General features: G+C 42.9%; 2 protein-coding genes across 9 annotated transcripts; one reads left to right on the top strand and one right to left on the bottom strand.

Annotated features, from left to right (window-relative positions):
* Positions 1-120,829: 120,829 nt before the first annotated feature.
* Positions 120,830-454,624, top strand: FMNL2 (formin like 2). Of its 6 annotated transcripts, none has more exons than XM_082261110.1 (27): positions 120,830-120,989; positions 301,693-301,776; positions 323,868-323,948; positions 331,964-332,040; positions 343,517-343,600; positions 349,070-349,222; positions 371,453-371,561; positions 378,190-378,266; positions 385,229-385,322; positions 398,584-398,658; positions 402,548-402,658; positions 406,757-406,906; positions 407,900-408,001; positions 410,520-410,871; positions 411,807-412,010; positions 416,656-416,780; positions 417,641-417,843; positions 420,308-420,542; positions 420,741-420,809; positions 420,909-420,989; positions 424,165-424,294; positions 426,692-426,855; positions 428,392-428,493; positions 431,410-431,508; positions 433,126-433,249; positions 445,630-445,676; positions 453,863-454,624. In XM_082261110.1, exons 1-27 carry the CDS (start codon positions 120,873-120,875, stop codon positions 453,899-453,901), a joined length of 3,288 nt encoding a protein of 1,095 aa, XP_082117236.1. In that variant the 5' UTR covers positions 120,830-120,872; the 3' UTR covers positions 453,902-454,624. The 6 variants fall into 6 exon arrangements, with proteins under 6 accessions (XP_082117236.1, XP_082117233.1, XP_082117234.1 ...); XM_082261107.1 differs by having other exon boundaries at positions 445,630-445,723; XM_082261108.1 differs by lacking the exon at positions 445,630-445,676 and adding an exon at positions 441,593-441,722.
* A 36,076-nt stretch (positions 454,625-490,700) lies between these two features.
* PRPF40A (pre-mRNA processing factor 40 homolog A) lies at positions 490,701-568,509 on the bottom strand. Of its 3 annotated transcripts, none has more exons than XM_082261113.1 (27): positions 568,394-568,509; positions 549,237-549,314; positions 545,427-545,549; positions 543,432-543,518; positions 541,324-541,354; positions 537,509-537,528; positions 537,318-537,392; positions 537,119-537,229; positions 535,842-535,962; positions 535,641-535,668; positions 533,197-533,541; positions 532,976-533,081; positions 531,892-531,956; positions 530,482-530,646; positions 530,261-530,369; positions 525,602-525,752; positions 523,950-524,083; positions 523,290-523,404; positions 521,641-521,732; positions 518,561-518,677; positions 505,464-505,601; positions 503,550-503,645; positions 502,957-503,043; positions 502,559-502,661; positions 501,732-501,793; positions 493,124-493,255; positions 490,701-490,901 (listed from the first exon to the last, which is right to left on the bottom strand). In XM_082261113.1, the coding sequence occupies exons 1-27, from the start codon at positions 568,433-568,435 to the stop codon at positions 490,809-490,811; spliced, it is 2,826 nt and encodes a 941-aa protein (XP_082117239.1). In that variant the 5' UTR covers positions 568,436-568,509; the 3' UTR covers positions 490,701-490,808. The 3 variants fall into 3 exon arrangements, with proteins under 3 accessions (XP_082117239.1, XP_082117240.1, XP_082117241.1); XM_082261114.1 differs by having other exon boundaries at positions 543,435-543,518; XM_082261115.1 differs by lacking the exon at positions 568,394-568,509 and adding an exon at positions 567,902-568,008.
* Positions 568,510-576,716: the final 8,207 nt, after the last annotated feature.

The raw sequence follows: 576,716 nt of genomic DNA, 5'->3' as shown, positions 1-576,716 counted from the left end.
ACGAATACCCAGAACACAAGCAGTCTACATTCTGAGCATTTGTCCCTGGGTGCACACTGCCCTGAACTGAAAGGGTAACTCCACTTTTGTGGGAAAAAATAGCAAATTAAAAATATACAGTATACCATATCCGATTGCTACACAAGCCAAATTGTAATTGTTATTAAAAATTACCTTCCCTATTCAATCTGCGTAAGTGTATTTTCTGTACAATTTAATGCAATATGGCAGCCTGGAGGCCTTTTGTACACAGTTGGTGTACAGAACTTACCTAGAAATGTCATTTTCTACTTATGAAGTTGGCTCACTGTTTATTTTCCCTAGAAATATGCACTAAGATACAAGTCAAATTTTAGGCATCTTCTGCAACAAAAATATAATGTTTGATGAGATACTTCCAAAGGGTTAATGACTTCTAAGGAGATTCTGCCACTGCAGCTTTTATCATCAGAACCCTGGAAGTGCATCAGCTGATTAATAATGAAAATGCCACTCCCATTCAGAATCCGTATCCAAAGCACAAACAGCTTTTTCTTCAGAGCAGAAACAGGTAGAAATCTGCAACAATGTTTGCTAATCTTCCTGCAATGTGTATTGATCACCCAAAAGGGATTGTTTTTTGTTTTTTTCTCAACAATAGTGGAGTTGTTCTTTTTGTACCACTAGATGCACCATCATGTCATGTCAGCTGTCAGCTTATCACAGAGTCTGATAGGCTGTCGGCTGCAGAGCTGGAAAGTGCACCTCTGCCCTCTTCCCATAGGTCATGGGTATCCAACCTTTTGGCTTCTCTGGGCCACATTGAGTGTAGAGAGATATTTCTCTGGCATATTTATATATATATAAAATATATATATATATATAAATATATATAGATATTTATATATATATATAAAATATATACTATAGTTAAGGTATATAAATAATAAAATGCCGCCGCGCCCTTCCCGCGCCATCGCACCCCCCGCACTAATTTAACACAACTAGAGGATGATCAAATGAAATGGAATCAGTATACAGAGGTTTACTTCTTCTGAGAGATATTAAAGGAGCACTCTACCCCTGTACCCCTGAAGAAGCGGATCACACCGCGAAACATGTAGGGTAGTGGGCAGTTGTATACCCGAGGAAGCACTTTGGAAATCACCAGATTACTCTGGCCCTTTGGTACTTCCCTGTGGTTCAAAATACAACTTTAATATATGAGGTTTACAACTCTGCTTGATCTGTTTTTTATATTGGATGTCTAATTGTCCTCATTGTTTTTTGCATATATAATTTGTCCTCCTGTCTCTTTTTCTTTTGTTAATGACATTTAATAAAATAAATGTTTTTATATTAAATATATCATACCAGTGTCATACTATCACTATTGGTCATTGACGGTACCATGAAAATCCCCACTTTTGCCCCATACCTCCTCAGTTTGTTTCCTTCAAATAATATTGGGATGTGGTACCTTTATCTCAATATTGTTTTCTTAACCACTTTACCACCGGAGGATTTTGCTGTCTTACGTCTGGGCCACTTTTTGCGATTCGGCGCTGTGCGAATTTAACTGACAATTGCGCGGTAGTGCGACGCCATACCCAAACAAAATTTACGTCCTTTTTTTCCCACAAACAGAGCTTTCTTTTGGTGGTATTTAATCACCTGTGCGATTTTTACTTTTTGCGCTATAAACAAAAAAAGAGAGTTTATTTTGAAAAAATAACAATATTTTTAACATTTTTTTATATGAAATTCCCCCCCAAAAAAATGTAAAAATCTAATTTTTTTTTAAATTTTTGGCCAATTTGTTTTCTGCTACCTATGTTTGGTAAAAAAAATCATGATAAGCGTATTTTGATTGGTTTGCGCAAAAGTTATTGCGTTTACTAACTAAGGGAAAGATTTCTGTCATTTTTGGTGGTTTTTTTTAACGCGTAATGGCGGCGATCTGCGATTTTTTTGCGGGACTGCGACATTGCGGCGGACAGATCGGACCCTTGACTGACATTTTTGACACTTTTGGGGGTACCAGTGACATTACTGCAGTAATCAGTGCTATATATATGCACTGTTACTGTAAAAATGACACTGGTAGGGAAGGGGTTAATTTTATTGGAGAGGGAGGGGTTAATGTATGCCTGGTGCTTACTAACGTGTGGGGGGGGGAGGTGACTGAGTGACACAAGGACAGATCGGATGCTGAACACTGCGATCTGTCCCTGCCTGTCACTTAGGAGATCCGCCCGCTCTGTTTACACAAGCGGGCGGATCTCCTCACTCGATTCCCCGACGATCGCTGCCGCTCCTCCCCTGGCCCGACTCCCGCTGTGACTGAAAACAGCGGGAGCGCGCCTCCGGCGGCGCGCGAGCGCCGCCTACAGGGGGACGATAACGAGCCACATTGATGCAGTAGCAGCAATGTGAGCGGTGGGAAAGTGGTTAAAGTGAGCCAATTTAGCACTTCAGTGATTTGAAGAAGTGGTCATGGTGGTAGGAGTCAGAAACACTGCTTTGATGATCACCTGGAGAACTGCAGAAGCTGGAGATCCATGTTCAAGTCAGTTGTCCAGGAAATTAACATCACAGTTATGCAAGAACTTAATTTGTTAAACAGATGGTTAGGTCCTCAGTCTTTGGACTATGTTAAGAAACTTCGAACTGTTCACATACACAAACCAGACAAAGAACTTTATTTTGCAGAGGAGAGATTAGAGCAGAATTTCCAAGAACTAAGTGACCGTTATTTTACCTTTAAAGGTTTTAGCTACCTAGACAGTGCCCATGGTCTGAACCAAGTCATGACAAAATTGGCTTATAATTTCCAATAACACGGGCAACAGTGGCATCAAGTCTCCTTACCAACTTTCCTATTATTTTCAAAGTTCATCAAAGACTAAGCCAGAACTAAAAATGACAAACCACAACTTCTCAGAAAGTGTGCATTTAAGGGAAAGCCCGCTGAACAATGCAGGGCATTTCCAAGGAAACATGACATTTGCTTGAGATGTTGCACATCCACAGAATACTTTGGCAAAGAGTGCAAGGCTATAAGTAAGTGCTCAGAAAGTGAAAGTGACACATCAGCCTTACATTAAAGCCCCTTTAAACGAGACTCTACATCCACCAAAGATCTTACATCCATGCCAGATCATGGCGGGGAGAGCCATGAACATTCACCTTCAATGGTCTTATCTAAATACATTATAGTGAGCTACAATATCTCACAAAAGTGAGTACACCCCCCACATTTTTGTAAATATTTTATTATATCTTTTCATGTGACAACACTGAAGAAATTACACTTTGATACAATGTAAAGTAGTGAGTGTACAGCTTGTATAACAGTGTAAATTTGCTGTCCCCTCAAAATAACTCAACACATAGCCATTGATGTCTAAACCGCAGGCAACAAAAGTGAGTACCCCCCTAAGTTAAAATGTCCAAATTAGGCACAAAATGTCAATATTTTGTGTGGCCACCATTATTTTCCAGCACTGCCTTAACCCTCTTGGGCATTGAGTCCACTAGAGCTTCACAGGTTGCCACTGGAGTTCTCTTCCACTCCTCCATCACCACATCATGGAGCTGGTGGATGTTAGTGACCTTGCACTCCTCCACTTTCTGTTTGAGGATGCCCCTGATGTTCAATAGGGTTTAGGTCTGGAGACATGCTTGGGCAGTCCATCACCTTTACCGTCAGCTTCTTTAGTAAGGCAATGGTCGTATTGGAGGTGTGTTTGGGGTCTTTATCATGTTGGAATACTGCCCTGTGGCCCAGTCTCCGAAGGGAGGGGATCATGCTCTGCTTCAGTATGTCACAGTACATGTTGGCATTCATGGTTCCCTCAATGAACTGTAGCTCTCCAGTGCCGGCAGCACTTATGCAGCCCCAAACCATGACACTCCCACCACCATGCTTGACTTTAGGCAAGACACACTTGTCTTTGTACGCCTCACCTGGTTGCCGCCGCACATACTTGACACCATCTGAACCAAGTAAGTGTATTTTGGTATCATCAGACCACAGGACATGGTTCCAGTAATCCATGTCCTTAGTCTGCTTGTCTTCAGCAAACGGTTTTCTTGTGCATCATCTTTAGAAGAGGCTTCCCTCTGGGACGACAGCCATGCAGACAAATTTGATGCAGTGTGCGGCGTATGGTCTGAGCACACTGATAGGCTGACCCCCCCATCTCTTTAACCTCTGCTGCAATGCTGGCAGCACTCATACGTCTATTTCTCAAAGACAACCTCTGGATATGACGCTGAGCACGTGCACTCAACTTATTTGGTCAACCGTGGTGAGGCCTGTTCTGAGTAGAACCTGTCCTGTTAGACCGCTGTATGGTCTTGGCCACTGTACTGCAGCTCAATTTCAGGGTCTTGGCAATCTACCTATAGCCTAGGCCATCTTTATGTAGAGCAACAATTCTTTTTTTCAGATCCTCAAAGAGTTCTTTGCCATGAGGTGCCATGTTGAACCTCCAGTGACCGGTATGAGAGAGAGAGAGTGATAACAACAAATTTAACACACCTGCTCCCCATTCACACCTGAGACCTTGTGACACTAACGAGTCACATGACACCGGGGAGGGAAAATGGCTAATTGAGCCCAATTTGGACATTTTCACTTAGGGGTGTACACTTTGCCCTGAAATGACACCTTGCTACAATGTAAAGTAGTGAGTGTACAGCTTGTATAACAGTGTAAATTTGCTGTCCCCTCAAAATAACTCAACACATAGCCATTAATGTCTAAACTGGCAACAAACTTGAGTACACCCCTAAGTAATAATGTCCAAATTGGGCCCAACGTGTCAAAGTGTCAATATTTTGTGTGGCCACCATTATTTTCAAGCACTGCCTTAACCCTCTTGCACATGAAGCTCACCAGAGCTTCACAGCTTGCCACTGGGGTCCTCTTCCACTCCTCCATGACGACATCACGGTGCTGGTGGATGTTATAGACATTGCGTTTCTTCACCTTCCTTTTGAGGTTGCCCATTTTGGAATACTGCCCTACGGCCCAGTCTCTGAAGGGAGGGGATCATACCCTACCCCCCACCCCTTCAACCTTTATCAATGCTGGCAGCACTCATACGTCTATTTCCCAAAGACAACCTCTGGATATGACGCTGAGAACGTGCACTGAACTTCTTTGGTCGACCATGGCGAGGCCTGTTCTGAGTGGAACCCGTCCTGTAAAACCGCTGTATGGTCTTGGCCACTGTGCTGCAGGTCAGTTTCAGGGTCTTGGCAATCTACTTATAGCCTAGGTCATCTTGATGTAGAGCAACAATTTTATTTTTCAGATCCTCAGAGAGTTCTTTGCCATGACGTGCCATATTGAACTTCCAGTGACCAGTATGAGAGAATGAGAGTGGTAACACCAAATTTAACAAACCTGCTCCCCATTCACACCTGAGACCTTGTAACACTAATGGGTTACATGACAGTGGGGAGCGTAAATGGTTAATTGGGCCCAATTTGAACATTTTCACTTAGGGGTGTACTCACTTTGTTGCCAGCGGTTTAGACATTAATGGCTGTGTGTTGAGTTATTTTGAGGGGACAGCAAATTTACACTGTTATACAAGCTGTACACTCACTACTTTACATTGTAGCAATGTGTACTTTTTGCAGTGTTTTCATATGAAAAGATATAATAAAATATTTGCAAAAATGCGAGGGGCGTACTCACTTTTGTGAGATACTGTATATATATATATATATATATATATATATATATATATTTATATTTATATTTATATTTATTTATTTATTTATTTATTTATTGGGGTTCTGAATAACAGCATCTATAGCTTTATTCTGTAGTTCTTGCTGGGATTCCGTCTGCATCCCTGGGGAGGAAGAATAAGCATTCCTTCTGTTTTGGAACTTTGCCTTAAAACTGATAGATTAGTGTTCTTAAAATGTTCTATCTTGAAATGTAGGCCGCAACACCTCTGCTGTAATCCTTATCAAACTGACAAAGTCATGCTGGTATCTACAGTAAATGGAAGAAGTATTAACTTCAAAAAGAGCTGTAGCCCATTGCTTCTTCATCCTTTGTAATCTTTGGAAATGCATACCGCATATAATAGAAATTTTAATGGGATTCTCTACTTTGTCTTGGTTTGTAAAGATTACCGGGTTCATGTCTTCCCTTGGTTTATATATAACTGCATACCTGCAAATATATACTATATAGAGATATATATATATATATATATATATATATATATATATATATATATATATATATATATATATATTACAGTTTATATACACACCACTGACAGGTTAGGTGAATAGCATTCATTATCTCGTTACAATGGCATCTGAAAATGAGTGGGATATATTAGGCAGCAAGTAATTATGTTGCCCCTGAAGTTGATGTGTTGAAAGCAGAAAAAATGGGCATTGCAGTTTGTTGCATTTGAGGCTGCATAGCTTCAGACTGGTCAGGGTGTCTATCCTACCTGTGTCCACAGCCAAAAGTGTCTACAGTGGGCATACAAGCATCAGAACTGGACCACAGAGCAATGGAAGAAGGGGGCCTGGTCTGATGTATTACATTTTACATGTGGATGGCCGGGTGAGTGTGCCTCACTTACCTGGAAATGAGATAGCACCAGGATGCAGTATGGTAGGAAGAAGGCAAAACCAGCAGAGGTAGTGTGATGCTTTGGGCAATGTTCTGCTGGGAAACCTTGGGTCCTGCCATTCATGTGGATGTTACTTGATACAGACCACTTTCCTAAACAATGTTGCTGAATAAGTACACCCTTTCCTGGAAGCAGTATTCCCTGATGACAGGGGCCTTTTTGGGAGGATGGTGCACCCTGCAACACTACAAAAATGGTTTAAACTGGAACTTCATTCTCTCACTCAACATGGACAATTTCTAATCCTTATGCTGCTAGCCTTAGTAAATAGATAGGAAAGTATATCATATTTACTTGCGTTAATTTTTTTTTTTACCTTTCTTCAGTTACATTCTGGTTTCCATGCCTAGGCAAATTATGTCATACATCCCAGGGGTCTTCAGGAGAGGAGGGAGGGTTATCAGCTCATCCTATGCCTGAGCTAAGGGCATATGGATTCCAGGAAGTAACTGATACATTAATCATCAGCCTTTACTCAAGATGGCTGGGCTCACAGCAGCTCTCTTCTCTGTGCTCAGGCTGCTCAGATAATTGTCAGCACTCGTTGTTTCCTCAGTGGCTCACCTGGTTATCATTATCTGCTTGTCAGTCCCACCTACAGCCAGCCCTTTCTGACTATTTAAGCTGCCTTGTACATTCCTTTCCAGCCTTTGCCTAGTCAAGATATCCTGAGTGTCTCTGCTGTGTTCCTGTTAAGGACTTTGCCTGGCTGACGTACCTTCTGGTTCCTGATCCCGACCTTCTGCTTCCGATTATGCTGATTTCTGACTCCCTGATCACTGGCTTGTCTGAGTTCCCATTTTGGATTCCGAACCCTGGCTTATGTTTAGTCTACGTTCCTAAACTGTACTATTTTTACTATTACATTAAGGGTGTGATTTTCCCTGCATTTTCTGTGTCAGTCTGATTCATGGTTCCTGACGTTAGGCAAAGGCCATAAATTCAGAAGATGTAGGCAATCCACCTAGTGGTAATATTTTTTCTAGATTGAATGAGCGAGATCACTGCATGGATCAGTTTTCCATAGCGTTACAGACGCTCCTGATTCGTATTGCTCACCTGTATCCTCCCACTCTGGCTGTCGCGGTACAACCAGTGTTGCAGGCCGTCCCTGCTGCTGCTCCAGTCTCTGTGCAGGCATCCACCTCGAATGTTACTTCGTAAGATTGTAAGAGGTATGTCTGGTTCCGCTCCGCTTCCCCAGTGTTTTGGGGGCTATCCAGTTCAATGCAGATGGTTTCTCAACCAGGTTGGGATATACTTTGAGATGCTTCACCAGGCGTTCCCCACAGACAGAAGCAAAGTAGGCTTCATTATTTATTTGCTTTCTGATAGAGCCTTGGCCTGGGCAAACCCTCTATGGGAGATGCAAAAACCCATTGCCCTGAGTTTGTGGCTTGCTTTAAAAGGGTATTTGACGTTCCTGCTCGCTCTACTCCCAAGAGCCTCATGTCCAACAAACAGAGAATGAGAACTGTTGCCGATTATGCCATTGAATTCCGTACCCTGGCAGCAGGGGTTGCTTGGAACAATGAGGCCCTTATGGTGCTTTTTCTCATGGTCTCTCGGATAACAATAAAGATGGGATAACAGCACGAAACATACCTACTGATCTGGAGAAGGTAATCAGGTTTGCCATTCTGATTGACTCCAGACTCCGAGAGAGACCTACTTTTAAAGAGCGCTTGTGGAAGCCTCCTGTACGTTTGGCTCCGAGCTTTGCATTCCCACCCATGCCTCCCTTACCTCCCATGCCTCCTGGTACTGAGTCCCCCAGTTAATTAAAGCCCATGCAGTTGGGTTTCACATGTCTCTCTGCTAAAGAGAGGGCCTTTAGGAGGAGGGAGAGATTGTGCGTTTACTGTGGCCAGGCAGGTCACTTGTTGAAGTCTTGTCCTACCCGGCCAGGGCGACACCAGCACCTGAGGTCCTGCAGGGGACAGACCTTAGGTGGCGTTTTTGTGTCCCCAGCTATCCTGAAGGATAAGCCTCTAGTTCCGGTTACCCTTTCTTGGTCTGAGTCGTCCATCGATACACAGGCTCTAATCGATTCTGGGGCCACAGGCCTGTTCATAGATGGTGCCTTTGTGTCTAAGCACTCGATTTCGCCGCAGCTTCTTGCCATTCCGTTTGCTATTGAGGCTATTGATTGGAGACCTTTACAGCCTGTCCATGTGACTCATGAAACCGCTCCATTGACCATGGTCGTAGGGGCTCTGCACCATGAGATAATCCAATTTCAAGTCATTTCCTCACCTCATTACCCAGTGGTCATTGGTTATCCTTGGTTACAGAGGCACAACCCCTCCTTTGATTGGCATCGTGCTGAGGTTCTTTCCTGGTCACCACAATGCAGTAAGACATGTTTTCAGAAAGTGGTTAAGGTCTTGTGTACCTCTTCACTCTCCTCCTTGTCAGAGGAGTACTGCGAATTTACCAATGTCTTTGACATTGGTCAAGCCGGTAGTTTGCCTCCCAACCGGTCGTATAATTGCGCAATTGACCTTCAATCTAATGCCATGCCCCCTCGTGGCCGGGTCTACCCTTTGTCTATTTTAGAGGATAAAGCCATGGAAGACTGTTGCCGATTTACTTTCTCGAGTGTTCATCCACAAGTCCTCGTCTCTTGCCGGTGCTGACTTCTTTTGTGAAAAGAAAAATGGTGAACTGAGACCTCGATTATAGGGGTCTTAATCACATCCCGATTAAGAACGCTTATCAGAATCCATTGATTACAATATAATAATTTTTTTTTCTTAATCATACTTACCTAGGTGGATGCTGCATCTGTCCCCTGCCAGCTCTAACACTGAGAGCCAAGCAATCAAACACCGCTGATCTTACGGTTCTAACAGTGCCCCGAGCAGAGAGCTTACTGCTCTACCCCCCCTCCCCCCCCCCCACTCACTGGAGCGCTGGGCAGTGGAGGGGGCCAGAGTAGGTGAGCTGGGTGCCGGTCCAGGCATGTGGGTGGATCCTGACTTCATTGTCGCGATCTTGCCCGAGTCTGGACAGGCTCTGTGACATCAGCCCGCTGTCGGCTGAAAACAGATCACAGGAGTGCAGAACAAACTGAACACCTGTGATCCACAGGAGAAGTACAACCAAACAAGCTTTTCCTTTAAAGGACATGTGCCCCAAAAACTGCACCAAAAACGCTTAGCAGGGGCGTTTTGAGGCGTTTTTGATGCAGTTCCTATTAATTTCAATGGGGAGGAGCGCTTTTGGTGCAGTTTTTTTTAGCTCCCCCAAACATGCACCAAAGATGCTGCAAGCAGACATTTTTCACCGCAACAGAAGCAAACCGCCTCAGAGTGATCACATTAGTTGATTTTAAAGGGAAGAATTTTTCTTGAGCTTTTCAGGTGCTTTTTCTTTTTAACGCAAAAGCGCTTAAAAATTTCAGTGTGAAAAGGCCCTTAAAGCAGAGCTCCAGGCTCCTTTAGAAAATAAATAAAATTCAGCAGCTACAAATACAATAGCCGCTGACTTTTAATATTAGGACACTTACCTGTCCAGGGATCCAGCGATGACTTCACCCGAGATGATTTTTGAATCCGGGGTGCTGCCCCGCCATCTCGGCTAAGGAGGCTGTGCTTTGTGAACGGCCCAGCGGCAGGGGAAGGAGAAGGGGGGGGGGGGGGACAACTTCAGGTTCAGAGTTCGCCACGGTGAAGTCAGCCGCCAGAAGTGGGGGCGGGTACCTATCAAAACCAGGTACCCGCTCTGCTCTGAAAGGTACCAAATGTTGCAGCGGAGGAGGGGGGGGCAAACAAGCGAAGCTTCCTCTTTTGGGTGGAGCTCCGCTTTAAGGATTGGTAAGCCGCAATACATTAGACTTTTGTTTTTTGAGTTTAATACCACTTTAAATATGGATGTTGAGGTCTTTGAAGTTTTAACTCTTTAGGATCTACACCTGTCATGGCACAGTGGACTCTGTAGTTCCTCAACCACTGGCATACTGCAGCTTTCTTGTGCCTGATCTACATTCAAATGAACTTTTCTGTTCAGTCAAGAATTTGAATAGAAGTCCATTCATCACACGCCTTTCACTGCAGAAAGTATGCAAATAGAGACACGGGCCCCAGAAAACGTGGCTTCCAGATGGCTATTTGATAAATTGGTTGCTCCATGACTGATTTAGTTTGGAAACTCAGCAACTTTTATCCTTGTACAGTACAGAAACATTTAGAAATGGAAAAAAAAATACATTTTTATTTTATTATAGTTTTAAGTCCTCCTCCGTTTTTGATTCTGCAACTTCTAACAGATGACTAATTTTAATAGGATTAAGAGTACTATAGACTTTAACAACTGTAGCATAACACCAGCTGCTGCAGAATCGCTAATTAGATGACTTTCTTTAAAGAGCAACTCAAGGCAATAAGTCAGTCAGAGTGCCATTCTTTTAAAAATACTCCTCTATATTAATATCTCTCCTGTGTCAGTCAGTCAGTGCTATGCAGTAAATTCTGTCTTGATGCTACGGTCAGAATTTCCTTTAAGTTAAAGTGGACCTTGACCCACCCCACCGACTTTCCGTCATTTCACACAGAACCCCCCTGCTCTTAAATGGACATTATTTTTTTTTTTATAATTTCTTTTGGTACCATATTCCCACACTTCCTGGATTCTTGCCTAGGCAAGAAACATATTCAGTTGCCTGCAGTCTCCAGGGCTACTCACATCACGCATGCAAAGAGGCCTCAGGGTACTCTACAGCACATGGGAGGGGGGGGGGGAGCTGCAAGAACCAGGCATAGGCAGCTAGCCCCCTGATGTTGGGGCACATGCATGCCATCAATGGGTGGCTGCAAGAACCCATAAAAGACAGCCTGTGCCTGAAGATATCAGAGAAGATGCCGGCGTGGGACCGGGTAAGCAACAGTAATTAGATTTGCTGGGTGTGTAGGTTTTTTTGGGGGTAACTCAGGGGAAAAGTAAGGGGGGGGGGAAACATAGGAGATGTGAAGTTGCTCTCTAAAGAGAGTTATTAATTGCTCTTTTGAAAGTCTACCCCAACCCACTTAATCACACCTTTATCATGCTCCTGATACAAAATAACTAGTGCTTCAGAGTATGGCGGTGCTTTTCTCATGATGCAATGCTCCATCTTGAACAATCAATTGCTCATGTGAGGTAATAGGGGTAGGGGGCATTCTCTGCCCTATGTAAGCTCTGACCTGGAGCTTACACGGTGGTTAATATTTAGGTGTAAAATGTCTTACTGGCCAAAAGAAATTGTAAATTTTTTAGAGAATTTTGTAATCCAGACAGGAGTGCCAGGATCTGTCCTCACTTTTCTCTATTACAGTTAGAACGATGTAATTGGTTTTGACAGGTACCAACTCCCACTTCCAAGTAAGATCGCTGCGGTGATCCCTGAGTTTTTGGGGCCCCTCCTCCTTCCCCCCACTGCATTCTGGGAAACACACAAATGTCCCAGAAGACGGCCAGACCATTCAAAAAGCACAGTTCGACTTGAGAATGGGCAGTAGGAAACTGGCTGTGAAACCTGAAGGGCTTCACAGCGGGTTTCCCTTGGTGAAGATACCGGCGCCTGCACCCGAAGCTGATTGACAAATCAGCTCGGGTAGCCGATATTGCCGAATCCCTGGACAGGTAAGTGTCCTTATATATTAAAAGTCAGCAGCTACAGTATTTGTAGCTGCTGACTTTTCATTTTTTGCCCAGACCGGAGCTCCTTTTTAAAAGCACTGATACCAGCGTTTACCTTTTTTTTCACCTGTAAAAGCACCTTTATGTTAAACTATATGATCAGAATCAGAAAATGTATTGTCATTTTACAAAAACAATCATAAAATGAAAGAGAGTTGTAGCACACATCGGTGTTTAGAGGCATATTTAAAGAGGAGCGCTTACAGGCAGAAAGAAAAACCCAACAAAGGCACATTCAGAGAGGACCTTTTTTAGCAGAAAAAATGCTCATAAACGCATCTAAACACACAATAACGAAAGCACATGTGTGTAAATGTATTAACAATGGTTAAGTAGAATGCATTTACACTCAAATGCCATATATGCATAAACGTGTGTGCATACACGCATACACGCGCATACAGTGGCATCTTAAGAGCATTAAAGGGCCCCGGGCAATGCAGTGCACTGGGGCCCTGCCTACACAATCACCCATGAGAATAAAAATGAAAATTATCGATAAGGCGATCTTTATTGGTACAGCAGTGCCAGGCTAATGACAGCTTCAATGTTTGGTGGCTGGGTCCGGTGAACACACACACATGGACGGGAGTCAGACTCGACTGTCCTGTGTGTGCCTGTTCCTGTAGAGGCAGACAGGCATTCCTGCAGTTGTGGGCTCCCCCTCCATGGCTCAAGTGGCCTGACAGCAGCACAGGGCCAACAGGCGCTTGTCACCTGCTAAGTTCGGCAAAGGGATGCACACGGGAATCGGGACTAATGCTTGGCTGGGGCTGGTCGCTGGGTAGGTGGGGCCCCCCGTGCAAGTGAGGCCCCTGGGCAATGGCCCAGCATGCCCATTCGTTAAGATGGCCCTGCGCGCATACATATTGTAACAATAGAGGCGTCTTTTTCTGCCATAGTCTGGCAGAAGAAATGCTGCATATTTTCATACGCCCATGTGCATGAGGCCGATTAGACAGTAAATGACTGGCCGTAACATTCACATACATCTTAGACTAAATTCTGTTTAGCCATCGCTTCCTGCCCAGTCTAATGCACTCCTTGTACTAGTAAACATATTACAAATAGTATCATAGCAACAGAAGTAGCAAAGGGAGCATCTGCTACCAGGCCCTTGGGACGAAGTCCTAAGCCTGAGTCAGCAATGCTTGTCTTTTTCCCCATCGTTGCTCCAACAGAAGCCAAGCCATGTTGCACAGATTAGCTTAAAAGACACTTCATACTAGTAAGTCTTCTGTATATATGAGTCCATAGTTCATGATTTTGATCAAAGACCAGAAATTTTTAGCTATTACCCCTGAGTGCAGTAATAACATGGTATTCGGTCTGTGGAGGTTCTCATTAATCCAGGTCATGGTATATCAAAGAGTAGATAGTCACATTCCTCTGACCTGATCTGTAATGTTGAAGACATGTTATTCTGACAACCGTGTAATCTGCCACATACAGAAGATACCATAAAGCAATGCGTACATGATAGACTGAGATGAAAGCTTTGGAAGCAATGCATTTAGACCTCAGATAAAACAATTTTTGGGTTGTAGGTCCAAATTCCATTTTTCAGATTTGACAAATAGATTTTATATTACGGAATTTCCTCTTTGTTATAAGTAATAAGGTTGTGGCTTAGTGGCCAGCACTGTGGTCTTGCAGAATATAGGTCATAGGTTTAGTTCCCACCTGGAGACCCCCAGCCATGCAGCTATGGGCAGAAGGGGAGGGAGTGCTGCCCGTGACTGATGAGTGTGTGGTCCGGTGCAGCTTAATTTGTGTAAATATGGCATGCACTCCCTTCTCTTCCACCCAGTTGGGGTAAAGTATTTGTGAGATTTTATTAATGAGGTTACATATATTTTAATAGGGTTCTGATCCCTTAGGCTTTTTCTTATTAGTGGTACCGCTTACCGCCCTTAGCGGTGGATCAGTTTTAAGAGGGCGGTAAAGCAGCGGCTGACAGGCATTCAAGAGGCACTACTGCCCCCTTCTGAACAACTGTTTTTTTCCATTTTTTCATTGCAGGGCCATGCCACAACTGCGAGCCAAGCATCGGCTGGTGGTTGCGATGTAACTTCATTAAACTCCATTAGTGAGTTTGAGGGGCAGCACTACAAGTTAAGAATGCTGTGACCATGAAGCCACGGGATGTGTACAGCCCTGTCTAACTATATTGTTACAATTCTGGTGAGCAGTTGGGGGAGCTGTAAAACTGCAGCTCAGCATCCCCCCACCCTCTGAAAGGGCCCTTAGTCCACTACTACTAGTGAAGGATCAAATTTACTGTTTGTACTTCTCCACCAGCATCAGGCGGGAATTGTGGTGGATACTAATACATGAGCAATTTTGCAGAAATGGGGAGATATCTCCCCATCTCTGTGTTTTAGGGGAATATATCTGTTGACTAATGTTTGGATACAGAGCAGCTCTGTTCTAAAAGTGCATTGGCTTATTTCTGATGTTCCTTATTCACACAGAAGCCGAGTAATTCAAACCAAAAACTTGACAGCCATGGAGCCTGAAAACCTTTTTCAGCCACCAAACAGACACTTAAAGCTGAGTTCTGGCCACAGAATCCTTTTTTTTTTATAAATACTTCCCAAACAGTGATCCACCGCCCTTCATACATCCGCTAATCCCGTTTTAGACAGTTTAATAATTGATTGGCAATCATAAAATCTTACTTTATAAAAAGTTTGCTGAGCGCCGCCATCTTTGTCCTGGTCACCCGAAGCCGCAGTATGCAAATGTATGCCCTGCTTCCTGGTTCTAGCTCATTGTGCAAGCTGTGGGAGGAGCCCGGCCGCCTACATCACTGCCCATTGCCTCCTGGGAGTGATGAGTAAGAGCTCCCAGGATGCATTGCAGGACAGGAAGTGATTGCCCGGGCCGCGGCCACAGAGGGAGGAAGTGGAAGTGGAAGGAAAAATTCTGGAATATCCAATTCTTTTTCAGGCGACAATAAGGAAGCGGATGGCACAAAATCGAATGTAACGATTTTGCGGCCGGAACTCCGCTTTAAGGGCAAATTTAAAAAATAGTGAACATGATTTTTACCCTCCATTTACTGGTCATGAATAAATCACGGTCAAGACATGAACCTCAAAGAATCTCCTCCTGTAAAAAATTTGGCGGAAGTCAGATTCACTACTTTATAAATATGTATAGCTGTTATCGTAGACTGTTTATTCACTCTTTGTACCTTTCCCTTATCAGTTTATGTCTTTCCTGTGATGAGTCAGGTGCTTTTTGAAGACTTAATAAATAAATGCTCAGGTGACAGTCCTAGTGATTTATAGCATTATGAGAAATGGACAGTTTAGTAGGGATCACAGCTCTCTGTGATCTCCAGAAAAAATCTGGAGTCTATGAGTTGCCAGCTACTTCACACTAATTTTTCACACAAACCCCCCAACAATCCAGTCCAGAGACCAGGCCTCTTACCCAGAAACCTTTTATGTGGTAAAAAAAAAAAAATCTTTTTTTTTAATAAATAAAATGGTAATTTAGTTTAGCATGATGGAATGTGTTTCTGTAGGACCAAAAGTAGATTCATCCAATCCCACACATGTTTTGACAAATTATTTACCTAATTTTTTTGGCTGTCATCATGCCTTGTCACATTCACCACTTCAAATCAATTGCTAGCATCTAGATTTGCCCCCTTATCATCAAGCTCGGCCTGATCCGGCTCCCCCATTGGACTTCCCTGAGGTTTTGTCAACTCCCGGCTGCTGGCTCGGCCGCAGGGTGGAAGCACCAAGCCACTAAAGGGACTCAGGAGCCTTAAGGATAAGCCATTGCCTTAATGTAAGTCTGTTATGTATGCTATGCAATAAACCTCTTCTGATTCACTGAGTGGCGCCTGTGCTTTCTTCTTCTATGTGCCAGCGGGATTTCGGCTTCTGCCTGTCTACAGCGCTGGCCTCCGTGACAGCATCGGAAGTTTGCACCACCTGGAAGTCCCCTCTTTTCCATTCTTGTTTAAGTGTGGACCCTACCCTGATTGGCACAAGCGCCCAACACACCCTTCTCCGTTATCATGGTAAGCTATATCTGTGGCCAAAATATTATATATAACACAGCATTTTATAGTCATCACTAGATCAGAAGTTGAGGAGAAATCTTCCAATGGGAGCACCTGTTCTGGAAACAACCAAAGCAGATTTCCCCTACAATTTGGGAGATTCGGGAAGTTTTGTGTCTCAGGGCCCTTTCCTATGGGGGCCTTCTGTTCCAGCAGATAACAGGTTCATGTCTGCTCAGTTTACGCAGAGCGGACATGGACAGAGCCTGCTGTCCTCTATGGGCAGCTGGAAGTAAATGGACTCCACTGTCCCTTTACACCTGGCTGCCTCTGATCCACTCCACCAAACTAAAAAAAGATGCAGTCCTCATCCGTTTTTCTTTTTAGCTGGCTTGATTGGACCAGGAAGTAGACATGTGTAATGGGACACAAGTCCATTTACACCAGCCGCTTCATAGAAATGCATAGACCTTCCAATCAGGATCACCTGAAAAACTGAAAGGAGGACCTGTTATTGGATAACCCATGTGAAAGGGCCCTCAGGGTTGAAAAGTAAAGGAAAATATTGCTAGTCAGACACAGCAAGAACAAAAAAAAAACTGAAAGAGTCTCACCTTTCCCTACTCTATGCAAAAAAAAAAATAACTTTTATCTATAGATATTTTTTTAAATATTTGTTTCATTAAAAGTTGATGGGCTTTTAAAGTTGTATATCTTACAGTCGTTGACAAGATAGGCTCAGGCACCATGGCTGGTGCTCTGGAATATTTCCCGTCTGTTTCTTTAGTGCTAGATTCATCTATGTTTTCTGGTTTATTCCCTTGGTCTTCCCACTTTTTGTCTGCCTACTGGGACCTCGTGAACTCCAGATTTCTCTAATTTCTTAAAGCATAAAACAATCTTTTAGGTCCCTGAATGTGTTTTCCGCCAAAAACCATATGGATTAAAATGTTCTCACACTCCTGGGTTGTCCATCATAGAGTTTGTTAGCTCATTGGTGTGTCAGGCCGTTTCTTGGATTGACTGTTGGCGGTGACCCTGATCAGCCTTAACTTGCCTGAACTCTGCTTTGCTGAATACATGTTTTCTACCTGCTCTGTTTTTTTTTTTTTAACCCTTAGTTTTTTTATCCCTGGCAAAGACCCATAGCTATACTGCACTCTTGTTATCCTTTGGCAACAAGTCTAGCTGATTTTGCTGTATGCTAGGTTACCAACTAATCCTTGGAATCCCGCTGACTCTGTATCTTTGTCTTGATCATTTTTCCCATTCAATAGAAATAAGTTTCACTTTTGGGTCTATGGCTATGTTGCCCAAGCCTTATAATCCACTAAATCAATTCCTAGGGTCACCTGAGTACTAGAACAGTTCTATAAGGCCCCTTTCACACATGCTGTCCGTTTTTCACCCATCCGTTGACGGATGAAAAACGGACATCAATGTATCTCTATGTAAAAACGGATGACAACGGATGATCATCAGTTAACATTCGTTTTTATCCGCTTCCGTCAATGTCCGTTTTTTTGAATGGATGAATGCCCTATTTTTCATCCGTCAAAAAACGGATCGGACGAAAAACAGATGACAACGGATGAACAACGGATGAAAAACGGATGACAACGGATGAAAAACGGATGACAACGGATGAAAAACAGATAACAACTGACGAAAAACTGATGAAAAACGGATGAAAAACGGATGGAAAACTGATACATTTTGACGTGACTGAACTGATGAACTGAACGGACCGTATGTGTGAAAGAGGCCTAAGAGTCTTCCGAAGGTTAAGAGGCACACAAAAGTAGTAACAGAGCCTGAGCTACTGCCTTAGGGCTCTTTCACACGGAGCGGACCGCATTGCGATCCACTCCGGCACTTTTTTTTTTACACGGAGCGGATAACACTTGTGTCATCCGCTCCGTATGTCCGCATATCATCCCATCCGTTTGCGGATGATATACGGACATAATGTAAGTCTATGGGCATTGAGGATGTCAGCGGATGACACCGCTGACATCTGATTTTGCTTCCTTTCCGTTTTTTGAACGGAGGAAAAATAGGGTTCTGTTCCGTTCCAAAAAACGGAACAGAACTGAAAGGAAGAAAATCGAATGTCAGCGGATGGTATTCCGCTGACATCCGCAATGCCATTGACTCACATTTTGTCCGTAAATCATCCGCAAAAAAATAGGATGATTTGCGGACATACGGAGCGCCCGTGTGAAAGGGCCCTAAGCCTTATGCCTATGCTCCAGCATATAATATTCCGTGTACAGTAGTTTTGCCACTTGCTCAGGAGGCTTTGCATACCTATTGTGGAGACCATTGTGCTTTTTATGGCAGCTGTCATAATTTGCTTTTAGGAAAGGAAACTCTGTTTAACTGTCATATTACACAATAATAGTGAGGCTCAGGGAGCTGGACTGTGTAGGGCAATGCTTGAGCTTGCCATGAAAAGCTAGGATTTGTCTCCAGTTTCCCATACTTTTGGATAATGTTATGACATGCAATTCCCACTAAAAGCAACGATGGTTAATGCATTTTTCATCAGCTGCTAGGTTTAAATTGTCCAGGTTTGTGATAGTTGTTCTTTAATATCCTGAGTATGGTTTCACTGGGGTGTCTGCTAAATATATATCTGCTCGATAACCTTTAATAAAATAGGGTTACAAAAACAGCCTTCTTTATTTCCGAACTGTCTCCATCAACTGTTTTCTAAATTATCAGCTCACTTGAGGTCTGTTCTGCAAATTCTCAGACATTTATATCAGATATCTTGTAGGTTTTCCCTGGCACACTGACCCCTTTTTTTTCCTGCTTGTAATGAAACGTATCTGAAATACAGCTTGTGTCTGGAGAGAACCAGAGGAGAACATTTCACAGCATGACACAAAGCAATCATGGTAGAGTGTGAAATATGCTCAGCGCACTCTTGAGATGTAGCATGTATTGAAGGCTGGGGTTTACTGTTAAAATTGACCTTTCTAAAATATGGTAGATATGAAATGTAACTCATTTTCTGCAACCTCAAACCTTTAGTTCACACAGAAGTTCTGGAAAGAAGAGGACCTGTCTTAAAGAAGAGAGTGCTTGGACCTGCAGGTGTTTAACCATTAGCCAAAGCAACAGTGTTTTAAATGGCTCTATAATATAATGTTATACAGCAGAAGTTCTGGAGGTACAGTTAGCAAATAGAGTGACAAATAAATAATTTGCATGGCTCTGTCCATTATCCTTAAGAGTAATCTCCTTATTTTTTTGGGATATGAGATGGAATGAAAAATGTAAATACCTTTTGTTCTAAGAAGGCTCCACTGTGTGACGCTCAGGTCTAGTAGAGCAGGCCCCCCTCCAGTCCTCCTTGTAGTCATGGCCCCCCATCACAGTCCTCCTTGCAGTCATGCCTCCCCTTATCCCAGTCCTCCTTGCAGTCATGCCTCCCCTATCACAGTCCTTCCTGCAGTAATGGCCCCCATCACAGTCCTCCTTGCAGTCATGTTATTTATTGTTATTTATGTATTTTTTCCTTTGGAGGTGCCTGTATGCGCTCTGTGCTCATATCCTCAGTCCCTTTACTACAGCTCCCAGTGCAGATTACATGGGCATCCCCTTTTTTGTGACGGGTTACTGTCCCATATACAGTGGCTGTGTAAGCACTACACAGGGAAGGTTCACCTGTTCCCTCCCTGGTTACCCCGTTACCCCCCCTTTCCCCTAAGTGTGGACCTATCAGTTATTCTTACATGTTTTATTTTAGATCCATGATGCATTCGCCCCTGAAGAAGTGATGATGATAACGAAATGCGTAGGGCCTTATGATGCATCTGAATTTTATTATACTATACTAGTTGTTATCACGATGGCACACTGCTATGCTCTACGATATGCATGTATAAACAGCATTAGATGTCAACTCTGGAATATGTTATGTCTCTGTTATTACCAAATGGGCTCTCATTATGTATCCCTATGATTATACAATGTACTATTTTACCTTGTTTGGCTACTGTACTGCTGGGTGGTATACATGTGGTATTGCATATGGATCCAGCCATCGATATACATTTTCTATTTGTTATTATTTAATAAACATATGGTTTTCAACCATGATTAATTTTCCAACACCATCTTGCCTCAGTTAAAGTCCCAAATTTTTCCCCTTGTTTTTATATCTCCTTGCAGTCATGCCTCCCCTTATCCCAGTCCTCCTTGCAGTCATGCCTCCCCTATCACAGTCCTTCCTGCAGTAATGGCCCCCCATCACAGTCCTTTCTGCAGTCATGCCCCCCCCCCCCATAACAGCCCTTCCTGCAATCATAGTCCCCCGTCACAGTCTTTCCTGCAATCATAGCCCCCCATCAAAGTGCTTCCTGCAGTCATGGCCCCCATCACAGTCCTCCCTAAAGTCATGGCCCCCCTTTCCTCTTTAAAAGCACAGTACAACTTTCAATCTCTGCCTTCCCTGCAGTGTCTTACCTTCAGCAGGGCAGAGGCAGTTAGCAGCTGTGTCTATCTCCCCAGGTTTACCACCCCGACCACCAATCTCATCCTATTAGCAAGGCAGGGGATGAGAGCAGTTGCAGATCAGGACAGAGAGCGGTAGCGGCCAAATGTATCATAATAAAAAGGGGGTGATTTTACCCGCTTGTTATTATGAAAAGTCTCCTGCTCTCTGTCCCAATCTGCAGCTTCTCCCGTCCCCTGCCTTGTTAAATGGGGGAAAGGAAGGGGGGCCTTGACTGTAGAGGAGACCTGGGAGAATAGACACAGGCTGCTAAATGGGGATCCCTGTAGTAGAAGACTTGTTTTCTTTAAAATCTCCTCACCATTAACATCTGAGTTCTATGTCCTTCTTATAAAAATGGTGGTTGCTTGCCTATCAAGTTGTTCCAGTGGATTAAATGCAAATCCCAAGAATAAAAATGTAATAAATTGCAGCTTACCAGTCCTTAGATGTAGGGTCTGCATTCATTTTCCTTTTAAAGCTAACTACGTTTTCTGGATATACAGAAAACCTGTTGATTCTGAGTCCTTATAATGTTCTGTGGTCTTAACTGTAACCTTAAGAAATTATATCGGCTTTCTCAGCGACCTTCTGACAATTACAAAGCACCACCCCCCTATGTATTGTAGATGAGGAGAGGGGGGAAAACAGCAGCACAGAGTGACATCTCTGCTCCTACATACAGTAAATACAGTGCAGTAAGTGAGCATTGTAACCCTATGGCATGAAGTTTGTTACAGGTTATAACAGCCTTCACTACTCTATGAAGGCTTTACATAAGATTGTGAGGTGTTTCTGTGGAAATTTGTGCCTTTTTGACCAAAAAGCATTTATGAGGTCATCTAATGACGTTGGAGGGCTGGCTTACAATTGAAGCATCAGTTTATTTCAAACTTCTTCAGTAGGGTTGAAGCCAGGGCTCTGTTCATGGGCACAGTCATTTTGTAACAGAAAAGTGCCTTCTACAAATTCTTTCCACAAGATTGGAAATGCTGGATTATCCAAAATGCATTTGTATGGTGTAGCATTAACACTGCTATTCACTGGAAGAATCTGGACTAGACCATTTTGCATATATATTGGCTATAGAAGTGTAGCACTACCCCCATAGGAGTTACAATAGTCCGGGTTCCCCACTGCTGCACAGCCAGGTACATAGCATTCTTAAACTTGCATCCAGACACAGAAAACAGTCCTTGAGCTTTGTTTTTGTTGTTTTATTGAGGGAATAATAACTTGGATGGAGATAGGAATTATGGGATGGCCAACTTGCCAGTCTCTTGTTTGCTTAGCAAAAGCCCCTTACCAGCTAGGAACACCCAGACCCTTTAGGAAAGTAGCACATGTGTTGTGAACTGCATCCTGGAGTACTTCCAACTCCGTTGTAGACACTGATCCCAGCACTGCAACTCCATCTTCCACCTGACTCCCCTCCCAATATGACTCATGCCTATTTAAGGGTTATTTAGTCTTCTGCCAGGCTCAACTCCTGGGAATTGGCTAAGAGCCCCTAAATAAGCAGAACAGCCCCTCCTAACCTCTGCTCTCTAGTTTCTAGAATGTTCTCCAACTTTCTAGATCCAGGGGGAGGCACCAGAGAGCTGTCTGTATGAGTCATGCTGGCCTAAACTCTAAAAACCATGACCCAATTACAGACCCATAGGTTAATTATGAGTCAGAGTATAGTTTGGCTACTCTCACACTAGTAGCACACACTAGGTTACATAGGTAAGTTGATAGTCAAATGTTTACCTTTGGCCATATATATATATAATATAATAACAGATTTAGGGTACTGATAAGCCTTTTTGACTAAATATAACCACATAAATAAGTATTTTTACACAAAGTAAATTATTTGTTGACCTATGAACTGTTTTTTTGCCTTTCTATGAAGCTTATGAGGGCTTTCTGTTATGCAGATCAACAGAGCTTTAAACTAGAATCTCAGGATCATGTCTATGTCTTATGTGTCTATTCCTTCCCAGCATCAAAACATTAAGATTACTGGTAGCCATTGTGGTTATGCTGCCATTGGCATTGCTTCATGCGATCATTATAGAACCTCATTCAATGCTTAAGCTTTTACCTTGTTAAGAAACCATAAATGCAAGGGATGACCCATCAGAAATGATGACCTGCATTCCTAAAGGACTTCTCTGAGATTGCACCCCTCTCACATTTCCGGATACACCAATTGTTTCCTCCAGTGCTCCAAGATCATCTCAGATTTACTGCTCCACATATTTTCTATAGCTACAAAGTCTAACCAATAAGGCTCAGTAGTCTCAGTGCAGTGCATGAATAGTAGAAAGTGGCAGCAGAGGATTGTGGAAGAACGATCAGAAAGTGGTATGACGGAATATAAATGGCACTGTTAGTAGAAAAAAAAGTTATATCCCATTCATAATTTTTTTCACTATGGCCTTCTGTTTTTTGTCCACAATTATTTATACGGGTCAAATTCCTTATCAGAGGGGGCTGAATGATAGTTATTTACACAAATCTCCTTCCATCCATTCTGACCATCCAGTCCCTTATTTCCTTTTGGGCCCCAGTGTACCCCTGGGTGTATACACATCATTAGGGCAAACTTTCAGCTATACATGACAGTGTCAGTATGCAGATAGACTACTAATTAAGAAAAGACCTTTGGCCATGTAAATTGCATCTTCTAGAAATAGATTCATATTCTACAGAGGCTTCTTTGCATGTTGTATAGCTTGAAATTCAACCCTTACTGTTGTTATTAAAAATAATGTGAAAGCAGATGATCTGTAGGAGAGAAAGTGTGAATGTCTGCTACATATTTTTAGTTTGATATCTTCAGTCCCTGGAAGAAAATAATGAATTGTACCAAATTTATGGCAGCCCATGCCTGTTTTTCTGCTTTAGGAGTGGGATGGAAGCTGCAGTGCTTGCAGGCCAGTCTATGTCTCTTGTAATGTTACAGCTCCCCATATATCTCTGCTATTTTTATTATCTATTCCCTTAATAGCCTCCTATTTCTCTAACACTGCATTAAATGTGTAATGGGAAATTAAACATGAGCAGCAGTTAATTGCTTAAAGCAGAATTCTAGCTTGGACATGTTGTTTTCAGACAATGCGAATATTTGATATTTTGATAAATGCCCAGAGTTGGGCTATAATTTAGAGATCCAATTTTGGATTAAGCCCTACCCAAATACTTCTCTCACTACTCTGAATCTTTTTCTGAACAAAGCCGTACCCAAAAAAAAAATGAATATTTACCTCTGTTGATGCCTGTGCTGTTGAATACCACTTCACTGTAAATGTACTGCAAATCTTCCTCCACCAGGGTCCTGTGAGATGACTGTCAAGCGATCTAGGTCTAGGAGGTATATACATCCAAATGCGGCAGCTCCAGTAGACGTCCATTGACGAAACGCGTAGGGCAGAGTTTGTACGTCAATGTCACTTCTGGTTTTTGCAGTTGGTAGCCGTGGAACACAGAAGTATCCCCATCGCCCGGCGTCTGCATCTCTTACTGAAATTGATCAGCCTGAAACGTGAGTTTTGCTACACTTGCTTTTCATTTAATGGTATATACTACACCATGGGGCTTTCTTTGTCTTGAGCACTCAGATTGGACCTGCATCCGGAGGATCCCCCTAAGGTTTGCACACCAAAAGATTGCACCCTGAGCCTTTACCTGCTGTGTACGTGGAGATTATTACAGCCTGTACTCAATACTTTGTGCTCAGGAGAAAAAAGGGTGAGTGCGACACCTAGTGCTTTTTTTCCTATGCATAGCACTTCTTGGCAATAGCCTTAGTGATTCCACCACCTTTTTCTTTTTTTCACTAGCACTGCTTTTTGCACAGTATCGATTAAAGTCCTAATTTTATGTTTATGGACAACACTTCATATTATTTTATTTTTTAATAGCCGCACTATTATTGCACTTTTGGAAAAATAAATCAGCACTTTATACTTGATGTTTCACATTTATTTCTAGCACCTAAGCACTTTCTGGGCACATATACATTATCAGCCCATAAACAGATCCTGTCATTTGGCACTTGCACTTTATGATCACTTGGAATTTACTCTCACTTGGTTTTTTATTGTATTTATCACCAATATACACACACAGGATCTAGTGCAATACATTTTAAAAAACCAGGTTAGCGCCATTACCAATCCTTCCATACCCTATATCTAGTTGACCCCTATTTTAGGGGTTGGTTGGTGGCAGCTTCATACCTGTACACAATTGTTTTTACACACTCCATAGCGCTGGTCAAATCCATTTTTTCCATATATATTTTTTACTTTCTGATATAAAACACATCCAATAAAAAAATTTTAAAAAATCTAGTTTTTTCATTAATTTTGCCCATTACGTATTCTGCTATATATTTTGGGTAAAAAAAAATCCCAATAAGCGTATATTGATTGGTTTGTGAAAAAGTTATAGCGTCTACAAACTATGGGATAGATTTATGGAATTTTTTTTTTTTTTTACTAGTAATGGTGGCAATCAGCAACTTATAGCGGGACTGCGATATTGCGGTGGACAAATTGGACACCTAACTGACACTTTTTTTGGGAACCAGTGACACTAATACAGTGATCAGTGCTAAAATATGCAATATCACTGTACTAATGACACTGGCTAGGAATGGGTAAAACATCTAGGGTGATCAAAGGGTTAACTGTGTGCTTAGCTTGTGTTTTTGTACAGTGTGGGAGGTGCTTTTACTAGGGGAAGGCATGGATCCTTTGCCTTCCCTACTGACAGAACGACAATCTGCCTTGTTTACATAGGCAGACTGCCGTTGTGCCTCTGTACCGAATAATTGGTGGGTGCTGGCGGACATCGAGTCCCCAGGACCCGCAGATCAGCTCCACAGTGGGAGTGGGCTGCCGATGGCACACATTCACGCCCTCTACCCGGAAGTGTCGAATCACGTACTAGGGGAGCAGCAGTGCCACCTTGCCACTGTATAAGTAAAATAAACGGTCGGCAAGTGGTTAAATTGCAGTGGATTTCTCTTTCATAAATTTGGCTTTGATAGCATTCAAAGATACCTTGATTGGGGGGAAATTAATCCTCCTTAGCAAAGAAGATACCATATAAATGCTTCTTCTAAGCAGTCATCCACTTGCGCAACTGCCTCTGGATAACACCCTCTAGCAGCATGTGCCCAAGGCTGAGATAAGGCCCAAGCAGAGATCATGTTAAACACACATCCTCTCCAGGCAGAAGCCCAGGAGGTAGAGAACACTTTAGAAAGCTAACCAAAACATGTATCATCTCCCAAACCATACTTCTGAAAAAGGACATCAGAGATTGATTAAGTCAGATACATATTCATAACTCAGTGATTGCTTTTCATACTCTGCTTACTGAAACCTCCATCCCAGTAACAGGCAGAAGAAATCATTCAACTGGGCTTAGAGAAGACTTTCAGATTTTAGAAAAAGGTATGCAACAGCTAAAGCAACAACACACACTAAATTTAGTTAGGGACATAACAGCAAAATGCAGGGTCCAAGGGCCAAAAGCACTCCAAATCTGTTGGCTGGCAGGTAGGTTTTAGTGTGTACTTCCTCCATTCCTCCATATGGCAAGTTCAGCTCAACATACTCTATTTGGACAAAAAGAGATGCTTTCCTTTTGTCACAGGAGGTGTCTTTAGTAGTTCAATGTGCAACCTTTGTCCGGCGTAACAGACTTAAATGTTCAGGAAATTTTCCAAACTCAGTTGCACCTAGGGCAGAGCCCAGGAAAGAAAAGAACACTCTAGAAGGTTGCTTCAATATTTATCACCTTCCATCAGTTCACATGAGAAAACCCCTCAGTGATTGGCAGGTGCGAATAAATATTCATAACTAATTTACTGATCCTTCCCACTTTGACTATTAGAACCTCATCAACAGTAGCAGGCAGAATGGCCTGATATTAAAGTAGAACTATAAGCAAAACCTTTTTTTCTCTTTCGTTTAGAGCTCCTGCTCTTCTTAACCATTGGGTTATACTGCCCCCTAGGAGACTAGGGGAATAGAAGTAGGACTCTAGGTAGAAAAAAAATCTGGTTACGCCTATGGGCAGTCCCAGGGGGTATACTCCCTCTCTCTGCTATAGGTACTCATTTTCTTTCTGCCTAGTCAGGAGTAAGGACCTAGTTCCTTGCTGGGATCTCTGGTCCTGGCAATTTATTTTTTTTTAGATAGATTTTTTTCTCCTATTTTTTTCCTGTGACATCTACAATCAACTGGGTAACAGGCTGGATAATCTAAATCCAGTGGTCAGCAAACGCGTGCAGACCTCAGCTCCGCGCTAGGTCGGCCGTGACATGAAGGAAGGTGGAGGCTGGTTCGGCACTGAGGCCGATATTCACCATTGCCCTGGTGTCTCAGACTCTGACCGAATGGGCTAGGCTGGAGGGGAGTAGCCCACCCCCCGCCTTTGCTGAGCTGATTGACCAGCTGGTCCAGGAGCTGCAGTTTATCCTTGATGCCTCTTTGGATGTGGGTCCCCTAGTGGCTCGGCTCTCTGCTTCTGCAGTGATCCTTCGCCGTGTCTTTTAGCTCAAATGCTGGTCTGCGGACCAAACTTCTAAAAAGGCCTTAACTGATCTTCCCTTTCAAGGAGATTGCCTGTTTGGTGCTACCCTGTATGACATCATTAAAGGTTTCACAGGGGGAAAGAGTACCTTTCTTCCCCAGGCTATTAAGGGGAAGGACGCTCATCGTAGACGTGGGCCCTCCTTCCCGGCTCATAAGAAGTTTTTTCATCCTTCAGGGTCTACTGACAAGTGATCGGAGCCCTTAAAGGATCCAAGTGAACTTGATCTGGCAAGTCAAGAGCGGGCTTCTCCAAACCGGAGGACAAGGCCCCTTCAGAATGAAGATGCGCCCTCACTTGTATCTGGGATGGGGGGGATGTCTTCGCTGGTTCCCAGACCCATGGACTCCCCTGGTACAAGACAAGTGGGTCCACGAGGTCATTCCGTCCAGCTAAAATATCGAGTTTTGTTCTTCCTTCCAATGTGCACTTGTCCTGGTCTGTTTACAGGCTCTTTTTGGGGCGGTGCAAGACCTTTTACCTTAAAGGGTGATGGTCCGGGTTGCGACTTCGGAACGTTTTCCAGGGTTTAACTCAAACCTGTTTACAGTCCCAGGAAGGAAGGCAAGGTGCATCCAATTCTGAACCTCAAGGTGCTGAACTGCTTTGTGAGGGTGCAGAAGTTCAGAATGGAGTCCATTCACACGGCTATGGCTTCCCTGCATCAGGATTTTCTTGCCTCCATCGACATCAAGGGTGCCCACCTTCACATTCCAATAAGCATCGGTCTCCAGCGCTTCCTCCGCTTTGTTGTGGGAGAGAAGCATTATCAGTTTGTGGTGTTACCCCTTGGTCTCACCTCTGCTCCTTTGGTGTTCACGAAAGTGTTGGCCCCGGTGTTAGCATTGTTACGCCAATGGGGGATCGCAGTACTGGGCTACTTGGACGACCTCCTTCTGCAAGTCTTCTACTGCTCTTGTGGAAAACCTGGAAATCACTATACAAGCTTGAAGGAGTTTGGCTGGATTCAGAATTTTCTGAAGTCTGCTCTTGTTCAGTTCACAAAGGTGAACTATCTGGGTCTGACTCTGGACTCGGCCTTAGCGGAGTGCTCCTTCATCCGAACAAACTCCAGAAACTGCAGGCTGCAATTTGTTTCCTGCTGTCCAGCAGATGGTCATCCCTCTGGACTTGCATGCAGGTACTGGGCCTGATGGTGTCTACCTTCGAGCGGGTCCGTTTTCACAGTTCGAAAGGAGGTCCCTGTAAGAGAGATTCTGGCCAAATGGGACAAGAATACCCAGTATCTGGACAATCAGATCCCGCTGAGCCAGGGAACGAAAGTGTCCTCAATATGGTGGCTTCGTTCCTCGGCGCTTCGGCTTTGCAAATCCTTCCTCCCCTTGTATTGGACAGTGGTCACCACGAATGCCAGCCTGTCCAGCTGGGGAGGCGTCTTCGGCAAAAATTCTGCTCAGGGGATCTGGAAACTGGTAGAGTCCAGACTACTGATCAATGTCTTGGAACTCCGAGCGATCAGACTGTGCCTGGAACATTGGATGGATCGTCTTTAGGGATGTCCAGTGCACATTCATTTGGAAAATGCCACGGCTGTGGCTTATGTCAATCACCAGGGAGGCACAAGATGTGTCCTGGCGGCTCTGGAGGTAGCCGACATTCTGTCGCCGTACACTTTCCGGGGGTGGAAAACTGGCAGGTGGATTAAAACTGGCAGTCAGCAGGCATTAGGCCAAAGGGAGTGGTCCTTTCCTCCAGGGGTGTTTCATCAGTTGTGTCTCTGGTGGTACATCCCTGAGGTGGATCTCTTGGCATCCCAGCTCAACAGAAAGGGGCAGAGGTTTGTGGCTCGGTCACGGGATTCTCTGGTGGACGCCACATATGCGATGATGGCCCTGTGTGGTCAGTATTGTCTGATTTACACCTTCTAAGGTAGGAAAACTACTTCTAGGAAGATCTACCATCGTGCGTGGAAGATGTACATTGCTTGGTGTTAGTCTCTTGGGGTTTATCCCCGCTCTTTTTCGGTGGCTCAGACCTTCCTTCAGCAGGGGGTTGAGCAGAAACTGGCCTTGAGTACTATCAAGGGTCAGGTGTTGGCCTTAGCGGTCTTCTTTCAATGGCCTTGGCCACATACACCATGGTGCATACTTTTCTTCAGGGAGTTAGGCACTGGACACCTCCAGTGCGGTACCTGTTGCCGCCTTGGGACCTTAATTTGGTGCTCTCAATCCTCCAGAAGCTTCCTTTTCACAATCTTCGGGAGATTCCCCTGCTTACGCTGTCCCAGAAGGTGGCCTTTTTGGTAGCTTTAACCTCTGCGCACAGGGTGTCGGAATTGGCAGCCTTATCCTGTCGTTCACCTTACTTGGTGGTTCATAGTAATAAGGTGGTTCTTTGCCCCTGTCCTTCGTTCCTTCCTTAGGTTGTCTGATTTTCATTTGAATTAAGACATTGTGTTGCCTTCCCTGTGTCCCAGACCAAAACATCTGAAGGAAATTGCTTTGCATACCTTGGACATGGTCCAGGCAATTAGGGTGTGCTTGGCAGCTACAGAGTCTTTTAGGAAGTCAGACTTACTATTTGTGCCCACGGATGGGCCTCAGGAAGGGTTGACCTCTTTCTCTGTGACTATTTCCAGATGGATCAGACAGACTGTGGTTCAGGTCTATTCCATCAGGGGTCAGGTTCCTCCTTCCCCTGTACTCGGGCGCTCAGTGCCTCCTTGGCCTTCTGTCATCAGGCGTCAGTGACACAGGTTTGCAAGGCGGCCACTTGGTTGTCGGTGCACACTTTCACAAAGTTCTATAAAGTAGTGTTAGCATCTGCGGATGCTTCCTTTGGCCACAAAGTTTTGCAGGCTGCTGTTTAGAGGTTCTGATCCTCTTTGAAGGTGTATTGTTTTTTCAGGTGGGCTCCAGTTGTTTTGGTTGAGCTCCTGTTTATCTGGTTGGCTACTGTTTAGCCTTGGATATTTTTTTGCTGATCCCACCCCTTATGTTTAACACTGCTTTGGGACGTCCCAATGGTTAAAAAGATCAGGAGCTGTGTCCATCAATGAACGAAAGATAAAATAGTATTTTCTGACCTTCTGCAAATACCTTTTTTCTGATGTTCATTGACGGACACAGCACCCACCCCTCTGTGGAGTTGTTATTCTTCTGACACTGCTTGTAACAAAACTTAGTACCTATAGCAGAGAGAGGGAGTATACCACCTGGGACTCCCCATAGCCAGACTTTTTTTCTCCCTAGTGTCCTACACCTGTAGGGGTCAGTATAACCCAATGATTAAGAAAATCAGGAGCTGTGTCCATCAATGCAAATCAAAGAAATGGATTTCAAGAATCCAATTTTTTCATTTTGGATGGTTTTAACCCCTGTCAGATTTTTTTCGCCATCTATGTCCCATTGCAGGGATTTCCCTTCAATTCCTGTCACATAGGCAAATAGGAAGTGAGAGGAAATCCCTGAAAATTAAGGAAATTCCATAGGGGACCCCAAGGTCACCAGAATTAGTGTCCCCATTGAAAGATTTCACATCTATAAATTTTCTGGGAACAACTCATAATTTGGAAATTTTCTTTTACTTTCACTTTCAATGATAATGGTAAACAGGACTAATTGAGAGGTCAATCTCCTTAACGGGGCCACAGACAGCAATAAAAACTTACAGGCATATTCTAACTGCATCTAACAGAAACAAAAAAAACTATGGACACTACTGCTTAAGGCAGGATTCCTACATAAAGAAATACTCCACTAAAGTGTCTATCAAAACCTACATTTCTAGGAGTGTCAATCTGCTGTGGCCCCCACTGTGCTCTTCCAGCTGTCTACTGTGGTTCTTCCAGCTGTCCTCCACGCCACTACTGTGTGCAGCAGTGAAGCTGGGGGTGGTAGGAGGAACTATTGAGCACAGTCGTAATGCATTCACTGGTACCAGCAGCAGGATTATTCACTTAAGGTAAGTGACATTGGAGGCTAAGCAAAGCCGGTTTGGTAGCAGGTGCATGTGACAGCACTGACTGAGGATAGTGGAATGGCTAGTGAAGCAGGCAGCTGGAAGGTAAATCTGAGGACACACAGGGCAGGCTCTTCAGTCTCTTGGAGGTCCTTGTTTGCAGGTCATGTGGATAAACTGATTGGGGGGGGGGGGGTTTAGGACTGCTTTTTCTGGAACAGGTCCCATTCCTTGGTGGGAAGTGAGAAGGGGGGAGCACAGTGGGGGAGGGGGTCACAAAGACATTCACAAGATGTAGCCCTCCCCGGTTCGGTTTCAGGGTCCAGGGGTTTCAGGTAATTCTGAACCCTTTCCCTTGTCAGGTGTTTTATTTACCTCAGGGACACCTGTTTATGTGACAAAACAGGATTTGTCATCCACTTTAGCGGGAATTAAGTCAGATCTTTCCATGATACCCGTCACTGTGAGCTGAGATGGTCAAATGCAGAGGCGTTCTCCTCCTTCCGTAGCATATATCAATCATAAAGGGGGCACCACAAGCTAGGCAGCTCTGAAAGAAGTGGATCCCACCTTGTCAAGGCTTGAGCTTTATGCCCCTGCTGTGTCTGCAGTTCACATTCCAGGAGTGAAAAATAGGCAGGGAAGCTTTGGTAGGCGATCCTTTGACTCTTCTGGTCTGTCATGACTTTCTTAAGGTCCAATCTTCCTTCCTTATGGTCACTGCCTTTAACAGCATGAGTATTGAAGCCAGAATCCTGAAGGACAGGGGAATATCGGATGTGGTTATTCCCACACTTATGAGATTCAGGAAGACTACTTCTAGGAAGATTTACCACAAGACCTGGAAATCCAATGTGGCTTGGTATGAAGATAGGAAATTTCATCCTCGCAAGTATGTTGTGGAACGTATTTTGGCTTTTTTCCAAAATTGAGAACAATTAAGTACAATCAAGGGACAGATTATGGACTTGGGAGTCTTGTATTAAAGGTCAACTGCGTCTCATTCTTTAGTGCCTGTCTTTGTTTGGGTGCCACGCATATTGTTCCTCTGATCAGGTCACCTCTGACCCCATGGGATCAAAACTATAAGTTTTGCAGAAGCCGCCTTTTAAACAGATTCGGGACCTATCTTTATTTCTTTTGACCTGGAAGGTTGTGTTCTTGGTTGCTATTTCTTTCGCGAGAAGAGTGTCAGGAACATTAGCTCTCTAGTAGGGAGCTATTTATGGTGCTTCACCATGACAAGGTGTTTTTTTTTTACCCCAGTTATTTTTTTTAGCAAAGGTTGTTTCAGCTTTTAAAATCAACCAGTACATTGAGTTACCATTTTTTTCCCCCCAGACCTCAGTCACCGGGGGACAAGGCTCTGCACATTTTGGATTTGGTGCAGCCCGTTAGGATGTATCTGAAATAGACTGCTGCAGTGAGATAGAAACAGTCTCCATTTGTCCTTCCAGAAGAGCCAAAGAAGGGTCATGCAGCTTTCAAGTCCACTATATATACAGTATGTGTATATATATATATATATATATATATATATATATATATATATACACACAGGGCTTTTTTTCTCAGAGAATAGGTGCCGGAACTCCCCCTTTTCAAGTCACCCCTTGTCTCCACCCCTACCCACCTCCGAGCACCGTTTCTTGGTTCCACCCATTACCCACCTCCGAAGACCACCTCTTTTAGATAATACAGTAACATTTGTGGTACTAACTAATTTGTATTGAGCTTGTTAATGATAACAAGAAAAGCAGTAGAATAGATCCCCTGCAGCCAGCAACAATGGACCACTAACAACAAAACACCCCCCTCCCTAGCGGCAACAACAGATCTCCTCGCAGCCAGCATCAGCAGACCCTCTGGAAGAATAGATCCCCCCAGCAACAATGGACCACCTACAAGTAAATTCCACCCTCTTCTTCAGCAACAATAGACCCCCGGAAGCAACAATAGACCTCTTCCTCAACAGTAGATCCCTCCCAGAAATGACTGACCCCCAGCAACATAAGACCCACGCTTATCAACAATAGATCCCCTGCCAGCAACAACAGATCTCCCCAGCAACAGACCCCCCTGCAATAATAGATTACCTCCAGTGACAATAGATCCCCAGCAACCAGCATCAACAGACCCTGCAGCACACCTCCCTTGCCATTACATACATTCAGTCCTGGAGGTGCCGGAACTGCATTCCCCCGCGTTCCCGCTGAAAAAATGCCCTGTATATATATATATATATATATATATATATATATATTTATCTTATGTATCACAACGTCTAAATCTGTGTCTGTAGTGCAATCTCAAACTTTAATACCATAAATAATAACATGTTATTAGATTTCATTTTACTCCAGGTGTATATAATAAGTTTGGAAATTCTAGAGAAATGCTTAAATAATACATTACAATTAAATTAAACCCATTCAATTTTAGTCAACTAAAATGATTTTAGACAACTAAATTGTACTGAAGATTTTAGTAGACTCAGGTCCCTTTTACACGGGGCAGACTCCATCAAGTGAATCCGCCTGCTTAGCGGGGGATCTGTCCACTGATCCGCTCTGAGCAGGCTGATGACAGGTCTACATAGCGGAGCAGACATGGTCAAAACTCACTGTTCTCTATGGGGCATTCAGGTGGAAACGGACCGCCTGTCCATTTCCATTTAATTGTCTTCTGATCCACTAGGCAGATGGGGAACAGATTCCCATCCGTCTATTTTTGGCGAAAAACAGATGCAGGCGGGTGTAAAGGGATACATGTCTATTTACATACGCCTCCCCATAGAGAACAAAGTGTGGTCCCGATCGGTCTGCTTGTTTGAAAGGGGCCTTAAATAGAACTAAAACTAAGGCTGGGTTCACACTGGTGTGAATTGGATGCGGGTTTCCCCGCATTCAGTTTGCTTTTCAGGAGACTGTGACCGACTCTCAATGGAGCGGGTTCACACAGCTCCGGAACGGCTGCGGAGCGGATTGCAGAAGAGTCATGTGCATCTTCTGGTCCGTTTCAGGTCCGAATCCAGCCAAATATTTGGGCCTGATTCGTCCCTGAAATGGAGAACAGGGACACACGGACCCCTGCTGTGAGCCCCTCTGCACTGCAGTGTGAACCCAGCCTTAAACAATTTAAATGACTAAAATACAACTAAAGCTAAAATGACATTTTAGTCAAACGACTATGACTAAAACTAAATATATATATATTTCTTGGCTCACTATATAAAAACCTCTGCAATTTTCATTAAGCTTGTTTTATTTCTTGTGTGTTCTGCAACACATTTCAAATGCTCTACAGTATCTCATTTAGCCAGCAGGGGTCCCCATTAAAATAATACTTTTCAATCTTCCTGCAGAACATTTTTCTACAATGCAGGCGTAGTTTATTCAGACAATTGTAATGTATAATGATACTTCACCATCAGTCAACTACTTTGGAGAACTTACCAGCATGTGGCTGGCAAAACATGATTACTGCCTTTCTTTATATATTCACACCAAATCACTACCTGTGTCCCAATTTAAATTACATGAATGCCTTTTTGATTGACTATCCAACTGGCTTCTGCTTGAGAGCAGGTGGCCTAGTCTTTGAGCAATTTGGCCACACATGTTTCTGTTCATATCTTACAGACCCAGATATTTGAACTGTTGAATTGTGTAAGAATCAAGTGTTTGCATTTATCCGCCTGTACAAATAAATGGCATGCATACAGGAACGGATATGCCCCCCCTAGACACAAACTGCTTGCATCCATCCCTGTATGCATGCAAGTGCTCCGATGTGTGGTTACCAGTGTACAGCCCTAGCCTGGCATAGATTTGTACTAGGGATAGACCAATATGTTTTTTTTCAGGGCCGATACCGATATTTTGGTCACAACGTATCGGTATCGGCTGATATGGGCTGATATTTTGTACATTTAAAGTTTTGAGAAATAAAGACAATTTTTGACACAAATCTGGTACTGAACATGTTCATTTTTATTTAATGTTTAATGGCTGGCTTGCTGGCACCCTGTGGTGGGTGGCTGGCTGGCACCCTGTGGTGGATGGCTGGCTGGCACCCTGTGGTGGGTGGGTGGCTTGTACAGGGCCCGTGGGTGGGTGGCTGGCTCGCTGGTACAGTGCCTGTGGCTGGCTGGTACAGGGCCCATGGGTGGCTGGCTGGCTCGCTGGTACAGTGCCTGTGGCTGGCTGGCTGGCTGGTACAGGGCCTGTGGATGTGGGTAGCTGGCTGCCACCGGGCTGCAGTGGGTGGGTGTATGGCTGTGATACACTCCCGCGAGACTAGTCCCGACTCCAGACGATGCTGTCCAAGGCGAGGGAGGCGGCCTAAGAAGGCAGAATGACATCACAAAAATATCGGCCAGTTCCGGTGCCGATACCTATATATCGGGCAAAGTGCATATCAGCCCCCGATATATATCGCCCTTGCCTATAATCGGTCTATCATTAATCTGTACAGCCTGCTGTACGCAAACACCTGTATTCTGGGCACAAGAATATAAACTTCTATTCATGGAGTAGAACTCTCTTCAGCCATCTGAAAGGTATTTAAGACTCTGGACATTGGAGCCTCAGCTTGTATAAGATCAGTGTGTACAGCTAGCTTTTACAAAGCATTTCCAAAAATATAAGCAAGATTCAGATTAGCTTGTTAAAGCTTTAAGGCTTCATTTACACTTGCAGGTAGCAGGGGTAGTTGAGCCCAACCCTTAAGAAAGAGGATGTACACATGCATGGCAAAAATGATACCCTCTGTTGGGCTCGGCAGGCAGTACCACCCATCGAGCGCAACCCATTCATCTGAATAGGGCTGTGCAGCAACCACCCTGAAACCATATACAATGCATACAGCTGTTCTGGAGCGGTGTGGGTTTTTAGGGATTAAAACAGAGATTGAGGATGCGACATAATGCCTCCCCACTGCCTTTTAATTGTCCTCTTAAGAGTGATCCACCAAAGATGACTCTTCAGAGGGGAACTGCAAGTGTAAATGAGCCCTTAAAGTGTATTTTCACTTTTGCTGTCAGTGCCGGGTCACACTTGTGTGATGTGGGAAGGCTGCGAATTTGCAGCCTGTTCCCGCATCGCATCCGCACATCTGGCAGTTCACACTGCCATATGCGATATGCAGGGGGTGTCAATTAAATGTTAACGACACCCCCAGTTTGATCGCATATCGCAGTGCGATCTGACAGTTCGCACAGGATCGGATCACACAAGTGTGAACCACTGTGCGATCCGATCCTGATGCGGCTGAAAAAAAGGGTCATGTGCGAGTTTTGTGCGGGTGCAGTGCGAATTTAGCCATACAAAGTGTATGGCTGAATTCGCACTGCACATCGGATCGCATGTAATGAAGGAGCAGTGCGCTCCGATATTACATGCGATCGCCGCACACGCTATAGTGTGAACTGGCACTCAAAGTGGAGAAACACCCCCTAAATGTTTGCTATATGTTCCTATTCACACACCATATTTACAAGTAATTAAAAAAACAAAACAAAACAAACATGTCTATACTAAGTCCCCGTTCACACTGGGGCGACCTGTGAGGCGACCTGGTCGCCTCACAGGTCGCCGTAGGTCGCCTTCCATAGGGAAGCTGCGGACCCGTTCTAATAGGAGCGACACAAGTCGCTCCGACTTAGAAAAAGGGTCCGGAGCTTCTTTGGGGCGACCCGGAGTGACCGTCATAGACTTCAATGTTATGAAGTCTGTGCCGGCCGCTCCGAGGTCGCCTGGGGAAGTCGGATCGCCCCAGTGTGAACGGGGCCTTACTGGAGAGAGTCCAGAGAAGGGCAACAAAATTAACAAGGGGACTGCAGGACCTCAGTAATGAAGAAGAACTACAAGTACTAAACATAGTCTCTCTGGAGAAGAGAGTCCAGATGATAGAAGTATACAAATATCTCAATGGTGATCCCAGCGTAGGAAGAAAACTGTTCAGTCTCTGGGAGTGTAAGAGGACACGGGCCACACAATAAGACTTTTTATTTTTTCTTTAAATAATAAACATGTTATACTTACCTCCTCTGTGCAGTTGGTTTTGCACAGAGCAGCCCGGATCCTCCTCTTCTTGGATCCCTCGTTGCTGCTCCTGGCCCCTCCCTCCTATCAAGTGCCCCCACAGCAAGCAGCTTGTTATGGGGGCACCCGAGCAGAGCTGCAGCTCTTTGTGTCCATTCAGACACAGAGCTGCCATTCGGCCCTGCCCCCTCTCTGTCCTGATTGGCTGACTTTGACAGCCATGGGAGCCAATGGCGCTGGGGCTGAGTTTCAGACAATCAGGGAGGAGAGTCCTGGACGGCCGAGGGACTTGTGGACATCGCTGGACAGAGATGGGGCTCAGGTAAGTATCAGGGGTGCTGGGGAGGCTGCTGAACACAGAAGGCTTTTTATCTTAATACATAGAATGCATTAAGATGAAAAAAAAAACCTCTGACTTTACAACTCCTTTAAGCTGCATAAGGGGTTTTTCACTGTCAGGGCGATAAGGATGTGGAACTCTCTTCCACAATTGGTGGTGTCAGTGGGAAATATTGACAGTTTTAAAATATTATTGGATGTGCATCTTAGGGAACACAACATACAGGGATATGGGAAATGATTATCGACCCTGACTCACATACTTACAAAGGTTGAACTGGATGGACTATTTTCTTTATTCAACCTTACCTACTATGTAACTATGTATGCATTGCAACTCTTTATTTAGCTGTTTGACTGGAGTTTCAAAACAGCTGTCCATTCTAATATAATTATTCAGTATTCCCTTCTTTTTCTAAAATGTGTTGCTGTTCAGTCTGTGCGGCCAGACATTGCTGAACTGGGTGCAGACTGGAACAATGTTTTTGGAAGGATCCTTCAATAACAAATGAGAGAAATATGTCAAGGTCAAGGCATTGTTTTCTAGGATGGGGTCTGGTAATGGTGCTGAACTGCCATAGAGTGCATGTTGTTTGAATTATAAATGGATTCTTTGGAGAGGTCACTAAGTCAGGATAGACACACAATTTTCACTGCATGTTTACACACTTTTATTTCTCAATTCAGAGGAAACAGGAAGGGGCCGGCCAGCGCCATCTTATAAGCATTATAGGCCCCTGGGCAATGCCGTGCACTGGGGCCCTGCCTACACAATGACCCACGAGAATAAAATTGCAAGTTATCTAAAATCTAAAAAAAAATGCAAGTTATCGATAAGGCGATATTTATTGGTACCTCCAACAAAATCAGTGTTTACATTAACCACTTAACGCATATCCACGTATCCCTACGTTGGCTGCATTTAAGTGGTTGTACTGGGGTGATGCCTCTAGCTAGAGGCATCATCCCGGTACCGTTTTTTTAGAGCCAGAGGTTGGCTTTCCGGCAGTAACGACCGATGCAGCTCGGGAGCCGCTCGATCGTTACCCCAGCGAGCGGGAGGGGACGACCCCCCCTCCCGCTGCCTTACCACGGCTCTGCCCAGGTCTCCCGTCCCACCGGGAGACATGAGCACTCAGCCGGCACGTCCGCTGGCTGGATGGAGTCCCAATCAAAGCTGAATGCGGAGGCAGCGTCCATGACGTCAGCTGCTAAAGGTGCCGAATTTAAAAAGTGAGTGTATTCAAAAATGCAGTTTTTGGCGTTTTGAATACATTGAAGTGTAGTGGAAGGGTCTAGAGTCTTTTAGACCCCTGATCCTTCCATAAAGAGTACCTATCACTGCAAAATAGTGTCACAAGGGATGTTTACATTGCTTGTGACAGCAATAAAAGTGATCAGATTTTTTTTTTTTTTTTTAAAAGCTGTGGAAAAATGAAAAAAATTAATAAAATTAATAGGAAAAATAATAAATACATTTTTAGCAGCCCTGTCGCCGTGAGCTTGCGCAAGAAAAAACCTATATGGAAGTCGCGAAGTCGCAAATGAAATGGCTGTTCAAGCCACACATGTGAGGTATCGCTGCAATCGCCAGAGCAAGAGCAATAATTTTAAAAAAGAGCTACACTCTAACTCTAAACTGGTAATAACCGTTAAAATTTTTCAAAACGTCGCCTTTGGAGATTTTTATTGATCGTAGTTTGTCGCCATTCCGCAGGTGTGTGCAATTTTAAACCGTAACATGTTAGGTATCTATTTACTCAAGGTGACATCATCTTTCGCAATATACAAAAAAAAAAAATAGGCTAACTTTACTGTTTCCTTTTTTTAAGTGCAGTGAAATGTAATTTTTCGTAATTTTTCCAAAAAAATGGCGTTTGAAAGACCGCTGCGCAAATACCGCGTGACAAAAAAATATTGCAATGACCGCCATTTTATTCTCCGGAGTCTTTGCTAAAATATATATATATATATATATATATATAATGTTTGGGGGTTCTAAGTAGTTTTCTAGTAAAAAATAATGATTTTAACTTGTGAACAAAATGTGTCAAAAATGGGCTCGGTTCTTAAGTAAATTATTTTAAAAAAGGCTATAAAAAAAATTATAAATTAATAAATAATAATAATAATAAAAAAAGGCTAAAAAAATGAAAAAAATAATTTTTAATAAAGCAAAAAAAATAAAATGCACTGATATCCTTATTTCTTTGGGCATCAATTGTATACAAAATGAAAGTGAGATGCAGATGTTTTGGCTTTCTAAACATACAAAGACAATATTCATTTCTGCACATAAAAAAAAAAAAGTTAGTACTTACCCCTTCTGTCTTTCTTTTCTTTCTGCCATGCTGGCTTCCACTTTAGGCTTCTACAGCAGTGCCCCAGCCCTTGCAGCTTGCGCTGTGGCTGTCCTGGTGTGTGCCTGTCTCCCGGCGGACCTTGGAAGCAGGCAGGCACTGCTGCTGCTGTGGGCACCTCTCCATGACCCGATTAGCCTGACAGCAGTGTGAGGCTAATGACAGCTTCCAAGTTCGGCGGCTGGCTCGGATGAACACACACACGGACGGGAGTCAGACTCAACTCAGAGTACCTGTCATCAGAGTACCTGTCATCGGAGTACCTGTCAACGGAGTATCCGAGTACCTATCATTGGAGTACATGTCATCAGAGTTCCCTTTCATTGGAGTACCTGTCATCAGAGTACCTGTCATCGGAGTACCTGTCATCGGAGTACCCGGGTACCTGTCATCAGAGCACCTGTCATCAGAATACGTTGGGGTGTTTTCTTTCCAAAATGGGGTCATTTTGTGGGTAATTCCATTGTCTTGGTGCTCCAGGGCTTTCAAAAGTGTGATAGGTCGTTAGAAAATGATATGTGTGATTTAAGCTCCTAGAACACCTGACGGTGCTCCTTGCATGTTGGGCCTCTGTATGTATACAGGCTGTGTAAAAGTCTCACACATGTGGTATCGGAGGAGGAGCAGAATGTATTTTGGGGTGTAATTGTAAGTATGCATATACTGTGTGTGAGAAATAACTTGTTATTATGACAATTTTGTGTAAAAAAAAAAAATCTTAATTTTCCCAAGAATTGTGGGAAAAATTACAACTTAAAAAAACTCATCATACCTCTTACTAAATACCTTGGACTGTGTACTTTCCAAAAAGGGGTTATTTGTGGGGTATATGTACTGTCCTGACATTTCAGGGCCTCAAGAAATGAGACAGGCCGTCGGTACATCAGGTGTGATCAATTTTCAATGATTGGCACCATAGATTTTAGACTCTATAACTTTCACACAGACTAAATAATAACCACTAATTTGGGTTATTTTTACCAAAGATATGTAGTAGTATAAATTTTGGCTCAAATTTATGGAAAAAAATACCTATTTGCAAAATTTTATAATAGAAACTAAAATGTTTTTTTTTTTTTCAAAATTTCTGCTCTTTTTTCACTTATATTGTAAAAAATAAAAAACCCAGTGATGATTAAATACCACCAAAAGAAAGCTCTTTTTGCGTGAAAAAAATGATAAAAAATGTGATTGGGTACAGCGTTGCATGACTGAGTAATTATCATTCAAAGTGTGAGAGCGCTGAAAGCTGAAAAGTGGTCTGGGCAGGAAGGGGGTGAAAGTGTCCGTTATTGAAGAGGTTAAAAAAAAAGTACATTTGTTAAAGTTGTTCATTAGAACACCTTTGGGATGAATTAGAGCGCAGACTGCGAGCCAGGCCTTCTCATCCAACATCAGTGCCTAACCTCACAAATGCGCTTCTGGAAGAATGGTTAAACATTCCCATAGACACACTCCTAAACCTTGTGGACAGCCTTCCCAGAAGAGTTGGAGCTGTTATAGCTGCAAAGGGTGGGCCAACTCAATATTGAACCCTACGGACTAAGATTGAGATGCCATTAAAGTTCATGTGCGTGTAAAGGCAATACTTCTGACAATGTAATGTGTCTTACATTTCTGAAACACCTTGAGTTCCTGTCTTCTCTTAAGGGATCATTCTGCTTGGAAAAACAATGTCCCTCAGCATACGCAAACCAGTAAACCAATCCCATCCTATTTTATGACGACTGAAAAGATGTCACTTTGAAGTCACTTTCTAGGGATCATGAACATTGTGTGCTTCCCTGTCCACAGGAGAATTTCATAGGTTCAATACCCACCGAGATTGCCATATGTACATACAACATCAAAAACTATTTTTAGACATTTTCTATGTAAAAATAAATGACCTGTAACGATGAGTGTGCCATGTGTGGACGGTTCTGTGTTGGGTAAAAGTATTTCATTCAGAAGATCATTTCCAGTCGGTCCACAAGAAAGACGTGAAAATGGGGATTTTTATGTACCAATGACAATCGCATACATAACATAAAATACAAAGTTTATTTTAACATTAAAGCGGAGTTCCACCCTAAAAACTATTTTTGCATGTCCGCTAGCTTAGATGAACCTGAAAAAGAATTGGATAATTAAAAACTTTTTTTTGTTTCACTTACCTTGTTTTTTATGAAAATATACTCACCTTCCTTCCTCTTCCTCCCTCTGCGACCTTGGGCCACGACGTCACTTCCTCCTTGCATTGACTCCTGGGAGATGAGCCTCATCGATCCCAGGAGTCAATGCGCCGGCGCCGGTGTCACGCGTCACTTCCGGTGCAGGCGCATCATTCCCTGCTGAACAGCTTCTGGGCATGCGCAGAGGCTGTTCAGGGATGACGCTCCTGCCGCCGAAGTGACGAGCAGGGCATTCTGGGACTCCGACGTCACCGAGAGGACATGAAGAGGACGCTCCAGCTTCAGCTGCCCACACCTGAGATGGCAGTGCTGGACAAGACATTTTCAAGGTAAGTATTTCTTCTTACAGGTAAGTGAAACCGGGAACAGTTCAGAGGCTATCGTTGCTTAAATGCACTAGCCCTGACTGTCCCGGGGGTATTTTTAGCTTAAAATTTTTTTTTAGCCCAGAACTCTGCTTTAAAATCAAAAAAGGTTAAAAAACCATATCCAACACGAAAAATAATCAATTGTGTACAAGTTATGCTGCAGAGACGGAGACGCAGTGGATCAACGCGTTTTGCCTGTAAGCTGCTTTCTCAGGATCCACTTGCTTGTAGTGTCTTAAGATATGGTAACTAACAAGTAACATAATAAATAAGATATCATAATAACATTCAACATCATATAGTGACCACACCAACCACAAAGAAAAACATGACTTATGTATACAAAATAACAACATTGCTATTGTATCCACAGGTAGTGGATGGGGGGTGGGGGGGGGGGTTAAGGGGGTAGAAACACTGTAGAGGAAGGAGAAATTTTTAATTAATTAATCTCTGAAAATATTGTATATGTGTTTCTTCATTTTACCTGCACAGAAAAAACGGAGCTTCCTTTCAGGGCAAATAGATAATAATTATTTCCATTTATCATGTACTGTAAGTGCAGAACTTCCAGCACTGAGACTTACAGTACCGACTCTCATACAGTGAAAGATTAGGGGTCACTCGCACCCCATCTTATTCTCCACTCACTATTCAAAAAAGTCCTTTATTCTTTACACAAAATGCAAGGCATTCTGTGAATGGACGAGGGATGGTAATCCGTCTCTCCTCTCCCCTTGTCTATGAGCAGTGCAACAAAACTGTCTACTTTTGCTGCTTATTCCTCACCCAGTCTAAGCTCTTAAATAACATTCAGAAAATATGTTACCTGTAAAATCCCCCCTCTGGGTGGACATCCAAAAGCCCTGAGACTACTGCTGATCACCACCATCTTGTATGTGATGTTAGCAACCCCAGCAGACTTACAAATGTCACTAAAGTGACACTTAGTATTGCCCTTCACTCCTCAACTGCCTGATACATAGAAGGTTATGTAGGGAAGCAAAGGGTTGGGTGGGGGAGCTGGGCCAGCAAAGACAAGAATTCAAGATTTTCAGAAGAGTAGTGGGCTTTGAGGTCAATAAAAAAAAAAAATGTATGGAAAGAAAAAAAAAACTGCAAGTAAGCATTTAAAATACTTTTTTTGTGCTTTTACCTGCAACTTTGGTGGGTCCATTTAAGGAAAATAGACATAAGCACAGCAAACCTTGGAGTCCCCAGAGTAGCATAGTGACAGAACACTGGTACCTGTTGTTTGCACATAAAATTGTCGCTTCATGTTGTGTATTCCCTGACCAGCTCGAGGCACTGCGGTAGCTGAAATAAATCTACAACTCCCAGATATTAATCTATAACTAATCAGTCAGGATTGGTGTTTATTTAACAACAGGAAAGCCCCTTTGATGGAAATTCCCAGAAATGTCTTGATCGCCTCCGGACAAATGTTACTTTCACTTTTTGTTACCTTGTTTTTGTTACATTTTTGTTCTCAATGACTTACTTTGTTCTCTATGTTATGCTGGTTGTGGGAGGGTGATGGTTTTTCCGTTCTTCCAGACTGATTGAACACGTGATAGAATAAACTGAATATCATTCTCAGATAGTGCTCTGCTAGCTATTTGCAGTGGCAGATTGATACTGGTGTAGTGCTCAACCTCAAAAGGGCCTCTGATTTGGCCTAGGTTCTTTTCCCATATTAGTGTAATAGCAGCCAGGCACACAGTAACATTCACTCTTTTGGCTCAGCAAATAGTCTAGGGAAAGGGTGTCAAACTCAATTTCATTGGGGGCTGCATTAGCATTATGATTGCCCTCAAAGAGCCAATGTAAGACAGTGTAACACCCTCTAGTGTAGAGTGCTAGGTGTACATAGTTTGTTAGTGTAGGTAAATTAGCCGGGGTGGGTTGAATCTGGGTCAGGGTGAGTGACTCAGGGAGGCTGGATGACTCATCAGGCAGCACCTCTGGTACCTTCCCCCCTACTTGCTGGAGCCTTGGAGAAGCTTCCAGAAGAATGGGTGGGAGGTTAGGAGGAACTGCCTGGAGTATTAAGGAAGGCCCCAGTCGATCCCCAGCAAGTGGGCTTGCAGGGGGTAGGCCCCTCTTAAATACTCTGGGTCAGGCCAGCAGGGACAGTGGAGTCGGGTGGCATCTGGAGATGGAGTGCAGAGGAGGCTGTTGGTGGCCCTTGAGGGAGCCCCCTTGTCTGGGGGGGGTGACCTCGGGCCTGGGGCTCGGGTGCTGGAGGCATACTGTTACAACACATGAGTGCAGGGTTTTGGGATGTGATATGCACATTGTGCAGGGTTCAACTCTCTTTCACAGGCTATCCCCATCTCCCTTCCACCCCTCCTCAGCTCTGACCTATGCACCACTCTCCTCCACCTCTACACACATTTCTCCCCCAAACACTTCTTCGCATCTCACCTACCTGGCCCAGCTCTAGTACCTCCTGGCAGTGTAGGTGGCTCCGCCTCTCTCACTTGCAGGGAGATGAGCTGGAGGTCTCTCTCTGCCATGTTTCGGCTGCAGATTGTAGATCTGTTTTGAAGATTTTTTGCTGATCATACATAGATGGGGTGGAGGGATACACCAGTAGCACAGTATAAGGATAAGAGGGCACTCTTCACTATATCAAAGCTTCTGCCTTGGTAGAAGCCAGAGGATTGAACAGAACTAAGACTCTATAGAAAATGTTCTTATACAAACTGCCACTGACACCAGTGCTCAAAGATAGCAGCAGTAAACAGTCACTAGAATCCCACATTTAAATCTGTACCAACAATGTCCTTAGAGCTGTCTGCCACCCAGCATCCACAAGAAGACCCTCAGTGAGAGAGAGAAAAAAGATCATTAGTGAAGTCCCTTGAGCAGGCTTAAAGATTCTCAAGAAATAGTCCCCCCCCCACCTCTGCCACAGCCAGGACATCAATGAACAAATGCATAACTTCAGCTGGGCTGACTGGAAGGGCAGCAGCCCTTCAGGCTGGGAACTTTTCCTTCTGGACAAGAACAGCTCCAGGCTTCAGACTATTTATGCTCACTCCCAACCACCATCTGGGCACCCTCTCCCAGGGATTGACTGAGATAACATTATTATGATGATTTACTTCATCCAGCCCACTACTTTCCAGAACCATCCAAAAGGCAGGTGGAAGCAGTCAAACCCACAGCCAGTGAAACTCGGAGCAGACCAGAGCAATCATACACTGCTCCACTGATTACAGAGGAGACAAAATAAGTAAATTTTCCTAACCAACCTAGCAACCTGGTTTGGATGGTGCTACACTGGCATGTTTTGGTACAGAATTATTTTACTGGTTAGGTGTCAAGGCATAGCTAAAAAGACAATGGCATTTTAAGCATTCTGGGCAAAATGACAGCGTATGAAAAAATCCCCCACCCATAGCACAGATACTCACCTCTCAAGTGTTCCCCACCACTTAGCTGGTTCCAATTAGTGTTTATGTAGGGGAGTAACCCTTTGCGCAACTTCCTCAGTGGTGGGCCCAGGGCTCCCCAAGCCATTCCCACAATTCCCTGGGCTCCTGTCATCCCCCGGTTTCTTGGACATGCTCAGGGGATATAGATTCCAAATTTTCATTAAGGCTCCGTTCACATGTAGGCGTTTTGGAGCGTTTTTGGGGAGTTTTTCTGCTCTAGGATCAGCTCTCAAAATGCCCAACAAGACAAATCCTATTCATTTCAATGGCCCCTGTTCACATCTGAGCGTTTTGACGCTGTGAGCAAAACGCCCAACGCTCAAAAAAGTACATGAGCTTCTTTTTGGGCAGATTACAGGCGGTTTCCATTGGTCTCTATTCAATCTAAAAATGCCTGCACAAAAACGCCTGTAAATCGCGGTAAAAATCACGGTAAAATCGCGGTAAAAACGCGCGAAAACGATACGCTCAGGTGTGAATGTAGCCTTAAGCTTCTATGAGATTTTAGTAAATAGGTTTACATATATTTTATGCCAAAAATTTCTAAAGTGATTTTGTTGGTATCCTCCTGATTGAGCGGAGGTGGGGAAAGCATCCAATATACAGAATGCAGTTGATGCGGATATCAAGTTAAAAAATGACCACAAGACGGTCTAATCTTTCTTGATGGAACAATTGGTAGGCCATTGTGTCTAGAAACCTTTGCAGAGAGATATTGACTCAGAGGAGATAGGTGTTGATAACACAAGGAAAACAAGAAAAAAAAAATGACATCTTTTTAAATGTAAACTATAAGCACTGCCAGAAGACTAATCATTAACAATGACATTTACGAAGTTAAACTATTCCAAGCTTGTTGTCTGTCGGGATGTAAGGCGAGTGGGAGCTGGACAAGATGTCTGCAATAGCTGGAATCTAAAATTGACTCTATCATATCAATGTGATATTCTTGTGACAGATGCTTCCTGCACATAAAACGGCACGTGGGATGTATGCAATGTTCCTTTTTGCGGTTTACAGCAATAAAATAAGGAATTCACTTAAAGCCCATCTCCGGGGAAAGGAAAAATGCTCCCTTGCACTGGGGATGCTCCCACACTGGCAAGGCTTAATGGAGTTGTAAAGGCAGAAGGTTTTTTTTTATCTTAATGCATGCTTTCCATTAAGATAAAAAGCCTTCTGTGTGCTCCCCTCAGCCCCCCTAATGCTTACCTGAGCCCCATCTCTGTCCAGCAATGTCCATGAGTCCGTCGGTCATCCGGGATTCTCCCTCCTGATTGGCTAAGACTCAGCCCCAACGCCATTAGCTCCCGTGGCTGTCAAAGTCAGTTAGCCTATCAGGACAGAGAGGGGGCGGGGCTGAACACACGGAGCTGCAGCTCAGCTCAGCTCAGGTGCCCCCATAGAAAGCTGCTTGCTGTGGGGGCATTCGATAGGAGGGAGGGGCCAGGAGCTCCAGTCAGGGACCCGAGAAGAGGAGGATCTGGGCTGCCCTGTGCAAAACCAACTGCACAGTGGATGTAAATATAACTTGTTTGTTATAAAAAAAAAAATGAGGCTTTACAATCACTGTAAAGTGGTTGTAAACTTTGTTACACCATTTGTACCTGTAGTTCACAGTTTAGGAGATACAGTATTCAGAGTGCATGCAGCCAATGACGTTATCAGTGCATGTGCTCTGAAAGGTCCAGGTTACCGTGCCGGACCTTCAGAGCCTGTGCCACAAACAGGCGGCTCCCACGCGCACATATGAATGACATCATCGTGGCTCTGTCCACTCACAGCACCGGAACCCGCGAACCCGAAAGAAACGCTTGGGGAAGATGTCAGCCGTCCCAGCAATGAGCGGACGCCACTGGAAGGGCTTCATTCTAAGGTAAGTATTTCATAATGAGCTAGTATATGATGCATAGTAGCTAATTTTTTTATTTTTTTTGCCAGGAGGTTTACAACCTTTTTAACAAGGTGTTACTAAACCCACAACAGTAAAATTCATTTGTATATGCAGTAAAGCATGCTTGTTATACTTACTGTAGAACCTAAGGAGTAATCCTCTGCATTGTGTAAAAAGGCCGCTTGATCCTGTATGCACAGATCCTCCTCTTCTTCCACTGACTCCAAAACATGTCCGGATAAGAGAGCCTTTGGAGTCAGGCTGCACATGCTCAGTTTGGTGTTTATTGCTAGAGGGTTTTTTTTTTTTTTCTTGGGAAAATGCATGTGATTGGAATAGGGTCAATCAGCACTGCCCAGACATATCCAGACAGAGGGTCTGTAGCCCTGCAGCCTCATAGGACAGCTCAGTGCAGGGGCGGGCTGGGCCAGGGGGCAAAGTGGCAATTTCCCCCCAGGCCGCTCTGATTCCCTGTAAAATGGGCCGCTGTACAGGCAGCTCAGGACTGTGCATGTGTCGGAGCTGACCGGGTGCTGCTGCTCGGGCGGCTCTGGCAGGGGTTACAGCGTGGAGGAGCAGTGAAAAGAATGTCTCTATCTTCCACTGCAGCTGCGAGCCGGCGATATGTCCTGTGACAGGGATGTTAGCTGCCTGTACCTGTCACACAGGACTGAGATTGTTTGTGTTCCATTCTTACGGAGCAAAGCCCCCCTCCTCTGTAGAAATGAGAGAACAGATCTGCTCTGCCTCCTCCCGCCCCAATCTTCCTGTGCCCGCCCACACATTCTCTTCACATCACACGGGCAGTCTCCAGTGTGGGCGGGTAAGTTTAAAGTTGTCTAGTCGGGAGTGCACAGTGCTTTCCTAATCCTGCATATGCATGCTTTTGGATGAGTTTGTGTTAGGCAGTCTGCAACTGAGAGTTGTTTTCCTGGCTTTGAGTGGTGTTTCTAAGTCTTAGTACCCAGCTCACAAAGAACTGTTCTTGTTGGCCATAGAAACCAGTCAGACTTTCCTGCTCCTCTTAGGCCCCATGTCAAATGAGTGTTTCTGCTACTAATGATAAATCCCAAGACAAACCACTGATAGAAGTGCTCCTTTGCTGGGTCTAAATGCTGTAGAAGTTCACTCACTTACTTGGAAGCAAAGAGCGACATTTCACTGATCCAGTGAGGGAGCCACTCCATAGGAAAAGGTAAGTGGTTTGTTACTGGTGAGTTTTAGAGGATTGCTGGTCTGACATGGCCTTCACTCTCCTGGACTTATAGAATGGACACTCTGATTACTATGGGACATGTGCTGTTTTTTCCTTTTCACTTTTATGTATGGAGCCCAGTATTTAGATCTCCACTGGATGTACGGTCCTCGCTGTATGTCCTTTAAAACCACTTCTGGACCGGAAGGATTCCCCCCCTTAATGACCAGGCCATTTTTTGCGATTCGGCACTGCGTTATTTTAACTGACAATTGTGCGGTCGGGCGACGCTGTACCCAAATACAATTGATGTCCTTTTTCCCCACAAACAGAGCTTTCTGTTGGTGGTATTTGATCACCTCTGCGATTTTTATTTTTTTGCACTATAAACAAACAAAAGAGCGACAATTCTGAAAAAAAAAAAAAAAAAAAAAAAATTTCACTTTTTGCTATATAACATTCACAATAATAATTAAAAAAAAATTAAAAATCAAACTTTTTCATAATTTTAGGCCAATTTGTATTCTGCTACATATTTTTGGTAAAAAATAAATCCCAATAAGCGTATTTTGATTGGTTTGCGCAAAAGTTATCGTGTCTACAATGTCAGTTAGGTGTCCGATCTGTCCGCCGCAATGTTGCAGTCCTGCAAAAAATCGCTTATCGCTGCCAAATTGCCAATACTAGTAAAGAATAAACATGACATAAATCTTTCCCCTAGTTTGTAGAAACGATAACCTTTGCGCAAACCAATCAATATACACTTATTGGGATTTATTTTTTACCAAAAATATGTAGCAGAATACAAATTGGCCTAAAATTATAAAAAAGTTTGATTTTTAATTTTTTTTATTATTATTGTGAATGTTATATAGCAGAATGTGAAAAATATTGTTTTTTTCAGAATTGTCACATTTTTTTTGTTTATAGCACAAAAAATAAAAATCGCACAGGTGATCAAATACCACCAAAAGAAAGCTCTGTTTGTGAGGAAAAAAAAGGATATCAATTTTATTTGGTTACAGCATCGCACGACCACGCAATTGTCCATTAAAATAACGCAGTGCCGAATCGCAAAAAATGGCCTGGTCATTAAGGGGGAAAATCGTCCGCTCCAGAAGTGGTTAAAACATTTTTCTAGGTGGCACTGATGTGGAGACACTAATATGGGGCACTAATAGGTGGCACTGATGCAATGATGGGCTGCACTGATGAGCAGGCACTGAAAGGTAGCACTGATTGGCGTCACTTGCTGGGCATTGCTGAGGCTGCACTGTAATGCTGTGCTCTGATTATCTGTACAGGTCTCCCCTGCGAGGAGATGCCACTGATCTGGCTCTCCACATTTTACACATGATCCACTGTGATTGGACACAGCCAATCACATGTGCAATGAGCCGCGGCATCGGCTCTTTAACGAGATCGGGGTCATATTGGTCTTGTTTCATAACAACATCAATACCCGCTATAAAAACCAGATGGGCATGGATGGTGAGCTGATTCGGTGGTTCAACGGGCCACTTGACTAGATTTGCCCCCCAGGCCTAAGGCTGCCAGCCCTCCCCTGGCTCAGTGGAGTGTAGCACCCTCCTAGGTAATTGCTAGAAAGAGAGTATCGTTTTTGAATCCTGTCTGCTTATCAGAGGGATTGCACGTAAATCTGTATTGTTCTCTGCCTACCAGAGAGCAGGATCTGTTAGTGAGGTCTTCTCAATGTGCTCAGGTGCAACTCAATCTGTCTGCAGAGTGCTTCACACTGGTCCAATAGGGAGGCATATTGGACAGTAGGAGGAAACCTGACTGTCATGGTCTTACCTTCTTGCTGTTCTCCTTCGTTTGACATGTGCTGGCGGCCATCTTGGTTTCTGGGTTTCTTGTAGCCTCCCACCCTGCGGCTCCTCCTTCCCACTGGGAGGAGCTGGATGCCTAGCTCATATATATAGGAGGTATGTGGCTTCAGTTCCCTGCTTGGTCCTCCTGTGTTCACATGCTTCTAGACTGCTGCTGCTTCTGGTTCCTGTTCCTGGCTTCGTCTGACTACCCTGCTGGTTCCTGATCCTGGCTTCGTCTGACTACCCTGCTGGTTCCTGATCCTGGCTTCGTCTGACTACCCTGCTGGTTCCTGACCCCTGGCTTCGCAAAAGACTCTGCATCAGTTTCGCCATCCGTTTGGACTTTTGCTTTACAGCTTGTTTTTCAATAAAGCTTTCTTATTTTCACTTATCTGTTGTTGTACGTCTGGTTCATGGTTCCGTGACATTAGGACCAAGCCATGAATTCTGACGGTACAGGGCCATCCTCGCTACCCACGCTGGTTGCCAGACTTGATCAGCAGGATCACCTGTTGGCTCGGTTTGCCGTGGCGTTGCAAACCCTGCTTGAACGCACGGTACCACAGGCCATGAATTCTGACGGTACAGGGCCATCCTCACTACCCTCGCTGGTTGCCAGACTTGATCAGCAGGATCACCTGTTGGGTCAGTTCACCGTGGCGTTGCAAACCCTGCTTGAACGCACGGCTCATTTCGCTCCCGTTGCCGATGGGTCGGTTGCCGCTCCGGTTGTTGCGCCAGAGTCTACCCCGACACCTGTTGTTGCGCCTGCGGTGTTTCGGGGTATGTCCGGTTCTGCCCCCCTTCCACAGCGCTTTGGGGGAGAGCCAACTCAGTGCCGAGGTTTCCTTAACCAGGTGGGCATTTATTTCGAGTTGCTGCCACATGCCTTTCCTACTGAGAGATCAAAGGTGGGCTTCTTAATCTCGCTGCTCTCGGACAAGGCCTTGGCCTGGGCCAGCCCTTTATGGGAGAACAACAATCCGGTGGTTGCCGAGTTTTCCGGTTTTGTTGCTTCTCTTCGGAGGGTATTCGATGTGCCGGCTCGTGCTGCCTCTGCTGCGAAGCTCCTTATGTCCATCAGACAGGGTTCACGATCCGTAGCTGAATACGCCATTGAGTTTCGTACCCTGGCAGCAGAGGTGGGCTGGAATAATGAGGCTCTGGTCGCTGCTTTCTCTCATGGTCTCTCGGATGCCTTGAAGGATGAGGTTGCAGCTAAGGACCTACCAGTGGAGCTCGAGTCTCTTATTTCTTTCCTGATTTTGATTGACACCAGACTCAGGAAGAGACCTTCCTTTAAGGAGAGTCTGCGGAGGCCTCCTAACAGATTGGCGCCTACCTTTGTTGTCCCACCCGTGCCTCCCTCTCCTCCCACGCCTCCTGGGGATGACTTGTCTGGGGGTGAACCCATGCAGCTGGGGTTTGCTCGCCTGTCCGAGGGGGAGAGGGTACTCCGGAGACGCGAGGGCCGATGCATGTACTGTGGTCTTAGTGGGCATTTTCGGTTGGCATGTCCGAACCGTCCGGGAAACGCTCGCACCTGAGATCCTGTCGGGGGCAGATCTTGGGTGGAGTCTCCTCGTCCCCGGTTTCCCGTGTTGACAAACCACTGATCACTGTTGTCCTCTCCTGGGTCGGGGGCTCGGTGACGACCCAGGCGTTGGTGGACTCTGGTGCTGGTGGTTTGTTCATTGATAGTGTGTTCGCTGCCGCCAATTCCATTCCTCTGCAGGCTTGAGGTTCTCCTCTGGCTCTTGAGGCGATAGACGGCAGACCCCTTCTGCCGCCACACGTGACTCATGAGACCCTTCCAGTGGGGTTAGCCATTGGTGCCGTCCACAGAGAGTCGGTCTGCTTCCAGGTTATTTCGTCTCCACACTACTCGGTGGTCTTGGGGTACCCCTGGCTCCAGGAGCATAATCCGATTTTCGATTGGAGATCGGCCGAGATCCTCTCGTGGTCACCGCAGTGTGGGGCTAGTTGCATCCATGGGCCTGTCAAGTTGCTGTGTACTTCCTCGGACTCTCTGTTGCCCCCTGAATACGAGGAGTACCGGGATGTATTCGATAAGGTGCGCGCGGTTGCCCTACCTCCGCACCACCCATACGATTGTGCCATCGAGTTACAATCTGGTGCCGTTCCTCCTCGTGGCAAAGTCTATCCACTGTCGGTAGCGGAGAATGAGGCCATGGAGGAGTACGTGAGGGAGGCGCTTTCACGCGGGCACATTCGCAAATCCTCGTCCCCGGCAGGGGCTGGATTTTTCTTTGTGAAAAAGAAGGGCGGTGAGTTGAGGCCTTGCATCGATTACAGGGGTCTCAATCGCATCACGATCAAGAACGCTTACCCGATACCCTTGATTTCCGAGCTGTTCGATCGCCTTAAAGGGGCCACGGTCTTTACCAAACTCGACCTGAGGGCGGCATATAACCTCGTAAGGATCAAGGCGGGCGATGAGTGGAAGACCGCGTTTAACACCAGGACCGGTCATTATGAATCCTTGGTTATGCCCTTTGGGCTGTGCAATGCGCCCGCAGTCTTTCAGGAATTCATCAACGATGTTTTCCGTGACCTGTTGCAGCAGTGTGTGGTGGTCTATTTGGATGACATCTTGGTATATTCTGAGTCCATGGAGACCCACATTCTGGATGTCAAACGAGTGTTGCAACGGTTACGAGAGAACAAGCTGTTCGGTAAGCTTGAGAAATGCGAATTTCACCGATCCCAGGTAACCTTCTTAGGTTACATCATTTCCGCTGAGGGGTTCTCCATGGATCCTGAGAAGGTTTCGGCTGTCTTACAGTGGCCCCAGCCCAGTGGTCTTCGCTCCCTGCAGCGCTTTTTGGGCTTCGCCAATTATTATCGGAAGTTCATCAGGGACTTTTCCATGCTAGCCAAGCCTCTCACGGATCTGACCAGGAAGGGCAGTAATTCCCAGGTCTGGCCGCCCGAGGCCATCCGAGCTTTTGAGGCTCTAAAGTCCGCCTTTGTGTCAGCTCCGATTCTGTCGCATCCCAACCCTGGGTTGCCCTTTGTCCTCGAGGTGGACGCGTCTGAGACGGGAGTAGGCGCCCTTCTGTCTCAGCGTAGAACACCAGAGGGTCCTCTGCTTCCTTGTGGGTTTTACTCCCGGAAACTGTCTTCCGCGGAGTGCAATTACCAGATTGGTGACAGGGAGTTATTGGCCATCGTGCAGGCTCTTAAAGAATGGAGGCACTTGCTCGAGGGTTCGGTGGTTCCGGTCCTCATCCTGACGGACCACAAGAATCTGACCTACCTCTCTGAGGCCAAGAGATTGACACCACGTCAGGCCAGATGGGCTCTGTTCTTGTCACGTTTTAATTACGTGGTCTCCTACCTACCCGGTTCCAAGAACATCAGGGTGGATGCCTTATCACGGCAGTACTCCGACCTGTCCAGGGAGGAGTCGATTCCGACTTCGGTCATACCTCCGAATCAGATCCTGGCCGCCATTCGCACCAGCCTGACCTCTCCCCTGGGTGAGCAGATTTTGGCGGCTCAATCTGGTGCTCCCTCTGGGAGACCCAACGGCAGATGTTTTGTGCCTGAGGAGTTGCGCACTCGGTTGTTGCGAACCTACCATAACTCCAAGACCGCGGGGCATCCTGGAAAGAATCAGCTGTCCTGGGCTGTTTCACGTCTGTTCTGGTGGCCTTCCCTACGTTCCGACATCGCCGCATATGTAGCGGCATGCTCCGTTTGTGCCCAGAGTAAGTCTCCTCGGCACCTTCCGTTGGGCCTTCTGCAACCCTTAGCCACCGGGGAGCGCCCATGGTCACACCTGGGGATGGATTTCATTGTGGACCTCCCTGCATCCCGAGGCCATACGGTCATTCTCATGATTGTGGATCGGTTTTCCAAAATGTGCCACTGTGTTCCTCTCAAGAAGTTACCCTCTGCACAGGAGTTGGCCACGATTTTTGCCATGGAGGTCTTCCGGTTGCACGGTTTGCCCAAGGAGATTGTGTCGGATCGGGGGAGTCAGTTTGTGTCCAGGTTCTGGCGCGCCTTTTGCTCCCAGTTGGGGATTCATCTCTCCTTCTCCTCGGCCTACCACCCTCAGTCCAATGGGGCCGCAGAACGATCCAATCAGGCCTTGGAGCAATTCCTTCGTTGCTATGTCTCCGATCACCAAGACAATTGGGTTGACCTCCTGCCTTGGGCTGAGTTTGCCAGGAACACGGCGGTGAACTCTTCCTCTGGGAAGTCTCCCTTCATGGCCAACTATGGGTTCCAACCTGCCGTATTACCGGAGGTATTCTCTCCCCAGGATATTCCGGCTGTGGAGGATCACCTTTCCGTCCTACGTGCTTCTTGGGTACAGATCAGATCCAGAGGTCCCTTGAGGCCTCTGCGCAGCGCCAGAGACTCCAGGCTGATCGCAGACGAGCGCCTGCTCCTTCCTACCAGGCCGGAGACCGTGTATGGTTGTCCACCCGCAACCTCAACCTTCGAGTGCCCACTCCCAAGCTGGCGCCTCGCTTTGTTGGTCCCTTCCGAGTGCTTCGCTGGGTAAACCCGGTAGCCTATGCCCTTGCGCTTCCTCCTGGCATGCGGATCTCCAACGTGTTTCATGTCTCCCTGTTGAAGCCACTGATGTGTAATCGTTTCACTTCCTCGGTTCCTCGGCCTCGTCCGGTCCGAGTGGGCAATCGTGAGGAGTATGAGGTGAGCAATATCCTGGACTCACGCCTGGTCCACGGTCGGGTGCAGTTTTTGGTTCATTGGCGTGGTTATGGTCCAGAGGAGCGTTCCTGGGTTCCCTCCGCAGATGTCCATGCTCCTGCCTTGCTCCGAGCCTTCCACGCACGCTTCCCTCGGAAACCGTTCTTTACTCCGCGGAGGAGGGGCCCTTGAGGGGGAGGTACTGTCATGGTCTTACCTTCTTGCTGTTCTCCTTCGTTTGACATGTGCTGGCGGCCATCTTGGTTTCTGGGTTTCTTGTAGCCTCCCACCCTGCGGCTCCTCCTTCCCACTGGGAGGAGCTGGATGCCTAGCTCATATATATAGGAGGTCTGTGGCTTCAGTTCCCTGCTTGGTCCTCCTGTGTTCACATGCTTCTAGACTGCTGCTGCTTCTGGTTCCTGTTCCTGGCTTCGTCTGACTACCCTGCTGGTTCCTGATCCTGGTTTCGTCTGACTACCCTGCTGGTTCCTGATCCTGGCTTCGTCTGACTACCCTGCTGGTTCCTGACCCCTGGCTTCGCAAAAGACTCTGCATCAGTTTCGCCATCCGTTTGGACTTTTGCTTTACAGCTTGTTTTTCAATAAAGCTTTCTTATTTTCACTTATCTGTTGTTGTACGTCTGGTTCATGGTTCCGTGACACTGACAAATAAGTGCACAGGCGTTTTATACAGCCCTGGTGATTTGGCAGAGGAAAAGTGCCTCTGTGCATGCTGGGAAACTGTATAAAAGCCAGGAGCACATGTGCTTGCTGTCTTTCGTCTGTTCAGCGGAATCCCGGAGGGAGGGGGGCGGCTGCCACGTCCTCTGTAGAGGTGCCATGCGGTCTCAGATAGTCGACCTGAGGGCCTAAAGAGTTAGAGAAGAACTGAACCCAGAGGTCCTGTAAAGCTGACTGGAAGGGAGACACTGAAGGATCTGATTCTGCAGTGCGATGTGCACAGATCTGTGTCAAGGGGCCTGACCTGAGAGCAGCCACCCCTGCAGCTAGAAGAGTCAGTGGATGGGTGTCAGTAAAGAGAATGCTAGAGAGTGTCCTGATGAGAATGTAGATCACTAAGTCTATTGCTGGAGAGGGAGCAAGGAGACCTAACCCTTTTCATACATGTGGCTTAAGCAGTGTGACTGCTTCCACAAGCAACCTGGTGAGGCCAAGTGAGAGTTGTCCTTATCCAATGTACATCGTTCCAGTTGGAGTATCCCACTAATCCCTTCTCCCATCCAAGTTCCACAATAAATACTAAAAAAACAATACCCCTGCACTGTTTATTGAGCAAAGAGTCATTGGGAGTAAAGCCCCGTACACACGTACCGATCGTCGGCCGAACGATCGGCCGTCTTTTGTCCAGGGCTGTCGTGTCTGTTGAAAACTGCAAAAGACTGCACACGAATTTTGTCGGCCAACAACAGCCGACTGCAGAAGTGATGTCATGTGATGGTTAACTTTCCGTGTGTTTTTTCTTTTTTGACCATGCCCAGTCTTGCAAATCTGCTGTCTGTCGGCCAAAATCTGTACTGACTGGCGAACAATCGGCCGTTCTGGTGTTGGCCTACAAAAATTGTAATGCCTGCACTACAGATTCTGTTCGGCCGAAAATGCGCTGTCGGAAGCTTCATACTAACAAGCCTACAATCGGCCGATCGGTCGGCGGCTGAATATTTGCGGCCGACAATTGGTACGTGTGTACGGGGCTTAAGGATGAATGTGTGAACTGTACCCTAAGTGACTGTGTGCTGGTAATCAGAGGAGGCCCAACAAGTCATCCTACAGCAAGCCCTACGGGGACAGTGCTACAGGAGTATGACAACTCCACCTACAAACTTCACCAGACACTGATAGAAGTCACAGGACTGCTATATACTGCTGATGAGAAAAGGTATTTAGCAGTTTATGCTAAAAATAACTGCATTTCCATGTTCTGTATACTGTGGGAGACCAGATATAGTGAATGCAGGCTCCTGAGTTTTCATGACACTTTAATGCTATTTAGGTCTGCAAAAAGCAGTTTTACTCGCCATGCCTGACCCTCTGCTCCCTGGCAGCCAATGCTCTCTTCTTCTCCTCTACACTCTGGGGGGACTATTGTGACAAAGTCCCTAAACAGTAGGGTTGGCTGCTGGCAGTACTCCAAGTCTGCAGTATCAGGCTTGTTCTGGAACTTGAACACATTGCTCCTGGCAGCTCCACAAATACCAATGGTGACTCTAGAGGTGTTCAGGGAATTACCACTCCAGCTGCACTGGCTTTATGGCAGTTCTGCTCTACATTACACAATGTAAATCTTTAATGGGAGAAATATGGTGGCCACCATAGCTGACTCAGGCCTGAAAATAATAGTCACAATTCTGTTATGCTGACCTTCTGGTTTCAATACTTTTCGAGTCACTGACCTGGGACAAGTATGCAGGCCAAGAAAGTCGGACCAATGGCAAAAGTCCTTATCTGTATACTTAGAAAGTTTTAACGCAAAACAGTATGAGTGCCAGTTGGATAGAATTCTCAAAAGAAGATTTCAGTAATGATAACCCCCATATGTCTTTACAGGGCTTTACAAAAAGTCAGTTATTGTTTGAACCTGGTTATCTGAGTCGGCCCCCGGCTTCTTAAAATCCATCTCCATGCCATTTTTTTTGTATGGTCTCCCAGGTGTTGTAAAAAATAAAAATAAAAAAGCAGCCCATACTCCAATATTAACCTTCAATAGGGAAATTTTCCCTGCAGTAACCACACAAGATGCCCTTAGTCTTCAATGTAAAAAAAAGATACTCAGCATCACTAAACTTGGAAGACTGAGGTCAATACAGTGAGTGCAGGGTGTCAAAAGCCCACCCCTTCGGGAACCCCACCACAACACCCTTCATTTACAGTACAACCCTAATTCCCAAAAAATTGGGACGCTGTGTAAAATCTTTAAAAAAACAGAATGCAATGATTTGCTCTTAGATTGTAAGCTCTAAATCCTGTATAATAATAATAATAATTTGCAAATCTCATCAACACATATTTTATTCACAATAAAAAGAATTAATAGAAAACATACCAAATGTTTAAACTGAGAAAATGTTTATCAGTAAGAAAAAAATAAGGTAATTTTGAAATTGATGGCAGCAACAGGTCTCAAAAAATTTGGGACAGGGCAACAAAAAGCTGACAATGTGAGTGGTACTAACAAGGAAGAGCTTGAAGAGCATTTTGCAACAAATTAGGTTTATTGGCAACAGGTCAGTAACATGACTGGGCATAAAAAGAGCATCTTGGAGAGTCAGCCCAGGTTCTCACTATGCGGTGCAGGGAACCCTTATGTGATTTGAATAGGAATTGCACTGCTTTACTGTGCAAATCACATGTGAATCTTTAGCAGTGCGATTTAAACCATTATTCCGTACTACTCAAATTGCACAGAATTTGCACCAAAAACATGCAGGACCCTTTTTTTTGCTGCACTTTTTTCGTGTTCACACACATGCGATCCTATTCTGCACATCGCACTGCGTTTTGCAAACCGATTTTGGGGTGTCATTAACTTAACATACACACCCACACTAATTTGTATGAACGGGGCGCGATTTGCATGTGTTATGGAGTCCGCATAGAATTTGCTGCAAATTCGCAGTGCACAAGAATGAACCATGGCGCAGAGTGTCTCAGAACGTCATCTGCTTAAGTCCATATATGTAAATTCACAATGCTCGTAGACACATCGGCTGATGCATTTTGAGGTTACCCTCTTCTTCAGAGCCTAAAGTACATGCCCATTCCATATCCTATTATACATGGTGATGGATCACCTTTAAAAACAACTTGATTTAGGTCAGCCCAACTATACAGGGTGGCCTAGTTTGGTCCATGGTAAATATTTCCAAAGTCAAATGTATAAAAGATGTACTATATATAAACAAGATCTAGACGCACATGCGAAAAACATGTATCTAAGTAGAATATACATGTATATATAAAAATCGAGACTATATCATAGTAGTGATTGGTTACATCCTGTCTAAAAGTGAATATCCATAGTCATTTTTTCAAAAACAATCATAGTGAAAGGTGCAAATAGGTGAAAACATATGTAAATGCCTATATATATATATACACATATGCTCACGCATTAATGCACACGTGAATGCAGGGGTGTAAGTAGAGGCATACAATCATGATCATAGTAATAGAAAATGGCATGAGATATGGATATACACATTCATACACACACACACACACACACACACACACACACATACATACATACATACATACATACATACATACACACACACACATACATACATACGTACACACACACATACATACATACGTACACACACACATACATACACACATATACACATACACGTACACGTGTATACGCATACACACCCACACGTAAAAGGAATAGATACATATAAAAAAAAATAAAATAATACACTCAGTATAAATCATAGGTACATTGGAAAAAAGAGACTTGTCGCACAGTGCAGGAGAGTGAACATAGTGACATTTTCAGAGGCACTGCATTAAAAACAGCCATGATTCCATGATGGACATCACTGCATGGGACCAGGAATACTTCCAAAAATCACTGTCTTTGAACACAGTTTGCCGTACCATCCAAAAATGCAGAAGCCATATCAGAACATGTACCAGAATTGACATCTTTGGGCCAAAGCTAATTTAAAATGGTCTGTTGCAAAGTGGAAAACGGTTCTGTGTTCAGACAAGTTTTTAATTTTACATTCTTTTTGGCAACCAGGAGTGCCACGTCCTCTGGTCTAAAGAGGAGAGGGACCTTCCGGCTTGTAATCAACAGTTTGATAGCCTGCATGGTATGGGGGTGCATTCGTGTGTATGGAATGGGCAGTTTGAACAGCTGGAAGGGCACCATCAGTTTTGAAAGGTATATCCAGGTTTTAGAGCAGCATATGCTCAGACACAATTCCTCTCCCAAAACTCCAGCAACTGGTCTCCTCAGTTCCTGGACATTTACAGAGTGTTGTTACAAGAAGAAGGGATACTACACCTTGGTAAACATGGCCCTGTCCCCATTTTTTTGGAGCTGGGGTTGTACTTTGCCAGCTTTTTGTTGTTGCCCTGTCTCAACTTTTTTTAGATGTGTTGCTGCCATCAATTTCAAAATAACTTTCTTTTTTTCTTAAAATGGTACATTTTCTGAGTTTAAACATTTGATATGTATTATATTTTCTATTGTGAATAAAATAGGTGTTTATGAGATTTGCAAATCATTGCATTCTGATTTTAGGTAGATTTTACACAGTGTCCCAGCTTTTTGTGGAATTGGGGTTGTATATTAAAACAGAGAGCTGCATCTTGTCAGCATTTTTCTCTGCATCTGGAGGACCACCAACTCATCACGTCAGGTCAAATTATTAATATTATTATAATACAGGATTTATATAACAGTTTGCGCAGTGCTTTACAACATAAGGACAGACAGTACAGTTACAATACAATTCAATACAGGAGGAATCAGAGGTGACTTCAGAGAAAGGTAAGTACAAAAAACGTATAATATACAGCATGGGGGACTGGTGGGGGGGGGGGGGGAATGATTGATTATCTGGAAGAGGCTGAACCCCAGAATTAAGCTTTAAAGTGGAAGAAAAGCCTGAGTTGAATTATTGTTACTACCTCCGGACCGCCCACCCCATATATACTGCAGCAGGGCGGCCCAGCTGTGCAAAGTTACGTACTGGTACGTGATTTTATGCACGGGTTCTCAGGGCGTGCACTGTCGTAGCGCCGCTCCCGTTGTGATTAGACATAGCAGGAGCCAATCACTGGGTCCGGCGGCTACGATGGCCGCCGGCCACCCCCGATCATGCAGGAGCACGACAGAACGGAGGTCTGCCTTTGTAAACAACAGATCTCTCTTTTCCTCTTGTCTAGTACATCCATCCCCCACACAGTTAGAAAGCACTGCCCAGGAGCACACTTGACCCCTTGATCACCCCTAGTGTTAACCCCTTCCTACCAGTGTCATTTATACAGTGACAGTGCATTTTTTTTAGCACTGATCACTGTATTGGTGCCACTGGTCCCTAAAAAGTGTCACATAGGGGTTGATTTACTAAAACTGGGGAATGCAAAATCTGGTGCAGCTGTGCATGGTAGCCAATCAGCTTTTAACTTCAGCTTGTTCAGTTAAGAATTGGCAAAAATACCTAGAAGCTGCTTGATTTCTATGCAGAGTTGCACCAGAATTTGCATATTCCAGTTTTAGTAAATCAACCCCTTAAGGCCCGTACACACACACCGATTGTTGGCCGTAAATTTTCGGCCAACGTCCGATCGGCCGATTATCGACTTGTTAGTATGAAGCTTCCGACAACCGACTGCGACTTTTCGGCCGAACAAAATCTGGTGTGCAGGCTATAAAATTTTTGTTGGCCAACAACAGAACGGCCGATTGTTCGTCAGTCAGTACAGATTTCGGCCGACAAAAATGTGATGATCAAGACTGGGCATGCTCAGAGAAGAAAAAACACACGAAAAGTAAACCAGAACATGACATCACTTCTGCAGTTGGTTGTTGTTGGCCGACAAAATTCGTGTGCAGTCTAGAGCACATTTCAACCAACACAACAACACTGGATAAAAGACGACCGATCGGTCGGCCAACAATCGGTGCGTGTGTACGGGGCTTTAGTGTCAGATTTGTCCGCCGCTATGTCGCAGTCCTGTTAAAAAATCGCTGATAGCCGCCATTACTAATAAAAACAGTAAAAACAATAAGAAAGTCAATAAATGTATCCTATAGTTTGTAGACGCTATAACTTTTTCGCAAACCAATCAAAATACATTTATTAGGATTTTTTTTACCACAAATATGTAGCAGAATACATATTGGCCTAAATTGATGAAAAAATTTGATTTTTAAAAAAACATTTTTGGGAATGTTTTATAGCAGAAAGTATAAAATATTGTTTTGTTTTTTTCAAAATTGTCGGTCTTTTTTTGTTTATAGCACAAAAAATAAAAACCAGAGGTTTTCAAATACAGTAAAACCTTGGTTTGAGAGTAACTTGGTTTAAGAGCGCTTTGCAAGACAAGCAAAATTTTCAAATAAATTTTGACTTGATATACAAGCGATGTCTTGATATACAAGTAGCCTCAACTCACAGATGAGTATAAAAGAGAAGAGAGGCGCCTCTAAGTGTAGCAATATGGTTAAATTTAATGAAGGTTCAACATTTAGCAACTCACATGGTTGATGATTGGAACAGGCACATCTAAGGATGCAGGCATCCAGGCTAAAGCTGTCCACATAGACCATCCTCCGCACCACCATCTACATCATCCCTTCCATGCTGCCCCTTGCTTTCAGATCGCTTTACTGCAGGGTGGTCTTCCCGGTCAGGATTACAGACTGGCAGCCGGCGGTGCAGAAGATAGTCTATGTGGACAGCTTTACCCCGGATGCCTGCATACTTAGATGTGCCTGTTTTATTCATCAACCATGTGAGTTGCTAAATGTTGTACCTTCATTAAATGGAACCATATTGCTACACTTAGAGGCGCCTCTCTTCTCTTTGATACTCTGTAGCTTCTGCTGGATTTTGCTTCTAATCTCCTTGTGGAAGCGGCTATTTGTGGATGGACATTTTATGGTTATATAACCTATCGCAATGCTATAATCTTTTTATATGGACTATAAACTGAAGGATTTATGAATAAATGGTTGTGGAACGAATCATCTGAGTTTCCATTATTTCTTATGGGGAAATTTGCTTTGATATAAGAGTGCTTTGGATTACAAGCATGCTCCCGGAACGAATTATGCTCGCAATCCAAGGTTTTACTGTACCACCAAAAGAAAGCTCTATTTGTGGGGAAAAAAAGGCATCACTTTTATTTGGGTACAGCGTCGCAAAACCGTGCAATTATCAGTTAAAGCAACGCAGTGCCGTATCGCAAAAATTGGCCTGGTCATTAAAGGGGTAAAATCTTCTGGAGCTGAAGTGGTTAAAAATGTTCCCTTCCCCGCATCCTACCTATCCTGCCTAACTTGTACAAAAAAGATCTGTGTATCTACATATTTTAATCCACTCCAGTTCGGTCATGTGATCCTGTAGCTTCGGCTCATGGAGCGCTCGGCAACAGCTGGGAATTCCAGGCACTATGACATCACCCATAGCGTCCTATGGCCCGGCCATTGCCAGCACTCTCTCTTCTCCTTTGCAGCAGCCGCTCATTGACACAGGGAAGCTGGAGCTGCGAGATCACCTGACCAGACTGGAGAGGAATAAAAATAGGTAGCTACACAGATCTTTTTCATGCATGGTAGGCAGGATAGGTAGGAAGAGGGGGGAGGGAACATTCCTAAGAATAGATAGTGATTGAAAAGTCTCGTGGTTTTTTTTTTAAATAACAAACATGTTATACTTACCTACTCTGTGCAGTTGGTTTTGCAGAGAGCAGCCCGGATCCTCCTCTTTTCGGGTTCCTCTTTGCTGCTCCTGGCCCCTCCCTGCCTATGGCGGCCACCGAGCCAAGCTGCAGCTCTGTGTGTCCATTCAGACACGGGGCTGCCATTCAGCCCCACCCTTCTCTCTTGTGATTGGCTAACTGACTTTGATTGACAGCAGCGGGAGCCAATGGCGCCATTCAGGAGGGAGAGTCCCGGACGGCCGAGGGACTTCCCTGAATAGAGATGGGGATCAGGTAAGTATTAGGGGGTGCTGGAGCGGCTGCTACACACAGAAGGATTTTTATCTTAATGATTAGAATGCATTAGGATAAAAAAAACCTTCACGACTTTACAACTCGTTTAAGAATTTCTTCCATTTTAAATATCCAGGATACTACAACAAGTGAGATATTTCTGCCATAATTCCTGACCATCTGGGATTTGATTGCTCCCATCTACCTTTGTGTGTTTCAGCTCCTCCTGTTAAATGAAATATAATTTTAAATTAATAAAACTGTGAAAAGAAGAGCAGGAACGGCCTTGGGCCTCTTTCGCACAGGCGGTAGTTTCTACAGCCCTCTGAAAAGCAATCTGTGGTAGACCGTGGAAGTTTTAATTGCTCCCATCTGCCTTTGCGTCTTTCAGCTCCTTCTGTTAAAGGATATATCATTTAAAATTAATTAAAATAATTGAAAAGAAGAGCAGGAACCTCCTTGGGCCTCTTTCACACAGGTGGCAGTTTCTACAGCCCTCTAAAAAGCAATCTCGTGTGGACCATCTGGGGTCCCCGAATGGGGATTTTGTATAAAAACATCACACTGCAACCTTGGGTCAAGCTCTTGACTCGTGGTTGGAGTGCAACCCCATTGATTTTAGAGGACAAGTTTGACAGGTCGTACTGTCTATCAAACTCTACATGCCTAGGCGGTGAAGCATCATGGCCATACTATGTGTACAGTTCCCACCGACTGCATGTTATGTTTTCGGTGGGTGGGGTGAAATTGCGCATCAACCACCTGCATTTGTCCATGTGAAAGAGGCCTTATAAATTGATACAACAGGCACGCAGATGCAGAAACTCAAGCACAGACATCCATCTATTCGACTTTACTATGAGAAATTGTTCGGGGGTTTAAAGTACAATCACAAAAATATCTACCTTTTAACATGATAACCACTTAAGCCCCAGAAGATTTTACCCCCTTCCTGACCAGGGCCTATTTTGCGATTCGGCACTGCGTGACTTTCACGGACAATTGCGCGGTCATGCGACGCTGTACCCAAATGAAAATGACGTTCTTTTTTTCCCACAAACAGAGATTTCTTTTGGTGGTATTTGATCACCGGTGCAATTTTTTGATCATGTGCTATAAACAAAAAAAGAGTGAAAATTTTGCAAAAATAACAATATTTTTCACATTTTTTTTATATGAAATTCCCCCCCAAAAAATGTAAAAATCAAAATTTTTTAACATTTTAGGACAATTTGTTTTCTGCTACATATGTTTGGTAAAAAAAAAAAATCGCAAAAAGCATATTTTGATTGGTTTGCGCAAAAGTTATTGTGTTTACTAACTAAGGGAAAGATTTTTGTCATTTTTATTGTTTTTTTTTTTTTAACGAGTAATGGCTGCGATCTGCGATTTTTTTTTTTTTGCGGGACTGCGACATTGTGGCAGACAGATTGGACCCTTGACTGACATTTTTGACACTTTTGGGGTTGCCAGTGACATTATTACAGTAATCAGTGCTATACATATGCACTGTTACTGTAAAAATGACACTGGCAGTGAAGGGGTTAAATTTTTTGAGAGGGAGGGGTTAAGTGTGTCCCTAGGGGCATGCTTCTAACTGTGATTGGATGTGGCTTGAGGTGTAAGAACAGTGATCAACCGTCCTACATAGTAGAACCGTGTGATCTCCATTCTTACACAGGGGAGAATGACAGGCGGCTTTGTTTACATTAGCCGCCTGCCTTTCTCCCGCTGTAACGGACGATCGCGAGTGACCGGCGGACAACGGGTCCGCCGGGCACACGCGCGGGGGGGGGTCCGTGAGCGAGCGGTAGCGCGCCTCCGGCGGCGCGCGCTCGCTCCCTAGAGCCTCACAGGCTAGCGACGTAGTGCTACGTCACTTTGCCTGTGAGGGGCTGACTGCCGACGTAGATAGTCGTTAGGCAGTCGGCAAGTGGTTAACTTGAATTTGTTTGCAAGTCGGAACAGGTACATTTTTTAAGTGTAGCTCCAGCCAAGAAAAAAATGTTTACGTTTTTTGGATAGCATAGGGAAGGGTTAACACCCCTGTAATATTTGTTTTGCTGTCTGTGCCCCTGTTCAAAAGATGTCACCTTGACGAACTACTGGAAGAAGGTTTTTCAACTAATTTCCTCAGTCACGGGAATATTGACACCACCCACTATGGGTCTAGCAATACTCAACTTGGGCATAGATCGTTTTCCGCTACACATGAGACAAATAGTGTGTCATATACTGTTGGCAGCACGCAACACTATACTTAAATACTGCTCATGGGACTCTCTGAATATTTCAAATGTTAAGATTGCTGTAAATTGTAACTATACATTTAAACGCTTATTAGCAATTAACCAAGGTTCCTGCAAAACTTTCGATGATCGATGGACTCTGTGGACACACTCGACTGGTAAGTCTACATAAACTAACACATTGTTTTCATGCCCTGACTCAACCCTGCGGGGACCCGCCGCACAGTTTGTACCCAGTTGGGGTGTGGGGGGAGAGGAGTGTTGGGAACCCGGCCTGGGACCCACCATTTTCAGTGTTCCTATCCCCCTACTGGCACATGTTTTTATTGGTACTGTATACTTGCACTCCAAGAGCACTTGTTCCACTTCTCCTGTTTAATTGTTGTTAACCAGTGTACGTTGCACTATTGTTTACCCTTGTTTGTACTTTAAAAATCCAATAAAAATGATTGAACTAAAAAAAAAAAAAAAAAAGATGTCACCTCATTTTCTGTCCCTGTAACAAATGGATTTTGAAAATTTTGGGTTGTTGTGGAAACAAGGATTGGTGATAGCTTTTTCTTTTTCCCCATGAAAACTTTTGCAGAAGTGAATTTTTCTCTTCCTAGGGGGAGATTTCTCCTCACTTCCTGTTGTAAGTCAGATATTTGTAACCCGGGGACCGCCAGTATTGAGCAAAGGTGTAAATACTTATGTACATGTGATTTTTTTTTTTTAAAAACTTTATTTTTAATAAATTAGCAAAGATTTCAAACAAACTTTTTTCACTTTGTCATTTTGGGGAATTGCTTGTAGAATTTTGAGGAAAATAATGAATTGAATCCATTTTGGAATAAGGCTGTAACATAACAAAATTGAAAAAGTGAAGCGCTGTGAATACTTTCTGGAGGCAATCTGCATTGCTTTCTCTTTATACAATTCTTTTCATATAAATTTAGCAGTCTTCTTGTATCTTTCACTGTTTATCTATGATCTACTATCTTCATATTTTCAGTTTTTTAAGTACATATCGTAAAAATGAAATTTCTACACATGCAGGTGCTTCACCAGATGTGAATAAAGATAATGTAATAAGTTCCAGATGTATAGAGGAAATACCTTCAGATATTACTGTATTCCAGACTGTTATCTCCTGAGAGTTTAAATATTGGCAAACCCAACACAGATGTAAAAAGGAGGCACTGCTCCCGATTGACGGAAAATAAGCAAAATACATGATTCTGTTATGAATAAGAAAACAATTTGAAAACCATTTATCATTTTCCTTCCACTGCACACTTATGTGCCACTTTGTGTTGGTCTATCACATAAAATCCCAATAAAATACATTTACGTTTTTGGTTGTAACATGACAAAATGTGGACAATTTCAAGGGGTGTGAATACTTTTTCAAGGCACTGTAACAAGAGGAGGGGAGGAGCTGCTCAGAGAATGCATTAAGATAAAAAAACATTAAGATAAAAAAAACCTTCAGCCTTTACAACCACTTTAATGCTTACATAAAAGGCACAAATAATGTAGTTCTGTTTTCATTATTACAACAATAAATGTATTTTAAAAATTCAGGTTCCTTAATTTGACTTGGTACCCGCCTGTACAGCAAAGCTCAGAGAGAGTGAAAGAGAAGCAACACAAAGAGAGTGTAGTGCAGTGTAAAGAACATGATGATAAGAGGAGGGTGTAGAATGGGGAAAAAATAAGTAGTGTGTTGCTTCTCCTGTTCTTTCCTGTCCAGTCAAAGGATGTGGGTGGGAAGGAGACCTGCAAGTAAAAGTGAAACTGCAGCAGAGAAGGATTAGGTCCTTTATCTTGAATTACAGGACTTTGTCATATGTCAGATCTGTTTAAATCTTAGGACTAGATGGACAGAAATTAGTGATCGACCTATATCCTTTTTTTATTGCCGATACCGATATTTTGGTCATCGCATATCGATATTTTTATTTTTTTACAGGTACTCTTGTGGAGGGATCTGGGAGTCTAAAAGACCCCCAAACCCCCTCCTCTGCACTTAGAAGCTTTCAAAATGCCAAGTTCTGAATGCTGTAATTTTTTTGAATTTGGCGCCAGTACCCGGACATGACATCACTTCCGGGTTTTTACATGGAGGCATTTGGCTCTGATTGGGTCTTCGACGGCCGTTCAGATAGGATGCCCGGGTCTCCGGTGGGGCGGGAGACCCAGGCGAGCCACAGAAGGCGACGGGAGGGGGGACGTCCCCTCCCACTCCTTGTAATGACAGCCGAGCCGCTTCTCAGCCGCATTGGTTGTCATTACAAGACAGCCGACCGTCGGCTATGGACGCCGGTGCCGATAATCGGTTGATCCCTAACAGAAATACAATCCCCCCCCCCCCACTGAGACCAGAGAAGGGGCACTATTCCTCCCAATATCACCAACCTATGGGCCCAATGACACTAATGATGAGGCACAATTTCTCCCATTGACACCAACAATGGGGCAAAACTCCTCCCACCGATACCAACGAAGGGGCACAATTCCTCCCAATGACACCGACAGGGCATAATTCCTCCCACTGACAGCAACGATGGTGCATTATTTTTATCCACTGACATCGGGACCTTTTCTACTCCCAATGGCCACAGTCCAGCCCCCTAAAGTCTGGGGGGTGAGAGGGCATCATGCTATTTGTTTTTCACCTGTAGCACACCCCACCTAGGAGCTGCAGATGAACATGGATCCCCCACTCCGGAACAACCAGGCACACAGAGTCAGAGAACAGTCCTTAGCTTTGTTTTTGTTGTTTATTAGGGGGATAATAACTTGGATAGGGATGGGAGGTTATGCAATGCCCACTTGACTTTAGCAATGTTTAGGGACATCTTCCTATATACATCTATATACAGTCTCCTTCACTTTCCTCCTGCACACTCTTGCCAGTTTCTGCTGAATCACTGTTGGTGTATCTGACAGACTTCATATCAGATCAGCAATAGCCCATTACAAGCAGGAACTTGCATTCCCTTAAGTGTAGCTCAGATGTAGTGAAACAGCATATAACCTCTCCTCTGTGGCCAATGATCCTAGCTCTACATCTTCAGGCTCTGCCAACCCTCCTGGCTGCATCTGCCTCTTTCACAAGCCCTCCTGGCTGCCTCTCTACACCAGCCTACCTGGCTGACTCTTCACCAGCCCACCCGGCTGACTCTTCACCAGCCCACCTGGCTTACTCTCAGGAGATTTCTCAGGAAAGAATGAAGACTTAAGCAACCCGCTTTCTTTAAGGGAGACTGGCTACATGTGGCAGTCTCCCCTCTTTGTTAGTCCCCAACAGTGTTGCACTACTCACTCTGTCGTCTCTTGCTCCTGTGCCTCCAGGAAGACCACCTCCAATTGTGTTTTAGCAGGATTCCTCCAGCACCTGAGCCTGGCCCAAGGCAGGACACCCCCCCCCCCCCCACAGACTCAAGCTCCAAGGGCCACCAACGGCCTTCTTAACACTGCATCTCCATCTTCCACCCAACTGCCCTGCTGGAGTGACTCATCTATATTTAAAGGCTCCCCGGCAAGCTCACTTCCAGTGATTGGCCAGACTTCAAAATAAGCAGCCCTTCCTAGTCTCCACCCACTATCTTCCAGAAGTTTTCCAACACTCTGGAAATGGGGAGACATCAGAGAGCTGCTAAGATGGGTCATTCAGCTCTGACCTCTAATATACCCTGATTCATTAGCTTACCATGTGATTCAGAATTATGTTTGCCTACACTAACTTCTAGCACACACTAGAGGGTGCTACACACAAAATTACATTTTACTCAACTCTGTGCAACCACAGCATGTTGGGATGCGGCATACAGCATTACAACATGTTATGCTGCATAAAAATGCAGCCTGTCTTACTTATTTCTAGCACACTTCAACCAGCTGCATTGGTGTGAAACATAAGAACTTAAGCCAAATCGCCTTGTATGTGCATTAGGCAACACTGCCCAATGAAGCCCAATGTGTATTGTGTGAATGGGCCCATAGAACAGGTCTTTTAGGGGGAGCTATAAACAATTTTTGCCTTCAATATAGAAAAAAGATCAGCCATGAATGTGGAACACAAGCGCAATACATACAGACTCAGGTGTGCAAACAGCTTTCTGTAGACGGAGGTGGTTTCCAGAGTCTATTTATAGAGCAGAGTACATCAAAGTGACTCCTGTGAATTCCATCTCCAAACAAACATGTCCAATCTGCCGGCATTCCTGAACTATGAACGCAGGAAAATCCTATAACAAAAAATATATAGTTGGTACAGACAATTTGTTTTCAAGTATCATAGTGTTGTTTGTTTTTGGAATAGGACTGCAGGGTGGTATTTAAGCATGGTGGTGCAGGTGTTGCTTTAGTATGGGTTCAAATCTATGTGATGCGGCAATGTATATGTATGCATTATACACATTATACGCATGTTTTTTATGCGTTGCATTGGGCATCCTATTTATTTGAATGAACTACCCAAACACAGAAACTGCATTAAGAAGAAGTGCATGTACCTTTTTTTTTTTTTTTTTTTTTTTAAAGGGTAAGTTCACCTTAAAAAAAAACAATAATAAATGCATAATTTTTGTGCAGTTAAAAAAATGTGCATTTACGATTTTTTATTTTTTAGGAGCCTGTAATAGCATTGCACTAGCGATCAGCAGATCATGGGTGCAATGCTGGACTCCTGCAGACTGTCTGTGTGAGCTGTCTGCTCGTACATCATACATTGTATGGGCAGCCAATTTCACACTGAAAGGAAGAATCAATGAACTACTAGAGCGCTCAACATCACTATGGTAGTTCATTGAGAACTACAAGCCAGCAGCCGCAAGGGATGTCAGTACTTGTGGTTCATTCATTCACAGAAATCTGTGAATAAATGACTCGGCCGTGTGGGTGGAGCCCCGCATGGCCGCGCTCTTTTTTAAAAAGTGACAGCTGGTACGAGCAACTTCTGCCTGTACTGCTGTCACACAGAGGCGGCGGATCCCCGAGCGGCTGCAGGAGCAGGAACATGTTACATGTTACACCTAAAAGTGGGTGGAACATGTAACATGTTCCCAAAGATGAACTTATCCTTAAGCCCTTCATGCCGACAGTATGCGAATATGCAAAGAAAAACAAAAAGAAAAGCGCTCTAAGTGCAGACACATTTATTATAGAAATTAGAACAATAGCTGTAGCAACTCAGGTGCTCTGATGAAAGAGTGCACATGTCCGATCGGGACACTGCGCATGCTCAGAAACGCGTCGTGCATGCCGTACATACCAAGCATTCCAGGTCCCTGGTGACGTGGCCGCATTCTTCTCTCCTTCATCTCCACATCGTAGTTGCCTCCCCGGACACCGCTAAGAGACAGCCGGCACTCTTCCTCTATATGACAGACGGTTCCCAGTGCATACTACCTGAGTGTGGATAGATGGCACCACCTAGAGGAGTTTTTACTTTATGACCTGATGATTTTAAGCCTGAATACCGTGGCATCTTGTGAGTTGCTACAGCTATTGTTCTAATTTCTATAATAAATGTGTCTGCACTTAGAGCGCTTTTCTTTTCTGCTCCAGAGTCTTCCTCACTTCTGAGAAGAGCCGCTGAGTGCCATTGGACATCCAGATTTGGGACTTTTTATTCATTATCTACTGATATTTATTTTATATTAAAGTCCCTTCCTTTGGGTATTTCCCTCCCCCCCCCGTCTGTTAGTGTTGCATTCACCCTTCATATGCCAGTGGTTTTTTAGCAGTTGTGTTTTTTTTGTATGCAAATATGCGGTTCCACTGGACTGGGCTTTTTTCCTTGGGGCTGCATAAATTCGTACCTCCCTTTGAGATGGGAGTGCAATGCACAGCACGCTCCCGGCACAGAAAACGGGGATCGGAACCCACAACGTTCGATTCTAGTTAAAGCGGAGTTCCGGGCTCAAAATGGATACTCCCGATTTTTTTTTTCTTTACTTACCTTGTTTTTGAAGAAAGTATACTTACCTTCCTTCTACTTTCTCCCTCTTCGGCCCGCGCCGTCACTTCCTGCTTGCGATGACTCCTCAGTTCCGGTGTAGGTGCGTCATTCCCTGCTAAACAGCTTCTGGGCATGCCCAGAAGCTGTGTAGTGATGACGCGCCTGCCCCGGAAGTGACGAGCAGGCCAGTGCAGGGCATTCTGGGACAAAGAGGACACGGAAGAGGACGCAGAAGAGGACGCGCTGGCTTCAGCTGCCCACACAGCGCTGGAGAATAAATTTTCAAGGTAAGTATCTCTTCTAAAAGGTAAGTGCGACCCGGGACAGATCAGAGGCTATCCATTATGGAATGCACTAGCCCTGACTGGCCCGGGGGTATTTTAATTGAAAAAACATTTCCGAGGCCGGAACTCCGCTTTAACCTGATTACTGTGATAGATAGCCTCTGATTGGCAATCACAGTGATCAGTAACTGTGACGCTCACCCCCATGTTTTCTGTCTTTGTGAATGGACAAGACAGATACAGTGTATCTTTCTCTGTCCTTGCAGATATAGAAAAAAAAAAAAAAAAGTGTGTTAAAAAAAAAAAAAAAAATGAACCTAGATCAAGGTTTGATCTACTGTAGGTTAGCCCCAGGGTTAGAGCTTAGGTCTAGGTCAAGGTCAGAGTAAGCATTTTTTTGGACAGGGTTTTTTTTGTTTTTTTTTAATTAGTATCAGTGGATAGGGTAAAAAAAAGCAAAAACACTGTTGTTTCTGAGCTGTGCTACAGGTACAAACAATAACTAACATACACATAGGTTGGTATCGCTGCGATCATCAGGAGCAGAAGAATTTATTATAAGTTGATTTTTGGTGATAGGTTATGGTAGTAGCAAGAGGTATACAGTTGAATTAAAAAAAAAATGTTTTTACTATTTTGGGTCAGTTTTGCCAAGATAATATATAAAAAAAAAAAAAGAAAACCAGGAGATATCCATTATCATTTACCACCAAATCACAGCCCAATTTGTCCTGAAATCCACCTGGATGCACAAAGTAGTTGTGATGATATTTACGGTTTTACTAACACATGTCAAAGTTGCAGAATTGGGCTTAGGCATTAAGGCCAATCTCACCAAATGTATAGTCCAGGGTGCAGTAAAATACACTTGCCTTAGCAAGATGCACTGAGGTTCCATTAAGAATAAAACTCGCCTACAATAGAAACAGGCATTTTTGTCCAAGGCATGAAAGCACGATTTCACACACTTTCCCGTGGTGTACAGGAATGAGGACTTAGGAAGTCCTCATAAAAGCTTAGGGCACATGTAACATGGGTCTTTGGCGAAGCAGAGCCCCAGGAGGAGGGTGATGGCTGTCTCTCCTCCTGCTGTCTGAGAAAGGTGGTCACTGGTAGTCGGCCTGGTGAGCCAGGTGTGGAGCTGAGCCTGAAGGATCCTGGAAAGTTGACGGTGGAGCTGCTGGTAGACTCATCTGGGAAAAACAGTGTCCGTGAGTACCAGGGCTTGCCAAGGGGTCTGCCCAGGAAGGGGGACCACTCCAGAGAAGTCAGAGGATAGAAGGTCCGCTCACACAGTTAGCAAGAGTAAAGGGGGTGCCAAGTATAACCCTGAAGAGTAAAGGGGGTGCCAAGTATAACCCTGAAGAGTAAAGGGGGTACCAAGCGGGGCCCTGAAGAGTAATTCACTATACAGTTCGCTTAATAGGCACTTCACTTCAGTGGCAAGGTGAAGCAGCGGCCTTGCCACACTCAACATAGCTAGAAGTCCTCAAGTTGTGCATAGTTCATTTAGTTGGAGTATCCCACTCATCCCTTCTCCTATCCCAAGTTCTAAAATAAAACAACAAAAACCAAATCTCCTGGACTGTTTTCTGACTGAGCCCAATGCCTAAAGTACTCTGAATTGCTATATCCTTGTCATGGGCAACCCAGGGGAACCCGCTTCAAGCAGTTCCCCAGGGAGTAGTGCTACATGTGTATCCAACTTTACTGTCTGTGTTTTCTTCCTGGAGTCGAACTGCATAGGTCTCAGCACCATTGTGCTCTGATTCCAGTGCGGACGAAAAAATGGGTCCTGCACCATTTTGGTCTGATTGCGATGCGATTTCAGCCATAAAATCTATATGGCTGAATTTGCACTTCACAGACATCGCATGTTATGTGTGCCGGCATGCGGTGCGAATCACATGTGATGTCTGGCATCACACCAGTGTGAACCCTGACTTAAAGAGATTCACCTTCTCTATTTGTCCTGTTTACCATTATCAATGAAAGTGAATGTAAAAGAAAATCCCAAATTTGGGGTTGTCCCCAGAAAAGTAATAGAGGGGAAATCTTCCAATGGGGACACTGGTTCAGGTGACCTGGGGGTCCCCAAGGAATTCCCCTAATTTGCAGTGATTTCCTCTTTTTGTTTGGCTATGGGACATTTGCGCAAACCAATCAATAAACACTTATTGGGATTTTTTTTACCAAAAATATGTAGCAGAAAACAAATTGGCCTAAACTAAAAGGAAAAATTCGATTTTTTTTATTTTTTTTTTATTGGATATGTTTTATAGCAGAAAGTAAAACATTTTTTTTTTTTCCAAAATCGTTGGTCTTTTTTTTGTTTATAGCACCAAATATAGAAACCGCAGAGGTGATCAAATACCATCAAAAGAAAGCTCTATTTGTGGGAAAAAAGGGCAAAAATTTGGATACAGTGTCACACGATTGCGAAATTGTCAGTTGAAGTAATACAGTGCCGTATCGCAAAAAAATGGCCTGGTCATGAAGGAGGGTAAATCATCCGAAGGTTAAATGGTTAAGGGAATTCCTTGGGGACCCCCAGCTCACCAGAACTAGTGTCCTCATTGGAAGATTTCCACTCTATTACTTATCTGCGGACAACCCAAAAATGTGATTTTCTTTCACTTTCAATGATAATGGTAAACAGGACAAATAGAGAAAGTGAATCTCCCTAATGGAGAGGCACAGACAGCAATAAGAGCTGATAGGGATTCTAATCCCTACTCCACTCTATCCAAAACTAAGAAAAAAAACTTTTATCTTTAGTTATACTTTAAGAATACACACTTGAATAGAGTTTAGTGTCACTTTAAGGCTACGTTCACATGTTGGCGTAGCAGGTCGTGGGCAGAATCACCACGATTCTGCCCGTGATCCGGAATCATTGCAAATCGTGGGACGCCTGTGAGATGCCCGTGATTTGCAATGGCACCCCAAACGCTGTGCGATGTTGCTGCGATTTCCGTCTGCCGAATCGCGGTAACATCACGCAAAAAACGCATGACGCCCAAAAAGGTACAGGAGCTTCTTTTGTGCGTCATGCGTCCCTCGATTCTGTTTGCGCGATGTTACCGCGATTCGGCAGGCAGAAATTGCGGCAACATCGCACAGGGTTTGGGGTGCCATTGCAAATCACGGGCATCGCACAGGCGTCCCGTGATTTGCAATGATTCCAGAACGCGGGCAGAATCATGGTGATTCTGCCCGTGATCCGCTACGCCCACATGTGAACGTAGCCTAAGTAGGAAAAAAAAAACAGTTAGGCCTCTTTCACACGGGCGTTCAGTATGTTCGTATATCACCCCATCCGTTTGCGGGTGATATACGGACATAATGCATGTCAATGGGATTGCGGATGTCCGATTTGCGTCCTTTCAGTTCTGTTCCGTTTTTTGGAACAGAACAGAACCCTATTTTTTCTTCCGTTTAAAAAACGGAAAGGACGCAAAATCGGATGTCAGCGGTGTCATCTGCTGACATCCGCAATCCCATAGACATACATTATGTCCGTATATCATCCGCAAACGGATGGGATGACATGCGGACATACGGACCGGATGACACGTGTCAATAAAAAAAAAAGTGCCGGAGCGGATCGCAATGCGGTCCGCTCCGTGCGAAAGAGGCCTTACAGTGTTTTGAGCAGAATCACTGATCTAGGCATCCTATTACCTAACCAATTACAAATTATTGATTAAAACATCCCATCTGCCAAAAGCGAGCTTCAAGTCACATTTGTCCTGCTGAATTCCCTGTAAAGTGAAAAAATAAATATCCAAGAGGAAGAGTGTAAAACCCATGTAATGGCTAATATAGGAAGCTTGTTGGGTAAATGAACTGCCAACAACTGGAAATCCCTTCTGGGTGGACAGACCCTTTTAAAATAGTAATTTTTGCTATTATAGCAGTATATTCTCCTAATAGAGGCTGCCAGCTTTTCTCCATTCTGTGACCCTCCCTGCATGTGGAACGTGTTATTATGTGTTTGTACGGGGTGGTTCTTCTGGTTCTTCTGGAATATGTAATACTCAGGGGAATGACAGAATGTATGACCTTTCAGGAGAGGTCCAGTTTGGGGTCTGTGTGATCAGACTCTGCGTACATCATTAAACTAATGAGAATCATTGAATATTAAAGTGGACTTAGGTTCTAAGGACACCCTGGACTATTGAAAAACGCTCATTTATACTAATACATTGTAAATCAGGCTGTGAAAACAGCAGATGTGCTGGATTAAAGAGAACTCTGGGCTCAACAGGCGGCTGGTCACATGGTGTCTGCGAAAGGTGCATAGAGCAGGGGCGTAACTACAGGGGTTGCAGTTGCAACCGGGCCCCATGCTCCAGGGGGCCTGTTTGGCTCCCCTGTGCACCTGGATAGAAGGGGCGGCGGGGGCAGCATGTAGAGAAATCACTGTTCTCCTTTTTCCTCCTGTAGTTGCAGGAGGAAAATGGAGGAGATTGGTTCCTCCGTATGCTGCCCCCGCCACTCCTCCTATCCAGTTCACTTGTATTCTGCTGTCTCTGGGTCCCCGTGTGCTCCCCTGACCCCCCCCTACTGTGCTGCCCCCCCCCCCCAGTGTGCCCTCTCCTGCCGGCTGCTGCAGGGGATGTGTCACAATAGAGAACCAGGAAGGGGTCGGTAAATATGTCATTTACCAGCTCCTTTACCGCCACTTAATGGTTTAAATAAAGTATACCATTTATTTCATTTTTATTTAAAAAAATATCCTTTACAATCACTCTAAGCAAGCTCAACCCCAATCCAATATGACATTTGTGTTTGGCAAGTGGGTTCTCAGACACAAATAATGTGTGCTGAATAATCTGGCATACCTGGTATATCTTGGGGCCCTGGCAGAGGATTGGAGTAGTAGGTAAGTATGAGCAGCTATCTTGTAGGCGGAGCCTAACCAGTGTACCTAAGAAATGGAGGTATCAACACATGTGGTCATTTCAATGTTGTATATATTTTAGAAATTGGATTATCACAGAAATAAGGCAGTTTACAGCAACAAAGCTATATTAAATGTCAATACACTTCTTCAGCCAAAATAGGGTAATGAGTATCGACAGTAGTCATAACATGCACCAACGTACCACAGAATGCTGGAGGAGCACTATTACTTAACACTGCGATCCCCAAATGACCCTTCAGAAATCCAGCTGGCAGTGGGAGGCTATTCAGAGACGCTGAAGAGGAGACACCCTGTAATGGGAAACCTATTCTTTCTCTCCTCAACAGCTACTTTCCCCTATCCAGAGGGGCTCCGTCCCTATGTTACTCCCTCACTGCCAGGTCATCGAATGCTGCAGAATCTCCTAATTAAGGACTTCTATGTCAAGATGGCCACCCAAACATAGCAGGATTTCAAAAATGCCATCTTCCCCAAGATGGCTGCCTGGAGACCATATAGCTCATAGCAAAGGACAAATAGTCCTCAATGGTTTCCAGCACAGTGCCACCTTCAGATCAGTGGAGATACTGCAGCCTAAGACCTGCCCCAAACCTTTTTGCACCTACTTTCAAACCTACTTTGCATTAGTGTTTCATTGATACAAAGCACCTTAAAAATAAGACTTTTTTTTTTTTAATAGGTAAAAAAAGGGGGCCAAGGACACATGAGGACTTTGTGCAAATGTAAGGGATGTCAGGTACCCCGTAAAAAAACAACACATTTCTGTTTTATGGCATTTCTATGAAATCACCAGTAGATGGCAGCACAAAGCACGACTGCAAGCAAGGCATGGGAGGAACTAAAAAGTTAGACCTTTGTTCCTGGGGACAGAATAGCAGTTCCTGTCCCTCAGAATAAAAAGTCAAAACTCATGTCCTTATCATTGCAGGTAAGAGGGAGTATATTTAGGGCTATAAACAGGGAAAATTTGATTTAATTTACATCCCTGTGATCAGTAAAGGCTCCTGTCACTACTGTGTGATTGAATAACAGACTGCACAAATGTTAGTGGGTCACACTGTAGCATCACATGACTACAGTGTACCAGGAATGGGATTATTATAGTGTTATGTTGTTATATCTTATATTAGATTATTTTATGAGACCACTGTGGTACAGGAGGAGTAACAACATATCATGTATAGTAACTAAGTAGAACTACTTCACTACTGTACTTAAGTACCGAAAAGGCGGTATCTGTACTTTCCTAGAGTAGAATTTTTTTCTCCCACTTTTACTTCACTACATTTTTTCAATGATTTCAATACTTCTACTCCGATATTTTTTTTTTGTGCTGCATAGTTACTCGTTACCATTATAAAAATTACCACTGCCAGAACAGTAGATGGCAGATTTCATGAAGCTCAAAACATGTGTATTATCAGCGCATAAGAAAATAAATGCTACTGTATGTATAAATAAAAGCTGCATTTGAAATAATAAAAAACAATATGATGTTCAAACTTTTGACTTCTTTCTTTAATAACTACATAACACAGTACTTGTACTTTTACTTTCAGTACTTGAGTAGCAATTGTTTTTTCAAAACTACTGGTACTTTTACTTTCAGTACTTGAGTAGCAAAATGAAAAAAAAAAACTACTTGCAATACTTAAGTACAAAAAATGTTGAATACTTTAGTACTTTTACTCAAGTCACTTTTTGATCGAGCACTTCCACTTCTACTCAAGTCACTTTTTGATCGAGCACTTGTACTTTTACTCAAGTATGGGTTTCGAGTACTTTATACAACTCTGGTGATTGGACAATAAAGAAGCAGCGGAAGACTGATAAGCTCATCCCTCTACTCTGTCCTGCTGTTAGGATGTTCTGTGTCAGCAAATGTGGATATGGCACACCATATTGGGTCCTAGTTCTGGCCCTACCTCTTTTGGTCTCTGTTCTACTGTACAAGGGATTACAAGAGGCTGATATCAACAGATTCTGGTTATTACACTAGCTGCATTTAATATATTTTTAATGATTTTTTAAGCAATTCTTAACTGCATTCGCCAGCATTTTTTTTATATATATCAGCTTATTAATAAAGACAGAATGTCAGCATTGTCCAGGTTTCAGGATTTAGGCAATGATGTAGCAACAGGGGTTGCTGCCTTGATGGCTTCAGAAGAAAAGTCCTACTTCCAAGTGCTCAGACTTTGATGTTATGTAAGTTTACTGGCAAGTTTCCTCCTGACTTGCACTTTCCTTTAGCAGCATTGCAACATCCCTAAAATAACCAATTAAAAAAAGGGTGTTCATAGGACTGTTGAAACAATTCTTCCAACGGGTCTTTTCATGTATATTTATAAAACGTTTTCTGAAGAATCAGTGTACCTCCCACTGGACCACATCACAGTATGGAACTCACTCACATAACCACAGAAATAAATTGAGTTTAATTTAAAGGTATTACAGTTGACAATATTAAAAAGAATAACCTTTTTCATGTATAAATAGATACTGTCTAGAAAACATTACGTCTGCAAAGAAGCCTCTGAAATTCTAATGTGACCACTCAAATATTGTGATGGTTTAGTTATTAGAGCTAAGAAACTGTGGCAAAAGATTTACTGCAAATAAAACAAAAATCTGTATTTATCTTTATTTCCAGTAACCCCCTCCCTCCCCCCTTTATTTCCAGTAATCCCCCTCCAAAACCCCAGTAGAACTGGTCACCCCAAAAGATTCAGGGTCAGGTTGGGTTAATGTTAGGTGCAGTTCCTAGGGTGTGATCCCAGGGCCAGGCAGAGGCAACTACCTGGAGCGTTGTGGTTGGAGGGCCTCTCCGGCTCTACTTTATCCAAGCCATCGCATGTGTTCTGCATGACTGGGTACTCTCAATGTAATTAATGGAGCCCCTCTGTTTATGTGACAGCTGGTTACATTCTGTCATAAAGCAGAGCTCCACCCAAAATGGGAAGCTCCACTTGCTTGCTTCCCCCACCCCCCCCTTCGCTGCCTAATTTGGCACCTTTCAGGGGGGAGCAGTTACCTGTTTTTGACAGGTATCCATCCCCACTTCTGGGAGACCTCAATGCAGCAAGGTCCCTGGGAAGTTCGGCCTCCCTCCTCCTTCCCCCACCGCCGGGCCATTCACAAAGCACAGCGCGCTTTGTGCATGCGCAGTAGGGAACTTGCTGTGAAAATGGAAGGCTTCACTGCTGGTTTCCCTTATAATGAATGGCAGCGGCAGCACCCTAGAGCCCCAGTACCCAATAATTGGTGCTCCGATATATATTTAAGTAAATTGGTCCATTTATTTAGTAATATAGGTCTTTGATAACGCCCAAAGGGGAGGGCGAAACGCATCAACGCAATTTCCGGTTTACGGTCATCGGCACGTCACTTCCGGTACGGTGGAACGCACGCCGGGACCAGGAACCATCCCGAGCGCACTCCACGGCCAGGAAGGTTTCCAGACTCGCCTTACAAATTGTATCTGCCTGAATTTTAACTACTAAATGTGAGTGTAATCCTTTATCTATACCTATTAAAAGTTATATCGGAGTTGCACTATTGTGAGCTTTTTTCTCCCCCTATGTACATCGGAGTACTGAGAGATACTGAGAGCCACAGACACCTTATCCCTAAGGATATCTATATCAAGTTCCTTACTGGGACACAAGCTTTATCGACCCTTTTGGCTATATAGCTTAGGGGTCATCTCAGTCCGATAAGTTGAACATCCACTTTTTGGGACTCCTTTGGACTTTTCTTGGTCTTTAGTTTTTTTATTGGACTACCACTGCTTATCTTTGCTTATATATTGGACTGGCACTAATTTATTTATTTCCACTGATCCCAATATTTATAACCCCGTAGTGGGGATACCACAGGATATTATTTGCACATGAATTGCACATTGCACTTTAATATTATTCATTTATGAGTGGTATTTATTATTTATTTATTATATATTATTTATTATTGTATACCTCTTTGCGCTGGTATTTGGCACTGAATTTTTAGAAATTTGGTCACCACCACATTTTGAACGGCTGCATGTAGGTATAGCACATTATATTTATCCATAGCGCGGTACACCTTTTATCTTATTTTAATATAGGTCTATATATCACACGTCCTATTTGTTTCTTTTTTTTTTTTTTTGCGGGGTACCGTTGTATTACATACAGCGAGTTCCTCTATGCCAAAGTGATTCCCATAAGTATTGTTGAGTAGGAGACTTAAGTATTGCTGGAGGTAGAGGGGAAAGCCAGTTTAGCCTGAGACTCCACGGGAGCAGCAGAAGTCCTTGCAGCAATCTCTGGCATCTGATCCTCAAAGCACAAGTACACCTGGAGCTTAAGGCACAATGTCCAGAGACAGCTCTCCAACCAGGCCCACAGCCAAGCACATGCTGAGGCCCAACAGCAACAGCTATTCAGTAACACAAGCTGCCTCCCAGGGGCAGAAACCCCAGGAAAAAAGAGCTCTGACCAGACCCTCCGAAACATTTTTCCTCTTCCCAGACATACCTTCTGGGCCAGCATCCAGAGAATTGGCTGAAGTCAGAAATATTCATAACCCAGTGGCTTACTCTCCTACTCTACAGTCATTCTGGAAGCTTCTTCCACAGGCAGGGAGAAGCAATCAACAACCAGGGATAGGGATAGTCCTAACCAGACCTGACAAATAAATTGCTGGTCTGTTGGGTACAGAAGAGCCAAAAACTAACTTTGAGAATAAAGGACAACTTTTTAGTTAAAGACTAACTCCACCCAAATTTATTTTTTACATTTTGGATATAGAGTATGGAAGGGTTAGAACTTCTGCATACCTCCCAACTTTTTGAGATGGGAACTAGGGACACCAATTAACAAAAGTATGTAGGCATAGGACACACCCCCTGCCATGCCCCCCTTAAAGGAGAATTATACAAAAAAAAAAAAAAAGATTAGTTAAACCCACAAGTGCTTTTTTTCCTATTTTTTCTATTCCTTTATATTGGCTTTTGAAATGTAAAAATGCAGCAATTTAGAAAATGGATGAAAGGTTTAGCACTGGGAAACACTTTAAAAAAAATAAAAAGTGGATTTTATATACAGCTATATAGATCAGACCAAAATGAGGAGGAAAAAGGGACAGTGGGACATTGTTCCAATTCAGGGACAATCCCTCAAAATCAGGGACAGTTGGGAGCTATGCTTCTGTTAGATTTCAAATGCTGTTGGTGGACCTGTTGTTTTTTTTTCTCTCAGCATTTAAAAGCTGTTGGATTTCCCTTCTCTTCCTGTTTTCTCAAACACCTTTGACTTGCACAGGAAGCGAGAAGAGATCTCTCCCATGGGGACACAAACAACAATACAATTCTGAGAGAGGACCAAAACCTTCCTCTTCTTCTAGAACAGGGGTAGGCAACGCTTAAGAGGTGGATATCTACCTGAACAAAATGGAGGAGATCAAAAATCACTGGGTGCAGCCAACCTAACAGCAACCTATCAAGGTCCCATTAAAAAGTAAGGTAGGTCAGGGGTCAGTTGTAAGTAATGCAGAGTTCAGAGGGCAGCAGCAAGTAGTGCAGAGTTCAGGTGTCAGTAGTAAGTAACACAGAGCTTTGAGGTCAGCAGTAAGTAGTGCAGAGTTCAGTGGTCAGTAGTATGTAACACAGAGTTCAGAGGTCAGTAGTAAGTAAGGCAAAGTGCAGGGGTCAGGGGGAAAAAAACACAGAGTTCAGATGTCAGTGGTAAGTAATGCAGAGTCAGAGATCAGTAGTAAGTAAGGCAGAGTGCGGGAGTCAGGAATAAGTAACAAAGAGTTCACAGGTCAGTAGTATGTAATGCACAATGTAGAGGTCAGTCGTAATCTAACACAGACTGCAGAAGTTGGTAGTATGTAATGCAGAGTGCAGAGGTCAGTAGTACGTAATGTACAGTGCCATAGGCATGCGCAGGGAGTGTGCCAGATGTGCCTAGGCACACCCTAATCACTTAGTGTGCAGTGCTGATCTTGCCTATTGCATGGGCTTCCACCTATATTGCGCAGTTCCTCCTCTCCTCTCCCCCCAGCTGCTGCAGGGGATGTTTCAGAATGAAGAGTGCAAGAAGGGTATAGTAAATATGTAATTTACCAGCTTCTTAGCTCCTTCCTTTTCTAGATGAACACAGTGAACACACTTACTGTGCTCATTCATAATGGAAGCATAGTAAATTCTGTTTGATATGCTTCAGTGTGTGAATGAATAGGAAGGCGCATTTCCCAGTCATTCACTGTCCCATGCAGCTTTGTGGTGCACATCCTAATGCAATAGACTGTGCACACCTATGCACAGTACAGAGGTCAGGTGTAACTAGTACACATTCCTTCCACAAACAGAAAACATACATTTACCACCAAAGCCAAAATTGCCCACAGCACTATAACTCCCCTCCCCAGAAAATTCACTCGCCAGACTTCAGGTGCAGCGTTGTCCATCAGAGGGAAGGAAATCTTCCCAGGTCTCCCTTTGACATGAAATGTAAAAGCTGGAAAAGGAGCCTAGGACTTCGCTAAGCTCTGCAATGCCTATTGCCTTTCTGATCTGAGGTCTGAAAGGTGGTGAATGGTGTCAGGAACTTGCAGCTGACACAGTGGGGTTCACAATTTACCTGTCACAATAGGAAAATTGCGATTGACTGGCAACCAAACACGGTTCTAGAAAATGAGAAAATGTGTTTTCTACTGCTGCCTGTATCCCTGTTGGGGAAATAATAGACAGCAGGTAGGGAAAACTCTTAAATGGGAAAACGCACAAAAGGTTGAATGGGATTCTAACCGTTCGACACACAGTTCAACCTGTGTAGGTGTACGTGTGTCATGTCGGTAATTATTTCCCATATCCCTGTATATTGTGTTCTTTAAAATGCACGTCCAATAATCTTTTAACCTCCCTGGCGGTATGATTATGTCAGGAATTACATACCAAAAGCGGTACAATTCTTTTAATGGAAATTTGGCGTTATGTATTATAGGCCTACAATTCTTAGTAATTACTGACTTAAACCTGACCAAAAAAAGACTCTAGTAGACATCCCAGATGTGATAAATTTGAAACACAAACGCATGAATTATAATCGAATCAATAATATTATTTTATTATTTAATATATAATATATATAATAAAATTATATTGATTAGATTATAATTCATGCATTATATATTATATATAGATATATGTGTGCATATATATATATATATATATATATATATATATATATATATATATATATATATATATATGCATATATACATATATATGCATATATATATATATGTATATATATATATGCATATATATGCATATATATATATATATATATATATATATATATATATACATATATATATATATATATATATATATATGCATATATATATATATGCATATATATATATATGCATGCATATATATATATATATATATATATATATATATATATATATATATATATATATATATATATATATATATATATATATACATATACAATATAAAATGTGTTTTGTGTTTTCTGCAACGGTTTTTTTTTTTTGAATTTCCCTCCCTAGTTCCGCTCCCATGCAGCATTGGGATCAGATCAGACCGACGGAGGGACGGAGGAGCGGCGGGACTCTCGGCTGGCGATCTCAGCAATGAGAGATCATCGCTGGATCGCCAGGATAAGGTAAGAGAACACCGCTGCGCTCTCTGCAATCCACCCCGAGCGTGACTCAGGGTTACCGATCCTGATATGAAAAATCAACCCCGAGTCACGCTCGGGATTACCGCTAAGGAGGTTAAAAGTATCAATACTCCCCGCTGCCACAACCAATTGTGGAAGAGAGTTCCACATCCTTGTCGCCCTGACAGTGAAAAACCCGCTGCAAATTTTAAGGGTAAACCGCTTCTCCTCCAGTCTCATCGTGTGGCCCCGTGTCTTTTTACACTCTCTGAGACTTACTGTAATCGTTTTTTTCCTATGTTGGAATCACCATTTAGATATTTGTAAATCGCTATCTCAAGCGTCTCTTCTCCAGCGAGAACAAATTTAGTGCCTATAGTTGTTCCTCGTAATTGAGGTGCTCCAATCCCCTTATTAATTTTGTTGCTCTTCTCTGGACCCTCTCCACCTCCAGCACATCACTTCTTAGGACGGTGACCAGAACTGCACGGAATACTCCAGATGTGGCCAAACCAGATTTTTATAAAGTGACAAGATTATAGTTTTATCTCTTGAGTAGATCCCCTTTTTTATGCATGCTAAAATTCTGCTGGCTTTGGTAGCTGCAGCTTGACATTGCATTCTTTTGCTCAGTCTGTTATCTTCTAGGACCCCCAGATCTTTCTCCATGCTTGTTTTCCCCAGATGCTCCCCTCCTAGTGAGTAGTTTGCATTTATGTTTTTAGCCCCCAAGTGCATAGCCTTACATTTATCTAGTTCATACTAAACTGAAAAAAATGAAAAAAAGTTTGAACTAAAGTTGGACTTTAAGAATATTTCCTTTTTTTATGATTGGAGCTTCACTTTAAACGAAGAAGGGTGAAAAAAACAAGTCACAGCTAAAGTTTGCCTCCATATTCACATGGCAAGGTGATGTTTGCTCAACTAATTTGTCCTCTCTTGTTAAATGAACCTTCCATAATAAACGCCTTGTTTATTTATGGATGGTGTGAAAATCTTCCAATTCTTTTTCTGTTTACTTCTGGGCAACAAGCTCAGATCAGGAAAGTTTTTTCAGATATTGATGAAGTTACGTGAATGAGATCAGATCACGCTGTTCATACTCTACCACTGAATTCATTAGCACCTCGAGAGCAGAGATTCCACAGTATTAATTGGAATTATAAATATCGCTACGTGGGAACTTCAGCAGATGAACAATGCATCATTCACACTCATGTAATTGTTGTGATATAAACCCATCTAAAATATAGTTGTGTGATGGTGAGTTTATAAGGGCACTGTGCACAAGAGATAAAATATTTTATATTGTGAACCTCACATTGATGCCATTTGTACATAGATCATTGACAGGCCAGAATCTCTGTGATGTCACTGTTTTATAGTGAAGTGTTGAGCTAGCTTACAATGATGTCACTGATACAAAGTCAGCTGACAAGCAAACTGTCAATGATGTCACTATAGAGAAGTGACAGGCTAGATGTTTAGTGATGCCACTGGTTCTTATTACAGTAAGGAGGCCTAAACTGTCACTGATCTTAGCGGAATACATAAAGATGTGATTGGCTGACTTGTCAGTGATGTCACTGGTAAGTAAAATAGGGATAGACCTGTTGTTGATGTCACAGGTACATGGAGAAATAATAGGCTCTATGCACCAGTGATGTCACTGGTACATAGAGAAGTGATAGGCTAAAATGTCAGTGATGTCACTGGTAAATAGAAAAGTGATAGGCCTAAGTCTCGTTGATGTCACAGGTACATGGAGAAATAATAGGCTGAACTGTCAGTGATGTCACTGGTAAATAGAAAAGTGATAGGCTTAAAGTGACTGTAGCCCCTCACCTTGTAAAACAACTCATTCAGTTTAAAAAAGAAAGGCAAAACATTTGTGTATAGATATAAAAAACCTTATATATACCCCCCCCCTCTTTTTTTTTTTTTGTTATACGCGATTACATACCCTCTGTTCTCAGCTGCATAAGGGCTGAGGGAGGAGAAACAGCAGCACACTGGTTTTTCCAGTGACAGGCTGTGCAAGGGGAGGAACAAAAGGAGACTCCCTAAGGGTAACGGGATTTTAAAGGCCAAAAGAACACCCCAAAACGTATAAAAGGAATTAATAATAATAATTTATGTTAAAATCACAATTATACATGTGTCCATACATAAAGAAACAATATATATAAGTACAGAAAAGGTATAAAGTCATATCCTTGTTTGGGATGTTGGCCAGTTGACACCCTACTCTGTTTTGATGAGTGCTCTTTTGATTGTGCAGGGGGAAGGGGACTGTCAGTACAAGTCTAATCTTGGATGGAGGAGAGCAGGCTGAGTTCCCAGCATTGCTATAGAACTGACCATGCTGTGTTCTCATGCCTAGTGTAGTCAGTTTTTAATAGGAAAGCAGAGGGACTGGCAGGAACATCAGGGATTTCACACAAAAGGAAGCAATACAAAGAAAACAGGATACTTCTTATTAGAAATTCTGTATATAAACCTACAGAACAGACAGTGCACAGTCCACACTGGCTTTGCTGCTTAACTGCACACAGGAAACAGGAAATGTATTATAGGGAAAATGCATAAGGGTTGATTTACTAAAACTGGAGAGTGCAAAATCTGGTGCAGCTCTGCATAGAAACCAATCAGCTTCCAGGATTTTTTGTCAAAGCTTAATTGAATAAGCTGAAGTTAGAAGCTGATTGGATACCATGCACAGCTGCACCAGGTTTTGCACTCTCCAGCTTTCAGAAAATGAACCCACAGAGATTAACCATAGATGCAGCTAAAAACGTAGAAACACCGACATCTACTGGTTGAAGAATATATCTCTACTGAATACTGATATTGATGTAATTGTTTCATAAAAAGCAGTTCTGTAGTCCAACACCCTTACTTAACAACTACTCCTTATATTAGTACCATTTCAAATCTCAGTTCTAGAAATCTGTCTCTTGTATGTGGTTTTGTCAAATGCTGTGATCCACTTTTGTTTATCATGAGTTGGAAGTCTTTGCATCTCATTCCATGAATCTGGCTCTGGTTTTAATGCTATGCAGGCAACATAGAACAGATGCTTGGCTGGGATGCTTTTATTGCTTCTAGTGGATTTCCTGATTGAAGCCTCCTTTGGCCTGGTTTCTTCTTTTACAGCATTTGGATTGCCTGATTTAATTTCTATTTCTGTGTCATTTTGTTGGTTATCTTCATGTGACACTGATGTGGAGTTCCCCCTCAGTTTGAAGTGTTTCTGTTGATTCGTGAAATTTTGAACACACTGAAGCTTCATCGACAATTACACTTCTAATGATGATTACCTTGTTTGTGTCTTGGTGTAGAATTCTGTATCCTTTTTGAGTCAGTCTATCCCACAAGCACCCCTTCCATTGTGCAAGCATCCTATTTTGTATGTTTTTCTGTTTGGATGTGCAAATTTGTTTTGTTTGCAACATTTTTTGGATTTTCAACTTTGGGGGTTTTCCATTCCACAGATCATATGGAGTTTTCCCAGTTGATTTTCCTGGTAGTTGGTTTTGGAGATAGCATGTGGTCATAATTGCCTCCCCCTGTGGTTGGCATATCTGCATCAAACAGCATGTTTCTTCCACTCTCACATATAGTACGGTTCATTCTTTCTGCAACCGTTTTGACCTGCTGGGTTGTATGATGCAGTCATTTAAAATATTATGCTAAGCTTTCTGAGAGTCGCCTGTGTGCTATCATCTGTACATTCAGTTCCATTGTCTGTGCGCAACACACTCAGCATTTTACCAAATTTGTTGCTAGAAATAAGACAATAAAATAGAAAAGAAGATAAAGGAATAGAATAGAAAAGAATATAATAGAATAGAAAATAATATAGTAGACTATAATAGAGTAAAACAGAACAAAATATAATAGAAAATAAAAGAACAGAATAAAATAGAATAGAATAAAAAAGTATAGAATAAAATAAAAAGATTATAACCATCTTCTGAAATTCAAATAGAAAAGAATACAATACAAAAGAATAGACTTGAAAAAACTATAGAATAGAAAAAAAAGAATATAATAATTTCCCAAAATTTAAATAGAATCACTTCGAATTTGAAAAGAAAAGGAAAGAATACATTAGAATAGAATAAAAATAATAACAGAATAGTATTGAAAAAACAACAGAATAGACTATAACCATCTTCATATTCTAATCTATTCTCTATTTTTAATTCTTTTCTATTCTATTAAAATATGAATTTATTATATTTGAATTTTGGAAAATGGTTATATTCTTTCTATTTTATTCTATGTTATTCAGTTGTATTTTGAAATCTATTATTTTTCTATTTGTTTATTCTATGCTATTCTATTCTATTCTTTTCTATTCTATTCTTTTCTATCAATTCTATTCTTTTCTATTAAAATTCAAATGTATTCTATTTAAAATACGAATTTCGAAATATGGTTATATTCGGTCTATTCTATTCAGTTCTAGTCTGTTGTTTATTCTGTTATTTTTTATTCTATTCTGATCAATAAATTTCTATTCTATTTAGATTCAAATTGATTCTATTTGAATTTTGGGAAATGGTTATATTCTTTCTATTCTATTCTATTCAATTCAATTCTATTGTTTTTTTAATTCTATTCTTGTATATTCTATTATTGTCTGTTCTATTTTTTTTTTCTATTCTATTCTTTTCTTATGTATTCAAATTCAAATTTAATCTATTTGAAATTAGATTTTCAGAAGATTGTTATATTCTTTCTATTTCATTCTATTCTTTTTTTGATTCTATTCTATTTTTTTCTCTTCTATTCTTTTACTTTCCATTCTATTTTATTCTCTTTGGAAATTGGAAAACAAATCTAAAACTTTTCTAATTCGAAAACTTTTCTAATTCGAAATCTATTCAAATTTGAAAACTATTTGAAATCTGTCCCCATTTTTTTCCCTTTTTTTTCAGGTTAGTTTAAATTTGGTACTGTTGTAATTTGAAAATTCGAATACATCATAATTTCCAAAAAATTGTAAATCCGTCCGAATTTCAATTTGGAACAAAACGACTTGCACATGTCTAATCCCCTTTTGTGATAGCACAACTGTCATCTTGGAAGGTCACTACATTGCTTAGTTTTGTTCTTCACTGACAAAAGATACGTTTCAAGAGCAGGGACATAGAAGACATTTTTCAAAGGTATCTTTCTGGTGACACTCTGGGAAATAGGACAACAAAGAAAACCGTCTTATATTCCTTCTGATTCTATTATTTGCCTATTATTTGTGCTGAATTTTTCTGTTTTACTCTTGTCAAGGTGAATAAAGAAATTTCTGTCATTTGTCATGTGACTCATAGCTCCTGAATCCTCACACCATGCCTGCAAACATAAGGTGCGATTTTTGGATTGAAAAACATATTTATTAGCTGATGCAAAATCGTTATCTTCCGTCACACTTTTGGCCTTCTGTAGTTTAGATTGTTTTTGCGTTCTAGCTTTCCAGATTCTGCATTCTGCTTTTAAATGACCTTGTTTCCTGATGCATGTTACTGTTTTTATTTCTATTTTTTGTCTTTAAAGCAGACTCTGCGACAGAAGCACCGTCACTATTAACGCTTTCTGTTTTACGCTTATATTCATCCACAAGCTTGCCCTTTACATATTCCAATGTCAGTTCATCATTTGGATGTGCATCCTATGCTGTGACAAGGATTTCATAACTTGTAGGTCACTGAGTAATAGTGCTGCAACATGAAAATATTTTATTTCTTCTCCTATACCTCTCAGGCGTTCAACCATTTCCAAGGTGTGCCTTATGTAATCCTGCATATCCAGGCCTTTCATCAGCTTTCCCATTAAAATGCAGTTTATTGCTGAGATTAGCTCTTTTATGAATCTTTTGTAATCCTCCCCACATTTCTTTAGCAGTTTCACACTTTCATATATGTATGATTTGATCATCTTCTATGCTAAGAAAGATTTTCTATCCATTCGTGGTTGTTCTGTCCTGACTTAATTTAAACATTTCCACATACCTTCTCTTATTAGCAGCTTTTTCCTCTTGAATTTCCAAGACTGGTAGTGTTTTGGATCGGACCAGAACCGTCCGAGATTATATCTGCCCCTGGCTTAATTTTGATATGATGTGTGTGCACACAGAGAAAAACCGTACACTTTACATCCATTACAGTAGTTCTGATTTGTCAGATTTGCAAATGAAAGCTTTGTTGCAGCTGTGTTATTGGCCACCTTCTTTTATTCTGTTGCAGTCTTGTTTCTGTTGCTGTATCTTGCATTTATCTTTGGTAGCTGGCTATGACTAGGTTCCCAGCTTTTCTCTGGGTGGGTGTCTGCTTTCCTGTATTCCTGGGCCCATAACTTGTGAGAAATTCTGTATATAGCCTTACAGAACAGCCAGACAGAGCACAGTCCACATGGACTGTGCTGCTTAACTGCAGACAGGAAATAGGAACTTCATTATAGAGAAAAGACATAGAGTTTAACCATTGATGCAGCTAAAAATGTATCAAACACTGCTATCTACTGGTTGAACAATAAATCTCTACTCAATACTAATATGGATGTAGTTGTTGCAAAAAATACAATTCTGTATTCCAACACTTTTGCATACAAGTACTGTTATCATCTATTTCTTCTATTTTATCTTTTCTAAATAATATTCTACCTAATTTCAGCATCCTCAGAGACTGCTCATGGGGAGTGCCATACACAACACGTTATGCTACAATCAGGTTGGTACAACACTCAGCTTTATTTCCTCTTTTCGGCTCTTAAAAGGTTTTCAATACAGGATATACGATTCAGGATATCACTTGATATGGGGGTTGTCACCTATCCACAATATATTCCTAAATATGGACACATTCAACTAATTGGGATGTGCCTATTTATCTCTCCAAAATACACCTACATATGTGAACACATTACCTGAAACCCCACCTACAAATCTACTTTCTAACTGATTACTTTCTTTTCCTAATGATATTTACAAAAGACTTGAGGTTAAACTTAAACATGAAATGTGGACAGAGCCCTAACATATTAAAGCGGAGTTCCGGGCACAAAATCGATATTTTTTTTTTTGTGCCCGTCCGCTTCTACACCTTCATCTGAAAAGGAATTGGATAGTTAGGTTTTTTTTTTTTTATTTACTCACCTTGTAATTGAAGATCGAAGATACTCACCTAGTCTTCACTTCCTCCCTCTGTGCCGCGGCTCCGTCGTCACTTCCGGGCTTGCACTGATTCCTGGGAGCTGAACGTCATCGCTCCCAGGAATCAATGCGACGGCACCGGCCCCGCTCGTCACTTCCGGGCGACGCGGCATTCCCCGGCTAAACAGCTTCTGGGCATGCCCAGAAGCTGTGGAGGAATGCGGCGCCGCACCGGAAGTGACGAGAGGGGCCGGTGCAGGCGCATTCTGGGAGAAGAAGACGCGGAAGAAGACGCAGAAGAGGACCGCACCGGCTTCAGCTGCCCACAAGAGAGATGGAAACGCTGTGGAAGAAATTTTATAAGTGAGTATTTCTTCTAAAAGGTAAGTGCGAACCGGGACAGATCAGAGGCTAGCCATTGTGGAATATACTAGCCCTGACTGTCCCGGGGGTATGTTTGTTGAAAAATGATTTCTGTGCCCGGAACTCCGCTTTAAGGTTAGAAGTACCTACATCCCATATATGTATCGAGAAAAAGGACAGGAAGATATACTGGCAGCCAGCCAGCTCTTCCAAAATTGGAGGGGGGACTTTTCAGGGTACAATAGACCATAAGATATTGAACAACATACAAAGCAAATAGACATATATAATGAAAAAATATATTTTATTACTATCAGAAAATTATTTTATAAAAAAACAGGGCAATTGAACAAATTGTGCAGATGGACAATTTGTTCTGTTTTTTTATAGAAGACATTTCTGATAGTAATAAAATATATTTTTTATTATATATGTCTATTTGCTTTGTATGTTGTTCAATATCTTATGGTCTATTGTACCCTGAAAAGTCCCCCCTCCAGTTTTGGAAGAGCCAGTATCTTCCTGTCCCTTTTCTTGTGGTTAAACTTAAGGCAGAAACTTTTTCATTTTCTATGCAAGTTTTTTTCCTGAATATAAACTTTAACCCTTAAGGTAGTCCTCCGGACTCAATTTCATCAGCATTGCAAAAAAGCTGTAAATGATTAATATCTACAGAAACTCAATATTCAAAAAGATCAATATCCCATCAAGTACATGGTACAGAAGGCAAATATCAGGAATATGAAATGATGGGTTTACATATTCTTTAAGTGTTGGTGATATCATTGATAAATAGAAAAGTGATAGGATTAAGTGTTGGTGATGTCACAGGTACATGGAGAAATGATGGGCTGAACTGTCAGTGATGTCCCAGGTACAGTTTATTATCTTGACTGCTCATTAGGCCATTGATTTTAAGTGGTCTGACAAAATGTGCTGTCAGTGACCCCACTGGTTTATAGTGAAATGATAAGATGGACACTTGATTACATCCCCATTTATTTATGTTGATTTTATGTGCAGCCGATCACATTACTATAAAACCATGACAACAGAGTGAACTTAGATGGTTAATTTGCTCTGCATTAATCACATTTCTCAAATCCATTTTATTAATTTACTCTTAATCACCCACATCTCTGAGTGTCCAGCCTAACAGTGAAAGTCCTTCATATTAAATCTCTATAAACTAGTGGCATCATATGAAAAAAGATTATTATTTACTATGAAATGTGAAATCACTGAGAGTATATTGTATAATTTCAATTTTAAAGTATTACTAAACCCAGGAGCCTGCATTCACTATACCTGGTCTCTTTATTTTGGCCAGGCAACGCACTGACACCTTTGCTGCCATGGTGCTATAGGCTGGGTGTTGAATGTGCCCCTGTGCCTTTAAGAAGGGGTGGGCTCCCTTTAGGTATATCTGCCCTACACCTGTCCATTAAATGCATGTGCTTCCATTGTTGGAGACTCACTGAATTTAGAGTTAGGACCACAGAAAATGGGGTGTCTTGTCGGGGCTCTGTGGCTTACGCATGTATTTGCAAATGTGTGCCACTAAACCCCTGTTTATAACGCATACTGTTGGACAGGTCAATTCGGTTGGTCACAGACTGGTCGGTAAGGGGAGCTTGGAATCTTTTTGTGTCTTGCGTCTGCATTCACTATATTATTTCAGTACACAGAACATGGAATTGCAATTATTTTAGTAAATACAAACTGTTAAATACCTTTTCTCATCAGCAGTATATAGTATAATCTTGGAGAACTGGTTAATCTTGTAGGAGGTTTTCATTCTGCTCTGACTGCCCTATGAGGCTGCATGACTGATCCTCTTTCTGGACAGTGCTGATTGGCCCTGTACTGATCACATGCACCCTCCGGAAAAAAAAAACTCTCTAGCAATACAAACCAAACTGAGCATGTACAAAGTGCCTCCTATGGCTCTGTTCTATCAGGAGATGGATTGGGGACTGTACAAGAAGGGGAGGATCAGAGAAGGCAGGATCAAACAGCCTTTTTACACAATGCGGATGATTACCCCTTAGGTTCCACAGTGAGTATAACAAGCATGCTTTACTGCATACACAGACTGATTTTACTGTTGTAGGTTCAGTAACATTTTAAGTGTAATACCATTGAGGAGATTTTATTTAATCTCTTCACTTTAAAATTTGATCGCTATAATTAGAAAATGTCATATCAATTCACTATGAATTCACTGTGACATCACTAAGAGTTCATTTTATTATTTAACTTTACAATATCATACAAAAATAAAGAGTACATTTTATCAATTCACTTTAAAGTGTTATATCACTAATTAGAGATCATTGTATCAATTCACTATGAAGCATGACATCACTGAGAGTCTATTGTATCAATTTACTATGAAGCATGACATCACTGAGAGTCTATTGTATCAATTTACTATGAAGCATGACATCACTGAGAGTCTATTGTATCAATTTACTATGAAGCATGACATCACTGAGAATCCATTGCATCAATTTACTATGAAGTATGACATCACTAGAGTCCATTGTATCAATTCACTATGAAGTAGTGACATCACTGAGAATCCATTGTGTCAATTCACTATGAAGGATGACATCACTGAGAATCCATTGCATCAATTCACTATGAAGGATGACATCACTGAGAATCCATTGTGTCAATTCACTATGAAGGATGACATCACTGAGAATCCATTGTATCAATTCACTATGAAGCATGACATCACTGAGAGTCCATTGCATCAATTCACTATGAAGTAGTGACATCACTGAGAATCCATTGTATCAATTCACTATGAAGGATGACATCACTGAGAATCCATTGCATCAATTCACTATGAAGCATGACATCACTGAGAGTCCATTGCATCAATTCACTATGAAGTAGTGACATCACTGAGAATCCATTGTATCAATTCACTATGAAGCATGACATCACTGAGAATCCATTGCATCAATTCACTATGAAGGATGACATCACTGAGAATCCATTGTGTCAAATCACTATGAAGGATGACATCACTGAGAATCCATTGCATCAATTCACTATGAAGCATGACATCACTGAGAGTCCATTGCATCAATTCACTATGAAGTAGTGACATCACTGAGAATCCATTGTATCAATTCACTATGAACATGACATCACTGAGAATCCATTGTGTCAATTCACTATGAAGGATGACATCACTGAGAATCCATTGCATCAATTTACTATGAAGTATGACATCACTGAGAGTCTATTGTATCAATTTACTATGAAGCATGACATCACTGAGAATCCATTGCTTCAATTTACTATGAAGTATGACATCACTGAGAGTCCATTGTATCAATTTACTATGAATTCACAGTGACATCACTAAGAGTTCATTTTATTATTTCACTTTACAATATCATACAAAAATAAAGAGTCCATTTTATCAATTCACTTTAAAGTGTGATATCACTAATTAGAGTCCATTGTATCAATTCACTATGAAGCATGACATCACTGAGAGTCCATTGTATCAATCTACTATGAAGCATGACATCACTGAGAGCCGATTGTATCAATTCACTATGAAGTAGTGACATCACTGAGAATCCATTGCAATTCACTATGAAGCATGACATCACTGAGAGTCCATTGTATCAATTCACTATGAATTAGTGACATCACTGAGAATCCATTGTATCAATTTACTATGAAGTAGTGACATCACTGAGAATCCATTGCATCAATTCACTATGAACATGACATCACTGAGAGTCAATTGTGTCAATTTACTATGAAGCATGACATCACTGAGAATCCATTGCATCAATTTACTATGAACTATGACATCACTGAGAGTCAATTGTGTCAATTTACTATGAAGTATGACATCACTGAGAGTCCATTGTATCAATTTACTATGAAGCATGACATCACTGAGAGCCGATTGTATCAATTCACTATGAAGTATGACATCACTGAGAGTCTATTGTATCAATTCACCATGAACTATGACATCACTGAGAGTCCATTGTATCAATTCACTATCAAGCATGACATCACTGAAAGTTCATTGTATCAATTTACTATGAAGTAGTGACATTATTGAGAATCCATTGTATCAATCCAATATGAAGGATGACATCACTGAGAGTCCATTGTAGTATTTCACTTTAAAGTGTGATATCACCGAGGAAAGTCCATTGTATTATTTCACTATGAAGGATGACATCACTGAGAATCCATTGTATCATTTCACTATAAAGGCCAGGGATATCACCAAAGTAAAGGTGATCCAGTTATATTAAAAATTGCCCACCAGAAACAAAAATAATTGTAGTTATATGTAGTTATATAAAGTGGCATTATAGGGATAGAGATTTATAACTTATCAAACTGATCTGACTGCACAGAGAGCTATGATAACGCACACATTAACAGGAGAACGATGAATTCTGTCTGATAAGGGTTAATGTTCTTTGGGTTTTCCTGTTCATTAAATTATCTTGTCTATGTTATTTTTTATTATTGCTATGTTGATAAAGTCCAGAGACTAGAATTATTATTGAATAAGAGAAGCAGCAAAGCACAGATGCCCATAAGCAGCCAATCAGCTGTGAATCCTCTGGTCGTTCTTAAAGTGACACTGGGAAGAGCTGCAGGTAAAGACAGTATGGGTGGATCGGTGGATGTTCTTTACAGAGACACTGTTACTTTTCCCCTTTAGGGGCACCAAGCTGATGAAAGACAACATCTGATTGGCTGTTATGGCTTACAGCACATAGATGTATACATAGGGCCAAGGAATTCTGGAGAAAAGTGTAGATGTCATACATGGCCACAAATCACAGTAAATCCTTTCAGGAACACAGTGGCTAAGTGGCTAGCACTTCCATTGGAATCCCAACTATGGCAACCATGCACAAAGTTTCCATGTTCTCCCTGCGCCTTTATGGGTTTCCTCCGGGTACTCCGGTTTTCTCCCACACTCCAAAGACATGCTGGTAGGTTAAATGGCTTCTGTATAACCACCTTCCGCCCGCGCTATAGCCGAAAGACGGCTACAGCGCGGGCTCTAATTTCCGGGAGGCCGTCTTTAAACGGCCTCCCAGTAACAGGCTCCCCGCACGCTCCCGCGAGCGCGCATCGGGGAAAATCTGTGTCGGCCGTGTCACAGCCAATCACAGATCGTGGTGAATGGCCAATCACAGCAGCCATTTACCACGTGATCGGACCATGCAATGAGAGATGATCTCATATGTTTACATATGAGATCATCTCTCATCGCCAGCTCTCTTCCTCAGACGGAGACTGCAGTGTGAGGAAGAGGAGAGCCGATCAGCGGTAAGGGGACACAGAGGAATGTAATCAGGGCACTGATCACCAGTGCCCTGATTACACAAGAGGGGAAAAAAATGCCATAACTGCCCACAGTGCCCGCCATCAGTGCCCCCCATCAGTAACCATAGTGCTGCCAGTCAGTGGCGTACCTAGAGCATTTGGCACCCGGGGCGGATCCTATATCTGGCACCCCCCCACTTTAAAATGTAAAAACACCCGCAAAAATTTGTTATGTCTCCAAGAATATTTATTGCACAAATTTCCCAGCCCCCCTATCACAGTGCCCTTTGCAGTCTGCCCCCCCCCCCCGTCTCTCTAATCACAGTTCCCCCTTTTGCACTCTCTGCCTCCCGTGCACAGTCCTACCTTTGGCATAGACAGATAGCTAATACTATTATCAATGTGTTTAAGTTTGAGTAAGAGATTGGAGACATGCTAAAGGAGATAGTCAGAGACTGAGGACATGATGCAAGAGATGGTAAGAGACTACGGACCTAAAACAAAAGAAATCAGATACTGAGGACATGATACAAGAGATGGTCAGAGACTGAGGACATGATCCAAGAGATGGTCAGAGACTGAGGACATGATCCAAGAGATGGTCAGAGACTGAGGACATGATCCAAGAGATGTTCAGAGACTGAGGACATGATACAAGAGATGGTCAGAGACTGAGGTAATGATACAAGAGATGGTCAGAGACTACGGACCCAATACAAGAGAAATCCGAGACTGAGGATATGATACAAGAGATGGTCAGAGACTTCGGACGGGATACTAGAGATGGTCAGAGACTGCAGACAACACACAGGAGATGGTCAGAGACTGAGGACATGATACAGGAGATGGTTGGTCAGAGACTGAGGACATGATACAAGAGATGGTCAGAGACTGAGGACATGATACAAGAGATGGTCAGAGACTGAGGACATGATACAGGAGATGGTCAGAGTCTGTGGACATGATCCAAGAGATGGTTGGTCAGAGACTGAGGACATGATTCAAGAGATGGTTGGTCAGAGACTGAGGACATGATCCAAGAGATGGTCAGAGACTAAGGACATGATACAAGAGATGGTCAGAGACTGAGGACATGATCCAAGAGATGGTCATAGACTGAGGACATGATACAAGAGATGGTCAGAGACTGAGGACATGATACAAGAGATGGTCAGAGACTGCAGACATGATACAAAAGAAGGTCAGAGACTGCAGACATGATAGAAGATAGAAGAGCATTAGGGGGGCCGGAGAGCACAGGGCAAGCAGAGAGCACTGGAGGAGCTGAAGGCCGCGGAGGGGGACTGGAGAGAATTAAGAGGGGTTTGAAAAGCATTGTAGGGGGGTTGGAAGGCGCAGGGGTGGAGAGCACTGGGGGGGGACAGGGAAAACCAGGGGGATGGAGAGCATGGGGGGAACTGGAACTCACTGAGGGGGAGGCAGGGAGCACAAGGGGGTGGAGAGCACTGGGGGAGCCAGAGAGCATAGGGGGAGATGAAAAGCACTGCGGGGAGCTGAAGAGCACTGGGGGGCTAAGGAGCGCTGGGGGGGGGGCAAGAGCACTGTGGGGTTAAGAGCAGGGGGAGTGTTAAGAGCAGGGGGGTGTTTAGAGCACTGGGGGGTGTTTAGAGCAGGGGGGTGTTTAGAGCAGGGGGGGGTGTTTAGTGCAGGGGGGTGTTTAGAGCGGGGGGGTGTTTAAAGCAGGGGGGGTGTTTAGAGCAAGGGGGTGTTTAGAGCAGGGGGGTGTTTAGAGCAGGGGGGGTGTTTAGAGCGGGGGGGTGTTTAGAGCAGGGGGGTGTTTAGAGCAGGGGGGGGGGTTTAGAGCAGGGGGGGTGTTTAGAGCAGGGGGGGTGTTAAGAGCAAGGGGAGGGGGGGGGCTGGAGAGCACTAGGGGGCCAGCAAGTTGTATAGGAGAGAGGATGGGACAGCTGCATATAGATGATTTGATCTTTACATATTCCTCCTGCTGCCGCTAACTGACTGCAGGAGGGAGAGGAGAATCGGCCATTCAGAACGGCAGCAGGAGAAATACGGAAAGATGAATCCCTCTATATCCAGCTGTCCCATCTCCTCTCCAGTCCGGACAGTCACACAGAAGGAGGCTGCTCAGTGCTCACCTTCTTCCCGCCGGCCGCCGCCCCGCGAGCAGCGCGGATTAAAGGAGCTGCAGCTCCTTCACACTGACTGATATTCCGAGCAGCCTGACACCCCCCCAGTGCGTGGCACCCGGGGCGGGCTGCCCCCCCGCCCCCCCCGTTAGTACGCCACTGCTGCCAGTCAGTGCCCATCAGCGCCTGCTCATCTAGGCACTGATGGGCACTGACTAGCAGCAAAAAGAACAAAAAAGGGCGCACCGACCTATCGCATTATCCTCAATAAAAGGCTTTTATTTAAATGACATAAAAAATGGCTACTCACAGACGTAAATAAAGGTGGAAGCATATCAAGCTGGATTGCTCAAAAGTCCGTGTTTAGTCCATATAATCGTCCATGATGAGATGACTGACGCGTTTCGAGGCCTAGCCTCTTCCTCAGAAAGCATCGCGGGAGTTGTAGTACGTGGGTTTACGTGATTGAAGTTTCCTCAGAGTGTTTGAAAGGAGAAGGCAGCTTACATTGCCACACCCCCTGACGACGTCACGTGTTGACGAAACCGGTCGGAGGAGGAACCTGCGGTACGTCGTGCTGAGGCCAGCAAGGAGACACGGCGGCCATTTTATCGGTTGGAAACAAAAGTTCTGAGAGTATAGCTCCGAGACATGCTGTGATTTCTTCATGTAAACGTGAGTTGCCACTCTGCTTTTACTTAATAAAACCTGTGAACGTACTTCACTATTGGAGTTGTCCCTCTCTTTCTCATGTGCACTTGTTCCGGTTGGAGCTGCTGAGGGAATACTAAGAATCGGTACATGTCGATCTGGGCACCGGTTTGTTCACACAGGCTGACTTTGATCCTTGTAATGGGGGTCATTGCATATCGGTAAGGGGCCATTTATTATCTTGGTGGCGGTTCCTGCACTCGGGGCTTTTTCCAAGTTTGAAGTGGTGGACAGTTTCCCTTCTTTTTGGAGCACTCTCTGATGAACTTTGTTTTACTGCATTTTATATTTGATCCATCTGAACATATGTATGGACTGAGGATTCCATTTAATTTTGTTAGCGCTGCACCATTTCCATTCTATACTGCAATTTAGATCTGGTATTTCTGATTCTAGATCAGGTGCTGGCTGCTTTCATTTGGTCTGTTGACTTTTTATTGTATTTGATTTATGTATGTTTTTATCTTTACATTTTAGCGCAGCAATATCCCCATTTTTTATATAGTATTATGTGTATCAAGATTGCACAGTATATATGTTTGAATAAGACTGGGGGGTATTAAAGCTTCAATTACCGTTAGGGGTTTCCACCGTCATTCACAATTCATTAATTCTGTGACCTTGATATCCCTTTGCGAGTAAGTGTGCCATAGAGAAATGACAATTACCATATATATATTATTATTGTAGCATATTTGTATTTTACCTAAAAGTATGTTCTAATTCGAATAGATTGTCTAAAGCTCCTGAAGAAGTGACCAGGTTGTCAAACATGTAGAGTGGAACATATGAGATTGATCAAAAACAAGTGAAACCCCCATTCTGGAGGCTATATGAATACCTCGGTGTATTATTCACCATATGCATGGTTTCATGCATGCGATACGTTGCTCTATAGGGGATAGATAGCTTGTCCGTGACTCCTATTATTTTATATAGAAAAAGGGTTTTATATTTGTTATACTGCTTACCAGTGTTTTAATGCAGAACAAAACAATTTGTTAATTTTTTATATATATATGTGCCTAAAAAGTCCATTATTCTCCTAGTCCTCTTTCAACCTCTTTCAAAAATAATCCATTTTATTTTTTTGAGGTGTGGGAACACATATCAATGCTAGCAGTAGTTTATTTACTATTTATTTAATAAGTTCTTCATTTTTTTTTTTTTAGATCAGAGCCCCCTTATATCAGCAACCCTCATTAGAGAACAACTGTTGGTGTTGATATAAGGGGACACTGATCTTATAGGCGAGTCTCTAAGAGGGGTGCTAAAGGGACTCAAATCTAATGGAGGTCTGTAAGGGAGGGGTGTTGATATAAGGTGACTCTGATATATTGGGAGGTCTCTAAGGGGGATGCTGAAAAAAGGGGACTCTGATGTAATAGAGGGCTCTAAAGGGGGGTTGATATAAGGAGACTCTGATCTAATGGGGGTCTCTAAGGGGAGGGTGCTGACTGCTGATCTAAAGATTGGTCACAAACCATTAAATCAGCAGTTAGCCTCCCCCATTAGCTAAGAGTACCCTCATATCGCGCCTCCCCTTAGATCCCTCCATTATATCTGAAAGACCCCCCTTATATCAGCACCCCCTGGCCCCCAAAGACCCCTATTATATTGCCTTTCCAAAGACCTTACTGAGCGGGACTGGGAGCTGCTGCAAGCCAGGAAGTCAAGTGTGGGAGTCAGAGTTTGGGAGTGGAGCTGGAAGATAGATTAGCTAGATTAGATTAGATTAGCTAGTTTAGCTATATTCCTCCCAATGTGTGTGTGTGTGTGTGAGGGGGGGGTGGGAGTAGCATGGAGAAGGGAGGCGCACAGAGCACAGGTGGGTGCTGCGGCGGCACAGGAATCCTCACTGTTTAAGAGCACTGTCTGAGAGCAGAGTGCCCACTGCCCACCGGAACTTTCATGGTTCCGTCCCAGAACATAATTATATTTAATTTAATTTGTTCCAGGAGCCAGGATGGCTGCACTGAATGAACATGTTCTGCAGCGGGCTGTCTTATGCCCGATCACAAGTGCAACCTTTGCGACCCTGGTAGTTCCACCACTCATGCACTTGAAAACTGAAATAAAGGATCCAATTAGTTTCTAATAGTGTCAGCAACTGCTCTACTTCATTTCTAGTTTTCTGACACCAACTATAATGGCTACTTGCATGGCCTTGTTATGTGAGCCTGTAGGAATTGTAACATATTTGTATAACAAGTCAGGTTGAACAAATAGGGAGAAAAGCAATGAGGTGTCTAGATGCCGGAGATGCAGTGTAGTGTTGAGTTAGAGGTGCTATGAGCATGACTGTGTAAACAGGGAGCTTTCACAATCCAAGTATTATACTCAGACTGGTTTGTGTTTGTTTTCTCCTCTATATGTCCGACTTGATATGTACTATGTTATCAGAGCAGGGGTGGTCAGACTCCCCCAGTGATGATATTCTAAGGAAAGGTGATATGGAATGCTATGCTATGTATCCTATGAAAGTATGCGGCACTTCTGAGCACTTAAAGGAGAAGTACATCCAAGCGAGCTTTCACAGCTCGTTCTGCACTCCTGTGACCCGTTTACAACAGACAGCAGGCTGAATCCCACTGTCGGCTGACGTCACAGAGCCGGGCCAGCCTGACGCAAGATCGCAACAATAAAGTCAGAATCCGCCCACAACCCTGGACCAGCACCTGGCTTAGCCTCTCAACGAGCCGTTCCCACCCCCTCCACAGCCCAGCGCTCCAGTGAGCAGAGAGGGGGCAGAACAGAGAGCCAGTGGCTGAAAGACAACAGCTCTCTGCTCACGGAGCTCTGAGAACCGAGCGATCAGCGGTCTTTTATCGCTCAGTTCTCAGTCTTAGAGCCAGCGGGGGAACGATGCTGCATCCACCTAGGTAAATATGATTTTGAAAAAAAAAAAAACGTCTCTTTTAATAATGAATGCTTATAGACATCATCTGCCAAACCTTCGAGTTCTTTTCCCCTTCTGTGGTGTCCCTTTCTATGATGTATTAGGTGGTGATTGACTAGAAGGTGATTGACTAGAAGAATTTTCTTAAACAATCAAATTTCTAACTGTATATGGGGTTTTCATTCTGGAAATTCCATTCAATCCAAAATGTTAAAAGCAAACATTTTTTGCAGTACTTTCAAAAAGTTCCATCAAGTCATCGAATGTACTGATAAGAATTTTCATACAAATGGTCATACAAACCTTCATCTGAAAATCGAATAGTGTACAGCCAGCTTTACAAAACGTCATTCCATATTCTTTTGCATTATACACTGTACCCATACCCAATGAGAAGCAGACGGGGAGATGAGAATCAATATGGAGAAGGCATGGTGAGAAAGGGAACTACACTCTGGAGTGTGAGGGGGTAGATGTTGAGAAGAATTTTCCACTTTAGCTCCGGAAGGTTTTACCCCTGCATGATCAGGCCATTGTTTGCTATTCAGCACTGCGCTACTTTAACTGGCAATTGCACACTATACGCAAATGAAAGTTATATATTTTTTTCCATACAAATAGAGCTTTCTTTGTTGGTATTTGATCACCAGTCGTTTTCTTATTTTTTGTTATATAAACAAAAAAAGGAACATTTTGAGAAAAAAAAAATATATATATATATATATATATATATATATATATATATGAAAAAAATGAGTATTCCACATCAGTGATCCCAGACTACACTGATGGTAGGAAAGGGGGCTGGGACTATAACGGACTAATTGTCAGAAGTTTGTAGGTAAGCCAAGGGAAGAATAAAGAAGAAATATTAAAATTTAACAATATTTATTGGAGGAATAATAAAAAGTCGACATAAAGGAAATGGGAAAAAATAATACAATACAACATGTTTTCACATATGTCATGGTAGTAGTCGATCAAACGGGTGAATGCCTTTGTTCAATGCATTTCGCCTTTAGCTTCGTCAGGAACTCTGGCGTGATATAATCACCCTTTTGTTGAATTAGGACTACATTAAGACCTTCAAAGTGTATACGTGAAAAGAAGAAGAAAAAACATATATCAATACAGATTCATATCTTAATAGTGGACAAAGTCTACAAAATTCATTTTAACCCTAGTATAAAAAAATATACAGAGTCATAAAGGGAAAAACATATAGCTTACCACACTTAAAAATGTTGTGTGCCTAGTACATAGAAAGGTTGGACCAAAGATTGCGTCTCCCAATGGCTTGTCTCATGGCTCCAAACCAAACAATCCCAGGTAGGGCCCATTGGGGGTCCTCCATGGAGGTGGTTTAGAGGTATGAATTGGGCCAGGCTTGAATGGGTGCCACCACAACGGACAATAGGTGGAGCCCGGAATTCTGTGGACAAAAATAATATGTGTTGTATAACATGTCTGATGTCATACGAAGTGGTTTAAAAAATAGGTAGGCATCAAAATATAGTATGGTAGATGGTTGAAGCTCCGGAGGGGTTAAAAATAAGAATAATGACAAAAAATATATATATTACAGAACTGCCAAGGCTAAAGTCAGCTCTGGGACTGGGCATGAACAGTAGAAATGCTACACCAAATGTCCAATCCATATTGAAACTAATGAATCAATTATGGCAGCAACTACACACATTGACTCTAACAGGTTGCCCAATAGGAGTATAAATGCAGGAATAGAATATAGTCTGGTCGACAAAAGGAACCCAGACATTAACTATCCCCAAAAAAAAAAAACACAGGGCTGAAGTATGGAGAGTGATCGGACAAAATAAATCAAAAAGAAGCCTAGGAGGTGTGGGCTTAGGTGTCTTACCTTACAACCGGTGAAGCCGCGGGTCGGGAGAGCCGCCATGACTCATCCTCCCGTGCCCGCGGCTTAAGACTGGTCCCGCCGGAAGTGACGTATGTCCGCAATCGTCACTTCCGGCGCGGGCGCCATACTGTCGGATGTCCGCCACTAGAGGTCAATTGATCTCTGTGGCAGAACACCCGCGCCGGCTATGTTAGCCGGAGAGGACAGACACAAGAGCTGTCCCCTGCTTTGCGCCCGAATTCATACCTAGAGGCGAGCCATGGGACAAGCAGAGAGCGAATCCGGATCCATTACATAAATAGATACAAAGGATACAAAGTATAGATACAAATATATATATATATATGTATATATAAATTTCTGCTATTAAACATATCCAGTAACAAAAAAATAAAAAAAATAAAAAAAATTCTTGATAAATTTAGGCCAAAATGTATTCTGCTATATGTCTTTAGTCAAATAAAATCCTAATAAATGTATAATTATTGGTTTGTGTGAAAGTTAATGCATCTACAAACAATATTATATAATCTATACTGGAATTTTTTGTTATACTAGTAATGGCAGTGATCAGTGACTTAGAGTGGGACTATGATAGTGTGGTAAGCAATCTGATACTAACTGCCACTGCCATCACTACTTACACTCATAGAGTGGTCAGTGATAATCAGGGCTTTTTTTTCTCGGGAACCAGGTGCAGGAACTCCCCCTTTCTCATTCACCCCTTGTCACCACCCCTACCCACCTCTGAGCACTGTTCCATGGTTCCACTCCTTACCCACCTCCCAGTACCATTCCTTTTAGAGAATACAGAACCATGTAACATTTGTAGGACTAAGTAGTGTGTATGGAACACATCAATAACAAGAAAGCAGTAAATTAGATACCCTGCAGCCAGCAACAGTAGATACCCCAAGCAACAAAGGGCCACCTGCAACAAACTACCCCACCCCCCAGCAACAATATTCTCCTTGCCTCAACAACCAATCTCCCCACAGCCAACATCAATGGACATGCAACAACTGACCCCCCAGCAACATAGGACCCCCATCAACAATAGCCCTGCCACCAACAACAAAAGACTCCCCCCCCCCGCAAAAACAGATCCCCTCCAGCAACAATAGATCCCACAGCAGCCAGTATCAACAGACCCTGCAGCATACCCCAGCACCCCTTGCCATTACATACATTCAGTGCTGGAGGTGCCGGAACTGCGTTCCCCCAAGTTCCCTCTGAAAAAAAGCCCTGGTGATAATACTATACACTGTTACTGTACTAATGACACTGGCTGAGAAGGGGTTAACATCTTAGGTGATCTAGGGGTTAAAAGTGTGCCTAACAAGTGTTAATTTGTGTAATGTGTGCTGTTTTTTTTTAACTAATTATCTCTTTATTTCTTCTGTAAAAACAGAGAGATTGTTCCTTCTGTACAGAGCCCTGATTGGGCATAGCCGAACAGCAGGTCCCAGCCATGAATCATTGGGCAAGACCTGCTGACTTAGGCTTGGTTCACATTGGTGCAATGCGGGAAACCCTGCGAATCCACTGCGGTTTCCATGCATCGCACCTGACTGGCAGGCAGTTCACACTGCCATATGCGAATTGCTGGGAGTGTCAATACAAAGTTAATGACACCCCCAGATCGGTTCGCATATCACAGTGTGAACTGTCAATCGGAACAGAAATCGGATCGCATGGGTGTTCAACCATGCGATCCGATTCTGGTGCAGATCAAGAAAAGGGTCCTGCACAAATTTGGTCCGAATGCGATGCAAATTCAGCCTTACAATCACACAAGCATCGCATGTGATTTGCACAGCAGTGCAGTGAAAATCAAATGCAATGTCTTCCATCGCATCAATGTGAACTGAGCCTAAGGCCCGTTGTGTTCAATCACACAATTGAACCCGGAAGAAAGCAATAATTGAACCCGGAAGAAAGCAATAATGTACATGTATGTTATGGTGCCTATAGAAGCCGTTGTGTCATTTTATATGTGGTGCCGCAGGTTGGCAATTGGGTATAGAGGGGAAGTGCAAGAGACTAGAATCGCTATAAAAAGGGCAGAAGGAGATCATGAATGGTTCTACGGAGAGGGGAAAATTAGGTGATTAGTGATATGAGGTTTCTTCAAAAAGTTTCCACACTTTTTTTAAACTATATTAAATATAAAAAAGTGTGGAAACTATTTGAAGACCCCTCGTAGTATGGAGAGGGTAGAAAGAGAGAAATAGGTGGTGCTATGGAGAGTGGGGAAGGGAGGAGATATGTGACTTTATAGAAAGGATAGGTGAAAGAGATAAGTGGTATTATGGAGAGTGGAGGTGTAGAAGGTAAATGGCACTATGGGGAAGAAATGTGATAAGTGATGCTTTTGAGAGGAGAGGGGGAAGAATATAAATGATTCTATGAAGAGCTGAAGAGGAAGAAATGAGTGACGCTATAGAAAGGGGGTTTGGAGAAAATGAGAGGCGCTATGGAGAGGTGAATGGTATTGGGTGAACAGTGATGGAAGATACAGTTGGCACTACTTTTCTCACTAGGTAGGTAGAGGCTTTGAACCTCCATGTAGAGGGAAGAGATGAACTCCACTACAGAAATAGCATGGAAGAGATGAGCACCACAATAGAGAGGGAAGAGGAAGAGGAGGAGAAACACTATAGAGAGGGGAGAGACCCAATGGAGAGGGGATGTAGAGGATATGAGCTCCACTACATAGAGCTTCACTATATAGAGGAAAGAGAAGGAGAGACACTATGGAGAAGGGAAGAGACAACAGAGAGGAGAGGTAATGGCGTTAGGGTCAACTACGGAGGATAAAGGAGAAAGGGACAAGAGACAGTTTGGAAAGGATATTGTGGGAAAAGGAAGGCTGGGGAGATGAGTGGTAATATGGGCAAGAGGAGATGGAGGAGATGAGTGATATTATGTAGAAGGGGAGATGGAGGAGATGGGTGGTAATATGGAAACGGGGAGATGGAGGAGATGAGTAGTAATATGGAGAAGGGGAGATGGAGGAGATGGGTGGTAATATGGAAACGGGGAGATGGAGGAGATGAGTAGTAATATGGAGAAGGGGAGATGGAGGAGATGGGTGGTAATATGGAAACTGGGAGATGGAGGAGATGAGTAGTAATATGGAAACGGAGAGATGGAGGAGATGAGTGGTAATATGGAAACTGGGAGATGGAGGAGATGAGTAGTAATATGGAAACGGGGAGATGGAGGAGATGAGTGGTAATATGGAAACGAGGAGATGAATGGTAATATGGGCAAGAGGAGATGGAGGAGATGAGTGATATTATGTAGAAGGTGGAGATGGATGAGATGAAGGATAATATAGAGAAGGGGAGATGGAGGAGATGAGTGGTAATATGGAGATGGGGAGATGGAGGAAATGAGTGGTAATTTGGAGAAGGGGAGGTGGAGGAGATGAGTGACACTATGTAGAAGGGGTGATGGAGAGATGAGTGGTAATATAGAGAAGGGGAGATGGAGGAGATGAGTGATACTATGTAGGAGGGGAGATATGTAGGAGGGGAGATATGTAGAAGGGGAGATGGAGAAGATTGATACTATGTAAAAGGGGAGATGAAGGAGATGAGTGATAATATGGAGACGGGGAGGTGGAGGAGATGGGTGATACTATGTAGAAGGAGTGATGGAGGAGATGAGTAATACTTTGTAGAAGGGAAGATGGAGGAGATGAGTGGTACAATGGAGAAGGGGTGATGGAGGAGATGAGTAATACTTTGTAAAAGGGGAGATGGAGGAGATGAAATATACTATGTAGAAGGAGAGATGGAGGAGATGAGTGATACTATGTAAAAGGGGAGATGAGATATACTATGTAGAAGGAGAGATGGAGGAGATGAGTGATACTATGTAAAAGGGGAGATGGAGGAGATGAGTGATACTATGTAAAAGAGGAGATGGAGGAGATGAGTGGTAATATGGAGATGGGATGATGGAGGAGATGAATGGTACAATGGAGGAGAGAAGATGGAGGAGATGAGTGATAATATGTGGAAGGGGAGATGGAGGACATGAGTGATACTATGTAGAAGGGGAGATGGAAGACATGAGAGGTAATATGGAGATGGAGGAGATTGAGGAAATGGGTGATACTATGTAGAAGGGGAAATTGAGGAGATGAGTAATACTATGTAGAAGGGATGATGGGGGAGATGAGTGGTACAATGGAGAAGAGGAGATGGAGGAGATGAGCGATACTATGTAGAAGGGGAGATAGAGGAGATGAGTGGTAATATGGAGATGGGGAGATGGAGGAAATGGGTGATGCTATGTAGAAGGGGAGATGGAAGAGATGAGTAATACTACTATGTAGAAGGGATGATGGAGGAGATGAGTGGTAATATGAAGATGGGAGATGGAGGAGATGAGTGGTACAATGTAGAAGGGATGATGGAGGAGGTGAGTGGTACAATGTAGAAGGGAAGGTGAAGGAGATGAGTGGTACAATGTAGAAGGGGAGATGGAGGAAATGAGTGATAATTTGGAGAAGGATAAATGGTGGAGAGGAGGGTTTGAAGAGATGAGTGGAGTAGGAAAAGAGAGAAGAGACACTATGGAGAAGGGGAGATGGAAGTGATCAGCAAAACTATAGAGAAAGGAATGGAAGTGGATGAGTGGTTATCGGCAGAGACATTGCCAATACTTTTCAAAGGAGGGAACAAAAAAGATGGGTTTTCTAACCTGCCTAGAAAATAATTTATTTTTGACAAACTAGATAAATTATAATGGGCATATGAGGTTGAAAGGACTAGTTTATTTTAATGTAAAATAAATAAATAAATAAACAAAAAGAAGCTTTCAAATGCGATTGATCAGAAAGAATCCCTGTTGGAATATTTTTTTTTTTTATACATAAAATGGCTATTACCCTTTACAACTTTTTACACACACACATGCTATCTTTGTATATGCACACAATCATACATACAGCTCAGAAAAACACACTCACTTTGTAATAAATACATATACACAGGCCTGAGCTTTACACATCCATACAATCTGCATTATACTCACAAACATACACATGTGTAGTTACCGTCCTCCTGCAAAGATAGGAAATTGGGCCAAGCCTGGTGCTGTTGCTGAATGCCGTTCTTTTACTAGAGCAGAAGCTCCAAATGGTCACTCAGAGCTACACCTGAAATGGTAGAACTTAAATCTGAACTCCAGGAATTTAGCCACTTTGTAATTGTTAGGAACAATGAGGTGATTGCCACCTGAACGGACAGTTTTACTGAGTACCGGGAGTGCAGCTATCACTACAGTATACTTCCGACACCCTAACCGGAGAGACAACTCACACAAATAGCAGCTCTGCAACTTATGCAACTCTGCAGCTGCTGGAGCTGAGACCAGAAGGTCCAATGTTGTAACGCCTGAAATATAGATATAGCTACAGTATGTTCCTGGTGCTCAGTAAAAATGTAATCTGTATATTAACGAGATGAGTTCAAGAGGTGGCATGCACCTTGTTGGACTTAACCCATAGTAAGCCAGCACATTTTAGAAAGTGGCTGAATTCCTGCAGTCAGCTTAAGTGCTTAACACATATGCTATGCGGGAACCCTGCAAATCCACTGCGGGTTCCCGCATTGCATTCAAATCGCAGGCAGTTCACACTGCCATATGTGAATCGCTGGGGGTGTCAATACAAAGTTAACGACATTCCCAGATCAGTTCGCATATCGCAGTGCGAACTGTCAGTTCGGACAGGAATCAGAACGCAATCTGATTCTGATGCGGACAAAAAAAAGGGCCCTGTGCGATCTGTATGGCTGAATTCACAACGCATGTGATTTTCAGAGCAGTGCGCATATGTGTGAACCGGGTCTTAACCACTTCAGCTTCGGTAGGTTTTACCCCCTTAATGACCAGGTTATTTTTTGCTATTCGACACTGCGCTACTTTAACTGAAAATTGTGCGTTCATGCAAAGCTGTACCCAAACTAAATTTATATAATATTTTTCACACAAATAGAGCTTTTTTTTGGTGGTATTTGATCACCCCTTAATTTTTTTTTATACTATATTGAAAAAAATGAAACAAGAAAAAAAAAAAAAATATATATATATATACAGTGGGTACGGAAAGTATTCAGACCCCCTTAAATTTTTCACTCTTTGTTATATTGCAGCCATTTGCTAAAATCATTTAGGTTCATTCTTCTTCCTCATGAATGTACACATAGCACCCCATACTGACAGAAAAACACAGAATTGTTGACATTGTTGCAGATTTATTAAAAAAGAAAAACTGAAATATCACATGGTCCTAAGTATTCAGACCCTTTGCTGTGACACTCATATATTTAACTCAGGTGCTTTCCATTTCTTCTGATCATCCTTGAGATGGTTCTACACCTTCATTTGAGTCCAGCTGTGTTTGATTATACTGATTGGACTTGATTAGGAAAGCCACACACCTGTCTATATAAGACCTTCCAGATCACAATGCATGTCAGAGCAAATGAGAATCATGAGGTCAAAGGAACTGCCTGAAGAGCTCAGAGACAGAATTGTGGCAAGGCACAGATCTGGCCAAGGTTACAAAAAGATTTCTGCTGCACTTAAGGTTCCTAAGAGCACAGTGGCCTCCATAATCCTCAAATGGAAGACGTTTGGGACGGCCAGAACCCTTCCTAGAGCTGGCCGTCCGGCCAAACTGAGCTATCGAGGGAGAAGAGCCTTGGTGAGAGAGGTAAAGAAGAACCCAAAGATCACTGTGGCTGAGCTCCAGAGATACAGTCAGGAGATGGGAGAAAGTTGTAGAAAGTTAACCATCACTGCAGCCCTCCACCAGTCGGGGCTTTATGGCAGAGTGGCCCGACGGAAGCCTCTCCTCAGTGTAAGACACATGAAAGCCCGCATGGAGTTTGCTAAAAAACACCTGAAGGACTCCAAGATGGTGAGAAATGGGATTCTCTGGTCTGATGAGACCAAAATAGAACTTTTTGGCCTTAATTCTAAGCGGTATGTGTGGAGAAAACCAGGCACTGCTCATCACCTGTCCAATACAGTCCCAACAGTGAAGCATGGTGGTGGCAGCATCATGCTGTGGGGGTGTTTTTCAGCTGCAGGGACAGGACGACTGGTTGCAATCGAGGGAAAGATGAATGCGGCCAAGTACAGGGATATCCTGGACAAAAACCTTCTCCAGAGTGCTCTGGACCTCAGACTGGGCCGAAGGTTTACCTTCCAACAAGACAATGACCCTAAGCACACAGCTAAAATAACGAAGGAGTGGCTTCATAACAACTCCGTGACTGTTCTTGAATGGCCCAGCTAGAGCCCTGACTTAAACCCAATTGTGCATCTCTGGAGAGACCTAAAAATGGCTGTCCACCAACGTTTACCATCCAACCTGACAGAACTGGAGAGGATCTGCAAGGAGGAATGGCAGAAGATCCCCAAATCCAGGTGTGAAAGACTTGTTGCATCTTTCCCAAAAAGACTCCTGGCTGTATTAGATCAAAAGGGGGCTTCTACTAAATACTGAGCAAAGGGTCTGAATACTTAGGACCATGTGATATTTCAGTTTTTCTTTTTTAATAAATCTGCAACAATGTCAACAATTCTGTGTTTTTCTGTCAGTGTGGGGTGCTATGTGTACATTCATGAGGAAGAAGAATGAACCTAAATGATTTTAGCAAATGGCTGCATTATAACAAAGAGTGAAAAATTTAAGGGGGTCTGAATACTTTCCGTACCCACTGTATATATATTTTTTTTTTTTTTTTTTTTTTTTTCACATTCATGTCTTTGGTAAAATAAAAATCCCAATAAGTGTATATTGATCGATTTGCATGAAAGTTTTAGTATCTACAAACAAAGGAATATATACTGGACTTTTTTTTTTTTTTATACTAGTAATAGCGTTGGGAACTGACTAACTGCCCCTGACATCACCAGTGACACTGTCACTGTACTAATGACACTGGCTAGGAAGGGGTTATTATCTTGGGTAATCAAGGGGTTAAATGTGTGCCTACCAATGTGTTATTTGTGTAATGTGTGCTGTTTTCTACTATATATCTCTTTATTTCTTCTCTCTGCTTTGCAGAGGGGAGAAGAAACTGAGAGATCATTCCCTTTGTACAGAGCCCTGTGTTGATTGTCAACACAGAGCTCTGGGCTGTGATTGGGGACACAGTCGATCAGCAGGTCCTGGCCATAGGTGTGCACAGCCTTTTGCATTAGGGTGTTCACCCCAAAGCTCAAACACACATGCATTTCTCTGCAGCCTCAGCTGCACTGGACAGTAAATGAATGGGAAGTGCTCTGTGCTGAGCGGCTTCCTGTTCATTCACAAACTGAAGCATAGTAAACACAGTTTACTATGCTTCAGTTGTGAATGAACACAGTAAGCGAGTGTGTTCACTGTGTTCATTTATAAAAGGAAGGGGCTGGTAAATTACATATTTTACTAGTCCCTTCCCCAGCTCTCCATCCTAAAACATCTCCTGCAGCAGCTGGGGTTGAAGAGAGGAGGGAAGACAGCAGCACTGCGGGGTGAGGGGGCCAACAAGGAGGGTAAGCCAAACATAGTAAATAGGGTGTGCCCAGGCACACCTGGCACACCCCCTATGCACTCCTATGGTCATGGCCATGAATCATTAACCGGGACCTGCTGACAAACTCCTGCTGTGATTGTACACATACGTACGCCCTGTACCCGGAAGGCTCCAGAAACATACAGGTACAGCGCTGTGTCTAGACTCTGTACAGGCTGCCCGTCCGCAGAATGTTACAATTGGCTGGTCCGCAAATGGTTAAAGTATAGTGGAGGCTGAGGGTAGGGGGAATCTCATGGGGTTAAATGGAACACAAAGGGCATATTTATGAAGCAGTTATTCTGACATTCACCATTCATTCACTGAAGGTGAATCTTCTTCTTACACGTGTTTTAAATGTCTGTGATTGATTCACCACTAGCGAATATCTGGTGAAAGGCACCTTTAATGCTTTATAAATACACATCACAGTATATTTTTAGTGTGCGCTTGATTTGAGTTAGTATTCCTTACCCTAAAATATTTTTCCCTATGTTTGTCTTATTGTATAATAGAGATTTGTAGATCAGCCACTAGGGAGCGCTCTCAGTGCTTTGGCACATTAAAGTCATTTTTAAAAAATTCTATACAGTATTTTTTAATTTGCAGCTTTAATAGTACTTGGTGATCCTACCACAAAGGTCCTGTTTAACCAGTTCTGGACCAGAAGGATTTTCCCCCTTAATGACCAGGCCATTTTTTGGGATTCAGCACTGCGTTATTTTAATGGACAATGGTGCGGTCGTGAGGCGCTGTACCAAAATAAAATTGATGTACTTTTTTTCCCATAAATAGAGCTTTCTTTTAGTGGTATTTGCGCTATAAACAAAAAAAAGAGCAACAACTCTGGGAAAAAAAAAAAAACAATATTTTTCACATTCTGCTATATAACATTCCCCCCCAAAAAATTTAAAAAATCAAGATTTTTCATCCTTTTAGGCCAATTTGTATTCTGCTACATATTTTTGGTAAAAAAACTTAATAAGCCTATTTTGATTGGTTTGCATAAAAATGATCACATCTACAAACTAGGGGAAAGATTTATGTCATTTTTATTTATTTATTTTTATTACTAGTAACGGCGGCGATCTGCGATTTTTAGCGGGACTGCGACATTGCGGCGGGCAGATCAGACCCCTTTAAGATTTTACCCCATTCCTAACCAGGCCATATTTTGCGATTCGGCACTGCGTTACTTTAACGGACAATTGCACGGTCATGCGACACTGTACCCAAATTTAATTTATGTCCTTTTTTTTCCCCCACAAATAGAGCTTTCTTTCGGTGGTATTTGATCACCTGTGCGATTTTTAATTTTTGAAAAAAAGAGTGACAATTTTTTTTAAAAAAGCAATATTTTTCACATTCTGATATATAACATTCCCCAAAAAAAATTTACAAATCAATATTTTTTAATATTTTAGGCCAATTTGTTTTCTGCTACATATTTTTGGTAAAAAAAATCTTAATAAGCGTATTTTGATTGGTTTGCGTAAAAATAATCGCATCTACAAACTAGGGGAAAGATTTCTGTCTTTTTTATTTATTTATTTTTTTTACTAGTAACGGCGGCGATCTGCGATTTTTAGCGGGACTGCGACATTGCGGCGGACAGATCGGACCCCTAACTGACATTTTTTACACTTTTGGGGGGACCAGTGACATTAATACAGTTATTCAGTGCTAAAAATATGCACTGTTACTGTAATAATGACACTGGCAGGGGCGATCAAAGGGTTAAATGTGTCCCTAGGGGGTGCTTTCTAACTATGTGAGGGATGAGCTTATGGAATGAACACAGGGACCTGTGTTCCTAAAGAGAAGGACACAGGATCCATGTGTTCATTGCTGACACAACAGCGGTCTGCCATGCTTACAATGGCAGACCGCCGTTTTGTCTCCACGGAGAGTGATCACGGGTGCCTGGCAGCAATCGAGGCCGCTGGACCCGCAGATCAGCTTTCCCTGTGGCGAATGGGCGTGCGGGCCCCTGCTCGCGGTGCGGCAAAGCGACATACAGGTACATCGTTTCGCGGGAAAGCCGACCTGCCACAGTATATGTACAGCGACTGGTCAGCAGTTGTTAAAAGAGATGGAGGAACTTTTTTTTCATGCAGAAAGATGCATTTTTGGGTCCATAGACATCAATAGAAAACCATCAAAAATGCATAAAAAAAAGCATATTTGGTAGGGTTATGTGTTTAACAACCAGCCCCTCCTACAAAAAAAGAAAAAAACAGGAAGCATGAAACCGCATTAAAAATGCACAGCAAAAATGCACCAAAACATAAAATAAAACAAGTAGAACATAAATAAAACACAACCCTGCCTGGACTCTTAGAGCCCATTAACATTGAGGCGACACGACTTTGGGGGGCGACCTGTGAAGTCGCGTGCACCGATGTGCACCGCGACTTCGGCGCGACTTGCAGAGACTTCACATAATGGAAGTCTATGCAAGTTGCCCCAAAGTAGTACAGGACCCTTTTTCTAAGTCGGAACGACTTGTGTCGCTCCTATTAGAACGGGTCCTGTACTACTCAATGGACCGCAACATACCGCGACTTGTCAGGCTGACAAGTCGCCTGACAAGTCGCGCTAATGTGAATGGGCTCTTAATGGAATGCAGTCTGACACAGAAAAACACAAGGGAATAAGGGACAAACTCATTGGCCAGAGATAACACACTAATGGCGCTTTTCCCCTGCATGGTACCGCATGGTACGTGTTAGAACGGTTCGGTACGGTTTGGTACAACTGCGCTTTTCCACTACATGATATGGCTCGGTACGGCTCGCTTAACCACTTTAAGACCGGAGGATTTTCCTGCTTAACGTCCAGGCCACTTTTTTCAAACTTGGCACTGCGCGACTTTAACTGACAATTGCGCGGTCATGCAACTCTGTACCCAAACTAAATTTACATCCTTTTTCCCCACAAACAGAGCTTCCTTTTGGTGGTATTTGATCACCTCTGCGCTTTTCATTTTTTGCGATATTAATAAAAAAAAGCAGAAAGTTTGCGAAAAAATTGACATTTTCTACTTTGACAGTTAAAAAATATCCAATATATTCAATTTTTGTCATATATTTAGGCCAAAATGTATTTAGCTACATGTCTTTGACAAAAAAATTCTCAATGAGCGTATTTTTAACCGCTTTAAGACCAGAAGATTTTACCCCATTCCTGACCAGGCCATATTTTGCGATTCGGCACTGCGTTACATTAACAGATAGTTGCGCGGTCGTGAGATGCTGTACCCAAATTACATTTTTGTCCTTTTTTTCCCCAAAAATAAAGCTTTCTTTTGGTGGTATTTGATCACCTGTGCGATTTTTAATTTTTGAAAGAAAAAGAGTAACAATTTTGAAAAAAAAAAAACAATATTTTTCACATTCTGCTATATTCCCCAAAAAAAATTACAAATCAAAATTTTTTAACATTTTAGGCCAATTTGTTTTCTGCTACACATTTTTGGTAAAAAAAATAATCACAGTAAGCGTATTTTGATTGGTTTGCGCAAAAGTTATCGCGTTTACTAGCTACGGGAAAGATTTGTAATTTTTATTGTTTATTTATTTTTTACTAGTAATGGCGGCAATCTGCGATTTTTTGCGGGACTGCGACATTGCGGCGGATAGATCGGACCCATAACTAACTTTTTTTCTACACTTTTGGGGGGACCAGTGACATTACTACAGTAATCAGTGCTAAAAATATGCACTGTTACTGTAATAATGACACTGGCAGGGAAGGGGTTAACACTATGGGTGATCAACGTGGTTAAACTATGCTAAATCCTGTGATCTGTCACTTCCTGTCACAGAGGAGATCGGCAGTTCGCGGGCGCGCTCCTGGCGGGAGAGCGCACAACGCTGGAGGTATGCACCTTCCCCCCACTAGGCAGTGGGGATGCCGATCCACGGGACTGACAGCTGTGAATGCCGCTGGGGGCACCCGCAATTGCTACCCGCTGGGGAGAACAAATATATAGGAACACAGATCTCTGTATTGATTTCACAAGTCCCTCCCCCATACAGTTAGAAAACACTCCCCTAGGCTCACATTTAACCCTTTGATCACCCCTGGGTTAACCCCTTCCCTGACAGTTTCAGTATTACAGTAAGGTGCTTATTTTTTTTTTAGCTCTGATTACTGTAGTAATGTCACTGGTCCACCCAAAAGTGTAAAAAATGTCAGTTAGGGCTTTGATTTGTCCGCTGCAATGTCGCAGTCCCGCTAAAAATCGCAGATCGCCGCCATTACTAGTAAAAAAAAAAAAAAAACCAATAAAAATGACATAAATCTTTCCCGTATTAAGTAGACGCGATAACTTTTGCGCAAACCAATCAAAATACGCTTATTGGGATTTTTTTTTCTTTTGAGAATGTTATATAGCAGAAAATGAAAAAACATTGTTTTTTTTCCAGAATTGTCGCTCTTTTTTTGTTTATAGCGCAAAAAATAAAAATTGCACAGGTAATCAAATACCACCATAAGAAAGCTCTATTTGTGGGGAAAAAAAGGACATCAATTTTATTTGGGTACAGCGTCACACGACCGCGTAATTGTCCGTTAAATTAACGCAGTGCCGAATCGCAAAATATGGCCTGGTCATTAAGGGGGCAAATCCTTCCTGTCCAGAAGTGGTTAAGGGGGGCAAATCCGGAGCTGAAGTGGTTAAAGTAAAGCAGTGCCATATCCTGAAAAATGGCCTGGTCATGAAGGGGGGGGGGGGTAAACCTCCTGGGGCTTAAGTGGTTAAGGGGACAATCCAGAGCTGATGTAGTTAAGGGGGGCAAATCTGGAGCTGAAGTGGTTAAGGGGGGAAAATCCAGAGCTGAAGTGGTTTAAGGGGCAAATCCTTCCGGTCCAGAAGTGGTTAAAGTAAAGCAGTACCATATCCTGAAAAATGGCCTGGTCATGAAGGGGGGGGGGGTTAACCTCCTGGGTCTTAAGTGGTTAAGGGGGCAATCCGGAGCTGATGTAGTTAAGGGGGACAAATCCGGAGCTGAAGTGGTTAAGGGGGGCAAATCCAGAGCTGAAGTGGTTTAAGGGGCAAATCCTTCCGGTCCAGAAGTGGTTAAAGTAAAGCAGTGCCATATCCTGAAAAATGGCCTGGTCATGAAGGGGGGGGTGTAAACCTCCTGGGGCTTAAGTGGTTAAGGGGGCAATCCGTAGCTGATGTAGCTAAGGGGGGCAATCTGGAGCTGATGTAGTTAAGGGGGGCAATCTGGAGCTGATGTAGTTAAGGGGGGGGGGGGGAATCTGGAGCTGAAGTGGTTTAAGGGGCAAATCCTTCCGGTCCAGAAGGGGTTAAAATAAAGCAGTGCCATATCCTGAAAAATGGCCTGGTCATGAAGGGGTGGGGGGTTGTAAACCTCCTTGGGCTTAAGTGGTTAAGGGGGCAATCCGTAGCTGATGTAGTTAAGGGGGGCAATCCGGAGCTGATGTAGTTAAGGGGGGCAAATCCGTAGCTGATGTAGTTAACGGGGGCAATCCGGAGCTGATGTAGTTAAGGGGGGAAAATCTGGAGCTGAAGTGGTTTAAGGGGCAAATCCTTCCGGTCCAGAAGGGGTTAAAGTAAAGCAGTGCCATATCCTGAAAAATGGCCTGGTCATGAAGGGGGGGGGGGGGTAATCCTTCTGGGGCTTAAGTGGTTAAGGGGGCAAATCTGGAGCTAAAGTGGTTAAAGTAAAGCAGTGCCATATCCAGAAAATAGCCTGGTGATGAAGGGGGGGGGGGGTAATGTATTATTATTATTTTTTTTTTTTTGCTGAGCCACTGATTGCATGCTGTGCCTTTCCTCTATGGGCAGGAGCTGTCACTCATCCTGTCCTTATCTCCCCCTCCCTCCCAGCAGCATCAGCAGCAGCAGCACAGCTACCTTCACCTGAGCGGAGCCAGCTCTGCCTGGATCACTAGAGGGAGCTTTTCCCTTCCCTTGGACAATGAAGGGAGTTTCCATGTTGTGCTGAGTGAGGCTGAGTGAGGCTGAGTGAGGCTGAGCGCTGCCCGGAGCCTCCTGTGCTCCTCTCTCTCTCACTGATCGGTGGCGGCGGAGCTGAGCGGCGGTACGGATTGGTGTGCAAAGCGTGCAACATGCAGATGCCATCCGTGCCCCGGAGCCTTTCTCTAGGATCCCAGCCGGGCTTTTTCTGGAGGGCACCCAGGGCCAGGAAGGTGGCAGAGCTGCCAGTGTGCTAGAAGGGGGCATCTATTGTATCGTCCGATCTGCCGCCAGGACCGGTGGGGAGGGAGATCGCTGGTGGTGGGGGGGAGTGATTTCCCTGGAAAGGTGGATTATTGCAGAGACTGCACATCATGGGGAATGCAGGCAGCATGGATTCCAACCAAACCGATTTCAAGGCGCACAATATGCCGCTGAAGCTGCCCATGCCCGAACCAGGTGAACTGGAGGAGCGATTTGCAGTGGTCCTGGTGAGTAGCGCTGCCTTTGGCTGTAGCCCTGTATGCCTATTGATGCTGACTCTCAGCACCCCCTCCTGCCCTGCTGTCTCTCCTAGCTGCTCTTGCTGTTCCCTTCAATGCAATTTGCACTGAAAGAAAAAAAAAAAAAAAGGCTGCCTTGCAAAAAAAAAAAAAAAAGCCCCATTGTCTGATGGTTTTCAGGGGGGTGGTTCAGCCAGGCACGTTTCTCCTAGCAGATCTTTTCAGCCTGTTCAGCTAGGAGAGCTGCTTTGTAGTGGAAGGATTGGCATGGTGTCCCATGTGGAGATATTATACTGTAAAGTCACTGCTTGGACAAGCTGTCTATAGAAGAGAGGATAGGAGGGGGTTACCATTGGGAAGAGATAACATCTGCAGGGTGTCACTCTTTGAAATAGAAAGCCATTTATTTAATTTCTTTGCAAAGAGAATAAAAAACTTGGGTGCTTAGAGGAAACCTTTTATGAGAGACACATGGAGGCCGCCATTGGCCTCTTCCAGTTGTCTGATTAGTACAATGACCAACTGGTTTCAGGAAAGGTTCAAATTACTGGCACAAGTGTGAATATTGGTAAAGCAGCCTTCTCAACTGGGGTTTTAGTGGAGCCCTAGGGTTCCTACAGAGGTTGCTAAATGTTCAAGGAGCAATTTTGACTCTAATATAAGTTCCCACTGACACCAATGATCATTTTAGTTAGCTATGGGAAGGGTATCCTTGCCACTGAATGCCAATGTAAGGAGCATTCTTCCCACTGGCCAACAATGTAAGAGCACTCTTTCCGTTGACCATGAATGTAGGGAGCATTCTTCCCACTGACCGCGAATGTAAGAACACTCTTCCCAATTATAACGAATGTGGGGAGCATTCTTCCCAATGACCAGGAATGTAGGGAGCATTCTTCCCACTGACCACTAGTGTAAGAAGTCTTCCTACTGGCCACAAATGTAAGGGGTATTTTTTCCACTGATCACCAGTGTAAGGAGCATTATTCCCACTGATGACCATAGAAGGAAGCATTCTGCCCAGTGAACACCAATGTAAGGAATATTCTTCTGAATGGAGACACATGTAAGAGTTATTCTTTCCACTGACCACCAGTGTAAGAAAAAGTCTTCCTACTGGCCGCAAATGTAAGCTTTATTCTTCCTACTGACCACCTATGTAAGGACCATGCTTCCCACTGACCATCAATGTAAGGACCATGCTTCCCAATGACCATCAATGTAAGGACCATGCTTCCCACTGACCATCAATGTAGGGACATTATTCCCACAGATAACCAATGCAAGGGGCATTCTTCCCACTGACCATCAATGTAAGGAACATTCTTGCCACTGATCACCAATGTAGGGAACATTCTTGCCACTGACCACCAATGTAAGGAACATTCTTCCTACTGACCACCAATGTAAGAACTATTCTTCCCACTGACCACCAATGTAAGAAGCATTATTCCCACTGACCTCCAATATAAGGAGCATTCTTTCCACTGACCACCAATGTAAGAAACATTCTTCCCACTGACCACCAATGTAAGGAACATTCTTCCCACTGACCACCAATGTAAGGAACATTCTTCCCACTGACCACCAATGTAAGAAGCATTATTCCCACTGACCTCCAATATAAGGAGCATTCTTTCCACTGACCACCAATGTAAGAAACATTCTTACTGCTAACCTTCACACTAATGTTCAGTGAACTGTAGATACAGTAATTATTAGTAGAGATTAAAAATGGAAAGTTTTTTTTTAGGGTTCCTCTATTTTAACAAGGTTGAGAAAGACTGCTGGAAAGTCAGAGGAAAGTCAGACATCCTGATTTGCATATGTCCCTATTAAGGGGATTTTATGTATCCAGGTCTTGGTATAGCTAATAGTAGTCATATTTTGTCACATTGTTCTGTAATGTTGAGGATGTTTCCCTGCTCATCCAGGTTGCTTCCTCAGCTCAAATCTGATGATCACTTGGTTGAGTGGAGAAACATCTTCAGAACAAGTCAAGTTAAATGTGACTTACTACTACTAGATATTTCCATACTTCTTCCATGAAAGAGACACAAAGTATCAAAGCATAATTTTAAATGTGACACTAGCATTTGCAGAATGAGAAGTAGCAATGGCAGCCTCCATGTCTCTATTAGGAAAGGTTTCCTTTTAAGTGATGTTCGTTTTGGGGGGCAGTTGGTTGGTAATCCAGGTAAAAATAAGGACTTGGTAGGAATTCGGGAGGAGAGGTGACATCCGTGTTCAGTCTATTGTGGTTTATGAAATATTAACTTTGAGCCTGTTTAATGAGTATGGCCGCACTTGATGTTTGCTCTCTGATCCAGATGATTGCTGTGAAGTGTTTGTAATTCTGAGTACAAGCCTAAGATCCTGGATAGAGTAGCAGTTGTACAGTGAATGAAGTATGCCATTGACAGGAAAGATAGTGCCTTGTATCAGATTGATTGTGTACTGTGTCTGATTGTCAAGAGGGATTGTATACTGTGTCTGATTGTCAAGAGGGATTGTGTACTGTGTCTGACTGTCAAGAGGGGTTGTGTACTGTGTCTGATTGTCAAGAGGGGTTGTGTACTGTGTCTGATTGTCAAGAGGGGTTGTGTACTGTGTCTGATTGTCAAGAGGGATTGTATACTGTGTCTGACTGTCAAGAGGGGTTGTGTACTGTGTCTGATTGTCAAGAGGGGTTGTGTACTGTGTCTGATTGTCAAGAGGGGTTGTGTACTGTGTCTGATTGTCAAGAGGGAATGTATACTGTGTCTGACTGTCAAGAGGGATTGTATACTGTATCTGATTGTCAAGAGGGATTGTATACTGTGTCTGACTGTCAAGAGGGATTGTATACTGTGTCTGATTGTCAAGAGGGATTGTATACTGTGTCTGATTGTCAAGAGGGATTGTATACTGTGTCTGACTGTCAAGAGGGATTGTATACTGTGTCTGACTGTCAAGAGGGGTTGTGTACTGTGTCTGATTGTCAAGAGGGGTTGTGTACTGTGTCTGATTGTCAAGAGGGGTTGTATACTGTGTCTAACTCTCAGGAGGTATTGTATACCGTGCCTGTTTGTCAGAATAGGTTTTGTACTGTATCTGATTGCCAGGAGGGATCTTGTACTGGGTCCGATTGTCAGGAGGTATTGTATACTGGGTCCGATTGTCAGGAGGGATTGTGTACTGTATTGAATTTCAGAAGGGATTGTGTATTGTCTGATTGTCACATAGGATTGTGTACTGTATTTAATTGACAATAAGGATTCTGTACTGTATCTGTTTGACAGGAAGGATTGTGTACTGTATTTGATTGACAGAGGGGATTGTGTACTGAACCGAATTGTAAGTAAGCATTGTGTACTGTATCTGATTGACACAAGGGATCTTGTACTGTAGTAAATGTCAGGAAAGATTGTGTGTACTGTATCTGATTGACACAAGGGATCTTGTACTGTGATAAATGTTAGGAAAGATTGTGTACTGTATCTGATTGACAGAAGGAGTCATGCACTATATCTGAGTGACAGCAGGGCTTGTGTACTGTACTAATTGTCAGGATGTATAGTGTACTGTATCAAATTGACAGTAGGGATTGTGTAATAATGTACTAATTGTCAGGAAGGATTGTGTACTGCATTAAATTGTATGGAAGGATTGTGTACTGTATCAGATTTTATGGAAGAATTGTGTACTGTATTAAACTGTATGGAAGGATTGTGTACTGTATCGAATTGTATGGAAGGATTGTGTACTGTATCAAATTGTATGGAAGGATTGTGTATCTGATTGTTAAGGCTTGTGTACTATATCAAATTGTAAAGTAGGATTGTGTACTGTATCAAGTTGTAACGAAGGATGCTGTATCTGATCATAAAGATAGATTGTGTCCTGTATCTGATTATAAGGAAGGACTGTGTACAGTATCAAATAGTAAAGAAGGATTGTTGTGCTTTATCGAATTGTAAGGAGGGATTGCGCTCTGTATCCGATTGACATTGGGGTTGATTTACTAAAACCGGAGAGTGCAAAATCTGGTGCAGCTGTGCATGGTAGCCAATCAGCTTCTAACTTCAGCTTCTTCAATAAAGCTTTGACAAAAATTCCTGCAAGCTAATTGGTTTCTATGCAGAGTGCACCAGATTTTGCACTCTCCAGTTTTAGTAAATCAACCCCATTGTGAAATTCCTAGGGGTTTAATGAGTGACTCCAATTTTTGTTACATTTGTTTCTAAACATCAGTAGAGCGAAATGCTAACGTTTGTAAATAGTATTCATCGCCTGTCTTGTTTTGATACACCCATGCATATCTTTGAATCACTGTTTAGATTTTGTTTTATTATTATAATTAAATGTTTTATCACTCAGGCTGGTCTACAGCTACTGGCCGTAGTCAGTGGAATGCTTAGCTGGACCGCACATTTCAATCATCTACTGAAAATGAAAATAATTGTCAGTTTGCAATGTTAAGGGCAACATGACAGAATCTTTGCAAAGCCCATCTCCTGACCCACTTTATTTATTGACCCATTTTCATTCAAGAAGCCATCCATGGCAGTCCACACACTTCTCTCCTGACTGGTGTGCTTTAAAGAGATCCATTTTCCAGAAGAACAGTATTAGAATTGAAATTAACCCTGTAATAAAGCAAGGCACCTATGTGAGAAGTGGGAGATGGAAGATTCCAGCTTCCAGGACATATATCAGGACTTCTATGAGTTCTGTAGCAGTGAAGTGGAACCTTTGTGTTTTCATTGCATGTGCTGTCACTACCCTAGAAGTGATATGCAGTTCAGGACTCACAGAATGGCAGCTTTCATTCCATGCTTCTCACCCAGGTACCTTGCATTGGTAAACCATGGCACCTAGGTCACCTGTGTCTACTTTCTTATTCTATTACATAAGTTACTGGAAGACTTGATTCTCACTTTCAGGTAGATCCTGTATTTTATAACTATAAAGATAACATATTTGATTAAACATATGACACTAGTGCCTGTTTGACTAAAATATATGTAATTTCTTGTGATCCTTAAAGTGACTCTGTTGGAAAAAATAAAACTCCTCAAAGCAGATGTCCCTGCAAGAGGCAATTGATCCTTTCCAGCTGGCAGGAGTCGGCCCTTTAAAAGTTTGTAACACCGGGCGTTACATAGCCTTCTCAGTCATATGACTGGCTGCCACCATGATTATGTGATCAGGAGCCTGTCCCAATAGTGAGGAAGAGCTGTTGGTGACAGCGCAGTCACTGTGTGTATGTGGGGGTGGGGTGGCAGGGTACAAAGTGGGTGTGATCCATGCTTAAACAAGGGACCCGGGCTGTTCGCATGTATGTGGCAGCTTGATGCTAAAACCTTTTGCCATGCTGCCCACATGTGTACGGCTAGCATTATTGGTTAAGTACTTACCTCTCCTGCTGCCTGCGCCACTGAACACCACAATGTAGAGGAATTATCTCTTGAAGTCTCTGCAGAAACCAGCACTTGCAGGATTGGTAGTCATCTGTGTCCCCTGCTCAGGGTAGAGAAGAGCGGTGATGAATTCAGTCTGCAAAACAGAGCTCCTACAGCAGGGATTTCAAACTCAATTTCATCGTGGGCCACATCAGTATTATGGTTGCCTTCAAAGGGTGGGTTGTAACTGTAAGACTAGATGTCCAGAGCACCCCCCCCCCCCTTTACATCATATATCAAGAGCCCCCCACCCTCCTTTAAATTATAGTTCACCCCTCTTACCTTGTGCTTCTGCTGGTGAGAAGCTGGGGGAAGGGCTGGGAATCAGAAAGTGTGGAGTCTGGAGCAGGACCAGAGGAGGGCTGGAGTCAACTGCCAGAGTCTGCTGAATGTCAAGACCAGGGTGTGCGGAGACAAGGGGGTGCTGCAGAGGAATAGGATCTGTAGAAAGATCTGCCCTCCTTTCTGCTGCCGACTTCTGAGATGGGGAGGACAGTGGCAGAAACAAGTGCCTCTGCAACTGCACAGAGAAGTGCAGGATCTGGTGGAGGAGTTCTGTCATCCTCTCTGCTACTAACTTCTGAGACAAGATGGGGTGAGACTAGGGTGGTGCCGTAGCGCCAGGAGAGGTGTAAGGGCCACATGAAATGGCCTGGTGGGCCGCATTCCGCCTTGTGTTTGACACCTGTGTCCTAGAGTAAAAGGTATAAGCAGCATAAGGAGCCAATCTTGTGTTCTGCAGTGGAAGGAGCATGCTGATAGGAGCAGAGAGCAGAAATATAAGCTAATCAGTGTGCTGCTTCTCCTTTCATGAAAGGTGAAAGTGAAACTGCAGCTGAGAAATGTCAGGTCCCTTCCTCTGCTTGGCAGGGCTGTGCTGTGTGACAGAGCTGTGTATATCCCATGACTGGATGGGCAGAAATACAAATTCTTTGACAGGTTAAACAACTGTTATATACATTATGTATTGTATATCATCTGTGTATTTAGCCATTTACCTGTAATGTGGCTTTTAAAAACTGATGGAGAACATATTTACCGATACTGCAACAAAACTTTAGCAACCAATCAGAAATCAGCATTCATCTCTATAAGAACAACTTAAATGAAGTGCCTCGGGTTACTATATGTCAGTGCTCTCTGCTCTCTTATTAGACCGGGAATGTTAATGTTGAAGACCGTTGAACTTGGTTGTGCCACAAACCACGGCACTGTCACTAGAGTCAGAGTAATATGTTACACCCATCCAGGCCTGTCATTAAATTCTGCTTCTCATGTCTCAGGATTTAATAAGTGAAATTATAATGGTATACCCTGTATTCATGCTTCAACTCTACTCTTTGTGATTTTGCTGGTAACAGGTGAGCTTTGAGCTTGTTCAATGCTGAGCACTGGGATAAGCAAATATTACAATAAATAAATAAAAAAAACAAATGACCTCAGGCTACGAGGGGGGGTTCTTTACTGTTAGGGCTACAAGATTGTGGAATTCTCTACCACAAGAGGTGGTTTCTGCGGGAAGTATGGTGGCTTTCAAAAGACTCTTAGACGTACATCTCAAGGATCAGAACATTCAGGGCTATGTGAGATGATTACGGCCACACACACCTACACAGGTTGAACTGGATGGACTATTGTCTTTATTCAACCTCAGCTACTATGTAACTATGTAACTATGTAACTATGACCTATCTATGGCCAACTATACTCTTAGCTTGTGTTTTCCTGGTTGGAAAAATGCAGCTCCACTTTATAAGATAACAATCACAAAAAATACTGTAGCCTGATAAGTGTAGCATTAATAAATGTAACGGTAGCATCCAGTAAATACATTTCTTTTTTTAGATTTCCTCCTTTTATTATTATGCTGTATCTATTGATTTCTTTCACTTTTATGTGCAGATCAAGCTGTCCCGCAAAATTATCGGTGACAGATTGGGACAAACTATAGCATTGCCAGGGGTTCTTGAACAATTGCAGCTATGGTTTATTTTTTTTAAAGTTTAAACAATGGAAATAACAGGTGTTTGTTCTGAACACTCCTGGCAGTGCTAATCACATCAATAAAAGATGGCTTCTTTGTTAGTAAATGTGGTAATTACACTTCCAGAAACAAAGGCAAAGAACTGCTGAACTGTAAATCCAAGCAGGTACCTTTATCCAGTGGCAAGTGTGGTTTGAACACTTTGGTCTCTATAGGGCTGGTGCAGTGTTTACATCCTCTGGTATACAGTAGGGGGCTGGTGCAGTGTTTACATCCTCTGATATACAGAAGGGGGCTGGTGCAGTGTTTACATCCTCTGATATACAGAAGGGGGCTGGTTCTGTAGGGAGTGGTGGATTGTGTACATCCTCCAGTGTACAGTAGGGAGTGGTGCATTGTTTACATCCTCCGGTGTACAGTAGGGGGCTGATGCATTGTTTACATCCTCCGGTGTACAGTAGGGGTAGGTGCAGTGTTTACATCCTGCAGTTTACTGTAAGGGATGGTGCAGTTTTTACAAACTCTAGTGTACAGTAGGGGGTAGTGCAGTGTTTACATCTGCCAATGTACAGTAGGGGGTGGTGCATTGTTTGTATCCTCTGGTGTACAGTACGGGGTGCAGTGTTTACATCCTCTGATGTACAGTAGGGGTTGCTGCAGTATTTACATCATCCGGTATACAGTAGGGGGTGGCGCAGTGTTTACATCTTCCGGTGTACAGTAGGGGAATGGTGAATTGTTTGTATCCTCTGATGTTCAGTAGGGGGTGGCGCATTGTTTACATCCTCTGGTGTACAGTAGGGGGTGGCGCAGGGTTTACATCCTCTGGTGTACAGTAGGGGGTGGCGCAGTGTTTACATCCTCTGGTGTACAGTAGGGGGTGCAGTGTTTACATCATCTGATGTACAGTAGGGGGTGCAGTATTTACATCCTCTGGTGTACAGTAGGGGGTGCAGTGTTTACATCCTCTGATGTACAGTAGGGGGTGCAGTGTTTACATCCTCTGATGTACAGTAGGGGGTGCAGTGTTTACATCCTCTGATGTACAGTAGGGGGGTGCAGTCTTTACATCCTCTGATGTACAGTAGGGGGGTGCAGTCTTTACATCCTCTGATGTACAGTAGGGGGGTGCAGTGTTTACATCCTCTGATGTACAGTAGGGGGGTAGCACATTGCTTGCATCCTCTGATGTAAAGAAGGGGCTGGTGCCGTATTTACATCCAATTTTTTTTTTTTTAATTGCCGAATGGCATTTTTACATTGCTGTACCACACTGCAACTGTAAGCCAATCGTTTAGCTTGTGATTGGGGTGCCGCCCCATTGATCTCAATAAGTGAGTTGGACAGGCTGTGCCGCCTGTTATACTCTGAGTTAAAATCGCTGCATGTGTACAACCCTGTCAGGCTCTAATGTTAGGATTCAGGTGGGCAGTCAGGGAGAAGTTAAACCGTTACTCAGCTGCCTGTTTTTACCACCCCCTGATGTGTGAAAGTGCACCTAATGATTGTGGCATAGTGCATCATATATGTCATTTTTTGGTTCTTGTACTGAAGTTCCACTTTAATAAAACTGAGTGCCTTATTCCCTACAGTGGGAACCAAGAGCAATTTTCCTTTCTCCAGTCTTGAGGACACAAACGAGTTGTTCTGATGTTCCGGTAATAGAATGGCGGTGCCGTCATAGAAGCGCTCACATGGTTGGCGGTGTTTGCAGCTACTATTCTGTGTACATTTCACATGTAAATCCATTCACTCCTAAGTTATTCAGAGAGGCAAACACTCTGCAAATGGCTGAGAATTCCTCAATGTCAAGTCAGCTCTCACCGCCCTGGTGACTTATTAACTTACCATGAAATAAAGGAGTCACAGTTCACTAGACTTGGACTGGAATTATGGACGTGTGGGATCTGATTTTTTTCTCTTGTCCTGAATGAATATTGTTTAAAAGGAAGTCTATCATTTTCCAAAAAGACATACAGGGATACAATCTTATGTAACTAATCTCCTACCAAATCTATTGGTTAGCACTTCTGCCTTGCAGCACTGGGGTCCCGGTTTGAATCCTGTCAGGACACTACCTGCATGGAGTTTGCATGTTCTCTCTGTGCTTGCCTGGATTTCTTTCCACTCTCCAAAGAAATATTGGTAGCATTATTGCCTCCTGTCCAAATTGGTCCTAGAATCTGTATGTATGCAGAGGATATAAGGACCTACGTGCTCTTTCAGACTTGCAGTGCCCTCTGAGAAGAGGGGGAGAGCTTTCTAAAACTACCCATAAGGTAGCAATAGAACCAAAGGGGATTTAATGTGCCATTCACACAAAAATCTTACAGATTGTAAACTTTTTTTTTATAAAATTTAAAAAACTAAATTTATTCGACATATGTTAAAAGTAGACATTCATACATAGTATTACAAATACATATACTGTATACAGGTCCCTCTCAAAAAATTAGCATATTGTGATAAAGTTCATTATTTTCTGTAATGTACTGATAAACATTAGACTTTCATATATTTTAGATTCATTACACACAACTGAAGTAGTGCAAGCCTTTTATTGTTTTAATATTGATGATTTTGGCATACAGCTCATGAAAAACCAAAATTCCTATCTCAAAAAATTAGCATATTTCATCCAACCAATAAAAGAAAAGTGTTTTTAATACAAAAAAGTCAACCTTCAAAAATGATGTTCAGTTATGCACTCAATACTTGGTCGGGAATCCTTTTGCAGAAATGACTGCTTCAATGCGGCGTGGCATGGAGGCAATCAGCCTGTGGCACTGCTGAGGTGTTATGGAGGCCCAGGATGCTTTGATAGCGGCCTTGAGCTCATCCAGAGTGTTGGGTCTTGCGTCTCTCAACTTTCTCTTCACAACATCCCGCAGATTCTCTATGGGGTTCAGGTCAGGAGAGTTGGCAGGCCAATTGAGCACAGTAATACCATGGTCAGTAAACCATTTACCAGTGGTTTTGGCACTGTGAGCAGGTGCCAGGTTGTGCTGAAAAATGAAATCTTCATCTCCATAAAGCTTTTCAGCAGATGGAAGCATGAAGTGCTCCAAAATCTCCTGATAGCTAGCTGCATTGACCCTGCCCTTGATAAAACACAGTGGACCAACACCAGCAGCTGACATGGCACCCCAGACCATCACTGACTGTGGGTACTTGACACTGGACTTCAGGCATTTTGGCATTTCCCTCTCCCCAGTCTTCCTCAGGGTCCGGTCACCTCTTCTCGTTGTGCAGCGTTTTCTGCCACACTTTTTCCTTCCCACAGACTTCCCACTGAGGTGCCTTGATACAGCACTCTGGGAACAGCCTATTCGTTCAGAAATTTCTTTCTGTGTCTTACCCTCGTGCTTGAAGGTGTCAATGATGGCCTTCTGGACAGCAGTCAGGTCGGCAGTCTTACCCATGATTGCGGTTTTGAGTAATGAACCAGGCTGGGAGTTTTTAAAAGCCTCAGGAATCTTTTGCAGGTGTTTAGAGTGAATTAGTTGATTCAGATGATTAGGTTAATAGTTCGTTTAGAGAACCTTTTCATGATATGCTATTTTTTTGAGATAGGAATTTTGGGTTTTCATGAGCTGTATGCCAAAATCATCAATATTAAAACAATAAAAGGCTTGCACTACTTCAGTTGTGTGTAATGAATCTAAAACATATGAAAGTCTAATGTTTATCAGTACATTACAGAAAATAAGGAACTTTATCACAATATGCTAATTTTTTGAGAGGGACCTGTATATTGTACATAGGATCAACAAATGTATATATTTAAGTAAGCCCAGAAAGCGGGACTACATGAAAAATGCGAGATTGCTGGAACTACGCGTTTCGCGATGAGTGCTTCATCAGGCTCCAGCTGTTTCAAGATATTTTCAATACATATAGAAAGTCTACAGAATCAACAATATAAGAGTTAGGACAAAACAGATATATTTATTAGGTACAACACATATTTTTTATTTATTATTTTTTTCCATTAGATATACTCATGTTTAGCTGATATAAGAAAGCACAAAAAAGAAATAAATAAATGAAACAATCAAAAAGTAAAAATGAATTTTACCTCTGTTGAAACAATATCCCTATGTTTATCCCAACATTAGATTTGTCATCCCGGATAGATAGAGGAAGGGGGGAAAAGACAAAACTTGATCTACATTCCATAACATATAGGAATGGTATATGCCCTCTGAGAAGATCTCACAAAGAAAAAGTCTCACAAAAGCCACGGGGGAAATACTGTCGTGGCAGCTAGGAACTTGGCACTCTGTCCTGGCCTTCTTTCCTTTTCTTCACATCATAAAAGGTCTATCACTATCATAGGTGGACTCACTGACCAGTAGTGAGGTGCAGGAGACTGAAGGGGGCTGGAGGAAGCTAAAGGGAACGGGGGGAGGTGGGCTGTGGCAGACAAATACTGATATTTGCGTAAGAGAGTTTGAAAAGGGTTGCTTTGCCCCCCCATTTTATCCATTATTTGTTTCAGTCTTTTGAAAAGGGCAAATTTACAGTTTTAATGCATTAGTTTGCTCTAAAACCTTGCAGTCACACTTAGTGGTCTTGTTCCTCCCCCAGCCTGTGGCTGGCAGTGAAATGAGAATTAGAACACTGATGAGCATTGAGCACATCTCTATCCTTTGGCAATCTCCTCCTATGAGCAAGTTCCTTGAGCATGAGCACTGCAGCCAGTGGTGTATTTAGGTTTTGGGCTGCCCTAGGCCTGACTAAACTTGTGCACCCCCTAATTTAAATATGACGCACCCCTTCCTGTAAAGGTCACACCTCTTCCTGCTTATGACCCGCCCTGTCACCTGTAAACCACAGACCACAACCAAAGTCTATCAGTGCCCATCAGTGTAGCTTCATCAGTTCCCATAAGTTCAGCCTCATCAGTGCCCATCATCATACCATCATATTATACCATATGATACCAGGAGGTAGCAGTGTGACTGCTTTATGGGGGTGCCAGACTGATTTGCCTCCTGGACCCTGCCCTCCAGCCCAATTTGCGGTGCCTCTCCAGACTGAGGTGTAGCACCCTACTGGCACTCAGGATAGTAGGGATGTCAGAATAAGAAAAACTCATCCAGTGACCAATGAACATTTTAGCTTGAAGGCATGCACCTTTTTTTGCCGCACTGGAATCAGATTGCATGGGTGTTCACAACCATGCGATCTGTTTCTGCCAATCGCACTGCCTTTTGCGAATCGTTTTTGGGGTGTCGTTAACTTAACATTGACACCCGCTGGGGTTTGCATAATCAGAGTGCGATTGTGATGTGGTGCGGGAAACGCACTGCATCAGTGTGAACCTAGGCTTAAAGTAGAACTATAGGCTAAACTTTTTTTGACATTTTGGATAGAGTAATGGGCCATATACACACTATAAGATTTTCTGAAGACTTTTTCCTTTAGATTTACCAAAACCATATAATATAAGGTCAAACCTAAACACTTTCAATTTGTATGCAATCTGGCAGGCCCTTGCACTACATAGAAAAGGTAAATCTGAAGGAAAAAGTCTTCAGAAAATCTTATAGTGTGTATGGCCCTTAAGGGAAAGGTATAACCCCATATATTTTTTTTTTTCGCCATCTGTGTCCCATTGCAGACATTTTCCTTTACTTCCTGTCCCATAACCAAACAGGAAGTGAGAGTAAATCCCTGCAAATTAAGGGAATTTCTTGGGGTCCCCCAGGCCACCAGAACTAGTGTCTCCATTGGAAGATTTCCCCCTATTACTTTTCTGGGGGCAACCCGAAACATGGCATCTTCTTTTACTTCTACCTTCAAAAATAATGGTAAACAGGACAAAAAGAGAGGGTGAATCTCTGAAATGGGGGCACAGACAGCAATGAAAACTGACAGGTGTTCCAATCCCTCTCCACTCTATCCAAAACTAAAACAAAAGTTTTCCCAGTAGTTATATTTTAACCTTTTTATTGGTGGTGATGGTCACTTGTCCAGACTGTTGTTATCAGTCAGTGTCCTAATCATCACTTCTGTGCCATTAACATGGTAGCTCAAGTTTTCCCAGCTTACCCAGTGACGTGTTTGTTCAGATGTGGCTGGGGTCCCATTAGTAAAACAAATATCGTCTCGTTCTCTTAGCATACACACAGCTTGGCAAATTCACACTCTGGATAGTCACGTGGTACGTGGTTCTGATTAACCAAGTGGGCTCCAGATTTCTGCAATCCTTAGACCTTTTCAGTTTTTCAGTGGCTGTATCTTTGGGGAAAGGGATGTTTTTGACCACCCAGAAGCAGAACTAAGTCACGATGAGGAAATAAGGAAACTGCATCTCTTGGGAAATTAACTTTCTATTTCATAAAAGGGTTCATTTTTTTCAGTGGTAAACACATTTTTTGTTTTCTTTGAAAATTAGAGGTCAACCACCTTATCCAAAATGGTTATATCAGTTTCGTATGATTGCTGGCAAGTTAAAACACATGCTGGTTTCCTATACCTTTCCAGGAATTTAGCGGTGAGGTATCCTCACCAGAATTACTACGGTTACTCCTGTCTCGGCTGTTAAAATCCTGACTGAGGGTGTTGAATTTACTTGACACAAGCATTATAATGTAGAAATAATAAATAAATTGGAAATCCAGTTATGAAGGAGTGACACCATTTTAAGGTCCTTTTTACACGGGCAGCCAGATCAGGTCCACCTGTCATGTAGGTCTAAGGGCAGGTAGATCCACTTACCTCCAGTTCCGTTCAAGTCTGGAAAAAAAATGGAAAAGGTCTGCATACTTTTCCCTTTTTACAGAATTAAATGTGGCAGATTGGAGGTAGTATGGTGAAATGGAGGCAAGTTAATTAACAATGAGCCGCCTGTAGATCCAACATGGACCTAGAAAGCTCCAGTTTTTAAATGGTGATTAACACTGAATGGATATAGAGGGATGAACAAAAGTGACATCTAACCTGTTCTGCTCTGATTCAGCGGGGGTCTGTTAAGGGATCCCCTACTGAATAGACTGGGTGGCACCCGTGTGAAATGGGATGAAGAAGAGATACACACTAAGGTGGTAGTGTGGGAAAACGTTGCCATTGGTGTATCTAATGGCACTTTTCCACTGCAAGTACCGGCTTGGCTCTACTCGGCCCTGCTTGGCCCGGTTTGCTTTTCCACTGCTGGTACCGCATGGTACGGTGTAGGAACGGTTTGGTACGGTTTGGTATGGTTTGCTTTTCCACTAAAGTAGTACTAAAGTTAAGTGGGTGGGATAACAACGATTCTCTGACCAATCAGTGGCTAGTAGTGACTGCATGCAAAGGATTGTGGGATATGGTACCGGGTATGGTACCTCTTGGAACCACAATCGAGGTGGTACTGTTTTAGAGAGCCGTACCGTTCCGTTCCATGCAGTGGAAAAGCGCCGCCGTACCGTACTGAACCGTTGCTACACCGTACCATGCGGTACCAGCAGTGGAAAAGCACAAAAGCGAGCCGAACCGTTCGGTTCCATGCAGTGGAAAAGCGCCTAGATGTCCAAACCCTAAAGCCCCGTACTCACAAGCCAAATGCCGGGAGACAATGGCCGGTTCAATAAATGGTCCGACAGAAGCTGGCCGTTTCTGTCAGACATGCATGCTGGAAAACCAGCAGCCGACCTGCTCCCAATCAGCCCTCTTAGCCAATGACTGTCCCCCTGTCAGAGCACAACAGCTCAGCGGGGGAGATCGCTGTACTAATGTCAGATTGTTAGTACAGTGGCACAGACCAGAGCAGACAGTTTTTTTTTTTTTTTTCATTCAACCAAACTCATAGTGTGTGCCAGGATTTAGGGTGATTCAGCTGGTGTGTCTGTCATAAGCAGCCCATAGATTATTTGATTTTCTTTTCTTCCACCACAGGTGGGAGGAAAGCAAATCGGTTGATTCCCCCATCAACACAGTCAGTTTTGATGGGGAAATCGCTCCCGCAGTGCTATTGTGTTCTATTATGTTGGGTGTCAAGATGTGCCTTAATCATCTACTTCAAAAGTCAGTCCACCCAAAACAGATATTTTAGTTTGAATAACGAAAAACTTGCACTAGGAGTAAAATTGTGAAATGTGGACCTCTACCTCTGTTGCTGCTGCTCAAAGTGCTAAACACTTATTAAATCATTTTCATAATACAACACAGCGCATTACAGTGTATACCAAAGCAAATAAGAATAAAGCCTCGTACACACACACACACCGATTGTTGGCCGTAAATTTTCGGCCAACGTCTGATCGGCCAATTGTCGGCTTCTTAGTATGATGCTTCCGACAACCGACTGTGACTTTTCGGCCGAACAAAATCTGGTGTGCATGCTATAACATTTTTGTTGGCCGTCAACAGAACGGCCGATTGTTTGTCAGTCAGTACAGATTTCGGCAGACAAAAATCAGATGAGCAGAACTGGGCATGCTCAGAGAAGAAAAAACACACGGAAAGTAAACCATCACATGACATCACTTCTGAAGTTGGTTGTTGTTGGCCGAAAAAATTTGTGTGCAGTCTAGAGCACATTTCAACCAACACAACAACACTGGACAAAAGTCGGCCAATCGGTCGGCCAACAATCGGTGCGTGTGTACGAGGCATTACTCTATAAATTATATGGCCCTGATAGGCTACACATATAAAGTCCTTTTAGTGTCCAAAAATGTTCATTCCCTGATAGACCATCTTCATTAAAAAGTGCTTTGTGCTCATAAACACCACAAAGGGAAGTGTGGCCCACACCCCTCTCGTAACCTTACTCACCAGGTAAAATGGATCCCCAGCTGCTAGGCTTGAGAGTCTAACACGGTTGTTCTGGTGAGGGGGGTAATTGTTTCCTCCTGGATATCCCGTGGACCACTGTAGTGGGATATGCAGGTAGCCAATAGTGATGTCACTTGTAACCAACCAGTATTTTTGTATGAGGCCATGCGCACCATTTCTTGTAATTCCTGTAAGTGAACACCTTCGCCCATTTTCCCTGTTCAAATCTGTGAGAGAGAAAAGAGGTAGGAAAGAAATGATAGAAAGTGAGTGGGGAGGGTGAAGGTCTGCTTTAAAAAAAAGTTTTGGTTGGATTGGACTTTTAAGGTCCATGTGAATGAGGCAGAAAAGGTCTCAGAATACTTCTTTAGTCGACCTTACTTCAGTAAAAGATAAATGCACTTTGAACATCCTTGTGAGTATTGCATTGCTTTAAATAAGTCCCAAGAATGCCTCAAAATTAAACTCTTTGCATTTATGAAAATAATTGGCAGTTCTAATTGCTGACTGGCTTTTAAAAAGTGAAGGCTGCAGGATGGCCTTCTTGTTTTGCTGCCTATGACGTTTCAGGCCTGAAACAAGGATGCAGCCAGTGAACATTGAAGGGTGCTTGTTAAAGATCAGCGGCTCACTAGGTATGAAGCCTGGATCAGGATGACAGCCTGGTGATTGTACCTTTTAAAAAAAAAGTAAACAGTGGCAACATTTCTTCAATCACTTGTTAAGGAAACCTTATCTTAAGGGCATGTCCGTGTTCCACAGGGAACAGAAACAGGGAACCCTTCTCTTGTTGTAGTGAATGCTCAAACTATCACCAGACTATTTTGTGGAGTTGACTTAATGCCAATCTGATGCTGCTGGTTGCTCATAGCTACTCAGTGATTTCTAAAAAAACGTTGGCTAATGTTTTTTTTCAGGTCTAGCATTGACCGATTGTACACATCAGGGGCGTAACTACAGGGGTTGCAGGGGTTGCGATTGCTACCGGGCCTCATGGTCAAGGGGGCCTGTGTGGCTCCCCTGTACACCTGGATAGGAGGGGCGGCGGGGGCAGCATGTAGAGAAATCACTGTCCTCCTTTTTCCTCCTGTAGCTGCAGGAGAAAATGGAGGAGATTGGTTCCTCTGTATGCTGCCCCTGCCACTCCTCCTATCCAGTTCACTTGTGTTCTGCTGTCTCTGGGCCCCTGTGTGCTCCCCTGGTCCCCCCCCCCACTGTGCTGCCCCCCCCTCCCACTGTGCTCCCCCCAGGCTTGAAGGGAAGGGCCCCGGCCAGGGGTCCGGGGGGCCCTTCATGGTTTCTTGCACCGGGGCCCTGAAGGTTCTAGTTACGCCTCTGGTACACATGGAATATTGGAGGCTTTGGACGTCACAGATTTTGGAGAATTCCTATGCGTTGGCTGTTATTGTGCGGTAGATTCGAGTTGTAATCTGCACACTCTGCAGACAAGTCACTTGTAAGCTAATTTTGATGATTGCTTCAGCACTGCTAACCAGCTATTCTTCTATGTGTTAATCCCCTCTTTCAGGATGGAATGTCAACTGGAAGGGGAGGGGGGACTTCATGTGCAACAGGAGGTGTGTGCTTCATTGAGTTGTCTTTCTACTGGTTGAGTGAAGAGAAAAGAAAATACCACTGGTAGTTAATACACCCTTGCCATCATCTGATAATTACCATGGAACATCAGGACACTGAAAGAGGACTAGAAAGGTTCTCACTAACGTGTGAAGTACGCTGTATTTAGTTTAGCATGTGCTATGTACGCTGAGGATGTCCTGTCTGTCTTTGTCACCCTCTGTCTGTGAAGTTGGTCATAAAGGTGTGCCCTGTGTATGTAAATGAAGATGACCTTGGTAGGGTTACCTTGATGCTGCTTCCATGGTGGTGACATCACTGGAGGTAGGGAAGGATTTATTAATCTCCTCTGCCCTGGAAGCATCATGAGGCTGACTTTCATAAAATATCGGTACATAAATAAATGGGGCTCATAGCAGAATTTTTTTATTCCAGGCACAGGAGAGGAATGAGAAGGGCCTGGGCCTTGCTGGCGCATCCAGCCAACAAGGAACTGTGTACTCTTAGGCAGGGCTGTCTTTAACACAGGGCAAAAGGGGAAGCTGCCCCGGGCCCAGCCAGCTTCCAAAGCAGCTTCCCCTTGCACCCCCACTGCCCACAAATAATTGATAAGTGCATTTGGTAGGGCCGAAGAAAATATTTTCCCAGGGTCCAGTCAATACTAAAGACGGCCTTGCTCTTAGGCCTGTGTCACACTAGTGCAGCTATGTCCAAACTATGGCCCTCCAGCTGTTCAGGAACTACAATTCCCATCACCCAATGCCTCATGGGAATTGTAGTTCCTGAACAGCTGGAGGGCCATAGTTTGGACACCCCTTCACTAGTGGTTCTGTCACTTGCAGCAACACACCAGCAGCAGATTTGCTCAAACCAGCAGAGAAAATACTCTTCTGCACCTATAGTGCCTCTCGCTTGTTGAACCAGTGTGGTGTCTCTCCCGTGATGCCCCCGCATTGTTGAGTGAGATTATGCAGCATTTCAGCCGGTGAAGTAGTGACATCAAAGAAGCAGGTGAGAACTTTCTTTAGGGATCCTTTTGCTAGAAAGGAGCCACCACCAACAGGATCTCTAGTGTGACATGGCTTTTAGGGTTGCCACATTCTCTGGGAAAAATACCAAACCTTATGATTCTATTTTTCCTCATAATACCATTGGCATCAAATATAATTTTTACTGGTAGAATACTGGCCAGGTGGCAACCTTTTGTGTTCTACTAGTTAGGTTACCTGATAAATTAATTATCTGAGTACCTCTAAATGAGGGCAAATTTGGAAGTCAAAGAATCAAAAATAGGGCAATTCATCATTCATGAATTTCATTTTTTTCATTTGTGACAGTAGTTCAGGGCTTCTCAACCAGGGTTCGATGGAAATTTAGGGTTCCTCCAGAGGTTGCTAGGGTCTTCCCAATGACCAACAATGTAAGGAGCATTCTTCTCATTGACCATCACGCTAATGCTTCATGAGTTTTTAACAGGGGTTCCCTGAGACCAGAAAGTTAATTTTTAGGGGTTCCTCTGAGTTGAAAAGGATGAGAAAGGCTGCCATAGTCAAATAATCCCTAATGGATTGGCATGGTTTACCACATTTTGGTAGGGCAATATAAGCTCTTTGCAATACCTTATTGCTTTAGCTTGAGTTCACAGAGCAGTGCCTTTATCATGCCATAACATGGATGTAAAATTTAGCGCATAGTTGTGCACCACATTTGATGGATCATTGGATCTCTAAATTGTTTGAAGAAAGAACGGTTCTTGGTGCCCAAGGCAACCAGTCAGCTTCCTCCTTCCGAATTTTTAGTGCAGCAAAGAACAGTGGAATGAAAGCTCTGATTGGATGCCGAGAGTAAGGCTGGTTATAGATGGTCGTGGGCTAGTGGGCTGATCAAAAAAAAAATAACGTGTTCCCTCGTCCGTACAAACAAGGCGGGGATGGAGGAATCCTCTCTGTTAGGTGATTGTATTCTGACAGCAGGGACTCCTCTGCTGTCAGAATATACTAATTAGCGCTGCAGCTGACTAGCTGCAGCTGCTGATCGAATTTAAATTTTCCAACATTCCTGTTCAACAGAACACGATTGCTAGATGACAATAGGAGGGCTAATGGATATGGCTAGGTAGGCCCAATAGGTCTCCCAGGAGCAGGGGCCCGATTGCAAATACACCTGTGCTGCTGGAATTTCTATACAGTTGGTAAACTAGCATTTTCAGAAGGAGAAATCAGCAACAGCCGCCTCTATAATTCTATCAATATTGGTTCCTTTATCTGTGTTTAAGTGAACACATAAATGTCCACAAAGGTGTAGCCATTCATGTGGAATGCTTATCTGTCTCCTGGGCCCCTTTAAAGTGTATCTCTAGCAAGATAAATGGATTGAATGTGGAAGGGTTGGAATCTCTGTCATGTTTTATTCCCCCGCACTTGCTATTTCTGCCGCACTGGGGCAATTTACCCCCCTTTTTAGGCCCCTTTTACACCTGTGTATTTTATGTGCTTTTTTGGTGTGTTGTGTTAAAAAAGTCCTGCTTTCCAAAGGGCTTTGAATATGTTTGTAAGAGTGGCCATTTCCATTTGTTAATATCATTCCTTTGGGAAGGAGGCTGTAGCCCTTGTTAAGGCTTGTCTCTCTGGACCAGGTATACTGTTACTTTGTCTATTATTGGTACCCCAGTAGCCTACTCTGATTTCTATTTTATGTTTGTATAACTTGCAAAAAGCAAAAAAAAAAATACATTATATATATATATATATATATATATATATATAAGTCCTGCTTGCTGCATCTTTGAGGCACTTGAAGATGTATGTTATAAAGGATGCAATGGTAACATGGCTAAAACGCATGTGAAACGTGCCAATACACACTGCACAGATGTGAATTGACCTGTAGTCCTTCTGCACATTGCAACTGGGAGAGAAAGTGATGGGAAATTCAAAATGTTACCCTTGTCACCAATAGAAGGTTACAGGAAATCTTACAATGAGAAAATTGGTTCTGGTGACCAGTTTTCACGCGCTTTGGAAAGATTTTCTCATGCCTTATGTTGTGTTTCCTGTAGATCACCCCAATTGGCTTTAGCCAATACCTTTTTTAAACAAAATGTGATTTTTAGACGCACTTTTAAGAAAAAGCAAGAAGAAAATTGTTACTGATAGACAGGAACATGGGGGAATGCAGTTCCGGCACCTCCAGCACTAAATGTATGTAATGGCAAGGGGTGCTGGGGTGTGCTGGGTGGTTCATTGTGCTGGCTGCTGGGGGATCTATTGCTTCTGGAGGAGATCTATTTTTGCAGGGCAATCTATTGTTGCTGGGGTGGTCTATTATTGTTGCTGGGGGGGTCAATTGTTGCTGCGAGAGATCTATTGTTGAGGAAGGGGTGTATTGTTGCTGGGTGCTGGGGGATCTATTGCTGGAGGGTATCTATTTTTGAGTGGCAGTCTATTGTCGCTGTGGAGGTCTATTGTTGCTGGTGAAGGGTTTATTGTTGCTAGTGGGTCAATTATTGCTGGAAGAGATCTACTATTGAGGGAGGGGTGTATTGTTGCTGGCTGCTGGGGGATCTGTTGCTGGAGGGAATCTATTTTTGCGTGGCTGCCTATTGTTGCTGGATGGGCTTATGTTGCATGAGGGTCAATTATTGCTGGAAGAGATCTACTGTTGAGAGAGGGGTGTATTGTTGCTGGGTACTGGGGGATCTGTTGCTGGAGGGGATTTTTTTTGTTTTGCGTGGCAGTCTATTGTTGCTGTGATGGTCTAGTGTTGCTGGTGGGGATCTATTGTTGCTGGTTGGGCTTATGTTGCTGGCGGGTCAATTGTTGCTATAGAGATCTATTGTTGAGGGAGGGGTATATTGTTACTGGCTGTTGGGGGATCTATTGCTGGAGGGGATCTATTTTTGCATGCCAGTCAATTGTTACTGTGGAGGTCTGTCGTTGCTGGCGTAGGATCTAGTGTTGCTGTTTGGGCTTATGTTGCTGGAGGGTCAATTGTTGCTGGAAGGGATCTATTGTTGAGGGAGGGGACTATTGTCGCTGGCTGCTGGAGAGTCTATTGCTGGGCTGGCTGCTGGGAAATCTATTGTTGCTGGTAAGGGTCATTTGCTGCTGGCTGCGGGGGATCTACTTTACTGCTTTTCTTGTTATTAACAAATTCCACACAAAATACTCATCGCCCCAAAATGAAGCTTGGTTCTGTATTCTCTAAAAGGGGCGGTACCAGAGGCGTAACTAGAACCTTCAGGGCCCCGGTGCAAGAAACCATGCAGGGCCCACCCAGACCCCTGGCCGGGGCCCTTCCCTTCAAGTCTGGGACTCTTCCCACTGATCCTGGGGCCCTTTAATCACGTTGCAGGGCAGGAGAGGGGAGGGAGCACAGTGTGGGGGGGGGACCGGGGGAGCACACAGGGGCCCAGAGACAGCAGAACACAAGTGAACTGGATAGGAGGAGTGGCGGGGGCAGCATACAGAGGAACCAATCTCCTCCATTTTCCTCCTGAAGCTACAGGAAGAAAAAGGAGGACAGTAATTTCTCTACATGCTGCCCCTGCCGCCTCTCCTATCCAGGTGTACAGGGGAGCCACACAGGCCCCCTGGAGCATGGGGCCCAGTTGCAACTGCAGCCCCTGTAGTTACGCCCCTGGGCAGTACTGGGAGGTGGGTAGGGGGTGGAACCAAGGTGGGCAGAGGGAAGAGACGAGAAGTGACTCAGAAGAGGGGAGTTCCTGCGTCTATTCTCTAAGGCTCCATTCATATATAGGCATCTCAGGCAGATCGCAGGCAGGATTCTGCTTGCGATCCCGAACCATTGCAAGTTGCGGAATGCCCACCAACAGAATCGTGGGACGCCTGTCTCCCAAAAGAAGTTCTTGTACTTTTTTTGGGCGACAGGTGTCCCGCAATTCTGTTTGCACGATTTTACCACGAATCGTCGGGTATCAATCGCAGCAAAATCACATCCCTTTTGGGGTGCCATTGCAAGTCACGGGAATCGCATGGGCGACCCGCGACTTGCAATGGTTTGGGATTGCGGGCAGAATCGTGGCAATTCTACCCGCAATCCGAGACGCCTATATGTGAATGAAGCCTAAGAAAAAAATCCCTGTTGATAAATAATATTGCTTTGACATTGATTCATGACTGTGGATGCCAACTGCGCATCTTCTGAAAACAGGAACAAAAACCCTAATAATACCTATTTTGTAATATTTAACTAGTTCTAACTGCATGTGCTACTCCCCCAATTTGCTGCAGAGTCCAGTACAAAGTCACACGCTTAATCCTAAATACTCCAGTGAAAGGGATTATTGTTCTTGTATTAAGCACCCACTTTGTTGAAAATGCTGTTTGTGTTGTTGTGAATTCTTAGAGCTACTAGTCATCGCAGTGCCACGTTTGCGTGACTCGTTGGCCGGATTCTATGGTTTACCTGTTATAGAAGTGTAATTATTTATAGCGTTGATGAAAAGTGTCTGAAAGGCAATTAGAATTGCTGTTAAATACAATGGTGGAATGATTGCATAGAAGAAAACTAGACATGGTTGCGTTGAGATAGTGAGAGTGCAAATCAGATCGGCATTGTTGTGTTGGAGGGGAAGGAGGGACTATAGTGGGTGTTGTGACGGCCAGTAGCAAAGCAAATTTTACTATTTACTCATTTGTTTCTTGATAGGAACAAAGGTACCCATAGAAGTGAGATGATGGTGGGTAGATCGGACTACTACTAAAGAAAGATCACTATGTAAACAAGCACTAGTTTCGAAATTATTTAATTTAGGTCATAAAATGAAAAGTGGTTTACTGCTGCTTGAGATATTTTCATCCTCACTCCTTTTTGCAGCAAGCCTTATTTTATTCTACCCAGCCTCCTCAGAATAGCCGTTTTTGAGGACAAGCAATGCCCCTTGCCCAACTGAGTAATTTACAAAATTATAAATGCAACATTTTGTTTTTGCCCCCATTTTTAATCAGACAGCATGATTATTGCACAGGTGTGCCTTAGGCTGGCCACAATAAAAGGCCTCTCTAATGGCGCTTTTCCACTGCATGGAACCGTAACGGTTCGGCACGCTTTTGTGCTTTTCCACTGCTGGTACCGCATGGTATAGTGTCGGAACGGTTCGGTACGGTACGGTATAGGTTTGCTTTTCCACTGCATGGAACCGAACGGTACGGTACGGCTCTGAAAAAACAGTACCTACTCGATTGTGGTTCCAACAGGTACCAAACTGGTACCATATCCCACAATCCTTTGCATGCAGTCACTACTAGCCACTGATTGGTCAGAGAATCCCACCCACCCCGTTGTTATCCCACCCATTTAACTTTAGTACTACTTTAGTGGAAAAGCAAACCTATACCGTACCGAACCGTTCCAACACCGTACCATGCGGTACCAGCAGTGGAAAAGCAAACTGGGCCAAGCAGGGCCGAGTAGAGCCGAGCCGGTACGAGCTGGTACTTGCAGTGGAAAAGTGCCATAAAATGTGCAGTTTTACTGTTTTGGGGGTCCGGGGGGTTTGAAAACCAGTCAGTATCTGGTGTGACCATTATTTGCCTCACGCAGTGCAACACATCTCCTTCGCATAGGGTTGATCAGGTTGTTGATTGTGGAATGTTGGTCCATTCCTCTTCAATGGCTGTGCGAAGCTGCTGGATATTGGCAGGACCTGGAAGTAATCGCAGTTCACTTTAGGACCGTGTCTAACTAGCCTTGATGTGACTGGTGACAACTCATTAAGAGAGTATTCATCTGCTTCTACAGTGTCACTCGCTTGATGGCTAAAACTCTGCTAAGCCTTACTTTCCAGCAAGAAAGCATTGATCAGCACCTCCATGGTTTGGCCAGCATGGAAGCAACTTCATAGGAGCAGCTTAAAGCTCTTTTGGTAATTGTGTTGTTGGGGGAATTGCTGCCAGTGAGAAATACCAATGTGACGCGGCTCTTACTTTTCAGGCTAAGGTGTACCACTTGCACCCAGTTACATTGATATCAATGGTGTCAGTCTAGTCTCAGATGATGCAAACCAGGATACAAAAACTAATAAGTAAGTACATAAGTTATGAGTAATAAGTTACATACTACAGGCATACCCCGCTTTTAAGTACACAATGGGACCAGAGCATGTATGTAAAACGAAAATGTGAAGCAATACCTTTTTTCATTTCCTAGGCAAGCTGGCTGGCCACAAATAGGATATGTTGTAGTCCTGTGTCCCCTCACATTGCTCCCTAAGTTTGGTATCCCTGTCACTTATGGTTTGGGAGTAGTGCCATGTCAAGCTGACCAAGATTTCCCATAGACGCCAATGTTAAAAACTGGGAGTAATGCCATGCCAAGCTGACCAGGCTGTGTCCGTACTCGCGAATGTACGTAAAGTGAGTGAACTTAAAACGGCGTATGCCTGTATGTAACTATAAGGTTGATTAATTAGTTGTTAAGTACCACATAGACATTGGGATATACGTGACAATGGGGGTTTCATAACATGGTCTTTACAACATTTTCACCAAGGCAACTACAGTCCTTATATAACTAAACAGTGGTGTACAAATTACTGGAGGCCTTTCTAACCAATTACAATTCATATTTCATTACCTTAACTACAGTAGACTGATGAGTGTTGCTTGTTTACCAGGCAGGAACAGAAGGACAATGAAGTCTTTGAACCACAGTGTTGTCACAGAGGGTTTTGCTAGGTGGCATGAAGGATGACCATCCCTTCCTCTAATGATCACCTAGGCTAGTGACGGCGAACCTTGGCACCCCAGATGTTTTGGAACTACATTTGCAGAGTGCATGAGCATCATCGGAAATGTAGTTCCAAAACATCTGGGGTGCCAAGGTTTGCCATCACTGACCTAGGCCCTTTTGAATTAGGAACCATACTGTTTGGTATTAAATTGGGGTCTTTGGTGCTGATGCGTCGCGTTGAAAAGTGATGTGTAGGGTTCTGATGATGGTGAGCATTTAATACGGTCTAACAGAGGTCCTAAACCTGACCTCGTATCCAAAAAAAAAAAAGTGGCTGGATATACAGTACATATATATATATATATATATATATATATATATATCCCATCCCTTCCTCTAATGATCACCTAGGCCAGTGATGGCGAACCTTGGCACCTCAGATGTTTTGGAACTACATTTCCTATGATGCTCAACTACAGGGCCAGATTAACGTAGGGGCTATTGGAGCTGCAGCTCCAGGCCCCTACCTTTATATAGGCCCCGGGTTGGCCATATTCACTGTTACCGCTCTTCTGTCACTTGTAAACACAGAAGTCTGGCTTCTATGCTCGCTTCCCCAGGCAGCTCCCTCAGAACCTCCCCACACAGCACGAAGGCCGGACAAGGAGGGACAGTTGCCGATACATGGATGTGTTTATGGGCTTCAGAGACAGCATCCCATGTTGAATTAGGCATGCATGGCTGCACCCTTCCTCCTCTGGGTGCATGCCAAGGCACGGCCCTTAAGGCCCTTCAAAATCCTCAGCACCAAGCCCATGATGCTCTTAATCCGGCCCTGCTCAACTACACTGCAGAATGCATGAACATCATCTGAAATGTAGTTCCAAAACTTCTGGGGTACCAAGATTTGCCATCACTGACCTAGGCCCTTTTGAATTAGGAACTATACTGTTTTGGTATGAAATTGGGGACTTTGGTGCTGATTTCACAATAAAAAGTGATGTGTGGGGTTCTGATGATGGCGAGCATTTAATACGGTCTAACAGAGGTCCTAAACCTGACCTTGTATCCAAAAAAAAAGAAATTGACTGGATATACAGTACAAAAAAAAAAAAAAAAAAATATATATATATATATATATATATATATATATATATCTTAGATTGTAAGCTCCTTGAGGGCAGGGATTGATGTGAATGTACAATGTATATGTAAAGCACTGCGTAAATTTACAGCGCTATATAAGTACCTGAAATAATAATATATATATATACTGTATATATATATATATATATAGAGAGAGAGAGAGAGCGTGTTCTATAATTTTTCCCCTGTATGTTGCATTTATTACACATATGTTGGATCGTACAGCTAGAAATGAAAATTGAATAGTCTGGCAGCTCTGCAGGTTCCTTGCTGCCAAGTGTATCTGGGCTTCACGTACAGGGCTCTTGGCAGTGATGAGTTGCCCTGCATTTTCCTTTGTCTCTGAGCATGATGTGTAGGAGACTGGGGCTGCACACAACACACTCAGCATTTCTGTGTCTCCGGAGGGCTGATGGGACAATCGTCTCACAATGACCGTTCACACAGCCCTTTCTGCTCACTTTCAGGCCTCATCTGCGTGGGCAAGGCTTGTGAAAGGCTTTACACAGGGGTATACATGTCAATGAGCTTAAGCACAGCGAGAGACTGAGCTGCAGACATCCTAAAGAGAAAATTATACTTACTCCAACGGCTGATTCTGACTACTTTTTTCTCTGTAGATTTTTTATTTTAAAGAGGACCTGTCCTGAACTGCTATTGTAAGGGATCAACTAAACTCTGATCATAGCTTAAGTAGCCTTTAACCACTTCAGCTCCGGAAGGTTTTATCCCCTGACCAGGCCATTTTTTGCGATACGGCACTGCGTTGATTTAACTGACAATTGCGCAGCCATGCAAAACTGTACCTAAATAAAATGTATGTTTTTGTTTTCCCCACAAATAAAGCTTTCTTTTGGTGGTATTTGATCATCTCTGCGGTTTTTATTTTTTGCGCAACAAGAGAGTGACAATTTTAAAAAAATATATATTTTTTTACTTTCTGCTATAAAACACATCCAATAAAAAATTGTAAAAAATCTAATTTCTTCATTAATTTAGGCCAATATGTATTCTGCTACATGTTTTCGGTAAAACAAATCTCAATAAGCGTATATTGATTGGTTTGCGCAAAAGTTATAGCGTCTGCAAACTATGGGAAAGTTTATGGACTTTTTAAAAAATATTATATTGTTTTTACTAGTAATGGCTGCGATCAGCAATTTTTAGCAGGACTGCGACATTGCGGTGAACAAATCTGACATTAACTAACACTTTTTTGGGGACCAGTGACACCAATACAGTGATCAGTGCTAAAAAAAAATGCACTGTCACTGTATAAATGACACTGGCAGGGAAGAAGTTCATCAGGGGCGGTCAAAGGGTTAAGTGTGCTCCTAGGGAGTGCTTTCTAACTGTGGGGGGTCCCAATGGAGTCCCCCTTGTGACAAAGTCGGAAGTGACAAAACACGTCGGGCGGGGGTTCCACGGCAAACCGGACTATCATTCGGAGGAGCGGAGGACAGTTCCCTATACCAGCATGGAGGGGGTGAGGACTGGGGGACACTCCATATCCCCATTTGAATATTAATGTGCATTTTCTCTGCATCTTTGTAAGTGCAATGGAAGAGAGATTTATGTTTTAATAAATAGTTTTTTAAAACGGTATCACACTAGTGGAGGCTTTCTTTTTCCTTATATGACTACATGGGAGTCTTTTGGAGGAGGAAACTAAAGATCGCTATTCAACCCAGAGGGGACTGGCGTGATATAATCCCTACAAGCGCATTAGCCCACACCATGAGAATGGGGGGGCAATACTTTTTGGTGAGTGACCAACCAATGGGAGTGGTTGTCACATTGGTGGTGGATGTCAAGGTGATCTGATTGATCTAATTCACGGGAGTCACATTACTGATTTGATTATTTCACGGAAGGAACTCAGGGCATTGAAAGGATTGCATCAAGGAGCACTTTTTCACAGCATTATTATTTTCCAGCACTATGCGGGACTTTTTTATGAACTTTTATTGCTTGTAATTGATCTTTTATAATAATTCACGTCTCTTTGGATACATCAAGGATATTCATTGATTATTTATTAATTTATATAGGATTATTGCGCAGCTTGGTGTTTTACGTTTGAAGGGTATATACACCATTTAGTTTGTTTATTTTAGATAAGTTGCAGCAGATTATTTAATAATTTATGGCGAAATGGTTGTATAAGCACATTGGCCTTAAGACCCCATTCAGACTAGCGCGACTTGTCAGCCTGACAAGTCGCGATCGGTCGCTCGCCATTGATTAGCACAGGACCCGTTCTAATAGGAGCGACACAAGTCGCTCCGACTTAGAAAAAGGGTCCTGTACTACTTTGGGGCGACCTGGGAGCGACTTGCATAGACTTCCATTATGTGAAGTCCCTGCAAGTCGCGCCGAAGTCGCGGTGCATGCTGTGCACCGCGACTTCACAGGTCGCCCCTCGAAGTCAGATAACGCCAGTCTGAATGGGCTGTAACAGTCAGTGTGTTTGGTGTTACATCACAACTTCAAGGTTTTAATTTTATTTTTTTAATAGCGCGAGGGATCACACATTTATTTAAGCCTGATTGTAAGCTCACCTGTAGTTATGACCTAAAAAATAGAGTTTAGTATCACTTTAATAGCTTGTACTATACTAAACAATACTAAACAATATAAACGAATCATATTTTGTCTAGTGTGATACGATCTTTGAAAATGAAGGTAGGAAATACGCACTTGAGCACTGTATTTTTTTTGGTTTGGGAAAATCTTTTGATTTGACCAGAGTTTATGTTTCGGCAGACTCATCTGTCACTAATGCTGCTACCAAGTATAAAGTGGCAACACCTATAGGAGACACAACATGGCTCATGCAGACTTTTTTTTAGCATGGCGGCGTCAGGAAACCAATTGGCTCTTCTGGAAGGAAATCAGCTGGTTTGCATATTAGCAGTTGTCCTTGAACACATTGTGCAAATATTCAATCTTGGGTAAAAACAGCACTTGTGAAATTTTAGCTGCTGTTACATGTTCCCTTTATGAATTTGGTATGGTTGAGTAGGGTTTAGAACTTTGTATTTTCTTGCTAATTTTTGTTCAGGAGAAAAAATGAGTGGGGACCATATCAAAATCTAAATGTTTTTGGCTGGAGTTCCTTTGCCACTAAAACACGTATCAAACACATGGCCCGTGGGCCGAATCCAGCCCGCCAGGCCATTTCATGTGGCCCTTGCACCTTTCCTGCTCCATTGTCTCCACCTCCCCTGGTATAAGCATTCAGCAGACTCCAGCCCTTCTCTGGTCCTTCAGACTTTCTGCTTCCCAGCTTCGCCCCCAGCTTATTTACAGCAACAGCACAAGATAAGGGGGGTGCACTCAGTGCCATCTTAAGAGCATTAAAGGGCCCCGGGCAATGCAGTGCACTGGGGCCCTACCTACACAATCACCCACGAGAATAAAAATGCAAATTATCAATAAGGCGATATTTATTGGTACAGCAGTGCCAGGCTAATGACAGCTTCCAAGTTCGGAGGCTGGGTCCGATGAACACACACACGGACGGGAGTCAAACTCGACTGTCCAGTGTGTGCCTGTTCCCGTGGAGGCGGACAGGCATTTCTGCAGTTGTGGGCTCCCCCTACACGACCCAAGCGGCCTGAAAGCAGTGCATGGCCGACAGGCGTTTGCCACCTGCTAAGTTCGGCAGTTGGACGCACAAGGGAATCAGGACTAATGCTTGGTTGGGGCTGAGGCTGGGTCGCTGGGCAGGTGGGGCCCCCCCAGGCAAGAGGGGCCCCTGGGCAACTGCCCAGCGTGCCCATTCGGTAAGATGGCCCTGGGTGCACTGTGATATAAAGAACGGTGTGGGACATCTAGTCTTACAAATTCAACTGGTCCTTTGAGGGCAATCATAATGCTGATGTGGCCTGCAATGAAATTAAGTTTGACACCCCTGCTCTAGAAGCTAAGGAAAAGCTTGTGTTCAGGACAGAGTTCTACTTAAAATACAAAATAAAAGAGGTCTGTGAGTTAAGCCACAGTAGATTCTTCAGAAGACTGTTAATATCCCAAACCACTATAAACTGTGCAGAGAACACACCGCAGGTTTTATTAAAAAGGAATCAGATTCGTTGGTTAAAACCTTTATTTTTTTCTTTTCTTTGAAGTATTTCAGTAACAGAATTACAGGCCGTAGGCCTATCTATCCTCAGCTTTCAGGGCAACAAAACCTCTTGTGTTCTGTACGCTATAAGGCAGTAATTATTAAAAGTAAAACCATATGCGCTTCCTCAATGGATTGTATTGGAGTGGCGGTTTCTTTGTGAGATGATTAGGTGATGAATTACCCCGATATTGGCAACTATACAGGGAATTGCATGTGCAAGTCATACATAGTCATTCAGAACTGGTGAAGAGTGAGCCAAATCCATGTAGAGATGGATCTCTTGGCTGCAGTAGCAGCTGCTAAACTGGCAAACAAATTAGCCGGTGAACCTTAATGCCCTGTGATTACTTTTGGGCTGATATAAAAAGATAATTAAGTGAAAAATAGGTACTACTGCTTATTACCAATGATATGTAACTGTGATACCCCCCCAAAACTACCATTTTACTTTCCTATAGATTTCTGTATTTTGTCTGATCCCTACATCCCAACACATCTCCGATCTCTGTGGGACCTTTTTTTGAATAGTTTGGAAAAAGGTTAAGTGCCGGTTCACACTACCGCGGCACGACTTCGGGGGCGACCTGTGAAGTTGCGTGCACCGCGACTTCGGCGCGACTTGCACGGACTTCATATAATGAATGTCTATGCAAGTCGCTCCGATGTCGCCCCAAAGTAGTACAGGAACTATTTTCTAAGTCGGAGCGACTTGAATGGCACTGCATGGACCACGACTTGTCAGGCTAACCAGTCGCCTGACAAGTTGCGGTAGTGTGAATGGGCATTAAACTCCTGTTTGGCTGTATTTACTGTCTGTGTGTCTGTTGAAGAGACTCTCCCCTCAAGATTTCCCATCACTTCCTTTTCCATTGACCATATCTGGGACCTTTTTGAAGTGCCTGTGCCAGACATGGTTGGTGGATATATTTTCCTGTCCCTCTCTGTTGTAGCTGCTCTGAAACAATGCTGTCACTCAAATGATTGACAGTGGCCGATAGTCCTAAGGAGGCCTTCATAACACCCCTGCCCCAATCACAACCTACACCAAAAACTTCTGACCACCACAATATTTGTAGGTAAAATATTAAATGCAACAAGCCTGAGATGAGGCCATAAAAAACAGGTAAAACTGGCAGAGATCAGGCAAGTTCCCGGGTACATTGATGACCTCAGTCATCATTGTAGGAATTGGGGATAGACACACAGCAATTACTGTAAATGCTGAAAAAGATTTTAAATAAATCCCATGTTGCCAATGGTTTGGCACTGAAGAAGAGGATACTCGAAATGTGTAAGCCAGCTAGGATCCTGGTGGTGTCCTCCTAAGTTTTGGAGTACTCTTGAGTGGATTGAGCAACCTTGAAGTTGACGCTTTCTTTGATATGCTATGTTCATGATATGGTTTGTGAATATATATATTTGTGGATTACTAATGAGGCATGGGATAATGCACAAGGCTGGTGCTCCCTCTCTTGTTTGGTTTTTTTGACATGTAAGATGCCATGTTCACATATTGCATATAGCACTATAGGAGCTCTGAAACCCAGGGTACTCAGGCAAAATTCAACCAGATCATGTGGTCAAGAACCCAGGTCCTCCCCCTTCCCATGTTTCATGATTGGTTGGTGATACCTTCCATTAAAGTTATGGAACAGTAGTGGAATTTTCTTAGGAATAAAGGGGGCTCACAGCAGACCAATAGGGGTATTCTTTTCACTGAGGTTATCAAAAGCAGTAAAGATGTATCCAAGGATCAAAACCTACATCACTCCACCCAACCTAATATGCTTTGGATATCATTCCCCTTTAAACCTGTAAGCATAGCTAGAGCCATGGTAGTTGCAGCATATTTAAGGTTCAATAATTACATATATGATTTATTGAGAGCTGGAACTTGCAGAGTCTTTATTTGCAGTCCAGGATTTTAGAGAAGCATGGACTGTGTTTTTATCCATCGCTAAGCTCCCCACATTCAGCCGCTCCAGGCACTGATTAAATACCATGGATTTTTCCCTGCTCCAAATTCAATAATTGTTCATTTTTGATACGTGCCTTAAAGGGAAGTATTCATTTCATTGGTATTTTCACTTCCAGAATACATTATAACTGAGGTCATTCCTGGTATAGGATGATCCAGTAAACCTGTTTTCGGGGGTTTGCTGTAAAAAAGTGGTCAAATGTTCTGGGGTTTAGGCATAAGGCCAACATGGACTGCAGTTGTGTTTCAACTGAGGACTGTTGTGGCTTGGTGGCTTGAAAATTGAAAAGTCTATGTTTGGTGTAGTAACAGGGAGTCATCACCAATTGTTCAGCTTCCACTCACCCCACCTAAATGAGATTTAAAGAGACCCAGTCACCAGACTATTCATCTTAACTCAAATCTTCCCATAAGTTTATGCATTTTGTGCATCTTATTGTCTGACATGGGCAAAAGAATTTATATTCAGTCACTCAAAGCTAACGTATTCTATGTTTTCAGATGAACTTTCAATTGATGAAAGGGCCAGTTTTCTTGAAGATGATATTTTGCTCACGGGCAGATTACTGTTTCTTTATCCCCTTACTGCTAGCCCACGTCAGCCCTTTAAAGGTCCCCTAATGCTAGAGACATTTTGTGGGCTTTCTGATTATGTGATCAATGTGATAGGCTGTCACAGTGATCATGTGATCTAGAGCCTGTTGTACTGTTCACAGTGCGCTGGCGCCAGCTGTAGGCATATATCTAGCCTGAAGCCTGCTGCCTTGCTGCCACATATATGTGTTAGCGATCGACCGATATGTTTTTTTATTGCCGATACTGATAGCGATATTTTGGTAATCGCATATCGGTATCGGCCGATCCAATATTTTCGTCCCCTCCCGCTCCTTGTAATGACAGCCGAGTGGCTTCTAAGCCGCATCGTTTGTCATTACAAGACAGCCGACCGTCGGCTATGGACGCCGGTACCGGGGTGATGCTTCTAGCTGCAGGCATCACTCCAGTAGAAGCACTTTTCTGGAATATCGGCAATATTGGTAACCTCCGGGGGGCCGATTCCAATATATATATTGGAATATATGGGAAAGTGCAGCTCTGCCCTCGATATATCGGCTTTGCCAATACTCGTCGATCTCTAATGTGTATGGCTGATGGCAACCCATTGTTTCCAATTCTTTCTTCTGTGGTTCCAGAGCACTTCGACGAAGTCCCGTTGCTACATTCCTTTTGGAGTAAAATGAATGAAATGCCCAACAAGGAGGCCCCATGCAGGGATTGCCTCTTAACTACTAGCTCTGTCCATCTGGGAGGCCCCCAATAGATATAGAAAATGAGGGAATGGTCCAGCTCTTCAGCATGTATGTGAAAGTAAATTATTGGTTTTAGGTGGTAAGACCCTTTAATACAGAGTTGCATGTGACAACAATCTTCTTTTAAGAGGTTGTAAACCCTTACATATACTCAGTGAAGCGACTAGCCTTTGGTTTTGGTACACAAAGATAAAACAAATCCTCCTGTATAAGTTGCTCCTGTTTATCTGCAGTCCTCTCTCCTCTACATTCTTCCAAAACACAAATTTTACACAGCATCTCTCAGCTGCAGAAAGCAGGGGCCAGAGATCTGATGTCACACACTGCACAGTGTAGAGCACAGAGCTGAGTGTAATTGGAGACTTGAGTGGAGGGAATGAATGAACACACCCCCTTTTGCACAGTCTCAAAGGGAAACTTGTAGATGTGAGGCTGTCAATCAACTGCTGCCTACTGGAGCTTCTCTCCTCCATCACCTGTAATTGCCGGGAATCTACATAATCTGTGAAAAGTGATTCATGCAGATAGCAGAGGAAGGAGACAGCAGACAGAAATAATACTAAATGAGGCAAATATACACTATAGAAGAATATGCTTGGTAATGTTTCATTTCGGAGGTTTACAACCACTTTAATATAGAGTTGTATGTGACAGCAATCTTCTCTAACGTCATACATTGTTTTTTTATTTCTCCCTGTCCTTGCTTCCAAGGTCTCTGGCAGGTTTTGCCAGTTCATTTTTTTAATTTTGCCACTGGAAATCTTTGTGTAGTTCTCAGAATTGAGTCCAGATAAACATGGATTAGCAGGATTACTGGAAACAGGATCCTTTAATTGTTTGATTACACTTGGCATCCAAAAGAAAGTAAGAGGTGGCAGTTATAAACTGAACAAACATCATATCACGTATGTCCCAGCTTTTGCTTTTAGACAGTGGGATCCCTAATTAAGATGTATTGCTTTGTGCCAGGATACCGAAAGGTTCCAGCAAATAGTTTTGATAATGGAACTTGTTATTCCAAAATAGTTGAAAAAGTATTATAATTACAAATAAAACTATAATAAAAAAAATAATTAGATTGTATAGGTTTGTAATCAGTTTTTGTATAAGGTCTAAAACTACCTTACACATTATAGCTCTCTCCTCTTCTGGATGTGTTTAATTTCTCTATGTGCTGGCCCAGCTCCTCCACCCCTCCCTTCACTTCTCTACATAACCCTAAATATAGCAATTAGGGGAGGAGCGAAGAATAATACTATAGGGCAGGGATCCTCAAACTAAGGCCCTCCAGCTGTTGCGGAACTACACATCCCATGAGTCATTGTAAAACTCCGACATTCACAGACATGGGAATAAACAGAGAGAAGAGGCGCCTCTAAGTGTAGACTTTAGTACATTTATTAAGATGTAATAAAACACTCACATCGGGTAAGGATTACAATTGGTTGGTAGGCACCCTCCTGGATGTTTCCAGGGTGGGGGTGTCTGTCATCCTGTGGACGCCGCCATCGGAAACCGTATCCCCTCTTCACGGTTGTGCTGGCAATAGCGACGGATGGAGCAGGAGTGGGAATGAGGCTTGGAAGGCAAACCAGATGAAACCGAGGCTTGGAGAGCGGTAAACTCCAGCGTTGTGAATAGATGTCACAACACTACAACGCGTTTCTGAGCGTGCTTCCTGCCGATGGATAGACGGCCGCGCTCCTTCTTCATGGCAATAGCAGAAGTAAAACAAGAACCAATTCACAGACATGACTAGGCACGATGGGAATAATAGTTCCTGAACAACTGGAGGGCCGTAGTTTGAAGACCCCTGCTATAGGGTGTCGCTTGAGTGACAGCTCTAAATTTGCTGGGGCTGCTGATATCCCATCCAAGATGGCGCCACCCAGCAGCAGTCTCAGGGGTTTTTGATGTCTAAACAAGGGAGGCTTTTACATGTGGATAACATGCATAAAATATGTTAAATGCACATATAATGTTATGGGAAGATTGCTGTTGCAATTCTGTAAATTACCCGGTGGCAGAGTTTCTTTAAGACACATGATAGGTACATGAAGGCTGCCTTTGCTGACCTCTCCTTCTCATTATAAATTCATGTATTTTGCTCAGTTAAAGAATAATGGTGATGCTTTACTAATCCCTAATATCAGTAAAAGTCAATGGGTTCGGCTGTTTAGAAAACGTTACTCTATATGCATGTACACATATCAGTCATAAGATTATGATAACCCACCATAACATTTATGGCATGGACTCGACTACGTTGTCACCAAGCTGTCAGTAGCAGATCCTTTCAATTCTGTAATTTGTGAGGTGGGGTGTCCATGGATTAGACTTTTTTTCCAGCATATCCCACACATGCTTGATTGGATTGAGATCTATAGAATATGGAGGCCAAGTCAACACCTTGAAAAACTTCCATTGCTCTATAGTTCAGTTCTGAAGCTCACTTGCCCATTGTAGGCATGTTTGGCTGTGGACATGGATCAGCATGAGCATCCTGACCAGTCTGCGTCTCAGCATTCCCATATGCAACTGTAGTGCACTGTGTGTTCTGTCGCCTTTCTATGGGAACAATTTGCGCTACAGTAGCTCTACTATTGGATTGGACTACAAGTGCCTGCCTTCACTCCCCATGTGCATCCATGAGCCTTTGCTGCCCATGACCCTGTCACCAGTTTTCCTTTCTTAGACCACATTTGATTGGTTCTGACTGCTGCAGGTAGACAACAGATTCCGTTTTGGAGTTGCTGTTACCCCAGTGGTGTATTTAGGTTTTCTGCTGCCCTAGGCCTGACTAAACTTGGGCAACCCCTAATTTAAATATGACCCACCCCTTCCTGTTTTATGACCCCCGGTTTGTCATCTGTAAACCACAACCACAGACTATCAGTGGCCATCAGTGCAGCCTCATCAGTTCCCATAAGTTCAGCCTCATCAGTGCCCATGCGGTCTGTCCGAATGTCCTCACCGGTATTATCATACCCACAGGTAGCAGTGTGACCGCTTTATGGGGATGCCAGACTGATTTGCCTCCTGGACTCTGCCCTCCAGCCCAATTCACCCCTTAAGACTGGCACTATACTTAAAGTGGACCTTTTTCGTGCAGGAGCCTGGAGAAGGCTGTTTTTATTTTAATTTTCTTTCGGGGTGCTGCTTTTTTGCTGCCCCCTGCAAAGTGCCGCCCTAGGCCTGGGCCTTGTTGGCCTAGGCCAAGATACAGCACTGTGTGACCCAGCTATCCATTGTGACTCGGCCCTTGTCAGAGTTGCTCAAATCCTTATGTTAACCCATTTTCAACGCATCAGCTTCAGGAACAACATGTTCACTTGCTGCACAATATATCCCATCCACTTTCAGGGGCCATTGTCACAAGATGATTAAAGTTTTTCATTTTACCTGTTAGTGGTCATAAGGTTATGGTTAATCGGTCTATTTGCAACTGATTTTATTTTAGCAACTGTTCAGAGTGGAACCCGACCTCTACAGTTCTATATATGAAATACATGGACTACAGAATATCAACAGTTAAGTCATATCCATCCCCTGCTGAACGACCTGGAGATGGTTAAATCTATGATGGATTGTTATAGTAAAAGAATAGTGGAATCCAACTAGATACAAAAAAACAGGGAAGGAAAATAAGCTTCTGGAGCTCTAGCTTGGATGGTAAATATATATATATATATATATATATATATATATATATATATATATATGTATGATAGTAAGAAAGGATTCCATTTAGCCAATGTTGATGCCTGACACCTAAATCCAGATAATATCTTCTACAAGAAAAGAGTATTCAGCTTTTTGCCCATCCCCCACCGTTTTGTAGTCAATGATTGACAATGAATTAGTGCCCCATCTTGGTGATATTTTTGTCAGTGGAAACATTTCGGCCCCCTTTTTCCCCCATGTTCATTCATTCTTTATCTTTTTAACATTTCTCTGGCCTTCCTTTTTTTTTTCCTCCTTGTCAGCGTAGGAACTTGGTGTAGAACCCAGGGAAAGGGGTAGGGGGGGTATTCACATGAAATGTAGCCTTTGAGACACAAGCATGTCTGTATGAGCAGGCCCCGTTGCCATGGTGCTGCAGTAAGACTTCCAAGGAAACCACAGGCAGGAATTGTAGGCCTCGGAGACGCAAGGCTTGGATTTTTAGACGCTAAGCACAACCTGTACGCATTCCTGGCTCAAAATTCTTCACAGGGTTGGAATTTTTTTGCATTACCAGATTTGGACACATGATATGAAGGATATAGGTTGATGTTAAAAGAAGATATCTATCTATGTAACATAAATGACGGGGTTAAAATGAAAACTATTTAGATAAAGCTTTAATAGGAAAAAAAACCTCTTGCATGTTAGACTCCCTAGGGTTCCTTTTCTTTATCCTCCTCAGGGGGATTATATCGGTTTGCCACTGTGAATATTCTTAATTGCTGCAGTAATAAATGTGTTGCTTCAGAAAATTTTCTTGCCACTGTGTAGTCCCCTTAAAGTGTTCCTTTCATATAAAAAAAAAAAAAAAAACTGAACGGATTTCCCCATCCACACAATCAAGGTGAATGGAGGAATCCTCCTCTCTGCGCTATTGTTTTCTGACAGTGGGGACTCCTCCGCTGTCAGAATACACTGATCAGTGCTGCAGCCAATTTCCTGCAACACTGATATAATGAAGATTTTGGCCTCTTTCACATGGGCCGGATCCGGTTTTGCTCAGATCCGATCCAATGACAGGTCCGTACCTGCTCCATTTATGCAGAGCGGACACAAACACAGCCCGCTCTGCTCTATGGGCAGCCAGATGTAAATGGACCAGCTGTCCGTTTACATCCAACTGCCCTCCGATCCAGGCCAGATAGAAGAGAACGGATCCACTTCCGTTTTATTTTGCAGAATCAGATCAGACCTGGAGGTAGCCGGGTGTAAACGGACACAAGTCTGTTTACATCCAACTGCTCATATAGGAGAATGTATGATCTGATCGGGGTGAAAAATGAAAAGCCGGTGTTCTGTCAGAAAAGCAAACCCATCAGATCAGAATGGAAGTGACGTTCTGTCAGCTGACTGACCGAAAATTCTTACTGCGCATGTGGTCCACTGGTTGCAGGTTTGTTAATCTGACAGAAAGACCTGCAGTCAGAAGGCAGCATATATATATATATGTGCTTATATACAGTATTGTGAAACTCGTGAGACTGTTTCAATGTTTAACCACTTTACCACCGGAGGATTTTGCAGTCTTACGTCCAGGCCACTTTTTGCGATTCGGCGTTGTGCGACTTTAACTGACAATTGCGCGGTCGTGCCATGCCGTACCCAAACAAAATTTACATCCTTTTTTTACCACAAATAGAGCTTTCTTTTGGTGGTATTTGATCACCTGTGCGATTTTAACTTTTTCTCTATAAACAAAAAAAGAGCGTTTATTTTGAAAAAATAACAATATTTTTAACATTTTTTTATATGAAATTCCTCCCAAAAAATATGTAAAAATCAATTTTTTTTAACATTTTTGGCCAATTTGTTTTCTGCTACCTATGTTTGGTAAAAAAAATCACAATAGGCGTATTTTGATTGGTTTGCGCAAAAGTTATTGCGTTTACTAACTAAGGGAAAGATTTCTGTCATTTTTGGTGTTTTTTTTTTTTAACGAGTAATGGCGGCGATCTGCAATTTTTTTTGCGGGACTGCGACATTGCGGCGGACAGATTGGACCCTTGACTGACATTTTTGACACTTTTGGGGGTACCAGTGACATTACTACAGTAATCAGTGCTATATATATGCACTGTTACTGTAAAAATGACACTGGCAGGGAAGGGGTTAATTTTATTGGAGAGGGAGGGGTTATTGTATGCCTGGTGCTTACTAATGTGTGGGGGGGGAGGTGATTGAGTGAGCCAGGGACAGATCGGATGTTCAGCTATGCTGAACACTCCGATCTGTCACTCCCTGTCTCTTAGGAGATCCGCCCGCTCTGTTTACACAGGCGGGCGGATCTCCAAACTAGATTCCCCAACGATCGGGGAAGAGCGGCGACGATCGCTCCTCCCCTGGCCCGACTCCCGATGTGAATGAAAACAGCGGGAGCGCGCCTACAGGGGGAGGAGTCCAGCGACGTAGGTCTACGTCGCTGGACGATAACGAGCCACTGTGCCGCAGTAGCAGCACAGTGGCCGGAGGTAAAGTGGTTAATTTTGAAAGCCTGCAGTCAGAAGTAACTTTGGTGCTGAGCAGTGGGGGTGTACCAAGATGGCCGACGCCACCTTCTGACTGCAGGCTTTCAACGTTAAACATCAAAACAGTCTTACAGGTTTCAAAATACTGTATATACGCATATATATGCTGACATTATTGCTATGAGTCTGAAATTCAAGACTTGGCTGGGTGTAACAAGATGTCTGCTGCCTCCTGACTGCAAGGGTTCTGTGAGATTAACAAACCTACAAGCAGCGGAACGCATGCACAGTAAGTATTTTTGGTCAGTCAGCTGACGGAATGCCACTTCCATTTGCCGATCTGATGGGTTCGCTAATCTGGCAGAACACCGGACCAGTCAGACCTCTCACGTGAAAGGGGCCTTACTGACAGTCCCATTCAAGCGGAGTTGATCATTTGATTGACTCCTCTCAAACTGGAACAGCCATAGATGGATCAAAATTTGGCTGGTTCCTGCTGAAACAACCAAATTTCAATCCAACTATAGCCAGTTTAACATTTGTGTTATGAACTTCTTCCCTCGTACAAAAATACCAACAGATTTTATCATTTTATTAAACAGAAAAATACCACTTTCTACCTCATTCCCCACCTAGGCGAGGGTGAAACATAAAAGGTCCTCCTGCTGCCTCCTGAGTCACCTGTGTCACATATCCCAAGAGGAATCAAAGCTTGCCATATTACGAGTAGATTTTGAATCAATATTCATAGAAACATTCATATGAAAACTTGTAAGATTTCTCAGTACATTCGACAGGTTGATGAACATCGTTGGAAAGTACTTTAAAAGTGTGTTTGCTTTTAACATTTGATTTTGGAATCAATGGACTCTACTGAACGAAAAACAAAAAGCTCAAAATTTGTTCATTAATTTGCAAAACATTTTCTAACTTGCTTCCTTGAGGTTTCTTGTCACTGTGGCTAAAAACAAATGGTGATTTGACCCCACTAATGATGAGGAAATGGAAGTCTACTAGTGTTTGGCCAATCTAACGCCTAAAATCATGCCATATTTTACTCCTGCAGCCAAAATAACATGGGGCTGAATCTCCTTCTGTGCATGCACAAGATCGGGCACCTTGTTATCAGGGCAGTGGTTGCAGGAATGGAGAAGAAACAACTCTTGGTGGCATAAACAAAATCATGGAGGAGCAGGACAGACCATGGACAGCAGCAGGTGAAAGAAGGACATCTGTGGTTTTACTGGACTGGTATGTTTATCCTGTGGACAATCACAGCAAAGGTAACATGCCACTGGTTATTTAACCACTTGCCGACCGCCGCACGACCCTAAAGCTGGATACACACTATACTATACAACTTCTTTTGTTTGGTTTCCTTTAAATTTACCTTCAACTATGTAGTGCAATGGCCTGCCTGACTGCATACACGTTGAAAGTGTTTAGGTTTGACCTCATATTATATGGTTTTGGTAAATCTAAAGGTGATTGTAGAGTGCGTATCCAGCTTTAGAAGCTGATTGGCTACCATGCACAGCTGCACCAGGTTCTGTGGTCTCCAGTTTTACATATAGCACTTTTCCACTGCGAGTACCGGGTCGGCTCTGCTTGGCCCAGCTCGGCTCACTTTGCTTTTCCACTGCATTGTATGAGTCGGCACGTTTCAGCACTGTATCGGCTCTACTCGGCTCGGTTTGCTTTACCACTAAAGTAGTAAGTGGGTGGGATTACAACGATTCTCTGACCAATCAGTGGCTAGTAGTGACAAACAATCAAGGCTGCATGCAAAGGATTGTGGGATTTGGTATAGGTTCTGCCCACTTGGAAGCCCAACCGAGGTGGTACTGTTTAAGCGAGCCGGACTGAGCCATACCATGTAGTGGAAAAACGCTGCTGTACCAAACCGTACCGAACCGTTCAAACAGGTACCATGCGGTACCATGCAGTGGAAAAGCGCCAAAGCGAGCCATACCGAGCCGTACCATGCAGTGGAAAAGCGCCATAAATCAACCCCATTGTAAGGTCCTTTCTAGGTAGGGACTTGTGTGAAGTGTTTCGTGTTCTCTATAAAGCTCCATGGAATATGCCAGCTCTGTACAAATAAATAAGATTACATAGACACTCATGTATAATACATTAGAGGACTGTTGGTTTGTGGAAGACATAAATTAGTTCAGAGGAAATAGTATTTCATTCTGTGTAAGTTGAGTTTTTTGTTTTTCAGGTTTTTTTTTTTTTTCACACATTTTCAGCAGGGTGACCTGGACACATGACCCCAAAGTGTTATTTCCTTTTACTCCCAGCATGACAATGTATGGTTCAGGACAGCAGCTCCTGTCTCGTATATCTCATCAAAGGCTTTTAGTTTTAATAGCAGCTCCAGGCAACAAGTAAGACCAGCCGGTGAAATACGAATGCTAACTGGAAAGCGTTGCAACGGTGCTTAAACTAATTGTAAACCCTCACCTTGTAAAACAACCCATTCCATTTAAAATAGAAATGAAAGGCATACATTTGTGTATAAAAATGACAAAAGAAATTATAAATAAATCGTTTGACTTTTTTTTCTAAGCGATCACATTCCCCCTGTTCTCAGCCGTATAAGAGCTGAGGGAGGAGAAACAGCAGTACAATGAGCTTTCCAGTAAAAGGCTGTGCAGGGTGTGTGTTTGTTAGTTTTCTTTGCAAGCAAAAAAAAAATCTTGTTGATCCTGCCAGAAGGTCCTGATTGTGGATTTGAGAGAGGCTGTGCAGGAGCTTATTGTGGACCTGAGAGAGGCAGTGCAGGAGCTGATTGTGGACCCGCGGGAGGCAGTGCAGGACCTGATTGTGGACCCAAGGGAGACAGTGCAGAAGCTGATTGTGGACCCGAGGGTGGCAGTGCAGAAGCTGATTGTGGACCCGAGGGAGGCAGTGCAGGAGCTGATTGTGGACCCGAGGGAGGCAGTGCAGGAGCTGATTTTGGACCCGAGGGAGGCAGTGCAGGAGCTGATTGTGTACCTGAGGGAGGCAGTGCAGGAGCTGATTGTGGACCTGGGAGAGGCAGTGCAGGAGCTGATTGTGTACCTGAGGAAGGCAGTGCAGGATCTGATTGTGGACCTGAGGAAGGCAGTGCAGGAGCTGATTGTGGACAATGAGCTTTCCAGTAAAAGGCTGTGCAGGGTGTGTGTTTGTTAGTTTTCTTTGCAAGCAAAAAAAAAAATCTTGTTGATCCTGCCAGAAGGTCCTGATTGTGGATTTGAGAGAGGCTGTGCAGGAGCTTTTTGTGGACCTGAGAGAGGCAGTGCAGGAGCTGATTGTGGACCCGAGGGAGGCAGTGCAGGACCTGATTGTGGACCCAAGGGAGGCAGTGCAGAAGCTGATTGTGAACCTGAGGGAGGCAGTGCAGGAGCTGATTGTGAACCTGAGGGAGGCAGTGCAGGAGCTGATTGCGAACCTGAGGGAGGCAGTGCAGGAGCTGATTGCGAACCTGAGGGAGGCAGTGCAGGAGCTGATTGTGAACCTGAGGGAGGCAGTGCAGGAGCTGATTGTGAACCTGAGGGAGGCAGTACAGGAGCTGATTGTGAACCTGAGGGAGGCAGTGCAGGAGCTGTTTGTGAACCTGAGGGAGGCAGTGCAGGAGCTGATTGTGGACGTGAGGAAGGCAGTGCAGGAGCTGATTGTGGACCTGAGGGAGGCAGTGAAGGAGCTGATTGTGGACCTGAGAGAGGCAGTGCAGGAGCTGATTGTGTACCTGAGGGAGGCAGTGCAGGAGCTGATTGTGGACCTGAGGAAGGCAGTGCAGGGGCTGATTGTGGACCTAAGGGAGGCAGTGCAGGAGCTGATTGTGGACCTGGGGGAGGAAGTGCAGGAGCTGATTGTGGACCTGAGGAAGGCAGTGCAGGAGCTGATTGGGGACCAGAGGGAGGAAGTGCAGGAGCTGATTGTGGACCTGAGGAAGGCAATGCAGGAGCTGATTGTGTACCTGAGGGAGGCAGTGCAGGAGCTGATTGTAGACCTGAGGAAGGCAGTGCAGGAGCTGATTGTGGACCTGAGGAAGGCAGTGCAGGAGCTGATTGTGTACCTGAGGGAGGCAGTGCAGGAGCTGATTGTGGACCTGAGGAAGGCAGTGCAGGAGCTGATTGTGTACCTGAGGGAGGCAGTGCAGGAGCTGATTGTAGACCTGAGGAAGGCAGTGCAGGAGCTGATTGTGTACCTGAGGGAGGCAGTGCTGGAGCTGATTGTGGACCTAAGGGAGGCAGTGCAGGAGCTGATTGTGTACCTGAGGGAGGCAGTGCAGGAGCTGATTGTGTACCTGAGGGAGGCAGTGCAGGAGCTGATTGTGTACCTGAGGGAGGCAGTGCAGGAGCTGATTGTGTACCTGAGGAAGGCAGTGCAGGAGCTGATTGTAGACCTGAGGAAGGCAGTGCAGGAGCTGATTGTGTACCTGAGGGAGGCAGTGCAGGAGCTGATTGTGGACCTAAGGGAGGCAGTGCAGGAGCTGATTGTGTACCTGAGGGAGGCAGTGCAGGAGCTGATTGTGTACCTGAGGGAGGCAGTGCAGGAGCTGATTGTGTACCTGAGGGAGGCAGTGCAGGAGCTGATTGTGTACCTGAGGGAGGCAGTGCAGGAGCTGATTGTGGACCTGAGGGAGGCAGTGCAGGAGCTGATTGTGTACCTGAGTAAGGCAGTGCAGGAGCTGATTGTGGACCTGAGGGAGCCAGTGCAGGAGCTTATGGTAGTATCCTTGTAGATATTGAAGGATGAGCAGATATTCCCAGATCTAAAAAAAAAGTCTGGTGGCTCAAAGCTCACATGAAGTAACTAGTTTCTGTGATCTAAGCACAGTAGACCTTGCTTGCATTATTACAGCATATACTAAGAGTGAAAGGTCTACTTGTCCTGACTATTTATATGACCTGGTCACAGGCAGGCTTCCTGATAGAACAGGAAGAACACTGTTGTTTCCTTTTAAGACAGAATATTTTCCACATGAACTTGTCCACACTGCACACTCCGGCAATGTACAGGGTTCAACAAGAGTGAAAGCGCTAATATATTCTTTCCAAGTTTTCACTATGGCAGGTGCAGGAAATTACAGTCAAAGTTTACAACTTTCTTCAAGCCAAAATAAAAAGAAATATCCAACCCCCAAAACTTAGCCAACATTTTGCAGTTCAGTATATTTAGAATAAATTGGAGGTTAAAGTAATTGTAAAGTCTCATTTTTAAAATTTTTATATACTCACCCCCTCTGTGCAGTTGGTTTTGCAGAGGGCATCCCGGGTCCTCCTCTTCTCGGGTCCCTCTTTGCTGCTCCTTGCCCCTCCCTCCTGTTGAGTGCCCCCACAGCAAGCAGCTTGCTATGGGGGCACCAGAGCTGAGTCACAGCTCCTTGTGTCTATTCAGACACTGAGCCGTGACCCGGCCTGGCCCCCCTCTCTCATCTGATTGGCTGACTGACTTTGATTGACAGCAGCAGGAGCCATTCGCGCCGAGCTGCTGCCTTAGCCGATGAGGAGGGGAGTCCCGGGCAGCTGAGAATCTCCTGCAACATTGCTGGATAAAGATGAGCTCAGGTAAGGGGGCTGAGGGGGGCTGCTACACACAGAAGTTTTTTTTTATCTTAATGCAGATGTAGCACCTTACACGGTAGGTGCTAGGTAAAGTGTAGTAGGCCTTGTCTGCTTATCAGCAGGGCCATGGCTTTCAGCTAGGTTGTCATGGTTCCCAGGTGTGGCTGTTGAGACTGGGGAGTCTCCCCACTCTGCTCAATGAGGGCTCTCATTGGGCAGTGGAGGAAACCCGGCCAATGGCACACCCAGGCTTGTATCTACCCCGGAAAGGCAGATTCCGCCGCACAGCATTCTGGGAGTGGGTATAAGTTTGAGGGGAGGACATGACGCAGTGTCTTTGGCGGGAAGCAGAGTCCCAGGAGGGAGAGCACGGCTGTCTCTCCTCCTGTCAAGAGGAATCGGGTGTCCCAGGCGGCTTGCCTGATGGGACAGAGGGCTGAGCTGAGCTGCAGAGAGGATCCAGTGTTTGGCGGACCAGCGGAGCTGAGAGGGGACAAGTTTCAGGAAAGTGTTCCCAGTCATGAGTACTGCAAACTGCCCCTGGGGGTCTGCCTAGAGAAGGTCAGAGGGATCCGGGAGCTAGCCAGCCGGTGCAGGAGCAAAAGGAAAGGGGGTGCCAGTGTTGACCCTGAAGAGTAAAAGGGGGTGCCAGTGTTGACCCTGAAGAGTAGAGAGGGTGCCAGTGGTTGGGCCCTGAAGTGTTAAGTGTGCAGCGTGCAGTGTGTAGAGTTGCAGCAGAAGCAGTTTACAAAGGCTACCTCAGTCAGGAAGGAATGGAGGGAGCAGTGCTAGACTTTTGAGCTAACCAGAGTGTCAGAAGTTACACTCAAGTTCACAGACAGCAAGTCAAATTCACAAGCGCCAATGGGCGTTGACCGGCATTCAGCCAACGTCAAGGCAGCGTCAGTAGGCATTTTTCTTCCAGAGTCCCAATTTGTGCCTAGTTGAGCCAGAGGAGTATCCCACTCATTCCCTTCTCCCATCCCCATATAAACAAAACAAAGATGCCTGACTGTTCATTGTCTCAGATCTCAGCTTAAATGGGCGGCTGGCGATTCTGGTAACCATGGCAGACCCACAGCAGGTCCAATGCCTGGAAATTCTGCTACACATAGAATGCATTAAGATAAAAAAACGTTCTGCCTTTACAATCCCTTTACCACTTGCCGACTTCAATACGTACATTGCGGATTGCAGGTGGTTTACCGGGATTATGGCTGAAGATATCACCCATAAAGCTGGTATCGTTTTTTGCAGCCGGCAGCTTTTCTCGTGAAAGCAGTCCGAGTAGCTCAGGAGCCGCTGGAATGCTTTCAGACATCCCCTCCCGCCGCTCGCTGGTGTCTCTCGGGCTTACCCTTTCCGCCGGTTCGCCTGAGAAACGATCTGACTGTGTGGCCGGCTGCTTCCAAAGGCGATCAAAGAGTAGATACATTTTGATCGCCCCCGTGCCCTTGGAGCACCAGAGTGTCATCACAATGTCACTTCCAGTCCAGGCTGGAATTAAATAACTTTTTTTTTTAAAGCAAAGAATAAAAAAAAAATGTTGTTTTTGATCTTTTGCTTTTAAAGGTTAAGAAGAGATTTGGGGACTTTTTGACCACAGATATCACCATAAAGAGGACCTGTCATCTCTATTTCTATTACAAGTGATGTTTACATTCCTTGTAATAGGAATAAAAGTGATTAAAAAAAAATGAAAGGGACAATGTAAAAATAAAAAGTAAAATAAATAAGAAAAAAAAAAGTAAAGCGCCCTCATCATTCGCATACGTAAGTCATGCACAAAAAACGCTGCGCAAATACCTTATGACATACAAAATTGCAACGGTCACCATTTTATTCCCTAAGGTCTCTGCTAAAAAAAAAAATAATATATAATGTTTGGGGGTTCTAAGTAATTTTCTAGCAAAAAAACACTGTTTTTAACTTGTAAAAAAGTGCCAGAAATTCGAAAAACTCTTCTTACTTCCTAATAGCAGATTTGTTGGGATTCATTCACACCTGAGCGTATCGTTTTCAGGCCTTTTTTTTGGGGGAGTTTTGCAGGCGTTTTTTTTTAAGCGTTTTACAGGTGTTTTTTCAGGTTTTTGGAGGCAGGCATTCACATCTAACAAAAACGCCTGTAAGCTGCCAAAAAAGAGGCTCATCTACTTTTTTGAGCTTCAGGCGTTTTGCTTCAGGTGACAAAATGCTCATATGTGAACAGGGGCCAAAAAAATGAATGGAATTTTGCTTGTTGGGCATTTTGAGACTTCAGAGGTGAGCGTTTTACGAACTGAGAAACGCTCAGGTGTGAACAGGGCCTAAAAGGTGATGGAGTCGCATCAGAGATTGATAACAATGTTTACATGAAGCTGATCATATTCACATATGTATAGAAAAACTGTAAGGCCCCTTTCACACAGGCGAACTGTTCAGATCCGCCTGTCTGTTTTGCAGGCGGATCTGAACAGATGCCCTATGCATCTCTATGGGGCATCGGATGTCAGGGCTGACATCCGATCCGATCCAATCCGTCAAATCCGGATGGATGGAAACCCTATTTTCCATCCGTCTGGCGGATCGGATTGGGTGAGAATGGACAGATGGTCCGTTCTCATCCAATTCCCCCATAGAGAAGAATGGGGACCTGACAGCTCTGTCTCCGCACACAGCGTGGAGACAGAGCTGCCATCCCCCTGCTCAGTGGGGGATCGGCGGATCGATCCCCCGCTGAGAAAAACGGAGTCCGCCGACGGACTAACGTGTGTGAAAGGGGCCTAAAAAAGACTTCTCCATATAAAAATACCATTCATTTTATGTCATAACATGAGCAGAGTGACGTGCGGCGCTACGTGACTCCAGCTTATATAGAGGCTGGGTCACATGCTGCACTGGCCAATCACATCCATGCCATTAGTAGGCATGGCTGTGATGGCTTCTAAGGGCACACTAGTTAAACGCTTGTTGATTGGCTGCCCTGCAGCTGTTGAAACTGTGCCATTAAAACCGCGCCAAAACTACCGAACAACGGACTGTATCCCGAATATACAGTAAAATGTTCTGGTCCGTGTACGGGTACCGAAAACCCAGAAGTCCGGTACGATCCCGAACAATACAGTCCATGTTCGCTCAACCCTAAACATGATACATTGTTAACTCTGGTGGCTACAAGATTTATTTTATTTGTTTGTTTCTGCCTAGCAATACATTATGAAATTGTCAGAAAATAGAAGTGGGATCTGATTGCTGATCGGATGCTAGAAGAGGTGTGAACATCTGCACCCCATTGTCTCACCTCGGATGATCTGACTGTAGTAATACATAGTATATAGATTATCAGTATGTGCAAACTATGACACCATGCCTTCCGAGCTGAACATGTCTCTTGTGTAATAGAGACGGAACATGAGAAAAGGCTTTCTCTGCTGGTACACACATTCTAGTCTGTGTGGTCTCCTGGAGGAATCTTGGAAGTTCTCAGTTGTGTAATTATATCCAAATGTGATTCCCACATAATGTAGGTCAGTGGAGTAAGTGAACATCTGTCGGTTTAATCTAATTCATCTCACCTGTGAGTGAATCTGTCGGCTAAGCACATGAACTGCCATGGATGGCTTAAAGGGCACGCACAACCACTCATGACACTGGCGGCACATATGGCATACATCCTTGCAGTAATCAGTTTAATAACTTTAGTTAAATAGTGGAAAGAAAGATAAGGCCAAGTGGCATGACCCCTCTGTATGATGTTACAGCAGTTGAACCCCATTATAACTTATGCAATATACCAGCAAGATTTTAATGCCTCGTACACACAATCAGATAATTGGACGACTTATCGTTCGCATTTTATTGCATGATACTAATATCGAATTCAACAACAATACTAAACGTATGATTTTTTTCCGCACGATTCTGATCTAGATGGGAAAATGTTTCCCGTAATGCACCGCAAACTGATGACACAAAAAACTGCTGGAAGAAAAATCTTGGTAATCAGTTTGCTGCCCCACTCCAAGTGCTGCCTGGGTCCAATGGACCCAGCGGGACCCATAGTAGGGCCAGCCCTGACTCCAGCCATTTGATGGTTTGACTTGCGAGCACCAGCAGATGTGACAGTTAGCATTGCATGCCGGAAATATAACTGTCTTTTTTAAAACTGTTAATCTGATGGGTTTAGTTATGCTTTAGGTGCCGGTTCACACTGGTGTAATGCGGGAACCCTGCAAATCCACCGCGGGTTCCCGTATCGCACCCGACACGCAGGCAGTAAACTGTAAACACTGCCATATGCGAACTGCTGGGAGTGTCAATACAAAGTTAAGGACACCCCCAGAATAGTTTGCATATCACAGTGCGAACCGTCAGTTCGGACAGGAATGGGATCGCATAGTTGTGAACACCCATGCAATCCAATTCTGGTGCAGACCAAAAAAAGGGTCCTGTGCGACTTTGGTCCGAATGCGATGCGAATTCAGCCATGCAATTTGCATGGCTGAATTTACATCGCACAGACATTGCATGTGATTTGCACAGCAGTGCGGTGTGAATCACATGCGATGTCTGACATCCCATATGTGTGAACCGGCACTTATTGTCAACAAGATGATCTACACCAAAGACTTGTAGCACAATTTATAAGCATAACTCCAGCAAACAAAACAAGATAAAAATGAATACTCCTTTAAAAAAGAAAATAGATACAATCCGCCTTTGCTGCAATGGTTACCTTTAAAATTATGTTTGGGGTTACTTACACTACTTCCATTTAAAAAGTACAATAAAAATATATATTAATAATCACAGCTCTGCTTTTATTTGTGTCTTTTATATATGCCGAGTATTTAGCTTTAATACCTTTTTTGAGTCATCTTCAAATTACAGCAGTAAAAAAAGATGAATGCTTTCAACAACATGGCAAAGTTCCAAGTCTATCGGCTCTTTCTCAAGCCCAGAGGTAAATGTGGCGAAATGGATTTTCTCGTTATGTACATTCTGTGCTGCCTGCTTAGTAATTAAGAACAGTGACTGTGCTTAACTGATCTTCTTTACCTTTTTACACCAGCCTTTCTCAACCTTTTTACCCCCGGGGGAACCCCAAACATAATTTAATGTCTCTTGGAACCCCTGCAAAAAATCTATTGTTTGGGGGACAATGGGGAAATGGCCCTTAGCTTGGTGGTTACGAGAAAGAATGCCTCTGGCCTTGGTGGTCAGTAAGAAGAATGCCCCTTACATTGATGATCAGTGGGAAGAATGCTCCTTACATTGGCGGTCAATGGGAGGAATGCCCCTTACATTGGTGGTCAGTGGGAAGAATGCCACTTACATTGGTGGTCAGTGGGAAGAATGCCACTTACATTGGTGGTCAGTGGGAAGAATACTCCTTACATCGGTGGTCAGTAAGAAGAATGCTTCTTACATTGGCGGTCAATGGGAGGAATGCCCCTTACATTGGTGGTCAGTGGGAAGAATGCCCCTTACATTGGTGGTCAGTGGGAAGAATGCCCCTTACGTTGGTGGTCAGTGGGAAGAATGCTCCTTACATCAGTGGTCAGTGGGAAGAATGCCCCTTACATTGGTGGTCAGTGGGAAGAATGCCCCTCACATTGGTGGTCAGTAAGAAGAATGACCCTTACATTGGTGGTCAGTGGGAAGAATGCTCCTTACATTGGTGGTCAATGGGAAGAATGACCCTTACATTGGTGGTCAGTGGGAAGAATGCCCCTTACATTGGTGGTCAGTGGGAAGAATGCCACTTACATTGGTGGTCAGTGGGAAGAATGCCCCTTACATTAGTTATCAGTGGGAAGAATGCCCCTTACATTGATGATCAGTGCGAAGAATGCACCTTACGTTGGTGGTCAATGGGAAGAATGCTCTTTACATTGGTGGTCAGTGAGAATAATACCACCCTTACCGACAAATAAAAAGAAAACTGGCATCATGCTTCTCTCTTTTAGCAAATAGCATTGTCCCTGGGACTATGCATCTTCATATAGCTACAGCTCAAGGAACCTCTACAAACCTCTGGAGGAACTCTAGGGTTTCTCAGAAGACTGGCTAAGAATGGCTGTTTTAGACTTATTTATTTTTATTGTAATGGTGATATAGACTTTGGTGTTGCGTATGACATGATGGCAGGCAAGTCAATAAAGATGGCAAGCAAGATAATAAAATCAGCTATAATGGCAAGGTGCCCAGAAAGTTGGCCTATGGAATCTCCAAGAGTATCCCATACCTGGTGCTGGAGGCCAATGGAGAGAAAGCTTCCCTTGCGGCTGAGTTCCAGACTTCCCTGAAGGTAGAAAAGGAGGGATAAAGCCCAACGTAGGCTACGTAGCACGGGTCACCTGCTGGAGTGCTTGCAGAGATGTTCTGACTAGATTTCTTGTCAGGGGAACACCATGCCCTAAAGTGGTGTCTGCAGGGTGATGCCCCTGAGAAGCAGCATGTCTTCAGTAGCAAAGAGACAGGAGAGAAGTTGGTTCAAAGCCAAGGTCAGGTGCTAGGTGGGGATCAGAGCAAGTGAAGTCAGGTGGATAGCTGGGGTCAAACACAGGAGAGCAGAGAGAGAAGATCCATTAACCACTTAAGCCCCGGAAGATTTTACCCCCTTCCTGACCAGGGCCTATTTTGCGATTCGGCACTGCGTGATTTTAACGGACAATTGCGCGGTCGTGCGACGCTGTACCTAAACGAATTTAACGTCCTTTTTTCCCCACGAACAGAGCTTTCTTTTGGTGGTATTTGATCACATGTGCGATTTTTTGATCATGCGCTATAAACAAAAAAAGAGCGTCAATTTTGCAAAAATAACAATATTTTTCACATTTTATTGTATGAAATTCCCCCCCAAAAAAATGTAAAAATCAAAATTTTTTAACATTTTCGGCCAATTTGTTTTATGCTACATATGTTTGGTAAAAAAAAAAAGCAAAAAGCGTATTTTGATTGGTTTGCGCAAAAGTTATCGCGTTTACTAACAAAGGGAAAGATTTTTGTCATTTTTGTTGTTTTTTTTTAACGCGTAATGGCGGCGATCTGCGATTTTTTTGCGGTACTGCGACATTGCGGCGGACAGATCTGACCCTTGACTGATATTTTTGACACTTTTGGGGTTACCAGTGACATTACTACAGTAATCAGTGCTATATATATATGCACTGTTACTGTAAAATGACACTGGCAGGGAAGGGGTTAACTTTTTTGAGAGGGAGGGGTTATGTGTGTCCCTAGGGGCGTGATTCTAACTGTGATTGGCTGTGGCTTGAGGTGTAGGAACAGTGATCAATGGTCCTACATAGTAGAACCGTATGATCACTATTCCTACACAGGGGAGAATGACAGGCGGCTTGTTTACATTAGCCGCCTGCCTTTCTCCCTCTCCACCCGACGATCGCGAGTGACCGGCGGACATCGCGGGGGGGTCCGTGACCGCGCGGGAGCGTGCCTCCGGCGGCACGCGCTCGCTCCCTAGACCCTCACAGGCTAGCGACGTAGCCCTACGTCGCTCTGCCTGTGAGGGGCTGACCGCCGACGTAAATAGTCGTGCGGCGGTCGGCAAGTGGTTAAACAAGCTGGGGTCAGGTCAGGCAGAACACAGGTCCAGGGCAAGCCAAGTCGGTAACAGGAACTCACAGAAACAAAGGGATCACAGGAACAAACATACTGGAGGAGCCGAAGATCAACCAGCAATTGCAGAGAGTGTTTGGCTTCCATTTGTTTGGCGCCAAACTGTGCTGAGAGTGTGCGTAAATATGCGCAAGTGTGCATTTATGTTCTGGGGTACATCTGTGTGTGTGTGTGCACATGTGTTTACCAATGCGAATTTGTGTGCGCCAGTGGGCATGAAAAGTACTGTCAGGAATGCCAGGTCTTCGGATACCTCTGCCGCAGACAGTGCCCTGACAAAGAGTTAGAGACTGAATGGATATACTGTATACAGGCGGTCCCCGGGTTACTAACATCCGACTTACAACGACTCCTACTTACAAACAAAGGGAAACAACAAGAAGTGAGGGGAAATCTCCCCCTAGGAAGGAAAATTCACTCCTGTAAAGCCTCGTACACATGATCAGATTATCGGACGATCTTTCGTTCGTTTTTTGTTGAATGCTATTCTCATGTGGAAAGTGAAGAGGTTACTTTCATACGAAAATTCCCGTACGACAGAATTCTACTTCAGAAGTTATGTCATGTGTTGAATTGTTTTGTATGTGTTCTTTCATTTCTGAGCATGCCTAGTCTTGCTCTTACAATTTTTTTCGGACGAAAACTGCACTAATTAAACGAAAATCGGACGTTGTGTTGACGTACGATAAAATAAAAATTTATAGCCTGCACATCCAGTTTTTGTCGTCAGAAAATTCGTAATCGGCTGTCGAAAGCACTATACTAACAATCCGAAAATCGGCAGATCGTTCTTCGGACAAAATTTTACTTCTGATTTTCGTATCGTGTGTATGGGCCTTAAGAGTTCTCTCCACTGAAGCTTTATCACCAATCCTTCTTTCCAACAACCCAACATTTTAAAAATACAGTTGTCATAGGGACAGAAAGAGGTGAAATCTTCAGAACAGGGGTACAGGCAGCAAAACAAATGGCACAGGGGTGTTAACCCTTCACTATGCTATCCAAAAAACTTAAAAATGATTGTTTTGGCTGGAGCTACATGTAAAAAATTTACCTGTTCCGACTTACAAACAAATTCGACTTAAAGCGGAGTTCCGGCCTCAAATACCTTTTTTAACTAAAAATACCCCTATAATACTAATCCATCGCCCTTTACAGAGCCGCTATTCTCATACTTACAAGGTGTACAGTATTGGATTTTAGTCAAAATCTTACTTTTAAAAACGCTGTCTGAGCGTGGCCATCTTGGATGTGGGCATCTGAAGCCGCAGTGTAATCTGCTGTGTCCTTCTTCCTGATTCCAGGGAGTGTTCTGGGAGTTCTTCCTGATTCCAGCCTCCTGGGAGTGATGACAAACAGCTCCCAGGATGCAATGCAAAGGTGGAAGTGATGTCGGTGGCCGTGGTCACAGAGGGGGGAGAAGGAGGAAGTACAATCAAAAATGCCCTGAAAATAAGGTAAGGGACACCCGAAAAAAATTGAAAATGCCCAATTGTTGATCAGCATAGCGAGCACTCCAGGAATCACTTAAGTTTCAAAATTGGCCGGAACTCCACTTTAAGAACAAACCTACAGTCCCTATCTTGTTTGTAACCCTGGGACCGCCTGTAGTTAGTACGGTAAGTTATATGGGAACCACCACTCCAAGCTTCCATCCTGCAAACTGGTCTGGAGCTTGTTTGTGAATATGTATATATAAACTAGGGATGAGCTCAGGCGTGTTCACATAATATGGCGCTTTTCCACTGCATGGAACCGTACCGGTTCGGCACCCTTTTGTGCTTTTCCACTGCTGGTACCGCATGGTATAGGGTCGGAACGGTTCGGTACGGTACGGTATAGGTTTGCTTTTCCACTGCATGGAACCGAACGGTACGGTACGGCTCTGAAAAAACAGTACCTACTCGATTGTGGTTCCAACAGGTACCAAACTGGTACCATATCCCACAATCCTTTGCATGCAGTCACTACTAGCCACTGATTGGTCAGAGAATCCCACCCACCCCGTTGTTATCCCACCCACTTAACTTTAGTACTGCTTTAGTGGAAAAGCAAACCTATACCGTACCGTACCGAACCGTTCCAACACCGTACCATGCGGTACCAGCAGTGGAAAAGCAAACCGGGCCAAGCAGGGCCGAGTAGAGCCGAGCCGGTACTAGCCGGTACTTGCAGTAGAAAAGTGCCAATAATACTAATCCAAACCTGCCTGATCTATCCCGCCAGAAAGCTGTCACTGCAGGTTGCAATCATAAATGGCTGAAGTACAGTATTCAACATCCCACAGCCACACATATATAGAAGGGGCATGTATAGATGTGGGGAATGCCGTGGCCACTTTTGAGTGGCGGTCCGCAGTGACAGCTTCCAGGTGGGATAGTTCAGGTCGGTTCAGTTACTGCCTGAACATGTCATATTTTTTAGCAGTGGTTAAATAGTGCTAGATATTTATATTTATTATCTATTTATCTTCAAGCAGATAGTCCTCCATGGTATTTTGCGGTTGGTTATACTGTGTGGCTTCTCTGTAATGGAAGCCGGTGGGGGAGGATGCTGACTAGGCCTGAACACAGGTAGAGTTAAAAGCAAACCCGCATTCATATTTAGTGGGGCAGAAAATAATTGCAGAAAATAGTGTCAGGATGCTGTCTGATGGATTTTACTTCTGCTCTGCTGGTTGTATTTTAGTAGGAGGTATTTTTTTTTCCTTTTTTAACCCCTTCTTTCGCTCAGTGTAGTTTTCGGTGCTGAAAGTCACCCTTTGATCTGACAATTGTAGTTTTGCGTAGGGGCGATTTTTCACCAGTCAGTTATGGCATTGGCATTGTTTAAATATCATTTATAACACGGCAACATATAGAAAACATCTGATTTCTTTTTACAAACTGCTTGTCACAGCATTGATGCATGATGACTATCATGGACAGAGAAGAAGGTTCTATAAAGATAGTGCACTTTATTGAGGGAATCAAGTCAAACAAAGGGCAGGCGTGAGCTAATCTCGGATCAGATTACTGTACATACTGACTGTTTATTCTGAGTTTAATCCTCTCTTCTGGGTACCTCTACAAAATGCAGTATAATGCTGTGTAGATAAGCAAGTAAATACCAATAAACTCTTATTTACTTTCTCCTCAGTCCAATTATTATTCTGACAGTCACTTCCAGATAAAATCACAAATGACTGTTTAGTCTATCCAAGCACCTTTAATTGGGGGATTTTTAGTGTTGGAGTGAGGAAGGGTAAAGCCCTGTACACACGTGTCGAAAATCGGCAGGGAATTTTCGTCAGACAACCGATCCGCTGATTTTCGGCTTGTTAGTATGATGCTTCCGACAACCAACTCCGATTTTTCGGCCGAAAAAAATCTGGTGTGCAGGCTATAAAATTTTTGTCCGCCGACAAAACACGGCCGATTTTCGTGCAGTCAGTACAGATTTCGACAGGGAAAAATCTAATGAGCAAGTCTGGGCATGCTCAGTGAAGAAAGAACACAAAGAAAGCAATCCAACACATGACATCACTTCTGAAGTAGAATTTTGTCGGGCGAGAAAATTCGTGTGCAGTCTAACCAACAAAACACCACTCTGGAAAAAAGACGGACGACCGGTCGGCCGATAATCTTTGCGTGTGTACTAGGCTTTAGACCCTGGTTGGATTTTCCCAGTTATCTATGGCTCCAATAAACTGGTCAAACACTGTAATGCAGGCCAACATGGGTCTAACTCGGAATTAATTTTCTTTTGATAATCAGAAATTTCGTACGTTGTGATCCGATGGTGCCATCATTGATTTTGAAATTCGGCCAACCAAGCCTTCAATTTCAGCTCATGTTGCTACAGAAAAGAATTTTCATGGTGAGGAATCTTCTTCTCTTTCCAGGGAATCTTTTTTTTTTCTTTCCATGAATTTTCTTTTCTTGTGCTCATGCACATTTCTTATTATATTTCTCACACGATTCTCCCATCATTGATTAGGAAATCGTTGGTTTTTCATAAAATTTCCAACATGCCCGATCCCTCAAATTTCATTGCCGCCCCACAAAAATCGACCGTTGCTGCTGCCCACTAATGGTGCGAGATTTGAACAACATTTTTTTCGTGATTCGACCAGTGTATGGCCGGCCTAAGGTTTTTATTTATATACCAATCTATGCTAAACAGCATGGATGGAGGAATCTCCCGTGTTGGCTATGGTATTCCTACAACTGGCACCTGCAGCTTTCAGAATACCTGAACAGTGACTGCATCTCATTGTATGCAGGCTGCTGTATGGATAACAATTTTCTGCCAGACTCATTCAATTTTCTGCCAAGTAGACAATGGTTTTACCAGATAGAAAGTGAGGGTAAGGCTCCATTCGCACTTGAGCGACTTGTCATGCAACCTTGGACATCAAAGTCGCATGGCAAGTCATTCTCCATGTTTTCCAATAATAACCAGTCATATATATGCGACTTAAAGTTGCAGCAACTTCGAAGTAGTTCATGCACTACTTTGGTCTGACTTTCATGCAACTTGAGGGCCATAGACTTCAATGTTGACCCTCAAAGGTTGCATGAAAGTCGTACCTGAATATTATACAATGCAACAGTGGTGTAACAGTTGTCTATTATCACTGGTAAAGGTCAAGGCCAAAAGTTGCAACAAAATTGCATCAATATTGCATCAAAGTTGCACTCCAAAGTCGGCAAAACTTTGCAGACGTACAAGTGTGAATGGAGCCTAAATCTGCAACAAGGACTCAAACAGCAATAAAATGTGATGGGAATTCTAGTCTGCACCCACTGTACTTAACTTTTTTTTTAATTCTGTATTGCTGATACTGTTGTCACAAGGACAGGAAATAAAGGGAAATCTCTATATGATGGTAACAACTCAACTGGGGTTCTAATCTTTCCCCACTCTTTATTAAATTTAGTTTTGCCTGGGTATACACTATAAATAAACATTTATTCTTGATCAGTGATCTAAGAAGCTTTAGCCCTGGTTCACAATTCTGCAACTTCTGTTGCAACTTGCTGTGACCTGCAACATAGAATGTCGCAAGACAAGTAAAAACACATTAAATTAGTACCATCTTAGGTGCCGCGACTCAAGTCACCGCGACAAAAAAAATCATTCCTGCACTAATTTACTGAGTTTTTGGTGCGAAATGAGTGCCATAGACTGCAATGTTAAAATCACAAAAGTCGCAGGGTAGTCATATCTTTGTATTAACTCTGGCTACAACTTTAGAGGTTTTTTTTAGCCAAAGTCTCAAAACATCAAAGTCGCATTACCGTTGCATTGATGTCTCTTTAAAGCCCCATCAAGTTCTAGGCTAAGCAAGTTGCAATGCAAAGTCGCAGTGGGAGTTGCTTGACTTTGGGGTTTCAGCAGTGTGAACCGAGACTTAGGGAGACTTTATCACCTTGTGTATGCTGAGAAAAGTCACAGTGTCTTTCCTTCTACTCACCTTGCCACCATTCCTCTGCCCTACAGGCATCATGTGCTTGCAATGCACTTCTGGAGGAATGGTCAAATATTCCCATAGACACACTCCTAAACCTTGTGGACAGTCTTCCCAGAAGAGTTGAAGCTGTTATAGCTGCAAAGGGTGGGCCAAATTCAATATTGAACCCTATGGACTAAGACTGGGATGCTGTTAAAGTTCATGCGCGTGTAAAGGCAGGCGTCCCAATACTTTTGGTAATACAGTGTATATGTGACAAATATCTGAAGAGAAACCTCCACAGAGGTGGACTTTAACCACTTGCCGACCAGTCACGTTGACTGTACTGCGGCAAAGTGGCTCGTTCCCGTCCAGCGACGTAGACCTACGTCGCTGGACTCCTCCCCTTGTCGACGGCCCGCCGGGGGCTCGCTCCCACTGTATTCATTCACAGCGGGAGTCGGGCCAGGGGAAGAGAGGCGGCGATCACCGCCGCTCTTCCCCGATCGTCGGGGAATCGAGTCTGGAGATCCGCCTGCTTGTGTAAACAAATCGGGCGGATCTCCTAAGTGATAGGCAGGGTCAGATTGCAGGGTTCAGCATAGCTGAACCTGCGATCTGTCCCTGTGTCACTCAGTCAACTCCCCCCACACATGTTAGTAAGCACCAGGCATACATTAACCCCTCCCTCTCCAATAAAATTAACCCCTTCCCTGCCCGTGTAATTTTTACAGTAACAGTGCATATATATAGCACTGATTACTGCAGTAATGTCACTGGTACCCCCAAAAGTGTCAAAAATGTCAGTCAAGGGTTCGATCTGTCCGCCGCAATGTCGCAGTCCCGCAAAAAAAAACGCAGATCGCCGCCATTACTCGTTAAAAAAAAACACCAAAAATTACAGAAATCTTTCTCTTAGTTAGTACACGCAATAACTTTTGCGCAAACCAATCAAAATACGCTTATTCTGATTTTTTTTTACCAAACATAGGTAGCAGAAAACAAATTGGCCAAAAATGTAAAAGAATTTTGATTTTTAAATTTTTTTTGGGAGAATTTCATATAAAAAAAATGTGAAAAATATTATTTTTTCAAAATTTACGCTATTTTTTTGTTTATAGTGCAAAAAGTAAAAATCGCACAGGTGATCAAATACCACCAAAAGAAAGCTCTGTTTGTGGAAAAAAAAGGACGTAAATTTCGTTTGGGTAGGGCGTGGTATGACCGCGCAATTGTCAGGTAAATTCGCACAGTGCCGAATTGCAAAAAGTGGCCCAGACGTAAGACAGCAAAATCCTCCGGTGGTAAAGTGGTTAAGGTGCAGTGTGCATATAACACCAACAAAGTGATAAAAATCCCAAATTAGACAGTGTAAACAGCCCAATGTTAGGTGACACATTGTCAAGGTCTTACCTTCCCTCCTGTTGGCAGCCATCTTGGACAAGTGCAGATTGCTGCCTCTTATAAACTCTGATTGCATCATCACTTGCCTGCTGCCTGGGTGTCGCACAGCGATGATGCTGCACACCTGACTATATCAATCACCTGATGGGTTGCAGTCCTTGCCCTTGTGTTTGTGCTCCAAGGTGCATCTCTGCTAGCAGTCTTCTGTTCTACGTATATGACCTGGCTTGGCTGACGACTCTCCTGGCTCTCAATCCTGCATTGGCAGACTACCCGGCATCTGCGAACTAACCGCTCCCGGACTCGGCCCCGGCTTGGATGACTACCCGCTTCTGGACTTGACCCCGGCTTGTCACTTCCTCACTGTTGCTGTGCATTTATTGTTGTTTGCTCCAATAAACTACTTTATTTTACCTGCATCTCCATGTGGTCTGGTTTCCTGGCACCCTGACACACATATGTAGATATATAAATGCTCAGAGTGTAGATAATCCCGTGATAGTAGACAGTCCCACATAAGACTTTAAATCAATCCCCAGGGGAGTGATATCCACCACCAAAATATAAGAATACGCTTACCAAGAAGTGTGGTCTCATAGACCTTATGGTGCTGAGTCAGACAAGCCAGCTAGGACATAAATCTCCACAGGAGTATTCCTTTAGGTGGTTCCAAGGGTCTCGCACTGCCATTCTATAACTGAGCTTCCACTCCCATGGTAATGTCATATGGACCAGTCAACCAAAAAAACAGAATGTCTCCACATAGTGTAAAACTGTAAAGTAACAGAATTTGTTAAAAAGTACAGAACACTTACATTCCATCAGAAATTGAGCACTCAATGAATTTCATATATCTATCCGACATGTAGTTCGCAATGGCCTGAATGGGACTCGACCCGACGCGTTTCGTCTGAGACATCATCTGGAGTACATATACCCTTATGGGAAGGCAGCTAGCATATGGTGGCCAGCAATGGCTGCCTTTGTAAATCCCTCAGGACAGGTTTCCTTTTAACTCATCTAATTTTGATAAGCTGAAATCTAATTGGTTACGGGTTTTTCTACTTTTCCCATTGGCACTGCTCTACGCACAGCCTTATGGAATAAGCCTAAAAAGCGTATTCCTGAATTTCATGTTATATGCAGACCTTTTTCTAGTTCTTTGTGTGGCCCACCTGGTTCGTGCTTACTGTAGCTTTTCTTTAGCGGTCCCTGGTGCATTCACTCTATTTAGTTCTGGCTGGCTGGTAGCAGAATCAGATGACCTCAGAAAGATAACACTTGGTGTTCATCCCTGAGGAATGAATCGCCTCCTGTAGGTGAGCTCGCCCTCATGGCTGAATTCACAATATTAAAAATGGTTCTTGACAGCTGAGTGCTCTCTTCTTAGTGCATTTAGTCTACATGCTGCCGTAATGGAAACGGGCAAATATGTATTGTAAAAAAATAATGTGGTTTGATTACAGTCGCACCTGTCTAACAAGGCAAAGTGCGGTCAATTATACCTTGAACTTAAATACCAGTCATTGCAAACTGCTGCTGATTTCTAGGTATGTGTGTGTTAGGCAGCATTATTTTCTTTTGCAGGACCTAAAAAAGGTAAAGATAAAGGTAAACAATTAAAGTGTTACTAAAGCCACAACAGTAAAATCAGTCTGTATATGCAGTAAATAATGCCTGTTATACTCGCTGTGGAATCTAAGGGGATAATCCTCCACTATGTGTAAAAAAGACTGATTCTGTCTTCTCCGATCCTTCCCTTCTTTTACTGTCCCCAATCCATCTCCAGATAGTACAGGGCCATGGGGGCACTCTGCATATGCTCAGTTTGGTGTGTACTGCATGTGATCAGAACAGGGCCAATCAGCACTGTCCAGGCAGAAAATCAGGGATCATGCAGCCTCATAGGACAGTCAAAGGAGAATGATAAGTCCTCCAAGCTTTAACTAGTGCTTGGCCAGACACTGATAGAAGTCACAGGACTGCTATATACTGCTGATGAGAAAGAGTATTAAGCAGTTTATATTTACTAATATAATTGCATTTCCATGTTCTGTGTACTGTAGGAGACCAAATATAGTAAATGCAGGGTCCTGGGTTTAGTAACACTTAGCGCCGGTTCACATTGCAGCGACGCTACTTCGCCCCGCGACCTCGGAGCGGCCGCCACAGACTTCATAACATTGAAGTCTATGGCGGTCGCCTCCGGGTCGCCCCAAAGAAGCTCCGAATCCTTTTTCTAGGTCGGAGCGACTTGTGTCGCTCCTATTAGAACGGGTCCGCAGCTTCCCTATGGGAGGCGACCTGCGGCGACCTGTGAGGCGACCAGGTCGCCTCACAGGTCGCCCTAGTGTGAACCGGCACTTAAAATTTGAAAAGTAACTCCACTTTTGTTGAGAAAAAAAACATTTCCCTCTGGGTGATCTCTGTACATTGCAAGGATTTTAGCAAACCTTGTTGCAGATTACTACTTTTCGTTATTCCGAAATAATAGCTGATTGTTTCTCTGTGTCCATGTGGAAAGTGAATCTATAGGGAATGATTTTATATATATCAATCAGCTGCTGCACCTGCAGGGCACTAAGGAATTAAGTGGTAGGGTCTGCATCCCTTTAGATGTGATTGCTCTTTCGAAGTATCTCACCAAAAGTGACATTTTTGTTGCAGGGGATGCCTAATATCTGACTTGTATTTTAGTGCAGACTTCTGGGAAAATTAGTAAGCTAATCATACAAGCAGGAAATTACATATCTGGGGGGGGGGGGGGGGCATTCTGTACACCATCTGTGTACAGAACGCCTCCAGATAGCCATATTGTATTGCATTTTACAGAAAATGACAGCTCTGCAGATTTAAAAGGAAAGATCATTTTTAATAGCATTCAATTACAATATGACTTGTGTGACAATTGTGTATGCTAGATTTTTTTTTGTTGTTGTTTTTATTTGCTATTTTTTTTTCCACCACAAACGTGGAGTTACCCTTTAAAAAAACCCAACCAACCCACTCCAACCCCCGTCTAACCTAACCCTATTCACCCAAGAGTTCCCATTCTGCCACTTGACACCTTCTCCATCACTGGCCACAGTAATGCCCCAAACCCTTAAAATATATACACAGGCAAGCTGCTAAATCTATAACCCTTTTTTAGGTCAAAAAGAGATACATTTAGTTTACAACTGATAATGAGATCTGCCAACACAGTACAGACAGGGTTTAAAGGAGAAGTACAGCCAAAGTTCATTCTGAACGCCCACATGCCTGGACTGGCACCCGGTTGCTCCCGCCCCCTCCACAGCCCAGAGCTCTGGTGAGCGTGGGGGCAGAGCAGAGAGCGGTGACTGACAGTCACCGCTCTCTGCTCACGGAGTTCTGAAAACCAAGCGTTTGATCGCTCGGTTCTCAGTGTTAGAGCCAGCGGGGGACAGATGCAGCATCGAACCGATTTGTGGGATTTGTGATGGGTGGTTTTATGCTGGGGTCATATGGGGAATGAGAGGATTTGAGCTGGGGGGAAGTTGGGGGGGGGCAAAGATTTGTGATGGGAGGGGGATTTTTATGGGGAGGAAGGGGAATTTATGCTTAGGGGGTAAGCATGCAGATTAGAGGTTGATTTTTTTTTGGGGGGGGGGGGATTTTTGCAGACACATAGTGCTCATACATCTTGGGGGGGGGGGGGTTTGCTGACACATAGTGGTCATTCATCTTGGGGGGGATTTTTGCTGACACATAGTGCTCATACATCTTGGGGGGGGGGTTGCTGACACATAGTGGTCATTCATCTTGGGGGGGATTTTTGCTGACACATAGTGCTCATACAACTTGGGGGGGATTTTTGCTGACACATAGTGCTCATACATCTTGGGGGGAATTTTTTTTGATACATAGTGCTCATACATCTTGGGGGGGATTTTTGCTGACACATCGTGCTCATACATCTTGGGGGGGGATTTTTGCTGACACATAGTGCTCATACATCTTGGGGGGGATATTTTTGCTGACACATAGTGCTCATGCATCTTGGGGGGGATATTTTTGCTGACACATAGTGCTCATACATCTTGGGGGGGATATTTTTGCTGACACATAGTGCTCATACATCTTGGGGGGGGGGAATTTTTGCTGACACATAGTGCTCATACATCTTGGGGGGGGATTTTTGCTGACACATAGTGCTCATACATCTTGGGGGCAGATTTTTGCTCACACACAGTAATCATACATCTTGGGGGGGGGGGGGTTAGCTGACACATAGTGGTCATTCATCTTGGGGGGGATTTTTGCGGACACATAGTGCTCATACATCTTGGGGGGGAGGGGGGTTTGCTGACACATAGTGCTCATACATCTTGGGGGGGATTTTTGCTGACACATTGTGCTCATACATCTTGGGGGGGGGGGGGGGTTGCTGACACATAGTGCTCATACATCTTGGGGGGGGGGGATTTTTGCTGACACATAGTGCTCATACATCTTGGGGGGGGGATATTTTTGCTGACACATAGTGCTCATACATCTTGGGGGGGATATTTTTGCTGACACATAGTGCTCATACATCTTGGGGGGGGGGAATTTTTGCTGACACATAGTGCTCATACATCTTGGGGGGTTGGGATTTTTGCTGACACATAGTGCTCATACATCTTGGGGGTGGGGATTTTTGCTGACACATAGTGCTCATTCATCTTGGGGGGGATTTTTGCTGACACATAGTGGTCATTCATCTTGGGGGGATTTTTTCTGACACATAGTGCTCATACATCTGGGGGGGGGGGATTTTTGCTGACACATAGTGCTCATTTATCTTGGGGGGGATTTTTGCTGACACATAGTGCTCATTCATCTTGGGGGGGGGGGGAATTTTTGATGACACATAGTGGTCATTCATCTTGGGGGGATTTTTGCTGACGCATAGTGCTCATACATCTTGGGGGGGGGTTTTTGCTGACACATAGTGCTCATACATCTTGGGGGGGGGGATTTTTGCTGACACATAGTGCTCATACATCTTGGGGGTGGGGATTTTTGCTGACACATAGTGCTCATTCATCTTGGGGGGGATTTTTGCTGACACATAGTGGTCATTCATCTTGGGGGGATTTTTTCTGACACATAGTGCTCATACATCTGGGGGGGGGGGATTTTTGCTGACACATAGTGCTCATTTATCTTGGGGGGGGGGATTTTTGCTGACACATAGTGCTCATTCATCTTGGGGGGGGGGGAAATTTTTGATGACACATAGTGGTCATTCATCTTGGGGGGATTTTTGCTGACGCATAGTGCTAATACATCTTGGGGGGGGGGATTTTTGCTGACACATAGTGCTCATACATCTTGGGGGGGGGGATTTTTGCTGACACATAGTGCTCATACATCTTGGGGGGGGGGGGTTTGCTGACACATAGTGCTCATTCATCTTGGGGGGGGGGTTTGCTGACACATAGTGCTCATACATCTTGGGGGGGGGATTTTTGCTGACACATAGTGCTCATACATCTTGGGGGGGGATTTTTGCTGACACATAGTGCTCATACATCTTGGGGGGGGGGGGGGTTTGCTGACACATAGTGCTCATTCATCTTGGGGGGGGGGGTTTGCTGACACATAGTGCTCATACATCTTGGGGGGGGGGGGGGTTTGCTGACACATAGTGCTCATACATCTTGGGGGGGGGGGTTTGCTGACACATAGTGCTCATACATCTTGGGGGGGGGGATTTTTGCTGACACATAGTGCTCATACATCTTGGGGGGGGGGTTTTGCTGACACATAGTGCTCATACATCTTGGGGGGGGGGCGCAATTTGGCATGTTTGCCCTTGGCTCTAGATTACCTTGTCCCGGCACTGCTATCAGCACATCACTACAGAGCAGGCCAGAGCTAAATGAAAAAGTCAGATCTGGGTTCTTTCACTTCCAATCTCAGGAATATATTTTTATTTATGATGTTATATAATTGGAGCACAAGTTTTTAGAAAGCGTTCCAGCTGTGAGGGACAAGCGGTTCATGAACAGGATGCGAGGTTTGTGCTGAGCTTGCTATTACTCGCGTTTAATCTCCACTTGTTTTCTTTTCCTCATGTGTCGAGGATTTCTGTTTTTCTTATAGAGCAGAAGGCAGTCCTCGGCTCCTCGCACATTTAGCACTGAGTGATGCGGATACGTGAATGCTATTATTTTTGTAAAATCTCTTCAGTTGGCCCGGCAGCTGCAGTCTAAATTTGGTCAGTATTTAATACCTTGTGTTACACCAAGACGTTGCCTGTTCTGTATAGGAGAGCGCTCTCATTTATTCTGCAGACACAGACAATACGGTCAAGTGTTGGACTTTTGATTTATGGAAACAATGAAATAAGATATTAAAGCTGTGCTTTTGCCAAAAACTATTTTTATTGTAGTTTTGATGACTAAAATAGAAATAAGCTGGCTTGTTCAATAAGGCAGTGCATGAAAACGTTTGTGTGTGAGATTTAGAATCCTATAACAGCCAATCGGATTCCAGGTTACTGATTGTTTGGTTGGATATTGAGTTTCTGCATTACATGTTACAATTTCTTTCGCTTTTACAAGCTGGACCAATGTAACTACGGATAGCATACCAGATGCCTAGAATTACTTTTTTAACTACTTCAGCCCCGGAAGTTTTACCCCTCCTAATGACCAGGCCATTTGTGTTATTTCAACTGACAATTGCACGGTCATGCGACACTATAACCAAATAAAATTTATGCCCCCCCCCCCCCACAAATAGAGCTTTCTTTTGGTGGTATTTAATCACCCCTGCATTGTTTTTGTTTGCGCTATAAACAACAAAAGATCGACAAATTCTAAAAAAAAACCAATATTTTTTACTTTATTCTATAAATCATACCCAATAAAAAAATGAAAAAAAAAAACAACAAATGTATTCATCAATTTAGGCCAATACGTATACGCCATATTTTTTGTAAAAAAAATATCCGAATAAGCGTATATTGATTGGTTTGCGCAAAAGTTATAGCATCTACAACCTATGGGAAATATTTACAGAATTTTTATTTATGTAAATGCAGTAATGCTGGCAAACAGCAAATTTTAGCATGACTGTGACATTGCGGCGGACAAATCGGACACCTGACACCTTTGAAACTTTTTGGGGACCAGTGACATTATTACAGTGATCAGTGCTTAAAAAAATGCACTGTCACTGTACTAATGACATTGGCAGGGAAGGGGTTAAAATCAGGGGCAATCAATGGGTTAAATGTGCTCCTAGGGAGTGCTTTCTAACTGTGTAGGGGATGCATTGACTGGAGGAAGACAGAGATCCATGTTTCTACTTAGCAGCAAGATCTCTGTCTTCCCCTCTCACAGTACAGCGGCCTGCCTTGTTTACATAGGCAGATTGCCGTTCTGCCTTTCCTGAGAACGTTCGGTGGGTCCCGGCAAACATTGTGTCCGCCGGACCTGCTGATTGGCTCCCGCTGTGTCCAATCACAGCGGGAGCAGGTTTGCCGGTGGCGCGCGCCCCAGACCCACTGCACAAAGCCACGTACAGGTATGTGATTTCGCGCAGGAGGGCCGCCCTGTCGCAGTATATCTGCGTGGGGCGGTCCATAACCGGTTAAAGTGGAAGTCCACCCTGACACTAACATCTCTAACTCTATAGGCATCCACGATCTAAGACTAAGCTATCTAGCCCTGTAAAGAAGAAATCGCTATACAGGCATACCCCACTTTACGTACCCTCACTTTGTGTACAGTACACACCTTTATTGAAGATGCTCCAGCGGTGGAAGCTCTGCAGAGGAGACAGCCGACATTGGCTGGGAAATTAATGAGAAGTGACATCACCCTCAGACTTACTATGGGGCCTCCATTGTAGGCTGCCTCCTCTACAGCCCCAGACAGCTCAGTGTGGGACCAGACCAGAGCGGCTTCAAAAAAGGTATGTATAGCGATTTTTTCTTTATAGGGCTATATAGGTTAGTTTTAGATCGTGGATGCCTGTAGATTTACAGATTTTAGTGTTATGGTGCACTTCCACTTTAAAGCTGAACTCCAGAAATTCAGCAACTTTGTTAAAAGTACAGGAACACTATGAGTTAAGTCTAATGAGCTGCATGCTGTCTCATGGACTTATCACTTTAATTTACATCTTACTAGTTTATTGTGCTCCATCAACATTTTTTTGGAGAGTCATAGATATGGACTATAAAGCCACATACACATTAAGCAAATTTAAAATAAATTCATATTTATATAAATATTAATAAAATATGAATGTATTTAAAAATGTGATTGATATCCATATCTCTGACTCCCATGGTACCACCCAATACCCAGTACCACTACATTTATATAGATATTGATGATCCATCAAAATAGCTTCTGCAGGTCCGATGCTGGACACTCTGATCTCAGCATCTCCAAGTGTAGAGTCAGTGCAACTACTTTGCCCACCCCTCCCCTTCTCCTGCCCAATCACAGAACCCTTTATAGTATGTGAACTCATTCACAAAGTACAAAGGCTTCTGTGAATGGGCAGTGGAGTGGAGGTACAGGTATAGCTGCTGTCATGTGCATCTCTACTCTCTCACAGCCCTGAATGTCTGGAGTATATCCTCTGGCAGAGCCATAAACCGATCAGGTAAGTCCATGAGGTGGCAAGCACCTGGTTGGATAGTTCATAGTGTGTCTGCATGTTTCACAAAGTGGCTGAAATCCTGGAATTCAGCTTTAAAGCTGCCTTGTGTTCATGAATGCATCCTTAAAGCAACATTGAAGCTACAGTTTTTTTATTAAAATAATAAACATTTTATACATTCTGGGGTCCCCCCACCAGCCTGCTGGCTCCTCCTTCTCAGGGAGTGCCCCCAAAGAAGGCCAATTTCAATGGGAGAACTCATGCAGAACGCCTTGTCGCTCCCTCGTCACAGCATTTAATTGACAACAGCGAGAACCACTGCCCAGTGTGGAGGGAGGTGGCAGCAAGAGCCGCTGGTCTTGTGCACATCGCTGGATCGAGATTGGGCTCAGGTAAGTATGGGGGGGGGGGGCTGGTAGGATCCTGAAGCACAGCAGGTTTTTTACCTTAATACACAGAATGCATTAAGGTAGAAAAAAACCTTAAGATGTTAGAACCTCTTTACATGTACTTTTAAATGCAAGCAGTATGATTACCTGAATGTAATTTGGTATCAGCCACTTGCAGTCCCTGTACAGCAGAGCTTGAAGAGAGGGGCGGGAGAAGCAGCGCCAGGGAGCCAATCAGTGCAAGGAAATTGCTCAATGCTGTGTGACAGAGCTGTGCAACTCTATAAATGTAATATATATATATATATATATATATATATATATATATACACATATATATATACACACACACACACACACACATATATATATATTATTATTATTATTATTAAAAATTAGAATTTTTTAATTTGTATTTACAAAAATTTCTGGTTTTGCATGGTTAACATAAGCAGATCTCTTATAGCAGTTGTGTGAGAGTTCCTTTTTTTTCCTGTAAGGGGCTGTGAGCCATCACTGGAGATACAGTATATATTAGCATAATGCATTGAAGAAAATGTTGAACTTGATGCTTTGTTGGCTGAAGTGGCCCAATTTGATAGAACATAGCGGACGTTCTTGTACAAGCCGCTCGGGTTTACTTTGTTGATGACTGGGGTCCTGGAAGCCGGGTGGCTCTATAGAATAGATGCTCTCCATGAAACGTTCCATTGATGGCCGAGCAATCTGCAGCACACTGAACAGTGACTTTGTTCTTCCCCTGCTGATGCGGCCTGGCACTTAGGTCACATTGCTCCATTTCCAAAAACAGCCCTGAAGGTATCTCCTCATCCAGCTCTATTTATCACAAGATAAAACCACTGGAGGTATTTTACATCATTATAGTTTTCTACTGAATTCACAAATGTAGATATTGAGGTTTGCAATTTGTGTCTGTGAAGCTTCTCATTTATCCAGGTCAGGATATATCTACTAGTAATAAGGTTGGCCATACATGATTCTTTTTTTTTTTGTTCAGTCAGAAGGTTGAATGAAAAAAAGAACCCATTTTTCCATCTACACATTTGATCAGTAGCAGCTGGTCATATGGGGCCCCCCTATCCATGTGTCCAGCCCCCTAATCTATATGCAGGGCGCTGGACGCATGGAGTTCAATTTGGGTTTTTTTTTTTTTCAACCATGTGATTAGAGCCAGAGGCTCTCAAAGGCTAAAAAAAATGGTGGGCTTGGGGCGCAGAGCAGTGCGCCCCGACCCCACCCAGTTGTGTGACAATAGCGAATGAAAATTCGCTATTGTGACATGGATCCTCTTCCTGGCCAATCAGGAAGCGGGTTTTGAGACCCTTTTCCTGATTGGACAAAAGGAGAAGCCATGCCATTGGGCATGGAGGAGGAGGGAGGAGACGCAGAAGACAGGGGGGAAGAAGCCGAAGCCGCCGCCGCCTGCTGCTGCATCCAGGCAGGGTGAGTGAGCCAGGAGGGGTTCCTGCCCTCTCCTCTCCTATGGAGGGGGGGGCGGTGTGCTGCCTGGTGTGGTCCAGGGGGGGGGTGTATGGTGAGGTCGGTCTGCTGCCCCCCCCCCCCCGGCCCATGGAGCACTAGCCGCCCCTGCATTTGATGCGGATGGGGGAATCACTCCCACTGAACGATTGTATTTTGCCGGCAGGGATCACAGTCTGCCGGCAGATACAATGATTAGTGTTGCCGGCTATAGCCAGCTGCACTGATTGTTCAGGAAAAACCTGAACTGCAGTCAACTTCTGAACAACCAGGATGCCCATACATGGGTCAAAATTAGGCTGGTCCCCGCTGAACCAGCCAAATTGAATCCATGTATGGTTGGCTTTAGTCCATCTATGGTTAACCATTCGTATACTTGTGCAGTAGCTGGTTGCCTGCATTTATTATATTGCAGCCCACCAGCAGCATTACCAAACTTTCAGACATGAGAAGCACAGCTTTCACCCAGACAAAATGTAGCTGAGCAGACTTTCTCTTTCCTGATATTTCCAAAGTTTCCTGGACTCAGGGCCATCTTACTGAATGGGCACCCACCTGCCCAGGAGGCCCACCCTGCCCAGCTACCCAGTCCCAGCCAAGCATTATTCTGGTGTGCATCCTGCTGCCGAACTTAGCAGGTGGCAAGCGCCTGTCAGCCCTGAGCTGCTGTCAGGCCACTTGGACCGTGGCGGGGGTGCCCACAATTGCAGGAATGCCTGTCTGCCTCCATGGGAGCAGCCACACACTGGACAGTCGAGTCTGACTCCCGTCCGTGTGTTGTCACCGGACCAAGCCACTGAACTTGGAAGCTGTCATTAGCCTGGCACTACTGTACCAACAAATATCGCCTTATCGATAATTTACATTTTTATTCTCGTGGGTAATTGTGTAGGCGGGGCCCCAGTGCACTGCATTGCCCAGGGTCCTTTAATGCTCTTAAGATGGCACTGCCTGGACTGCTGTAGCAGATGTCAGTTCGACTTGTCGCCCGGAGTCGCTCTTCAGAATGAAGAAATGGCAGTTTATTTTAGGCATACATTTCATTGCCACCTTGCAGATGTTTCATTGTGTTTTGTGTTACTGACCTTCTCACCAGATTAGCACTTCTATGTTATCACTAGCCAAGCAGCTGGTATTATGGCTGCTGTGACATTCCTAAGTCTATCAGCAAACTTCATGTGAAAGAACATTGACAAAAGCCTACTAGATGGAGGAATGACCAAATAAATGGTGATGTCTAATTGATAGGGATGTTAAAGGAACATAGCTTTTAAACATTTTGGGTGTTTTCATTTAAAATTACTTAAAGCGTTTGTTACCCAAACAGTTCATATACCTGATATGTGCCTGCCGTACCATGTTCTTGAATGAAAAAGTCTCCTCTTCCCTTTGTATTGCTTCCTTTGTGTGAAATCCCTGGTGTTCCTGCCAGTCACTCTGCTTTCCAATTAAAAACTGACCACACTAAGCAGGAGAGCACATTGTGATCAGTTCTCTAGCTATGCTGGGAGCTCACCCTGCTCTCCTCCAATGATCAGACTTGTCCTGACACTTCCCCCTGCACAGCCATTCACTGGGAAACTCACTGTGCTGCTGCTTCTCCTCCCCCAGCTCTTATGCTGAGAACAGTGAGAATGTGATCACTTCTAAAAAAAAGGGATAAAAAGGTATTTATAATGTTTTTTATATCTTTACACAAATGTTTTGCCTTTCATTTCTATTTCAAACTGAATACGTTGTTTTACAAGGTGATCGATTACAATCACTTTAAAGCTTCCATACACGGCTCAGCACTACCTGGCTGAACACCTGGTTGGTTTTACACTGATCAGATATCCCCAGTTTGTCAATTAAGCTGGCCATACATTATACAATTTTCTCGTTCAATTTTCTTTATATTTACCTTCAACTATATAGTGTAAGGGCCTGCCTGATTGCATACACATTGAAAGTGTTTAGGTCTGACCTCATATTATATGGTTTTGGTAAATATAAAGGAAAATTGCACAAGAACATTGTATAATGTATGGCCAGCCTAACTCCACCAGTCCTCTCCTTCCCAACTTCCTTTAATTTAAAAATTGTGGAAAATTGTTGGCCCGAACAGCGGCTGCATCTGATTGGATACACTGGCACCTGCTGACAATTTCTTTGGGAGATGCGTCTATCTGTGCTGTATAGGCATCTTGCAGGCTGAACAAAAAGTGTACGGCCTCCTTTTTCCAGATCGAGATATAGAACAGTATGAGGATGTGAATTCTTTGGATTGAGTTGTGATTCAATTACAAGGTAAAGGAGGCCTCAGCTGTGGTCCCTGACATCGCTAAGGGGGTTACACATTATATTCAGGACATTATTCATGAAATGGTCAGTGTGTGTGCTAAAGGTGTGGTTGGACACAAGAGATATGCTGCAGGAGACAGAAACAGGGGACATGTTACTTGAGACTGTTAGAAGATAATGATATTAAAGCCCTTTACAGACCCCTGCCACTACTGACTGTGGTCCAGGGGCTGCACAACAAGTACCAAAGGGCTGCAGGTTAAATTGTCTTTTTTTATAAATTGGGATACTCAACCCACACTATAGTGTTCATGCCTCCAATAGCAACCAGTCAGAATGCAGCTCCCTTTTCTAGCCCAGGCTATAAAGCAAAAGCCTTTTCACTGCTAGAGATAACCACTTTATTCGCCCTTCATCCTATAAACATAGAAACATAGAAACATAGAATGTTTTGGCAGATAAGAACCATTTGGCCCATCTAGTCTGCCCAATATATCTGAATCCTATGAATAGTCCCTGGCCCTATCTTGTATGAAGGATAGCCTTATGCCTATCCCAAGCATGCTTAAACTCCTTCACTGTGTTTGCAGCTACCACTTCTGCAGGAAGGTTATTCCATGCATCCACTACTCTCTCAGTAAAGTAATACTTCCTCATATTACTTTTAAACCTTTGCCCCTCTAATTTAAAACTGTGTCCTCTTGTGGTAGTTTTTTTTCTTTTAAATATGCTCTCCTCCTTTACCGAGTTGATTCCCTTTATGTATTTAAAAGTTTCTATCATATCCCCTCTGTCTCTTCTTTCTTCCAAGCTATACATGTTAAGGTCCTTTAACCTTTCCTGGTAAGTTTTTTCCTGCAATCCATGTACTAGTTTAGCAGCTCTTCTCTGAACTCTCTCTAGAGTATCTATATCCTTCTGGAGATATGGCCTCCAGTACTGCGCACAATACTCCAAGTGAGGTCTCACCAGTGTTCTGTACAGCGGCATAAGCACTTCTCTCTTTCTACTGCTTATACCTCTCCCTATACATCCAAGCATTCTGCTGGCATTTCGTGCTGCTCTATTACATTGTCTTCCCACCTTTAAGTCTTCTGAAATAATTACTCCTAAATCCCTTTCCTCAGATACTGAGGTCAGGACTGTGTCAAATATTCTATATTCTGCCCTTGGGTTTTTACGCCCCAGGTGCATTATCTTGCACTTATCCACATTAAATTTCAGTTGCCAGAGTTCTGACCATTCTTCTAGTTTTCCTAAATCCTTTTCCATTTGGCGTTTCCCTCCAGGAACATCAACCCTGTTACATATCTTTGTGTCATCAGCAAAAAGACAAACCTTACCATCGAGGCCTTTTGCAATATCACTTATGAAGATATTAAACAAAATTGGTCCCAGTACAGATCCCTGAGGTACCCCACTGGTAACATGACCTTGTTCTGAATGTTCTCCATTGACTACAACCCTCTGTTGTCTGTCACTCAGCCACTGCCTAATCCACTCAACAATATGGGAGTCCATGCTCAATGACTGCAGTTTATTGATAAGTCTTCTATGTGGGGCAGTGTCAAAAGCCTTACTAAAATCTAGATATGCGATGTCTACTGCAGTGGTTCTCAACTCCGGTCCTCGGGACCCACTAACAGGCCAGATTTTAAGTATTACCTTGGGGGATGCAGACTAGGATACTGCAATCACTGAGAAGCAAATGAGATCACCTGTGATGTAATTTAGTTATCTTGCAAACCTGGCCTGTTGGTGGGTCCCGAGGACCGGATTTGAGAACCACTGGTCTACTGCACCTCCACCGTCTATTATTTTAGTCACCCAGTCAAAAAAGTCTATAAGATTTGTTTGACATGATCTCCCTGAAGTAAACCCATGTTGTTTTTCATCTTGCAATCCATGGGATTTAAGATGTTCCACAATCCTATCCTTTAATAGGGTTTCCATTAATTTGCCTACTATTGAGTCTGTAGACCTTTGTATTATTTGAACACATATATGTAGAATCTGGAGACCTATGCATGATCTGTATACATCTATATAGAGTCTACTGTATAGACCTTTGCTTCATCTGTACACTGATATGTACAGTCTTTAGACCTTTGCATCATTTGTACACCTATATGTAGAGTCTGTGGACCTTTGCATCATTTTTGCACCTATATGTAGAGTCTGTGGACCTTTGTATCATTTTCACACCTATATGTAGAGTCTGTGGACCTTTGCCTCATTTTTACACCTATATGTAGAGTCTGTGGACCTTTGCCTCATTTGTACACCTATATGTAGAGTCTGTGGACCTTTGCATCATTTGTACACCTATGTGTAGAGCCTGTGGACCTTTGCATCATCTGTACACCTATGTGTAGAGCCTGTGGACCTTTGCATCATCTGTACACCTATATGTATGTAGAGTTTGTGGACCTTTGCATCATTTGTACACCTATATGTAGAGTCTGTGGACCTTTGCCTCATTTGTACACCTATATGTAGAGTCTGTGGACCTTTGCCTCATTTGTACACCTATATGTAGAGTCTGTGGACCTTTGCCTCATTTGTACACCTATATGTAGAGTCTGTAGACCTTTGCATCATCTGTACACCTATATGTATGTAGAGTCTGTGGACCTTTGCATCATTTGTACACCTACATGTAGAGTCTGTAGACCTTTGTATCATCTGTATACTTATATGTAGAGCAGGGTTTCTCAACCAGGGTTCCTCCTGAGGTTGCTAGGGGTTGCTTGAGCAATAGGCAATTTCTACCTCTCAGATAAGTTCCCAATGACACCATTGTTCCTTTTAGCTATCTGTAAGGGGGTAATTCTTCCCAATGATGACAAGAGGAAGGAGCATTCTTCCCACTGACTGTCACACTACTGTTTCATGAGTTGTAGATTTTTAATTTTTAACAGGGGTTCCCCGAGACCAAAAATTTATTTCAAGGCTCAGTGTTGAAAAGGTTGAGAAAGGCTGATGTAGACTCGATAGATCTTTGTATCATTTGTACATATATGTATAGTCTGTAGACCTTTACATCACACGTACACCACTATGTAGAGTCTGTAGACCTTTGCATTATCTGCATACTTATATGTAGAGTCTATAGGTATTTGCAGCATCTGTATACTTTTATGTAGAGTCTGTAGACCTTTGCATCATTGGTACACCAATATGTAGACTCTCTAGACCTTTGCATTATCTGTATACTGTACTTTTATGTAATGTTTGTATACCTTTGCATCATTTGTACACCAATATGTAGAGTCTGCAGACCTTAGCATTATCTATATACTTATATGTAGAGTCTGTAGACCTTTGCATCATCTGTATACTGATTTGTAGAGTCTGTAGACCGTTGTTTCTTTGTATACTTATATGCAGATTCTGTAAACCTTTGCATCATCTGTGTACTTGTATGTAGAGTCTGTAGATGTTTGCATCATTTGTACACTGCTTTTATCCAGGCATGCTGTACAGCTGACACCATGCTGTTGAAAGCCGTAGTGAAGCCAATGTGGGGAAATGTGAGCTCACTATAAAGAGGTTGCAAAGCTGATCTCTCGCTGCCAAGTGTAAATGGTTATCGGTGCCAACAAGATCATCAGCATTTTCCCTTCCAGACTGAAACACTGAGTTAAAGATTTTTTTTTTCCTCTTGTGGATTTTTTCCAGGCTTGTTGACTTGTGTTTTGTGCTTATATTTCAGAGCATTGTATTGTTCTGAAATCACGCTGAACTTTCATTCCCACCAAAATCTCTTTACAGTTGTACATATGTTGTTGGCCTGAATTGCCTGCTGGCGTCTGTTATCTTTCAGGAATTCCTGCAAGGCAATCGCTCCACCACCTCGAGTTTTTGATTTGGACCTATACAGTAGAGAGTGCAAGGAGGATGTAAAAAATGTAGTAATCAGAACCAACTGTCTAATTAAAGACACTGTTTCCCATTCCCATTCAGGGAAAAGTAACCGGCCGCCAAGCCCATCCATCTCCCAATTACTGATCCACACCTTCACAACTCTCATCCTCTCTCAACTCTCCTTCGCTATGTTCTTCAGTATGAGATAGAAGTCCAGACCCTGTTGTCAGACCATTCATTTCAACAGTAGTCTTCTTATAGCAGTGGTGTCCAAACTTTTTTCAAAGGGGGCCAGATTTGATGAAGTGAACATGCGTGAGGGCCGACCGTTTTGTCTGACATTTGAACCATTAAAATTAAATACACACACACATACTGTATATATATATATATATATATATATATATATATATATATATATATATAAGAAATAATAAGCATCAGTACTTTATGAATAAAATCACACTTACTGAAACAGTCAGTAGGATTGTAGAAGTGACACCTCCTCGGTCAGCTCCATACATACATACATACATACATACACACACACACACACACACACACACACACATACATACATACATACATACATACATACATACACACACACACACACACACACACACACACACACATACATACACATATATCACACTTACAGAAACAGGCAGTAGGGTTGTAGAAGTGACATCTCCTCAGTCAACTCCACAGGATCCTTGGTCGGCTCCTACAGATGGCTGTGTGCGGTAAAGGAGAGAAGGCATTCTGCACTCCCGCGCAGTCGTGGGCGGCGCCGGGCAGATAGAGCGGGGGGCGGAGCGGGACTCGGGAGCAGCCGAGCTGCAGAGGGAGGCCAGAGGCCCCGCCCCCGAGCCATTGCATCGGCATCGGGGCGGGGATGTGAGGAGGCATTGACAAAAGTCAGCAGTGTCTCAGGGAGCCGTACAAAACTAAAGGACGGGCCGACTTTGGACATGACTGTCTTATAGGCTACTATATGCATGCTATTTACCTTGAAAAGCCTTTCTTGTGTAGACATCCAAAAGCCGTGAGACTGCTGCTGTGTGTAGCCATCTTAGAAGTGATTTCAGCAGCTCCAGCAGACTCACATCTGTGAAGCTGGGCCAGCACAGACAGTTAATAGACACTCCCAGAAAAGGAGAAGGCTATGACATACAAGGTAGAGGCCTTGTTCTGCAATCAATACATTGCATTTTGGGTTATGCTTGGGCAGGTGTAGCTTTGGGACTGCAAAGTCGAATGACAAGTCGTACTCCATGATTTCCAATGAGTACCGTTCATATCAGTACCACTTCAAGTTTCAATAACTTCAAAGTAGTCCCTGCACTACTTTGGGCCGATTAGAATGCGTTTTTAGGTCCATAGACAAAGGCATTGCTTCAAGTCCAGTCATAATCGCGGCAAAATCACGGTAAAATCGCGCAACTTTTAGGTCGCATAAGTGTGAAAGGGGCCTTAACCATTCAGAAAATCAAAATCTGCATGCAGCAGGGTTCTGGGGTGCTCAGCAGCAACAGATGTAGGGCCTATTCACATGCTGTACTCCATATAACGCATGCACGCTGGTGTACGTTGTGTAGGAGAAGTACAATAAGTTGTTACAATGCATCGGACTGTCCTTTTTTTTTTTTTTCCATTAAGACATGGATGGGTGAGTTTGGGGTGGAGGAACTTGACTGGCCTGCAGAGAGTCCTGACCTCAACCCGATAGAACACCTTTGGGATAAACACAGACCGCAAGCTAGGCCTTCTCATCCAACTTCATTGCCAGACCTTACAAATGCGCTTCTGGAAGAATGGTCAAACATTCCCATGGACACACTCCTAAACCTTGTGGACAGCCTTCCTAGAAGAGTTGAAGCTGTTATAGCTGCAAAGGGTGGGCCAACTCAATATTGAACCCTACGGACAAAGACTGGGATGCCATTAAAGTTTACGTGCGTGTAAAGGCGTCCCAATACTTTTGGTAATATAGTGTACTTTATACATGGCAGAAGCATGGAGATGTCATTGCCACCGCTTGCAGAGATGGGCATTTATTACAGTGCCTCTATCCCATACCCTGTCCAAATGAATGCACCAACTATAGAATATAATCAGTTGTCACTGGAGCCAAAAAATAAAAAAATAAATAAAAAATGACTAGTAATTGCAGATTATTGCTCTAGAAGTCCAGGAATGTGCCCAGACCCTCAATATATGTTCTAAAGTGAAATATATATTTTTACAGAAAAGAAAGTGCTATCACTAGAAAGCACAGAGTGTTGACACACAAGAATCTAAAACATGAAATATGTTGGGATAACGTTTCTGCATCCCCATGGGCCCTTGCTTCAAGAGGTTTTCAGTTTTTTTTTCATCAAACCACTTGAACTGTCTTTCAGCTCAACTGCCAATAAATGTGGTTTGCATGTGTCTACATGAATTACTCATCAATGGTAAGCATACAGTACATCTCTTTAAGGAATGAGCGTGATCTCTGCTGGGCTAAAACTAAAATACAAGATTTCAAGGGCAGCTATAATCTAAGCTGACATTTCAGATATGGGTGGAAATTGGTGACAGAACCATTATTGTGTTATTTAAAGTGGACCTAATATCAGCTGTACACTATATTGTCAAAAGTATTGGGACACCTGCCTTTACACACACATGAACTTTAATGGCATCCCAGTCTTATGCCCCATACACACGCAACGATTATCGGCCGACCGATGGTCCGACTTTTGTCCAGAGTGGTGTTTTGTTGGTTGGAATGTGCCTAGACTGCACACTAATTTTCTTGGCCAACAAAAATCTACTTCAGAAGTGATGTCATGTGCTGGTTTACTTTCCGTGTGTTTTTTCTTCTCTGAGCATGCCCAGTCTTGCTCATCAGATTTTTGTCTGCCGAAATCTGTACTGACTGACCGAAAATCGGCCGTTGTGTTGACGGCCAACAAAAATTTTATAGCCTGCACACCAGATTTTATTCGGCTGAAAAGTCGGAGTCGGTTGTCGAAAGCATCATACTAACAAGCCGAAAATCGGCCGATCAGACGTTGGCCGAAAATTCCCGGCCAATAATCGATGCGTGTGTACGAGGCATTAGTCAGTAGGGTTCAATATTGAGTTGGCCCACCCTTTGCAGCTATAACATGGCAGAAATACCAGGGTTGCAAATGTCACACTTGCGACTAGGCCCTGGCGTTCTGCCTCTGTGGGGTGAGGCCAACATGGCAGGAAGGGGGCCACAGCAGAACATACGAAAGGGTCCCATTGCAGGATCGTAATAAAGGGCCCACAACAAGAATAAAGGGCCCTGGAATCAGTAGGAGGAGCCCTGGACCCCCGTGGGAAGTGCCCCAGCCAGGGGTCAGAAGGGCCCTTTATGGCTTTTTTGCTCCAGGGCCCTGAAGGTTCCAGCTACGTATCTGCTGTCAGGGTGTTCATGAATCTACTTATTGGTACCTAGCTAATGCCCAACAATTGTTTTGTCCAGAATTCAGCTTATGTGCCACATTTCAGAGTTAAATGCCAAGGGCAGCCCATTAATTTCAGTGCTCAGCCTATGGTTAAAGTTTGCAGACTGACAGTATTGCTTAAGGGTCCTTTCACACAGGCATTCCGTATGTCCGTTTTTCCTCCCATCCGTTGTCCCATGTTTGTCTATGGGATTGCGGACGTTAGCGGATGACCATTCGCTGACATCCCTTTTGCGTCCATTCCGTTCAGTTCCGTTTTTTGAGACGGAAGAGAACTCTATTTTTCTTCCGTTTAAAAAACGGAACGGACGCAAAAACGGATGTCAGCTGATTTCATCCGCTTATGTCCGCAATCCCATAGACATACATTATGTCCGTTTTTCATCCGCAAACGGATGGATGAAAAAAGGACATACGGAACGGACCCTACAAAAGTGCATCCTTGTCCGTTTAACAAAAAAAAAAAAGCGACTGAACGGATAAAAAAACTGAACTGACCGTGTGACAAGGACCCAAAGAGTATTTTTTTTTTTTTTTTTGTATGCTGATTGCCATGAAGGAGCTCAGGGTGCCTCCCATCCACATCAGTTATACACAACTGCTTTATGTAATACATTTTTTTTTTTCTATTTTGGTTGGCATTTTCTTTTCAGTTGTATAAAGTTGGATGCTTTCCTTAGACCTTCTAATTACAATCAGTAAGAAGAAATGTTCCTACTGTTTCAGTGACCTTTGCTGCTGAAATGACTGAATCTGCATTTGATTTTTCCTTGTGCAATATCCTTCCACAAGTACTTTTGAACTACAATTTCATAACTGATTTACTTGGAATTTGACTGTTATCTCAGGAACACAACTTTGTTAGCCTATCCCATGAGGTTTTTCTTCTGTTGAATATCCTTGACATATAACTTGTTTCAGATCATTCCCAGGTTTTAAGTCAGTTTTGTCTTTAACAAAGTTAAAGAAACCATTAATTTAGACTGGAGGTGCACTGCCAATTTTGGAGCTAATTTGTTTTTGCTTTGTAAAGTTCATGAGCAATCATGTCAGTTAAGGGAAAACTGTTGGGTTGATGTACAAAAAGAAGCATTACCCCACAAAACCTATTGAGGTTGGCACACACCTTCTAATTGGATCCACCCAAAATCCAGAGCCACTGTAAAATGCTAATTGATTGCCTATCTTTGGCTTTGATACAGCTAGTGAGAGTTGGACAAAGGTCAGGGTCAGCAAGCATTAAACGCACTGGATTCACACCCAGGCAACTAACATCTTCAAAAGGACAGCAATGGCAGCTTACATGTTCTTAATGACAAGCTTCCCTTACAGAAATCATTTGATTTTTCAGCCCTTTGTTCCTAACCCCCCCCCCCCCCATTGCATAAACTGAGCGGACATGGACCTGTCATCCACCCGCTCTGCTCGGATCTGCAAGGGATCAGCGCACAGAACCCCTGTCGATCTAATCAAATTGTGCCCCATGTGAAAGGGGCCTTGGGGAGGAGGGTTGAGAAATTGGTCGCACAGATGGAGGGAGCCTGCTGGAGCAAGAAATAAAGTAAATATGACTCCTTATACCTCTACCCCTACCTCAATGAGCATTCAAACCTTTGAAGTGTGGGGGAGGGTGGGGGGCAATGCAAAGGTAGCATTTTTCATATATTCCAAGTTGGGCGTTAAAACTCTTTATACTTACCTATCCAAAGGATAGTAAGTCTGAATTTTTCAGATACATGCTCCAGTAGAACCTTCAGTCCCAATGGGGTTGATTTACTAAAAACTGCAGAGTGCAAAATCTGGTGCAGCTGTGCATGGTTGCCAATCAGATTCTAACTTCAGCTTAAGATTTTCTAATAATTTCGGATGTCTTCACAGACACTTTTTTAGAATTGATGAGCCACAAAAATTCTAATGCAGTTCAGGTTCTGGTTTTTCCCTTTTAAAAAATAGAAAAAAAAGTTTAGGACTTCTAGTCAGGCATATATGGGCAAGACCAGATAACCATCATTGAAGCCTTGGCACCTAACCCAACATCCTTTCTACTAGCTACAGACAAAATGAAATTGGGTGACTGACAAAGGTACACCTATTGCCAACCTAAACCACCACATCCCCAATATGAACATATAACAACAAAATCCGGTGTTCGATGGACTGGAGAACCAGCCATGGAACCACCAAGGTGATGGGACTTTAAAGGTGTATGGTTATGGCACAGACAGAGCAAACAAAGAATTAGGTTAAAAATATTTTATTGGTTAACATAGTGAATTAAAAGGATACGATAGCTGTATCCAAAAGTTCATTGACAAAAGTTATTCCATAAAACAAAAGTTACAGTTGATACACATGTGAATATTACGTTCGTGTGAACCGAGGAGATGCAGGGGGTCACCGGGGTTTGGACCCTTTCTACTAGCCTTACAACTTTTTTGTTATACTGGCTCCAGCCATTTTTAGAATATTGTAAAAAATTGTAAATGAAAGCACAAGTCCATCATGGGCAAAATAATAAATTAATCACTTCCCAGCATTAGTTAGAAATAAAAAGCATTGGCTGCTATAGTTATCTCTTCTGCAGGGTCTCCATAGACTCCAGTGAGCCAACGGCTTTCCTCTTCCAGCCTAGATGATGCTGAGCATCATTCAACCCATTTTTTGTGAGCCCAGGGTGTTAAAGGCCTGTCCTAGACTCTCAGGGGAATGCATGTCATTATGTGGCTCCTCTATGTGCAACATTCTGGATAAGCCCACTGCTGGAGGAGAAAGAGGGCAAAGAGGACCTGTGACATTACTGAACTAGAGAGGAGGGCATCTCAATCCTGAAATCCCGGAGTTGGGTTTGAACTAATTTAAGATTATTATCCTACTGATTATGATGATGATGGAAAACAATGAGTGATCAATGAATGTAAAAAGCCGCCTGTTTGCTTTTGAAATCTGACTAATGAAATAACACTATTTTGTGCCTGGTCTTTCCTTCTTCCACATGACATGGATGACCAGGTTTAAGACAAGAAAACTGGGAAATTTCCCTAATTTACATCCTACTAAGGTACTGCTGTGACCTGAGCTTCCTATTTCCATTCTCTGTTGTAAATTTACCATATAATCATTTGGCCAATACTGTGGCTGCTGTGAAGTTTGTACCATTTATTTTACTATTGGTGCTAAAAACAATATGATATTTGTATGATTGTATGAGGTAGAGATCTGAAGAGACAGCTGCACAGAGATACACACAATTATAATCCATGTGCATTAAAAATTTAAAACCCCTTTCCACTACTTTGTTCAGACAATGTGTTGACAATCTTTTACCTTGCTGGATTATACATGCATATAAATAGTGCAAACATCTGAAAAGAACTGGATTTCAAGGAGCCAGGGATGCAGATTTTTGTGAAAGATGGTTTCCTGAGATACTATTTGGTAGGATGGACAAATCAGATGAAGAATGGATGATAGCATCAATCACCCAAGAGTGCACTGCTTAGGCATTTTGTGGTCAGAAAATATTAGGGATCCTTTTACAGTATTTATCTTCATGGGATAAGACTTTGTTTTTGTACAGATTTTCATATTTTTGACACCCTCATGGTATCATACATGTTTTAAGGTTAGGTCTGCATCTGTCCTATGTGTTTTTTTTTATGGGTTACATTACTGGTCTCCAAACTGCAGCCAGCAGGGTGGTTGCAGTCCTTTGCATGCTTTTTTCTGGTCCTAAGGAATTCCTCCCACATATATGAAATGCTATTTCTCCCACGAATACCAATGATGGGGCACTATTCCTTCCAATGACACCAATGATGGGGCACTATTCCTTCCACTGACACCAATGATGGGGCACTATTCCTTCTACTGACACCAACGATGGCACATTATTTCTTCTACTGACACCAACGATGGGGGCACTATTCCTTCCACTGACTCCAACGATGGGGCACTATTCCTTCCACTGACTCCAACGATGGGGCAGTATTCCTTCCACTGACTCCAACGATGGGGCACTATTCCTTCCACTGACACCAACGATGGGGCACTATTCCTTCCACTGACACCAACAATGGGGGCACTATTCCTTCTACTGACACCAACGATGGGGGCACTATTCCTTCCACTGACACCAACTATGGGGCACTATTCCTTCTACTGACACCAACGATGGGGGCACTATTCCTTCCACTGACACCAACGATGGGGGCACTATTCCTTCCACTGATATCAACGATGGGGGCACTATTCTTTCCACTGACACCAACGATGGGGGCACTATTCCTTCTACTGACACCAACGATGGGGCACTATTCCTTCTACTGACACCAACGATGGGGCATTATTTTTCCCACTGACACCAACAATTATTCATATCACTAATACCCATCATAGGCACAATTCCTCCTCCTGCTGACCACAGTCCAGCTCTCCCAAAGTCTTAAAAACAGTTTAAACTGGACCTTTGTTTAGAAAGTTTGGGGACCCCTGGGTTACATGAAAATTATTTTGGATGTTCCTTCCTTCATGTTTTAATTTGCTCATAGTGTCATAGTATTTAATGGGGATATATGTGGCTTTTCTTTCTAAAGGCTGTACTGTATGTCACAGAGCATGTTTGTTGTATGATCATTTGTAGATTAGGCCACCAAGCAATAGTATGGTTTTTAGTATATAATCAAGAGTCTGTACTGACCTACTGACATGCCCTTGAGTGACTTTTAGGCCCCAATCAAACTTGAGCTTGAGCATAGCCAGGCAAGGGAGGTGGACTGTTCCAGGACTGCAAGGAAAAAAGAATGGGATACTTGTGTCCAGTGGTGTATTTAGGTTTTCTGCTGCCCTAGGCCTGACTAAACTTGGGCAACCCCTAATTTAAATGACCCACCCCTTCCTGTAAAGGCCACACCCCTTCCTGTTTTATGACCACCGGTTTGTCAACTGTAAACCACAACCACAGACTATCAGTGCCCATCAGTGCAGCCTCATCAGTTCCCATAAGTTCAGCCTCATCAGTGCCCATGCGGTCTGTCCGAATGTCCTCACCGATATTATCATACCCACTGATTTGCCTCCTGGACCCTGCCCTCCAGCCCAATTCACCCCTTAAGACTGGCACTATACTTAAAGTGTAGCGCAAGCCGGTGGGGACCTTTTTCGTGCAGGAGCCTGGAGAAGGTTGTTTTTTTTTTAATTTTCTTTCGAGGTGCTGCTTTTTTGATGCCCCCCTGCAAAGTGACGCCCTAGGCCTGGGCCTTGTTGGCCTAGGCCAAGATACAGCACTGCCCATAAGACTGGCACTATACTTAAAGTGTAGCGCAAGCTGGTGGGGACCTTTTTCGTGCAGGAGCCTGGAGAAGGCTGTTTTTTTTTTTTAATTTTCTTTCGGGGTGCTGCTTTTTTGATGCCCCCCTGCAAAGTGACGTGCTAGGCCTGGACCTTGTTGGCCTAGGCCAAGATACAGCACTGCTTGTGTCTATTTAATTTACTGTCTATATCAGTTGTTCTCAACCTTTTTATGATGGAGGAACCCTTAAAATAATTTTTCTGTCTCAGTGAACCCCTTCTAAAAAGTATTATATCTATATTTTAAATGAAAGAATATGGCATACTTAGAATATTTGATGCACACTCCCATACCCTATACTTCAATACCTCTATACCTCAATAGCAATAATGAAATTAAATTAATAATAATGGCCACTAGTCTTCAGTGGGAAATTGCCCCCTTACATTGGTAGTCATTGTAAATGGTAGATCGATTTGCCACTGTTAAAGGAACCTCTGGCAACCTCCGAAGGAGCCATATGGATCTATAGAACCCTGGTTGAGAAAGCCTGGTCTATACAGTTTCATACATTGGAAAATGGAAGTGTTGGTGCTTTTTTACTGCTTGGAAACAAGCTGTGAGTAAAAATTCTGTTTTCATACAAGAGGAATCTTCAGTTATAAAGTACAGTTACATATGCCATGTGTTTTCAATCTGTATGTACTTGGCTACTCCGGAATTGTATATCACAACTGTTCTTCTATAAGGAGGGTGCCTGGAGACAAGATGAATTAACTCTTGACTGGTTCTGTTAAAAAAACTGGCTTCCTTAAATCTATATCCATTGGCTCTGTGACCCAGAATCCTTAGTAAGGTAGTCTGCATCACTTCTCTAATGCAGTGTGGCAGGTATAGGGTAAGGGTGCCTTTTGTCTGCTGCTTCCAAACACTTTTCATCTGCTTAATTGACCTCATGTTGAAATATTTAGCTGTAGTCTGTGTCTGCATGGCCAAGATGGAAGTTCATATGCCGTTCAGTTTTAAAGATCAGCTGTAACCTCAGAATTCTGCAGAAAGAAGCAACGCAGGCATCCATCCATCCCCGTGTCCAGCTCCCAACTACATCTGCTGGCTGTAGGGGGACACTTGGGTTTAACGTGATACCTTAGAGCAGAGAGGCCCAAGTTATTTCACAGAGAGTACAGTTATTATTTCACTGTAGGTGTATATCTCAGCAGATGTGAAGTGCACGTGTTTTTCATTTGGAAGGAAAGCACAAACCAAAGTACTCCAAATTTTTTTTTTCTTATTAAACAGAAATCTTCCTATGCTTTGATTCATGTCCAGTTCAAAAAAGAACCCCAGGCAAGCAGACAGAAAAAAACCTAATAGCTCACTTGTATTTCTTCAAAAGTCACTCATTGATTTTTCAGTTAGCTACTGAAATTTTCCAAAATCTAGCTGAATACCATATGAGAGTTGATGCTGAAAATCAGACTTGCAGTGGGAGTGTCTTTGCTGGAAGCTCATGGGCAGGACGGAGAGGCAGAAGGATGGGCTTATTGGAGGGTGGGACCAATGGGGTTATTATGTGTAGTTGTTCACAGGGCAGGCAGGAGGGATTATGGCATGTAGTCTGTAGAATTGTAGGTACTGTAAAATCTTGTAACTCTCTTTATGCTTTATAGGTAGATAGCAGGTTGGGTAGGTGGAATATACAAATTGGATAATTTTTCAATCCTTTACCACAGGCATGTCCAAAGTCCGGCCCGCGGGCCAAATGTGGCCCCCAGGCTGCTTTAATACAGCCCCACAGGTAATTTGGAAAAATATATTGGCATCATTCATGACTATTATTGCTGCCATCATTAATCATCATCGGTGGGGTTCATATAGCGCTTATATGTGGTTAACCCTTGTGTGACTTATTAGGGAGCACGCATGCTCCGGATTGAGATGAATACATTGTAAAATCTCAGTTAACGTCAGTTGGACTAAATCAGTTATCAATATATTTGAACACAACATGTATACTTGGTGTTTAGTTCCTGTTCATATTTTTTTTTTTTACTTAAAAGTTGACAGACAACCTTTATTACCAATAATATGTAATGTACTTTACAATGTTCCTGACATATATTTCAGTTTCTTGGATTTTTTTTTCATCTGGCCTTCAGATATGAAAGGCAGAGCGATATAACATCCGTTTAGATTTGTCATCCATGTGATGAAAGGAAAAGTATGCCATTTTCAATAAACTTTGCGTAAAATAGTTATTTTGTATTTAATTTGAATGGTCCAAAGAATGTCAGGTAAAATGGTCGGCCCTCATGGATATTCACTTCATCACATCTGGCCCTCTTTGAAAAAAGTTTGGACACCCCTGCTTTACCATGTATAACAGACTAATTATGTATTTAGCTGTTATTTTTTATGTCTCATTTATTTTTAATACCAGTTTCCCCTCATTTAATAATTTAATTTCATCAAACACACACCTTTTTATTAGCATGGAATAAATGATTGAAACTATAGAACACCTAAAGTTTTTGATAATTTGAGTGAATGAAAGCCACTTTCCTAAACACATTATTTAGCACAGATGGGAGAATCAAATGAATTTCTCTCTGCAAAAAATGTAAATGTGGATGGCTACCCTTTCTTTGCAGGGTAGAGAGCATGGCTCAGTTCCAGATACTTGCCCAGTGCTGTGACATTCCACTTGAGATTGACAGTCAGACAACAACCAGGAGCCGCTGTCAATCATTCTCTGCGGGGCTGGGCAGAGGCAGATCATAGGCTGACAATGGGAATACAAGCACGCCATACATCAGCACATTGTCCTGTAGATCCCAATAAGAGATGATGCAAACTGACTATGCTACCATGGATATGCATTAGGGGTTAGCATGGTCTGTAAAGAACAGGACGCCCTGCAATCACCACACGAGGGGACTGACAGGATCAGCACATGAAGGGGACTGGCAGGATCACCACACGAAGGGGACTGGCAGGATCACCACACAAAGGGAACTGACAAGATCACCAAATAAAGGGGACTGGCAGGATCACCAAATAAAGGGGACTGGCAGGATCACCAGATAAAGAGATCAGGTAGGATTACCACATGGTGGAGAACAATCAGAATCACCACATAAAGGAGACTAACAGGTTCAGCACATGAAGGGGACTGACAGGATCACCATCTGAAGGGAACTGGCAGGATCACCACATGAAGAGAACAGGTAGGATCACCACATGGAGAGAACAGGTAGGATCACCACATGGAGAACTAGCAGGACCGCCTCATGAAGAGGACTGGCAGATCACCACATGGAGGAGAACCGGCAGGGTTACTACATGAAAAGGACTGTCAGGATCACTACATGAATAAAAACTATCAGGATCACCACATGAAGAGGACTGGAAGAGAACTAGCAGGATCACCACATGGAGGAGAACTGGCAGGATCACCAGATGAAGAGAACTAGCAGGATCATAACATGGAGGAGAACTAGCAGGATCACCACATGAAGAGAACTAGCAGGGTCAGCACGTAGAGGAGAACAAGCAGGATCACCACATGAAGAATTAGCAGGGTCAGCACGTAGAGGAGAACTAGCAGGATCACCACGAGGAGAATTGGCAGGATCACCACATGGAGAACTAACAGGGTCAGCACATGGAGGAGAACCAGCAGGATCACCACATGGAGGAGAATTGGCAGGATCACCACATGGAGAACTAGCAGGATCAGCACATGGAGGAGAACCAGCAGGATCACCACATGGAGGAGAATTCTCAGGATCAGCACATGGAGGAGAACCAGCAGAATCACCACATGGAGGAGAATTGGCAGGATCACCACATGGAGAACTAGCAGGGTCAGCACGTGGAGGAGAATTGGCAGGATCACCACATGGAGGAGAACCAGCAGGATCACCACATGGAGGAGAACCAGCAGGATCACCACATGGAGGAGAACCAGCAGGATCAACAAATGAAGAGAGCTTGCAGGATTATTTGATACCTGGAACTCTGATTTAATATGTCAGAAGATTTTATATTGTAGTATAATTGAAAGGGATTCTTCTTACTAGTGTTGGAAGTCCCTGCGTGCCCCAGACATTTGCCTGTAATACCTTTACCCTAAATTGCATCCCTGTTGACTGAGAGAGTTCACATTGCAGCTCAAGGGAAGTAAAAGCCATTGAAGTCCTCCCTGTGAACTTATGACCTGATCTGCAAAGGTCTTGTGACACTAAGGGTGTGAATTAAAGCCTCTTTCTATTATTACTTGAAAACAGCTTTTTTCCTACGCCACAATTACTAATTTGATGTCTTTGTAGAAGTGAAAGCGCCAAATGGAGCTTTCTATAGTGAGAGGCCGCATCAAGAAAAAGGCCAGTAAAGTGCGGTGATAAAATAAGACAGCCCAGAACACAAGGAACAATTGCCACTTAAGCCAGCCATGTTTAACTGAAGCCAATAAAAGAAGTCATGAATCTATGCTTAATTGCAGCAGTTTTTGGATCTTTACATAGATCACCATCAGAGTAAAATGTCCTGTGGGGTAGATTTCCCCTAACTTTCCTGCCCAAGTGACAATTTGCAATTGTAAGAATGAGCAACTACTGTACAGGAATAAAAATACTGTCTATGTGCAATTGGCCTATTGCATGGGTTGCCCTGTGGTTGACTATTCACGTCAGATTTAAAAACCTAAAATTGTTGATTTGATGTCTGTATGCAGATTCCCCATAGAGGAAACCTTACTGGACCTGAAACAGACACTTCTTCACAGTGTGTCAGAACTCCAACAGTCTGGCTTTTTTTGGGCAGGAGGATTTTGCAGTAAGGTCAGTCCTTTGTTCTAGAACCTATTATAATACACCTGTTTATCGCACCTGATTATCGGGATAGGGCATGTTAGATTTTGCTTTGTGAAAATACAACAGGAAATCTATCAGGGAGATTTCCCCTTACTTCCTGTTGCAGTGACCACAAGAGATGAACTTCCTGTTTGTCCTTTCTTTAGTGCAGGGATCCTCAAACTGTGGCCCTCCAGCTGTTGCGGAACTACACATCCCATGATGCATTTTAGAACTCTGACATTCACAGCCATGACTGGGCATGCTGGGAATTGTAGTTTCTGAACAACTGGAGGGCCATAGTTTGAAGACCCCTGCTTTAGTGCATTCACTATTCCAGAGGCACTGTCATCATCGCTTTGTGGATTCTCCAAAGGAATATTTAAAGGCCCCATGCACTAATGTTTAGTTCGGGTCAGCCTGTCCGTTTTTTGGCGGACCTGATCGGAACCTCCATTCTCCACTATGGGTGTTTAATCTGCTTTCATCCAATCCCCTAAAAACAGACAGATGGGAATCCGCTCCTTTTCCATCCAGTGGCTCAGATCGGATGGCAGTCAGGTGTTAACGGACAGGTGCTCTGCTTGCATCCAACCACCCATAAAGGAGAACGGCTGTGCCCTGCATAACGGGAGCAGACGTAGACCTGTCATCCATCTGTTTAGCAAGGAATCAGTGGACTGATCCCCTGCTAAGCAAGTGGATCCCAAGCGTAGTCCACCCCGTGTGGAAGAACCCTAAAGAATGTACATTACAAAATGGAAATAAGAGAGAGAACCCCCATTCACACTAGTGTAGCATGAAATCAGGTGTTGTACAAATGTGTGTGTTTTGTGCACTGTTGCACTTTTCATATAGGGAAGCCTATTCATTTTGAGTGAGCTGCCCTTGCAAAACAAAAAAGAAGCCTATGCGCCTTTTTGAGCTTTTGGTGTTTGCTTGGTTTTCATTTGCGCATTTTCCTACACATTTTCAGGCATGCGAAAACGCTCTTCTTGCTTGGTGTGTTTGGGGTGCCTTTAACAATAAATGACAATGCAAGCATGCATTGCCGTGCTAAACCTTCCCCAATGTAACCAAAATAAAGAAAAGGTTTACCTGGAGCTCTACTTTACCTGCTCAGAGATTGAATAATGAGCAGGAAAAATCTTTGGGTGAAATAGAAACAAGCCTTTATGGAAAACAAAAAAAAAAATTTTTAGCATTAATACCTTTTAATTGGCAGTCATTAGAGATTCTGTTTAGCACTGCGGTTTCTCCATTGTGATACAGAATAATGCGTAGGTTATAAAGCCTTTGATCATTTGTGTTATCAGGAATTCGATTTTTTTCCTCTATGCCCCCCGAGGATTGTAATTATTTTTAGTGCTTGAGTTGTGAAGCAATGTGGTGAAATGCTAAACTGAGATATTCTCCAAAGTCTTCCCCATAGACTTCCTTTTCAAAGGCTTTCTACCAGTACTCTCACTTCCGCTTCTTAATTTCATTTCCCCAAAATGATACATTTTGAGGAATAAATTCTACACAAACCTGAATTAATAATGCTTTTTTGTTTCCTTTTTTTTTTTTTATTTGTTATTTAAAGAAAGTTTACACAGACAGGGTTTTTATTTTTATTTTATTTTCAGTAGCTATGACAGATATCAAAGGGCAACACAGCAGTTAACAAGGCAACCTTGCAGCACTGGGGTCCTCAGTATGAGTCTCGGCCAGGTCACTATCTGCCATGAATTTGTATGTTCTCCCTGTGCTTGCATGAGTTTCCTCTGCGTACCCAAGTTCCCTCCCAAACTTCATAGACTTTTTGATAGGTTAATTGGCTCCTGTCTAAAGTAGGGCTGCAACTAACGATTCATTTGTATGTCGACTAATCTATCGATTATTTTTACGATTAGTCGACTAATCTAACGATTATTTTTATTTTATTTTTTTGCTTAATTGAGTGTTTTTTTTATTAGCTAATTAATCCTGTAATTAATACAGACCCCTTAGTAAGCCCCCTCCCAGTACAGACCCCAGACTGGGATGGGGTCACTCTGCGATGGTGGTGTCATTCAGGGATGGGGTCACTCTGGGATGGTGGTGTCATTCAGGGATGGGGTCACTCTGGGATGGTGGTGTCATTCAGGGATGGGGGTCACTCTGGGATGGTGGTGTCATTCAGGGATGGGGTCACTCTGCGATGGTGGTGTCATTCCGGGATGGGGTCACTCTGGGACGGTGGTGTCATTCAGGGATGGGGTCACTCTGGGATGGTGGTGTCATTCAGGGATGGTGGTCACTCAGGGATGGTGGTGCCACTCGGGGATGATGAGGGTCACTCGGGGATGATGAGGGTCACTCGGGGATGATGAGGGTCACTCGGGGATGGTGGTGCCACTCGGGGATGATGAGGGTCACTCGGGGATGATGAGGGTCACTCAGGGATGATGGGGGTCACTCAGGGATGGTGGTGCCACTCAGGGATGGTGGTGCCACTCAGGGATGGTGGTGCCACTCAGGGATGATGAGGGTCACTCGGGGATGGTGGTGTCACTCGGGGATGGTGGTGTCACTCGGGGATGGTGGTGCCACTCGGGGATGATGAGGGTCACTCGGGGATGATGAGGGTCACTCGGGGATGATGAGGGTCACTCGGGGATGATGAGGGTCACTCGGGGATGATGGGGGTCACTCGGGGATGATGGGGGTCACTCAGGGATGGTGGTGTCACTCAGGGATGGTGGTGTCACTCAGGGATGATGGTGTCACTCAAACTTCAATAAGGAAAGGTTTTATATAAAAAGGTCATTACAATGTTCATAATGGGGGGAGGGGCACCAGGGAAAAGCAAATGACAAGGAGATGACACTTCAGCTATAACACTAATTGCAATGAAATCATAACTGCGCTTCTTAGAATGAATATCTGCTGACATGCAGGGTTATCCTGGTATCCCCGGTATAAGCAGCTCGCTGTAATACTTGCCTGTCCCAAGCTCACAAAGTGCGGCGCCTCTTCCCTGACCACGTGTGCGTCTCACCGCCGATTTGCGTTCCACTCATAGCAGCTCTCCTATTGGCTCAGAACGCCCCATTCCATCTAAAAGCCAGCCAATCCTCGCCAGCAGTTCTCCAGGCGCCAGAAGCTGTGGCGGAGTACGGGGGAGCAGGAGACGGTCAGTGCTCACCTCGGTGTGGACGGAGCCGGCGGGGGGGGGGGATTTCACCCGGCCGGCAATACTTCAAGCAGCGCTGCAGCCGGCCAGGGGGCGTGTGATGTCACGCATTGACGCGTCGACGCCTTTTACGCACGTCAACAATTTTTTGTAGTCGACTACGTCGACGCGTCGTGGCAGCCCTAGTCTAAAGCCTCGTACACACGCGTCGAAAATTGGCAGGGAATTTTCGTCCGACGACCGATCTGCTGATTTTCGGCTTGTTAGTATGGTGCTTCCGACAACCGACTCCGACTTTTCTGCCGAAAAAAATCTGGTGTGCAGGCTATAAAATTTTTGTCCTCCGTCAAAACACGGCCGATTTTCGTGCAGTCAGTACAGATTTCGACAGGGAAAAATCTAATGAGCAAGACTGGGCATGGTCAGAGAAGAAAGAACACAAAGAAAGCAACCCAACACATGACATCACTTCTGAAGTAGAGTTTTGTCGGGCGAGAAAATTCATGTGCCGTCTAGAGCACATTCCAACCAACAAAACACCACTCTGGACAAAAGACGGACGATCGGTCGGCCGATAATCGTTGCGTGTGTACTAGGCTTTACAGTTGGCCTTAGTATAATATTCTACAGAGCTCACCCAAAAAGACAGCCTGACCTTCTGGCCTGTAACAGAAATGGTAATTAAAGTGCTATTACTGCTAAGAGGTCCAGCTACAACTTTATCCCAATAAAAGTCAAAGGGACAAACAAAAGCTCATTCAACGCATTTTGAGGGTCCAAAAACACCCCCTATAATTGACTGTTAAATTAACTGCTGACAAGGTCTGTGCTTGTAATCACACTGAAAGAAAAACCATTAAAGGCCCAGCTCACTTCCTTATGGATTGTCCTCCTGACTTTTATTGGAATAAAGTTGTATCTGAACCCCTAAGCAGTGGTGTGGCACTTACATTTTAATTTTTGTTCTATTACCCTAGAAGCCAAGGAGACCGTGGAGATCCCCTGGGGTGTAGAAGCCACCTGCGTGGGGCTTGGGAAACCAGATTATTTTCATCATTGTCCTAGCCAGGGCTTTTTTTCAGCAGGAACGTGGGGGAACGCAGTTCCGGCACCTTCAGTATTGAATGGTACTATATTTAATGGCAAGGGGTGCTGGGGCGTGCTGGAGGGTTTATTGATACTGGCTGCTGGGGGATCTATTGTTACTGGAGGGGATATATTTATGCATGGTTGTTTATTGTTTCTTGAGAGGTCAATTGTTGCTGGTTTGCTGGAGGGGGCTTATGATGCTGGGGAGTCAATTGTTGCTGGATATTACCTGCTGTTGAGGAAGAGGTCTATTGATGCTGGTTGCTTTAAGATCTGTGGTTGCTGGGGAGGGTCTATTGCTGGTGGCTGCAAGGGATCTATTTTAATGCTTTTCTTGCTATCATTACCAAATTCCATACAAATTACTTAGCACCACAAAATGATACCTGGCTCTGTATTCTCTAAAGGGGGCAGCACTGAGAGGTAGGGGACAGGGGGTGGTTGAATCAAGAAACAGTGTTCGGAGGTGGGTAGGGGCAGAGACAAGAATCGACCCAGAAAGGAGGAGTTCCTGCACCTATTCTCTGAGAAAAAAAGCCCTGGTCCTAGCCATACCAGTGAGATAACCTTACAGGTCCAGTGCTATTTTCCCACTTTCCTCAACTCGCCATCTCCCCTAAAAGCAGATAAAGTGTTTAAGGTCCCAAGGGAGAAATGTGCTATAGAAATATAAATTCATGAATTAATAAAAGTCCCCATTTTGCCCCCTTCTGTTAGCAGTTAAAAGTCAAAGTGGACAGTAGAGGTCTGGCATTCCCAGCCATGCATAAATTATTTTAATTGTGTCTTTTTTTACATTTTGATCATGTTAAAAAAAAAAAAAAACACATTACCTGTATAGAAAGCTTTCATCACAGTTAAAGCCCCAAACCAGCACAGCAAGCTGATATGTCCTGACACTTGGAGTCACCTCACCCTGCTCTGTGATTCTCCACAGATTTTCCCTGCCTACAGCACTGGGCAGGGGGTTTACAGTAGTTTTCCCAAAAAAATAATTATATATACAGTGCCTTGCGAAAGTATTCGGCCCCCTTGAACTTTTCGACCTTTTGCCACATTTCAGGCTTCAAACATAAAGATATAAAACTGTAATTTTTTGTGAAGAATCAACAACAAGTGGGACACAATCATGAATTGGAACGAAATTTATTGGATATTTCAAACTTTTTTAACAAATAAAAAACTGAAAAATTGGGCGTGCAAAATTATTCAGCCTCTTTACTTTCAGTGCAGCAAACTCTCTCCAGAAGTTCAGTGAGGATCTCTGAATGATCCAATGTTGACCTAAATGACTATGATAATAAATAGAATCCACCTGTGGAGACATACCCCAAGCTACTTACAGCTGTAATCGCAGCAAAAGGTGGCACTACAAAGTATTAACTTAAGGGGGCTGAATAATTTTGCACGCCCAATTTTTCAGTTTTTTATTTGTTAAAAAAGTTTGAAGTATCCAATAAATTTTGTTCCACTTCATGATTGTGTCCCACTTGTTGATTCTTCACAAAAAAATTACAGTTTTATATCTTTGTTTGAAGCCTGAAATGTGGCAAAAGGTCGAAAGGATCAAAAGGATATTCTTCTATCGGTAGATCAACTTTTGTACAACCATAGTTCCCATACACAGAGCAAAATTCAGTTGTTCCCCACTGAACCGGCCAAATTTTGATCCATTTATGGCCAGCTTAATCGTCTACTGCCAACTTAACTGACCTCACTGTATCAAAGGAGAAGCATCAATGGAGGAACCTTTTTATATTTGTTCCCTTTTAGTTTATTAAATATACCATTGAAAGCTTTTGTTATAGGATGAACTAAAAGGGATCTACCTCACTAAAAGGGAACGAATATGAAAAGTTATTGATAAGATAAAAATACACTTGAACTTGATCAAGCAAACTTGGGTTTAGTCCTCTTTTTTTTTTTTTTTTTTAACTGATGTGACCACTCCCAAAGTCATGTCAATGATTACCTGATCTCACCTGAAGAGGGTCTAATATATTTAGTGAATTACAGATATCTTTAAAACAGATCAGGCCAGAAGCATACAACTGTGTTAACGAAACCCGGGCCAAACCAAACCCACAGTGAAAATGCTGTATAACTATGGTGGACAATTCAACAGCCATTCAACAGTGAATACTGCTCATTCGCTGCTTATAGGAAATGTATCGTGGGTCTGTACATATTTTTTATATATATATCTATATATATATATATATAGATATATATATATAGATATATATAATTTTTTTGCTGGTTTTTTAGTTTTTAATTAGGTAAAATGTAAATATCTTCATATTTGCATTTGTCTTCCAGGCTCTCCCTTTGCTTCTTAGTTGTAAAAACATGTTAGTAACAGAACACAGTGGTTCAATCTGAAAAATGCAGAGGTGGATGACTGATAGCAGTAACCTGTTCCTTATTGGAAGGTTCAGTTCTAGATTTTGTATGGTTTTTAAAAAACCCACAATGCTTTGGGAGGCCATTGTCATGTATAAAATACTTATCCATGCTTCATCTGTCCCCCGCTGGCTCCAACACTGAAAACTAAGCAATCAAACACTGCCGATTGCTCGGTTCTCACAGCTCCATGAGCAGAGAGCTGCTGACGGTCAGTCACCGGCTCTCTGCTTTGCTTTGCTCTGCTTTGCCCCCCCTCCAAAGCTAACTGGAGCGCTGGGCTGTGGAGGGGGCGGGAACAGCAAGCTCAGGCTCTCAGCTGCTCGCTGAGAGGCTGAGCCGGGTGCCGGACCAGGCATGTGGGCGGATCCCTACCTTATGGTTGCAATCTTTCCCGAGCCTGGACCGGCTCTGTGACATCAGTGTCAGAGTCATGTCAGAGGTCCCAGAAGATTGCCAGGCCAATCAAGACGCGCAGCGCAACTTGCGCATGCACAGTGCGTACCTGGCTGTGAAGCCGCAGGCTTTCACAGCCAGGTGCCCACACCAATGATGCCAGCGCCGCCGAGACGAGAGGGAGAGGATCAAGGCTTCAGGTGGCCGCATCGCTGGAGCGTGGGACAGGTGAGTGTGTGTTTATTAAGGCTCCATTCACATGTCAGCGTATGATCGCGGGCAGAACCGGGCAGAAGCTCTTGTACTTTTTTGGAGCGTATTGCGTCCCGCGATTTTGTTTGCGCGATGTTGCCGCGATTCGGCGGGCGTAAATCGCGGCAACATCGCTCGGCGTTTGGGGGGCTATTGCAAATCAACGGGCAACGCTAGGCGTCCCGCGATTTGCAATAAATCTCCAGGTCGGGGGCGGAACCGCGACGGTTCTGCCCGCGATCATACGCTGACATGTGAACGGAGCCTTAAAGTCAGCAGCTACACATAGCTGCTGACTTTTAATAAACACAGAAAAGGCTGGAACTCCGCTTTAACACTTAAGCCCCAGAGGATTTGGCTGCTCAAAGACCAGGGCCTATTTTGCGATTCGGCACTGCGTGACTTTAACGGACAATTGCGCAGTCGTGCGACGCTGTACCCAAATTAAATTGACGTCCTTTTTTTCCCACAAACAGAGCTCTCTTTTGGTGGTATTTGACCATCTGGGCGATTTATACTTTTTGTGCTATAAACATAAAAAGAGTGACAATTTTGAAACAATAACAATATTTTTCACATTTTTTATATGAAATTCTCCAAAAAAATTTAAAAATCTAAATTCTTTAACATTTTAGGCAAATTTGTTTTTTGCTACATATTTTTGGCAAAAAAAAATCACAATAAGCGTGTTTGGATTGGATTGCGCAAAAGTTATTTCGTTTACTAACTACGAGAAAGATGTAATTTTTATTGTTTTTTTTTTTAACTAGTAATGGCGGCGATCTGCGATTTTTTTTTTGCAGGACTGCGACATTGCGGCGAACAGATCGGACCCTTGACTGACATTTTTGACACTTTTGGGGGTACCAGTGACATTACTACAGTAATCAGTGCTATACATATGCACTGTTACTGTAAAAATGACACTGGCAGGGAAGGGGTTAACTTTATTGGTGATCAGTGGGTTAAATGTATCCCTAGGGGCGTGATTCTAACTGTGGGGGGGGTGTGTGGCTTGCGATGTAACCTTTAGAGACATACGATCATACATAGCAGGATCGTATGATCTCTGCAGTTACTTCAGGGAGAATGACAGGCGGCTATGTTTACATCAGCGGTCTGCCTTTCTCCCTCTCCAGCGGGAGATCGCGAGTGGCCGGCGGACATCGGAGCCCACGGTCACTCGCGCGGGGATGTCAGGGAATGAATGGGGGCGGAAGCGCGCCTCTGGTGGTACGTCACTTTGCCCAGGAGGGGCTGATTGCTTCTGTATATATGTATATATTGCTTCTGCTTCTAATAGGAGCGACATAAGTCGCTCCGACTTAGAAAAAGGGTCCTGTACTACTTCGGGGCGACCTGGAGGTCTTAAAGTCTATATACAGATTATTTTACTGTTCTTTGAATAATTTTAATGAAAATAATGTGAATTGCTCATTCAGAATTGCTTTGTTAATGCTTTAAACGTCAGCCTTCTCTGAGAATGACTAAGCTCGAAATCCTCAATATTTGCGTTTGCCTTGACATCCCGGACGAGGCCCACCCTAATTTATTGCACAAGCCTCCCTGACTCTTCCTCAGTGTCCCACTCGGCAGTCATGTCTCCAGCCGAGCATGTTAAAGCCTGACATCATGATCCAATCACTCGGTGCGTTTTGCAATAATGCGAATCACAGGCCTAGTGTCAGCAGGGCCGGCAGCCAGCAAGGAGTGAAAAGTGTCACGCCTTACACAGCTTACTTCATTGTTCTTGGGGGCTCTGGAGAGAAAAACAGATATATTTCACAATAAAATCTAACTGAGTATTGGGCTGTCTTCGGGGTTTCCTGTGTCAGCCTTGGCTTTCTGGAAATATCAGCAGATGGGAGAGTCTCAGTGAAATCTTTTACCTTGTAAATATTTTGTAGGAAAGAATAAATCATTTTATATAGCGTGCTCTTCCGTTCATCTGTAGAACCTCCGACGCTCTGTTATGTGGATCATGCAGGACCATTCTGCGACTACCAGAAATATAAAGGCAGCTGCAGGCAACTAGTATATTTCTAAATGGTGTATGCTGTCCAGAAATTGTAGCAGCTGTCCTTAAAGTACAACTGGGGCAAAAATAGTTTTCTTTCCTATTGGATAAAGTAACGGAGGGTTATGACCCCTGTCAGGATTTTTTTTGCCATCTGTGTCCCATTGGGAGAAATTTCCCTTTGCTTCCAGTCCCATAGCTAAAACAGGAAGTGAGAGGAAATCCTGACAAAGTGAGAGAATCCCAGGTTGTTACAAGGGTCACCACAATTAGCGTCTGGGGTGTGGGGAAGGGGGACGTTTTTCTTGGGCATAGTACAAGGCAACCACGCCTAGTGGGAGTTATGCTCAGGGCCGGTGCTTCCACTAGGCAGCCGCCTAGGGCGCATTGCCACTTAGGGGCGCAGCCACGAGTCGGCACTCTCTCTCCATCATGAATGATTATTGTGAGCTGAAGGGAGGGGTGGTGGTGGGGGAGGAAGAAGGGACAGAGGAAGATGCCAGGTGTCTTGGGCAGTGACGGAACTACCAGGTCCTGGCTTTCCTTCACTGTTGGAGGGGCCCCAAGAGGCAGGAAGGGAGCCCACTAGAGTGCTGCATGCATGATGATCCTCTTTGGCTGGAGCTGAGCGGCCTTAACCCCAGGCAGGAAGTGACTCTCTGCACTGAGTTGGTGTGCAGCCGTTCATTTCCCTGGGTCAGTATGAAGCAGGGAGCAGAGGAAAGCTGAACCTGAGCCAGAGCTCGGCACTGTAGAGCGGAACCTTTACTGGGGCAGAAGCGACGAGGCACCGGAATGGTCTGTGGATGAAGAACATGTGGAGCTCTCTGACTGCTGCTTTTCCCTCCACCAGGAGCCGTTTGGAGCTTTGGTGAGCACTTTGGTCCAGGAGAGGAGCTTCCTGGGAGAAGGAATCAGCAGGATCACAGTGAGGGAGGGCAGAGTGCGGGCCACTCTCTTCATACCGTCCAGTGAGTGTCCCCAGAACAGGGGATCGGGGCCCCTGGGTGTTACATGGAGCATCCCTGGTATGAAAGGGAATCGGGGTCACCAGGTGTGCCATGGGGAATCTGAGTCACCAGGTGTGACATGGGGGATAGGGGTCACCGGGTGTAACAGGGGTTCGGGGTCACCAGGTGTGCCATGAGGAATTGGGGTCCCTGGGTGTGCCATGGGGGATTGGGGTCCCCAAGTGTGACACGGAGTAACATCAGGGTCCCCAGGTGTGACATGGAGGAACATCAGGGTCCCCAAGTGTGACATGGAAAAACATCAGGGTCTGACATAGAGAAACATTGGGGTTACTGGGTATGACAGCATGACATTGAGGAACACGGGAGTCCCTGAGTGTGACATGGAGGAACATCAGGGTCAGTGGGTATGACAGTATGACATGGAGGAATATTGGGGTCCCAGGGTGTGACATGGAAAAACATCAAAGTCCCTGGGTGTGACATGGAGGGACATTAGGGTCCCCGGCTGTGACATGGAGGAATATGGGGGGTCACTGGGTATGACAGCATAACATGGAGGAACCATCAGATCAGGGTTACTGGGTATGACATAGAGGAGTTTTTAACCCTTTCACTTTTTTTGGGGGGGGGGGGGGGCGCAAGTAGCTGGTCTTGCCTAGGGCGTAAAATAGTCTAGCACCGGCCCTGGTTATGCTCCTAATGTTTTGACCTTCCACTACCCACGGTTTGTTAAGCCAGTCTACCACTCTTCTCATTTCTGCGGAAAAGAGAAGAACAAGGGCGCCAAGTCACAAATGTAAATGATAATTTACTATAGCAACTTGCATGTTAAAACAGATGATCCAAAGGACAGCCGATGTGGTGTAGAGCGGCAGTTCCCGCAATGAAGCCAATAGGGAATAAACAAGTCAAAAGCCTGGATGGCAGTCCTATGCTGGATGGCAATAAACAATACCGGGCACTGAATGGTGCTGCAGATAGCGTAGGCTCCCTGGATGGGCAGCCTCGCTAAAGTCCGCTGTAGTACGGGACCAGAAGAGGTAGTGAACCGGAACCGGAAGTGACGTGGGTGACCTGCCGGTTCCTCCACGGAATCCGTCAGGGATCAGAAGACTGGACAAAGCGTGGAGGGTGGGCCGCAACGTCGTTTCGGAGGTCCTCCTCCTTCATCATGCAGTTTTTGTTTAGGCTACGTTCACATCTTGGCATTGCTATTACAGGCGTTTTTATGGGTGTTTTTTCAGGCGTTTTATGGGCGTTTTTGCAGGCGTTTTACAAGTTTTTTTGTGCAGGCGTTTTTAGATTGAATAGAGACCAATGGAAAACGCCTGTAATCTGCCCAAAAAGAAGCTCATGTACTTTTTTGAGCGTTGGGCGTTTTGCTCACAGCGTCAAAACGCTCAGATGTGAACAGGGGCCATTGAAATGAATAGCATTTGTCTTGTTGGGCATTTTGAGAGCTGATCCTAGAGCAGAAAAACTCCCCAAAAACGCCCCAAAACTCCTACATGTGAACGGCTGCATTCACATGTCAGCTTATAATCGCGGGCAGAACCGCCGCGGTTCCGCCCGCGATTCGGAGATTTATTGCAAATCGCGGGACGCCTAGCGTTGCCCGTTGATTTGCAATAGCCCCCCAAACGCCGAGCGATGTTGCCGCGATTTACGCCCGCCGAATCGCGGCAACATCGCGCAAACAAAATCGCGGGACGCAATACGCTCCAAAAAAGTACAAGAGCTTCTTTGGAGCGTATTGCGTCCCGCGATTTTGTTTGCACGATGTTGCCGCGATTCGGCGGGCGTAAATCGCGGCAACATCGCTCGGCGTTTGGGGGGCTATTGCAAATCAACGGGCAACGCTAGGCGTCCCGCGATTTGCAATAAATCTCCGAATCGCGGGCGGAACCGCGGCGGTTCTGCCCGCGATTATAAGCTGACATGTGAATGCAGCCTTACTCTTCTCATTTCTGGGTAGGAGTGCAGCCTCTTATCATGGGACTCTTGGGTATGGACGATGTACGACTTCCCATTCATACCACAATATGTGTGTTAGAGGCTGCTATGATCTCAGAGAAGAAAATTTTCCATGTATACAGGTCCTCTTTCATTTTCTCTTACATTGTCCTATAGTAGATCGGGCCTTATGTGTGCATGATTGGCAACAGTCATGTAGCAGCGTGATGCCTGTATTCCCTTTTACACCGAATTCACACTTGTGCATGTCATGCGACTTTGGACATCAAGTCGTACCCCATGTTTTCCACTGATAACCTTTTTATATATGTGAAACTTAAAGTCGCAGCTTCTTCAAAGTAGTTCATGCACTACTTTGGTCTGACTTCCTTGCAACTTGAGGGCCATAGACTTTAACAAGTTAATCCTCAAGGTTGCATGAAAACCGTACCTGAATGCTTTACATGCAGCAGTGGGTCCAACTTTGCCGAGGGACAAGTCACATCCAAGTTGCACCCATCCAAAGTTTTGTCAAAGTTGCACTCCAAAGTCGCACGTCTTTGGAGTCATACAAGTGCCAATTTAGCCTTAGGCTTCTTTCACACGGTCCGCCTCCGCAGGCGGATCCGTGTTGCTCAGCGGGGATCGATCCGCGATCCCCGCTGAGCCGGGCGGATGACAGCTCCGTCTCCGCTTGCAGAGCGGAGAGGGAGGTGTCTCAGCACCCGCTGCCCTCTATGGAGGATCGGAGGAGAGCGGACCGCTTGTCCGCTCTCATCAGATCCGCTCCGCTCCGATTACTGAACGGATGGAAAAATAGGGTTTCCATCTGTCCAGATTTCAGCACAGGATCGGATGCGGATGGCAGCGGGTGTCAGCGGAGGTGACCTCCGCTGACACCCGCTGCCCCATAGAGCTGCATGGAGGATCCGATCAGATCCGCCTAAAAAACTAACAGGCGGATCTGATCGGACCGCCCGTGTGAAAGAGCCCTTAAGGTAAATTAACAAGGTCTCTTTAAAAAACAACAAATAACACAGCGCAAAACAGGGAAACAAAACTCTCTCTAAATGTGTATAAATCCTAGATGAATGTAAGTGAACTAAATTAAATATTGCAGAAATATTCCCAGAAAAATACTGAAATACAAAACAAAAAAAAAAAAATGTTATCAAGCATGTGTACAGTGAAATACTTTTGTGCAAAACATGTGCCAAAAGGAATTTTTGGCAAAGAAAATTGTTAAAATAATCCTATTGATTGAAAGTCCAAATCAGCAAGTGTCCAGTGAAAGAATATTAATCATGCTCAGTGCTCTCTTCGTAAACATAAATTGGGCCAATCCGTCCTTCCTCTTGCAATCCGTGATGGTTTACACCCACTTGTGAATGAACTTATCAGACTGTATGGACCCCTTAGCAGTACTGCATGTGGGTCATTCAAGCTTAGGCCTGGTAAGGATAAAGCACTTTTTTTTCCTTGGTCCCACAGGGACGACAAGATATTAGAAATGATATTGATCCCCTATGGACGTCACTCAGGGCTCCAACCATTCCAGATCAGGGACTGGATCCAGGACAATCCTCCTCAGAGAATAACCAGTGTGTGGAGATATCCGATGATGAAGGCACAAAGTTGGAAGAACTAGTGAAGAACGTCCAGCATCCTCCGCACAATAGATCGTTTTTTGTTATAAGGTCTCTTTAAAGTTCGCCCCCAACCACCTTTTACACATTTCCATGGTCCGTTGCTCCTTTCTCCATTGTCCAGTGTCAGCAGGGCCGTTTGAAGGAATTTGAGGGCCCCAAGCAAAATGGACATGGAGGCCCCCCGCACACACGCAGATTTGGGGCAGTGAGGGAGGGAAAGCAGTAATTGAGGCGGGCACTGATATAGTAATGGAGGGTTATGAAGGAGGGCAGTAGAAGGCAAGGCAGACTGGTATCCACTAAGATCTCTGATCATCTTATACAGCTTTATATATTTCATTAAACTTAAGTGACCCCTATACAACAAGTTGCCAGATATTATCGCACCTCCCGTTCCCCCACCATGTGCCCTAGATCAGTGGTCCTCAACCCTGGCCTACAGGGCCCACTAACAGGCCAGGTTTGCAAGATAACTGAAATACATCCCAGGTGATATCATTTGCTGCTCAGTGATTGCAGTACTCTAGTCTGCATCTCCCCAAGGTAATACTTAAAATCTGGCCTGTTAGTGGGCCCTGAGGACCGGAGTTGAGGACCACTGCCCTAGATGATACCAGGGGGACTTTTTTCTTATGCTATGGGACTATCCAGCTGTCTGTTAACAGGTAGGTATTGTTCCCAATTGGACAATTGGTCCAATTTTTGCACGAAAAAATGGAGTGACAGACTGTCAGTATGATCATACCTGTCGCTGGCCTGGTCCGGTCCACGTGTGTGAGGAGGATGTGATGACTCGTGGTGTGTCTCTCTCTGGCGAAGTTTGCGGGCCTGGTGGGGTGGCGCCACTCCCGCGCGTGCTTTAGGCAGCCTAGGCTGGGGCGGGGCTGGTGCGCACTGCGCAGATGCGCACCGCCGCCGCACACTCTCCCCCTAGCGAGCCGGTGCCGCGTGACGTCATGCCACTCCTCCGCTGTGCGCCCACCCGCCGGCCTTTCACAGGCCGCCTGTGTGTTGTGAGGCCGGCCTGTGTGTGTGAGGCGCGGCGTGCGGCCGCAGCGTTTGTGTTTTTGGGATAATGTCAGTCTGTGTCTTGGGGCCCCAGGCCAGCTCGGGGCCCCAAGCAATTGCTTGTTTTGCCTGCCTTGACGCGACGGGCCTGAGTGTCAGTGCTTATATAGGGTGGTGATTTCACCTTTTCCATCATGCGGTGATGGTAACGTTGAGTGTTTGTCCACCATGAGTCCGTTTTTGGGGTTAGTTATTGGTCATTAGGCCAGAGCACTGCATGATGGGATGAGGTCAACCCAATTCAGATGTATAACAGGAAATCTGCCCTGGGCTAATCATATATAGCTGATGCAAACAAGTAATGTGACTGATACAAGAAGGTCATCTGCCATGTGCTTGTGTGGTAATGGATCATTCCAATCCTTGAGGACACAAAGCTGTTTCTACACATGTACAATGTCCATATGTCAGCAGGATATGAAGGAAAGTTGGGTGTGCGAGTCATTACATAGTTACATAGTAGATGAGGTTGAATAAAGACAATAGTCCATCCAGTTTAACCTGAGTAGGTGTGTGTGGCTGTAATCATCTCACATACCCCTGAATGTTCTGATCCTTGAGATGTACGTCTAAGAGTCTTTTGAAAGCCACCACCACCAAAAGCCACCATACTTCCCGCAGAAACCACCTCTTGTGGTAGAGAATTCCACAATCTTGTAGCCCTAACAGTAAAGAACCCCCCACGTTGCCTGAGGTTAAAACGCTTCTCCTCTAATTGCATTGTATGCCCTCGAGTCCTCGTGCAATCCCTTCGACTGAATAGCTTTTTATCTAAGCTAAGATCCCCATTGAGATATTTATAAATTGCTATCATGTCCCCCCTAAGGCGTCTCTTCTCCAGGGAGAATAAATCAAGCGATTGCACGATTGCACATTGAAGATAGAAATATACTAGATGTACAGTACATTAATGGCTGCCCTTACTGTTGTCAGAAAGTACATTTTTAGCAACTAGGAAAATTCCAGCTTTCAGCCTAATTGTGTTGTGGTCTGCTTTACTCTGCCACAATATGGCTGCTGGAGAATGAAACTTGTCACCATCATCCATAACCTTTTTCATCATATTGAATTCATTTTAAGGCTTTTAGTAGTGGAAAAAGTGATCAAATGCATCTCAGTACAATAAATCCTCTGTTCGTAGTAAATGGTGGTACAAGATGGAATTTGTAGCCCACAGCCCAAGGCTTGCTCGTGTATGGAGGCCATCCGTCATGCTGGAACTATTATGACGAAACAATTACTGCTTTAAAATTCAAAAACATCCAGAGTGTGGTTTTCAGGGTGAATCACAAGCAATGTTAGATGTGCTAATAGATCACTAGCGCATAACAATTTGTTTACCCCTAGCATCCAATTGCATATTTTCAAATTCGTTTACCTCTAGCAATTTGCAATTCATTTAACTCCAGCAAACGAATCGCAATTTCACTTATCAGATGCTAGTAATTTGAAACGTATTAGCTATGCGTTATTACTCTTGCATGTGAACGCAGCTCCTTATGCCATTAAACTGGCGACGCTGGTTTGTGTTCATTTGTTATAGTCATTTTTGAAGGAAAGTTTGTTTTATTGCCCTTTTTTGTGAAAAGCACCAGATTGATTATTGGCTGCAAGTCTTTTAAGTCTGTGCTGACATTTGCAGTTGCGATAACGATTAGAACTGTAAAAATGCAAGATGACCTATTCTGACATACTGCATAGTATTTTTTTATTTTATATTATACTGTGTACCTGGATCACATCTATCAGATTACATATTCCTGTAGCTATCTCAGATCTTTCATTGGAACAAATAGCTTTAACATCTGGATTTGAAGAATGCACATCTTGTGTTTGGAAAGTCAGACACTCGCCAGCTATTCAGTAAAAGAGTTTTAGTTAGCATTGTCCACTTTTTTTTTTCTTGGCAAGCTTTATGGTTGTAGTTCAGAACTGTAAAATCCCGCTGAATACTGTTTTTCTTTGCTTAATGGTACTGTACAGCAGGCCTTATGGTCTAAGGCTGAGGTTCCCAAACTTATTTGGCCTACTGCCCCCCTTTCAAAAAAAAAAAAATGACACAACGCCCCCTGGAAATCTACCTTCTTTCAGCTAACAAACAGATGCAGTGACAAATATGCCTTCATATATATATATATATATATATATATATATATATATATATATATATATATATATATATATATACTTCTACCTGCATCCTATGGGAAAGATGAAAGAAGATTGAGCCTGGTACACACAGATACAGCGGGCTGAACGAAAAAAAAAAGTTGCTCTACACCCTATGCCAGTGCTGGCCAACCTTGGCACCCCAGATGTTTTGGAACTACATTTCCCATGATGCTCATGCACTCTGCAGTGTAGTTGAGCATCATGGGAAATGTAGTTCCAAAACATCTGGGGTGTCATGGTTCGCCATCACTGCCCTATGCGATGTTAGTACAGCGAATTCTGCTGAGCTATTGTGTTCCGACAGGGGGAATGCCCCCCCCCACCAGAACGCACCAGTCAGCACTGGAAGTAAGCGCTGATAGGATGCTAATCAGCTGCTTTTTGTCCAGCATGCCCGTTAGACAGAAGCTGGGTGTTCAGCTGGCTTCTGTAGGACAGCCTGTTGTACACACAGGCTGAACGTCAGCCAGTTTCGGTTGAACCGGCCGATATTTGGCCCATGACCCATGTGTACCAGGCTATTCATATCCAATCCTACACTTTTCTCTCTGCACAAGACTGATACCTGTAGTTACTGTACCCTCACGCTCTAGCAGTTTTGTGTCCTGATGGCATCAAGCCCAGATCAGCATCCAGAGCAGGAACAATCCACCGCTAGATGATGGGGGAGCACCATTTGCTGGGGGAACAGAGGTTCGGGTATAAGGGGTTTCTCCCCTCCCCTGGACAAAACAAGTGCTTAACTCTTGCAGTTGGGCTGCAGATAATCTTTTATCTGCCCAGAGTGTGGCTTTAAGACCTGTCGGTGGACTTGACCACTGATTGGTTATAACTTGCATTTTGTGCGTTTATTTGCAAAATAAAGTAATCACTACAACTTTAAGTTACACAACAGATGAAACATGCATTAATGTTTTTTCCAACAATGTTTCTCTTCTTTCTTTATGCTTCCACTGCCCCCTTATTTTTATTCAACACCCCCAATTGCACCCAAGGCTGCTACTGCCCCCCTGGATTGTTCCAGCACCCCCAGGCGATGGGGACACTTAGGGACACTTGACATATCAGAGTCACCTCTTACATCAGGGGTCCCCTTCAGAGTGCCCCCTCACATCAACTGTCTCCATCAGAGTGCCCCCTTACATCAATTGTCCCCATCGGAGTGCCTCCTTACATCAACTGTCCCCATCAGAGTGCCCCCTCACATCAATTGTCACCACCAGAGTTCCCCCTTACATCAATTGTCCCCATCAGAATGCCCCCCCAGATCAACTGTCCCCATCAGACTACCCCATTACATTAAAGCGGTAGTATCCCGCTTTTTGGCACTTTAACCTACAGGTAAGCCTATAATAAGGCTTACCTGCAGGTACAAATAATATCTCCTAAACCGGCACGGTTTAGGAGATATTTACAGTGCATGCAGCCGCTCGCGCGAGCGGCGCATGCGCTCTGAAGGTCCGGGGGGACCTTCAATTAACTTGCCGGGAGCTTGCCGGAAAAATCACTCCCGCGCGCATGCGCGGGAGTGACGTCATCGCGGCTCCGGCCAATCATCGCGCCGGAGCCGTCTCTTCTGGCCAATCACCGCGCCGGAGCCGCAGAACCCGGAAGAGACGGCGAGGGATCATGGCAGCGCCCGCAGCGATGTCCGGGGGTCTGTGTCGGGGCTTCGTTCTAAGGTAAGTTACACATAATGGGCTAGTATGCGATGCATACTAGCTCATTATGCCTTTGTCTTGCAGGTTTTTTATTTATTTTTTGTATGTTTTAGGGTTTACAACCGCTTTAATTACATTAATTGTCCCCATCAGAGTGCCCCATTACATCAACTGTCTTCATCAGAGTGCCCCCTTACATTAATTGTCCCCATCAGAGTGCCCCCTCACATCAATTGTCGCCACCAGAGTTCCCCCTTACATCAATTGTCACTCGGAGTGCCCCCTCACATCAACTGTCTCCATCAAAGTGCCCCCTTATATCAATTGTTCCCATCGGAGTGCCCCCTCACATCAACCGTCCCCATCATAGTGCCCCTTTACATCAATTGTCCCCATCAGAGTGCCCCCTTACATCAATTATCCCCTTCAGAGTGCCCCCTCACATTGATGGCAAATTCTGGATGGACCCTCTGCACATTGCTATTCACCCTCTCCAGCAAACTATGCAATAAAAAACAGGGATATTTAGTTCACACATATTGCAATACATGCTTAAGCTGGCCAACTGTGTCGAAAGTAATCCCTCTTATGGCCAGTCCTACACTGCTCTGCCACTGCACATGCTATGGTGGACACCATACCAACCTGGGGCATAAAATCCCCCCCCCCCCCCTCCTCTCCTTTACAATAATTGTACAGAGTGCCTCATGGATCAGTAAGTGGACTGTTAAAGCCCTAGGGGGCACAACTAAAATCAGAGGGGGGCACAGCCCTCCCCAGTACCCCCCTAGATCTAGTCCTGCAACTGACCCCTGATAAATGTATTTTCAGCAGGAATCCCCAAGACCTGAAAACTGTTTTAATGCTTACTTTGGCATAAAGAGGTTGATAAACTCTGCATTAAGCAAATACAGGGCATAGACCCCATTTACCCTGTAAACTGTACAGGGAAACAATGTTTTTAATATTCTCACACACCAATTGTATAATTACATTATTCTGATCTCTTTTTTACATGATCTAAGTTGCATTAAAAAGGTGACAATTCCCCTTTAACTCCACCTTGCAGTGGCTCATGTGTTTGATCATCAGGTGTCACTTCCTGAAGGATTCATGGAAAACTTGCAAAATTTGAAAGGATCAGACTTCAGTAATCATGCTGTAGGCTGTTACTCAGTTTTGAACTAAATTAATGATTACACAACTATGAGCAATCATATTCAGTAAATGCCAACAGACATTTAATCTGTTAAACCTGCCAACCGCAAGACTAGTAAACCCAGCTTGCAGCAAGTTGTTGGCATGTGCATATGTTAAAGGGTTTTGTGCCGATTCACACATATGCGATGTCAGACATCACATGTGATTCGCACCGCACTGCTGTGCAAATCACATGCGATGTCTGTGCGATGCAAATTCTGACCAAAGAGGCACAGGACCCTTTTTTTGATCCTCACCAGAATTGGATCTCATGGGTGTTCACCCCTTCGTGATCTGGTTCCTGTCCGAACTGGCAGTTCGCACTGCGATATGCGAACTGATCTGGGGGTGTCGTTAACTTTGTATTGACACTCCCAGCAGTTCGCATATGGCAGTGTAAACTGCCTGCAAGTCGGGAGCAATGCGGGAACCCGCAGTAGATTCGCAGGGTTCCCTCATCGCACCAATGTGAACCGCTACTAAATGCTGTACACGTTCTTATTAAAGCTGTACTCCAGGCAGATGTCTAGATAGAATGAAATATTTTGAGTTCTCAGAAGGAAGTTTACTGTCCTCATCTTGTACATAGTTCTTTTTAGAGTATCCCACTCAATTCCCCCAACCCTATCCAAGTTACCCAAAAAATAAAAACACCCCTGGATTTGTCATTGAGCCAAAGAGTGACTGTGATCGTGTGCCTGGTTGTGGGGCAACTACTGGGAAAAAAAACCTGGGCCTATTTCCAGTAGCTCCTATGGGGGTTAGTGCTACAGTAAATTAAAAGTTAATTGTAACATTGAATGGTGACCTTTAGGGCTCTTTCACACACGGAGTCCGTCAGGTGGACTCAGTTTTTCTCAGCGGGGGATCGATCCGCCAATCCCCCGCTGAGCAGGAGGATGACAGCTCTGTCTCCGCGCTGTGTGCGGAGACACAGCTGTCAGGTCCCCATGCATCTCTATGGGGGAATCAGATGGGAATGGGCCGTCTGTCCGTTCTCATCCGATCCCATCCGATCCGATCCACTGGACGGATGGAAAATAGGGTTTCCATCCGTCCAGATTTGACGGATCGGATGTCAGCGGACATGTCTCCGCTGACGTCCGATGCCCCATAGAGATCTGAACGGTCCGCCTGTGTGAAAGGGGCCTAAGGGGGTGCTCTGATAGCCCAAGGATCAGGTGCATAACCCCAGGAGCGTGGGCAGCCATCAGCTTTCTAGAAAATCTAAAAGCTTCTGGGCCATGGCAGGGCAGCAAATATTGAGCCAGAAAGTCTGCATTTGACTTATAACTTCTTACTATTTTGCAGAGGAGTAGGCAGGGAGGGGGGCACATATGGAGCCTTATTACTATAAAAAACGCACCACCGTTCAATAAAAGCTGTCTGCCTTTACAGTTTGGAATTATTACTCTAAATCCAGGGTCTCCAAACTGAGGCCCATGTGCTGGACGTGGGCCTTTGCTTGCCTTTATCTGGCCCATGCTGCCTGACACCAAAGATGGAGCCTTATTCCTCCCACTGCCACCAACAATGGGGTACTATTCCTCCCACTGATAACAAAGATGGGAAACAAATTCTCCCAAAGACACAAATGAGGGGGCACTATTCTTCCCACTGTCACCAATGATGGGGCACTATTCCTCCCACTGATACCAATGATGGGGCACTATTGCTCACGTTGATATCAATGGTGGGGCACTATGCCTCCCACTAATACCAATGATTGGGCCTATTCCTCCCACTGATACCAATGATGGGGCACTATTCTTCCCACTGATACCAATTATAGGGCTCTGTTCCTCCCATTGTCACCAATAATGGGACACATTCCTCATACTGTCTCCAATGATGGGGCACTACTCCTCCCACTGACACTAAGGATGGGCACTATTCCTCTCACTGTCATCAATGATGCGGCACTATGCCTCCTGCTGACACTAATGATGGGGCCCAATTCCTCCCACTGTCACCAATGATGGGGCATCATTTCTCTTACTGACACCAATGATGGGGTACTCGTCCTCCCACTGATACAAATGATGGGGCACTATTTCTCCCACTGATACCATAAAAGGGCATTACTTCTCCCACTATCACCAATGATAGGGCACTATTCAAACCACTGATACTAATGATGTAAATTTTTTACTCCCACTGACCACCAAACCTTTGGCATCGTTTACTCCCACCGATGTCAGGGTGTTTTCTTCTCCCACTAGCAACAGTCTGGCCCCATACAGTTTTAAGGGCAATAAACTGGCTCTTTGTTTCAAACGTTCCGAGACCCCTGCTCTAAGTGAAATCAATTTATTCTTCCACCTTGCATTATTCTGTTAACTGATAGGTAAAAAGTTTTTGTTCCTTACAGAGATACAAAGTTAAAAGTATCGCATTCTGCATGGTTGTCATATTTCTAGTCTTCTGATCTGAAAAGCCATTGTGTAAAGTCAGCTGGTGTTATTTTACAAGGGAAGCGTCATATTCAGCATGGCGGCAATAAAGTCAGGATGAAGTTTTTGTTGTGACTCTGATCTGGTTATATAAAAACCTGCAAAGTTGATGACTTTGTATGAAATGGTGTTCAATAGTGGTTGTGGCGTTCTGGCACACTTCCCCTGCAAAGTGTTGACTTCTGTATAGCTCAACAAGGTTAATGTTTTGCAGACAGTCCTGAAATGTATACAGTCCTGTATGGTTGGTGATCTCACTTTTGTCTAATGCTATCAAGCAGTATGGCTTGGTTACCTTCTTGCACCCAGCTTGTGATTGGATAGGGATGGAGCAGAAGCAATCTTATAAGATACTAGAGAATGGGAAGGAGATTGCACAAGGTAGTCTCTTTTTGTCCACACGGTTTTAATGGTACCACATCTTCTCATATAAAACACTGAAAAATATTGAGTCCCTAAAGAAAAACCTGCTAATAGCACTTTAAAGGTACCACACCATATATCTAAAATTCACATTTTTATTTGTACAAAGCACATTTGAAAAGGAGTTAAAAAAAAAATCACAGAGAACCTAACACATAGGTGTTGATTATAGACAACTGAAGTTACATATATTGCCAGGTAATAATGACCATAATCCCAGATGGTCAAAAGGGTGTTCCATGCTGAAATGTCCAACACATTTTGCAGGGACAAAGCCCGCTTCCTCAGGGAGAACTGGCAAGTATCTCTTTCATAGGTGCTCATTGTATAAGCAGCTTGAACCAAGAAAGTAAAACTGCAACTACTGCACATCAAGGGAAACCAGCCATATTAACCATGTATGTTATAATGGGATAAGATTGGGTTCTTCCCTTAGATGAGTTCAAAAAAAGGTATAATGTCCGAAGGGGTCCTAGGGATTTCCTCTATAACATAGCTCATTCTTTTAAATGTCTGAAACTTGTGGTGGTTCCAAACACACAAATGCCTGATGGAGCTGCATACAGTACTTGGTTAAAATGGCTGGTTTCCCTTGATGGCCAGTGGTCACAGTTCTACATTCTTAGCTCAAGTTGCTGTACATTGAGCACCTATGACAGAGATACTCTCCAGTTCTCCCTGAGGAAGCTGGCTTTGTCCCTGCAAAACCCATCAGCATTCCTGCATAGAACACCGCATTTGACCATCTGGGGTTATGGTCATTATTACCTGGGAATATATGTACCTGCAGTTGTCTATAATCAACAACATATGCCTCGTTTCCACTGAGCGGATCGGTTCGGGTCAGTTCGGTACGGTACGCTATTTTGAGTGTTTCCATTATGAAAGTGGCCCATACAACCGAACCAATCCGCACCATTCCTGGTCCCCCTTCAGATGTAGGGCCATAGGAAATGGTACGGTACGGTTAGGGCGGAGCTACTGGCGTAACACGATAAATTCCACTGATTGGTGGACAGTAAAATGTCAATGCTTACATCAAACAAAAGCACAAAACAATCACCACGTTTGGTGTGAACCCTGCATGGCCCCTGGCGGTCCCACTTGCAGTGGAAACGCAAACCTGAATAGGCTGGACCATTCTAACCCTTCCAAACTGTACCGACCCGAACTGTTCCGCTCAGTGGAAATGAGGCATAAGTGTAAGGTTCTCTGTGGTTTTCATTTTTTTTAATTTGCTTTGTACAAATAAAAAATGTGAATTTTAAATATATGGTGTTGTAACTTCAAAGTCCCATTAGCAGGTTATTTTTAGGGATTCAATATTCTTCTGCAATCTTATAAGGCAAAACCCCAGTCGCCAGATCGCCACAGAAATTGCGTCCTGCTGCCGAATGCTCCACAAACCCTGCTAATGCCCCCTAACCCCCCGCCCCCCCACCCCGCTATGTATGTATCCCGGGCTCAGAACTGGCATAGCGGTTGCTGCCAGTTAGAGGGTAGGAAAGAGAGCAGACACACGTCTTTTAGACCCTGGATGTCTCATTAAAGAGAACCTGTCACCAAAAAAAGTCATCACATAGGGGACTTTTTGTCCCCTATGAGATGGAAAAAAATCATTTTCTTTTTAATTGTAAAAAAATTAAAGTTACACCCATGCACATAAAATCCCCCTCAAAAAAGTTGATGGCTCCCACCCCCATATATATGTACATACAAACGTAAACACACGTGGCATTTATTGCAATACACATGGTATATATATAACCTTGCACGCCGCAATGAGCAATAATTCTAGCACCAGACCTGCTTCATAATGCTAAACTGACCAAAAGGGGGCTTTTAAAGAGTTGCCTATGGAAAATATAGTGTACTGAACTTTGTCTCCATTTCACGAGCGCATGCAAATTTAAGGTTAGACATGTTGGGTATCAATTTGCTTGGTGCAACCTCAGTTTTTATATTTTACAAGAAAATTAGGTAAGGTTATTTTTTTTTTGCGCTCCCACTAAAATGAACTTTTAATGTGTTTTTCACAGAAATTTTGTGTTGCCTAGACCTTTGCGGTAATGTCGTGGGACATAAAAAATCGGAACTACCACTATTTTATTCTCTATGGTGTATATATAATGTTTGGGGGTTTTATGTAATCTTACGGCCTAAAATGTATATACATGTGTGCAAAAAACGCAAAAACAACTCACCTTCGGGAACATGTCACATGTTCCACCCGTAAACTTTGTTAGTTAAAAAAAAATTGGCTCCTAACATTTTTAGCTGGCTCAAAGATTCCAGCAAATTTGCCAAGCCCTGTTATAAGGTCATCCTTCTGCTCTCTAATCTATTCGCATGTGATTTGATGTTGCTGTGCATAGGGTTTAACAGGATGCCAATATCAATGCAAAATCAGGTACTTACAATAGTTGCATCTAAAAATAAATTTTATGATTTTTTAATGAATACATATCAGCATTATTTTTTTTTTTTTTTGCTGATATGTTTGTCTTGGGTTAATGTTTAAGAGGTATGCTTAACAAAGGCCATTTCTGATTTAGTAAAAACAGATCGGTATGCAAAACGGCCTCTATTACATTACCGCACAGAATGTCAGCTTGGTAATAATCCCTGTAGAATATGGTCAATTGGGCACGGAGCAGTTGTGTACAAGGCAGATTGCTTAAATATCAAATCAGATTTTCATCTGCCACCCCTAGAGAACCTGTTTTGACTTAGAGGAACCATCTGGGATGACAATGTTTTGGTCTGTGCCTCATCCGTGTGTAACCAGCAGCTGACAACACAGCCAGATAGATAGCACACCAAGGACCAGAACGATCTAAGTTAATAATGTGCTAAATGACTGCTTGTCCTGTCATGCAAGCAGAAGGCCCCAAATTTCAGGATGTTAATGACATTGCAGAAGCTGTGCCCCCCCCCCCCCCTCTTTTTCTTCTTTATAGTGGCAGATGCTAGCGGCATGCAGTTATCAGCCTACTCTAGCTGCTGGAAGAGGGAGATGGTCATTAAATTATTTACAGTAATGCCACTGAAGGAGCTGCCAAGTGTTTTATAAAATCCCTTAAATGTCTCAATCATGTGTTTGATTACAAACATTTGTTAATGTTATCAGTTCTAGTGCTTACTAATGCATTCAAATCAATCATATTCTCTAACCTTTCTGATATGTGTGCCAAGAATCACATTTGCGCTACATATTTATTCCCACATGAACCGTATATTCCATTTGTAGTTTAAAGGGTCGGGCCACCCATAACTGATATCTCACATTTTGGTATATACTGGAGAGTGAAAAGACCTCATGTGTTTTTCATATCTCAGGGACCCCAGTGGAAAACATAGCTCACAACCGTCCCTCATTTGGAAGGACTGTCTCTATTTTGAAACTAAATTCTTCTCTCCTTGTTTCCTTCTCAGTTGTCCCTTTTATGGTCTTAAGGGTCGTACACACTTGACGAAAATCGGACGAAATATCCTCCGATTTTTCTCTGTCTTCTCAGCGTTCATTACCGTTTTTAGTCGACAGTGCATAAATGTTCACGAAATTTCTCGTCCGATTTTTCTTTTTTTTGGCACATTTGTTCCTAGACTTCCAGGTTGTCAGCAACTTCAGATCATGCGTGGTCTTTCGTATCCGATTTTTCACGGACGTACTGCATACATATTAAACGAAAATCGGTCGTCTGGGGAAGGTCGAAAAAAAAATTTTGGTGTTTGTCCCTCCGTTTTTTTCCGTTGAAAATGTCGGCATCGGCTGCTGAAAGTTGTGTACACACTAGGCGAAAATCGGACGATTTCACATCAGCGGAAATTTTCGGCAGATTTTCTACTAGTGTGTACCCCACTTTATGTATAGATTTCTATAAAAATGTAATATCTGATTATCAGACGTGTTACACTATACTAAAATTTTCATCTAACCTTCATCTGTTATTTTAAAAAAGCCAGTATATGGAAAAAGTAGAAGTAAAAAAAAATTTGATTGGTTTAACCCAGCTTTTTTCAACATGGAGGAATCCTTGAAATAACTTTCAGGACTTGAGGGAACTCCTGTTATAATTATTGTATCCACAAATCATCCCCCCATATATTGGTAGTCAGTGAAATCTTTCCTTACATAGATAGTCAGTAAAGAAAAAGACCCCTTTATGTTGGTGGTATGTGAGAGAAGGTCCCCATTTCTCTGGTGGTGGAAAGAATTACCTCCGTATAGATAGCTAAAAGTTTATTGGAGCCAGTTCTTATCTGAGAGTTAGAAAGGGCTAATATCTCAAGGAACCCCTAGCAACCTCTGGAGGAAACCAAGGGTTCCACAGAACTCAAAGAAAATATAGGAACCTAATAGGTTCTAAACCCACGCAAATCAATAACCAAAAAAAAAAAAAGACCTACAATTAATAGCAACATGCATGTTGTAAAGTGTAAAAAACACCTATACCATGAAAAGAAACAAAGGAACCGCACTCTTACATCATAAAATACATATCACCATAGTAAATAAACAATAGTGAATCGGCAAATACATCTTAATTTATTGATAGAAAATACATAAAAATTGTGAAGTCCATATATAATCCCACACGTGAATAATGTCCTCAGTAAGTATAGGATAGGTTCTTCTCCCCCAGCATGCAGATGCACTATACACTCACCAGACTTAATTTACCCCTATTAAAAAGAGTCAAATTACGCATATAGAAAAATCCAAGATGTCATACATGAGGTCACAGGAATTAATTCAAACCACTGCTGTCATCTATTCAATATGTATATAAAAAGCAAATTTAAAACTCCAGTGTTGCCATATAGAGGGGGAGAGGAAAAACACTCTCATTGTGCAGTATTTCAAATCATTTATTTAAAAAAGAAGGTTGTATTGTGTTTACCACAAAGAAGACAGGGATCAGCATGTATTGTATAGGAATCACCGGTTTGCACTCCACCTGCATTCCAGCTGACCAGAAATGACAGATCTCTACTGATGAAACGGCGTTGGGTGGTGTTTGAGATAAGTAATTTCCTAATTTCCGGCCAGCTGGAATGCAGGTGGAGCGGAAACCGGCAATTCCTATACAATACAATCTGATCCCTGTCTTCTTTGACATAAATGCAATACAATTTTCTTTTTTAAATAAATGATTTGAAATACTGCACCATGAGAGTGTTTCTTCCTCTCCCTCTTTATATGACAAAACTGGAGCTTTGAATACGCTATTTATATACATATTGAATGGATGACAGCAGTGGTTTGAATTCATTCCTGTGACCTTATGTATGACCTCTTGGATTTTACCATATGTGCAATTTGACTCCCTGTAATAGAAGTCAATTAAGTCTGGTGAATGTATAGTGCATCATGCATGCTGGTGGAGAGGAGCCTCTGATTGAAAAAGGAAACATTAATGTATCATATATCAATGTATCATAATGTATTCCATGAGACAGAAAGTTTATTTCAAGGGTTCCTCTGTGCTGAAAAGGTTGAGAAAGCCTGGACTAGGTGATATGGACTAGATGCGGTATACATGACATCCTTGTGGTGGAGACTTCAAAACAGATGACACCCAAAACCAACATGTTTCATGAACTGTCTATGACAATTTTCTTTGAATACTTTTATATACTGTATGTCTTTATACCTTTTATAGTGAGATTGGTTGTTATGGACACTAAAGTTAACAAAAAACCGGTCCAGTGAATTAACATTCCCTGTCCTTTGTAATTTCTCAGTTTCAGGCCTCTGCCATCCAACTACAGAGGATGTCATTATTCCTAGAAACATAATGAGAAATAGCGCTGGCCATTTGCATTAATAGGCGCAATTGTGCATTGTTTCCAGTAAGCATGCTAAGCGACTTGAGAAAAACAATTGTTTCAAAGAGATTCACATTGGCTTGAATCAAGAAAAAGTAAGATTAGACATCTATTTGAAAGTGACTCTATCCCTATTTTAAATGTTAAATACTGCCATTTCCTGCACAGCAAACACTTAGGCTCCATTCACACCCAAGCGTACCGTTTTCAGGCGTTTTTTGCAGGTGTTTGGAGGCAAGCATTGACATCTAACAATGCTTGTAATCTGCCAAAAAAGAAGCTCATATACTTTTTTGAGCTTCAAGCATTTTGCTTTAGGCGACAAAACCCTCAATTGTGAACACAGGCCTTTGAAATGAATGGGATTTTGTTTTTTGGGCGTTTTGAGACTTCAGAGATGAGCATTTTACGAGCTGAAAAATGCTCGGATGTGAACAGGGCCTATATACTTACCTGTCCCACTAAAAACCTCTGTGTGAAGGAGATGGGGTTGATTTACTAAAGGCAAATAGACTGTTCACTTTGCAAGTGCAGTTGCTCCAGAGCTTAGTAAATAAGTGGAAACTTTGTGGACTTCCATAATCCAATCCTGTGCAAGCAAAAATGCTTTTTTTTATTTATTTTTTTATTTTCCTAGCATGTGATTGGGTATTTCTTGAAAAGTGAAACTTTATCTCATTTATTAAGCTCTGAAGCAACTGCACTTGCAAAATGTACAGTCTGCTTTTAGTAAATCAAACGATAATGTTGCTACAAAATGTTCTACATTTGGCACTTTTGGGAGAGTCAGATGCTGGAATCACCCTCTGTGCTCTGTGGTTCCTTCCACTGCTGTCTGTGTCCTGCAGTGATGTATGGGTTAGGTCAGTGGTCCTCAACTCTGGTCCTCTGGGCCCACTAACAGGCCAGATTTTAAGTATTACCTTGGGGAGATGCAGACTAGAATACTGCAATCACTGAGCAGCAAATGAGATCACCTGCGATGTCATTTAGTTATCTTGCAAACCTGGCCTGTTAGTGGGCCCCGAGGACCGGAGTTGAGGACCACTGGGTTAGGGGAATGAACCACAAAGAGCACAACAGGGGACACCAACATGCAGCAGTCCCTGCAAATATATTAAAACGAATAGACTTTCAGCAACATTATCACTTCATCACAGAGGGGTTCGACAAGCAGGTAGTATGACAGGTAAGTATTGAGGATTTGACCTCACTTTATGTATACGTGACAACAGGACAAAAAGTAGGGGGCTGGGGTCACAGAGATAGGAAAACACGCAGCAATACAGACACTATATAAGGTCTTTACCTTTTTTCAACTTTTCTCGAAAAGCTTTTTTTTTGCTGTCTGTGCTCACCACCTTCTGTCCTGTTGACCCCCAGTCGCTTCTCTCATGCCAGGTGTAGCAATATTTCCAGGCATTGGCCCTGATGTGGGTCTGCCATGGTCACCGGTAACACCAACAGCACATTTAAGCTGAATGCCTAAGTGTGAGATTTGAGTCAGAGAACAGTCTGGCATCTTTGGTATGTTTTGTTTATTTTATATGGGGATGGGAGAAGGTAATGAGTGGGATACTCCTCTGGTTCAACTAGGTACAAATTGGGACAACTTGAGAAAAAACGCCTTTCAGCGCTGACTTGACGCCGGCTGGATACCGACGAATGTTTGCTTGTGCTTGAAATCACTGACTTGCTGCACTGTATTGAAACTTGACTTCTGACACTCTGGTTAGCTCAAAAGTCTCTGACACTGCTCCCTCCAGTTAACACTGCTGCTGCTGCAACTCTCAACACTGTACATTGCACGCTGTACACTTCCACTGTACACTGAATACTTCACGGCCCACTCACTGGCACCCCCTTTACTCTTCAGGGACAACACTGGCACCCCCTTTTTCTTTGCTCCTGCACCGGCTGGCTAGCTTTAGGATCCCTCTGACCTTCTCAGGAGTGGTCCCCTCTCTCTCTAGGCAGACCCCCAGGGACAGTTTGCAGTACTCACGACTGGGAATGCTTTCCTGAAACTCGACCCCTCTCAGCTCCGTTGGTCCTTGGCACACCGGATCCTCTCTGCAGCTCAGCTCAGCCCTCTGTACCCTCAGGCAAGCCGCCTGGGACACCTGATTCCTGTTGACAGGAGGAGAGACAGCCATACCCTCCCTCCTGGGACTCTGCTTCCCGCCAAAGACGCTGCCTCATGTGCTCCCCTCAAACTTATACCCACTCCTAGAATGCTGTGCGGCAGAGTCTGCCTTTCTGGGGTAGATACAAGCCTTGGTGAACCATTGGCCGGGTTTCCTCCAGAGCCCTCTCATTGAGCACAGTGGGGAGACTCCCCAGTCTCAACAGCCACACCTGGGAACCATGACAGCCCAGCTAAAAATCATGGCCCTGCTGATAAGCAGACAAGGCCCATTACACTTTACCTAGCACCTACCTTGTAGGGTGCTACACAGGTATACGTAGAAAAAGCACACATGCTAAAAACATATGACTCACTCCATGCGACAATGATGGGCCACATAGTCATGGCCAGGGCTTTTTTTCTCTGAGAATAGGTGCAGGAACTCCCCTTTTCTGGTTCAATTCTTGTCTCTGCCCCCCTACCCACCTCCAAGCACCGTTTCTTGATTCAACCGCTCAACCTCTCAGTGCTGCCCCTTTAGAGAATACAGAGCCAGGTATCATTTTGTGGTGCTAAGTAATTTGTATGGAATTTGGTAATAATAGCAAGAAAAGCAGTAAAATATAACTCCTGCAGCCACCAGCAATAGACCCCCCAGCAACCACAAATCTCCTAGCAGCCAGCATCAATAGAACCCTTCCTCAACAGCAGGTCTTATCCAGCAACAATTGACTCCCCAGCATCATAAGCCCCCCTCCAGCAAACCAGCAACAATTGACCTCCTCAGAAACAATAAACAACCATGCAAAAACAGATCCCCTCCAGCAACAATAGATCCCCCAGCAGCCAGTATCAATAGACCCAACAGCACACCCTAGCACCCCTTGCCATTAAATACAGTACCATTCAGTACTGAAGGTGCCGGAACTGCGTTCCCCCGCGTTCCTACTGAAAAAAAGCCCTGGTCATGGCTAACAATGTTACCCATCACAATATGGGGATTCCCTAGTCCTGTGTAAGTTAGGACTCTGGAGACTAATGGCTTACACAAGACTTTTCTTTCACTCCAAGCTTTAACAGGTTTACTAGCTAAAATACTTACTACTTGCTTACAACTTTAAAAGCCCATGCATCTGGTCACGTGATCTCGGCTGAACAGGAGGTTAAGGCAAGCTAAGCACCGATTTTGCCCTTTAACATATATCATGTAACCAAATGCCTAGGCCTTGTGTCCTGTGGCCAACACTAGAGGGATCCAAGAACAGCAGTATTTCCAGGACAATCATTTCAGCTCTTCTATTGTTAATTTGCCTATCCCAGCACAACTGTTAACCTAGCTTTGGGGTTAACACTGTAATAAAAGTCCATTAAAGAGCCATGACTACTTTATAGTATGGCTGCATTATGTAATAAATGATGTACTCATTGCCACAGTTAAGATTTTATTTGGTTTTATTTCTTTTACTTCTTACGTGTTAAGACTTGTGGTGCAATATTCTATGTAAAAATGTCAATGAAAATGGAATTTTCCATTGTATATGTCTGGCAAGTTCTCATTTTTTATTTTTTCATATAGCCATAACAAATGCCAAGTGCCAGTTCTCGAAGTTTACACTGGGTTTTATAATATGAGAGTCAGCGTGTGCTTCATTAGCTAATTTGGTTGTAATAATATTTTATGAACTATGAGATTATGTGGCTATGAATTTATATTGTTAGGGTCATTTAGAAGTGTTATAGTTTTCAGGATACATATTATTTAATGAAAGTGCTATGTTTCAAACTTTTAGGGGTGCCCCGAGACCCCTGACTTGGTGAAGCACCAGAAGCACCACCAGCCGCACCCTCTTCTCTTTCAGAGTTAATAAACGAAAATGTGGACAAAAAGCTTTTACTTTCTTGCGGTGCCTGCTAGTCATCATCCTTGTGTAGGTCTTGACAAAGTAAAAAAGAAGACAACTGTTCAGTACATCTTTCCATTACCTGCACATTTCCCATGTTTTGTCTCTTTAAAAGTGTTGCAAGTGATAAAAAAAAAATACATATCGATCCGTCACAGATCCAATGACCTCATAACATCCAATGGTGAGCTGGCAGCACAGTGAGGTTGATTTACTAAAGGCAAATGGACTATGCACTTTGCTCTAGAGTTGATCTAGAGTTTGGTAAATGAGGCAAGGCTTCACTTTGCAAGGAATACCCAATCACCTGCAAGGAGAATAAAGAAATTTTTTGATTGCACATGATTGGATGATGGAAGTCAGATGAGCATCCCCTTATTTACTAAGCTCTGAAACAATTGTGCTTAAAATACCAAGCAGTGTTGTCAGCCCTGTCTCCTCCTCTGCAGTACACCTTTCTTACATTATGAAGATGAGGGAAAGAGAAAGTGTTCTGTAGCCCAGAAAAAGAAAACTGGACTACTTGGCACTTCAGTGCAGCAGAGGCAGCACTGTCAGATCACTACAGAAAGGCATTATCACGGTGGATTTCTGGTAGGATAAACAGGTATTTTTTGTACTTGCTGCATATTTACCAGATAAAACATGGGGAAATGTGCATATATTGCAGAGATGTATCGAGGAGGTTTTTTTTCCCCAGAAATATGTTTTGACTGGTAGTCCCCAAGGGCAATAGTGTTGCTGGGCTCTACCTTAGAGTGTTATCTGCTGCAAACCAACTAGGAACTCAATGGAAAATAACACGTAGCCCAAATCATTTACATCAGCCCTCCTATTAGTGCCTAATTGGGAGTAAATTTTGAACCAAGTGCTGAGACACAGATGAGCTCTAGGCCCATCAATTCCAATATTCTGAGGGTCCTGCAGTAAGAATAAGAACCCCCCCCTTATGCCCAAAGACCCCGGGACTTAAATGCAGCTTTCTGACCAATTGCATAGCTGTGATTTAAGGTAGCTTAGATTGGAACTTCACCCAAAAGGGGAAGTTCCACTTGTTTGCATCCTCCCCCCATACACTGTTACATTTGGCACTTTTTCGGGGCGCCGATCTCCCACATCTGGGCAGATGCACTGCGGCGATCTGTGCTGGAAATTTGGGCTCCCTCCTTCCCCCGCAGCCTTCTGGGACACATAACACTTCCCAGAAGACTACAGAACCATTCACAAGGTGCAGCGTAGCTCGCGCATGTGCAGTAGGAAACCGGCTGTGAAGCCACGAGGATTTACTGCCTGTTTCCCTTACATGAGATGCTGATGTCTGCATCAGAAGCCGATTAACGATTCGGTTCGAGCGAGGACATCTCTGGATCCCTGGACTGGTAAGTGTCCTTATATTAAAAGTCAGCAGGGACAGTATTTACCACTGCTGGCATTTATTTTTTTAGGGGAGCCTGGAGCTCCCCTTTACCTCTTCAGAAACTATCAAATCTCTAAATATCAGTTTGGATGCACTGACTCTTTATCATAACCCAAACAATAATCCAGATGGGTTTTTTCAAATTTCAGCCATGGGTGACCCTTCAAGCACCACTGGGCTCCATTCAGTTGATTTTAAAATATACTGAGCAAGGTGGAAATTATTGGCCAGACAGTGACTACATCCTATCAGATTCAGTCACCGTTCAACAGCACCTAAAGACGCAGGAGACATGGCTGCATGAATACAATTGTATTAGGACACACTTATTAGGACAATTGTGTTAGTACACTGTCTCATATGGGCTGAAATTTGAGCGCTCCATGCCTAGTTTAGGATTTAGTATTCACTAATCTTTCAAGCTACATAGCTCTGAATATTCCCTCTGTTGTACCTCTTTAGATCTAACGTACAGACTTGTATAAATACATTTCACAGTCAGAAGTGTTTATACTGCACTCAGCATTTCACCCAACCTTTGGATTATTGCGTTGGTTATTTTCAAATGCTAGTATAAAGGTAAAAAAGTGGTAAAAAAAAAAAACCTTAAACAGACCATTTTATTCATGGTCCATGTGATTGGGGTATGATAAGAGTGTGATTTCTTTTGCAATATTTTTGCACTAGAAGAAGTTACTGCTTCTTCTGATTAATGCCCCTTGAATATAAAAGGAAATACTTTCTGGGTACCTGTAGTACATCTTGAGAACTGCTGCCTAAATATGGCGGTCTGGCTTGTATGGGTATTCATGTTAGGATGCACAGAGAGGGCAGCGGATAGTCCGGCACACAACACCGGAAAGAATAGTATAAATTGGGCAAGATTTTCATTCTCTCAATCTATCCTCCAACCACCTGAGCGGGTTGCTGCCATAGACATGAAGTCGTTGCCAAAAATGGCCAGATCATACAATTATACCTGATGTTTGTGGTTAACCCAATTTACCAGTAATGGCGGCTATTAGAAACACATTCAAAGCAACCTGCCACAATCAGTTTCTATATTCATATGGAAATTTTTTTTTATTTTTTTTTTAGCCTCAGTCTATTTGTTTTTGCTAGTTGTGGGCATAGTCAACAAAGAGGAACTTTTGGCCCCCTAAGAGCCCATTCAGACTAGCACGACACGACTTTGGGGGCCGACCTGTGAAGTCGCGTGCACCGCTGTGCACCGCGACTTCGGCGCGAATTGCAGAGACTTCAGATAATGGAAGTCTATGCAAGTCGCCTCCAGGTCGCCCCAAAGTAGTACAGGACCCTTTTTCTAAGTCGGAGCGACTTGTGTCGCTCCTATTAGAACGGGTCCTGTGCTAATCAATGGACCGCGACCGAGCGCGACTTGTCAGGCTGACAAGTCGCGCTAATGTGAATGGGCTCTAATAGATTGAACATAAACATGATATATAGTATGTACCCTGTGTCAGGCAGTGAGCACCTTCTTCACATCAAGACCTAATGGTACCAAGAGGAAATGGGAGAAGCTTTCTGCGTATCTTTGCTGGACAGACAGAAAGTGAAGGGGAGTTTAGGTTACAGCATCATGAAGAAAGTCTTCTACTTTTCACCTGCCAGGAAAGTGAGCATCCTCCACGTCTATGTGAAAGAGATTGCCTGATCTATTGAAAGGCCCCCTGGGATAGGCCCCACTCCCAGTATAGTCTGCAGAAACAGTATGTCCACCCGTTTTGATTTTTTTTGCAATTGAAAGTGTTTGATTTATATTACATGGCCACCTTTAAAGGGCATCTGTGTGAATATAAATAGATAGAAACTTAAGCCATACATTGCTCATTTACTTTTTTTCAGCCTTGCGGATTCACAGCCGGTTACCATCCATGGTAAACAGTGTGAATGGAGGAATCTCCACTGCTAGATATTGTATTCAGGAAGCTGCTGCACCTGTACCTGCCTCAATACCTGAACAATGACTGCATGTGATAGGATGTAGGCTGACCATTTTCCACTCAGCTCAATCCTTTTTCAGTTGATTTTCTTTTATAGTTAGGCGATGCTTGATGTGCCACCTATGTCTTGAATTTTTGTCAGTTCAGCAGGAATCAACCACCTTAAAATGTGATCCTGTGTGTCAACACCACCACCAAAGGCTGAAAGACTCACTTACCAAATTATATGGACCTCTCATTACAAAAGGTCACAAGCATTTGTGGCTCCATACCCAGTCAGGGCTCGATCATATAAGTAGGCCAGCAAAAATACAAAAACCCGTCCTTCCGGGACTGGAGAGTGACGGTAACGTCAGCACGTTGCTCCGCCCCTGGACACAACAACGTATTACGAAATGTGTAAAAAAGGGCGGAGCATTGCACTGACGTCACCGTTACTTTTGAGTCCTGGAAGCAGGGCTGGCCCTACCATGGGTCCCGCTGGGTCCATTAGACCCAGGCAGCACTTAGGGAGTCGTGGCGAATTGACTCCCAAGATTTTCTTTCCAGCAGTTTTGTGTGTTATTAGTTTGTGGCACGTTACCAGCGGCATTCCCTCATCTTATACTGCAACTGATGAGTATGAGGAGGCAGAGCGTCTCTTCCGGGGGAACATCCCTCGCATGATTGTGGTGTGTGGCGGCAGGGCAGGCAGACACAGGAGTGACAGGAGGACTGAGGACAGACAGTGGGTTTTTGGTGGACTGGTCCAGTGGTGAGTTATGGAAGACGATAAACAGTATATAAAATATTTTCTAAATTTAAAATGTATATAAAATAATGGATGTGGGGGTCTTTTGTTGGGTGTGATTTTTTTCTTTTTGGGGGGCGGGGCAGCATTTCATTCTTGGACCCAGGCAGCACAATGTCTTGGGCCAGCCCTGCTCGTAAGGACAGGTTTTTGTATGTGTGTTGGCCTAGGAATATACGATTTAAGGAGCTATACTTGCATACTTATTATAAGTGCAACTTTTATATTTATGTAAAATGTGGAGCCTTTTATGTTTTGAGGAACTCCTATGAGAACTGTGTCGGGAAGATTGGTGTGTCAATTTGGAAGACCCTCTGAAGCTATAAAGGCCCTGGCTGGGTATGGAGCCACAAGTGCTTGTGACCTTTTGTAATGAGAGGTCCATATAATTTGGTAAGCGAGTCTTTCAGCCTTTGGTTGGGTTGACAAACAGGATCACATTACAAGGTGGTGGATAGTGGTGGTATTTACCAGGAATTTTAGAACCCATCACTTGTGGACTTTTTTTTTTTAACATTTATTTAGCACAAATTTATAAAGCTATATTGTATAGGAACTGTGGCGATATCTCACAGAAAAGTTGCTGCTTGCGCCATTGGTTTATTTATTTGCTATATACAGTATAACACGTTTTTTTCTTCTTTTTACTTGTGTTATTTAAAAAAAAAGCTAGTATAAAAGAATTTTGGGGGTGAAAAAACTCTTAGCCCCCGTTCACATGCAAGCGATCCAACCTCCCGGGGTGACCTCCGAGGTCGCGGTGCGCGCAGCGCGCCGCAACCTCGGAGCGGCCGCCACGGACTTCATAACATTGAAGTCTATGGTGGTCGCCTCCTGGTCGCCCCAAAGAAGCTCCGGACCCTTTTTCTAAGTCGGAGCGACTTGTGTCGCTCCTATTAGAACGGGTCCGCAGCTTCCCTATGGGAGGCGACCTGTGAGGCGACCAGGTCGCCTCACAGGTCGCCTTAGTGTGAACGGGGGCTTATAGGTTTAACAAATCATTTTTTAAAACATATTTATCCTCTATGGGCTGCATAACTGAAAGCGTTGCAGGGGTAGCTCCTTTGCCTACATCCATTGTGCTAAAGGGGTCCAATCTTTCCAATCTCGGAAGGTTGACAGGTATGCGTATGACGTTCTCTATTTCGCCGGCATCCATGTAGACACATAAATCACAGTTCCCTATAAAATGTAATAATATTACTTCCCAGGGTGCTTCACTGTCATAAAAGTGTCATTTAAGGTCTACAGTCCCGTCAATGTTGTGTTAGGAAGTTGAAGAGGAATGATTTTTCTAAACACCTCTTATTAGAGTATGGGTTGTAGTAATTCTTCATCCATTCACATAGATTATGCACCCTGCAGAGTGAAATTAGTAGTGTTTAAAATCCTGCAGCTCTCCCACTGCTCGGTAATATCCATTCTCTGTGCCATTCTAATGCAGCCGCTCTTAATCCCATTTGGTATTTTTATGGTCTGCTTGTGTGTGTGTGTTTTATCTGAATGAGTGAGAGGAGGATCAGTTGACATCATGTTTCTCGCTGACTTAATCTCTTTGTCTGGGTTGCTTGTGATAGATATTACATAACACAGTTGTGCGTAGTGTATCACATCCACCGAGAGGGAGGAATGTGGGAAAATGAATATTGAGGTCAGATTAGAAAAAGGGCCTTTGGTTTTTATGGTTTGCTTTCAACATATCGAGAGACTTTGTTTTAACCCCTTCAGATCTAGACTTATTTTAAGCATCCGTCAAATGATTAAAGTGAATGTAAATGATCACCTTGTAAAACACTCAATTCAGTTTAAAATAGAAATGGAAGGCAAAACCTTTTTGTATAGATATGAAAAAACATTATAATGTAGCACTACCCCCTTGAGGGTTGCTGGTTAGTGGGTGTTCATTAGCACTACCGTGACCCTGTGAACCATCCAGCCCACCTGATACGCTAGGTTCAGACATAGTGTATACACCTTTAACCACTTTAAGACCGGAAAGATTTGCCCCCTTAATGACCAGGCCACTTTTTTCAACTTGGCACTGCGTGACTTTAACCTCCCTGGCGGTATTCCTGAGTGTGGCTCGGGGTGGGATTTCACTGCCATAAGCGGTAACCCCGAGCCACACTCGGGGTGCCGCCAGGGAGCATCACTGGAACCTTGTAGAGGTTACTTACCTTGTCACCAGGATCCAGCGATGTGTCCCTTCGGAATACGGCGGCCGGATCTTCCGCCCGATGCTGTAGAGCCCCGGCTTCCGTCTCCTGTGACGTGACGCTCGCAGGGGGGTGGAACCGGCGGCAAATTTTAAAAGTTATACACACAAGGACACTGATTTCATTGCAAAATAAAATAAACTGATATTAGTTTGTCCCCCGGTGCCCTTTCCTGCAGTTTTACTGTACTATATATATATATATATATATATATATATATATACACACACATACAGTATATATATATATATATATGTTTGTGTGTGTATATATATATATATATATATATATATGTGTGTGTGTGTATATATATATATATATATATATATATATATATATATATATATATACTGTATATTTATATAATATATAATATTATATAATATATAATATAATATATATATATAATAAATAATATAATATATATATAATATAATATATATAATATAATATATATATAATAAATATAATATTATATATTTATAGTTATTTATTATATTATCATTTTTGATTTTGTGTTTCAAACTTTATCATACCCGAGATGTTATAAAGAAGAACGCACAGTAAAAAAAAATCATATGTAAATAGTTGGTTTGGTCGTCCTTAAGAATTACATGCAAAATAATTGTACCGCTTTCAGCACCTAAAATCGGAAAGAATCATACCGCCAGGGAGGTTAACGGACAATTGCATGGTTGTGCAACGCTGTACCCAAACGTCCTTTTTTTCCCCCACAAATAGAGCTTTCTTTTGGTGGTATTTGATCACCTGTGCGATTTTTTTTTTTCTTTACGCTATAAACAAAATAAGAGCAACAATTCCGGAAAAAAAAACAAAACAATATTTATCACATTCTGCTATATAACATTCCCAAAAAAAAAATTAAAAATCGAAATTGTTTAACATTTTAGGCCAATTTGTTTTCTGCTACAAATTTTTGGTTAAAAAAAAAAATCGCAAAAAGCATATTTTGATTGGTTTGCGCAAAAGTTATTGTGTCTGTTAAGTACAGGAAAGATTTATGTCATTCTTACTGTTTTTTTTTTACTAGTAATGGCAGCGATCTATCTGCGTTTTTTTGCGAGACTGCGACATTGTAGCGGACAGATCGGACCCCCTAACTGACATTTATGACACTTTTGGGGGCACCAGTGACATTACTACAGTAATCAGTGCTAAAAATATGCACTGTTACTGTAATAAAGACACTGGCAGGGAAGGGGTTAACCCTGTGGGTGATCAAGGGGTTAAATATGAGCCTAGGAGAGTGAGTCTAACTGTGGGGGGCGTGGCTTCTGAAAGGATTATAGAGACATGTGATCCTATATAGAAGAATCACAGGGGCTCTATGATCATTTCAGAGAGAATGGTCGGCTGTGTTTACAACAGCTGACCGTTCTTCTCTCTCAGTGGGGAAGGATCGCGGGTGTCAGGGGGCAATCGACCCATGCATCGGCTTCCCCGCTGCCGACTGGGGGCGAGACGTGCTCGCCCCCTAGCTGCCACCAAGCGACCAACGTATCCCTACGTCGGTTACATAGTTACATAGTTAGTGAGGTTGAAAAAAGAAATCAGTCCATCCAGTTCAACCTATGATGTGTGTGTGTCCGCTTTTAACCGTACATTGTATACCCCTGTATGTTGTGGTCTTTAAGGTGTCCATCTAATAGTTTTTTGAAACTATCAATGCTCCCTGCTGATACGACTGCTTGTGGAAGAGAATTCCACATCCTTACCGCTCTTACAGTGAAGAACCCCTTACGCACTTTAAGGTTAAACTGCCTTTCCTCTAGTTTTAGTGAGTGGCCACGTGTCTTATTGTATCTCCTTTCTCTGAATAGTTTGTTCCTTATGCTCGGGTCACCAGTACAGTATTTGTACATTGATATCATATCCCCCCTCAATCGTCTCTTCTCCAGAGAGAATAAGTTCAGTGCTTGTAGTCTTTCCTCATAGCTGATGTCCTCCATTCCCCTAATTATTTTTGTTGCCCTTCTCTGGACTTTCTCCAGTTCCAGCACATCCTTCCTGAGGACCGGTGCCCAGAACTGGACAGCATACTCCAGATGTGGCCGGACCAGAGTCTTGTAGAGAGCCTGGGAGAGCCACACTGCCGCAGTATATATGCGGTAAGTGGTTGGCAAGTGGTTAAGGAACACTCTGACACAATATAAACGAGTTTTAAAGTTTAGTCAATGAATAAGGAAGTGGATTTATGTCAATCAGCTAAACCCCGCATAAACTATCAGAGTTCAACAAGACTGATACAGAAAACAGCAGAAAAAATGTTTTTTTTTATTATATCAGGGAACAGTATTCAACACAATATTCTATATTCTGGAAGTATATAGATATTCTCTACTGTAGTAAAGCAATACTAAAGTTAAAGAAGAACTCTGAACTAATCTATACTGTCAGTATTCTAATCAAAGATATGGCAATATAACTAGAACATGTCCCCTTTAAGAGCAACTATGCAACAATGTCCCTCCCTTTAACAAGGCCTTGCTATATTCTTCACCGGCAGTTGGAGCTCATACAATTTACACTGTGGTTTAATATAGCAAGATGATTAATTGTAATCCTAAGGGGTCTGATATCTGCTTCAGTGTTTGTGTTCAGTGTAAAGGTGGGATGTATACTTGCAGTCCGGATCAGAGACAGGCACCCTCTCACCAACTCTGATGTTCATCTGTGAGGGCCCTATGGAATAGGCAATGCGGTCCCCCAAGCTCCGGAGTCTGAAAAACTTGCTGTGCTCTGCCGCCTCATGATATTCAGCGACCTCCACTTCTCTCTCAGCGTTACTGCAAATACATCGGCGGTGTAGCAACAGACATCCGCTCCGTCAAAGCTGAGTTCAGGCCTCGTGCAGTAGGCCGCAATCTGCTGTCATATACACACACACACACACACTCCGCAGGCTGATGTGCACGCAGTGAGTCCCAGGAGCAGGAGAGTTCAAATCTATGTTGCAGATAGTTTTATAACTCCTCCCATGATGCTCCACTCCCCCTTTGCTTCCTGGGAAGGTAGTTTCCTGAGCAATCAAAGCTCATGATAAGCACTCTGCAAAAGACTATAGTTCCCACAATGCCAATCTCCCAGTTCCTGCAAAATGACGATCCCATCTGAGTGCAGCATTAAAGGGGAACAGGAACGATTCCAACCAACAAAAGATAAACCTGTACACATAAACATGGTAGTCCGGACCCAGCTACATCAAATACCTTTTTTCTGTTTCCCCCTTTTTTTTTTATAAGTGATCACATTCCCTCTGGTCTCAGCTGCAGTAGAGCTGGGGGAGGAGAAGAAGCAGTACACTGAGCTTGCCAGTGAAAGACTGTGCAGCGGGGGGGGGGGGTGTCAGGACAAGTCTGATCATTGGAGGAGAGCAGGCTGAGTTCCCATCACAGCTAGAGAACTGACCATGGTGTGCTCTCCTGCTTAGAGTGGGCAGTTTTTATTTAGAAAGCAGAGGGACTTGCCGGATCACCAGGGATTTCACACTGCCGTTTTTGGCAAAGGAAGCAACAGAATGACATTGAGCCCCCTGTTCACACAGGTGTGACCTGCCAATGCGATTTGACAGGTCCAAAAAGCATGACAAGTTGCACCCTTTTGTGGACAATGGAACTGTTCAAATCAGTGCGATGCCAACTTTGTGGTGCCACACCGGTTTGAAAAATAACTTCCTGCACTATCTTTGGGGATTTCAGGTGGGATTTGCATAGACATCTGTGCATGAAGTCACACAAGTGTCAGCCAAGTCCCACCTGAAGTCACACTGACATGCGGCTTTGAAATCATGCGATTTCAAATTACGCCGCACGATTCAAAATCAGATTTGGTGAGAATGAGGGCTCAGTGGCTTTCTTATACAGTGGCGTAGTTTCAGAGGGCTTCCGTCAGTGTAAATTACCAGCATAGGCCCGATTCCCCAACCCCATGGCCTTCCTTTTATACCCATGTATCTAGATATCGACTGTATATGATTAAAGCGGAACTACACTGCATCTGAGTACTGTAAACCAAAAAGGCCATTTAATTTGTTTTTAATATTCAAAGCAACCCACCCATCCATCCATCCATGTCTCCATGATTTATTTTGATGAGAAATCACTGTGAAAAACACCCTCTTGCATTTCCGGCCGTGGTCATCTTGAGTAAGGGCAAATGATTCATGTAGCATTTACTACCTGGAATCCATCTGTCCTTAGCTCAGGCAGGCAGGCAGACAGGAGGGTGTGCTTAGCTGGGAAAACCCCCTCCTCCTCTCCTCCCCCCCTTAAGACTCCTAGGATGTATGACATCAATTGCCTAGGCAAAAAAATGGAAAGTAACCGAAGAAATGTAAAAAAAAAAAAAGTTTAAAACAAATAAATATGATATACTTTATTATCTTCTATTTACTAATGTTAGCAGCATGAGGATTAAAAATAATCAATGTTGTTTGGATTGCATTAAGCTTTTGGTCGTATAGTGCAGTGTTTCTCAATCTTCTTTCAGTCAAAGCACCTTTTAAAATGATGGACAGTCTCGAGGCACCCCATTCTAAAATGTAAAAAACGATTCTAATAGTTTATACATAATGCAGCAACATCCACACACATAGCACTCCCAGCGTTAGAGGTGATTTATTCTACCAAAGCCAATACACTTTTGAACACTGATACTGACTAGTATCCAAAGTTTCTCTTCTCCCTTAGTTTTTCTCCATCACTCAGCTAATGTGACCCCAGGGCTGATGGAGAGGGGCAGGGGATGGTCAAACATGGATGCTGTGCAGCCAACTGTCATTCTTCTTATTAAAGCGGTAGTATACTCCGCTTTTTAACTTTTACCTACAGGTAAGCCTATAATAAGGTTTACCTGTAGGTAAAATTAAAATCTCCTAAACCTGCACGGTTTAGGAGATATTCGCCCTGCATGCCGCTGACACCAGCGGCGCATGCGTTTTGAAGGTGCGGCAGACCTTCAGAGCTCCTTGCTGGCTACCTGATGTCACTGCTACTTGACATCATTGCGGCTCTGGCCACTCACAGTGCCGGAGCCGCCGAACCAAGAAGAGACGCCGAAGGAAGATGTCAGCTGCCTCAGCGGTGTCCGGACGACCGTGTCGGGGCTTCATTCTAAGGTAAGTATTTCAATGAGCTAATGAGCTAGTATGTGATGCATACTAGCTCATTATGCCGTTGTCCTGCAGGGCTTGTTTTTATGGGGTTTTTTTTGAGAATACAACCGCTTTAACCTCTTAAGCCCCGGAAGATTTTACCCCCTTCCTGACCGGGGCCTATTTTACGATTCGGCACTGTGTGACTTTAACGGGCAATTGCGCGGTCGTGCGACGCTGTACCCAAATGAAATTGACGTCCTTTTTTTCCCACAAACAGAGCTTTCTTTTGGTGGTATTTGATCACCTGTGCGATTTTTTGATCATGCGCTATAAACAAAAAAATAGCGACAATTTTGCAAAAATAACAATATTTTTCACTTTTTTTATATGAAATTCCCCCCCAAAAAAAAGTAAAAATGAAAATTTTTTAACATTTTAGGCCAATTTGTTTTCTGCTACATATCTTTGGTAAAAGAAAATCGCAAAAAAAACTTATTTTGATTGGTTTGCGCAAAAGTTATTGCGTTTACTAACTAAGTTAGTTTTTTGTTTTTGTCAGTTTTTGTCATTTTTATTGTTTTTTGTTTTTGTCAGTTTTTGTCATTTTTATTGTTTTTTTCTTTTAAAACGAGTAATGGCGGCGATCTGCGATTTTTCTTTTTGCGGAACTGCGACATTGCGGTGGACAGATCGGACCCTTGACTGACATTTTTGACACTTTTGGGGGTACCAGTGACATTACAGTCATATACATATGCACTGTTACTGTAAAAATGACACTGGCAGGGAAGGGGTTAACTTTATTTGAGAAGGAGGGGTTAAGTGTGTCCCTAGGGGCGTGATTCTTACTGTGATTGGATGTGGCTTGTGATGTAACAGCAGAGATCAACGGTCCTACATAGCAGGACCGTATGATCTGTGCTGTTACACAGGGGAGAATGACAGGCGGCGTTGTTTACATTAGCCGCCTGCCTTTCTTCCGGTGTAACGGACAATCGCGAGTGCCCGGCGGACATCGGGTCTGCCAGGCACACGCGCGGGGGGGTCCGTGAGGGAGCGGGAGCTCGCCTTCGGGGGCGCGCGCTCGCTCCCTAGAGCCTCACAGGCTAGCGACGTAGTCCTACGTCGCTTTGCCTGTGAGGGGCTGACTGCCGCAGTAAATATACTGTGGGCGGTCGGCAAGTGGTTAACTGATAATGTCATTGGTTGTTAGGACGCCGGCAGCTAGAGGGTCGTAATGGTGCACAATAACAAATGTGTGGCTTTGTGTAACTAAAAGGCAGGCTTGTTCCATTCGCTGGCTTATATATAATTTTTCAGCAATTTTTAGGCATTTTACCAAGGCACACCTGAAGATACCTCAAGGTGCCCCGGGGTACCTGGGCACCCTGGTTGAAAAAGGCTGGTATAGTATATACCGTATCTGCTGTGAGATATTGTTTGTGTATTGTGTTTTTCCTGTCCCCCCCCCCAGATTATCCTTAGAGAGAGTCTTTTCTCCACGTCACACTGAGGTGCCAAACAGAGTTAATGAGCTAAGTAGGATTTCTCCCTAATTGAATAGAAGAAAATATTACATTATGTATTTGCTTTGTTCTTCAATGAGTGTGAAAGTTTTAAATGATTACAGTATTAGTCACACAACCGCTCTATTGTTTTCATTTCATTTATAGCAGCAGCACACATTGGTTTAATTGCTTGGCTAGCCAATAATTTCCAGGCCCTTCTTTGCTTCTATTTATAGACCGACAAGCACATAAATATGATACAATTTACAAATTCATTTTACACTTCTATTTTTAGTACAGTGGTAATAATTTTGAGGAGCGAAGTAGTGTATTGAGAGAATGCATAGGCTGCCATTGCTGATTTCTGCTTCTTCAAATCTTGGTTGTCTTGCTCATCCACTGGCTTCAATATCTTATGCATCGCTAATACAAGACAAGATCTAGACTAGTGATGAGGGAACGGGATTTGGTTCACAGGAGTTTCAGCAAAGTCATGAAAAAAAAAACCCACTAAACCCGAACTTAGGGCCAAACCCCACTAAGGTCTTTGCGTAGCTAAGCGCTGCCTTGGCCATTTACCAATGCAACCAAAATTTTATGCAAAATACCATCTAGTGGAGAGAGTGTCTTGTAATGCTGGTTAAAGGACAAGTTTACAAAATTCACAAATCCTTTAAAAACCATGCTTGGAGGATGCCCTTAACCTGCACATGAAGTTGTGTACCAGTCTGTGGTTATCTCTTGGACTACTGCAACTCCCTCCTCACTGGATTACCTTTACATAGGGTATCCCCCCCCCTTCAGTCCATCATGAATGCTGCTGCCAGGCTCATCCACCCTACAAACCGCTCAGCATCTGCCACCCCTCTCTGCCAATCCCTCCATTGGCTGCCACTCAACCAATGAATTCAATTCAAAGTACTAACAATAACTTACACCGCCATCCGCAACTCGGCCCCCAGCTAAATCACTAGCCTAGTCTCAAAATACCAACCAAATTGTCCTCTTTGTTCCTCCCAAGACCTCCTGCTCTCTAGCTCCCTCGTCACCTCCTCCCATGCTCCCTTTCAGGACTTCACCCGAGCCTCTCCCATCGTTTGGAACTTTCTACCCCAATCTGTCCAACTATCTCCAACTCTATCCGCTTTTAGGCAATCCCTGAAAATGTTTCTCTTCAGGGAAGCCTATCCTGTCCTCACCTATCAACTGTACTTTAATTTTCTTCATCAGCTCGTTCCCCACAGTTATTACCTTTTGTATCACTTGACCCTCCCTTCTAGATTTTAAGCTGTAACGAGCAGGGCCCTCTGATTCCTCCTGTATTGAATTGTACTGTAATTGTATTGTAATTGTATACGCAGGGGGTTCTTCACTGTAAGAGCGGTAAGGATGTGGAATTCTCTTCCACAAGCAGTCGTATCAGCAGGCAGCATTGATAGTTTAAAAAAACTATTAGATGGGGACCTTAAAGACCACAACATACAGGGGTATACCATGTACGGTTAACAGCAAACAAACACACATCATAGGTTGAACTGGATGGACTGATGTCTTTTTTCAACCTCACTAACTATGTATTGTAACTGTACTGTCTGCCCTAACATTGTAAAGAGCTACGCAAAAACTGTAGGCCCTATATAAATCCTGTATAATAATAATCAAATCCGCTGTCAGTCTTATTGTCCAGTGATGAGTGACACCCAATGATATGTAGACCATGCTCCATCTGCAAATGACAGCTCCTGGGCTCTGCTGGAATGTAAACAGCACAGTTTCTGCAATGCCTTAGTTCCGCACAATATATCTTTTAGGCCTCATGCACACAGGACATTTATTTTTTACTCCCCTGGAAGTCTTTGCTCCATGCAAGAAAAACGCAGCTCAAAAGACGTGCCTAAAGCCACGTGTTAATATTTGGTGTTATATTAATGTATTCTGGCCATTAGAATGCATTACTATGAAAACATCTAGCGTTTATGCACATTTGGCATTTTATTCTGCCCGAAGAAGCAAAGAAACAAATCACCGCTCAAAGTGCTGACAGCTGGGCCAGTAGGATTCCCAAGTAAACTGTAGTAGTCCTGCAAGACTGGGTGCTCACCAAGGTCCGCAAACTGAGAAGTCCATATGCATGTAGAAAGAAAGTGGCACTTCCAGTCTCAGGAAAGTAGAAACTTGAGTTTTATTTCTTCAAATCAAAAAGTCCAACATCGACATGTACAAGACAAACAGGATAGCAGCAAACGCGTTTCACACCATGTGCTTATTCATTTTATTCTGCCCGAACGCTCCTCTTCTAAATGTGCAAGTGGTGTTTTTTTTCTGCCTCAAAAATGCCTGTAAATGCTTATATGTTTATGTTTTTTAGCAGAAAAAAAAGCCAAACGCCTGTCAAAGCGGTGTTTTTGACCTCCTGTGTGGATAAGGCCTTCGTTTTTTTAGTCTACCCTAATGTATTATGCGTTGGTTTTAATTTGGTAGCAGATTTAAAAAATGTGCTCTAACTTCCTTGGTTTTTATTGGGAATAAATGTTAAAAAATGCACTTCGTGTAATTTTTCTGAAGACGAAGTTTGTGCAATTTGTACACCTCAATATATTTACCACAAAAATATAATTAACAATGTTTGCTGATTAAAATAATATTACATTAGTGCAACTTTTATATATAACGTAGAGCAGGGGTCTCAAAGCTTTCTAGACAAAGGGCCAATTTACTGTTCTTCAAACTTTAGGGTGGCCAGTGCAAGTAGGAAATGTCCTGGTGTCAGTGGATGTAAAAAATGTCCCCTCTATGCTATTAGGGGGAGGAATAGTGCCTCATTATTAGTATCAGTGGGAGGAATAGTGCCCCAGTGGTGTCAGTGGGAGAAATAGTGCCCCATCATTGGTGTCAGTGGGAGGAATAGTGCCCCATCATTGGTGTCAGTGGGAGGAATAGTGCCCCATCATTGGTGTCAGTGGGAGGAATAGTGTCCCATCATTGGTGTCAGTGGGAGGATTAGTGCACCATCATTGGTGTCAGTGGGAGGAATAGTTCCCCAGTGGAGTTACTGGGAGGAATAGTGCCCCATCATTGATGTCAGTTGTAGGAATAATGCCCTGTTGTCAGTGACAGGAACTATGCCAGTGGCGGCTAGTGCATTGAGGGCACAGAGGACGCCCCCCCCCTATCCATGCGTCTGGCCCCCTAATCTACATGTGGGGCGCCGGACGCATGGAGTTCAATGGGGCTTTTTTTTTTTTTTTTTTTTTTTTTAGCATGTGATTAGAGCCAGAGGCTCTAATAGGCTTAAAAAAAAGGGTGGGCTCTGCGCCCTGAGCCCACCCAGTTGTGTGACAATAGCGAATGAATATTCGCTATTGTCACACGGATCCTCCTCCTGGCCAGTCAGGAAGCGGGTCTGAGACCCGTTTCCCGATTGGCCAAAAGGAGAAGCCATGCCATTGGCCATTGAGGAGATGCAGAAGACAGGGGGAAGAAGCCAAAGCTGAAGCCGCCGCCGCTGTGTGCTGCTGCTGCCTGCCCTCCCTCCCTCCACATATCCAGGCAAGGTGAGTGAGCTGCGGCCTGGTGTGGTGTGTGGTGTGGGGGGGGGGGTAGTATGGTGCGGTCCGGTAAAGATTAGTTAAACCCACAAGCTTTTGAAATTTACAAATGCAGCAATTTAGAATTTGGATGAAAGGTTTAGCACTGGGAAACAAATTTTCAAAGATAAATAGTGCATTTTATATACAACTTTTATAGATCAGACCAAAATGAGGGACACATGAGGAGGAAAGAGGGACAGCAGGGCTTTGTTTTAAATCAGGGACAGTCCCTTGAAATCAGGGGCAGTTGGAAGCTATGGGTATGTTTTTTGAAAGTTGTAAAGAAACTCACAAAAACCCACAGAGAGAGGTTACAAATTTCATGCAGATTATGTGCCAAGCGGGTTTTCTAGAACAGGGTGATGGCGCAGCAAGCTTACAGTGCTTAGAATACTAATGACCAACTTAAAGCACATTTTAGATAAAATCCTAGAGCTTGACCAAAGCCATGGAAGACCCCGTGGCTGCAATGGGTCCTGTTACCACAGGGGGCCCAGAACTGCCTTTCAGTGATTTTTACAGGTGATAATAGCATCTACCCAACAGAATGTACTATGTTGAATATTTATATACTTCAGGAACCTCTTTATTATTTCTATGAAAGCAAGCATTATACTAGCAGAATTGCCTGGATGAAAATGAAAAATGAACAAAGCATATCCTTCTATACGTGTGTTCAAAGCATCTTGTATAAGTCTTGCCTTCTCTCTCATTACTCTGCTATCTGCATGAGTCACTTCTGATAGGTAATCTCCACACCAAGCAGTCCCAGGTGATGGCCCCATCCACATCCAATGCACAGCAAGGGATTGACAGCCTCAGCTGTTCAATGTTTCCCTATGAGACTGTGTGTGTGTGTGTGTGTGTGTGAGGGGGGGGGGGGGTGTATGTACGGTCCCTCCACTCAAGTCTCAGATTACACAGAGTTCTTTGCCATGTGCTGTGCAGTGTGTGACATCAAATCTCTGCCTCTTGCCTCCCGGAAATAGCCTTTGATGTGTGAATTTTGAATTGTTGTGGAGAAGAGAGGACAGCAGATAAACAGATACAACTCATGTAGTAGGATTTGTTTCATCTCTGTGTATCACCTGAAGCCAGTCACTTCACTGTGTATATTTAAGGGTTTACAACCACTCTAAGATAGACAATAGAGAGACAGAGAGACCACCTAATGGTTTGGCCCATACTGATGCTCCTGGTGAAGACAATGTGCTTGCATCTGGGAAGGTCTTTACTGAGAAGGCCTACTGAGACTTGTAGTTCAATAGCAGGGTAATACAGGTTGCATATTGATGAGTCCAGCGGCTGAGAAATTGCTACAGAAAAGTCTCCTTGTTTACAATGTCAAATTTTCCTGAACACACACAAAGCTGCCCTTTTTCCACACTCTGGCTCCCACTTTTACCGCCAAGACGCTTTCATCAATTACTCAATACTGCCTTTGTTTACATCCAATGTTGTTTCCGTCCCGGAAGGACAAAGAGAAATATATGAAATCACAATACTACTTGTATACAATATGTTTTTTCTGAAACAAAACTCAGACCGAGAATATTCCAGGATATAGAAATCAATCCAATTACCCTCAACTGAAATTTTCTGTTCTATTGTTAGTTGGGGTTTTAGGATTAAAAATTAAAAGAGTTGGCTGCTAAGTGTAAGTCCAGCCAAAACTTTTTGTTTTTGTTTTTAGTTGAGGGGAAGGATTAGAACCTTTGCTGGGTCTTACTCTTTACTTCTATCTTGGACTTTGTTCCAGAAATTTCCTTGCATTTACTGTATTAATGACAACACAGAGAACTAATGATTGTAAAGTCTCAGTTAAAAAAAATAATAAAATAACAAACATGTTATACTTACCTGCCCTGTGCAGTAGGGCTGCCACGACGCGTCGACTACAAAAAATCGTCGACGTGCGTGAAAGGCGTCGACGCGTCAACGTGTGACGTCACACGCCCCCTGGCCGGCCGCAGCGCTGCTTGAAGTATTGCCGGCCGGGAGAAATCAGTGTGCAGCAGCAGAACACCGGGCCCGGGGAGGAGGAGATGCCGTCGTACGAGGGGCTGGGGACGGGGGGAGAGAAGACCGCGGTGGTCATAGACCTGGGAGAGGCATTTACTAAGTGAGTGTCCGGAGTCATATGCTGGGATTGGAATCGGGGTGCATGGGAGACATGGGATCTAATACTGGGGGGACATGGGACCTGTCATTAGTCTATTGGACCTGTCAGTGGGGGGTACATGGGGGTCTGCCAGCTGGGGGGTGTTTGGGATCTGTTGTTGGGGATTCATGGAGTCTGCCTGCTGGGGGTGTATAGGATCTGTCATTGGGGTTCATGGGGTCTGTCATTGGGGTTCATGAAATAGTGTAGCTGCTGACTTTTAATAAAATAAACACTTACCTGTCCAGGGATCCCCCAATGTCAGCACCCCATCTGATCTGTCCATTGGCTCTGGGTCGGCACCTTCACTAAGGGAAACAGGAAATGAAGCCTTGGGGCTTTGCGGCCTGTTTCCTTCTGTGCATGCGCGAGTTGCACTGAGCTTTCTGAAAAGTCCTGCTGCCTTCTTGGACCTGTGTGTCTCCCAGAAAGCAGCGGGGGGAAGGAGGAGGAGCCAGAAATTTTGTAGATTGCCGCACAATGATTGCGGCGATCATACCCAGAAGTGGGAGCGAGTACCTGGTTTTAACAGATATCCGCTCCCCCCTGAAGGGTGCCGAATGTGGCAGGGGAGGAAGCAAACAAGGAGAGCTTCCACTTTAAATGCTTGCTTAGCCTAGGGGGAGAGAAAGCAATTTAACTTATCTGTTTCTTCACTCCCCAGCCGATGGCGTTCCCTCTTGCTTCAGTGGTTAACTGCCCTTAGGTGCCATCATGTAGCCCAGCATTGGTGTTTATTATGTCAGGGCCTTAGACCATTGGGGCATAAGGGGGGGGGACGGGGACGCTGTGGGAGTTGTGTGGCAGTGTAGCAGAGCGGAGGATCAGTTTAGAGTAAATCTTCTTTTCGGTCTCCTAGGCCTGAACAAGCATCTAACACTTCCAGTGGGGGCCAGCCTCACGGCAAGGCATTATTTTTAAGCTTCATGGAGTCGGGCTTTAGTGTTGTATTAATGATTACAGTGCTGCATGAATTTGTATCTTTCATAACAGCCTACAGTCAAGCTGTAAGGTAAGTCTCTAAAAAGATTTTAAAAATAAGGCGAGGGCCTCCAAGGGGTAAGAGTGAAGGACTAATGCCTCGTACACACGCAACGATTATCGGCCGACCGATCGTCCGACTTTTGACCAGAGTGGTGTTTTGTTGGTTGGAATGTGCCTAGACTGCACACAAATTTTCTCGGCCAACAAAAATCAACTTCAGAAGTGATGTCATGTGCTGGTTTACTTTCCGTGTGTTTTTTCTTCTCTGAGCATGCCCAGTCTAGCTCATCAGATTTTTGTCTGCTGAAATCTGTACTGACTGACGGAAAAACGGCCGTTGTGTTGACGGCCAACAAAAATTTTATAGCCTGCACACCAGATTTTATTCGGCCGAAAAGGCGGAGTCGGTTGTCGAAAGCATCATACTAACAAGCCGAAAATCGGCCGATCGGACGTTGGCCGAAAATTCACGGCCAACTATCGATGCGTGTGTACTAGGCTTAAGGGGCATGGAGTAAAGGTCTAGATTTTAAGAAATAATTGGGAAGGATAGCTACAAACTTTGAAACTTTTGCTGTGGGCTTGTGGGAATGGGCAGGGACCCCACTGAGATCTCAAGGGATACATGAAGCCAAAACTAAATTCTACCTTGAAATGAGTGCTCGTACTGGACAGAGAAGTGAAAAAATATCGGGGGATGTTGCACATGCACCTGTCTGCCAAATTCTTGGTTGTTTCTAATTATAGCTGTAGACGCCAAACAAAGGACATCTGGTACATTTGTTGTGTCTAATGCAAAATGGGAGCCAGTGCCTGGCTTCTTTGGCTTAAATAAAAACATGAATTGCCTCTAGTTCCTCTGCTCTTAAAGGGAACCCCTCACTGGAATTTGTAAAAACAAGATTCAGAGAAACCCTGGGTCCCATTTATCATCCTGTTTGAAAAATTAAGTGACTGTATTGTTTTGTGGTGCCAGCCAAAACAATACATAACTTTGGAAATCCAACTACTTCTCTATTATCTCAGAGACACAGATTTTAGTGTCTGCGCTGTCCTCTGTTAGTAGTAAAGTTTTTTTATACTCGGCCAACTGGTATGAGAAATGGGCAACACAACACAGTGGGTTTAAGAAGCAAGGCGATTTTAGGGTAAATCTATTTCAATGGACTACCTAAATCTATAGTCACTGTCAAAGGTCTTAGATATTTGCATTGGTTCCCATAATTCTTTGTGTTAAGCAAGTAAGCTCCCACCTTTGTTCCCTCTTGTAAGTCATTGTATATATGTATATGTATGTAGCAAGACCCCCTTGAGGGCTACTGGTTAGTGGAAGTTCCTCTGCACTCACCTGACCCTGAGAAGTATCCAACCCGCTAGGCACTATAGGTTCAGACACTTTAGAGATGTTATCCAAAAATACACTGACACAATAAAATGCAAGTTTGACTGTTTACTGGGATAAAAGGTAAATCAAACAACTTAATAAGAACAAATAGGATTCTGTAATCACAGATATTAGTGTCAATGCATTAAACCCCAATTACTACAAAAAGGGGCTCAACAGACCGACACTGCCAGTAAATGCTTAATCAATAAATGCTTAATCAAACAAAGTATTATACTCAATATGTGAGAGTGACTGAAGGAATTATCAGCTTTAACTGTCAGAGCTACTATTGGATGTATTAACCATGAACCTTGCTTAACTTCTACTAAACTCAGAACTGGCAATATCTCATATTTATCTAATGAGAATCTATCATTATGTCAATGGGTCCCCTTTAAGAATTGTGAGTAATGAAGTTCCTGCTCTAGCAAGGCCTTGCAGAATCTTGGCCGGCAGTTGGAGCTCTCTATCACTCTTCAGTGTGATATTTGTAATCCAAATGTAGTGGTGTCTATGAAATCCTGTCTGCAGTCAGTGTGTGGTGGATGCAGGTTTATACTTGCTATTTCCTTTGTCACCGGGCACTCTTCCACAGCAGCAGCGTCCACATGTGACTTTCCGGTCCCAAGGCAGAATATCTCCTTACAATGCTGCATCACTGGGAATGTTCGGCTCTCGCTGTTCCAGTTAGTCAGTTCAGTGTTACCCGCTCTGCACTCAGCTAATCTGGATCCATCTCCTCCCTGTGACTCCCAGCCTCCGCACCTCTGAGGATGGGCTCCGCTCTCTGTAGGTCGCACTCTCAGGCCTCCGTCACTGACTGTCTCCTCTGGCTCCTCTCAGCTCAATCCGTCCTCCACGTGTCCCAGAAGCAAGAGAGCGTGCGCTCTGCCCCGCCCAGAGGTATATCTCCTCTCCCATGATCCTTCACTCTCCCATAGCTCTCTGGGAGTATAGTCCCTCCTGCCATCCATTTAACAATCCACCTTCCAAAGAGAAAAAGTGACCGCACTCAGAGATAAATGAACTTGAAGTGTTTATTCCCATTCATAAAAGACAACGGTGCATCGAACAGACTATGGTTATAAGTAAGCGACCTACAGAGTCGTGAAACATGTCAACCGTGTCCATGTCTGTTCGATGCACCGTTGTCTTTTATGAATGGGAATAAACACTTCAAGTTAATTTATCTCTGAGTGCGGTCACTTTTTCTCTTTGGAAGTTTGATTACTGGATGGCGGATCCGACCAGCACCTGGATATCTGTGCCTCACCTGAGCGGCTTTCCCTGTGTTAACAATCCACCTTGCTCACCAGACTACATCTCCCACAATCCAATTCGTCCATTTCCGGGGAAAGCCAATCCTTCTCATAAATTCTTAAAGGAGCACTCTAGTTGCATTAGAACGGTAACTCAGTTATACAGTATTTACTCATGAAATATATACATATAAAGTAGTCCCAACTTGGCAATATATATCACTGATGCAGCAGGAGCCAGCAGCATGAAAAGATGGAAAGCTGTAAACTGCAAATGCTGGGATAAGAATTTTAACAAATTGTTTACAGGGGAATATTTAACTTATTGTGCTCAGTGTGTTAAGCTAAAAAAACGCTGAGGGTTTATAACTACTTTTTAGTATTTTATAATTTTAATTCATCAAACACTGTTTTCTTGATGTATTTCGTGTCCTGGGTTCAGCACGTGCGTCCAAGCTTTGAGTAACAAAAAACACTCATTCATCCGGACAACTGCTCTTGTAAACCTGACATAGAGCAGAATACAAATTATCATTACCATAGGCAAAAAGGGATGAGATTTTAATATATGCTCTGTTGACTTGCTCTAGGTTTTGGCATTGGTCATTGTCAGATGATTTGAATAACACCGTGGGAGATTTTCTTTCATGTTGATTGTGTTTTTGGTATCCCCTGCAGCATGATTAATGATGCATTCTTCTGGATAGTTAGAATGGATCTGGGGAACGTACAAAGGCAGCGCTTGGCATTGTGTATTGTGTGGTGGAGTGGGACCCGCAGTAATGGGTTGCACAGCTTAGTAAGCCTTCCACAGATTGACTTCTAACCTGTGCCGATTCTGTACTGGAATGTACTAATGTGTTCCTTCAAACCAGGCTAGTGGATAAGTGGGAAGTATATGCAATGAAGGAATAGGTTTGAGTTTTTGTTTTACTATGTATTCAGCCAGACAACAGTGGTCTGCTGACAAAGATAATTCCAACACCGTAAATGACATTGGACCTGTCACCCACAATGGATGAAAGTATATCATTTTCAGAAGTAACTCTGGTTCTGTCAAGGCATTTTGTCATTTGTTTTCATTTAAATGGCTTTACCAAGTCAGTGTGCTGCTTTCCTTCCATCTCCGCAGTACAGACCATTACTTAAAAATATAACAGAAGTTAGGCTTTGGGAGCGGGACCTGGGAATGCGGTTTACGGCTGCTCAACTTTCTGGCCTCTATCAACTGACCCACTCGAGTTCGGCGGACTCAAAGATGCAAGAAACAAATTATAAGCTCCTGACGCGCTGGTACCGTGTACCGGCGGACTTAGCGCGCATCTACCCCTCGGCCTCCTCCGCATGTTGGCGAAACTGTGGCGGTACCGGTACCCTGCTGCACTTGTGGTGGGAGTGCCCGGTGATCGCCCCTTTTTGGCGCGACATCCGGGATCAGATCAAGTCTGTCCTGGATCTGGATGTGCCATTCAGCCCCCTCCATTTTCTCCTGCACGTGCCCTGCATGCCGCTCAGCCGCTATAGACGTAGCTTGCTGCCTCATCTCCTCAATGCCGCGAGGAGACTGATCCCGATTTATTGGAAGCGGCGGCAGGTCCCGGGCAGGGCAGAGTGGCAGCGGATGGTGGATACTATACGAGATGCGGAGGACTGGGTCGCTAGATGTCGTGGGATGCGGGAGCGCAATGACCTGCGGTGGCAGCCGTGGACCGACCACTCTGGTGGTCTGTCCGCGATGCCCTCGAGCTTAGACCACGCCCTGCTGGTGTTGGCCGACCCTTCCCTAGCTGCCCTTCCCAGACCCGGCCCTTAAACCCCCCCCATTAGTGGTCCTTGGCCCTCAAGTAGACTGGAGGATCCCGCAGTAGCGTGGCGCTGGCAGTGCTCCGGATTCCGGCAGGTATGCTCTTCTCTCTCCCTCCCTCCCTCTTCTTCCAGGGATATCCTCCCTTTCCCCTCTGCCTACCTTTCCTTCTGGTCTCCTTTCCGATGTCCCTGTTTCTAGACTTCTCTCTTGTTTCTCCATCTTTCCTTCTTTCCTACATGCTGCCTCATTCACCTTGAGTGGGCGTTAATGGTTGATGTTTTGGAGGGTCTGCCGGTGTTGGCTACAACACGTCCTTCTCCCCTTTGGCCCCCCCCGCTCGCGGGGTTGGCCCTAGGTCGATGCAGTCCCTCTGTGTGATACCTCCCGGTCGCCTATTGTGGCCCCGCCGGTAGCTGTGGGGGGTTTGAATTGCCTGGGGGGGAGCCGGCTGGGGTCATCGCACTGGGGGCGGTATGATGGAGGCGGATGCCCCCCTCCCCCGGCGGCGTGCTCCCGCTTGGGGCTCCCTCGGGCTTGCAGTTGCGCCCTCTGGGACCCACAGACGTCTGTTGCTGACCACGGCGAATGCCACCCGGCAGACCGCCCTCTAATCTGTTCTGCTGACTATTGATTTGCACTATGGTGCGCTGCCGCACGTTACTGTTTTATCCTTATGATGTTATGCACCGTATTGCACTTTTATGCTCACTGGGAAGCGGCGATATTAAGCTGCCTCCCCTACTTTGTTGTTTTGTTGTTGCTGTCTCATTCTTGTCTGTTCTCTTGTACACTAAATAAAGATTCATTAAAAAAAAAAAAAAATATAACAGAAAAATCTCCTTAACTGTTACTCAACATTTAAAAACCTGACAGAGCTTCTAACTTTTCCCCGCTCTAGCTAAAACAAAAAATTGGAGCTTTAAAGTGTAAAACACTAGGGGTAGTAACAACAAAAAAATTCCCAAGGCTAAACATTCACCAACCAGGCAACAGGAGCTGAACCAAGCAACTGGAGCCCACCTGGAAAAAAAACAACAAACCCTCAAAGAGGATCAGGTCCTCCTAAACAGCAGCCTGCAAAACCTTGCAGCCAAAAGAAGCATCCGCAATTGCCAGCACATTAACTTTATACTTTATAAAACTTTGTAAAAGTGTGCACCGATGACCAGGTGGCCGCCTTGCAAACCTGCGTCACTGATGCCTGAAGACGAAAAGCCCAGGAGGCACTAAGCGCCCTAGTAGAGTGCGCCTTGACAGGGAAAGGAGGAACCTGACCCCTGATGGAATAGGCCTGAAGCACCGTCTGTCTGATCCATCTGGAAATTGTCGCAGAGGAAGGGGACAACCCTTTTCGAGGTCCATCTGTGAGCACAAATAGAAAGTCTGGCTTCCTGAAAGACTCTGTAGCTGCCAAGTACACCCTAATTGCCCGGACCACATCCAAGGCAATTTCCTCGGATGTTTAGGTCTGGGACACAGGGAAGGCAACACAATGTCTTCATTCGAATGAAAATCAGAGACAACCTTTGGAAGGAACTACGGACAGGGGCGAAGAACCACCTTATCCCTGTGAATCACCAGGTAAGGTGAACGACAGGATAACGCCGCCAGTTCCGACACCCTGCGTGTAGAGGTCATAGCCACCAAAAAGGCCACCTTCTGGGACAGCGTAAGCTGGGGAATCTCCTGAATATTTTCAAAGGGAGGCTTCTGTATAGCTGAAAGCACCAAATTAGGATCCCAAGGGGTTAACGGAGCCCGCACTGGAAGAACCAAATGTCAAACACCCTGAAGAAAAGGTACGCACCAGGGTCCAATGCCTGCTGACTGTGGTAATCCGCCTGCCAATTTTCCACTGGGGTCACCTGCCATAGTGTGTTTATTGTGTACGGCGGAAGAGGGCTGGAACGAACTGTTCTGCCCGCCTTAGAATGCCGGCTACCTCCAGAGCCGCCAGGACACTTCTTGTGCCTCCTTGGTAATTGACATAAGCCATGGCCGTGGCATTGTCTGATTGAATGCACACTAGACAACCTTGACGAGGATCCATCCAATGATCCAGACACAGTCTGATTGCTCGGAGTTCCAAAACTCTGATTGGTAGTCTGGACTCTTCCATTGTCCAGATCCCCTGAGCAGAATGCTTAACAAGGACGCCTCCCCAGCCAAAGAGGCTGGCATCCGTGGTTACCACTGTCCAATACAAGGGGAGGAAGGATTTCCCCAGCCAAAGCGCCAGAGAACAAAGCCACCATATCAGGGACTTCTTCATGCCCCGACTCAGCCGGATCTTATTGTCCAGAGACTGTGGAGTCTTGCCCCATTCGGTCAGAATTTCCCTTTGCAGAGACCTTGTATGAAACTGTGCAAATGGAACCGCCTCAAAGGTAAACATCATCAGGCCCAGCATCCGCATTCAAGTCTGGAGGGATGACCATTTGTTAAACAGCAGGAGGTGAACTTCAGCCTGCAATTTCTGGAGTTTGTTCAGAGGAAGGAGCACTCTGGCTAAGGCTGAGTTCAGAGTCAGGCCCAGATACTCCAGCCTTGTGGACAGAACCAAAGCAGACTTCTGAAAATTCAGAATCCATGTTCTCCACCAGAGCAGAGGGAGACTTCACTTGCAGAAAGAGATAGTCCAAGTAGCCCAGTACTGCAATCCCCCATTGGCGTAGCAAAGCTAGCACCGGGGCTATCATTTTTGTGAAGACCCGAGGAGCAGATGCGAGACCAAAGGGTAACGCCACAAACTGATAATGCTTCTCTCCCACAGCAAAGCGGAGAAAATGCTGGTGACTGGAATGTATTGGAATGGAAAGTTGTTATCCTTGTTATCGATAGAGGCGAGGAAATCACCCTGATGCAGGGATGCCACGACTGTTCGAAAGGACTCCATTCTGAACTTCTGTACCCACATAAAGCAGTTTAGCACCTTGAGGTCTAGGGTTGGATGCCTTTTGCCTTCTTTCCTGGGAACTGTGAACAGGTTTGAGTAAAAATGCAGAAAACATTCCGAGGTCGGAACCAAGGACAATCATCCCTTGAAGGAACAGGTCTTGTACCGCCCCAAACAGGCCCTGTAAGCGGTCTGGGGACAGGCTCAAGTTGGAAGGAAAAAACCTTGCCGGGGACAAGAGTGAAACTCTATCTTGTAGCTGGACCGAATTACATTGTGGACCCACTTGTCTTGCACCTGGGAAATCCACGGGTCTGGAAACTAGCAAAGACGTCCCCTCACCCCCGATATGAGTGGGGGGCACACCTTCATGCAGAAGGACCAAAGATGCCAGCAAGGAACTAGGTCCTTACTCCTGACTAGGCAGAAAAAAGAGTGGCTATAGCAGAGTGAGGTAATATACCCCCTGGGATTGCCCATGGGTGTAGCCAGAATTCTTTTCTGCCTAGTGTCCTACTCCTGTAGGGGGCAGTATAACCCAATGGTAATGAATTTCAGGAGCTGTGTCTGTCAATGAACGAAAGAGAGATCTTTATTTTATTAAGGGAACATTTTAAGGGAACACCACTATTTGGAAGGTGTGTGCCTGGCGGGGCCTTGGAGTGGTCTTGTTTGGATTCAAGTCCATATCTCCCCAAAACACGCAGACTCTGGGAACTGGAGGTTCCATATACATGTTTGGGCCCTCTATGCCTCAAACCAGAAATTACTGTAGATGTTAATGTAATCAGCTCAAACTACTGGGGTCATCTGCCATAGTGTGTTTATTGTAAGTAGGTCTCTCCCATAGTGTGCCTACTAAGTGTCTTCCTCCCATTGTTAATTGGATCCCCTATTGTTTCTGTCTATCTTCTCATCTATGTTTGTATGCTTACAGTATAATAATGTGTATTGTATAGTACTTTGTATTTAGGGTTGTAGGTGCTGAATTATCTGGTCACCCAGGCTGGTTTAAGTGACTAGTTAATTAGCTCATGTTAATTATATCACTGTCAGCTATTAGTTGGTAGAGGGGGAATTTCTCCAACGGTCCTTCCTGCTAATAAGGCTGTCTACATGCCCAGTTACTGTTAGAATTATTTGTTGAAAATAATGTACCTGTGTCTCATGTTATTGGATGTGCAGTTTACCTTGCCCTGTGTCATTATTCAAAGAAGGGATTGTATATCCCTTTGTGCCTGTGTTTCAATAAACAGTTGATGTTTTGCACCACCCTACGATGTGTCCCTACAAGTCACTGGGTGAGCTACGGGATCTTGGGATCATTCTGTTATTCATTCCGAGCAAGGAAAGCTTATACGATGGACATACTCCTCGTGAGTACTGGGGTTCCCTCACATTAAACTCACAAAAACATGAGTTTCACTGCAACAGTCTTAATGAAACCTATAGGAGAAGTCCCGGGAAAAAAAAAATAAACATATATATACTCACTTAGGTGAATGTAGCATTAGTTCAATGCTGAATCTGTCTCCTGCCGCCTCTACACTGAGAATTGAGCGATCAAAGATAGCTAATCGCTCAGTTTTGGGTCTGCAGTGAGGAGATAGCTGGTGACTGTCAGTCACCGACTCTCTGCTCTGTCCCTCCAGCTTTCTCTGAGGTGCTGGGCTGTGGACAAGGCAGGAGTAGCTGGTGTTTAGGGGCTGAGCCCGCTGCCAGTCCAGGCACCTTGGTGAATCCCAACATTAAAGTCAGAATTTTTCCAGAGCCTGGACCAGCTGAGTGATGTAAGCCAACAGCGGGCTTTAGTCCACTGTCAGCTAAATACAGGTCAGAGAGAAGTAGGGCGTGAAGAGCTTTGGCCCTACTTCAAGTAAAACACAAAAAAATTAAATCCCAACTCTAGAAAACACTTTTAGGGCAGTAATTGCCACATACTCATACAATGAGTATGAGTAATGAAAACATACCTCATAAAGATGTGTCATATTTTGTTCAGGCATCAACCAGAGTAAGCAACTACATCCTGGACCAAGAAGCTAGCCCAAGGCATGTAAATACCAAATCCAATGCAGAAGATGTTATGTGCTTGACTCAAACACATCAGCTCCTTGTTGATACCCCTTGCTTTGTGAGCTGCCAGAAGGTTACAATGTTACAAAAGCCCCCATGAAGTGGTCGTTAATTGAGTGGAGGCTAAGACAATTCTTCCTCTTTTCTGCAGCAGACTGATGACCTACATTTCCCAGCATGCTTCTCTCCTTCCTAGGCACAGTCACTTGCCTAATGCTGGCCATGCACTAGTAGAATTTTGTTCACATTTTTTTTATTTTAAGAACATTGATTTGATTTTCTTATCATTAGTGGGGTCAAATTGTTGTCTGTTTTCGACTGCATTGACAGAATAATTGGAGGAGCTAGATGAATGTGTTTTTTAGGGAAGTCAATTCACTTCAAAATGTTAAGAGCAAATTGAATGTTTTTTTGAGGTACTTTTAAACCACAATTTTCAAGTCATCAAATTAATGTTGATTATTTTCGGATGAATTTGTATACGAATGTTCATATTAATGTTCTTCAAATTAATGTTCTTCAAATATCTACTACTGTATGGGCAGCTTTAGGCTAAATTGCTGCCTTTTAATGATAGAGATACATTTTTTAAATTATACTTTTACTGTTTAATATAACATATCAGGAACCTATTTGTGTGGACTTGTAAAATTACTAATAGCTCAACTTTAATTCTAAAAAAAAATGTCTTATTCAAAAGCTTGTTTAGCAGTATTAGTGAGAAATATTAGGAAATTTCAGTTAAAAAAAGAGAATGAGCAGATTTTTTTAAAAGTAACTTAATGCAGTTGGGTAACTCCTTCCCTAGACTGCTTATGTAAGCAATCATTTTCTCATAGTTGGGAGCTGCAGGCCCGAAGACATTGTTGGTACTGAGGTAGAAATAATTCTTCGTGTCTCCTTTGTAATAGGCTGGCTGGGGTCTGGAAATAGTATGTGCACTCATTTTTATTCAGCACCACGCTCGTCTTTCAAGCAGACCTGCTGAACTGTTTAACCTAATTACCATCAGAAGGATTTATTCAGCTTGCAACTGTGGAAGCTATTGCTTTATTTAACATGTCTTCATTTCAGCAAATCTCTGGAATTCTGACATCATTATTTAGCCCTGCTTCTCACTATCGACTGACTGTTATATATATATATATATACTTTTTTTTTTTGTGCAGGTGTTCCGCTGCTTTTCCCAGCTAGGCCACATCCCAATCTCTTGGGAGTACAATTAATGCTTACGTATTTATTTTCTGTATTTGTGTAGTAATGGAACATTCAGCTGCTCTTCACAGATTACATTTTGACTATGCAGATCAGTCCAAACTCCAATTAGGGGCATGTTTACCATAATGCACTCATGGGACTATCTTAGGAGAAGTAGGGAAAAAAGGGTACCACCAAAAAGAGAAAAAAATAAATAAATTTGATTTTATTTTGGCCTTGCCTGGTCATCTTTGGATACTTGCAAAGCTGGGCCTTAGATGGATCAAAATTTGACCAGTTCAGCAGGAACCGCCAAATTTCGATCCATCTGAGGGCAGGCTGGTTGTACAGAACTCGATCTTTCGATCGGCTTCTGTACAACCAGCCTGTTGGAAAACTTTTGCTAGATCTTGATGCCTGCTGTAGCCGGTGGAGCTAATGAGTGTATTTTTAATAAATTCAATAATTAAAATCTCATAAAAGCTTTAAAATTGTTTTATTTCATTTCTTTAAAAGAATATCTGGTGATCCCGCTAAGATCCTATTTAGGTACTTTCTGTTATAAGGTGGCAACAGCCTCCCAGTTGTGCTCCTGTGTCATGTGACCCTTGTGAAGATTACAAATAGTCGTGCCAACAGACATTTGTCAAGATTGATCCACTGTTGTCCCAATTGGGACACCAGTCTGGAATGATGGTGTGCAGTTGACACTAGAGCTCATACATGTAGACAAGAAGTAGTTTAACATTAACATTCAGCTGCTCTTCACAGATTACATTTTGACTATGCAGATCAGTCCAAACTCCAATTAGGGGCATCTTTACCATAATGCACTCATGGGACTATCTTAGGAGAAGTAGGGAAAAAAGGGTACCACCAAAAAGAGAAAAAAATAAATAAATTTGATTTTATTTTGGCCTTGCCTGGTCATCTTTGGATACTTGAAAAGCTGGGCCTTAGATAGATCAAAATTTGACCAGTTCAGCAGGAACTGCCAAATTTCGATCCATCTGTGGGCAGGCTGGTTGTACAGAAGTCGATCTTTTGATCGGCTTCTGTACAACCAGCCTGTTGGAAAACTTTTGCTAGATCGTGATTCCTGCTATAGCCGGTGGAGCTAATGAATGTATTTTCAATAATTTCAATGTTTAAAATCTCATAAAAGCTTTAAAATTGTTTTATTTAATTTCTTTAAAAGAATATCTGGTGATCACGCTAAGATCCTATTTAGGTACTCTCTGTTATAAGGTGGCAACAGCCCCCAGTTGTGCTCCTGTGTCATGTGACCCTTGTGAAGATTACAAATAGTCGTGCCAACAGACATTTGTCAAGATTGATCCACTGTTGTCCCAATTGGGACACCAGTCTGGAATTATGGTGTGCAGTTGACACTAGAGCTCGTACATGTAGACAAGAAGTAGTTTAAAGTATGGTTTCAGGTGTGGAATAAAACCAACTAAATGACTGAAACAGCTCTGCTCTCATGTAAAGTTATTTTGTGACCTTGCTGGTACAGGGGTCCCTTTATTATAATTATCTGACTGCTTTCTCCTCATTGTCATAATCTCATCTGATCAGTAAATAAAATGAGGGTAGCTGCATTCTATTGGTTTTACAGCAACCCTGAATTAAGACTGTTCTACAGGGAACATACACGTAAAGTGTGGTTGGAGACGTACTCAAGCAATCACACTTTACGAACAGGTGGTTGTGATCCCAGGCAAACCCCCAAATTGACGGGTGTCGATAAGTAACAGGCTGAACAGCTGTGTCTGCATACAAGTGGCTGCCAGGCAGGTCCAAATGTTTATGTGATGTGCAAGCCACAGTTGCCTATAGCTTCTTGCAGTGCTATACCATTTTTCTGTGTATTTTCCTTTGTAAAACGCCTGAAGCCCACTGACCCCATGACGTAGGATCTAAGACTACCGAACTCTAGCCAGACAACAATGAAATGGCTGTAGTCAGAGTTCCACTTTACTATTGACATCCTGTCTGTCTGAAAGACTTTAAGACTAAAGTTTAATTGGTTTTGTTCTGATGTCTTCTTCAATGATTATGACAGTCCATTGTTATGAATGCAAACACATTTAAGTACCAGTAATATAATAAGCTGTGTAGTGATTTGTGTTGCGATTATATCATGAGTGATTGGCTAAGAATCATTGGCTAAGCTTCAAGTGTCCTTGGATTTTTAAAATATGTGCCAACTATGCTAGTCTTTTAAAGTTATGCCCCCACGGAATCATATTTTAATGCCAAACCCACTTTTGGTGCTCCATAAGTGCCCTTATATTAGCATGCAGCAGCTAAAATTGAAGATTTTGGGAGTTCTAGTATATTTATGACTTTCATCTTAGCTCCTTCCATAGCTATCCTTGTCTTAACCAATCACCCCAGTTGTAGATGACTTCAAGCTGTGTTCATGCTCTAGGAGCATTAAATACAGTATGGTCCATATGGAACAGTTTCTTGTGTGAACAAGCCATAACTTTGTTTCTCAGATCGTAACTGTCCAACTGGCAGCCTGAAACTTATTTTGGAAAGGACTGATTCTACACGAAACAATGTAGCAATTTAATTTAAGTTTGTGTAGTGTTTGTAGCAGCAGAATTTAAGCCAAATAAATAAATATAGTTAAACTCTTTATTATATTTTATAGTAGATTTTACATATATAGCAAAGTTCCAAACTAACCATAATATACATGTTAGCAAATGAAGCTGGAAAGATGAACTACACCCAAAAGATCTGTTACTATTACTTCGATGTTGGCCACTACATCTATCTGTACAGCCATTTCTGTTTCAATAGTTTTTATTGAATTTTCAAAATTTATCAAATAAAGAGACCCATGAACAGAGATAGTAAGTAAGCTTTATGTTATAGTCAGATCAACATAGTAGAACTAGCAAGGCTTAACTTGAGGGTAAAACAGAATCAGATGTCAACTCACCCAAACCCTTAACAACCTCTACGGCCATGTAGCCCCCTTACCAAATATTTAGAAATAATTAGATCAATGCCAATTTGGAGTACAAATTGGCTGTTGCGGCTATTCATTAACAAATAACCAATACAGGAACATTCCTTTAAAACAGAAACATAATAATAATCATGAAGTTTAATACTCAAGGTTGCCCATCTTTGAAGGCTTGGTTTGTATCTGCAAAACCACCTAAAGGTCCCCAGCCGCAACACGCCAACTCTCCTCGTTCTCTGCAGATACGTCCATGTCCCAAATTCCCAGTCAATCCACCATTAACTGGACTGTTACAGAGGACACCCATGCCATAGATAGGTCCCCACTATGCGATAACACTGTTACTCCTAAGACCCCAAACGCGACACTACTTTTTCAGGGCGGGGGGGGGGGGTTCGGTGAGGAATTCTCCTTAATCTCATCTATACTACATCAAAGCCCCTGCTAACCTGCAAACTCACCAATCTTGGTATGTAACCTAATATCTCCTGATAAGCTGTTAACCCTCTATCTGACTTCTTTCCCCTATTTACCAAGTCATGCCAGACCTTTGTTAAATACATTTTGTTTTTTGTTTCTGCTACGGCCTATCTTTCATACAACAAAATGATATGGGTCATTACTCTGTTTTAATATTTCCAATGTAAACTAAAAGTAACAATTCTAGAAATATATCATCCCAGGGTTGATGGTTTAAGAAATTAAATTACTTGAAAGGCAAGGAGAGACATTGAAAAAAGAAAAGAGGGGACAAGAGATGAGGGGGAAGGAAAATAAAGGGGAGGGATGCGAGATGGGAAGGCCCCAAATGCCCCTGACCCAATCGGGAAAAATTAATTAGTGGGAAGAGTGCTATCAAAATTGACTGGTAATAGTGTGTACCCAAGAGTTCCAACTTTTGTGGCATTTGGGCAAGTTATTATCTGAAAAAGCTGCAGTTTTCTCAAATGCTTTACATTAATTGATATAAGATTGATTTAAGTTGCTCAGAACGAATAGTTGGCATTCTCCAGGGTCTGGCAATTAACTGCTTTGCAGCATGGATTTGCAAACAGAATATATTTTAAAATAGAGTGTCATAGACTCCCCACAATATCCTCAACTACCCATTGTATAGGAAAGTAAGGAATGCCTTTAAGTCAAATGTAAAATAATTTTTTCCATACAGTTGATGCCAATTGTTTAAATGGAATGGAGATAACTCTCAACAAAATTCCCATATCATAAATCTGCTTAATCAGAAGCAAAGGAGTATTTATAATATCATTTCATAAATAATGGTAATGACATATAATAATTACAATCTAGAGATACAATATCCTATATATAATTATATCTTACATATATCGAAATTTTCAATCAGTTGTTCCGTGACCAGAAATATTTTCCATACACAAATTACAGAGGGGGTCCTGGAGCAACAAATTTTGTTTAAATTTGTGGGGCGCAGTTACGCGAACATGAGCCCACCTGTTTTATTCTAATTTGCTTGGGGGGGGGGGGGGTATCATAGAAAGGACTGGGATACCTTTTTCTAGCACAATTAATGTGTATTTCTGGCTATCAATGTACACTAACTGGCCTATAAACAGATCTTCATATATATTTATTAGAGGTGAAATGCATTCAAGATGATTGATATTTCTCTATATAGATATATTTACGTTCCTTTAAATCTGATACAAATATATTTAGAAAATTTGTGCTTCAGGAACCCTTAACCCCCATTTCATCTGTTCTCAATGTATGGAAAATATTTATAGTTTATGGCACAACTACATTGGAACTTTTGATACATGTAAGATATTGTGTGTCAATAATGTTAATTATAGAATATTATAGATACACCTCTTATATCACCTAAAGAAGGAGATTTATGATCTGGGAAACATTTTGAGAATTATCTTCATTCCGCTGGAACAATCTACATCAATTGTATGGAAACAATTATTTTGCATTTGACTACAAAGGCATCTTAACTTGCTGATAAATTGGGTAGTTGAAGGTACTGTGAGAGGTATTTATATGTGACATCCCCCGCTGTAGGGCCAGTAAGAGAGTACAGCACACTTTGCGCATGCATAGCAGAGAACCGGCTCTGAAGCTGCAAGGCGCAGCACCTGACAGCCGATGGAAACATTGGCTGGGGTGCCGACATCGCTGGATTCCACGACAGGTAAGTGTCCTAATTTTTAAAGTTAGCAGCTACAGTATGTGTAGCTGCTGACTTTTAATCTTTGGGGGGGGGGGGGACTCAGTTTTTAAAGGATGAATTCCCGGTATGGACATTTTTTACCAGCTTGGACCAATGTAACTATCTATGTGCCATGCCTGTGGGATCAATATGGAAGATGGAAATCACTGTAGTAGGCACCGCTATTACAGTGATCTCCACTGGCTTCCACATCCTGTACTGCATTCTGAACATTTAGCATTGATGCCAATCAGAGAATGCTTAGCATTTTCTCAGTGAATGTAAAAGCATTCTGTGATTGGACTAGGTGGAGCTCATGGTGTCACTGTTGTACCTCTCCACCTTTTACAATCAGAGAACGCTTTGCATTCACTGGGGGAATGCAAAGCATTCTCTGAATGGCGTCTGTGCTGAGCGGCCTTCCTCCTGCTTTCAGAATGAAGAAGACCTTGAAGCTAGTGGAGATCCCTGTAGTAACGGTGCTTCCTACAGTGATCTCCAGTGTTAACGGGGGATCCCACTGGTATGATATATGCATAGGGACATTGATCAAAGCTATGTAAAAATATCCATACCTGGAATTCATCTCTAAGGGAGTCAGCAGGACTTGTTTAGACTGAATCTGCTTTTTGCCACTAGTTCAGAAAATGAATGCACATTGTCAGACATGGTCCGTAGTTTTATAATTGTATTATATTGTTGGAAACCTTGCAAGCTTTCTTTGGAGAGCCTGTTTTTGTAAAAAATTTTTTAACAGATGTGCAGTTGTGGGAAAGAAACGCTGTAAATTTACATTTGCATATTTTTCCTAATTTGCAAGAAAGCGTTTTCTATAGATGCCATGGGCCCTGGTCTACTGATTGTCAGAGATTGTAATGATTCCAATGTGTTTTGATTGGGAAGAGGTTGCAAATGATTTTTTTATGTAACTAATAGGTTAAAAGAAGATATTAATACTCGGAGAATTACAAATAACATTTGGCAGGAAAGCCTTTAGTAAGTAGGAGTTTTAGTGCTTCAGTATGACTCTGAAATTATTTTCTTATCTCGCCATTGGATATGGTAGTGAGCTGGCGAAAACAACTGTCCACTCCCTTTTATGAAATGATTTATTTATATTATTATAACTGCTAAGTGTATTCTAGATACAAAGTAGATAGAACATCTGGAGTGTGGGCGTTGTACAAAAGCTTCAAATAAAGTTTATGCAATTAAAATAATGAAAAAAAATAGAACAAATAGTTATAAAATGAATAGTTTTGAGGATTTTAAAAGAAGAATTTGAAAATATTCTGTCAACCCAAAGCTGAAGGTCGGTATTTTTTAAATTGCAAGGAAACCAAGCTGATATATGTGGTATCCCAATGTGTCTCAATCCCCAATTATGTATACAAAGACAGAAACTAAGGGCCCATGGAATTTTAAAGAATCACAAAGCTGATATTAAAATACATTAATTTATTAATATTATAATATAATATAATATTATAATTATATTAAAATTATAATATTTATTATATAAGACTACATACAAAAATGCATAGAAAAAAGATTCACAATATCAATGGTGATCATCAGTAAAAAGGAGTATAAATACTGTACATACATATAGTCACTTGTATATTACTGACATTCCAACAAGGTGTCATTAATTAATCTGTGCAGTATAGATCTCAACGTGTTTCGCAAATTCAGTAGTTAGCTTCATCAGGGAAACACAGATATGAATAATTAATGCCATAATCAGAATCCTCTCATATACCCACTAACGCTTTTCGATGTCCATACAACCATAACGATGGATAACATTACATGAAAGAAATTCCTTCCTCCTCTTGAAAGTGCAACTCTTCTCACCAGGAGTTGGGGAGGGAAGGGATATTAAGCCGGAAAGGTCGAAAAGCGCTGTCTCCAAAAAAAGGCCAGAAGGTGAAATCCTAGGACTTCATAGCCTGGAGTAGAAGAGATCTGGCAACAAGATTTCATGTCTTACCGTCAAGACTGTCTTACATCTTGGTGAAGTCTTGTGGCCATATCCATTTTTGTGTCTCTTCAAAATCCCATGGGCCCTTAGTTTCTGTCTTTGTAAATGGAATTTTTTAAAGACAGACCCCCCGATTTCTGCCCCTTCCCCCAGCACTGCGAAGTTAAATGCTTTTTAAATATAGGGTTAAAGGAATACGCTGTAAGTCCTCATTTAGACTAGCAGTAGAAGGGCAGCAAAAATGTGCGATTGAGGCGCGTTTTTGCTGCCTGCTAACCAATCCCCCCTTAAGGTGCAATAGGTAGCGGACGGTGATGTTTTCATGCTGTGGCCGTGATGCTTCGTAGGCGCAGCAGAGTTGACCTGACATGCAAGTCAATGGAGAAGCACCACAGTGCATGCGGTTGTGGTGCTATTGTCGGGGTTAAAACAAGCGTTGAGGAGGTGTTGCGTCATTCCTCCCCTCCTGTCAGTAGCCTCCTAACGCAGATCAGGCTTCAGAGGCAAAGGAGATTTAGACGCACATCTAAATCTACCCTAATACTTACCTTATTCCTCGCTGCAACAGTCTTCTGGCACTCTTTTCTTCTCTCCAATATTGCTAATGAAAAGAGGCTTTGGGGAACCAGTCATGTAGCATAGTGAAAACCTCCTGGAACGAGGAATTAGTCCTGGTTCACACTGCTGTGACATGACAAGTGAAAACACATTTATTTTAATGGTGGCCGTTCCAATGAATGCGACTTAGGCCTTTTAGACCTGGTTTATACTAGTGTGCCTTCTGAGAAGGGAAATCTTATTGTTTTTAATATTGCCCATCAATGTGGTTCAGAAAGGTCCAATTTTGGAAAAGGTTCCTACATGACTTGGTGTTATTTATATTTAAAGTGTAACTTGGCCCCATAGATTATGTAAATGTAGTGTGACCTGAGCCTAAATAAGCTTCCTGCACGACTTTGGTGTGACTTCGATATGACCCCACACACTCTAATGCCACATGAAATTCGCAAGCAAGTTGCACTGCATAGTCGCACTGGAAATCGCATGGTAATGGGGTCGCAGCAGTGTGAACCGAGGCTAAGGTATTGTCAGACGTGTAAAAAGTAATGTGTAAGAGCTCATGCACACAGCCTGTGGCCATAGAACATAGGGGTTGATTTACTAAAGGCAGATAGACTGCACTTTGCAAAGTGCTCCAGAGTTTAATAAATGAGGTAAAGCTTCACCTTGCCAAGAATACCCAATCGTGTCCTAGGAAAATACAAAAACTGAATTTTTGCTTTCACATGATTGGATGGTGAAAGTTTGCAGAGCGTCTGCTCATTTACTAAGCTCTGGAGCAACTGCTCTTGCAGAGTGCAACTGCACATTGCAAAGTGCACAGTCTAATTGCCTTTAGTAAATCAACCCCATAACGTTCAGGCAAATTTTCCTGCCTGGGAGCCACAGGTGCTGCATATATCTACCCCATAGACATGAATGGCTGTACATAGCTGTATGAGGGTATACGCCAGGACTTGCAGAAACCCATGCATGCATACAGCCGCAAAACCCAGCTTTTATGCTTGCACAGGTTTACGTAAGTACAGCGTATACCCTCATACGGCTATGTACAGTCATTTATGTCTCTGGGACAGCAGTACGCAGCACTTGTGGCTCCCAAGCGAATAATTATGCCCAAGCATTGTATTGCCAGAGGCAGCCAAGAGTATGAGCCCTAACAATTAAACTTTAGTTACACCAGTACACCATTATCTTTAAAAAATATATATGATGCCAGGTCCAGTTTAACTCTCTTGTTTGGAGTACCCAGTAGACATGCAAGTCTGACTATTCTCTACTGTATGTCTATGGCCAATTTTAAAGCGGTAGTATACTCCGCTTTTTAACCTTTTCCTACAGGTAAGCCTATAATAAGGTTTACCTGTAGGCAGTGCTTTAAGTGGGCGGTATGCACTGGTACTCAGTACCACCACTTCCAAATATGGCTCTTGAGCATACCACCACCTCTCCATGCGCCTTAGCATACCAGTACGCTCATTTTGGACATCTGTGCCCTCAATTGCCCCCCCAAGAATATTTCCCACTCCAGAGTCAGATCAGTCACCACCAGTGAGTCCCCCTGCTCCGGAGTCCCAGCCCAGGCCAAAGGGGTGCTCTGTGGGGACCCTGATGTGGGGTGGGGGGGGCGACAAAATTTATAGGCCATAATAGAGTACCGGCACCTCTTTTGGGCCACTTAAAGCACTGCCTGTAGGTAAAATTAATATCTCCTAAACCTGCAAGGTCTAGTAGATATTCGCCCTGCATGCAGCCGCTGACACCAGCGGTGCATGCGTTTTGAAGGTCCGGCGGAACTTCAGAGCTCCTTGCTGGCTCTTTGTCTGAAAGTGAACTACCGCGCGCATGCACGGGAATGATGTCATCGCAGATCCGGCCACTCACAGCGCCGGAGCCGCCGAACCCGGGAGAGACGCAGAGGGAACATGACATCTCCCTTAGCGGTGTCCGGTTGACCCTGTGGGGGCTTCGTTCTAAGGTAAGTATTTCATAATGTGCTATTATGCGATGCATTCTAGCACATTATGCCATTGTCTTGCAGGGTTTTTTGTTTTTTGTACTCAGGGGATACTACCGCTTTAAAGTGGAAGTAAACTCTCCCTGAGCAATTTCCCTCATTTAAATAATTAAAACATGCTTTACAAATTGCTGTTTCTAGATCTCTTCTAACCTGGTTAGTTTACTTGCAATCTGTCTCTGTCCACTTCGATTACGTCACCAGCGCATGCGCATAATGTCCCGTCTTCACGGCACGCTTATCGTGCCATTAGTCTATTCACTATTATGCCGTGGCTCCATCATGTTCTCGCTGCAGCATCACTCTGCAGTCCCGCGAGACTACAGGCTCATTCACTGTTTACACCCCATGTGACTTGCAGCGTCACAGGGGGTGTAATAGCATAATACCCTCATAATAGTCCCGTGCATAGCACGGGACAGGTTGCCGGGCAGGGTTGCCATAGTAACCTGGATCGAAAAAGAGGCTTGGCTAAAAAAATAAATAAATAAATAAATCACTGGCCATGTGCGAGATTACGGCAGGAAGACATAGAGAGGGCGGAAGCCAACATCAGAAGAAAGTACCCAACATGGCGCCGGCTTCAACTGGGAAGTAAGAAAATAAGAAACACAGTAAAAAACATGCAAAGGGGTAAATAATTGGGCAACCTATAATGGAAGGCTTTATCATACTGGCTGCATTGAGAGGGAGCACACTGGGGCAGAGTTTACTTCCTCTTTAAACTGTATTCTTCTTCTGAGTCTCTCCGTAGATAATATAAGTAATGTAGATGTTATATGCATCTCGACAAGTGTGAATGTCGGCAATGTGATCTTGCTACAGGCACAATATGGCGCAGGAAGGTGACCTTACTCCATTGTCCTTTTGTGGCGTCAAGCAGAAGTCACACGTTCGGTGCTGTTAATTGAAGCGCTCCTCCAGCATATTGTGCGCCCTGTATTTAGAATGTGCCACTCTGTACGGTGGCGAGCAGCTTGCTTTTGTAGCCTGATTAAAAGATAGGATTAGACCCATGAATAGAGCTTTAATACTAGTCTGGAGCTGACCTTCTTTGTGCTGGATGTAAGCATATAAGGAGCATGCTCAGTCAGTGTCACGCTGCTCACAACCAATTTCCAGCTAGAACTCTCTGGAGCACAATTACTGCAGACCCTGTAACTGCCCGCTTATTACCTATGTGCATACTTAATTGGAAACCAAAATGATTGCCATAGTAAAATTTTGTGCAAAATTAATTGCTGGATTTGCATGCATTTAATTATTGCTATCCCTTTATTTAATACCATTATTAAAGTACCAAATTTATTTAGGCCAGACTTTAAAGGGATCTTTACTTTTATCTGTCATGAAGCAAAGTCACGGCTTGAAGTTTGAAATAATGTAGACAATGCATTTACATTTTTATTTTCACGCTGCCATTGCTGGCTAATCAGAAATGGAAAACCAACTTTTTTAACTGCTATCTGCGCCTGTGCTTTGCCCATGCCCCTTCCCTCAGCGCCAGATACTCTGTACCCCTACGTACCCCTGCAGCCAGGTTCAGTGAATAAATACTCAGTGCTTCTAGTTACCAGAAAGTATATGACTTGTTTCGTGTGACAATGCTGGTGCTTGACAGGTACTTACTCCCACTTCTGGTCAGATTGCTGCAGCGATGTGTGCCGAAGTTCACCCCCCCCCCCTCCTACCGCAGCCTTCTGGGACACATCACAGGTCCCAGAAGACTGTAGGACCATTTACAAAGCGCAGCTTGCGCATGCGCAGGAGGAAACCAGTTTCACTGCCGGGTTCCCTTACCTAAGCCGATTGAAGAATTGACTCAGGTGAGGAAATCGCTGGATCCCTGGACAGGTAAGTGTCCTTATATTAAAAGTCAGCAGCTACAGTATTTGTAGCTGTTGACTTTTAATTTTTTTGGGGAGACTCCTCTTCAACTACTTGCCTACTGGGCACTTTCATCCCCTTCTCCAACAGGCCAATATTCAGCTTTCAGCGCTGTTACAGGTTAAATGACAATTTTGCGGTCATGCAACCCTTTATCCATATAATTTTTTTTCACGCAAAAGAGCTTTCTTTTGGTGGTCTTTATTCACCGCTGGGTTTTTTATTTATTGCTAAACAAACGAAAAAGGCCAAAAATCGTAAAAACTATTTTTTTTCTTAGTTATAAAATTTGTCAAAAAAGTTGTTTTTCTTCTTCACTGATGGGCACGAATGTACAGCACTAATGGACACTGTTACGCTGCACTAATGGGGCTGCACTGAAATCCAGGGCACTTATTGGCACTGATAGGCTGCACTAATGGGGCTGCACTGATAATCAGGGCACTGATTGGCACTAATGGGGCTGCACTGATAATCAGGGTACTGATAGGCTGCACTAATGGGGCTGCACTGATAATCAAGGCACTGATTGGCACTAATGGGGCTGCACTGATAATCAGGGTACTGATTGGCACTGATAGGCTGCATTAATGGGGCTGCACTGATAATCAGGGCACTGATTGGAACTAATGGGGCTGCATTGATAATCGGGGCACTGATTATTAGTGTGAACAATGTCCTAACAGCCTTGCTGATAACCGTCAAGTTTGTTTATATCTAATCAGCTGTGATTTGACACAGCTGATCACATGGGAAAGGTCAGCTGTGATTTGCCCTTACCCCGATCTGTGATCAGCTGTGTCCAATGGACACAGCGGGCACAGAGCATGCCCAATTGGCACTGCAGGAGGTGCGCAGGGGGCCCAGAACTGAGACTGCGCTGTAGCTGTCATTCGACTATAACACGATCAGCAAGCGGGTAAACTCCAGGCAGATATAAAAGACAAAAATGAATGTAGCATTGTATCATTGAAAGGTAATTAAATACATTTTTTGACATGCAGCTAGTTTTAGTGACTTGGCATTGGCCAATTATCCTGACTAGGAGAAGGAGGGGCAGGACTAGGAGCCAATTAGGTGTGTTCCAAGGTAATAGGAAACATTCTCATAGGAGGAGGGTTGTAGAGTGACCAGTCTGCTGCAGCTTCTTCGCTGTCCAATCAGCAGGCTGGGGGGGGGGGTTACAAATCCTTTGGCAAGTAAAATAGTTGCTTTTATGTCTTTCCTTTGTGTATTTAGCTGTTTGCCTGGATCTCTGTTTAAAACGAATCACAGGAGCTTCTTCAGTTTAGAAGACAACCAGCTATGAGCTAGTAGACAGGTGCACTCGCCTTGTCCCAAATTAGCCGAACCTTTGTTAAGTTAAAAATAGTGCCAAATTATTTTTATAACTGCTCCCCTGATACCATCGACAGCTCCATCAAATGTAACTCAGCTGGTTTTATAGTACGTTCAGCTGGCACTGTCTCCTGGCGAAAGCTTGGCTTATTCATGCATGCGCCAGGCCAGATGTTTCCACCGTGAAAGCCAGCCAGACAAATCTGTCTGATAGATACAAAGGATGGAATCGCAGCAGCATAGTGCAGCTAAAGGTCCTATTAGTGGAATTGTTGACACAGTTTACCTTGTTGTTACAAAGAAAGGTCAAGTCATAAAAAACTATTAATAAAGATAAAATCTGTTGTTTTTTTTTTTGTTTTTATTTTGTCAACTTCGCAATTTCGGTAGCTTTTTGTAGATATGTGTGGGAAATGGAATCTTTAGAAAATGTTTTCTGAAGTGAAGCCGTACAGACAAGAAAAATATTGCTTCGTCATTTTTGCAAAATATGGGATATATGATCATTAGCAGTCTGTTGTTTCTTCTAGAAACCAATCAGATTGTACCTTCTTGAACCTTGTACCTTTTTCTATCATGACCTGGAAAATTAAGCCTAAGTTCACACTGATGCGAGTTTTGCAGTGCGATTTCAACAAGCAATTCTAGTGAGAGTTGGTGCAGTTCAGAAGCAATTCCCGGGTGAATTTAATTTAAATCAAGTTGATTTAAATCACTAGTAAAAAGGCTTGATTTAAATCCACTCGATTTAAGAAAGCGGAGTTCCGGCCTCAAAATCGATAAAATCGATTTTGGGCCATCCGTTTGCTGAGGGCAACCTGAAAAAGAAATGGATACTAGCAATTTATTTTTTTTGGTCACTTACCTTATTATAGAAAGAAAATATACTCACCTTCCTTCCACTTCCTCCCTCTGCGGCCGCGGCCCGCGCGGTCACTTTCGGTTTGCGATGATTCCTGGGAGCTGAACGTCATCGCTCCCAGTAATCAATGCGCCTGCACCGGCCACGCTCGTCACTTCCGGTGCAGGTGGGGCATTCACTGCTAAACAGCTTCTGGGCATGCCCAGAAGCTGTGCAGGGATGCCGCGCCTGCACCGGAAGTGACGAGCGGGGCTGGTGCAGTGCATTGTGGGACGCAGATTTCACAGAAGAGGACACGAAGAAAGACGCTGCGGCTTCAGCTGACCACACCTGAGATGGCAGCGCTGAAGAAGAAATTTTCAAGGTAAGTATTTCTTCTTACAGGTAAGTGTGACTCGGGACAGTTCAGAGGCTATCCATTGTGGAATGTACTAGCCCTGACTGTCCCGGGGGGATTTTTAGCTCAAATTGACCCCCGAGGCCGGAACTCCGCTTTAAATCCTAATTTATAAAGAGCAACTGTCATCCGTCGACGGTCCAGGCTTGGGTGTCATCACTACCATGGAGTCAGGATTCGTCCATATGCCTGGATCGGCACCCGGCGAGCCGCTGAGCGCTTGAGCCGACGCTCCCGCCCCCTCCACAGCCCAGCGCTCCAGTGAGCAAGGAGAGGGCAGAGCAGAGAGCCGGTGACTGATAGTCAGCAGCTCTCTGCCCACTAAGCTGTGAGAACCCAGCGATTGGCGGTGTTCGATCGCTCAGTTCTAAGTGTTAGAGGCAGCAGGGGACAGATGCAGCATCCACCTAGGTAAGTATGAATCTAAAAAAAACAAAAAAAAAAAAAAACATAGATCTTTTAAGCCTCATACACACTACTAAAAACTGGCAGCTCATGTCGGAGCCGCTGTACTAACAGTCCAATATTAGTACAGAGATCTTCCGTGCTGTTCTGTTGTGTTCTAAAAGTGGGATGAAACCCCCCCCCCTGCCAGAACATTCCTACGCCATTGGCTGAGAGCACTGATCAGGAGTCGGTCGGCAGACCTTTTTCAGTCATGCCCCTTTGACAGAACGGCGGGCTTCTATCGGCATGAATCAATTCTAACGCTTTACCCGATGCCAAGAGAAAAAAGGTGACAGGGGAGGGACCTCCCGCTGATTGACAGCCTCAGCTTTGTTTTTGTGTGCTGTGTGGAGGGGGATGTGTCCTTTTCCTCCAATCAGCTCTCAGAGCCCTCCTCACTGAGCTCTGCAGATTGTGACTTCAGCTCTCCACCCCCTTTTTCTGAGCTCTCATATAAGCTTATAAATTCAGTGCTTTGAATGGATGTAGAGAAGAGAAGACTGCAGATAGACAGATATAATTTATGTAGGAGGATTTGTTTCATCTCTGTGTATCACCTAGGGATAGTCCTTTCACTGGGTATATGTAAGGGTTTACAACCACTTTAAGTCCTGCCACTTCTCTGCACCAAGCACTGCCTCCTGGCATTCAGATGTCAGTTGCTGGCAGAGGCTTGCATTTGAATGTTGAAACACATAGCGCAAGGCTTAGTGCCAGTAGGGATGATTCTTCATCCTGACTTTTGCATTTAACATTTTTATTGTTCCCTGTAATTTATTTGTTGTTTACTTATTAATTTTTTATTACCTTTCTCCTTTTTATGCTTCTAAATGTTGCTGTCAATTTTTGATCCTCCCATGTTTTGAAAAACAGAAATTTGGAGGTTATGTATTCCGGTTTCCAGTCTGAGATTGGAAGAGAGACATGCTTTATAAAGCCTAGGGGTTGCATATTAACACAGTCAGTAGATCCGGAGATACAGTGTAAGAAGCTGACTTTATACAAAGGTATCAACATTTGTCATAACATTCAAGCTTGCCTCTATAGCTTCCACCTCTTAGAGCCCATTCACATTAGCGCGACTTGTCAGGCGACTTATCAGCCTGACAAGTCGCGGTATGTCGCGGTCCATTGAGTAGTACAGTACCCGTTCTAATAGGAGCAACACAAGTCGCTCCAACTTAGAAAAAGGGTCCTGTACTACTTTGGGGCGACTTCGGAGCGACTTGCATAGACTTCCATTATGTGAAGTCTCTGCAAGTCGCGCCGAAGTCGCGGTGCACAGCGGTGCACGCGACTTCACAGGTCGCCCCCCGAAGTCGTGTCGCCTCAATGTGAATGGGCTCTTAACATTACCTATTGTTCAGCAAGGGTGCCCCTTGTATTAAAGGAGCAATTGACAGGGGCAGAACCAAGCTTGACTTTTTTTAGGATAAAAATGAAGACCTTTAACCACTAAAGGTCAACCCTATAGCAGTTTTACTGCTACAAGGCTGCACCTGTGCGCCGGATTACTTAAACAGTACCATCTTTAATATTGATTAGACCCTGGGCAAACATTTTCTTGGGCCCTCCTAAATCCACTTATTAACTATTCTCAGGCAGTGCAGGCTCAAGGGGCAGCTGCTTTAGGCCCCACAAAAATGACTGCGCCTGGGGCAGCTGCCACTTTTACCCTGACTTAAAGACGGCCCCATTTAAATATATATGATCCCACACCACTGGGTAGGGGGCACACATGTGCGCCGCTGACAGCTCACTTCTGCTGTGAGCCAATCCTCTGATGAAGGGAGCTTGACTCCCGAAACGCGTTAGCGGTCCTATCTACAAGGACATGTTCCAGTTCATGTGTGGCGGATTCTTGTAACACGATTTTAACAATCTTCATGTCTCTGAGTATGCATTTGGCATTTTATTAAAAATTTTATAAACGGTGACCACGGGTAATGCACTAGGTGTTTGCGCCTCCTTTTTCTTTTCTTTCATGCCGCGATGCAAGGTACCTGATGTCCTCTGGCACCTGCCCATCATTAGGCAGAGACAGAACTGCAATCTGCCTATGTAAACAATGCAGATCACCGTTCTGACAGGAGAGAAGGGATGGAATTTGTGTCCCTGCAAAGTAGGGAATGCATTCTATCTCTTCCCTAGTAAAAGCACCTCTCACAGTGTAATAAAACACTGGCTAGGCACACAGGTAACCATTTGATTGTCCCTGATGTTACCCTCTTCTCTGCCAGTGTAATTAATATAGTGACAGTGCATATTTTATAGCACTGATCATTCTATTAGTGTCACTGGTCCCCAAAAAGTATCAAAAATGTCAGCTAATGTCAGAATGTCCACCGCAATATCGCAGTCCATGCTGCTTGCCACCATTACTAGTAAAAAAATACTACTGAAATTCCCTTCTCGTTGGCATACCTCTAAACAGGTTATCCCCCCTTCAATCCATGATGAATACTGCCGCCAGACTCATCCACCTCACCAATCGCTCAGTGTCCGCTGCTCCCCTCTGTCAAGCCCTCCACTGGCTTCCACTCACCCAACGAATTAAATTCAAAATACTAACAACATCTTACAAAGCAATCCACAGCTTAGCCCCCAGCTACATCACCAGCCTAGTCTCAAAATACCAACCTAATCGCTCTCTTCGTTCCTCTCAAAACCTCCTGCTTTCTAGCCCCCTCGTCACCTCCTCCCACGCTCGCCTCCAGGACTTTTACAGAGCCTCTCCAATCCTATGGAAATCCTTACCCTTATCTGTGCGATTATCTCCCACTCTATTATCTTTTAGGCGATCTCTGAAACCCCTCCTTTTCAAAGAAGCCTATCCTACCAACCCCTAACAAATGTACCTCCGTTTTCTCCATCAACCCATTCCACACGGTTATTACCTTTTGTTTCACTTGACCCTCCCTTCTAGATTGTAAGCTCTAATGAGCAGGGCCCTCTAGTTCCTCCTGTTTTGAACTGTACTGTAACTGTATTGTCTTCCCTCAAATTGTAAAGCGCTGCGCAAACTGTTGGCGCTATATAAATCCTGTATAATAATAATAAATAATAATAATAGTTTGCAGACGCTATAACTTAGAAAAACCTGCAGAGTTGATCAAATATCCCCAAAAGAAAATTCTGTTTGTGGGAAAAAAAGGACATACATTTTATTTGGTTACAGTGTTGCACACAATAGTCAGCTAAAATAACACAGTGCCGTATCGCCAAAAAAATGGCCTGATTATGAAGGGGGGTAAACCTTCTGGAACTGAAGTGGTTAATTGGCTATTCAATTTTATCATTATTTTGGCTGGTGTTCTGCTTTAAGTTTTTTTTGTTACAAATCTTTTCAAATGTTCTAAAGAATAGTCTCTTTGGTATAACGCATGCTTTAACTATCACCTGTGTAATGTACATTTTCCCAAAGCTTTAAGGCATAAGACAAAAATGTAAAATCAATACAAGCTCATATTCAGGCCCAGAACGTAATTATTGCAGCACCATGTGAATAATGACCAGAGTGAAATGTCGTTTTTGGCCGATGTTCAGTGCAAACTCACTCTAAGGATCCTAGAAACTTCCTTGATGTGTCAATGATCCTGTTTTTAATTTTTCAGTGATTTAATCTTTCATAAATCCCCCTAGCACTTTGGAGTCCCCATCTGTTCCTGCGATTAGGGCTCTGGGTTCTGTCCTTGTCTATAGCGAGCCGTGTGAAATGGAAACTTCACCTATAGAAAGTTGGCAGATGGAGGCAGAGGTGAATTCTTTTAGAAGTTATTCACTTTTTTTTTTTTTTTTATTAACCTGCAGAGAACTGCCAAAATTCTTCTTATGAACAGCCACAACTTTTATTTGGGAGGAAACGGCGAGTCAGGGCAGGTTTAAAAATGCATGAAAAGAAACATACTTTGCTGAGACACTTCCAAATGATTCCAGATTACAACACTCATACTGGAGCTAAAATAAGGCAGTCTGATTTTTTTTATCTTTTACTGTAACAATTGTAGCAACAAGTATGTAAATAGTTACAATTATTTTCAACTTTTTAGTTCAAGAGTATCTAAACCATGGGTGTCCAAACTTTTGGCTTCTCTGGGCCACATTGAGTGCAGAGAAATTTTCTCCGGCTGCATATAAAATATATACTATTGGTAAGGTATATAAGAAATAAAACGACACCCCCCCCCCCCCGCACTAATTTAACACAACTAGAGGATGATCAAATGAAATGGAAAAATGGAATTAGTATACAGAAGTTTACTGCTTCTGAGAGATATTAAAGGAACACTCTAACCCTCTAACCACCATGACCACTTCAGTGATTTGAAGTGGTCATGGTGGTAGGAGTCAGAAACACTGCACATGCTGGGATATTTACAGTTATGTGCTGGGGGCTAGTTGCACCCCCTAGCACATAGCTAGAAAATGTCATGTCCTTATTCATACATGTATGAACAAGGACATGACGTATTATGACAAAGCACAACTAGTTATTATAAAACATGTTGCAACAATTTGCACACACTAATTCACATACCTTTTCTACTTATTTTGCAGACTGCTGGCGCGGTTATTGCTGGCGGGTACTGCTGGTGGGTAATGCTAGCGGTTACTGCTGGCAGGTAATGCTGGTGGTTACTGTTGGTGGGTAGTGCTGGTGGGTAGTGCTGGCGGTTACTGCTGGTGGTTACTGCTGGCGATTAATGCTGGCGGGTAGTGTTGGCGGGTACTGCTGGTGGGTACTGCTGGTGGCTACTTCTGGTGGTTACTGCTGGCTGGTAATACTGGTGGTTACTGCTGGCAGATAATGCTGGTGGTTACTGCTGGCAGGTAATGCTGGTGGGTACTGCTGGCTGGTAATGCTGGTGGGTACTGCTGGCACTGCTGGCGGGTAATTCTGGTCATGCGGGTACTGCTGGTCGTGACGTCGGGTACTGCTGGAGGAAGCAGCAGCTGCAATAGAGAGCAGAGCCGCTGCTTCCTGTATGGTTTCTGTCACAGGCAGAGTTCATTTCATTTCATTTCACTAACTTTCAATACCTTTCCAGTTTCAGGGAACCCCTGCTAAATATGACTATATCTACAACTCATGATACAATAGTGTGATGGTCAGTGAGAAGAGTGCTCCTTACATTTGTGGTCATTGGGAAGAATTAGCCTCTTACAGCTAAAAAAAGATCAATGGTGTCAGGAGGAACTTGTCTGAGAGGCAGAAATTGCTCATTGCTCAAGGAACCCCTAGCAACCTCTGGAGGATCCCTGGGGTTCTATGGAACCCTGTCCTAGAGTGTCAATCTCTGGTCCTCTGCTGTGCTCCACTAGTGGTTCCTCCCATATGTCATTACAGAGCAAGTTAGTGACATAGGGGTCAGCAGGAGAAACCACAGATTTCAGCAGGGGACCAGGAGATTGACACTAATGTCATACATGGCTTTAAATTCAGCCAATCCCGCTGGGCCTGGGCAAATGTTGATCCATGTATGGGCAGGCTGGTTATACACAAGTCGATCTATCTGCTGTCTGTGTTCCCATTAGGGAGATTGCCCTCTCTGATTTCCTTGTTTACCATTAACACAGAAAATTTAAAAAAATCTCAGATTTTGGGTTGTCACCAGAACAGGAATAGAGGGAAAAACTTCCAATAGGAACACTGGTTCTGGTGACAACCACGGATTTCCCTCACTTTGAGGGGATTCCTTCTCACGTGCTGTTTTGGCTATAGGACAAGACGTGATGGGAAATTAAAAAAAAATGTTTTGCCTTTAGTTTTACTTTCAAGATACCGTAATTTGGGAAAAGTGAAAGTAGTCAATGATAATTTTCACGGGGAAATAACAGAGCGGGTTACAGCTGGAATTACTGGAAAAGTTTGAAAAGAATCAGAAGTGTTTCATTCTTAAAGCTCTCCATAGAATCTGGCCTGGGAAAAGAGTGTGCTCTTCTGGCTTTACTCTATAAAGCACAGAGCAAGATTTAAATAAGAATGGATAAAAAAGAATAAATGGTATAAATATGTCAATGTAGAACAAGCAGGACCTGGGACAGAACATTTTTGTGAGTCCTAGGCCTGCTCAGCACATGGGAGTTCTAATAACTCAGTAGCAAGAAGCACTTTTGGACAGTCATCTATTTTGCAGCACATGTATTTGTTTATGCTCCATGATATGCTGACTCAGGGGATCGTGTTTGGCAATGTGATGTGACCTTATTGTATTGTGTCTTCAGAATCGTCTGCTATGTATTCGTTTTATCTGTAGCTGAAATGTGTTTTGAGTTGCGTGAGTTGGAAAGGGTTACTGCCGGTTCACACTGAAGCGGCACGACTTTGGGGGGCGACCTGTGAAGTCGCGTTCACCGTGACTTCGGCACGACTTGCACGGACTTCATAAAATGAATGTCTATGCAAGTCGCTCCAGGTCGCCCCGAAGTAGTACAGGACCCTTTTTCTAAGTCGGAGCGACTTGTGTCGCTCCTATTAGAACGGTTCCTGTAGCGGTCAATGGACCACGACGTTGCGTGACTTGTCAGGCTGACCAAGTGGCCTGACAAGTCGTACTAGTGTGAATGAAGACTTAGAACCTCTGTCAGGAAGACCGTTTCTCTACTTTTATAATTATCTTTCGCCCTTCCATCCTGTTAAAAAAAAAGCTGCAGGAATTTTATTTTGTGTTTTTCATTATCTCCGTGTTTTTCGCAGCAAAATCCATCCTCCTAAACTAGGTAAACTAGGCAGGTAAAAAAAGTACTTCACTAAGTACTAAGTTGAGTGAGTCCCTAACTCACTCAAGGTACTCCGTACCATGGCCAAGCATGCTTGATCCCCGAAATCCAGTTTGTTTGACTAGGGTGAATGCTTCACTCTGTTCTTAGGCACTGTTTAGCGTACCATGCCTTGGTCCAATTGAAGAGGTGGGTTCAGACATGGTTCAGTTGAACATGTGCACAGGGTCACTTTGGTCTATGACAGTGGTCTCCAAACTGCAGCCCTTTGCTTGCCTTTATCCTACCCTTGGGGCACTTTTCCTCCCACTGACATCAACCATGGGATCCTATTCTTTCCACTGACACCAAATAATGGGGCACTATTCTTCCCACTGACACCAACAATGGGGCACTATTCTTCCCACTGACACCAACAATGGAGCACTATTCTTCCCACTGACACCAACAATGGGGCACTTTTCCTCCCACTGACATCAACCATGGGATCCTATTCTTTCCACTGACACCAAATAATGGGGCACTATTCTTCCCACTGACACCAACAATGGGGCACTATTCTTCCCACTGACACCAACAATGGAGCACTATTCTTCCCACTGACACCAACAATGGGGCACTATTCTTCACACTGATACCAACAATGGGGCACTATTCTTCACACTGATACCAACAATGGGGCACTATTCTTCACACTGACACAAACAATGGGGCACTATTCTTCCCACTGACACCAACAATGGGGCACTATTCTTCACACTGATACCAACAATGGGGCACTATTCTTCCCACTGACACAAACAATGGGGCACTATTCTTCCCACTGACACCAACAATGGGGCACTATTCTTCACACTGATACCAACAATGGGGCACTATTCTTCCCACTGACACAAACAATGGGGCACTATTCTTCCCACTGACACAAACAATGGGGCACTATTCTTCCCACTGACACCAACAATGGGGCACTATTCTTCACACTGATACTAACAATCAGGCACTATTCTTCACACTGATACCAACAATGGGGCACTATTCTTCCCACTGACACAAACAATGGGGCACTATTCTTCCCACTGACACCAACAATGGGGCACTATTCTTCACACTGATACTAACAATCAGGCACTATTCCTCCCACTGACACCAACAATGGGGCACTATTCTTCCCACTGACACCAACAATGGGGCACTATTCCTCCCACTGACACCAACAATGGGGCACTATTCTTCACACTGATACCAACAATGGGGCACTATTTTTCACACTGACACCAACAATGGGGCACTTTGCCTCCCACTGATACAAAAGATGGGCATTTTTTACTCCCACTGATGTCAGGACATTTTCTACTCCCACTGGCCAAAGTCCAGGCCCACCAAAGTCCAAAAAGACAGTAAACTGGCCCTTTGTTTGGAAAGTTTGTAGAACCCATGCAAGGTAGCTCAGTGAAAGTAATGACGTAAGTTTTTTTGGGCCTGACACAATATGAGTGCAAAAGGGAGGGGAAGGGAGACAATCATGCTTTGGCATGGTACAAGACAACCATGCATAGTATGAGTATGCCCTTAAAGTTTTGCCATTCCAGACCACAGTTATTGAATTTTTGTCGGTGCTTGTATGCTAGGTTTTTTTTTAAATTTTTACAATTTTTGACAAAAAAATACTCAAAAAGTACACTCAAGAGGTACAGGGACATTGGCTGGTATCCCCACCATGGCTACAGAGCTACAAGTCTGTTTCAGATAATGTGTTTGAAGAGAAAAATTGACCGCACTCTGGAGTAAGTGAACTGGAGATGTTTATTCCCATAAACTCAAATACACAGGTGCATCACACAGACATGGGACAGGTTGACGCGTTTCACGACTCTATCGGTTGCTTACTCATAACCATTGGTCGTGAAACGCGTCAACCTGTCCCATGTCTGTGTGATGCACCTGTGTATTTGTGTTTATGGGAATAAACATCTCCAGTTCACTTACTCCAGAGTGCGGTCAATTTTTCTCTTCAAACACTTGATTCCTAGATGACGGATCCGACCGACACCAGAGTGTCTTGCCTCACCTGAGCGGCTTTTTACTATTTGCTACAATTGTTTCAGATAATGGCCTATATCTCTTCAGCTTCAGGCTTTTGCCTGAAGAGGTGCCCTCCTGACCAAAATAATATGACTTCCTTTACAACAAGCAGGTTTCTTCTGACGGGCACCAGGCTTTTACCTGGGGAAAATGATAAGCAGCTTGGATGGGCAATCTGAATTCTGGGAGGTCCAGTAACTTTGACATATGCTATATTTGCTGCAAATATTGGACTCGTTAAAAAATTCCATTTAGCTGTACTTCTTATTTTTACAACCGCTTTTAATTTTACTCTGATTAGCTTTGCCATTTTAGTAACAAGTTTAAAAATGACCGCCAGTATGTGACAAATCATTAAAGAATCACAATCTTAACGAATTCACAATTTCTTTAGACTATTTTTGTCTGCCTCTTTCCCTTGAATAAAACTACTTGTTGGAAGAGACCTCCATTAAGTCCACACTGTACGCGTTTAATAAAGCTTTATGACTTTCTAATATCAGTTACTTAGTTGAAAAAAGTAAAACTCAGGAAGGAACTTTGTGCTATAACAAATACCAATGCTGAATCATGAACTGAGCTGTTGGAGAAACCAAGGAGTGGCTCAATACAGGAAACCGATAGACAACACTGAACTTTCATAACCTTCTAGCTTTGACATGGATTTTGTATTGTTTATTTGTGGGGGTCATAGAGCTAAAAATTCAGAATGCAGTAGATAAAAAAATATTTTAAAGTGTATCTGTAGTGTATTGACTGCCCTGTCCGTCATGTCGCGCTATATATACAAAAAAAAACTGAAGTACACCTTAAAGTAGTTGTAAAAAAAGTTTAAGTTTTTTTTTTACCTTCATGCATTCTAATACAGCTGTGTAAAACAAAAACAGTCTGTCTTCATTTCAGGCTGCAAAGCAACAAAGTGTGAATATTTTAAAGGGGATGATTCTTTTCTATACCCAGTATGTATTTATAAGTATGTATATATATATATATATATATATATATATATATATATATATATATACATACACTATATTACCAAAAGTATTGGGACGGCTGCCTTTACACACACATGAACTTTAATGGCATCCCAGTCCAGTGGCGTAGCGTGGGTTGTCGGCGCCCGGGGCAAGGCAAGTAATTTGCGCCCCCTAACCTGTGGAGTTTTAGCACTCAATGAGTCCCTTTGACTAGCTGTTTCCACAGGTGTGAGGTACTCTTTTGACCCCCAACATAAGAGCAGAGGGGAGGAGAAACAGCAGTACACTGAGCATCCCAGTGAATGGCTGTGCAGGAGGGGGGGTGTCAGACAAGTCTGATCATTGGAGGAAAGCAGGCTGAGTTCCCACCCAGCATAGCTAGAAGACTGACCACGGTGTGGTCAGTTTATATTAGGAAAGCAGAGGGACTGGCAGGATCACCAGGGATTTCACACAAAGGAAGCAATACAAAGAGAACAGGATACTTTTTCACACCAGTACAGGGTACAGAAGGCACATATCAGGAATATGAAGCATTGAGGTAACCATTATTAAGTGATGTTCCTGCCTGTATCCCTGCCAAGCATTTAGCATGTAAGGGGATTAGTAATGTTCCTGCATTTGTCCCCACCAAGCATTCAGTGTGCAAGAGGTTAAATGATAAATACCGCTATTAATGCATGTCCCTCAGGGCATTCAGTGTGCAAGAGGTTAAATGATAAATACCGCTATGTAATGCATGTCCCTCAGACCAGGGCATTTGGCGTGTAAGGGGTTAACTGAGGAATCCTGCTATGTTATGCATGTCCCTCAGGGCATTTGGCATGTAAGGGGTTAAAGGATGAATCCCTCAGGGCATTCGGCATGTAACGGGTTAAATGGTGAATCCAGCTATGTAATGCATGTCCCTCAGGGCATTCGGCATGTAACGGGTTAAATGGTGAATCCTGCTATGTAATGCATGTCCCTGAGGGCATTGGGCATGCAAGGGGTTAAATGATAAATACTGCTATGTAATGCATGTCCCTCAGACCAGGGCATTTGGTGTAAGGGGTTAAATGATGAATCCTGCTATTTAATGCATGTCCCTCAGGGCATTTAAGGGGTTAAATGATGAATCCTGCAATGTGATGCATATCCCTAAGGGCATTTGGCATGTAAGGGGTTAAACGATACCCCTTACATGCCGGATGTCATGAGGGATACATTACATAGATAGGCAGGATTCATCATTTAACCTCTTACATGCCGGATGCCCTGAGGAATACATTACATAGGCAGGAGTAACTATTAAACCTTTAAATAAATAATTCTTAAAATAAGTTTTGTAATGCACCATGCACGTCTCTCAGGGCATTTGGCAAGTAAGAAGTTAGCCGGCGCATGCACAGATGCTTCTCACAGGGTCTCGGGCAGGTTTGCTTGCTGCAAGCCTGTAGCACGTGACGCCTCATACTCTAACTCCTCGTCTGCTCTGGCTGGCTGCTCCAGGGCTGTCCCCCTCCCCAGACCGTGATCACCCAAACCCCCCCCCCCCCCCCCCGGAACACGGCTCTCAGGTCTCCCTGGCTTTCTGTTATCTTCACCTGCTCTGTTGTGGCCACACTGCCAGACTGGCTGCCACAACAGGGAAATCAGAGACCCAGTCTAGAGTGGAAGAGAGGTAGACAGGGACACCACAGCTCGGACAGCGAGCAGCAGGCGGGACTTCAAGAGCAGTGGTTTGTGCATGTGCCACTGCCACCAACGATCACAGACAGGCCAGCCCTGACGCCGTCACATGACCCCATCCGCCCAATCACAGGGCGCCCGCCGCCCATTGTGAGCCTGAACATGACGGCTGAAGCACAGCGAACCAGTGACACAGTCTACAAAAATAAGGATTAGGACAAAGTGACACTGGCACGGGATGCGCCCCCCTAAATATTGCGCCCGGTGCCACTGGCCCCCCCAGCACCCCCCACGCTACGCCACTGTCCCAGTCTTAGTCTGTAGGGTTCAGTATTAAGTTAGCCCACCCTTTGCAGCTATAACAGCTTCAACTCCTCTGGGAAGGCTGTCCACAAGGTTTAGGAGTTTAGGAGTGTGTCTATGGAAAATGTTTGACAATTCTTTCAGAAGCGCATTTGTGAGGTCAGGCGCTGATGTTGGATGAGAAGGCCTGGCTCCCAATCTCCGCACTAGTTCATTCCAAAGGTGTTCTGTCGGGTTGTGGTCAGGACTCTGTGCAGCCCAGTCAAGTTCCTCCACCCCAAACTCGCTCATCCGTGTCTTTATGTCACCGCTGACTGTCATCATCTAATAATGTGCACGCAAAAAGGCTGTGTTTTATTTTCCTTGCACATGATCAGATATTCTTTTCAAAGTGAAATTTCATGGCATTCACTAAGCTCTGGGGAAAATTCCCTTGCAAAGTTCAGCTTCCTTTGCAATCCAATAATGTGTGAGAAAGGTATGTGGCCTTGGGAACAGACGTGACGCACATCACAAATCTATAGATATGCATTATGGACTAGATGAACATCCAATATCTTGTACTTGTGAAAATATAATAATTCTAGTCTTTTTAACGGTTCGTTTAAGAACAGAAATGTCTAAGACCAGTTTTATTTTTCTTTTACAGAATGCTATGAACTTACCACCTGATAAAGCCAGATTATTGCGACAGTATGATAACGAGAAAAAATGGGAACTTATCTGCGATCAGGTAAGGAATACAAATTTTTATAATGTGTCATAAAGAATAAGAAAGAAAGTATATGGGTACTTCACTGAAATCATAATCCCCTATTATGTCTTTGCTTTATTGCTCCTTTCCCATAAATGATTGAGGGCTGCCCTAACTAAAAGGAATAGACTCTTTATAAGGCAGGGGGGTCCAACCTGCGGCCCACAGATACACTTAGTGAATACATGCGGCTGATTAAAAATTTGACTTTGTCTCTTTACTGGACTTTTATTGGTTTTATCTTCTCAGAAAAAAATGATCCCACTCTTATTCATGTAATCAGTTTTCGGCAGCACCTATATTTGTGAGCAATTATTTTTAAGGCTGAAGCACATAAAGGGCAAAATTAGAACCAAAATATCCAAAGAGCACCTTGAGAATACATTGAGAATTGCTATTACATCCATCCAACCAGATATTGATGCGTGTCGGCTATTGTATAGTTTTATGTTGCCCCCTTTTACTTTTATAATAAAAAATATTACAAAAAAAAATGATGTTTTATTACTCATATAGGTACTTTATCTTTATTGTTAGTGTATTTTATGTGTGACCCAAAACAATTCTCTTCTTCCAGTGTGGCCCAGAAAGGTCAAACGGATGGACACCCCCTGCTATAAGGCCAACTGACTTATTGCAAGTGTTTTATATATAATTATATATATACATATATATATATATATATATATATATATATATATATATATATCAATTTCAAGGAAACACCAGACTGATCAGTTTTTGATGTGCTTTTGTTGAGCTTAAAGCAGAGTTCCACTCAAAAGTGGAACTTCCGCTTGAAGTGGTCCTGACCCCCTGACATGCCACATTTGGCATATCATTTGTTTCTGGGGGGGGGGGGGGAGCGGGTACCTTGATTTGACAGGTACCCGCTCCCACTTCCGCTTGGGCCGCCTAGGCGGCTCGGGTGGAACTTCTCCTCTCCCCCTCCCTCCCTGAAATCTTCTGGGACATGTCAGAAGTTTGCCTGTCCATTCAGCACTTGCAGCGCGCACCCGGCTATATAGCTGCAAGCTGTCACAGCCGGGTGGTCACACCAGAGATGCCAGCGCCGCGGGGAGAAGACGGAGAGAACCGGGAGGCTCCCCCCGGCCGCATCGCTGGACCGTGGGACAGGTGAATGTGTGTTTATTATAAGTCTGCAGCTACACTTTATGTAGCTGCTGACTTTTAATAAACATGAAAACGGCTGGAACTCCGCTTTAAGGGCCCTTTCACACTGATTAATTTTTGATGCGCTTTTGATGCCTTTCCATTGACTTACAATGAAATGCGAATTTGAAAACCTGCACCAAAGATGCAGCTTTTAGGACTTTACAAATCGCAGCACACCTGCAGTTGGAGAAGTTCCATAGGATTTCAAAGGACACACTTTTCATCCATTCTTTTTCTGCTTTTTAAATCCCAAAAGTGTGTAAAAAACTGATTAGTGTGAAAGGGCCCTTACAGTGGTTTCAATTTGCACATCCTTGAATGAAACATAATAATTGGTACATAGAGCAGTTAGAAAGTAAAATGTGAATGTCATGTCAAAATTACTGTCACGTACAGTAAAATATTTACTTTCTTAGAATACACCAGAGGTCCAATAAATCACCTGAATCCTTTAAAGTGCAAAATATGAAAAAATACTTCAGCAGTGTTTAAAGAAGCTTGCGTTCTTTCCTACTAGATGGTACTCCTCCTTTGGGTTTAATGATAGCCAGCTTCATTTATCCTCCTCCTCTGAGCCCAGGCTGTCATGGACACAACCTCTTGTGGTGTCATTACGCTAGTAGTCAGACCTCACAGTACTAATGCAATGAATGGCGTTCATACATCATTACCTAAGCATTGGCTATTGTAAGGCTAAAGGCCATCCACTGCTGCCACTGGAGTAGAAGATCAAAGGCCTGTGATATCACAACCTGTCCAGAATACTCTTTAAATATTAGGGGGGGTATTTTTTCATTTATTTTAGGTGTGGGGATCTTCAGGGATGAGAGGTCACCCAAAACTGGACTCCTGCCTTGACAATAACTCCCTTTCCTTTGAGGTCAATACCCCTTGTTCTTGATTGAAATTACCCTTCTCATCCCCTAATCATCTCCTTGATGTTTTTTGTCTTTAAAAGTTAACGCTTTTCCCGCAATTGTTTGCTCATTTTATGTCCCCTTGTGATGTCATTGCCCCAGCATACCCTGGTTGATGATGTCACAAGAGGTAGGGTCACCTGCTGAGGTCACTGGGCAGCCTGCCCCTTAGTTTATGTAGCGGCAGGAGCCGACAAAGCTATCAAACAGTGGTAGACTTTATTGGGTGCGGATCTTTTTTTTTTCCAGGCCGGCGTTCATTGTGATTGACGATGGATCTACACCTGGAAACATTGTTTTTGTTTTTTTAAATCTATATATTAATAAAAGACTTGTCAGAAACTGCACTTTTTCTTTTTACTTTTGCTGCTTTGTTGGTGAATAAATAGGTGTACAATGTATCCCATACGTATTCACATAGGGGCCCGGGATCTGGGGGTCACACCCCGCAATCCCACAACCACCTGGCCAGGGTTGTGGAGACAAAGTGCTTTGTTGAGGGCATGTGGCCTGGTATGGCTGCATGCTTGTGTACAGTAAGTGCCCAGTATGAATGGGGGGAGGCACCCCATGCAGTTTTTTTTCCGCAATTTTTAAATGCCAGCAATTCTTTTCTTTACATTTAGCTGTCAGCGGGGAAGCCCGCTGACAGCTGACGAGTCACCTATTGTTAAGAAAGCAGCAGCCAGGTTCCAGCCCACTCCATAACAACCAGAAATTCACTGATTGTTAAGGACGCCAGCAGCCATCTGCTCCTTAAGAAAAGCACCACTGGTCCTAAACACTTTTAAGAACACTTTTGTATACAATTTTTTAACATTTTGCCAAGGCACCCCTGAGAAAACCTCAAGGCACCCTGGTTGAAAAAGGCTAACCTAGATCCCTGCTCATGGTGGAGGAAGTTAAGTATCTTGTAACTAACTTTTCATGTTTTAGGCTAGTTGCAGAGTTTAAATGACACAGGATCTTTCCATAGAAATGCATGATCGTTATGGTTGACCATACACTGAGTAGACACCCCTACATGCAACATGAGGAATAGTTAAGCAATGTAGTCTGAAAAATAAGCCAATGAACACCAAGTTATTTTTAAAAGCACATCAAAGTACTAAGTGTAAAGTATGAACATAGGAAAGATTGTTAAAATCTGGGGGAATCCTTATGGAATCCCAAGTTGCTATGTCTTTAGTTACCCCATCTGTCTTATATAGATATAAACTTTTGGTTAGTTCCATTAGATAGAGAGAGAATCAAATTAAAAATAAAACATAGACCACATGTTATATTAGATGGTTCTACATTTAAACTGTGTAATAAAATGCTGGAAGTGTCCTTTTTTTATTTTCTCAGATTTGGCTTCCATGATATCAAGAATTTTCAATAATGTTAGTGTGGAGGAGGGAACACATGGAATCAGTTGACAAAACCACAAGTAAATTCTTGCCAAGAAAATAGCCAAATTTTATCTCCACAAATGCATTCAAGCCCAGACTTCCCAGCTATAGTCTTGCACCCTGGTCCTTTAAATATACTCAGTTTAGTCTGTCTAGCTTATCTGTATAATTTTTTTTAATAGATGTTTTTTTTTTTTTTTTTTTACCATGTAGTTGAACCGTGTTATATGTGCCAATGTAATAATATCACAGATCATGGTCCTTCGCTGCCCCAGGTGACACCAGAAGAGAGAGAATAGAGGCCTTTTTTTTCCTGGTGTCACCTGGCAGGAGGATCAGACTGGTAACCCGTTGAGAGATGACAAATAGAGTGTTATGCAGAGGACCATCTTCAAATAAGGACACCTTTTCCATGACAGCTTTCTAAAAAGAGAATTCCCCTCACTTTGAGAGATTTCATCTAATTTCCCGGTGTGTCACTGGGACAAGAGAAAATGATTTCGATGGTACACAGATAGCAAAATATTACCCTGGCAAGGGTTTTAACCATTCATTACTCTGTCCAAAACAAAGAAAAATAGTTTTGGCTTTGCATGTCCTTTAACTGATCCCCAAATCCATAAACACTAGCCATTATACTGTATGTCCCAAACCAAGTCATTGGGTGAGCTGCACAAACTTTAGCCTGAGATCTGTAAGAGATAGCAGGTACATAAAATGACACCATGTGTGCACTACTGGGAATTCCAATAAATGTAGAAAGTAACTACCACACCAAGGTGTTAATTTTTCCATTTTATCATGAAAGAAAGGCAACAAAGTGGCCTACTTTCTTGCCTTGATAAAAAGACCCTGATTTAAAAATAAAACAATGAAACAAATCCCTGGGAGAATTAGTGACATTCGAAATGTATATATCCATTGTTTGCCTCAAGTGACGTGTCCAGGGTATGACATATGCCCTGGGCACCACTTGAAGGGGGAAGGGTTGCCCAAGGGTGGCACCAGGGGTTTTTTGGGCGTGTTTTCGTATACCCAAAATTCTGCTAGCACCCTCAAAGCACCCTATCAGATTAGCAGATCAAAACACTTTTTTTTATTAAGAAATCCCAGAATTTCCTGGAGTCCTTTGTTTTTTTATGGCGCTACACAGGGGTTAAATTATTAAAACTGGATAGTACAAAGTCTAGTGCAGCTGTGCATAGAAACCAATCAGCTTCAAGGTTTCAGCCGAGGTTCACACTGAGGCGGGTTTGAAATCGTGCGAGTTTAGATGAACTTGCACGATTTCAAACCAGCATTTTTCACCCGACTTCGGGGGCGATTTCACAGACATCTGTGCGGGTTCCTGCACAGATGTCTATTAAAATTGCCCCCTGAAGTTGCCAAAAGTAGTGCAGAAACGGCGTCACACTGATTCGGAAGGTGCCATTTTTGGCAATTGGCTCTGATTTAACATGTAACTTGACATGTCAAATTGGACCTACAATATCTCACAAAAGTGAGTAGACCCCTCACATTTTTGTAAATATTTTTTTTGGTCGACCATGGTTGGTTTGGTTTTTTTCTTTGGTTGACCATGGTGAGGCCTGTTCCGAGTGGAACCTGCCCTGTTAAACCTCTGTATGATCTTGGCCACTGTGCTGCAGCTCAGTTTAATGGTCTTGACAATCTTCTTACAGCCTAGGCCATCTTTATGTAATTCAACAATTCTGTTTTTCAGATCCTCAGAGAGTTTTTTGCCATGAGGTGCCATGTTGAACTTCCAGTGACCAGTATGAGAGAGTGAGAGCGATAACACCAAATTTAACACACCTGCTCCCCATTCACACCTGAGACCTTCTAACACTAACAAGTCACATGACAACTGGGAGGGAAAATGGCTAATGAGCCCTAATTTGGACATTCTCACCTAGGGGTGTACTCACTTTTGTTGCCAGTGGTTTAGACATTAATGACTGTGTGAGTTATTTTGAGGGGACAGCAAATTTACACTGTAAGTGCCCATTCACACTACCGCGACTTGTCAGGCGACTGGTCAGCCTGACAAGTCGTGGTCCATGCAGTGCTACAGGAACCGTTTTAATAGGAGCGACTCAAGTCGCTCTGACTTAGAAAATAGTTCCTGTACTACTTCGGGGCGACATCGGAGTGACTTGCATTGACATTCATTATATGAAGTCTGTGCAAGTCGCCCCGAAGTCGTGCCGCGGTAGTGTGAACTGGCACTTATACAAGCTGTACACTCACTACTTTACATTGTAGCAAAGTGTCATTTCTTCAGTGTTGTCACATGAAAAGATATAATAAAATATTTACAAAAATGTGAGGGGTGTACTCACTTTTGTGAGATACTGTATGTGAATGTGGGCTTATCGTTTCCATGGTTCAGGCGGGCCTATAGACACCAATGTTTGCAGCTAAGGATACTAGTCAGTGATGTTGAGATGAATACTTTCTATATATCACCGCCCTGCCTTTAACCTTTTGTAGGTGGATTTACACTTTTCTGGTGGCTTATCTCTAATGATTGGCAGCTCTTCTGAAAAGCTAATCTTACTGCAAGCAATTAGTAAGTGATGTAACTGAGGCAGCGGGATTATGTCATGTTCCAGAACTTTTTCTGGTGAGATAGTCTGTATCCCTTAACACTGAATGTGAAGGATACCTCTTCACTTTGATGTGTTGCTGAATTTCTATTCACTAACACAAGTGATTACTATAATCATTATCCGTCTTTTACCAGCACTGGGATATTGTCAGCTTCCACATCAAAGGAATTGCATAACAGTTTGTGTCACTCTTGATGGCAATCACAGGCAGTTGGAGACCAAAGACTAAATCTTTGTCATATTTCGAACTTCATTTCTGCAATTACAGGAAATCGCCATAACTGGAACATGGAGCTGTAGTTGCTGATCTTCCCTTATAATGCTAACTGCCTGGCTGTTTGCTCACCACCTTGCTTCCATGGTCAGAATTTCTGACTTTTCTCACTTTCATAGCTCACATACTCCATCCTAATAAGTGACTCAGAAAGTCTTGAATGATTAGTGGCATTTTCAGAAGGAGGCCATGAATTGCCATCCCCATTTTTTCTCATGAGAGGTTTACCTTAAATTGGAACTTTAGTCAGAAAATTAAGTTCTGCTAGATGACTTCAGGCTGGCCCCATTTGCAGGTATACCTAAGTAAAACATAAAGTGTCTATACTGTATAAAATCCAGTAATACACAGTCTCACCCTGCTCTGAACATGCTCAGTTGCTCTACATTTTTAGGCACTGCCGAGTTTGTAGAGGCCGATCTGTTGACAGCAGTAACCCTTTTATCCGTTACAGGATAAGAAAGCTGCTTTTGTTTGATCTGCAACTGCCATGGTCCAGCCTATTGAGGGTTTGACAGTTTGTTTGAGGACACAACCAAATGTGACAGTTAGCAAACCTGGCATTCAAGGAATGGAACTTTTTTTAAACTGTTAAATCAATGGGTTTAGTTCCACTTTATGATTTACTGTTGGGGCTCTAGGCTTCAGCAAAATGGCAGCCTCCAACAAGAAGAAACCGGAACAATGCTAGAGGCAATTTACAGCACACACTAATTTTGGTAGCATCATTTTTGGAATGTATGTTCCTTTCTAAAGAACATTATTTTTTACCAAGTTGTTACAGGTAAAGTTCCGCTTTAAAGAGGAGTTCCGGTCCCCATAATCAATTTTTTTTTTTTTTATAAATGCTCTGCTGAGATCATTAGAGCTTCTAATTTACAATTTGAAAAATTTTATTAATTTGTTCCTTCCTCTTTCTTTAAATCAAAAAAATCGTACCTAATCTCGTGTTTATTTCCGGGGATTCGGTGCAGCTAGCTACCCAGCATGCACCTCCCGTTCTTGCTCCTGTGCAGTAATGACACTGCATGGCGCAGTTTCTTCATTAGGCGATTCCCATGGACTCCTGGGATAGATGACGCTGATATCCCAGGAGCCCATGGGAATCGCCTAATGACAACATTGCCTAGGCGGCAAGGACCGCAAGTGCCAGGTACACAGATGAAAAAAAGGTATTTAGACATTAAAAAAAAAAAATATATATATATATATATATATATATATATATATTATATATTATATATATTATCTATATAAAAATGCACTGAGGAAAGCCATTTGGATAAAATAAAAATAGACAAGACCCACTGGTCCTAGAACCCAGTAGGATAAAAATGTATGGGACTATAACGGGTCTGATATCTGCAGTATATAGGTAAGCAACAAGATTGTAAAAATTACAAAAAAAGTTTATTGCACATGGTTTAAAATATATAGTTAGTGACAAACATAATTAGTAAATATAGCGGTATATTGACAAGATAGTAGCAGCGGTGAGCAATGTTTGGTTGCTAATTCGATGCATTTCGCAGGGTAGATCCTTGCTTCGTCAGGAATATAAGCAACTTTGTTCACCTAGAAAGAGGCTTTGATTTTGAAGAAGCCTTAAAACATCATATCAAAAAAGGAAAGAAAGATAAGAGGAAATTACATATAATAGTATGCTAATTAAACAATCAGAATATTTGATATTCATAAATTTCCGTAACTTAAGATACGTACATACAAAGCTTAACAAACCTCACAGGTGTAATCATCTTCAAACATTGACTTAACCGTAGGCATCGCCCATGCCGAGATCTGACCTCTCATAACCAATAAGCTCCAAGAGGGCCATAATGGTCCTCCCAGGAGGTGGTCATAAAATGCAGGTTGAACCAATCTTACAGGGGACCCCACCACAGCAGGCAATAGGTGGATACAGCGTTTTCTGTGAAAGATTGCAATATTGTGACTTGTACAATACGGCTAATAACGTCTCAGAGCACAGGTCAAATACCCTTGCTCAATTTAAATAGTCCCCAATGGGCTAACCACCACCGAACTACTTAAACTTAAAGAAAGGGGGGCTAGGTCCCATAAGAATATAGAGGGGATATTCATCATAATTTGGGAGGTAATAAATAGCGGGGACAGAAAGTTCCCCATAAGTTTAAACCTCAAGCAATATCAATCAAAAGGGGGCAGAAGATAGAAAGCAAAAAGAGATATTAAGCCGAATTTAGACTCATGAGTACAGAGGGCCATTGTAAATAGATTATTAGCTTACCAAGACATTGTTCCAGACCGCCGGGAGTCAGGAGGAGCCGCTAACGGTGTTCTCCCGCATTCGCGTCTTAAGACTGGTCCCACCGAAAGTGATTTGGATAAAAGTAAATTAAAAAAATGGGTGGAACTCCGCTTTAAGGTTAGCTTAGGCTTTTCCTATGCATATCTGATCGTATCATGTATTTTCTCTGGCTCCCAGTGCTGACTGGAGCAGACTGGGAGAAAAGGGAAGGTGACAATGCTACTGGGGAGTAGCAGCACTTAGGTTGCTTTAGGCACAGTTTGCCCTGTTTCCTGGTTGGCATTAGTTTAATAAATAATTTTACTTACTATAATTAAAAGACTAAAAGTGAACTTTGTAATGTGTAAGTGAACCAAAAACTTTTTTCAGTTTTAGAAAAAGTAGGAAATGGTTAAAAAACTTAATTTTTTCCTCTGTCTTTGTGCCGTTGGGGAGAGTTTCCCTTCACTTCCTGTTCCTGAGATACAAGGAAGTCAGCTAAAATCCTTGTGAGTGAAGGGAGTCCCTATCTTAGCTGTCATTGGACCATTGGAAGATTTACTTTCCCCTCCTGTTGTGGTAACAGCTGTAAAAGTTTGGATTTCCCATCACTTTTTGTATCAGAGACTGTGATCACCCACATGAATAGAGATTGTAAAACTACCCAATGGAGGCAAAGACAGCAGTAAAAACTTGTACAAAGTCTAATGAGTCGCCAAACAAAAAGTCCACAACGTGGAAATATAAAAAAGCGTTTTAAAGGCCTGAGGTGTTGTAAGTGGTAGGACTCAGAAATGGAATAATCACCAGAACTAATTTTTAGTAATATAGAAGATGTAAGATACATGGAATTATTGTATCAGCAGAACTGTTTTATATTATACTATTGTGAACAGATAACCGCTATTAAAAAAAATTGGACTCTTTCATTTGGTGCTGTCATTAGAAGTTGTACATGTGATTCATCAACTCTGGGTTCCCTTTTTAGGCCTGGGTTCACACATGGGATTCGGGAACCAGCGCTATTCTAGTGCAGGTTCCCGCATCGCATCTCCCCGGTAGGCAGTTCACACCGCCCTCTGAGAACTGCTGCGGGTGTCAATACAAAATTAATGACACCCCCAGATTGGTTTGCAAATCGCAGTGCACCTTTTTGTGCAAACCCAATGCGAGTTCAGCCATAAAGCTGTATGGCTGAATTTGCATTTGCACAGACATTGCATGTGATCTGCACAGCAATACAGAGCGAATCACATGCAATGTCTGACATTGCGTATGTAGAAACCTTAGGCTGAGGGAAAAGATGAGCGCTGGAATACTAGTCAGTACCAGTGTGCAAAGGTAAGAATAAATCACCTCTAATGTTAAAGCGGTAGTATACCGCTTTTTTCCACTTTTAACTACAGGTAAGCCTATAATAAGGCTTACCTGTAGGTACAATTAATATCTCCTAAACCGGCATGGAAAATGACTCCCGCGCGCATGCGCGGGAGTGACGTCATCGCGGCTCCGGGCCAATCACAGCGCCGGAGCCGCAGAACCCGGAAGAGACACAGAGGGATCATGTCAGCTCCCACAGCGGTGTCCGGGGGTCCGTGTTGGGGCTTCGTTTTAAGGTAAGTATTTCATAATGAGCTAGTATGTGATGCATACTAGCTCATTATGCCTTTGTCTTGCAGGGTTTTACCACTAGACACAGAGACTGACCCTCTGGTGCCCATCCATAGAACATCTCTTCCCCATCAATTTTTTCAGACTACGTGCTCTCATTTCAGTGTAACCTGATTGGGGGGGCTACAATCAGCAAGCAAATGCCCTCATGATACTATGCACAATAATGTCATTATACCTCGTGTCTGTTCATTAAGGGTAGATTCATTTATCTAAGGGGTTATTGATGGGCGACATGTAATCCTGTAGACCTGTAAAATGATTGGCATTACCGGTTTCATTTGCCCCGTAAAGATTTTACCATTTTTATACTCCAGTTAGCGTGCTCCTGAAGTTGTTCAAAGGATATCGCTGCTCTCATTTTAAAGATCATTTTTTTCTCTTGATTGGTTTCCAGCTCCTTCCACCTCCTTCCAGTGCAATGGCTACTTACTCTTGCTTCTATATATATCAGTTATTTTATGTTGGAGAATTTAGGAGTTGAAGAAGGAATTTTGCTTGCCCTTGCCCATCATGATGACCATGCCAGAAATAAAAGCTAAAAACTAAGAAAAAAAGAGAAATAAAAATGAGTTATAGAGGACTCTTGGAGCAACATAGGGCTTCTAGAAATAGCAATAATGAGGTTTTAGACTTTTTTTTAGCAAGTACTGGAAGAATAGGGCAAGAAATCTGATTGGTTATTGAGGGAAGTATTGTTTTTTTTTTTTTTTGTTTTAGTACCAATCTTTCCCTGTCCGTAATTCTCTGTGTGGTTTCACCCCACTTCCTCCGGCTCCTATATGACCTCTGTATTATTAGCATTCTCTGCTACGGGTTACAGTGTAAGCAAGTGAAATGAGCTGCTCTTTTCCAATCTGTGACATTAATCTGTAACAATCTCTTTCTTCTCTGTGTCCCCAAATGGCCTGCACCAATGCCTTTCATTTCTTGAGAGCTTCAAATGGAATCTGTGAAGAATATTGTGCTTATACTGTGTTAAACATATTCACTGTTTACATATTCATTGCATTTACAGAATCTGTTTAATTAGGGTTTAACAAAAGAATAAAAATGTTTTATGTCATTACATATGATCACATTTTATATGTTAAGATAATATTTTTCTGCAATAGGATGTCCACAATAAAGTGAATTCTTCTGGGACAGTCTATACAGCAATTACTTAACTTACCTGACTTACCTGGGAGACTGCAGGATGTGGACAGTGGAGGATTGGGCCAGGGGGAGGGGGCAATTGCCCCCCGGGCCACTCTAATGCTCCTTAAAAAGGCTGCACTGCTTCTGCCACAAACATGCCTAAAGGATTCCTGGTAAAGAGAAGTAAAAAGTCCCACTGCTCACCTAATGAGTGCAGGATGAAGACAAGGACTGAGTGTAGGTTCCCCCCTCCCAGCATGGATGGTGTAATCGGTGCCTGAGCAGAGGCCGGTTCCATGCCCCACTGGAGAATCTCCTCCCCCAGGCAGCCCTGACCAAGCTGTCCTAGCTCCCCCCAACTGCCCCCTGCTGACCAGGTCGGGAACCTGGATTCGGCCGGTGAGTAGAGAGTACCTGGAGTAGGGCTTCAGCCTGGAATGGGGATCAGGAGGAGGCCGGGAAAAGGGAGAGTGGGAGGGGGGCCAAATCGCTGCACCATGCAAAAGAAGGGGTTTGGTTCCTCAAGCCAAAAGAAATGTGGTATTTTTTAGGCAAGTTTGTGATAAATTGTAAATGTATTGATAAAATACATCAATGAAAAAACAAAAAAACAAACAAGAAATAGATGCAAATATAATGCAGGATCACATAGGTGCTATGCATCAATAATACAATCTATGTTGTGAACTATTGTACTTATGACTTGGAGTGGTGATTCCCGGTTGTAGAAACCGGGGTTCCGACGCGTTTCGGCATTTATACAACAGCCTTTATCAAGGAAAAAATCACCATAATCTATAAAGTTAAAAAGTGAAGAAAATTGCAAAAAATTTGTGACAATTGTGCTGAATATAACATTTAATATAATAACATTGTTTTTTCTGGTTGTGTTCCTATGATGCAGAAGTGATTGCCCCCATGGGTCAGTGGGAGGGGTTTGGGGTCCGTGATCCCCTAGGTTGCTACTGGATCCGAAAAGGGTCTGTTGGGAACGGTAAATTGATATTGAGAGGGCAAGATACCTTGTATAGCAGTGATCTGTGTGTGTGTGGTCTTTACATTGTAACAGTAAAGACAAAGTAAAGACCACACACACACACATAGATCACTGCTATACAAGGTATCTTGCCCTCTCAATACCAATTTACCGTTCCTTTTCGGAGCAGCGCTGGTTTATTGATTTGTTTTTTTCATGCTAGTCTCTATACCGAAAATGAAGAGGTTATTAAAGTTCTGAAAATTCTCATATAACAGAATAAAAATTCAGAAGTGATTGAATTGTATTGTATTTCCGAATGAAAACTGTGCTGATTAAACGAAAATTGTACAATCTGTTATCGCACAAGAAAAAATGTTGTGCTCCTCCCAGCGGATATTTTCACACGACCTGTCCTGTTTGGCTCTCGAAAGTTGTGTGCTGATTATCACATTATCTATCGTATGATCGCTTCCAAAGTGGAATTTTCCATACGGTTTTCTGATCGTGTGTGTATTAGGCTTAAGGCATGTGTGTATCTCCAAGCTGAAATTGGTAGTAAACCGCAGCTGTTTTAAAAAAAAAAAAAAAAAAAAAAACACCTGCAAGGCAATGGCATAATGTGCTAGTTTGCAGAGGTGGGGGACTTGAGTCACATGACTTGACTTAAGTCACTAGTTTGAGGACTTGAGACTTGCTTGACTAAAATTAATAAAAGACTCGACTTGACTTTGACTTGGTATTCATGACTTGAGACTTGACATTGACTTGAGACATATGACTCGAAATGACTTTACTTTTTTAAGTTATTAAATATTTGCATTTTCTCAAGAAGTGTTGAAGCAAAATGAATGTGCCTGTTATGTTTCTGACACCACAGTCACTTAAAACACCTCAGTGTGTTCTGATTTTTAGGACACTGGCTGTTTAACAATGGAAATACTTAACATGTTTTTAGTGACTATTGTTGAAAATAAAACAAAACATTTCCTGACCACTGACTTTAAGACCCCGTTCACACTGGGGGGAGCCGACTTTGCCGGGCGACCTGTGAAGTCGCGGCGCGCAGCTCGCACCGCGACCTCGGAGCGGCCGGCACGGATTTCATATCATTGAAGTCAATGCAGGTCGCTCCAGGTTGCCCCAAAGAAGCTCCGGACCCTTTTTCTAAGTCGGAGCGACTTGTGTCGCTCCTATTAGAACGGGTCCACAGCTTCTCTATGGCAGGCGACCTACGGCGACCTGTCAGGCGACCAGGTCGCCCCAGTGTGAACCGGCTCTTAACTGATGGTGAAAATTGGGGTAGATCAGTATTTTGACTTGATTTGTGACTTGACCAAAATAAATGACTTGACTTGCTTGACTTCTAGCAGGGACTCGACTTGACTTGCTTGCTTTTCGCCACAGTAACTTGGGACTTGCTTGAGACTTGAAGGTTAAGACTTGAGACTTGCTTGTGACTTGCACATGTGTGACTTACTCCCATGTCTGCTAGTTTGCATCACATACTAGCACATTTTGAAGTACTTACCTTAGAACGAAACCCTCCAGCACTGTGCTGTCACCGCTGAGAGGGCTGACATCTTCCCCCATTCTATCTTCTGGGTTTGCGCGCTCCGGCTGTGTGATTGGCTGGAGCCGCGATGATGAGGCGTGGGAGCCCTCTGTTCCGGAACGAAGCTCTGAAGGTCCGGCAAGGTGTGCATCCAGGGTTAATATCTCCTAAATGGTACACGTTTAGGAGAAATTCATTTTACCTACAGGTAAGCCTTATTATAGGTAAAAATGACCAAGTGGGTTTGAAGTTAGAACTACCGCTTGAAGTTAGAAGCTGATTGGCTATCATGCACAGCTGCACCAGATTCTAAGTTCTCCAATTTTAGTAAATCTCCCCCAATGTATTTTATGGTGACACATGTGAAAAGAAGGTGCAAGCTAGCATTTTTTGGATGTTCAACATTCACAGAAGACTATTGGCATACAATCAGGTTCAGGCATCATGTATACAAGTGTTACATTTTACATCCTGCTGTCTCATATAAGCCTGCAAACAAAGCATACCATAGTGATTTATTCCTATTTTTGTCCATTTGCTTTGGTCAATCAGGTGCATACCTCACAATTTTGAGATGGGAATGAGGGACACCTATAAGTAAAAGTATGTAGGCATAGGACACACCCCCTGCCACGCCCCCTTAAAAATTAGAATTGTACAAAAAAAATGATTGGTTAAATTTACAAGTGCTTTTTAGTTTTCCCACTACTATGCCTTTATATTGGCTTTTGGAATTTACAAATGCAGCCATTCAGAAATTGGATGAAAGTTTTAGCACTGGGAAACCCTTTTTGATAGATAAGTAGTGCATTTTATACACAACGATATAGAGTAGACCACAATGAGGGACAAATGAGGAGGAAAGAGGGACTTTGTTCCAAATCAAGGACAGTCCCTCAAAATCAGGGACAGTTGGGAGCTATGCAGGTGCGATAGGTGATATTTTACATCTGGACCTAGAAGAGATTTATAGCAAGTTGCTGACTTTGCTGTAACAGGTAGAGTCTCTCATTCTCCCTGGACCCCCCCCCCCCCCACCAGAACTTATAGAGGGATTGCTGGAAAATAATGCACACACAGACTGTAATATCCTGTTTATTTAAGAAATGTGTCCCTGGCAAGCCATTCTGGCAAGTTTGCAAATCCAATTTGGCAGAGGTAAATTGAATATATTTTGGTTCCGGACATAAAAAGTCATTAATCAGGTTCGGAGACAGACAGATAGATGTAGAATTAAGTTCATGGCCATCTGGACAGATAAGGAAAATGCTAAAGTTATTTTTGCTTCTGTTTTCCTTTTTTTTGTGAGTTGCGTTAACTGAGCCATCTCAGAGGTGGTCCCTGGTAGGAACGAAATAGGACAAATGATTTATTGCTGGTATAGTGAGCCAATGTTGGGGAAATGTGAGTATCTCTAACTAAAAAGACTTATTGTAGTTTATGATGGGAGGAGATCTGGTTTATAATGGCGTCATTTACTGCTATTGTTGGGTGAACTGTGATCTTGAAGAATTAATGCACTTTTTGAAAGAAACCTGGGGAAGGGTTAGAAGCCCCCTGTCAGGTTTTTATTGCTGTATATTAGGAATAATACAGTTAACATTCTGACTCATTATTACTCCTCTAAATTATACATCAAGTAGCCTGCACTTAGCCCCTATGAAATAGAATGTAAAAAAGATAAGGCTTAATAGCCGGTTTAATTCCAAGTATAATATTAGTAAAACATGATTTTTTGCTATTCATCTGAAAGCAATTCCGCATATAAACATCCAAAATCTACATATAAATATAAACTCCTGTACCATTCCAGACCAAGTACATGCTAATATTACACAATGGGTGTTGTATATGCTCCCTTTGCAGTTTGAGATACCAAAACTTCTTAATAATGTAGGTTGCAGCCTACATTATTAGAACTTTTGATACCCCAAAGTGCAAGAGGAGCATTTACATATACCTGTGCTTGTGTATATTTGTTGCAGTGTCAAAACGAATGACAGTGCAACAAGGAGCATGTAAAAAAAGTTTGGCTATTCCTTTAGGGCTCTTTCACACGGTCCGCCTCCGTAGGCGGTTCCGTGCTGCTCAGCGGGGATCGATCCGCGATCCCCGCTGAGCCGGCGGATGACAGCTCCGTCTCCGCTTGCAGTGCGGAGAGGGAGGTGTCGCAGCCCCCGCTGCTCTCTATGGGGAATCGGATGAGAGCGGACCGCCTGTCCACTCTCATCCGATCCCATCCGATCCGATCCCCAGGACGGATGGAGAATAGGGTTTCCATCCGTCCGGATTTCACGGACAGGATCGGATGCGGATGGCAGCGGGTGTCAGCGGACATGTCACCGCTGACATCCGCTGCTCCATAGGGCTGAATGGGGCATCCGATCAGATCCGCCTAAAAAACTGACAGGCGGATCTGATCAGATCGCCGTGTGAAAGAGCCCTTAGGGTTCTTTCACACCTGTCCGTTCCGCCGACGGACTTCGTTCTGATCAGGGGGGGATCGATCCGCGGATCCCCGCTGAGCAGGCAGATCCCTGCTCTCCTCTATGGGGGTATCAGATGAGAACGGACCGCCTGTCCGTTCTCATCCGATCCCATCCGGCAGACGGATGGAAAATAGGGTTTCCTTCCGTCCGGATTTGACGGACAGAATCGGATCGGATGGCCGCGGTTGTCAGAGGAGATGTCTCCGCTGACATCCGCTGCTCCATAGGGATGCAGGGGGCATCCGATCAGGTCGGATCTTATCGGACCGTATGTGTGAAAGTGGCCTTAAATGTACCTGTCACTAACTTATAGAATTGTAAGTAAAATAAATGAAAAATTAAGTGTAGCTCCCTCCTTGGTAGGTGTTAGTGAGAAAGTATAGTTTTGAGCTCTGTCTGCTTACCAGAAGAGCTGGAGGTAAATCTATATTGTTCTCTTCTTACTAAAGAGCAGGATATGTGCTCATACTCTAGAGTAGGGATTCCCAAACTACTGCCCTCCAGTTGTTCAGGAACTACAATACCCATCATGCCTAGTCATGTATGTGAATGTCAGAGTTTTACAGTGCCTCATGGGATGTGTAGTTCTGCAACAGCTGCAGGGCCGTAGTTTGGGAATCCCTGCTTTAGAGAGTGTTTTACACTGGTACAATAGGGAGGCATGTTGGACAATGGAAGGAAATGATGATTGGCAGAGGGAAAGTGCCTCGATGCATGCTGGGATACTGTATAAAAGCCAGGAGCACATGTGCTCGAGGTCTTTTGGCTGTATAGCGGAGTCCTGGAGGGAGGGGGCGGCTGCCTCCTCCTCTGTAGAGGTGCCATGCGGCCTCAGGGGGGGTTGACCTGAGGGCCTGGAGAGTAGCAGTGAGGAACTGAACCCAGAGGTCCAGAGAAGCTGACTAAGAGGAGAGACACTGGAAGATCTGTCTCTGCAGTACAGTGAGTACAGAATCTCATGTCAAGGGGCCTGACCTGGGGGGAGACTACCCCTGCTCTTAGATAGTCAGTGGACGGATGTCAGTTGAAAGAGGATGCTAGTGAGAGTATCCTGAAGATAAAGTATCATCCACCAAGTCATCTTGTCAGAGAGTAAAGAGAGCAAGAGACTAAACCCCATCTACACTTGTGGCAGTGTGGATTAACAGCCTGGCTGTTTCTAATTGATATGAAAGTCCTGAAGAGAGAAGTCCTCAACCAATGTGAATAGTTCAGTTGGAGTATCCCACTATTCCCTTCTCCTATCCCAATCACAAATAAACAACAAAAAAACAAAAACAAACACCCCTAGACTGTTCATTTGTGTGTGATGAGCCATCAGGAACAAGGAGGGATCCAGGGACTTTATCTAAAGGTAACTGTGTGCTGCTAATCAGGGGAGCTTGTCAAGACACTATTCAGCAGGCCCTGCAGGGACAGTGCTAAACAAGTATTTTAAATGCTTGCTTGCAACATTTCTACTTTCTATATGCAATGTTTATTGGCTAAAGGTGGCCATAAATGAGTTTTTGTATTTCAATCAGCCAGCGGAGTCTGCTGGGGCTGCTAACATCAAATTTAAGGTGGCGGCTCCCAACAGCAGACTATAGGTTTTTGAATGTCTATGCAAGGGAGGCCTTAAAGTTATACTTAAGTCTTGTTTTTATTTGTTTAAAAATAACAAACATGTTATACTTACCCCCTCCGTGCAGTTGGTTTTGCACAGAGCAGCCCCGATCCTCCTCTTCTCGGGTCCTTCTTCGATGCTCCTGGCCCCTCCCTTCTGTTGAGTGCCCCCACAGCAAGCAGCTTTCTATGGGGGCACCCGAGCGGTGTGACAGCTTCCTGTGTCCATTCAGACACAGGACTGTGACCCGGCCCGCCCCCTCTCTCTCCTGATTGGCTGACTGACTTTGATTAACAGCGGCGGGAGTCAATCACGCAACGCTGCTGTCTTAGCCAGCGAGGAGGGGAGTCCTGGGAAGCTGAGACACTCCTGCAACAATGCTGGATAGAGAGGGGGCTCAGGTAAATATTAGGGGGGCTGAGGGGGGCTGCTGCACAGAGAAATATTTTTTCGCTTAATGCATAGAATGCATTAGGATAAAAAAAATCCTTCTGCCTTTACAATCCTGTTAAAGTGGTACTAAAGTCTTGTTTTTTTTTTGTTTAAAAATGGCAAACATGTTATACTTACCCGATCGGTGAAGTGGTTTTGCACAGAGCAGCCCAGATCCTCCTCTTTTCGGATCCTTCACTGGTGCTCCTGGCCCCTCCCTCCTGCTGAGTGCCCCCACAGCAAGCAGCTTTCTATGGAGGCACCCGAGCCGCTGTTCTGTGTGTCTATTCAAACATGGAGCTCCTGCTCAGCCGCGCCCCCTCTCTCCTTTTTGGCTCACTGACTTTGATTGACAGCAGCTGGAGCCAATGGCCCCGCTGTGTGTCTCAGCCAATGAGGAGGGAGAGTCCCAGACAGCCAAGTCTCTCGTGCAACATTGCTGGATGGAGATTGGGCTCAGGTAAGTATTAGGGGGGCTAAGAGGGGCTGCTGCACACTGGTTTTTTATCTTAATGCATAGAATGTATTAGGATAAAAAAAAAACCTTCTGCCTTTACAACCACTTTAACAATAACATGCCTAAAATACATTAATTGCACAGGTAATCCTTTAGCAAGACTTGTTGTTGACCTAAATAGCCTATTGACAGGGTCTCTTTAATGTGAACATTTCTGAGAGCATCTTGTGTAAATAAACCATTGGACCCTCACCCTGTCAATACACAGTTTCATGATATTCTTAACATAACAATAATTACAAATAATTACTACACAAAACTAGATTGCTTTGAGTTGACCTCAGTACAGCGTCGAGACAGTTCATCCATGTGATGTGAATGACTTTTGGCCAAGCGAATTATCCATTTTCCCAGATTAACCAACGTTCCCTTCTAAATTGCTCCACAGTATTCACTGGAATGCTTCTAACTCTAAAGTGACAAGTTGGCCTTTCATATCGAGCTGTTCTTTAGACTATCACGTATATTGCCAAAAGAATGATATGTTGGACAACACCGTGAAAGCGCATAGTCTGACACTGTCCATAGCTTTAAATTAAACAGCTCATAAGAAGTCTATTGATGTGAACTTGGATTATAAATTATTTAAAATCAGAACACATACTGTTGTAGACTCTTTTCTGCTAGACTCTTTATACTGGTTCTTGAGCTTGAGCCATAGAAAGCATTACATAAGAAAGAAAATGCCTTTTGCTTTTACTTATACAATGTTTTTTGTTTTTACTGCCCTGAATATCGGGCATACAGCTAAAAAAAACAGCTCTATTACATCTAGTGCTTAATTGAGGAAATCCGGCTGACACTCAAGTAAGCCATTCATAAAAGAGTTGTGCTTAATACATTTTCTCAGCTGTCATTTTGTAGCAACCTTTGCTGGGGTATAGCTTTGTATGTGCGTGTGTGTGTGTGTATGTGGGGGGCTTTTTAATATATATAATAAAACAATCAAGTTGTTTTAACGTAAATTCCAGGTATGAATATTTTATACATAGTTACATTGGTCCAGCTTAGACCAATGTAACTATTGTACAAAATTCCAGGAATGAGTCCTAGAAAACTGATGAAGTCACATGGTGTGTGACGTAACGCGTAGGGCAGAGCCTTAGAGACTTCCCTGTCAAGATCGATGGTACAACTATCGACCTGTCCCCGCATGCCAAGGTACTAGGTGTTATCCTGCACTCTGAACTATCCTTTTGGCCTCACATCCGATTGCTGTCCAAATCTTGCCACCTCAACCTCGGCAACATCTTCAAAATATGTCCCTTCCTAACAAATGACACCACAAAGCTTCTTCCTGGTCATCTCTCGCCTCTGAAACTCCCTCCTCATTAGATTACCTTTACATAGGCTATCCCTTCTTCAGTCCTTTTTCAATGCTGCTGCCAGACTCATCTTCCTTACCAACTATTCAGTGTCTGCTACTCCTCTCTGCCAAGTCCTACACTGGTTTCCATTCACCCAACAATTTATATTTAAAATACTAACAACTTACAAAACCATCCACAACTTGGTCCCCAGCTACATCACTAAACTTGTCTAAAAATATTAACCAAATAATTATCTTCATTCCTCCCAAGACCTCCTGCTCTCTAGCTTCCTTGTCACCTCCTCCCATGCCCCCATCTAGGACTTCTTCCGAGCCCATCCCATCCTATGGAATTCCCTACCCCAATCTGTCAGACTATCTCCTACCCTGTACACTTTTAGACAATCCCTGGAAACCCTTCTCTTTAGAGACACTTATCCTTCCTTTAATAATAATTTAAGATATTCATGGTAAAATATATAGATAAACAAAACTTTTTTTTTTCAAGTTTTGGGTAAAGTAAACCGATGCCTGTTTAAAAACCAAGATATTTGCTTTCTCTGTGCCACTGGGGAGGTTAGCATTCCCTTCCTGTCCAGGAGGCACAACAAGAACTAAGAGCAAATTTCCAACTTTTACAGATGTCACCAAAGCATTCGTACCACTCTGGTTACTTATCCTCACCTCTTACTTTGGTGACAACTCCAGAATTCAGGATCCCCCCCCCATGTTCTGTCTCCATGATGATAGTTACAAGGGGGTTAATCCTCTCCAGTTGGGGCACAGACAAGCAAAAAATTTGACAGGGGTTATAACACTTCCCCACTCTATTAAAACCTTAAAAAATACAACCACATATATCCTTAAAAACAGAGTTGTATAAAGTACTCGAAACCCATACTTGAGTAGAAGTGGAAGTGCTCGATGAAAAAGTGACTTGAGTAGAAGTGGAAGTGCTCAATCAAAAAGTGACTTGAGTAGAAGTACTAAAGTATTCAACATTTTTTGTACTTAAGTATTGCAAGTAGTTTTTTTTTAAATTTGCTACTCAAGTACTGAAAGTAAAAGTACCAGTAGTTTTGAAAAAAAAATGCTACTCAAGTACTGAAAGTAAAAGTACAAGTACTGTGTTATGTAGTTATTAAAGAAAGAAGTCAAAAGTTTGAACATCATATTGTTTTTTATTATTTCAAATGCAGCTTTTATTTATACATACAGTAGCATTTATTTTCGTATGCGCTGATAATACACATGTTTTGAGCTTCATGAAACCTGCCATCTACTGTTCTGGCAGTGGTAATTTTTATAATTGTAACGAGTAACTATGCAGCACAAAAAAAAAATATCAGAGTAGAAGTATTGAAATCATCGAAAAAATGTAGTGAAGTAAAAGTGGAAGTAGGAGAAAAAATTCTACTCTAGGAAAGTACAGATACCGCCTTTTCAGTACTTAAGTACAGTAGTGAAGTAGTTCTACTTAGTTACTATACATCTCTGGTTTCGACATTATGCTGCCGTAGGTACTCTATACATTATTTGGACCACTATGGAGCCACATCTGCAATATCTACCAAACTTATACCAAAAGGAAATATTCAGGCATCTCTGCTTAAAAACATAAAGACCATCAATTCTCTAAATCTGTCCAGACCGAAGGCTAAATGTAACCATGTGACATTGGCTGTAGTTTGTACGGTATTTCACTATTGACAGGGTTGTCTTTTTCTTTCCAGGAAAGATTTCAAGTAAAGAATCCTCCGCACACTTATATTCAGAAGCTTAAAGGCTACCTAGATCCAGCAGTAACACGAAAGGTAAGAGGATATTTATTTCTGTGTCTTAGTTCCTCTATTTTCTGAAAGGTAATCCGTTACTCCGATGTTCCAAGGGGACATCTAACCAAAGTTTAAGAGTTGTCTGTATCATGGAAAGTCCGTGAGGGGATCCAAAAGAGTAGAGAGTTGAAAAACCTCACAATGCAGTCCAAAAATGGCATTAAGAAAAGGAGCTATTATTTATAGGTGAATTTGACCTCTTACCAGATCAGTGGGACAGCAACCGAGAACCGACTTCCCTTGTAGACATGGAAAAGAAATAACTTGGCAAAAAGGAAATCTGTACCTTAAAATACAACTTTACTGCTATGAAAATATATGTAATTATTAATATCCAGGCAGCCAGATGTGCTCATATCCCGTACTGATGTCTCATCTTGATGAACGGAGGAGATCATATTTCTGATTGCTTCTCCTGTCTTTTCCATTCAAACAATTTCAGCTTTGTGATGTCAGTTAAAGAACAGCTAAAGTAGTAATGCAGTTAAAGTTATAATAAACCCTGTGCATTTATTAGCACAAAAAAATAAATTTTCCCCAAGTAAACTGACCAGGCCTTTTTCTGGCACATTTTGTTTACATGTAAAAATCAGTATTTTTGGAATTTCCAAAAAATAATACACAATTCTTTGGTAAAATATAAAAGATGATGTTACGGTGAGTAAATTGATAGCTTTAAAATTGTGCACGCCTGCGCAACGGCGACAGATAATGTAACTTTCACTGTCCATAGGTGATGTTTTTTAAGCCTTTATAGGTTACCACTTTAAATTCACACAGGAGGCCTTGTGCTAGAATTACTGCCCATGATAAGTGTGTTTGCCTTCTTTTCGGAGGGGGGGGGGGTCACTTTTAATTTTTTTATTCATTATTTTATTTTTTTTTTTATTTTTACATTGTCGCTTAATACTTTTTTTTTTTTTTTAATACTTTTTTTTTTTAAATCACTTTTTTTGTTATTACAGGGAATTTAAATATTCCCTATAATAGCAATAGACAGTGACAGATACTCTTTATGGGGAGAACCCAGATGTCTCCTCTGCCGTTAAAAGAATTTGATCACACCAAGATCAGTGTGATCTAATGCTTTCCCTATTTAAAAATGGCGCTGTCTGCATCTGGGGAAACCAGAAGTGATGAATGCTCATTACTTCCGGTTCACAGAGGCGAACAGAGATGTTCCGGTCTCTATGGTCAGATGGCGAAAGAGTTAGATGGTTGCTTGGGTCTCCTGGTAGGTCCCCAGAGGAAAGAGTTAACAGTGGACAATGCAGTCTCAAGCCAGTGTGTTAGCTAGGAGAAAAGAAGGGGGAGCAGTGGAGTGCCTTGCCATCTTAGGCTATCATAGAGCCAACCCGAAACCATAAACCGGGGGCAGCAGTCATGGCATCAGCTTAAATAGGAACATTGGCAAGGATTAAAGATAAAGTAGCTGCATACTCAATGGGTGATTCAATCAGCTGCAGAAAGTGTTTACAAAAACAGAGGGAATATCAGTTTAACTTATTGGACTGCTGCTATGTGAATGGGGCAGGCTTTAATGACTGATTATTTGTTGGTAGCGTCCACCTTTAGCCAGGCTATGGACATTTATTATTTACACATTCTTAACAAGTAACTACTGAGTTTCACTAACTGACCTCTGTAGCTGCAGGCACTGTGGAGCTTGCAGATCAAAGCTTCATTTTCAAAGATCACAGCAAAACTACCTCAAGTTGGTACTCCCAACTGCTTAGCTCCTGCTCTCCTTCAAGTTCTTCTGCTCTGTGTTTACACTAGAGTTTAGATGGCTAGAAGTATTCAGATTCACTGCTGGGAGGGGAAGATAACCTGCTATGTCACTGCTAGGAGAGGGATCTGAACTGCTATGTCACTGCCTGGAGGGGAAGCTAAACTGTTATGTCACTGCTGGAAGGAGAGGCTAAGTTGCTATGCCACTGCTGGGAGGGGGAGCTAAGCTGCTATGTCACTGCCTGGAGGGGAAGCTAAACTGTTATGTCACTGCTGGAAGGAGAGGCTAAGCTGCTATGCCACTGCTGGGAGGGGGAGCTAAGCTGCTATGTCACTGCTGGGAGTGGAAGATAAGCTGCTATGTCACTGCTGGGAGGGGGAGATAGGCTGCTATGTCACTGCTGGGGGGGGAGCTAATCTGCTATGTCACTGCTGGGAGGGGAAGATAAGTTACTATAGTCAATGCTGGGAGGGGGAGATAAGCTGCTATGTCACTGCTAGGAGAGGGATCTAAACTGCTATGTCAATGCCTGGAGGGGACGCTAAGCTGTTATGTCACTGCTGGAAGGGGAGGCTAAGCTGTTATGCCACTGCTGGGAGGGGGAGCTAAGCTGCTATCTCACTGGTGGGAGGGGAAGATAAGCTGCTATGTCACTCCTGGAGGGGGGGAGCTAATCTCCTATGTCACTGCTGGGAGGGGAAGATAAGTTACTATGTCACTGCTGGGAGGGGGAGATAAGCTGTGCTAGGCTGCTAAGTCACTGCTGGTAAGAATTAGCTGGGAAGCTTTATATGTAATTATGTAAGGTCCATATCCAGACCACAACTTTACATGGTAAAGTCCACATTCTTCCTAAACTTTAGTTGAGTTTTTAATAATTGTTCTCAAGCTGAATTACGTATATGGTGTCTGCAGTGGAAGGACAACATCTGCCTGTTCTCAGTTGTGCTAACCTTCTGTATAGTACCTTGCAGTTCAGCCAACAATACCATAGTATTGGTTGCGAGTCCTCTCCCTAATGAAAAGAGGGAGGGGTCGCCACTTTTTCAAAGACATTTTTCAATAGGTTGTAAATTCTGTATATTTAATAAGTATTTGTGTCAGGCCCGAAGCAATCTGACTTTGGCACTGGTCCATGGAACTCCTAAGAGTGGATCAAATTCTAATGAGGACTAGACCAACCAGCTAAATATCCTCCAATCAAATTACTACTGTGTAGTCCTTGGCATTAATAAACCTATATATGCAGAGGACCGTATCACTGAAACCCTTCATAGCAATTTCAAGTTAAGCTGGAAACTGAGATTTTCATTTGGATGGTTATACGTTTTAAAAGGGAAAATTGGCTGGTACACAAAAGCCCATTTAAATTGATACTGTACTTATACTTCAAAAGTTCATACACAATAAAACACTAAGTGGTTAGGTATTGTAATAGTATTTCCATGACTGGTAGCTACAATGGAGCTCTTTGCACTCTGTCCTAGAATTAATATTTCTTATGAAAACACTGCTTATGAAAATTGAAACATAGACATTTGTGGGGCTACTATTGTTCTAGTGATGGCACAATTCCACAGCACTCACAGTATATAGGATTGGGAAAGTCTATGGCAGAGATGTCAAACCAAAGAGGCACAAAGGTCTGCTTTGTGTGGGCCTTCATTCTTGAACTGTAGAAAGTTTGGGAGATTAAAGTGTAGCTGTCTTAGACACAGAACAACAATTAAAACCAAAGACTAAAGCCGGCCATAGAGGGAGTGATTTAAGAAAAGCAATTGCTTCCCCCACCTGCGGAGCCATTCTGTTCTCCTGGTGGGGGGGGGGGGAGTTGTGCCCACCGGGTAAACACAGTAATTACTGCTATAATACTGTAGCTGCTAGCAATAATCGCATGTAACCCACCACAGGGTGCCGGCCAGCCAGCCATCCACCACAGGGTGCCAGCCAGCCACCCACCTTAGGGTGTCAGCAAGCCAGCCATTAGGAATTAAACAAAAATTAGCACGTTCAGTACCAGATTTGTGTCAAAAATTGTCTTTATTTTTCAAAACTTTAAATGTACAAAATATCGGCCCATATCGGCCGATTTCGATACATTGTGACCAAAATATCGGCCCTGAAAAAACCATATTGGTCTATCCCTAGTCTAAACGGTTGCCGGTAATTATCGCTCTCTGCTCTCAGTGCGTTTTATCAAAAATGAATTGTAGAAACAGGCATTAAAGAAATACGTTTAGAAGGGGATTCCTTTAATAATTGTAATCTATTTATGGGGAGTACATGTACAGACTTTTAAAGAATCAAGATAAAACAATTGAGAACTAAAAATTGAAAACATATATGTAATTATTTTTTTTTCACTTCAGTTAAGCTTTACAGTTTTCCCCTCCTTGACCCATTTAATGTAATTGCTGGCCTCACTAACCAATTGGGAGGCAAAGGCACTGTCAAGCTCAACTGCTACAGGAATACTTAAAGCGGAAGTAAACTCTCCAACTCTGATTCTGTTTTTCATCTAGTCCATTTTATTAGGCTATTAACAATCCTTTATAATCCATCCCCAATTGCGTGTTACTCACTTTATTTACCTCTTTGAAAGTCTGTGCCTCCAGGGATAAACCGGCACCATCCTAGATATTGTTTTCCGGGTCCGCATTTCAGATTACTTCCGCCCTTTCATGTAGCCCTAGCTGTAATCTTGCACATGCGCGATAGTTTCTTAGCCAAGCCTCGTTCGAGTTCTAATAACATACACTGATGCTGCTGCTGATCCCCACTATAGTATGCCGTCCTCTGCCCAGGTTTACACCCCAGGTGACGTCACACGGTCACATGGGGTGTAGCAGGAACTTGTGAATGAAACCGTAGTCTCGCGTTTTTTGAGCGCAGTGCTGCAGGGAGTGGAATTAACATACACGGCACACTTGTCAGTGGACTGACTACACATAGACCGTGCCATGAATCAGATGACGTCATTAGAAAGAACGGAACAGATTACAAGACAACTGAGCAAGTAAGGAGACATCTAAATGCAGCGATCATTAGTGTTATTTATGCTGATTTCAATGTGATAAAGTTGTGGGGGAGAGATTACTACCACTTTAAAGTGTTTGTTACCCCGATACTTCCCAATGGCCTCAAAGGGCCCATTTTTTTCTTGCTGAAAAAAATGCCTTTTTTTATTTAAAAGCTGGATACACACTATCCAATTTTTGTGGTTAGATTTCCTTAAAGGCCCGTACACACGATAAGAAAATCTGAAGGGAAATTTCGTCCGATGACCGATCTGTCGATTTTCGGATTGTTAGTATGGTGCTTTCGACAGCCGACTCCGACTTTTCGGCTGACAAAATCCTGATGTGCAGGCTACAAAATTTTTGTTGTCCGTAATACAACGTCCGATTTTCGTCTCATTAGTACAGATTTTGACGGAAAAAAAATCTTAAGAGCAAGACTAGGCATGCTCAGAGACGAAAGAACACATACAAAACAATCCAACACATGACATCACTTCTGAAGTAGAATTCTGTCGTAGGGGAAAATTCGTATGAAATTAACCTCTTCACTTTCCACATCAGACTAGCATGCCACAAAAAACGGACGACAGATCTTTCGATAATCTGATCGTGTGTACGGGGCTTTAGATTTACCTTCAGCTATGTAGTGCAAGGGCCTGCCTGATTGCATACAAATTAAAAGTGTTTAGATTTGATTTGACCTCATAATATATGGTTTTGGTAAATCTAAAGGAAAAAATCTAAAGACAATTGTATAGTGTGTATGGCCCATAACTCTAAACTGGTAACCTGTAGAAATGTTTAAAGAGTCGCCTATGGAGATTTTTAAGTACCAATGTTTGTCGCCATTGCACCAGCATGTGCAATTTTGGAGCATGACATGTTGGGTATCTATTTACTCGGCTTAACATTATTTTTCACATTATAGAAAAAAATTGGGCTAACTTTACTGTTCTCTTATTTTTTTAATTTTAATTTAATTTTTTCCCCAAAAAATTGCTTTTGTAAGACCGCTGCCCAAATACAGTGTGACATAAAGTATTGCAACGATCTTCATTTTGTTCTCTAGGGTCTCTGCTAAAAAAAATATATATATATATATATATATATATAATGTTTGGGGATTCTAAGTAATTTTCTAGCAAAAAATACAGATTTTAACTTGTAAACAACAAGTGTTAGAAATAGGCCCGGTCCTTAAGTGGTTAATATGTACAAGTAGAATCAGCTGCCTACACCTCTGGATCTAATTATTGCTTTAAAGATGTTTTTTTAAATGGAAAGTACCCTGTGGTTTTTTTTTTTTCGTGCTTAGTGTGAATTGTTTAGGTTTTTGATGTTTTTTTACACTTTAAACCACCTAATTCTAAAGCCTCGTACACACGCGTCGAAATTCAGCCAGGAATTTTCGTCCGACGACCGATCTGCCGATTTTCGGCTTGTTAGTATGATGCTTCCGACAACCGACTCCGGCCGAAAAAAATCTGGTGTGCAGGCTATAAAATTTTTGTCCTCCGTCAAAACACATCCGATTTTCGTGCAGTCAGTACAGATTTTGACAGGGAAAAATCTTACGAGCAAGACTGGGCATGCTCAGAGAAGAAAGAACACAAAGAAAGCAAACCAACACATGACATCACTTCTGAAGTAGAATTTTGTTGGGCGAGAAAATTCGTGTGCAGTCTAGGCACATTCCAACCAACAAAACACAACTCTGGACAAAAGATGGACGACCGGTCGGCGGAAATTCGTTGCGTGTGTACTAGGCTTAACGCTTAGTGCAGTAAACAACAAATGTTTGTGATAAACAATGTAAAGTTGGGATTTTCAATTTGAAAAAAAAAAAAAAAAACTTAAAAAATAAAAAATCAGGGAGCAGCAAGTATCAAATACTATGATGTGAGATAAATACAAAATGATTTTTAAAAATGCTGTTCTTTTCCTTTTTTTATAGGACGTTTGGTTTGTGTCATGGAATTTTGCCTAATATTTATTAATTTTTTTTTTTTTTTTTAATATTTATTAATTTTGCACACTGATCACGTATTTAAATGAATATATATGATGTGTATGAAATGTTTATGTAGTATTATTTAGTTGATTTAAAGGGAAGGTTATGATGGGTAAACCATCCATGGACCCAAGACAGCAGCTGAAAAATCCAACTTCTGCTTCCATTCTGTTAACAATAGTAGCATATATGTGCAAAATCACACCTGTTGAGGGTGCATGTTTATGTCTTGAGCAGATCCCTCTGGCGGGTTCATTATTTTAGAACAGAAGGTTTTAGGAGAGTCGACGCAGGGTTTGCTCATAGACATACAGTCTATAATTGACCAAATCAGATAATGTTCATCTTATGTCATATAAACAGGCATTTTGTTAACTACAAGTAAAGAGCTCCAAGGCACCCTGAAGACTAGAAGTAGCATATTGCTATATTTCCTGTAATGCAGCCATGACCTTGGAATCCAGATGGTGTTACAAGGCCAGCTATAATTTGTTCTGAAAAATACTGAACATGTGCAGCAGTCTCATTGCAGCGTGCAGCTGGGGTGTGAGGAGGACAGCCTGCATCACTAGGCATAAGTCGCCCTTGGAGCAAAAGTCTCCTTAAATCGCTGCCAGAAATATGAAAATGTGAGGTTCACCATACACGTAAGATGAGGACCTACCTAAACCATCCAATCGATTTGGATCCAGTTGGGCAGGCCCTAGCACTATAAATTTGTGGGTAGATCTAAGGAAGATTATACAATCAGAATTTAACTTGCATGATGAGACTCAGGGTGTTTTCACACTTGGTGCGATTGCCTGGTCCGAACCAGAGTTCGATTGCTCCCCCCTCCTCCTGCCCCCGATGGACTGTGTTCACATTTGACTTTTGTATATGAACCGTGGTACACTTGTGTCATCAAGCTGCAGCCGGCGTGTACTCATGTTGCTTGGCAACCGCTGTAAACGAGAAGGGGACAAAATGGATAGAATTGATTGCTTTGGAATGATTGCGTTCTCATCAGAAGTGAACCGTACTCAAGTTCACATGAACCGTACCCCAGACCACCCTTTTTAAGTGGACTCGGGTACGGTTCACGGGTGTACACCAGAGTTCAAAGACAGTGTTCACATCATCAAAACGAACCGAATTCTGACGTCAATCGAACCCGGGTACGCACCAAAAGTGCTAGTGTGAAAACACCCTAATAGTGCGTAAATTGTAATTTAATTTCGTTTCTCTTTAGAAGTTTCGCAGAAGAGTACAGGAGTCCACTCAAGAACTGAGGGAGCTGGAAATTTCTTTGAGGACAAATCACATCGGGTAAGTTTTATTCTCTAATTACCTAGAGAAGAATAGTTTACTCTACTGGTGTCCTCCTGACCAGAAGAGAGGGATCTAATGCTGTAAACTGCCAGGTGGATTGTGAAAATCGGTATACACAGGACTGGAAAACCCCACACGCATTTCCAAGTCAGTCCCATGATGTGGTAGTTTAAATAAACGGTATCACAATATATACCAGATTCTTGTTGGGATTTTTTATTTTATTACATGAGCTACATCTGGACCCATCAGGAATGGAGTTGATACATCAGAGGGGATGATTATCTTTGAGGGTAGAGTTTATCTATCTGCTTGCTGAATTGTTGGATCTGGTGAGTGCAATATCCTACTAGCATGAGGTGGAGCACGCTTGGTGGTTTGAAGGAAGTCCTTTCCAGCATTATATTGTATTCACACAGGAATTTTTTGATGATTGGGTTCACACTAAATGGAACAAGTGCAAAAAATTGAAAACCGTCGCCCTGGTGGGACTTTAACTTAAGGTGAACGCCGTAGTCACTTAATTGGTAATGCATATACCAATATACAATACAGACATCAATGCAATACATGACAAGCATGATAACCATATGGCAATATCAGTGTTGAATAAAATTGACATATATGATTGTTTTGAACTCGACGTGTTTCGTGGGTCTGAGTGCCCACTTATCGGGAGTATATGTAAATGAGCCTGTCTATAAGGTAAACAAATATGCAAGGTATCAATATTAAATATACTTATCATTAGCCTATAAGGGCGGAAACTCAATAAAATATATAACCCAAGTGGGGAGATCCACACTTACATAGCGGCTAGACCACACTAAAAGGTATGACGCAACCATGTAGTGGAGGCAACCAAGTCTGATCCGGGAGTTGAAGGGACCATGAGGTGCAGCAGGCAAATGGGAGCCAGACGAGAAGGTATGTATAAATAGATGTATAATATAGCTTGGTTGCCATATTGCTGTCTGAAAATAAATAAATATGTAATGGTCATGTATACAAGATATATGTGTACTGACTGAATCACAGTTAATGAACTCTTAACACAAATGCACGGTCATTTCAGTGAATGGGAATGTATGACGTCTTAATAATATTGCAAAATGGCTTGACTTTTTCACTACTGCAGGTTTATTGATGTACACTTTGGGCTAGCGCCTTTATCTATTTATTCTTTTTGCTTAGAGCCATTGGGCATTTAAAAGAGGCAGCTGATAATATTAAAATATTCACTATTGTTAGGGTGAGGTGTGAAACACACCTGTTCATATATATTTGTATAAATAGGTGAGAGAATTCTTTTGATTTACATTAAATTTGAGATTTTTTTATTAAAACTTTTAGGTTGGTATTACACCTAGCACTCTCTTTCTAATAGTTTAATACATGATGTGTCCTATTGGTAAATTTATTTTGCGTCTTTTTTTATGCTGGCCATACATTATTTAATTTTCCTATTCAATTTCCTTTATATTTTCCTTCATCTATGTAGTGCAAGGGCCTGCCTGATTGCCTACAAACTAAAAGTGTTTAGGTTTGACCTCATATTATATGGTTTTGGTAAATCTAAAGGAAAATTGTACAAGAGAAATGAGTAATGTATGGCCAGCCTTAGTGGTGAGCAGTGATGGGGCTTTATTATTCAGTCTTAATTTGCTGCAGGCAGTACTGGCAGTTTCCTTAGGGCTCTTTCACATGGACTTTCCAATCAGGTCCGCCTGAAAAACGGACAGATTGGACCTTCCAGGGACCTGATCAGACCCTATAGTGCAGCGGATGTCAGCAAACACGTGTCCACTGACACCCACCGCCATCCGATCTGATCCTGCCTGTAAAAACAGACAGAGGGTGGTCCTATTTTCCATCCGTCTAGCGGATCGGATCAGATGGAAATCCATAGAGGAGAGCGGGACTGTGTCCATGTCTGCTCTGCACAGTGGATTGGACACAGACCTGTCCTCCACCTGCTCAGCAGGGATCAGCAGAGCGATCTGCTGAGCAAGCGGAATCTGCTACATGAAGGCACCTGTGTATTAGTGGCCAGCAGTATTCTTAGTTGTTGTTAGTGGCAGGCAACACAAACAGCTGCCTTAGGTTTTGTTAGTTGCAGGCAGCACCAGCAGCATCCTTATATTTGTTAGTGGCAGACAGCACCAACAGCATCCTTAGTCTTTATTAGTGGCTGGTAGCACCAGTAGCATCTCTAGTTTTTATCAGTTGCAGGCAGCAGCAGCAGCAGTAACCTTAGTCTTTGCTGGTGGCAGACAGTGCCAGCGGCATCCTTAGTTTTTGTTACCAGGAGAAAAGCTGGATACATTTCCTGGTTCGAGACTTCCGCCCTGCTCCAGGTTTGCTGACATGTCATGCATTGAGCGCTGGCTGGTCCGGCTTGGCTCCCATCTAAACAACGGGTTTGATACATCTTTTCCCACAGCTTTTGGATTGCTTTCAACCTTCAGCTCACCCCAGGGGTTCGGACCAACTCACCCAGTGGACCTGCAGTCATTTAACGATCGCCACCTGGAATCGGTCTGGTACAGCATTGGTTGTATTCAATTTCATTAATATTCCATATATTTTAAAACTTTGACTTTTCCAATAAATGTTTTTTACATCCATTTGGTTGTTTACACAGTACTTTGAAAATACCAATACCTGGCTAGCGCTGCCTTCCTTTTCTCCTGGCAACTTTAGGCTGGCTTACAGCAGTTCACTGGAGCAGCACCGGTTTGGTTTGGAAATTTCTACAGTACAGTTGCCGCAGTGATAGCGCTGGAACTTTTGTTGCAACTTAGTTTTTGTTAGTGGCACGCAACAGAAACAACTGCCTTACTTTTTGTTGCAGGCAGCACCAACAGCATTCACAGGAATAAGAAGCGGCAAGCGGCACCAACAGCATCCACAGAATTAAATAGTGGCTGGCTGCAGCAACAGCATCCAAAGAATAAAGTAGTGGCAGGCTGCACCAATAGCATCCAAAGAATGAAGTAGTGGCAGGCTGCACCAATAGCATCCTTAGTCTGTATTAGTAGCTGGTAGCAAAAGTAGCACCCCTAGCCTTTATAAATTGCAGTCAGCAGCAACAGGATCCTTGGCCTTTGCCAGGGACAAGCAGCGCCATCCTTAGACTTTTATACTGAATTGCAGCACCAAAAGCAGGTGTTATTAGCAGCATTTTTCTTTTTTAATGACAGAAAGCACCAGCATAATATAAACAATTTATTAGTGGCAGTGAGAACCAATGGGGATTTATTTATAGCAGTGTAGTTACATTCTGATACATTATCGTTCTTTCTTTAAGGTTTATAGATCATGTTTTATTCTTTACACCTAGACCAGCTTGAATTAGTTGTCAATACTAAAAAAATTAAACCTTGAGGTACAGGAGTTTGGCAAAAATATGGAAACACTACATGATTTGCAGGTGTGATAGTTATTTTATTTTTCATGTTGAAAGCGGAAGTGATGTAACATTCTTTTGCTTCCGCTGTTTGACGAGACACCTAGCTAACAGGTGGGAAGCCTCACTTTCATCATTCACTGCGTGCTCTGCTAGTAATATGGAGTCACGTCAGAGCTTACTGAGTTTCAGAGGGGGCAAATTGTTGGTGCCCTCTTAACTGGAGCTTCTGTGACTGAAGTTGCCAATTTATTTGCAGTGTTGTGAGGTACAGTACCAAAGGTTATGACGACATATACAGTTTATGGGAAAACGTAGTCTGATAAGCATAAGCGTGGTCAACTGACTGAAAGAGACAAAAGGGCATTGCGCAGGATTGTGACCCAGAAAAAGAAAACAACTGCTGCAAAAGTGACCAGAGCTCAATGTCAAAGTCTTCCAAAGCCCATGTCCAGAAACACTGTGTTGAGGGAACCCCCTAAGAAAAACATTTGTGGATAAGCTGCAATTACCAAGCCACTAGTGAACGATATTCTTGCTCAGAAGAGCAGAGAGTAGTAAAAAACCCATAAATCATGGACAATCAATCAATGGAAGACTATATTATAGTCCAGTGAATCGAGCTCCACACTTTTCCCAAACACCAGGCGTGTTTATGTGTTGTGAACATGGTACCAAGCTTAAGACCAGGACTGTCTTGTGGCAGCGATAAAGCATGGTGGCGGCGCAATCATGGTTTAGGCAGCCATATCATCTTGGTATTCTGCAAGCCCCACCATCACCTTGAAAGGTAGATTCAATGCCAGAGGCTATGTACAAATTTCGGCTGACCATGTGCACACGATGGTGCAATAATTAGTTCCTGAATATAGCGCCATTTACCAAGCAGGTGTTGTTAAATCATGGTTTGACAAGCATGCAGACAAAGTCTCGCACCTTTCTTGGGCGCCACAGTCACCGGACCTCAAAATCATATGGCCACTATGGTCAATTTTGGAGAACAAGGTTCGGGCTCATTTTCCACCTCCAGCATCTCTGCGAGAACTGGAACAATTTTTGCATGAAGAGTGGTATCAGATTCCATTATCCACCATCCAAGACTTGTGTTTGTCAATTCCCAGGAGAATTCAGGCCGTCTTGGATGGCAAAGGCAGTCCAACACCATATTCAGTAACAATTTGTTCTTTTACCTTTTCCATAATTTTGTTCAACCCCTGTATATAGGTAGCAACAATTCTCTGCTAAGTGCTAGCCCTAGCATTTCTGCAGTGCACCAGGCCACCCTACCCCTGCCTGTGATGCAGGAAAGTTGTTCCCAAACATACAACTGCAGGCTTATTACTGACTCTGATGATGCAAGTTTTTTAAAGCCACCAATCACATTTAATAATCCCTTATACGTTTCGATTGTGAGTACTGATAAAAGAAAAACAAAGGAGTACATTTCACAAAAGAGGTTTCTGGAAGTATACTCCCAGTGCTCCTATGAGATGCTCTCTGGATTCTGCCTGCAAAGGTGTGACAATGTATTTCAAATAAGGAGAATTGAGTGAACTTTATGATTTTAGAAAAGCTGCATAGTTTGCATTATTAATAGTTCACTGATTGATTTTATTTTCCTGCAATTGCTATTTAAATATTTCTGGAAATCAGTAGAAGCTGTTCTGTGTCTCTGCCATTTTATCAGGTTTAGGATATCCTGTCAATTAGGATGTGCTTAATCTACATTATATCGTCAATTAGGAGGTGCTAATTAGATTTCTTTAATAATAATAATCTAATTTGGATTATTGTCATAACTCCATTCGATTTTTTTATGCTTTCTGTGTCGGTGGCATATACAATATCAACTAACTTTTTGTCCAGGAGACTCAACACAAAGAGATTGACAGCCCATCACACTGATCCGACTTGGACCACGACTTGGTCAGCCTGACAAGTCGCGGTCCGTCGCGTCCCATAGTGTAGTACAGGAACGGTTCTAATAGGAGCAACACAAGTCGCCCCGACTTTAAATCTTTCGAAATTAAAGAGAAATTCCCTCTAAGACAATTGTGACCAGAGCTAGTGTCCCTATTGGAAGATTTCCCCTCTATTCCTGTTCTGGTGACAACTCAAAATATACAATTTTTCCTCATTTTTAAAAGGAAGCAGTAAAATCCAGACAGGGCATTCATGTCTTCTCCACCCTATTTGAAACTAAAAGAAAAGTGTGAGCTTTAGATACTCTTTAATGATCAATCTACATTAGGCAGTGTTGTGAGGAGGTGCGCGGGATGTTGGCCGCTCCGAGCCTTGGCAAGAACAGGAGGATATACAAGCTTTGTGGGCGATAGAAGAAGGCCCGGTAGGTCGGGAATGCCGGGGGAAGGCGTACAGCTGATAAGTACGTGGCTGAGTGTTGACAGCTGGAGGTCCTGGCTCTGCCATCCTGCTATGAAGTCTCTCATTCTCTAACTATCTATGATGGTATCATTCGGTTATCGGTGTGTGGAGTCATAAGAGGACCCTGGATCTCTTAAAGGTCCCAGCTGGTTATTAAGCCAGAAGTATTATTGACCTCCGGAAACGGGGTCAGTATGAGTTGGTAAGAGACCATTTTAGCCTTTGGTGGTGGTGGCAGTGCTATCAGAGCCTATCTATGGTGACGGAGAGTGGTGTTCATCACATCAAGGATTTTTCTATACTTCACCTATGGACTGTTTTCTGATCTTTATGGACATTTGGTATTAGCGCAACATTTACCTATCTTATTTTTATATTGTGCATATCTCAGGAAATAGTTGCAGCAAACTTTGACTCGTTGCTATTTGCACTAGCACGGTATTTTTCTTCTTTTATTTTTATATTTTTCAACTTACCATTTTTTAATGAGGTGGTTGTATTCATTTTCTATTCTCTTTTTTTTTCTATGATCTTCTTTTTTTGGCCTTTTTTGTATTGTTACTTGGAAATCTTGTGAGTAACACACCTCCTGTCCCTGGCGGCTACGCTCATTCACTACACTTTTATTATGGAGGGAGCTATGGTTGCCACATAAGTCTATTCCAATGATTTGGACTACAAATTTCTCCCATTACATGGAGGATGGGGGGAATTCGTTTACAGAAGATAGCCTGACAGGAAGATAAGGTTGTTTGTGTTTTCGATTGAATTCTCAGGAGGTGACAAGGACCCTGCATTTCTGGCAGGATCATTAAGTATTTTTTATACTCGTTGAAAATAATTTTAGCCTGAAAAAAGTAAACTAATGCAGCAACAAGATCCGTGGACTGGTAAGCCACAATACATTTCATTTTTCGTTCTTGGGTTCGGATACACTTTAAACTGACAGAATTCCCCATTTGCTGTTTCGGAAAAGTTTCCATAATTTACCTTTATGATTGGCAGGTTTGAACATGTAGACATTACCTGCAATTAAATGTACTCTAAGTGTTTTTTTTTGTTTTATCCTGCCTCTGGTAGTGCAGGATATCCATCTGCAGAGTATTTATTAATTACATCTATTAGGTTTTTATAAGGTCTGTAAGAACCAGTTTGATGCTGCCAGACTGGTGATCTAAGCAGTTTTCTGTGCCAAAGAAAGAGTGGATTTGGATGCCCACTAAAGCCTGGTCATGTTACCCATTTGTGAGCTGCTTCCTATAAACCTGAACATTAGCAGTATAGTGAAATGGAAAAACCACATCTTCAAATAAGGATATTTATAGCCAGACCGCAAAGTTTAGTCTACTTTTTCCATATGGATGAGCTTGTTGGGGGGAGTACACCCCATTCATCATTGCTGCTCAATGTATAGGAGAAGAGACAAACTGTCATTATTGTAATGTTGATGTTAAAGGAGGATTTAGCTTCAAAAGTAGCTTTATAGGAAAAATATAGCAATAATAGCATTCACAGTCTTGCATGAAAAGTTTCCTATTGTGTAGCATTATGTACTGAAATGAAAACTAAAATCCAAGGAAAAAACTCGGAGTACATGAAAAAGCAAGATCAATCATTATATTACAAACGTATTGCAGCTAGTTTTTAATATTTAGGATTTTTTCCAGGAATCCCAAAATTGGTTAAAGAAAAAAGTGGTATTGATTGAAGGTATATTATAATGTAAATATATTTTTAATGGTCACTCCCCCCCAAAAGGTGTCAAATGGGGCACCAGAGGGGGGAGGAGACAGATAAGAGGAGCTTCCACTTTTGGGTGGAACTCAGCTTTAGGTAGACAGTCTCCATGGGTCATGCCTTAGTCCTTAAGCTGGCCACACAGTAGTACCATTTTGTTTGAAAATTTTCAATGTCAGAGCCTTCATTCTGTTTTCTAATCATTAGAGTTCAAATTGACAAATTTTTACCGCAATAACGCCAAAATTCAAAAGAGCAGAATGGAAAATCTTTCTCACATGAACACATTTCTAACAGTGAAAGTGGATTTCTTTCAGGAAAGTCTTTTTATGCCAAAATTGAATGTTAAAAATAAACAAAATGTTGAAGTAGTTTTGAACAGCATTTGCCATGTCATTGAATGTGCTGGGAATTTTACGAACGTTCGTATTATTTTTCAAATTCATTTTGTTGGAAACTCTACTGTACTCTTGTATGGGCAGCTGTAGGTACAGAGGGGCTATTGGGAGAATGTACTTCCTCCTCGTGAGCTGCATCTGTGTTGTTGAACCTGAGTTGAGATCCACCTTTGTGGTCAGCCAAAACAAAGCTGCTCCAGGCGCTGGATCAATGCACAGAAGATCAAAAGCAATATCTCCCTGCCAGGGGAAAACTGATTACTATAGCAAGTTAGCAAGTGGACTTTTTTTTTTGCAATGCCTTAAAAAATAAACCCAAAAGCAAAATGTATTATATTGCAGCTTACCAATTCTTAGATGTGGTGACTGCATTTGTTTCCTTTTTAGGCTTTCTTTCCTTTATTTTCACCTGTTGATCTTCCCAGTAAGTCTGTTGTTTTTCAAAAGAATAAGGACCCCTGCAGATGTAGCAATGACAGGGATGAGACAAACCATTTTCAACTGACAGGAGTGCTTACAATGATCAGCTTTTATTTATCTATAACCTTTTTCCCAAAAGGAAAAAAAACAGTTTGCTGTAACTGCTTATAAAGTGTTAGCTGAAGTTTGTTAGTGTATCTAAATCTGCTAGTACATCTAACACTCCCCTCCCTCCAAACTGACAGTGCTGCTGTCCAAAGGTTGTTCCTTCATCCAGAATGGCGCACTTTTAATACAGGGGTTGTGTTTCTGGCTGGTTCTTGTGTTTCTGACCAGGTGTAAACAGAGGGAAAAGGGCCTATAAACTAATGCAGCCACCACATATAATGATTGGTAAACTAAAATATATTACAATTTTGGTTCTGGCTTTAATTAGACATACTCCATGCTCACATAAGCTTAGTAGCATTGCCATATATACACAAAGCAGAGTTACTGAGCTGGTTGCAAGGATGCTGGCACTGCTTTCACTATGACAACCAATGGTGCTGAGTGTCCCTGCACCTGCATCCTTGCAACCAAGGACGCTGTGCATCCCAGCCACCAGTTCCTAGCAAACAAGGACTCTGTGCATCCAATCCACCAGTGTCCTAGCAACCAAGGACACTGTGTATCCCAGCCACCAATGTCCTAGCAAACAAGGACACTGTGCATCCCAGGCACCAGTGTATTAGCTACAAAGGACGCTGTGCATCCCTGCCATCAGTTCTTAGCAAACAAGGACTCTGTGCATCCAAGCCACCAGTGTCCTAGTAACAAAGGTCGCTGTGCATCCCAGCCACCAGTGTCCTAGCAAACAAGGACACTGTGCATCCCAGCCACCAGTGTCCTAGCAAACAAGGACACTGTGCATCCCAGCCACCAGTGTCCTAGCAACCAAGGGCACTGTGTATCCCAGCCACCAATGTAATAGCAAACAAGGGCACTGTGTATCCCAGCCACCAATGTAATAGCAAACAAGGGCACTGTGCATCCCAGCCACCAGTGTCCTAGCAACCAAGGACACTGTGCATCCCAGCCACCAGTGTCCTAGAAAGCAAGGACACTGTGTATCCCAGCCACCAGTGTCCTAGCAAACAAGGACACTTTGCATCCCAGCCACCAGTGTCCTAGCAACCAAGGATACTGTGCATCCCAGCCACCAGTGTCCTAGCAAACAAGGACACTTTGCATCCCAGCCACCAGTGTCCTAGCAACCAAGGATACTGTGCATCCCAGCCACCAGTGTACTAGCAACCAAGGGCACTGTGTATCCCAGCCACCAGTGTCCTAGCAAACAAGGATACTGTGCATCCCAGCCACCAGCTTCCTAGCAACCAAGGACACTCTGCATCCCAGCCACCAGTATCCTAGCAACCAAGGCTGCATAAATGCATGAGAGAGTTGGCAAAAATGGCCACATGGGGTGGCATCCAGAATGTCTATACGACACCGTATAGCATGATCCCCCAGAAACATTAAAAAGGCTGGTTTGTTCTCCAGTGGGTGTCCCTGTTACCATGGGAAACCACCCACAATTCACCAAATAAGAAGCTGAAATGTTTCTGGTGGATTATGGATGGGTTGCCGCAGCAATGGAGTTGCCTGGCTTTTGAATGTTTTGAGGATGGGAACAAAAACTGCCTCAGGAGGCATTTAACCTATGCATGCTCCTGCAGGGCCCTCATCCCCATCTGGGCCCCATAGCAGCTACATTGTTTGCTATGTCTGGAGTTATGCTGTTGACATCTTAACAGTTTTAATGAGGTCCCTTGCTGGACTCCTTAGTATTTCTAAGAAATCTTTAAGAGGATTATCCATTTTAATTGGACTGACCCTCTGCCCTGATAAAGTATGTTTAGGATCACTTTGATCTCATAAACTATAAAATGATATTCCACTCTATGAAACAAGGCGTCTGTTGTTTCGAGGGCCTCAGCGAGCTGATATACAGTACAAGGCCTTTTAAAGCCTCAAAAGTCAACCTAGGGCTTATGCACACTGCAGCTCAAAGACGATGTTCCTACAGGCATTTGAGCTTTTTTAAACTCTCATTTTTTTTTCTGCCTGGAAACTCCCCTCCATGTTACCCAATGTATCCATGCACACCATGGCCTTTTCAGGAGTTTACAGGCAGAAAATAAGCCCGCCAAACAATTTTGCTCTCCGCATTTCTAAAAGGAGCTTTTGAGGAGAAAAGACACCAACTACCCAAAAACATGCGCAAAAGCACAAAAAAAATAAAAAATGAGCTAAGGGGAGGGTTTGTAAAGGAAATACACTATCATAGAAGCTCGAAAAAGATAAAAAAAAAAAAAAACGCTCAATAAAAATGCGTGAAAGAGCAAAAAAAAAAAAAGCCCAAGCGTCTTCAAGCATTTATAGGCAGAGAAATACAAGCTCAATGCCTGTAAGCAGCTTTTTTCTGAGCTGCAGTGTGCATGAGCCTTAAAGTGGAAGTAAACCCTCCTATCGTTTTCAAGCAAGGAAGCTGCCATCTTGGCCTTTGTTTGATCTTCAACTGCCATGATGCTGCAAATGTGATCAGTTATTATACCAGCCATTGGATGGTTTGACAGTTTGGTTGAGAGCACAACCAATGAGAGTGTTACATTTCCGGCACGTGCCGGAAATGTAACTGTTTTATTATACTGTTAAATGAATGAGTTTACTTCCTCTTTAACTTGCACGTCGCTTTTGTAGGTCTGGAGCAAATGCCATTTGTGAACCTTTATTAAAGCAGCCCAGATCACCCCACAAATGATTACTAATAACTTTCCTTGGTATGATTCTTTTCCTGGCAACACTGGAAACATTTCTGGATAGAATTTGATCTTGGAACTTTTTAAAGAGCGATTTAGTCAGCTTCTCTGGAATGAACAGAACTTTCACTTTATAGCAGCAGGACAAACTAACTATTCACAGTTCCGACAAAACTCTTCCCAATTCTTGCAATGGTGTCACAGCTGCGTTCTGCCCAGAGGCCAGTCCTGTTCTTACGGACCTGTGTCAGTACAGTAACATTGTTCTCTATTTTTGGTTTTCTTCTGAATTTATCTCTCTAACTCCAATTTTGTTGTGACAGGTGGGTGAGGGAATTTCTCAATGAAGAAAACAAAGGACTGGATGTACTTGTGGAATACCTTTCCTTTGCACAATATGCAGTCACGTAAGTCAATTGTTTATTGAATATGACTTATAACATCGCTTTGTGTCACTTTTTATTGAAAATTAATTTTGATTAGACTTAGCATAACCACTTAAGCCCCGCAAGATTTTACCCCCTTCCTGACCAGGGCCTATTTTGCGATTCGGCACTGCGTGACTTTAACGAATTTGACGTCCTTTTTTCCCCACAAACAGAGCTTTCTTTTGGTGGTATTTGATCACCTGTGCGATTTTTACTTTTTGCGATATAAACAAAAAAAGAGCGTCAATTTTGCAAAAAAAACAATATTTTTCACATTTTTTTATATGAAATTCCCCAAAAAAAATGTAAAAATCAAATTTTTTTAACATTTTTGGCCAATTTGTTTTATGCTACATATGTTTGGTAAAAAAAAATTGCAAAAAGCGTATTTTAATTGGTTTGTGCAAAAGTTATCGCGTTTACTAACAAAGGGAAAGATTTTTGTCATTTTTGTTGTTTTTTTTTTTTAACAAGTAATGGCGGCGATCTGCGATTTTGTTTGCGGGACTGCGATATTGCGGCGGACAGATCGGACCCTTGACTGACATTTTTGACACTTTTGGGGGTACCAGTGACATTACTGCAGTAATCAGTGCTATACATATGCAATGTTACTGCAAAAATGACACTGGCAGGGAAGGGGTTAACTTTATTGGGGAAGGAGGGGTTAAGTGTGTCCCTAGGGGCGTGCTTCTTACTGTGATTGGAAATGGCTACTGGTGTAGGAACAGTGATCAACGGTCCTACATAGTAGAACTGTATGATCACCATTCCTACACAGGGGAGAATGACAGGCGGCTTGTTTACATCAGCTGCCTGCCTTTCTCCCTTCACGGCGGACGATCGCGAGTGACCGGCGGACATCGGGTCCGCCGGTCACATGCACGGACTTCCCAGGGAACGAGCCGGGCGGGCGCGCGCCTCCGCAGGCGCACGCCTGCCCGCTATTGGCTCACAAGGAAGTGACAGGCTGGTGACGTACCGGTACGTCACTTTGCCTGGCCGGGGCTGACCGCCGCAGTATATGTACTTGCGGCGGTCAGCAACCGGTTAAAATATGTCGTTGAATTTAACTGGCATACTTGCAGGTCCCTTGCGGTTTACCCACAGCTTGGCTGAAAAACTACTACTGGCATTGACCAGTGCTATCTTGTCTCGTGCATGTGCAGTAAGCTCTTCCTCTCCTGTCACAGCAGTGCTGAAGAAACAGGGGAAGCTCTGCGCATGCGTGGGTCTTGAAAGAGGGTGGGCGTTCATTTCAGTGAAGCTGGGGAAGCTGGGGTGAAGCATCCCATTGTGCGAAGCTTTCCAGATCACAGGAAGGACTACACTGTTCAATCCCAGTTGTAGTTTTTCAGCCAGGCTGTGGGTAAACTGCGTTGGGCATTAGGGTATGGCAATTAAAATAAACTACATATTTCACAGCTACACAGTGTTTTTCAAAGTTTATTTCACCTTTGAGTGCATACTGTAGTGAATTTTACTGCAAAGGTGAACTAACTTTCTAATGCCACAGTGGGGTTGATTAACTAAAACTGGAGAGTGCAAAATTCGGTGCAGCCGTGCATGGTAGCCAATCCGCTTCTAACTTCAGATTATTCAATAAGTCTTTGACAATAAAACCTGGAAGCTGATTGTTTTTTTATCCAGAGCTTCACCAGATCTTGCACTCTCCAGTTTTAGTAAATCAACCCCAGTGTTTTCCTTCCTGTCACTCCAGGCTCCCTCTGGTTCTGGCATTGGGGCAAATCTGCAGGGGTAGGGGGGTTGGTTATGCAGACATACCCACTGGTTGGCTGCCTGTAGAGTGGCAGGAGGATAAGTTGTGCACTGTTTATTTCATTTTAGTTGTCACAGCAGCGGGGGGTATAAATTAAGTAAACTTCATAGGAAGGTCTATGGCCACACAATACACAAAGAGAAAATGATGACATGCCAACGCAGCAATAGCAGCCGTGATCATTAAAGGCACCTACAGCTTGAACATTTATAATCTAGGTCTGTTGTTTGTGTGCAATTCATGTTCCTCGTCTTAAAATAAAAATTTGGCAGCAGCCACTGCATTATTCACTTTCCAGAAATCTGCCATGGTGGAAAAATTCCATTTTTAATGGAATTACTAACATTTGAAAATGGCACACAGCACAAAGGCCCCCTTGTCTGCCGATAGCTGTGTATGAGTAAACATGACCCAACATGCCATTTGGTCACTGGGACGGAGACAAATTTAATTAGCGAAAATCGAATAAAGTTGTGTGTTATGCCTCTTTTTCTGAGAAGTCACAATGGATAAAGTCCAGCGTACCCTCATAATTGACACTTACTGAACAGGTGCCCTAAATCTACATGGAGGAAGGGCAATAGGCTTTTTAATGAGCTAGTGCAGGGAATAAAGCCCAGTAATGTTTAGCAACCAATAAGGGTGCAGTTTACTGTCATTAAATTGGTTACTGTTCTAGTTCTGATTGGTTGCAGTGCTTTGATAAGAGGCACCCTGCCTGGCTAAGCAGAAATTACAGCCTGCATGGGCAATCAGCAAAAATGGCTGCGCAAATATATATTTACAAACTTTATGTTAAAACAAGGTTTCAAAAGCATTGAAGCGCCGGTTCACATACACGCGACGCTACTTCCCGGGGCGACCTCCGAGATCACGGTGCGAGCAGCGCGCCGCGACCTCGGAGCGGCCGCTACGGACTTCATAACATTGAAGTCTATGGCGGTCACCTCCTGGTTGCCCCAAAGAAGCTCCGGACCCTTTTTCTAAGTCGGAGTGACTTGTGTCGCTCCTATTAGAACGGGTCCGCAGCTTCCCTATGGGAGGCGACCTGCGGCGACCTGTGAGGCGACCAGGTCGCCTCACAGGTCGCCTTAGTGTGAACGGGGGCTAAGAGGTTGTAAACCTCAGGAAAAAAAAAATTAAAAAAGAAAAACCTGAAAGACAAAGGCATAATGTGCTAGTATGCATTGCATACTAGCTCATTATGAAATACTTACCTTAGAACGAAGCCCTGCAGTGCCGCCCGCTCCCCGCTGAGACGGCTGACATGTTCGGTCGTCCTTCTTCCTGGTTCACGTCCTCCGGCCATCTGATTGGCCAGAGGCGCGATTACTTTACTCCCACATATGCGCGCAGGAGCCGCCGTTCACAGCACAGGGTTCTGAAGAAAACACGGGTGGTCGTTCCTTCAGGGTGCATGCGCAGGTGAGGTCATCGGCTGCATGCAATGCAAATATCTCCTAAACGGTAAAAGTTTAGGAGATATTTACAGTACCTATAGGTAAGCCTATAATAAGAAGTCATTAAGGGGGGTTTACAACCCCTTTAATACACACTGATATGTTTATATGCAAAAAACTGATCTTTTTTACATATATCTAAATACTACTTAGACATATAAAGCGTGGACTTAAACACAGGGATAGGCACGGGCAAAGGCTGTGGTGGACATTTTCCAAAGTAAAGACCTTAGTGAAGGACACCAAGGTACATTTCATAATAAAGCCACCAAAAAACACTACTCTTTACTAGGGTTAAGGCCCTTCTCTAAAGGTGGATCTATGGGGATCCTTCTCTAAAGGGGGATCTATGGGGACCCTGGCCTGCTCTAAAGGGGGATCTATGGGGACCCTGGCCTGCTCTAAAGGGGGATCTATAGGGACCCTGCTCTAAAGTCCCCATAGATCCCATTTAGAGCAGGCCAGGGTCCCCATAAATCCCTCTTTAGAGCAGGATCCCCCATAGATCTCCCTTTAGAGCAGGGTCCCCATAGATCCCCCCTTTAGAGCAGGGTTCCCCCATAGATCCGCCTTTAGAGCAGGCCAGTGTCCCCATAGATCCCCCTTTAGAGAAGGGTCCCCATAGATCCCCCTTTAGAGCAGAGTCCCCATAGTTGCCCCATTAGAGCAGGGTGCCCATAGATGCCCCTTTAGAGAAGGGACCCCATAGAATCTATGGGGACCATTCTCTAATGGTGGATCAATGGGGACCCTTGTCTGCTCTAAAAGAAATCTATGGGTAACCCTGCTCTAAAGGGGATCTATGGGGATTCTGGCCTAGCCTGCTCTAAAGGAGGATCTATGGGGACCCTGCTCTAAATGAGGATCTATGGGGACCCTGCTCTAAAGGAGGATCTTTGGGGACCCTGCTCTAAAGGGGGATCTATGCCATAGATCCCCCTTTAAAGCAGGGTCCCCATAGATCCCCTTATAGAGCAGGCTTAAGTCCCCATAGATCCCCCTTTTAGAGCAGGGTCCCCATACATCTCCTTTAGAGAAGTGTCCAACCCTGCTCTAAAGGGGGTTCTATGAGGCCCCTTCTCTAAAGTGGATCTATGGGGACCTTGGTCTGCTCTAAAGGGGGATCTTTGGCATAAATCCCCCTTTAGAGCAGTGTCCCCATAGACCCCCCCCTTTAGAACAGGCCAGCCCAGGGTCCCACTCCCATTATAGATCCCCTTAGAGCAGGGCAGGCCAGGGCAGGTCAGGTCCCACCCCCCCCCCCCCCCCATAGAATCCTCTTAATGAGTCACTTGACTTTAATACAGTTCTTATTACTTTTCCTACTTTAGGCTGCCACTGTCTCGAGTCCTCCATCCTCTCCAGTCCATTCCCCAGTCCAGACTCTAGTCCCTGCTGCTTTAAGACGAATATATACTGAATCCCAGTGTTCTCCCGCTCTGCACACAGCGCACAGGGAGACTCTCACAGACAGTCCCTCTCTCCCCCAGCCAGGGCCCAGACAGAGAGATCACTCCGCAGCCGCGTAGGCAGCAGGTCTCTCTCGCCACCACCAATCCACTTGTGGGCGTTGCCGGGCAGAGATAGAGACGAGCTGAAGGAGGGAGTCGGCGGGACTCGGGAGAGGCCGAGCCGAGGGAGACCAGAGGCGGCGAGGCCCCTGCCCCTGAGCCATCGCATCGGGGATTGGACTTGTGACTCCTGACGTGAGTCTCCAAAAGTCAGTGGCGGACTCACCAAGGACCGCTCACGGACACCAGTGTCCTTGAGCGAGCACCTTGTTGACCCCTGCTTAAACAAGATCTGCTTAATCAATTAGAGCCCTGATAGCTTCTTGCAATTGAGAGCTTTCCAATCACGTGACCGCCATGACAGCCAAATCACGGCGGTCCCACCATCATAAACCGTGCCTCCCGGCATCTGAAACCTCTTAAAGGGCTGGGAGGTGCCTGCCTGGGTTAGCATAGAATTCACTTTTTGTAGTGAAAGACAAGCTGGTAGGCCCTAGTACGTGTATGTATGAATGCGAGTTAGGGACCTTAGATTGTAAGCTCCTTGACGGCAGGGACTAATGTGAATGTACAATATATACATAAAGCACTGTGTACATTGACGGGGCTAAATAAGTACCTATAATTAATAAATAACCTAAAATGAAATGATTTGTAGCTATCTTTCCATTTTCATTTATTGATTTATTTTCCTTAGGTTTGATTTTGAGTGTCTGGAGAATAATGTAGAAAACAATGTTGACAAGTCGAAACATTGGAGCCGGTCCATTGAGGACTTACATAGAGGTGGTAACCTACCTTCTCCTGTTGGGAATAGTATTACTCGGTCAGGCAGACATTCTACCTTAAGGTAAGTTATTTGAGTTAATTCTATATGTATATATGAGATGTTACATGTTTATCACTGTAGTGGGCTGGATGTGAGAAAAAAAACCATTTGGCCCAATATCTACAACAAAAGTGGACAGGATAACTGCAAGAATGCCTGTCTGCAAAATTCAGTGTCCATGAGTATAGCATCAGAGACAGTAAAAATGCTGTTTGATCCTGTCTTCTCTAATCCTCCCCTTCTTCCTTCTTGGGAAGGTGCGTGTGATCAGCACAGTGCCAATGAGCATTGTGCAGACAGAGGGTCAGGGGGTTCTGCAGCCTCATAGGACAGTCAGAGGAGAATGGAATCTCCTTCTACCAGCTTTAACCAGATAATGATAGAGGTCACAAGACTGCTATACACTGCTGATGAGAAAAGGTATTTAGCAGTTTATATTTACTAAAATAATTACAGTTCTGTGTACTGTGGCAGACTAGATATAGTGAATGCAGGCTCCTGGGCTTACTAACACTTTAAGTTAAAAAGAAGCTTTGGCTGGAGTCTCCCTTTAAATGTAATTGTTTTTATGCCTGCCATAAACTCCTAACTTACGTTCTGCAAGACTTGTGAGCACTAAACTATTTGAAGGGACAGCACGTGCAAATAAGCCTCCATTACTAGTGTACATTGCTGCGTAAGTGTAAAATCAATGGACCTGTCGGAGGGTTTGCTGACGTATGGAAACCATGTATTGACTGGGAATGGCCTGACTTCTATAAACTGCAGTGCAGCAGAGATCACATGATGATTAACAGGGGTAGTTTAAAGTGGAGTCACAACAGATGTAAGACACTTATTATATGGATTGTCTGCTGCTTTGATTTTAGAGAGAAAATGTCACTAAGTAAATCATATATTTACAGCGTGAGGTTTATTAGCGTTCTTCCAAGTATTGCCATTATAGCTTTCCCAGCATTCAGTGCTAGACGATCATTGATTAGGTGATGTCTCTTACATTTTTCTTAGCAGTATGCAGCGGACAAGAACTGCTTTGCATTATACAGTAAAAACTCTGAAAGAGAAAGTATTTCTGGGTAATAGTGTCTTTCATGACAGGTCTGAGTGCCTACACTTCCCAACCCATCTATGGAGATTTATAGCATTTTATGGCCCCTCCTGAACAGAAACACCCTCCTTACTTGACCTTGGTGAGGGTGCTGATTTTGGTTAGTATTGGAAGTGCCGCAGTAGAGACTTAACTGATTTTCAGATGGGGTGCCGCTGGTTAAAATGTAGCTGTTTATGGGTCAGTGATTTGGTTCAGCAAAGGCCTTGTGATCTTTTTAAAAGCTCAAACCCCAGCAAGTGGCACCCTAAGGTGGCTGCCTAAGCCCTGCATGCCACCTCTTATCAAGACTTTGGATGGCCATGGGCATGTCATGACCATTAGAATTTTACAACTGCTCTTAATTTGTTTAAAAACTGTGATCATATAAACTTTAACACGTTTGTTGTTACCTAGAGTACTACTACCATGAGCCTTCAAAAATGTATAAAGGAATAAAGCTGCGCTAAATTGAAATATATGTTAGTACAACATATGCATAAATGTGAAAATAAAACAGTGAACAATCTGAATCAGACTGCGATACCACAGCATCCATAAAGAAATGTCAATCCCCCCCTCAAAGCTCAAATCTTCTCTCTCTCTCTCCAAATACCCCCCCCCCCCCCCCCAAAAAAAAAAACACCTCTCCTAGCATAAATCCTCTCCGAATCCCCCCTCGCAGCACACATTCTCCCCCCAACCTCCCCTCCTAGCATAAATACCCCCAATCATCTCTACTAGCACAACCCCCCCCCCCCCCACCAAAAAAAAGAAAAGAAGAAAATCCTCTCTCCTAGCATAAATTCCCTCCCCCCTCTATCATATCATATCATATCATCTCTTCTATCACAAATCCCCCCCTCCCCAAATTCTCCCTCCTAGCACAAATCCTCTTCCTCTGTCCCGAAATCACTATTCTTAGCACACACCTCTCATTTCCCCTCCTAGAACAATTCTTATCCCCTGCTACTCTCCAAATTCCTCCTCCCAACACAACTCCTCCATCCCCCCCAATCTCCTTGAGGTGCCCCCCCCACCTGACATGATATCACAGTGCCCAGGGCAGCCTTCCCTTCTATCCACCCCTTGTCCCAGCCCTGGTTAAATGCACAAGTGCTTTTTCTCACTTACCTTTCCTATCAACTGGCTTTTCAAACTAAAGAGTGCAATATTTTACAGTGTGGATAAAAGATTTAGTGCAGTAAAACATGTTTGGAAGTTAAATTGGAAGAAAAGCCCAACTATAACTACTGTATTGTTAAATGTTCCCATCCCAACGAACTTCGCAAACAGAAACCAGATTGTTAACATCTCTTTCATTAGAAACTATAGAAAAGATTTTGATTAGACTGGAGTTCCTTTTTGCTAGAACTTTTAAACAAAAACTCCCCAGCCTCAGCATTGCGTTGCCCTGCGGCCATTCTGGAGATCCATACGTCTTTTATATAGCTGCTCTTGTTGCTTTTCTTTTAATAAAAAAACATGTTAGCTTCTACCGGTATTGACAGATGGAGGCACGTGACTTTGTGTTTCCTTTGGTGTTTAGTCTGGGAGAAATAAATGTTCTGTATAAATAAGGCGCATATTCCTTCTGGGTGAAAAGGCCTCGCTCTATGGGGACGCGCTGCATTAGGAAGTTACCACCTCAAACTTCTGTGTATTCACTGTTGCCATGTGGATGCATGCAATCTCTGATGCCACAAATTATATTATCTGTCCCCAGTGGGCTGCTTTTCTACGCTTCTACACGGCATTTTCTTCAGTTTAACGAAAATGTATTAACTCTTTCAGAGGTGTTTTTTTTTTTTTTTTCGGCAATTCGGGTCAGTTGACTTTTTTTGCCTATTTGCTTTTGCTACTTCATTATGTATATTAGCAAGGAGGCAACGCTTCCATAACTGAGCAGAATGTATTACCCATCGCTTTATCGCTACTGACAGTCATCAACATATGAGAATTTTTTCTACTTGCTCCCAATCAGCTAGCAGTCATTATGGGGTCTATTTACCTGGGCCACAGGTTGTGCATCTATGCTCTAATGCACATGTGTCAAACATCAAACACAAGGTCCTCCAGGCCATTTTATGTGGCCCTTGCACCTCTTGTGCAGCTGCAACTCCCCCCCCCCCCCCCCATTGTCTCTTCTCCCCCGCCTCGTCTCAGCAGACGTCAGCAGAGAGAACAGAACTCCATCGCCATATATATATATTTCGGATGTTTACACCAAACACAACACTTACACCAAACACTAATATGCTGTTTTAAAAGACTTAAGCTGACCATAGACAGTTTGAATCTCGGTCGGTTCTGCAGAGTTGGCCGAGATTCGAACCATGTATGGGCAGGCCAACTGTACCCAAAATGATCCGTCGACCAAGTTGGGTACAACCAGAGATTAGAACCATGGATTATTGCCCAAGATTAGCCATGGAGATTGGCCGAGATTAGAACCATGTATGGGGCAGGCTAATTGTCCCCAAAATGATCCAGCAATCAAGTTGGGTACAACCAGCCTGTCAGATTTTACATGCGATTATTGCTAGCGGCTATTATAGCCTCTAGCGGTAAACACTTTGTTCTCCCAGTGGGGACGGCTTCCCCTGCTTGGAGAACACAATGGCTCTCTGGGAAGGATTCCCCCATCAACGCTCACTGTGTTGATGGGGGAATCGAGTTTTTTTCCTGCAGCCTGTGGTTGCAGGAAAGGATATCACTCCATCTATGGTTGGCTTCATGTGGTTCCAGCTTGTGTTTACTCCTAGCACCAAAACATAATTTCCTGCTCATTGCTTCGTTTTCCAGCCTCCTTTCATTCCTCTCTCACTAATGAAGGAAGTGGGGCTCCTGTATATAGAATGCACAATGTATATACATTTTTTGGTGAAGGATTTAGAATCCATCCCACCTTCACACAGAAGACTTATTAGAATGTATATTTCAACAGCCCATTTGAGCTGTGATATATTTAAGAAATGGAGCCTCATTTATCAGACACATCAGCAGTTCCCCTGGGGTGATATAGCTGGATGAAATGTACATGTTGGCTGATGCACACTTTCCTGTGTGGGGGAATGCGGTAGCCTACAGGGCAGATTTATAGATATTACTGGTTCCCTGATCAGAGGATATACATGAGCCCAGGCCCGCATCACTAACCTGATTGCTGTGCAATATTCATTTTTTTTTTTTTTTTGCTATCCAAATAACGGGCCGCACACTGAAAACGTTCAACTCCAGCCAAGGTTTATTGCAATAAGAGCACGCTGCACCCTCCCACCCAAATCCAATGCTTCTAACATGTTTCACTCACAGCAGGGCTTTCTCATGGAGAACCATGATCCCCATAATTAGGCCGTGCTGTGGAAGTAACATGTTGGGGGCATAGAGCGATGTTCTGTTATTGCCATAATCCTTGGCTAGATTTCAGCGAATTCAGTGTGCAGCCCATCATTTGGATGGTGGACTACAGTGGGGCCAGAGTGGACTCCAGGGCCTTGGCACCCAGATGATAGCAGGGAATCGAGGAGGATACAGGCTGGCAATGAAAGGGGTTGGGTGCATCATTCTTTTTAGTTATATTTCAAGTGGAACTTAGTAAGAGCACTTTCAATCGGATGGGGAAAGGTTAGAGCCCCTGTTGGGTTTTTATTGTTTTGTTCCCATTGGGAAGATTTCTCTTCGTTTTCTCTGGGGTCACTGAGGCTGGAAGTAAAGGCAGGTCCCCCAGCAGGGACACAAACCGCAATCGAAACCCGGCAGATGTTCTAACCCATGCCCACTCTATGAAATGGAGCAACAGCAGCTCCTCATAGTGACCAATTAGGAATTTTGTTTTATGTGAGATATGGAAAAAATATGTTACTGTAGTTAATAGAGTGTGGGAGATTAGCTCGGTGGCGGGTATGGATGACCCCTTGGGGGGGTTTGTTACACAGGGAGATAGCCGAGAAGTGGTTGCAAACAACAGTTTGGTTTATTCTTGCAATTTTCTTCACACAAGTGCAAGCCTCGGCTGTCTTGTAATGTCAACCGATGCGGCTGAGAAGCCACTCGACTGTCATTAAAGGGAGCGGGAGGGGACTTCCCCCTCCCCTCCTGCCGCCTTCAGCGGCTCTCCCGGGTCTCCCGTCCCACCGGGAGACCTGGGCAACCAGCGTGCACGGCCGGAGAAGACCCGATCAAAGCCACATTAGGCTCTGATCGGGTCTCCATGTAAAAACTCGGAAGTGATGTCATGACATCACTTCCGGGTACTGGCGCCAGATTCAAAACAGCCAAACATGGCGTTTTGAATGCTTTTAAGTGCAGAGGAGGGGTTTAGGGTCTTTTAGACCCCCAGATCCCTCCACAAAAGTATCTGTCCAAAAACATTTTTTTTTTTAAATATACAAAAATATCGACTAATATCGGCCGATACTGATATGCATTGGCCAAAATATCAGTATCGGCAACGAAATACTGATTTCGGTCGATCACTAGCGGCCACATATATGTGGTCCTAGGTAAAAACTTTACTGTGCTAAGAGCGTGAAATCGGGAGAGATCTGATCATGTTACCGCTGCCAATCACAGTGGTGATTTTTTCTGGAACACCCTAGAATTGACCTCACTGGTATGAACTATGCCATTGGAAACCATATAACCTACTTTCCATACATTTTGATGCAGACAAATAAAAATGCACTGGACTGCATGTTTTGTGAACTCACCCTAAGGCCCCTTTCACACTTGTGCAACTTGTCCTGCGATTTGGGACTGCAAAGTCGCATGACAAGTCGTACTCCATGTTTCCAATGAGTACCATTCATATCTGTACGGCTGCAAGTCGCAACAACTTCAAAATTGTCCCTGCACTACGTTGGGACGATTTTAATGTGTTTTGAGGTCCAAAGACATAGGCATTGCTTCAAGTCATGTCAAAATTGCGTTAAAATCGCATCAGAATCATGATAAAATCGCGGCAACAGAATCGCGGTAAAATCGTGTGACTTTTAGGTCGCATTAGGCCCCTTTCACACTTGTGCAACTTGTCATGCAACTTTGTATGTACATCAGAGTTGCACAACATGTTGTTCACCATGTTTTTCAATGATACCCATTCATATATGCGTAACTTAAAGTTGCAGCAACTTCAAAGTAGTTCATGCACTACTTTGGTCCGACTTTCATGCAACTTGAGGGCCATAGACTTCAATGTTAACCCTCAGTGTTGCATGAAAGTCATACCTGAATGTTATACAATGCAACTACAGTGTAACAGTTGTCTATTAAAACTGGTCAAAGCCAAAGTCGTATCCAAGTTGCACCCATCCAAAGTTGCATCAAAGTTGCACTCCAAAGTCGGCGCAACTTTGGAGTCCTACAAGTGTAAAAGGGGCCTAAGTGCGAAAGGGTCCTGTGATTTGGGACTGCAAAGTGGCATGACAAGTCGTACTCCGTGATTTCCAATGAGCACCGTTCATATCTGTACGGCTTCAAGTCACAACGACTTCTACTTTTGTTTTTTGGAACGCCCTAGAGTTGACCTCACTGGTATGAACTATGCCATTGGAAACCATATAACCTACTTTCCATACATTTTGATGCAGAAAAAAAATGCACTGGACTGGTTTGTGAACTCAACTTAAGGCTCCTTTCACATTTGAGCAACTTGTCCTGCGATTTGGGACTGCAAAGTCACATGACAAGTCGTACTCCATGATTTCCAATGAGTACCGTTCATATCTGTATGGCTTCAAGTCGCAATGACTTCAAAGCAGTTCATGCACTCCTTTGGGACAATTTTAATGTGTTTGAGGTCCAAAGACATAGGCATTGCTTCAAGTCCAGTCACAATCGCGGTAAAATTGCGGCAACAGAATTGCGGCAAATTCACACAACTTTTAGGTCGCATAAGTGTGAAAGGGGCCTAAATGTCATCTAGTTTTGGGTTTTTATCTGCTTTATCCAGTGCTTCCTCTATTCTTGTGTGTTTATGAGTCAGCGGGTTGTGGATTTCTAGGAATGTCTGTGTCATTCTGTATACAGTTTTATGTGTGATGGTGATATTACTACACAGGAAGTACACGTCACCCTCAGTCATTACCCAATGATTGGATTGGCATCATAAAATGTGGATGATTGCCATGTAATGTCATTATCACTATTTCTCACTTAGAGTTGTTAAATTGTTAAAGATAACAATCTCTTTGTTCTACAGAAAGTCACTTGCAAAAATTATTTCTTAATGTTTGTTCTGTCCACTCCGTCTCCTAAGTTTTTTTTTATCAGAGATATCTGCAACAGGACATGAGTTATCGGTGCTATAAAATCCAAAAACCGAAAACAAGCTAGAAGCATGAAGTGTGCTCACAGGATTACATGTGGCCCATACACACAAAGAGGTTGGGCTGCTTTCACCGTGATCAGTGTTTCTTCTGTATTTTTCGTTAAAAAAAGCGGAAGAAAAACGCCAATGGCCATTAAATCCTATGGAGCTCTTCACACTGGTCAGCTGAGGGTCCGTCGCGTTTTTCAAAGTCCTCCTTGCTGCATTTTTGGTGCATGTTTTGTGTGGTAAAAAAACGCACCAAAAACGCACCTCCCCAATGAAATGAATGGAAAACGCACCAAAAACGCACCCATTTTTGGCGCAGTTTTTGAGTAACATATGGGATTGTAGGCTGCATTCTTCATACATAAATTATATACTAAATTATTATAATAATAATAATGAAACAAACAACTTAGCCCCCGTTCACACTGGGGCGACCTGTCAGGCGACCTGGTCGCCGTAGGTCGCCTGGCATAGAGAAGCTGTGGACCCGTTCTAATAGGAGCGACACAAGTCGCTCCGACTTAGAAAAAGGGTCCGGAGCTTCTTTGGGGCGACCTGGAGTGACCTGCATTGACTTCAATGTTATGAAGTCCGTGCCGGCCGCTCCGAGGTCGTGGTGCGAGCAGCGCGCCGCGACCTGTGAGGTCGCCCCGGGAAGTCGGATCGCCCCAGTGTGAACGGGGCCTTATGGTGTTGAAATGGCCGTGGCACTTTTATTGGTATAATCCATAAATAAATATTTATTTCACATAAATACAATAAATAAATAAATAAATAATAATAAATGATTTTAAAACTCAAAAAGGTAAGAAAATTCCGCTCAGTCATAGAACTTGAGCGCTCAGCAAAAGTTTCCAAACAAGTCCTCCCTTGATACAAGGGTGACAAACCACATAAAAATGCACGCGACAGGAAGGGAGGGAGGGGAGCTCGCCGTGCTGATCCAGGACACATTGAGGAAAGCCGGGCTGCGCGTCTTCTTATATAGACCCGAACATGTGATGCCTCACACGCGCGTCACGTTATTCCCGCCTTGGACCCAGGTGATTTGCCTGCTCAAACCTGACTGACTTCCTGCCTAAACCTGACTAACTTCCCGCCCAAACTAGCGAAAAGACTTCCCGCTTTAATTTAAAAAACCTGACTGGCCTGACTAAAGCCACATAACTAAACCTTATGCAATAAAAGCCCGTAGCCCAAATTAAACTATATATTAACCCTCTCGCAGCCACAAGCCCATGCTGCGGGCCCTATTACTGTGTGCCCACATTACATTCTTTTTTCACAGGTGCAAAACCCACCGGAAACATGTAAAAACATGGCAAAAACTCATATGCAATTTTACCATGTTTGTGCAGTGGGGTAGTGTGTAAGTAGCCTTAAACTGTTAGGTCCCTAAAGGTCCTTTAAACCTCTGCTGCCCTACCTGTGGTCTGGGGGCCATATCCAGCCCTTTGGCACCTACTGTGTAGCCCTCAGACCCCACCAGGATGTAGTCAGTGTTTTAATTGCCTAGGTGCTCACATAAAAACAATTAAAGCTGAACTCTGGGGGAAAGTCCACCAAATGATTTGCACTGGTCCAAATAATTTGGTGAAGGGAGGATTATGGTGTGGGGTTGTTTTTCAGGGGTTGGGCTTGGCCCCTTAGTTAAAGGGAAGGAAACTCTTAAGGCGTCGGCTTAGCAAGACATTTTGGACAATTTCATACTCCCAACTTTGTGGGAACAGTTTGGGGATGGCCCCTTCCTGTTCCAACATGACTACGCACCAGTGCACAAAGCAAGGTCCATAAAGACATGGATGAGCGAGTTTGGGGTGGAGGAACTTGACTGGCCTGCACAGAGTCCCCGATAGAACACTTTTAGGATGAAATAGAGTGGAGACTGCGAGCCCGGCCTTCTCGTCCACATCAGTGCCTGACCTCACAAATGCGCTTCTGGAAGAACGGTCAAACATTCCCATAGACACACTCCTAAACCTTGTGGACAGCCTTCCCAGAAGAGTTGAAGCTATTATAGCTGCAAAGGGTGGGCCAACTCAATATTGAACCCTACAGACTAAGGCTGGGATGTCATTAAAGTTCATGTGCGTGTAAAGGCAGGCGTCCCAATACTTTTTTGACGTTATAGTGTATATAACATAGAGCAGCCTTTTTCAACCAGGGTGCCCAGGCGCCCTGGGGTGCCTTGAGGTTTCTTCAGGGGTGCCTTGGTCAAATGCCTGAAAATTGATAAAAAAAAATTGCATAAAACCAGCAGGTGGATCAAGCCTGCCCTTTAGTTACAAAAAGCCATGGGTTTTCATTATGTACCATTACGAGTAGACACTGGCATCCTAGCAACCAATGCCGTCATCTGTTGATAAGGAGGATGTCTGTTGCCTCCACAGCATCCTTGTTTGACCCTCCTCTGCTCCTCTCCCTCAGCACTGGGGTGACATTAGCTGACCGATGGAGAGAAATTGAGGGAGAAGAGAAACATTGGAATACTAGTCAATACCAGTGTGCAAAAGTGTATTTGCTTTGGAAGAGTAAATCATCTCTAACATTGGGTGTCCTACCTGTGGATGTTGCTGTATTATGTAAAACTATTAGAATAGTTTTTTACATTTTAGAAAGGGGTGCCTTGAGACTGTCCATAATGTTAAAGGGTGCCTTGACTGAAAAAAGGTTGGGAAACACTGACATAGAAGACATTACAAAGGCAGAAAAACAAAGTATAAAACAATTTTCATGAAAAATAAATTACAGGGGCCATAAAGTAGTGGATCTGTATGAATTATTTTTTGAAAAACAGGGATATTGTTTGGTGTCATTTTAACCACTTAAGCCCCGGAAGATTTTACCCCCATTCCGACCAGGGGGTATTTTGCCATTCGGCACTGCGTGACTTTAACGGACAATTGCGCGGTCGTGCGACGCTGTACCTAAACAAATTTGGCGTCCTTTTTTTCCCACAAACAGAGCTTTCTTTTGGTGGTATTTGATTACCTGTGTGATTTTTTGATCACGCGCTATAAACAAAAAAAGAGCGTCAATTTTGCAAAGATAGCAATATTTTTCACTTTTTTTTATATGAAATTCCCCCCCAAAAAAATGTAAAAATCAAAATTTTTTAACATTTTCGGCCAATTTGTTTTATGCTACCTATGTTTGGTAAACAAAAACGCAAAAAGCGTATTTTGATTGGTTTGCGCAAAAGTTATCGCGTTTACTAACAAAGGGAAAGATTTTTGTCATTTTTGTTGTTTTTTTTTTTAACGCGTAATGGCGGCGATCTGCAATTTTTTTTGCGGTACTGCGACATTGCGGCGGACAGATCGGACCCTTGACTGACATTTTTGACACTTTGGGGTTACCAGTGACATTTCTACAGTAATCAGTGCTATACATATGCACTGTTACTGTAAAAATACACTGGTAGTGAAGGGGTTAACTTTATTTGGGAGGGAGGGGCTGTGTGTGTCCCTAGGGGCGTGCTTTCTACTGTGATTGGCTGTGGCTTGAGCTGTAAGGACACTGATCAACGGATCTACATAGTAGATCCGTGTGATCAGTGTCTTTACACCGAGGAGAATGACAGGTCGCTTGTTTACACAAGCTGCCTGCCTTTCTCCCTCTCCCCCGCCGGTCGCCGAGTGACCGGCGGACATCGGGTCCGCTGGTCACACGCGCGGGGGGGTCCGTGACCACGCGGGAGCGGGAGCGCGCCTCCGGGGGCGCGCACTCGCTCCCTAGACCCTCACAAGCTAGTGACGTAGCCCTAAGTGGTTAAGTCCTTTCATGAGCTGACAACACACACCTTTTTTAGTGGACTGAGTGGTGTCAGCCCTGCCCAGAGCCTTTTGCTAAACTACTCAACCACTCCCACATCTCTACAACATAAAGGCTAATCAGTCTGTAGTACTAGATATCCATTTAACTCTTTGAGATAACACCGGAAATGTGCAGAGAACACAGGACAACTCTGAATTTTTGACAAGATCAACAGGTTTTTTGTTGTTGTTGTTCTTATCAAACAGATATAATAAAATGCTTCCAATAGTATATTTAAAGTGTTAATTAACCCACAACAGTAAAATCAGTCTGTATATGCAGTAAAGCATGCTTGTTATACTCACTGTAGAACCTAAGGGGTTAATCATCTGCATTGTGTAAAAAGACTGTTTGATCCTGTCTTCTCTGATCCTCCTTTCCTTCCACCGTCCCCTAATAATTTCCTGATAACACAGAGTCTATGGAGTCAGGCTGCACATGCTCAGTTTGGTTTGTATTGCTAGGAGGGTCAGCACAGGGCCAATCAGCACTGTCCAGACAGAGAGTCAGGGGTCATGCAGTCTCATACAGTTAGAGGAGCATGAAAATACTTCCTACAAGCTTTAACCGGACACTGATAGAAGTCACAAGACTAATATAAACTGCTTATGAGAAAAGGTATTTAGCAGTTTATATTTACTAAAATAATTGCATTTCTGTGTACTGTGGGAGACCAGATATGGTGAATGCAGGGTTCTTGGTTTAGTAACAGACCAAAACAGCGCAAATAAAAGAGGTTCATTGTCAGAGTTTATATACACTCTAATATAGGCAAGTGTTAACCACTTAAGCCCCGGAAGATTTTACCCCCTTCCTGACCAGGGGGTATTTTGCGATTCGGCACTGCGTGACTTTAACGGACAATTGCGCGGTCGTGCGACGCTGTACCTAAAAGAATTTGACGTCCTTTTTTTCCCACAAACAGAGCTTTCTTCTGGTGGTATTTGATCACCTGTGCGATTTTTTGATCATGCGCTATAAACAAAAAAAGAGCGTCAATTTTGCAAAAATAACAATATTTTTCACATTTTTTTATATGAAATTCCCAAAAAATGTAAAAATCGAAATTTTATAACATTTTCGGCCAATTTGTTTTAAGCTACATATGTTCGGTAAAAAAAAATCGCAAAAAGCGTATTTTGATTGGTTTGCGCAAAAGTTATCGCGTTTACTAACAAAGGGAAAGATTTTTGTCATTTTTGTTGTTTTTTTTTTTAACGCGTAATGGCGGCGATCTGCGATTTTTTTTGCGGGACTGCGACATTGGGGCAGACAGATCGTACCCTTGACTGACATTTTTGACACTTTTGGGGTTACCAGTGACATTACTACAGTAATCAGTGCTATACATATGCACTGTTACTGTAAAATGACACTGGTAGTGAAGGGGTTAACATTTTTTGAGAGGGAGGGGCTGTGTGTGTCCCTAGGGGCGTGCTTCTAACTGTGATTGGCTGTGGCTTGAGGTGTAGGAACAATGATCAATGGTCCTACATAGTAGAACCGTATGATCACTATTCATACACAGTGGAGAATGACAGGCGGCTTGTTTACATCAGCCGCCTGCCTTTCTCCCGCTGTCACGGACGATCGTGAGTGAGCAGCGGACATCGGGTCTGCCGCTCACACGCGCGGAGGGGTCTGTGACCACGCGGGAGCGCGCCTCCGGCGGCGCGCGCTCGCTCCCCAGAGCCTCACAGGCTAGTGATGTACCGGTACGTCACTTTGCCTGTGAGGGGCTGACCGCCGCAGTATATGTACTTGCGGCGGTCGGCAAGTGGATAAGCCGGCCGTACATGGATCAAAAGTCAGCTGGTTCAGTGGGGACTGGCCAACATTCTATCCATGTATGGGCAGAGAAGTTGTACAGAAGTTAATCTACCGATCGACATCTGTACAACCGCCCTGTAAGATTTCCCCTGCTAGATCAGTGCCACTGGCTATAGCCAGATTCGTCTATGGCAGTGGTTCTCAACCAGGGTTCCGTGGAACCCTAGGTTTCCTCCAGAAGTTGCTAGGGGTTCCTTGATCAATGAGCAATTTCTGCCTCTCAGATACGTTCCCCCTGACACCATTGATCTTTATAGCTATCTGAAAGTAATTCTTCCCAATTGCCACAAGTGTAAGGAGCATCCATCCCACTGACCATCACACTAATGTATCATGAGTTGAAGATATGATTATTTTTACCAGGCGTTCCCTGAGACCTGAAAATTATTTCAAGGGTTCCTCTGTGTTGAAAAGGTTGAGAAAGGCTGATCTATGGGCTTCCTTACCTGAACAACTCAACTAAAATTGTGGCTCTCCCGCCTCATACTATCTCCAGACTGTATCTTTGTCAGTTTACATCTCAGAAAGCCATCGCAATACAAGCCGAATTCTGCGTAATGAGCAGTCACAGCAGGACTCACAACATTGCCGGCACGGATGGGATGAAGTCATGCAGCCAGGGGCAGTATTACAGGGAATGTTGCTCCGGTGGCTGGTGGTGGGCTCAGAGCTTCTGCACTCACTTTTCGCAGACCATTGGCGAACATCAAAATCATATTTTTAATCAGCAAGAGAATGACATCTACCTCCCAAATTATTGATGTGATGGAGCATCTCTGAGGAAGGAAAATGTTATATGCGCAGTTATAAGCACATGAAATATTTAGAATTATGAACACACTATTATTATTGCAAAATTAAGTCAAGCTAGGTGTAATTTACAGGAGGACAACTAAAAGCCGTGTATTTGTTCCAAGGTCTTGTTTTGAACTTCTCTGTCAACTCATTTAGAGATTACAGGGCACTGTGTATACTGCTGGTGTTTTATGAATACTGCATAGTAAAAATAATATAGAGGATAATGCATGTTAGGATTTTCTTAGCAGTTGACTATATAAAACAGCCATTCTCAAACTTTTTAACCACTTTACCACGGGAGGATTTTGCTGTCTTACGTCTGGGCCACTTTTTGCGATTTGGCACTGTGCGAATGTAACTGACAATTGCGCGGTCGTGCAAAGCCGTACCCAAACAAAATTTATGTCCTTTTTTTCCCACAAACAGAGCTTTCTTTTGGTGGTATTTGATCACCTGTGCGATTTTTACTTTTTGCGCTATAAACAAAAAAAGAGCGTAAATTTTGAAAAAATAACAATATTTTTCACATTTTTTACATGAAATTCCCCCCAAAAAAATGTAAAAAAATCAAATTTTTTTTAAATTTATGGCAAATTTGTTTTCTGCTACCTATGTTTGGTAAAAAAAAATCACAATACGCGTATTTTGATTGGTTTGCGCAAAAGTTATTGGGTTTACTAACTAAGGGAAAGATTTCTGTCATTTTTGGTGGTTTTTTTTTTTAACGAGTAATGGCGGCGATCTGCGATTTTTTTTTTTTTGCGGGACTGCGACATTGCGGCGGACAGATCGGACCCTTGACTGACATTTTTGACACTTTTGGGGGTACCAGTGACATTACTGCAGTAATCAGTGCTATATATATGCACTGTTACTGTAAAAATGACACTGGCAGGGAAGGGGTTAATTTTATTGGAGAGGGAGGGGTTAATGTATGCCTGGTGCTTACTGACGTGTGTGGGGGGAGGTGACTGAGTGACACAGGGACAGATCACATGTTCAGCTATGCTGAACCCTGCAAGCGGGCGGATCTCCAGACTCGATTCCCCGACGATTGGGGAAGAGCAGCGGCTCTTCTGGCCTCCCCTGGCCCGACTCCCGCTGTGACTGAATACAGCGGGAGCGAGCCTCCGGCGGTGCGCGCGTGCCACCGAGAAAGGGGAATGTCTGGTCGCCAGACGTTATCGAGCCACTTTGCCGCAGTAGTGCTCTAGTGAGCAGACGGTAAGTGGTTAACAAGGAGGAACCCTTAAAATAACATTCCAGTCTTAGGGAACCCCTCCTAATAATTACTATACACTGCATCTGGAAAGTATTGTCAGCGATTCACTTTTTCCACATTTTATGTTACAGCCTTATTCCAAAATGGATTAAATGGATAATTTTCCTCAAAATTCTACAAACAATACCCCATAAAGACGTGAAAGAAGTTTGTTTAAAATCTTTGCAAATTTATTAAAAATCAAAAAAAAATAAAAAATCACATGTAATCAAAGTATTTACATCCTTTGCTCAATACTTTGTTGAAGCACCTTTGGCACCAATTACGGCCTCAAGTCTTTTTGAGTATGATGCTACAAGCTTGGCACACCTATTATTGGGCAGTTTCTCCTATTCATCTTTGCAGGACCTCTCAAGCTCCATCAGGTTGGATGTGGAGCGTCCTTGCACAGCCATTTTCAGATCTCTCCAGAGATGTTTGATCGGGTTCAAGTCTGGGCTCTGCCTGGGCCACTCAAGGACATTCACAGAGTTGTCCTTTAGCCACTCCTTTGTTATCTTAGCTGTGTGCTTAGGTTTGTTGTCCTGTTGGAAGATGAACCTTCACCCCAGTCTGAGGTCCAGAGTGCTCAAGGATGTCTCTGTTCATTGCTGCATTCATTTCACTCAATCCTGACTAGTCTCCCAGTTCCTGCCACTGAAAAACATCTCCACAGAATGATGCTGCCACCGTCATGCTGCATTGTAGGGATGGTATTATTAGCCAGGTGATGAGCGGTGCCTGGTTTCCTCCAGACAGGACGCTTGTTATTCCGGCCATAGAATTTAGTTTCTCATTGTCTTGAGAGTCTTTCAGGTGCCTTTTGGCAAATCAGGCAGGCTGTCATGTGCCTTTTACTGAGGAGTGGCTTTCGTCTGGCCGCTCTACCATACAGGCCTGATTGGTGGATTGCTGCAGAGATGGTTGTTCTTCTGGAAGGTTCTCCTCTCTCCACAGAAAAACGCTGGAGCTCTGTCAGAGTGACCATCGGATTCTTGGTCACTTCCCTGACTAAGGCCCTTCTCACTCGATCGCTCAGTTTGGCCAGGCAGCCTGCTCTAGGAAGAGTCCTGGTGGTTCCAAACTTCTTCCATTTACGGATGAAGGAGGCCACTGTGCACATTGGGAGCTTCAATGATGCAGACATTTTTCTGTACCCTTCCCCAGATCTGTGCCTCGATACAATCCTGTCTTGGAGGTCTTCAGACAATTCCTTATGCCTCGTACACACGTACCGATCGTCGGCCGAACGATCGGCCGTCTTTTGTCCGAGGGCTGTCGTGTCTGTTGAAAAGTGCAAAAGACTGCACACGAATTTTGTCGGCCAACAACAGCCGACTGCAGAAGTGATGTCATGTGATGGTTAACTTTCCGTGTCTTTTTTATTTTCTGAGCATGCCCAGTCTTGCAAATCTGCTGTCTGTCGGCCGAATTCTGTACTGACTGGCGAACAATCGGCCATTCTGGTGTCGGCATACAAAAATTTTAATGCTTGCACGACAGATTCTGTTCGGCTGAAAGTGCGCTGTCGGCTGTCGGAAGCATCATACTAACAAGCCGAAAATCGGCCGATCGGTCGTCGGCCGAATCTTTTCGACCGACAATCTGCACGTTTGTACGAGGCATTAGACTTCATAGCTTGTTTTGTGCTCTGACATGCCCTGTTAACTATGTGTGTGCCTTCCCAAATCAAGTCCAATCAACTGAATTTTTTAATTTGTATAAACATCTCAAGGATGATCAGTGGAAACAGGATGCACCTGAGCTCAATTTTGAGTGGCATGACAAAGACTGTGAATAGTTATATTACATTTGATTATTGTTTTTTTGTTTTTTTTTTTTAATAAATTTGCTAAGATTTCTAACAAACATCTTTCACATTGTCATTATGGGATATTGTTTGTAGAACTTTAAGGAAAATAATGAATTTAATCAATTTTGGAATAAGGCTGTAACATAACAAAATGTGGAAAAGGGTAAGCGCTGTGAATACTTTCCGGATGCTCTGTATTTACAGCTCACTGTACATTAGTGTAATGTTCAAAAGGAATAATGCTCCTTAAGGTGGAGTCTTTCCCAATAAAAGTTCTGCTTCCCCCCTCCTCTACTACCTTTGGACAGGTTTTTTTTGGTTTGGGGGGAAGCAGGTACCTGGTGTTGGCACTTCTCGAAATGCTGCGGCAGATCCACCAGAAGTTCTCGCCCCCCTCCCATGTCCTTCTGGGACATGTCACTGGTCCCAGAAGGTTGTGGGACCATTCACAAAGCTCAGGTTGCTCATGTGCAGTGAGCAGCCAGCTGTGAAGTCGCAAGGAGTCACAGCCAGCTGCCCACAGTTTTTCTTTTTTTTTAAAAAGATCTGTTTATTGTATATTATAACAAAACCAACAACACAGCACACGCTGAGCACAGCATACAACAATGCAAGTTCACAGAGTTACATTTGGGCATGGTTACTCATAGGATATGACTGATAGGGAAAAAGTGAACTGCAGTTTACAGTTTAAATAATATGTCTCATTCCAACTAGCACCACAGTACGTGCCCCAAACAACTACAATGCAGGAACTAAAAAAGTGACTTATAGCCCTACTACACTCGAGTAGCACCAGCCAAGAGATGTAAATAAAGTTCCTAGGGGCTTGTGGGAGTGTTCGAGGCTGTGGAAGGCTCCGCCAACTACCTAGACAAAACCCTATCGTATTTACGGGAGCATCCCCTGTTGGCGTAGGTGTCCCTATACAATGGCAGGCTGTTATTAATCAGTTGTTTCCAGATCTAAAGTGGTGTAGGCGTAGATTTTCTTTCCAGTGGAGCTCAATAGCTTTCCTAGCATAAAATAGTGCAACCGGCTGCCCACAGTTAACATACCGTTACCAGGGACCCAACGAACAGTGAAGAATTGGCTTGGGTGAGAACGGCGCAGGATCCCTGGACAGGTAAGTACGTACCCCAAACAACTACAATGCAGGAACTAAAAAAGTGACTTATAGCCCCTACTTCATGAGACTAGCAACACTCGAGTAGCACCAGCAATGAGATGTAAATAAAGTTCCTAGGGACTTGTGGGAGTGTTCGAGGCTGTGGAATGCTCCGCCAACCACCTAGACCTAACCCTATCGTATTTAAGTGGGCACCCCCTGTTGGCGTAGGTGTCCCTATACAATGGCAGGCTGTTATTAATCAGTTGTTTCCAGAATGAAAGTGGTGGAGGCGTAGATTTTCTTTCCAGTGGAGCTCAATAGCTTTCCTAGCATAAAATAGTGCAACCGACTGCCCACAGTTAACATACCGTTACCAGGGACCCAACGAACAGTGAAGAACTGGCTTGGGTGAGAACGGTGCAGGATCCCTGGACAGGTAAGTACGTACCCCAAACAACTACAATGCAGGAACTAAAAAAGTGACTTATAGCCCCTACTTCATGAGAGTAGCAACACTTAAGTAGCACCAGCAATGAGATGTAAATAAAGTTCCTAGGGACTTGTGGAAGTGTTTGAGGCTGTGGAATGCTCCGCCAACCACCTAGACCAAACCCTATCGTATTTACGGGGGCATCCCCTGTTGGCGTAGGTGTCCCTATACAATGGCAGGCTGTTATTAATCAGTTGTTTCCTGGATGAAAGTGGTGGAGGCGTCAATTTTTTTCCATTAGAGAGCAAAATCTTTCCTAGCATAAAATATTGCAACCAGCTGCCCACAGTTAACATACCGGCACCAGGGACCCAAAGAACAGTGAAGAACTGGCTTGGGTGAGAACGGTGCAGGATCCCTGGACAGGTAAGTGTCTTTTTTTTTAAAATCCAGCATCTGCAGTGTTTGTTCCTAGGGTGAAAAACCGCTTCAAGCTGCCCATGCACTAATTTAAATTTTGCTGGTCCAGCAGGTGCACTTCCAAGTCAACAGGAATCGATTATGTATTTGACTTCTGTTGAAAGGTCATGTTGGAAAATTTTCAGTCAATCAGGGGCTGAAGCTGATCAGCTGGCTGAACAAAAAAAAAAAAAAAAACTGCGTGGCCAGCTTAACATTTGTGGTCAGTGGGATGACCCCCACCCCACCATCTACCCCTTATTAATAGCTAAAAAGATTATTGGGGTCAATGGGATTTTATGTGGGAGGCAGAAGTTGCTCATTGCTTAAGGAACCCCTAGCAACCTCTGGAGAAACTTAAAAGCATAAGTATAATTACATGAAAATTCCTTTTTGTTTAAGTCAACAGAACACCCCAAGAGCTCCTGAATCAGCAGTACTTTGTATTCACTGGGTATGTCCTCCCCAGTCCTCCTATGGCCAATACAAAGGGGCACATTGACAATCCAACCAGGCATTCTAGGGTGCTCTTTAGACTAAAATGAACTCCGTGCTTTAAGGCTCTCCTGTCACACAGATAACATTATCCAGGTGGCCGGCGTGCTTTAAGCCTTTAAATGATGTAATTTCCCTGACATTTGTTACTGGATAAGAGTGACGCGAATGTCATCAGACTTTGTTTCCTGTGACAGCTAATAGGTGCAGCTTTACTCTGCGTAAGGATTGCTATTATAAATAGGAAACAGTGTCTGTTCCTATAGATCCTTATAGAAACCGCTCATGATCATGGACATATTTTTTTACCTTAAAGACAAATGTGCAAACAAGCTGTAAGTGCACAGAGAGAGTGTCAGGATGAATTAGGCATCAAATGCTTCCCCAGTAATTACATGGCTTATGTAGCATTATGACACTTAAGTAATTTCCCAGGCTCTGATAGACAGTAACCGCAGGCTGTCTACTCGGTCCTATAAGGACAACCGCTAAAGCAGTTAAAATGTATTCAGCAGTCCTACATTTCTAAGTTTTAAATGTGCTGGCATTGTTTGTTTATATGTATGTATATATTAGTATATCTTATTGGAAAAAGAACCCCAAATGTGCTATTTTCGTCAGTGCTGCATACCCCACTGCCATGCCCAAAGCCCTCACTGCTGTGGGTTGTAGTGTACTTTACTTTAGTTTTTACTGTATATGTTGAAATACAATAAATCCGGGGTCTCCAAACTTTCTAAAGCAAAGGCCTTCAGACTTTACTGGAGCCAGACTGTGCCAAGTGGGAGTAAACAATGCCCAATCTTTGGTATTAGACGGAGAAATAGTTGGTGTCAGTGGGACAATAGTGCCCCATTTTTGTTGTCAGTGGAAAGAATTATTCCCCTTCCTTGGTGTCAGTTTAAGGAGAAGTGCCCCATTGTTGGTGTCAATGGCAGGAATAATGCCTCAAGGGCCAGATAAAGGCAAGCAAAGGGCCACGTCAGGCCCCAGGCCCGCAGTTTGGAGACCACTGCAATACAGAATGAATGGCTATGCAGTATACCTATATCATGTTAATATGGGTTGTGGGTTTGGTGTTCTTTATTGCATATGCTTTGGTGTGAACAAGTTAAGTCAAGATTAAATTCACCACCACCTACAGTATATAAAATCTTCCATTTTATATATTTTATTTCTGTACAACACATTTAGCTGGGCATAGACAGTTAGTTTCCTGTTCAGCAAGAGGGCTGACCAAAAACTGCTAGCCGATTCCTCAATCCACACCAGTGAGATGGACGGACTGTTTTAACAGCAGCTCAGCTGCCTGTAAAAACAGGCGGCTGAGCTGCGGTTTTACCTCTCCCGACTGCCCACCTGAATTTAACCAATGCAGACATACAGAGCTGTAGCTGCAATGCATTGCTTCCCAGCCGTGACATTTCTACTTTGGGGTGCAGAGGTTAACAAGCAGCTCCCCTTGTCAAACTGGCCCTTTCAGTTCAATGGGGCCAAACTGAAATTGAATGCAATTTAGACACAGCCTTTCTAACTTGCCAATTCAGTTCAATGGGGCCACACTGCAACCACATGCAATGCATGCAATTGTGGTGCGGTAGTGCAGTATTACAGGGTTAAATCAGACATTGAGATGGTGGGAAATGCCTCCTCACCACCACTTAAATACCCTCTGAAAAGAGATCCAAGTGCAGATCACTCTTTGGGGAACACTGCAAGTATGAAAGAGCCCTTAGGGCTCATTTACACAAGCATCAGCCTCTGAAGAACCATCATTTTTTGTTTTTGTATTTTGAGGATTAATCAAACACAAGTGTAACTGAAGCCTTTAACAAGAACTAGTCCAGGGGTGCCCTTTGAATAGCGAGGGCTACTTAAGTGACTTGGTAACAGGTCACAGGCCACAATGCGCAGAGGGGGTGGATGACAGGTCCATGTCCACTTTGCATATGCAGAGCAGACACAGCCGCAGCCCGCTCTACTCTATGGGCCCTCTGATCCGCCCAGACGGAAGGGGACAGATCCCCTTCTGTTTTTTTTTTTAGCTGATCACTTAGGAGGTAGGCAGGTGTCTGCTGCTCCATAGAGGTGAATGAAGGGTCCAATTGGGTCCACCTGAAAAACGGATGTAGCACCCTACCGGTAGGTGCTAGGTAAAATATAGTGTGCTTTGTCTGCCTAACAGCGGAGCCATGATTTCTTTTGGTCAGGTAGGGTGTCATGGCTCCCACTTGTGTCTGCTGAGACGGGAGTCTCCCCACTGGCCCTGTGAGAGGTTTTTCATTGGGCAGTGGAGGAAACCCAATCAGAGACACATTCAGGCTTGTAACTACCCCAGAAGGCAGATTCTGCCGCAAAGGGTTCTGGGAGTGGGTATAAGTTTGAGGGGAGCGCATGACTCATTGTCTTTGGCGGGAAGCAGAGTCCCAGGAGGGAGAGTACGGCTGTCTCTCCTCCTGTCAGAGAAAGTGGATGTCTCTGGGTGCTGCCTGAGAATCCAGAGGGTGTTGAGTTGAGCTGAGGGGATCCGGTGTGCCGAGAACCAGCGAGAGAGAGGGGTCTAGTCCCAGGAAAGCCTACAAAGGTCGTGAGTACTGTGGACTGCCCCTGGGGGTCTGCCTAGAGTCAGAGGGGACCACTCCGGAGAAGGTTCTGGGATCCAAGTGTCAGCTAGCTGTAAAGGGGGTGCCTGGCCAGAGGACCCTGAAGCTGGAGAGAATTGGTGGGAATTTGGAGAGATTCAGTCTCTCAGAAGGTTAGGAATTTAATTGCAATTTTCTTTTTCTGTCATCTGTAAAATGGTTCTGCACATATAACATCTTTGCCTTTCAGGTATAATACTCTGCCTAGTAGAAGGACATTAAAGAACTCAAGATTAGTGAGCAAAAAGGACGACGTCCACGTCTGTATCATGTGTTTGCGGGCAATCATGAATTATCAGGTATGTTACTTTGTATCATTCTTTAATAAAAAAATTTTAAAAAATGTTCTAAATTTGATACTTGACTCCTGCCTAACCCCTGCTGGATTCCCTTATCTTTCTGGGACCATGGCAGGTATATATGCTACATATTCTCCACAAGGCTGTCACAACGTGAGTTCAGCTTTTTACTTGAGTTGCCATTGTTACTGGTCTGAGTGCTAACTATACATACACTGCCTGGCCAAAAAAAAAAGTCGCCACCAAAAAAAAAGGTCACACACGTTGGACCGCCTTTAGCTTTGATTGCGGCACGAATTAGCTGTGGCATTGTTTCGAAAAGCTTCTGCAATGTCACAAGATTTATTCCCATCCAGTGTTGCATTCATTTTTCACCAAGATCTTGTATTGATGATAGGAGAGTCAGGCCACTGCGCAAAGCCTTCTCCAGCACATCCCAAAGATTCTCAATGGGGTTAAGTTCTGGGCTCTGTGGTGGCCAATGCATGTGTGAAGATGACGTCTCATGCTCCCTGAACCACTCTTTCACAATTTGAGCCCGATGAATCCTGGCATTGTCATCTTGGAATATGCCCGAGCCATCAGGGAAGAAAAAATCCATTGATGGAATAACCTGGTCATTCAGTATATTTAGGTAGTCAGCTGACCTCATTCTTTGGGCACATGCAGTAACTATCCAATAGGATAGTTACTGCATGCTTAGTTTAGTTAGTTGCTTAGTTAACTCCAGGTGGCGACTTTCTTTTTGGCCAGGCAGCGTATATTTGTATGGCCAATCCATTATAGGGAGTAAATCACAGATATGCAGAGCCATGTGCCCTCTAGTGGATTGTATAAAATAATATATAAAGTTCAATAGCACGGATAGAAAGCTGAGCTTGGTTTATGACATCCATAATAATGATTCCTCGTCCTAGATTGCACCATAGAGGAAATAAAGGGCACATCAGTCCCAAAAAATTATTAGCAGAGTTTTCTTAAAAACTAGCTATTACAACTGATAAAACCAACATTAAATCCTAAACTTACATGTGAACATTCCTTTTCCACCTTCTGCACCTCCCTATTGGTCCATAGCTGTAATGGGCAGCCATTTTGACCAATAGGGGTATCCAAAGGAATGGAAAGTCACGGTTTGCGTTACAGAGAGTTTCAGTGTTTTTGTGCTAAAAGAGAACTTTGACAGCTGATTATGTTAATATAAAAAAGCAGTGTAGAGCAACCAAACTCTACCATACGGTATATACTAAAAAACGATTGAAAACCAAAACCTGATCAATTAGCGCAATCAAGAATTAAACAATAAACCGAGTGAAATCATACAATCCGGGGGCTGGCCCACACTTAAAAGAGATTTCATCACACTGAGACCCCATTCAGACTAGCGCGACTTGTCAGGCGACTTGTCAGCCTGAAAAGTCGCGCTCGGTCGCTCGCCATTGATTAGCACAGGACCCGTTCTAATAGGAGCGACACAAGTCGCTCCGACTTAGAAAAAGGGTCCTGTACTACTTTAGGGCGACCTGGGAGCGACTTGCATAGACTTCCATTATGTGAAGTACCTGCAAGTCGCGCCGAAGTTGCGGTGCATACTGTGCACCGCGACTTCACAGGTCGCCCCTCGAAGTCGGATCACCTCAGTGTGAACCGGCTCTTAATGTGTTAGATAACTAATAACATAAATATAGTGTAGCGCAACTCCAGGAAATGTATATATATAACAGAGGTGTGGATCTCCAGTCACATGACTTGACTTAAGTCAGACTTAAGTCACCAGTTTGAGGACTTGAGACTTGCTTGACTAAAATTAATAAAAGACTCGACTTGACTTTGACTTGGTATTCATGACTTGAGACTTGACTTTGACTTGAGACATATGACTCAAAATGACTTTACTTTTTAAAGTTATTAAATATTTGCATTTTCTCAAGATGTGTTAAAGCAAAATGAATGAGCCTGTCATGTTTCTGACACCACAGTCACTTAAAACACCTCAGTGTCTTCTGATTTTTAGTACACTGGCTGTTTAACAATGGAAATACTTAACATGTTTTTACTGACTGTGGTGTTGAAACATGACCGGACGAAGGATTTTGAGCTGTTTGGGCATTCAAAGTGCTTCTTTAATATGTCAAGAAAAAAGCACTAAACTGTTTTGTTAACCACTTGCCGACTGCCTAACGCCGATCTACGTCGGCAGTCAGCCCCTCACAGGCAAAGTGACGTAGGGCTACGTCACTAGCTTGTGAGGGTCTAGGGAGCGAGCGCGCGCCCCCGGAGGCGCGCTCCCGCTCCCGCGTGGTCACGGACCCCCCCCGCGCGTGTGACCAGCGGACCCGATGTCCGCCGGTCACTCGGCGATCGGCGGGGGAGAGGGAGAATGTCAGGCAGCTTGTGTAAACAAGCTGCCTGTCATTCTCCTCGCTGTAAAGACACTGATAAAACGGATCTAGTATGTAGATCCGTTGATCAGTGTCCTTACAGCTCAAGCCACAGCCAATCACAGTAGAAAGCACGCCCCTAGGGATACACACAGCCCCTCCCTTCCAAATAAAGTTAACCCCTTCACAACCAGTGTATTTTTACAGTAACAGTGCATATGTATAGCACTGATTACTGTAGAAATGTCACTGGTAACCCCAAAAGTGTCACAAATGTCAGTCAAGGGTCCGATCTGTCCGCCCCAATGTCGCAGTACCGCAAAAAAAATCGCAGATCGCCGCCATTACGCGTTAAAAAAAAAAAACTACAAAAATGACAAAAATCTTTCCCTTTGTTAGTAAACGCGATAACTTTTGCGCAAACCAATCAAAATACGCTTTTTGCGATTTTTTTTACCAAACATATGTAGCATAAAACAAATTGGCCGAAAATTTAAAAAAATTTTGATTTTTACTTTTTTTTTGGGGGGAATTTCATATAAAAAAATGTGAAAAATATTGTTATTTTTGCAAAATTGATGCTCTTTTTTTGTTTATAGCGCGTGATCAAAAAATCGCACAGGTGATCAAATACCACCAAAAGAAAGCTCTGTTTGTGGGAAAAAAAGGACGTCAAATTCGTTTAGGTACAGCGTCGCACGACCGCGCAATTGTCCGTTAAAGTCACGCAGTGCCGAATCGCAAAATACCCCCTGGTCAGGAAGGGGGTAAAATCTTCCGGGGCTTAAGTGGTTAATGTTGAAAATAAAACAAAACCTTTCCTGACCACTGACTTTTAACTGATTTAAAGGTGAAAATTGGGGTAGATCAGTATTTTGACTTGATTTGTGACTTGACCAAAATAAATGACTTGCTTGACTTCTAGCAGGGACTCGACTTGGCTTGCTGGCTTTTCGCCACAGTAACTTGGGACTTGCTTGAGACTTGAAGGTTAAGACTTGAGACTTGCTTGTGACTTGCACACGTGTGACTTACTCCCATGTCTGATATATAATCACACTTATCCTATGCAAAAACGAGAGGAGAGAGCATAAAGTCACTAAATGTACTTAAATCACAAGTAAAAATATAAAAATAAAAAAGATATTGCAAAAAATATATGAAAATGATTGGTGAAACATTCCAACTATTATGCAATCACTGCTCCTGACCAAAAACCAAGATGGCTGTGGGATGAAGTAATCTTTTATTTGACGTCATCATGACATCATCTTGGTTTTCGACCGAGTGTCGGTGATTGTTATTGCATGCGATACAGCTAACACTGGCTTGTGTGCTTTGTAAGTGCCATACTTTTTTCTTTTATATGAAATACGTTTTAAAACAGAGAACGCAAGGTCCTGTGTGCTCCCTCTTTTCTCCCAGATGTACATTGTCCTTATCTGAGACTAACACACCTATATATGGAAGCACTGAGGATATAGAAAGTGGCATTTGGAACCTCATTCCCTGAGGGGTAAAACATGTTATGACCTTATTGGTGATGCAAGGGTCATAACAGTGAGGTGAACGGGCAGTTTGCACAGATGATGGAGTCATGATACTTGAAATTACTTATATTTGGGCACAGAGGTGATTGCATATTAGTTGGAATGTTTCACTAATTATTCTGCATATATTTTTTGCAATTTCATTTTTATTTTTATATTTTTTCTTGGGATTTAAGTGCATGAGTTTTTGTAACTTTTTGCTCTGTCCTCATTTTTGCATAGGATGTATAAGTCTCGGTTCACACTTGTGCGATGCGGGAAGGCTGCGAATTCGCAGCCTGTTCCCGCATCGCACTCGCACATCTGGCAGTTCACACTGCCATATGCGATACGCAGGGGGTGTCAATTAAATGTTAATGACACCCCCAGTTTGATCGCATATCGCAGTGCGATCTGACAATTCGCACAGGATCGGATCGCACAAGTGTGAACCACTGTGCGATCCGATCCTGATGCGGCTGAAAGAAAGGGTCATGTGTGATACAGTGCGAATTCAGCCATACAAAGTGTATGGCTGAATTCGCATCCGCGCATCAGATCGCATGTAATGAAGGAGCAGTGCGCTCCGAATTACATGCGATCGCCACAGCTGCAATAATGTGAACCGGCCCTTAGTGTGATTATTTATACATTTTGTTGCGATACACTATATTTATGTTATCAGTTAACTGAAAAACTACACTACAAAAAATGTAAATATTGCAATATACTCAAATTATACAACTTACAACAAAAATGATGTTCACATTTCAAAATGTTTGTTACTGTGTGGTTGCACTAATTGCTTTTGTATCACAGCTGATCATATGTGGGATACCTGCTTTTTTGTCTTGTTATTAGTGTGGCTAAAGTGGTTAATGCATTCCCTGTATTAAGGGAAAAAATGTTTTGCCTATTGCTGTGCACTTAACCCCGCCCCCCAAATACTTACCTAAGTCCTCTGTCGATCCAGCGCTGTGCCTGTCTCCAGTCTTCTTCTTTCCCCTCTCTGCTCTCACAAGCTTGGCGGAGAGCACCAGAAGCCAATGGCTCCTGCTGCTGTCAGGTAAATCCTCCAGAGAGCAGGGGGGTGGGGGGTGCCAAGCCACATTGTGCGCCCACTGCCACATGCCACACACAGCGCGGTTAAGGATTGGGCCCACACTTCTTGCTTCAGGGAGTAGACATAGAAGAGGTGGAGCCAAGATCGCCGGCGAGGGACCCCAGAAGAGGGGGTTCGGGGCTGCTCTGTGCAATACCATTGCACAGATCAGGTGAGTATGCCATGTTTTTTTTTAAATAAATACATTTCTTTTAAAGTACTGTATATGTTAATCCTCAGTTTGTAAAACAACCCATTCCGATTAAAATAGAAATGAAAGCCAAAACAGTTGTGTATACATATAAAAACATTCTAATTTTTTTCCCCTTTTTTATAAGTAATCATATACCATCTTTTCTCAGAGAGTTAGGGGAGCGGAAACAGCATCATACTGGCTTTCCAATGAAATGGCTGTACGGTAGGGTGGGGGGGGGGCATGTCAGGGCAAGTCTGATCATTGGAGAAGAGCAGGCTAAGTATCAGTGCAGCCAGAAAACTGACTACGCTGTGCTCTCCTGCCTAGTGTGGTCAGATTTTAATAGGAAAGCAGAGGGACTGGCAGGAACACCAGGAATTCACACAAAGGAAGCAAAACAAAGAGAACAGGATACTTTTTCATACAAGTACAGTACATGGTACAGCAGGCACATATCAGGAATATGACATTTTGGGTTAACATATTCTTTTAAGCAGCCCATACATTAGTCAGTTTTTTTTTTCTTCTTTCAACCAGCGGGTTGAATGAAAAAAGCTCATCAGATTCCCCCATTCACACACTCGATGTGGATGACGGAATCCTCCCCGCTCAATCATTGTATTCTGATGGTAGGGAGACTTCCCTGCTGTCACAATACACAGATCAGAGCTGCAGTCTATTGATTGCCTATACTGATCGGGAGACATTTTCCAAAAGGGCGGTTTAACTACGCTGCCCACACATTGATCAAAATTTGACTGGTCCCTGCTGAACTGGCCGAATTTCGATCCATGTATGATCAGCTTAAACCAGTATAAAATCGAAGCTTCAATGTAATATATTGAAGCTTACCCATCATTTGACATGGGGGCTGCATTCGTTTTCTATTTTTTCATTTTTTTTCCCTCTGTTTTCACCTGTTGATCTGGCCAGTAAGACACCTCCTGTATTAGAGCACCCCTACTCTAGAGGGACACCTTTGCGCATCAGCATTTTCAGTCTGGAGGAGGGGTGTTAGATGTACTAGCAGATTTAAATATACTAACAAATTGAAGCCAAACTCCATTTAACACTTTATGAGCAGTTGCAACAAACAGGTTTTTTATTTTTGGGATAAAAGTTGCACATAAATAAAACTGATCATTGTAAGCACCCTAAGTTGTAAATGGTTTGTCTCATCCCTGTAACTGGTACATCTGCAAGACAACAGATCTACTGGCTGAATCACCAGGGGAAAAATAAAGGAAATAAAGCCTAAAAATTGGTACGCTGCAATACAACAAATGTTTGCTTTTGAATTTAATACTGCTTGGTTCACGTTAAGTAAAAAGGTGATACACAATGGTGTACAATCAATTTCTGGCTCAAATTTGTAAATTATGTGTTTATAGTGAGATTTCTTTTGTTCTTCTTTTTGCAGTATGGTTTCAACATGGTCATGTCACATCCACATGCTGTCAATGAGATTGCACTAAGTTTAAACAATAAAAATCCCAGGTGAGCATGTCATTATCTCTTTCATAACCAGAGGTTAATAATACCTATATATCTTGGCGAAATATAGCTGTATCAGCATGTATTGGACATTTGAAGTTAATTCCGTAATTCTATGACTAATAAGTAAATAGGCAAAGAATAATTGTCCATTTACCAATGCATATTGGCAATGCTAAATTTTACATGGGTATTGATTATTGTTTTTGTATATACTGTATATGTTTTTTTTTTTTCCCTTTTTTTTTTTCCTTTTTTTTTAATAGTGTAACTGTACCCAACAATTACACTGTTAAATATGACATTGCAGATCCTACTGCAGCTTGAAGGTGGCAGTGTTCATCTGCAGGGTGGGGGCTTATTTTGGCAATAAAGCCTCTAGCCAGCATGTGATCACTATGTCATAAATGAGCAGAAGTTCCAAAAATAAAAAATAAAATAAAAACAACATATGTGAATTGACTGATTTGATTTCAAAACTTACTTTTTTGTGTTTCACAGACTTATTAATTTAAATTTCCGCTATTTCTGCAGTTACATCACTTACCCATAATGAAGTATGTCCCACATGCTGCAGGTTTTGCTTCATGTAGAAATCTTCTCTGACTGGTACCTGGTCCTCTTCCTAAAGCTGAACTTCTGGCAATGGGGGAGTAATAGCGTGTTAAAGTGGTTGTAAACCCTTACATATACCCAGTGAAGTGATTGCCCTCAGGTGATACCCAGAGATGAAACAAATCTACAGTTGTACCTGTTTATTTGCAGTATTCTTTACATCTGTTCAACGTCTAGAATTTATAAAGCTTGTCTGAGCTGTCAGAAAAAAGGGGCAGAAGAGCTGAAATTACCCTCTGCAGAGCTCAGTGAAGAGAGCTCTGAGAACTGATTGAAGGGAAGGGACACACCCTCATTCATGCAGCACACAGACGTAGAGCTTGTATCTGTGGGAGGAATTGTCCCCCATTACTGGTGTTTGTGGGAGGAATGGTGCCCCCTCATTGGTGTCTGTGGGAGGAATGGTGCCCCCTCATTGGTGTCTGTGGAAGGAATGGTGCCCCCTCATTGGTGTCTGTGGGAGGAATGGTACCCCATCATTGGTGTCTGTGGAAGGAATTGTGCCCCATTATTGGTGTCTGTGGGAGGAATAGTGCCCCTTCATTGGTGTCTGTGGGAGGAATGGTGCCCCATCATTGGTGTCTGTGGAAGGAATGGTGCCCCTTCATTGGTGTCTGTGGGAGGAATGGTGCCCCATCATTGGTGTCTGTGGGAGAAATGGTGCTCCATCATTGGTGTCTGTGGGAGGAATGGTGCCCCATTATTGGTGTCTGTGGGAGGAATAATGCCCCCTCATTGGTGTCTGTGGGAGGAATGGTGCCCCATCATTGTTGTTTGTGGGAGGAATGGTGCCCCCTCATTGGTGTCTGTGGAAGGAATGGTGCCCCCTCATTGGTGTCTGTGGGAGGAATGGTACCCCATCATTGGTGTCTGTGGAAGGAATTGTGCCCCATTATTGGTGTCTGTGGGATGAATAGTGCCCCTTCATTGGTGTCTGTGGGAGGAATGGTGCCCCATCATTGGTGTCTGTGGAAGGAATGGTGCCCCTTCATTGGTGTCTGTGGGAGGAATGGTGCCCCATCATTGGTGTCTGTGGGAGGAATGGTGCTCCATCATTGTTGTCTGTGGGAGGAATTGTGCTCCATCATTTGTGTCTGTGGGAGGAATGGTGCCCCCTCATTTGTGTCTGTGCTAGGAATAGTGCTCCATCATTGGTGTCTGTGGGAGGAATGGTGCTCCATCATTGGTGTCTGTGGGAGGAATGGTGCTCCATCATTGGTGTCTGTGGGAGGAATGGTGCTCCATCATTTGTGTCTGTGGGAGGAATAGTGCTCCATCATTGGTGTCTGTGGGAGGAATGGTGCCCCATTATTGGTGTCTGTGGGAGGAATAATGCCCCCTCTTTGGTGTCTGTGGGAGGAATGGTGCCCCATCATTGTTGTTTGTGGGAGGAATGGTGCCCCATCATTGTTGTCTGTGGGAGGAATGGTGCCCCATCATTGTTGTCTGTGGGAGGAATGGTTCCCCATCATTGATGCCTGTGGGGGGAATAGTGCTCAATCATTGGTGTCTGTGGGAGGAATGGTGCCCCATCATTAGTGTCCTGTGCGAGCACTGGTGCACCATCATTGGTGTCTGTGGGAGCACTGGTGCACCATCATTGGTGTCTGTGGGAGGAATGGTGCCCCATCATTGTTGTCTGTGGGAGGAATGGTGCCCCATCATTGGTGTCTTCGGGGGGAATAGTGCTCCATCATTGGTGTCTGTGGGAGGAATGGTGCCCCATTATTGGTGTCTGTGGGAGGAATAATGCCCCCTCATTGGTGTCGTGGGAGGAATGGTGCCCCATCATTGTTGTTTGTGGGAGGAATGGTGCCCCATCATTGTTGTCTGTGGGAGGAATGGTTACCCATCATTGATGCCTGTGGGGGGAATAGTGCTCAATCATTGGTGTCTGTGGGAGGAATGGTGCCCCATCATTAGTGTCCTGTGGGAGCACTGGTGCACCATCATTGGTGTCTGTGGGAGCACTGGTGCACCATCATTGGTATCTGTGGGAGGAATGGTGCCCCATCATTGGTGTCTGTGGGAAAAATAGTGCCCCATCATTGTTGTCTGTGGGAGGAATGGTGCCCCATCATTGTTGTCTGTGGGAGGAATGGTGCTCCATCATTGTTGTCTGTGGGAAAAATAGTGCCCCCTCATTGGTGTCTGTGGGAGGAATGGTGCCCCATTATTGATGTCTGTGGGTGTAATGGTGCCCCAAGGGCAAGATAAAGGCAAGCAAAGGGACACATCCGACTCACGGGATGCAGTTTGGAGACCACTGGTGTACACTGAATGTAACACAATCTCAGAATAGAGGAGAGTCAGATAAATGACAGGATTCTCTCCACCATTCAGAGATTGTGTTACTCTTCGTGTACACAATGAACATGCTTTTCTCAAAGGATGGAAAGGGTGGAGGGACGGGTTAGTTAGCCCAAAGACCTAAAGCTGTTAACCCCCACTGTGCTAGAAGTTCAGCACCAGGAAGAGGACTGGGCATCCTGCAGAGAAGATTATTGGCACAAAGCAGGAGCCTGCGTGATTCGGCACATACTTCATTACATATAAGTGATCTGACTGCAGCTATTGGCGAAAACTACATTTTGATTAAACTTTAGCTTTAGGTTATTCAGTGTTCTGTATCAGCAAACATTTATGTCTTACAGCATTGAAATCAGATCTTAGGGCATTTCAGGGAAATTTGAGGGTATGTGTGTGGGTTATTTTAGCAAAATAATCACTTAAACATGATTAAATCATTTATTGTGTTCTAGTCAGATATTGTTATGCACTTCTTTTCACTATCAAAGGATGTGGCTCTGAGCTTTTAGAGTCCTGTTGAGGGGCCTGTTCATGATAATGATCTTCCATGATGGAATAGACAATATCTTATAGTGCAGTTAATGAAATTTACTTTCTAAGCCTGTTTCTTCCTTTGTTTTTTAAATTGAGTGTATTATGGTAAAAACAAAGCCATTTGAGTTTCTGTAGAGATACATTTTAACCCATGTTTATATAGGTAACAACGCCATTGGGAAATCATTTTCCCATTACTACAGTCCACAGTAAATGTATGGCCCTGACACATTAGAAAGGGTTAAGTTCAGTCTTCTGTCTGGCGGCGGCCATTTTGTATGGTTGCAGTTTCCTGAGAGGTCAGTAATGATCACAATATCCTCTAGATTTTTTTGAAGTAACAGCTTGCTTTGTGTCTGAGGCAAGGCCGGGGCCTACATCCCTGCTGTGATTTCTCCTCACCCCTACATGTCTGCTTCTTAAATTCTCCATATGGCAAAATTAGGTCAGATTGTTTCAAAACATGTCTGCAAAACTAGAGATGGTTTAACCTAGTTTCATTTTATTTCAGTGACTTCTTTTTTTTTAGGTACGGTACTAGGAAAAAATAGATTTTCCTGTCTGAGAGTTTATGCAAAAACCACCCGAATTTCGGGCATTGGGGAAGGCCTGTTGTTTCCACATTTGTTATATGCAGCCATTACTGAAATGTCTGAGGTAAAAAGGGGTCCAGTCAGCGACTCGATCAGTGAAGTCACACTCCTGAGAGAATGCAGAGTATTATAAACATGTACTGTACTTGTGGTTCGGTTTAGCATACACATTTAAAGTGGACCTTCGGAATACTGCACATTTTATGTCTGCATTAAGAAATTGCTGGCCTGTCACAACAACATAATAATAATAATATTCATCATAATAATATACAATATATACAGTGGGGAAAATAATGGTTTGATCCCCCACAGATTTTGTAAGTTTGCCCACTTACAAAGAAATGAAGAGTCTATAATTTTTATCATAGGTGTATTTTAAATTATAGAGACAGAATATCAACCAAAAATCCAGAAAAAGCACATGATATAAATGTTATAAATTAGGATGCAGTTCAGTGAGAAAAATTTGATCCCTAAGCAAAACATGACTTAGTACTTGGTGGAGAAACCCTTGTTGGCAAGCACAGACGTAAGACGTTTCTTGTAGTTAGTGACCAGGTTTGCACACATCTAAGGAGGGATTTTGGTCCACTCTTCTTTACAGCTCTTCTCTAAATCCTTAAGGTTTTTGGCTGTCGCTTGGCAACTCGAAGTTTCAGCTCCCTCCAAAAATTTCCTTTAGGATTAAAGCGGAGTTCCAGCCCCAAAATCGACATAGTAGATTTTGGGCCATCCGCTTGCTTTTAGGTCACCTGAAAAGGAAATGGATAGTTACGATTTATTTTTATTTTTTTACTTACCTTGTAATTGCAGAAAAATATACTCACCTCTCTTCCACTTCCTCCCTCGGCGGCCGCGGCCCTCGCCGTCACTTCTGCTTTGCAATGATTCCTGGGAGCTAAACGTCATCGCTCCCAGGAATCAATGCGCCGGCACCGGCCCCAACGTCAGTTCTGGTGCAGGCGCGTCATACCTTGCTAAACAGCTTCTGGGCATGCCCAGAAACTGTGCAGGGATGACGCTGCAGCCCCGGAAGTGACAGCGGGGCCGGAGCAGTGCATCGTGGGACCGAAGAGGATGGAAGAGGATGCAGAATAGGATCGCGCTGGCTTCAGCTGCCCACACCTGAGATGGCAGCGCTGGAGAAGAAATTTTCAAGGTAAGTATTTCTTCTAAAAGGTAAGTGCGACCTGGGACAGTACAGAGGCTATCCATTGTGGAATGTACTATCCCTGACTGTCCCGGGGGTATTTTCATTGAAATATTTTTTTGGTGGCCGGAACTCCACTTTAAGGTCTGGAGACTGGCTAGAATCTGGCTCCATGACCTTAATGTGCTTCTTCTTGAGCTACTCCTTTGTTGCCTTGGCAGTATATTTTGGGTCATTGTCATGCTGAAAGACCCATCCATGACCCATTTTCAGTGTTCTGGATGAGGGAAGAAGGTTCTCTTCCAAGATTTTACAATACATGGCCCCGTTCATTGGCCCCTCAATGCGGCAAAGTTGGTCTGTACCTTTTGCAGTGAAACCGCTCCAAAGCATAATGTTTCCACTTCCGGGCTTGACTGTAGGGATGGTGTTCTTAGGGTCATAGTCAGCATTTTTCTTCCTCCAAACATGGTGAGTCCCCCTCCTCAAGAAGGAGCATGTACAGTCATGCCAATGAACATCGAAATCAGGGTTTGCTCAACCAGGGTTTCCGTAGAACCCTAGGGTTCCTCCTGAGGTTGCTACGGGTTCCTTTAGCAATGGGCAATTTCTGCCTCTCAGATAAGTTTCCAATGACACCATTGTTCCTTTTAGCTATCTGTAAGGAGGTCATTTTTCCCAATGAGGACAAGAGTAATGAGCATTCTTCCCACTGACTGTCACACTACTGTGTCATGAGTTGTAGATTTTTAATTTTTAGCAGGGCTTCCCTGAGACCAGAAAAGGTTGAGAAAGGCTGCTCTAAATGATTCAAAGAAAGATTTAGACCGCATTCACACTGAAGCGGCTCGACTTCGGGGGCGACTTCACAAGTCGCGTGCACCGCAACTTCGGCGCGACTTGCACGGACTTCATATAATGAATGTCTATGCAAGTCGCTCCGAGGTCGCCCCGTAGTAGTACAGGACCCTTTTTCTAAGTCGGAGCGACTTGTGTCGCTCCTATTAGAACGGGTCCTGTAGCACTACATGGACCGCGATGGACCACGACTTGTCAGGCTGACAAGTCGCCTGACAAGTCGCGGTAGTGTGAATGGAGCCTTAGAGAAAGCGTTGTGGTCAGATGAGACCAAACTTGAGCTCTTTGGCATTAACTTGACTCGCCGTGTTTCACTATATTTATTAACACTTCCGTGCAAAAGTTTTTGGCAGGTGTAAACAAAATCCCGTAATTGAAGAATGCTTTCATTAAAAGAAGTGTTAATAGTTTATTTTTTTATCAATTAATAAAATGGAAAGTAAATGAACAGAGAAAAAATCCTAATCAAATCAATATTTGATGCGACCACCTTTTGCCTTCAAACCAACATCAATTCTTCTAGGTACACTTACACACAGTTTTTGAAGGAACTCAAGGTAGGTTGTTCCAAACATCTTGAAGAACTAACCACAGACCTTGCACCTATAAGAAAGTCATCAGTGACGGTTGTAACATTTCTATCCTAATTGGCAGCCTATAGGTTACAGTCTTCTTGACACACCTAGTCGGATTATTCTTTTATTGAAATCACCTCACACCGCCAGCGTTTGTATAATGTTTGTATAAGATAAACCCATAACCTTCATATGGAGACCAATTGCCTGATTTCCTTAAAGGGAAATAAAAACTTGTAAATGTCACTTTTTCGGCACGCAATTCAGTTACACATTGTTCCCATTGATAGTGAAATATATATATATGATTTTTTTTTTTTTTTGCAGAACAAAAGCACTTGTATTAGAACTCCTAGCAGCCGTCTGCCTTGTCCGCGGAGGACACGAAATCATTTTATCAGCGTTCGATAACTTCAAGGAGGTAAAAAAAAAAGTCTCTTGCATTTCATTTGATGCGGGGAGGAGGCCCAGTGTCCGTGTTTGTTTTCTTTCTTTGCTGAACAGAGCTGGTTTTGATTTAGTCCCGTCCCTCCCCATAAATAGACGCAGTGAAATTAAAGCTTTGTGATAGAAGTAATTGATAATTATTTATGGGCCTCAGATGCTGGTTCTCCGTGCTTTGAAGATTTCTTTGTTCTAAATATCGTTCAGATGTTTGGAAGGGGGAGCTGGTTGCCATTCAGTTCATGCAGCATTTATCAGCTTTGGGGACAGAACAAGCCGAGTAAATGAGGCCAAGCCAAGCGCTGGGATCCAAGGTTTAAAGTGCACCTGGCTCTTGTATAATGCGGAGCCATTTTGGATTGATAATGGGAATGCTGTAGGGTTGAATTACTAAAGACAAATAGGCTGTGCAATTTGCAAAGTGCAGTTGTACCCTGCAAGTTCAGTTTCTCCAGAGCTTAGTAAATGAGCAGAAGCTCTGCTGACTTCCATCATTCAATCATGTGCAAGAAAAAAAGCTTTTTTTTTCTTTTTTTTCCTTGTACGTGATTGGGTGTTCTTCACAAAGGGGAGCGTTACCTCATTTACTAAGCTCTCAAGCAACTGCACTTGTAGAAGGCAACTGCACTTTCCAAAGTGCACAGTCTATTTGCCTTTAGTAATTCAACCTCTTTGTGTCAAAGTGCAGTTGTTTTCCCTAATGTGCAGTTGCTCCAGATCTTAGTAAATGAGGTAAAGCTTCACTTTGCAAAAATGTACCCAATCATGTCCAAGGAACATTAAAAAAAACAGCATTTTTGCTTGCACATGATTGGATGATGGAAGTCAGCAGAGCTTCTGCTCGAGCAGTTGCTCTTTACAAAGTGCACAGTCTATTTGCCTTTAGTAAATCAACCCCTTTGTGTCAAAGTGCAGTTGTGTTCTCCATGTGCAGTTGCACCAGATCTTAGTAAATTAGGTAAATCTTCACTTTGCAAAAAAGTACCCAATCATGTCCAAGGAGAATTAAAATAACAGCATTTTTGCTTGCACATGATTGGATGATGGCAGTCAGCAGAGCTTCTGCTCGAGCAGTTGCACTTTACAAAGTGCACAGCCTATTTACCTTTAGTAAATCAACCCCATAGTGTATCATAATCTCTTTGTGAGCCAAGCTAAAGTGAAAAGCGCAGTAGCCCAAGGGGGCCAAGATGGTCAAATGTTAGCTGCACTCTGATCCAGGATAAATTCTGATCGCACCGAGTTTCTGCATTTTACCTTTCCTAGAGCTGAACTTCAGTCCCTTCAGTCTTGCACAGGCTCCTCTCCTGTACTGAATTTGCTTACTTTGATTTCACTGTACGCTTTGATCTTTTTACAGTTTGCCTTAGAGGCTTCATCAAGTCAGATAGAGCCCATCTCATTTCTTGACTGGAGGACATCCAGAATCATTTAGCTCATTCCTCCTGAGCCTGAGCCTGACTGCCCCTGGCCTGCCACCTTCATTCATTGGGTTTTGGTTCTTTTAATCAGGCAGGCTCTGCATCACATGTGGGTACTACTTAGGATAATCTGAATTTCAATGACCCCTCTCACCTAGGAACAGCCAGTTCTTCAGATGTACACCTGCCCATAAGGGCATTATGATTTTTCTATAGCTCTTCTTAATAGCCAGCCCACTGCTTATATCAGTGCTTATAGAGTACTGAGGCAGGGTGCTGTAAAGTTTTTAGCAAGCTATGTAGAACACTCTCTTGGCCCCTCTCACCAGCCATCATCTGCAAGCCTAAAGCAGCCATAGCTTATTCCACAGGTGGAAGGAAAGAACACTTCTTGAATCCCCCATCAACACAGTCAGTGTTGTTGCCACCGGTCAGCAAAACACAATGGTCATTGCTGGCGTCTGTAGCCGCCAGCTGTGATCCCTAAAAAAAAAAAAAAAAAAAAATCAGACAGACTGTACTGAAGTTGATCCACAGAACGACTTCAGTACCACAACCAGCCTGCCCATAGATGGATCAAGTCTCAGGTGGTCTCTACTGAACTAGCTGAGATTTTATCCATCTATGGCTGGCTTTACACCATCACCATGACTTCTCCCCCCCCCCCCCCCCATCATCTTCCCCTTCCTTTCACCTTTTTTGCTCCCTTCTTATTCCTTCCCTGTTTTTTCCCTCACTCTCCCTCCTCCCCATCCTTCTATACCTTGTAACTGTTTAATGCACATCAACATGCTTGTCACTACAATTATAATACTAAAAAACTGAATACATATTATGAACTATAAACATTGTACTAAAGAAAATACATCTTTAGGTGTAAAATACTTAATGCCTATCTCACCCAAAATGTTTTCTTTTTTATGGATAGAGCAGAAAAATTGAAAGTCACTGTCAGGTTTTTATTGGCATCTGAGTAGATTTCTCTCTACTTCAGGAAGTGACGGGAAATCTCACCAATGGGGATGCAGTCATAAACACATGTTTAGTGGAGTAGAGAAGGGTTAGAACTTCTGGTAATGTTTTATTTCCTGTCCATGCCTTGTATGTCGGTGATAACCGGTCCCCACATTTCTTGTAATTAGGCTTTAAAATATGTTATATATAATTCCAGGTACAATCAGACAGGCTGCAAATCTGCGACTTTTCTCTTCATATCCAGCGAGCTTTATTGCAAGTTGTTCAACCTCCCAAACCAGAGTGTTGCACATTGCTTACTGCCAAGCCACTTGTATTTGAAGTATTAAGAAGAGCTCTCTAAAGCCACCTATAGAGGGATCAAAGTTTGTCCAGTGTAACAGGAACTAGCTGAATTTCGAACCATTTATGGGCAGGCTGGTCGAACAGAAGTCGATCTATTGATTAACTTCAGCACAACCAGCCTGCTGGCTCTTTTTCATGCGATCACTGCCGGCGGCTATAGCAGCCAGCAGTGATCATTGTGTTCTGTTGGCAGGGAAAGCTCCCTGCCAGAAGAACACAATAGCGCTGTGGGAGTGATTCCCCTATCAATACTGACTTTGTTAATGGGGGAATTGAGCGACTTTTTTTTTCCATCCACCTTTGGCTCACTTAAAGTGGAAGTAAACCCTCCTTTCCTTTTCAGCCAATGAAGCTGCCATCTTGACCTCTGTTTAATCTTCAACTTCCATTATGCTGCACATGTGATCAGTTATGACACCAGCCATTGGTTGGTTTGACAGTTTGGTTGAGAGCGCAACCAATGTGACAGTTAGCAATCCCGGCATGCTGGGAATGTAACTGTTTTTTGTTAACCACTTACTGAAAACTGACGTAGATCTACGTCGGCAGATTTTGCGGGGGGTATACCAGGATGATGCCTCTAGCTAGAGGCACCATCCCGGTACCGTGGTTAACAGCCGACGGTTGGCTTTCCGTCGGTAAGGACCGATGCGGCTCGGGAGCCACTTGATCGTCACCCGGGTGAGCGGGTGGGGACGTTTCCCCCCCCCCCTCCCGCCGCCTTCCGCGACTTTGCTCGGGGCTCCCGTCCCACCGGGAGCCCCGAGCACCCAGCCGGGTGGCGGAAACGGCTTTGATCGGGTCTCCGATGACGTAACCCAGAGGTGGCGTCCATGATGTCGGCAAATTTAAAAAACGGCTGTATGCAAAAACGCAGTTTTTGGGGTTTTGCATACATGGAAGTGTAGTGGAGGGGTCTTTTAGACCCTCGATCACTCCATAAATTGTACCTGTCGCTGCATATTGGTGTCACAAGGGATGTTTACATTGCTTGTGACAGCAATAAAAGTGATCAGATTTTTTTTTTATAAAAACCTGTAATAAAGTTTAAAAAAAATAAATAGGAAAAAGAAAAAAAAACATTTTAGCCGCCCCCGTCACCGTTAGCTCACGCACGAAAAAAAACGTATACGGAAGTCGAGCCGCGAATGAAATCGCTGTTCAAACCACACATGTGAGGTATCGCCGCGATCGCCAGAGCATGAGCAATAATTTAAAAAAAAGAGCTACACTCTAACTCTAAACTGGTAACCGTTAAAAAAATTTAAAGCGCCGCCTATTGAGATCTCTATTGACCGTATTTTGCCGCCATCCCACGGGTGTGCGCAATTTAAACCGTAACATGTTGGGTATCTATTTACTCGGCGTGACATCATCTTTCACAATATACAAAAAAATGGGCTAACTTTACTGTTTAGTATTTTTTCAATGCAGTGAAATGTGATTTTTCCAAAATATTCCAAAAAAATGGCGTTTTAAAGACCGCTGCGCAAATACCGCGTGACAAAAAATATTGCAATGACCGCCATTGCAAAGACTCTGGAAAAATTCTCCAGAGTCTTTGCTAGAAAAATATATGTAATGTTTGGGGGTTCTAAGTAGTTTTCTTGGAAAAAATACTGATTTTAACATGTAAACAAAAAGTGTCCGAAATAGGGCTGGGGCTTAAGTGGTTAAATCAATGGGTTTATTTCTGTGTTAAATCACAAATAAATAAAGTTTAAGTGAATGTTTAATGTTCAATTCTACGGGACATGTTTTTGTTATCTTAAAAGCTAAGTTCATCCAAAACATATCTTTTACTTTTGGCCCCTTTCACACGGGCGCCTCCGTCTTGCGGATTCCGCTTGCTCAGCTGGGGGGGGGGACCCTCCATAGGGGAGACTGGAGGGTCCGATCAGGTCCGCCTGAAAAACTGACAGGCAGAACTGATCGGAAAGCCTGTGTGAAAGGACCCTTTGGGTGGGTGCCAGCAAGGTAAATCACTTGTCATCATCTTTTTTATGCACCTCTTTATACATCCCTCAAGTTTTTAGTGTCAAAATGTTTGAGTTGGAGTTTTGACTTGGTGTTTCTGCTATGGTTATTACACTTTAATAGGTGGGGTGGGACCAAAATCTCTACTGTGACTTTCATGACAAGTCAAAGCAGGTGACCCCATACCTAAAGTTTCCTTCAAGTTTTGCCATTGACATCAACATAGCCCTGTTGGGCTTTAAGATGTAGCACAAGGAATACCAGTAGAAAGTAACACATTTGATAATAAGAAAAAGCCTTTTCAGGATTAAACTGTTTATCATCTGAAGAAGTATGATTGCCCTAAATCACTACCAAATCCTACTGCATGAATTACCACAGCTGTGTATTTCTTAATTTGCGTAGCAACTGTGACATTGTTCAGCAGCTATACAAGAGATAACAAGAGGTTTTTTTTTTTTTTTTCTGAGAGGGCTTAGTTACGAAAATGTTGGCAACAAATGAAATACTCTTTACTGCTGAATGATGGAACCTTGATAAAAGATTTTTTTTATACAGATGGTTACATAGTTACATAGTAGGTGAGGTTGAATAAAGACAATAGTCCATCCAGTTCAACCTGTGTAGCTGTGTGTCGCTGTAATCATCTCACATAGCCCTGAATGTTCTGATCCTTGAGATGTACGTCTAAGAGTCTTTTGAAAGCCACCATACTACCCGCAGAAACCACCTCTTGTGGTAGAGAATTCCACAATCTTGTAGCCCTAACCGTAAAGAACCCCCCATGTTGCCTGAGGTTAAAACACTTCTCCTCTAATCGCATTGTATGCCCTCTTGTCCTCATGCAATCCCTTCGACTGAACAGCTTTTTTTCTAAGCTGAGATCCCCAGGCGTCTCTTCTCCAGGGAGAATAAATCGAGCGATTGCAGACGCTCTTCATAGTTTAGTTGCCCTTCTCTGGACTCTCTCCAGCTCCAACACATCCCTCCTGAGGACTGGCGACCAGAACTGGACAGAATACTCCAGATGCGGTCGGACCAGAGTTTTATAAAGTGGAAGGATTATAGTCTTATCTATGGAATACTTCCCTTTCTTTATGCATGCTAATATTCTGCTGGCTTTGGCAGCTGCCGCTTGACATTGCATGCTGTTGCCTAATCTATCATCAACCAAGACTCCCAGATCTTTCTCCATTTTTGATTCCCCCAAGGGATCCCCCCCTAACGTGTATTGTGTTTTTATGTTTTTAGTCCCCAAGTTCAAAACCTTACACTTCTCCACGTTAAACCTCATTTGCCATGTCGTTGCCCACTCCATTATTTTGTCCAGGTCATTCTGAAGGATATCTGCTTCATGCTGTGCAGTTATTGCCCTGGCCAATTTTGTGTCATCTGCAAAAACTGATAATGAACTACTGATCCCGTCCTCAATGTTGTTTACGAATAAATTGAACAAGGTTGGTCCCAGGACAGAGCCCTGGGGGACCCCGCTTACTACCTCAGACCAGTCTGAGTATGCGCTATTTATTACCACCCTTTGGACACGCCCTCTTAGCCAGTTCCGTATCCAAGAGCAAACCCTGCTGTCGATACCTGCAGACCTTATTTTATAAGATGACTCAGTTGAATGCATTCCAAGGGTTCCGTGTGAAGCAGATTTCTATATTCAGATGTTAATGGAAAGCAAATTAATCTTGCAGCTGTCTGGCATGCACCCTTTGGTGCAACACTTTAGGCTAAGCCCCCTTTTTGCACATGTGGACTGTTTGTCCGTTTTTCATCCATCCGTTGACAAATGAAAAACAGACATCAATGAATCTCTATGGAAAAACGGATGTAAATGGATGATAATCCATTTAAATCAGTTTACATCCACTTCCGTCAACATCCGTTTTTTGAAGGGATCAATGCTCCATTTTTCTGCCGTTAAAAAACGGATCAGATAAAAAACAAATGTAACAAACGGTCCGTTTTTGCATGAACAAATGGCTCCAGGACTCAATTGGTTAAGGTTATTCCTAGGCAGCACTTGCTGTGATAAAACAAAACAAAGTATATGCCCTTGGTAGGTCACAAGATTACCAAACTATACTGTAAATACCAATATAAGTTTGAATTTGAACACATATGATATACAATTGTGCAAAATCTTAAAGCTGAGTTCCAGCCTAACCGCACACTCACCTGTCCCACGGTCCAGCGATGCGCCGCCTTCTCCCTCTCTGCTCCTCGGCGTCGGCATCACTGATGTGGGCACCCGGCTGTGACAGTTTGCGGCTTCACAGCCGGGTACGAACTGCGCATGCGCGAGTTGCGCTATGCGTCGTGATTGGCCGGCAATCTTCTGGGACCTCTGACATGTCCCAGAAGATTGCAGGGAGGGAGGGAGAGAGGAGAACTCCCGCTCAGGGCGCTGCAGCGCTCCGAGCGGAAGTGGGAGCGGGTACATGTCAAATCTAGGTACCCGCTCCCCCCCCCAAAAATGACATGCCAAATGTGGCATGTCAGGGGGTTAGGACTAATTAAAGCGGAAGTTCCACTTTTGGGTGGAACTCCGCTTTAAAGTGAAATAGTGCAAAGAAATTCCATATAGATTGTGCAATCTTGAGTGCTTGGGTGCCTGAATCCCAGGGTGTCCCCTGTAGTGAATATTCCACCTCGTGCTGACAGTTAGCACACTGCACTCACCAGATGTCAATGACTCCCATACTGTACAGCAAGGGAAGTCATAAAGGCATGTAGGTCCTTAGGGAGACCTGTCTTGATTATCCTAATGGTTTCATGGTACAGATCTTTACTCTTCCTTGTTCTGATCCTGGTGTTACTCCAATGGGTTCAAAAGGCAGGCGGTTTGATGGATTGGAAAATAGAAATGGAGAGGGAGCCTCTCATAGTGTAAAATCTTTGGGTTTGCATATATGCAATATAAAAATGGCCCTTTATTACAAGCCAAAGATGGAAGCAACCTGGAGCTTGGCTTGTGTTCCACTCGAGAGGCCAGAGGTGACGCACAGGAACAGCCACCTAGCACGTTTCGTCATCTAACAGCGGCGTCTTCTGTTAGATTACCCCCTTTTGATGTCATCGACGATGGCATGCTGGGTCAGTGATGTCACAAGAGGGCAGTGGCCCTGCCCCTTAGTTATTTAGGAGCTGTCACACGGCGGAGCTGCCAGATGGCAGGAGCCTTCGTCGGGGCCAGAGGCTTTTTTTGGTTTCTTTTTTGGGTCAGCAGTGACGTGGGCGTCGTGATTGATGATGGATCTACGTCAGGGGCATTTTGTTTTATTTTTATTTTCTAAATAAAGGAATTGTCAAAAACGGCTTACTGTCATTTTTTAAACTACACTTTCTTTTGGTGAATGAGTAGGGGTACTATGTACCCCATACTCATTCAGATAGTGGGCAAGATCTGGGGGACCCCCTTGTTAAAGGGGACTTCCAAATTCTGATAAGCCCCCTGTCCGCAGAGCACACTGGACAGGGTGTTGGGGAAGAGGCCCTTGTACCCATTGTTGTGGGCTTCCCATAATATCCATACCAGACCTGAAGGGCCGGGTATGCATTGGGGGACCACGCTGTTTTGTTTTCATTGCCGGAATTCTTTTAACAGGTTGCACAAAAGTCGCACCAAAGTTCATTAGTGTCATTGGTTTCTTGGCTCAGAGGTAAAAACTGCTTTTTGCTCAAGGAACCCCTAGCTACCTTTGGAGGAACTTTAGAGCTCCACAAAACTCTGGTTGAGAAAGTCTGCTCTAAAAAAAAAAGGCATATGGGCAAAACGTGATTGCCTACAGATCATAATAGAAGTGAATATATGTAATTACAGGAAATCATTTTGGGCTATTTTTCATTTCAAGGGTCATGCAACTGAAAATCTGCACCAACCTTTTCATTTTTTTATTATGTTTGTATTTTGATACTTTCTCTTGGGTAAGATGGGTTTACCCATATTACTAAAAAAAGGAACAAATTTTTTTTTTATAAGCTAAAACATATAAAAAATATTATGCAAAGACGTGCCATTTTAAAAGCAAATCTAAATATGGATTGCCTGTATTACGATATGATAGCTAAACTTTAAAGGTTTCATCCTTAGTATCAACCAATCAGGAACTGCCATTTATTTCAATGTCTACTACAAGCTACTGGAAGTTGATTTTTGATTGGCTGCCATGGGTTATCAAACTTCAACTCAGTTTGTGCCTTTCATAAACGCAAATATGTAACTGATTTTATAGAGAATAAATGCAATCTTTTATTTGAATATTGCAAAATAAATGTGTAGTTCAGAGAAGAAAATGATGTTTTGTAGCTATTTTTTTAGAAGAATACACAGATGACTGAAGTCAAGCAGGCAGAATACAGACCTTCAACCGACTGTATCATCTATATTTTAATTAGCATTTTTTGCATGAAATAACTTGTATCACCATGGCAACCACCCTAAAATACACAAGGGATTTATTGTTTTGCGGTTAAGAGTTGTCATAGTGTCATCCATGCTAAATTTAGAGGCTCTCCCTGGAAGGTGGCTTTGTTAGGATAAAGCATTCTTGTGCTAGTGTCATTTCTTTTTTCCCTTTTATTAAGTTTGTATGAATTGTGCAAATTGCTGTTTCAGGAGACAAGACAGTGATTTTTTTTTTGTAATCATTTATAATTCTAGACTAATACTTTATTAAGAATATTTAATATGATTTAATAAAGGCTCTGATTTGTTCTGCAATATGGTCGCCTCTATTATACCTCAAAATTGACCGACTCTGAAACCACAAAGCAGAGACGACAGGATCCTTGCAGGATAATGCTCAATTCTAGCTGTTATCGCTCATCTATGGGGACCTTTTCATTGTGTTAGTTTAATAAATTTAGGAAAATAAAGGCAGCTCTTTCATCATTCCAGTATCAAAAAGGAACTTTAAGAAATGTGCCTAAGCAGTACCCTGAAAATTGTACCTTTTGATTGTAAATTCCTCCTGAAAAATAGCGTTGCATCTCTTGGTAAGTCCTGTGCCTATATAGCTGTATATCATCAGTGTAAGGTCTAAAGCTGAGTATACACGGGCTGAATGTCAGGTGGCAACGGCCAGTTTAATAGAATAGAATAGTGTGGAGTGTTCTGGAGGGGCACCCCTGGGTGGGGAGGGGCAACCCCCTGTCAATACACAATAGCACAGAGGGGAGATTTCTGTACTAACATCACATGGTTAGTACAGCAGCTCCTCTGGAGCTGTCAGGTTTTATTTTTGTTCAGTCCTGCTGGGTTGAACAAAAAAGAATTACTAGTCTCTACTAGGCTTAAGACACTGCTGCCACCAGGCCTGGACTGGGACAAAAAATAGGCCTGGGCATTTTAGACTGAGCAGCCAATTTTTTCAGGGACCCGGGGGGGGGGGGGGGGAGGGGGGCTGGTGACGGGATATTCAGAGTAGGTCCTCTAATGTACAGGGGACATTGTGATATAAAGGAGTCTGCACTGTAAATAGGCATTGGAATGATTAGTGCCCCTAGGAATCATGTCCCCCATTTTAATCTCTGCTTACTGTGCAGATCTGTGCAGATCTCCAGCTCCTCCCACCCCTGCTTCCTTACATCAGTCAGAACATGTCCCCTTTACATCAGAGTCAGCACAGAGGCCCCTTACATCAGAGTCCGCAGAGAGCCCCCCATTACTTTATAGTCCGCACAGAACCCCCTATATCAGAGTCCGCACAGCCCTCTTTACATCAGGGTCCGCACAAAGCCCCCCCTTACATCAGGGTCCGCACAGAGTCCCCCCATTACATCAGAGTCCACACAGAGCCCCCCCTTACATCAGAGTCCGCACAGTGCCCCCCTTACATCAGAGTCTGCACAGAGCCCCCCCTTACATCAGAGTCTGCACATAGCCCCCCTTACATCAGAGACCCCCCACAGAGCCCCCCTTACATCAGAGACCCCCCACAGAGCCCCCGTTACATCAGAGACCCCCCACAGAGCCCTCTTTAGATCAGAACCCCCCCCCACACAGCCCCCCCTTACATCAGAGACACCCCCACAGGGCCCCCTCTTACATCAGAGACCCCCCACAGAGCCCCCTTACATCAGAGCCCCCCCTCGGAGCCCCCCTTACATCAGAGACCCACACAGAGCCCCCCTTACATCAGAGTCCCCCCACAGACACTCCCAGAAGTCCCCTCTTACATCAGAGACACCTGTTACATCAGAGACCCCCCCACAGAGACCCCCCTCACATCAGAGACCCCCCCACAGAGACCCCCCCTTACATCAGAGGCCCCCACAGAGCACCCCTTACATCAGAGACCCCCCACGGAGCCCCCCTTACATCAGAGACCCCTCACGAAGCCCCCCTCTTACATCAGAGACCCCCCACAGAGCCCCTCTTACGTTCTTTTTATATACTGGGAGGCAGGAGAGAGGGTGAGCTTACTCACCCCAGGATGGAGACTCAGGCACAGGCTGTCTGGGGTTTAAACTCACCCCCCCCCCACACATCCCTGGAGAGTGTGGGTGGGCAGACCCAGGAGGAGAAGGGGGCGAGAGGAGGAGGAGCAGACGATTTCTCTCTCCTCTTGTGTCCCTGCATAGAGGAGAAGGGGATGTGTTGGCGGTGGCTCTGAGGCTGAGCTGTGAGAAATACACAGCTCAGCCTTGCAGCAGGAGGGGGTCACAGGCCCATCCGCACAGCAGGAGGTAAGCAGCGGCCTGTTTTAACCCTGTCCAGGCCGTGGTCGCTTCTTACGCTGTGCGGCCTGATTATCAGCCAGCCACAGGAGCGGTTGGCCCCGGTCTGCCCGATGGCCATTCTGGGCCTGGCTGCCACTGACTGGTGGTCTCTGGTGGTCTCTGGTGATTTGAAGTGAGATTTGGAGATGTCACTACTGTGCTGCCCACTGGTCTTCTTGCTGGAGGCTCTAGCATGAGGAAGCAAAGCCCTGCCTCTACCAAGATGGCCGCCTCCACACAGAGACACAGTGCAGAACAATATAATATGGGGTTGATTTACTAAAGGCAAATAGACTGTGCATTTTGCAATTGCAGTTGCTCCAGAGTTTAGTAAATGAGGTGAAGCTTCACTTTGCAAAAGATACTCATCTGCATGCAAGAAAAATCACCTATCTGTACCTCTCAGCGTGTATGGAGGCACATGGATGGCGCTTATCAATCAGAATCCATCTAGCCTGTCCTGGCAGCGCTGCGAGAAGAGGAGAGAAAGCTGCAGGGATTTCAGATCCCCAGATTGGTGAAGCAGCATGCCGGTGCCTGATAGCAGGGCATCACGGGACACTGATACAGTGGGACTGGGGGGAATGGGGTCCATTGTAAGGTCACAATACAGATTTTCTCTAAAGGTTAACTTACACTTTAAGCTATATTTATACCCAAAAACAAAAATGTAATGTTTGCAGCTTACGGCTGCATTCATTTTTAGCCTGTGTGACAACCATGGCTACCACCATAGATACTGTAGAAAAAAGTGTAGACATTTTTGGGGGCTTTAGAGACGCTTTAAAGCATAACTAAACCCAAGAACAAAATGTAATATATAATGCAGCTTATCAGTCCTAGGATGCTGTGGCTGCATGAGTTTTCTGTTTTCAGGCTAGGCCCATTTTCTGCAAATCTTAGCATGCCTTGCTAGCTATGAATGATCCAAGCATAAGAACACTTGTGGCTTCTATGAAAAGCCACTTGGTGTTCACTTTCTCACTTTCTGTTCAATAGCCAAAGCAGGAAGTGAAAGTAAATTGATGGAATCCCATCACCAAAACAAGTGTCCATATTAGAAGATGTCTCCTCTTACTGTTCTGGGGACAACCCAAAATTTTCCATTTTCTTTTATTTTCACTATTCATGATAACGGTGAACAGGACAAATAGGAAGGGTGAATCCCCGCAACAGGAACAGAGACAGCAAACAAAACAGACAGGTGTTCTAATCCCTTTCCACTCTGTCCAAAACTAAAAAAAGTTATGTTAAAGTGACTGTAAGGTCTCCTGTTTTTTTTTTTTTTTTAATAACAAACATGTTATACTTACCTGCTCTATGCAGTTGGTTTTGCACAGAGCAGCCTGGATCCCCCTCTTCTCGGGCCTCTCCCTGGCTCTCTCTGGCCCCTCCCTCCTGTTGAGTGCCCCCACAGCAAGCAGCTTGCTATGGGGGCACCCGAGTCAAATCACAGCTCCCTGTGTCCATTCAGACATGGAACCGTGACCCGGCCCCACCCCCCTCTCTCCTGATTGGCTGAATGATTTTGATTGACAGCAGTGGGAGTCAATTGCGCCGCGCTGCTGTCTCAGTCAAAGAGGAGGGGAATCCCAGGCAGCTTAGACACTCCTGGAACATCGCTGGATAAAGATGGGCTCAGGGAAGTATTGGGGGGGGAGGATAAAAAAAAACCTTCTGCCTTTACAATCCCTTTAAGTTACTACAAATTAGAAAGGTCATTACACTTAATCATATGAGAAGGTTGTGTATTTTATTAGTTACTTACCGGTCTTCCTGCTTCAATCCTAGGTTTGCGGTGAGAAAGAGAGATTTGAGAAACTCATGGAACACTTCAGGAATGAAGACAACAATATTGATTTTATGGTAAGACGTTATTTGCTATTGATTTATTGTTAATAACTTGAATTCCAGACAAACAGCTACATTTACAAACAGCATACACATATGGTAACTGTTTTGCCCACCAGGGCAAAACACAGGAATTGTAATTTCATGCAACTGTTTTTGGTCTAAGCCCCTTTGCCAGACAGCACAGCCAGACCCTTGACTTTGACTTCAACCGCAGCACAGCTTGGTCAAAACACATCACCAGCCGTCAACACACTTACAAATCATCAATTCTGCTCATTCAGAGTTCTTTCAGGCGGTAAGCTTACTGATCTTTGAAAAGTGATCCACGGTGGATTGCCTCTCAGAGGGCAGTATAGCAGCAGCTGGCAGGCGTTAAGCAGCTGCACATACACAGCCACTGTTTCCAATGTGACATCCATGTGGGTGCGGGTACGTGTCCTCAAACTGTGTGAGTTCGGGGACACATGCCAAAAACTCACATGGATGCCATAATGGAATCAGTGGCTGTGTCTGTGCAGCTGCTGTGTCCCAATTGACATCAGTTGGACTGTCTGCGCAGGGATGCACAGAACACCGGGGGTTAACACAGCCCTGCATGAGCGCACAGTATAGTACATCCCGTGGCACGAGGCCTAACACAATTTTAAAAGATTTATATAACTGCAGTATGTAACAAGTAGCCTAAAGCGGCCCCTTTTTAAAGTCCCTTCTTAAGTCTCACCCACTGTCATTCAACTACCAATGCTAGAGCTTCTGGTGCCCACTGAGGCTCTGGGATTTGACAGTTGAGTAAGCGGAGGCGATTCTGAGGGGACAGGGTTTAATATCCATTTGCAGAGAATCAAAGGCCCGTGCACAGTCTAGTCTTAGGATCCAACAGGGTCCACGTGGATTTAGGCACATGGACTTATATGAACAGTAGCACAGGTGTTTGCAGGCACCACAGGTTGTCTGCACTTCAGCACTTTTATTTGATTTTTAGTCCAGGTCAGGTTCACTTTAATAGAGCTGTCACAGTTTGTAGACCAAAAAAAAAACAAATAACTGAACTAATTTCTGGAAAATAATTTTTAGATAATCTTTTAAAACACAGTTTTCAAGTGCAAAGTTAAACTTTGGAAAAAGATGTATTACAAGTAAATAAGATGAAGGTTTGATGTAAAATCTAGTGTATAATTTATTAGGCTTGTGGCGCCAACATATGCGTCATGGCATACTATACATGCATATGTGGTAATGCAGCTGATAGAATGAATTATGCATTGATATTAATAGCAATTAATAATTCAAATGTTCGAAATAGAGTTTTGCCATGAGGAAAAAAGCTTTCCACTTACTTTCAAGTTATTAAGTAAAGACATTTTAAAAGTTTTCAGACAGCTCTAAAGACTTTATTCTGATAGGGAAATAATGATGTCATATAAAAGGGTAAGTCTGTCCACTGATCTGAATCATCTGCTGCCTTTCTATCTCTCTCAGGGATCCTTGAATCATTATCCCTGAATTTGAGTTCCCAGCTCCACCCACCTAGCACTTTACAAGGGGTCTCTCTTTTCCTGTAGAATTTCAATTTATTTTACATTGTATAAAATTCATGAGAAAGGACGGCTCCTTCTGCTGTGGTGGGAATAGGACTCTGTGGCAGATTCGGGCAGGCCTGGGAAGGAGCATTCACAGGAAGATGTCAGCACTAGATTTTCTGGCAGTTCCGGGCAGGCCTGGGAAGGAGCATTCACAGGAAGATGTCAGCACTAGATTTTCTGGCAGTTCCGGGCAGGCCTGGGAAGGAGCATTCACAGGAAGATGTCAGCATTAGATTTTCTGGCAGATCCGAGCAGGCCTGGGAAGGAGCATTCACAGGAAGATGTCAGTACTAGATTTTCTGGCAGATCCGAGCAGCCTGGGAAGGAGCATTCACAGGAAGATGTCAGCACTAGATTTTCTGGCATATCCGGGCAGGCTTGGGAAGGAGCATTCACAGGAAGATGTCACTAGATTTTCTGAAAAGAATAAAAGAAGAAAGTTCTTAACAGGTACCTACCCTTTTGGAGTAGGTTACTGAGCTTGACGACATCAAAAGTATAGAGTGCCTCCTAGCCCAATAAACAGACGCTGTTTTCACTTTTGGACTGTGTTGCAAGAATCCACCTGTCCTTCCAACCTTGCCCTGCAACACTCTTCAACCTGTTTTCTACATCCCTCTACTTATCCTCCATACCCCACAATCTCCCTTCTACCCTCTACTCAGTGCCCCCTTCTATCTTTCTTCTTCCCCCTCTTCTTTCCTCCTTCCCCCCATACCTTTCCTACAACTATTTATGTTCCCTGCCCCTCTCTTTCTCTACTTCCCTTATTTAGGGATACAGGACCACTAGGCAACCTGAGACATGGTCCTCTCCTCTAGTAGACTGATCGGGTCCGCCTGTCAGCTTTTCAGGTGGACCCGATCTGATTATTGCCCTCTTGTCCACTAAAAACAGATGGATGGGGATCCATAAACCATATGTCTGGTGCATCGGATGGCAGTCAGGTGTGAATAGACAGGCGGTCCATTTACACCTGAATGGCCATAGAGGAGAGCAGGCTGTGTCTGTGTCCCCTCTACATAAGCGGTCCAGCCATCCGCCTGCTCAGCTGAGAAGCGGACTCCAACAGAGCCCGCCCCGTGTAAAAGGGACCTTATACATCAACTTTTTGTTTTTACCACCCCACCCACACACTCAGGCCAACCTCTCACAACTACAAATGCCAGCCTTTATATCTTAGGGTACTAATGCAGCTCACAAAAACTGAAAAAAAAAAACAACTGCACTACTTATTTACCTTGTGTCTGTATTCCCTATGCAATGTGTTAGGTGCACTCCCTTCCCCTTCCATGCTTTCTGTGTCCTATTTCCTTTTTTTTTCGATTTGTATAAAAATGCAATAAAATTTGGTTGATGTTTCAATTTACCAAATTCTGTCTATTGCTGTAACATCATTTTTAGGTGGACTGACCTTTAAAAGACCATAAAACCTAAGCTATGCTTTGGCTTATTTCACTACTAACATAAAACAAATGTGTGTCCTGGGGCATTGTAAAACATCTATTGTTCCCAGTCAACAAAATGATACAACTGGAGGAAATTACATATACCAACAGAGGGTTATCTACAAAATGACATTCTATCAAGTCAGTATGGTTACAATTCTGATTTGCATGACCAGTAATAATGCAAACACTATGAACCATGGACACTCCACTTATTGATGTATAGTGGGCAAGAAGTTGTGTTTTAAAAGGAGTAAAATAAATATGTAGTGATAATTATTAAAGCAGAATACTGGATGTTCTCTACAACTGGAGGTTGTATAGTTGGTCCCAGTCCCTGTCTTTGTCATTTTTGTGGACAGCTTGGTCTGCATTAATAGTGGAAAAAAGCATATAAATATAAGCAATACAGTATACTGAATAATATAAGTATCTGCATTACCACATTCAGTTTTTAGGATTTTGTGATAGTGGCCCTTTAAATAAGAAACAATTTTTATTTTGGATTTGAGATTAGAAATCCTTTCTGTTTAAGGAAAATCAATGGCACTACTCCAGTGAAGTGTATCACTGTCAAAAGAACAAATCACATTCATTAATCTCCTTATTATAATTACTTAGAAATGTGTCTACAGTTTGCCTATTGTTTTAAAAATAACTCTTCTGTGGCACGGTGTTTTTATAACAGTGGGCACGTATGTTATTAAGGAATGGTAAAAATAGGAATGAGGATGAGAGCCGGTAATAGGGAACGGTGATGACAGGAGATGGGGGAGGAAGGGCTATCAGGGGAGTGCTGGATACTTCACCAAACTTTCCTGCACAATCTGCACAATCTCTAATTAGTTAACTCTTGCTATGCTGTTGCAGGTGGCGTGTATGCAGTTCATTAATATCGTAGTCCATTCTGTAGAAGACATGAATTTCAGAGTCCATCTTCAGTTTGAATTCACCAAATTAGCCTTGGATGAGTATCTAGATGTAAGTATTTGTATTATATTGCCTACATTGTATATTTTTGTGTTTCTTATCACAAACTAAGATAGATAGATAGACAGACAGACAGACAGACAGACAGACAGACAGACAGACATACATAGATAATGATAGATAGATAGATAGATAGATAGATAGATAGATAGATAGATAGATAGATAGATAGATAGATAGATAGATAGATAGATAGATAGATAGATAGATAGATAGATAGATAGATAGATAGATAGATAGATAGATAGATAGATAGATAGATAGATAGATAGATATGATAAGATAGATAGATAGATAGATAGATAGATAGATAGATAGATAGATAGATAGATAGATAGATAGATAGATAGATAGATAGATAGATAGATAGATAGATAGATAGATAGATATAAGATATGATAAGATAAGATAGATAGATATAAGATATGATAAGATAAGATAGATAGATAGATATAAGATATGATAAGATAAGATAGATATAAGATATGATAAGATAAGATAGATAGATATAAGATATGATAAGATAAGATAGATAGATATAAGATATGATAAGATAAGATAGATATAAGATATGATAAGATAAAATAGATATAAGATATGATAAGATAAGATAGATATAAGATATAGATGATAGAAATATAAAAGATAAATAGACTGATAGATAGAAATAGGTATAGGTAGAGATACAGTACATAATAATCAGATAGATAAGTAGATGAAAGAAAAATACTACAGTAGATAGATGAGATAGATAGAAAGATAAATCGATATGACAGAAATATAAGAGCTAAATAGGGTGATGGATAAACCTAGATATAGGTAGTGATACTTAATAGTCAGATATATATATATATATATATATATATATATATATATATATATATATATATACATACATAATACATAGATGAATAAAAATTGTTGTAGATAGATATAATAATACTAGATTTTCTACAAATCTGATGCCAGATTTTAGGATATGCAAGAACAGTTAATGTCACCTTCAGATTTTTCATTACGTATTGTATCATTTGATTGTGACAATGCTTGTCTTTTACCTTGTGATCTGGTTGTGACTAATAGTCACAGCATATACCGTCTGGTTCATGAGAGGAAAAAATTAGATCTTCAATTGTAACTCTAACAAAATATATGCCCATATATCACAATGCGTGTGTTTCTTCTTTAGAAAGGTTTTTTTTTTTTTTTTTATTTTATACTCTTATGGCTTCATGTACTTGGGACGTTTGAAAACCTCTCCTTATCTCTGGAAGTTGACAGCTAGTAACCGACGGGAGTCGACTGTGGGAGACCAGATATAGTGAATGCAGGATCCTGGGTTTAGTAACACTTTAAGGAGTCTTCCATCAATGGATAATTGTGATTGCTTGTATACCCCCTCTATGATTTTGTGGCCATGTAATCTTTTAACATGGTTTAAAAAATGTGGATCTAAGGTAAATACAAATGGAGTGGCGTAACTTTGAGTAGTGTGAGCCTCTGGTGCCATTAAAAATGGCCGTTGCAATTTTGGATGTCAGAATATGGATATACCAACCCTTAGAGTAAGTATGTTATTTAAAAAAAATATTTTCTCTTTCGTTCATTGACGGACACGGCACCATATCTTATTTGACCCTTGGGTTATGCTGCTCTCATTAGGAGTAGGACACTAGGCGGAAAAGAGTTTGACTACGCCCCTTGGGTCATCCCAGGGGGTATACTCCCACTTCCTTCTCTAGCTCTTCAGTTGTCTGAATTGGTGTTTCCCACGCTGCTGCAAGCTAGTAAATCTACTTTTAGGTAGTTTTACCATCGCCTTTAAGCATACTTTGCAGATGTGAATCCCCCAGGGCTCACTCCCGCTCCTTTTTGGTGATTCGGAGTTGGTTTCCTCCAATGCGGTGTTGAGCAGGACCTGGCCTCGGGTACCATCAAAGGCCAAGTTCGGTCATTGGCGGTTTGCTTTCTTTGTCCTTTGGCCACGCTTTCTGTGGTTAGCGCCTTTGTTCAGGGGGTTCACCACTTGGCTCCCCCAGTACGGTCTCCGTTGCCCTCATGGGATCTCAACTTGGTGCTGTCGGTTTTCAGTAACTGCCGCTGGAAAATAGATAAGTCGTTCCAAAAAATTGGATTCCCTGGTTGTCCTTACGATTGGTTCCTGTAAGGAGCTGGCCGCGTCTGCTGTGACCATTTCTGATGGATCAGGCAGACGGTGGTGAAGGCCTATTGTATTAAAGGTCAGGATCCTCCGTTTCCTGTTGATGGTGCATTCTTCGAGGGCACTTAGTGCCTCTTGGGCCTTCAGTCATCTGGCATCATTGGTGCAGGTTTGCAGGCAGTCACCTGGTCGTCCGTGCACACTTTCACAAAATTTTATAGGGTAGATATGTTGGCATCTATTGATACCGCCTTTGGCCGCAAGGTTTTTCAGGCCGCTGTTGGAGAGGATTAGTCCTCTTTGAGGGTGTACATTTTTGGCAGGTGAGCTCAAGTTGTTTCCTTGATGAGCTCCTGTTTTTTACCTGGTTGGCTAAGTTTAGCCTTTGGGAAGTATGTTTTTTGCTGTGTTCTTCCCACCCCTCATATTGACACTACTTTGGGACGTCCCAAGGGTTAAAACAATATGGAGTTGTCCATCAATGAACAAAAGAGAAAACTGGATTTTTGTCTTGCCGTAAAATCCTTTTCTCTGATGTTTATTGATGGACACAGCACTAGCCCCTCTAATGAGTTGGGGTTTATGGTCTTCTTATACTGATTGTTACAAAACTGAAGAGTTAGAACAGGAAGTGGGAGTATACCCCCTGGGACTGCCCTATGGGCGTAGTCAAACTCTATTAACTCTTTTCCACCTAGTGTCCTACTCCTAAAGAGAACAGCATAACCCAAGGGTTTAAAGAAGATATGGAGATATGTCCGTCAATGAACATCAGAGAAAAGGATTCTACGGTAAGACAAAAAATCTATTTTTTTCTGAAGATTGTATTTAGTATCAGCTTCTGGTCCCAATGAAGTTACAACTCTAGCGCCTAGGGGTACATATCCTATATCAACCATGGCCACCTAGCCATTGATTAGTAGGAGAGAAGCTTCTTGGGTTCTCAGGCCTAGTTGGTTAATGCAACCTGTTTTGTGTTTACAAAACAAAGCTGCTTTAAAAGTAGAATTCCATTCAGAGAGTAAAGCAGTACTATTGCAATAGAAATAAATAGCTTTACATAAAAATTTACATTTGCAGCTGAAAAACACTAAACAAGACTAACTGGGGTTGATTTACTAAAACTGGAGAGTACTAAATCTGTTGCAGCTCTGCATGATAGCTTCAGCTTCTTACTTCAGATTATTCAATTAAGCTTTGACAAAAAAGCTAGAAGCTGATTGCTTTCTATGCAGAGCTTCACTAGATTTTGCACTCTGCAATTTTAGTAAATTAACCCCATTGTGTCCATTATTGTTTAAAGTGAAACTTGTTCTGTGCTGTGTCTCTGTGTGGAGGCATCCATCTTGGTAGAGGCAGGGCTTTGCTTTGGAGTCTCCATCAAGGAGGCGTTAGCGTCACTAATTCTCACTCCAAATCTTGTGAGACTGGCAACCAGAGGCAACAGTGCCTAGGATCTCATACTGCAGATATACAGAACACCTATGAGGCTGGAGGCACAGGCGTGCCTAGGGACACTCACATACCAGGAAGTGCAATGCTATTTTTCAGGAGGAATTTCACACAAAAGGTTCATTTTCCAAGGTACTGTTTAGGCACAATTAATATTTCTAGATGTTCCCTGTAACATAGTAAATCTTCACTTTTTGAGTTTAAGTTCATATTAAAGTTTGTCCATTTCCTTATTTGTCAGTATAGCATAAATGTGAGCATGAAATAACCAATAATCTCAAGAGCTATAAACTTGTTGGAAAAAAAATAATCTCAAGAGCTGACACGAACAAAATAAGGCATCGTCATGTATGACACTGCAACCCACATCATTCTTTCTTGTGTCAAGTTATCATTCTCAGTGTTTTGACTGGTCTTTGTGAATTAAATGTACTGATTTGTATTGTATTCAGTCTTCTGCATTCTTTGACTTTCAGAAATTGAAGCATACGGAAAGTGACAAGCTTCAAGTCCAGATTCAGGCCTATCTAGATAATGTGTTTGATGTGGGTGCGCTCCTGGAGGATGCCGAGACCAAGAACGCAGCTCTGGAGAGAGTGGAAGAACTGGAAGAAAACATTTCTCATGTAAGAGAAAGAACAGAGCACCTTTGATGTCTCTGGAAAATATTGCTTTGATGGGAATTGGTGGTGGACATGGGTGAAAATGTGAATTAAAAATTGATTATATATATACAGTATATCATATGCAGGTCATACGAGGTATAAAAAACTCTTTGTTGTTTTTGCTCTATTTGTTGTGTTCCTATGGCTTATGTAATCCACAGTACCAGGTTCTTGAATTGTGCAAGAAAATTAGGGCAGATGGAAAAAGTCCTTGCAAATGCAGGGAAAAGGAAACAAACTCCATGCCAATAGCACTCTTGCTAGGAATCAAGTTTAAGGCCTCAGTGCACCAAGTCAGCCATTTAGATATTAACATGGACTCAAAATATGGTTTGTTATTGTCCATTCCAACCATTTCTGAAAACTCCCCTAATGTATGTTTGATAAAGTTAGTTGATTGTACTATCTGGGAATTTATTTATGAACATTGTCCTACTAGGTTCATATATATATAAGTCTACAGATAACATATAACTTTATTAAACCAAGGATACACACAGAAATAAAGAAAAAAATTGAAAGAGAAAATGTATTTACACCTTCCTGTTTGCATGTTTATGAGTACCATGGAATGTACTTTACCGTTGCAGGTGGGACTTGTTTGTTGGTTAATGGGTTAGAAATTGCAACACTAGGGTTCTGGGTTAATTTCTCACTACCTACCTTGGCGTTTTAAGTTTGGATAACACTTTGCCAGTATACAGGTGAACAGCCAAGTTCATCTCTTGCAGTTAGCGGGTCTTGATATACAAATCATAACACCAAAACTAATGACCTCTACATCAGCCAGGGAACATGCCTCCTTGAAGAAGCCATGCATGTTATGCCATTTTACCATTCTACTATACTGTGGCATAGAGTGATGTGAATGATTTATTACCTTGTGCCATGGGAATTGAGGGAACTATGCAAAAAAATAACAAATAAACTGTGTTTCTTTTGCTTTATTTCCAGCTTTCTGAAAAGCTCCTAGACACAGAAAATGAAGCAATGGCAAAAATTGTAGAACTGGAAAAACAACTCATGCAAAGACATAAAGAACTGGAAATTGCTCGGGTACATTTCTCATTGTCTTGATATTACAATTTAAAAATGAGCTCACCTAAATATACAGAGAACATTGCCTATGCTGTAGAGATTTTCACAATAAGCTGAAACCTAACCTGTTACTACTTTGTTAAATTCCCCATCTTCCTTGATCTGCTATTTGTTGTACAGTGGTGTGAGTGACTGGCACAGTACAATGCCTTGCTATGTATCTGAGATACAAAACATGAAGCCACTTTGGTGAAAGGAATACGCTAGACACAAAACCTGCTGACATTCTTGTTCTCTGTCTACTGTGTTCTTATTTCTTGTTTGTCACCAGGGTATCAGCTATACAATTATTCTGTTCTGTGTCCCGAATAAACTAATCTTTTGCTATAAAGGGTCATGTCCTGTCTTGGAACTCCCAGAGATATCTGCTTAAAAGAACAATTAAGACTATCCTGGGGTGTGCTTGAAGGAGTCAGAAAACTATTTTATGCAAGCAATTTTATTTTAGCCATTATATAAATCAGCCATTCTCAGCCAGGGTTGCATGGAACCCTAGGTTTCCTCCAGAGGTTGCTATGGGTTCTTTGACATATGGCTAAAACAATGTTACTCACCAATTTTATTTTGGCCATTGTATAGATCAGCCATTCTCAGCTAGGGTTGCATGGAACCCTAGGTTTCATCCAGGGGTTGCTAAGGGTTCCATGACCTATGGCTGATTGACCTTGAATCTGCTGGTTCCTGTCTAGTTTTGGGGCACAACACCCCCTGGCAGAGCAAGCGGTATGACATCAATGATATTTTTAGCTGAAAATGGAGATCCTTCTCCTACTGACCATCAAAGTAAGGCTCTCAGTGTCCTGAAAATAATTTTAAGGGTTCCTCTGGGGTAAAAAAGGTTAAGAAAGTCTGAAAATGATTGTGGCTGTTCAGTGAGGAAAATGCATTGTTACTAATTTAAGTATGCACATGTTTTTGTACACTTGATAGGGAGAACAAAACATAAAACTAGAAGTCTGTTGGGTTAAGGTGTTTCTGTGTAGTCACCTTTGAAGAGTCTTTGCCTTCTAAAACCTCCCTATAAAGATCAGTGGGACGCCAAACTGCTTTTGCTTAATTGGAGTCTAACCAATAGAATACTGTGTGGCCATATTACAATACCAGATGTAGTCCTGCTATTTGTAACCCATAATTGCATCTTTTGGTTCCAGCGCACCAGAAGAGTCTGACTATTGAACAAACAGTTTTTTTTTTTTCTTTATTGAAAACCTGTAGAAAAATTTAAATTTGTAAACTATTAAGGTAGACAACTGGTAGTATAACCTGCCAGGATTTACCTTTAGGTTTCAGTCATTGCAATGCAGTCCTCCTGAAGTGCCTCTGTTTTTATGAGGTGAAAGAAAGGCATGATTACTACCTTACACCATGGTGCCGCCTGAGCAACCTGTAAAAAGCACCTATTGACTTCTGGGGAAGTACCTATGTTTATGCAAGCAGTGACTTTTAAAAAGTCCCAATTTTACTTTGCATATGGTTGCTGGCAGATTGCAAAAGCAAATAGGGCTTAGTCTACCATGGTCTGATATAACCATATCTTTACATTTGATATGCGCCAAATGTCTACATTGATTAGTAACATAACTTACATGAAAAGTGTGTACTTTTACTGCTCTGGCTATTGTTATATAATTTTTCCTTCCAGCTTGTGTAATTTTTAATGTCACCAAAATCCATACAGTGGTTTTCAGAACTTAGAACTCCAGTGCCAAGTATTCAGCAGGGGGTTTAATGAAAATAAATAAATACATAAATAAAAGTGTAAAAAAGACCATTATTCTTGAACTCCTAAAACTTAACTCCAACCTAAACCTTGCTTCAGATAGGGAGCAGGAAAGTTACAGCTTCTATCTGTTTTTTACTGCTGTCTTTGTCCCCACTCACACCAGGAAGGTACAAAGAATCACCCCAAAGAGATGGGAAATCCTATGTTTGACAGGTGCCACTAGAACAGGTGACTCTATTGAAAGAATATCCTTTCTATGGTTTGTGACAGCTATAAAACTTTGAATTTCCCCTCACCTTTTCTCCCTGGGACAGCGACCAGCATGAAAAATAATGGGTGAATTTGCCTGAAGTAGACACGTACAACATGGGAAGGTTATACTGCTTTCCTATCTTTTAAAAAGAAAAAAAGGTTGTGGTTTGAATTTTTCTTTAGCTACTGACTTTTATGTTTGCTTGGACATCTCCTTGAGTCTTTAGCTGATGCCACCTACTACGGGGCTCCCAGCAACCCTGTCCATGATTTTTTATGATTAAGCATGAATTGTTCGTGTGAAACGCGTTCCTGTTATTGTCTGGCACTGACCAATAAAAAAATCTTCATCATTGGACCCTGTTGCAGTGTGCCACCTTTCTTTCCTTTTGTCCATGATTTTAATTTAGTATGATATATTTAAATTCTTTATTATTATTTATTATATTTGCCCAATAAATGTACCCTGTCTTACCTCATCTGACTTTTGTTTCCACGCAGGATGTCTGTAAAGATGCAAACACGCAAGTCAGCACACTGCGGAAAATGGTCAAAGAGAAGGAGGAAGCCATTCAGAGACAATCCAATCTGGAAAAAAAGATCCATGAGTTGGAAAAACAGGGGACTCTTAAAATTCAGAAAAAAGGTGATGGAGATATATCAATCATGCCACTGGTGACAGGTGGTGTGCCATCAGGGACAGAGGTGGTGCCTGGAGCATCAATAGGCACTGGTATCCCACAAACTGGACATTCTGTGCCTGCTGGAGCACCTACAATTGTATCAGGAAATTCTGTGTCTTCATCAGCAAGTCCTGTACCTCTACCTCCTTCGTCTGCAGAGTCTGGGGAAGGTAGGTGAACAAAGTATCTTATACATTTGTAAAAGGAGTCTTTTAAAACGCCCTTCATGTAGTGATACACCTGTAAACCTAATCCACAAAACTACCAAAGCTAAAAACAAAGTAGTCCTGGTCATTCTAATTCTAATTTAACACCAATGAGAAAAGTCACGTTGTTTAAAAATTGTTCATTTAAGAGTCCCATAGACATTGGTTAAGTGGTAGGATATATATGAGAAGATATAAGCCTTGAATTTTGCCTGCGTCTCCTCCAAGGGACTTAGTTTAAAGGAGAAGTATGGCCTAAGCTTTTTTGACCATATTTCTTCTGTGGGTCACAGGAGTGCATTTAGTTTTCCACTCCTGTAACCCAAATTCAGCTGACAGCAGGGTAAAGTCTCATGTCAGCTGACATCACAGAGCCGGTCTAGGCTCTGCAGGGATCCCCACAATGGTGGGATGTGCACACAATGTTGGGATCCACCCAGATACCTGACCGGCAGCTGACTCATGCCGCTGTGCAGGTGGGTATGTCAACAGAAGTCTTGGATTACAGACAGGTTATGCTCCTAAGTAGAAAGCAAAGAAAAAACTGACCAAGCTCGGATGGATGTGCTTACATACCTGGCGTGGTCAGTTTGAAATAGGAAAGCAGGGGGACTGGTAGGATCCCAAGGTATTCACACAAAGGAAGCAATACAAAGAGAACAGGATACATTTAATACAAGTACACAGTACAAGAGACACATATCAGAAATATTAAATGTTGGGGATAACGTGCGCTTTAATCACTTCCCTAATGGATAAACTGGATTCCCTAGTGAGCTGACTATGACAAATCAAACACAAGAATGATGTACATAGCAGCATCCAACAATCCTGTGTACAAGACAAAACTGAAATTATGTTCTTGCATTAGAATTATTTTTTCTTTCTTTTTATTACAGTGGAAATTGGTGCTACACCAGCGGCCATGCCTCCTGCACCCCCACCCCCACCACCTCCTCCACCACCTCCACCCCCACCTCCGCCACCACCTCCTCTACCAACTGCAGAGCCTCCAATTCCTCCACCTCCTCCTCCACCACCAGGAGCTCCTCCTCTTCCAGGAACTGCTTCACCCACAGTTATATTTAACTCAGGACTTGCAGGTAACACAGTCAGGCTTCCTGATAAATGTATTTTACTGAAGTACATGATTGTTTAAATTAAAGCTTTTTTCCATCTTTTATTACTAAGAATGTTTTGTTTTCTATTGAGTTTATATTAATCAGTTTAGATAAGATGCTAGTAAAGTTTTTTTTTTGGTATAGAAATCTTGGTGCTAGAACTCTTCAGTGCAGTGTTTTCTGTGCTACTAAAATGAGAAACTCACCATCTCTCCAAGTACCCTTCAGACACTTACCATTAGGCTAAACCTTTGGCTGTCCCTTACACTTCCTAAAGTATAACTTTTAAATGAATGAAAGTATAACTGGCACTGGGATAGAGGATAGAAATAGATGGAAATTATACAAATGGGGACACTAGTTCTGCTAGGATTTCCCTTATTTTGGATGTATTTCCTCTCACTTCCTGTTGTGACTATGGGACATTAAAGGAGAAGTACAGCCAAGGCTCGTTGGAGGAGGATCACAGGAGTGCAGTTCGTTCTGTACTCTTGTGACTCATTTTCAGCAGACAGTGGGCTGACATCACAGAGCCCATCCAGGCTCGGGAAGGATCGTGACCATATGGTCAGAAACTGCCTACATGCCTCGACCAGCACATGGCTCAGCCTCTCAGTGAGGCGCTGAGAGCCTGAGCCAGCCACTTCCGCCCCCTCCACAGGGGGGGGGCAGAAAAGAGAGTTGCTGGCTGGCAGTTACCAGCTCTCTGCTCAGGGAGCCCTAAGAACTAAGCGATTGGCCGTGTTAGATTGCTCAGTTCTCAATCTTTGAGCCGGCGGAGGGCAGATGCAGCATTGGACCAATGATGCATTCATCTAGGTAAGTATGATTATTAAATAAAAAGAGAACCCATACTTCTCTTTTAAGTGAACACAAATGGCAGAAAAACCTGAAAGGGTTATTATAACCGTCCCTTACTCTATCCATAATGAAAAAAAGTTTTGCCTTCATTTCTACTTTAACTTTTGCAGAAGACAACACATAATATAGTTACATGTTCACTGCAAAAATATATATTTTTAAATGCAAATAATGTAAGTACCTGAATCTGTCTTGTTGCCAGTGTCATGTAAGCCCTTGTACGGTGGCACTCAAGACTGGGAGAGGGTGGGCCAGCAAGGGAAGCCAATCAGGTTTGCTGTGTGCAAAGGGACATGGTGATTTGAGAGAAAAGCGTAAGCAGAGGGTTAAACTCTTAAGTCTTCTTACGCATTTTCATTGTCCATTTACAGGCTGGGGAGGTGACCAAGCTTTGTTACTTAACTAAAGCAGAGAAAAGTCAGGTCATTGCTGGGATTTTAGCTGTCACCTATCCCTGCCTTAAAGGGTGCCATAATCTATGTAATTCTGCGCAGAACACTACCATGGCAGACCCCTGCTGCAACAAGATTTGCTTTAAGGATCTTATATTGCTATAAACTTACGATGTCCATAAATGGACCAATAAAAGATTTTAAGCATCGCTTGTGATAAATAGATCATTCTGAGTTGCTTGTTAGTGTACAGGGAGATTTTCCTGCTTGGTGGAAATTAGGTCTATGAGAACCTTCACTCTCCAGTATAGAACAGTAAAGGGGAAAAGTACCATATACATCAGTGTTAATTTCGTCGACTAAAACCGACTAAAACATTTTCGTCTACTAAATTAACACAATTTTAGTCGACTAAAATACGACTAAAACTAAAACAATTCAGATGACTAAAATATGACTAAAACTAAAATGGCATTTTAGTCTTAAGACTAAAATACGACTAAAACTAAAATGACATTTTAGTCAAAAGACTATAACTAAAACTAAATCGAAATTTGCTGCCAAAATTAACACTGGTGCATGCTCAAAGCTTAATACCATAAATAATAACATATTAGATTTTTCACTCCAGGACCAGCAGTAGTATATAATGAGTTTGGAAATTGTAGAGAAATGCTTAAATAATGGATTACAAATTACAATTGAACTACACCCATTCGATTATAGATGACTAAAATGAGTTATAGTCGACTAAAATGTAGGACGTTTTAGTCGACTAAAATGTAGGACGTTTTAGTCGACTAAAATGTAGGACGTTTTAGTCGACTAAAATGTACTGGAGTTTTAGTCGACTAAATACGACTAAAACTAAAACACTTGCAGAAGACTAAAATGGGACTAAAACTAAAATGCCATTTTAGTCCTAAGGCTAAAACTAAATTTAAATTTGCTGCCAAAATTAACACTGATATACATATCACTCTCACTGATCGGAGGGAGTTGCGTTAGGTTCTGGGGCTGTGTGGGATATCAGCTGTGCTGATCCAATCCTGCTAGGATTTGTACTTGAAAGTTTAATGGAGAGCTAAAGCTTATTTATTCCTGCAGCTGGTACTATTAATATTGACTAATTTGCAGATCAAGCAGCACACATCTTCCTTTGTGCATTAGTGAACATCATTTTTTCCATCTTTTTCCATGTAGTGAAGTTTATTTGTGGGCTGATCAGTTTAGCTCTGAGCCTTGCAGGAAATATAGAGCTGTGAGTCAGCTCATTCTTATCATCAAGGGAGCGGACATATATCCTCATACTGGCGCAGCTTGCTTTCAGAAATATGGATAGAATGCATTAGACTTTCGGCTGTTTACCAATTGTACAGAAATGTGGGAAGCAAAAAACATCAAATTAATTTTTCTTGTTTAAAGCTGGACTCCAGTCAGCTGCAGTATAAAAACCCTAATTAATGCTGTAATGTGTTTATTAAGAAATAATTTAAAAAACTAGTGTACGTATCTGAAACAAATATTCATACTAGCCTTGTGGCAGCACTTGGAGCCAATCAGAGGCTCTGCAGCAATGCCCAAGGAATATAGTAAAAGGAGGCAAGGATGACCCCTTCAGTGTGCTTCTTCTCCTTTACTGTCCAGTCAGCAAGATGAGGGTATGTCTGGGTCCCACTGTAGTGCTCTAGCTGTAGTGAAAGTATTAGGCCAGGCTATGGTGTCTTGCAGGGGTGTTACAAATTCTTTTGGAATTATACAATTCATGAGTTGTATAACGTCTGAGGAAGGGACATAAGAAAGGTCCCAAAAGCTTGCATCTTTAAGTCAGCTGTAATTTTTTAATCTCATTGAACTTGACTGAAAATAAACATTATGCTGGCCATAAACTAGCCGAAATATCGGGCAAACGCAATTTTGAAAAAAGAAAAAATCGACCCTGAGAGCAGACGATCGTGCCATCCATGTAATGATCAAATTTCGAGCGATAAATCGTTCAATGGACATAAATGAATTCAGTTTGTATACCTAGTGCAAACAGGTTGGCGGAGAAACACATTAACCTTTCAATTCATTGTTCGTTTATCGATCGGCCGGCAGATTTTCAAAACTGTTCCTTCGATTTTTCGGCTCTGAAAAGTTGAAAATGATTTTTTATTTGTGCCCATTAACTGGACGAAAAACGGACGATTGGACCAAATGACAGATTTTTGAACGATTTTTAAGCAGGTGTATGGCCAACATTAGTCTTCTTAAAGTTTTTAGATGTACCATACGAGAGATCACCTTAACGTTAAGAGCCCATTCACATTAGCGCGACTTGTCAGGCGACTTGTCAGCCTGACAAGTCGCGGTATGTCGCGGTCCATTGAGTAGTACAGGACCTGTTCTAATAGGAGCGACACAAGTCGCTCCAACTTAGAAAAAGGGTCCTGTACTACTTTGGGGCGACCTGGGAGCGACTTGCATAGACTTCCATTATAAGAAGTCTCTGCAAATCCCGCCGAAGTCGCGGTGCACGCGGCTTCACAGGTCGCCCCCCAAAGTCGTGTCGCGCTAGTCTGAATGGGCTCGAATAGTATTAATAGTGTTTGTTAACATATTAACCTGCCTGTTTACTATATGTTTGTTACTTACAAATCATAAAGTATTTGGCAATGCTGACATACACTTCATTAGAAATGTATATTTTTATAAGAGGTCCACTTTAAAAGAGTACAGAGTTTCAGTAACTTCTAATTTGCCAGTTCTGATCATTTTATTTTATAATTTTATCTTGATATTACATGTGTCCTGAGGTTTTTTGTTTCACCTGCTATATGCTATAATGTGTAACACTAATTTCTCCTCTTGCTTTTGTGCTTCCTCTTAAGATGGACCGATCAAGCTGTTCTGTATGTTTTTCCATTGTTCTTTAAGAAACTGTGTTAATTGCTTTAATGTTCATTTTTAAACATGAAGTATGTACATGACAACATTCCCGAGTAAGTTTTACCCTTTCTCAAGCTGCCCATAGAATAACGAAAGCTGCCACTTAACGTCTGCAGTGTTGCCCAATTTTGGTCTAAGACCTGTCCATATAAAAAAACAATACAGGACTGTCAAAACACATCAGGGACTGTTGTCAAGTATATAAATAAAATAAACTGTTGCCTGTTTATGGACCATTTTCTTTATCTTTGTGAAAACCTGGGGTTTATTATCTGTTTAATATGCTGGCAAAAGTCACTATCACTTTTCTTTGTGTTCCTTGGTTGAACAAAGTCACTTACATGTTCATTGTATCAGCTATGCATGTTCTGCACGTGTTTGCATATTTTGTCATTCAGTTTGAGAATAAACATATATTGCTGTCTACTGTTTTTCTTGCTCAGCTGTGAAAATAAAGAAGCCCATCAAGACAAAGTTCAGGATGCCAGTATTCAACTGGGTTGCTCTAAAACCCAATCAGATCAATGGCACAGTCTTCAATGAAATTGACGATGAAAGGATACTTGAGGTATGAACCAAAGATGTGCGCAAAATAAACATGAGTGTCATATGTCATTACTAAGTAAATGGGTAACAGCCCAAGTCCAGGCTTTCTTAGATTCTTGGCCATTCTTCAGTCTTCAGTCTTCTCAGTTTGCCCAAGTCTATATGAAGCCATTGCCTAGCTAAAAACATATAAAGGCTAATTGCTGGTCTGTGAGTTCACACATACCTTAATTAGATCAAAATTAATATTTTACAAAGCTTTAAGCCTCGTACACACGCACCGATTGTTGGCCGTGAATTTTCGGCCAACGTCCGATCGGCCGATTGTCGGCTTGTTAGTATAATGCTTCCGACAACCGACTGCGACTTTTCGGCCGAACAAAATATGGTGTGCATGCTATAAAATTTTTGTTGGCCGTCAACAGAATGGCCGATTGTTCATCAGTCAGTACAGATTTCGGCAGACAAAAATCAGATGAGCAAGACTGGGCATGCTCAGAGAAGAAAAAAACACACGGAAAGTAAACCAGCACATGACATCACTTCTGAAGTTGGTTGTTGTTTGCCAAAAAAAATTGTGTGCAGTCTAGAGTATCTTTCAACCAACACAACAAAACTGGACAAAAGACGGCCGATCGGTCGGCCAACAATCGGTGCATGTGTACGAGGCTTAAGAACATTTTATGTTACTAGAACAAAGGGGTTTCAGAAGGGAAATATTCAAATCTAGTTTTGTTGGAATGGAGAAAGCAATCAAATGGTTTCAAACTGCTTAATCAACTTTCTGTCTTATTACAGCGTTTTTTTTTTTCTTTTCTTATAGTTATAAAAACAGCATAGTATAAATTGTAATTATGATGTAACCACCACTTCTTTATCTAGGATTTAAACGTTGATGAGTTTGAGGACATTTTTAAGACAAAGGCCCAGGGTCCTGCCATTGATGTTACCTCCAGCAAGCAGAAAGTAACACCTAAGGGCTCCAACAAGGTGACATTGCTTGATGCCAACAGAGCCAAGAACCTGGCCATAACCTTGAGGAAAGCAGGCAAGACAGCAGAGGAAATCTGCCGAGCCATTCAGCAGTAAGTCGTGAAGTTCTGGGAATACAAAATACTGCAGATTAGGAGATTACTGCAGATCTCGTTATGTAATTGACTCAGCACAGTGTTTTTCTAGGTTCTTATGACCTGTCCGCTGAGCGCATGAGTTTTATTTGTGTAAAGTTGTTCATGACATCATTATTTCCAGCACTGGAATGACCAGAGACTTATTAAAGATTTACTAAATGAGCAGGAATAAATAACTAAAAGTTTCAAGAATTTGCAAATACCTATTCATTAAAAAGAGCAAATCACTAAACCAATATATCAGCAAAAATATTCCAGAAAGATTATATATATATATATATATATATATATATATATATATATATGCGGTTAACATATTCTATGCACGTTCTTTACCTGTAAAAGTCTTCCTTGCATAGATATCAAAAAGGATAAAAACATATTACAGGCGCTTAGCCACATATTATAACATGAGTCCATATATTGTCCAATACATGTGGGTAAATGGGTGAAATAATTTAGGATGGAGGGGGAGGGGGGCACTAAAACAAGTCCAACAGTTAGGGCAGCCGTCCAGAACCAGTGAGCCAAAAGGTTCTCCAAACTGTGTGCAAAAAGAAAGTGGCGCCTCTAAGTGCAGACTAAAACAAACATATTTATTCCATAAAATATGCACTCACATTGTGCGTATGCAGAAAAACGTATGTAGAAAATCCTCCTGGGGAACTCCAAGATGGATCCGGTTCAAAGAGTCATCCGGTCCGTGCTGCCAGCTGGGGAGCTGGTCTCCTCTTCGCCGCAGCCTGCAGTAAGCGGCGAAGCTGGAGCGGAAGCGTCCGTATGTTGAAAGCGAGGCTTGGTCAGCAGGGACAGCAGGAACATGTGGATGACGTCACTGGATTGCGACGCGTTTCCGAGCGTGCGTGCTGCCGTCGGGCGGGCAGCCGCGCTCCTTCATCAAAGCACCAGGCAGGGGATCCAAGATATCAAAAAGCCCTGAGTCTCCTGCTGGATGCTGCCATCTTGGATGCGATGTCAGCAGACTCAGATTTGTCATTAAAGTGACACTCTGTGGTATTCCCCATAACTTCTCCCCAGCAGCTGCATAAAAACATATCTTGGTAGGTAGGTGAAGGGAGGGGTGGAGGAGATGGACTAGTACCAAGAGAATTAGACACTCCTCAAAGAAGCGGGGGCTATAATGTGCAGCGGGGGGGGGGGGTGCAGTTGGGAGAGGGATGGGCTAGGGAATGCTGGAGTAGTCAAATTATCTAGCAGCCTAGTTGAGGATTAGTAGTGCCAACATTGTCATTCAGAATCAGAAATCAATAATTATTGTCTGTGTGGTCTTTCCCTTAGTTATCTACAGAGAAAAGATTGTGCATCCTACTAATATATGACATTTCCAGGTCCCTCCAGACACCGTGTCTCTCCTGCAGGGATCTTTACCACTACATGCTGTTTGGCGTCTGGGTTCTTATTGTTTCACAACAACGGTGAACAATGGATTGGCTTATTTGTCTCTATGGCAGAGATGGGAGTATAATGGAAATGTTTAACGCCTTCACTACGTGAATCAGTTAGACATCATTCATAAATATTATATACACGCTATTATTGTACATTTTGTAATTTTTTTCTAAGCGCAAGAACAGCCATTTTGTTTCCCTAAAAATTATGATTATTATTACTTATTATTATGCTATTTAAATTGCACTAATTGCAGTGTGCAGGGTATTTAGCTTCAGGAAATAAAATTAGAAGAATTAAAATTACGCTGCAGACAATGAAACAAATGGTGAGTCTCTCTCTCTCTCTCTCTCTATCTATTTACAGTCTAAGGGAAAATAGATTACAGGTTTAAAGAACAGGGAGTTCTGGCCTCATTGGGAAGAGAGGTTTATTTAATTTATAATAAAAGATGGTAATTAATCTCCACACAAAATATTTCTTAACATTTTACTTCCTCCTCCTGTCCCCAGAAAAGCAAAGCTTGTAATATTTTTTTACTGAGCTGCACAAACTTGTCTCCTATGCTGCTGATATCTCCAGTTTTCCGGGGACGGGATCCAAAGGGGCATCCTGCATCATTACCCCTGTTTGCAGCACGTTGCCTTCTTGAATCATGCATCATGTGCTTATTGACAGGGAGTGGGAGGCAGTGACTATAGCGATAATCCACCTTAATGTAGTGAAGTAGCCTTGTATGGCTGCTGAGGGTTACAACACTGCAGTAAATTCAATGCGAGCCCTGCAGCATAGTCACCTTCCGGAAGGAAGACCAGAGGGCTGGCAGGATCAGCAGGTACTTTTGAAAAGCGGAAACACTATTTTGATAAATGCAATTGTTGTGCTTGCAGGCATTTTATTTCTATTACATTTTTGCATTTTGAGAATAGCGGTACTTTAATATATTGATGTAATCACTGTCTGTATTCTCATTATTTTTTCTTTATATCTTACTCATTTATTGACTTAGGTTTGACCTAAAAACGCTTCCTGTGGACTTTGTGGAATGTTTGATGAGGTTCATGCCCACAGAGGGAGAGGTGAAGGTCTTACGGACTTATGAGCGGGAGAAAAAGCCCTTGGAGAACTTGACAGACGAGGATCGTTTTATGATGCAGTTCAGCAAGATAGAGCGTTTGATGCAGAAGATGACCATCATGGCGTTCATTGGAAACTTCTCCGAAAGCATCCAGATGTTAACACCGGTATAGATAAAGAGTCAGGTTTTTCTAACCTTGAATAAATAAAGTGCTGACTATACTTAGTAGCCTATTGTCTTATAATAAGGTCAAAAAGTCACTGCTCTCCATTGTTCTGTATCAGTTTTTCACATTTTGAATTCTTATTTTGAATGTATAAATTATATTTTCGACTGAATTGCTATTTTTTTATGTTTATTCTAGCAACTTCATGCAATAATAGCTGCCTCAGTCTCCATTAAGTCTTCTCAGAAGCTAAAGAAAATACTAGAGGTTTGTAAGGATTTGTACAGGAATATGACCAGTAACATTATGTGTCAGCCCTACTTTGAGTTGAGCAGAAATATGACAAATTGTTTCCTTTTTATGCAGATCATCTTGGCCCTTGGGAATTACATGAACAGCAGTAAACGGGGAGCCGTGTATGGGTTTAAACTTCAAAGCTTAGACTTGGTAAGTAAGTAGGCCAATAATACATTAGCATCAGTGTAACTAGCAAGAGGGTAGAGACTACAAGTGTTCCAAGGAGCTTAAAGTGGTTGTAAACCTTTTTGAAATGAAATATGAACAGAGCATGTCCCTCTAGTGTGTATTTGTCTAAATCAAAAGCACCTAGTGTGTTTTAAGTCTGCTCTGTCATTCTTCTGCAGTCTGCATAAATCACTTCTAACAGCTGATGCCAACACCACAGAATTTGGGGAAAGGCCCTTCCCTTCCCGCACACAGAAAGTAATTGACAGCCCCAGCTCTGCTTTTCCCTATATAACTGTGTAGAGGGGGGTGTGGTCCATTCCCTCCACTCAGATCCCAGATTATGCTCACCTTCCTGCTCTATGTTGTGCAGTGTGTGATGTCAGGTCCCCGCCCCCTGCCTGCTGGACCTGAGAAATAGACTTTGATATGTGTGTGTGTTTCAGAAGGCTGTAGAGAAGAGAGGGTTGCAGATAAACATTTACAAAAATATGTAGAGTTTTTTCATAAATGTGTATCACCCAGAGGTCAGTCACTTCAGTGGGTATATGTATGGGTTTATAACCACTTGGACTGTGAAAGTTGTGCCTTAAATATAAAGACAAAGGGCAAAGGAATAGTCACTAGCATTACTTGTGGTCTCCCTGCAGTTGATCTTTCTGTATTACTGACGTGATAGAGGCTGAACTTGGCTTCCTCATATCAGTGCTGCTCCCCTGATGACTGGTGAATAATTAAGCAGCAGCAGGGGGTGCAGAAAGCACAGATGCCAAGATATATTGAAGCAGAAGCAGGGAGAGCATTGAAATGTAGGTCCTTGGGTATGTCTTCTTCTCCAGCAAGGAGAAAAGTGAGCGGCGTAGTAATGACATCAACAAGTCCCACTCCAAAATACTTGTTGATCTTGACATAAATGTTCCTGATCAGGTGGTTCCTGTTAAAAACACACACAGGGAAAAACCGCTCAGGCGTGTAATGTCCAAACATCCAGGTCAGGTGCTAGTTAGATCCGCAATCCCGGCAGCTGTGTAGATAGAAGTAGAAAACCGCACTCTGACTTGAAGGTGAAGATGAATAAAACATATTTATTGAAAATTCAAAAATCCATCATAAACAAAAATATCAGAGACAGGGGACAGGCATAGTTGACGCGTTTCATGAAGTTAAATTCGCTTAGTCATAACTATTTAGTTAGTTATGACTAAGCAAATCTAACTTCGTGAAACGCGTCAACTATGCCTGTCCCCTGTCTCTGGTATTTTTGTTTATGAGGGATTTTTGAATTTTCAATAAATATATTTTATTCGTCTTCACCTTCAAGTCGGAGTGTGGTTTTCTACTTCTATCTACACAGGTGGTTCCTGTTGTGGGGTGACAACGCTCCAGTTTTCCAGTTTTGCTCCTGCACATTGCTATTGGCACACACTACTTAGTCAGGATCCACAGTTTTTACTATCAGGAAGCCAGGTTGAGGACATTAGCAGAACTGAGATGCAAAACAAGATGAAAGAGTGAAAACAGTGTTTTATGGAAAAAAGGCATTTGTTTATGAACTGCTTTAGCAAACTAAATGTCACTTAAGCCTGGTGCATACTACAGTTTTTGTTGGTTGCACGAAAAAAAAACTGACAGCTCTGTCCAGGAGCCGCTGTATAGCCGTGGCCAAAAGTATTGAGAATGACACAAATATTCATTTTTACAAAATCTGCTGCCTCAGTGTTTTTAGATATTTTTGTCAGATGTTACTATGATATACTGAAGTATAATTACAAGCATGTCATAGGTGTCAAAGGCTTTTATTGACAATTACATGAAGTTTATACAGTCAATATTTGCAGTGTTGACCCTTCTTTTTCAAGACCTCTGCAATTCACCCTGGCATGCTGTTAATCAACTTCTGGGCCACATCCTGACTGATGACAGCCCATTCTTGCATAATCAATGCTTGGAATGTGTCAGAATTTCTCAATGGGCTTAAGGTCTGGGGAGTTTCATGGCCATGGACCCAAAATTCCCATGTTTTGTTCCCCAAGCCACTTAGTTATCACTTTTGCCTTATGGCAAGGTGCTCCATCATGCTGGCAAAGGCATTGTTCCTCACCAAACTGTTCTTGGATGGTTGGGAGAAGTTGCTCTCGGAGGATGTTTTTGTATCATTCTATTTCTACTTTATTCATGGCCTTTTCTTAGGCAAAATTGTCAGTGAGCCCACTCCCTTGGCTGAGAAGCAACCCCACACATGAATGGTCTCAGGATGCTTTTCTGTTGGCATGATACAGGACTGATGTCGCTCACCTTTTTGTTCTCCAGACAAGGTTTTTTTCCAGATACCCAAAACAATAGGAAAGAGGATTTATCAGAAAAAAATGACTTTGCCCCAGTCCTCACCAGCCCAATGCCTGTACCTTTTTCAGAATATCAGTCTGTCCCTGATGTTTTTCCTGGAGAGAAGTGGCTTCTTTGCTGCCCTTCTTGACACCAGGCCATCCTCCAAAAAGACTTCTTCTCACTGTGCCTGCAGATGCACTCACATCTACCTGCTGCCATTCCTGAGCAAGCTCTGCACTGGTGGTGCCCAGATCCTGGAGCTGAATCAATGTAGGAGATGGTCCTGGCGCTTGCTAGATTTTCTTGGGCACCCTGAAGCCTTCTTCATGCATGCAGTGGAAATGTTTTTTTTTTATGGGATTAAGTTCATTTTCATGGCAAAGAGGGAATTTGCAATTTATTAATCACTCTTCATAACATTCCGGAGTATATGCAAATTGCCATCATAAAAACAGAGGCAGCAGACTTTGTGAAAATATTTGTGTCATTCTCAAAACTTTTGGCCACGACAGAACTAACCATGCAAGGTTAGTCCAGCGATCTCCCCCCGCTGAGCTATTGTGTTCTGACAGGGGGACACCCCCCGCGCCAGAACACTCTGATCACCACTTTAAGCCATTGGCTAAGAGCACTGATTGGGAATCGATTGACTGCTAGTTTTCAAACATGCAAGTCCGACATACACATGGGCAGAATGTCAGCCATTTTTTTTGTACCGACATTCTGCCCATGTGTACAGCCCTTTAGTTGGGGTTCATATCTACTTTGAAAACTTTGTGTATAAAATGTTTTAAATGCATTGTAATCGTATCGGTTTTATTTTATACAGCTTCTGGACACCAAGTCAACAGACAGAAAACAGACATTGTTGCACTATATATCCAATGTTGTACGGGAAAAGTACTCCCTGGTCGCTCTATTCTACAATGAGATCCACTATGTGGAGAAAGCTGCTGCAGGTACGATCATTATAGGATTGTTGTCCTCGGCTGGTTTTCATTAAAGCTTTGTCACTCTTAAGATGCCCATAAATGGGAAGGATGATTGTTCGTTGCAGAACAATTGGGTGCTTCACTGTATGTTATAAATAAGTTGTTTTATTTTACCCAAACATGCTTATGTGTGATTTATTATTTTACATACACTTTTTCACCCAGTGTTTAATTAATCATTTGAAATGTGACAGCAAGGGGTTGTCTGGTACTACCGGGAAGAAGCTACTTCCAAATTTATTTTGTTCTTTCTTTCTTTCTTTATTTCTTTCTCGTTTTTTATTTTTTTAATTAAACATGACTTCCTATGGATTTAGATCAATTTTGGTTAAAATGTTTAAGTTTGTAAACATGCTTTATATTTATCTACAGTAAAAAGACCATTTGTTTTACAACAAATGTTGTCTACACTGCTTACCCATCACAGGATTCACTATGGTTTTCCTAAAGAGAGAGCACTGGAGAGGTGGTTGGCCTTCAGGCTCTCTCTCTAATTGAAACTTTTAATGATGTGCTCTAGTCTATATACAAAAGGAAAAATTCGTCTGGGCACATTCACATCTATCCATTGTGGGAATGCATGGCAAGGTACAGAAAATGCATTGCGGTGCCATTCATTTTTAATGAGACCCCAATGCGCTAAGGCACTCAGGATGCTATTAAGCATGGTGACACCATAGTGCATTGCATTAAAAATGTTGTGATATGTCTACATTTTGAGACATTTTGGTGCATTGGCTGCCCAATGATTTCAATTAGCTGCCATAATGCAATGCCCAATAACACGTGGCATAACAGGTTAATGCACTCCAAAAATTGTAAATGGGCACTTAGGCCCCTTTCACACAGTCCGCATTCCGTTGCGGACCGTGCTCTACGCAGCGGGGATAGATCCGCCGATCCCCGCTGAGCCGGCGGATGACTGCTCCGTCTCCGCACTGTGTGCGGAGAGGGAGGTGTCAGAGCCCCGCTGCTCTCTATGGGGAATCGGATGAGAGCGGACCGCCTGTCCGCTCTCATCCAATCCGATCCGATCCCCAGGACTGATGGAAAATAGGGTTTCCATCCGTCCAGATTTCACGGACAGGATCGGATGCGGATGGCAGCGGGTGTCAGCGGACATGTCACCGCTGACATCCGCTGCTCCATAGGGCTGAATGGGGCATCCGATCAGATCCGCCTAAAAAACTGACAGGTGGATCTGATCGCAACGCCCGTGTGAAAGAGCCCTTACTTGTGTGTGTAAATTTAGCCATTTCCAGGCTTTTCAGGGATCCTGACAATAATAACGAGATCTGCCCGGATCCTGCCACCGCCCCAGCCTGACACTCCAGTGAGTGCCGGAGTAGCAGAGCAGAAAGCAGTGATTGGCAGTCACCACTCTGCTGCTCAGAATATACCCGAGAACTGAGCGATCGGTGGTGTTTGATTGCTCGGTTTTTGGTGTACAGCCGGCCGGGGGTCAGCTGCAGCTCGGGTCGGTGTTGCAGCCATCTAGGTGCGTATACATTTTTTTTTTTTTTCAGATCCCACACTTCTCTTTTAATGTAGTTATGTATAAATTAGTAAATCATCAAACATCTTTTCATGAAAGCAATGTAAGTGCCCAAATTTGACTTGATAGAATCCTTTCGCAGTCCCTGACAGCAGAGCCCAAGATGGGAAAGAGGGAAGGGGAGCAATATTAGGAGCCAATCATTGGAGCTGCATGTAAATACAGTAAAGAAGCAAGCTTAGAACAGAGAGCAAAGGGATGATTTCATGCTCATTGCTCTGCTTCTGCTCCTTCAGTGTCCAGCAGGCTGAGAGCGAAAAGTTGACAGCAGTGTATTGTTTTACTGTAACAGAGTTAGTGATGTCTTCCTCTCAGCAATGCTCTGTGATGGGGTTATGTATATCTCAGGACTGAATGAATAGAGATTTGGCAAGTAAAACAGATCCCTTGTATGTGTTTCCTCTGTGTTGTATCATTTCAGTATTTGCTAGAGTAATTTTTTTTTTTATTGTAAGTCTTGCTATTTGATGATCTATTTGCATTTTTTTTTCGCTGTTTTTGTGAATATGAACATTATAGGACAATATACATATAATCACATAGTCTGACTGACCATCTGATCTTCATGGTCTGATCCTTGCACACATCTTCAAATACACGTGCAAAGAAAAATCTGAGCTGAATGTTGGTTGTACCTGTGTATGGGTTCCCCAGGTCCCAAAACCATTTTGTCCTTTACCTGTACTGCGTTTTTATTGTCATATAGTCTTTCCGTGCAGCGTCAGCTCCTTCACATGGTCATAAAAGGTATTGCATTTATATTCCAATGTTGCACAAATTCCCAGTGAACCGTGGGTGTTGTTTTGCAGTCTCCCTTGAAAATGTCCTTTTGGATGTTAAGGAACTTCAGCGAGGGATGGATCTGACAAAACGAGAGTACACCATGCATGATCACAACATAATGCTCAAAGAATTCATACAGAACAGTGAAGGGAGGCTGAAGAAGTTGCAGGATGATGCCAAAATCTCTCAAGTAAGTCGGTACCAAACGGCATGTTTTTCCTTGTTTTATGAGATAATTGATGTCCTCTAGTAACTGGCTCTCAACGATGCCTAAATCCCACATCTTTTACTTATTTTTTTTTATGTCTCAGCCTAAATGATCTAGAACAATATATACTGTACTCTGCAAGCAGGGGAAATAACTTCTGGGCTGCTGATATAATTAAAGGGTCATTCCACCCAAAAAACAATTATTGGTGGAATGTAGTGGGTTGAATACCCTGCTTATTTCTTATACATGTTTTCTAATAATGAGATCTTCCATGTGTGTGGTACCCGGATTATTTACTTTTGTCATTCATTTTCATAATCTGTATCATCTAGTGGCAAGTGGCAGATGAGATTTCCCAAACTGAAATTGGTTTACTAAAGGAGTAGAGCATGTCCACTTTGCAAAATAATTTTCACTTAGCTTAGTGAATGAGGTGAAGCTCAAAAATCCTGTTTTTTTTTTTTTGTTTTTTTTACTTTTCCTTGCACATTTTTTCCAAAATTAATTTTCACCACATTCACTTAGCTAAGTAGAAATTATTTTGCAAAGTGAACATGTTCTACTCCTTTAGTCATTCAATGCCAGAGTATCTCCAATATTTCCTGTGATATTGGAGATACTCTGGCATTGAATGACTAATATCACAGGAGGGTGCAGTCTGTCTAATGCCTCGTACACACGATGAGATTATCGGTCGAATGACTGTCCATTTTTTTTTTTTTTTTGCATGCTAGTCTCCATATCGAAAATAAAGAGTTTACTAAAGTTATGAAAATTCTAGTAGGACAGAATAAAAATTCAGAAGTGATGTTATGTATTGTATTGTATTTGTATTATATTTTCAGATGAAGGTTGTACGGATTAAACTAAAATCGTGCAATCTGGTATCGTATGAGAAAAAACTTTCTTGTTTGCCCCTTCGGATAATATCGGATGAACTGCCGCGATCAGTTCCAGCTGTGTACTAAACATTAGATTATTGTATGATTGCTTCGAAAGCGGTATTTTACGTCCGATTTTCTGATCGTGTGTACGGGCCGTAAGTGCAAACTGTCACAGTAGCTATTATCAATAGACATACAGCAGGCAGCTGCATCTGTATGTTAGCTGGGGATTAGAAAACCAAAAAAAAAACGATAAAAGGATTTCAGAAGAGAACCAAAGGCCCAAAATCACACCAGAAAAATATAATGAATCATTGATATAAAGGGACAGAAGTAATACAAAGTGTGTATGAATATACGTTTGACTCAGTAGTACTGCATTTTTGCCATTATTACCAGTTTAATATTCTTTTATTTCATGTTATATAACATAAATGTTATTTTATTTACTCTACACTGCAAATAAAATCTGCTTCCCACGTCATCCAGTTAATTGTTTTCTTTTTTTGTTCTGTACTGTGTTTGCAGATAGAAAGCTCCTCCAGGATTATTAAAAGATGATTAATTGAAACAATGTAATGCGATTTGGCTTTGCTGAGATAAATAATGAAGGTTCACTGTTGTTTTTCAGGATGCCTTTGATGAGGTAGTGAAATATTTTGGTGAAAATCCTAAAACCACTCCCCCATCTGTATTCTTCCCTGTTTTCGTCCGATTCGTGAAAGCCTACAAGGTCAGAAGATTTTCATTGTCTTACAGGATAAACCAACATGAAGGGAATAGGAATCAGCTCTTCTGTCAGTTTTTTTGTCCTGTTTCACATTTTATGTCTTTGTCATATTTGCTGTGTAATTTTAAGCAGAACTAAACCTCCTGAAATATTCGCCTCCAGAGATGCGGTGGTCACATCCCTCGCTGGCCACTCTCATCCTCTCCCCAACCTCTTCCAGGTTTTTGGCCTCTTGATTGGCTGGTGGGGGAATGATGTCATCTCGCACATGCAAGCGTGAGTCACTCATTCCAGCACAGCCACTTTGTGCCAGGAATGCATGCTGAGCTGTGCATGTGCAGCTCTGTGTACATTCAGTAGAAGACTACGAGCAGGCAGGTAAGTGTTTGTGATTGCAGAGGAGACATAGCAAACCTCTTCTGCAATAAAGAGCTGACTCCTCACAGTTTTTCAAAGTGGTTCTGTGCTCTGTTCCTGTGTTATCTTAAAGCGGAGTTCTGGCCGCCCCCTCCAAAAATTATTAAGGCACTTACCTGTCCAGGCATTCAGCGGTGTCCTCACCCGAGCCGATTCTTGAATTGGCCATTGGGTGCTGGAGCCCCCTTTTCGGCTAAGGGAAACCGGCAGTGAAGCCTGGCGGCTTTGCAGCTGGTTTCCTACTGTTCATACGCTAATCGCGATGCACTCTGTGATTGGGCCGGCTGCAGGGGGAAGGAGGAGGGGCTGAACATCCGGCTCACTTTCGTGAAAAACTCAGCCAGAAGTGGGAGCAGGTACCTGTCAAAACCAGGTACCCCCCCCCCCCCCCGCTGCCACATTTGGCACCTTTTGGAGGGGGGGTACCTGGTTTTGACAGGTACCTGCTCCCACTTCTGGCTGAGTTTGTCACGAAAAAGTGAGCGGGAAGTTCAGCCCCTCCTCCTTCCCCCTGCAGCCGGCCCAATCACAGAGTGTAGCGCGATTAGCGCATGCACAGTAGGAAACCAGCTGCGAAGCTGCCAGGGCAGCCAGACAAGCGGAGCTTCCTCTTTTTGGGTTGAGCTCAGCTTTAAGGAGACCTTTTTTATCCCTCCTGGTTATTATCTTGAACTACAAGTCAATTAGTTCCTATGCTGTGGATAAGAAGACAGTGGAAATGATTATTAAGCCACGGCATTGGAAAAACAAAAAAAATTCCCCGCAAGGCAATTACATAATGTGCTAGTATGCATTGCATGTTTTGCCCTGACATATGCTCTGATTCACTTACTTTATAGTGAAGTCAGGGATAGGATGAAAAGCCCAAAGTTTAATCTTTAAAAATAAAATCAGCGAAGGAAGCCCCATATTTCTATCATGACAGCTTCCCTTTAAATTATTCTATTTATGCTTCGTGCAGTACACCTCGCGTACCTCCAATACAATCAACTGTCACACTACTAAATGCCAGTAAAGCTAAATCAGCGACACTCATTGTGCCTCCATTTACTTGGTTACCTATCGAGGGATATGTCACTTCTACTGTCAGTAATTTATAAATATATTGTTATTATTTTTTAAAACTTTGAATAACAGTATATTTAAATCTTAATGCAGTATACTATGCAATACAAAGACAAACTACATATATAGAATGTGTTTTTATCTATATTGTCCATCCAGTTCTGACATTTACACAGCTCATTCACACAGCACAACCCTGTCTGACTGGGCAGAAGGCCTTTTCTCTGCTACAATTAGGTTTCCTCGATTCTACGACAATATCCCCCCGTACAATATCCCCCCTGGACAATATCCCCCCGAAAAATATCCCCCCTGGACAACATCCCCCCCGGACAATATCCCCCCCCTGGACAACATCCCCCTTAGACAATATCCCCCCTCTAACCCTAACCCTCTAACCCTAACCCTTTGTCTAGGGGGATGTTTTCCGGGGGGATATTGTCCCGGGGGATATTGCCCGGAGGATGTTGTCCCGGGGGGATATTATCCGGGGGGATTATGTCCAGGGGGATATTGTCCCGGGGGATATGGCCCGGGGGATATTGTCCCGGGGGATATGGCCCGGGGGATGTTGTCCCGGGGGGATTATGTCCAGGGGATGTTTTCCAGGGGGATATTGTCCCAGGGGATATTGCCCGGGGGATGATGTCCGGGGGGATATTGTCCTGATACCGGTTTCCTCACCACCCCCAACCTGTGACTAGACAGTGAAAGGAGAAGCAGCACTGTAACAAGCTCATTTGCTGTCACTCTGCTCTCTCCTCCTATCAGCCTGGCCCTTGCACTGCAGTACAACTGGCTTGTTTTGTTGCTTCTCTTTCCCATAGTCTGAGCTCTGCTGTACAAAGACTAAAAGAGGCAGCTACCAAGTCAAATTCAGGTACTTCAACTAACACCCCATTCACACCGAATGTTTCTTTGAAATCATGCTATTTCAGCGCGATTTCAAAGCCGAAGGTCAGTGCAATTTCATGTGTGGCTTGCTGACATCTGCGCGACTACATGTACAGATGTCTATGCAAGTCACGCATGAAATCGCATAAAAATAGTGCAGGAAAAGTTTTCAAATCGGTGCAGGTTCACCCTGATTTGAATGGTTCCATAGGCACAAATAGGTTGAGACTTGTCACGTGATTTTAAACGGTCAAATCACATGACAAGCTGCACCACTGCTTGCTTTAAAAATAATAAGAAAAAAATCATGTTTTAATCAATTTGTCATTTATATTTATCTGGAAATCCACTTTAATGATTGCTGGCATAATTAGCATAGCAAATAGAGATGGTGAAGGAAGAAAAATGATTTGCAATTCATTTTTGGGAGTATTCTGAATGTTTCAGTCAGTTCAGTCTGATTATTGGACAGGTTTGCATGTGTTAAAATTCTACTGCTTTTGGCAGGTTTTTCTCAATTTTCTTTCATTTTCTGTCTCTTAGCTAGCAGATGAGGAGAATGAACTAAGAAAAAAACAGGAACAGGCCCTCATGGAGAAACTCTTAGAACAAGAAGCCATGATGGACCAACAAGATCAAAAGGTTCAACTCTATTGTTTTGCTAGAAAAACTTGTGTTTGTTTTATTGTTCATCTGAAACAGCTTTGACTAGCATAATAAGAAAAAACATTTCAAGCACCTTAGATACAGTATTAATTTGATAGCATTTGTTCAGCTAGGATGTGGATTTTATCTCTGATGCAAAGATATAGATGCACCCTCTAGCACCTTCTAGTGGTTACTACTTTGTATAGGAAACATTGTCATCAATAACATGGCATAGCGATGAAAAACATATTAGTTACCATGGATAAAATGTCAAGACTTTACATTAACAAATACGACATACTTGTAAACTACAGAGTATTAGTAGTAGGGGTCATTAGTATTAGTGGGGGTGTCATACGTTCCATTGGGATATCTGCTGGGCCTGCATATAATATTATGGTGGCCTCTATGGCTTGATATCCCTATCTTGTGGACCGGTCAGTTTTGACATTATCGGATTGGGGGCTCCCATGTTGGTTAAACCCCCTCCCCTTTCTTTCCTTCTTTTTTTCCTCTCCTTTTATATTATTTTGGCTTGGCCCCTAATATATGGTCATCTTTTCTATGAAATTTGTTTTGCCAATTTGAGTATAGATCTCCAGTAAAACATGGCCCTGCATGGGGCATGGATGTAATCATCCCATGTGAATGAGATCTTAGAACTACTGATGGATTATTATTGCAGTCTGTGTTTCCTGAAAGACGTGTCTCCTCACTGCTTGCTATGACTATGGTCACCAATACAGAAAGTGATGGGAAATCCAACATTTAAGTTGTTACCAAAAAAGGAATAGAGAGAAGTCTTTCAATAGGGACACCTATCCCAGTGACAGGTGTCAAACTGGGATTTTCCTCACTTTGGAGAGACTTCTTCTCACTTCCTGTTGTGTTTAATGGACAGGAAGTGAAGGGAAATCTCCTCAAAAAGACATGGATGACAAAAAAAAAGAAAAGAAAAAAAACTAACAGGGGTTTATATATAATTTCCTAGAACCTAGTGGTTCTAAAGACTAAACATTTTTACCTTCATGTATTCCTTGCATTAAGATAAAAAAATGTTTAGGCATCAGCATCCCCCCTCATCCCCTTGTTTACTTACCTGAGCCCCCATTCAATCCAGCATTGTGCACGTCTGAAGCTCTTCTCTCCCCTCACTTTGAGGTTTTGCTGGCTTTGCTGGGGCATGGGGAGCCATTGGTTCCCAGTGCTGTCAATCAAAGCCAGTGATGATGGAGCTGGAGAGGGGGGGAGTCCTGATGTCTGTGTCAGTAGAAGCAGCAATGGGGCTCAGGAGCGAGCATGCATGACTGCCCCCATGGGAAGCGGCTTTCCATGGAGGCACTGAACAAAGAGGAGGGGAGAGAAGCACAGGTGGTGAACTCTAGAAGAGGAGGTTCGCAGCCGCTCTGTGCAATTAGATTGCACAAAGCAGGTAGGTATAGGCATGTTTTTTTAAAATCTTTACCTTTACAGTCACTTTAGGATGATTAAAAAACATTTTGGGGTGCAAACACTTTAAGCTTCTTAATGCAAATATTTCCTTGCTACAATTTTCAGCATGTGGTCCATTGTCTACAGTCTACAATAATCTATTATTTTGCTTTCTTGCAGTCTCCTTCACATAAATCGAAACGACAGCAGCAGGAGTTAATAGCAGAGCTGAGGAGAAAACAAGTTAAAGATAATAGACATGTTTATGAAGGCAAAGATGGAGCCATTGAGGATATAATCACAGGTAAGAGCTATTCTGGCTTTCTATTGGCCTGGCTTTTCATGCCCTGACTAATCGTGTAACGTTGTTTTAGCGAGACTGTTCATTTTGATAGATGGCGTTATACAGGTAGATTACACCAGCCTTGCAATGATTTGTGCAAGCAGTGTGGCAGGTGTGAGTGTCATGCTTCACAACCAGTTAAGTAATGAGCAGAAAAGCTTTCAGACTAAAAGTTTTATAGAAAATATCAAAATTGAAAGCATATGAGCCAAAAGAACATGTACCATTGGCTGTTATTAGGGCATTTGGACAAGTGTAAGGTGATTTAATTGGCCCAACTCCAGTCAAAACTTTTTTTTCTTTTTTTCATTAAATAGTCTTGGGAAGAGCAACTACTTTACTTAACCACTTCAATACCGGGCACTTTTACCCCCTTCCTGCCCAAGCAGCTTTCAGCGCTGTCACACTTTAAATGACAATTGCACGGTCATGCAATACGCAGGGTTCATACGGTCATGAAAAACCTGGTAAAGTCATGGAATTTTAAAATGGCAATTTCCAGGCCTGGAAAAGTTTTGGAAAATAATTTAACCCATAAAGTTTTGGAAAAGTCATGGAAATTTGTTTCACAATCCCTGTATATTCGAATATGCAGAAAGAGAGAAAGGCGCCACTCAGTGTAGCAGATGTAAATAATTTTATTGACACATTAAAAACTTACATGAACATAAGCGTCTATCTTCACAGCTTGGCGTCCTTCTTGGTCCGCTGTGTTTCCGTCCCTGAGGCTGGCCAGCAGCCGGGAGATGACACTAGGGGAGAACCAATTCGGGGAATCAGTCAGATTGAGGCAGTGGTGAAGCGCATACCTCACTGGAGGGCCGCACGAATGTAATGACGCGGGGGGGGGGGGCGTTAACCGGTTTTTGGAGCATGCGTGAACCACTCCTTGCCGGTTACCGCCCCCTTCCCCCACGTCATTACGTTCGTGCGGCCCTCCAGTGAGGTATGCGCTTCACCGCTGCCTCGATCTAAGTCCCCGGATTGGTTCTCCCCTAGTGTCATCTCCCAGCTGCTGGCCAGCCTCAGGGACGGAAACACCGCTGACCCGGAAGGATGCCGAGGTATGAAGATAGACGCTTATCTTCATGTAAGTTTTTAATATGTTTCAATAAAATTATTTACATCTGCTACACTGAGTGGCGCCTTTCTCTCTTTTCTGCCTGTTCGTGGGACTGTTGCATTGGCCTAACAAAGAGCTGCCCTCGATGTATGCGCCGCATTTGTGCATCTGTGCCATTAATACCAGTCTGGCTGCACCATATCCATCATGACTGCCTGAACTGAAGCTTTATCCCCAAGCAGGAGCGCCCATCAAATCTTTTTCTTTCTTCAGTATATTCAAATATAGTTGATAAGATTGGTTAAATTACAATAGTTACATAGACATTTCATGAAACATTAGGTCATGAATATTTACTTGGAAGTCACGGAAAAGTCATGGAATTTTATTGGTAAAAATGTGTACGAACCCAGATATACTGTACTCATGACATTTTTAGCATTTTTTTCCCACATAAATAGAACTTTCTTTTGGTGGTATTTAATCACCACTTGTTTTTTAAAATTTTTTGCTAAATAAACTAAAAAAGACGAACATTTTGAAAAAAAAAATAACAGTTTCTGTTATAAAGTTTTGCAAAAAAAAATATTTCTTCATAAATTTAGGCCAAAATATATTCTGTTACATTTCTTTGGTGAAAATAACCCAAAACAGTGTTTATTATTTAGCAGACTTGTATAAAGTACTCAAAATTTCTACTTGAGTAAAAGTACAAGTGCTCGATCAAAAAATTACTTGAGTAGAAGTGGAAGTGCTCGCAGAAAAAGTTACTTAAGTAGAAGTACTAAAGTATTCAACATTTTATTTACTTAAGTATTGCAAGTAGTTTTTTCAAAAAATTTGCTACTTAAGTACTAAAAGTAAAAAGTACCAGTAGTTTTGAAAAAAAATTTCTACTCAAGTACTGAAAGTAGAAGTACAAGTACTGTGTTATGTAGTTATTAAAGAAAGAAGTCAAAAGTTTGAACATCATATTGTTTTTATTATTTCAAATGATTTATTCAAATGATTAACCTGTGTTTGTTAGTAGTTTCTTGATGCACTTTAAGCGCTGTAGCACAATTTATTTGTTTGTTTCATATTTTCTTTTTATTGGAAAGATTTGGTATAGCAGCTTTTATTATACACAGCCTTTATTTTTGTATGCGCTGATTTACAAATGACATTATACACATTTTTTTGAGCTTTATGCAACCTGCCATCTACTGTTCTGGCAGTGGTAATTTTTTTAAAAGTAACGAGTAACTATGCAGCACAAAAAAAAAAATACTTGAGTAGAAGTATCGAAATCATCGAAAAAATGTAGTGAAGTAAAAGTAGAAGTAGGAGAAAAAAATTCTACTCTAGGAAAGTACAGATACCGCATTTCGGTACTTAAGTACAGTACTTAAGTAGTTCTACTTCGTTACTATACATCTCTGTTATTTAGTTTGTAGAAAAGTTATAGAGTCCACAAACTATGTTATATATCTGAAAATTGATCAATCCTTATGTACTGACGGACTATCTCATTTCTTGAGGCCCAAAAATGTCAGGACAGAACAGATATCCCCCAAATGACCCCCTTTTGAAAAGTAGACAGTCCAAGGTATTTAGTAAGAGGCATTGTGAGTTTTTTGAAGTTGTATATTTTTGTCTTTTTTTTTTTTTTAGAAAATAAAGAAATTAAAAAAAAAATAATTTCACTTTTTCTATTTTTCTTTTTTTCTTACAAACTTTCAAAAACTGTCACCAATGCAGTACAGCATCATCATATAACTTGTGCAGAGGTGATCAGGGAGACTGGTGACAGTATGTAAAAACAAAAAATTAATTTAATAATTTATTTTCTATTGTTTTACTTTTTGATTACATTTTTAATATTTTTTTTACCCCTGTAACCAGAGCAATACAGTGTTACAATAGTAACATGGTACTACTCTGTGAAAGTGATCAGGATTTAGTTATTTTTATTTTTTTTACACATTATGATTGCTTATATCAATGAGTTTTATTGGTATAAACAACCATTTTTACTGAATGAAACTCATTCATTCAGTATTTATTGTTGGGATTAGCTGTGATTGGCAACAACTAATCACATGCTACAGATGGGCTGTGATTGGCCCTGTCTGTACATGTGATTACTGTGACTAATCACAGCTAGCAACACAATTGTACACAATGAATGGCATGAAAGAAAGCCATCTGCTGTTTACAGTTGTCATGTAATCTGCTGTGATTGGTTACAGAGGTTGCATGGTACCGGCATTGGGCCGGTACAGTGATAGATCATCAGCTATGTCCGATGGACACAGCCGATGACAGGTCGCGCTGTAAAGCAGCTTGGGAGGACGTCAAAGGGGGAAGTGGTTAAAGAGGAATTCCAAGTATGGCGTGTTTCACATAGTTACATTGGTCCAGATCATGACATCACTGCCCCACCTTTCCACCTCATCCAATCAGAGAATGTTTTTCCTTCATTGAGAAAATGCAAAGCATTTTCTGAATGGCACCCTGTGTCAAGCGGTCTGCCTCTTCTGTTCATAATGCAGCAGGGGAGCTGCTTGGCACAGGACCTAGAAGCAAGTGGAGATCACTAAAGGAGCAGTGCTTCTACAGGGTATCCCACAGGTATAGCATATGCATAATTACAATGTAAATATATGAAAAGTGCTATACCTGGAATTCTTTAGGTTTTTATTTCATCTGTGACCCTACTTGGGAGATTTGACCTCGCTGACTGTCTCTGTGACAGCAGGACAAAAAATGAAAGAGAAGTTTTCAATGTCAAAAACGCACAGAAAGTAAAAAGAACCTGATAGACGTTCTCACTAGAAAGATTTCTCATTTCCTGTGTCAACAGGATGTCAGGGAAAATCAGGGACACACACCACAAATCAGAACTACACAATGGTTCTATCCCATCCACCCTTTATTCAAAACAAAAAAAAAATGGTTTGGCTGGAGTTGGGTTTTAGCACCCAATATGGGTGGAGAGCAGAGAGAATGTAGCATCCTAGAGCAGCCAATTAGATTTGACTTACTGTAAACAGGCCAGTAAAATATGAATTCTGATTGGTTGCTTTGAGATTCTACACTTTCCAAATTCTGTATTTTGTTAAATAAGTCTGATGATTTGCTTTGTCAATTACCAACGATTTCACTGTATGATGTTTCATGCGTCAGCTATTACCAATTACCCGGGGTTCTTATCAGGTACTGCTCTGATTTATGTTCTTTTACTAGTCCAGTGTAGTTTGTTAGGATAAAAGCCAGCTTACTGCTTTTTAGTGCATAGAAGACTGCAGGTTGTGGAACTTTTCAGCACTGCAGCCAATAACATGCAATCTAGTAGATGTCTAAGTAGAGGCACTGGATTTGTGCATGCCCAAGCCCTGCTCTGTCCTCCAAACACTCTGGAGGATAACTGAATCTTGCTTCTCTATGAATTACACTAACAGAAAGTTTTCTCAGTGGACTGTCTTCTGCTTATATGTCTCATAAAAAGCTTTAGCAAGGAGCTGTAATGGTACCCATATCCACTCAGGAATTGCCATTCAACATTGGTGAGTCAGCCAGACACATAGGACTTTATCATCAGGTTAAATCAATGTATGGCAATCCATGTATGTATCAAAGCAATATACTTTTGCTATAATCGCCTCTATTACACAGAACATTTTCATAATTTAATGGCAAATCTGGCTTTTAATATTGTGAAAATATGTAAAGTTTATATGAAATGATTGTAGTTTTACACATGATAGAACAAAATGGTGGTCAATAAATAAACAGGGCTGACTCTTTGCCTCTGCTATCTATAGGCACAGGCCTACTGTGCGTAATGGTAAATCTATCCCTGCACAGTGCTAAGTGGTGAAACTCTATTTCTATCCCCCCTACACCTTTTCTCCACCCATGGGTCTGAAAGGGGTCTGCAGAGTCCCAGCCATATGTAAGCAAATAAAGTAATCTTCACATATTGGCTACCTAAGGTATGGATCTGTCTCCTTACTAGGTGCAATAGCTCAATGTCGACATGCAAGATCTTGAAAAGAGATCTGAAGAAATGTTTCATCTCACTGCTTTTGACCATGACCGACAAAAATCTCTTTACAATGTATAAGTTTATCACTCACATGAAAAGTCGTACAGGCATTCCTGAGTATGGGTACCTAGACAGTGCCTAGCACTTTGTTTATTTGGTATACTCCTCTGATTCCTCTGGCTTATAATGTCAAACCCATGAGGGCATTGTAAGTAATCCTGCACTTAATATGAATGTTTATTTAAAACAAAAGTTAAAGTAGTTTTAAAGCAATATTTGCATAAAAGAGTAATTACTAGTATTTCCTTCCTGTTACATAACAGCCTAGCAAAGGGCCTCCCAAGCTGCTATACAAATACTGGCATCCAAAAAGTCAATGCATAGATAGCTGCCTACATCCTAAAATGCACTGCCAAGACTTTAATTGTCTTGCCAAGAGATCCAGTCATTGTCACATGGGATGGGGCAGGAGTATTTCTATCCTATGACTATCCTTAGTATTTGCTTTGGCAGTTCAGGAACATGTTAAGAGAGTGCTCTTGAAGGCAGCATGTAACAGGTACAAGTATGTACTGGAACCTTCTATTTATTGCAACGGTTAAGGTTTTCTTAAAGTGGAGGTAAAATATGATAGCTGCCATTGCTAGATTTGTTTTTTCACTATCTTCATCTCTACCTAGTTCATCTCTACCTTCATCTGAGTCACTGACCTGAAAGATAAATGCAGGGTGAAAGCCTAGACTTCAATGGCTACATCCTTTGTTCCAGGTTAGTGACTCACTAGGTAAAGCCAGGAATAGGATTGTCAGTCCTGACCCTGAACCGTTAAAAACAAGGTCACTATGACCGCTTCTTTATTTCTGTAGTTCACTTCAAAGTCTCTGGGTGCAACATGTAAAAGTGCCTACCACAGAGCCTTTTATTTTGTTAAGATAAGAGTGTCCATGCTGAAGCCTCACCATTAGAATGTAAAGTGAAGGAATGTTTACACATTAGTAGTTTTGTGCTCAAACTGCTTCTGCAGACCTCTCAATAGGAGCTATTAAAGGATATATAGGACTCCTGAAGATGGACATTTCTTTGAAGGAACCTATACTTGGGGAACATGTAGATCGCCATAGTTGATGTCTCCTTCTAAGAGTGCTAGGTGCCTGTCTTTCCATGCTGATCCAATGGCATTCAATACTTTTGCATTGCTGACTTGGAACAAGGATGCATGCTTGCTTCAGGTCAGTGACTCAATGTATGTAAGACAGAGACAGCTAGCTTTAGGCCCCTTTCACACACGCTGTCAGTTTGTCAGTTTTTCATCCATCCGTTGACGGATGAAAAACGGACATCAATGCATCTCTATGTAAAAACGGATGACAACGGATGAAAGACGGATAACAACTGACGAAAAACTGATAACAACTGACGAAAAATGGATGACAACTGACGTAGTGTGAAAGGGGCCTTAGGAGGTCAGGGATGGTAGCTTCCATGATTTCCCAGTACTGGCATATACTCCAAAGGGAGCTACACAGGCAGCTTTAATATCTTGATACTTAGAGATGTAACCACTTTCCAGTACCAGTCATCATCATGATTGGAGCATTGTGTGATCATGCAAGACCTGCAATTTATGTATCTTACTCCATTGGAAGTTATTTACTCCTTTTGCTTTACAACCAGTTTCCACTTATAGTAATAAGTTGCTAGCAGTTTTAGTAGAATGATTGACTTACTAAAAATCAGAGTTGTATAAAGTACTCGAAACCCATACTTGAGTAAAAGTACAAGTGCTCGATCAAAAAGTGACTTGAGTAGAAGTGGAAGTGCTCGATCAAAAAGTGACTTGAGTAGAAGTACTAAAGTATTCAACATTTTTTGTACTTAAGTATTGCAAGTAGTTTTAAAAAAAAATTTGCTACTCAAGTACTTAAAGTAAAAGTACAAGTACTGTGTAATGTAGTTATTAAAGAAAGAAGTCAAAAGTTTATTAAAGTTAAAGTTATTAAAGAAAGAAGTCAAAAGTCAAAAGTACACATCACATTATACATATTTTTTTGAGCTTCATGAAACCTGCCATCTACTGTTCTGGCAGTGGTAATATTTATAATTGTAAGGAGTAACTATGCAGCACAAAAAAAAAATATCAGAGTAGAAGTATTGAAATAATCGAAAAAATGTAGTGAAGTAAAAGTGGAAGTAGGAGAAAAAAAGTCTACTCTAGGAAAGTACAGATACCGCCTTTCGGTACTTAAGTACAGTAGTGAAGTAGTTCTACTTAGTTACTATACATCTCTGCTAAAAATCCCCTGTGTAGCTCTAGCCCAGTGATGGCGAACCTTTGCACCCCAGATGTTTTGGAACTACATTTCCCATGATGCTCATGCACTCTGCAGTGTAGTGGGGCATCAAGGGAAATGTAGTTCCAAAACATCTGGGGTGCCAAGGTTCACCATCACTGCTCTATCCGATTGAAGTGACTGCCAGCAAGTTGTTAAATCTCTCAAAAGAAAGCAATTAAACCCTCCTGTGTAGTTTAGCTCTGAAATGCTTCTAAGTCCTCGTTCACACTAGAGTGATATGTCAAGGTCAAATCGCATTACAAGTTGCATCTTATTGCCAGCAATGGCACCGTTCCAAACGGTGCAACGCCGACTTTGCAAAAGTAGTTCCTGCACTACTTTTTCAGATTTTAGGTGCGACTTCAATAGACATTTGTGCATAAAGCTGTACAGATGTCTTTCAAGTAGCTCCTAAAATCCTACTGAAATGCTACTTTTAAATTGTGCTACTTCATGTGAGGTCATGTCTGTGAATGTCAGAGTTTTACAATGCCTCATGGGATGTGTAGTTCTGCAACAGCTGGAGGGCCATAGTTTGAGCATCCCTGCTCTGAGTATTTCAAACCCTGATCTCTGAGGCAAGTTCTCAACAGCTCTTGGGATTCTGAATGTTCAACTTTGTCTGCTAGAAAATACTGTTATTCTGGTACCATTGTTACTATTTGTCTTTTCATTAACTGCAAGTGTCTACGTGATATGCTTATTGCTCTAATTAATCTCTACAAAGCTTTGACCTTCTGGGCTTACAAAAGCTGGCCTTGTTTATGAAGCATTGTAAAGCCTATTGCCTCAGCAGAGCACTAACCAGTATACTAATGCAGTAGATCTTTGCTTCTTAATCTGTTGTTTGTCTTGTTTGGCTGTTATTTCCCATGCAGTGCTGAAGACAGTGCCATTTACCGCTCGAACAGCCAAGCGCAGCTCACGGTTTTTCTGCGACCCCGTTCTCAATGAGGAATTCCATTACTAAATAAATTCTCTCTCACCTGATGCTCTTAACACAAAAAGGTTGCTGTAGGTTTTCCAATACTATTTTCATATTTAGACATTCCCACAGATACCAGAGTGGGTTTTATTTGCCTGCTTTTCCTGTGGCGTTGTGTTATTTGCCATCTCATTGCATGCCATCAGCTGAACCTTTCCTCCTCCATCTTGTCTCCCACCTGTTGTGCATGAGTCATACAACAAGCTGATCAGCTACATAAAGACTGGTTTGTGAGCACTGTGAAATGAGAAGGGTTACTGTGACAAGGGAGTCTTAATGCATCTGGGATTGTGTTCAGTGATATTTTATCAAATGTGCCATTTTCATTGACATGTCATTTATGCATTTGTGAGAAATTACACCTAAAATAAATTGGCTTGATGACATTTAAACAGTGTATGAACATTGGAACCAATGTCCCTGAACAAGAGTGGGCTAAACAGCGGAGGCTGGGCATCATTGAATACTCAACCTAACCAGGACAGGCTCCAAAATACAATATCTAAGGAGAATATAGGATGTTGGGCCTTACTCCTCAAAACTATGAGCCTCTAATATAAAAATAGATAAGTGTCCCCATGCTGCTTTACAGAATCCTACCTGTGTCTCAAATATAATTACTGAATCTTCTAACACAACTTGTGATTCACACAACTAACATAAACATAAATACATGCATAGTGCAGCTCTCCTCACAAGTCAATCTAATACTTAAAGAGGCAGTAAACCCTCCTCTGCAAGTTGTACCTGTAGGTAAGCCTATGATAAGGCTTACCTATAGGTACTGTAAATATCTCCTAAACATGTACCGTTTAGGAGATCATTACCTTACATGCAGCCAGTGACATCACCGGCGCATGCGCTCTGAAGGAACGGCCGCTGGTGCCGTTCCTTCAGAGTCCCGTGCCGTGCCCGTCGGCTCCCGCGCGCGTGCGCGGGAGTGACGTCACCGCGGCTCTGGCCAATCAGATGACGGAAGATCCCAGAAGACGGGAGACTGAACATGTCGCCCGTCATAGAGGTGAGCGGAAGGCACGGCGGGGGCTCGTTCTAAGGTAAGTATTGCATAATGAGCTAGTATGCGATGCATACTAGCTCATTATGTGTTTCTCTTTCAGGGTGAAAACGACAAAAAAAAATAATTGAGTTTACAACCTCTTTAATAATATTACCACTTTCTATCTAGCTATATGACCAAACATATGCCAAAAGCATACATATATGTGCATACATCAAAACAAAATCAATATATTCTGAGTGCAAAAAAATATATACGTATGTAAGCAAAAATATATACATGCAAAAAACAAAATATAAATACTGGTGTCCGTGAATACTAATAATAACCAACTCTGTCCAGTCTACAAAGTGTAGATTTTTCCAAAACCAAAAGTCTTTGATCAAGTATGAGGAAAGAATAATTTCTCTATAAAGTGCCAAATTCCGATCCTCTGTGCACAGCTCACCAACACCCTGTGCTCTTCAGATGTGCTTTCACCTTCTATGGTGGTTAAGGATAATAAGAAGTCAAAAACAGCTCATTTAAAATAAACAGGTGAAATTACACTGCCATTTGGGCACTAGTACTGGTATAGCTCATAGAGAAATATAAACAAACTCAATAATGCTCACTGCTGATATTTTATTTAGGTGAAAAAAAGTATAAGTTTAGCCACTTACATGTAATCAAAATCAACTGACATGCATGTAGGTATATACCCTCATCTACTGTAGCAGCCACACAACTCCTCTGCCCAGCTTGATGATGTCGTAGCCACTTCCCACTTGATGCACTGCATCCCAATTGGACTTCCTCAGAGATAGCAACATGTCAGCTAGGGAGTGGCTACAATGTCATCACACTGGGCGGAGACGTTGGATCCACTGGCGACACCTACATGCACGCTTGAGGATGCTGGTTAGATATGACTTCCAATATACAAGAAAATGAGGGCCACAAGTACGTTGGCAGATGTTGGTGGAACTCAGTCCCTTAAAACATGTAGAAACCTAAATGGAATTTTGCCCATGGGACTTTGGTGAGTTGCACCAAATAAAGTTGATAACAAATTTCTTAAAAAGTAGATTTCAGTCTGTTGTGCACCCATTTGAGTGTATTTGTAATATTGTATACATTCAACTAATTTACGTCAACATATATGTATTTTGTCTATTTTATTATGACATATAGTATGTATTGTCCAATATGTCTGTTTTTAATCCTAATATGGAATAAATTGTGTACTTTTTAAGAAATTTGTTATCAACTTTATTTGGTGCAACTCACCAAAGTCCCAAGGGCAACATTTCTTTTAGTTTTCTATATGACCTCCAATAAAATGATTTCATACGGTAGTGTTGGTCAAATACAGTCCTCCTGTATCCCTAACAGTTTATGTATTCCAGCCTGTCAGAACAGAGAAATTAATAGATATTTCTAAAGTGCAAAACATACACAAGTGTGCAAACTGGTGTCACTTTATAAATCCTGTATTATAATAATAACAATGCATCTGGAATGAATTTAGTTGATTTAAACTCAAAGTCGAATTTGGCTTTAGGTTCTTTTGTCACATCTGTAATTTTACTGGTTGCTTTAGAAATCTTAGGCCACAGTCTTATTTTACTACACAAAATGGAAAAAATGGAAAAAACAACAATGTGGCTTCTCAGCTCTCAATGAAAAAATATATACACTGTTTAAAGTGATCAAAGCCAAACTATATTTTGTGTAATTTCCTTTTGAGCTACATGTTTTGCCAAAAATGTTTTGTGACCATACATGAATGTACCGTTTTTCTTGACTTTAGATCCTCGCTGTATTTTCTAACACATGACTGCATGTATATTTGCATGAACAATTACTGCATTCTAAGCATGAAATTCTTTCTCCTCCAAGCATTTGTATTTATCAGTTTTTTCATTTTTGAGACAATACCATTTATGTTCATTGTCAATCACAATAGACATTGCTGTCAAGAATTATCTGAATTTATGAATTCCTCTATTGGGTATATAACTAATACACACATTTTTTTTTTATGGTCATATATCTAAACTCTTACATTGTCTCGAAACTAGAAAAAACTGTATATAGCAGCATGTCCTGATCTTATTGTAGAAAACACTTTTCTGTTGAATTTAAAAGAGTCAGACCACCCAAAAATTATAGATGATGCCTGGTGAGCTAAGACGATGGCTACTTGTATGCCCTGGATTCACCATAAATAGGATTTTACTGCAATAATTCCCGACTCTCTTCCTGTCTGGAAATGTGGGTTTCCTTTCTGCCTTTGCAAGTACTGCTTTCTCCTTTTGCACTCTTCAAACTAGAAAATGCTTAAAATATCCAGCAGAAAAAAATGGGAACCCCTCATATGTCCACAGCAGGTATGCAGACCCAGGAACTCAAGTGCAGAGCTTTTACCAATAAAGTCCCAGGGAGATATAAGATACCAGGTGGTTTAACTCTCTAGCACACCATAAACTAAAATTTCAGGGTGGGCTGACCCTCTAAAATTTAAGCGCAAACTCATAACAGCACATGTAGAAAAAGAATATTAGAGCATTCTAGGTGCTTTTGTGAGTTTGTATTTCCCTGTTGTGTCGTTTTCTTGGGAAGGCTTTTTTTTCCTTCTACTTTTCAACAGGTATTGCTACTGTATTAATTATCTATCTGGAGCCAATTTACAAAGCAGCTTGCCTTTACACCTGTCACAGTTCTGAAAACAATAATTCAAAGCTTCTTGTGCTAACAGGGCATTCATCTTGTTCACTATCTTGCTCTGCTTAACTTGGCCCTAGCTGTCCCTCCTTCCTTCTTGCTTCAGTGGCTAACTGATCCTGAGGAACTGAATTCTGAGCTCAAACTATCTTCACCACTCACTCATGTTTTTATTTAACCATCATGTTATGTTTTCTTCTGTTTAGCCCTAAAGAAGAATAATATCACTAAATTTCCAAATGTTCATTCGAGGGTAAGGAATTCATCTAGCACACCGGTGGTGGAGGATACACAGAGCTGGCAAGCATTATTTTTTACTTGGTTTCCTCCTCTCTCTGTATGCCAGACCAGTTATGACTATTTCTGTCAATATGCACAGTGGTGACGGCCATCGTGTAACCATGCTTACTCTTCGTAAATAAGTTACTTGTTCCTTCAGTGGGAAGAATAGACTTGAGGGACTTTCTCTACAGTTTTTTCAAAAAAATTAAGTTGGCCTTATACTAGTAGAATTTAGTTTGAATGTTTTAGTTTTAAGAAGGTTTGCTCAATTTTCTAATCATTAATGGAGTCAAACATTTATTTTCAACCACAGTGACAAGAAAATTCAAAGAAATGGGATAGAAACCTTTTCTAAAAAAAAAAAAAATTCTAACAATGTATGTGGTTTTCGTTCTGGAAAGTACATTCATTCCAAAATCGAATGGTAAAATACATTTCATTTTTAGGTATTTTTAAAGATTTGTCAAGGCACTGAGAATTTTTGTACAAATAATTTGTTAAATGTTTGTTCACAAATCTACTAGTGCATGGCCAGGTTTACTGTTTTACATGAAGCGCTACTTTCTAGATAAATGGTTCTCCTCTTACAAAATGGCCGTTTACACTTTATGTAGGTAATGAGTGCACTTTAACAGCCCATTGACATATCTTTAAGCTTTTAAAGGGTAATTCTATAAAAAACTGATATTTCAGCAGAAACACTGTTCACCAGACTGATTTTACGCATAAGCTGCATCCTATTCTGCGTGGCCAAAGCTGCCAGCTTCAATATAAGCCATGACTAATGACTGTCCATAGATAAGGATTTTTCATAATAAGTAGGCTTTTAAGAACCCTTCACTATTGTCTATCATTAATATAACACACAACCGTACATGCTAAATGTGCATTGGCACCTTTTTGTAATAGCGCCTTAGTGCATATATACAGTGTAAATAAGTATAATTTTCTCCTCAGCGCCCCACAACAAGAGGTAAAATTGCATCCCGTATGTTGTGGTGCTCTGCGTTGGCCAGAAATAGTGCTGGTAAGTTTTTTGTGTGTTGAGGCTTGTCAAGAGCCCATTGAAAGTGAATGGTTTGCCTTAACAGAATGCACTTCAAGGCATGCAAAAAACTTATTGGCCCTCTTTGGCCCCTTTCACACATACAGACTATTTGTCAGTTTTTAATCAATCCAGTGACGGATGAAAAACGGGCATCAATGCACTCCAATGGAAAAACGGATGTTAATGGATGATTATCTATTTACATCTGTTTTCATGCTCTTCCGTCAACATCTGTTTTTTTTTAATGGATGAAAGCCCTATTTTTCATCCGTTCAAAAAAATGGATCGGGCGAAAAACAGAAGACAACGGATGAAAAACGGATGTTAAAGCGGAGTTCCAGCCTTTTCACTCACCTGTCCAACGGTCCAGCGATGCGGCCGCCCGAAGCCTCGATCCTCTCCCTCTGGTCTCACAGCCGGGTACCCACTGCGCATGCGTGAGTCGTGCTGCGCGTCTTGATTGGCCAGCAATCTTCTGGGACCTCTGACATGTCCCAAAAGATTGCAGGGAGGGAGGGGGAGAGAAGAACTTCTGTTCAGGGCGCCGCGGCGCTCCGAGCGGAAGTGGGAGCGGGTACCTGTCAAAACTAGGTACCCGCTCCCCCCTCCAAAAAAATGACATGCCAAATGTGGCATGTCAGGGGGTTAGAATACCTAAAGCGGAAGTTCCACTTTTGGCTGGAACTCCGCTTTAAACTGACGTTGACTGAAAAAAAACTGATGACAAAAAAACGTGACTGAACTGCCATATGTGTGAAAGGGGTCTTAATCTTTTACGACATCTTATGGCTTGTTCAAACAAAGAATATTTAATTCACAAATGCTGATTTCATAACTGATATTTCAGTTTTGGATAGATGCTGAAACTTAGTTTCTTATAACTCTTTTGGGCTATAAATAGATCTAAATGCCACAGTCTGTACTTGCTGTAGCCTTGGCACAAATGTTTCAATAAGAGTTAGCTTCATCCACAACAAGAAAATTTATTGCTAGCCATAGCAACCGATCAGCTTGGAACCGTCATTTATACATTTATGCAGTTCAGGGATTGAAAACCAAAAAAATAATACATTTTGATTGGTTGCTATAGGCTAACAATATTCTCTGATTAGCACACGTTTATACATAAGCCTTAAATTGGCTCTCTTCACAAGAATATTGTCTGCTACAATCTACAGGGCCAAATCATGGTGAATTCTACCATATTATCTAAGCATTACCATGTGCCAGGAACACACATTTTGATATCACAAGCTTGCTTTTACTATTGCCAGGGTGAGTTAAAATATAATTTCATAATAGGCTTTAAAGTGCACTCACAAAGTACTTCAGATATTCCTTACTGTGCTTTACTAGGTCAATGGTAGGAAAAACATGGCTTCCGGACAAGGGAGCTGTCAATGTTACCCATAACAACCATTTAGGTCTATCTTATATTCTTCTAAGCGTATATTGCTAGTTTACTACTTGTGGGTAGCACAGACAGTTCTTCCTTCTGCCAAAGAAAACATTTGGATGCCACCAATGCATTAAACCATAGTAACCTATCAGATATTGTATTTCATCTACTAATGTATGCCAGCTAAACAAAAACGAATACTAGCAATGGTTTTAGTGCCAGTTATCCCCTGAACTGTTAGGCTTCCCATAGTCTGACAATTATCCCACTAAAAACTTGGAACAGAAAAATATCTGCCTCCCCTTACACTGAGAAATATGTGATAGTATGAGGAGCTCCTCTAGGGGACTGGCCAATAGCAAGCGGTGCTCGAAGTATCTGAATCTGGTTTCTTTATAGCCATGCTACGGTTTTAGAATGTCATCATTCTTACTTCTAGTTGTTGCAAGATGAAAGCCTATTTTATATGCACCTCCAAAAACCATAAACCAAGATATAAGCATTATTAGGGAGGCTGTACTTTTATTGTTATGGCAAGACCGCACTGCAGCCACTCTTTTGTCAGTGTTGGATAGCAGGAGAAGGGTTAGGACCCCTGTTTTGTTTTTTTTTTTGTCTGTGTTCCATTTAGAAAGAGCTCCACTCGCTTCCTGTCCTGGTGACACTGTCATGCAGTCAGTGAGACATATGAAGTGAGACAACGAAGGAAAAGGTCCTTCAGCACCCAAGGCGTAAAAAAACCCCCTTTCCCCTTCCCCTCCATGAGCTTTGAACTACTTTAGCACCATAAGTTGCAAATCATATCCGTGTTGCTGCAACTGCTTATGCATTGTTATAGTTTATCTGAATCCTTGTACTTGTCAATTTGTGGACCGTTTGGTCTGCAGAAAAATGTGGAGAAAAATATGAAGATAAGAAACAAGCAAAGGAATTCATATATACATAATGCAATAATGTAGAGCACCCCACCAGTCCACAAGGCAATGTTTCTTTGCACAGGCTCCTGTTACGTAGGGCCAAGTGCTGACAACAATACAGGCCCCCTTGTACAGTGTGGGGCCTGAGTACCAATCTGCTGACCATCACCTGAAGGTGTCAGCATAACTCTGTTGTTATGATTATGAAGATGCTCAGTGTCCTAAGATGTACAAAAAATAAACAATATTTTTCACAAACATGATGCTTTACAAATGAGTTTAAATTGCTCTTTGTATCCCTGTTTAAGGGACTTATCCTTGCATTTCATCTCAGTGATTTTGGGACTGGAAATGTGGCAAAATCTTACTAATTGGGGTGCAAACACTTCACAAAAACCTGCAGTTGGGCTGTAATTAGACCTGCCTATGTAGGTTTATTTATTAGTACAGCATTAAGAAGATAATTATTATATTTGTGTGCAGTAGATCACAACATAAGTCTAATCTCACATTATCTAATTAGATAAGATCTAGCTTAAAGCGGAGTTCCGGGCACAAAAACGATATTTTTTTTTTGTGCCCGTCCGCTAGTTCAGCCTAACCTGAAAAGGAATTGGATAGTTAGATTTTTTTTTTTTAAAAACTCACCTTGTAATTGACGATCGTAAATACTCACCTATGACAGCTTCCTCCCTCGGAGCCGCGGCTCACCCCGTCACTTCCTGTCTCGCTATGATTCCTGGGAGCTGAACGTCATAGCTCCCAGGAATCAATGCGCCGCACCGGCCCCGATCGTCATTTCCGGGCGACGCCGCATTCCCCTGCTAAACAGCTTCTGGGCATGCCCAGAAGCTGTTTAGGAATGCGGCGCCGCACCGGAAGTGACGAGAGGGGCCGGTGCAGCGCATTCTGGGACACGAAGACGCGGAAGAAGACAGAGAAGAGGACCGCGCCGGCTTCAGCTGCCCACAACCGAGATGGAAACGCTGTGGAAGAAAACTTCTAAGTAAGTATTTCTTCTAAAAGGTAAGTGCGAACCGGGACAGATCAGAGGCTAGCCATTGTGGAATGTGCTAGCCCTGACTGTCCCGGGGGTATGTTCAAAAAAAAAACGATTCTCTGCCCGGAACTCCGCTTTAAATCTCTCCCTTAAAAGATCCCCACTTAATCCTGATATACACAGACTGAATATCAGCCGGTTCAACAGAAACTGGCTGATTATGGGCTCATGCGTACCCCAGACTATTTGACAGAACCCGGCCGAACGGGCATGCTTCTGTCAAATAGGCATCCAATCAGCGCTGGCAGCCAATGGCTGTGGGCGCTAACCAGTGTGTTCTGGTGGGGGGCAGTCCCCATGTCAGAACACAATAGGTCAGCCGGAAGACCGCTGTACTAACATTGGATAGTTAGCAAGCTCCTCATTTTTATTTTGCATTCAGCTCGATGGGTTGAACAAAAACCTAAAACTGATAGTGTGTACTAGGCATTAGACAGGCCATACACAGTTCGAATCAGATTCAAACCGTGTATGGGCAGGCTGAATGTACCAAGTTGACCGATCAATCAACTTGGGTACAACCAGCATGCCAGGTTTTACCTGTGATTAGTTGATAGCAATAATCACTGTCTTCTCCTAGTGAGATAAAACAATGGAGGGATTCTTGCATCAACACTGTCTGTGTTGATCAAGCAAATTCCTTTTCTGCAACCTGTGGTTGTAGGACAGAAATGTGCTTTGTGTATGGCCGGCCTTAGTGTACCATTGGAATATTGCCTGCCAATCTTTCTCAAGGAGGAAGCTATTGGCTTTTTTTTTATAATCAAATCACTATTGTTTTCATCTTAGTGTATGTCAGGGAAGTGTTTAGAGCCACCTTTCTCAACCTCTGTACCCCAATAACCCATGAAATATTTTTTTTTTCGTGGGGAACCCTTGCTAATATTAATTAGGATCAGAGGGAAGAATGTCCTCTACATTGGAGCTCAATGGGGAAAAGGGCTGCCCTTACAGGATGTCACCATTACAGTCAGCTAAAAAGTGCATTATTGTCATGCTTTTGGCTCTGTCAAGTGGCATTGGACCCGGAATTATGCAGGTACCATCAAAGTGAGAGGTCAATCAGCTGCAGCTGGTTAAGAATGGCTGCTTTAGAGTGTGCCACCTCCTCTTATGATGCCCCCTGTCCAAGACAACCCCTAGCTCTCCCATTCCACTTTTCAAAGGTACAAACACAAAAGCACTGGATTTTAGCGGAGTTTAACCCCTTGGCGCTGAGGGACTGCATATTTGCGTGCATTAGCACCGACAGAGCTGTGCCGAGAGCTCGTGCCCTGTGCAATCCTGGCACGGTGACCGTCAGCACATAAAAAGCTCCGGATTCCTTCTTACATTCGGGAGTTTTCCCATCATGTGACCGCCGTGACAGCCAATCATGGTGGACACGTGGTCACAAGCCTCCCGGAGTGGCAAACCGTTTAAAGGGCTGGCGGGAGCTGGCGCAAGGGGTTAAACTCGACTTAAAAAGGCCCAACACTAGAATGTGTGAAAATTCTTACATTCGATGACTTGACAAATGTTGCTCGAAAGTACTTCAAAATTTTGCTTGCTTTTAACATTTGATTTTAGAATAAATGTAATTCCCAGAACAAAAACCACATTCACTGTTAGAAATGTTAAAAATTTGTTTACTCAAGGAAAAATTTTACCTCCTGCTTCTTTGAATTTTTTGGATTCTACGGTTAAATAAAATAAATTTACGCCACTACCAATCAGAACATCAAACGATCAAAAAATAAATAATTTGCCATTCTACTAATGTACGGCCAGATTTAGGTAGAAGTCCAGATTGTTTATACAACCTGTCTCTAGGTTTATACAACCTGTCTCACAATGTTTCTTCAGGCAAGAAGGAATTTATCTGAAGACAGGCACATGTATTTGTGTACAAATATCTTATAATATCAGTCTTAAGCTGGCCATACACTAGTAGATTTTTCAAAGGAGTAGAATAGAAATTTTTCTTGAAAGAAAAAATTTCTAACAGTGTATTATTTTTTTATTACAGGTACTTTTATAGTGCCAACAATTTACGCAGCGCTTTACATATACTGTACATTCACATCAGTCCCTGCCCTCAAGGAGCTTACAATCTAAGGTCCTTAACTCACATACATACAAACTGGGGCAAATTTAGACAGGAGCCAATTAACCTACCAGCTTGTCTTTGGAGTTTGGTAGGAAGCCCATGTAGGCACAGGGAGGACATGCAAACTCCAGGCAGATTGTGCTGTGGTTGGGATTGCTTAGCCACTGTGCCACTTTTGTTCTGTAAAGTCCATTCATTCCAAAATCTAATGTTTGGAGCAAAGTCTTGAACCATTCTAAATTACATTTGTCACCCGTCGAATGTACTGAGAACTATTGTATAACTGTTTGTACAAATATTCATACACAGTTTTTTTTAGAAAATCCACTAGTGTATACTCAGTTTTAATTTGTACACTTTAGTTGACCTTACTGGTTAAGAAAACCTAGGTAAGATGTTGATAATAAAGAATCAGGGATGGAAACAGAACACTGTGCTTTCGAAGTTTAAGGACACCTGAGATAAAAGAATTACAAGATAAGCCATTGCTGACCTTTCCTCCCAAAAACTCTAGCTGCATGGTACCTGTGCTGATCCAATGGCTTGAGTCATTTTACACAAGAACAAGAATAAAAATAAATATTTCCGATATCATTCTGCCTTAGCTTTTAAGATGCTTGTTTTAGGTCAGTGGCCCGGAAAGTATTGAAATCAGCGTAATCACATGAGGGCAAGGAAGTTAGCATTTTCAGAAGGAGGTTAGCCCCTGTAGCCCCAATATTTATGTATCTTATTTCTTGATGGTTGGCCCTATTCACACCTCTGCATTTTGTAGCTCGAAGCCCCAAAATGCTGGAGGAGAAAAAAATCAATTATTCTCTATGGAGATGGTTTACATCTCCACTCCAAGTTGCCTGAAGCGACACGCCTCAAGCTAAAAAAGTTCTGGAGCTTTTTTGTACCTCGAATCGGGCAGATTTTGTCACACGTTTCCGAGCGTTTTCTGATCAAATGCAATAAATAAATAAAATTAAATAACAATAATTAATAAATAAATCACATAAATAATCATAATGATGCTAAATAAATAAAAATGATAATAAAAATAAATAAAAAAAAACCCTTCCCCCTAATCCTAATATTTACCCCTAAAAATAACCCCTAATCCTACAAAAAACATTAACCCCTAAACATTACCTTTACCCCTAACGCCTAACAAAAAAAAGTAAAAAAATTATTATATAAATAAAAGTGAATGAAAAGCTGAAAAACATAGCAACAAATGATGAAACAGATGATATTTTTCTCTATTGGCCGATAAAAGCTGCCCAACCTCAAAAACACTGTACAAAAATGCCCATGCAAACGCCTGAAAAACCACCCAAAAAAAACCTCTTAAAAATGCTACGCTCAAGTGTGAGTGCAACTCCCTACTCCTATTGTTTAAAACTCCCCTATAAACTTTAAACTTAAACAGCAAATTTTAAGGAGAAAACAAATACAATAGCAAATTGTTACCTCGTGACCTCTTTACCATACCACTGTTTACAGAAAAAGTCATTTTTACAATTCTGTCTATAAACCTGATAAGCACCTAGTCTCTCTAAAAGCTGCTTTGATTGGCTCCCAGATTTTCTCTTTTTTTTTTTCTGTTTAGATCTAGGGGCTGCCAGATTTATCCCTAACTCTTCTGTTCTGTTCCAGATCTTAGAAGCCAGCCCTATAGGAGAGCCGACGCGGTGAGGAGAAGCGTAAGGAAGCGATTTGACGACCAGAACCTGCGCTCTGTCAATGGTGCTGAAATACCCATATGAAATGGAGAATTCGCCACGCGTGTATGTGTGTGTGACGTATCCCTTGCACAATACACAAGACGCCGCCCTCGCCGTGACTGCAGCTTTGTAAACAATGCCGTTTTTTTAAACTGCCAAGGGCTTAAACTGGACAGAGAAAAAAATGTGCATAGTGACTGAAAGTGCTGGGCTGTCCACTCCGAACAGATGTGTATCCGACTGTAGCTAACAAGTGCCTAAATCCAAAATACCTGGTCAGACAGATCCAAGCAATAGATGGGATTTGGTCAGGTAGCATTCACACCAATACGTTACTCAGTATTTTTAACCAAAATGTAAAATACATAATTTTACTTTTGTTACATACATGTCGAAAAGAGTGACCCCCAGTAGCCGCTGTCGGTTTCTCAATGATTTGTAAATAAGGGAAACTGAAGTTCGGACCGATGGAAGGGGTCCTTAAAAAAGCTATAGCGTGCTGTCAGTCTTGTGCTTACGTTGCACATAATGGTCATTAAAGAAGAACTCCAACTTAACTAAAACATTGAATATTGTTTTAAAGGTAAACTCCAAGAAAACGTGAAATTGATGCATTTGAACTCATTCAGGTGACTTGATCTACATAATCAGTTAATGCTGTCCTTGCTACAGGCTTTAGCTGACAGTATCCATATTTCCAAAATGTAGGCTAGGTGTTCCTGGTTCCAAGGACCCTTCTTGGTAGTTCTCAGAGGGAGGAGTCTTGTGGCTGGAGCCTAGACCACGACTACAATGTACAATCTGCCTTATCTAGATACAGTTGTAAAATGCAGAATGTAGATGTAAACTGAGATCGAGAGATAAGCAAAGTGGACATTTTTCAATTTTACACTAATGCTTGAATTGCATTAGAAGTTCATTGATTGATTTTTTATGTTTCCTGGATTACAGAATAGAGCTTTTAAAATCACTAAATATAACCAATTAACACTTTTATCTACTGTTCCTGATGTAGGAGACTTAATTATCTGATACTGTCACAAACTCCACGCATGGATTCCCTCTGCTATATATCATTTTGTTTGACAGCACAACTCATGCCAGAGTAAACGAGGGAAAACTCCCAGTGCATCAAGGGAGCCAATATTTATTTCTTGGTTTAGATCTACCTAGTTATGACAAACATAGGCGGAGGATGGTCTGTACAAAGTACAAAGATAAAGTTTGGTTGCATGTGCACAGAGGCCTGGAAACGGGCTTTCTTCAGATTTTTTATGAGGTTAATGTGATGATTTCAGATGCAAAGTGTGCACAGTGGAGTTCTTCTTTAATTTTCAAGGGCTTTTGGTGTGTGTGTGACAGAAATGATTAAAAACACTGCACCTATCAAAAAAAAGGAAAACCTGGAACAGATCATTAGCATACACTGCAGTTTTCATACATATTCTTCCTGAATCATTATTCAGTACAAAAAAAAAAAAACTGTGCATATTAAGGTTTTTCAAATCTAAAAGGAAGTTGTTTTTGTAATTAGCTAGCACTAATGAATGGCACACTAACTGAATTTTTACCATAGGATTTAAATGCTAAAGAAAATTGTTTATATAACATTTGTAGTAAAAGCTTTGTCAAAATTCCTAAACCGTGAACAGCAGGGATTGTTCCTTTTTGCCCTGTTACCCCTCCTTCCCAACAAAGGCAGGGCAATCATTTCTTCCACTTTGTAAATAACATGTATTCACTGCCTTGCTCCTCTTTGGCTATAAGGCTCATGAAGTTTCTTTTAAAGGCTAGCCCCTTGACGAACTGAAATTTCAGTTTTGGGGGAGCCGCAATGGGTGCAATCACCTGGCCACTTCCTAAACTCTCTGAAACGTACATTTCACTTGCCATAAAGGTGGTTTTGGATTATAACCTATTATTGCAGACTTGGGTTTGAAAGCTTTTTAAAAGAAGGACAGTCTGCGTTGTGCATAGAAAATGTTTGGCTTCTCTTTTATTTTATCATTTGCCCTAGAGACATTAATGTGAGTAGTTGGTTGCTTTGGGCAGCATAGACCATTATCCAGTCTAATAAGTCTAGCTTGTGTCTAGACTTGTGCTATGGCTCGGGCTTAAAGAAAGTCTTATATGAGTTTTGGTATTGGGGTTAAACTCTTGACCACAGTATCCTTATTGACAAGCATCCTTATTGCCTAGCAAATTCTTTGTTAGGTGATCACTGCCCTCTTTGCACTGTTGATCACCATGTATATGAAATGTGCACATATAGCCTGAAATATGCACACCATCATCAGTCTGTCATTCTACACTTAGCACATACGTCATTCTAACAGGGATGTAGGTTATGTTTTTACATAGCCTGTAATGACCAGTGGGCAGTGGCACCTGAAAATATGACAGAGTGACTGTGCTGAGTTTAAAAGGACAGAGGAACTGCTGCATGTCCCAAAAGCTTAAGAAACCAGCAACCAAGTCACGGCCATCAGTCATTGGGCAGCAAGCACATAATAGCACAATGGCCACATTTGTATTACCTGTTATCAAAACCACTCTCAAAGCAGCGCATGTGATAATATAAGTGTGGTTTGTTTTCAGAATAAAAATTTTGATTCCAGGCCAGTGGATCATCTCTCTAGTATACTGGAATTAACTCTCAGACCCAAATTCACAGACCAGGTCTAGGGAGTACTGTTGTAAGGCAATGTATCACATGATAAGGGCTAAGTATATAATTTAAAAATGGTGCTGGTCTTGGGCCCGAAGAAGCATGGGATCATCCAATGCTGTCAGACCTAATATCCTAATACCAGGTTCATTTTGTTCATGCAGAAGCAAATTAAAAAAAAAAAAACTGGAGCAAAATGGGACTGTTGCCTATGATTTACAATTGGGTATCATTCTTTGTGAAAGAAGTGAACTGATCTCTCACAGTCTGGCACAGCCAATAAAGTTTCATCTAGGCTAGCCCAAGTGAGTAACCAGTCAGCTTTCTTCAGTTTTTTTTTTTTTTGCTTATCAAAGCTCATGCACTTGTCTATAGAGACGCACCTTGGTACCTGTTGCTTTCACAAGTGCCAGGGCATTCAATAGACCTGTATGGAGAATGCACACTGTCTTGCACATGCAGCTCGGGTCATCACAACAATGCATAATAGCAAACAGCAGAGAAAGGTGCCTCATTTCTGCGTAAGTTTGGTTAACTGCAAATCTGTGCTGCCTGTGCATGGGAACCTGCATTCAACATAAATAGGGGGCAGACCCAGACAAAAAGGAACCCTTCTGTTGTCAGACTACTCTGCATGACCATCCAACTAAAGCTTGGGCATTGTAGTACAAAAACAGGCTGAGTATTAGGTTTTGCTTCTATTGACAATGATAAGGAGCTTTAAAAGAGGACCTTGCAGTATGATCACATTAAAAAAAAAAAGCTTTACTATGTTGTGAGCACCCAAAGTAACAATGACACTGCGCAACAATACACTATAAAGTTTTTGGGCACTGAATTTCTGAGCTGGAATTTGAATAGGTTTAGGCACCCCCATCCCTAGTAGTGGCTGTGATAGCTTCTCTGCTCAGGCACTAAGTGCTGAAGGGTGGCGGAGTTTGCATGTCTGTCCTACTCTCACAAATTAGGGTTTTGCTCTTCAGGAAGTTTTTGACACTCTGAAGGTAGGTGCTTTATGTACAGCATGAATGTTTAGCTGTTAAGGAACAAATGATGGGCTTCTTTAAAGAAATCTAGAAGCAGTGCACAATTTAAGCTGAAAATACCTTTGTATATTTGCTAATGCCAGTATCTAGTGCACATGTTATTTGTATTCCATGTGTAGCCACTTTATTGGTACACCTTGCCTTGCTAATACCCGGTTGGACCCCCTCTTGCCTTTAGAACTGCCTTTATTCTTCCTGGCGTAGATTCAGCAAGTTGTTGGAAACGTTCCTCAGAGATTTTGGTCCATAGCGACATGATAGCATCATGCAGATGCTGCAGATTTTTCGGCTGCACATCCATGATGCAAATCTCCTGTTCCACCACATCCCAAAGATGCTCTATTGAATTGAGATCTGGTGACTGTGGAGGCCATTGGAGTACAGTGAACTAATTTTCATGTTCAAGAAACCAGTGGTGAGATGATTTTAGCTTTGTGACATGGTGCATTATCCTGCTGGAAGGAGCCATCAGAAGATGGGTACACTGTAGAAATAAAGGTTTACAACAGCAGACCGTCGTTCTCTCTCAGCAGGGAGCGATTGTGAGAGCCTGATGGCAATCGCGGCTGCCGGAGAGAAGAAAATGGTCGCACACCACCACGGAATCCAATGAAGAAAAGTTCTTTATTTACATAAGTGGTACAAGGTACAGCAGGGTAGGACAGTAGACACATTTCACACGACTGCTACGTGCTTGTTCACTTGGTAATGAACAAGCACGTAGCAGTCGTGTGAAACGCGTCTACTGTCCTACCCTGCTGTACCTTGTACCACTTATGTGAATAAAGAACTTTTTCTTCATTGGATTCCGTGGTGGCATGCGACCATTTTCTTCTTTCATGCTTCTTCTGGTGGCGAGCTGAGATTCAGCACCCACCTTGAATCGTGGACTTTGACTAGCCTGAGCGGTGTTATCTCTCTTCATTAATGCCGGCCATGTGGATCGGCTTCCCCGCTTCCTAATTGGGGCGGGGGCACGCACCGCTGTACAGGTACGGCGGTTCACGCAGCCAAGCCAGCCTGCCACCGTATATCTGCGGCTGGCAGGCGGTCGGCAAGTGGTTAAACAATGCTCAAATGGTACTAAGGGGCCAAAAGTGTGCCAAGAAAATATCCATTACACTACCACCACCAACCTGAACTGTTGATACAAAGCAGGATAGATCCATGCTTTCATGTTGTTTACACCAAATTCTGACCCTACCATCTGAATTTCGCAGCTGAAATTGAGACTCATCAGACCAGGCAACGTTTTTCCAATCTTCTGTTGTCCAATTTTGGTGAGCCTGTGTGAATTGTAGCCTCCGTTTCCTGTTATTAGCTGACAGGAGTGGCACCTGGTGTCTTCTGCTGCTGTAGCCCATCTGCTTCATGGTTCCATGTGCTGTGCATTTCGAGATGGTATTCTGCATACCTTGGTTGTAAGGAGTGGTTATTTGAGCTACTGTTGCCTATCATCTTGAACCAGTCTGCCCATTCATCCACACAATTGCCGCTCACTGGATAGTTTCTCTTTTTCGGACCATTCTCTGTAAACCCTAGAGATGGTTGTGTGTGAAAATCCCAGTAGATCAGCAGTTTTTGAAATACTCAGGCCAGCCCGTCTGGCACCAACAACCATGCCACATTCAAAGTCACTTAAATCCCCTTTCTTCCCCATTCTGATGCTCGGTTTGAAATTCAGAAAGTCATCTTCACAATGTCTAGATGCCTAATTGCTCTGAGATGCTGCCATGTGATTGGCAGATTGGCAATTTGTGTTACCAAGCAATTGTACAGGTGTACCTAATAAAGTGGCCGGTGAGTGTATATGCACCCAGAACTGGGTAGGAGTGCTGGCATCACATATCACATGACCACTGCACAGAGGGGGTTGTCCTATTTGTTCCGTAGTATCCCTAAAAGCTCTTCACACCAGAACTAAATAGATAATGTTCCAAATTTAATTTACCGAACAAAGTTGAGTGGGTAACGTTTAAATATAAAAAAAAAAAGCTCTTTTTTATCAACCAAGGTCTCTTCAAAGTTATTAGTTTTCCTTGCCATGGCCAGAAGAACCAAACCTTCAGCCTGTTTTCAATGTCCACTCTGCAGACATATAAGATAAAGCCTTTAAATGTGCAAATGTGTCCATTACAGATATTTTATGTACTCTAATCCCATGAACAGGACACTAAATTCAGTTTCAGCAAATCATAAACTCCTTTCCTTCCACTCTTCTTACTCGAACACTTCCTTTTCTGCTGACCTTACCTGATAGCATCCTAATATGTTTATTGTAAAAAGAATAAAATTGTATAGTATTTAACAGCTTTTAGGGGAGAGTTACAGACCATTTCACTCTGACTTTATTTTGGGTAATAAAGTACCAGAATAAAACACAATAACGGCATGCACTTCAGCAAAACTTTACCACCTCTCCCTGTTCCTCCTGCTTAAAGCACAACTCCACTCTCTGGCAAGTTTGAGAACGTAAGGCAGGGCAGGAAAATCATCCACTTTCAATAATACTAATAGTTATCTTGTTCTTGTATGTTGGTACAGGATTCTTGAGATCTCAAACGTGCCTAATATTCACATTGTGCTTGTTGATGTGGGGGAATTGTATACACACAGAATGCTGTGACTGTATGAAAATTGTGTACAATTTTTAAAAATGTGTTTTTGTACTTGGAAAGCCTATACAGGCAGACGGGAACAGGACAGATAAGAAATATAGATTTGAGAGTTGGTGATTTCACTGTCCTGCCTTACACTGGAAAATACTCTAGAAGCTGGTGTTACACTTTAATAAGCAACTGGATCAAAAATAGTCTCTGCTCTTGGCATAGTAGGGCAAGGTACTTATCTGGTTTGCACTGCTCTCCATGACTCCACTGGGCAAATCCTTCCCCAGCACAGCTGTAGTAAGTTCACTTTTTGTTCTCCATGTCATCTCAATGTCTAGTACACACGATGAGAAAATCTGATGAAAAATCCAGTTTTCAAAGCGATTGTTTGATAATCTAAACGTTAGTACACAGCTTTCCGGAGCCGATCACAACAGTTCATCTAAAATTATCCAAAAGGACAAACATGAAAATTTTTCTTGTACGATGCCAAATCATACGATTTTCATTTAATCAGTGCAGTATTCATTCGAAAACAATTGGAAGAGCAAGACCATGCATGCTCGGAAATGAAAGAATACATTACTATACAATAGACACTAGGGATCGACCGATTATCGGCCGATATATCTGTACTTTCACCAATATATTGGAATCGGCCCCTGAGGTTACCGATATTGACGAAATTTCGGGAAAGTGCTTGTACTGGAGTGATACCTGCAGCTAGAAGCATCACCCCAGTACTGGCGTCCATAGCCGACGGTCAGCTGTCTTGTAATGACAACCGATGCGGCTGAGAAGCCGCTCAGCTGTCATTACAAGGAGCTGGGACGTCCCCCCCCCCCTCCCGCCACCTTCCCCGGCTCGTCTGGGTCTCCCGTCCCACTGGGAGACCCGAACATCCAGCCTGCACGGCTGCCGAAGAGAAGAGCCGATTAAAGCCGCATTCGGCTTTGATCGGGTCTCCATGTAAAAGCTGGAAGTGATGTCATCACTTCTGGGTACTCGGCGACTTTTAAGTGCAGAGGAGGGGTTTGGGGTCTTTTAGACCCCCAGATCCCTCTACAACAGTACCTGTCAAGTGTAAAAAAAAAAAAAATATCGGCTGATACCGATATTCAATGGCCAAAATATCGGTATCGGCAACGAAAACCCGATATTGGTCGATCACTAATACACACATTACATCACTTCCAAAGTTGAATTTTGTTGTATGAGAATTTTCGTAAGCTTGGTAAACTCTTCATTTTCGATATGAGACTAGCATGCAAAAATAAAATTTGGTTCACCATGTAATGTTTATTTCCTTTAAATAAAAAATTTTTAAAAGAAAAAAAAAAAGACAAAAAAAATAAATAAAAACGGACGATTATTCATCCGATGATCTCATTGTGTGTACAAGGCTAAAGGAAGAAACGAAGAACATGCGCCCTTTAGCTGAATACGCCATAGGAGTATACAGAAACCTCAGAGGGCTCAATCACACAACCATTTGTTTGCTGTTGAGCTGCTTTTATTCCCCCATAAAAGTCAATGTAAATTCAAAAGCAACCCAGAAGCAAGTAGATGCCATCGGAAGCAGTTTAAAGTACGGTAACTCTTTGTCACCACATAAAAGCAAGCACCTGAAAACATACAGCATTTGACTTGCTTCTGAGTCTGAAGGTCCGTGTACATGAGCCATTAGATTTTTCACAACTGTAGCCAAGCTGAAAAGCCAACTACTGCTTCTTCCAGTTGTAATGGGGTGAAGGGAAACCTGGAATCTAGACGGTGATAACTTAAATCTTGCCCGCTGCACCTTAAAAGCAGAAAACTATTTTGAGTGGAGTTGCTTCTTAATTTTGTGTTTATAATAATTTCTCAACATTTCCAATTTTGGTGTCCTCTATTAATACAGTATGTAGTTTTATGATACTCTGTTTTTAAATGTACAGATATTTTGCTACAAAGTTGGTGCAGTTTTTTAAGTTTTTTTTTTTTGTTTTATAATTCCTTAATTCCCACTTTAGCCGCTGGGTAATATTGTAAATATTGTTTAAAATAAAACAGAAATGAAAATCGCATCAGCCTGTGCTATACAATCTGAATGTTATTTTAACTTATAGTTTTTTTTTATATTTAACTAAAAATACATTTGGGGATCAAAGTTACAACATTGACATTTGCTTAACTTTACAGTTTGTTTCTTGTGTACAACTGGCAGTACTTGTTACATTTGCACAAGCGTGTGTACTTAATGTACCGAGGAGAACATGCCAATGTCAGACGCTAATTTCGTATAATGATAATCAACTCACATTTGTAGAAGTGATCCATTTGAAGAGCTATTAATGGTAACAGGATTTAAAGTGCTTTCTTGCTGGGAGATGACAGGCAGACATGATGGGGGAATACAAAGAGTCCAGGAAAAATATTACGTGTGCATAATTTACAGAATCTAAACAGGTTACTAATGATAGCTATAGATAGTGAAGGATTTTTAAAGTGGAACTTTAGTCTTTTTATGTTTTTTCTTTCATACATGAGAAGGAGATGAGCTTAATGTAATTAATCTTATCATTGTGTGTGTAAAGTCTGGTACACACAGGCTGAATTCTGTTGAACTGGCCGACATTTGGCCAGTGTGTACAGCAGCCTGTCTGGCGTCTGTTAAACGGACATGCTGGAAAGCCAGCAGCTGACTGTCATTAAGTGCTCACACCCAAAGGCTGCAAGCAGAGCTGCTGATAGAGGTTTCCTGCCATACGGGCCCGGGCCAGCAGGGGGGCCTGGACAGCAAGGAAATCAGATGTGTGCAGGAGAGGGGGTGATCTGTGCAGTGGTAGGGCCAATACAGGAGCCAATTCTCTGTGTGTCTCTCCCTGCAACATTTGCAACATTGATTACATTTGCTCTGCTTCCTGGCTGTGCCCTTCTCATCATCTAATCTCTATACATTCTGTAATGGTGTAAAATACCCTCAATGCACCTGGTTGACAGAGACCGTGGGTGTTGACAGAGACCGAGGGTGTTGACAGAGAACGAGGGTGTTGACAGAGACCGTGGGTGTTGACAGAGAACGAGGGTGTTGACAGAGACCGTGGGTGTTGACAGAGACCGTGGGTGTTGACAGAGACCGAGGGTGTTGACAGAGACCGTGAGGGTTGACAGAGACCGTGGGTGTTGACAGAGACCGTGGGTGTTGACAGAGACAGTGGGTGTTGACAGAGACAGTGGGAGTTGACAGAGACCGAGGGTGTTGACAGAGAACGAGGGTGTTGACAGAGACCGTGGGTGTTGACAGAGACCATGGGTGTTGACAGAGAACAAGGGTGTTGACAGAGACCATGGGTGTTGACAGAGAACAAGGGTGTTGACAGAGAACAAGGGTGTTGACAGAGACCGTGGGTGTTGACAGAGACCGAGGGTGTTGACAGAGACCGTGAGGGTTGACAGAGACCGTGAGGGTTGACAGAGACCGTGGGTGTTGACAGAGACCGTGGGAGTTGACAGAGACCATGGGTGTTGACAGAGACCGTGGGTGTTGACACAGACCGTGGGTGTTGACAGAGACCATTGGTGATGACAGAGACCGTGGGTGTTGACAGAGACCGTGGATGTTGACAGAGACCGTGTCTTATCGGATATATGGTAAATACAAGTTTCCTACTTGTACTTAACACTTAAACGGCCCTGGTAATTACAACCTTATGAAGCTGCTCAAATCATTTTGTGACTTCACAATGCATGTTAATAGAAGTTCCTCTACCATAAAATCTTTAGTTGGTTCTTTCCATGTGTCACCATGGAGGTGGAAGATTCCAACATAACAACATTTTGAAAAAAAAAACATTTAAATGAATGCAGCATCATGTATCAGCAGCTCCTTACTAAGAAATTAAGCTACGTCTAGCCACCCATCAACTTTTGTTGTATCCTGAAAGTTAGAATCTGATTGGTGGCGATCAAGAAATACCTTCAGTTCTTATGCCCCATTCACTTGTAGATACAAATTTTCCTATGTGGCTAAAAGAATGTGGACATGTTTCCAAGTTGTTAAGTTCAGGTGCACAAGTGAGCTCCATAAAGACACGAGGCTCAATTCACTTAAGAATATCTCATGAGATAATTAAATGGCGTGACACATTTTTTCTATTTATCTCATGCGATCCTGAAAATGTCTATTCACTATCACCTTAGGAGGTATTTACCTCAAAAAACAAAAAGATTTGGTAAATCCCTCATAAAATGGTGTTAAAGTCAATTCACTAAAGGAAATAAAAAAATGAATGCATAAGTTAAATAAGTAGTGGTCCAGGCATGAGGATTTAAGGAATGTAAAAATGTAATAGTCAATATGGAGTAGTCTCTACCTTTTTGGATCAATTTCGCAACAGTAATGCATAGAAACCTAAATATGGAAAAACACAGAATAATCTGGGCTGATTTAAAATATAACTAAAGGCAAAACCTTTTTTTTTTTAATTTGGATAGAGTGGAGATGGATTAGGACCCCGTTAGGTTTTTATTGCTGTCTATGTCCCCATTAGGGAGATTCAGCCTCTTTGTTTTCTTTACTGCTATAATTGAAAGTAAAAGAAAATCCCACATTTTGGGTTTTCCCCAGAAAAGCAATAGAGGGGAAATCTTCCAATGGGGACATGGTTCTGGTGACCTGGGGGTCCCCAAGGGATTATTTTAAATTGTGAGGATTTCCTCTCACTTCCTGTTTCTGGATATATGACAAGAAGTGAAGGGAAATCTCTCCATTGACAACGTTGTCTTTTTTAATTGGTGGAAGAAGGGTATTTATGTATGCGTGTATTTTTTTTATACTATTTTCATTCAATATTTTACATTTGATAAAAGATTTTTTGTATGTACTTAATTTAACTTAGTTGTTTTTGATACGCCATGTGTGTCATGTGTCATGTGTCAAGCAGCTTTCCTTTGACCGGTTCGTCTAGTCACCTTTTTTTCTTTGGTATTAATACATATGCTGCAGGGACTGCACTGACTTAGTAAGTTGGCATATTTCTACGGTTTAAACCATTTTACCTCTTTATTAGCAATGAAAATTGACAGGGGTTCTAATCCTTACCCACTGTATCTATCCCACTGAATATCACATCATAAGATAAAATACCAAATGATTTCATGAGATAAATAACTCATGCTTTATTTTAGTAGCATTTTTTTTTGTGAACAAAAAATTGTTTGAAAAACGCTATTATACCTCAGATTTTAAAGAGGAAAATACCTCCTGGTGAATTGAGCCCATGGTTTGATGAGTTTTGTGTGGAAGACCTCAAGTGGCCAGTATGGAGCTCTCTCAGCCTTATCAGATACTTTTGGGATGAATTGGAATGCCAATTGCAAGCCAAATCGGCTCATTCTACTTCAGTACTAGACCTCCAAATGCACTTTTGGCTGAATGAGCAAAAACTCTCACAGACTCGCTTTGAAAATCTTGTGGAAGTCTTTCTCAGAAGAGTGGAGGTTGTTTTAGCTGCAAAGGGAGGCTAACCTCCTATTCTTGCCCATGGTTTTGGAATGGGATGTCCAGCAAGCTCATACAGGTGTAAAGGGTTGGGTGTCCACAAACTTTTGGCAGCATAGTATACAAGTGAAAATGGAGAAAAACAAAGGCGCCTCTAAGTGTAGACTACACAAAATTTAGTAAGGCATACAGGTACCTAAAACCTCAAATTTTCCATGCATAATCAAAGGCCTGAATAAAGATGATGACAGAGTCCCTTGGTGAGTCCTGGACGGCGGGTCTTTGTGCTTCCAGCGAGTAGATGGGTTGCTTCCTCTTCGCTTTCTCAGTGGATGTAAAAACGAAGCCAGCTTCCGCCATGCTCTGAAATGCGTAGCATTATTGTGACGTCACTGGCACATTTTGCGGTCCAAGGTGCGGTCCAGGCCTCGCTTTCACCTTTACTCCCCAGAAGCCGGCTTCATTTTTACATCCACGGAGAAAGCAAAGAGGAAGCAATCCATCTACTCACTGGAAGGCGAGTAGGCGCCTCTGTGTTTCTCATTTTTATCTGCATATTGGGAATATTGCTTCAGTCTTCCCCCCACCTGCTGACGGCTGCCTTAAAGACAAGTGGACTTTCCATCTTATGGTGCCCCCCATACTGCAGGACACTGGAAGTTTACAATAGACTCAACACAGCCCATGAACTAGCGCCAATCTCATTTGTTATTGTACAAGTGAAAATGAATGCCCTTTCAACTTGGAGATCTGACTAAAATTCAGGTAGCAGTGTTTTTCCTACTTCTCTAAATTCTAAACTAGCATCCGTAAGAAAAAAAACTTTTTAATTTTTAAAATTTTTTTTTTCATAAGGCCCCAATATGATCTTTCCTAGAATTTAAATCACATGAAGAAGCTCAAAAACAGCAAAAGAGGCTCTTTTTTTATTCAAGATAATAATGTGATTTGATAACGGTGACATAAATTTGATGATGAATTTTAATGTTAGGTCCATATTAAGAAAGGTTCCTTTCCATGTCACTGATTCCTTTGTGTTAGAAGAATTTGCCAAATAATTATTGGCTATGCAGTTATTTCTGTAAGTTATGCACATGAGAATATAATTTGTGATTATTAGTTTTCAATTGCATAAAAAAATACAATACAAAAACAGGAATAGTAAGAAACAAAAACCCCAACATGACTCTTTAAATCTCTGCATGTCTGAAAACACATTCAGCCTCTCTGATCACCAAAGTGACATTAACAACCCATGGTGAATTCATGGGCTGAAGGTGTATTTAGGCAGACAAAATGGCTACCTAAACTGACTGTGAATTGATGACAGGTACACTTTAACTCCATGTGAGTCCAATACAATGCTCATTTTTAATGAATCTAAGCTTGGAAAACTAAGGTAATTAACTTGCCTGGAATGTTGGAAATGTTGGCATGTTTTCTTTAGTTTTACTACAGCTTTTTAGCAATATTAGAACCAGTCCATGTTACGTTTCTGCTCTGTCCATTGCATATGAATAAATAAACTATTTACACTACTACGTCTCTATGGTCTCATATTATACCTGGTATTTATTTAGTCATTAAAGAGCACTTATTGCAGCAAGAATGTTCACCTGTACTTAACACATGATAACTGTTGATTTGGGTTGGTCATCTATTAGCACATGCAGCATTTGAGATTCTCCAAAAGACTCCAGGCAAACAGTTGAATATATGGATGACATACAGAGTATATGTGAGCGTATTACCTGCCAAAGGATTTGTATTTGTGTTCATCCAACCCTTACATTTACATAGCTATGCCTATCTGGCAGGGTAAGGGACTTGAATTTATTTATTTATTTTGCAACTAAGTAACATTACAGGTCTTGCCCCTCCCCTATCTTGTGATTTCAAAGTCAAACTAGGAGCAGCACACTGGTTGGATCAACATTCTATCACTCTGCTCTCTCTTGTCACCATGCTCCTTTTTAGCACATGAGCACTGCAGCACAGGTGGTTACCTCCTTGTGGCCTGGCTTTAAATAACTGATCCAGGTCAGTGACTACGAACAGGGGTTAACGTGACAGCCAGGACTGGACTATTGTTAATATTTTATTATATAAAGCTTGTATTATTTCTATTATTCCAAGTAGAGAAATATGTGGACTACCACTGTTGAGTTGAAAATGATTTCTTTCTCGTTCTTTGAGAAATTCAGAGACTGTTGGGTCACACTGATGCCTACAGAAGGATTTGGGCACTGAAACAAAAGAAATGAAAAAGCTAGTATAACCATAGAGGATGCACATTGCACACCTTTTCACTGTTCTGCTGGAAAAAGGCTACCCTCTCTCTTTGTTATTTTTCTTTAACCACTTGCCTACAGTGCACTTTCACCCCCTTCCTGCCCAGACCGATTTTCAGCTTTCAGCGCTCTCACACTTTGACTGAGAATTACTCAGTCATGCAACACTGTACCCATACAAAAATGGTGTCCTTTTTTTCACACAAATAGAGCTTTCTTTTGATGGTATTTGATCAATACTGGGTTTTTTATTTTTTGTGCTATAAATAAAAAAAGACTGAAAATATCGTGAAAAAACGCATTTTTCTTTGTTTCTGTCATAAAATTTTGCAAATTAGTAATTTTTCTTCACAAATTTTGGCCAAAATTTATACTGCTACTTATCTTTGGTAAAAAAACCCCCAAATAAGTGTATATTATTTGGTCTTTGTGAAAGTTATAGAGTCCACAAGTTATGGTGCTATTCATTGAAAATTGATCACACTTGATCACACCTGATGTACTGAAGGCCTATCTCATTTCTTGAGACACTAAAAGGTCAGGAAATTACAAATACCCCCCAAATGACCCCTTTTTGGAAAGTAGACATTCCAAGGTATTTAATAAGGGGCATGATGAGTTTTTTGAAGTTGTCATTTTTTCCCACAATGCTTTGCAAAATGAAGATTTATTTTTTTTTATTTTTTTTTTTTTTACAAATTGCCGTATTAACAGGTTATTTCTCTCACACAGCACATGTATACTTGCAACTACACCCCAAAACACATTCTACTACTCCTCCTGAGTATGGCGATACCACATGTGTGAGACTTTTTCACAGCCTGGCCACATACAGAGGCCTAACATCCGAGTAGCAGCGTCCGGCATTCTAGGAGCACAAATTACACATATCATTTCCTGACAACCTATCGCACTTTTGAAGGCCCTGGAGCACCAGGACAATGGAAACCCCCATAAAATGACCCCATTTTGGAAAGCAAACAGCCCAACGTATAATTTTTGAGGCATAATGAGTCTTTTGAATATGTCATTTTTTTCCACAAGTTTTTGGAAAATGTGGAAAGAAAATGAAAACACATTTTTTTTACACAAAGCTGTCCATTTATGCAATATTTCTAACACATCGCATGTACATAGCAAAACTTGCACCCCAAAATACATTCTGCTATTCCTCCTGAGTATGGCGATACCACATGTGTAACACTTTTTCACAGCCTGGCCACATACATAGGCCTCACATCCAAGTAGCGCTTTACACAAAGTTGTCCATTTATCCACTTTAAGACTGGGCCTATTTTTGACACTTGGTGTTTACAAGCTAAAATCATTTTTTTTGCTAGAAAACTACTTTGAACCCCCAAACATTATATATTTTTTTTTAGCAGAGACCCTAGAGAATAAAATGGAGATCGTTGCAATATTTTTTATCACACCATATTTGCGCAGCAGTCTTCCAAATGCGATTTTTTTGAAAAAAATTCACTTTTTTGAACTAAAAAATAAGAAAACAGTAAATTTAGCCCAATTTTTTTCCATAATGTGAAAGATAATGTTACGCCGAGTAATTAGATACCCAACATGTCATGCTTCAAAATTGCGCATGCTCACAGAATGGCGCCAAACATTGGTACTTAAAAATCCCCATAGGCAACATTTTAAAAATTTCTGCAGGTTACTAGCTTAGAGTTACAGAGGAGGTCTAGGGCTCAAATTATTGCACTCGCTCTAACGATCGCGGTGATACCTCACATGTATGGTTTGAACACCGTTTACATATGTGGGCGGGACTTGCGTATGCGTTTGCTTCTGCGCGCGAGCTAACGGGGACAGGGCGCTTTAATTTTTTTTTTTTTTTTCCTATTTATTTTATTTATTATTTTTTTATTTTTACACAGTTTAAAAAAAAAAAATGTTTTGATCATTTTTATTCCTATTACAAGGAATGTAAACATCCCTTGTAATAGAAATAGGCATGACAGGTCCTCTTTATTGTGAGATCTGGGGTCAAAAAGACCTCACACCTCACAACTACACTAAAAAAGAAAAAAAAAAAAAAATTGTTGAAAGAGGAAAAAAAAAAAGCAAAAAAAAAAGCGGCCCTTTAAACCGGTTGCTAGGCAACGTCTTTTGACGTAGCTCCGGTCCTCCAAGACCATAGAGTTGAGTGAGGGCCATCTTGCCCTCACTCGACTTCCAGTCTCTGAGGATCCGGGACCGGATAGTTTTCCCCGCTGCCGGCGGGTCCGGTAAGCTGGGAAAACGTCTGGGACGCGGCAGGAGGGGGGGGGCACCTCTTCCCCTGCACCGTAAGGGTAATTCCGCGGCGAATCCGCCACTGGGACCACCCTTATCTAAAAGCCGACCGCCCGCCGTTTCAAAAAATACCGGGGTTATGGGGGTTATCTGCTGCCATAACCCCAGTATTTAGCTTTTAATGGCCGACGCATATAGTCGTTAGGCGGTCAGTAAGTGATTGCATGTATATGGCAAACAGGTGACGATGACTGACGGGGTGACAGGTGACGATGACTGATGGGGTGACAGGTGACGATGACTGATGGGGTGACAGGTGACGATGATTGATGAGGTGACAGGTGATGATGATTGATGAGGTGACAGGTGACGATGATTGATGGGGTGACAGGTGACGATGATAGATGAGGTGACAGGTGATGATGATTGATGGGGTGACAGATGACGATGATTGATGGGGTGACAGATGACAGTCACTGACGGGGTGACATGTGACGATGATTGATGGGGTGACAAGTGACGATCACTGATGGGGTGTCAAGTGACGATGACTGATGGGGTGACAGGTGACGATGACTGATGGGGTGACAGGTGACGGTGATTGATGGGGTGACAGGTGACGGGCGATGGTCACTGATGGGTGACAGGTGACGGGCGATGGTGCACGGCGGTACTGATGGCAGTCTCTGGTGACCGGTGAACTTTAGGCTATGTTCACATGTGAGCGTAGCGATCACGGGCAGAATCACTGCGATTCTGCCCGTGATCCAGAAATCATTGCAAATTGCGGGGCGCCTGTGCGTTGCCCGTGATTTGCAATAGCACCCCAAACGCTGTGCGATGTTGCCGCCATTTCCGCCTGCCGAATCGCGGTAACATCGCGCAAACAACGCATGACGCTCCAAAGAAACTCTTGTACCTTTTTTGGGCGTCATGCGATGTTTGCGCGATGTTACCGCGATTCGGCAGGCGGAAATGGCGGCAACATCGCACAGCGTTTGGGGTGCTATTGCAAATCAGGGGCAACGCACAGGCGTCCCGCGATTTGCAATGATTTCCGGATCGCGGGCAGAATCGCAGTGATTCTGCCCGCGATCGCTGCGCTCACATGTGAACGTTATGGGTGTCAATTTCTGGGCACTGATGAGGTGACTGTTGGGTGACAGGTGACATTGGGGGGGGGGCTGAGGACTGTGTGGGGACCTTTATTAGTGTGATTTTTACTTTGTGACATGTGTACAGAGCAGTAACTCACTATTTCTAGCTTTTCTCCCCTCATACTGGAAACTTTGTGAGGAGAGAAGAGCTAGTAACACTGAGTTACTGCTCTTTGTTTACATTTTGTGATCGGCTGTGAATGGATTCACAGCCGATCACATAGTAAACAGTCACTGTCAGTGACTGTTTACTACCGCCGGTGACAGCTGTGTTCCTAGGGAACACAGTGCCACCGACACGACCGCGCTGCGCGCTCCCGATCGCGCATGCGCGGTCATCTGGTGGGCGCCTTCATTGTGATCGGCTGTGTCATTGGAACACAGCCGATCACATGGGAAACAGCCACGCCCTTTGGCTGTTTCCCCCCTGCCGGTGACGGGGGTGTCCCGGGGACACCCCGACACCGGCAGTGCAGGGCGGCGCGCACGCGATCGCGCGCCTGCCCTGCTTAAAGTGCCGCCGTCATATGACGGCGGCCCAGGATAATGGTCGCTCCGCTCCGCCGTCATATGACGGCGGGCGGGCGGCAAGCGGTTAATCAAGATTCACCTATAAGCTGCTGAGCTGGTCTCTAATGCCTCGTACACACGCAACGATTATCGGCCGACCGATCGTCTGACTTTTGTCCAGAGTTGTGTTTTGTTGGTTGGAATGTGCCTAGACTGCACACGAATTTTCTCGGCCAACAAAAATCAACTTCAGAAGTGATGTCATGTGCTGGTTTACTTTCCGTGTGTTTTTTCTTCTCTGAGCATGCCCAGTCTTGCTCATCAGATTTTTGTCTGCCGAAATCTGTACTGTCTGACGGAAAATCGGCCATTGTGTTGACGGCCAACAAAAATTTTATAGCCTGCACACCAGATTTTTTTTCGGCCGAAAAGTCGGAGTCGGTTGTCGAAAGCATCATACTAACAAGCCGAAAATCGGCCGATCGGACGTTGGCCAAAAATTCCCGGACAATAATCGATGCGTGTGTACGAGGCTTAACATGCAGCTATCTGTATGGGCAGCTCCTCAGCTCTTTTGGAGGCCATTCCCAGATCCCTGTGAACTAGGGGATTGTGGGGCTAGCTAGGAATGTGTCCTTCTGGCACTAGGCTCTGCCTTGTGGCACATTCCAGACTGTGTTAGGTAGTTGCAGAGAGCTATCAGAGTCCAGAACTGAGGAACAGCTCTGGGTTTGTCCATACCCTTGAAGGATCACTTTGTGAGCACGCTGTATGGACTGAGCACAAGGAGATCCTTTTCACCATTTTTATACATTTTACATCCCCTTTCTTCTGAAGGGATTAACACAGAGAGAGTGCTGACATCATCCACTGAGTGGATGTACATGTTACACATGCTCCATGCTTTCTTTCTTGCCATCATGCACAAAGGAAGCACCAGCTTCTGCATGTGAGCAGGGAGGGATTTTTTCTTATTTATTTAACTTTTTATTTTTACACTAAGTGTCCATTCACACTGGTACGACTTGTCAGGCGACTTGGTCAGCCTGACAAGTCATGCACCGTCGCTCCCATAGTGTAGTACAGGACCGGTTCTAATAGGAGCGACACAAGTCACTCCGACTTAGAAAAAGGGTCCTGTACTACTTCGGGGCGACCTGGAGGCGACTTGCATAGACATTCATTTTATGAAGTCCATGCAAGTCGCGCCAAAGTCGCGCTGCACGCGACTTCACAGGTCGCCCCCTAAGTCGGAGCGACGCAGTGTGAACCGGCTCTGACCCTTTATTATTATTATTATTTTTTTTTAATCACTTCTATTCCTATTACAAGGAATGTTAACATCCCCTGTAATATAAATAAGCATGACAGGTCCTCTTTATTAAGAGATCTGGGGACAAAGACCCCAGATCTCACAATTACCCTTAAATAGCAAAAGAAAAAAAAATTTACACTTTGACTTAAAAAAACAAAACAAATCATGTCTTTAAGCCCAAGAACCGGATGTGACCTTGGAGGTCGCTTCCAGTCCTCCAAGGGCATAGTGCCAAGTGGGGGGCCACCTCTCCCGCTCCCTATAAAAGTGATCCTTTGGCGAATACACAGATGGGATCACCTAATGGAAAAAACAAAAATGGGGTTTTGGCAGCTAGCTGCTGCCATAACACCGGTATTTAGCGCCAAACTCATGACGCACGTTCTCAGTTAGGCGGTTGGCAAGTGGCTAGACTTTTTCAGGGTACTATAAGCCGGCAAACATTACTAGAATTTAGCTAGAAATGTTTCATATTAGGAACATTTATTTCCTTTTTTTTTTTTTATTTAATAATTTTTTTATTGAAAAGAAAAATAAGGATTTTCCAACAAGAAGAACGAGAGAATAAGAAAAAAATTAAAAAATTTGAAAAACTCAAAAGATTCCAAACAAAACAATAAATGTAAAATATAGCCATATTAGCATAACATGGTGTAGTGTGTGACTATATATCATTATTCAAACAATAAGTAATTTTGCCGTATTGGCATAACATATTGCAACCTATTAACGTATGTCATTATTCAAATTACAAATGGAATAGCCATATCTAAGATATGTGACATATTTGGATCAAACTATCACACTGAACTTCTATATGATCATAACGGGAAAAAAAAAAAAAAAACAGAAAGAGGGGTAGGGAAAGGAAGAAAAGGGAAGGTATCATCCGGAGACCTCCGTGGACTTCTTAAGTCAAAGTATTTGTATTAGATGACATAGTTTCGATATATTCCGATGAACATGTAAAGGAGAGCCAACCAGCCCATCTTTTAAGGTATGTATGAGCTTGATCTTTTAAAGTTAGAGAAAGATCCTCCATCCGAGCTGCATGTGCGACTCGTTCTAACCACATTTGGACAGTAGTGATAGTGGGTTTTTTCCTTAGTTTAGGGATTAGGGATTTCGCCGCATCTAATAGATGAGGGGTAATAGATCGCTTATACCTTGCCACTGGTTCTCCTGAGCAATGGAACAGGACCACCCAGGGATCATCCAACACTGGATACCCCTGGATGGCGTTGATTCAATGCAACACAGAGGACCAGTATGGGCGCAGAACCGGGCATGACCACCACATATGGGCATGAGAAGCTTCTTCTCCGCATCCTCTCCAACAGAGAGCCGAGTAGTCTGGGAACATTGACCGCAACTTTCTAGGAGAGTAATGCCATCTAGACAACAGTTTATAGTTTAGTTCTGAAGATTGTGTAGAAATAGAAGAAGTATGTACTAGCTGTAATATCTGTTTACGTTGTTGATCAGTTAACCACTTTCATACAGAGCAGTTACACCCCCTTCCTGCCCAGACCAATTTTCAGCTTTCAGTGCTCTCACATGATACATTGACATTGAATGATAATTACTCAGTCATACAACGCTGTACCCAATCAATTTTTTTATCATTTTTTTTCACACAAATAGAGCTTTCTTTTTGTAGTATTTAATCACCACTGGGTTTTTTTATTTTTTGCAATATAAGTGAAAAAAGAGTGAAAATTTTGAAAAAAAAACACATTTTGTTTTAGTTTCTATTACAAAATTTTGCAAATAAGTAATTTTTTTTTCATAAATTTGGGCCAAAATTTATACTTCTACATATCTTTGGTAAAAATAACCCAAATTAGCGGTTATTATTTAGTCTGTGTGAAAGTTATAGAGTCTACAAGCTATGGTGCCAATCATTGAAAATTGATCACACCTGATGTACCGACGGCCTATCTAATTTCTTGAGGCCCTGAAATGTCAGGACAGTACAAATACCCCCCAAATGACCCCTTTTTGGAAAGTAGACATTCCAGGGTATTTAGTAAGAGGCATGGTGAGTTTTTTGAAGTTGTAATTTTTTCCAACAATTTTTGGGAAAATGAAGAAATAATTTTTATTTATTTTTTATTTTTTATATACAAAATTATCATAATAACAAGTTATTTCTCACACACAGTATATGCATACTTGCAATTACACCCCAAAATACATTCTGCTACTCCTCCTGGGTATGGCGATACCAAATATGTGAGACTTTCACACAGCCTGGCCACATACGGAGGCCCTACATGCAAGGAACACCGTCAGGTGTTCTAGGAGCATAAATTACACATATAATTTCCTAACGACCTATCACACTTTTGAAGGCCCTGGAGCACCAGGACAATGGAATTACCCACAAAATGACCCCATTTTGGAAAGCAAACACCCCAAAGTAAATTCTATGAGGCATAATGAGTCTTTTGAACATGTTATTTTTTTCCAAAAGTTTTTGGAAAATGTGGAAAGAAAATGAAAACACATTTCTTTTTTTTAAACAAAGTTGTCAATTTATAGGATATTTCTAACACATAGCATGTACATAGCAAAAATGACACCCCAAAATACATTCTGTTACTCCTCCTGAGTATGGCGAAACCACATGTGTGGGACTTTGTCACAGCATAGCCACATACAGAGGCCCAACATGCAAGGAGCACCGTCAGGTGTTCTAGGAGCATAAATTACACATATAATTTCATTACAACCAATCACACTTTTGAAGGCCCTGGAACCCAAGGACAATGGAAACCCCCACAAAATGACCCCATTTTGGAAAGCAAACACCCCAACACACAATCTAGGAGGCATGGGCTGCAGACAGGTACTCAGGTACACTGATCAGCTTCAGAAAGGTACTCGGGTACTCTGATGAGCTTCAGAGAGGTACTTGGGTATTCTGATGGGCTAGAGACAGGTACTTGGGTAATCTGATGGGGTGCGGATAGGTACTCGGGCACTCTGGGCTGGAGACAGGTACTCTAAAGACAGGTACTCGGGTACTTCGATGATAGGTACTCGGGTACTCCGATGACAGGTACTCAAAGTACCCGAGTACCTGTCATCAGAATGTCATCAGAATACCCGAGTACCTGTCATCGGAGTACCCAAGTACCTGTCACCAGCCCATCAGAGTACCCAAGTACCTGTCACCAGCCCATCAGAGTACCCAAGTACCTGTCATCAGAGTACCCAAGTACCTATCATCAGAGTACCCAAGTACCTATCATCAGAGTACCCGAATACCTGTCACCAGCCCATCAGAGTACCCGAGTACCTGTCGGTGACAGGTACTCGGGTACTCTGATGACAGGTACTTGGGTACTCTGATGACAGGTACTCGGGCACTCCGATGACAGGTACTCAAAGTACCTGTCATCAGAGTACCCGAGTACCCAAGTACCTGTCATCAGAGTACCCAAGTACCTGTCATCAGAGTACCCGAATACCTGTCACCAGCCCATCAGAGTACCCGAGTACCTGTCACCAACCCATCAGAGTACCCGAGTACCTTTCATCAGAGTACCTGATGGGCTGGTGACAGGTACTTGGGTACTCTGATGGGCTGGTGACCGGTATTTTGATGGGCTAGTGACAGGTACTTTGATTGGCTAGTGACAGGTACTCTTTATTGGGGGGGCAATCAGTGTGTTTTGGGGTGCACTATGATCAGTAACTAGCTGTTACTACAATATCCTCCTCACACAGGATCAGTGTGTGAGGAGGAGAACACCGAAACAGCTAGTTACCGTGTTCTCTGTTGACATTCTGTGACCGACTGTGATTGGACACAGCCATTGCATTGGCTGTTTACCTTGATCAGGGATGGGCTCAGTCCGAGGGACGAGCCTCATCCCTGATCTCCGCGCTGCGCACCCCTGGGGGCGCGCAGTAGCGGGCGGACGTCATATGACGGCTGCCCGGATCGCGGGGGCCCTTCCTGCCAGCATCATTTTACTATGGCCCGGTATGGAAGTGGTTAAAGGGAGGTCTAGGTCCTGCTCCCATTTCAATAAAAATGGGCTACCTGATGTCTTCTCAATTTTTATTAATGCTTTAAACAAGTCAGATAAGCTGCCTTTGGGTGTTTGTGATCTTGACAGGATCTCTTCAATAGGATTCAACTCTGCCAATGAGCAACTAGGCTTAGGTAAAGCATGAACAAATCCAAATATTTGTCTATATTGCCATTTAATCATTGTGGTTGTTGTTGATGAATTGGGGTTCAATTCTGAAAGGGATAACATTCCTCTGGCCGAAGTGACATGATGCAGTGTAGGCGGGAAAATAGGGAGCCACTTACCAAAAGCAGTGTCCATGTTCCCTGGTAGAAAGTAAGAATGGCCTAATTGGGGCATCAGAGGAGAATTATGGGGCCAGTGGTTACGCTTATGTATGGAGTCCCATATGGCATACGTAGAGGCAGTTAGGGGAGAAATATCTCCAAAGTGTGGTCTGTGTTGACGTGGTATCCACACCTGTGTATATAAAGTAGTATGGTACATATCCGACTCTAGTTGAACCCAAAGTTTGGTATCCTTATGTTGTTTTCAATCTATCACTCGGAGAAGTACTGCTGCCTCATAGTATTTTTTAAAATCGGGGAGAGCTAAGCCTCCCGCCTTTTTAGGTCTAACCAATTGGCGTTGAGCAATTCGAGGATGTCTACAATGCCATACGTACTTGCCAACCAAAGCTGTCAATTTTTTAAAGAATCCCGTAGGGACCAAAAAAGGTATCATTTGGAACATGAATAATAATCTAGGCAGAATATTCATTTTAATAGCATTAATTCTGCTCAACCATGAATGAGCCAGGGAGGACCACCTTCTCAAATCTGGATGAATATTGTTCAACATGGGCATATAATTCTCACGGAAAAGACGACTAGGGAATGCAGTAAGGCGTATTCCCAAATACTGTAAGGAGCGTTTTTGCCACACAAAAGGAAAAGATGGCTCTAGGGAGGCAACAAGTTTGGGAGAAATAGATACATTTAAGATCTCAGATTATGACAAATTTATTTTAAAATTTGAAAGAGCACCATATGCATTAAATTCTGACATCAAGTTAGGAAGTGTTATCATAGGTTGTTGAACATAAAACTAAACATCGTCCGCATATGTGGCATATTTGTGTTCATACCGACCTACTTGAATACCATTAATATTAGGGTTTAACCTAATCTTAGAAAGAAAGGGTTCCATGAACAAAACAAATAAAAGGGGGGGGGGGGAAGAGGGCAACCCTGTTGAGTGCCATTATAGAGAGTGAAGGAATCGCTTAGTGTACCATTCACTCGTAGTTGCGCCGTTGGTGTATCATACATACTTTTAATTCTATCCATCATCCGAGGGCCAATTCACAGGGAGGACAGGGTCTCCATAAGGAAGACCCAGTCCACCCTGTCAAACGCTTTTTCGGCGTCAGTAGAGAGTAACAGGGTGGGTTCTGCAGTGTGTCTGGCATAAGAAACCAGAGACAATGTACGAAGGGAATTATTCCTTGCCTCTCGGCCTGGGATAAAGCCCGTCTGGTCTTTCGAGATCCATTGCGGGATCAGTGGAAGCAGTCTGTTTGCAAGAGCCTTTGCATATAGCTTCAAGTCAGTATTCAGTAATGAAATCGGTCGAAAGCTACTACATAAACACAGGTCTTTCCCAGGTTTGGGGAGGATCGTGATATGGGCGTGTAGGGTTTCGGGACGTAAATGGCCACCTTGGGAGGACAGAGCAATATATGCTTGTAGATGTGGTAGCAATTGGTCCTGGAAGCTTCGATAGTATTTAATCGAAAAGCCGCCCAGGCCTGGTGCTTTTCCTGACTTCATGGAATCTAATGCATATTTAAGTTCATCTATTGTGACCTCCTCCTCTAAACTTGCCAATGAGGCACTGGGAAGAGAAGGGAGTTGTGCAGTTGCGAAATATTCACTGATTTTTTGCCTACATTCTTGAGTATCGTTAGAGATGGAATGGACCTGATACAATTGTTGATAGAATTTACGAAATTCTTTAGCTATAGATGTGGTATCATGAACTATCAAATTCCCTGCCGTCTTAATTTTAGAAATTAATGTGGAAGATTTTTGTTTGCATAGGGAACGGGCTCCATATTGGAGACAAAAAAAGAGCGTCAACTCATCCATCAGCCGCTTTCTATCCCCCGGGTCGTCAAGAAGTATCTCATTTAACCTCCAGTTTGTTGTTTTTAACCGGTAGGGAAGGGATCTTTAAAATCAAGCAAACAGGTACGTGATCCGACAGCGTCATTTCTGCTATATTAACCCTGTTAATTAACTCTAGATGATAAAAAACCTTTTGCCACACCTTTATCCTTGGGAATGTCCGAGGATTCATAGTACCATACAGTGAAAGATGGCGAATAGAGTTTGATTTATGAAGTATATTACATAGTTGTTGAGGTTGAATAAAGACAATAGTCCATCCAGTTCAAGCTGTGTAGGTGTGTGTGGTCGTTAATCATCTCTCATACCCCTGAATGTTTTTCTCCTTGAGATGTACGTCTAAAAGTCTTTTGAAAGCCACCATACTTCCCGCAGAAACCACCTCTTGTGGTAGAGAATTCCACAATCTTGTAGCCCTAACAGTAAAGAACAACCCACGTTGCCTGAGGTTAAAACGCTTCTCCTCCAGTCGCATTGTATGCCCCCGAGTCCTCATGCAATCCTTTCGACTGAATAACGGAATTTTTGTAAAATCTTACCGTAAAATTCCTTTCTCTGAGTCCTCCGACAGTCGCCGCCCCTTCATAATCTTCACCAATGGGTATTGACCTTTGCTCCGTAGGAGTAGCTAGGCAACAAGATTTGTTAATATAAAAGCTTTTAGCATATCACACCCCTAGGGGGCGGTCCCCTCAGTCAATACCTCCCTGCTTCCAGCATCCTCAACTCAGTTTGGTAGCATAGCAGTAGAGTACATAAACAAAAACCCCAAAAGAGGGGCGCGGACGGCGACTGTCGGAGGACTCAGAGAAAGGAATTTTACGGTAAGATTTTACAAAAATTCAGTTTTCTCTTACGTCCTCCGACAGTCGCCGCCCCTTCATAATCTTCACCAATGGGACGTCCCAGAGCAGTGTAGACATGAGGGGTGGGAAACGCAGCCGCGCACAAAGCAACGCAGTACCCACATCAGAGACAGGAACCTTACCAAAGTAAGAGAACCAACTGGGCAACAGGATAACGTGCTCAACAGGAGCAACAACCCAGGAAAGAACAAGTAACCCAGGGGTAAGACACCCCAACAGCCAAGGGCCCAAAAACAAGGGTCCCTAAGGCACCGCCGCACTAAGAACCTTACGGCCAAAGGAAGCATCAGCCGATGCCAGGACACCCACTTTGTAAAAAGTTGGAGAAGGTGTGAACGGACGACCAAGTCGCCACCTTACACACCTGGGCCACAATAGCCCGATGATGACAGGCCCAAGACGCACTCAGAGATCTGGTAGAGTGCGCCTACACAGGGAAGGGAGGAACCTTCCCCTTCAAAGCATAGGCATCCTCAATGGTCTGTCTGATCCAAATGGCGATGGTCGCAGCCGACACCGCCATGTCCTTCCGAGGTCCCTCAGGAAGGACGAATAGGGAATCCGACTTGCGAAAGGATTCAGTCGATGACAGATAAACCCTGATCGCCCGAACAACATCCAAGGAATGCAAGGCAACTCCCTTCGGATGCTTAGGCTTTGCGCAAAGCGAAGGCAAGACAATGGCCTCATTAAGGTGAAACTCCGAGATCCTCTTCGGAAGAAAGGAAGGGTTAGGTCGAAGGACCACCTCATCCAAGTGAATCACCAAGTAGGGAGAGCTGCAGGACAAAGGCGCCAGCTCCGACACCCTGCGAGCCGAAGTGATCGCCACCAAAAAAGCAACCTTTTTGAACAGAGACAACGAGATCTCCCTGATCTTTTCAAAAGGAGCCTGTTGCAACACGGACAGAACAAGGTTCAAGTCCCATGGAGGCAAAGGTTCCCTCCTAGGAGGGACCAAATGTCGCACCCCCTGAACAAAAGGTGCGAATCAACGAATTAGACGCCACCGGGCGTTGGACAAGGATGGCCAGCGCAGAAATCTGACCCTTAATCGTGACCAGCGCCAAACACTGGTCCACACCAGATTGGAGGAAAGCCAACACTCTCGACACCGAGTATGAGCGAGGGGAATACCCCCTGGACTCACACCAGGCAAACTACGCTTTCCAAGTACGGTAGTAAATTTTTCCTGAAGAGGCTTTTCTAGCCTTAATCAAGGTGGGAATGACCTCAGGGGAGAGACCCCTATCCCTCTGGACCTGGCTTTCAACATCCAGGCCGTTAAAGCCAGCGACTGTAAGGCAGGATGGAATATCGGCCCTTGAGACAGAAGGCCGTCTCGAAGCGGCAGACGCCACGGAGCGTCGACTGCCAGATTTACGAGGTCTGCGTACCAAGACCGCGAGGCCAGTCCGGGGCCACAAGAAACACCGTGTGTGGTTCCGAGGCTAACCTGCGAAGGAACCTGGACAACAGCTGAATCGGAGGAAAGACATACATCAGACGATACTGATGCCAGGGCGCCACCAACACGTCCGAGGCGTCCGCCCGCGGATCGCGCGTCCTTGCCATGAACCTTTCCACCTTGTCGTTTAGACGAGACGCGAACAGGTCCACATCTGGAAGACCCCACTTCGCGCACAACATCAGGAAGACATCCGGGTGGAGGGACCATTCTCCCTGGTCCAGGGTCTGCCGACTCAGATAGTCCGCCTGCCAGTTCTCCACCCCCGCAATGTGTACTGCCGATATCGCCGGGACGTGCGCCTCGGCCCATGACAGAATGTCGGCCACTTCCCGAGCCGCTCGGGCACTCCTGGTGCCCCCTTGATGGTTGATGTAGGCCACTGCTGTGGCATTGTCCGTCTGAACCCGAACTGGACGGCCCTGAAGCCGTTCCGACCATTGCAGAAGGCAAAGCTTTATCGCCCTCAATTCCAGAATGTTGATCGGAAGAGACGACTCCTCCTCCGACCAAGTTCCCTGGGCAGACAGAACGCCCAGAACACCACCCCAGCCCGACAGGCTGGCATCCGTGATGACCACCGTCCACAAAAAAAAAGGACGAAAAGACTTGCCCCCCGACACCGCCGGGGACCGGAGCCACCACAGAAGATTCCTTCTGGCGCGATGGCTCAAAGAGATCCGCAGATCCAGAGATTGCGGTCGCCCGTCCCACTCGGCCAGAATCTCAGTTGAAGACCCCGCGTGTGAAACTGGGCAAAGGGAATCGCCTCGAAAGCCGAGACCATTAATCCCAGACATCTCATGCATGTCCGGAGAGACGAGTACTGAATGTCCCTGAGGAACCTGACCTCGTCCTGAAGCGTCCTGAGCTTGTCTTCTCGCAGGAAGACCTACGCTAGAACAGAGTCCAGAATCATTCCCAGGTAGGGAAGACGAACCGACGGACATAGAGCCGACTTAGGAATGTTCATTGTCCAACCAAACTCCTACAGAGTCCGCATCGTGGTGGACAGGTCGGTTACCAGGTCCTGACTGGCAGCAGACCGGAGTGGGATATCCCAAGACAGAGATGCCCTGAGCTCGCAATAGAGCCAGGACCGGCGCTAGCACTTTGGTGAAAACCCACGGAGCCGAAGCGAGACCGAAAGGTAACGCCACGAATTGGTAGTGATCCTCCGCAATGGCGAATCGAAGGTACTTCTGGTGACCCTCGAAATTGGGAACGTAAAGGTATCCATCCTTCAAAACGATGGAGGCCATGAATTCCCCCGGAACCAGGGCAGCCACCACCGAGCGCAGGGATTCCATGCGGAACTTGCGAACCCGCACCAGCGGGTCAGAGCTTTTAAGTCCCGAATCGGACGCACCTTGCCCTCCTTTCTGGGCACAGAGAACAGAGTGGAGTAAAAACCCCCAAAATCTGTCCCGATGAGGCACCGGAACCACCACTCCTTGGGCCCACAGGACCCGTACCGCCAGGCGCAGATCCTGCAAACGCTCCGGAGATAACTGAAGATTTGAGGGAAAAAATCTGCCCGCCGGCCGAGAGAGAAACTCGATCATGTAACCAGATCGAACGATTACCTGAACCCATCTGCCCCGAATGCGGGCCAACCAGGGTTGTAGAAAACCGCGCAAACGTCCCCCCACCCCAGAAGCGGGTGAGGGCGCCTTTTCAGGCTGAATTGGCGTGGGAAGCAGAACCGGACGGGCCGGACTTCTGCCTACCCGCCCACGGCTTCTTTTGGGAGCCTTGGTCTTTGAAAGGCTAGCCTTTGGATTGCGACCGAAAGGCACGAAAAGACCCCTGAGCGGGTCTAAACGAGGATTTTCTCTTACCGCGAAAAGACTTATTCTTGTGAGTGTGGGGGAAAAGAGTGCTCTTACCCCCGGAAACTCCCTGTATCAGAGTATCCAAAGCCTCGCCAAAAAGGCGAGATCCCGCGTAGGAAAAATAGCCAGCGTCTTGCGAGAAGCTTGGTCAACCGACCAATTCTTCAGCCATATCAGACGACGGTTCAACATCGCTACACTGGATAGGTGCGCCGCCCAGGGGACCAAAACAAAGTCCGCATCACACAAGTACATGACACCTGATGAATTTGATCCACCATAGCCAATGTGGTCGGCGGAGCTGAATCAGCCACCAGGGTGCGCCTGACCCCCTGCGTCCAATCCGCAATAGCATGGGCCGCCATGATGGAAGCAAAAATAGGCTTAGAACCAGCAACCATATAAGCTCAGCAGATATCTCAGTAGGCTTATTCAAAAACGGCCACCGCATGATCCACCTGAGGCGGCACACACCAACGCTCGTCGGTGGAGGGCGCAATCGGATAACGCAGTTTGAACTTCTTTGGCACAGTAAAGGGCCACTTTAAAATGCGCCATTGCTCATCAACAGCGTGATGAAATCCCGCAGGGCAGGGAAAAACCTGCGCTGATTTGCGTTTCCTCTGCGTCCCATTGATCAACTCATCCATGAGTGCAAGCTCTTCAGACGAGCCGGGGGGAGAAGTATCAACCCCTTCTACCTCAGCCTCCCCCTCTGACCCCATAAGGTCCAGAGATGAGCGAGACCCTGAGACCCTGAGAAGAGCACGCCAGCTCCAGCAGCCACATCGCCCTTTGAATCAAAGGAACTGGACACCCTGACCCTTTATGCGGATCGTTCAGCCATCAGCATTTCTCACCTGAGACACTAAGGAAAAAACACCACATTCAGTCAGATCGTCCCCATCGGGGAGTGCAGCAGCCCCCCGGACGAAGGCTGAGACTGAAAAGCCCCAGCACAGGAACAGTCAGCTAACTCCTAAGCTAGGCAAGATCAAACTGAGTTGAGGATGCTGGAAGCAGGGAGGTATTGACTGAGGGGACCGCCCCCTAGGGGTGTGATATGCTAAAAGCTTTTATATTAACAAATCTTGTTACCTAGCTACTCCTACGGAGCAAAGGTCAATACCCATTGGTGAAGATTATGAAGGGGCGGCGACTGTCGGAGGACGTAAGAGAAAGCTTTTTTTCTATGCTGAGATCACCATTGCGATAGTTATAAATTGCTATCATGTCCCCTCTCAGGTGTCTCTACTCCAGGGAGAATAAATCAAGCGATTGCAGAGGATCTTCATAATTAAGATCCTCCAATCCCCTAATTAGTTTAGTTGCCCTTCTCTGGACTCTCTCCAGCTCCAACACATCCCTCCTGAGGACTGGCGACCAGAACTGGACAGAATACTCCAGATGTGGTCGGACCAGAGTTTTATAAAGTGGAAGGATTATAGTCATATCTCTGGAATACATCCCTTTTTTTTTATGCATGCTAATATTCTGCCGGCTTTGGCAGGTGCCGCTTGACATTGCATGCTATTGCCTAGTCTATCCTCTACCAAGACTCCCAGATCTTTCTCCATTTTTGATTCCCCCAAAGGTTCCCCCCTAAAGTGTATTGTGCTTTTAGTACCCAAGTGCAAAACCTTACACTTCTCCACATTAAACCTCATTTGCCATGTCGTTGCCCGCTCTGTTATTTTGTCCTGGTCCTTCTGTAGGATATCTGCCTCATGCTGTGAAGTTATTTGCCCTGCCCAATTTTGTCATCTGCAAAAACTGATATAGAACTACTGATCCCTTCCTCAATGCTGTTTATGAATAAATTGAACAAGGTTGGTCACAGGACTGAGCCTTGGGGGACCCCACTTACCACCTCAGACCAGTCTGAGTATGCGCTATTTATTCCCACCCTTTGGACACGCCCTTTTAACCAGTTCCGTATCCAAGGACAAACCCTGCGGTCGAAGCCGGCAGACCTTATTTTATAAATTAAGCGCTTGGGGGGAACTGTATCAAACGCCTTAGCGAAATCCAGGTACACCACATCCACTGGTCTCCCCCTATCTAGCTCACAGCTCACCTCCTCATAGAATGTTAAGAGATTGGTTTGACAAGAATGCCCATTTGTAAACACATGCGGATTACTGCTGATAATGTTGTCGTCTTTAGCAAACTCTACAATATAGTCCCTTATCCCCTCCAGAAGTTTACATACTATCGATGTCAGACTGACAGGCCTATCACTTCCCGGGACATGCCTCTGCCCTTTTTTGAATATTGGTATCACGTTAGCTTTCCTCCAATCCCCTGGTACATTTCCTGTCATAATACGGTCAGCAAAGATAAGGAACAGTGGTCTAGATATAACCTTACTAAGTTCTTTGAGTACTCTTGGATGTACGCAATCCGGGCCTGGTGATTTATTTGTGTTAATTTTATCCAGCCTTTTCCTGATTTCACCCTCTGTTAGCCATAGCGGCAAGTCCTGTGTATTACTACTAACCATACAGTCATGGTCAGTGTACCCCTCCTTTTCGTGTGTAAAGACCGACGAGAAAAAAGCATTCAGCACGGTTGCTTTTTCAGTGTCCTCTGTAACCCTCCTCCCATCATCGTTAATTATGTGTGAAACATGCTCTGCCCTAGTTTTTTTACTGTTGATATATTTAAAGAATTTCTTTGGGTTCTTTTTACTATCCTCCGCTATTTGTCTCTCAAAGTTGATTTTAGCCATTTTGATTTCGTATTAACTTTTCTTATTTGCCTCCTTGTATTGCTCAAAAGCCTATATACTGTGCCCTCTGATTTATAATTCTTGAAGGCCATTTTTTTCCCCCTAATAAGTTTAACATTACGGTTTAACCAGCCAGGTTTGGCTTTGTCTCTTCTAAATTTATTTCCCATAGGAATGCACTGCGAGATGCATTTATTTAATATGTTCCTAAAGAATTCCCATTTTTCCTCCGTGGTCAGTGTTCCTAGGGTTTGGTCCCAGTTTACCCTTTCCATCATTGAGCATCATTTGGGAAAGTTTGCCCTTCTGAAGTTTAGGGTTCTTATGTTTCCCTCTTGCCTTGTTATATTGTTATTTAAGCTAAATGTGATCATCCTGTGATCACTAGAGCCCAGGCTGTCCTGGACTCCTACCTCCGAGATTAGGTCTGGGTCATTAGTGATCAATAGATCCAGGACTGCATTTTCTCTAGTAGGAGAATCCACCAACTGAGACATGTAGTTGTCCTGTAAGGTTTCCATGAATAGACGGGCCTTCTGTGAGTGTGTAGTCCCCTCTTCCCAGTCAATGTCGGGATAATTAAAGTCCCCCAATAGGATGACTGATCCCAGTTATGCCGCTTTACCCAATAGTGATAAAAATTCCAGCTCTACCTCCTCCCTTTGGTTGGGTGGCCTATAGCAAACCCCCACAATTACTTTTGCTTTCATTTCTTCCCTATGGAGTTCTACCCACACGGATTCTAACTCCATACTCATCCCTTCCATAATATCACTCCTCTCCACCACCCTTGCATTATTCTTGACATAGAGACATACCCCTCCCCCTCTTTTTCCTACCCTGTCCTTCCGGTACACCAAATACCCTTGGATATTGGCCAGCCAGTCATGCGAGGGGTAGAACCAAGTTTCCGTTATTCCCACAAGGTCTATGTCCTCCTCATGTACTAACATTTCCAACTCATCCATTTTATTAGCTAGGCTCCTGGCATTTGCATATACCCATCTTAGTTTTGTAGAAGTTGATAGTGAATGGCGATTATTTTTATTCCTGTTAGGTCTGAGGTTTTCCCGCACAGACCCCCCAATTGACGTTATGGAACTACTGTCGCTGCTGACTCTACTACTACTACCTTCTGTCCTTTGCTCCCTCCTGACTGACTCTACTTCTGGGCCATCCCCCTCGTCTTCTAGTTTAAAAGCCCCTCCAACTTTGTGGCCATCTTTCTCCCCAAAATAGCTGTACCATCCCCATTAAGGTGCAGCCCATCCTTACTAAAGAGCCAGTAGCCAGGAACCCGAACCCCTCCTTCCTACACCAATTCCTCAGCCACTTGTTAAATTCCCTAATCTCCTTCTGCCTCTCTGGTGTGGCTCGAGGTACCGGCAGTATTTCAGAGAAAACCACCTTCGAGGTCCTATTCCTCAATCTATTCCCTTAGTCCCTGAAATCGTTCTTTAGGATCCTCCACCTTCCTCTTACTTGGTCATTAGTGCCCACATGCACCATGACCGCTGGGTCATCACCAGCCCCGCCCAATAATCTGTCTACCCGATCCACGATGTGCCGTACTCGAGTGCCCGGTAAACACTGTCCGGCTACCGCGATCTTTGACAGATTGCCCTCTCTGTCCTCTTGATGATTGAGTCCCCCCCTACCACAACCTGTCTAACCTTTCCTGAGTCTTGGCCCCCCTTCTTCCTGGAGCCACCACTCCCCTGGCAGCTGGGGGAGGGCGCCTGCTCCAGCACTGCCACCCCTGAGCTGATATCCCCCTCAACCTGCAACATGGCAAATTTGTTAGGGTGTTCCAACTCAGGACTGGCCTCCCTAGCGCTCTTCCCTCTACCCTTCCTAAAAGTCACCCAACTGCCTACCTCTGATGCCTGCGTCTCCTCTACTCCTCCCATCTCTATGCTCTATAGAGTCACACATATGGGCATACTGCATGCACAGTGGTAAATGACAGCCCACTCCCCCTCTCCTCCATACCCACTAACCAGCTAAACCCAATGAGGGTGAGATATTACATTTAGATTAATGGAGGCTTCATCTTATCCCTCTTATTCTAAGACACAGGCCGGTGGAGCGTGGCACAGCCTGTAAATAGCAGAAATCCACCTACACCATGTTATTGTTGAAAAACAAAGATATGATCTCAAATATATAATTGTATGACAATTTTAAACAGTTTATTGATGTTTTTACTATGTATTCCAAAGGCTGGTTTTTTTTTTTTTTTTTTGACATGTGACCAGCAGCAGAGGAGTAGACTAGAAGCTCCTCCTGCTTATGTTTCCTGCAGGCAGGGAAAGATCTGGGTCATGTGACAGCTGTATATCGATTAGGAAAAAGGCACTTTAAATTAAAATTTCATTTAGAAAAAAAAAAATCTCAGTGCCAACATCTATATACAGTAATAGAAGGGACAACGTAAATTAAACTGTGCTTAGTGTAGGTCTCACCTTCTGACATCCGGATGCCACCTACTTTCCTAAGTCCCACCTACTTTTAACGAGAAGGCACTGAGGATCTCAGGCCTAGCTCAGAATACAGTAAAGCCGAACACTTGGAAACAATGATCAGATTTCTGGGCTGGATATCAGCACCAGGGCAGTAACAATACCTATTACAGGGCTCGACAAACCCCTGGCGCCAGGTTGCATTGGCGACTAGGGTGCACTGCAGGAGGTGTCCTGTCCCTTTTGCACCCCCTACCCGAGTGCACGGACTACCGCACCATCCAATAATTGAGGCCACGGCTTTTCGGCCTTCTTTAGTGAGAGAACGGGGAACTGGCACCCTCTTGTGGTGGCCGGGAGTTTGACAAGCAGTCACTAATGGCTCTGTTTCCCCTGCCTGTCCATCTCCTTCCCAAGAGGAGATGAGAGGGAAGTTTTTGCAGGCTTCATCTCCCTGTCCACTTACCTTTGCTTAAAAGGTGGACCGGAAGTGTGGTTATTATTATTTATTTCTTCAATAAAAAAAAAAAAAAAAAAAAAAAATTAATATATAAATATATATATATATATATATTTTTTTTTCCCCTCATCGCCATGCCACAGCCACACAGCCGAAGGCCCCTTTTTACACGGGCTGTCTGATCAGGTGCGCCTGTCAGTTTTTCAGGCAGACCCGATCGGACCCTTCAGTCTCCTCTATGAAGCTGTAATCTGCCACCATCTGATCCTGTCCGCCAAAAACAGACGGATGGTGGTTCTATATTCTATCCATCCCGTGGATCCGATTTCCCTATAGAGGAGAGTGGGGTTCTAGTCATCTGTGTGTAAATTTTGTATGTTCTTTTTTTTTTGGAAATAAAGCTTGGTTAAAAAAAAAAAAAAAACTGGCTCCTACCTTTTTTAGCTGGCTCCTAGATTTCAGGCAAATTTGTCAAGCCCTGACTTAGTAGTGCTGAAGACAATTTAATTAACTAAAAACTAGCATGTTTTGTTGATTTTCACATGAGGCTTTTTACATGAGTATTCCACCTTCAAATTTCCATTTAAAGAGACCTTGCCATCAGAAGACTGATGGTAAAAGCACAGAAAAATCCACTTCCCTTCACAAAACATTTAGGTAGTAGCTGGGGGAGAAATTAAGGGATAAAGTGCCCCTTGAGTAGCAGCTTCAAGTCTGCTGGGGCTAGATCATCACATAAAAGATGGCGACAACCAGCACCAATTTCAAAGCTTTAGAGATCTACACAAGGGAGTCTTTTACAGGTAAATAACATGCATGAAAAATTTTAAATCTTTACATAATCTGAGAATACGTTGTTGAAATTAATGGTCTAATGACGCTGTCTCTTTAAGGCAGCACTTGGCCATAGTTATGCTTCACAACACAGACAGCTGTTATTTCACGTGCTTTGATAACATATGCTGCTGCATTTAAGCAAAGAGTGCAGATGAAGTTGCACCATGAAAAGTGTTCAAATAAATACTACCACAAACTAGAAGACGAGGTTTTAATACTTCATAAAAATGTACAAAAATATCCCAGTCAGGAACGTATGTGCCACAGGGAAGAAGAAAAAAAAAAAAAAAAACAAATCACTAAAGCGGACAGAGGCTGGAAATAAAACAAATAAAAAAATAGGACTTTTATTTAAATCAGACATACATTTCAGTCCCCCTTTTTTTCCTTCTTACAGCCCAGCAGAGATGTATGGTCTACACAAGGTACAGGCTTACAGGAAATCATGTGGCACATTCTGTTCAAAGGTTTTAAGGCAACTCTTTGAAATTAACGTTAAAATTTACAACACTCTGCAAAGAGGCCCAGATCTCCTCAAATGGAGATAATCCTTTGTGTGCGAGTACTTTTTCTTTCTTACAGAGTGTGGATATTTGAGCGAATGGAAAGTAGAATTTCCTGCTAGCAACTAAAATATGTCACATTTTATTGTAAACTTATTTGGTAATCAGGTATTATTGATCATCATCCAGCTGCTCCAGGAGGGTCCGTCTTCTCTTTTCCAACTCTCCTTCACTTAATTCACTTCCGGATGTGTCCCAGTTACCCTGCAATGATCACGGAAAACAGTTAAATTATGAATTGTGATTACAGGACATAAATCTGGGCAGATATAAGTTCACCTTTTTTAACATGTTATCCCCATTCCAGGGTGTAAAATGTAACCGGTTACTTTTGCAGCAGCCCCCGCACCCCATATCCCCCCCCCCCGATCCCCAGATGAGACAGCAAGTGGGGGATCTTTTCCTCACACTTGCTGTCACAAGTCTATGTGGGGCTCCGCCGACCCAGTCGCATCCTTAGTTCACAGAGTTCTGTGAATGTGAGAACTACAGGTGCTGACAGCCTTTTCCGCTGTTGGCTTGTAGGTCTCTACGAACTACCAGGGTGGTGTTGAGCGCTCTAGGAAGTTCACTGATGCTTCCTGTCAGTGTGTAACTGCCTGCCTGTAGGAAATAAGAGCAGACAGCTTACCCTGAGCCTGCAAGAGCTCTGCTGATCGCAGGTGCAATGCTTTCAAGGCTCCTAGTAAAAAAATAAAATGCACAATCAGTATTTTTAGCTAAAAAATTACTTTGAACTCCCAAACATTATAGATTGTTTTAGCAGAAACCCTGAAAAATAAAATGGCGATCTTTGCTAGTTTTTATGTCACACGGTATTTTGGCAGCGGTTTTTCAAATTGCAATTTTTTTTGAAAAGCACACACTTCAAGTTTAATGCAAAGACCAACATATAACCCACATTTTTGGTAAAATATAAAAAGATGGTGCTACGCCAAGTAAATAGATATCCAACATGTCGCACTTAAAAATTGTGCACACTCGTGGAATGGCGACATAATACTTCTAAAAAAAAAAAAAAGGCAAAGTTTTAAACATTTTTTACAGGTTACCTGTTTAGAGTTAGAAGAGGAATAGCACTAGAATGATTGCTCTTGCACTTTCGGTGAGATACCTCATGTGTGGTGTAAACGCCCTTTACATATGCATGCGCGACTTACATATGTGTTTTTTTTTTTAGTACTTAATCCCTTTTATTCCTATTACAAAGGATGTAAATGTAATCGAAATAAGGGATGACAGGTCTTTTGTGGAAATCTCTCCTCTGCCTTTACAAAAGAGAGATAATATATAAATATATATATATATATATATATATATATATATACACACACACACACATATAGTTTACCTCCACCCTAGCCTGGAAGGGACATCATGACGTCGCTCCAGTCTTCGAAGATCAAAGAGGTGATCGCTGTTCACCTCTATGGCCAGCTGCGCCAACCGTCGGAGATAGTTTCCCAGGCTCGCTGGTAAAAGCAGTAAGCCCGTAAAACACCAGCAAGTGGCAGGTGTGGGTGGGTGTTGAGATATATTATATATATATATATATATTTTAAATTCAAATTGCGGTCTACAAGTGGGTATACAGAATGCCCAGCGGTCCCACATGTTCCTGAAGGAAATACGTTTATTTAGTTCAGCCTGGCCCAAACTTTTTAAAGGGAAAGTAAAGCCGACCAAAAGGGAGCCTTCAACTATTGTTTCTGGGAAGTATGTGCAAACAAGCCTTTTGAAAAAAGAAAAGAAGAAGAAGAAGAAGAAGAAGAAGAAGAAGAAGAAGAAGAAGAAGAAGAAGAAGAAGAAGAAGAAGAAGAAGAAGAAGAAGAAGAAGAAGAAGAAGAAGAAGAAGAAGAAGAAGAAGAAGAAGAAGAAGAAGAAGAAGAAGAAGAAGAAGAAGAAGAAGAAGAAGAAGAAGAAGAAGAAGAAGAAGAAGAAGAAGAAGAAGAAGAAGAAGAAGAAGAAGAAGAAGAAGAAGAAGAAGAAGAAGAAGAAGAAGAGCATACTTACCAGACTATGACAAAAAAATAAAAAGAAAAATTCATATATCGGAAAGTCCACTTTTTTTATATGCTTGTTTGTAAATGGTAAGCAAATAATCTTAACCTTCTGTGATTCCAGATGCTACAGAGGATACCCAAAGCCACAACTATATTTAATCACTAACACCCCACCCATATAGCAGCATACAACAGTGTGTGGTCCAAAGGAAACCACTAAAAGCACAGCCATCAGGACAACACTGCAGAACTGTGACTAAGGAAAACACGGAAATATACTTCTATAAACATAAAATCAGCATCTTTGATTTAAAATATTTCCATTTGCCCAGCAATTGTTTCGATTAAAAAAAAAAAAAAAAAAGAAAATTTTTATATATATATTTTTTTTTTTTTTCAGTTTATTTAAAAGAATCCACTTACAGAATCTTTCTCCTTTGTTGATTTCCTTTTAGGAGATTTCTGTTTTGATTCTTTCTGCCTCGATCGTTCCTTATCATCCTTGTCTCGGTCTTTTCTATCTCTGTCCCTCTCTCCTTCAGATTCTGGAGAATTCTGTTCATGTCATCATGGAAAGAACAAAGTGGTTAAAAAGAAACTCTGGTCTAAACAAAAATCCTTGTTTAGCTTCTAAAAACAGAGCGGTTTAGATCTGCAGAAATAATCTAGTAACAATGGTTGTCCAGTGTTCAGATATACAAGGCAGCTGAGGTACGGAAATATTCCTGGGAAGTCTGTGCCCATCCTGCTTTAAGAAAACTACTTGTGGGAACCATGGCGTGTCTGTGCTCATCCCAAAAGTGACAACATTCTGGAGGCGGAGGAGTGCAGCAGTACAAGAGATGTTAACTTCTGAAAATTTTGAAGGAATGAGAAAAATGTTTTTTCCCTGTTTTTCTTCAGAAACAAAAAAAGGAAAATTCTCAGAATTGAGAAAAAAAAAAGTGTGGAGTAGTTTTACAAATTGAAAATCGTGTTACACTGGAAACATGAAAAGGAATATTTCTTCACAATATTTGCAAATTGCAGCTTTGCTCTCAGCAGAAATTGCACTGTGGAAATGTTTCCAAACTCTAGATGTTGGTTTCACCATTTGACTGAGAGGAGGAAAAGAAAAACCAATTTACTAACCAAACTATAGGTAAACATTATGCTGTGATGGTGGAGAACATTAATAGGAATCATTTAACAGCTATAAAGATGAAATAAATTTGTCAGACAAGTTTATCCTCTTGTATATGTGAAAAAAAAGTGCGCAGGATATAAAAAAAGTAAAGCTGCAACCTTAGAACCAATCGGGGAAAATTATATATATAAAGAAGCAGGTGCGCTAAACTGATAAGTGTCAACCAATCAGGTTGAAGTGAACCAAAACAACAATATAATAAACAAATATTCACACAACTGTTGCATATGTGATGAATGGTAAAGTGATGAACATAAAATACAAAGAAGTGTAATTACTAAATCAGCAATGTGAATATCAAAATCACACTTAAATGAAGGTGAAGAATAAAGCAAGGGTGCATAGAGTCCAAAACAATATTTCCAGTTAGATGTGAAGATATCCAGGTGAAATATCCACTACAACTCTAAGGTGCAGATGATCCCGCCACCATGTTAAGGACTGGCCCCTTACCAGAGTAGAATATTAAGGGCGTATATGATTACTCCAGATGAGGAATAGGTGCTCAGGGGAGGATGTGATCACTCAAATAGGAGGATAAGCCTCTTACCAGATAATTGAGAGCTTGATCTTAATTTCTCCTGAATGGTGTTTGTCCTCTATCCTGGGCGTCCTCACTTTGGACAGTTCCTCTCTGGTGCCAGTAACTATGTCCACGTAGGTATCTTCCACAGACGAAGGAAAGAGAAATCTTTATTCTCTGACTGTGGTGTACAGCACAGTCCGAGAATAAAGATTTCTCTTTCCTTCGTCTGTGGAAGATACCTACGTGGACATAGTTACTGGCACCAGAGAGGAACTGTCCAAAGTGAGGACGCCCAGGATAGAGGACAAACACCATTCAGGAGAAATTAAGATCAAGCTCTCAATTATCTGGTAAGAGGCTTATCCTCCTATTTGAGTGATCTCATCCTCCCCTGAGCACCTATTCCTCATCTGGAGTTCTCATATACGCCCATAATATTCTACTCTGGTAAGGGGCCAGTCCTTAACATGGTGGCGGGATCATCTGCACCTTAGAGTTGTAGTGGATATTTCACCTGGATATCTTCACATCTAACTGGAAATATTGTTTTGGACTCTATGCACCCTTGCTTTATTCTTCACCTTCATTTAAGTGTGATTTTGATATTCACATTGCTGATTTAGTAATTACACTTCTTTGTATTTTATGTTCATCACTTTACCATTCATCACATATGCAACAGTTGTGTGAATATTTGTTTATTATATTGTTGTTTTGGTTCACTTCAACCTGATTGGTTGACACTTATCAGTTTAGCGCACCTGCTTCTTTATATACATAAGTTTATCCTCTTACCTGTCAATTAAGGCCCGAGAGGACAATAACCATCATCTATTGTACCCTAACAATCTCCCAACTTTAGGAGGTACAAGATGGAGCCCAGAAGCAAAACTGGAGCCCCTGCAGTGTCCCCTTGTGGCAGAAATGCATATTTCTCTTGTTTGAGAACTACATTGAGAAATACAGTGCTACTTGAACTGCATTCTAGGATTTGGGTGTCTTCTGCTGAAAGAACTTGCAATAATTTAGGACTTTTCATTAAGTCTCAGAAAGGTTCCATGAAAGTGGTTGTAAACCTCAGATATGAAATCTGATCAAAGCAAATCTCGATAGTGTGTACATGTCTTTATCCACTGGGTGATTTTGTTCTGCTGCCTCATTCCTCTGTTATCTGCATGAATCACTTCTGATGAGTTTTCCTGATATCAAGAAACAATATGGTGGCAGGGGAAGGCAGTCTGACAGCCTCAGCTCTGTTCTTGTGTGTGCCTCTTCCTTCCAATCAGCTTTCAGAGCTCTCCTCACAGATGCAACTTCAGCTCCCTGCTTTATAAAGCTGAGAGATCTCCTGTGTAAATTCTGCACTTTGAATGGATGTCAGGGAAAGATGGCTGCAGATAAACAGGTACAATTTATGTAGAAGGATTTATTTAATCTCAGCCGGGGCCAGTCACATCAATGGGTATATGTAGGGGTTTACACCCACTCTATAAGGTCTTCATGTCAAATATTTTATCATTGTAAAAACATATTCCACACTTTTTTTCTTCAATTTTTCTGGAAAACCACAAAAAAAAAAATAATGGCTTTGGAAAAAAAGCAGGCTTTTGGGGCACCTGTTTTTACCCCAATTTTTCATTTATTTCCCCCAGGTCTTCCCATATTAATATCCAAAAATGTTGTGCATATACAGTATAATGCAAATTATAAACAATAAAATAGTGAATTCAATATCAAAAGTCCAGTAAAAGTTGAAAAAGTCCAATAAAGTGCCAAATGTAAACTGAGTGAAATCTTCAGCAGGTGTCCCTATATATTCATATATCTATGTGTACCTCCACAAGCACTAAATAGCTCCTGCTTACCAGAACGCTTTGCCCCACTATTACCGAAAAAGCGCTTTATCAGTTTTATACTATGCCCACTTGCTGATCAGGCCTATTCTGGAACTTTTTGTTTACAAGTTTAAATTAGTATTTTGTGTTAGAAAGTCACCTAGAACCCTCAAAACATAATATATTTATTTAGCAGAGACCATGGAGAATAAAATGGCGATTGTTGCAATATTTTATGTCACACTGTATTTGTGCAGCAGTCTTTTAAACACAATTTTTTGTGGGTGGGCTGCACCTCTTCTGCCACCTCTAAAAGTGATCATGTGGTAAATTGGCCGCTGGGACCACTTTTATCTTGTAGAGAATCGCCCACAGTACAAAATGATATTGGGGTTATGGCAACAGTATTTAATGTCAAAATAATGAACTAAATGTAAAATGTACTGTGTGGGGTCAGGAAGTGGTTAATTATGGTACAATATTGAACCGGAGGGTGATCTGCGAGTCCTGACCTGAATTGGAGGTTGTGGGGGCGGCTCTGTGGCGGAAGCCTGGCCATATAACACAGGGTTTGACAAATTTGCCTGAAATCTAAGAGCCAGCTAAAAAAGTTAGGAGCCAGTTTTTTTTTTTTTTAAAACTAACAACCAAGCTTTATTTAATAAAACGGATACTAAATTTACACATAAATAAGACTAGAACCCCACTCTCCTCTATAGCGCAATTGGATAGAAACAGACTGTCTCTCTTTCCATCCGATGCCATCTGATCCGATCCACGGGATGGATAGAAAATAGAACCACCATCCATCTGTTTTTGGAGGACAGGATCAGATGGCGGCTTACTGCTCCATAGAGGAGAATGAAGGGTCCGATAAGGTCTGTCTGAAAAACTGACAGGTGGACCCGATCAGACAGCCCGTGTGAAAGGGGCCTTCGGCTGTGGCACGGCGATAAGGAAAAAAAAAAGATATATATATATTATATATATATATATTAAATTTTTTTAATAAGAATTGAAAAAAAAAAAATGATGTTTTATTTTTTTTTAATAATTAAAAAAAGAAAAAAAAATTATTATTATTATTTTTTTTTTTTAATTTAAAAAATAAATTAATAATAATAACCACACTCCCTGTCCACTTACCTTTAAGCAAAGGTAACTGGACAGAGAGATGAAGCCGGCAAAAACTTTCTATCTCCTTCCAAAGAGCAGATGAGAGGGAAGGCATTGAGAACATGCATTACTACCGGCCACCACAAGAGGGCGCCAGTTCCCCTAGCCTCTCATCTCACAGAAGAAGGCCGAAAAGCCGGGGCCTCAATTTATGGATGGCATGGAAGTCCGTGCACTCGGGAAAGAAGGTGGGGGCGCAAAAGGGACAGGACACCTCCTGCAGGGCACCCCAGGCGCCAGGTCGCTAATTCTAGTCGCAAATGCGACCTGGCGCCCGGGGTTTGTCGAGGCCTGATATAACAAACTTGTTTTTACTGCTCTGTATTAGGGGGGGCAAAAGCATTCTGGTAAGCAGGATCCATTTAGTGTTTGGTGGAGGTACACATTGGTGTATGAATATATGGACACTTGTTGAAGATTTCACACTGTTCACATTTGGCACTTTGTTGGACTTTTTTCCACTTTCACTGACTTTATTGATATAACTGAATTCACTAGTTTGCTTTGTTATTTATAATTTTCACTATACTGTATAGGCACTGCACTTTTGTATATTAGTTGTTGTGACTGTTGGTGTGCTTGCTGCTATATTCTTTTAACATTTTCACAGTTGCAAGGTTTTCTCTTCTCATCTCTATGCAGCACACAGCTCTTGTCTTGAGATTGCTTACATGTGTATGTACTATTAAGCCTAACATCAATTAACAGGTTGTGCTGAGAGAGTGAAATGCTGTGCGTTATGTGTACGCTATCAGATGTAAATCCCCACATTTTTAGATTTGCTGGGATCATCTTGGTGACTTAAGCCCCGTACACACGTACCGATTGTCGGCCGTAAATATTCGGCCGACGACTGATCGGCTGATTGTAGGCTTGTTAGTATGATGCTTCCGACAGCGAACTTTCGGCCGAAAAGAAACTGTCGTTCAGGCATTAAAATTTTTGTTGGCCAACACCAGAACGGCCGATTGTTCGCCAGTCCGTACAGATTTCGGCCGACAGACAGCAGATTAGCAAGACTGGACATGCTCAGAAAAGAAAAAAAGACAAGGAAAGTTAACCATCACATGACATCACTTCTGCAGTCGGCTGTTGTTGGCCGACAAAATTCGTGTGCAGTCTTTTGCAGTTTTCAACAGACACGACAGCCCTGGACAAAAGACGGCCGATCGTTCGGCCGACGATCAGTACGTGTGTACGGGGCTTAAGGCAGTCAGTAAATCAAGGTGCAGGTACAGCAACATTTTTTTCCCTTTCGCAGAGGGTGTAGTTCAGTTGGACTGTCTTGCTTTTGCATTCATTAAACCTTCAACTGAGGCTTTTTACTGGGGAGTATGGCTGGCTTTCCATTTACTAGAACTAAATTTCCATCTGCTCAAACAGACCTAACAATAGGTTGAAAATGTATCTGTGACCAATAGGAGTAGTTCTAAAAATCATAAGCTCTCATTAAAATATCCCCAGAGAAGCCTTTTTTTTTACTGGACTGTTAGTGTTCAAACCGGTAAACCCCTGTCAAACACAGGACAGTGTGTGAGGATAGGCAGAGATTTATTTTCCCCCACCAAAAGGGCCATCTTGAACAGCAATAAAAACCTTAACAAAAAAAAACTAAATTTTGGACTTGCCGTAATACCCTTTTCTCTGAAGTGCATCGACAGACGCAGCTCCATAGCTTCTTGACCATTGGGTTATGCTAGCCCCTACAGGAGTAGGACACTAGGCAGGAAAAAGGTTTACCACGCCTATGGGGCAGTCCCTGCAGGCATAACCCCACACACTCTGCTATAGCCCTCAGTTTTGTTGCAAGCAGTGTTTTTAGAAGACCACAACCCCATTCCACTCATAATTAGAGGGGCGGGTGCTGCTTCTGTAAATGAACTTCAGAGAAAAGGATTTTACGGTAAGTCAAAAATCCAGTTTTCTTTATCATTCACTGAGACGCAGCTCCATATCTTCTTGACCATTGGGACGCCCCAAAGCAGTATTTGTATGAGGGGTGGGAAAACAATGCAAAAAAGAACGCAATTCCCCAAGGCTAAACTTAGCTAACCAGGTAAAATGGAGCTCACCCAGAAAAAAAAAAAAAAAAACAACACACCCTCAAAGAGAAAAAAAAAAAATTATCTTTTAGACAGCAGCCTGCAAAACCTTGCAGTGAAAAGCAGCATCTGAAGATGCCAACATATCTACTTTGTAGAATTTTGTGAATGTGTTGTGCACTGACGACCAAATTTGCCACCTTGCAAACTTGTATTACTGACGCCTGATGGCGAAAGGCCCAAGAGGCACTCTCAGCACCTAGCAGAATGCACCTTCACAGGGACAGATGGAACCTGACCTTTAATAGCCACCAAAAAGGCCACCTTCTGTGACCATGTAAGCAGAGGAATCTCCCTAAATTTTCAAAGGGAGGTTTTTGAAGGACAGACAGTACCAAGTTAAGATCCCACCGTATCGGAGGAGCCACATGACAAACTCCCTGGATAAAAGTGTGAATCAAAGAATGCGTAGCTAAACGGCATTGAAAAAATAATTGATTGAATCCAAACTGGACAACCCTGCAAATGATTTGTCCAGTGACTCAAGCAAAGCACTCCAAGTTCCAGAATATTTAAATCGGAAGCCTAAACTCTTTCAGGGCCTCTGGACACAGCTTTCCTAGTAACCCCCCCCCCCCCCCAAACTGGCATACGTGGTTACCACGGTCCAATACAATGGAAGAAAAGATTTGCCATGACACAGTGCACTTCTTGCGTTTTGACTGCACCAAATCAGCTTTTCAAAGACTTTGGATCCTTGTTTCACTTGACAATAATTCCCTGTTGCAGAAGTCTCATGTGGAATTGGGCAAACCAAGGGGTAGGTTGGGGCCAAAAGACCACCATGACTGTTAGAGGGACTGCGGGAAATGGAATGGAACACGGGGGTCCGACCATCCCAAGGAGGGGACCACAACCACCCCGAGACCGCAAGAGCTATAGGGAGACCCTAATCAACAAACCAGGTCGTGTGCCCCCCTGCGAGGTGTTTCACTCGTGGGCCAGCCCCCGATCATTGGGACTCTGTCGTGGTGAGGCCTAGCGCAGGACTATAACATGCACACGCCTGCTGCCAAGACTGGGAGACCTTAAGGATCTAGGATATCCAGTCCGAAACCCAGTCTGGCTGTTGATTGCAGTTCTCCCAGGAACATAACTAGCTACAAAATTAACATTTCAACAAAAGGTTCCCTTTAAAAATAAAAAAAACAAGCTAAGACCGAAGTCCCAGCTGGGAACTAGGTCCTACTCCTAAACTAGGCAGAAAAACTGAATCCTATAGCAGAGTGAGTGGGTGGGTGTATGCCTTCAGGGACTGCCCCATAGGCATGTTAAAGTTTTTTCCTGCCTAGTTTCCTACTCCTGTAGGGGGGCAGCATAACCCAATGGTTAAGAAGAATATGCAGAAATATGAATAGAGAATATGCAGCTGCGTCGGTCAATGCATGAGAGAGAAAAACACACACCTGAGGAAAGATGGACTGGTCAACATGGCGAGTTTGCACACTGGGCAGGTAGCTCACATTAAAAAGGTTCAACAAGAACACCTTGGGATGTAACCAGAAGTGCAAAAGACAAGTTTCTAAAGGTTTATTCCATTAAAACAGTCTGATATATTCCTTTGATATATCAAACATGTGAATGGGTCTAGAAAAGCAATACCTTTATCAGGGTATAAAACTGAAAGGAGGATGACTAAGGGATTGAAGTGAAAAGTAAAATTAGAAAAGGTACAACAAGCATGCCACTCCTCAGAGGTTGGTTTTGGCAAACTGGCTGTGAGGGCTGCTATAACCAGCTGCTGGAGGAGATGCAGACTTTCCAGTTTTACTTTTCACCTTAACTCTAAAGTCAATCCATCTTTCATGGTTTGATGAAGAGGCTGCCGTTCAGAACTCCAAACCCATCAGACCGTTTTAATAAAAAAAAAAAAAAAAAAAAATTCCAAAAGTTCAAAAACTTCTAACCCTTCAAACAATGTTTTCGACTTTAGAGGAACATTAAGAGTAAAGTGACTAAAGCCCAGTCTTTGTACAGATAGCACAAAGCTCATCATCAAATTAACTCTACAACGTGTTAAAGAGTACATCTTCACAGGATACCATCTCTGCGACTAAGGTAGGAGTAGCCTCAATGCTAAACATTCCATAATAATAAACTAAATGTTAAAGTTTCAAATAAGGCATGGAAACAAAAATCTATATATTATAAAATCAAGAAAGACACAGTGTACAATAAACACTTCCTGAATACAAAACATGCTTACAGATTTATGTCTTCTCTTCTTACTCTTCTTTTTGTGCTTCTTTGTCTTTTTATAACTTTTTTCTGTCAAACAAAGTATCAAATAAACATACGGACCAGGTCATATGAACTGCAACATGAAAAACACAGTAAGACATGAACTAAAATCTGTGAAAGGAAAAGACTGCAGCCATGGTTCATATGCTTCCAGCCGCTAGGCTCTGTTCCCAACAATATTGATATATAGTTTCCTACAAAGTAACTCCCGTCTAATGCATTGCTCTGAGCCCACAATCTAGACACTACATGATGGGCTAGAGGCCCAATAAAGTAACTAAAGATAACTTTTTCTTTTTTTTTTTTTATTTTAGATGGAAAGGTATTATAACCTCTGTCAAGAGTTGTTGCTGTCATTGTCCATGTTAGGGAGATTTCACCCCATTTGTCATGTACAGTTGTGTTCGGAGACAACGTTCCCTGTACCACAGGGCCGTCCAGGACCCTGGCAGGGACATCACCCCCCACCTCTCAAACATCTGTTTTAGAACAAACCTGTTCTCTTTATTTTCCAAGCAGTAACAAACGAGCAGCGACAGATTAAACTTTGTGTCGTGCCTCTCTGGCAATTTTTCTGACTCACTCAGGCTGGTTACAAATTCCTTAAGCCATCAACTTATCACGGTTATGTCAAAAGGTGGAAGGAACAGTCTATCACCACAACCCTAAAGAACTCTAAATATATCGTTTGGGCAGTTAAATCCCCCCACCACAATTTTGAAGAGAGCTACAGTAGTAGCTTCTGAATCCATAGTAGTCTGTTCACTTGAGTCTTTAGTTTTCTAATATTACCTGATTCTCCGCTAGAGGAATGTTCAGAGCCAGACCTGGAGTCTGACCTTTGCCTGGTCTTCTTTTTTGTGTGGTTCTCCTCTTCATCCTCGGATTCCGAGCCCTAAAAAAAAAAAAAAAAAAAAAAAAACACATCAAAAAAGGAAAAGTATTGTTCTCCTTGCTAAAATGGAAATATGGATGTGTAGTGTTGCCAGTATTGCTTGACTGAGCTGAATCTTCCCATCTATGTTTTTATGTCATGTCTTGAAACATCCTCCCATTTCTGTTCCTCGTTTTTAGCTGACCCCTGCTAACTGCACTGACTGAGCAGCTCCACTATGTGGCAGTGTTACCATATAAAGTGTGCTTACTGAAAGAGCAGTCTACAAATACAACAGCAGCAGGCCGGTACTCACAGAGCGCGAGCGGGACCTCTTCCTATGATGTTTCTTTGATTTCTTTGAGTGCTTCTTGTTTTTCGAATGATGATGCAGACATTCATGCTTTAAAAAAAATTAAACCGGTGTCAGTTACTAAACGTAATAAAGTATTAAAGTAATAAAAAAAAAAAAAAAAAAAAAAAAAAAAAAAAAACAGTAATGTTGCAAAACAATTATTTCATTTTTAAAAAAGGGAACAGATGAGGGGTGTTCGGTCAAATCTTTGTTTTTAAATTTCTAAAATGTTTTTTATTTCTCCATTCACACTTGTGCCACTCCAAAGTGGACTTTTTTAAACTGGTCTAAAAGAAGCAAAAAAAAAAAAAACCTTTCTAAATATTGCAATGTTTCCTGAATAATCTTAGCAGTACCCTTTGACTGGAATCACTCTTCAATTGATATAAAACCCTCTGAGCTTGCAGCACAGAGCAGGCTAGCAGAGAACGAACATTTAATTTTACAGAGGCAAAAGCTATACATTTCTGCCTGCCATATTAAATAAGATTAGCACAAGGTATTTTCTGATCGGTAATGTCGCATGTGATATAGGAGTTATGAATAAAAATTACCTCTATGGCATGAACAAAATCTCTAAATATCCTTTTCCGTTCTGCTTCCAGTGTGATATCTTCAAATGCTGCCTCCTTATTAAACCTTTCCCGAACCTTAGGGAAGACGAGCCAAAAAAAAAAAAAAAAAAAAAAATTAAGTTAAGCTTACTAAAATATTCAGTGAAATACAAAGAGGAAAGCACAAGCTGGTCCCATTGTGAAGCAGGCAGGACCTGTGGGGCTCTCCCCATACAAGCACCAATCTCTGTACTAGCATTGCCATCCAATAAAGCTGAACTATCAGTGGCATCATGATAAATTCACAGTAGTGCCATGATCGGAAGCAACAAAAAATGTGAACTAAAAAAAAAAACCACACCACTGCTAAAAGGTCTAAAATATTACTTGTTTCCAGTTAAGGGTCAGGAGGCCAATCAAAAGAGTATCCAACGTATCCAGAGATCAACAAAACTCGTCCTTTATCAGGGTTTGAGATGGAAAACAAGGTTCAGCAGCTGAACCTTTGCATCAACTTTGTCATCTGGATTTGCCAGACCCCATCAGAATGGTCAAAGTCACAGTAGAGCCATTAGAGGAAAGGAAAGCAGCATTATGTTACCGTTCAAGTAATGTCCCAACTGGAATGCTAGGTTACCACAGTGGTGCCACAATAGTACAACAAAGTAACTGTCCAAGCATTAGGAACATTACAAAAAAGAAAAGCTGCCAGCTCAGAAACATGCCTAACAGGTTAATGGACACCAGGAAGGCATACTTGCATGCAAGGTCTCCCCCAAAGGGATCTCTAAAAGTTTAAATGGGGGTCTCTAAAGAGCACCAGGTTGAGACCCCAAGGTAACACGGGGAATCAAATTTGGGAATTATAGGAGCAACACTATAAAGAATTGTCTATTAGGGAGCACAAAACGAGAGCTTTCTGAAAGAGAATGGATGAGGCAGAAACCTGTCCTATAAAGGGTAGACGGGCCAGATGCTAGTCAAGGCTAGATTGAAGGAAGAGCAAAATATAAACAGACAGCCATGCTGCTAAAGCCAGCAACTGAAATGCAGGGTGGAAGTAGCTATGCATCAATGACTCTGGTCTGTTTGGAAGAGGCAAACGCTCGTTCACTAGGAGTCCGAGTAAGTTTGTGTACAACTTTCTTCTTGGTCAATTCAAGGAGAATCACTGGAACCCTCTTTACCTCTTTTTTTGCACAGCAGTTGAGGGATAAACATTATCAGAGGGAAGGCATGTATCAGACTGAAAATAATCTAAGGTATCACCAGGGCATCTACTCCTTCTGGCCAAAAACCTGTTCAGCATGTTATACCTGAAAGTCAGGATGTCCACATCTGGTTTTACCTATTTTTGACAGAGATTTTGAAGACATCGGGGTGCACGTGCCCTAAACCTGGAAGGCGGTAGCGACGGAAAGGTACGTTGCTTTGCCTGTGCGGGCTGCCCGTCCGCAGTACTTTAGGGCGGGCGGTCCACAAATGGTTAAGTAGGCTACTGCTGTGGCATTGTCTGACTGCAACCTGACTTGGTTGCCTTGCAAAAAGGGGGTCACGTGTTGGAGAGTCAACTCGATGGCTCGAAGTTCCACAATGTTGATGGGGAGTCTTGATTCTTCCAAGGACCAGGTTCACCAGAATGGTAAGGCTGGCATCTGGTTGTCCCCACCTTCCAGAGCAAGGGGATGCAGAACTTTCACAAATTCAAAACAGATTTGGAGATCCACCATGACAGGGAGAGATCTGTCTGGCTGGAAAGACACATAGGATGGTGAAGAGAGGATCTGTCTGTTCCACAGTATGGGAATGTGGAGTTAAAGTGGGACATCCTGTGTCCCTCAAAGGGGGGAGAAATAAAATGTTTAAAAACAGCACTTGCTGGAGAACTATTGGCTATTCTACAAACAGTTTTACCTCTTCCCATACAGAGTCCGCTTCTATGGGTGGCGCTGCTTGTTTTAACATACTCTTGAAAGCAGATTCCTTTCTTTTCATTTTCCGGGCCTCTTCCTTCTCACGTTCTCTCTCCCGGGCCTCTGCTTTCTCTAAAAGCTAAAATAAAATACAAATTAAAAAAAGAAAAAAAATTAACACTATAATACTGTAATAAAGCTGATAAGGAAGCTTCACCAATATCTCTAATTTACAAAGACTAGCTCATTAATCTATATACACCACGTGTCAAACATAAGGCCTGCAGGCCAAATCTCCAGGCCATTTCATGTGGCCCTCGCACCCAGGGCTTTAAGCAAAAACTCTCCGATTCCTGACTGTCCTGCACAAGAGCTGCTAGCACTACCAACTGACAAAATAAATTGGTAAAAAACAATAATAAATAAGTGCAGCGCTAATGTGAAATAAACAAAATTAAAATGTTCATAAATGTGGTAAAAGGGCCTTGAAAAGACTCATCCACACTGTTGTTGGCGGTATCATACTATTATATTTTTTCTTTTTCTGTATACAACAACCCGGTCTGGATGAGGGATTCCTTATCTTTTGTCTCCGGAAGATTGCACAGTCAAGATATAAGGCCTGAGGATACCCCCTTCAAAGTTATTCTACATCCATCTTTTGGCTCAATTGACTTGCATACTGTAGGGTATTGCAAGTCCACTCGCTCTGGTAAGCGCAATTATCTACCACCATAACGAAAATCAAGATATTCGTATCTTCCTCAAATTATCACAGATTTGCTTGGACCTATATATATATATATATATATATATATATATATATATATATATATATATATATATATTTTTTTTTTTTGTCTTCACACTTATGCTCAGGATATTGAAGTTAATTAGACTCACCTGGGTCTATTTAACACACATTATTGTTTCTGTTGGACTAACTCAACTACACATTTTGGCACTAGGACTTTGTGGGACTGTTTCCATTTTTTTCTTCAGGAATTTTTTATGGATGAGTCTTTTCAAGGCCCTTTAACCACATATATGAACATTTAATTTTGTTTATTTCACATTAGCACTGCACTTTTTTATTATTGCATTATGTGGTAAGCTGCACCGTGATCCCCTTCTGGACTGAGTAGGTGAGATGGGGGGAGGGGATGGGATGGTGAGATGAGGGCTGTGGAGGAAGAAATGTGCAAAGTGCGCAAAGGTGGGGGATGGAGGAGAGTGGTTCAGAAGTCAGAGCCAAGGAGGGTTGGAAGTGAGCTGAACCGAGCACGCCTGAACGCCGCGCTCCGTACACAGCCGCGTACACAGCCGCAACGCCTGAACACAGCCGCAACGCCTGAACACAGCCGCAACGCCTGAACTCCACACAGAACACATTCCTGGCATTTACTCCTCCAACTGTTGCAATTTCGATGGAACAGGAACAATGCAATTTCAAAACAGTTCAGCAGGGGAGGGTGTAGTTAAGTTCCTGCATCCATTCTCTGAGAGGAAAAAAAAAAAAAGCTGTGGATAAATTTATATAGTCTTACAGATACAACCGGCCCTTTGAGGGCAACCATAATGTTGATGTGGCTCGATGAAATGGAGTTTGACACCTCTGATATACACTATATGTATAATAATCACATAATGAACCAATTGCAATTAAAAAAAAAAAAAAGTCTTTAACCTGTAGTTTCCCTCGTATCACTGGAATCAGTGTGGCTTGCAATACAGTGATTAATTTTAACTCTGAAGAATAGAACCCATAAAATGTAATCAATTCTGGATATGAAAATTTAAAAAAAAAATAAAAATGAACTGGTATAAAAGGGTGAATTCACATTGCAACATAGAGCAGCAGGAGCAATTCACAGCTCCGGCCGCTCTGTTGCCGGCTGCACTAGGGGGCAGTGTGCACAATTCAGTGAATCACACTGCTTTTTTCCCCCAGATTTGTAGAAGCTTTATTTGAAGTGTATAAAACGTACACTTCATGCACTGGAATGTTGCATTGCGCTGCGATAAAATGCAGCAGGTCTATATTGCAGCACTAGGCTATGTTGCAGCATGAATGGGGCACAAAGGAAACATTTATTACCATGTGGTAAAACGTCTGTCAATGCACAGTTTGGATAGGCCCTCAAGTCTGGGCTGCCAGCGTTAAAACTTTTAGGATATTCATTAAAACATTTTTAATGTGATCCGTATTATGCTTTAGCATTTTAAAAATCTGTATGTACACAAACATGCATGCAGTATTACTTGACAAATAAAAATATATTAATAAAATAATATTGGTCTAAAGCTTGTGCATGCGAGCATAGAAGTCTAGATCACATGGTGTATGGCTACCAAGAGCACTGGTATGGTTTCAGTTCATTACAGATTGTAGAGGGTCCACTCTTAAGATAGACTGGTAAACACTGCGTGAAACCATGAGAACCTGAAGCAAACATGTAATGTACATAGGTCTAACAGCACCTATCATGCATCGGGGTGCCATTGTGAATGAAGAGCACATGGCTGTCGGTCACTGCATGTTGGGGTAAAGCACACATTTAACCTTGTGTTAGCATTTCACAAAAGGTGAGGGGGGCCTTAAAGCAAGAGCATACAACACTTATGGGTGGCTGAACTTCACCAAGGTGTCCAAGAACGTCGGACATCACTAAGGGTGCCAAACAGGCCTGAGACACCCACTGTAAGAGAAAGTAGGAGGTTATGTAAGTGATCAGAAACTTTTAAGTAAACTGAAGTACAAGAGAAAAAAAAAAAATAAGACTAAAGGCTGATGCAAATTGTAGCGACAGGAATCTTCTGATTCCTGCTGCGGCTCTCCATGTCAAGATGCGGCCGCCGGCCCCACTCACTAGAATGACGGGGAAGCAGTGGTCTCAGCTATTCGCAGCTCTGTGCGCAACCAGCGATTACCTTCTTTGGGTGAGTCCAGCAGCGATCACCACAGGTAATCGCTGGCTATGCAGAGAGCAGTAAATAGCGGAGCCCCCCGCTTACCTGTAATTATATAGTGAGTTTAGCCAGCGGCCACACCTTGCCGTTGACAGCCGCAGCAGGAATGAGAAGATTCTGGCCGCTACAATCCTCACTGGCCTTAAATGGCTGGTGTGCATGTAAACCTAAAGCTGGATACACACTATCCAACTTTTTTGGTTAGATTTCCTTCAGATTTACCTTTTCTATGTAGTGCAAGGGCCTGCCAGATTGCATACAAATTGAAAGTGTTTAGGTTTGACCTCATATTATATGGTTTTGGTAAGTCTAAAGGAAAAAGTCTTCAGAAAATCTTATAGTGTGTACGGCCCATTAGACTTTTGGAGAGCAGCTAGAGTCCATAGCGGTCATGTTCTCAGAAATAACAGATAGACCAAATAGAAAATAGAAAAACATTTCACTACAGTAGCATTTTCATTGAGGAGGAAGTGCATACCATTTTCCCCCTTCTAATATCCCAAGAAATCCAATTTTCTACACAGCTGCGCTCTTCAAAATTGTTTTGCACACAAAGTGCCTGGTGTTTGTTCAGTCATCAGTTTCAGACTGACAGTTGTAAGTGGTTTGATTAATGTGCATATGTAAATTAGACACCACGCATACAGGCAAAATTAGAGTCGGGGAAAGAAGCATACTGGTAGAATATATGCCGCCTGCTGCACTCTGCGCAACAATTAATCTAGCAAATTTGTTCTTCTGTTCAACAAGCAAATGAGAATTGAACATTTAGTGCAGACATTTGCATTGTTGCTATTTGTTAATATTAAAAACAAAGCAATAACCCAAAGTCTAGCCAAAACTGTTTTTTTAGCTTACCTAAAAATGAAAAAAAGGCTCTCCAGTCAAACAAATACCCTATGAAAAGAATTACTAACGGCTGATTTTTAATCCCCCTGTCAAAGCCAGTCCTCAAATAAATCTAGAATGCCTGCATGGTCTTTTGCCTAAAGCTGCAGTTATTTTTGAAGGCCTAACTCCAAACACATCCAAATGCCACTTAACCACTTTTATACACATCTAGACATTTTTTTATACACGGTTCAAAAAAATGAAAGAAACACTTTTTAATCAGTGTATAGAATCAAGTAAAATTAACTCCTGGGATATTGATCTGGTCAGTTAAGTAGCAGAGTGGGTTGTTAATCAGGTTCAGCTGCTTTGGTGTTATGAAATTAACATGTGCACTAGATGGGCAACAATGAGACGACCTAAAAAAAACAGGAATCCTTTTACAGGTTTGAGGTCACCGACATTTGTTTCCCCTACTCATCTTTTCTGACTGTTTTTCCACTAGTTTTGAATTTGGCTAGGGCCGGTGTCATTACTGGTAGCATGAGGCAATACCTGGACCCTATAGAGGTTGCACAGGGAGTCCCAACTCCCCTAGGACAGCACATCAATAAGTGCCATTGTCAGAAGGTTTGCTGCATCTCCCAGCTTTCAAGAGCATGGAGGAGATTCCAGGAGACAGGCAGTTACTCTAGGAGAGTTGGACAGGGCCGTAGAAGGTCCTCAACTCATCAGCAGGATCGGTATCTTCTCCTTTGTGCAAGGAGAAACAGGATGAGCACTGCCAGAGTCCTACAAAATGACCTCCAGCAGGCCACTTGTGTGAATGTCTCTGACCAAACAATCAGAAACAGGCTTCATGAGGGTTGCCTGAGGGCCCGACGTCCTCTAATAGACCCTGTGCTCACTGCCTGGCACGGTGGAGCTCGATTAGCATTGAACCCCAGGAATTGGTGAGTCCGCCACAAGCGCCCTGTGCTTTTCACAGATGAGAGCAGGTTCACCCTGCGTGGAGAACATTATGCTGCCTGTAACATCATTCTGCATGCCCGGTTTTGGTGGTGGGTCAGTTATGATCTGGGGGAAGCATATCCATGGAGGGATTCACAGACCTCCACAGGCTAGACAATGGCACCCTGACTGTCATTCGGTATCGGGATAAAATCCTTGGAGCCATTGTTCGACTTACGCTGGTTCAGTGGGTCCTGGGTTCCTAATGGCGCACAACAATGACTGGCTTCATGTGGCCAGAGTATGCAGCCAGTTCCTGGAGGATGAAGAAATGGATACCATTGAATGGCTCCCAGGCCCGCGTGACCTAAAACCAATAAAACATCTCAGGGACATTATGTTTTGGGCCATCCGACGCTGCCAGGTTGCGCCTCAGTCTGTTCAGATCTGGGCAGAAATAACCCAGGACACCATCCGTCTCTTTAGGAGCATGCCCTGATGTTTTCAGGCATGCATACAAGCACGTGGGGGGTCATACAAACTAAGGAGTACTATTTTGAGTTGCTGCAATGAAATTTTTAGCAAAATGGAATAGTATGCTGCATCATTTTTTCACTTTAATTTTTGGGGTGTCTAACAACTTCCTGCCCACCAGATAGAAGAATGACGGCCGGAAAGTGGTTAAGTTATGCTGACTGGGCGTCATATGGCGTCCAGCAGGATAAGGCGAGGGCGAGCAGAGCGGCGATCAGTGGTGCAGTGTGTCACTCTGACACACCGCATCTCCGATCCCGGTAACGAGCCTATGACATAGGCTCTTTACCATGTGATCAGCTGTGAACAATCACAGCTGGTCACATTGTAACCAGGAAGTGTCGTTTATCGGATTTCCTCAATTCGCGCTGACAGGGCACGAGCAGAGGAGAGCCAATCGGAGGGCTCTCCTAATAGGGGGGGTTTGCACTGATAATCAGCGTACTGATTATCTGTGCAGACCCATCAGGGATGCCCACTAGAGCCCACCAGGGATGCCAATCAGTAATGCCAGTCAGTGCCCATTAGTAATGCCAGTCAGTGCCACCCAACAGTGTTGCATATACCCATCAGTGCCACCTCAGTGCAGGAGAAAACACATATTTACAACATTTTTAACAAACAGAAAAAAAATTTCGGTATTTTTTTTGTTTAGCAAAAAAGAAAAAACCCACAGGGGGATCAAATACCACCAAAATAAAGCTTTATTTGTAGATAAAAATTGTGTTTGGGTACAGCGTTGCATGACCGCGCAATCATTATTCAAAGGGTGACAGCGCTAAAAGCTGAGAATTGGCCTGGGCAGGAAGGGGGTGAAAGTGCCCTGTATTGAAGTGGTTAAATTAAGCCCAATTTCAGGTGAATTTTAAATTTCCATCAAACGATGTGGCATCATTTCATTCCTAACATTACCCCGACTGCATCAGTATAGATATCCAGCAAGATATTTTTCCCCATTGAGATCTGATGTTTTTTCAAAAAGCGTTCCTTTAAAATTTGAGATATATATATATATATATATATATATATATATATATATATATATATATATATATATATACACACAGTAAAACCTTGGTTTGAGAGTAACTTGGTTTAAGAGCGCTTTGCAAGACAAGCAAAATTTTCAAATAAATTTTGACTTGATATACAAGCGATGTCTTGATATACAAGTAGCCTCAAGCCACAGCTGAGTATAAAAGAGAAGAGAGGCGCCTCTAAGTGTAGCAATATGGTTAAATTTAATGAAGATACAACATTTAGCAACTAACATGGTTGATGATTGGAACAGGCACATCTAAGGATGCAGGCATCAGGGGTAAAGCTGTCCACATAGACCATCCTCCCCCCGCCATCTACATCATCCCTTCCATGCTGCCCCTCGCTTTCAGATCGCTTTACTGCAGGGTGGTCTTCCCGGTCAGGATTACAGACTGGCAGCCGGCGGTGCAGAAGATAGTCTATGTGGACAGCTTTACCCCGGAAGCCTGCATAAATGTTGTACCTTCATTAAATGGAACCATATTGCTACACTTAGAGGCGCCTCTCTTCTCTTTGATACTCTGTAGCTCCTGCTGGATTTTGCTTCTAATCCCCTTGTGGAAGCGTCTATTTGTGGATGGACATTTTATGGTTATATAACCTATCACAATGCTATAATCTTTTTATATGGACTATAAACTGAAGGATTTATGAATAAATGGTTGTGGAACGAATCATCTGAGTTTCCATTATTTCTTATGGGAAAATTTGCTTTGATATAAGAGTGCTTTGGATTACAAGCATGTTTCCGGAACGAATTATGCTCGCAATCCAAGGTTTTACTGTATATATATATATATATAAAACTTTTTTTTATCCATTATTGCTCTTACATGGAATGTAAACATCCCCTATGAAGGTACTGTTTATGGAAAGATCTGGGGTCTTTTAGACACCAAATGTTTCCTCTGCCCTTAAAAGCATCTGATCACACGAAGAACGGCATTTTCAGATGATTTCACAATTAAAAAAAAACTTACCGTTAGTTCACCGGTAACGGCTTTTCTCTTCAATCCTTCCAGGACGGCCTACATTTGGAAGATTGTGGCTCCGACTCACAGGAAACAACTAATTTGCAGCTGTTTAAAAGGGTCCCACCCTTCCTTAGCTCCAGTAATAGGAAAGTAGTTTCCAACCGAACTTTAAGGAATATAGTCAATCAAACAGCTACATATAAATACATATACATTTATATATACATATTCTTTTAGAACTCACCACCACATAGGGCGGGAAGTAGGCCGGCCGTCCTGGAAGGATTGAAGAGAAAAGCCGTTACCGGTGAACTAACGGTAAGTTTTCTCCTTTCATCCTTCCAGGACGGCCTACATTTGGGAGGATGATGAAGGAATCCATACTGGCCTACCTTAGGGCAGGACCACTGCCTGTAAAACCTTTCTGCCAAAGGCAAGGTCTTGTTGCGACAGAACTTCCACACGATAGTGCTTTAGGAATGTATCTTGACTGGACCAAGTGGCAGCATGGCGGATCTGTTCCCAGGATGCTCCGGCTTTTTCGGCCCAGGAAGTTGCCATGCCCCTTGTGGAATGTGCCTTTAGAGTTGTTGGTGTGGGGGTACCCGACACCTTATATGACATACTAATGGCTTGTTTAATCCACCTAGAGATTGAGGGTTTTGATGCTTGTAAACCCTTCCTTGGTCCAGGATGCAGAACCAACAAGTGACTAGATCTTCTAAAACTCTTGGTTCTTTCTAGATATGCTAGAAGGCATCTTCTAACATCTAAGCAATGGAATTTTTCTTCTTTTGCACACTTAGGTTTCTCACAAAATGATGGGAGAACCATCTCTTGATTCTTATGAAAAGATGACACTACCTTGGGCAGGTACAGTGGATCTGGTTTAAGAATCACCCTGTCTTGGAGAATTCTCATAAAGGGTTCTTTTATGGATAAGCTTTGCAAATCTCCCACTCTCCTGGCTGTGGTGATTGCTAACAAAAAGGTTAACTTAATAGACAAAATATTTAAACTAATTTTGTTTAAAAGTTCAAACGCATCAATAGATAATGCCTCTAGTACTAGCGTTAAGTTCCAGGCTGGAACAATAGTTCTGTTAATTGGAGACACCCTTCTCCGAGCCAAAAGAAATCTTTTAATTAAAGGTTTTTGGGCTAACCTTTTGTCTAAAAAAACAGAAAGTGCCGCTATCTGTACTTTAAGGGTGTTCACCGCCACCCCCTTATCTACCCCATCCTGTAAAAAATCCAGGATCCTTGGGGTTGAGGCAGAGGAATCCTTCTGACTCTGCCAAGTACAAAAAGTTTTCCAGATTTTGGAATACATTTTTCTAGTTACTGGCTTTCTACTAGAAAGGAGGGTCTCAATGACTCTGTCTGAGCATCCTTTTTCTTTTAATATTTGGCGTTCCCTATCCAGATTGTTGATCTGGGGTGAATCAGAGTTCCTTGTAGTGATAGATCTAGTATTTTCCGAGGTACTGTCACTAATAGAGACACCAGGGTTGCAAATCACATCGTTTTTGGCTACCCAGGCGTGACTCGGATGAGGCGTGGTTGCGACCATCCTTGAACTCTTGATATTGGATTCTGTAGTGGAAAGGCATAGGTTAGCTTGAAAGGCCCAGGTATTACTGGGGCCTTCAAGCCCAGCATATCCTTCTGTACTATCAGAAGGGAGAACTTCTCTACTTTTTGGCTCTGCTGCGTGACAAACATGTCCACTTCTGATTGCCAAATTTATTGGACCAGGTGTTAGAGAATTATGGGGTTCAGTTCCCATTCTACCTGTTGGATGAGATGGTAACTGATTCCCAGTAGATCTGCTGGTTTTATCCAAATCCACATATCGTCCAGACACGGGACCAAACTTTGGCCTAGTAGGTACTAGAGCTGCACGATTCTGGCCAAAATGAGAATCACGATTTTTTAAGCTTGGAATAAAGATCACGATTCTCTCACAATTCTCTGTGTAACAAAAAAATTGGGATAACTTTACTGTTACGTTTTTTTTTTATTCATTAAAGTCTATTAATTGCGTTTGAAAGACTGCTGCGCAAATACAGTGTGACATAAAATATTACAACAATCGCCATTTTATTGTGAAGGGTCTCTGCTAAAAAAAAATATATAAAATGTTTGGGGGTTCTAAGTACTTTTCTAGCAAAAAAAAATGATTTTAACTTGCAAGCAACAAATGTCAGAAAAAGATCCAGTCTTTAAGAGGTTAAACTTCCTTTCTCCCTGGCAGAGGGAAGGAAAAGATACAATGTAACCATTTTTGTTTATAGTTACTGGGAGACTTTGCTGATAGCCATTTGCCGGGAGGCTTTTTTTTTTTTTCCACAGCTGTTCTCTCTGCTATGCAGCTATGCAAAGAATCGAGCATATTTCAGCGTTAGATCGTCAGGAGGGGTGAATCGAGATCGCGATTTTCATACGATTAATCGTGCAGCTCTAGTAGGTACAGAAGACCTACTACCTTGACCCAAATTTTTATAAAGATCCCTGGATTTGCTGCCAAGCAAAAAGGAGAAGCTCTGGGCTGTCCACGTGCAGCCCCCTCTTCTGTTAACTATGGTGCATCTGAGAACTACTTGATGTTCCCCGTACCTTGGAACACGTAGGTAAGCATTTCTTACACCCAACATTGTCATACAGACATTTTGATACAGATTTTTTCTGACCATGAACTTCTGTTCTATTTTTAAGGGACAGGTCATAGTTAAATTTGGTACCAGTTGTGAGACCAACTCCAATTGGTACCCTTCCCGATGCAGAAAGTAGGGACTGGCAGAGATGTTTTCCCATTGGGAAGCAAAATGGGTCAGTCTGCCCCCTACACCGACGCTGACGTCAGTTAGATTCTTTAGGTTTAGGCCCAGGTTTAAAGGAACAACAAATTGCCCCCTTGTTTTCCTTTTCCAGAGCCTTTCTTCCTGGCCTTAAATGGTCTTTTTTGATTCTTGCCTTGGAAGTTTCGAAAGGAATATCTTCCTGATTTGTCCTCTCTCTTGGTGGGGAACTTTTTCCCCTTTTCTGCAGATCTGGACAAGGTATCATCAAGTCCTGAACCGAACAGTAATGAACCTTCAAAGGGCAGGGCACAAAGTCTTACTTTGGAGTTTGTATCACCTTCCCAAGCTTTGACCCAAAGCGCCCTTCTAGCAGAATTTACTAATGCTGCTGTTTTAGCAGATGCTGTTAATGACTCCACAGCTGCGTCTGCCAAATAGGACGCAGCTTTGTTAATCATGTTTAAGGAATCTATCAGATCTTGTGATCCTGCCATACTGCAGACACGTTTTAAAAGTTCCTTAAGCCAAAAGTCTGTATTCCTGGCCATACAGGTATCAGCTAAGGCTATAGTTGTATTATATGCATTAGAATCCCAGGCCTTACTTAATACGGATTCAATCCTGCGATCCATAGGATCTGTAATATGCCCGGCATTTTCAAAGGATAAATCTGTTCCTTTTGATAACTGTGCCAGGGGAGCATCAAGTTTAGGATTTTTTTTGAATACCTCCAATTCTTGAGGCTCAAAGGGAAACCTTCTTTTCCAGTTTTTTGGTCTGGATAAGGCATGTGTAGGCACTTTCCATTCCTGGTGTATTATGTCTTTTAATGACTGGTGAATGGGAATGGTTCTGTACTGGGCTTTCCCCAAGCCCTTGTACACTTTGTCTTTGCAAGAAGACTTCTTTGCCGGAATAGGAATTTCTTCAGTGTCATATACCACTTTAAGAAGACCCTGCATATATTCCAAGGAAAAAAGTTTAACTTTTTCCCCTTCACTGTTATTTTCTGAGTCCTCCTCTGAACAAGAAGGGTCTCTTAAATAACTAGAACCTTCTTCTGGATCCTCTTGTTCCCTAACTTGAGTTCCAAGGACACAGCTAGGGAGGAACCTGCTATTAGGCCGACCGAAGCTGCCTTCCAGGGGTACCGTCTTGGCCAGCTATTTGCCTCAGGTTAGTAAAAAAACAAACGTTCCGATGTGAGGTTGGAAACACAACTGAACTGGAGCTAAGGATGGGTGGGACCCTTTTAAACAGCTGCAAATTAGTTGTGTTTCCTGTGAGGCGGAGACACAATCTCCCAAATGTAGGCCGTCCTGGAAGGATGAAAGGAGAAAAGGGCAATTTTTACATCTGGGGAAACTGGAAGTGATAAAATACTTGTTGCTTTTAGTTTTTTTACACCATAGAGATGATCGGGGACCTTCGCTACTTGTTCAACTCCCTGGTAAGCTGGTCGGCTCACCAGTGGGACAGTAGAGCACAGAGGCATCGACAGGAGGTGGGGGTGACCCCTGCTGCTGCCTGTAAAAGCCACCCAGTGGCTAATTAGCCACTAGGATGGCTTTTACAAAAATGCCAATCACCTACTAAAAAGCTGTAGCTGCAGACATTACCCCGGTATACCACCTAAAGGACACAACGTATATGTAGGTTAGGTGGTCTTCAAGTGTTTAAAAATTGCTGAAACGTAGAGAGACAATGTCACCTTGCCAATGCAGGACAAAGTGAGTGTCTCTGCAAAGTGACCCCTCGATCGCTAATACCATGCTTGCACTGAAATTATTTGTAGTGGTGACCTGGGGGAAACAGCAACGTTACTCCTTTGGGTCAATGTGATGGAGCATGGGCCTAGTGACTGCCTGCGGTCACCAGTCACTGAGTCCTAGGAGTGATTGCCTGCTAGGTCCAAGTGCTGTCACAGGCTTACCCATACCTGCAAACTTCAGGTAGTGTCCTCATCTGAGTCAACAAGATGGCAGACAAGGCAAGTATAAGGGCTTTGGGGTGCCTTTTGTGGACGCACTGGCGCTTTTTCCTGCCTGGACACTGAAATATTAACAGATTCCTAATACGTAAATTGTTTTTTTTTTTTTAACTCTCAGTTTTGTAGCTACAGGCGTGGTGGAGGAATTCATCATGAAAGTTCACAAGAGAAAGCAGTGCTAAGCGGCTAGCCTTATGCACTGTAAACAGAGGAGGTTGGCTGCTCAGCATGGGCATCATTTAAAGAATGCTTTGTATTCTCTGACTGGATGAAGTGGAGAGGCGGGGTGGTGACGTCCCGCTTTCCACCTCATCTAATCGAAGAACATTTTGCATTCATTCAGATCATAAAGGAGCAGCACTGTTACCCTTAGCTGTGCACTCCTGCTTCAGACAACAGGATGAGGTGCCAATGTACAATTCTCTAGGACAGCCTCTCAGCCTTTTTCAACACAGAGGAACATTTAAAATAAATTTTCAGTTTCAGGGAACCCCTACTAAAAATACTATATCTAGAACTCGTGAAACATTAGTGCAACGGTCAGTGGAAAGAATTACCCCCTTATAGATACCTAACAAGACCAATGGTGTCAGTTAGATCTTATCTGAGGGGCAGAAATTGCTCAAGGAACCCCCTAGTAACCTCTGAAAGAACCCTGGTTGAGAAACCATGCTCTAGAACATCCTATTCGCCCTTGCTGATAAGATACAGAATGGCTTTTCAGCATCGCTTATCACCTGTCTCATGCCTGCATTCTACACTTGGGAGTGCAAAAAAAAAAAAAAAAGAAGGGACATGTGGTCCTGAATTCCTTACAGACAAATGAGATGCTTAGACCCGAGACGGAGATATGTGAGAGGCTGGGAATGTAAATCACGAGAAAGCACATAAATTAGCAATTTAAAAGAGAAAAATATTGGGTGAACCTGAACCACTAAGATCTAAAGTGGGCAATATTCTAATTAAATGTAAAGACATCAATGATTGCAAAGATACGAACTTACACTGTTGAAAGCAAGTTTGATATTTCCAGCATCTAACGTAGTGGCTCTTTTGGTTGAGCTAATAACTGTGACAAAATCTTCAAAGCTTGTCCGAAGCTCAACTACAAAACCTTTATCCTGAGAGGAAAGCAGAAAACAGAATGAGGACAAATGTCTAAAACACAACGCTTGTCAGTTTGTAATGAAAGTTGCATTTCAGTGGGACTGGTGTTCTACTCATGGTGAAAATGCATTGAGGAGGGCCATTTTAAACAATGATGGCTATAGTGGTAGTTCTCTCATTGGGAAAGCACTGGCTTAACCACTTCCACACCGCTGGACATCATATGACGTCCTGGGCTTTGAGTGAGGATATCTGAATGATAGCCTGCAGCTGCAGGCATCATTCATATATTTTTTGTAGCCGGCTATTCTCTTCACCATAACAATCGGAGGCTGTTCAGCCGCTTGATTTTTCTTACAGGTGGCGGGAGGAGACGCCCCCCCTCCCATCGACCTTCGGAGCTTCTGAGCACGGGTGAGCCGGAGAAGGGATCACCATAGAGAATACCAAGGACCAGACGGTCCCCGGCAGTTACTACGGCTCGGGGGCCTGGGCGCGACCTTATAACATCACATCCGGCCAGGCAGTTGTAAATACTGCCATGATCTCGGCTAGCCAGCCAAGATTTTTTTTTTCGGTTTCAGACTTTCCAGTCTGTAGGATAGATCCGAGGTCTTATTGACCCCAGATCTGTCCATAAAAAAAGGACCTGTCATGCACTATTCCCATTACAAGGGATGTTTACATTCCTTGTAATAGGCATAAAAGTGATAAAAAAAAAAAAAGGGATTTTTGACTTACTGTAAAATCCATTTCTCCGATGTTCATTGAGGGACACAGTTCCTGATATTAATAACCATTGGGTTATACTGCCCCCTACAGGAGTAGGATGCTAGAACACAGGAGTAGGAAACAAAGAACTCTGGCTACACCAATGGGCAATCCGGGGGGGGGGTCAATAGAATAATAACTCCACAGAGAAGTGGGTGCGGTGTCTGTCAATGAACATCAGAGAAAGGGACTTTGCGGGAAGTCAAAAATTAAATTTTCTCTTTTGTTCATTGACGGACAGCTCCGGATATTCATAACCATTGGGACGTCCCAAAGCAGTATTAAACAGGAGTGGTGGGAAGAACAAAAAAATTCAAGGTTTAACATTAGCCAACCAGGCAACTGGAGCTCAACCAAACTGCAGCCCACCTGAAAAAAAACACCACACCGTCAAAGAGGATCATGGTCCTCTTAAACAGCAGCCTGCAAAACCTTACATCCAAAAGAAGCATCCGCAGATGCAAACACAACCTCTTTATAAAACTTTGTAAAAAAGTATGCACCGACGACCAGGTGGCCGCCTTGCAAACCTGCGTCACTGACACCCGATGACGGAAAGCCCAGGAGGTACTAAGCGCCCTAGTAGAGTGCGCCTTGACAGGGAAAGGAGGAACCTGACCCCTGATGGAATAGGTCTGAACCAGCATCGGTCTGATCCATCTGAAAAAGGTCGCAGAGGAAGTGGACAACCCTTTTCGAGGTTCATCCGTGAGCACAAAGAGTCTGATTTCCTTAAAGACTCCGTAGCTGCCAGATACACCCCAATTGCCCATAAACCATTCAAGGTATGCAAGGCAATTTTCTTCGGATGTTAAGGCCTGGGACACAGGGAAGGCAACACAATGTCTACATTCAAGCTGAAAAGCACCAAATTAAGATCCCAAGGCAGCAACGGAGCCCGCACTGGAGGAATCAAATGTCATGCACCCTGAAGAAAGCTACGCACCAGGGAGTGTGTGGCCAAAGGTCGTTGGAAGAAGACCGCCAAAACCGACATCTGTCGGCATCCACTCAGGCCTCGTCAGCTTGGTAAGGCACTCCGACAGACGCGAGAAGGCCGCAAAGCTGCAGTCTCAATTTTCGGCATGATTCGGCCATGTGCATCCATCGGCAGTACCGTCCGTCTAGCTCGGTCAGGCACTCGGACAGACGCAAGTAGGCCGCAAACTAAATTTTTGGGCCGATGCAGCCACGTGGGTCGCAGACCCGCAGACGAAGAGACATCTGCTTAAACCCCCCCCCAGCCTATAACCACCGGAGGGAGCCCAAAGAACATCCCTGCCCCAGTCACTAACCCCAAGGGGGCCAGGAACTTGCTCAAAGACCCATGTGTGCGATCTGGACAGCTCCGTCAGCAACAACCACATCCACCCCCCCTTACTGGAGCAATTGGCAAAGCCAGCTCCTACCTCATCCCGGGAGGGGGACGTGGTGGTAGGTTGGGCCCAAAAGACCTCCGTGACTGTTCAAGGGGATGGGAGGAATGGAAAGGAACCCAGGGGTCCAACCATCTAAAGGAGGGGCCCATGTCCACCCCGACAGACCACAAAAGGGGAAGGGGGGGACACTACTTACTACAACATTGACCGGATGGGCACCACTCCGGGCAGACCACCTCCCCATCTTAGAATAGGGGGTGCTGACGGCCAAGGGGTACGCTGTGACTCAGGACAAACCAGGTCATGTGTGTCCTGGCCAGGTGTTTTACTCACAGCCCCCGTCCATTGGGGCTCTGTCGTGGCGAGGCCTAGCGTGGAGCTGTGACCTGCACACGCTCGCTGGCCAGACTGGGAGACCTTAAGAATCTAGAATATCCAGTCTGACGCCCAGTCCGGCTGTTGATTGTAGTTCTGTCAGGAACATAACTAGCTAAAAACATAAAATTCTAACAAAAGTTTTCCTTTCAAATAAAAAACATACCAAGACCGAAGTCCCAGCAGGGAACTAGGTCCTACTCCTAAACTAAGCAGAAACAAACTGAATCCTAAAGCAGAGTGAGTGGGTGTAGGCCTTCAGGGACTACCCCATAGGCATGGTAAAGATTTTTCCTGCCTAGTGTACTACTCCTGTAGGGGGCAGCATAACCCAATGGTTAAGAAGAATACGCAGCTCCGTCTGTCAATGAACGAGAGAAATTATCATTTTTACATGTAGGAGCAGAGTGCTAGAATTGGCCCGGTATGGACGTGGTTAAGCTCACACCTACCCTTAAAATATCTTTGATGATCTTTTTCTCATCATGGTATCGAGCCTTCAGACCTTCCACATAGAATTTGAATAGGTCCAATGCTGTAGAACCTGTAAAAATCAGAAAGAAAGTTTAATTTTAGGAAACAAAATGCCAGGACAAGCCTTAGATGGCTTCAAGCACAGCATATCCCACTTGCATAACTGAGGCATACTTTTTTTTTTTTAATACTCAAAATGGGGAAACAAGCACGAAAAAATAATCCAAACAGATAAAAGCTGCTATGTATTAAATAGCTACTCTGAAAATAGCTTTATTTTTGGAAATCCATGCATTTGAAGAAGCACAGTTGTCAGTATTATCTACATGAGTGAGATTGCAAACACGCAGGCCCTAACTTTGTGCAGAAAGAAGAAGTGTTGCACGCTATTTCTATTCTCCTTCCCCTCAACGCCTCTCAAGATAAAGCCCAAGTACCCTCCGTTTTCCCTGGTTATTGATCTACTCTGCCTTAGGAGTCTGCAGAGAGCTTGGGCGTCCTCTAAACTTGTGTTTTTTTTTTCTCAAATCCAATAAGCTGTGGGCCGAGTCATTCCAGCCCTGCAAACCCCTTCGTTTACGTGAGCTGTAGGGAAAGTGACCCAGCCCGCAGCTCACTGCAGCAAAAAAAGAGCCAACTTGGACTTTGGCAAGAAATAAAATCAGAGGACGTTTCAAGTATAAGACAAAGTTTTGGACAGAATGGAGATGGATTAGAACCTCTGTCCGTTTTTATTGCGGCCTGTGCCTCCGTTAGGGAGATTCGACCTCTCTATTTGTCCAGCTTACCATTACTGAAAGCGAAAGTAGAAGAAAATCCCTAATTTTGGGTTGTCTCCAGAAAAGTAATAGGGGAAATCCCCTAATGGGACACTAGTTCTGGTGACTTGCGGTTCCCAAGGAGTTCTACTAACGACGGGAAAGATTTATGTCATTTTTTTTAAAACTAGTAATGGCGGCGATGTGCGTTTTTTTGCGGGACTGCGACATTGCGGTGGACAGATCGGACCCCTGACATTTTTTACACTTTTGGGGGGACCCGTGACATTACTACAGTAATCAGTGCTAAAAATATGCACTGTTACTGTAATAATGACACTGGCAGGGAAGGGGATAACACTGTGGGTGATCAATGGGTTAAATGTGAGCCTAGGGAAGTTATTCTAACTGTAAGGGCGGGAATTATGGAATGATCATAGAGACCTGTGTTCCTACGAAGGATTGCAAAAAATGGCCTGGTCAGGAAGGGGAGTAAAACCTTCAGGAGCTGAAGTGGTTAATGCATTGCATCTGAATTGGCTGCCTTAACACAACAGGCATTACACAACACACCAGTACAGCAAAGTGTGAATGTGTGCCCCAAACCGACAGCTTGGTTTAAGTCTTTGGGGGGGTGTAACAAGACATAATCGAGATCAAGACCACAGGAGTTGTACCGTGTCTATCTACTCAGCGGCACCAAGTTAAATTAGTTAGCTACTGCATAAACACCAGGCAAACAGCTGTGGTTGAGTCCGACCTCCTGTAATTCGGGTTTATACCTTTATGCCTGCTGTATTCCCAATGAGTAATCAGTATATGTAATGTATGCACAGACATTTCAGAGGTAAACATTAGCAAGTAATTACCTGGCTGACCAAGCATGTTGGCAAATCGGATGTCAGAACTGACTGTGGGGTACAACTCCATCCAGGAGGACATCGAGTGTAAATGACCATGTTCATGCAATTCATCTAAAAACACCTAAAAAAATAAAAAATAAAAAAAAAAATACAGAATTCACACTATGAATAGCAAAATATTATAACTGCTATAAAACAGATATCCTACTCATTAGGTAGATAAGTTGGCATTGTCAATTTGATTTTGAAGCTGTTGGCTTCAGGGTTGTCAATACAACTCTTTTTGGGCATGTCCTAGACCTGGAATTAAGCAATGGCAGGGAAGGGGAGAAAAAAGGGGGAAAGAGGGGGGGGGGAAAGAGGGGGGAAAGAGGGAGGGAAGAGGGAGGGGGGAGAGGGGAGAGAATGGAGAGGCGTTTTTAAGCTGGGGAAAAAAAAAAAAAAAACACACACGCACACACGTCTGATGCTGGTAAAAGCAGCAGTAAAAATGCCGTGTGCGCAGGAGGCCTTAAAGACTGTCTATTGCTGGAGTACAGCACATAAGGGAGGAGAAGACATTTTCTTCAATTTCCAGCTTCCTATAGAAAGATCATATACCCAATCAGTCCCCCTGGTTTCCCCACAAAATGATAGAGAGGGAAAGAAGGGGGGGGGGGGGTTAACCTGGAAAGATTCTCGATTCTTCCTCTGCCGACGCCTTTCCCTTAGCAAAGTTTTTTGTTTCTCTTCCTCCTCTTCCTTTTCCAAAGCCCGAATATGCTCTTCAAAACATATTAAAGCATCTTCTTTATCCATATCTGCAAAACAAAGTGTTCATTTTCAGGCTACACTGCAATATAAGAAATATCAGAGGTTCCCCTACACAGAAGTAAAATATTTATTTGCTTGCTGGTAAAAATGGGAGGAACACTTCCAATTTTCTACTTCTTCACTTATCTGATCTAGATGTAGACACTGCCATCCAAAATTCCTACATATGCCATAGTGAACAATGCTGTGTTGGGTCCTTGCAAGGAGATAAGTAATTTACAGCAATCAATCAAATTGCACTCGATAGCCTGCATCAGCTACTTAAGTGCATTTTATTTTGCTTGCAGGTAATTGTATAACTCCACACTTATTGCCAAAGTTGAACTTCTGCAAATAGTTAAAGTTTAACTCCAGCCTTACCTTAAGTCTCTCACAAGCTTCTCCCCTGTACTGAAACAGAGTTCTCAGGGTTCATTGCATTCTCGGAGCTTCTCAGTGTGCACGACAAGCTGCAGCGATTTGGACAGAGCTGGTCTCATTTCCTGACTGGATAACGCCCATCATCTAGCGCTTTTCTCCCTGGCCAAACTGTCCTTAGCCCACCGCTTCCATTAATTGGACTATAGTTTTTTCAAACATGGAAGCTCAGCAGCACATTTGGGTGTTACCCAAGGCCAATGTAGTCTACCTAGAATGCCAATTCCTTCAGACTGATATCCAACCATCAAGGCATTTTGATATTTACATAACTCCCCCAAAAGCCAGCATCAGGGTTGAAGTCTCTTGAGGGTATTACTGAGGCATGGTGCTGTGCCTTTTCAGGAGCTACATTTAGCACTCCGCCAGCCCCTCCCACCAACCATGATCTCCTTATATTGCATAGAGAAACAGAGATCCCGAGATGACATCACTGAGCCTAAAATAAGGTGTGTAATTAAAATGGAACGATTGTTGACACTCTCAGCTAGAACTATTTAATGAGAAAGGGCGTACCATATTTTAGCTGCTCTAGCAATAAGCGTACATTTGTGAATAGTTTTATTTACCCAAGGATTTGTTACTCTATCCAGCCATTTTCATACACCCCTGCCAAGCCACAACAGCCAGGATGGGGACAAAAGCTTTATTAAAAATAAGGAAAACAGTGGTGCCACCTCCTGTCTACTTTGACGGGTGCAATCTTAGCAGCACTAATGTAGTAGCAATGTACCTACCAAGGAGGATTGAGGAGCAAAGACTGTGCTGGTCTGGCAACTATTAAATACAATCCAGCCTTGTAGATCCCATCCAGTTTTGAAGTCTGGAGTAAGATGCCCAACAATACTGACTCCAAACCCTTTGTAAAACTTCAAAAAGAAAAAAAATAAAGCCAACACAGGCCGCTTTTTTGTATACATAATGTAAAACGCATGAACGTTGTGGTAAAAAAAAACAAAAAACCTCAAAAACAAATATCTTCAACTATAAATCTGGTTTGCTGGCAATAGCAACTTAACAAGAAATCTGGATTAGGGTAAAAGGTACCCCAGTCCATTAATATGTGATAATAGTAAACTAATACACACTCTGCAGCTCCTCATCTTCAGCAAAGGTAGGGTTGTCCATGAGGTACTGCTGTGCTTCTGACCAGGTTGTACAATAGGTTACATTTGCCATATTATCCAATATATTCTTCAAAGCTTCCCAGTTCCTCTTTCTGAGCTGCTTGGCTTGTTCCTGAAAAACAGAAAGCACAATTTTTCATAAATAAAATGGAAGTGCAGCAATTTAGAGCGAAACAGCCAAATCTTCCAGACAACAATGACAATCAAAAATGCCTTGTGTCAGTGGGACATTCACATAATAATCTGTAAAGGTCACAAGGAATGCTGGAACGTGAATACGTGAAAACAAACATGTTCATTGGATAGCGTTTTTTTATTTCTCATGCAGGGCTGGATTGCCTACATGGAAAAAACACAAGAGATGTATCTTCTGCCATCAAATCCATTATTTTCAGCAGAGTTAGTGTGTACATCTCATGAGCTTGCTGAATGTCGCCAGTAATTGCTTTGCAATCTTTCTAACCTTAAAATATCTTCAGAATATTATTTAGATAAACATTTCTGACAATGGAATGAACACACAATATCGAAGCAAGATGCTTTTGATTAAAAGCTTTCTAAGCAAAAAGGTAAAGCACCAAATTTATACCAAAGGACAGATATTTTGTTATAACAGTTATTTTGCTGTACTATATTTCTATAAGGCCCCATATACACAGGATGGGCACCGTAATAGTCCACCTGTCTAGCAGTGAATCTGTCTGCTGATCCCTGCTGAGCAGGCGGATGGCTGATCTTGTCTGCTCCACTGAAGGCCAGCCATAGAGGGTTCGAAACTCTGCCAGTTCAGCAGGAACCGGCCAAGATTTGAACCTTGTGTGGGTAGGCTGAATGTACCAAGTTGATCGATCAACTTGGGTACAACCAGCCTACCAGATTTACCTGAGATGATCACTAACGGCAGGGACGGCTTGGCACAGTCTAGAAAAGAATTTCACTATTCTATGGTCTGCCTTATGCAGAGGGAATACAGACACAGCCCACTCTCCTCTATGGGCAGTCAGATGTAAACGGGCTGCCTGTCCGTTTATACCCAACTGTCATTCAATCCGTCAGACAAATAGGGAATGGATCCCCATCCCTCTGTTTTTAGGGGACAGGATCGGATATCAGCAGGTGTCAACGAACACGCCCGTTGACACTCGGGGATCCACAGGAGGAGACTGGAGAGTCTGATTGGGTTTGCCTGAAAAACTGACAGATGGACCCAATCAGCCATGTGAAACGGCCCTAACTGTATTAGGCAAAGATGATGCAGATTCTCTCTCTCTAGTGGTGATCTGTATATCAGGCTGCATTGCTGGGAGACATATAGGGACTGCACCAACATAAAAAAATATTTTTGCACAGCAGAACAAATTGACTTCTTTAAAAATAGTTACTAAAAACATACTTTTCTTTTCCTACATTAAGCACCTGCCTGCTGCCTTTCTGTGCACTGCATCCCTCAACCTCTTTGTTGGAAATTACTAATAAGCTCAGTACTTTTCATTAGCTTACATTCATCGGAACCACATGTCCCATCATGCATAGCGCCAACACACATGAAAGCCCAGCTTTGAGAAATTTAATGTTGATCTGAGGATGTTTCGCCCCTGTAGTCCTTCAGGGAGCATGTACATCAGAGTGGCTCCAGAGGACCCTGAAAGGGGAAGAAGCCACCCTGAAAACAGAACATGGGCAACAGGAGACCAGCATAAACTGGAGCACAGTAAAACTTTAATACCAGAGCAAGTGGGATATATTGCAAGCCTTAAGGTGTGCAGTAGGGAAAAAAACTGATTTTATTATCACTTTAACAGTAAGACAGATAGGTCTTTATTGCTGGGCAGTGTGTGAGCATCATTGCTTTAATGAGTATTTGCAATACAAGTATTAAACTTGTTCAGCTCCCACACCACTCTTTAACCATGGCTAGCAGTGGCATCCTGCAAGGATACAGTGGATGTCAACGTGTACACGCCTGTAATCATGTACACCTCTGTTTTAGCCATTACTACTGAAGATCTACTTACTGGTGTGGGAAAGTCCAGAACAGGACACAGATTAGGAGATTTTGAGAGGTACTGGTTAGATCCTAAATACTTTAACTCTGTATTATCCAGTCCTCTGCACACTGGTTACAGGGATAGAACTTTCCTGTTAACAGAAAAGGTTTAGGCTTTAGCACATCACTAAAGTGCATTAATGTCCTGCACCTTTAGTGCAGTGGCTTCCTGCAAGGCACCTCTTGCTCGGGATGAAAATGCAAGTAGAACATGACCAAATATATACAAAAGCACAATGCAACTACAAATATGGTCAGGAAGTAAACAGAAAATGTGCCAAGTGCACAGAGAAATCAAAAAAAATATTTCTAACCTTGTGGGAGTTTGTAAAGGGATCTGTGGCAATGTTCTATTGCTAAACAATATGTCAGCCATGATACGTTCCCACTACGAATTTTAGACTGGGTTCACATTGATGCAAATTGGATGCGAGTTTTTCCGCATTCAATTTGCATGACAGGAGAGTGACCAGCTCTCAATGAAGCCGGTTCACACAGCTCTGGGGGGCCACGGAGCGCACTGGAAAAAAGGTCCTGTTGAATCTTTGGCTCAATTTCAGGAGCGAATACAGGCAAAAATTCTGATCTGATTCACACATGAAACTGAACAGGGATGCACCGAGCCCCAGGCATGATCACGCGGCCACATTAGTGTTAACGGAGCCTTAACTTGCTGACATTTTGCTTTTCCCAATTCCTCCCTCCACCCCCCCCCCTCAACATGCTCGTGAAATGTTTAACCACTTCTGGACCGAGCCCATTTCTGAAACATTGTTAACAAGTTAAAATCTGTATTTTATTCTAGAAAATTTCTTAGAACCCCCAAACATATACATATATATATTTTAGCAAAGACTCTGGAGAATAAAATGGTGGTTTGTTGCAATATTTTTTGTCACGCAATATTTGCGCAGATCTTTCAAAAGTAATTTTTAAAAAAAAAACTAAACAAGTTAGCTAATTTTTTTGTATATTGTAAAAGATGTCATGCCGAGTAAATAGATATCCAACATGTTACGGTTTAAAATTGTGCACACCCACGGAATGGCAACAAGCTAGGGTCAATAAAAATCTCCATAAGAGAAGTTTTAAAATGTTTTAATTGCTACCAGTTTAGAGTAGCATTCGTCCTGGCGATAGCGGCAATACCTCACATGTGTGGTTTGAACAGCGCTTTCATTTGCGGGCGCGACTTCCGTATAGGTTTTCTTTCGTGTGCGAGCTCACACTGACGCTTACGTTTTTTTTTTTTTTTTTTATTGAAAAAAAATTATAAAAAATAGGAGAAAAAAAAAATCGAATCACTTTTTTTGCTGTCACAAGCAATGTTAACATCCCTTGTGACAGCAATAGGCAGTGACAGGTACTTTTATGGAGGGATCGGGGGGCTAAAAGACCCCAGACCCCTCCACTGCACTTCCAATATATTCAAAATGCCGAAAACTGCATTTTCGAATACTGTCACTTTTTTTAAATTCGGCGCCTTTAGCCGCTGAGTAACACAGACGTGACGTCATGAACGCCGCTTCCGGGTTACATCATCGGAGACCCAGTTGAAGCCGAATCCGGCTTCGTTCTGGACTCCAACCAGCCGGCGGAGGTGCCGGGAGACATAGGCAGAGCCGCGGAAGGGGGGGGGGGGGAGGGCGTCCCCTCCCGCTCGCTGGGGTAACAAACGAGCGGCTCCTGAGCTGCATCGGCCATTGCCACCTGAAAGCCGACCGCCTGCTCTAAAAAAATGGTATCGGGATGATGCCTCTAGCTGCAGGCATTACCCTGGTACAACCACTTCTTGCAGCTGACGTAGATCTACGTGAGTTTGCGGGAAGTGGTTAAATAAAACTCCCCGTTTTTAGTTTGCACCCTATTTTGCCACAACAGCCACAAGCAGTCTCAGCTGGGTTCCCACAGTTAAGATGCCAGAGCCAAGGAATGAACAGTGTCCTTGGCGCCCCCTCAGATGAGCACAGCACTAGATCCTGGTACAGGTAAGTGTCATTATTAAAAGTCAGTGGCTACAGTTTTTGTAGCTGCTGACTTTTATTTTTCAGAAAACTGACTGGAGCTCCTCTTTAATGAGTGCATGTCAGCATAGAGGAGTGGGTAGACTCCGTTGCATGTAGTTTGTCCTAGGTAATGCCCAACTGAAATCCAACAAATAAAAGGGGTGTGCTAGTGACAGTAAGGCAGGGGAAGACAAGGGATAGACAGTGCTGGACGTCTGTCAGCCAGGAGCAAGTGCAAGATTGAAAGTAAGGCTGGAGTTCAGAATAAATAGGAATTTAAGTGTTTCTAGTAGAGAAACCAAATGTGCAAGGGAAGTAAATCTCAATTCACAGAGTGCATTATCAGCACCTCTTTCTATTTTACTGTTTGTGCCTAAAAACTCTATTACATCAAAGATAACGAAATTAAATGCATCAACCAGATGTGTGTTTTACAAGCCTGACTGAAAAAGGACACTGTGATCCCAAGGAGTCAGCAAAAGTAATACAGATCAGTTCTGTTGTGTAGTCCTAAAGATATGCATCTCAACAATAGCAAAAACTAACAACGCTACAGAAGATTGTTACCTTTTCTTTCTTTGAAAGATAGAACAAAACATCTTCATAAATCTCAAGACGGTCACGCTCAGAAATTGCATTCCAGACATCTAGCTCCGAGAACATCTGCTCTGCTTTTCTGATAGTCAGAAGGAAAAATACATTAAATAAGTGGGCATGATGAAAACATGCTGTAAAAGAAATATATAATAATAATAATAATAATAATAATAAACAGCATGAAGTCTTACTTGTATCGGGTGGTTGAGGTCATCTTATCATGGTTTTCTAGAAACCTCTGGTAACCTTCTTTAGCCTCTTTGTATTTCAACCTGGCTTCCTCCTTCTCTTCCTTTTCTGTCTGTACCTTATAAGCATTAAATGCCTGTTTCTTCTCACTTAGCTTTGTCAGTGCGCTATAGAGAAAGAATGTGAGGAACATAAAATATATAGTAATCCTCATGAGGATTTTTTTTTTTTTTTTTCCTCATGGTTCATTTCAAAGTTTATACTCTATGTGCTTATGTGGATGGGAATCCCAAACCTCCACTTAAAATAACACAAACACATCTTATATGGTCAAATTGACACCTGACTATCACAGCTATATGAGCACACTGGATATTTGATTAAAAACACCACAGGCATTAAAATTGCAACTACACCCCTACGAGCTACAAAACGTTTTGTCTGAAAAGCCTTTATGCTGTTGCATTAACAATATCCATCACTGAAAACATCTAAAATTTAGGTACACCTAAAAGCAAAACTTTTTTTAGTTTTGGATAGAGTGGAGATGGATTTGAACACTTTGAACAGTTTTTATTGCGGTCTGTGGGAGATTCACCCCATTTGTCATGTTTATCGTTCTAATCGAAAGTAAAAAAAAAAAAAAAAAAAAAATCCAAGACTTTGGGTTGTCCACAGAAAATAGAAGGGAACTCTTTTTCAACAGGGACGTTGTTTCTGGCACCAGGGGGTTCCCAAGGAATCCCCTTAATTTGCAGGGATTTCCACTCACTTCCTGTTTTGTCTATGGGACAGAAAGTGAAGAGAAATTTCACCAATGGGACACAGATGAAAAAATAAACTGACAGAGGCTATGACCCTCCCTTACTCTATCCAAAATGGGGGAGGAGATGCCTACAGTTTTACATTAATTTGAAATGTCCACATACTTTTGGCCATGTAAAGTAGTGTAGGTGCTACAGTCCAGTATCCACAAACTATGGGTATCTAAAGAAATTACATCAGAAGCACTGAAGCAATTTATTTTAGGCACAATGCCTATAAGCGATGAATTGGTGATGTGCAGAGGGAGGGGGACATTCATAATCAGGTTGAACAAAACTTTGCGTACATTTCAGCTAGACTTTTTTTGTTGTTGGAGGCATGTAGAAATTGGAAAACATGCGTAAAAAAAAAAAAAAAAGGAAAGTAAAGGAAGCCAATGCTCTACTTGTGCCAACAGAAAATGAAAGCAGATTTGGAACTTTTTTCTTACCAAACTTGAAAAACTAAACTTGTTCCAGACAAGAGGAAAAATATAGAAAAACCCACTAAAGTTCTTTCAAACACAAAAATTTTGCCCAAAAATACAATTAAGTTGCTGCTTGCATCTGCCCTGTGAAAATCAAAATTTGATTCAAAGTTTTAGTTACCTATATCTTGGATCATTTATGATCATCTTCATAGCTTGTTCCCACGAAGCATTGGACGGCACACGCTAGAAAGCAAAATTAAAAGACTTTAAAGCTGATGTGCTGCATATATCTTGCCATAAAAATACCAAAGCTGTACAGAACTGACAGTAACAGAAAAGAGTTAACTGAACCTTTCAGACTAGTTCTGCGTAGTTGGAAGCTAATGTTAAATTTGTTTATGTAAAGATGAATGTGTTGTAGTTACCTATATACAAGTTAGAAGCTCCTGGCTGGGCCTCTCTTTTAGAGCAGTCACCCAAGTGGAGTTTTACTTTACTAGCACATACAAGTAAGGTAACTTCAGGCATATGCAGACATGCTGGCCAAAACCATATGTTTTACAAACATGTACACAGTGTAGTATAACTTCATAGAACAGAGGGGCTACCTCTGCCACCTACTAATAGCAGCAGGAGGGAAGGGGCAGATTTATTTATCGGCTCACACACACAGGGGAGAGAGAGAGGAGAGCAGCGGGATGGAGGCATGTAAAGGGACTACAGTAATCATGGATCAGCAGCCATGATTACCGTGGTCAGCACACCTAAGGGGACACCGGAACTGGCAGGATCAACCAGGCTTTTTTTTTTTTTTTTTTTACATCATAGAGGGGGAGGAGACTAGACAGTACAAGCACTGTGCTGTTTAACCTGCTTTAGGAGAACAGGATCTCTTATTTATCACTGTATTGGTCATGCTCAAATGATTGGATGCATTGGAGCCACTCAGAGTGGCTCTGAGGAAGAGGCTGAGCCTCGAAACGCGTCAGCCGTCATCTCAACAGGATTATGGACTAATGCATGGACTATTCCTAACATTGGAGGGATTGAGCTTGATATGACTGAGCTTGATATGACTATTTTCTACCTTTGTTTGTGAGTAGCCATTTTACATGTTGTACTAATAAAGCCTACTATTGAGGATAACGCGCTAGGTCGGTGCGCCCTTTTTTGTTTCTTTTTACCTGTAATACTTTTTTCAATATACATTACTGTGTATAAAATAATCAAATCGGAGGCAGATTTTTTTATAAATTAAATACCTTTTCTTTGAGGAGCTCCTTAAATGCTTGTTTAGCTTCTTCCTTTGTGTTCCATGTATATGTCTTTTTAGGAGCCTTGTCTTCCTCCTCTTCGACTGAAGCAGAGCTTAATTAAAGAGCACGCAACCAGGTTTGTAATGCAATAGCCCATTAGTAATCAAATAGAGCAAAAACAGAGAAACTGTAGCAACACACACACACACACACACACACACACTTACTCTGCCAAGACCTCTTGTTTGGCAGATTCCTCTACAATGCCGCTGCTGCTGACTTCGGGATCCTTCTCTTGAATAGAAGACGACACAGAATAAGCTTGTTCTTCACCAGAGTCATTGACCATAGTTTCAGAGTCTAGGGCAGGTGTTGTGGGGGTGGACATGACAAGTTCTGCTTCAGCAGATATTATCACAGGTGCAGGGATGGGTGTGCTTGCCACCTCTACAGCAACCGGTACGGTGTTGATTTGCACAGGTACAGGTACTGGTACAGGAACAGGAACAGGTACAGGAGCAGCAGCAGCCGGAGCAGCAGGAACAGGAGTGGAAGATACAGTTTCCTGAGAACTGCTAGAAGAAGAAGAAGAAAAAAAAAATTGAGTACAATTGAACTAAAGTAAGGTTGACCCAAGAACACATTTTAGGACACCTTTTAACCCTTTAGTGCCAACTCCTCCTTGCCCTTTAAGGGGGGGGGGGGGGGGTTTAAGATGCCAGGAGGCAGGGTTGGGGTTTATGATCATATGACCGCCGTGATAGCCTGTCACATGAATGGAAATTACCCCATTGCAAGCAGCAATCAAGAGCTTTCTGTGAATGCAGGGCGAGCGCTCTCGGCACAGCTGTTTTTGCCATATTGCACACAAATATTATTACCACTTGGCGCCAAGGCCTACTGGCCAAGAGGCTGCTATTTGCGCGTGTTCGGTGCTGATGTGTTAAATAAGAAGCGCTCTGAGAATTTTTCTTTTGACAGATATGAGCCGACAGATATGAGCCCCCCCCCCGCCCTTAGTCATTCGGCTATGAAGATTACAAATTTGGATGAAACTTTTTTTTTTTATTTTTAGATAACACCTATAAAGTTAGGAAGGCTTTAAAAAAAAAAAAAAAAAAAAAAAATCTACACCAAACACAAATGAGCTGGCCGTTTTAAAGGAATACAGTAAAACCTTGGTTTGAGAGTAACTTGGTTTAAGAGCGCTTTGCAAGACAAGCAAAATTTTCAAATAAATTTTGACTTGATATGCAAGCGATGTCTTGATATACAAGTAGCCTCAAGTCACAGCTGATGATTGGAACAGGCACATCTAAGGATGCAGACATCAGGGGTAAAGCTGTCCACATAGGACTATCCTCCGCACCATCATCTACGTCATCCCTTCCATGCTGCCCCTCGCTTTCAGATCGCTTTACTGCAGGGTGGTCTTCCCGGGCAGGATTACAGACTGGCAGCTGGCGGTGCAGAAGATGGTCTATGTGAACAGCTTTACCCCGGATGCCTGCATACTTAGATGTGCCTGTTTTATTCATCAACCATGTGAGTTGCTAAATGTTGTACCTTCATTAAATGGAACCATATTGCTACCCTGTAGCTCCTGCTGGATTTTGCTTCCAATCCCCTTGTGGAAGCGGCTATTTGTGGATGGACATTGTATGGTTACACAACCTATCGCTGTGTCCATAATCTTTTTATATGGACTATAAATTGAAGGATTTGTGAATAAATGGTTGTGGAACTAATCATCTGAGTTTCCATTATTTCTTATGGGAAAATTCGCTTTGATATAAGAGTGCTTTGGATTACAAGCATGCTTCCGGAACGAATTATGCTCGCAATCCAAGGTTTTACTGTACTACTGATTAATAATAATATATATGGCCAACTCAAAACTACAAGTCATTGCAAATGAATGATAGGAGAATCAATGACCAAATACTAAATTATGCATGATCCTTCAATCCCAGTCTAGCTCTAACTTTGACCTCCAGTGGTGGAGACAGTTCGATATCTAAATACAAATTCCTTTTTTCAATGGGATTTAAAAGCATCGCTTTGCTTAACAACCAGATTAATTTTCTGACATTCTTTAAGATCCTTGGGAGTAAGCAGTAGCCACTGTGCTACCGATACTGATACTTAGGCCCCTTCGGGGAAGGGGGTCTACACAGAGTTCCAAATATTTGTACTTTTACATGTATACGACTAACATTTATAGCTCAAAGGAACATAATTTTCCAGAGAAACTATCGAAGTGTTATATGATGTGGTTAATGTAGATGTAAGGGCCCGTTTCTACCACTGCGTTGCCATTGACACATTACGTGCAATAGTGTGCTGTCCATTGTGACTGGCACCCTATCGCACCTGCATTGCAGCACACCACATGGTAATGCGCTACCACATGTTGCAGTACACTAGCAAAAATGCAGTAGGTCTGATATAAGGTCAGTTGTGTGCTGGGCAGCCCATTCAAATGAAAGGGTTGTTCTGACTCAACTTGTCTTAATGGGTCTGTGTTAAAAGCACCACAACAGACAGCCCTGGTATGAATGGGCCTTTAATAAATGTTTAGCTGAAGATATAACATAGAAAAACAATTATATAATTGTATACGTGTTGGTTAGTAAATGGACAAAAAGTACACAAAAAAAAAAATACATACCTGCTGCTTTCTTCTGCTTTAATCATTGCTGTAAAAAAAAGAAAAAAAAACAAACAAACTATAATTTCTACTGATTGAGAAACAATATGGTAAGGGTTCAATCATTTTAACATACAAGATTCTCGCTTTCCCCGTTTGGCAATGTGCCAAATTCAGCAAAACAGGGGATATATATGGGTTATGGGATTTGATAGCAATTACCTTCCAGATCTTCTAGCTCTTTAGGTTTGGCCCAACGAGATTCCTTTGTCTGGGAATTGTAGTAATATGGTTTTCCCGAGTCAGATTTAAACTCCTTCCAGGGACATTTGGATAATAATTGCTAATTATAATAAAAAGGAAAAATATATTAAGTATGCCAATGATTTAGAACTTTTTTTTTTTAGAAATGGTACGGTTTTTTAAGTATGAAAAAGAGTAGGACTAAAAGTATAGAACATACATGAATTCCACGCATCACCACATAAAAGGAATCAGTGTCACACAATCGGAGAAGCGAAAGATATTACACAGAGGACTTCTCACATACAAAAAATTAAACCTTAGATCTTTACATAACCAGGCTATTAGATGCTTAGATGCACAGGTACTCCAATGATATTCAGGGCTCACGGGGCATAGACTTTGGGGGTGTCCCTGATGCTTTTCTTTGCCATCAAAGTAAAAGCAGTTCTAAACAGCTTGATAAAAATAGTAAAATAAAAAAATAAAAACACCTCTCAGAAGCACCTAAAAGCATACTGCACTTAAGCATTTCTGAATCCTAGGCATGTATCTTCAGAAAGGAAAGAGGTTTTTCTGAATTTACATTCATATTATGTGGCTATTTCAGATAAAGCTTTAAAAACAGACAAGTAATGTACTGATGTACTTTCTTGATAAATGTTTACAGCGTTTCCAAAAGGAAAAAAGGGGACCAATAGCGTGACACTGCTTAAAACATTTATTGAAGGAATAATAAAATGGTTCCCCCCCTCCCCTTATTTTTGGCGTTTCATCATCACGACTTCTACCGAGGGCCTGGGTTGTATTACTTCAAAAAATGTTTTGAGCAGTATCACGCTATTGGTCCCCTTTTTTCCTTTTTAAATCCTCTGCAATACTTATGGGAGCTCCCCGATTCTTGGAGGTGTGGAGATGGAGAGTACATTTAAGTTGGTGATTTAAAGGTGCTGTTTGATCTGTGGTCTGGTGAGTGTTCATTGCCTAAAGGGGGAGCACAAACGGTGTGGTGAAGGTGCACGTCAATAAGCCCTGCAGGAATTGAAACCACCGGGGAAGAGCACCAGTTCTGTGGACATGAAAAAGGTCAAATTAAAAAAAATATACTAATTTCTAAGAAATTAAATGCTCCTGCTTACAGAATGGGAACTTCCTAGCTGAGCAAACACACAGTACTTCCACAGCTCGAAAAATATGAATTTATGCTTCCACTTGACAGCTTGTTATTAAACCAGCAGCAATAAAATATGATTTACCTCAGCTGGGGTTTTCAATTCATCTGGTTTCTCCCACGTAGACTGCTTGGTTTCGATATTATAAAAATATGTCCTACCATCTGGTGATTTATGTTCTGTCCACAAAGATTTCTACCAGAAGGAAAAAGAAAAATGCCAATATAAGGGTAGGAATATAAATCAACAGCACAGAGAATAAACAAATGAATTACTGGCTTACTGGCTTGGTGGGCTCTTCGTTAGCGGCAGGGATTGCTGAAATGGCTGGTGGCGCCGAAATTACTGGATGTGCAGCCTAAATATTAAATTAAATCATATATTCAGAAAGGGCACAACTGAGAAATAGAAACAGAGAGCACTATTTTTTTGTGCACACAAATTTCATCATTTTTATTAATGTTAATTACGTACCTGCGTGACTGGCGGCTGAACTAAGAACAAGGGAGAGAAAAAGAAAAAAATATTATATTTCTAAGTGGTGGAGTGTTGTTCAGCCAAATCAAGACCTTGCGATTAGAAAGTAAATTACACTGCCTATAGAAATAGCTGGTTTAATCCAGATTTCGAGCGAGTAGCAAAAAGTGAAAGGCACTTACAGACTGTTATGGAAGACATTTATAAAAAGTCAGGAATGACAAAAAAACAGCCTACTGTTCATTACTACACCTGGTCTTTCATGCAAGGTAGTACAGGTCCCTCTCAAAAAATTAACATACTGTGATAAAGTTCATTATTTTCTGTAATGTACTGATAAACAGACTTTCATATATTTTATATTCATTACACACAACTGAAGTAGTGCAAGCCTTTTATTGTTTTAATATTGATGATTTTGGCATACAGCTCATGAAAAACCAAAATTCCTATCTCAAAAAATTTGCATATTTCATCCGACCAATAAAAAAAAAAAAAAAAGTGTTTTTAATACAAAAAAGTCAACCTTCAAATAATTATGTTCAGTTATGCACTCAATACTTGGTCGGGAATCCTTTTGCAGAAATGACTGCTTCAATGCGGCGTGGCATGGAGGCAATCAGCCTGTGGCACTGCTGAGGTGTTATGGAGGCCCAGGATGCTTCGATAGCGGCCTTGAGCTCATCCAGAGTGTTGGGTCTTGCGTCTCTCAATTTTCTCTTCACAACATCCCACAGATTCTCTATGGGGTTCAGGTCAGGAGAGTTGGCAGGCCAATTGAGCACAGTAATACCATGGTCAGTAAACCATTTACCAGTGGTTTTGGCACTGTGAGCAGGTGCCAGGTCGTGCTGAAAAATGAAATCTTCATCTCCATAAAGCTTTTCAGCAGATGGAAGCATGAAGTGCTCCAAAATCTCCTGATAGCTAGCTGCATTGACCCTGCCCTTGATAGAACATAGTGGACCAACACCAGCAGCTGACATGGCACCCCAGACCATCACTGACTGTGGGTACTTGACACTGGACTTCAGGCATTTTGGCATTTCCCTCTCCCCATTCTTCCTCCAGACTCTGGCACCTTGATTTCTGAATGACATGCAAAATTTGCTTTCATCTGAAAAAAGTACTTTGGACCACTGAGCAACAGTCCAGTGCTGCTTCTCTGTAGCCCAGGTCAGGCACTTCTGCCGCTGTTTCTGGTTCAAAAGTGGCTTGACCTGGGGAATGCGGCACCTGTAGCCCATTTCCTGCACACGCCTGTACACGGTGGCTCTAGATGTTTCTACTCCAGACTCAGTCCACTGCTTCCGCAGGTCCCCCAAGGTCTGGAATCGGTCCTTCTCCACAATCTTCCTCGGGGTCCGGTCACCTCTTCTCGTTGTGCAGCGTTTTCTGCCACACTTTTTCCTTCCCACAGACTTCCCACTGAGGTGCCTTGATACAGCACTCTGGGAACAGCCTATTCGTTCAGAAATTTCTTTCTGTGTCTTACCCTCTTGCTTGAGGGTGTCAATGATGGCCTTCTGGACAGCAGTCAGGTCGGCAGTCTTACCCACGATTGCGGTTTTGAGTAATGAACCAGGCTGGGAGTTTTTAAAAGCCTCAGGAATCTTTTGCAGGTGTTTAGGAGTTAGTTGATTCAGATGATTAGGTTAATAGCTCGTTTAGAGAACCTTTTCATGATATGCTAATTTTTTTAGATAGGAATTTTGGGTTTTCATGAGCTGTATGCCAAAATCATCAATATTAAAACAATAAAAGGCTTGCACTACTTCAGTTGTGTGTAATGAATCTAAAATATATGAAAGTCTAATGTTTATCAGTACATTACAGAAAATAATGAACTTTATCACAATATGCTAATTTTTTGAGAGGGACCTGTATATTTATCTATGCTTTACTATTCAGCAAACTGTATAAACTAGCAAGGCAATGTAGGTTTAGTTCAAAGGAAACCTGTACCCAGAGAATATGGAGGAGGTCATTGCTGTGCTCTCCTTCTGAAAATGCTAGCTGCCTGGTTGTTATGCTGATCCAACAGTTTTAGGGCCAGTTCACACCACAAAAAAAGCAATTCGGATACATTTTTGCATACAGTTCATACAAAACTCTGTTCTGGTGCTTTTTGTGACGTTTCAGTGTAGTTCTGTGCAGACAAAAATGCAGCATGTTCTACCTTTTATTCTGCATCGTAAACTGACTGGAACTGGTGTGAACTAGGGCCATTGGAATACATGAAAAACACTGACTTTTTGATGCAAAAAAAAAAAATATATAAAAACGCACCACAACACACACACTGGACTGCATTTGGTGTGAACTAGTCCTTAAAAGAGAAGTTCATATATTGTTGCAGGTAAAAAAAAAATATGCAATGTTTTTTTGTTAGGGGCCTGTAAAGCATTGCATCCACAATTAGCAGATCGTGTGTGCAATGCCATGGTCCTGCAGATTATCTGCCTGCACCTCTGATACGGGCAGGCAGTTATACTTTGACAGGAAGCTCAATGAACTATCACAGTTCTCAACAGTGCCCTGGTATTTCACTGAGAACTACAAGCTGACAGCTGCCAAGGCTGTCAGACCTTAGTGTTTGCCCATTCACAGAACACTATGAATGGACACAGCCGGACGGCCAGAACCCTGCATGGCTGTGTCTTTTTCAGATTGTGACCGCTAGCAGGGGGAGAAGATCCCCCGCCAGCTGTCAATACGGGGGTCGGGGTTGTTGCATATGTCACAAGTTAAGCCCTGAATTTGGGTGTAACATGTTACAAAAAGGTGAACTTCTCCTTCAAATTATATACGAGACCATGACCTGAAAAAAATATTCAGATTAGAAGTGCCGACTTCAAGAAGAATAGGCAAAACATTTTATTTATTTTTGTGGATAGACCAGGGGAGGGTTATAACCGGTCTTTTTTTTTTTTTTGCCGTGTCCCATTGCATAGGATTTCCTTTCGCTTTCAGTCCCATAGCCAAACAGAAAAACCCTGCAAATTAAGGGAATTCCTTAGGGAACCCAGGTCACCAAAACTAGTGTCTCCATTGGAAGATAACCCCCATTACTTTTATTGTGGCAATCCAAAATTTGTGATTTTCTTTTACTTTCACAGATAATGGTAAACCGGACAAATAGAGGATGAATCTTTCAGGTCAGTGACGGTATTGAAGCTAGAGACAGCCAAGTGTGTAGCAATCTGAGGAGGAAAGGTAAGCAATGACAACACCTATAGTTCTCAGCACAGGTTTCTTTAAGAATACATAGGCTGTCTGGCCCACACCATGTTAAAATTAGGCTGTGGATCTGCATAAAAAAAACAAAAAAATAAAACAAACACCATTAAGCTGGTGTCTCACGTGTTCTGACAGCCTGCCCATTGTTGTTACCCATGTCCATGTTAAAGCAACAGCTTGCAAGTGGTACCATGTATACTCTGAGAAACTACATTAGCCAGTCATACATGTACAGCATAGTTTGGTGCTGGAGCAATGATAGAAAGAAGACTGCTTTAGTGTCGTGTGTGCATGCTGTGTAGATCAAAACAAAAAAAAAAAAAAAAAAAGAGAAAAAGGTGACCCCCCCCCTCAAACAAATGACATAAAGCACAAAGTATCAGTGGCTGAGGTATACAATTAGGATGCATATGTGCACATTTAATAAAAAGACACTAATGTAATTTTCCTTGCATCAAATAAGAGTGAGGCAAGAAATCGTAATACATATATAACCCCTGCAGTTCTGTATTTGAAAATATTATATCTAATAGTATGAAATGCACAAATATTGTACAAGTAAGGTGACATACCAAGTGTGGGATCCAAGCTGTTCACACCTGGCTGTTAGAACAAAGCAAGAAGTTTATTATGCATTCCACAGTAAATCAAAGCCATTGTTGTGTACAGATGGCAAATCAATGTTCTATAAAATGCCACATCTTTATAAACATATACAAAATGCCATATATGATGATCTGCAAAAAGTACTTGCATTCAGAAGCACACACCTTACCCAGTGCCTAGTGTTCAGCAACAGAGGAATCTCAAGCATTCAAAACCATAGTACATACGCACATAGATCTCTCACTTTTGGTACCCAAAAAAAGTAACTCACAAACACGTCCGCCCCCCTGCTAGGGACCAAAAGACCAGCAAAGAACCAGCCTGGGTGCGGATGGCACCGGATCCCTGGACAGACGAGTGTTCCGTTATTAAAAGTCAGCAGCCACAGTATTTTTTAGGGGGGGGGGGGGGGGGGGTGTACTGGAGAACTTGCGTACTTAAAGTGGAGTTCCACCCATTTTTAATAAATTGGATTACATAGATGTATGTAATCCCCTTTAAAACAACTTACCAATGGAAAGTGTTTTTTTTTGTTGTTGTTGCTAGTAAATACCTTATTTTCTGCTTTATTTATCCTCTTCTCACTTCCGGGTCCGGTCGGCGATTCGCAGTGTGTGCTGGGATGTATATCCGGCCATGAAATCTTGCATTATTACACAGGAGATGAGCTGCACTGCTCCGCCTCCTCTCAGTGAGCTGTATGTATGTAGTGTATTGAGGCCGTGCTCCGCCCCGCCTCCTCTCAGTGAGCTCAGTGAGGATATAATGCTTTCAGTCCTCGCTCACTGAGAGGAGGCAGGGCGGAGGCGGGTCGGAGCACGGCCTCAATACACTACATACATACAGCTCACTGAGGGGAGGGGGTGCAGAACACGCAGTACAGCTCATCTCCTGTGTAATAATGCGAGATGTCATGCCCTGATATACATCCCAGCACACACTGCGCATCGCCGAATGACGTAATCGCCGACCGGACCCGGAAGTGAGAAGAGGATAAATAAAGCAGAAAATAAGGTATTTACTAGCAAGAAAAAAAAAAAAAACTTTCCATTGGTAAAAGTCGTTTTAAAAGGGGATTACATACATCTAAAGTGACTAAAATGGGTGGAACTCCACTTTAAGCATGGCAGTACAAACCAGTGGTGGTTCAGACTATGTTTAGCCCATTCGCAAGGTAGGAGCGCCTAGCTTGATAAAGGGCTAGACATGGTCCTAAATGTCAGTGTGTTTGACCTGCTTTGTGTTGCGCTGCATTTATTTGGACAAGGCTTGGCCTATTGAAGGGCACTTGAACTGCGAGTCAAACACAAGCTGTATATGTCAAATGCTGCCCCTTCCATAGGAGCACAGCTACATGTGATCAAACAGAAAACAGCATTTGACGACACCACCAGTTGACATAAACCTTCACTTTACCCGAATACACTCACTTGGCAGCTGGGATACGGATGTTTGAAAAGGTATATATTTATAAAAGGTTGGTTTGTAAACCAATGCTATATTCTCCCTATTGTACAAAGTACATCCTTGTATACTGTGTACTTGTTTCTATCCAAAGCACTGAGTGTGATTTCTGTCTGCTCCCTCAATTCCGTTATCAGCATGAGTAACTTCGGACAGCTTTTTTTTGACACAAGAGATAAAAAGGTGACAGAGAAGGAGAGCTTCAGCACATAGCCTGAGACTGATACCCTTAGCTCTGCAAATTCCCTATGTATGTGTTAAGGAAGGCGGGCGGGGGAGACCGGGGTGGAGACCTCAACTCCCTGACCCTTGCTTTTCAGAGCCAAGAGATCCTGTATCAATTCTGGATTTTGAATGAATGTAGAGGACAGATTACTATAAACCGGTACAACTTATGTGGGAGGATTTGGGTCATCTGTTTATTAGCCGAGAGTGGCCACTTCACCGGGTATAGGTAAGGGTTTAAAGCCATTTTAAAGTAGAAAACCCTAACAAAATGACTGTCTACTGCAAAAAATTGTAACATTAAATATGCAAATAATAATAATAAAAAAAAAAAAAAAATTATAATATTATATATATATATATAAATAAAAACTTGCATACTTACTACCTGCATGCTGCCAGGCATTGTACCCGGTGCCACATGTGCTGGCATCATCATACCAGGAATGAGAGGAGGAATCATTGGACCCATCTAAACAAACACAAACATGTTATAAGGTTGTGGAACACAGAATTAACTTTTACCATAAATGAAAACAAATATATTCACGGGGTTAAAGTGGTAGTATAATTCGCTTTAAACTTTTACCTACAGGTAAGCCCATAATAAGATCTCCTAAAACTGCACGGTTTAGGAGGTATTAACCCTGCATGCACCCGCTGACACCATCAGCGCATGCGCTCTGAGATCCTTGTCATAAAGTGAGCCGCCAAGCCTGGAAGGGACGCCGAGGGAACATGACAGCTCTCTTAGCGGTGTCCGGGCGACCGTGTGGGGGCTTCGTTCTAAGAGAAGTATTTCATAATGTGCTAGTATGCGATGCATACTAGCACATTATGCCATTGTATTGCAAGGGTTTTTTTTTTTTGTACTCAGGGGATACTACCGCTTTAGGCAAATTCCCAGAGCCACTGATCCAGTGAATCAAAAGGCAGCACAAAAAGTACGTTATACAGCAAGATATGTTCACAGGAAAAAAAAAAAAAACAAAAAAAAAAAAACCAAACAAACACGTGATCCATGGATGGAATTTAAGTGATAGCCTTTAATACCAAAAACCCAACTTAACTTTAGCTTAAATCAGGTAAATATATTGGTTTGCCTTCTGTATGAAGCCGTAGCAGAAGGTCAAACATTGGAGATTAGGTGTGTAATACATGAACCAGCTGCAGAATCTGGAGGATGTAAAGGACAGGTACAGGTGGCAAGAGGGGTCACATTGTCATTTAAGTAACATAGATGACCTCAAAATATAGCACTGGTGGATGCGAGTCTATGAAGCCATAAATAAACCAATGATATTGCTGGCTGGTACTTGTAGTCCCACAGAATTGGACAGGGGAGGGATCTCCAGCTGACAGCCTCAGCTCTGTTCGTGTGTGAAAGGGTGTGCATTTCTTCCCTCCAATAAGCTCTCAGACTTCTCCTCGCTGAGCTCTGCAGAGTAACTTCATCTTTCTGACTGCTTTTTTTCTGAACACTCAGACAAGCTTTATACATTTAGAACTTTGTACTGATGTAGAGAAGAGAAGACTGGTCCGCCTGTGTGAAAAAGCCCTAACACGCACATTTTCTAAAGGTTCTGCAATTAGTATTACAACCTAGAGCAGCCTTTTTCAACCAGGGTGCCATGGCACCCTGGTGTGCCTTCTGGGTTCTTCAGGGGTGCCTTGGCAAAATGGCAACAAATTGCCACAGATTTTTACTTTGTAGAATTACAACTCTAGGCACTGTGCTGGTCAGGCCACTGGTACCCTGATAACCCTGTGCAGGTCAAGTCATTGGGCACCCTGATAACCCTGGGCACTGTGCAGGTCAAGCCACTGGCACCCTGACAACCAGTGACATCACTGGATGTAAAGGAGAATGACAGGTGCTTTCACAGCATACCTATATACTCCTCCTCATCCCTTCTCCACCAGCACTGGGGTCACATTAGCAAATAAAAGAAGAGAAACTTAAGGGAGAAGAGAAACCCTAGAATACTAGTCCGTACAAGTTTTGCAATAGTGGAGGAATAAATCACTTCTAATGTTGGATGGCTCACGTCTATGGATACTGCTGCGTTATGTAAAACTATTAGTTTAGGGGTTTTTTTACATTTTAGAATGGGGTGCCTAGAGATTGTGCAGAATTGTTAAGGGTGCCACAACTGAAAAAAGGTTGAGAAACACTGACCTAGAGTAACCAAGTATAAGTTGAATCCAAAGACTGAAAAGCACATTTCACCAAGAATCTTAAGCACCTGCTTTCTGCATGAAGTCCAAAATAACTCACTGCAGATAACAGGGACACCCACCTTCGGAGTACTGATGATATGGAACATGGCTTTTAAAATACCATCCACCAACAAAGTCCATTAAAATTTCATTACATTACCTGTCCCATTTGATGAGCGCCCATTGGTCCCATCAAAGGTGGGATCATGCCTGGTGGTCCCAGATTTGGTCTTGGGGGTAAGCCACCCATTTGCATGCTTGCAAAATGGGCAACGGGGTTCATCTGTTAAAGAAGAAAAAAAAAGGTTTACAAATGTAGTATTCCTGTTGTGTTTATGGAAACATGTCATGAGCATACATGAAGGCTGCCATTGCTGACCTCCTCCTGAAAAAGCTATTTGCCAGTCATTCTGACCTTTTTTCTTCAATACTGGAGTCATTGACCAATTCTTTTTTTTGACCAATTCTAAAAACTTTCCTAAACTTTTATGATTTGCATAATTTTGAGTTGGTAAAGCAGAAAGAAAAAACAGCCAGATTGTGTAACGATAACATTTTCACGAGAACCCCTACAAACCAGTGGGAGTCTGCTTACCTGTTTATCTTGTCTGAAAAAGCAACCGCAAAAAAGACAGAGCTCCAGATGCCCAGTCTCTGTTGCAATAAACCACTGCTTTTATACTGATGCTTTTAAGAATTAAAAAGTAAATAAAAAAGTATATATATATATATATATATATATATATATACACACATACACACACACACACTTCCTAGTTTTGGATAAAGTAGAAAATGTTAAGTTCCCCTGTGTAGATTTTAATGCTGCTGTATGTACCTTAGCCTTCTGTTTGTCCTGGTTACAACAACAAACAATGATGGGAAGTTCAAAGTTTTACAGTTGCCATCAGAACAAGAACAAAGGGAAATCTTCCAATGGGGACACATAACCCTGTGACAACTGGTTTTAGAGCTGAAATTCTCTCATTAGGATTCCTCACTTCTTGTGTACCCAATACAGCAAGTCAATGAAAATTTCCTCAAAAGGGACAACGACAGCAATAAACTAACTTATATGGGTTTTAAAACCTGGTACACAGTACTTTTTCGGGGTTTTTTTTAAACAGAAAAAAAAAAAAAAAAAACTGTGAGGAGCTCACTGTACTAACTATCCAACGTTAGTACAGGGATCTCCCCACTGAGCTCGCAGCCACTGGCTGCCTGCCCTGACCAGATGCTGGCTTTCCAGCATGTCCGGTCGGCCGGCTTCTGTCAGACAGGCTGACGTTCACACAGGTCAAAATGTCAGCCAGTTTGTTGAACCGGCCAATAACTGCCAATATTCGGCTTGTGTGTACCAGGCATAACTCTACCTATAAGAAAAGTTTTGATTATACACACATACACACCTTAAAAGCAGCACTCTATTTTACTCAACCCCAGCACAGCCTCTCTGACCGGCCTAATTGTCTTCTGGGAACCGATCCTCTGACTTTTTCAGTGGCCAGGCCGAGATGTCACATCTGCACATAAGCAGGAGTTCAATCATCTCAGCAGATGCTGAAATGGTGTACGAAGCAGGTAAGGAGCTTCAAAGCAGAAGAGACATAAGATGTCTCTTCCATGCTAAAAAAACTTCCTGTTCACAATTTCTCAGGTCATCAGCTCACCCATCTGCCTCAGCCAATCAGAGGAAGCTTTGTATTCATTCACAGAACACAAAGCGGCCTATAAATGGCTGAGCGAAGCTAAAACGGACACTGTATTGTTTCGGATGTGAGACAGGAAATCAGTCATACAGCCAGAACCCAGCGCTGTGTACTGTATGGAGTTGAAGCCACATACAATTCATACAGTGCTTACAGCCAGCCCAGAACCTAGGTGAAGGAAATCGTTCATTTAGACCAGCTTGGTTCAAACAAACTATTAAAAGTAACAGAAAACCTATGGATAAGCTTTAACCACTCATAAGCAGCCACCTCAATCACAGCACATTAAAAGCAATGAACAGCTAATGAAACAATTAACAAATGGCTAAGATCATCACCAGTCTAGAGAAGTGTACAATCATTCTCACTTTACTTAGGAAAGTTGAAAACCTATTTTAAAAGAAATCTATCCTTCTGACCAGGTTTAATGTAACACCCATATTTAGTGTGAAATGTGATCAGTTACCAACCCTCACCCCAAACTGCCCTCCCCTTTTACAGGATGGCAGGGTTCTTCTCCCTGCAATCTGTCAAACTGATCGCCCCGTGGCTCCACCTGGGGAATGGGAGACAAGTGTATGATGAAGGTAAACATTCTTTAGGCTGGGTTCACATTTGCAGAGCTGCTCACAGCAGGGGGTCCAGTGAGTCCCTGTTCACCTTTTCAGGGGCGATTCAGGTCCGAATTGTTGCCTAAATTAAAACCTGAAGGGAGCCAAAAGACACACAGGACCCTTCTGCAGCGTGCTCTGCGGCAGCCTTGGAGAGGTGTGAACCAGCTCCATTGAGAGCCGGTCACACGATCCTATCATGCAAATTAGATGCAGGGAAACCCGCATCTAATTCTCAAAAGTGTGAACCCAGCCTTAAAGTGATTGTAAAGTCTCATTAAAGAAAACAATAATAAACATGTAATACTTCGCTCCTCTGCAGTTGGTTTTGCACAGAGCAGCCCGGATCCTCCTCTCAGGTCCCTCATTCCTGCTCCTGGCCCCTCCCTCCTATTGATTGTTCCCACAGCAAACAGCTTGCTATGGGGAAACCCGAACCGAGCTACAGCTCTGTGTCCCCATTCAGACAGGGAGCTATTGTTCGGCCCTGCCCCCTTTATCCTGATTGGCTCACTGACTTTGATTGACAGCAGCAGGAGCCAATGGCGCTACGGCTGTATCTCAGAAAAACAGGAGGGAGAGTCCCAGGACAGCCGAGAAACTCATGGACATTGCTCGACAGAGGGGGCACAGGTAAGTATTAGGGGTGCTGGTAGGGGGGGGGGGGGCTGATGCACACAGACAGCTTTTTACCTTAATGCATAGAATGCATTAAGATAAAAAACTTTCCTGACTTTACAACTCCTTTAAAGATATCCTTCCTGAAAGAACATAGGAGGCCACAGTTTCATTGCGGATTTTCTCATTTTGCAAATGCTAGGTGCCTGGCTGGCAAGTTACATTATTTCTGAAGTACCTGTCAGAACTGCACGATTGTTAAAAAAAAAAAAAAAAATCTTGATTCACCGCCAGATTTTTAAAAAAGACAGTATTCAAAAACAGCCAAACTTGGGATTTTGAATGCCTGAAGGGTGGCCAGAAAATCAGTATCGGCCCTGAGAAAATAATAATGGTCGATCCCTATTATGCAAATTACAATCTGTCTCCCAAACCTAAGTTCTGAGTTTTCGGATAAGCAAAAATACCAAACAAAGAAATTACCAAACAATGCCCCTTCCCCCCCCCCCCCCCAAAAAAACAAACAAAAAAAAAACAAAAAAGACAAAATTCAGTGACGATCTTGGATTTTTTTTTTTTTAGCCCCGGTTCACATTTGTGCGATCGCAGAGTTTGCATGTAATTCGGAGCGCACTGCTCCTAAATTACATGCGATCTCATATGCGGTGCAAATTTCAGCCATACACTTTGTATGGCTGAGTTCGTACCGCATCCGCACTAAACTCGCACATTAGGCTTTTATCCACAGCAGAATTGGATCGCATAGTGGTTCACACTAGTGCGATCCGATTCTGTGCGAACTTACAGATCGCACTGCGATATCCGATCGCAACTGGGGGTGTCGTTAACTTTTAATTGACACCCCCTGCGTATCGCATTTGGCAGTGTGAACTACCAGAGGTGCGGATGCGATGCGGGATCATCCTGCATATTTGCAACGTTCCCGCATCGCACAAATGTGAACCGGCACTTAAAGACCTTCTAATTACTCATGAAAGTAGTGTAAAAAAACAATGAAAAGGAATTACTTACAAACTGCCCTCTCATCATGCGAGATCCATTTGGAAAAAGTCCCGGCTGACTTGGTCCATTTGTACCATCGCCGGATGCCTGAAAAGATTGCACAAAGATTGGTCATGTAGATGAGCTTCACAAAGATGAGGCATGCTTCGTTGTCAAATAGTACTTATCATGGTTTCTCACAACTGAACACTTAGTGCTTTACTAGTCTAAGCTTTATGGCCCAGCCACAGGAAAGTGAATGAGCCCTTTTGCTGCCCCCGTAAGAGAACAAAGCGTACCAATAAAATACAGATCACAATACTCAGGTGTGAGAAAAATCATTGACAACATGTTACATGTGACACAAAAGCAAATGTTATTCTAAAAGAATAAGGGAGTCAAATTCACCAAAGCAGTGGTGCATCGAAATGAAAATTCAGGATGCACTTGGCCGAAACCAAAATTGACGATTTTTAGAGTATATATACATATTTTTATCAATAATTTCATTATATTCGACTTTTTAAATATCATGAATTTCAAATAAAATAATTTGTCGGCCATTATTGGAACCTTTTGAAGCGGTGTTAAAAATCCTGCTTGCTGGTGGTTTCGGCAGCCTTTATAGGCATCTTAGTTTGCTTTTAAGCACAAATGTTGAAAATCCTATTTTCGGCGCATCACTATAATAAAGGATTCCCCATGCGATATGGAGGTCACGCAAACCATTTTTCAGAAATATCGCATGAGATAACAAGAAAGTAAATTCATCAAAGTAAAATAAAATATACAATGCTAAGTAAATACTGCACATTAGTTAAAAATATAAAGCAAATACTGCAAAACAAAAAAAGGATAAATCATGAAAGTAGATTCAGTAAAGAACACACCTGTTATTTATCACCTGCCAATATTTGAGCAATGTACAAAATAACAATGAGGGGAACTCTGCACTGGCCAGTAACATAAGGCTCCATGCACACTAGATTTTTTTTTTTTTTTTTTTCATAAATCAATTTATTTGAAAAGAGTAGCAATACACAAATTAATAAGCAGTAGTTGATAACATTGGTGTAAAACTTCAAAACAAGGAAGTGACGGTCAGTAAGTTTTTATAAAAATCTTAATATCCCTGACCATCCTTACCCCAGATGGGATCAATCTGTAGGCATGGAGTGGACATCAACTTACTCAGCGAAAAGCAATTACATGGGAAACCACAACAACAAAAAAGGAAAAAGGAAATTTTTGAGCACATCTGTAGACTACATCAGGGCGTAGGAAAAGACACATAAAAATCAAGTGTGCTCCAAACTTGGGGATATAGTTAACCACTTAAGCCCCGGAAGATTTTACCCCCTTCCTGACCAGGGTTTTTTTTGCGATTTTTTACTGCGTGACTTTAACGGACAATTGCGCGGTCGTGCGACGCTGTTCCCAAAACGAATTTGACATCCTTTTTTTTCCAACAAACAGAGCTTTCTTTTGGTGGTATTTGATCACCTGTGCGATTTTTTGATCATGCGCTATAAACAAAAAAAAGAGCGTAAATTTTGCAAAAATAATATTTTTCACATTTTTTTATATGAAATTCCCCAAAAAAAATGTAAAAATCAATTTAACATTTTAGGCCAATTTGTTTTATGCTACATATTTTTGGTAAAAAAAAAAAAAAAATTCGCAAAAAGCGTATTTTGATTGGTTTGCGCAAGTTATTGCGTTTACTAACTAAGGGAAAGATTGTCATTTTTGTTGTTTTATTTAACGCGTAAAGGCGGCGATCTGCGATTTTTTTTGCGGGACTGTGACATTGGGGCGGACAGATCGGACCCTTGACTGACATTTTTGACACTTTTGGGGGTACCAGTGACATTACTGCAGTAATCAGTGCTATACATATGCACTGTTACTGTAAAATGACACTGGTAGTGAAGGGGTTAACTTTTTTTTTTGAGAGGGAGGGGCTGTATGTGTCCCTAGGGGCGTGATTCTAACTGTGATTGGCTGTGGCTTGAGCTGTAAGAACAGTGATCAACGGTCCTACATAGTAGAACCATATGATCACCATTCTTACACAAGGGAGAATGACAGGCGGCTTGTTTACATTAGCTGCCTGCCTTTCTCCCGGTCTCACGGACGATCGCGAGGGTCCGCCGGTCATGCTCGTGGGGGTCTGTGACCGAGCAGGAGCGCGCGCTCGCTCCCCAGAGCCTCACAGACTAGCGACGTAGACCTACGTCGCTCTGCCTGTGAGGGGCTGACTGCCGCAGTAAATATACTGTGAGCAGTCAGCAAGTGGTTAAATAAGCTTAAGCTTTAGGGCGAGATAACCAGGTAATCCATTTTTTTTTTAAAAAGTGGAATAATTCTTATAAACTAGCATCAATTCAAATTGTGCTTGGAGTATTTAGCCTGGAAATGACAGCCGATAGGTTAGGTGCGTCAGATGATTTCCATAGAAGCGCTATGGTGATCCTTGATGATATCAAAACACGAGACACAATGGATCTATGGATTGTGGGATACATATCAACATGTATTCCCAATAGAGCTGTGGCAGGGGTAAGCTTGACTAATGGGCCATACACACTATAAGATTTTCTGAAGACTTTTTCCTTTAGACTTACCAAAACCATATAATAGGAGGTAAAACCTAAACACTTCCAATTTGTATGCAATCCGGCAGGCCCTTGCACTACATAGAAAAGGTAAATCTAAAGGAAATCTAACCACAAAAGTTGGATAGTGTGTATCCAGCCTAATGCCCCGTACACACGTGCAGATTATCTGAAGACTTTTGTCTGTAGACTTACCAAAACCATATAATATGAGGTCAAACCTAAACACTTTCAAATTTGTATGCAATCCGGCAGGCCCTTGAACTACATAGAAAAGGTAAATCTGAAGACAAAAGTCTTCAGATAATCTGCACGTGTGTACGGGGCATAAGTTCCCTGTAAGATTTGCTATAAAAAGGAGGATACCGAGTTTCAAAAACTTTGTAAGTTCTTGCAGCTCCAAAAGGATATGTAGAAGGTTGCCGGTTTGTTCATTGCATCTCCAACATATGGGGGATGTGGATGGGTCTATTTTTGACAACCTATATGGAGTCAGGTACCATCTATTTAATATTTTTTGAGAGTCATCCCAGTGTTCAACATACAACGAACATTTACTAGATAACAAAGGAATTCAGCCACTGATCTCAAGAGAATGTTTCAGCCAAATCTTCTTCCCATTTAATCAAATGAGAGTTTTTATTATCTTTTGATTGGGAAGTTAAAAGATCGTAGAAAAAGGGAAATTCCTTTCTTTTTTGGTAGTTGTTAGTAAAGAATTGCCAAATTGTAGAGGGGATTTCAATGTTTATTAGGATCAAAGTCTTTTAACCGCTTGCCGACTGCGCACAGTATATTTACTGCGGCAGTCGGCCCCGGCCAGGCAGAGTGACGTAGGTCTACGTCGCTCGCCTGTCACTCCTTCCAGAGCCAATAGCGGGCGGGCGCGCGCCCGCTGAGGCGCGCGCCCGCCTCGGCTCGTTCACGGAGGAGTGCGGGAGTGTGACTGGCGGACCCGATGTCCGCCGGTCACACTACGATCGCCGGTACAGCGGGAGAAAGACAGAGCGGCTTGTGTAAACAAGCCACCTGTCAGTTCTCCCTGTGTAAAAGTGAAGATCAAACAGTTCTACTATGTAGAACTGTTGATCTTTGTTTTTACACTAGTAGACCTGTCCCTGCACAGTTAGAATCACGCCCCTAGGACACACTTAACCCCTCCCTGTCCAATACTGTTAACCCCTTCCCTGCCAGTGTCATTTTTGCAGTAACAGTGCATATATATAGCACTGATTACTGCAGTAATGTCACTGGTACCCCCAAAAGTGTCAAAAATGTCAGTCAAGGGTCCGATCTGTCCGCCGCAATGTCGCAGTACCGCAAAAAAAAAAAATCGCAGATCGCCGCCATTACTCGTTAAAAAAAAAAACACCAAAAATGACAAAAATCTTTCCCTTTGTTAGTAAACGCGATAACTTTTGCGCAAACCAATCAAAATACGCTTTTTGCGATTTTTTTTACCAAACATAGGTAGTGTAAAACAAATTGGCCGAAAATTTTAAAAAATTTTGATTTTTACATATTTTTTTTGGGGAATTTCATATAAAAAAAAGTGAAAAATATTGTTGTTTTTGCAAAAATTACGCTCTTTTTTTGTTTATAGCGCGTGATCAAAAAATCGCACAGGTGATCAAATACCACCAAAAGAAAGCTCTGTTTGTGGGAAAAAAAGGACGTGAAATTCGTTTAGGTACAGCGTCGCACGACCGCGCGATTGTCCGTTAAAGTCACGCAGTAAAAAATCGCAAAATAACCCCTGGTCTTTTAGCAGGAAAATCCTCCGGTGGTAAAGTGGTTAAACGGATATACTTGCCAATCTTATTCAGTATAGTATTCATATACAATGGAGGTAGATTTTTATATAGATGGTAGCCCTGTTTAATCCATTCATTCACCGAGAATCAAATTCTACAATATTTATTGAACCTGTAGGGATTGATATTTTTGGCCTAGGTGCCAGACCTTTAGTTCTAGAGAGGATATGTTTCCATGCCATTAATGTAGCTCTAAAACTAAGATTAGGATTATTCAATTTTTGGAAGAATAAAGCTCGCAATTGTTAACGCAACTAGATCATATCCTTTGGTGGCCTCCTTTTCAATGTTTAACCATAATTTGTCTTCAGGTGAAGAGAACCAGAATTTCATCTGATCCAATAAGGATGCAAATTAGTAGTTTTTAATGTCTGGTAGGCCCATTCCATCTGAGGATTTAGTGGTGGTTAGTATTGAGAATGTCATTCTGGGTTTCTTACTGTTCCAAATAAATGTATTAAAGTTTAGTGTTCAGTTGCATGAAAAATCTAGCAGGGATTGGAATAGAAAGAGCTGCGCTAATTGATATTATTTGATATGCAATCAAATAGGTGTAAATAGTAACCCAGAAATAGATCATTCAATAAATAACAATCATTAAAAGTTCATCAGATGATAATGAACCAAAATATTGCATTCAAAATAAATATCAATCATTAGAAGTCCATCAGGCGTAAAAGTCCCAATAGGATATTGATGAGCAAGCAAAGTGTCCGGTGTAGAAAGGAATCCTCCACCTTATCTATGTGTCTATAACCACATATCGTGCTGCATGCAAAAGGGCTCACACCAGGCTTACCAGAACTTAGTAAATTGTAGGCATATCTCAGCAATAGATCTGCTCAAGATACTGGCACCTCTTCCCAGCTGATCCCATAAAAACTAAGCGCAGCAGGATGCTACACTATACACCAACACCGCTGAAGATCGTATGCAGCAGCACCATACAGATCCTAGCTCGACCTCTCACAGATCCTTTTCCTATGGAGTGGCTCCCTCACTGGATCATTGAAATGTTGCTCTTTGCTTCCAAGTGAGTGAACTTCTACAGCATTGGGACCCAGCAAAGGAGCTCTTCTATCAGTGGTTTGTCTTGGGATTTGTCATCAGTAGCAGAAACACTCTTTTGACATGGGGCTTAAGAGGAGCAGGAAAGTCTGACTGGTTTCTATGGCCAACAAGAACAGTACTAGACTTAGAAACACCACTCAGCCAGGAAAACAACTCTCAGTTGCAGGCTGCCTAACAAACTCATCCAAAAGGATGCATATGCAGGATTAGAAAAGCGACTCCGCAACGCGTCGCCGTTCTACACACTAGCATCCCCAGGAAGTGATGTCATAGCCCTCCGACCCAAGGAACCACGCTGCTACACCGCCGCTGAAGGATCTGCACGTCCCCTGCCTCACAACAGGAGATCGCCGCTCATCCCCCACAGCGCCAGCTCCACAAGGGATCCGGAATGACACCCTGGACGAACAGTGCCCTGATGCCCTATACCATTTGAGATGCCTGTTTTTAACGCACATTTGTGAGTAATACTCTTTTAATTGTTATTAAATTTACTGCATTGCTACACTTAGATTGGCGCTTGGTCTTCTCTCTCTCTTTGTCTTGGATCCATACAGGGTTACTTCACCCTACAAAGCCTGCAGCCATCAAAGTGTTTAGCAATTCCACTGGACTCTATCATCTGCATTTTGCCCATATCTAGATTATCGCAGCAGCTCGTGCATTCCGATCGCGCCAATCTCCCCCCTTTTTACTGCCAGGAAGATGCGGGTGGATCTGGAAAAAAGAAAGTGCAAGGTCTGGAGGAGGACCAGAGGAGGGCTGGAGTCAGCTGAATACTGAGACCAGGGGAGGCAGAGAGAAGGTGGTGTGGCTGCATAGCGAGGTGCAGGATCTGTAGGAGGAGTTTTGCCCTCCTCTCTGCTGCAGACTGCTGAGAGGGGGGGGGGGGGCAAAGACGAGCCTTTTCACAGCAGCACAAAAGCACAGGATTTGGCAAAGGAGTTCTGTTCGCTCTGCTGCTGACTACTGAGACAGGGTGGGGGCAGAGGCAAGGGGGGTGCCGCAGCTGCAGGAGAGGTGCGAGGGCATCATGAAATGGCTTGGGGGGCCGCATTCGGCCCGCGGGCCTTGTGTTTGACACCTGTGGGTTAGTTCATGGATTTTATTTTTATTTTGCCGTTGGCATAGTTGTAACGCCAATAGTTTACTGGCTTTGTTACCTTGGGAGTAGTAGTTTAGGTTACATTTTTTTTTAGATATTTGTCATGGTCTGTTAGAAGAACAGATCGCAATTCAGATCCTAGGTTAATAAGTTGGGGATCTAAATTGGAATTAGAGGGATTTTTTTTTTAACGTAATTCTATATTGGCAATATCTGTTAATGTTTTGTTGATATCCTTTGTTTTTCTTTTGTTCTCTAACGGCCAATTAGATAAGGAGACCCCTAGCATAGGCTTTGTGTGTGCACCATAGGGTTGAATCACTCACCATATATCATTTATAGTAAAAAATTATTTGAGGTTATTTTTCATCACAGACAAATATTTCTCCTGAGAGAGAATAAAGGTGTTGTTCCTCCAAAGGGTGTTGTTAGAACAAGGCTGACCTGGGTTAATTTCAAGTGTGATTGGTGTGTGGTCGGACCATGTAATATTATAGATGCGAGGCATCCATGATCTTTCATAGGAGAAATTTGCCTGTGATTAAATAATCTATTCTAGAGTATGTTTTATGAACATGTGAAAAGAACGTGTAGTCCTTTTCTGTGGTATGAAGACATCTTCAGGGATCGCATAAGTCTTCTGATGAAAATATGGTGCTCAGGCCGGTTCTCGATGTAAGACCCTTTTTGGAGGTGTCCATAACTGAATCCATCAAAGCGTTAAAGTCTCCGCAGATAATGAGGTGTCCCTTCTGAATATTTCGTGCTTTCTTGAGGACTTTCTGGATATACTGATGAGGGTTTTTGTTGGGGGCGCAGATGTTGACAATAGTGTATATTGAGTTATCCAAGGACGCTACCAGAATTCTATATCTTCCTTGGGTGTCTGTTTTAGTATTTATTAGTAGGAACGAAACAGTGTCTTTGACTGCTATGATTACCCCCTCTTGTTATCTTTCTGTTGGATACAAAATATGAGGGAATTCATGGTGGTTAAATTTAGGAGCTTTATCTAATGCAAAATGGGATTCCTGGATGCAGATAATGTCACTACCAAGTTTCAAAATATCTGTCCATAAAGCTCTTAGTTTGTATGGGCTGTAGAGACCCTTTAATTCAATGACATAAACCTAAGATTCATTGTATCTGTGAAACTAAGTGCTGACAGATTTGTATAACAAAACAGAAGCATGTTTGTTAATGTTGAAATAAGCTCAGTGTAGTTTACAATTTTCCTCCAGTAGTGGTGATCCATGTAATAAACAGAGGTATAGGAAAAACAAAACCATTGGAGTTATCCATAAACAGGTAATAAAAAGAAAAAAGGAGTAGCAGGCCACTCTAGTGAACAGTAAGATTTGTACTTATTACTGGGGGGAAGAGATGTGGGGAGCCCCTGAGATTAACTGAAAGCCTGACTTCCCAAGTTTCATGGTCCCAGAGACCTACTATAGAAAAACACTAGGTCCTTTGGATACCGCAGCAGGATTCTTCTTGTTCTGGGAAACAGTCACCTATGGCTTGTTTGCCATTCCTGAGTGATTTTTCCAGGTTTAGATTTATCTAATGATTTGTCTTCTATGTTAGGGAGAAGGTTCCATGATCACAGGATTTTCAGGCCTTGTTCTAGATTGGTGATCGCATAGGAGGTACTTTCATGCTCTACATGTATTTTTGTAGGGAACCCACCACTTGTAGATTTTATCGTGATTTCGTAGAATCTTGGTAATGGAGTTTAGGTTTTTGCGAGCTAGTATTGTAGCTTGTGAAAGAACGGAGTCTAGGATCATTTCCGCATAGGAATTCGGGACGCCGTGCATATTGCATCAGTTGGTCTTTCATGCCATAAAAATGAATTCTGCTTTTGTTGTACAATGTACCGGCTGGACTGTGGAATGCTCCTAAATTACAGAGACCCTCTCTAAATTTACCTTTCCCTGACATTCTCTGTGGATTCCTGCTGCCTTCCAGTACCTAATTGTTCAGGGTGTACAGGTCGCGTTCTATAGCACTCGGGAGAGTCCATTATCACAGAGCTCCCTTACAAAGCTGCCATTAGCTTCCGTGGCTGCCCACGTCCCCTCTCGATGGGTTGAGAGCGCAAGAGGGTACCTGAGCCTCCGTCGCAGCTTCAGCTGCATCCTCCATCTTTAGAGTCTCATGCACAGATACAATCAGTGCATCCACCAGCACCTTTTTTCATGGAGGATTCATCCTCACCATCAAAGGATTCCAGGCACATGGTCGCAGACTCAGCAGGGAGACCAACGTCGGCTGAATCAGATTCAGGATCTGATGACACGGATGAGGCAGGGGAAGGCGGGGGGCGCTTTTTGCTAGCCCGTCACCCGCAAGCTGCCTCCACCTGGGACACAAGGGACTCCAGGATAGCCGTCAGTGCATGGAAGGGATTAGGTGGGGAAACGTGCTCCAAAAACTCCATTAGTCACCCGGGGGACCCCACAAAAAAGTGTAACACACCGCTAAGGGACAACCTCCACCGCGCTTGCAGCACCACCAGGTCGCCAAGCAAAAAGACACAGAGTGACCCTCACAGCAGAGGACCCCACCAGACTCCCCACCCACCGACACGGGCACGTTTAATCACCAGGAGAATCTGCACTACATGAGCGGCGATCAGGAAGCTAAATGATCAGGGAGTCAGCGCCAGGGGATAAGGAGGGGCTTCCACCGTCAAAATTGCCACCCATGGGGCTCCACTGTCATGGCCACCGCCATTTGCAATGCAAATCACAAGAAAATGGCCGCCGGAAAACACAAACATGGCCAATGTGTATAGGAATACACAAGGCTACAACAAAATGGCAGCTTGGCACGAGGCCTACAGGGACCCAGAAATCGGGAGACCAGGCCTCAGGACAGATCCAGGCAGGACAGGGGGTCCTGGCAGGAGCCCTCACCAGGTACAACCCCCGCCAGTTGATCGCCGGAAAATCTACTTTGGACGTCAAGGGCCGCCTTCTGTACAGTCAGTTGTTGGGACCCGGAGGGCCTGACAGCCTCTGAAAGGCGATCAGGTGGTAAAATATGCTCCAGGGACTCCATGAATAGAGAGGGGAAACCACACACACAAAAAAAAAAGTGGAGAACACTGCAAGGGACACCCCACCGCGCCGGCGGCACCTCAAGGCCCAGCACAGAGCACTACCGCTGCAACAGCAGAGAGGGAGAGCGAACCCCACAGACAGACTCACCACCACCGGTCAGATACTCACATCACTGAACTTACTGCACACTATGTGGCGATCAGGAAGAGGCATATCCAGGCATCAGCACTAGAGGCTGAGGAGGGGGCTCCCACCGCCGAATCACCGCCCATCCGGCTCCAAAAACATGGCTGCTACAAATTTTAATGGCAAACCACAAGAAAATGGCTGCTGAGGCTACACAAACATGGCCGCCGATCTGTAGCATTAAAGGCTACAAGAAAAATGGGACCACGTGGCTCCCGGGGGGGGGGGGGGGGGGGACTGGGAGGGAGGGGAGCCTGGGGGTTCGACCATTCCAGGGAGGGGCCCACATCCACCCCAAAACCCTCCAGGGGTGGGGGGGTAGAAAGTATATTTATTAGCGCTCACAAGGGGTGCTACTCTCTGTTGTGGCTGCTAGTATGAGCAAACAGTCAGGTGGAAGTCAATCAAAGCACTGGCACATCAAAAGGCTGCAAGCTGGAGGAGCCTTAGAGGGGATGGGATGGAAGGTTCAAGTGCCTGTGGTATAAGCTGTTGGGCTGACCTCGGTACAGAGGAGGGAGGGGTGGGGTGTAAAAATCCACTGTTCTTCAAGTGGATGGGGGGGGGGGGGGGGGAGTAGGGCTGGGCGGCACTCTGGGCTGCTATCCGGGTGAGCGAAGCGGCTCAATGTATACCATAAAAGAAGAGGGGAGAAGTCACTTAACTTGACAAAGGAGTGCGCATGCCCGACAGCGGCATGTTGCGCATGCTCCGAAACATGTAGTGAAGCCCGGATACGCCCACTAAGCCCAGACTGCCCGTGACGTCAGACGCTGCCGGCCGCCGCCACAACAGCTCTCTGTAGCTCCTCCGCTGATCCGACCCGAAGTCGCCTGAGACTACCCCCGGACGATCGGACCGCACCGGACCCAGAGAAGGCACCCAGCTACCTGACTACTTCACGGAGGGCACCACAGTGACTGTTCAGATGTGAGTCACCATATCCTGCTTGTTCTTAATAAAACTTTTTTTAATTGCACTCCAGTGGCGCTTCTCCCCTCTTCTTTTAGGGGTGGGGGGGGGGGGGGGGGGGAAGAACAACTACTTACCGCACCTGGAACAGGGTGGGCACCGCTTCAGACAGACCACCGCTCCATCGTAATGTGCGTGCTGTTTGCCAGGAGGAAACGCTGCGACTCAGGCCAAAGCCAGTTCGTTTGCGCCCTCGCGAGACATTTAACTTGCAGGCCAGCCCCCGTACAACGGAGCTAGGTCGTGGCCGACCTAGCGCGGAGCTGCGGTCTGCAAGCGCTCACTGGCCAGACTGGATGGACCTTCTGGATCTAGATTATCCAGTCTGTCGTCCGTCCGGCACTTGATTGTAGATCTCACAGGAACAAAAAAGAAAAAAAAAAAGAAGAAAATTTTAATTTAAAAAGATAAAATTGCCAGGACCAGAGATCCCCAGGAAGAAACTAGTTCCTTACTTCAGACTAGGCAAAGGGAAAAAAAAAAAAAAAAAAAAAAAAAAAACTGAGTACCTATAGCAGAGAGTGGGAGTATACCCCCTGGGACTGCCCCATAGGCCTACTAGTACAATTATTTTCTGCCTAGTGTCCTACTCCTGTAGGGGGCAGTATAACCCATGTAGTTAAGAAGATGAGAAGTTGTGTCCGTCAATGAACGAAAGGAAAAAAAAAAAAAAAAACACTTTAACACTTATTTGCAGGGATTTCCTCTCCTTTCTAGTTGTTGCTCTGAGACAGAAAGTGAAGGGAAATCTCCCTAACTGGGACAGAGTAAAATAAAAAAAAAAACCGACGGGCAACAACTACGGTAGTGATGCACCGAAAGGACAGTGGCTGAAAATAGGGTTTTCAGCGTTGTGCCGAAAGCAACAAAGGTTCAGATAATCGTGCCGAAAACAATTTTGCCATACTTATGATGTGCTTTTCATAGGTCATGTGACAAAATGCATCAAAAACAAAACATGGCTGTGTTTTCAGTGCATTTCAAAGAGGAGACGCTGACCAAATATGCACCAAGAACGATTTTTAACATCGCCAAAAAAAAAAAAAAAAACACCCATAATGTTTGACAATAAATTCATATTGATTTAAATTCATGATATTAAAAAAAGACAAATATAAATATATATATATATATATTTTTTAGAAGTGTATTATATTTTGTAAAAACAGTCAATTTCGGTTTCGGCCAAGTGCATCCTGAATTTTTGGTTCTCGGCAGCGGAATTGTGATTTTGGTGCACCACACAAATTGTTGCGACACAGCCACACTCATCAAGACAACACAAGATCACAACAATGAACAGAACAAGATACAAAGACACAAAAAAATTACCATCAGCAGCTATTAGCACCAAATAAAAAATTAAAACTACCCGCTAATAAACCATCCATACAATTAAAATACAACATAAAACAAATAACAGATTAAAATAACAAAACAAAAAAATATATAAATACCAAATGCAAATACACCATTTTCTCTAACATATCCCAAATAAAAAACATACCAACATACTATAAAAACAAAATCCTGATCATAAATGAGAAATAAAATAGAACTTGATGGCCACAGGTAAAAACTGAGTTCCTGTGTCTCTCTGTGATGCATCGTGGTTGTACCAATCTGTCACTGATGGTACTCCCCAGACTGACCCGCGTATTGTTGAGTGGGTGGGAGGAGTTGTCCAAGATTGAGTATACCTTGAACGAAATTCTCCTTTCCAACACTGTTGTTAAAGACTTTAATTCCAATCCAACAACATCACTGGCCCTCCGAATCAGTTTGTAGAGTGTGTTGGTGTCAGACACCCTAATGCCCCATACACACGTGCAGATTGTCTGCAGACTTACCAAAACCATATAATATGAGGTCAAACCTAAACACTTTCAATTTGTATGCAATCCGGCAGGCCCTTGCACTACATAGAAAAGGTAAGTCTGCAGACAAAAGTCTGCAGATAATCTGCACGTGTGTATGGGGCATTAGCCCGCTTCCTCAGCATGCCGCTGCATACAGGAAAGGAGCAGCCACCACAGAGTCAAAAAACATCTTCCGGAAAAAATGTTAAAGGACCTCGGTCTCCTCAAAAAGTAGAGGTGGCTCTGGGCCTTCCTATAGAGCACCTCAGCGTTCTTTCGACAGGCCAGCTTATTATCTATGTGCACCCCAAGATACTTGTAAACTCTACTACATCCACTCCTCTAATGGAGATTGGGGGCACTAGGGGCTTCCTCTTTCTGAAATCAACAAACAGTTCCTTTGTCTTTGGCCTCTTTCACACAGAGCAGTCCGTATTTCGATCCGCTGCGGCGCTTTTATTTTTTTTTTTTTTAAGGACACGGATGACACGTGTGTCATCCGGTCCGTATGTCCGCATATCATCCCATCCATTTGCGGATGATATGCGGACATAATGTAAGTCTATGGGCATTGCGGATGACACCGCTGACATCCGATTTTGCGTCCTTTCCGTTTTTTAAACGGAAGAAAAATAGGGTTCTGTTCCGTTCCAAAAAAACGGAACAGAACTGAAAGGACGCAAATCGGATGTCAGCGGATGGTCACCCGCAATCCCATTGACATGCATTATGTCCGTATATCACCCGCAAACGGATGGGATGATATACGGACATACGGAACGCCCGTGTGAAAGAGGCCTTTATCACATTTAGATGCAGAGGATTATCCTCACACCATGTGTTCTATAGTCTTCCCCATCCCTGATACATCCCACTACTGCAAAGTCACAAAACTTCCCTTACTTTATCCAAAATGAATGAGAAAAAGAAAAAAAGGGGTTTGCTTTTAGGTCTATTTGAAGTTCCACTTGAAAGGGTTCTTACCTTCATTCACTCTATGCATTAAAGTGTTTGTTACCCCAAGACTTCATATTCCTTATATGTGCCTGTTATAGCATGTACTTGTATGAGAAAGTAACCCGTTCTCTTTGTATTGCTTCCTTTATGTGAAATCCTTGGTGATCCTGTCTGTCCCTCTGCTTTCCTATAAAAAAAAAAACTGACCACACTAAGCAGAACACACTGTGGTCAGTTCTCTAGCTATGCTGTGAACTCAGAGTGCTCCCTCCAATGATCAGACTTGTCCTGATATGCTCCCGCTGCAAAGCCATTCACTGGAAAGCTCAGTGTGCTGCTGCTTCTCCTTCTCCCTCCAGCTCTTATGCAACTAAGAATAGGGAGAAAAAAAAAAAAAAAAAAAACACCTTTACAAATGCTTTAACCACTTGCTGACCACCCCACGCAGATTTACTGCGGCAGGGCGGCTCGGCTGTGCTTAGTCACGTAGCTCTACGTGATTATGAGCACGCAGTTTCCGCGCCGCGCTCCCGCTGCGATTGGACACCGTGGGAGGAGCGGGCTCAATCGCCGCCAGCCTCCTGCAATCTTCGGCAAAACTGACAGGAGAGCTGTCTGGTATGTAAACAATGCAAAACGGCTCTCCTGTCGGAGAGGCGGGGAAAGATTGTGTGATTCAGCTAAGCTGAATCACAGATCTCTCTCTGCCTCTGTTAAATCCGTCCCCCCACAGTTAGAAAGCACAAAAAGGGAACACCATTAACCCCTTGATCACCCCCAGTGTTATTTATACAGTAACAGTGTATATTTAGCACTGATTACTGTATTAATGTCACTAGTCCCCAAAAAGGGTCACTTAGTGTCAGATTTGTCCGTCGCAATCCTGATAAAAATCGCTGATCGCCGCCATTAATAAAAAGAAAATAAAGTCCATAAATCCATCCCTTGGTTTATAAACGCTATAACTTTTGCACAAACCAATTAATATACGCTTTTTGGGATTTTTTTTTTTTAACCAAAAATATGTAGCAGAATACAAATTGGCCTAAATTGATGAATAATTTTGATTTTTTTAATTTTTTTTCATGGGGAATGTTTTATAGCAAAAAGTAGAAAATATTTGTGTTTATAGCACAAAAACAAAAAATGCAGAGGTGATCAAATACCGCCTCAAATACCAAGCTCTATTTGTGGGGGGAAAAAAAAAAAAAAAAAAAAAAGGACCATCAATATGTATTTGGGTACATTATCGCACGACCGCGCAATTGTCAGTTAAAGCAACGCAGTGACGAATAGCAAAAAATGGCCTGGTCATTAAGGGGGTAAAACCTTCCGGGGCTGAAGTGGTTAATGAGTAATCTAAAATGCCTGAGCTACAAAGCACAGAGTTCTGCTCACTAGATGTTAGATTTCCCAGCATGCCGGGTGTAACTTGTAAGACTTTATATTTCGCAGCCTGTAATGAGGCTTACAAGTTGCTATCTGAAGCACCCAGCCCCCAGGTCAGCTGCCTATAATGTACAACCTATTACACAATCCCTAGCATTCGTATTGTAAACTGCATATTCCATAGTCTGTAATAAGACATATACAGGTGCATCTCAAAAAATTTAAATTTCAGAAATTCAATAAGTGAAACTTCTATTATACAGATTCATTCCACACAGTGATATATTTAAAGCATTTCTTTCTTTCAATGTTAATTATGGCTTACAGCTAGTGAAAACCCAAAATTCAGTATCTCAGAAAATTAGAATATTACATAAGACCAATAAAAAAAAAAAAAAAAGGATTTTGAATACAGAAATGTTGTCTTACTGAAAAGTCTGTCCATGTACAGTATAGTATGCACTCAATACTTGGTCGGGGCTCCTTTTGCATGAATTACTGCATCAAAGCAGGATGGCATGGAGATCAGCCTGTGGCACTGCTGAAATGTTATGGAAGCCCAGGTTGCTTTGATAGCGGCCTACAGCTCATCTGCATTGTTGGGTCTGGTGTCTCATCTTCCTCTTGACAATACTCCACAGATTCTCTATGGGGTTTAGTTCAGGCAAGTTTGCTGGCCAATCAAGCACAGTGATACCATGATCATGTGACCGGGTATTGGTAGTTTTGGCAGTGTGGACAGGTGCCAAGTACAGCTGGAAAATGAAATCAGCATCTCCATAAAGCTGGTCAGCAGAGAGAAGCATGAAGTGCTCTAGAATTTCCTGGTAGAGGGCTGTGCTGACTTCGGACTTGATAAAACACAGCGGACCAACACCAGCAGATGACATGGCTCCCCTAATCATCACTGACTTGGAAACTTTACACTGGACTTCATGATACTTGGATTCTGTGCCTCTCCACTCCTCCTCCAGACTCTGGGACCTTGGATTTACAAATGAAATGCAAAATTTACTTTTATCCAAAAAGAGGACTTTGGACCACAGAGTAACAGTCCAGTCCTTTTTCCCCAGAGCCCAGGTAAGATGCTTCTGACAAAGTCTGTGGTTCAGGAGTGGCCTGACACAAGGAAAGTGACAGTTGTAGCCCATGGCCTGGATACATCTGTGTGTGGTGGCTCTTGAAGCACTGACACCAACCGTAGTCCACTCCTTGTGAATCTCCCCCAAATAGTTGCTTCACCATCCTCTCATGGCTGTGGTTGCTTGTGCCCCTTTTTCCTTCCACGAATATGCTTGGATACAGCACTCTGAACAGCACGCTTCTTCATCAATGACCTTTTGTGATACGCCCTCCTTGTGGAGGGTGTCAATGAATGATTTCTAAACAACTGTCAAGTCAGCAGTCTTGCTCATGATTGTGTAACTTACTGAACCAGACAGACCATTTAAAGGCTCAGGAAACCTTTACAGGTGTTGAGTTTATTAGCTGATTAAAGTGCGACACCACCAGTCTACAATATTGAACTTTTTCACAATATTCTAATTTTCTGAGATACTGAATCTTAGGTCTTCACTAGCTGTAAGCCATATTCATCAAAATTAAAATAAATGCTTGAATCACATCACACTGTGTACAATGAATCTACATGTGAGTTTCACATTTAGAATTGAATTACTGAAATAAATTAACTTTTTGAGATGCACCTGTATAGAGTGTAAGGTATACAGCCCCCAGGTCAGCTGCTTACAAAATGTACAATGTATAGCAGACAATCCTCAGCATTCCCTAAGTACACTGCATACGCTATAGTCTGTAATGAGCCATATGTAGAGTGTAAGGTATACAGCCCCCAGGTCAGCTGCCTACAATGTATAGCACACAGTCCCCATCATTCCCTTAGTACACTCTGTATATTCCATAGTCTGTAATAAGCCATATGTAGAGTCATAGGTGTGCGTGGCCTATTGCATTAGGGTGTGCACCCCAAAGTTCAAAACACACATGCCTTTCTCTGAAACCTCAGCTGCACTGGACAGAGAACGAATGGGACATGTTCTGTGATGAGCGGTTTCCTGTTCATTTGCATACTGAAGCATATTAAGTACAGTTTACTATGTGTCTGTGAATGCAGTGAGCAAGTGTTCATTTAGAAAAGGAAGGGGCTAGTAAATTACATACTGACTTGCCCTTTCCACCACTCGCCATCCTGAAACATCCCCCCGCAGCAGCTGAGGAGGGAAGCCAGCAGCCCTGCTTGGGGGGGCAACACAGGGGAAATCCCGGGAAGTAGGGGGAATTGGCACCACACAGAGTACCCGGCACACCCCCTGCGCACATTTATATGTAGAGTGTTAAAGGTTTAAAGCCCCCAGATCAGCTGCCTAAAATGTATAATGTATAGCACACAATCCACAGCATTCCCTTAGTACACTATATATTCCATACTCTGCAATGAGATATAGAGAGATTATATATATATATATATATATATATATATATATATATATATATATATAGTGTGTAAGGTATGCAGCCTCCAGATCAGTTATCTATACTGTACAATGTACAGCACAATCCCTAGCATTCCCTTAGTGCACTATATATCCCATACTCTGCAATGAGCTATATATATATATTGTGCAAGGTATACAGCCTCCAAGTCATTGTCTATACCGTACAATGTACAGCACACAATCCCCAGCATTCCCTTGAGAGCTGCACGATTAAATACACATTTTAGATATATATATATTTTTCCCCTTTTATTTAGCAGAGACCCTAGAGAATAAAATGGTGCTCGTTGCAATATTTTATGCCACACTAACTGCGCAGCAGTCTTTCAAATGCAATATTTATGGAAAAAAATACTTAAATGAATTAAAAAAAAAAAAACGTAAAGTTTGCCCAATTTTATTTGGACAACGTAAAAGATTACGTACACCGAGAATCCTGATCTTTATTTTAAGCCAAAAAAAAAAAAAACTGTGATTTTCATTTTATCCAAAACGGCGCAACTTTAATTCCCTCTGTACATTATATACTTCATAGTCTATAATCATCTCTCTCTCTCATATATATATATATATATATATATATATATATATATATATATATATATATATATACACACACACACACATACACAAAGTATAGAGCTCCAGGTCAGCTGACTGTAATGTATAACACACAGTCCTCAGTACACTCCATAGTCTATAATGACATATATATATATATATATATATATATATATATATATATATATATATATATATATATATATATATATATATATATATATATATAAGGGTAAGGTATACAGCCTCCAGGTCAGCTGCCTATAATGTATAACACACAGTCCTCAGTACACTCCATAGTCTATAATGACCTATATATAAAGGGTAAGGTATACAGCTCCAGGTCAGCTGACTGCAGTGCCCATTTCCCAGGATGCTGTGTGTCAGAACACCCAGGTACAGGTAGTTGCTCGCTCTGCCCCGAGCATCCATCATTCATATCTGCTCTCGGATACCAGGCCTGGACCGGGCAGCTCTCCCTGTAGTGCAGAGCCCTGTGATAATAGAAGAAATCCCGCGGCCTGGTGCCCGGGGTCTGATAACCTCTCACACACACAATAACACACAAGGCTTTCTCACCATGACGCCCGCTCTCCGGCCTCCTAGCAAGGGACACGCGCACTGGTGGCCCGGCACAGGAAGTGTGGAGGACGGCGCTCCCTGACGTCACCCCTCCCCAGGAGAGGGGCGCGGACAGGCGCAGATCGGAGACGTCACGGAGCGACTTCTACCAATAACTGTGGACTTTACTCAGCCTCTCTAAAAAGACGCTCTGTGATAGGCTCATCTGTGGGTGTACCATTGCCTGGCTTCACGAGCGGGAGTTCTTGCTTAGTGTTTACCGTACAGCGGCGCCAGGAGCGGCTGACAAGGTAAATGTGCGGCGTGTGTGAGACACCCCGGACACAGAGCTAGGGAGAGAGGGGCATAGCGGCTGCCACAGGAATTCCCCCGAGGAACCGGAGGTGTGTGAGGAAAAGCTGTAGCAGCTGCGGCGGTAAAGAAATCAATAATAGTCACCGTAGTCAGGAATACCAACAAACATTGTATTGTATATGTTCGTATACTAACGAGAGCGGCCAGCGGAGGACACATCCAGCGGATAGGATACATCGCTCCGTCTCCCGCTCACTCACTGACTGACTGACGGAGGGATGTCTCTGGAGTTGCAGGTTGTGCGCATGCGCGGACCGGGTTCCTGGGCGCTTCTTACGGAAGGCGAAGTAGTGCGCGGAGGAATATATGAGAGCGCCCCTAGTGCCATATAGAAGAACTGTCATACTAACACTATGAGTGGTGCCAGTGTCTTCTGTGCAGTTCTTTGGGACTGTTAACCCTTTTGCTAACAAAGCTTTTTTTACACACTTTAAATGTATCCCCATTAGAATACACTTTTTTTATTTTTAACATCAGCATTGTAATAATACAAACAATAGTTATATGTGACAATCTAATATAAGCCGACAGTGTTACTAAACCCAGGACACTGCATTCACTATATCAGGTCTCCCACTATACACAGAACATGGAAATGCAATTATCTTAGTAAATATAAACTGCTAAATACATTTTCTCATCAGCATTATATAGCAGTTTTCTAACTTCTATCAGTGTCTGGTTAAAGCTTGTAGGAGGAGTTTTCATTCTCCTCTGACCTATGAGGCTGCATGACCCCTGACCCTCTGTCTGGACAGTGCTGATTGGCCCTGTGCCGATCACATGCACCCTCTCAAAAAAAAAAAAATTCTAGCAATACACACCAAACTGAGCATGAGCAGAGTGCCCCCAAGCCTCTGTGCTAAAGGGGAGGATCAGAGAAGACAGGATCAAACAACATTTTTAATACCCTGCAGATAATTAACCCCTTAGGTTCCACATTGACTATAACAAGTATGCTTTACTGCATATACAGTTTGATTTTACTGTTGTGGGTTTAACACTTTAAATCTCTTTTCATATTGTGAGTGCTGCCTGTCTAATGGTCATCTCTTTCCTCAACTTCCTGGATTCCCAGCATGCTTTGCAGCTTCTCCATTTCTGAGGACTACATATTATTATTATTATTATTATTATTATTATTTTTTTAACAGGTAAATTTTTATTGAGCAAAAAGACAAACAAAAAAAAACAAACGCTAACAGAGAAGGCACGACACCCTACGCAGAGGGCACTAGCAATACAAAAAAGGGGAAATACCATAAAGAGCATAAGCGTTCATGATCAGGTCACCAAAGAAAAACAAAACCTATCAGGGTGTAAGATTAACCAGACTCGTATTGTAGGCAGAAAATATGAAGCTTGTGGGAGCTAGGCAGGAGGAAGGAGAAAAGGAGGGGGGGGGGGGGGGGAAGAGAACCAAAGGAAGGAGGGACAGAAAGAAAAGAGCATAATAGAAGACACTGCAAACCATGCTATATTATTATTATTATTATTATACAGGATTTATACAGTGCCAACAGTTTGCGCAGCGCTTTACAGTTTGAGTACATATCCCATGGTAAAAGAAAATATAGGAACTGAATAGGTTCCAAACCAATGATCAAAATACAAATAAAACTACAATAAAGAGCTGCCTGTTGTAAAGTGTAAAAACAACTCCCATACTGTGAAAAGAAACAAAGGAACCGCACTCTTGCGTCATAAAATCCATATCACCATAGTGAATAAACAATAGTGAATAGACAAAAACATCTTCATTTAAATGATAGAAAATACATGAAAATTGTGAAGTCCAGATATAATCCCACATGTGAATAGCGTCCACAGCCAATATAGGAAAGGTTCCTCTCCACCAGCATGCAGATGCACTATACACCAGTGTTCCTCAACTCCGGTTCTCAGGGCACACGAATGGGCCATACACACTATAAGATTTTCTGAAGACTTTTTCCTTTAGATTTACCAAAACCAGATAATATGAGGTCAAACCTAAACACTTTCAATTTGTATGCAATCTGGCAGGCCCTTGCACTACATAGAAAAGGTAAATCTGAAGGAAAAAGTCTTCAGAAAATCTTATAGTGTGTATGGCCATTAACAGGCCAGGTTTACAAGAAATCTGAAATACATCACAGGTGATATCATTTGCTGCTCAGCGATTGCAGTATTCTAGTCTGCATCTCCCCAAGGTAATACTTATAAAATCTGGCCTGTTATGCCTCGTACACACGCAACGATTATCGGCCAACTGATCGTCTGACTTTTGTCCAGAGTTTTGTTGGTTGGAATGTGCCTAAACTGCACACAAATTTTCTCGGCCAACAAAAATCTACTTTCGAAGTGATGTCATGTGCTGGTTTACTTTCCGTGTGTTTTTTCTTCTCTGAGCATGCCCAGTCTTGCTCATCAGATTTTTGTCTGAAGAAATCTGTACTGACTGACAGAAAATCGTCCGTCGTGTTGACGGCCAACAAAAATTTTATAGCATGCACACCAGATTTTGTTCGGCCGAAAAGTCGGAGTCGGTTGTCGAAAGCATCATACTAACAAGCCGAAAATCGGCCGATTAGACGTTGGCCGAAAATTCCCGGCCAATAATCGATGCGTGTGTATGGGGCTTAAAGCCTCGTACACACGTACCGATTGTTGGCCGTAAATATTCGGCCAACGTCTGATCGGCCGATTGTCGGCTTGTTCGTATGATGCTTCCGACAACCGACTCCGACTTTTCGGCCGAAAAAAATCTGGTGTGCAGGCTATAAATTTTTTGTTGGCCGTCAACAGAACGGCCGATTTTCTGTCAGTCAGTACAGATTTCGTCAGACAAAAATCTGATGAGCAAGACTGGGCATGCTCAGAGAAGAAAAAACACACGGAAAGTAAACCAGCACATGACATCACTTCTGAAGTAGATTTTTGTTAGCCGAGAAAATTTGTGTGCAGTCTAGGGCACATTCCAACCAACACAACAACACTGGACAAAAGACGGCCGATCGGTCGGCCGAAAACCGCTGCGTGTGTACGAGGCATTAGTGTGCTCTGAGGACCGAAGCTGAGAAGCACTGCTATACACTCACCAGACCTAATTGACCTCTATTACAGGGAGTCAAATTGCACATATGGGAAAATCCAAGATGTTGAACATGAGGTCACAGGAATGAATTCAAACCACTGCTGTCATCCATTCAATATGTATATAAATAGCGTATATTCAAAGCTCCAGTGTTCCTCTCCTTCTCCCCAGACCCCCCCCCCCCTCTTTTGGCAATTTTTGTACCCCCCCAGGGTAACGCGGTGAGTTGGCAGGTGTGCAGCACTGTATTAGTGGGGGGGGGGGGATGCCACTGGTGGGACAAACTTCCTGGCTGGAGTTGGTGCTGGCAGTTGTTTGTGTCCGTTGTGGCTGTGGCCCGGGCTCCAGGGGTCCCTCCTGGGTCGTGTGGTGGCCATTTTTGCCGTGGTTGGCGCCAATTCCTTGGGGCCTATGTGTTCCTCTATACCGGTAGCCATGTTTGGTTGGTCTGGCGTGCATTGAGAGCAGCGGCCATGTCGACTCCTGGGTTTCCTTTTCCCCTGGATGCCACACATGGATACTAAATGTGAGAAATAAAGGTGTGCAAAACAGATTAGAAAAATGAAAGCAGCACTAGAAAAATAATAATGGTGGTGAATGACAAAGAAATGGTGCGCTAACAAAAAAAAATTTATATGATAAAAGTAAAAAACAATAATCATAAAAATCTCTCCAAATAAAGTGAGTCTCCAAACACTTCAAAATGAATTGATGAATGAATCCGTGTCAAAGTGACACTCTATACAGACAGCGGTATTTCACATACATCAATATGAAAAAAGTGTAAACCTCAAACATAAAAGTCTCTCAAATGTTGTAAGTCAGCTTAAACTTGAACAGTGAATCCGTGCCAAGGTGACGTGACAAAAAGGTGCAGACAATTATGTTTCACAATATCAGATGTTCTCTATGCCAAGATGGCCTCTTACCGCAAAGCACTTCAATAGTAGCATTCAAACTTAAGCCCCGTACACACACGTCGAAAATCGGCAGGGAATTTTCGTCCAACGTCCGATCGGCCGATTTTCGGCTTGTTAGTATGATGCTTCTGACAAACGACTCCGACTTTTCGCCCGAAAAAAATCTGGTGTGCAGACTATAAAATTTTTGTCTGCCGTCAAAACACGGCCGATTTTCTTGCAGTCAGTACAGATTTAGACAGGGAAAAATCTGATGAGCAAGACTGGGCATGCTCAGAGAAGAAAAAACACAAAGAAAGCAACCCAACACATGACATCACTTCTGAAGTAGAATTTTGTTGGCCAAGAAAATTCGTGTGCAGTCTAGAGCACATTCCAACCAACAAAACACAACTCTGGACAAAAGACGGACGATCGGTCGGCCGATAATCGTTGCGTGTGTACTAGGCTTTAGAGGTGACTATATGGTGAGATGGTGACACCCTGTGGTATAGATGGATTCTTACCAGAGATCAGGGAGATATGAGCTGGGGCTGCTGAAATAGGCAACCCAGTGTGTGGATAACGGGAGAGTGGTGTACTCTCACTGGGATATCCAGAAAATTTGTCCTGTTCACAGCTGTAGGTTTCAGTGATTCAGGGCGCAACGGCCAAGAAGGTGATGCCATATATGGACTTCGCATTGGGTTTTGATATTCCATTCATGCTGATTGCTTTAAACAGAAGCAGTGAGGCAAATCCAGGAAGGTTACTTCACAACCCCAGAGCAATAAACTGACATTCCTCCTGAAAAGGACTCTCTGGGACAGCTCCCTATATTGATTTATGTGAAATACCACTGTCTGTATAGAGTGTCACTTTGACACGGATTCACACATGGATACTGGTTATCTCTGGTGCAGACCACTGCTACTCTGCTGGGGTGGTGAGTTCTGGTGGGGTCCCTCCCGCTCTCTGCTGCAGGCTGTGGGGTGCTCTGCTTTCAGGTACCCCTGTGGTGAATCCCCTAGCGGTGTTGGACACTTTTTGCTGGTAGGTTCCCACTTTAACTCTTTGAGTCTCAGGAGCATGTTTCCCCACCTGACCCCCCTCTCAGAGGCAGCAGGTCCCTCGGTGTCCCAGCCCTCCATTGATGCACTGATGGCGGTCCTGAAGTCCTTTGTTTCCCGAGTGGAGGTTGCCTTTAGGTGGCGGGCTAGCAGAAAGCGACCCGCCCTCCTCTGCCTCATCTGTCTCGTCAGATCCTGAATCTGGCTCTGCGGATGTGGACCACCCTGCGGGGGTTGTAGCACACGGCAAATCCCTCCTATTTTGACAAGTTTGTCTAAAGATTGGGAACGTCCAAAACGTCCCTTTGTGGTTCCTAAAGGCTTTGCGGCGAAGTACCCCTTTGAAGTGTCATTCCTAAAGAAGTGGACTGTCCCACCAGTGGTGGACTCTCCCGTTTTTCAGGTTGAACAAGGCAACAATGATTCCAGTGGAGGGATCCCCAGACTTTAAGTATCCAGCTGACAGAAAGGCAGATCCTGAGGTCTGCAATAAGTTATCTATTGCTTGTTTGTTGCTGAGGCCGGTCTTGGCCATTGCCCTGGTGTCGCAAACACTGAGTGGGTGTGCGTTGTGGCTTAAGTGCTGGTCTGCAGACCAGACTTCTAAAAAAGCTCAGACTGATTTACCCTTTCACGGCGATCACCTGTTTGGGGCTACCTTGCATGACATCATGAGTTTCACGGGGGGGGGGGGGGAGCACATTTCTTCCGCAGTCTGGGAAGGGGAAGGAACCTCATCACAGACGCGGCTCTTCTTTCTCGGCACACAAAAAGTTTTTCATCCCTCGACAAGACTGACAAGGGTTCAAAACCTCTCAAGTCCTCCTTGGGAGGTTCCAAACAGCCCTGGTCTGGCAAGCCGAGAGTGGGATTCTCTAGATTCGCAGACAAGGCTCCTTCAGCATGAAGGTGTGCCCTCACCCATGCCTGGGGTGGGGGGACGTCTTTGTTGGTTTCTGGGCCCATGGACCTCCTTGGTAAACGACAAATGGGTCCACAAAGTGATTCTGTCCAGATACAAGATGGGTCCTTTCCTTCCAATATACGTCTGTCCCCAGAACAATTGCAAGCTCTTTTCGGGCGGTACAGGACCTGTTGCTTCAGGGAGAAATTGTCCCGGTTTCGGCATCAGAATGGTTTCAAGGTTTTTATTAAAACCTGTTTATGGTCCTAAAAAAGGAGTGCAAGGTCTGTCTGATTCTGGACCTCAAGGCCCTGAACTGCTTTGTGCGGATACAGAAATTCAGAATGGAGTCCATTCGCACGGTAGTGGCATCCCTACATCAGGGGGGATTTTCTAGCCTCGATCGACATCAAGGATGCTTACTTGCACATTCCAGAATGTGCCCGACACCAGTGTTTCCTCCGTTTTGCTGTGCGGGAGGAGCACTATCAGTTTGTGGCGTTACCCTTTGGTCTCGCCTCTGCTCCTCGGGTCTTCACGAAAATGTTGGCCCCGGTTCTGGCGTTTTCTACGTCGGCGGGGAATTGTGGCACTGGGCTACCTGAACGACCTCTTTCTTGCAAGCCGAATCCTCTTCTGCCTTGATGGACACCGTGGTGATCCCTATACAGACCCTGAAGGAGTTTGGTTGGCGTCTAAACTACCAGAAGTCTGCTCTGATTCCATCCAGAAAATTGGATTATCTGGGTCTGACTCTGGATTCAGCTCTAGCCAGAGTATTTCTTCCTCTGGGCAAACTCCAGAAGTTGCATGCTGTGATTTATCTTTTGCTGTTCAGAAAGAGAAAGTGTTCCACACTTCGGACCTGGTTCACACCTTTGCGTTTTTTGGTGCTTTTTGCAGAAACACACTACACTTCATTTAACATGGTTTCCTATGGGACACGTTCACATGTAGTGCGTTTTTTTGCCACAATTTGCCTTTTTTAATCTGCCCAACAACAAATTGGCTAAAAAAATGCAAAATGCAAATCGCAGCAAAATCGCATGTGCAAAAATGCACAGCAAAAAGCACTGGAGAAACGAATCAATAGCAAACTGCATAGGTGTGAACCGAGCCTTATGCTGACCATACACGTATCGATTTTCGGGCGAAAATATTCATACAAAAAATCTTTGTACATTCGCTGAATGAAACAACGTTGTTTGAAAATCTCACTTGCTTTTAACATTCAGTTTGAAAATGAAATGTCATTTCTGAATGAAAACCACATACACTGTCTGAAAATTCCAAGAGGTTTTCTATTCTGCTCCTTCGAATTTTCCCAGCGCTGTGGTCAAAGACAAAGGTCGATTTGACCCCCACTAACGATTAGAAAATGTTCTTAAAATAAATATTTTTTGGAAGGAAGACATTGTTTTTGTATGGCCAGCATAAGTGACAGCAGGCACAGGTAGCATTTATCAAGCCACCTGCTTATGACAAGGGAGTCTGTTATCCATAATATATTACAGTTCTGTCTGAAAATCGGCAAAACAGTATTTTTAATTTTTTTTTTTTCTCTTTCAGCCCCGGTTCACACTTGTGCGTGTGCCGGGTTAGCATGTAATGTCGGAGCGCACTGCTCCGACATTACATGCGAACGGCTGTGCGGTGCAAGTTTAGCCATACAGTTTGTATGGCTAAATTTGCACCGCAGCCGCACCAAACACGCACAGGGACCCTTTTTGGAAGCCGCATCAGGATCGGATCGCACAGCAGTTCACACTTGTGCGATCTGATCCTGTGCGAACTGCACGATCGCACTGCGATATGCAATCAAACTGGGGGTGTCGTTAAGATTACATTGACACCCCCAGCGTATCGCATATGGCAGTGTGAACTGCCGGGGGTGCGTGTGCGATGCGGGAACAGGCTGCGAATTCGCAGCCTTCCCGCACTCGCATAAGTGTGAACCGGACCTAAATAAAACATTTGATCTTAGTCTGATGATATTTACCAGATTTAACCTCCCAATAGTATATACAGTATATTTCTTCTGTCGGTTTTTCTCAGAGTGGATTAAAGATTTTGCTCCCTAACCATATAGTTGGTTATTTTTATATTATATTGACCACTGCATATAGATATTGAAGAATAAACTGCCTTTCTTTTTTTATTTCTTTTCTTTTCCCTTTACATATACATACATATATATACAGTGGGTACGGAAAGTATTCAGACCCCCTTAAATTTTTCACTCTTTGTTATATTGCAGCCATTTGCTAAATATCACATGGTCCTAAGTATTCAGACCCTTTGCTCGGTATTTAGTAGAAGCCCCCTTTTGATCTAATACAGCCAGGAGTCTTTTTGGAAAGATGCAAAAAGTCTTTCACACCTGGATTTGGGGATCCTCTGCCATTCCTCCTTGCAGATCCTCTCCAGTTCTGTCAGGTTGGATGGTAAACGTTGGTGGACAGCCATTTTTAGGTCTCTCCAGAGATGCTCAATTGGGTTTAAGTCAGGG

This window comes from Pelophylax lessonae (genome assembly GCF_965119305.1).
Source record: "Pelophylax lessonae genome assembly, chromosome: 6".
In the NCBI taxonomy this organism is placed as follows: Eukaryota; Metazoa; Chordata; class Amphibia; order Anura; family Ranidae; genus Pelophylax; species Pelophylax lessonae.
The sequence above is the reverse complement of the archived record's forward strand: the minus strand, read 5'-3'. Positions and strand labels throughout refer to the sequence as shown.

Coding starts and splice junctions, on each gene's coding strand:
- FMNL2 (XM_082261105.1), top strand. CDS start 120,873: ATGGGGAATGCAGGCAGCATGGATTCCAACCAAACCGATTTCAAGGCG. Junction 349,223..371,452: donor GGCAGACATTCTACCTTAAG/GTAAGTTATTTG, acceptor TTTGCCTTTCAG/GTATAATACTCTGCCTAGTA. Junction 406,907..407,899: donor TGGAAGAAAACATTTCTCAT/GTAAGAGAAAGA, acceptor CTTTATTTCCAG/CTTTCTGAAAAGCTCCTAGA.
- PRPF40A (XM_082261113.1), bottom strand. CDS start 568,435: ATGTATCCTATCCGCTGGATGTGTCCTCCGCTGGCCGCTCTC. Junction 537,529..541,323: donor CAGCTTGGATCCCACACTTG/GTATGTCACCTT, acceptor CCTTGTTCTTAG/TTCAGCCGCCAGTCACGCAG. Junction 490,902..493,123: donor CAACAAAGGAGAAAGATTCT/GTAAGTGGATTC, acceptor TGATCATTGCAG/GGTAACTGGGACACATCCGG.